The following is a 538814-nucleotide window of genomic DNA, read 5'->3' as shown; positions in this document are numbered from 1 at the left end:
GCACCAACTTTGACTAAAATAACACATTATTACGCAAAAATCGTTTAATGACGTAATATACGAAACAATTGTTCACTGTAGTTGATATGTTGGCTAGTGTTTTGTTGGCTAGGGCATTATGTTATAAATAACGCCCCCTTCGAACGCTCGGCGCCCCCTAAATCAGAAAAGAAATCACAACGCCCCCTTGCTACTGTATCGCCCGCGTTGGGAATCACTGGTTTAATCGAATATTCCGGATATTCGAATCATTCGGATAATCAAATATTCCGGATAATCGAATATTCCGTTTAATCGCATATTTCGTTTAATCGCATATTCCGTTGAATCGCATATTCTGGATAATCGAATATTCCGTTTAATCGCATATTCCGGATAATCGAGTATTCCGTTTAATCGAATATTCCGTTTAATCGTATATTCCGTTTAATCGTATATTCCGTTTAATCAAATATTTCGTTTAATCGAATATTCCGTTGAATCGAATATTCCGTTTAATCGCATATTCCGGATAATCGAATATTCCGTTTCATCGCGTATTCCGTTTAATCGAATATTCCGTTTAATCGAATATTCCGTTTCATCGCGTATTCCGTTTTATCGAATATGTCGTTTTGTCGCATATTCCGTTTACGAATATTCCGTTTAATCGAATATGTCGTTTAATCGCATATTCCGGATAATCGCATATTCCGGATCATTGAATATTTCGTTTAATCGAATATTCCGTTTAATCGAATATTCCGGATCATCGCATATTCCGGATAATCGAATATTCCGGATAATCGAATATTTCGTTTATTCGCATATTCCGTTTAATCGAATATTCCGGATAATCGCATATTCCGGATAATCGAATATTCCGTTTCATCGAATATTCCGTTTAATCGAATATGTCGTTTAATCGCATATTCCGGATAACCGAATATTCCGGACAATCGAATATTCCGTTTAATCGAATATTCCGGATAACCGAATATTCCGGACAATCGAATATTCCGTTTAATCGAATATTCCGTTTAATCGCACATTCCAGATAATCGAATATTCCGTTTAATCGAATATTCCGTTTAATCGAATATTCCGTTTAATCGAATATGTCGTTTAATCGAATATTCCGGATAACCGAATATTCCGGACAATCGAATATTCCGTTTAATCGAATATTCCGTTTAATCGCATATTCCAGATAATCGAATATTCCGTTTAATCGCATATTCCGTTTAATCGCATATTCCGTTTAATCGAACATTCCGTTTAATCGAATATTCCGTTTTATCGCATATTCCGTTTAATCGAACATTCCGTTTAATCGAATATTGCGTTTAATCGCATATTCTGGATAATCGAATATTCCGTTTAATTGCATATTCCGTTTTATCGAATATTCCGTTTCATCGCGTATTCCGTTTTATCGAATATTCCGGATAACCGAATATTCCGGACAATCGAATATTCCGTTTAATCGAATATTCCGTTTAATCGCATATTCTGGATAATCGCATATTCCGTTTAATCGCATATTCCGTTTAATCCAACATTCCGTTTAATCGAATATTCCGTTTTATCGCATATTCCGTTTAATCGAACATTCCGTTTGATAGCATATTCCGGATAATCGAATATTCCGTTTTATCGCATATTCCGTTTAATCGAATATGTCGTTTAATCGCGTATTCCGTTTTATCGAATATTCCGGATAACCGAATATTCCGGACAATCGAATATTCCGTTTAATCGAATATTCCGTTTAATCGCATATTCTGGATAATCGCATATTCCGTTTAATCGCATATTCCGTTTAATCCAACATTCCGTTTAATCGAATATTCCGTTTTATCGCATATTCCGTTTAATCGAACATTCCGTTTAATCGCATATTCCGGACAATCGAATATTCCGTTTACGAATATTCCGTTTAATCGAATATTCCGGATAACCGAATATTCCGGACAATCGAATATTCCGTTTAATCGAATATTCTGTTTGATCGCATATTCTGGATAATCGCATATTCCGTTTAATCGCATATTCCGTTTAATCGAACATTCCGTTTAATCGAATATTCCGTTTTGTCGCATATTCCGTTTAATCGAACATTGCGTTTAATCGAATATTGCGTTTAATCGCATATTCTGGATAATCGAATATTCCGTTTAATCGCATATTCCGTTTTATCGAATATTCGAATATTTGATTCTGTTTTGATCATTCTTATCCGTAACCAATCCGAATGCGCTCAAAAAAGGAGCTGGTATGCAAACTTTGTTCCCTTGCAGTAAACTTGACACTCAGCGTATTTCGCATAAGCACTTCAACAGATAATCGCAAAAGAAAGGAATGAAACAAGTGGTTACCATAAGGTAAGTCAAATAATATTTTAACCAGACATGATTTCAGCGTGCAAAAATGTGATGTCACAGTCAACTTAAAGAGTATGCAGTAATTTCCAGTTTTATGTGCGATTAGGATAATTTGTATGAACCTAATTGCAATTCAAATTCACCAACAAAACATTGTTTACAACGAAGGTTCGTGAGAGCCGGGATAATTTAAAACAAAATTGGATTGAACAGTTGACAAGCTCGGGTTTGCCTTTGATTTAAACGACATAAAAAATACTACGGCAAACAAGTGTAACCTGCTAAACAATTTTAATGCTGTGCTACAAATGAATGTGTCCGGTACTATTTTTCTGCGACCAAATTAAATGCGGCTAGAGTCACTTACAAATTTGCCTGGTAGCTGTTATCACATACACAGGCTTGGTACGCAACGAAGTGAAGTCAACTGCACCTCACGTAATCGTTTCAATAATATTTGCCCCATCGATGTAAGAGGTGCACACCTCTGCCCTGGACTAGGCCTGAGTGAATCAATAAAGTATGTGTTTAAACTAGTGATGTACCGAATCGGCGAAATTTCGATTCGGCCGAAACCGAATATTCGGCGGATTTGCCGAATAAATTCGGCCGAAACAACCGAATCATTTATGACGTCACGCGAAGTCGTACCCTACGTGTTTGACATGAAAACATAAGTTTATCTACCTGGCTGTTAGTACAGAATGGTTGTGTTTCGTCCTTATTTGGTTCTGTGGGGTTTAACATTGCCTCAATCATGATTTCCAACCCAACAATGAATTACTGATTTTTTGTCTGCAGGTGGAAAAGCGATATTGTGTTAAATAATGATTGACGCGATTTTTGTTGGTACTGGGCAGAAAAGACACGTTTACGCTTTAAATGTGTGTTCGTAAAAGATTCGGTTTCGGCCGAATCGCAATAAATTATTCGGCCGAAACCGAATCTTTGCAAATGTGGCAGATTCGGCCGAATAAATTCGGCAAACCGAATATTCGGTACATCTCTAGTTTAAACCCATTTTCAATTGTCCTGTCGACCTCAACAAAAAAAAAGACAAAAAATCAAAAGCTTTCTTAAAAACCATGCCTAAAATCATAGTCAAGATTATACAAACACTTCATTTGTCGTGGTCACAGCGATGCATTGAATCTTCTAAACCAGTGCTCCGCAACCGGTGTGCCGCGGCACACTGGTGTGCCGCAAGACGATGCGAGGTGTGCCGCCGCAAAACGTATAACTTTTTGTGTTAAATTTGTTTTTATTTTATTCATAGCAAATGATACAGTTCACAACACCACCAAACTAAAGCTACACTACTCACTACACATTCATGTTTTATTACGTCATAATATACTTTACACTGGCTTAATGCAGGGGTCTCAAAACACGCGGCCCGGTGTGGCCCTAAGAGGGTTTTTGTGCGGCCCGCGAACTAACTTTTAAATTTTAGGTGTTTAGCTCAGGTGGAATACCCTGTCAGGCCACCGATTTTAAGAAACAATCATTGTTTATAGGTATTGGTTGAAAATAAATGCAACGTTTTAATCGTATGGTGGAAAGAGTCCTTCCTGTTGAAAATCAGCAATTCATTCCAGTTGTTGAGTCATAGTTTTTAATTGTTTCGTCATTGTATGCCATTGTTTTCACACATAGTAGTTTATTGTACTTGCTTTTTTTAGTTTGCTACACTGTATATTCGTTTCTTGTTGATGGCATTACAAATGTGTTATTTACATGAAATGGCAAAAACGCACAACATTTTAAGCACATAATATTTTTGTTCATGCTACTTTTACAAAAAACTTTAAATATTACGGCGCTTTACTAACGTAAAAAATGTTTTTGGCCCTCAAAGAAGCTTAAGACCCCTGACTTAATGCTTTTTTAGGCTTTCAAATATTCAAATCGCATTTTTTGGGTTCGGGTGTGCCGCCGAACATTTAAAGCTTGTATGGTGTGACGTGCGTGAAAAAAGGTTGCGGAGCACTGTTCTAAACCAAATAGCATTTTATTGCGACACTACAAGCGATCGCCTGCACACATTAATTGTTAATTGAGTGGCCAGAGAAGTCAGGCATGCAAATATTCTTCTCAACACGATTTGGTTGCTGTTGCCACATTGCACATTCGAGCATAAAAAGTGAAATATGCGATTAAGTGAATTATGCAATTAAGTGAAATACGCGATTAAGCAAAATATGCGATTAAGTGAATTACGCTATTTAGTAAAATATGACTGAGAATGGAAAGCATTTTCCAAGTTACGAAATCCGTCAATGAATTCAATGGAATATATATATTTCGCCTAATGGCATCATCAGTTCCTATAAAAACCACAAGATAATACATCAATAAAAGGAAAAGAAAAGTAAAAACACAACAAAACAAAGTGAGACGAAAACTCTAAACTGAAAACAGAACACTACAGACATTGCTGACACTGCCGCTTTCGAATTGGTTTGTCAAGCAACGTTAGACTGCTGACCCAACAGCGAGCCACGTCTTATCTTAACCAGGCGCGCACGGCACAGCTTTGGGCACAAAGGCGCAGATAAAATAGAAACACCCGGCAATGGAAAATAGTCAACAGCAGAAGAATAGAAATCGAGCATTTGTAGGCGAAATATATATATTCCATTGAATTCATTGACGGATTTCGTAACTTGGAAAATGCTTTCCATTCTCAGTTATACAATTAAATAAACGGTGATCGTCGATGACCATGTTGCCTGTTGAAGGGTTAGATACTGTTCAGTTCAAATACTCTCAGGTTAGTAAAATATGCGATTAAGTGAAATATGCAATTCGGTGAAATATAGGAATTGTCCGGTTTATTTTATAATATCTCTTCGAAAAGTCCATTAAAGTCTTACTTAATTGAGTTGAACAATTTCGGCAATCCATCTATGAACCTCCCCCTAGGGCTGGATATATCTTTCTTGCTACACCAATGCATTCATATCACTTTTTGAAACTAAGTACCTAGCAAATTTAAAACTAAATACCTTTCGTTCACTTCACGGCCAAGTACATAAAATACATATCGCGACTGTATCCTCCAAGAGGTCAAAAAATCGTATGTTGGGCAACCCTTGCGATACAGAATGAACCAAACGCAGAATTCCGTTTATTGACTTGAGCAGAACAAGTACACAGTACTAGCCTATCCACAGCACAGGCTTTCACATAATGTAGCAGCAACATTACTCTCTAGGTTGGGTACGACTTGGAAAAATCACCAACATTTATTGATTAATTCATCAGTCTCAGAACTGCCTTTTCTGATGTTCCAGCAACGCAAGGTTTTAATCCTTCTCGAATTCGAACGTGCCAATTTAAGTACGCCATCGCCGTATCAGTTGTAATTAGGACCTGGCATAAAAAATAACATTGTAAAGGCCAACAGGCCTTTGATAAATATTTAAAAAGCAACTGTTTATTGCTTTATTACGCCACTATACAGAAGATAAATTAATGCAAGTACCACAGCACCGCGTGGCCAAAACGACCGTCAAAATATTAAAACACTTGTAGTTAGTGAAGCATGTCAGTGTGTTGTAACAAGACAATTTGTGTACAAAAACCGAACGGACCAACAAGCGCAGACCCTTTCTCTTAGCCCAAAGTGAGAGTTTAATGAACAAAAACAAAATATGAGGTACCTGAAGGTATATAGGCCCGGAAGGTAATATGGCCCACTGCTAATATTTTTTTATGTGCCAGAAAAAATGCTTCCGTTTTGATGTAATTTTAAAATATATATGTACTTGAAATGATTTACAAAGTTTTGGACCTGCAAGTTATATGTAATTGTTTTCATGACCAATCCAAATTGTGAAGTGTTTATTTTCAACTTTTTATTATTTTTTGTTAAAATTGGTAGCAAAAATGAAAAAGTTGTGTTGTCGAAATGAAAACTTATCAAGATATATTAGTAATGGAGTCATTTTAGTTTAATTGGAGCATTATCCGATCTGGAAAAAAGAATTACTTCAAATAAATTTTATTACGGTTTTGTTTATCAGGCATTGCTTGCATTAAGGCCCAACTATAATTTGTTATTTTCTCGAGTCTTTTTTATAGTAAAAGCGACTGATGTGCACAAAATTTGCTTTTTTGCTTTCTTAGGGAGATAAAATGTCCGAATAAGATGTTTGTGGAAGTAATCTTTCGTTTAGTATTTTTGGTTATCAAATGTCAAGGGGTCGTTTATTCTTTTTTAGTACCTTCAGATTAACAGTTATATGTCTTAGTTAACAGTATATGTGTAATATGAGTTAATAATGTTGCTTGTTTAAACTTTTATTTGACCGAAGCAAAGTATAAATGAGTCTGATTGGTTTCTAGACTCTTTTTAAAAACATGAAAATGTTGGGCTTTATTAACAGCATAGGTTTGCATTAAGGCCCAAGTTTTAATTGTTTTTAAACTGTTATTCTACAAAAACAAAACTTGCAAACGCCCTCAGAATTTAATGGATGTTTAATATCAACCTCTGCAACAATCATGCCGAAGTTGGCCTGGAATGGTTAAATGGTTTTTCAGTTGAACGCAATAGTTTTTTAATGGGCCTTGTTAGCTGCAGGTACCCTTGGAAGTTTTTGAAAAAGGGGTCGCAAGGTAGATTTGGTTGCTAAAAATGTGTCATGATCATGACATAAAAAAGGTTGAAAAACACTGCGTTAGATGATGATTGCACAAACACCAGTCTTATTTATAAGCAAAAGTCAAGAAATTGTTCTAATTTTCTCAACACAGTAAACGTTAGGTCTACATCCTTTTTAATGCTGAAGTCAGGTTTAATATTAAGGAAATAGACACCTGTGAATAGAGGGTTGGATTTTGGGTTTGTTTTTTCAATAAAATTTTATGAGGACTTACCAGAGCAGTGGTATATGCTAATGTGGCTGCAAAATAAAAGTTGGCATTTGCAGAATGTGCATTAATCCACATATGCCACATCACTGGACAAAGGATGGTGCTGGTTAACAACATTGCTCCAGTAACCGATGGATACCTAAGGTCTACAAATACATGATTGTTTTTATATCTTACTCTGTCTCAAGTCAGGTTATGTATGTGTGAAAAAGGTCATATCAATGCAGATAGAATATGTGTGAAGAGGTAGCATTGCTTTTTGGGCTAAAAGCAAAAATTTTTATTTGTTTTTAATTGTTACAAGTCATTGAATAAAAATGATTAACAGAAGCACTACTAACTAATAAAACTTACAAGAGAAGGTATGTGACCAAAGTGGAAGGAGGCATAACCATAATGATGCATCACCCACAGAAGGATAGGATTTAAATATTCCTGTGATTGCTATCAGCATAAAAACAAGAAATACGGGATGCGATCTAGACAGTACAAACAAGGTTTATTTGCTGAAGTTGGATTTTTTTATCTGCCTACTTTGGCAATAATTTTGTTGGTAGACTTAGCACTTGGACCCTTACTTTAGTTTGATTGACATTGGAATGCTGTAGATGAGAACATTGATTTGAAATACACATATGAAGAATGTATGGAAATGGTCAAACACCTCAGTAAAGAAATACCAAAAGACACCAACATTGGGTGTTTGATCTGGTGCTGATAATCTGAACAAGCAGATAAAAAATACAAAAGAATACTGTTTAAAATGATTATTCAAAGGCTGTTACCAAGAAAATAAGACATCATGGCACTGTAATTAGTTTTGACTGCAAAAATCTACTTACATGAATTTATAATGAGAAAGTAGTGATGATGTTGTTGGTTCACACAAAAATGACAAAGTGAGAATCAATGCCATCCAAAAAGTAAAACAGGCAAGTGATTTTAAATAGCATATCTTCAAAGTAGAAGGTTTTTCCTTAAAACACAAATATTTTACTTTGTTCAAAAAAGGTACTTGTTTATCAGTATCAGTACCAATATTATCACCATAGGAATATCCTACTATGAAAGAGAAAATTTTTGTTAAATGTATTCCATCCAGGGTGTTTAACAGTTACCTGATATTTCCATGCACATAAACCAGTGGCCAATAACAATTGGACAGGATATAGTGTCTCATAAGTGGATAAAGCAACATAAAATGCCATCTGCCAGATACTGCCTGTAAATTAGAAATGTTTAATTGCAGTTCCAAAGTTAATACACACCTTTTGGCAATAAAATTGTACTCTACCTTGCACAGCAGATAGCAAGAACAAAGCTAGAAAGAGGTTGTTAAAAGTTACTGAGGATTTAGAAATACAAGTTGCCAATGAGAAAGGGTTGCACATGTACCTGCAAATACCAACCATTGATTACAATTGGTTTCAGTGTTACAGTTAAACAAGGATAGTAATACTAATGCCAATTGCCAAAAAATTAAAATATTGAATGATTCCATTTAAGTTGGAACTCAACATGTAAAATGTTGCCCAACCCTGATATATGTGATACTGAAGACACAACAATAAGTATAAGATGGTGAACATTTGCTGTTAATAAATTATTCAGAACCACATCCCAATATACATTGATTTCAACTGCAGTTATTGTTTTCAATGAACTGTTTGAAGATAGTGTCAAGGTACTTTTTTGCAGTATTGCCACACACAAACATGCTTTAATTTGAAACACTAGCAAAATAACCTGTAGAACTGCCATGTGTGGCATTCCTAAACTTTTTGTGACGTCATATAGTGCGACAAACCAAAAAAATATCTCGAAAACATTAGGCATATTTATAAATCAAAAACAGGTAATATTTAAGCTTCATGTAAAAATCTACAACTGCATGCAAATAAACTTACAATGCACAGATGATAGTTGGAACTTTTGAAACATGCTCTGGTTTAATAAGAATTGAAGAAACCCCTTTAAATAGCTTTTCCTTGCATTCCTTTTGGGATTTCAACTGGATAGAAAAAAGAAAAATTATGAAAGTACCAGAATCCATCTTAACCTTTAATTTGCCACTGTCATACCTCTTTTCTTAGAAACTTTTGGGCAAACAAGTATAAAGCCACAGCCGATATTACATCGGATGCCTTGATGCAAAGAATTTATGGTAAGTAAATACAGAACAAAAATGCAGAAAACTTCCAATTAAGTGTCACTTACAATAAACAGGATTTCAACTGAAGATGGAGCATTCAGGTTGAGATATGAAATCAGGGCTAGCAAAAGAGTGCTCTGAAATATCATGTATGACATATAAATTTGGGTACCACACAAATGGAAACAATTGTGTGGAGAGAAATACACCCCCCAAAAATATGGAGTACAACAGTAAAAAGACACAGCATCCACAAATTCAAGACGAGGGTTAGTTCGGATATTAAAAATATCCACTATTTAGATAACCTCAGACAGACTTTCTGGTGACTTATAATATAGTTTACCCAGTATATACAAACACAAAGCAATTATATTTTAAACTTTTTGGGTATCTTGCACAATTATAGCACCTCAACAATCGGTATGATACAGGCTTGAAAATTGTTATACGTTACAACCTATTTGAAAATTCATTCATGCAAAAATAAAAATAAGTTTATTACCCCATGGTATGAGTGTTTGTTTTGATAACTTTGAGAGTTTCTCATGAGGGCTTCTCCTTCAATCACTAAAAAAAGAAACAAGTTGCTTCAATTAAATATATGTAACATGTTGAGAATTCTTGAGACAGCATTATTACGGTAAAGTATTATTATTTTTAAACTCAACGCCTTACATCGGCCCCATGAAGTGAGAGGAGTCTCGATCTCTGGTCTTGAAGAAATCCACAATAAAACACGAGGCATTCGAAACAACCACATTCTCAAGCCGATTCCAACAAATAAAGCACAAATTTCATACATGTTTCGGTTGTCAATCGATCAACCAGGACAAGAAAATGCTCAAAGTAAAAAATCGAAATTCCGATGCCGAATCAAATTCAAGAATTAAGATAGTCTCGGACTCTCGGGAAAGTCCCTTTAGCACACTTAAATATAGCGGTTGTGTTTTTTTTGCAAAAAAACAAAAACAAAACTTAAACCAGAATTACGGGAATAAAACATGTGTCCGGTAACGACTTTTTTTAATGACAATGTCCGGATTTCAAGCGTCCAGTATATTACAATTTTCAAGTGAGGCTATTTTGGCCTACTTGGGCGATTCATGCAAAAGCATTTAGCTTCCTGATTGTAAGGCGCTGGCGCCGCCCTCCCACCGAGGATAAAAATGAAACAAAGAAATAAGAAGAAATACCTCACCAGGTGAATATACAAACCAATCGTTTGGTTTGTCTTATTGATGAAAAACAATGATTACAGGGATTTTGTGTTTTCACTGTTGGATACCGGTAAGCGGTTTTACGTGCACGAGATATGCAGGTGAAAAGTGTTTGGTATAGTTCATTTAACAAAGATATTTCTTAAAATTATCGGGATTTTTTTGCCAACCAGAAATGGAAACCCTACATTGAAAAAAAAAAATGCGGGGAGAGGCTGGATGACAAATCTTTCACCAAACACACAGAAATAATGGATACTATTTTGTTTGACAGCGATCTGTACTTTTTATTTACGCTTGTTTAGTCACAGGCCACTTGAATTGTGTTGTTTTAACTGTGCAGTTACAATTGAATGACCAAAACATTTATGGGAGTAAACAAACATAACTTTCGCGTGTCATAGACTTAAACAGAAGTGAAACTGCTACTTAAAGCATGAATAGAATGTAACCCCGAGTTATTTTATTGTTTTTGTCTTTGGTTAAAGTAAACAATACTTATTGTGTAATGCTTATATGAATCATCTGCGAAACTTGCCTATGTCTCCCTAATATCGCACAATGTTCATTTTCATTTTCTTTATTTTAAAAGCTTGTGACTTTCGATTGGGTCATTGTATCAATTCTAATCCTTTTAACGAAGCTTTCATACCCAAGTCAACAGCCATCTCCATTCGTTTAAACCCAGTTCGCCCAACGTTAAATTGAGACTTAATTATTAGTAACTGAAGTCATATTACAATACCATTTATCTTAGACGCGAAATCAAACAAGGTTTAAAGTCATTTTTAACTTGTATTCGGAACGTGTTTCTGGTCTTAGCATTAGCAATATTGTGTCTGTGAATTATACATTACTTCTAATTAGAGCTCATAATCTCCGAAACACAAGCAAACGAACGTGGTAGTCCGCCAGTGCAACTTCACACGGTAATCATTGACACCATATGTTCATTCACAAATCCTATTGTGTGTCAAGTGTCAAAAGCCAACTTACTTTGCATGTCTGCTTTCCCTTCAGGCACTCCAGATGGCCAACCGCAAAGCAAACACCCAATACTGCTTTATTATGCCTCCAGATAGGCATGTAAATTATTTATTATTGGATAAACACCTTGTAATCACGGGCGTCGACAAACCCATTTAGATTTGCCACGGATGCATAGGGGTAGCAGTGAGTAGAACAAACGAAGACACAAAAAAATACAACAATCATTTTGTAAGGTAACTATCTGTGCAACTGGGTAGTGCCATGTAAGTTAGTAGGCTGTTTGGATGTATGTTACGCTGTTGGATTGTAATAATACTTTTATGTCCGCGACGTTAATATGGGGTTGAGGTAAAACTGAAAAGGAATTAAATCGTTTTGTCAAACAACTTTACTAAACAAACGAAACATTGAGAAAGTTATTTGAACATTTTGTTTTTCATTTTGGTGAATAAACAACTCGTTTAAGCTGAAAAACAGCAATACATTATTTCTCACTGGATATTCAACAGAATACAACCAGCAAAAAAGGAGTTAATATTGTTACCTAAACGTTTTGGTTCTTTGTGTCAGTTTACTATTATCAGTTCCATGAAATTGTCTAAAATTTTTTGCGCAAATTTCGCCACGGTATTGTGCACAAAGATTGTTTGTAAACCAGCAATAGGCCAATCTGTAAGTGTGACCTAGCATAAACGTCATAATAGAGCGGTTTGAGTGATACTTAAAATTTTATTTCAACAAGCTAAGATTGCTCTTGACTAGGGCGCTTTGCTTTGAGCGTTATGCAGCGCGGCACAATTAAAAGGTCATCGCCGGCTGCTGGTATTAGCCTGCTTTGTATATTGTGTGTATTCAAATTTTAAGCGGACACAGATGTATCATTTTGCTGAGACGTTAAACTGTGTAATTTCTGCATTATTAGAACAGTCTAAATTATGTGTGTGTACCTGTATACATACTCAAAACTTCGTTCAAACCTTTTCTTGACAAGAATTAAAGAGCAAGCTATATGAAATGTGATACCATCCTGTTTGGGTTGAATGCTGTTATTCTTCTCGTAGTGTGTAGGCTGGAATATGTTGTTTGGTCAACTGCTGACGTTTGCATGAGCATTAGACCGTTTGTGCACAATAGTTTCGCTAAGCACTTGAAGTTCGGCATAGGGATTTTTGTTCAGAACTTAAAAATCTGCGCTACGGTCTGTAGATTAACCCGTATCTTTTGAGGTCTTTTGTATGTTCAATGTAATGTGTTTATGCAAAGGGTGCTTGATCAGACAGAACAGGCGACACAACAAAACAGTTGGTAAAGACGACTCGCATGAACATGCCAAAATGAAACGAATGCAAAACAACTCCCGCACCAAGGCCACGTAGCTCGTTGGTTCGCAACCAAAGAAACGCGTTGTGGGGACTGTCATCATATTTTCTTACCTAACAGGATATGACACGCGCTCTATGCATCCGGTCGGTGGTTGGTCGTTTGATGGGCATATGTACATATCGCATCATAACACGCTGCCGGCTTGTGTTTACATCTAAATGGTAAACAGACCCTAGTATATCACAAATCCGGCTTCTGTATTTCATTTTTAGGTAAACTACTAGCACCAGGAGGTACAAGGGCTAAAGTTGTAGTTGCTCTCGATCGATTCCTGAGCATTCGTGTATTGTAGCGTTTGAAGGGCGCCAAAATACATTACGCAATGTGGATGTGGTCCAGACTGTATGCGAAGGAGTAAACCTTTGTACATGGCAACATGCTGAGTGGAAACCTTGTGTGGATTTGTGTTGCAGATTAAGCCAAGTTGTTCAAAAGCTCAATTCAATGAATTTTTTAAGCAGCGACAGTGGTTTTGTTCAGTTCAGAGCAAACTTCGTATAGCGCAGGGGTCGGCAACCTTTTTTGTACTGCGGACCGTTTTCAAAACTGAAATTTTATCGCGGACCAGTCTTCAAGAAACTACAATTTTTTGGAATAAAAACGCATAAATTATAGTTTATAATCCCCGGGAAGCATGGGCAAAATGTTTCAAAACATTTGGCCTGAAAACGTATACGGCCCGGTAACAAACTTCTCGCGGACCGGTACCGGGCCGCGGACCGGCGGTTGCCGACCACTGGTATAGCGGTCTTTAAACTTGTCTGTTATCTAACGTCTACGGGGCGTCTAACGCCGTGCCTAGCTTTTCAGCTGTGATTCACAGCAGTTTAGTGAAGTAGCAAGACTGGTTATCTAAGAATACCGCCTTGTGTGTATGCTACATGAAGCTGTTGTAAATTTGTATCGCACAGTGTAAAGTGTTCATTACAGTTTAGATTATTCACATACAACTTGACATTAGTCTGAAAGAACATCATGGCTCAATCAAGCCCAAACGCACCCCCTTTAACGGCACGTTTCTACTTAGGAACAGGAAGTTTTGCGGCGGAAACGCCATCACGTCAAAACAAGTTGCAGACACGCTCAAAGGCATTTAAAACCAAGCAGACACACGCACCACAAAAGTGCTGTCAGGGGAAAAGGAAAAGAGTCAGATGCGAAGGAGATTACGTGTTACGGAAAATCGTCTTCGGTTTATGTTTTCCCTAACTAACAGACGGGAAACTGGTGGAAAAGGCGAAAAAATACACCGCGTCTGTCTCTGGCCTTTTTAGACTCACGTTGGTTGTAAACGACCGCCGTCTATCCCAGGGGAGGACACCGTCTATCGAGATCAGGCGTTAACGCTGTTTTGAGTCGCTTTTTCGTGTATCAAGACGATCATGCTGAAAGAAGTAATGATTACCGCATCGCTGTGTTGGGAGTTAAAACACAGCTATATTCAGTAAGACGATCTAGGCGAGCTTTTGGGAGGGTGGCAGCAGCAGCATGGTAAATACCAAGCATATACTTTCTATGTGAAGTAACGTTAGCTGATAAGAAGTAAGTCAACGCAAAAAATGTAACCATGCAGTCTCAAATGGAAGTGTTTCTTCCGCTTTTCTTCAACAAAGTTGCCGCTACATGGGTGCCAAGCAGTTAAGGAAAAACGCGCCGCGCGCAGAAAATAAATCGCCTGCATTGAACGCATTCGGTGATTTCTTCAAGTAGCAAGCACTGCCGGGTGTAGTGTGTAACGCCGCACCAGCCAAAGGGGAAGTAGTTAATTCGAGTCAGGCTCTTTGCAGTGTAACAACATCTATCTGAATTTTCAGAGCTGTAAGGTTTGTGCATGTGTAGCTTTGGAAAAGAGTAAAGGCAAAAGCATGAATTTTATCTTGTCCAGCGTGACCATTATATGTTGTGATGTGTTTATTAAAAAAGCAAAGGCGATGTTTTTCATTTTTTAAGCGCTTGGTTGGTGTTATTACTTGTATAGACACAGTTTTGCTTGGTACATTTCTTTACCAAACGGGGTTAAAAGTCTAATTGAAGGCGTTCTTTGTGACAATCAGTCATTTAGAAGGTTTGCATCGGTGCGTCGGCCAGATCGCAAGAACTAATTGTGCGTAGCCATTATTGCAGACAATTACATTGTTACACTTACTTCGGTCTCATCATTATCTTTTACTTTCACCAGGTCGTTGAATAGACAGTCGTATTTATTTCACTGTATCTTGCCAAACTTCGGAAGACCTACCAACATGACAGCAAACGGCGAAAGTGAACATCTTAAGTTATCATTTGGACTCATTACTTCAGGACTCAAGTATTTAACCGCTGAGAAGTTCGCCTACAAGGTTAGCGCAAGCGGAACAAGCCTGAAAACCAAACAAATTTGGCATCTTGAGCAAAGCCCCGAAGGCAACGTTGTCTATTTCAAGGTGAGCTTGCTATTACTGAAAAACACAGTGTAACAAATTGTCTGTTGTTGTGGTAATTGAAACCTAATAGTTTTGGCTTTTTATATTAATGCCTTACAATGAACACTGGTTTTAAGGAAATGTACGTATGTTACACCCTAGTATGGGATTACTTTACTTAGCTGACAAATTCAGCACACTCAAGTCAATCTCTGTAATTCTTAACCCTAGTATGGGGTTGATGCAGTCACTTTGACAGCCTCAAAAGGCTTTGATACCGCAAAACCTCAAGTAAACTTAGGTTGACTTCCCTTTCAACGACTGACTTCCCGATCAATTGATGACTGGACACCGATATTTTGATTTAGGCCTACAATGTGCGAAGTTCTATGGATGGGAAGTACTTAGGTGCAAGCCTTGGTTGTTAACAGTAGCCATTGTTTTACGCGTTTAAGTAAAAACCTACGACTCACTTTCGAACAGTGCTGGCGATGTTAGCCATGATAGCTCAAAAAAGTCCTTACGACTTGAATGTTTAGTTTGGCAGTTACTTTAAACTTTACACTACACCAGTTCTGTCGGTTCCGTATGTACTATGTGTAAATTTCAAATAGCACCGTGAAGCAAAGATGCTAGTGCATACTTTTTGTTGTGTGACGTAACAAAGCGGTGCACAATAAGGTGCTGGTGAATTGTGACTGACGTTTCCTGACTGTAGAGTGTGATTAGGAGACTCTCTGGGGTCACCAACTAGCCAGTTGTCCAAGAGATTTTAGGTTTTTCCAATATCTACACCCGGTCCCGATTCTCTAACATTATCCACGATCGATTGTAATTTGATCTCACGACCTGTCAACCGGATCGATTCAAATCCGATCAAAAACGTCTAGACACGAACCAACCCGATCAGCAGTTTACTAGTTACCCTCGCTGTTGGTTAGTCCGATACTAATGGGAATTCCCCGTATGTTGCCAGACATAGAAAATATCCAACACAAGATATAAGTACAGATTTGGTTATGTTGGAGTTTTGGGTAAAATAAATTCAAAAGTAGGTTTTCTATTTAATGCATTCTTTCTAAGACAAAACCAATGCAAAATTATGCATAAAATTAGCACCTTATCGTAAAATTTTAGCGCTTATGGCCTTGGTTCTTACCACATCAACCAATCCAACAAAACGACAAAATGTGACTGGGTCAACTTTGATTGAAATGTTGATCTCACATTCACGTATTACATGACTTTTGTGAGTTTAGCATTTCATGTGCAGAAAAAACCTTGAAAGTTCGTAATGGTAGTGATTAGAGACAAAATGGTCGAGACAAAAATCAGCTAAACCGACAATCGCGTCATCGAGATTTGAAACAATTGATGTCGAATTTCGCATTGGATCTCAATCAATTAAACGCGTCACAGCATCCTGTTTACCCTAGCCTCGTGTGTTGAGTCTCGAGAACTTAGGAACTACTTGGAAAAGTATGGACAACCAAATCTGGAGTTAGATGTGCAAAATTTAATCAAATTTAACAAGTTTACAATTAATGCAAATGGGTTGAACTATGAGGGGTTTTTGTTCTGAAAGATAATAAATATCGGAGCAGAAATTGTAATTTAATCAAATAGAAACGATGTAAAGTTTGCAGCAATCCCTGACACATAGAAATATACAAAATTGACGAAACTGTGACTTTGCGAAAAACACAATTTATGTAAATTGCCAAAAATAACCAACCTACATTCTTTCATAAAGTCACAAAAAAACTGATTAAGAGTGGTTGTTCAACTAGCATTAACTAAAATCGCAAAGGCCTGTTTACAACAGTTATCAGCTTTGACGCAATGTAGTCCTCTGCCAAGTCATCATTCGTGCCACATCCGGGCCATTGAATCAGTGATCGTGCAAAACATGCGCGCTTGACTGTTTTTAGGGTGTGGCTTTGTTTTTTTTTAATGCGATTGAACCTTTTATGGTTTTACTAGCCACGCCCAGTATTAAAACGTTTTTTAAGTTAAAAAAAATTTGATTACAAACATTTTGTCAAAATTTGACGAAGCTGTTTTGCCTTGCAAACAGGTATAAATTAAAAAGCACATAACTACCTTTAGATTGTTATCTAGCAACGTACAATAACATACAAAGAGATTCAGGAGATCACCACTCCCTTTGTGCTATAATTGCGGTTGCAAAACTGCACTCACAAACCAATTAGTTCACACAATGGTTTCATACAAACGATCTCACCCGTCCGTACTACAGCTGATTTAAAAACAAGTAACATTTGGACTGGTTTTACCAAACTGTTGCTGTTTGCAGAGTTGGCTGGGCAAGTATTTGGCTTCTGACCGTAACGGAATAATCACATGTGATGACGCGGAACCAGGTGAAGAGAATGGTTTTCTAGTGGAAGCAACGGTCGAAACAGGTCGATGGGCAATAAAAAGCGCTAAACATAAAACATTTTTTGGCATCAAGGACGGCGAACCAAACGGTTTTTGTCCGTCGATTGACTCGTCCACCTTGTGGACTGTACACCTTGCTATGCATCCACAGGTAAGTTTGATATAACTTGTTTATCCCGAAACCAGTGTGATGCAGTGTTGTAAGTCGGGCCGGGCTTTTCGGATCGGGTTCGGGTTAAGGTATCTTAAAAAACGGACCTAAATCGAGTCCGACTTTACCCCCTGTGCCAGTATTTTTTTTTTTTGGTAGAGACTTTTCATTTGGTGTTATGATAAAAACGACGTAATCGTTTTGTTTTAGCGCGCTATCGCAAAGATAAAAATAAAAAGGCCGTGACTTTTCAACGGCATTTCATTGCAAGGGCTCTTGACAATTTGTGCCTTTCGGGTAAACCGCATTTCCCTCGTTAACATACAGCCGTTGTGTCATACTGCTAACGATTTCCTGTAGCTAAATACTTCATAATTCCAAGTTTGGTAAAAAATCATTTTTGCTAAAACAAAGGTTCATGAATCCAAGAAAATCCCCATATGCCCCGCATGTAGACTGATACCCAAAAATGTAACAAAAACACGAAATGATCACGCAAATATTAATCGCAACATTTTTAAGACTTTAATGTAAAAGATATACAGGTTTATAAAAATGCACGAGCATAATTTTGGCATGTAAATCAGTTTGGGTTTAGTCATTGACTATACAGGATCTTTTTGCCAGTCCTATAGTTAAAGTTTATTAAACAAGCCAATAACTAACCATACTTTGTCGCGCACGAATGGAACAATCTTTTTAAATCCATTTTAAGATCAACCTCTGGAATGGAAGACGAAAGAGGTACGCTATACTTGAGGATAATGAAGTGAGAATGAATAAGCCTATACCATGGGGACCGAACGCCTTGATAACATTGGTCTTCGCGGATGAATCCTATGCGCTAATGTTGCCCAATGGAACATACCTTGCATGCGACGGAAGCCTTCAACCAAAACTTTCCAATGAAACTGCCTACACTATTGAGTTTTACGACGGCAAGATTGCATTCAAATCCAAAGCAAACAAAAAGTAAGTTTGTATCACGCTTAGCTGTTATATGCATATTGTAGTTTTACCAAGTTTTTGTTACTGCCTAACGACGATTTTTCCGTGTAGAAAGAGTTGTTTAAGTTCGCTAACGTTTGGGAAGTTTTGATATCAGTTAACATATTCATTAACCATTAGATTTCAAAACGTAAAACGTAGAAGCGTGTGAAGAAAGTTCCAAAAATATAACAGTTAGCAATAACATTATTTTAGGTATCTCACACATATTGGCCCAAAAGGAGTTCTACAGACAAGAAAGGATACTCCAACCACAGATGAGCATTTCAGTTTTGTGGATGCCCACCCGCAGATAAGCTTAAAGTCCACGAAAAAGGACAAATACGTGTCTGGAAAACAAGGTAAAAGCATATCCCAAAATGCAATGACTTATATCGGCTCAACTAACGAACTTGGGCATGGTGAAATGGAAAAACCGCAATTATGCATTTTTGCATGAAAAAATATACGCTATCGCTATGACGTCATCTGAGTATCTTATCATTTCGGCCAAGTCACCATTTGTAAAGTTTTATTACTTAGTTAAAAATTCCCGGTAATTACCTAAAAATCGCATAACAGCGGTTTTGGTTTTGTGCGGCAGTACGCAATCATTCTTATCGAAATCCAGTCTAGCTTATCAACCTGCTAACGAAACGGCTGTAGTAAGAAAAGCCACAATGTATGTAACGCAGCCCAAGACCTAAACAATTCTTTGGCCGTTCGAGTTCAATGAAATATTCATGGCTGTAGGAGTGAACTTCCTTGTGTTTCGGTTGCAAGTTTTCACATCCGCTGTATGAGCAGTAAACTTACAGTTCGTGGAGATCGCGTGTTTGCAATTTGTCAAGTCCTGTCAGGTTGCATGAACACGCTAACAGTGAACAGTTTTTGCAACGTCAAAGTTCGTTATTGCGAAATCTAGATAAATGACCTGACCAAGAAGTTGGCTTTGTTGCTGCAAAACCACACAATGAAGCTTAGTCACACTTACGGTTCTGCTGGACTTTAATAGCCAATGCTTACACTAATGTGGATTTTGTACACAACAACAACGGTAAATCCATGCCCTAATGCTAGTGCAACAAAATGAATAAGGCAAAGGTCGGTTCATCTGAAAAAGCAGTATACTCCTCTCAGAGCAAACCTCAGCGCAGTAGGAGGTTTGAAGGCCCGCCAGGCCGGTCGGGCGCACGGGGCGTAGCACGGCAACCGCACGATTGCCTCATAAGGAAATTTGCCGACCGGTGACGTCACGCTCCTGGCGCGACCGGCCAGATCACGTGACCATGGCTCGTCATGACACGAATCGGGATTTGATGCGCATCCGACATCGTGCTCTGTCGCAATTAGCCCGCACGTTCTTGCCTTGCGTGTAAAGCGTAACTGGGTGTAAGCTGTGATTAGGTGTGTTTGTTCCGAGGCCGCAATGCAACTGACATTGTATGCAAATAGGACACCAGCAAGGCAAACATTTATCAGGAAAACCTGAGCTCTTGTCTAGCTTGCCCATACGATTCCCAAGGGACAAGTCTGCGTCAAGAGCTATGTAGTTTTTCCCACATTACAAGGGCTGCTTTGAAAAACGCTGGTCAGCAAAGAATCCATGAATCACCAGCCATCAAGACATAATGTTTTAATAGAAACTACAGTGACTTTTTATCCCTAGTAGGCTACTATTGGTGCATTACTTGTAGAAAACAGGAAAATTGTACTAACCTAATTTTGTGATGAATAAACTGATCAACACTGTATTGACAAACGATATGCCTTTGTGTTTGTGAAAAAGTTTGAAACGTAAATGTACATATTTAGCCTACACGAAATTTACATCGCCATGTTTTGTGGGAATTCACTTGTTACATGACTTGTCGTCGACTGTACCATATATTGTTTTTATTTCCGTTTTTTGTCGAGGCCCCTCCCCGCCTCCACAATGTGACGACCGTCCAAAAATCAAGTTATCTTGTCGTCTCCAATTTAATTATAAAGGAAAAAAGTACGCGAAAATCCAACTTAAACCACTTTTAACGCTTTAGGTCTCCAACTTTCCGCGAATCAGATCGAAGCTGACGAGACGGAAATATTTCAGCTGGAAATGGAAAAGGGCTCCGATAAAGTTTGGTTGCAAAACGACAGGAACAAATATTGGAGAGTGGCTGGGAATGCAATCCAGGCCGATGGGGCTTCCGCATGGTAACATACGTTTCGCACACAAACATTTTATATCTCAAAGTACAGACAGTAAAAGCGTCTACTAAACTTATCAAATGGTTTGGTACAGCATCATAAGTGAAGCGCGCATACGTTGCATTATCCGTCGCAATTTGTTACATGTTAAAGCAATGTCATGGTATTGGTATTAAGTGATTTTGTTTTGGCATCTAAAAGTAAACGCGTTTATGAATGTTTGTTTACCCATGTACCCCACAGTACTGTAATGAGTCATTTGGACCTTTTGTTGTTTTTTCATGAACGTGTTCTCTTTACTTAGTGTGTTGTTTAAAAATTGACTATTTAAGTCCATTTTTTATTTGGGATCTAGTTGATTCATATAAAACTGCATACACATTTTAAACGGACTGTATATTTAAGAAACATACACATTTTAACTCACATATAGATCGTAAAAACATTTCGGGTTGTTTTTCAGTGCTGAGGGAAGCGATTTCAACTTAACATGGAACGGGAGGAAACTGCAACTGGGCACTAACAACGGCAAGCATGTCAGTGTTGCTCTATCAGGTCACCTACAGGTTGGACCACAAGCTGAGGAATTTGTATGGAGTCTTACCAACAGGTAACATAATTTGAGCTTTGCTAAACTAGAAATTGTGCAAGGTTTTGCGTTGCACATAAAACGCTCTTTTGAAATCAAATTCAATTTTCCTCTTCAGGGCCACTAATTATTATTTAACCCTTGGGGAGGTGCATTAAAAAATATTTATTTTGAAATAAAACTAAAATCACTGAATGATGCAAATCTTTAACGGGATTATACTAGAATCTAGTAGATCGTCCTGAAAACCTAATTTCGATAACAAAACTCAAATTTTGCACTTTCTCAACTTTTTCTCGTTCTACAGAACATATAGAGACATTTAAGATCCAGCAAAAATAATTTTATGGACGCGACATTGAAACCCTTGTGTTTCTGTTTGTAGGCCAATAATCGTGTTCCGCGGTTCGCAAGGCTTTATAGGAGTTAAAGGAGAAAAACTGGAAGGTAACAGATCAAAGTACGACCTATTCTATCTGGAGTACATGGATGGAGCATATGCAATAAGAGGTAATTACTTATTTTTTCCTCTTTTCTGTCAAACAGTTTTGTTGGAACAACATACAATTTCTGAAGCACCAAATTCAGTCGGTGGTAAACACGGTATTTTCTTACAGCGCCAAGTGGCAAATACTGGACAGTGCGTGATGACAAGGTCGTCATGGCAAGCAGCGACACCAAACAGCCGTTTTTGATTCAACTGCAGCCCAGCAGCAAACTGGCCATCAAACCAGAAACCGGTGGCGATTATATCACCAGCGATCACGTGGGGATCATGAAAGCCTCTGTAGCTACAATTGGCCCGGACTGTTTGTGGGAATACTAGAAGCCAAGCAGACTTGAGTTTGTAGTTCTATTGTGCTGTCCAATGCGGCGTGCCAATGGTTGCCATGACGACAGACCGAATTGTTTTTATTACGCATCATAGCGTCCCAAACTTTCCGTGTTTTTTTTAGTTTTGTGAGCTACAACTAATTGTAATTGCACTAGTCGTCGGCGACACCTAGCGGATTAATAGTATCCGTTATTGCGTCGCTTGATGGCCAACATTCGTTTATGTTAACATGTTGATTGTTTGATGTAAAGCTTAACCGAAAGACATTTGCTTCTTGAGCGACTAATGTCATGACAAAAAAAATTATCAGCATAATGTTTCCAAAGAAACGCAGTTGTTTGATAGAACTAAACATACTCTACAATTCGGAACAACATTTATACCGAAAACTTAACCACTACTTTACCAATTCCTGTCTGAAAAGGCACTGGATTCAGCAAATCACGACTACAGTCGTATTAAATTCACGTGTATCGCATTCCTATTTTACCCGAATATTTAAACTTGTCCTTTGTATGTACATAGTCGCCCTTTATTGTAGGTTATGACCTGCTGCCGTTATATTAATGTTGCCGCCTACTGCAGCACTATCACAACGTGAATAAATATTCTGATTCGTATTCGTAACGCCTTTTGAACTTCGTGTATTTCGCTTCGATTTGACGTCGAAAATAAATCTGAACACAGATTAATAATCGTGGTTGAAACCTTTCTGATCGGTCAGCTGACGAAAAGTATTCAATCCAGCAGAACTAATTTTCTGGAGCTTTTACAGAACAGCGTGTCTTGCTACATGACCAAACACTGTTGTCCCACCACACAGGGGCAAATGCGATATAACTTAATTAAAGCAGTTGAAGAATTGAAACGACATAGCCCTTGCGCGACTGGTGCTTTGTGAATAAGCAAGGAGACTTGTTTTATAAGGTATGTTAGGAAGCAGACTTAATTGTTTGATGTTTGTAAAAGTGATTACATTTAAGTCTACTATGGGTTAGACCAGCGATTCCCAAACTGTGGGCCATGGCCCAGTACCAGGCCACCAAGACATTTTCAATGGGCCACAGAGCCATTTGAATAGATTCTACTGTTTTGTCATACTGTAGATATTATGCGCTTTGTTTTGAAAAACGTAATTTTTGCAAAGAATTCCGAATTTTGTAGCCAAATTTCAGGAGCATGTATCTCATTAAAAATAAATTGCTAGAAACCATTTCGCCTGTTTTTGAGTTTTTTTTGTTTGTTTGTGCCCAAATTTACAGCGTGTGGTGAGCCACGAATCGCTATTAAATAGACATTTGGGCCACAGACCAAACAAGTTTGGGAACCCCTGGGTTAGGCCATGTTTGTTCAACAGCAGTAATACACAGCGATGCAAAAACCTATTAACCAAACACAATTTTAAAATTATAGCTCCTTTATTACTCTGTTCAGCAACTTCGAAACGTTAAACAAACGGGATGGAAAAAAGTTCGCAAAATTGCCATGTGAGCAAATAGCGGGGTCAAATAAAAAGTCAGCCCCGTCGCTTAAATAGGCCCAAACTGCTTGTGGCAATTTTAAAAAAATGGTCTGAAATTTGTTCTTTAGATTAATGTGACTTACAAGTTTTTTTTTTTTTTTCACGGGGTTCTAACCCAGGACTCTCCCGGGGACGAATCCCGATCAGGGTTTTTTATGTCTGTATATGGGTCAGGCGCGCCAGACCGTTCGGCCAATGTGACTTACAAGTTGCACTCGTTTGTAGTTCAACAAATCATGCTGGGCGCCACTTGGCGGTTCAACAAAGGCTTGTTTCGCTTTCTCAAACTGGGGTCCGCGGTCCGTTTGGGGTCCGCCACGCGATTTCAGAGAAACCGCGAGGAGCTTAAATGTATTTCTACAATCTTATGTAATATCAGATATGTATGATGTAAATATCTCTTGCTAGTGTACAAGCAAAAATTAGTCAGGCTAATGAACTTTCTGTTAAAAAAGGTCGTCCATTCCTTCATTTTCACGAAACAAAGAGAAGCGATTGTTCGCGCACTATATTTGTACTGTTTTAGTCTTGTTTGTGACGTAATAAATTTCCCTTGAAAGGTTCCCACGCAAAGTGATCTTACGAAACTAAACTAAATTCATTCTGCATGTTGTTGTGGGAATACTTTCGAAAGGAAAAAAACTAACTTTTAGTTGGTACCTCGACAGTTTTATTTTGCCAAGGTATTTTCGGTTTTATAAATATATTTAGCTTGGACCGGGAGTGCTCGAAACATTCCGAAGGGACTGTTAACAAAAAAAATGAAAAAGTTGAGAACCGCTGGCTGAAAGGCCTCATATCGATTCTATCTAAACAATTTGAATTTTATATACCGCGCACAGAGTGCTTTGCTATTTAAATAAGCCGTGTTGGATGAACTGCGCAAAATGCAACAGTGAGCACTATCTGCAGCTTATCATTTATTGGTTTGATGTTTTTGCATGCATGTCAAAAGCTATTTTTTGTAATTTTGTCTGCAAGGCGAAACACGGTAACAAAAAAATCGCTATTCAACAAGAAATCAACATGTATGTCAAAAAGGTTTATGAAAATCGGTAAAATATCGGAGAGCCACGCTGCGAATCCACATTCTATTGATCGGTCTGGGGGTGATACGGCGACACTGTTATGTGGTCGATAATCTAATCACACGGGATATGTAACATACTTGACACAGATACATGCAGTAGCCTAATGCGCTTCCGCTTAACATCGTCAAGTCAATAATGCAGCAATGTTGGACAGAATCCCTAAAGATGATTTGGCTACGGTATGATAAAGCTGCTAAAAAGTAGGGATTTAAATCGTGATACATGATCTCGTCCTAGTTTAAGTGGTCTATATTGTTTGCCAAATTACATGTTTCATTTGGAACACTTCAATCATTTGTTAAATACAAAACTTTGAAACGAAATTCCATGATACGATATAGTGGTAAAATATAATGGAAAATCTATTGAGAATTCGGTTAAGAGAAAAAACACTTTTGTTTAAAGTCCATTAAACGGTATTAAATAACCTGCTGGTAAGTTTTATTACCTCAGCCCACCTAAAAACATGCAGACTGCATTTAGCTCATTAACATATAATTATTTGTTTGTTTTGCATTTCGAACAATAAGACAGGTTACTTGTAGCCTACTCTCTTCAAATAAAACATTGGTTCCCAAACTTTTTCATATTTTTTTCAAAACGGTCCCTTTGCCATTATTTCGAGGGCTCGCGGTCCTTAAATGTGTATTTCATAAAAACGAAAGTTGATTGCAGGATTTTAGCTAGTTATGCAAAATTACGCATAACAATCATCCAAAGACAGCATGTGACATCACAAACAGGACAAAAAACATTACGATTGTGCGCGAACAATTGCATTTTTGATAGTTGTCATTCAATAAAGGCCATTGTTTAGCAATGGAGACAGTCGATTCTCAATTCTACTTTGATTTAATCTTATTTAGTGGCACAAACTGACGCCAAATAAGATTGTAGAATTACTTCAACCGCTTCGCGGTCCCCCCAAAATTGCCTCACGGACCCCTAAAGGACCGCGGACCCCAGTTTGGGAACCGCTGAAATAAAAGGTTTGCTAAAGCATCGATTTTGTCGACCGCGAGTTGCTAATTACGAAAAACGAAAGTGTTTCCAACGACAACCTCCTTATTTTCCCACAACATTGAAGGTTCCGTTAAAGTGGCCCGTACTCATAAATTTGTAATTTTCTAATTTGAGTTTCCGGCCATATGCAGCCTGTTGTGTAAACTGTTGGAAAGATAGATTGTGACAAACCATCAGCGTATAACCAACTACAAATGCTTAAAATTCATGTTGTTTCTTCAGCAACGAATTCTATGCGGGTTGTTAGGAACATTTTTGAAATAATGTTGTTTTTTGTGAATAAAACTGTTGTTTGCGTTGGAACAAATGCAATCCAAATTTGGTAGGTCCATTTCTCACAAGATTTACTGTTTGACGGGCACTAACCTAAATAGTACAGGATATTTGTGCTGAGGTTGCGCCCACAACTTCTATTACATCATTTTACGCAACACAGCTTCCTATCTAACGTCACTAAGATCTGTTACGTCACAATTCTGTACCGAAATACTATGACCCAGTGAAGATTATCAAAAATTACGTTAAACCTTGTGGTTTAATGTAGAAAAGGCCATAAAACGCGATTACGTCAACTGTTAAAGGCCGCTGTTATAAATATTCACAAACTGACAGGCGGGAGGCATCGACTATGTGCTGTTATGTCTCTTCCCAATTTATTATTTATATTTGTGGTCCATGGCGCGGAGCCTGTTGCGTAAGAATGAAATCCCTTAACCGTCGCGGTTTTATTGCCCACGAAACCGAGTAGATGCAACTGGTAGGGATTGTGTAGCATATATAGGCGGGTTATGTAACGGTAAATCGAATGTTTCCAACTGCTTTAAACCAAACAAGGTGTCCGTTGAGTGTTTCAAACTTATTTTTCCGAATGAACACAGCCTAAATATAGTCATGAGCATTAAAAATCGTATCCCATAAATTGATCTTTAGCGGTGCTATTATAAAACGCACCTGGCTACCTTGCTGTGTGCACAATTTTAGAACTACTGGTTTCTAAATTAACAGTAATTCCGAATGCAACCCAGAACTTATAAATTACAGCCCGAAGTCCCAGTCGAGGTGGACCTTAGCTGCAGAAAACTCCTCAACATTGATGGGCTTCATAACAATTTGGCGAAACATTTCACCAAGATGGGAAATTTATCTTAACATCCACTGGATCGTCCATCGATCCGTTCATTTTTTAATGTTTGGTGATGCAGTACCCCTCACAAGCAATATCTCATGTAGACGCCGTGAATTCAGGCCAACTTTGTGCAACAACGACTTTATGGGCCGTTTCAATTCAATATAAACTACATTGCGTGATCGTACCATGAGATCGATGCTGCACAATGCAAAAGGGACGGCAATATACACCGAGCTCTAGATCAACGACACGCACTGCATATAAATTAAGTTTGACAAGAAGTTGCTGCGCTTCACCCAATGCTTTATATATTCTTCCGAACAAAGGGAAACAAACTGTGAAAACGGAAACAAAACGATCGAGAAGGCGGCGCGAGAACATATGGGTTGGATTTAGTAATACATCGCACACAAAAGTACAGTTAAAACTTTTTGAACATTGTGTATCCGAATTCATTTTCATTTGTCTGCTAAATTTTTCAAAAGGTAGTGCTTTAAGAATATGATCGTGTGTTTGAGAAAATGTCAGGAACCCCGCACACACAAACGTATAGGCGTAAAAAAGTTCTTGGATATATAAATACAGACAAATACGGGATTGAAAAGCGCCCAGCAAGATAAACCGTTTGTTGCAACTAGCGACATTAGTGTTTTTTACTGTAAGTTTACAGTGGTAGTTTGATTAAACAACTCAGCAAATAGTCTCAATGGAAGGATGGCTTTACATATTGTTGATGGTGATGCTATATATTTAAAAAATAACAAACACGTTTGTATTGGATTACGGAAAGCCTAACTTGACACATACAGAAACGCGTGCATTGTGTTGAATATTTGAACTTCATCAAATAAAGACTGGCAAACAACGCCTCAAGCAAGAAAACAACGCCTTTTGTGTTTTGACAGGGTTGTGTTCTATAATTGCCATAAGGTTGGTTTGGTATGGTGCACCATTAAATATATTCTACTATTTTTCTATTATATATTTTGAACAAAAAATTTACCACCAAGTATCTTTAACACAATAGTTCCGCAAGAATTACTTGTTAACAAAAAATGATTGCGTTCTAAAATTTACCTCAGGCTGAAATCCTTGGTGGTAAAGAACACTGACAACAAATTTCCTGCTATATGATAATGTTACCAGAAATCGGTTAGTTTACTGAAAACTAGAGCGTGCAAAATTTCAAAGCGATAATGTATAACTATTCTAGGTATCTGTATATCACAGAAGGACACAGGCACAAATTTCATTAAAACTTCCGAATAAGAAAGAAGCCAAACAATATATAATGCGTTTTGATCCTTTTTAAGGAAAGCATCAGATATTAGTGAAAGCTCAAGTAATCACCATTATGGTAAGGTATGCATTTCATTGAATACAAGTGAGCCAGCACCGTAAGCCAAATGTCAGTTTTACAAGGCCTGTGTCCAGAGTACAGCAAGCCAGAAATGTGAGGGTACATGAAATATCATGTACAAATCTGTAGTGACGATAAGCCAATTTCGCTGAGCAATCAATCTATACCGGTGACAGGGGACTTACATTCATTTCTTCAAGTTAAAGCACAAAAATGCCAATGCGGGGGGTGGGACAGGGGCGTTAACAATCGCTTCAAGTTTTGCATAGACGAGTTCTGAACTTCACAACTTTAAACACCCTCGTAATCAGCCGCCGGCGCAACGACCGAGTGACGTCATCAGCCTGTTTCACGAGCAGTTGCACATGGACACAGTGACGTTTATGCCCAGGTTACCGTTGTCGGCAAACATATGCGCCACCGCCGAATCGAAAACGAGACAGTCGCTGCTGATTATCGCCGAAGACACGCCCTCGTGAATGGATCTGGGCGTGGCTTCCCATGTCAGGCGGCGTTTCGGCCCGTTCAGTTCCAGCCTGTATTGGTAATGGACAACGTTGACTGACAGCAGCAATCCCTGGGCTATGCATTTGCGTCCACTAGGGACGTTATAGACGGCCGTGTTTACCATGATGGGAACGGAGTGCTTATTGCATTTAGAAGGTTACAGTTGGTGTACAAGTAATGGTTAAATGTAATTGACCGTATGTGCAGCAAACTAAATTGATTCATAGTGCAAAAGATAAAGGTATAGAAAATGTATGTGTACAGAATCAATAAACATCTAAATGTTAAATTTTGAACAAGTCTGCATCATTGCCTGGTGATTATTTTAGTGTAAACATTATAATACCACAGCCTTAGTGGTGGACACCAACATATGAAAATATTCTCAATATGAAAGTATTACCTGTAGGCAAAATTTTCAGCTTGTTTTCTTGTTCCAATTAATTGAACAACAGCAAAGAATTGTTGGTGGCCATCCAGTTTTTCCTGCTTTTCCAGAACCAACATAAAATGGTGACCAAAACAAGATTGCATCATCACCCAATCCACAGCACCTGGTAAGTTTATGTCAGTTGCCAAAAACACTATGTCCTCACCCTGCACACAAAAATAACAAGATTAGCATTATACTGAGTTATAGATCAGGGGTGTGCAACCGTTCTCACTGTGGGGCCAAATATATTTACCATAATTGGATCGCTGGCCACATCTTTATAAAACACAATGCGATTTACTTTACAAATCGAGTATGAGCCTATTGAGTTGACAAGTAAAATTCGCATTTGAGTCCGGCCGGATTTTCGTCAGATTGCAAAAAAATAGCATTGGACGCATTGATCTGCTTAAAAATACACAAGAATTGGACTCGTTTTCCAGTACATTCGAAATCCAAGCGGCTCTGCGGGCAGCAAAACTTTAATAAACGGGCCACAGGTTCCACACCTCTGTTATAGATGAACATGGTTGAAAAAAACACAAAACATCACCTTTTAACAAACCTACAACTTACAAAGTGTGGAGGGTATTTTTGAAACCATTTTTTTACATAGTTATAGATAGTCATGTAAACTTTAAGATTTTCTACAATGATCTTTTAATATGTGCTTTGACCTCTCAAATCTCACACAAGTGTTGTAATACAGATTAAGTTGAACAAGATAAGTGTAACGTTTTATTAACACACTCTATGGAGCTGTTGAGAAATGTACAGATTATATACCTCTATTTTATATTTTTGGGCAGAAATACTTTTCCCAAATATATAAAACAATACTACATGATAAAAACTATTTCAAACATTGTGCAGGACAGTAAATAAAACAAAGAATTTTCAACAGTTGCAACTACCATAACTATGTTTAAACTGGCATTAGATTTGTAACCAAATAGATGATAAGGATGATAAGGTTGGTTGATTACAGCAAAAACCAACAACATGTTAAAAACAACATTTCACACTTTTTTCAATATGACACACTTTAAAAATGTTTTCAGACAATAGTTTTATGACACAGTTAAAGTTTAAAAGCCAAACATATGGTGTAACCTGATATATGTTACACAATAGTTACTTACATCACATATATACATTAGTTCATATGGGCAGTTTAGAAACCTGACACCCACAATGAATAATAAAGAATATCACACCAACCTGTAAATTGGTAATTGACTTGTGGGCGGTCATAAGATGAGGCATGACTTGGTCAAGAGAACCCTGCCATTTACATGAAGCACCAGGACAGGGACATGAATAAGGCCGAAATTCACAAGTTTCCTCATGCTCTGGTTTTTGTATAAACCTCAGTGTAACATCACAACCAGATGATGCATACTTACATGGAAAGTCAACGGTCATTGCAACCTTGATAAAAGGATAAAAGTAACTGTCAGCTACAAAAATTTTACAAAATCAAAAATCAGGTATATATATAGAGATTTTCCTTCTAAACTGGTCTAAAACTGGTTAAAACTGGTAAAGCCAATACATGTAATACATGTATATGTTTTTTTGAAACAATAACACTACAGCTAGAGTCATAGATATTAAGTTCACATTCACTTATATACACTCATACACAACACTGTTGGCTCAAGAACATTATTTCATTTTTTTAGTGTGACAATTTATGTAAGTAGAAAATGAAGCTTGATATTTTTAAAAATGTTGCAAACATTCTATTAGTTTAACAGTTTTACTGGTTATGAAACAAGAGTGTTATTAATAGGCCTTAAAATTTCCCAGCCTCAAAACAGCAAAAATACATGATGGGAGCCAAAACAAACTCAATGACCAAATATATACCTTTTCCATTCCCAAATTTCTAATATTTCCCAAAGATCCTCTACATGTTGGGCAACAAGTTAATTTAGGGCGACAGTTGCTGCAAACCAGATGTCCACTCTGGCATTGCAGTATTGGAGGTAGCACATAATCAAAACACACTGGACATTCAAACAAGCTTGCTAGATCACTGCCAGATGAACTGAGGGCCAGTGAGGACCCTGCCACATCCAGTTGCCTGAAACACAAGTTATTAAATACTATTATGACAATGCCCTCATATTACGAAGAAAAAAACAATTTAATATTACACATTCAATGCTGCTATTTTTATCAAGTGCACTGCATTTTGTGTTGGTTGTAAAATAAGACCAAAAACGTTATGTGTGCAAAGATTTAGGCTTATCTTTCTCCTTTGACCAAAATAGTGGAATTTTCGGGGCAAAACCACACAATGAAACAAAATATTTATATTATTATTATATAAGTAAAATAGTTATTTTATACAACCTCAACAATCCTGTATGTTTGATTTACTATCAAAGTCCTGGCTTGGACATGTTTAAATGGTATTTTCAAGCATTGTTCTACTCAAATGTGTTTCTGATGGACATTAAAATATTATGTATACAAACACTTCTGGAGGCACTGGTAAATGTAATAAAAACAAAATGAACAAAACACAGGAAAATTGATTACCAGGTGATTAAAAATTGCTCACAGTGATTTTGAAAAGATTTTATGGCTTCTAATTGATATCTTGTTGCATTTGTGCATTTTTAAAAGTGCTTCTTATTTGGAACACTATATATATACCAGGGGTGGGCAACCTTTGTTACTGTAGGGCCAATTATAAATGTCAAAATTGGATCGAGGGCTGCACATGTGCATCACACAAAGTGATTTTGCTTTGTTTCTTACCAAATATGCTTAACTACAAGTATAATTCGTATTTGATTCTAGCCACATTTTGCCAGATCGCAGAAAACATGCCGCCCGCAGGTAACCCACCCCTGCTATATACGGATCTGTTCATAAGTTTTATGGTGAAAATAACGGCCCAAACATATGTAAAAAGCGACATGTTTTATTTTTAAATTGTTTCAGCAAATACTCATGCCATCACCATACTCCCTATTTCAAATACATACAGGAAATCTAAATAATCAAAGTTAAAGCCTGAAGAACTAGCATGTGCAGTTGTGCATCACTTAGTTAATTTGACGGCAAAATAGAACTCAAACTCACCTCTCATTATCAGGTAGACCAGAAGCTGAATTTTGTTGACTCATGATAAAAACAATATTTTATTATTCTTATCCATAATAATGGTAGTTACATCATAATATGCAAACTATTGGACTTGCTACAATACTTGCTTTATTGAGAGCCAATCAGTCAATTTATTACATGTTCTAAAATAGTGCTGTTGTACTTTCTGCAGAACAACAATAGTAAAACACGTTTTTTAAACATTCTTTTTCCTTAAAACATCGTAACACAACACTTTAAACCACGAAGCACGAACTGTATGCTTCGAATTTTGTAAAAAGTCCAGCTTTTGACAAAAGATCCCTAATGTTTAGTTTGACATTTGCTCTCTGTTGTGCTAAATTTTACAGCAAGAAAAGTGGAGGGAAACAGACAAAATCAAAGTAATAAACGAACACAACATTGCGTTGGATTGCAGTGAAAGTCTGAAAGATACTGCGAGCGTCATAGAACAAAAACATTTGTCATTGCATGAAAAAAAATGGATGAGATGTGTGCAAATTGACAGGCAACGGAAACAATCGCTATGTTTCCAGAAATATGAATAAGTTTGTGTTTCTTTACTTGGTTAAAAGATAGATGTTAAGGAGTTCCATTATGGCACCGCAACCCTAAACTTATTTTAACGGGTTGAATTAACAGGCATCAACAAAACGAGGTTCGCAAATCGACATTATTCTTATTACTTCCATGACTTTGCACGTTTACCAAGTTGTATTACATTCATCACGTAGACATGCTGCCAGGTCGATTAAAGCTCATTGGTATTTACTACAGATTCCAAAATGCAAGAACTACAATTTTACGACTAGCATCGTGTCTGAATTTGAAGAGTAAATAATTTTGGATGATGTTTGTCCGAACCACAGAACAAGATTCTACCTGCCACTACAGGGATCGACATGTGTTTTCACCCTCTACCAAACAGTCGTCTACTGATAAAATCGAAAATTTAATGAGATCATCGACATAATATGAAACGGTGACCATGAAAGTCACTTAAACATAAGGTTGTTAAGTCGACTTGATTCGCAATTTGACTGCATACCCAAGTTTTCAAAACCGTTTGTTTTTGCAGCACAGACGAATTCAGTTAAAGAATAGCCTACATCGTTTTAAATATTCCGGTTCATTCCTTTAAAAAGTGAAATAAACTGTTAAAATGGTCTTGAAAAGTGGTTTCGAAGATATGACAGTTCCTCAGGTGCCCATCGCTCTATACGCCCTAGAGCGAATGGAAGAGTTTGGCGATAGCGTGGCAGTTGTGGATCCCCTTGATGATAAAACGTGGACATTTGATCAAATTCGACAGAGTGCTATTAATCTTGCAATCAAACTCCGTCATAAAGGTGTTAAAAAGGCTGATGTTGTGGCTTTTGTTGTTCCCTTCCATCCAAATTATTTTCCATTGGTTGTGGGGATCAGTTTATGTGGAGCTATATTAGTTGCTAACAACGTGAATAACACGGCACAAGTCATAGCGAAGCAACTAGCGCACGTTAAAGCCAAATTTTGCATATGTGCCGATCCATGCAACAAGGAGCAACTGCAAAAAGAAGCAAAATCGACGAAAATTATTGATTTTGACGACTTGAACCAAGAAGCAGTGCCAGAAGGTGGTGATATGCTGGAGGAAATATTGATATCATGCCGAGATGTTGATATTCACAACGACCCAGCATTTATCGCCTTTACCAGTGGTTCAACGGGCAACCCGAAAGCAGTTGTGCTTACAAGTTCGAATTTGCTGTTAGCCGTTGTCACCTCTAACAAGCTCTTGGGTGTACAAAAGGGTGACTGCATGATCACTGTAGTCAAACAAGTTCACTTGCTTGGTTTCTACTGCTTTTACTCAAACCTACTTATGGGCCAAAAGCACGTGATCACAATGAATCTTCCGCCTGAATTGTTTACCCATTGTCTACGCAAGTACCAGGCCAAAGGCGCAATAATTAGTGATTTTGTGACTTTTCGACGACTGACAGAAGAGGCGAATATCGAAGGTAATACCTCACTCACATTTATAATCTCAACAGGTGCCAGCACCCCAAAGGAGCTCATGCAGAGAGCAAGTGAAAAGTTTAATGTTATTGTCAGTAGCGCTTATGGTTGCTCGGAAGGCGGCTGGACATCGGGTTGTGTCACAGAACAACCACCTTTCAACAGTGTGGGCTACCTTTGCCCGAATGTTCAACTTAAAGTGATTGATATCCAAACTGGGGAGGAGCTTGGCTCTGGTCAAAACGGTGAACTTTGGGTTAAAGGCCCATGTGTGTTTAAGGAGTATTTGAACAATAAAAAAGCAACGGATGAGATTAAGGAGGCTTCCGGCTGGCTACACACTGGTGATTTGGGATACTATGACCAAAACGGTACGATTTATATCGTTGACAGACTCAAGAACGTTATTAAGTCCTTTGGAAACATGGCAGTGTTTCCAGTCGAACTTGAAGCAGTTCTTCTCTCTCATCCTGCCGTGGCTGAAGCCGTCGTAGTACGCGTCCCTCATCCTGAATATCAGGAAGCCGCAAAGGCGTTTGTTGTCAGAAAAAGAGATGATCTCACAAAAGAAGAATTACTCGAGTTTTTCAACAACCGCGTCGCCAAATACCAACAGCTTTTCGGTGGCCTGGATTTCATTGACAACATCCCAAAAACCGGGCTTGGAAAACCGTTGAAAAGTGCTCTTGTGTAGATATTTACATTTACAGCAAACAATGTGTGCATGTATGAGTTCTCTTGAGTTTTCTCGTACTGTCTCATCATTTACAATTGTTTGTTTAATCTGCTTGGCAAGTCGGTACAAAATAAAAACGGTAATATTGCAGCTTTTGCAAAGTGGAAAATTTCATTGTTTTATTTTAGGATTGTAAATGCATTTTCAAATATTTAACAGTCACTTTGGGTCTGTTGGGTTTTGCGAAAATTCAAAAAGATTCTTCTTGAAATCATACCCAAACCAAACGGCTCTCTAATGTGATTACCTCTTTGAGTCGCATACGGTATATTTCACGGTATTTAAAACTATTTTTTACATGCACATGTTTACCGGGCATTGAACATATTTGAAAGAGTTTACATTTTTTTTTCACGGGGTTCGAACCCAGGACACTCCCGGGGACGAATCCCGATCAAGGTTTTTTTTATGTCTGTATGTGGGTCAGGCGCGCAGACCATTCGGCCAAGTTCCTGCTCTGAAAGAGTTTACATATTGGAGTGATATCAACCGTGGTAATTATGCGCCATCTAGCGGCGTTTGTGCACTCTGGTTAAACACACATCAGTCCATCAGTACCAAATATGACCTACACAGCAGATTTTTTTAACGCGATTGTATTTTAATGACCGAAATCAAATGCTCGTGCCAATATTCTACATTTGTCTTTTCTCCTTATAAAATAACTTAAAAATATAATTGATCATCAAGCATGTATATAACTTGACAACAAACGCTTTTGCAAAATATTTGGATTTTGAAAGCGTCCTAAATAGATTTAGTGGGGCTGGAAAGAACATAACTACCTAGTATAGGCCTACCTATTGTTTGCAAACAATGCAAAATACAGGCACCACAAGCGCAATACAGATAATGACCTCACAAACGGATAAGGGCACAACTGGTGGAAAGATGATAAATGCGCTGCAGCTACGCCGTTACTAAAAGCGTTATATGGCAGGGACTCACATTACGCCCACGTCTTGTGGAAATAGCCCCGTTGCGCCTTTGTCGGGACCAAACATTCAAAGCGACTTTTTTGCATCGTCCACAACTGTTTGCATTTCTTTTAAGCTCTTCTTCTTCAGTTCGCTGTTCTCTTTTGTTATAAATTTCGTTACTTCTTCTGAAAAGTTGAGTTTTTTTGCAATACATCATATTTTTTTGACAGAAAGTGTTGTCTTTCTATAAATATTTTTAACTCAGATAGCACTGAATTGAGTTTATCATTGAACTCTTCAGTGTTTGCAGAAACTCGTTGCAGTAAGGTATTTACTGTAGTCAAAATTGATGCTGTTCCTTTTTTGGTGTGTTGAAGGTGACATACTTTTAACAGCAAAAACACAAATTTTTACTTAAATATTTTTGCCTTACCTTATTCAAATATAATCACCAGTTTTTTGTTTTGTTATTTAGGAGTTAGCGCTGATTGTCTGTTCAGCTAAAAACTATTCAGGGACAGTATGTATATGTTTTGCACGCAGTCAGCATATGTAGGCTACTGCTTTATTTGAAATACATCTAGCTAGAAGTTGGAACGGTTGATCTTCGCTCCAGTACGTTTTAGAAAAGGAAGGGATTTTCTCTCTTTCTTGCAATAATCAGCAGACGAGCAACTTTAACAAAACGGATAATGCGTCACTGGTTTTGGCAACGACAACATGTCCAGCAGCCGAAGCAAGATTTATCTCTGTGTTTCAGCTGTCCGTGGCCTGGCTGAACATTTCTACAATTCTTTTTGCTTACGTTTTGGACCGGCATGGGACCTGGGTTGCTCGCACCCTGTGTTGTGCCTTGCTTACAACCGGCTATGTTCTGTTGTGGACAATGGATATCGAACGTAGTTGGGTTATGTTTCCCGCGATGGCTTTAATTTCCTTCAGCGGAAATTGAGATTACTCTTACTTGTTACCAATACTCAACTTGGGAACCTAGTTCCGCAACATAGGTCTTTTTACGTTACTTTGATCAACGGGGTGTTTGACAGCGACGCAGTCGTTTTGCTGGTGCTACAAATCGCCTATGGAAATGGTTTGAACCCAAGGGTATTTTACGCTCAGATGACTGGAGTAGGTTGTGTTTTCGCTGCCCGATTTTTGTTGATGCCAAGCAAAGTCATACCTCACCCCTTTTTAAATAAAGAACTTTCCTATGGCATCAATGAGTGTGGCTGGAAGAAAAGGGGCAAAGAGGAAAACCCAGCTAAGCTTAAATGTTGTTGTAGGTTTACTTCTTGCAACATGCGTTTCAAAAATTACAATATTAGTGTAAATTTTGAATATAAGTCTACAACGTTTAGTGTTTTAAATTTAGACTCAGCTCGGCATCAGACATTGTGCAATGAGCTAGCGTTTTCTTCTTTGTGTTATTTTGTTTTATCTCTACATTCTTTGATTTTGCAGAGCGATTGATGATGCCCATATGGGTAAAATATGCATCGTTTCAAATCCATTTTTTGTCCAAATCTGTTAACCCGCCAATTATTCTTGCGTAATTTCAACACGTTTATAGGTTTAGATGCAGTGAAGAGAGAGAACCGGGAAAAAGAAAAAAACAAGAATTATTTTCCTCCTAGTGGTAATTTGGAATTTTTTAGGCTCATCCAGCAAATTGTTTTCGTTTTGTGCAACACTTAGATTGAAGTGATCAACATTATTGACCTCAATATATATTATCTATATGTTAAAAATCCATGCCGACTGCAACAATTACAATTCATTTGTCGAATTTGTTTGCAAGCACAAGTCCAAGAAAGCTACAGATGTCCTGGGACTACACGAAAGCACTAACGCAATCACCTCGCAAGGTATTTGTAGCAAGATGTTCAGAAAATACCACGAGTTTAAGGCTATTCTTTGCACACAGTACGTGATAAATTCGAAGCGTAAGCTTTGGAATAAAGGTAAAACGGGTGAAAAAGACAAAGAACTGAGGCAAACAGGAAATACACATTAACTACAGTGAAGCCGTTTGTCACATCGACAGCAATTTTGAACAGGGCGTATTGGAGAAGACTGCCACACCCGACCAAGGCTTGGGTTACGCCCATTAATTTGCCAAAATGTTTCATGGGAAATGCCTGCGCTAGAAAATTAAAGACTGTCCCAAAAAGGAAAGCACGGAAGAAGAGAACGAGTGCGAAGGAAGCGTACAACTCCTTGGCAAGAATCGCCACCGATAACGCAATTTGCAACAAAACAGTACAAGTAACCTGAGCTAGAAGCCCACGTAAAGTCGTGAGTTTAGGGTTGTTTATCCGTGTTTTGTAATATTTCATTACTAAATCCGAAAGGAGTCCGTTAATCGGAGCCACGAAAGCGCCGCAAATCATCATATAACCCAGGACTTCAGTGTAAAAGCTAACTTCAGCATCGGCTTGAAATTCAAGCATCCACGTAATTATACTTCCCAACACAAACACATACCTGATGTAACATGTGGTGTAGAAGAGTACGTGAAAATGTACAATCTTGAACGTAAACACGACTGAAATGTTGGTGTTAATGAATTTACATCATCTGACAATTCAGTTTCTTCCATTCGTTCGGAGTTCAACCCATCCAATTCCATTTTCAGATCAGCATTGATCTTTCTTTTGCAAAATTCTTTAAAGCCGTATGAATACTTTTCATCATTTAGCGAAAACGGAACTACGTTTTTTGGCATCAGGAGGAATGTTCTTATTGTGCATAACACTGAGAACCCAATCATCAGCGCATAAAACACCCTTGGGTCCAAGCCCCTGTCGTAAGCAATCTTGAAAACAAGAAACACAATCGTACCGCTATCAAAAAGGCCGTTAAACGCAGTAATCCAGAAAGATCGATGCTCTGGAACTAGATTACCGAGTTGATTGTTGGTAACTACTAACAGAAAACCACCTGAAGATATCGCAATGGTAGCAGGAAAGAGCATCCAACTTAAAGCGGGGTTCATAAAGCACAGACCTGAATAGTCGACGATTAAAAGTGTACAGCCTATGGTTCGGGCTGCCCAAGTTCCCCCATCTGTCCAGCACATAACCTGTTATAATCGTAAAAATATTAAGACACACGATTGTCACTTGGAAAACCAAATTAAAAGTTTCCTCCGCTGCCGGGCAAGACACGATATCCGAATAGTTTTTAGTTGGTTGCAGTTCTGTATAATTGCTTGGCTGCTCGTCGCAGAGGCTTCTAAAATAACCTTCCTTGGTCAGGACGTACTGCAAAGATGGCCAGCCATAGAAATTGCCTGCCACTAGTAAAGACTCGATCATGGCTGAGCCAATACTCATAGCGTACAATCGTCGCATATTTCTTTATACTAGTTCAAAATCAAGCACCTGGAAATAAATTAAACTGTTTTGTGTTCAGCACATTGAATGCTCACGATGCAGAGCAAATAACTTTTATGCCGGGCTCAAACTTTGTGGTTTTACTTGAAGAATAGCATAAAAGTCGTGCAGTTTGGTTTAGTCGTAAAACCGAAGGGTTGTAACGTTAACACGTTCGCGAAAAACAGCCCATCATGAAGTGTGTGAAGCTGCCGTAAACTGGTGAAAATGTTGGGCAAACATTAAACACGCTGCTGCTATAATTGCATTGTACTACGGATGGTGACATGCTGAATTGCGGAAAAGCTTTGTGGTAAAGACATGACAGGGTGATGCTATAGCCGGTGAAACTAACATATTTTAGTAAGGGAAGTCTTTACATTACAACGTCCAACACTGTTCTAATTATTTAAATTTGTTTCTCTTTTTGCTCTAAAGTTTGTCAATCTGTGCATAAATAACATGACGTAATATATTAGTGGTAAATGTTATTGTCGTGAAACTTGTATTTAATACATTTGTTTGACCAGATCACCAAAGATAATTCTGTTTCGGCAGTGACTATAGGCATGTGTAGGCTACCGCTTATGGTGGTTGAAGGACACTTGATCTATTCAAACACTAGTAAGCAATAATGGAAGTCTGGCAATATTTAATCGTTGCAATATCTAACCTACATTTGTTCGCTCATAACTGTAGTTGCTAAACTGATACCAGATCTCTTTGACACTGCATTTGTGCAGATATAATGTTACTGGATAGGTACATTGCAAGTAATCTATGCAACGAATGCTGATTTGTATCGAGCAAGGTAATTTAACTAATAGAGATCAGTCAACCAGCTGTGCTAATGACCCACCAGCTGTGCTAGGGTGCTAACTACAGAACAACCGCTTCATCGCTCTAATTGCAATTACTGGTCAAACTACTTTTTATTTTCTTGCTTTTATTTTCTTCACTGCGATCGAGTTTTTTACCATTTTTTTATCATGCAGTATTTCTACAAATCCAAGATACACGTTTGGGACTGTTTGCTTTCCCCATGCTGTTTAAATAAATGCTGCCACCCCAACTATATTTCAGTCACTTTTGTGACCAGTGCGCAAACAAGACTGTAAAAACATGGCTACAGTTTGTGCCAACTAAAAACAAACAATTAAATTGTAAACAATGACAACACAATGCCGTAAAATTTCCTTCCTGAATAAAGCTAAAATGAAACTCAAAGAGGATTGGCGTCAAATGTGCCAAGCTGGCATGGAACCCGATGCACCCCAAGGCATTCTCATATTCAGTTACACTTTTCGTTTGTACAAATATACAATACTGGCTTCAGTATTTGATTTAACATACTAAAATACGATCGAGCTAAAGGTTAGGTTGTTTAAGTTTAAACCGCAATTGTGTTACAAACACATTGATGCCTTTTCGATTTTGTGATAATGGCCCGTATAGATTACGTCACAAATAATAGGAAAATGCAAACAAATGTCATATTTGACTTGTTCAAATCTGACAGTTAAAAGATTTGTCGTATTCACAAGTAAGCCCGTTTATTGTCAAAGTTATAAACATGCTTGACGATCAATTATATTTTTACAATATATTTAGGGAGAAAAGACAAATGTACAATATTGGCACGAGCATTTGATTTTGAGCATCAAAATACAATCGCGTCAAAGAAATCTGCTGTGTAGATCATATTTGGTACTGATGGACTGCTGCGTGTTTAACCAGAGTAAACAAATGCCGCTAGATGACGCATAACTACCACGGTAGATATCCCTCAAATATACCAAAGTTTAAACTCTTCTAAATATCATGCCCGCTATACATGTTCATGTACAAAATAATAGATTTAAATGCCGTCAAAAGCGACTCATAGAGGTAATCAAATTAGAGAGCCGTTTGGGCTTGATTTCCTGGAAGAATCTTTCTTGAATTCTTGCAAAACTAAAGACCCAACCTTTGGCGTAGGCAGCCAAAAATTTTGGGAGGGGCTAAATAATTTGTTGTCTAATACAACTTTTTGCGCTCGGCGTGCTGTTACTAAAAACGTGACTTGCCAAACTGTGGTTCGACGGGACAGCCAAACGCTTTATTGATTTATTCCATGTCTGCAAAAATCAAAAAAGCATGGATTTCGGCTTACAACTTCGTGACAAAAGTCATTTTTGGTAATTAATAAATTCCTTTGATAGTTAAGAGACGAAACCACAATGATGAGGGACGAAACTACATTAAATTAAAGTTTATTAATGTACAACTTTAAAAATTTGGGAGGGGCCATGGCACCCAAAGGAACTGTTAAATATTTGAAAATGGATTTACAATTCTAAAAAATACAATGTAATCTTCAAGTTTGCAAAACCTACAGTATTACCGTTTTTACTTTCTACCGAATTATCAATCAGATTAAACAAACGATTGTAACTGGTAAGACAGTAAGAGAAATCACAAGAGAACTCATGTATGTACACATTATTTGCTACAAACGTAAACTGCTACACTAGAACACTTTTCAACGGTTTTCCAAGCCCGGTTTTCGGAATGTTGTCAATGAAATCCAGGCCACCGAACAGCTGTTGGTATTTGGCGACGCGGTTGTTGAAAAATTTGAGTAATTCTTTTTTTGTGAGATCATCTCTTTTTCTTACAACAAACGCCTTTGCGGCTTCCTGATATTCTGGATGAGGGACGCGTACTACGACGGCTTCGGCCACAGCTGGATGAGAGAGAAGAACAGCTTCAAGCTCGATGGGAAACACTGCCATGTTTTCAAAGGACTTAATAACGTTCTTGAGTCTGTCAACGATATAAATCGTACCGTTTTGGTCATAGTACCCTAAATCACCAGTGTGTAGCCAGCCGGAAGCCTCCTTAACCTGGTCTGTTGCTTTTTTATTGTACAAATACTCTTTGAACACACATGGGCCTTTAACAAAAAGTTCGCCGCTTTGTCCAGAGCCAAGTTCCTCCCCAGTTTGGATATCAATAACTTTAAGTTGAACATTCGGGCAAAGGTAGCCCACACTGTTGAAAGGTGGTTGTTCTGTAACACAACCCGATGTCATGCCGCCTTCTGAACAACCATAAGCGCTACTAACAATAACATTAAACTTTTCGCTTGCTCTCTGCATGAGCTTTTTGGGGGTGCTCGCGCCTGTTGAGATCAAAAATTTGAGTGAGGTATTACCTTCGATATTCACCTCTTCTGTCAGTCGCCTAAAAGTCACAAAATCACTGACGATTGCGCCTTTGAGCTGGTACTTGCGCAGACAATGGGTAAACAATTCTGGTGGGAGATTCATTGTGATCACGTGCTTCTGCCCCATAAGTAGATATGAGTAAAAGCAGTAGAAACCAAGCAAGTGAACTTGCTTGACTACAGTGATCATGCAGTCACCCTTTTTTAAACCCAAAAGCTTGTTAAAGGTGACAACGGCTGACTGCATATTCGAACTTGTAATTACAACTGCTTTCGGGTCGCCTGTTGAGCCGCTGGTAAAGGCGATAAATGCTGGGTCGTTGTTAATATCAACATCTCGGCATGATGTCAATATTTCCTCCAACATATCACCACCTTCTGGCACTGCTTCTTGGTTCAAGTCGTCAAAATCAATAATTTTCGTCGATTTTGCTTCTTTTTGCAGTTCCTCTTTGTTGCATGGATCGTCACATATGCAAAATTTGGCTTTAACGTGCGCTAGTTGCTTCGCTATGACTTGCGCCTTACTATTCACGTTGTTAACAACTATTATAGCGCCACATAAACTGATCCCCACAACCAAAGGAAAATAATTTGGATGGAAGGGAACAACAAAAGCCACAACATCAGCCTTTTTAACACCTTTATGACGGAGTTTGATTGCAAGATTAATAGCACTCTGTCGAATTTGATCAAATGTCCACGTTTTATCATCAATGGGATCCACAACTGCCACGCTATCGCCAAACTCTTCCATTCGCTCTAGGGCGTATAGAGCGATGGGCACCTGAGGAACTGTCATATCTTCGAAACCACTTTCCAACACCATTTTAACAGTTTATTTCGCTTTATCGAGAAAAAACGGAATACTGAAAAACGACCGAAACTTCAAATTTAGTACCGTAATATATCAAAACCATCACCAGCATGACTTAATTTGACGATCGCTTATTGCCTTTTTAACTAATTAACTATAAAACAAACTCGCAAGAATAAACTAAAGCAATGAAACAGTCTAGTAATCACACGGAATTTGCTGTTACTAACTGCCAAAGCTACGCGAACCAACCTCAAAACCCAAATAACGCAAGCGCAATTCTGGGCACCGAATCGAGGGTGAATAAATAAAGATTTAAAAAGTAGGACAGGCACGCACAAGGGAAACAAACAGCGGTAGGTGCCGATTGAGTTTTTAATGCACTCGAAGCGGGACCATTCCTTGAATTCAAAAACGATGTAGTCTTTACCCGAATTCGTCTGTGCTACATAAACATGTCAGTATGTAACCAAGAAATCCGGTACAGAAACCGACCCCTACTTCGTCTTGAAACGTCTTAAGCCAAGTGACCATGCTTCCCATTACAAACGCATATCGTACAAAGCATGCACAGTAAAATATAGTGTGACCTATAAAGATCCTTGAACGTAAACAAGACTTAAAAGCTGGCACTGACGGACGTTCGTTTGCTAACGTATCAAAGTCATTCTGAGAATCATTTCCCAAAGCAACTTTGTAGATTCAATGGACAGTTCCGATGGGTTCTCCCCTTTCGCCCTTTTCTTCCAGCAGCACTCATTTATGCCATAGGAAAGTTCTTTATTTGAAAGTGGGTGAGGTATAACTTTTCTTGGCATCAACAAAAATGTGAAAAAAACAACAACCTTGGGTTCAAACCATTACCATGGGCGATTTGAAGAACCAGCAAAACGACTGCGCCGCTGTCAAACACCCCGTTGATCAAAGTAGCGTAAAATGACCTATGTTGCGGAACTAGGTTCCCAAGTTGAGTATTGGTAACAAGTAACAGTAATCCGCTGGAGGAAATTAAAGCCATCGCAGGAAATATAATCCAACTACGCTCGATATCCATTGTCCACAACAGAACATAGCCGGTTGTAAGCAAGGCACAACACAGGGTGCGAGCAACCCAGGTCCCATGCCGGTCCAAAACGTAAGCAAAAAGAATTGTAGAAATGTTCAGCCAGGCCACGGACAGCTGAAACACAGAGTTAAATCTTGCTTCGGCTGCTGGACATGTTGTCGTTGCCAAAACAAGCGACGCATTATCCGTTTTGTTAACGTTGCTCGATTCCTGATTATTGCAAGATAGAGAGAAAATCACTTCCTCCTAAACGTACTGGAGCGAAGATCAATCGTTCCAACTTCCAGCTAAAAGTGTTTTCGTAACTTAACAGAATGACTTAAAACCATAAATGGTTTTGATAAAAGCTTCCTTGATTGCCATTTGCTGCGATAAATTTTATTAAATCCATGTTTGGTTATTTAACTGACTATATAAATACAGCAAGAAAAATGAAGGGAAATGGACAAAATAAAAGGAACAAACGAACACAACTATGCCTTGAATGGCACAGTAAGATAGTGCAAGCGCCATAGAGCAAAAACATTTGTCATTGCATAAAAAAAATGGATGAGACGTGCGCAAATAAACGGGCAACAGAAACAATCGCTATGTTTCCGGAAATTGAACACATCCATGACTTTGCACACATTTACCAAGTTGTAATACATTGCAACACATCACGTAGGAATGTTGTCAGGTCGCTTGAAAGTCATAGCCATTTCCTACTTTTGCTGATAACAAAGTGCAAGAACCACAATTTTACGACTAGCACCGTGTCTGAACTTGAAAAGTAAATAATTTTGGAAGATGTTCGTCCGAACCACAGAACACGATTCTTTGTAGCAGTGCATGGAGACATGTGTTTTCTCCCTACCATCAAACAAAAACCTGCAATAAACTTGAAAATTCAATGAGATCATCAAACTAGTATGAAACGGTGTGCATGAAGGTCACTTAAAAATAAGGTTGTTAGGTTGACTTGATTTGCAATTTGACTGCATACCCAAGTTAACAAAATCGTTCATTTGTGTAGTACAGACGAATTCATTTAAACAATACATTGTTCTTGAATATTTAAGTTCTTCTCTAAACAATAAAGCGAAAAAAAATTCTAAAATGGTGTTACAAGGCATTTACGAAGATGTGACACTTCCTCTGGTGCCCATCGCTCTATACGCCCTAGAGCAAATGGAAGAATTTGGCGATAGCGTGGCAATTGTGGATCCCATTGAAGATAAAACGTGGACATTTGATCAAATTCGAAAGAGTGCTATTGATCTTGCAATCAAACTCCGTCTTAAAGGTTGTAAAAAGAGTGATGTTGTGGCTTTTGCTGTCCCCTTCCATCCCAACTATTTTCCTTTGGTTGTGGGGATCAGTTTGTGTGGAGCTTTACTTATTGCTAACAACGTGAATAGTAAGGCACAAGTCATAGCGAAGCAACTAGCGCACGTTAAAGCCAAATTTTGCATATGTGCCGATCCATGCAACAAGGAGGAACTACAAAAAGAAGCAGAATCGACGAAAATTATTGATTTTGACAATTTGAACCAAGAAGCAGTGCCAGAAGGTGGTGAAATGCTGGAGGAAATATTGACATCATACAGAGATGTTGATATTAACAACGACCCAGCATTTATCGCCTTTACCAGCGGCTCAACAGGCGACCCGAAAGCAGTTGTAATTACAAGTTCGAATCTGTTGTCAGCCGTTGTCACCACTAACAAGCTTTTGGGTGTACAAAAGGGTGACTGCATGATTACTGTGGTCAAACAAGTTCACTTGCTTGGTTTTGAGTGCTTTTACTCGTGTCTACTTTTCGGCCAGAAGCACGTGATCACAATGAATCTTCCGCCTGAATTGTTTACCCATTGTCTGCGCAAGTACCAGGCCAAAGGCGCAATAATTAGTGATTTTGTGACTTTTCGACGACTGACAGAAGAGGCGAATATCGAAGGTAACACCTCACTCAAATTTGTAATCTCAACAGGCGCCAGCACCCCAAAGGAGCTCATGCAGAGAGCAAGTGAAAAGTTTAATGTTATTGTTAGTAGCGCTTATGGTTGCTCGGAAGGCGGCTGGACATCGGGTTGTGTCACAGAACAACCACCTTTCAACAGTGTGGGCTACCTTTGCCCGAATGTTCAACTTAAAGTTATTGATATCCAAACTGGGGAGGAACTTGGCTCTGGTCAAAACGGTGAACTTTGGGTTAAAGGCCCATGTGTGTTTAAGGAGTACTTGAACAATAAAAAAGCAACGGATGAGATTAAGGAGGCTTCCGGCTGGCTACACACTGGTGATTTAGGATACTATGACCAAAACGGTACGATTTATATCGTTGACAGACTCAAGAACGTTATTAAGTCCTTTGGAAACATGGCAGTGTTTCCAGTCGAACTTGAAGCAGTTCTTCTCTCTCATCCTGCCGTGGCTGAAGCCGTCGTAGTACGCGTCCCTCATCCAGAATATCAGGAAGCCGCAAAGGCGTTTGTTGTAAGAAAAAGAGATGATCTCACAAAAGAAGAATTACTCGAGGTTTTCAACAACCGCGTCGCCAAATACCAACAGCTTTTCGGTGGCCTGGATTTCATTGACAACATCCCAAAAACCGGGCTTGGAAAACCGTTGAAAAGTGCTCTTGTGTAGATATTTACATTTACAGCAAACAATGTGTACATGTATGAGTTCTCTTGAGTTTTCTCGTACTGTCTCATCATTTACAATTGTTTGTTTAATCTGCTTGGCAAGTCGGTACAAAATAAAAACGGTAATATTGTAGCTTTTGCAAAATAGAAGATTTCATTGTTTTATTTTAGGATTGTAAATGCATTTTCAAATATTTAACAGTCACTTGGGGTCTTTTGGGTTTTGTTTCAAGAAAGATTCTTCTTGAAATGATACCCAAACCAAATGGCTCTCTGATGTGATTGCCTCACTTTTCACATGTTTACCGGGCAGAGGAAGTGATTTTCTCTCTATCTTGCAATAATCAGGAGTCGAGCAACGTTAACAAAACGGAAAATGCGTCGCTTGTTTTTGTCAACGTTTAGTCTACAATTCTTTTTGCTTACATTTCGGACAGGTATGGGAGCTGGGTTGCTCGCACCCTGTGTTGTGCCTTGCTTACAACCGGCTATGTCCTGTTGTGGACAATGGATATCGAGCGTAGTTGGATTCTATTTCCTGCGATGGCTTTAATTTCTTCCAGCGAATTAATGTTACTTGTTACCAATACTCAACTTGGGAACCTAGTTCCGCAACATATTTTTTTACGTTACTTTGATCAACGGGGTGTTTGACAGCGGCGCAGTCGTTTTGCTGGTGCTTTGAATCGCCTATGGTAATGGTATGAACCCAAGGGCATTTTATGCTCTGATGACTGGAGTAGGTTGTGTTTTCGCCGTCCGAACATTTTTATTGATGCCAAAATCATTATAATTCACTCCTTTTAAAATAAAGAACTTTCCTATGGCATAAATGAGTGTGACTGGAAGAAAAGGGGCAAAGAGGAAAGCCCAGCTAAGCTTAAATGTTGATGTAGGTTTCCTTCTTGCAACATGCGTTTCAAAAATTACAATATTAGTGTAAATTTTGAATATAAGTCTACAACGTTTAGTGTTTTAAATTTAGACTCAGCTCGGCATCAGACATTGTGCAATGAGCTAGCGTTTTCTTCTTTGTGTTATTTTGTTTTATCTCTACATTCGTTGATTTTGCAGAGCGAAAGATGATGCCCATATGCGTAAAATATACATCGTTTCAAATCCATTTTTTGTCCAAATCTGTTAACCCGCCAATTATTCTTGCGTAATTTCAACACGTTTATAGGTTTAGATGCAGTGAAGAGAGAGAACCGGGAAAAAGAAAAAAACAAGAATTATTTTCCTCCTAGTGGTGATTTTGGAGTTTTTTAGGCTCATCCAGCAAATTGTTTTCGTTTTGTGCAACACTTTGTATTGAAGTGATCAACATTATTGACCTCAATATATATTATCTATATGTTAAAAATCCATGCCGACTGCAACAATTACAATTCATTTGTCGAATTTGATTGCAAGCACAAGTCCAAGATAGCTACAGATGTCCTGGGACTACACGAAAGCACTAACACAATCACCTCGCAAGGTATTTGTAGCAAGATGTTCAGAAAATACCACGAGTTTAAGGCTATTCTTTGCACACAGTACGTGATAAATTCGAAGCGTAAGCTTTGGAATAAAGGTAAAACGGGTGAAAAAGACAAAGAACTGAGGCAAAAAGGAAATACACATTAACTACAGTGAAGCCGTTTGTCACATCGACAGCAATTTTGAACAAGGCGTATTGGAGAAGACTGCCACACCCGACCAAGGCTTGGGTTACGCCCATTAATTTGCCAAAATGTTTCATAGGAAATGCCTGCGCTAGAAAATTAAAGGCTGTTCCAAAAAGAAAAGCGCGGAAGAAGAGAACGAGTGCGAAGGAAACGTACAACTCCTTGGCAAGAATCGCCACCGATAACGCAATTTGCAACAAAACAGTACAAGTAACCTGAGCTAGAAGCCCTCGTAAAGTCGTGAGTTTAGGGTTGTTTATCCGTGTTTTGTAATATTTCATTACTAAATCCGAAAGGAGTCCGTTAATCGGAGCCACGAAAGCGCCGCAAATCATCATATAACCCAGGACTTCAGTGTAAAAGCTAACTTCAGCATCGGCCTGAAATTCAAGCATCCACGTAATTGTACTTCCCAACACAAACACATACCTGATGTAACATGTGGTGTAGAAGAGTACGTGAAAAATGTATAGTCTTGAACGTAAACACGACTGAAATGTTGGTGTTAATGTATTTACATCATCTGACAATTCAGTTTCTTCCATTCGTTCGGAGTTCAACCCATCCAATTCCATTTTCAGATCAGCGTTGATCTTTCTGTTGCAAAGTTCTTTAAAGCCGTATGAATACTTTTCATCATTTAGCAAAAACGGAACTACGTTCTTTGGCATCAGGAGGAATGTTCTTATTGTGCATAACACTGAGAACCCAATCATCAGCGCGTAAAACACCGTGGGGTCCAAGCCCCTGTCGTAAGCAATCTTGAAAACATGAAACACAATCGTACCGCTATCAAAAAGGCCGTTAAACGCAGTAATCCAGAAAGATCGATGCTCTGGAACTAGATTACCGAGTTGAATGTTGGTAACTGATAACAGAAAACCACCTGAAGATATCGCAATGATAGCAGGAATAAGCATCCAACTTAAAGCGGGGTTCATAAAGCACAGACCTGAATAGCCGACGATTAAAAGTGTACAGCCTATGGTTCGGGCTGCCCAAGTTCCCCATCTGTCCAGCACATAACCTGTTATAATCGTAAAAATATTAAGACACACGATTGTCACTTGGAAAACCAAATTAAAAGTTTCCTCCGCTGCCGGGCAAGACACGATATCCGAATAGTTTTTAGTTGGTTGCAGTTCTGTATAATTGCTTGGCTGCTCGTCGCAGAGGCTTCTAAAATACCCTTCCTTGGTCAGGACGTACTGCAAAGATGGCCAGCCATAGAAATTGCCTGCCACAAGTAAAGACTCGATCATGGCTGAGCCAATACTCATAGCGTACAATCGTCGCATATTTCTCTATCCTAGTTCAAAATCAAGCACCTGGAAATAATTTAAACTGTTTTGTGTTCAGCACATTGAATGCTCACGATGCAGAGCAAATAACTTTTATGCCGGCTCAAACTTTGTGGTTTTACTTGAAGAATAGCATAAAAGTCGTGCAGTTTGGTTTAGTCGTAAAACCGAAGGGTTGTAACGCGAAAAACAGCCCATCATGGTGTGTGTGAAGCTGCCGTAAACTGGTGAAAATGTTGGGCAAACATTAAACACGCTGCTGCTATAATTGCATTGTACTACGGATGGTGACATGCTGAATTGCGGAAAAGCTTCATGGTAAAGCAGGGTGATGCTATAGCCGGTGAAACTAACATATTTTAGTAAGGGAAGTCTTTACATTACAACGTCCAACACTGTTCTAATTATTTAAATTTGTTTCTCTTCTTGCTCTAAAGTTTGTCAATCTGTGCATAAATAAATGACGTAATATATCAGTGGTAAATGTTATTTGTCGTGAAACTTGTATTTAATACATTTGTTTGACCAGATCACCAAAGATAATTCTGTTTCGGCAGTGACTATAGGCATGTGTACCGCTTATGGTGGCTGAAGGACACTTGATCTATTCAAACACCAGTAAGCAATAATTCAAGTCTGGCAATATTTAATCGTTGCAATATCTAACCTACATTTGTTCGCTCATAACTGTAGTTGCTAAACTGACACCAATATCTCTTTGACACTGCATTTGTTCGGATATAATGTTACTGGATAGGTACATTGCAAGTAATCTATGCAACGAATGCTGATTTGTATCGAGCAAGGTAATTTAACTAATAGAGATCAGTCAAAACAATGACCCACCAGCTGTGCTAGGGTGCTAACTACAGAACAACCGCTTCATCGCTCTAATTGCAATTACTGGTCAAACTACTTTTTATTTTCTTGCTTTTATTTTCTTCACTGCGATCGAGTTTTTTACCATTTTTTTTTATCATGCAGTATTTCTACAAATCCAAGATACACGTTTGGGACTGTTTGCTTTCCCCATGCTGTTTAAATAAATGCTGCCACCCCAACTATATTTCAGTCACTTTTGTGACCAGTGCGCAAACAAGACTGTAAAAACATGGCTACAGTTTGTGCCAACTAAAAACAAACAATTAAATTGTAAACGATGACAACACAATGCCGTACAATTTCCTTCCTGGATAAAGCTAAAATGAAACTCGAAGAGGGTTGGCGTCAAGTGTGCCAAGTTGGCATGGAACCCGATGCACCCCAAGGCATTCTGATATTCAGTTACACTTTTCATTTGTACAAATATACAATACTGGCTTCAGTATTTGATTTAACATACTAAAATACGATCGAGCTAAAGGTTAGGTTGTTTAAGTTTAAACCGCAATTGTGTTAAACACACATTGATGCCTTTTCGATTTTGTGATAATGGTTCGTACTAGATTACGTCACAAATAATAGGAAAATGCATATTTGATCATATTTGACTTGTTCAATTCTGACCGTTAAAAGATTTGTCGTGTTTACAAGTAAGCCCGTTTATTGTCAAAGTTATAAACATGCTTGGCGATCAATTATATTTTTACAATATATTTAGGGAGAAAAGACAAATGTACAATATTGGCACGAGCATTTGATTTTGAGCATCAAAATACAATCGCGTCAAAGAAATCTGCTGTGTAGATCATATTTGGTACTGATGGACTGCTGCGTGTTTAACCAGAGTAAACAAATGCCGCTAGATGACGCATAACTACCACGGTAGATATCCCTCAAATATACCAAAGTTTAAACTCTTCTAAATATCATGCCCGCTAAACATGTTCATATACAAAATAATAGATTTAAATGCCGTCAAAAGCGACTCATAGAGGTAATCAAATTAGAGAGCCATTTGGGCTTGATTTCCTGGAAGAATCTTTCTTGAATTTTTTCAAAACTAAAGACCCAAAGGAGTGGCGTAGGACTTTTTTAGGCTCATCCAGCAAATTGTTTTCGTTTTGTGTAGTGATGTACCGAATCGGCTAAATTTTGATTCGGCCGAAACCGAATATTCGGCGGTTTTGCCGAATAAATTCGGCCGAATCATTTATGACGTCACGCGAAGTCGTACGCTACGCGTTTGACGTGAAAAAATGTTTATCTACCAGGCAGCCAGTGCAAAATAGTTGTGTTTCGTCCTTATTTCAGTTCTGTGGGGTTTAAAATTGCCTTAAGCATGATTGGCACCTGCCAATAAATTACAAATTTTTTTGACTACCGTGGGAAAAACGGTAATGTGTTGAAAAAGATAAACATTGACGCAATTTTCGTTATGTTTGGGCTTTTGAAAGATTGCATGGACCTTAATAAGCAGAAAAGACATGTTTAACGCTTTAAATTTGTGTTCGTAAAAGATTCGGTTTCGGCCGAATCGCAACAAATTATTCGGCCGAAACCGAATCTTTGCAAAAGTGATCGATTCGGCCGAATAAATTCGGCAAACCGAATATTCGGTACATCTCTAGTTTTGTGCAACACTTAGATTGAAGTGATCAACATTATTGACCTCAATATATATTATCTATATGTTAAAAATCCATGCCGACTACAACAATTACAATTCATTGTCGAATTTGTTTGCAAGCACAAGTCCAAGAAAGCTAAAGATGTCCTGGGACTACACGAAAGTACTAACACAATCACCTCGCAAGGTATTTGTAGCAAGATGTTCAGAAAATACATTGCAAGTAATCTATGCAACGAATGCTGATTTGTATCGAACAAGGTAATTTAACTAAACTTAATAGAGATCAGTCAAAACAATGACCCACCAGCTGCGCTAGGGTGCTAACTACAGAACAACCGCTTCATCGCTCTAATTGCAATTACTGGTCAAACTACTTTTATTTCATTGCTTTTATTTTCTTCACTGCGATCGAGTTTTTTACCATTTTTTTATCATGCAGTATTTCTACAAATCCAAGATACACGTTTGGGACTGTTTGCTTTCCCCATGCTGTTTAAATAAATGCTGCCACCCCAACTATATTTCAGTCACTTTTGTGACCAGTGCGCAAACAAGACTGTAAAAACATGGCTACAGTTTGTGCCAACTAAAAACAAACAATTAAATTGTAAACGATGACAACACAATGCCGTAAAATTTCCTTCCTGAATAAAGCTAAAATGAAACTCAAAGAGGGTTGGCGTCAAATGTGCCAAGCTGGCATGGAACCCGATGCACCCCAAGGCATTCTGATATTCAGTTACACTTTTCGTTTGTACAAATATACAATACTGGCTTCAGTATTTGATTCAACATACTAAAATACGATCGAGCTAAAGGTTAGGTTGTTTAAGTTTAAACCGCAATTGTGTTAAACACACATTGATGCCTTTTCGATTTTGTGATAATGGTCCGTATAGATTACGTCACAAATAATAGGAAAATGCAAACAAATGTCATATTTGACTTGTTCAAATCTGACAGTTAGAAGATTTGTCGTATTTACAAGTAAGCCCCTTTATTGTCAAAGTTATAAACATGCTTGACGATCAATTATATTTTTACAATATATTTAGGGAGAAAAGACAAATGTACAATATTGGCACGAGCATTTGATTTTGAGCATCAAAATACAATCGCGTTAATGAAATCTGCTGTGTAGATCATATTTGGTGCTGATGGACTGCTGCGTGTTTAACCAGAGTAAACAAATGCCGCTAGATGACGCATAACTACCACGGTTGATATCCCTCAAATATACCAAAGTTTAAACTCTTCTAAACATGAACAATGCCCGCTAAACGTGTTCATGTATAAAATTATAGATTTAAATGCCGTAAAAAGCGACTCATAGAGGTAATCAAATTAGAGAGCCGTTTGGGTTTGATTTCCTGGAAGAATCTTTCTTGAATTTTTGCAAAACTAAAGACCTAAAGTAACTGTTGGATATTTGAAAATGCATTTACAATCCTAAAATAAAACATGTAATCTTCAAGTTTGCAAAAACTACAGTATTATCGTTTTTTTATTTTCTACCGAATTATCAATCAGATTAAACCAACGATTGTAATTGGTAAGACAGTAAGAGAAATCACCAAACTCATGTATGTACACATTATTTGCTACATACGTAAATTACTACACTAGAAAACTTTTTAACGGTTTTCCAAGCCCGGTTTTCGGAATGTTGTCAATGAAATCCAGGCCACCGAAAAGCTGTTGGTACTTGGCGACGCGGTTGTTGAAAAACTCGAGTAATTCTTCTTTTGTGAGATCATCTCTTTTTCTTACAACAAACGCCTTTGCGGCTTCCTGATATTCTGGATGAGGGACGCGTACTACAACGGCTTCGGCCACAGCTGGATGAGAGAGAAGAACAGCTTCAAGTTCGATGGGAAACACTGCCATGTTCTCAAAGGACTTAATAACGTTCTTGAGTCTGTCAACGATATAAATCGTACCGTTCTGGTCATAGTACCCTAAATCACCAGTGTGTAGCCAGCCAGAAGCCTCTTTAATCTCATCCGTTGCTTTTTTATTGTTCAAGTACTCCTTAAACACACATGGACCTTTAACCCAAAGTTCACCGCTTTGTCCAGAGCCAAGTTCCTCCCCAGTTTGGATATCAATAACTTTAAGTTGAACATTCGGGCAAAGGTAGCCCACACTGTTGAAAGGTGGTTGTTCTGTGACACAACCCGATGTCATGCCGCCTTCCGAACAACCATAAGCGCTACTGACAATAACATTAAACTTTTCGCTTGCTCTCTGCATGAGCTCCTTTGGGGTGCTGGCGCCTGTTGAGATCAAAAATTTGAGTGAGGTATTACCTTCGATATTCGCCTCTTCTGTCAGTCGCTTAAAAGTCACAAAATCACTGACGATTGCGCCTTTGGCCTGATACCTGCGCAGACAATAGGTAAACAATTCTGGCGGGAGATTCCTTGTGATCACGTGCTTTTGCCCCATAAGTAGATATGAGTAAAAGCAGTAGAAACCAAGCAAGTGAACTTGCTTGACTACAGTGATCATGCAGTCACCCTTTTTTAAACCCAAAAGCTTGTTAAAGGTGACAACGGCTGACAACAGATTCGAACTTGTAATTACAACTGCTTTCGGGTCGCCCGTTGAGCCGCTGGTAAAGGCGATAAATGCTGGGTCGTTGTAAATATCAACATCTCTGTATGATGTCAATATTTCCTCCAACATATCACCACCTTTTGGCACTGCTTCTTTGTTCAAGTCGTCAAAATCAATAATTTTCGTCGTTCCTGCTTCGTTTTGCAGTTCATCTTTGTTGCATGCATCGGCACATATGCAAAATTTGGCTTTAACGTGTGCTAGTTGCTTCGCTATGACTTGCGCCTTACTATTCACGTTGTTAGCAACTATTATAGCTCCACATAAACTGATCCCCACAACCAAAGGAAAATAATTTGGATGTAAGGGAACAACAAAAGCCACAACATCACCCTTTTTTACACCTTGTAGACGGAGTTTGATTGCAAGATTAATAGCACTCTGTCGAATTTGTCTGAACGTCGACGTTTTGTCATCAATGGGATCCACAATTGCCACGCTATCGCCAAACTCTTCCATTCGCTCTAGGGCATATAGAGCAAGGGGCACCTGAGGAACTGTCATATCTTCGAAACCACTTTTTAACACCATTTTAACAGTTTATTTCGCTTTGTGGAGGAAAACACGGAATATTAAAAAACGTTCGAAACAGTAACTTTAGTAATAGATTAAATCCATCAACAGCATGACTTAAACTGACGATCACTGTTTGCCTTCTTAACTATAAAATAAACACGATAAATTAAATAAATGCAATTAAACAGTGTAAAAATAACAAGGAATTTGCTGTTACTAACTGTCAAAGCTACCTGAACCAACCTCAAAACCCAAACAAAACAAGCGCAACTCTGGGCACCGAATCGAGGGTGAATAAATAAAGATAAGACGTAAAAAGTAGGACAGGCACGCACATGGAGATACAAGCAGCGGTGGGTGCCGATTGAGATTTTACCGTACTGGAGTTTCAAAAATTCCTTGAATTCAAAAACGATGTATTATTTTACTGAATTCGTCTGTGCTCCATAAACAAACAATTTTGCAAACTAGCAGGCAAATTGCAAATCAAGTCCATTTAAGAACCTGATTTTTAAGTGACAGTCATGGTCACTATTTTATACTGTAACGTCCCGTGAACGCGCCCCGGTTACAGCGCGGAACGTCACACGAGGGGGGATTGAAACGCGATTCCTAAAGGTCTCCAACAAGCAGTCCACACAGATAGGGTGTTTTGTAGATCTTATATTCAAACACTTTCAATGAAGAATGAAGAGGACGGTGGGAGGCGGTAGAAACGATCGGAAACGGATAGGAAACGGTTTCTACAAAAAACATGGCATTAGCACTGCGCTTTAAATGTAGGAATGTAACTTTAAGCTCACCAACTGTTATGGGAACCGGAAGACAACAAATAACATGGGCAATCCCAGAAATCACTGTCACACACCTAAATACACAATAAAACATGAGACCACAATATGCCATTATGACGTCAAACACAATGCTTACCAAGCTATGTAGAGCAACAGTGTAGAAAGTCACGCTTCACGTGAATATCGTACAAGAACGCTGCGTAAACAAATACAACTTAAATAAACCCAACTACACGTACAGTACGACTATTAAAAAAGGGGAATGACATTTTAGGTCAAGTTCACAGCGGTTAGCAGTCATTATGGTGATTCACAATATTGAGTCATTAAACACATATATACAAAGTGACTCACCAATAATCGTCAATAAACAGCTTTTCTACAACAACCGACGCAGCACCGTGCTCCACGGAAGTCAGCAACGAAAAGAACTAAACCACGTTGCGTTATCACACAAAACTGGCAGTCCATTGTTACGTCACACAACGCAATAGATTACAACACAAGTTGTACTGAGGAAATGCGGGAATCTATAGAAATCGGCAATTACTGGCAAATAAGATGTAACATACCCCCCCACAATGTACGAATCCAAGGAGTACATTTACAACACAACACACAAACATCGGCAGTAATTGCGAACACAAAAAAACACAACTAATCACGCATCGCGTCGGAGCAAGCACAATTTTGCAATTGGGCGTCTCAAGGCACCAGTGTGAGTCTTGACCACCACCTGGCGCACTATTCCCTTGCGATCAGGAAGCACCTCGGTCACGCGACCCAGAAGCCATTTGCTCCTGGGCTGATTATCATCCGCTACAAGCACAACGTCACCGACTGCGAAATTAGAATGTCCATTTGCCCACTTCGATCTGGGCATTAACGTCGGTAGGTACTCGCGCGACCATCGTCGCCAAAATTGGTCGGCCAAGTATTGTACTTGGCGCCAACGGTTACGATGGTAACAGTCCTTCCCCGTAAACAGTCCAGGGGGCATATTCGGCGCTGCACGTTGCAGCAGTAGGTGATTTGGTGTAAGGGGCGCCTCATCCTTCGAATCGAACGTCACAGGAACCAAGGGACGAGAATTCAGGATGGCCTCGACCTCCACCATCAGCGTCATCAGTTTCTCGTCGGACAAGGTCTGCTCCGAAAGCAGAGCGTTGAGGATTTTGCGCACAGAGCGTATCATTCGCTCCCAAACCCCACCCATGTGGCTGGCAGTGGGAGGATTGAAGCTCCACGCAATTTCACGTTGTTGCAGATATTTGTAAATCTGCCTTTGATTCCACCGGTTTAGTTCTTCGCGCAGGATGCGCTCAGCTCCAACGAAGTTTGTGCCGTTGTCGCTGAAGATCTGGTCTGGCCGTCCTCGACGACCGATAAAACGTCGGAGAGCTCCGATAAAGGAGTCCGTAGACAGTGAATGCGCTATTTCGATATGCGCGGCCCTGGTGGAAAAACAGGTAAAGATACACCCGTACCTCTTTACCTCACTTCGTCCTTGCTTCACAAGGAAAGGACCAAAGTAGTCGACACCGACCACTGAGAACTGCGGCTTATTGGCCTGCAGTCTCGCAGCAGGAAGGTCTGCCATCATCTGTTTGCCCAGGGAGCCATTTCTTCGTCGACAGGAAACACACTTGCCGAGAACACGACGAACCGCTACCCCTCCTTTGATGATCCAGTAGCGTTGCCTGAGAGACGACCACGTGTGTCCCATTCCAGAATGGCCAACCTCGTCATGCTGCTGCATAATCACCAGGTCGGTAAACCGATGGTCGTATGGAAGAATCATAGGATGTTTAACATCGAACTCGACACATGCACGCTCGAGCCTTCCACCAACTCTCATAACTCCATCGACTAGAATTGGATTGAGCTTTTCAAGAGCTCTCCTTTTCTTTGGTAAACGAATGGCTTCGCCTTTGGCCTTCAACATCGTAGCGATAACGCCCGGAAAACTTCGTTTTTGTACATACTTGACGATCTCAAGCTCGGCAGCCTTGAGTTCAACAACGGTCAGTTGCCCAGTTGGTACTTTGTATTTGGCAGGAGACCTCCTTGACGTCAACATCGACTTGAATCTAAGCAACCAGCTTACAGCCCTTTTCAGCCGATTGAGTGATGAGTATCTGGCAATGAGTCGATCCGTAGCGGACTCGTTGGCAACCAGACAAACGGTTTGAGTTTCTTTCTTTACTAAAAGAAATTCGATTGGCACTGACGACAAGTCCGGACAGGTGGGCCATGTATCTTCTTGCTCCCAAAGAAACTGGGGTCCATTAAGCCATCGGCTGGACCTAAGGAATTTATTTACACCGAGTCCACGAGACGCTTCGTCGGCTGGATTTACCTTGGTGCTGACGTGTCTCCATTGACTAGGCCGGGAAACATCCTCGATTTTGGCCAAGCGATTTGCAACGAATACTGGGAAGCGCTTATTGCAGTTGCGAATACTTTGAAGAACCGCAGTCGAATCCGTCCAGAACACGGATTGGCATTCGTACAGTTGCAACTCCTTTCTCACAAGTCGATCCAACTTGGCTGCAACAACAGCCGCCGTCAGCTCCAGGCGGGGAATCGAACATGTCTTCAGGGGGGCAACGCGTGCCTTGCCTATTACAAACGAGCAGTGAATGCGTCCTCGCTCGTCTACCAGCCTCAGATAGGTCACCGCGCCGTAAGCAGTAGATGACGCATCTGCAAAATGGTGCAATTCCGTTTTTCGCACCTTACCAAAATCGTGGGGCTTCACACATCTTGGCACAACGACGTCTCCTAACCGCGGTAGTTGCTGCAACCATTTTGCCCACGATTCAGAGTCTTCATCGGACAGAACGTCATCCCATCCCAGCTGCTTTCTGCAGAGATCTCTTTGCATCGTCTTGGCCACCACGATCACAGGCGCTGCAAAGCCAAGAGGATCGTATAAGGAACTTACCACCGACAGGATTAACCTTCTGGTGTAGGCCGTAGGCTGCTTTACATCGAAATTGAAACCGAACTCGTCCGACGAAACGTTCCATCGAACACCAAGTACCCTCTCGCAGGAGGAACCATCCACGTCCAGCTCCTTCACCGATTTAGCCCATTCCTCTTCATCAATAGACGCGAGAACTCGCTCGCTGTTGCTAAGCCACTTGGTTAGCCGAAATCCCTTCTTCTTGAGAAGTTAAGACAAAAACTCGCGCAGGAAGGGGAAGAAGTCGCTCCAAACAAATGAACAAGCATCCTGTGTGTGGTGGGCTTCTTCGACACATCGCCATCGGGCCACCACAAGAACCGAAGTGCATCACAATCTGTCAGTTTCACACGAATCTGATGAAACATGGCCTCCACGGCGGCCACAAGAGCTACCCTTTCCATCCGAAACCTTGAAAGAACTCCTACTAAGGAATTGGTCAGATCCGGACCCTGGAGTAAAGCATCATTCAACGACTGGTCGCGGTATTTGGCAGCACAGTCAAAAACTACCAGCACCTTTCCGGGCTTGTGTGGATTTGTGACAGGGTGATGCGGCAGGTACCATACTACCTCTGCAGACCGTTCCTCATCTGGAACTTCTTCGGCATAGCCTTTAGCTATGTAACCCTGTACCGTCTTTGTGTACGCATCGCGTAGCACGGCGTCGCGTCTCATGCGACGTTCCAAAGAACCCAAACGATTTAGCGCCATGTCCCGGTTGCACCGAAGCGGTTGTGCGTTCGGGCGCCATGGCAACGGCAATTCGTAATGACCTTGCTTAAATTGCACACTGGTTTTCATTTTATCCAAGACGAACCTGTCTTCACGCGACATAGGCATCGCGTCGGGGTTGGTGTCTTGAAAGTCGGTCTTCCACATTCGCTCTAACTTCCCTTGCAGCGAATCATCGGCAACTTGAGTAAAGTTGACGGAAAACAAATCGGTTGACTTGCTAGAGACAGGTCCTGCCAATGCCCATCCAAGTGGAACTCTAAATGCAACAGGTTGCTTCGGTTTTCCCTTTCGTACCTCTTGCACGAGAAAGGCCTCTGGAACGTTCAGCCCGATGAGCAACAAAGCTTCACTGCAATCTACCTGTGGGAATGACAGGTCTCTGATATGTGGCAGCGCATCCAATTCCGCGTTTCTCGGAAACTTGTTGGCGGCAATAGGCAGACAATCAACAGCGAACACCTCGGGAAGTTCCACAGTTGTGGAGCCATCGAGCGAAGCAACAGATAAATTTACACTTTTGCCCTTGCGCCTGCGACTGTCCCCGTTGATCGTTTTAAGCGTCACGTTGCTAGGTTCACCTTGCAGCCCAAGCTTATCTGCCAGTTTCTTGTCGCACAAGGTAATGCCCGAGCCAGTATCTAAAAGAGCGTATGTATTAACAGCCCTACCGTTAGCACGGACTTTGACCGCAACCATCATCAAGTTGACGCTCTGTCTACCAAAGGAAGCATGACAGTCCTTTCCAATCGCCGACACAACCGAACAAACTGTCCGTTCCGGCGCAGGTCCTTTGACAGGAGACTCGCCCTCTCTCTTCTCTGGCGGATGCAACAAGGTGTGATGGGCTTCATTGCAGTCCCTCACGGTACACGCTTTGGGGCTGTTGCACTTAGTGGCAAAGTGCCCAAATCTGAAACAATTATCACAGAGTCTACGGCGCCAGGTGACGCGCAGACGATCGCGGTAAGGTAGGGATTTAAATTCCTCGCACTTAGCAAGCACGTGGTTTCCCGAACAGCACTGGCACAACGGGGTAGTGGGAAAATGGGAAGGTCCGGCACGAACCTTCGGCCTAGATTCTTGTTCGCTTACAACGACATGACTGGAAGCCTTTACATGACTACTTTTACCTTTCGCCTTCTTATCTTCGTTGCGATGCTCATCGAGCATGCGGCTGAACAACGAATTTGCAATCCGATCCTCAGTTTCCACAAAGTCGACAAGATGCTCAAACAAAGGTTCACGGCCAGTATCTCTGAGGATTTTCTCAACACGCCGTTTCCAAGCCTCCTGCATCTTAAACGGTAGACGATTCACAACAGCAATCAACGTAGGGTAATTATTCATCTCGGAATGCTCGTCAATGTCTGAAAGTGTAAGTAAACAATCGCGCAGCGACTGCGCAAACTCGCTTAAACCAGCAGCATCGTTCGGTCGCAATTCTGGACCGTTGACAACACACCTCACACATGCATGAGCGATTATGTGTGACTTGCCAAAGTGGTCGTCCAGTAACTGTCTCGCTTGTTGGTACCCGTTTACCTTTAGTCTAAAGCAGTGTTCAATCAATTTACGGGCTTTGCCATCACAATGCTGCGCCAAATATGACAATTTGGCACCGTCGTCATCGACCTTGTCGTCGATACGAGAATCAAAATTGCGGACAAACTTCCAATAGTCCATTGGATTGCCGTCAAAAACGAGAACTTTAGGCTTTGGTCTGTTTATGTGCTTCACAAGCGATGCAATCTCATTGTCATGTACGCCAGTTGGCTTGACTGAACCATATATACAAGAATTATTTACAATTGGGTTTGTTGCGGTGACATACCGCTGGTCAGGAGGGCTTCTCTGCGACGTGACAGGCGGTGACGTGAACAACACGCGACGTTGATCCCCGAGCGGCTCCTCCAGGGGAGGCGTGGTCGATTCACCAGAACCTTCCTTCACCGTCACGTACTCCGTGTTTCCTGACATCTCGTCCCAAACCTTCTCTTCAACCTCTGCGGCTTGTAGCTGGTGCTGCAGTTCCAACATTTCTATTTTATCACTTTGGCGCTGTTCTTCTTCAGCACGACGGATTTCTTCTTCGGCCCGTCGTCTGTCTTCTTCTGCTCGTAGTATTTCCGTTTGCCTGACCAGCTCCTGCTTCTGCGCAGTCTGTTGAATAGCAAGACGCGCGAGCTGTGTCGTTACTTTAACTCTAGTTCTACTGTTAGTCGAAGAACTCGAGCGCCTACTTCGTCCGCAGAACGAGTCGTTGTCCTTTGGACTCTTATCACCGCTTCCACTCGGACTAGCTATGTTAATAGGTAAAACATTGCTAGATAAAGAATTTATGTCACGAACCCAGTGAGAAACACGGTCATCGAATTCGGTCTTGTTTTTTCTCACGCTTGCTAGTTCTTCGGCAAGATCAGGATGCGCCTCGTAGGCAGCAACAGCATCGACAAAAAGATGTTCAAGCGCAACCAATACCGTCTCGAGCATCTGCTTGTCGTGGTGGTCCTTCATCAGGTACTCGGCGACTAGGTACTGTTCACTGAGACGTCGACGACAATCAGCGACCGCATCAGGAGTCGTGACGTTTGATTGACTCATCTTTGAACCGCTTAAATATTTAACAAACGGTTAAACTTGTCTCCAACACACAGTTGAAGCTTATTTCAAGAAACAGTTGAAACTTGATTTCAACTAATTTTCTGTTCAACGAACAGTTGAAACTTGATTTCAACTGTGGAGTTGTGTTCAACAACAGTTGAAACTTTATTGCAGGAAGCAGTTGAAACTTGATTTCAACTGCAGATTGTCTTCAACACCCAGTTGAAACTTTCTTTCAGGAAGCAGTTGAAACTTGATTTCAACTGCAATTGTCTTCAACACACAGTTGAAACTTTCATGTAACGTCCCGTGAACGCGCCCCGGTTACAGCGCGGAACGTCACACGAGGGGGGATTGAAACGCGATTCCTAAAGGTCTCCAACAAGCAGTCCACACAGATAGGGTGTTTTGTAGATCTTATATTCAAACACTTTCAATGAAGAATGAAGAGGACGGTGGGAGGCGGTAGAAACGATCGGAAACGAATAGGAAACGGATAGGAAACGGTTTCTACAAAAAACATGGCATTAGCACTGCGCTTTAAATGTAGGAATGTAACTTTAAGCTCACCAACTGTTATGGGAACCGGAAGACAACAAATAACATGGGCAATCCCAGAAATCACTGTCACACACCTAAATACACAATAAAACATGAGACCACAATATGCCATTATGACGTCATACACAATGCTTACCAAGCTATGTAGAGCAACAGTGTAGAAAGTCACGCTTCACGTGAATATCGTACAAGAACGCTGCGTAAACAAATACAACTTAAATAAACCCAACTACACGTACAGTACGACTATTAAAAAAGGGGAATGACATTTTAGGTCAAGTTCACAGCGGTTAGCAGTCATTATGGTAATTCACAATATTGAGTCATTAAACACATATATATACAAAAGTGACTCACCAATAATCGTCAATAAACAGCTTTTCTACAACAACCGACGCAGCACCGTACTCCACGGAAGTCAGCAACGAAAAGAACTAAACCACGTTGCGTTATCACATAAAACTGGCAGTCCATTGTTACGTCACACAACGCAATAGATTACAACACAAGTTGTACTGAGGAAATGCGGGAATCTATAGAAATCGGCAATTACTGGCAAATAAGATGTAACACATACTATGTTGATGATGTGATTGAATTTCAAATTTTATTTGCAGGTTTTTGTTTGGTGTCAGGGAAAACACATGTCTTCCGTTGGTGTCACGTAGAATCTTGTTCTTTGGTTCGGACGAATATCGTCCGCTAATCGTAAAATTCTAGTTCTTACACAATTTGAAATCTGCAACAGCAGTAAATGCCTTTCTCTTTTCTCTTGTTGGGGCTCTGGTAAAGGAGCCTACAATCGGTCCGTATCTCAGCCTTCTTTGCGTACCGTACCTACGTACAGTACTTTTGATGAATTTTGCTGCGTACCGGACCCTGTCATCGTACCATATTGTAGGCCTACTGTCATCCTTGGTTTTTAAGTATTCAACTTTTATTTTAGGCTTTTTATTTTGCGAAAATACGGTAAATAAAAGTGAAAAAAAATACTTGACGGTTTGACTTTGTGGGCGGGTAGAAATGCATGTAAAGATGCTAAAAAATACACAGATCTAATTAATGATTAGGTAACCATTTCACACAGTTAGCTTGCCAAGGTACCATTACCGCACATTTTCCGCCATAAAAAAAAACAATATGACTTTTCAGATTACTCAAGCGTAATAATCGATCGTCAAGCATGTTGAAACTTTAACAACAAACGGGCTTACTTTTTATTTTAATTAAATTATTTTAATGTCAGATTTGAACAAGTCAAATATGAGAAAAGCATTTGTTTGCAGTTTCCTGTTATTCGTGCGAAATCTAGAACAAATTTTTGCGGTTCAAACTTAAACAACCTATAGCCTTATAGATGAAATTTGTATCGAGACTGTTTAAACAGCTACAGATGTAGCAAAACTACACGTACAATCTCAAATAAGCCTTTTAATTGTACTTTTTGGAAGGGAAAGTATATTTTCTTAAACGCGATGGTATTTTAGTGCCTAAAATCAAATGCTCAAGCCAATTGTGTTTAGTTGTACACCAACAAAAGTGCAACTGGACATCATAATGCCTTGGGGAGTATAGGGTTTCATGCCGGCTTGACACATTTGATGTCAAATTGCATTAGGTTTCATGCCAGCTGAATTCAGGAAGGAAATCTTTCGCCATGGTGTTGCGTTCGCTTGCATTTCTATGTTTAGTTCAGTGGTTCTCAAACTGATTAAGCATGCATACGGCGGATAAAAGAACTAAATTTTTTTTCCGCGACACAGTCTTCAGGTGGACAGAACAATAGTCGTTCAAATAATGTTAATTTTCAACTTTAGTTTGGTAAGTAATGATGGTTTTATTACCAATAATAAAATCTGAGCTTTAAAACGTTGTCATACACACCAGTATTTCGTCATAAAGTTCTAAAACACCAGGAAATGTTTGTACTTTCGAATAGGAAATACTTCGCCTCACACATTTTGTGAATCACTGGTTTTGATGGCACCAAATAATGACCAAACTGGGTACACAAGTGGCCGAAAGAGTTTGTGTTGCAACATTTTTATGTAGTAGTTTTTTGACAGCTGATTTGAACAGTAATCGGATAGCGGACAGCAGGCCCACTTGTGTAGAAACTACATTATAAAAAACTCGAGACGAGAGCGCAGCCCGTGAGGCAACAAAGGTTGGACTCTCCTGCTATAAAGCTCTGGTTTGAGTAAAATTTCTTTTGGCTGGTAGAGAAAATAAAATCACAGTTGGGAGTTCGGCCAGTTATTAACATCAGCGCGATAAAGCGGCTGATAATAATAGGCACTAAGCACGGCAGCTGGGTCGTTTTTTGACAGATCTCTGCTAGTTAAGTTACCTAGCTCAATACATAAGCCAGCAGTGTTTGCCAAGATTACTTGTGATGCATCTCGGTTGATGATCAAGTGCAATTATATACACTGTAGTAAAGATGCCTTGTAAAAGAGATCTTGGCATCAGTTTAGCAAGTGCTGTAAAAGTGAACAAATGCAGATATTGAAACGATTGTCAGACCAGCATTATAACTAATGTTTACTTTGAACAGGTCAAGAGTCCTTCAACCACCCCAAGTGTTACAGAAGCCAGACTTACGAACCAGATTAACCTTGGGTGTTGAGATTGAACCAAGTTAAAAAGTGCAAGTTTCACGACAAATAACCTTTACCACTAATATGTTATGAACTGTTATTCATGTACAGATAAACAGATTGACAACCTTTAAAGAGAGAAGAGAAACAAATTCAAACAACTTCAACAGTGTTGCACGTTGGATTTTAAATACTAGGGTAAACTTCCTTTAATAACATATGTTGGTTTCACCGGCTATACCATCACACTGTCATGCCTTTACCATGAACCTTTTCCGCAATACAGCACGTCACCATCCGTAGTGCAATGCATTTCAACAGTTTAATGTTTGTCCGAATTTTCACAAGTTCACGGCTCCATTACACACACCATAGACAGTTTTTCGCAAACGTGTTAACGTTTCACGTTTTCGGTTTTACGACCAAACCAAATTGTATTTGTAATTAAGCTATTTCTAAGTAAAACCACAAAGTTTGAGCTCGGCAATAAAATTATTTGCTCTGAGCATTCAGTGTGCTGAACACAAAACAGTTTAAACCGAATTATTTCCAGGTGCTTGATCTGGAACTACTGTAGGATAGAGAAATATGCGACGTTTGTACGCTTTGAGTATTGGCTCAGCCATGATCGAGTCTTTGCTAGTGGCAGGCAATTTCTATGGCTGGCCATCTTTGCAGTACGTCCTGACCAAAGAAGGGTATTTTAGAAATCTCTGTGACGAGCAGCCAAGCAATTCTACAGAACTAGAACCAGCAAAAAACTATTCGGATATCGTGTCTTGCCCGGCAGCGGAGGAAACTTTTAACTTAGTTTTCCAAGTGACAATCGTGTGTCTTAATATTTTTACGATTATAACAGGTTATGTGCTGGACAGATGGGGAACTTGGGCAGCCCGAACCATAAGCTGTACACTTCTAATCGTCGGCTATCCAGGTCTGTGCTTTATAACCCCCGCTTTAAGTTGGATGCTCTTTCCTGCTACCATTGCGATATCTTCAGGTGGTTTTCTGTTATCAGTTACCAACATTCAACTCGGTAATCTAGTTCCAGAAAATCGCTCTTTCTGGATCACCGCGTTTAACGGCCTTTTTGATAGCGGTACGATTGTGTTTCTTGTTTTCAAGATTGCTTACGACAAGGGCTTGGACCCCACGGTGTTTTATGCGCTGATGACTGGGTTCTCAGTGTTATGCACAATAAGAACATTCTTCCTGATGCCAAAGAACGTAGTTCCTTTTTCGCTAAATGATGAGAAGTATTCATACGGCATCAATGAATTTTGCAAAAGAAATGTCAATGCTGATCTGAAAATGGAATTGGAAGGGTTAAACTCCGAACAAATGGAAGAAACTGAATTGTCAAAGGATGTAAATGCAATTATACCAACATTTCAGTCGTGTTTACGTTCAAGACTATACATTTTTCACGTACTCTTCTACACCACATGTTACATCAGATATGTGTTTGTGTTGGGAAGTACAATTACGTGGATGCTTGAATTTCAAGCCGAGGCTGAAGTTAGCTTTTACACTGAAGTCCTGGGTTACATGATGATTTGCGGCGTTTTCGTGGCTCCGATTAACGGACTCCTTTCGGATTTGGTGATGAAATATTACAAAACACGGATAAACAACCCTAAACTCACGACTTTACGTGGGCTTCTAGCTCAAGTTATGTGTACTAGTTTGTTGCAAATTGCGTTGTCGGTGGCGGTTCTTGCCAAGGAGTTGTACGTTTCCTTTGCACTCGTTCTCTTCTTCCGTGCTTTTCTGTTTGGGACAGCTTATAATTTTCTAGCGCAGGCATTTCCCATGGAACATTTTGGCAAGTTAATGGGCGTAACCCAAGCCTTGGTCGGGTGTGGCAGTCTTCTTCAATACGCCCTGTTCAAAATTGCTGTCGATGTGCCAAACGGCTTCACTGTAGTTAATGTGTATTTCCTTTTTGTTTCAGTTCTTTGTCTTTTTCACCCGTTTTACCTTTATTCAAAAGCTTACGCTTCGAATTTATCAAGTACTGTGTGCAAAGAGTAGCCTTAACTTAATTTCCTAACATATTGCTGAAGTACCTTGCGAGGTACTTAAGTGTTTTAGTTCTTTCAAGGGTTCCCGAACATCAACAGATTACTTAGATTTGTTTTTGCAAACAAATTAAACAATCTTGGAATCACCATAGTTTTTCATGAAACAACAATCATATACGTTGTATTGAGCTCAATAAAACCAATCAGTTTGATACAACAATAAGCTGCATGAGCCTAAAATCCCCATTTGGAAGCCATAAAAAATTTCTTCTTTTTTCCCTGTTCTACCCCTTCATTGCACCTAAAATACTTTTTGTGTATGTGTTAAAATTATATGAGAATAATTGACGAAGTAGCAGAATCAGAGTCAGTCAACGAATAGTCTTATAACGATATATTTCACCCATGTGGGCATCAACAGTCGCTCTTCAAAACTAAACAGTGTGGAAGTAAAATAAAATCAAGTAAAGAAACCAACACACACAAAGAAAACAACAACAACCTGCTACAAGCTCATTTCGCGGGTTCTAATGCTGAACTATGTCTATTGTGCAATCTCAAACTTGAAATTACACTTTTATTTGCACCACGTTTTAAGATTTTTGAAACGCATGTTGCTGATAAGAAAACTTAAGTCAACGTTGCACCTTAGCTGCAGAAACACCGATAAGGATTGTAAGAAAACACGGAAACGCATCATATTGCGTCTAAAACTGGTGATCTATTTCTAGGTGTTGACCAAAGATTTACCCTAAATGATTTGAAATACAAACAAACAGGAAACGAAAGGCAAGCGATTGAAGAAAGCAACAATACAGTGTTCACTAACATAAAACCATTCTTCACAGCGGCTGCGACCTTATACAGTGGGTACTGTAATAAACTGGACACGCCCACAAGAGCTTGGGTCACGCCCATCAATTTGCCAAAATGCTCGATAGGAAAAGCTTGTGCGACAAAATTAAACGCCGTACCGAAGAGAAATGATTTGAAAAAAAGCAGCAGCACAAACGAGATTAATGGGACCTTAACAAGCAGCGTAACTGACAGTGAAACTTGCAAAAGTGAGGTAAGGGTCACTTGTGCCAACAGTCCACGTAAAATTACAACGTTAGAATTGTCTAAACGTGAACGATAATACTTCATTACTAAATCGGCAATCAGACCATTAATGGGAGCAACTAGGGCACCACATGTCAGTATGTAACCCAGAATTTCGGTGAAGAAACCGACTCCTACTTCGTCTTGAAACGTCTTAAGCCAAGTGACCATGCTTCCCATTACAAACGCATATCGTACAAAGCATGCACAGTAAAATATAGTGTGACCTATAAAGATCCTCGAACGCAAACAAGACTTAAAAGTTGGCACTGACGGACGTTCGTTTGCTAACGTGTCAAAGTCATTCTGAGAATCATTTTCCAAAGCAACCCCTTTAGATTGAATGGCCAGTTCCGACAGGTTCTCCTCTTTCGTCCTTTTCTTCCAGTCACACTCATTTATGCCATAGGAAAGTTCTTTATGTAAAAGTGATTGAGGTATAACTTTTCTTGGCATCAACAAAAATGTTCGGGCAGCGAAAACACAACCTACTCCAGTCATCAGAGCGTAAAATACCCTTGGGTTCATGCCATTACCATAGGCGATTTGCAGCACCAGCCAAACGACTGCGCCGCTGTCAAACACCCCGTTGATCAAAGTAACGTAAAAAGACCTATGTTGCGGAACTAGGTTCCCAAGTTGAGTATTGGTAACAAGTAAGAGTAATCCGCTGGAAGAAATTAAAGCCATCGCGGGAAATAGAATCCAACTGCGTTCGATATCCATTGTCCACAACAGGACATAGCCGGTTGTAAGCAAGGCACAACACAGGGTGCGAGCAACCCAGGTCCCATGCCGGTCCAAAACGTAAGCAAAAAGAATTGTAGAAATGTTCAGCCAGGCCACGGACAGCTGAAACACAGAGTTAAATCTTGCTTCGGCTGCTGGACATGTTGTCGTTGCCAAAACCAGCGACGCATTTTCCGTTTTGTTAAACTTGCTCGACTCCTGATTATTGCAAGAAAGAGAGAAAATCCCTTCCTTTTCTAAAACGTACTGGAGCGAAGGCCAACCGTTCCAACTTCCAGCTAGAAGTGCTTCAAATAAAGCAGTACATATGCTGGCTGCGTGCAAAACACGCATACTGTCCCTAAATAGTTTTAAACTAAACAGGCGATCAGCGCTAACTCCTAAACAACAACAACAACAACAAAAAACTGGTGATTCTATTTGAATAAGGTACCTAAGGCAAAAAGATTAAATTAAAAATTTGTGATTTTGCTGTTAAAAAAGTATGTCACCTTTAACACACCAAAAAAAGTAACAGCATCAATTTCAACTCAAGTAGATACCTTACTGCAACAAGTCTCTGCAAACACTGAAGAGTTCAATGATAAACTCAATTCAGTGCTATCTGAGTTAAAAATAATTAAAGAAAGCTAACACTTTCTGTGAAAAAAATATGATGTATTGCAAAAAAAACTCAACTTAACAGAAGAAGTAAAGAAATCTAAAACAAAAGAGAACACAAAAAAGAAGAGCTTAAAAGAAATGCAAAAAGTTGTGGACAGCAACAAACAAGCAATTAATTCACAACAATATGGTCAAAGAGACTGTCTTGAGTTCAAAGGCATTTCTCTTGCAGAGTCTGAAAATACAGATGAAATATTTATAGCAATTGCAAAGCAAGTTGGTGTACCCATAATACCCATTAGCAAATTTGACAGTTTACCTCCTTCAGAAACAAGTTTGTCTTCACATGCTTGGACATGTGGCTCCTACACATATTAATGGTGTGTATTGCACTGCGCCTGTTATAAGAACAAAATATTCCCCAGTGTCCAATGGTGAGTCATCCTCATGATTATATAGTTTCCTTCACATCCCACAACCAATAATACAGTCCAGCAGAATTCAAACATCTGTTATTAGGATTAAACCAGTTATCCTTAATGCATCCAAACAGAAGAAGCTTACACAAGAACCTGGAAAAGGTAATTGAGCTAATTAATAAAAATAATTACAAACCAGACAGTATAGCCATTTCTGAAACAAAACTCACAGTAAATAAGCACAACCTGTTTAACACACCTGGCTACAATTTTCTTGCAGCTGATTCTCCCACTCATGCTGGTGGTGTTGGTCTTTATATTAATGACTCAATACAATTTAACCCACAGTCTGATCTTTACTCACACCATCCTAGCACAGAATATTTATGGATAGAAGGTGTGATATATTCTCATCTATCCCACAATGTTTTACAATTTCAACATTCACTGACTATAGTCATTGATAAAATAAACTCATACAAACAAACATATTACATTTGTGAAGACTTAAATATCAACTTTTTTAACAACACCCCTTCTACACATAACTACATTCAAAGAGCAATCATCTGGAAATCATTCCCTTAAAAATCAACCTCACAAAAATGTTTCAGCATAAATTGTGGCCAACAGAAACTAAAACAAGGGTCCCACACTAAATATCTCGGAATGATATAATAGAAGACAAACTCTCTTGGAAACAACATGTTGCATGCCATACATTGTGGCAAACTAGCCTCCGGTTCAGGTATGCTGTTTACACTTCAATATTTGCTTCATTAAATATTTGCCATCATCTTTGTTGAAGCCTGTTTACTCAGCTCTTGTTGCAAGTCATTTGACTTACCACATTCTGATCTTGGGCACTGCTATACCCCATCTAATTTTTTTCACAATAAGGCTGTCCCCAACTTAGCCAACTTATCATACAGAGAAAATGTAAATCATGTATATTCGGAAAGTAAAACTCTTAAAATTCCTGACATGTACAATTTTTAACTAGTAAAATTTATGTTCAAAGTCCACAATAAGCTTTTGCCTCCCTTCTACACCTCTACCAATATTTACATCAGTTTAATTCATATTCAAGTAACCCGTCAATCTGCAACTAACAACTTTTTTTATCAAATGAATGTCGTCAACAAAATCCTAGGCAGCATGAATTTACCAAGGCCCAAAATTATAGAATTCCATTCCCCATGCTTTTTTATCCGCATTATTTCCGCACCTTTACGTTACTTTCCAATGTCGTGAAGACGTGAAGTCGTGAACATTGGCTTACTACCCTCCCGCCAGTTCCCTAGCAACCACCTGTCATGTGTGCTCACATTTACAGGACCAATAGCGTACATCAATTGCGTCTTTGCAACCTGCGTATACTGACTAGTTTCAACTATCCAATGAATCCAGTTGTGTGACTATTTTTTTTTTCTTGCCTACTGATATTTATTTCTGTACATGGGTGGCTGACTTGGTGACTTATATGGTCCCTTCGCCATCCCCCAGTTGCTTGCCCATTGTATAGAAACAGATTTTGTCAAAACAGAACAACATATTTCAAATCTGCATCCTGAACTGACGCCTCTCCGTTTTAATACATTTCCCTTTACTTTGCAAATAGCATGTAACAAACAACTTTATGAAAAACGCAAATGAAATTAGGATTTCCTCTGGTAAACTTTTACACACACCGACAACATCCTTCATTATTACACCATTTCAGCGTTTGCAAAGCAGAGTTGCACTACCTGTTGTTATCAACAACTCAAAAGTCGCGATTCTTTAAACACAAACACGAAATACTGTTAAATATTGGTTTAGCGTTTTTACAAGCACCAGGCCTCACGAGTGCCAGAATTACGCCAAACAGTACTGCTGTTCTGTCGCCAATTTACTGGGAAATTGTGTTTCAAATTTCCGCAACGCTTTTTTGTTAATAGATGCTTACGTAAGCACTTAAGTAGTTCCCATTTTTACCACTTGGCCAAATAGCTTTTCTGTGGTCCACTTTATGACAAACGTTCAAAAACCGTTCCTAAAGCCTTCGTGGCCTATATTATAAGCACTCCTGTATCCACTTAAAACCGTCTGGAAAAGACATATATAGGTCCAGATGTGACCTAATTTGCAGGAGAGCTACGAGTATAAAACAAATCGTGGCAGCTGCAAAATGGTCCAAGCAATACTCTTTTTACACTGCTAACGCAACAAAGGATGGCATGTTTTACGCCTGCGCATCTGATTAAAACGCAAACAGGAGTAAAATAGTGGTTGGTTTGCGATGTTAACAATGGAATGTTAGAGCTCATTGAATTTTACTTAGAGTCAAAAAGTATGCAAATGTGTATGGATAAAAACTCAAACAATACGCTTCTACCCCATCTTGTGGATACATTGTTTCGTGATAAGTTGTTCACCATGCGGCTCATTAGTACGGTAGTTTTAAAAATGATGTAAAAAAAGTCTCATGCGTTGGTAGAAGTGAAATTATGTAGCCTATTGATATATATGACTTCTTTCGAATTATTTTTAAGCACTGAGGTCAAAAAGACAAGTTAGAGGTATCACCGAATCGAATTCTACTTCCACCCTTCTACAATGCTTTTGTTTAGGACGTAGGCTATATGTTTATACATTATGCCCGGCAGCAAAAGTTTATTTTTAAGACGTATGTTTGTTTCAATCTTATACAAGTATAACAATTCAGTTAGATTTCCCGCACAAGGGGGTGGAAGTTGTAAGGGGTGATTCGGGATAAATCGGATCCGAAATTGCTCAAGCTCAACAATCGAAAAAATAATTTCGTGTCAAAAAACACATGTTGCCAACACATTAGAAGCCACAACCTTGTGGGCGCGCAACCACTTAGCTTTGGTATCAAATGTATAATGTTGATATATTTGCAAAATCCTCTTCAAGTTTTTGAAACAGTGTCAATCGTGCAAACATGTGCCGTTATTTGTTTAAAGTTTACAACAAATCCAAATCAGATATATAATTTAATACTATCCTTTCTATGAACATAAAAAACAGTAGGCCTTTACTGCTTCACTAGGTAAAAGTACAGGTAAAGCAGACAAATAAAGTTTGTTGGAATGTGACGCAAATTTAAAAACATGTGACCTTTCGACAAAAATGGATCCAAAACATCACTTTTAAGGTCGGCGACGCAATAGCCTACGTAAGCCGTTTGAAATGTTATCACAGGTGGTTAATCCTCTGACGGAATAAAAGCGCTAGTTGTTATTCAAGGGGAATAACGTGTTTCATGTAAACTTATTTTGCAATTTTGAGTACTACAAGCGAACACAATCCGGCACTTTCGTAGAAAAATGGCCGCAAATCCCCAAAAATTGCTTTATCCCACATAATAATCCGACTGGGCGAGGTATTGGCCGATCACGTGGGCTTTACTAATAATGCCGGCCGAAATATTAGCCACGATCAAGTTTATAAGACAATGTCTGTATTGTAGTGTGTTTTCGCTAGACATCCGGTTTACAGATTATTGGATTACGCTACGAATTTTGTTTCCCGTTTAATCACATCAGTGGTTGAGACCTTGTTACAAATAAGAAAAAGCAACCAAATTTGATTTTTTACAATCTCATCTAAATTCATAGGTTTTCCATTGCGCCTGCAAATTAGCAAAATGAGCTTGCAAAATACTGAGTCAGTTTGTTTAATTAATAATGCCCTTTGGGGCGGTTTGTTATTTCAAAGTAACCACGTAATAAGGATATCACACTATCGATACAACCGACACAAAATCAAGATGTGAATAAGAGTTAAAACTTTATCTTTCGTATCTGTCGATGGTGATTGTGAGCTCAAACATTTTCATCAGAAAGATAAGGCACCACCTCCCGTAAGCAAGCTTCCTAATTGAATAATAATATCGGATTCATCCCACAAGCATTATGGTGAAACACACTGGTATACATGCTCTAATTGACACGTTTGGGTCTCTTGAAGATGAAAGTCGCTGATTCCGGTTCTTCAAACACAAGTTTCCTTTTTGCTTGTCTAAAATACCCCTCTCTAATTCCTCTAATAAAACTCAATTGCCATTACATCATGGTGATAAAACAAATTCAGAAAGATTTTCATTTAAGTCTCTGGTGAGCTCCCACCACATAACGCTTCATAATACGGTCTAGCTGCAGCGCGTTTGTCGTTTAGTCTTGATTCACAAATTGTGCAATCCGTTATTTTGCGCTCCATAACGTATCAACGTTGCGCAACTATTTTCAGCTTGGTTGTTCAGTGCAATTGTATCGTTATGCGTTTTTTCACCTAGTAAAATAAAGTCAACTTTACAAATTTATAATAGTATTTTCACTATAAATGTTACGTATCTAGTAAGAAGAAGTGGATTTAAACCGTACATACGAGTTTGTGACAGCAAATGCAAATTTGGTGTTTCTGGAAAATATCGCCGCGTTGACACATAGGTTGGGCCTGACGCAAAAGCGATGCCCACATAAGCAAAGATTGTACGATACTTTGATGACAAAGATTGTACTTTATGATTATGAAGCTGTAGGGGATGATGCGTCAGTCTGTTCGTTTCGTAACCTGTTTTTTTTTTCACTCATGCACATATATAAACTGGAGTTTCACAACTTATTCTTAGGTCATACAGTTTCAGAGTTAATCGAAATACATGCTTAGAAATCAAATATATCGTTTGTCGTGTTTATAGTTGGATTCACGATTCAATAACGAAATTTTAACCTAAACCTAAGACAAAGATAAGTTTGTTAAACAACCTTCCCAAGGCGAACCAAAAAATGCTACTTGTATTCACACTTTGAACCCATGCATCGAAAATTCCGCGTCCAAAAAGGGTATCAACACCGATCAAAGACAATTAAACTGCATCAAGAAATTTGTGACAAATGAAAGCAAAGGCATACATGGGCTTCCTAAGGTTGCGTCTTAACTATCTTCTTAAAGCAGGAGCCGGTAAAGATTTCTATCAAAAACTTGATGGTTTTACTAAGAAAACAACACCCTTGTAAGTTGATTGTGCGGTGTGATTAGCATACTTCGTGACAGGGAACAGAAACAAGTATCCATGAAAAACAAGTTTATGTCGCTGTATATGGACTAATTGCGTGCACATATGGACACAGCATTTAACGAAGCACTATCACTCAACAAAATTGACGCGTTGCAAAAAAAGTGTCAGATTACACAAGTGTAATAACGAACACAGATTTCCCTTAACAAGTCAAGTTGGTGTTCAAGTTGGTAATGATAACGGATCAGCAAGAACACGCTTATCGGCTTATCTTTTTATCACAAAGACTGAAAAGTTGGTCAAGGACAAGAGGCTGAATTCAAAAACAGAAACGTTCAGGCTACGTGGGCAAACGACCCTAATCAAACATAAACACCCGATGTCTGTTTTTGTTGGTTGCCAGTAAAGACATGTTTGATGTTAGTGACTATAAACGCCCGGGGTTTCTTAAAACCTTTCCATCGGTTTTCTTCAGCAGGAAAGTAATTAAGTTTGCAAGGCCCCGTTGGTATGTTCAGGGGTTTTAAATGCTCACGAACAAACAAGTACAGAAAAATGAAGAAACCAACGCACTGAACGTGACATATGACGTAATCCACTTTCGCACGCGACAAAGTGGAAATGACGCGAGAAAATGACGAAAGCAAAACTCGGGCTTTGCATGGTTTTGACAGCATGCAACACACGATATTTCTGCTACTTCAAATGCCAAAATGTACGCCCCTGTGACCTTCAAGAACTTCGACAAAAGTGCGTATCAAAGAAATAAAGTAGGACAAAGTTGACAGAGATGACCAAAAATCAAATGCGTTTTCGTTCCGCAAATTGTTTCCATTTTTTGTAAATACTTTGGTCTGTAATGTAGTGTGTTCTCTGGCATTGCTCTTCTGTGCAAACATTTGTTAAGAGTAGGCACTAGGTACTGAACAAAAGCACAAGGAAAAAAATACGTGACAGTCGTATGTCATAAGGCAGTAGCAGTACCATTGACGAAAGTACACAATTTGGCGTTGATTTGTTTCACTTCTTGCCAAACGTTAGTTGCAATACGTGAATGTGGCATTAAACACAGGAAACGATCATTAGTCAATACATTCTGATAATTGCGGAATTGAAACGGAACGCCTGATTATTTTAATGGCTGATGTCACTATTAATTAAAAAAACCTAAAAGCCTGCCTAAAAATATGTGACAAGATCATGGTTAAGATAATTAAGAGTTCACACAAACCGTAAAACTTCAAAAGGTAGCAAAACAAACATTTTAGCCAAGTTTGTAAAATTATCATCGCTTCTATACCTTATCAACAAGTCAACGTTTCGCTATTTGCAGCCTGTGGTAATACGTTTTGAAGTATAGTGATTTACGTTTTTAACGTCTATTCATATCAACAAATTGAAAATAGCAAGCATGTTCGTTATCTTCTGTATGCAGAGGAAGTTGGAGATACTTCACAAAAATCCAGTGTGACAATATCTTCAGGTTTTGAACACATGCTGTTCCAGATGCTACATCACACTGATAAAAAAAATGACTTAAACGCAGTGCTCCTGTCCGTACCGTAGTTTGTAAAGCACTTTGTCTTGCCTCATTCGCCTGCCGAGTCACGAATTTATCCCATTTCACACACATAGTCTTGAACTCAGAAGTTCAAACCTTCCCCTTGACGTAATAAGCTCGTCACGCCCGCCCTTCGCGTGTTGGGGCGGTAAAAGAAGCGTTCGACGAAAAAGCGCAGGCGCATTGGTCACTTATCACGTTGTAGTTTAGTTCGTAAAACTTCGTGGCTCGTTTTAATGAGATGAGGAACTCGTTTTGCACTTGTTGGGTTTGTGGACGAAAGTTCGTGATAAAAACAGTTTAATTGTTGGCAAGGGCATTCAGGGACATGTAGAAACCCTTTTGTCAAAGGTTCCCAACTAGATTTATTTTTACCTTTCTTGGGTAAATTTGACATGCTTTTTGGAATATTTTTTTTATACCTTTAAGAGAAAGATGAATAACCTGGTATTCCACATTGTTTTCTACGCTAACAACACACTGTTAACAAATCCACTGCTAAAAACGATTGTACGTTTTGCGTGGTTGTTAAAGATAACGTACGGCTAAAGTTTATCATCCAAAACGACAAAAAAATCAGAACTCAAAACGTTTGAATCACAATTTACAATTAGAATTATCCACCTGTTCAAAGTGTGATAGTATGCCATAAATGTCACAAAGCATCGCATCATTGCGCAACTGTAAAAGAGGCACCAGTTACAGATCTGAAAGCATAAACGATTCCAAATGTTGTGTTTGCAAACTTGACGACAATCAATAAGAGCTGCCAAAATGTCATCCACATAATTGACAGCCCACTACGTCCCAATCCTTCATGTTTTGCTATCTCACGGCTGATCACGAAAAAGGCCCGAATCCGCGTATAAATTTAAGAACACTGGTGAAAGGCAAAAGAGGTTCAGTAAGAGGGCACTGGCTGCAGAAAACGGCTGCAAAGTAAGTTGACAGTTTTAGCTCTGTTTTATTTGTCTATCAAAATGAAAAATATTAGCACATTAATATGGAGTATAAATTTGAAATGCATATATTAAAAGTAGGAGTTTTAAACCTATAATAAATGCCTATAATTAAATTTAAAAAAACAGTTTTCAAAACAGCAAGAAAATGAGTGTCAGTTTGGAATACGGTTATATAAATGTCAACTACAAATGCACTAGCAGGCGCCCATAGATAACAGAATGTTTTAACTTTGTGTAAAACACTGACTTTAAGGTAACCTTTATCAATGCACTAGGGTAATATCAAAATAACGAAGCGATTTTTCAGATTTCAATATTTCATTTTTCTGAGATCCAGAATCAAACGCGACATGGATTCAAGAGTGACGATATGTGCTATCTGTATTTGTTCGTTGTTTTTGGTTGCCCAATGCAGGCCAAATAAATTTCCCGTCATTGTGCGGTCATATTGTCCAGAGATCAAAGTGATGGAAAATCTTAACGTCAGCGCGGTAAGAAGTTATTTTGAAATTTTCACTTTGAAACGCTATGCGACTCAAATGTTGATTCATTGTAAATTTTTGTTACTAACAATAAACTATAAATAGATGAAAGATACAACTTACATAGATTTAGCTAAGATATAAATCCATAACTAAGGAGAAATCCTAGTACGCCCTGCCTGTTGAATATCGAATGCTTGGTGACCAGCTGATTCGGTATAACGCTTTCAAGGCCTGGCGTACTATGATTACACCGATTTATTTACAACCAGTCGAGTCAAATTAGCAAACCAAACTCATCCACTAGGCGATTTACGTAAGTATCTTGTTCAGCAAAACAACGAGTCAAAATTTAATCTGCGTGATCGTTTCATAAAATTTGTCATCTTTGAATGAATTTGTAAAACTTTAAGGACACCAAAAACATAGTTTATCGAGTCAAGTGTCAAGTTATTTTAATAATGCTATAAGTGTACTGGGTATGTTTGCCATAAGCGACTCCACAACCTGACGGGGTGCGGTCTGGTACCTAACAAAGTAACGACAAGGTGTTAAGATGTTGTAGTTTTGTTATAAGCCCCATATTTTGACAGTTGGCTGGGAAATGGTACGAAATAGCAAGACACCCCAATCCATGGGAGAAAGGAAAATGCGTACAACTAAATCAGACCTACCACGAAAACGGCACCATGTTTATGCACTGGGAACAACTGATGTAAGAAAATAATTCATTTTGCAGATGTTTAACAAAGGTTCTTCATGGTGATTATAAGAATAATTACAACAATAAATCTATTTCGGGGACAAACGAAGACTCAAGTTAAAACTGTTAAAAAACCATAAAATAACTAGTCAAACTCATTTTCGGCTGAAGTTGGGGTTTTCAAACAAACAGTGGAATAACTGTAAAATCTTTGTGGTTTACCAATTCAAAAAATCTTCTGCAGTGTTTTCAATAACAACAACACCATACTATATGACGATGCCATAAGTAGAGGAGTTTCAAAGGATGAAGCAGCAAGAATGTCTATTCTCTTTTCCAAACCTCGTGAGTATTTTCATTGATGGCAGCGACAAGCGTTTTACAAGAATTGATAGTTTTAGAAAAGTGTTAAAAAGAGTATGTCTGGTCTCAGCAATCCCGATTAACGACAAAGTTGTTTGCACAATTACAGCTATTCCTTATGATCAGCCATATTGGATTATCGACACCGACTACAAGAATTACTACGTGGCCTATGCGTGCGGAAAATACTTTTTCTCCGATGTCAGACTAATTCGTAAGTAAAACTCACTGTTCGACAATAAAGGAGCAAACGAAGCAACCTTTTTTTACCTTGCGTTCTTGGTAGAATCGACCAGATTCGCATTTTTAATGTGTAGCAAGATAAAAAAAAAACTTGCCTGAATAAACTCTAAAACGGGGGTTCTTAACCAGGGGTGCGAGATTGTTCCTGGGGGGTGCGGGGATGCTAAATCATTAACGTTGGTTAGTTCTATTCTATATAAATACAAAAACTCAGGGGTGCGAAAATTGGTTGGTGATTTGAAAGAGGTGCAGCAAGGAAAAAGGTTAAGAACCACTGTCCCCCAAAAAATACAAATAGTACAAATAGCAATGTACAGGTTTATCACGGGCGTACAAAAAGACTCGGAGATCAATTGGCTACACATTGTTTTTACAGACTTGAACAGGCTTGGCTTACACGTAGAGTTTTCATGGATCATGTCGAGACGCCGAACTATGGAAGACTTCAGATATAATAATTTGAAGGTTGGTGGTATTAAGGGCGATTTGAAATTAGTTTTTGGGAAACAATTCCTAATCCTTGTAAATTAATTATGGGAATCATTCCCTGTTCTATCACCATTGCAACGATTTACGTCTTTCATTATATATAGCCTATCACAAGTTGGGGAAATGTTTATGTATATATCAAAAGTTTGGAAAATGTATTTATTGTCTGGAAATAAACATTTCCTAAACTTATAAAACTGTTCTTCGGTAACAAATTCTTTACAAAAGTCACGTAAGTCAAAACAGTGGTAACCAATTCGAAATGTGTTGCTGTTCGTTAAACGGACAACAAAAAGTTACAAGTGATTTCAGGCCCCTGTCCAAAACTAGAATTGACCCTCGCGCGCCATCTAACGGTTTTTTATCATTACAGAGAAAGTTAAGAAAGGCGGGTGCCTTCATTCGGCTTATTATTCCAACACTTCAAGAAAACTGCGAAGAAGATTACAGAGACAACCCTCCAATCGTACCTGATCCAACGCCACACTCTTACCCACAACCTAAAGACAAAAACCAGACAATTGATTAGAAACCTAATGACACAAGCGCTGAAAAACACCTTTTTGTGTAATCTTTGTACAGACACGATACTGTATAGTTCATGGCTTGTAGAAAGTAAAACGCGTGGTCTTTGAAAAGTGTTGGCTTACTTTATGGCTATGTTGAAATCACGGGACTTGGACGTACCCAACCCACAACTAACAAAATACTATTAAATGAATCAGCCTTTGTTTCAAACGTTATCGCTACTGCCAAGTACAACTTTGGGGGGGGGCAAAAAACAGGTTCTGCCTTTTGCACAACCCTAAAACTACAAGAGAAGGCAATTACACACAAGGAACGAATCAAGCTACTACAAGATAAGTTCATTTCTCTCGGTAAAAAAAGTCGGAGCAGCAAAACTAATTTGAAATATTTGCCACGGAAACAGCAGCGCAACGATCGAACAAGTGCAATGACTTCTCGATTATACGGTTGCCTGGTGAACGGCATTACGAGGGTGAGAAATTCATGTACCAAATTACACGATATTTTACCATTGCTTAAAATCGTGTTTTCAAAACGAAGCAACTTTAACATATTTTCCATTAGACTAGCACATTGGACAAATGCTTTTTTTCTTTTTCGAATACTGCTCTCGTCGCATTTTTGTTCGTTATCATTACGAGTTATTTCCGTTTCCTTTCCCATTACAGCTTTTAAACGGGACAAAATGTTTGTTTTTAGAAAGGAAATAACGGTTGCTTGTCAGCCCTACGGGTGATCACGTTTTGCCACAAACAATAAAACACACGTCACGAGTCGCGACGTCACAGGTCTGAAGCGCTTCATGTATTGATTACGTAGCTCCGCGGTCCGGAAGACCGTTTCACAGCAAAAATAAATCAACTTTCAGCATTTTGTACATACAAGACATACATACTTATACAACGAGATCATAGACAAATTATGGTCAACGGCTTGTACAAAAATATTCCAAAGTGGTTATGCGCTTATACAATTGCACCATAAATCATTCGCTTAAAAACGATGTTGGCTGAAAACATCTCGCGTTGTAACAAAAGTATCATACATAACAATGTCGTAAATGTATTTGACAACAAATAAAATATGTTCACTAATGTCCATTGGAGCTGGGGTTTGTATGGTATTGTACTGTACACTTTTTCTTGCAAAAAACACACAACAAATAGTAAGTTTGGTTTCAGAAACTGCATTGCTGAGGCGAAGTGAAGCAGGCTTAAGAAAGAAAACCACAACATAAGTCACTAAAGCATTGTGTAAACATTCTTAGTAGTGCAATACAAGCATGAGCAAAAACAAACATGCCAGTATAATATACTGATGTTTTTCCTCTGTTACTATTGTTTAACATTGTTTTTAGACAAGCACTAAAAACTTACATACTTTACCATAAGAAAACTTTACCATTAACCATAAGAACTGAGGACTGTGACTAGGGTGAATTTCAGAGATAAACTCAAACGAGTTCAGACCAACACTAATTAACACATATGTCATTTGCGACTGTTGGGAAATAATTGATGATTGCCATCCAAAGGTCATGTTAGTATAGTGGTGGTGGTGGTGGTGGTGGTATTGCAATCAAGCCAATTTCGCACAAGCAGTATTAATTCATGATTTATACATGTGAGTATTTTGTTTTACACTATTGTATAATCATTTATACATGCACATACAACTATTGTTGGAGCAACACAAAAATAAAACATATCAAATGTGCAGTAAATAATGTATGCAAAGAAGCAAACCAAACTGCCGCAGTTACTTTAACACTAACGCGTTGTTAGACTTTACTGTATGAACAGGTCGGATTTGCTTGAAAAATTATCATGAACTTTTCTAAGTACAAACCAAGTGCACAATATAATCCATCAAACACTGGTGTGTATATGAATTGTTTGACAGCTTTTCAGGACTGAAACATCAAACACATAAACAAAGGGCATTGCCACATGACCTGATACAAATATTTACTTTTCTGCAAACAGTTTTGTCATTAACATTCTCATAGAACAAGGTTATTTTGAAAGCAAGAAAAACAGTCTGAACAATAAAGGAGCATAAGATTCAAATTATTTTAAAGTTTTCTGCAAATTATTATTAACAAATTATAGTTGTTTGAGGTAAACAAAACAACAAGGGTCCTTCTCCGAAATATTTCTTACATTTAGTACACTGCATCTGACCAGAGGACTGCTAATTAAAAAAGGCTGCTATATATATATATAAAATGTACAAACATAACAGATGTTAATCCTGATCTTAGTGAATTTAAAATGTGAAAGAAGAAATGCTTCTGTAAGCATATTTTTGATAAAACTAGACAGTAGGTTCTATACATAATAACTACAGTAAGCTGTTTATGAAAAGCCAAGAGATGGTGCTTATGAGTTTCCATTTTGTTTTTGGTGTTTGGATTCATCACCAGTACTAGCTTCTTCCACATCACTGCGTGCATCTTTTTCCACTTTGCCCACAACCAGCATTCGGACAGCCATCCGTATGATGATTGCTGCCCAGAAAATGTGCAGCAGTTGCAAAATCATCAGCAAAGCATTGAGAAAATAGTAACCCGGGTAAGGTCGAAACAGCCACATACTCTTTACCCAAGTAGTGTGAATAACCGAGTATGGGTACACAATAAGTCGAGATATAATAAACACTATTGCAAAAAGTGTAAATAAATTGTCTGCAACAGCGCTTTTCTTTGCATAAACAAAGCACTTTGCACCTTCCAAAATTATATCTGACACATCATGAATGGCCATGACCAAACTTCCAACTCTGACAAAGTTAGCTACGTAAGAAAATAAAATTAAAAAGATGGTAGCCATATGGTGGATCAGTTGTTCCGTAAAGTCTTTCCGCTTGACATCTCTCATGATAGAAAACAACAGCGATATGTAGAATCCACCTTCGAGCATGTAATAATAATACACTGAGTCCCACATAGTTTGTCTGGGGTAGTCAACCCAACAAGCAAGGTTGTCCCAGAACCATGGGGCTTGAACCAATGTTACCATGCCTAATGTAAATGCAACAAGGTAAAAGAAACACCTCCAACTTGCTTCAGCGAATTTCTTGCGCAGCTGTGGTCTATCCATGTTGCGTCTTCTTCTAAACCATCGTTCAACTTCTCTGATACTCATATCCATTTGTTTTGCAATTCCTTCGACAACTTTTTCCGTTGGATGCTTCGAAGATTTGTAAAACTTTTCCAGTCGTAAATTTGGCTCAGCAATAGTGCGCTTGACGTCATACACCCCCATCATACTCGCTAGAGGGTTGGACACAACGTGTTCAAATACAGATCGCATGACAAGTATACCAAGTGCATATACTGGCATGAGATAAAGGTCACTTGGTTTTGCATAGTGATACCCAGGTCTGTCTTCAAGGTCTTTAAATGAAACACCAACAGGTAACCAGAATCTGTCATTCCAGAACCACGAAGAGAAGTTTTCAAACATGATTGACAAAATAAACTTAGAAAAATATCAATGTGAAAGCTGTAACCAAAGATAATCAATACAAACCATTACTATACACATAAAACTACATTTTTCTATGCAGAAAAACATATAAATACAAAGATATGAATAAGACCATCCTTTCCAAGAATTTATAAATCAGATATATACACATTTTCTTTTCAACAGAATCTGACAACACAATGGTCAAAACCTGATTATGACTTACTGCTGAAAAGTGCTTGTTGGGAACTTTAATATGGTACACTGCACAGCTCCTGCTTGTCTGATAGCGTGACTGGTTTCAAAACAGTTTATGTATGTATATTACAAAAGAATACATGAAACAGTATTTTTAACCTTTTGTATTTATATTACACAGTATGCCTACAGCTTAAGTTCAGGTAATAATATATTTAAACTGCTAACTTGTAATTATTGGTACTTCTGTTCTACCAAATCATACATTGCTGATTTCGTTTGGTGATTATAAATCTCATAGCAAAGCTTTATATTACGCCTAATACTTACACTAGCCAAAATGAATGCTCCCCATTGTTTCACTAAGCTGCTACCAAATCTTCTCATGCACAATGGGCCCTATCCCTATCTTTTTGTACACCTACATATTACCAGACTTTGAAAACGAAAGCGGTACTTTTCTTAAATGAGAAACAAGTAAGGCTATTGGTAATTTTGCTGACAATGTGTATAGTGACTAATTCATATTGACTGATCAAGTTTCTGTCTATTAGCATATTTAAATACTCCGTTTTCCACTACTTTCATCATTTTTTCTGTTTTAACTTTAGTGTCCACTCTCTTACTGCCTAAACGTGTTTTTTTTATTGTTACATCACTTTGTTCATCTACTTACAAGAGGATAGATATCCAACTTCAATTTTCAAAAATCGATGTTGAACAGTATGAACATTGAACACCACGAAAAAAACTATACCTTCAATCTGCACAGAAACTGTCGATGTAGCTGAAAACACTGGTACACTTTCTAATTCCAACTTGAAGACAGATAAATAGACAAATCTACAGCCCTTTAGGTGTTAACTGATAAATATGAAATACGAATCGTTTCTTTCAACAACTTTTTTCGTTTGTGAAAAAATTTTCGACATTCTAAAACGAATGACCTTTGACCTATCAAAAAACATTTCTGAAAAATACAAGTCAGAAGATTTTCCAAGTGATCACAAACCTTAAACAAGTTGATCTTCTTTTAAAAAAAAGTATAACATCTATTCTTAAACAATTGCTTATTCCCAAAAATCCAAGCCCAGTTTTTCCATTTCATAGATTAATGCAAAGACAGAGACCCACTAGAGCGGAACGAACAATCTACTTTACGCAATTCTTTCAAAGTCATTTTCAAAATCTAACTGAAGTAAGTCAAATGTAATGTTTATTTTGTAAAAACGCGAAAGCCAACATCATGTGGCTTAATATGACAAGTGGAGTTAAAACACAAACGCCACAAGTAACAAAGAGAATACAAACGAATGTTTCGAATATTTGAGGCACCGGCACAAGCCATTTTTGGAGGTGGAACTCCTGGTAATACGTTGGAATTGAAAAAACACACAAATGTTGTTGTTGTTCTGTCTTCAAAAACGTTCAATTTCCTAATATTGGTATCCAGTTTCAAAAGTTTGGAGATCTGTAAGCACCCTGTACAAAAACTTAGATACATGTTACACACCTAACGAAATAGTGAATCAAGAATAAATAATTTGCTTTTGAGCTCAAATGCTGGTTTTAGGATATTTTTTCAGAGATTAGAGGCTCATCTAGTCGTCTTTGTAACGCCAATTAAGCGTATAGGCTCGTTAAGTTTAGATTTGGCTGGTGTTCGTGGATGAGACGCATGATTTTTGGTGGGAACGGAGACAAGTGAACTCGACACACTTTGGGCAAGTCCAGTGTGTAAGGGAGTTTAAGGTACTTGGGAATGCGCCATTTTGGATTTATGACGTAGTACGACGTGCGACTGGCGGGACCTGGTTTTCGTCGACGCGTTATCTCCCATTCAGTGTTCCTTGACGGGCTTTTGGGCGTCGGTTTTGGAGTAAATGACGATGTTGGGGTGGATATAATAGTGTTTTTCGGTTTCACGCCGGTCTTCATGCGTTGCAGGATATCGCGTTGCTTTTTTGACATCGACACGCCTTTGCTGGGCATCCTCTTGACCGGCGGCTGCTGTGGTTCGGCTTTTGTACGCTTCTGTTCAGGCGATTTTAGTGCCGCTTCGTCCATTTTACGCTTCAATATAAGCGGTGGAATTTTCGGGCCGGTCAGCGTACTGCTTTCACTTTGCGAGAATGGCGGCGACTTATTGGAAAACGAGCCTGTGGCGTTATAGTTCCTAGGCTTCGGAGGCAGCGGTGTAGGCTCGCTGTTGCAGTTGTTCCATTTGCGGGAATCAAACGACGGTTTGCGTACTTTGTTGTAAAAGTTGGTTGAAGTCGTGAAGTCATCCTCATCGCTATCGTCGGTGAGTCGACTCGTTTCCGCGGAGATAACATCGGATGAGACGGAACGTATTTTTACTTCTTCTCTCTTCTCAAAGTTCTTGGAATTAAGTCGGATTTTTAGTGGTGCAGGATGATGTGTTTTTGTTTTACCACGTTCCGACTCCTTTTCCCAAGGAACCGAGGCTTTTTTGACCTGGAAATCATGTCGGTCGGTGCCAGGATCGTTTGCTTGGGGCTTAATCTTCTTGAGGACAATCTTGTTAGAAAGCTTCTTCTTTTCCGAAACAGGGCTTAACAACTCACTAGACGAATTCAAAGATGACGGATCTTGCGTTGAAGGCGGAGGACTTTTCATCTTTTCCAACTGCTGCTCCTTTGACGCTTGCCTTTCCATCCGCTTTTTCTTCTTCTTTTTATTTTTCTTCTTCTCGTGGACTTCCGGAGTTGGAGTGGGATTCTCTGGAAGAGCAGCGCTTTCACCCGATGCAAGAATAGTAAGCAGCGACGCGTAGCAAAAACGACAACTGTATCCCTTCAAGTCTTTGTTCACTTGGCCGCAACTCGGACACTTGATGTCGCGATTCCTTCTCGCGTGACACCTCGAACATTTGAACGAATTCGTCATGACGTCACCACACTGGGGACACACCGTGGGTGAGAGGACCCCAGAAGGTGGGGCACTTCCAGGGGTCGGTGATAAAAGACCCTTGGGTGAGGGTGGGGGTGGAGATTTGACATCCTGAGGTTTGGGGAGGTTTTCCGGTTGGGGGAGTTTATTTACCTGGGGGCGTTTGGGGGTCGTATCCGAAGGGGGACTTTGGTAGGGATGTGCAGCGTTCGGTGTAGACTTTGGTGAAGTCAAAGGCCGGGGTGGGGATATTTTCTGCACTTGGTTGGATGGCAAAGGCTGAGCTGGCTGCTTTGGGGCATTGCTGGTGTTGTTTAGGTGGGCAAACGCTTTAACAGGGGATGTTGGGGCCACTGGCTCCACTGGGAAAGATTTGTGGATAATTTTCATGTAGTCGCTGCAAAAAAGACAAAATCACGACTATTTTACTGATTTGATTTTACAACCTGAGCCGGTAATCACCTAGTCAGACGTGCTACAATCGGTTAATTATAAAGATTAAACTGGTTTGGAAAATATTTAAGTTCTCTAGCGTTTTAACTCTAACTCACTTTCGAAGCCGGATGTTGGCAATGAAAAACCTCGTCTCGAGAAGGACGTTTTTCAGTTCGTCTTTAGGAAACCGGCATGTGAGTAGAGTTGTCACTACATTCGTTACGAAGACGTCCAAACAGGCGAGCAACCTCTTTTCGTCGTTTTCTTCGTGAATACAAAGCTCTTTCATCCACTGCAGAGAAGGAAAAGTTCTTTATTGCACAGTCAGAGATTTAAAGGCTTTTCGGCTTAAGGGATAACCCAGCACGCATGTATGATTACTAGGATTACCAACAGTGGTGGGTTTCAGCCTTTTCGCACCGGTTCTATGGAACCGTATTACGAAATTTGATGAGATCAGTGAACCGGTTAGCATTACTGGTTACTGTCAATAGACTTTTTAATAAATATGACTTTTGTGATAGAACCGGCTAAAAAAATGTGAATCCCAGTATTCATCACCAGCGAACAGTTTTTATAAAACAATCACATAGATTCAGGAAATGTTACTTCCCTTTGCTTATCTACGAAGTGGTTATCACACGGTGTTGTAGTCCAACGCGCTTCTACCTATTTTGAATATTTTTATTTCTATTTACATGTACAAACTTGGCACAGTTTTTTGTCCGACCGAAATCTATGTAACAAGGTTTTGTATGCAGTGGAACATTATATTCGTGAAATATATTATTTGTAGTTGCTACGGTCAAAGACCCACAGCAATTAAAAAAAAACTTGTTTTTAAATTAGCATGTTTTGTATTTCTGTGCTTCAGTACGCTATACCAGGTTTTATTCAATTTACTTCACAATAGTTGAAAACAGGTAACACAAGGTATAAAACTTACAGAAGTGAATTGATGAAGGGTGTGTTGTACAAGGCCTTGAAGAAACTCCTTCATTCCGTTTCTTTCCAGCGCCAACCAGACTTGCATCCAGCCGACCGGCATCTGCCAAAACCGACTTGTTTAAACCACCTTAAATATCTCTAGCAGTCAAATCCAGGGAACACACAAAAACAAACAAGAAAAAAATTGCCCCTGCATTTTTTGAAGCAGGTTTCATTGCTCAACGCCTTTCAATTGCCAATAACTTCCTTAACGATTTTGTCAGAAGTTTTGCGTCTCAAGGTTTTTCAAAAATGTGTAAACATCCAATACAAAAATGCACACCACGAGTACAAAAGCTGATCGAATGTTAAAGTTTATTAGGAAGTCGCATTACACCGATGCTGCTGCTAATAATTCTGATTTCTTCTTTTGAGTAACATGTACGGCAAGTCGTAGAATGACATCAATCCATTCAGTCTCCACTCATCATAGTAGGGAATGAGTTATGGTGGATTCAATAGAATATTCACTTGAACAAACAAATAAATAAAACCTTACCTTTGCGGAACACTTAGCACATATCAACCAGCTTAGAGTTTCATGTGAGCAAAGCTTGCTGTAAGCAATCATTATGTCTTGTTTTCTCATGCCAAGTTCCTCATGTGAATCAAGCATGTTGATCACCTACAGAAGAGAAAAATATGGTTGGTCGCATGGTGATCCTGGAAATAGCCACGGAACGATAAAACTTTTATGGAGCGCAAAAAAGTGGCAGGCACAATTGGTGGATAAGGATTAAAAGCGCTACAGCTACACTGTAACTGTGATGCAAAAAAACATGTTTCACTGTAGAGCACAGCTTGTAGTAACAAAATATTGATACAGCTCAATGGGGCAACAAAATGGCAATACAATAAAATGTTATAATATACACATAACACAAGACATTTAAGATGTACTGTATACATCGAAAACAATACAAATGATTTTAAAAAATTTCTTAATGGATACTGCAGTACATTTGATAAAAAACATTCATTTTAACTAACTTCTTGCATGACCATGGTTCCCATTTTTGTCATACATTCGTGTTTCTCTGTAAACCTTGAGAAAATGAGCTTCACCGAATTTCGGTTATCCTCTTTAACAGCACAACTCAAAAATCTTATAACCTCATCAGCTGTCATTTGGTTTCTGAAAATTTGCAACAAAAAATAATAATTTTAAACTTTAATTCAGTGACAAAGTCAGTGAAGATTTCCACATAGAGTAAAAAAAATGTTTTGCTATTAGTTCAACGCCAAATCAAGAAAACCTATACAAACCAATTTGAGTCCTCTGACGTAGTTACATTGGACTAAGCTTACATCAGTCATTACCTTGAACATTGGACTAAGCTTACATCAGTCATTACCTTGAAAACTTTTGCTCAAAGAAAGCAAATATTTCTGGACATTTGGTTCGCCATATTTCTGGAGGGAAAAGCTTCTTGTAATTGGAAATTTCCGTAATGGATCCACAGACACAAGCTGCTCTACCAATGATCTCACACAATGGGGCTAGATCCTTGTCGAGCTAAAAAATCAAACCGTAAGCAAAGGGAAAAACTAACGAGCAGTGGATTTGAAAACATATTTTGAATTTTGAATTTCTTTAAAATTGATACAAAGGTTAATTACAAATATGACAAAAAAACTGAAAACTTTCAGACGCAGAAACCAAAACAAAAATCATTATTGTAAAGCAGTGCTTCTGACTTCAAATCCTTCATAAGTTGTTTTTTCAAGGATTACAGTATATATATTTTTTTAAATTGTAGTTTGGATAACTTTAATCTAGAAGCATTGCTTTAACATGTAACCTTGTAGTAACTGAAGCAAGTGGTAACATGAAACCACAAACAGCTGGAAAAAAATGTTTAAACACTCACAAAAAGTTGCATAGAGATGATTTGTTTCAACAAGGTTTTAGACAAAAATGACCCAACATCCAGTGAAGGAGGGGAAGGCTCATTGATAAACCTAAAAACACACAAAAAGTTGTGTTAAATCAAGCACTAATAACTGATGCTAAACCTTTAAACAAAAGATATCCTTGGTAATTAAATTGGCCAATTGGTGCTACTAATCAAATTTGGAATGATAAAAAAAATTCTGAAAATGTTTAAAAGTCAAAAATCATCTTTTACCTGATTGAAAGCTTTGCTGACATCTTAACAGCAGATGTTCTCATTGGTTGAGTGTATTTTGTCCAATCACCACTGAGCAAGTTCTTGAAGAAACCAAACATTTCAACAATTGAACATTTCTGAATCAACCTGCAAAAACAAGAGTTGAAAAAATCATGCGAACAGTGACAGACAACTCTTTAAACTCTTCACAACAGTTACTGTTCATTTCTATAGTTAAAAAAAAACAGTAAAAAAATTGGGGGGGGGGAATTCAGTAACTTTAGGTCATGGTTTCTTGACACAATTTTCTAACAGATAAAACATAGTTCTGCTTGGCAAAAAGTTAAATCGCAAATGTAAAAAGCTGCAAACAATTTTACCATGTATCATAGTTTATGTGCTTAGTGGAAAAATATACAACAATAACCACAATATGAAAACCTTAAATAGATAAAAGAAGATTTGATAAAGATAAAAAAAAAACACCACAAGGCAACTTACAGAGCTAAGGCTTCCTGACTGAACTGGGCAACATGACAATCACTTTTTTCCATGTATTTAGTGAGCCAAGTAATTACAGTGTGGTTACCAGTGCTGAGAAGGCCCTGTTGCGAGAAGAGGTAGAAAAGGACCCAATCATTGTTCTGTGAAAAGAAATCTGTGTTACTGCCTGAAATTTTACATGGTACAGGTAAAAAGTGGACACAAAATCTATCTAATGAGCTTTTTCAAAAAAGCAGACTTTTTTCAAAGTTTCTTACAAGAAATTCTTGGTTAATCCGGACCAGTTTGGAAAAAAACTTGTTCCGATTAGGCAAAGATCCAGATTTACCAATGTCAATTAGTTCAGTGCTCTTCAACCTTTTTAGTGACGCGGAACCCTTAAGGTATTTTGTCAAACTTTGCGGAACCCCCATAAAATAATTTTAATGAATGTAATACAAGTAGGCTTCATCAAAGTAAAAAGATGCATACACATCCAAAACACATCACAAAGGTTGACTTGAATTAAACGGTAAACTGAAACGCATTGCCGTGTTATTTGGATCGGTCGTTTCTACATTAATCTCGCAACTTAGCTAGAGTGTAACAAGGTGGTATATATCACCTCACAATTGATCAATGGTATAACAAAGGTTAACAATATTGCACAGGCGAGCATTGCTGTTCGAAACAATGATACTATGAATCATTCGTGTTCGAATTGCTACTCCCCGTGCAACCCTTAAAGTTCACGGAACCCCAGAAAGGGTTGTACGGAACCCTAGGGTTCCGCAGAACCCCGGTTGAAGAGCTCTGAATTAGTTCAAGCCTGACCATCATACAAATCATTTGTACCTCGAGTTTTGTCCGAATTTGGTGAAGATCCAGATTAACCGATTTACTGTACTGTACATTATTGTTATACCACATTATCATACTAAATACAATATAAAATAACGAACAGTAAACTTAAAGTTTGTTCTTAAAATGTGACTGATGTTTATGTCACTCATATTGAGCCCCTGGTGACTCGCAATTCTAATGTACTCATTTACATAATAATACACACCTTAAAAGCATTCATGAAGTCTTCAATATAACTTAAGTTGGATTCAAGTCTTGTCGAGAATCTCAATACAACAAGCGAGCACACAAACAATGCCACCTGGTGGTCAAAAGCCTTGCAGTTCATCTCAAATTGACGTCCACGGACTTGGTCATGATATGTAACCACCCTTTGACTGATTTTCACAATTTGTGTGGCTTCTGCTATCCATGTCCCTACATTGGTGTTGTTACTGGAACTCACAGCACGCTCGTTAACCCAATTGGCAAACCACATGTAACATTTAACATCAGCCATCGCTTGTTGGTTCATCTCAACGTAGATGAGAAAAAGTATAATTAGGGCAGTCTGATTGGCTCCTGCTATGTTGTATGTAGTGGCTGCAAAATAATTTATCAGTATAAAATTAAATCAGAAATATTGTTTTCAAAAATGGCCAGAATTTTGCACGAAAAGCTAGCATTTTATATGTTTTGGGGTTATTGTGTCTGTGTTTGTATTACAGTAAACCTCTTGAGGTACAAATGATTTGTAATGATGTAAGGGTTTAACCAACCAACATTGGTTAATCCATATCTTTGGCTAAACCGCACAAATTATTTGGTCTAAAAAAGGTTTACCGAATTTTGAAACAAGAAAATCATAGTTTGTGAACACTTTTATGATATCCTTATTTTATCATAAATTGGTACACATTCTGAAAAAAATCCAACAACATCAAAACGTCTTACCACACACAACAAAACCCTCAAAATAAACACAACAAATGCCATCATAGAGCTGGTAGTAACAAAGGATAACATAGTCTATTTACACATACTTCCATTCTCAAAAGAAGTTGTCAATTCAGTGTTTGCAGGCAGATTTTTTCCGGACAATAACGTGAACAATTCTAGAGTGAAGGTAACAGACAAATTCTGAAGAAGGTTTTGAGATTCCACAAGTTTTATGCAAACATCGCGAAACCTGCCAAGTTTGGCCGTGTATAAAAGTATCCATCTGTCAATTAAAATCCTGAAAAAGAAATAGTCAAAGTTTATCACACAATATCACCCAGAAAAATTAAACAATTATGTGTTTTCAATTTTCTAATGGGTGTAATTTCTTAGACCGGGGCTGCATAAACTGTGGTGATATGGTCACATGCAGTCATAAGGACAAGTTTGTGCGGCAATAAACATGTGTATTAAAACATATATAATGGGGCAGTGAAATGAATAAAACTCTTTGGTCTTTAGCCTGATGCTATGCTACCCTTGGTTCAGAAAAATCAATGGATAAAATGAGAAATCTATCTGGACTTTCATCCACCAGCACTTGGGATAGATGGGCTTCTTTAAATCAGTAATATATAAATGAAAAATTCGGAGACAATTGGTGGCCGTTGGTAAATTATGACTGGTGGTGTGGAAGTCATAGTGAAAATGTTATACATCCTTGTCTTAGTCAAAACGTTTACAATTTCTCTAAAAAGTCCTAAAAACTGCATCTTGCATTGTGGAAGCACTAAAGCAGTGTACTTACTGAAAAGGAAGTCCATCAAAGTGCTTTGGAGGCTTAAAAACCTTCACAACCCTTAAATATCTGATTATTGAGTAGTATCTACAAAAATAAATATCGAATTTATAAAACAACAGTGAAATCAAATTTGACCCAAAATTTAACCAAATTGGTTGGTTTTGGACAAATTCTAGTATTATTTTAACATTCGCCAATTTGTTTTTAAATGATAGTTAACGAAGTTGAAAAACTTCTTTACAGAAACAACAGCAAAAATACACGTTGTTTGCAAAAATTAAAAATAAATCATACCTGGTTTCCTTGTCCAGTTTTTGCACGCGCATTTCAATAATTTGCATCGTCTCTCGCAGATTGTCAGCAGATTTTGCTCGACCCGAGGTGTTCTGTCCAGAAAGAACAGCTCGAAGAAGCAAATCATCCCAATGCCTCATGGTTAAAAATCTGCCAAAAAAATGACAATGTCATGCTAAGCTCTATTCCACATTGCAGAAAAAGATTATAGTTAACTTTGAAACACAATGTTTAATGTGACCAACCCAACAAAACTGACAAAATAGACATAGCAAAGATTATATTTTTGATAAAAGTTTATTTCACCATTTTTGTTTTACCCTTACAAGTAGTTGCATATTAATAGGAGCAACTTCTAAATCTAAGGTTTATAACTTGAACAAGAAAAACCAAAAAACTTTCTACACGTAAAATGTATTTAGGGCTCCCTATGGGATTATTAACTTTGTGAATCACTGATACACACACAGTAAACCTTTTTTTACAAATCTTTGAAGTTTTGTCGGAATTAGGCAAAGATCCAGATTAACTGAATCCTTTTTCACTGCTTTTTATTGAATTACAAATCCAGGTGATGGGCTAGTTAAAAATCTTAAACCAAGTGTTTCTACCTTTTCATCACATCTTTTAGTTGCAAAGGTTGTATTGAGTTATTCACACAAGAGTAAAACTTGTCCTTAAAAGATTTGTTGATCTCATTTAATGTAAACAGACGAATAAGAGCTGGCTCTATCCTCTCGTCCATGATCTGTGGAGTTGTGCACTGACACAGTACATTTGGGTTGGATGGCATTCGCCTAATGTAAAAAAAACATCTTTTATTTTCTATCTGTCAAGTGTTAGTTGTAATAGAATTAGGTTGAGAAGTTTTCCATTACACCATACTAGTATCAGTCTCTTACATTAGTGTTTTCCAACCTATGGGTCTGTTTTTGTGACAATAAGAGTATCAACCAGCTCTAAAGTTCAGACTAAATGGAAATGCTTGGTCGAAAAAAAGAATAAGATTTGTTTCATTTTTTTTAAAAGCTTTTCTGGTTTGCAGACAAAAATACAAACAAAATAGTAGGAATGCATGTCCATGGGTTGCGAGAAACCACAAAGCAAAATTTTGGGCAGTATTGGTTCATATCAAAAAAGGTTGGGAACCACTGTCTTACATGACCATATAAATGATACTGACCAGTAAATACAGGAAATAAGTCCTAACAGTCACAATATTTTTAAACATTTGTTCAATACTTTTGAAACAGCATTCATACTTGTACTCAGACAGACATTTCATTGGAATTTTCAGAGCATTTCTTTTTGATATTAAATTATATTAGGCCAAAGTTATACCACATAGACGTAGGTCTAGATTAGGAAACGTTGCCAATGTGACAAGACTTCCTGTCTAACATCTATGTCACTTTCAGGGCAAAAGGTTATGACTTGGTTTTTATGCTGCTCAAAACAGGCAAGATAGCATGCCAGGTTTTGGGAATTCAATGTTGATGAAATGACTTTAAATGCATGCCTGTAATAAATTAGACATGTAACACACTATAATTTGCCCTGTTAAAATATACTGTGTTGACTAGCAAAGTCCTACAACAGACTATTGATTTGTTTATTGGCCAAATGACTAAAAATAAGTTTGCATCGGCAACTGCAAATTGAAAACAACATGTCCATGAAAACAAAGTATTGCATTTTTTTAAAACAATATAAGGTTGGTATGAGGCAATAAAATGCACAAATCAATAGCCCAGCACAAAATTGACTTTATGAAACTTACGTAACATGGTGAAAATGATGAAACTTACGTAACATGGTTGAAGTCAGCAGGGCGGTGAGAACACAACTCAGATAAAAGAGCTTCGAAAAGCACCAGCGCTGGGTAAGGCTGATCGGAAAAGCTTTTGTCGATTTCATCTAGCAGGGCATAAATCACTTGCCGGACAGGATCATAGCTACACACATAATTATATAGGTGGTAAATCACAAGTTGGTATATTTTTTAGACAAAACATCTACACACCAGAGCTGTCGAGAGTTGAGTTCATTTAGCTTGGTGAAAGAAAACATAGCGACAAACCATAGCAATACAAAAAATAGTCAGATTTGGAACTTTGTTAACCCAGCTGTTTTAGCATTACCTGGTATGATCAAAAATGACACAGTGCTCTAAAAGCACAGCACAACATCACCATGAGCTCATTGTTGTATTCACCAACAAGCTCATCAATTCAGCATAACACACAAAAGGTTTAATGCATTGAATCGATTTGAACATTTTCTAAGGTTTGTTCCAAGCCTGTTAGGTGACTAATCCTATGTTGAAATATATAAATATGTATTTCTATATATCTGTTGTTGTTTTAACAAAGTAAAATATAATACGGACAACAGGTTTTAAAAAATACTTGATAAGCAATTACCCAAACAACCAAATGTGGCAAATCTATTTTAATAAGATTATTCAGTATGTTCATTAATTGAGGGTCAAAAAAGAGATTGGTGGTCAGAATTCTTACAAAGAAAAAATCTTGGATTTGGTGTAATCTTTGTATTGACTGTTTTATCTTTCACCTTGTATTTGTACAACCAACACAAATTTCAAACTAGCAAAACAGAAGAAAACTACTGTTTCAAAGTGGGATCAGTAATAATACATAATGACAACTCCCATCGAAAATCCACCCGAAATACAGATGTGGTAATAGAATTTGTGTATAATGCAGTTGTCTTACAATGCACCAAAACATACACACTCATTTTGTCTCTTAGTTACATACTAGCCTGAAAAAGTAATTTCTACAGACAAACACACAAGCAGTTGCCGCATCTATTTCAAGTTTATGGTTATGACCACCAAGGCCACAGCCATGCACAAAGCTTTTGTGTTTACTCACTTAAAACGCTTTCGTAAGTCGTGTACAGCCTTGCAGTTGACACAACCTTCAGGCTTGAGTTTGTTGTCACGGTGACAGTTGCAGTCACATGGCACCTGGTGAAAATCACACTGAATTCCCGTGCGATACGTAATGTAAGCCTCTCGAATCTTGATAATGAATTGCACTGAGCGTTCACCTGAAATACACAATACACAGGGTTGCAATAATATCCTTATTTCCAAGATTTGTCCTTATTTTACAGGGCAGTGTTTTTGGGAATATTATTGTCCATATTTCTAAAAGTCCTTCTCTGCTACTAGTAAACGTAAACTTGGACCTGAGCTGTTGTGAGATGCACAAAGTATTTTCTATGAACAAGAAGTTGCTGGAACAGATTGTTTCTGGCCAAAAATATTAGCAATGACATGTCATAACCCTGACAATACAGTTTAACTCCACGCAGATTCACAAAGTAGTTTGATGTACATAACAGTTACTTGATTGGGCACCCTATATGCATGTCTTTATATAATTGGCAATGTTTGGTAACTTAGTACTTACTGTGTCAATAAATTGTTGGTTTATGTTTTTTTGATAAAAGTTGCATTAACCCTAAGAGAATCTTGGTGACTATACATTAGTGATGGGACGATACCAGATTTTGAAGCGAATACCGATACCGAGTACGAGTACCACATGTATATACCTTCGATACCGAGTACGATTACCGAGTACTTAAGTGTAGTGTTGTACTTAGTTGTATATCACTAGCTAATTTATCTGCCATGCTCGGGGTAAAGGCGTGCACACACACATGCCGAAAAATGTAATCACCACGTGATAGCGAAAAAGACGTACGTAAACTGGCGGGACTTTTTTCCAATTTTGTACTGTCCGAAGCAAATATTGGCCAAAAGTTGCCCGTATTCTTATGGTGTAAATTGGCCTTCGGTACTCGCACGTTGGTATCGAAAACTGAGACAAAATATTTCGATACCGAGTACGAGTATCGATACCACTGAAATCATTCGATACCATCGATACCGAGTACCGGGTACCGGGTACTCGTCCCATCACTACTATACATCTTGGTGACTAAGTAAGAAACCCCAGAAAGCCTGTTTTGTTAGTTAGTATATGCTTGGTTTGTTGCATATAACTTTTCTGTGATAAAACCCTATGCCAAGTTGCCTTTCACAGCAAATCTAGCTTATGACACTGTGAATATGATTCTGGAAATTAGGGATATCATTTACAATTTACTTCAAATGCAAATTGAATTGCATTAGCAATTTAAATGTGTCCGACCACACAAACTACAGAAATATGCAAGTTATGTCATGCATGTATTTGCATTGAATTAGATAGCAAGACCAAAATTTGCCACTTTTACAACCATCTTGTTGGCTTGTTATGTAACCAAATTTAGGTGCACGTTTTATGGCAAGTAAGGCAGTCTGTATTTACATGTTGTTTATTTGCACCATGTCTGAAATTAAATAACATTGGCTGATTAATTATTCAGGCAACAAATTTTAGTAACATATGGGTATTTGGGACAAAGGATGCTTGCAATATCAATACAACTTGAAGTATGGCAGCACAAAAAAATGTAATTGTAAAAAAAATATAACACAGTTGAAGAAGGACAGTAAAAAAATGTTGTAATTTTTGCTATCAATACAAGTTGGAACTATTTCAAAGCATTGTACACACTAACACAAGCACATTTAGATTTTTTGACAACTACAAAACATGCCAAAACTTTTTTTGACAACTACCAAAAATGCCAAAACACAAGTTTGCATATGATTTTGGTAAAATGTTTGATTTTTTTGTGGTACAAGAGGCAGTTGTACCCACCAAATTAATATATATGTATGCAAGCCAGGTTTCTAATCCCAACTGTTTGTGTGTTGCATTTACACTTTTGAACCTTGCACTCTGTGGTCACACTGGTAAAAACAAATCTTATTTCTGTGAAGAAGGTGGACTATGTAGTGAATATGTGTTTATAGGAGTATTAGTAGAACAATGTGGCTGGACACATCCAGCACACATTTAAGGCCATGTAATTTGGCTATCTTTACCAATAAGAAATTACCCACACACTTAATGCATTAAATAAACATGTTTTTACATTCCAACTGCTAGAGATTTGCATAACATACTAAAAATTTTCACTGTGCATGACACAATTTACTTAAAATACAAAAAATCCTAACTGGGGAATGTCACAACCAGCATAAGATGCATTATTAAATACCAAAGCAAAACATTATGTCTATTTACCAGCTGCTGATATGTTGGGTGTTATCTCTTCCGTTGTTAACATGTTCATCAACGGACTCTTTTTCATGTTCCGTCGTGCTTTCCAACAACTTGCCTTGGCATGAGCGTTGCAATGAGCACATGCACTGTCCTTCCATTTTTTGCACTAAATAAAAAGACAAGTTATTCAGTTTTTGTCAAAAAATACAGTAAACTTCGGTTAAAGCGGTTTCAGCTAATCTGGATCTTCACCTAATTTGAACAAAACTGAAGGTAAAAATGATTTGTAATGTGGTAAAGCTTAGTTCATAAACAATGGCTAATCCAAATTTTCGCCTTATCCATACACACGTTTTGGTCCAAACAGGTCCATATTAACCAAGGTTTACTGTAACAGAAATTGTTTCGGTTTTGGTGGTTTGTTATATTGATATCTAACAGTAACAAAAACCAAATAAAATTTAATCATGTGAAAAAAAAAGAATGCAACCACATACCAATTTACGTCATTGCTAACATAGTAAAACATGGTATAACACCTACTCATTGGAATAATATTATCCCATGCATACAACACTTGTTTTGATTCTGTTAAGTAATGAGAATTTACCTGTTCAGCAAGAGTATCACATATGTAACAGAAGCATTTGGAGCAGTACTTCTCATTTGCAGGTACAGCGGGCCTTGTCACTGAATCGACTTGACTATGATACACAATAGCAATGTTAGTCAAAATCTGATTGTTCCCTGACTCGGCATGACTAATATATTACAGCTACATCTGGGATAAAAGCTTGAGGAAACAATAGATAAAAGACAAAGAGAAAATCTGTATACAATAGACATATGTTGATATTACCCGGTGAACTAAAACAAGTAAACTTATAAACTTTACAGAGAGTTGCTCAGAACTTGTAGAAAATGCTTTTTGTTGACAGATTTTTATGTTGTCGCAATAAATAGAAAAAATAAATTTTGAGTTCTTTTTACCAAGACTCTTACTTTAAGGCTTAAAGTTTAAGCAGTGGCTATAGACATGATTTAATGTAAATATAATTTTCATGAAAACTTACACAAAATTGTGGATTGGGCAGTCAGCTCTTATGTGTGACATCACCTCTGCTTGTTTACAGCCAACGATTTCTATGTCATCATCAATTACAACTCTTGTATTTTCGTCAAGCTCTGTGCATAAAAAACATCAGCCTTATTTAATAAGCTCCCAGACCATTGCTAAACAAACAACTGTTTTCTAAACATAGTTTTAAATTTTTTCTTTCTCATGTTTCATAAACAAAAAAAGTAAGCTATATTCAGTTTAATATTCAGATACAGCATAAAAAGTATGCTGTTTCACTGAAATCAACAGTCAGCTGTACATATATCTTTACCTAATTTGGTTTTAACTTTTTCTGGGCCATCTTCCTTGTTTGAACTTGTATCTGTGTATGCATAAAAAACACATTAATCCTTGCAATAGTAAGTATATATATATTGCTATAACTGTGATAAGATGTCTTTGCAATACGAATATTTGTGCAAATTAACAATCAATGTAAAACATGGGCCCAAAACATTAATGGTATAGTATACAATACTTTATCAGATGACAAACCAATTTTCAGGAAAATATAGGTCTTTTAAAACAAGTTAGAAATGTGCATGTGAACAGCAGTATTTCCATACAGTCACAAAGTTTATTATTTATTTACCAGAAAATCCAGACGTGTTTCTCTTCCTGGGAGGGCCTAGTGCAGGTGGTGTAGCATTGGTAGAATTTGAAGCAATGTTCTTGTGCTAAAAAAGAAAGATTTCTTGTAAAACACTAGGTTACCATCAAAATGTTTACATATACAAACAGGGAAAGAATAAACACAAATTTCCTGGGAAGCCAATGAAGAATTTCATGCCAGTTTTTAGTAAATCCCATAAGTTGCTAAATGAAACAAGAACAATAAACTTATCACACAGTTCATTTGTACTTTGTTTAAAGCCTGTACACTAGGGTTCCTCTATTTCTCGACTTTTTCGTTTGTCGAGAAACGAGAAATTAAAAATTCATTTCTCGAGAATCTCGAGAGTCTCGAAGTTTTTATTTAAGCCGATTTTCTACCAAAAAAAAAATCCGATTGTACGTTTTTTCGCTTTCAGTAGCGATCGCAGGTAGTGATTCGCTGGCAAACCAGTAAAAACCTAAGCGACTGTTGGTCCGAGTTTTAGATATAACGCAACTAAGCGTGACTGCTGCTTAGGAAAGGTGAAAGTTTATCGGCAACGTACGTCAAAAATCGCTGTTTCGTTAGCAAAATAAGACAGTAATGTGTCCAGTGCACCCGAAGGGCGAGTCGAAACGAAAAATACACATAATAAGAGGTGTCGCATGTTCTTTTCGTTTATAATATGTGACGTAATTTTTCTCGAGAAATTTTTATTTATTTCTCGAGAGTCGAGACTCGATTTTTTCGAGATTTCTCGAGAATTTCCCGACGAGAATTTCTCGAGAAGGAACTCTACTGTACACTAGGCAACATTTATTAGATTTATAGACATTTTATCATAGTGATTGGATCATTTATTTTCAGTATATTTGTTAACTTGTTAATCTAGCACCAAAAAATTAGGACTGGTTTCCTGGGATAGAGCATACACAAAAATGCTGACTTTTTCCTACCATGAACAGAAACTATAGATTTTGTACTCACAGTGGTTGGTGTAGGACCTTGGCGCTTTTGCTCAAATCGAATGTGTACTTTTTCACGCTCAACAGCCTCTGAAGTTGAAGACTGGGTATATGACTGACTTCGAAGCACACCAGAATGCATGGTGCTACTATTTCCATACACATTTGTTGTTTGTAAATGTGAAGTACTCCCACTTGCTCTTACCAAAGGTGAAGCTGCACTAATTGGATGTGGCATGCTAGGTGACCTTTGATAAGGATGTACATTGTTGGTTAAGTTTATAGCCTGATTTGGAATCGACCGAGGTGTCATTTGGTGGTTGCTTAATTGATTCATGGCAATTTGATGGACATTGTTGTTGTTTACCCTGGAATTTGGTACCTGGGCTGTTCTTGGTATTTGCGAATTCATGTGCTGGACTGGAATGCCAAGGTGATTTAATGTCTGTTGCACAAGTGGTTGTGAAGTTAATGTTTGCTGCGCTTGCCTTTGATTTTGGGCCTCTGGCCAATGTAGTGGTCGACTTGTAGCATTCTGACCCCCTTGAAGTGTTTGGCTTTGTAATGCCTGCAGCGTTGAACTGTAGGTAGAAAAGTTGCTGGCAGGAGCACTTAGGACACTTCTTATTTGTTGTGTGGAACTGGCAGCAGATGGTCCAACTGCAATGTAACCACTGTTTTGTCCTGATAGTTGTTTTTGAAGATGATTGTGTGACCCTTGGCGATGTAAGGAAAACTCCTGATGCTGGGTCCGCGTTTGTGTGTGGTAGTTTGAGCCATAGTTTTGTTGATATTGTTGTTGATTTATAGGTTGCTGTTGCTTTTGGTACTGTCTTGGTAGCATGCTTGATAACATAGAACCACACCTTGCTTAACCTGTTAGAACATTTGCTGGAACTTTCAATCTGTTTAGTAACCAGCTACTGAAGGTATTTACAAAACACAAATAAATAATGTGACTACTACACTGGAACATAAAACATGTTGATTATTATTGCTTTCCATTTGGGGTCATCATTAACAAATACATACAAGAAAACAAAATGTGTTCGTGAAAACATTCAGCAACTTTTGAAGCTACACACACACTTGGTCAAGTTTTAGTTTTACTATGACAAAATTACAAACATTTGCAATTAAATATTCTGCCACTGCAATTAGTGGTATTGATGTCGAGTGGTGAAATGGGAAAAGAAAAATGTTCACTGGATTTGAAAGCAACTGCATGTAAATTTCGAAAAAAATCCATGAACTAGGGTTCCTCTATATCTGACTTTTTCGTTTCTCGAGAAACGAGAAATTAAAAATCCATTTCTCGAGAATCTCGAGAGTCTCGAAATTTTTATTAAGGCCGAGTTTCTAACAAAAACAAACAAAAAATTTTCCGATTGTCTGTTTTTTCGCTTCTAGTAGCGATCGAAAGTAGTGATTCGCTAGCGAACCAGCAAAAAACGAAGCGGTTGTTATAGATCTTACGCAACCAGGCGTGACTACTGCCTGGGAAAGGTGAAAGTTTAACGGCAACGCAGGCTAAAAATTGCTGTTTCGCAAGCAAAATAAGAAAGTTATGTATCCAGTCCACTCTAGAGACGAGTTGAAATGAAAAATACATGTAATAAGAGGTGTCGCATTTACTTTTTGTTTAAGATAAATGACGTAATATTTCTCGAGAAATAAATAAAAATCGATTTTTTCAGGATTTCTCGAGAATTTCTCGACCAGAATTTCTCGAGAAGGAACTCTAACATGAACCAATTTTATCTTAATTTACTGACTAAATTGTTGAAATATTACAGGTATATCTTAAAAAACATTTTTAGCCAACGTTACCAAATTAAGCCAAAATGAAGTAAGCATACTCCTAGTCCGTACAGCACAAAGTTACCGTTTTTTTGGATCCAATATAGGGGAGGGATCCAATATACACAAAAGTTTAAATATTGTACCGTAAAACTAGTAAATACCATAATTTACCCTGTTTCACTAGCGTTAAAGGAACAAACTATGTTTTAGTATATGACAGTTATACACATCACATGTTTCACACATTTCTGAAAGGCTATTTTCACTGCAAAAACAACTTCTTCCTCACATGCCATTATCCGCAGTAAAAAGACCACACAAACATAAGAACATAAAAAACTAGATCAATCAACTTTTTCCTGCTTGTGAAACCTAAACTAAATCTTCTATCATATTCTCATCATCTAAATTCTAGTCACGCAGGCTGCATGCTTGGCTAACAAAGTTCTTACGCACGACAACTTTGTTAACGTCGCACTGCACTAAAATTGAGTTATATCTGTGATTTTTTATATGAATTGGCTTTTCAGCAAAGGTTTGTTTAAGTAAGTTTTCATGAGGTTTGACAAATATACGAAAAGCTTGTTTTAAGTATTAACAAAAACCAATGGCAGCTTCCATGATCCATGCAGCGCTGTATTTTGCATCGGCAAAACAAACAAAACTACAAAAAAACGAGACAAACAATTGAAACGATTTGGTGGTGCCGAAGGTCTCATGGAACGAAAAAACAATCGGATGAGATAAACGTAGCGTGCGGAAATGACGCAATTTTTACGTCACTTAAATTCAAGCGCAAGGCATTGTTGCGATTTACGTAATAAACACAATGCTACAGCATTTTCTAATCGCTAATATTAACAATAAACAAGAACTAACAGAAAATACATCGGAAGTCCTGTTTACATGAAGGCCCAGCAAGCTTGGTATGTAACATTAGGCAAAACCGTTGCATGACAAAAAAGAAGATCCCAGTGATTTATAAACACGTGAAAAACAACAGTAAATTTAAAATGCTTTAACTTGTTGTGCCTTGATATTCAACTTAAGTGAAGTTGTTTGTTACAAATTCTAAGCTTCTGCTTGTAAAAATTAAGAAATGAATCGTGTGCAAACGATGGGCAACTGAAATCAATACTTTAAACCAGGGGTACACGCACTCCCAAGGGGTGCGAGAACGGCTCCTAAAGGGTGCGGGGATGCTTGTATAAAATTAAATTACAATGGTTTTGTTATTTAAGCAATTACAGAAGGGGGTGCGAAAATTGGTTGGTGAATTGAAAGGGTGGCAGCAAGGAAAAAGGTTAAGAACCACTGCTTTAAACAGTCAAACAAAGACGTTTATAACAGCACACATTGACATTCGGAAACATGAGTTTATTATGGACAAAACAGCGTAAAAAAATACTATTCGAATAAAATCTGTAGTAGCAACTATTTCACAACCCCCGTTTTGCCGCAGAGCCTCAGATTTTGGTATGGCACAACGGGCAGTAATGCCTTGACCGGATTTCCTTTGCGGAGGCACACCGCTTGCACGTAGGACAGCTCCATAACTGGTATTCATCAACTGGTCGGCCTGTCACCAAGCACACAGGCTGTTTTCTGCGAATACAAAACATGCAATTTTGCTTTAAAACAACGTTACTGGAACACTATACACGAATTTGGTCATAACCCTAATGAATATAACTCATATCACTGATGATGGCATAAGCATTTGCGGAAACGTTTGAATAATAAAGCATGTCGCTTTTTACGTCTACTTGGTCGGTATATATTCGTCATTATACCTTAATGGATTTTTTGGTTTAACGATCTGTTTTTCTGAGAGTTAAAAGACTTAACTTTAAATCCGCCGAACCTCTCGGGTCCGAATGCAAACTCGCTTTGGTTTTCATGATTTCGAAAAAAGTGATCATGATCATTGTGTTGCCTGTATGCTACCGATGTTTAACCCACAAAAAATCCAGTTGTTGTTGTTTTTCCACCAATAATCTATGTGTTAATATTGAAACCAGCGACTCCATTGATTTTCCCCGCGTTAAAGCATTAGTTGTAGCCAACGCGTGGTACTTAATCGATGCATTGGCCTAAAAGTAATTTTGGGAGAATGTTTTTTTTCTAAATCACCTTCAATGGGCTCGAATGCTTTACAGTACTTCCAGTACATTTGTCGTAACCTTTGGTGTGCAGAATCTTTCACTTTACAACATGTAAGTTGGGCCGGGCTTGGGCGTAGTATTTTTTAACAAAGGGGCTTTGGATTCGGGCCTGACTTTACTTTCTGTGTCCGTAATTTATGTCAAAACAGTAATGACTTCGCGTGTCAACGTTTTGTTTGGCAATAGTGACTTGTATGAGCAAATTTGTACAATAATCAGGAAGCAGACAAATTGGTACATGTTGTTCGGGTTTCAGAACTATAAACGTCATACGAAACGGAAAACAAAAATTGCAATAGCTCAAATTATATTTAAACAGTACTTAAATACGAACTTCTAGGATTCGACAAGGATACAAAAGTTTGACTTACTCGTCTGAAAGTCGGTTCAACGATTCACCAGTTCTTCTCTGGTCACGTGGTTCATGCCTACAAAAAAGCCGTTGTCTAATTTTAACTAAATTCTCAGAATATGAAGTGTTCGCTGCAGACAGTGGATGTTGTTTCGACCTTGTAGTTAACTTATCTTTGTATCGGCACAAGTTATTAGGTTGTACGCACTATGAAGTATAAATCACACTGAAGCGGTATTATACATTTGTTTGTACATAGAAAACCAATAAAAAAATGGACTATTTGGCGATTCGACAAACACCGTTATAGCAAGCCGTGTCGTTGAATAGTTAAACGAATGATTATGTTGGAAAAAAAACTTTTACCTAAAGGAAAACCTCCCAGGCCGTACATAGAAACATACACGGTAAAGTTTCATGTCCAGCAGATTCGTTTTACCTAATATAACGACCAGCCTTGCCATATTTGTTCACAAAAATAGACACACATAAACTACACACATAACCTTGGCATTTATGATTGATGTTTATTTTGTAAAAGTTAAAAAAGAAAATGCTTTAGTTTTGATAAACAAATTTATGCTGAATAAACGAATGTGTGCATGACCTTATAACAGCACCTGACCTCATGCTCGATGTTTGACAAAATGCCTCTAAGAGCACGAAGCCTAAACCTTAATTTACACAAAGTTAGAATCAATATATCTTCAACACACCTTGTAAAGATTTCCAATGCCAGGTTGCTGTACGCTTTACGGTCCTCTTCTTTGATTGTTTCGATTGATTCCAGTTTAATAAAAGCTCGCGAACAGACCGAGTACGCCCGGTTGGTGGCAGCAGAGAGCGCAACAAGACTGTAGATTTTCGAAGGATCAATAAAATCGTCGTAGTCGCTCAGATTTTCCGCTGAACATAGAAAATAGAGTGTTCTATATGTTTGGCATTACTAAACTTTTTATTTTATTTCTACCAACTTCAAACTGTTTTTGAACAAATTCCATTGCAAATTAACAGTGTTGACACCACATTTGCCAAGTGGTGATAACAAAGATGGACAAAACGCACGCAATGGAATGTATGCACTGTGAACAAGCTCACTAGCGATTTTTTAATTAAGCCATTTTTACATCCAAATTCGTGTCAAGTGTTCTTTACAAACACATTACTGAAATTTCTTCACCATCTACTTGTCACTCAGTTCTTTTGGAAGGCAGACAAAACAATCTAGCGCTTTTAACACTGAATTAATGGTTTGATTCACCAAAAAAGTAAAGCCACGTTAGTATTTACAAATCATTAGATCTGGAGCCTAACACTTTAGATCAGTGGTTGGCAACCACCGGGCTCCCCAGTGTTGGTCCGTGAGGGGTTTGTTACCGGGCCGCATAAAACTTGCTCAAGGTTCACATTGAATCAAAGTTGTAATAACCATAATTAGTTTTCAGCGCTAAACATTTGTGGTTTTTGAAGGCCGGTCCGTGATACTAATTTTAGTTTCAAACCGGTTCGCAGTGTAAAGAGGTTGCCGACCACTGCATTAGATCATTCGACCAGAGTTCTAAGTCGGGCCGGGCTGCTCGGGTCAAATTCGGGAGAAAGTTTAAATAAAATCAGCATTGTTTTTGAATAAATCAGGTGTATGTCGGACTTTAGACTTGTAGTTTTTGGCTTGGGCAATAACTATGGGCATGATAACCCTGCACTGCATATCTAAAAACCGTTTTCATGTAACCTGTTGTCATAGCAGCATCGACGTATCCGTCGTACAGCTGACGTAATGCGAGAAGATAGAAATGATACGCCTCGGCGCCTTTCCACGCTTGATCAATCGCGCGTAGTTCCTCACTCGACATGTCGTCATACATGTAACTGTCCACGCGTGACGAACCCTGTGATAAAACATTTTTTTGGTATTTCATCTCTCGATTTTAGATCCTCGACAATTAAGACCTGCACTGATGATGACAACAGAGATTGTTGAAACGTCTGCACGATGTATTCTATGTACACCAGTACTTGGGCAGTTATACTTATTATTAAATTACTTGTCAAGTCTGTGTATAGAGTTCCTAAAAATTCCTCAATTTTTAAAACGAGAAATAGTGTCTACAGCAGTGGTTCCCAACCTGGGGTTCGCGGACCCCCAAGGGGTCCGTGAGATGCTTTCAGGGGGTCCGTGGAGGCAAACATTTGTAGCATTAACAGCAGTACAATATTTTTAAGTTCCCAAACCGTTTTTCCATTCCTGCGTATGAGTGCAAACCATTTATGAAACCCCTGGATCAGGAAAACTTGTGATTGTTACCTTCATTGTGACATCACAATTAACAATAACTTATTGTGCTTTGTTTCAAGTATTGTACACCAGAAAGGCTCTTGTTGCATTTGACTGCTACAGTACAGTACTTTATTGAGATTAAAGGACTGTGAACGTTGAATAAAATTCTGACCCCAAAACGAAAGTATAGTAAAGTATAATGCAGGAAACGAAAAACATAACAAGACCAAATTAAGTTGGGGGTCCGCGGACCTATAAAATTTTTAAAAGGGGTCCGTGACTACAAAAAGGTTGGGAACCACTGGTCTACAGGGTTGTTAACTCGTGTTTGGTACAGATTTTTTCGTGTTCCCTTTGGAAAGAGATCTATGATAATAATAAACCATACACAGATCAGCGTTTTCTTTAAACTGCCAACATCTAAACCAGGGGTGGGGAAACTTTTTGTTTATAAAGGCCACCAAACGGTTTATCGACATTCGTTTAGGCCGCATAGACTATTTTCCAGGCGTTCTTTTGACTTACAGAATGGTCGTTTTGCTATTCCCTTGTAGAGTTGTAGGACTTACGGTCCAAGCTAAATAAAATGCCTCACTACATTTCCGTCTTTACTACAACATTTAGGATTTTTTTAACCAAGAAACTCGCTTATTTACAAATATCAATGATCTAAGAGCACCTTATGGCATCACAGACGAGTTTAAGACATTCGATTATGTGCAAACAATTGTTCTTTTGCAAAGTAAGATTGTTGAACATTGGGCTTTTGAAAGTCCTACGGTATTCGTTCTGTGTACCACAACGGAACCATTTGGCTCTAGTTTGAAAACCATTGCTCTAGAACTAATCCAATAGTAATGTGGAACAAAGGTCAAAAAATACGTTTCTGTCTATTTTTCAGTGCCTGGTGCAGTCTGTAATATCAACATCCTAAAATGTATTTTGACATCGAAGGCCGCACTCAGTGCCCTAAAAGGCCGCAGGTTCCCCACCCCTGGTCTAAACAATTAAGTCTAGTCATAAAGAAAGTTAATTTTAATGAAACCAGTGCCTAAAAAACGTTTTTTTAGAATCATGTATACTTTCCACAATAAGGCAGCTTACTTTGGAAGATTTCTGTTTCACTTGCTGATGATGTTTCTCCACTAGAAGCGCTGCTAGTACATAGAGCTTCTTCATTTGAAGAGGAGATGCGCCATTTCTATAAAATAGTGATTACTCTCAACAACATACGGAACAATGTTTATCGGGTTTCGTAAGATTTCCATGGGCCATGCGTTTCTGCAGTTTGGTGATGCCTGATTTAGAAAGCAACCATACGAAATTGTCATACTACGGGCTTTGAATTTAATGTGTAAAAGTAAGGGCAGTTGTAAACAAGTTTATATACTTACTCTGCCTCCTGTCTGGCAATTTTCACAAGCAATTTCGCAGCAGATGCGAATCTGTCTGCTTTCCTGTACAGTTCGATCGCTTGGAGCGTATTGTCTTTTTCCAGCAAATGCGAAGCGTATTTGGTAAGCAGGGAGTCGATTTCCTATGCATAATAGAAAGACGACGAGTTCAAATAGGTAGTATATTTTGCTGTGTATTCTTCCTAATTTAAAATCACTAGTCTTTATTTGATACTAGTTTACTTGTTCCAAAACTGTGGGTCATACCCTGCAGTAGGCCAGGCCATAAAACTATGTGAATATGTACCGATTAATAATATCATTTGTTGTCAAGTTTTTGTGGTAAAAAGCGCCTTTGATGATGCAATTATCTATAGGTTGTACAATATAGTTCATGGAGCACGGAGTGTAAAAATTAGGTACCCGTTAGCGGTTACTGAATCCATCCATCCCTTTATTAATCTAACTATAAAATAAAAATCTAAAATACTTTAGTCTATAGTTTCTGCTGTAGTGCAAACCTTAACGTTGTACTGCTGTGCAAGATCGACGGCTTGATTCCACTCATTGAGAAACACGCAAGTGTCGATGGCTTCCTTCACTCTGTTGCATTTGAGCGACGCAGAGACCGCTTGCTCACACATTCCCACCATCTTGAAAGTCTTCGCCATATTCTGAAAAAAATCACCACCACCCTAACTCAACCAGGCTCCACCAAGACTGTATGGTATAATTTTACTTTAATTAGGCCAGTGGTTCTTAACATTTTTAGGATCATCACCCAAGAGAACAACCAGATGAACTTGATTTCCACCTTTTCAAAACGCTAAAATTGCCAACTATGATGTCACAGGAAGATGACGTCATTTTGATTCCACATTTTGATAACGCTAAAACTACTTATTATGACGTCACAGAAGCATGGTGCCATTTCAATTTACCACTTACAAATGCTAAAATTACCGACTATGACGTCACGGAAGGATGACGTCACAGGAATGAAGAACTGATAATGTAATTATTCCCTTGAAAAAGTCAAACTAACCATTTGTGGGTAACTGTTCTAAGCGCAAAATAGAATTGCAGTTAACAAATCGCACTGAATTGGTGAGATTGGTTTACCGGTAACATCTTATGGTTGTCGGGCAGGGTTTCCATCAGGCTTGTCATTCCCTCGTAATCCTCCAACATATAATAACACTCGCACAATCGTTCCTGATTGTCGCCCTTCTCATAATAAGTGACCGCGTTTGACCTGTAAATATTTAACTTGAAATTGAAGACGACTCAGAAAACTACTGCAAAATTTTTTTAACTAACCATGTAAATGGGTCACTTCAAAATGAAATTTTTTTACTGCTAAAACAGTGCCGTATTGCTTAACTTTAACTGCTTTTAGGACGAAAAATATTTTGGGATTAACTGCATTTTTAATCATCCACCGCTAAAGCGTTTTTCAAACAATATTTGTATTTCACAAGTATTTACAGGACTTTCAACTTCTCTAAACTATGTAGCCTATCAATGGTTCTGTGGGTTTGCCAGTGGGTCAACTGGGATAAAAAGTTACAGTTCATAACTTCAAGTACCAGTGTCATGTGTAAACGTCTTTAAACAAACGGAAAAATAAGTTTCCCCTTATGTATACATAACAAAACAACCAAATACCTTTTCCCAGACAAGGAAACATGGCAACTTACCATTTTTGACGGTCGGCATAATAATCTCCTATGGCGTTCCAAGCCCTGATCAGCTGCTTGTCGTCAGATCCCCCACTGCCCGACTTAAGCAGTTGAACCACACGGAACCAATCGCCAAGTTTCATTCGAAGTTCAATCGCCAGGTCCCTAAAACGTCACACAAAAGCTTACACGTGATTGGTCGGATTTAGGGGCGGGGTAATGGTCTCCAGAAATCCCAACAATGAGTAACAACTAGTTTTTTGTCAATGTGGTCATTAATGTCACATTTGTGTTTAAGGAAGATTTTGGAAGGTTACGTGGTTTGGACATAAAATTGTTAGGCTCAACCCACTATTTCACAAACACTAGTCGTTTTGTGAAATGTTTAGAGTTCTAGAAGATTTACCAACGCGTGTTTATCTTCAACCTTTTACCGCAATTGCCACATTAAAATATAACTGTCAATTTTTTTGGAACATTACAAAGACGAAAACATACCTAAATCGTATGGCGGTGCACCGAACTTTTTATAAAAGATTAGGTACGATACTGAGTATTTTGTTTTTGTTATAAAAATCTTAGGTGAAAATTGTTGTATGTTGCCAATTTAAGAAAAGTCGTGTATATCACAGTAATTTATTATGACGCCAGAATGGTCCAAGCATCATCCAATATTCAAACAAGGCTTCTAGGGGCTTGGTCAAACAAATTATTTCAAGGCCTATGCATAGTACAAAACAAAACGTCCTTAGCAATCTACATGAATACCTTCTGTCCATTTCCAAGTAACAACGTTCCGCTTCTTCGAATCTTCTGAAGTATGCCGCGATTTCAGCTTGTTTCATTGGTTCGTTGCCCAACTGCGCGACTCGCTTGCTCAGACCAATTCCCTGGTAATCCTTGCAACGAACAAACGCGTGTTCGGCGATATCCAAGTCAAGTTTGCCAAGTGATCCTTCAGCAAGAAGACGCCTACAGTAGAATGATTTGTTTTTGCGTTGTTATTTTTGAATGTGTTCGTCCGATGCTTAAATTAGTATTTTTATTTACTCCATTGGTCTAAATCATAGCTGATCTGATTTTTCGGATAGTTTCAATACGTACATTTGGCTAAACCAAACTTAGCTGAACATTTGTTTCGCCTACATATTTCGTGCAATAAAATCTGCTCAGTCAAAAAAAAAACTAAATTGCTGTGATCATCAGTTTTCACCGAAATAAGGAAGAATAAACCAGTTTGATTTGGTGAATTTAATTGAGTTATTTTCCCGTATGTCTTAATCGGCCATGAACAGCAATTTACTGCATTCTACTGAAAGTCAAAATTCCGACATTCAGAATGTATCGAAAACATAACTACTAACACAATTACGTAAAGAAAACAAACGCACAAGGCGTGAATTTGCCAAGTGCATTTAGTTCTTGTATGTTAGTTTCCGGTTCAATTCTATGCATACGTTACTTTTTAACATTCTATTTTATAATTTTATCAGTAAATATTTACGCATATATTTTTTACGAATCTTTCTGCTTGTTCGCAGATACTGACGATGCTGTAAAGGCGAAATAAAACCAAAGGATAAACGACTAAATGTTTTTTTTTTGAACTAACATCCATACGTTACTTATTTGGACTTTTTTATTTTTGCCATAAACAGCTAATGAACGCACTTCATAGTGGCTCGGCCCTCAGAAAACGCCACACCAAAAAAACGGTCTTTTAGAAAAAACTCTGCTTACCACAATCTCGGATGTGGATTGTCGTCAACAAACTGCGACGCATCTTTTAGTCCGACAGTTTGAACCAAAGCTCTCGTGTCGCGAAGAGATTTCACTTCAAGCTCGATCATATCGTCTGGGTTTGGATTTTCTGGATCCTAATTTAAAACATACAACAGTGTTTTCCAACCTTTTTGCAGCAGCACCTGACCTCTTGTATATACTTGTTATGGTGCGAACCTCTACATAAAGTTTACTTATAAAAACTCTATAAAAACTTGCTTAAAAACACCTTTATGCATCCCTAGAAACCCCAGGTCGAGAACCACTGGCTTACATTATAAAATATAAATTCTTAACCCTATAATTGCACCCAATTGGGTATTTTGGCATGAGCGTAAGTAATGAAGAATATGTTTGTTTAGGGAAGAAGTTTTACCCTTGTTTGAGAGATAAATAATTGATTCAACTGCATCGGCCTATATTGCACTTAGAAAGTCACACATTCACATTTAATTAGACTTGTACCAACAAACTTATCTAGAATATAGGAAAGAGCCCTGGAGTATTAGTTTTAAAAAAACATAGGGTTAATCTTTGAAATTGCCTAGAGATTAACGTGACAAAAGGTTCTTTAGTAGATTTCTTCAGTAATTGATAGCATTAACTAAACGTACAAAATCAGGCAAAGTTGCCATAACACAACATATAAAAGTTATTTGATTGCTGTGTGGGATATTTAAAAACATAGTAACTTACCTTAAAGACCTCATCAAGCAAAAGTGACTTGATTTCCAAATCTTTGAACTGACAAATATAGCCCGAGCACTGCAGTGGTTCCTAAAAAAGACAAATTAATAAAACTGGCCTGTTTATTTTGTGCGCATTGTATATCTCAAAAAAATACAAAGTTTCCCGCTGAAAGGCCCGAAGGGATTGTTGTTTTTCATTAAAATAAAGGGTTCTAAGATATTGTTTTGTATAATTTGTGTTATAACATGTACCTAAAATTTGCAGCAAAACAATTTGAATGTTGATAAAAAACACGAACAAATGATCACAATAATTTCAACTGACCTCTGGGTCAAGGCCTCGGAAAACATACATTCTTGTCTTTTCCATGATCGCAATTAACTCTGGGTTATCACTGGCCCACTTCATATTCCACACATCCTTACGTTCGAATCGCAAGTGCTCGCCAATCACCTGCGACCAATGGAGTTACATTGGGTTAGACCAGCTTTAGGAGTTGAAAGTCAACAGTTTTAGTGTTTAAAATGTGCTTTACACCTATTTTAATTAAAGTGGCTAATTTATTTTGTAAAGATCTCAATTCAGTAAAATGTAAAAAAAACATTAAGTCAGATGCAGTAAACTTGCCTGTTGTCCGTTTGCATCTGTAACTCTGGCATCAAGATCAAAAAATGTTAGGATTCCTGTTGTATCGATGATCGACAGACGTCTGTGCATCAAAAAGAAAATGTTTTTGTATTAATAAACACATCATTTTTTTAATAAATTAGCTGTTGAAGCTTGGCATAATGTATAAAGAAAAATTCCGGCGTCTCGTATGGGACGTCGAAACGTTAGTTATTTAGAAAAAAAAATTCTGGAAGAGCAATGCTCGTTAATGTATCATCTTTTTGTTTGGGTAGTTTAAAACTTGTATATATTACTTTTTAATTATATATTGGTAAATATACATTAATTAAAAAAACATTAAACAAAGTAGGTTTACTTTCTTCAGTGGGTAAATGCAATTCAATTCAATTAAAGCAACCACAAGGGGTCGCTTGTGAGATCAAAAAATAACAATTTAAAAGAATCCTCTTGAGCAGTGGTTCTCAAACTTTTTTATTGTCGGGGCCAAATGGTATTTTTTAAGTGTGTTGGGAGCCGCAAAAAAAACGAAACCTTGAGAAAATCACTAAAGAAGATGACTTTAAAAGCTAACATAGCAATGTTTGGTGGTTTTCTGAGGTCTGGTGCGAGCCGCAAAATAAGTAGTTGGGAGCCGCATGCGGCCCCGAAAACCGAGTTTGAGAACCACTGCTCTTGAGCCAATGGAGAAGTTGGCAACGAAAAAAAGAAAATTTACGTTGAATTGCAGTTAAGTGAGAGATGTCTTGGTTCACAGTTCACCGCATATCTATGAGTGAGCTCCAAATGCGGAAATGTGTATCGGTGGAGGGTTCCTGATTCACGTGCCTATATGCAAAAGTTGCGTTCGCCACAATACAAATTGAACAGTGCAAAACTACCCAAAGCTGATTTGAAGTAATCTAATTATTGGTACATGATGCTTAATTTCTAGACGATACATATGGTAAGGAACCTGCAGGTAATATGTCCTACCTATAAAGTATTTCCTAAAGATCAAAAACTTTCATACAGAAGCAGCAGGTCGGAAACTTTGTGAACCGTTGCGAATAGTTTAAATACGCAGTGGGACTTAATACTTTCAGATGTCATATTTAGAAACTGGAAGCCCGAATAGGAAACGTTTTACCCACAAATGACTGGACGTTGAGTAAAAGCAAAGAGAAAAACATACGTTTTTTAAAAGTTACTTTTTTTCACAGGGTTCGAACCCCCGGGACACTCCCGGGGACGAATCCCGATCAGGTTTTTTTATACTTACTGCAATGACAAGACGGTCGGAAGCTGCGATGCCACACACTGGATCCTGGGTTGGCTGAAATACAAGAAAAAGTTGATAAGATTCAAAACTATTTTTAGTGCATACTGCATAAGCACACTTGGTACAATTGTTTTCAAGAGAAATGTTGTTAACGGGTACGATGTTGGCAATGACTACGCTGTCCTGATACGATTTGTAAAGTTATACAAAAACATACGAACTTGTCACAACCCCGCATTAAGAAAGAGTTTTTTGCATAACGTTGTATAACTCGTTGAATATTTTTGTGCCATAAACCTCTACGATCCAAAACAATTTTATCTTATCGACTGAAACCAACTTGATCTACTTACAGCTTGAGCAGCTTTGAAGTTGAGAAATTCAGCTTTTGTGGCATGGGGCTTTTCATCATCAATGTGGATCAGTCTGGAACGTAAGTTATTTTAATGTTTAAAACATATTCAGCTGGATGTCAGCAAAGGTATTGAAAAACTACATTGGTGAGTCTAATAAATACAGGAAGCAATTGAACAACTTGTAGGAAGTCAATATCTGCCAAGTATAACTTCCCAGCTGCCAGCGCAAATACATCACATATGTTTCACTACACGCATCTTACTTTTCGCGGCCATCTTTTCTCTGCTGTGATGTCACAATGTGGGAAAGCCCCAGCGAGCGTGACGTCTGATATTGCCAGGTGTAGATCGCTTCGTGTGACGCAACAACCACGTGTGTTGACGTCATAGTCATATACAGAGGTTCTGTCGAAAATATAATACATTATTTTTTTAACCGCCCAAAGCCTAAAGCTACAAATGTTCCCAGTTAATGTACTACATTGTACAACATTATACATGTACGATATAAATGTGCAACACGCACCTATGTCAATGAACTTGGAATCTAAAGGCGTTCCAATAGTATTGCAAAGAACAACTGCGTATTGGCCGATGTCTTCCTCCGACCGCGTTGCTAGGCAACAGTGATCGTCCATCGCTGCTACAAGAAGAAGCTGCTTAACGAACCTGACAAAAAAGAAAAGCCGAAATTGACCTTGGTCAATGTATAAGTGATGGTCAACAAACACCTCATTATTATATAGACTGGGCAATGTTTTAACGAAACAGTTTGTTTTTCGCTTATCAATTATCGAGTTAATGTGAAAAATTAACATTACTCATAAGTTGCTGTGAAAAAATGAAACTTACTTGACATATTTCTCCTTGTTTCTCCAATCCCAGAATACAACAGTGTGGTCAATTCGATCAGGTTTCATAAATGTGTATATCACAGCATTTGAACAAAAACCCCACTGGAAAAAAATCAAAAAAAAAACGTAAAAAGTGTAAAACCAAAACTTTATTGTTAAAAAAGTGAATGCAAAAACCATAGCGGTGTTAACATATTTTTATGACATTATTTCGACATGTGAAAATTCCATGAAGTATAGCACTTGCCGAATACTTTGATAATTATTACTGCAAACTATTGCAAGTGCAATCTATGTTAAAAATCATCTTCCCCAAGTACACATTTTCACTTTTGATTTGGTAAGCTATTATATTCAAGTTTAACAACAATTGTTATTCATTTCAATACATTCAACTAGTTTTTTCATATGGGTAGGTAAAGCAAAAGTTATACCTTGTAGTCTGGCCGAATGTTGGCAAAAAATATGTGACTGTCTACAGCAAGTGCAATCCTAAGACTTGCTTTCTCCCAGTCAAGAGAGGTGATAGACCGACCTGGAACTTTGAGCGTGTGTTGTGGCTGAAACACAAAGACAATGACATGACTGTCAGTACAAAGTTTGACTTTTAAGTTAGTAAGTTTACAGCCTGGTTTTTAATAAGCCTGTTTTTGGAAATAAATAAATTAATTAATTTGTTAGGGAAATTCCTATTTATGACTGACAGACTTTAGTCATTGGGTTTTGGGTGTTTTTTAATAAATTACCTCTCCAAATGCGCTGAAAAACTGGACCACTGTTATATCCTTATCTTGAGTCAGTGATCGTTGATATCCAGCAATGGCTAGAGTGGAACCGGTCTCATTCCATTTAGCATCAACAATTTGCATTGTTGCATCAACCAACACTGGTCCTTTAACACAAACCAGCATTTTAACACAGTTGTACACACAGAAAACATTTTTCTTTACAAAACATGGTCAAAACGTACATTACACAAAACTGATACACTAACACAAATAAAGTAAATATAACTTTGTCAGAAAACACAGCAATAAGCCAACTAGGTGTAACACTTACTATCATCTGCTTCATTTCTCATGATTTGGCATCTTCCATTATCAAAGCAAACTGCTAAGCATGGACAATCCTGTTCAATATATCCCATCCTTCCATTATACCATTCAAGTGCTGAGATGCTCACAGCCCCTGTCACATTCACGAGGCAGTGCAATTCTACTTTACCCTGTAATAAAAATACTGGCATTTTACACATTTGATAGCTGTTTTGTCCGGACACCAAATACATGGTTCTGACAAAAAACAGAAATTAACATATTGGTGAAATAGGTAATAGTAAACTGGAGTACATTGGTCACAAAAGTGTTTGTTTACTTACAATTGGATTTCCAAGACTGTCATAAATGTGGAGTTCACCATTTGTTGTTCCAAACAAGATAATTTTACTGTCTGGAGACCACTGATAAAATACAAGCACACCAGAATTGAGTAAAATTGATCAGCTACCTATCAAAAACTGTTTTCTGACTTACTGCCACATTGGATAGCAGCATGTTTCTTAGTTCTTTTCCCCAAATCCTATTCCCATCCACAGAACCAACAATAACAGCACCATCTTCGTATGCAATGCAAATCTTTTGACCATCAGCATTCCAAGACATTGATCTTACAACAGATTTGTTACGATTGTTGATCATTTCCTCAAACCACTGTCCTGTAAAAATGCATTAAATGGTTCAGACGCATAAAATAGTTTCAACCGCATAATTAAATACAAAAAAATCGGGCCTTTTTCTTAAAAAAATAAGATACTTTATTAGAGATAAATATCTGAAAACCATGAAACGCTAACCTTTGAAAAGCATCCACACTATAATGAGGCCCTTGTGATCACTGGTGGTGAGTTTTTGATAATGGTTGTTCCATGTAACCACCTTAACCGTTCCTGTTTACAAAAACAATACATTTTACTTGTTGCAGTTAACAACACCCAATCTAAAGCAGCAATGGTATTAAAATAACTTCCCAGTGTGAAGTACAACTTGTATATATCTGAACTGCTACACCAAATGTGCCGCTATAACATTCAATAAAAATAATACAAAATTCTTACCAGAGTGTCCCTCCATGGTTTGATTCATACTTAGATTGCTTGGAGCAGCCAATCCCCTGATATTTGCATCCTTGGATAAGTTGCTCTCAAGTTTTAGAACCTAGCAACACCAAATATATTGAATTTTGTACTACAACAGGACTATATATCAACTGTAACATTTTATAGTTTTTTTCAGCGAAATGTTTATCTGTGGGGGAAAATATTACGTCTATTGTCTGACTAAAAAAAAAACGGTCCCTGTTTTATTGGGTATTATGTTAAAGTTTCCTACCTTAAGAAGCCCATCTGCACCACCACAAGCAATGTAACCTTCTTCTTTATTCCATGATAAGCAATGAAGAGAAATGTTATTAGGAATTGCAATCTGCCAAAACAAATTTATTAAACCTTATCACTCATGTCATTTTCAATTTTTCACACATTCAATTTGCAATCACGTTATGTCATAGAAAAACTAAGTTTGGCCCTAAAACTAGATTAGTTAAAGGTACGAAAAATGCAGAGTTAACAGGTTTCATTTTGTTTTGACCTACCTTTTTACTGAGATACACAAACATTTTGCTCCTTTTTGGTTGACGAATTTACTTTACCGATGCTTGTATTTTTAGTTCACAAACACAAGAACCCACATCGACTTCTCAAACAAAAAATTAGTAAACTTATCAATCCAAGTGCAGGTTTTGTCGGCAAGTTTTGATATTTCATTCTAACGATAACCAAACATTTGCGGGTAGACAAATAAGAGAGACTGAATAGATCCAATGCACTAGGGTAACAAGTAAGGTAAACAATTGCAACAATGTACAATTTATACATAAATTTTACTATAACTAGCAATTTTATGAATATAGTTAGTAAGTTAAAGGCTGATTAAAATTAAATAAAGCAGACCTTTTTGGAACTTTTTCTAGTCAATACTCTGGTGCAGACGAAAAATGTCTTGGAGCTTTGTCGGCAGTTTTGTTTAAATCAAGCGGTTTACTTGCTCCAAACAAAAATCAGTAAATAAATAATTTGTTTCTTCTCTGACACCCGGCACGGTCTTTAAAACTCAGACAAGTCTTCAAGTTGCATTTCATTTTATTAAATAAATTTGTTCAGCTACTAACAAAGCATGAACAACTTAACATCGTTAAAGTTGTTTACAATATATACACGGACTAATGAAAAGGGTGCATCACCGGTTATCACACGCAATCAAAACAAAATCGTTCCCTTTTGCACGTAAAATCTACGCACAATTTAAAAAATCTAATAAAAGAGACATTGTTTTGCGAGGCAAACCATTTTTTGTTGGCATCGAAATTCGGATGCTATGTCAACACAACAAGGGGGGGAAAGAGTTCAGTAAAAATGTCAAAACAACGTAAAAACACGATACTACAAAACTAAGTCTACACTACTATTTTTAAGCACACTACATTTTTCTTGGCTTCTCGGCCGTTAGTCTAACTTTTAACAGTTTAGAATGTTAAGTTTAGAACAAAATGCAATGCACAAAATTGGTAATATCTAGCATTGTGTGGCATATGTTAAAACTACTAAGTAATATGTCAATAACTAGCGGTAAATTTATGTTTTTTTGAAACAAACGCTATTTTGCAGTTCATGTTGAAACAAACTTACAATATCGTGTCACGGATGCACAAAAGTGAAATAACACTTGGTCAAAAAGGTAAAGAAAAGAAAAAAAGTAACAAGTCTACAGTGAAAGAAATAGTACACTCCACTTTAAACCACGCCCGCTCCTTCCAACCAATCACACACCCGCTCCGTGTATGCTTGTCTAGTGTCGTTGACGGCTGTTTAAAAGACGACTAGGTTTGAATGGTCGGTAAATTTGAAAAGGGTGAAGGTTTTGTTAATGCGACACTCTTGGCTCCCGTTCCCACTTCATGCACCACTGTCATGGTGGTCAACGACATCTTGGGGTCGCAATCATCACTGAATACGGTGTCGTTGGTGTGAGCGTCACTGCTAAGCACAGATTCCGAATCGTTGCTGCTACTGCTGCTTGAGTGGCGGGTTAAAACCGACACTACGCTTGACCTCGACGCTGCACCGGATGACTTGCCAAAATTGACGAAGTTTTCGACCGCTGAATTCTTTTCCCTGACCTCGAGGTCGACAGCACTGTTTCGTTTGCACATGTAGATGGCAAAAAGCCCAGCACTGACACCCACTAAAACGGCGACGGTGGTGACAAGAAGAACACTGCTTTCGGCTGGACAGAGGCTCTTTGCGTTAATTTGGAATAGAGAGTTTCCCGCCATAGAAACTGGAGAGTCGCATACAGCGTGACTAAAGAAAAAATAATAATAAATTCACACTGAAACTTAAGCAAATAATTTTTTTGTTATACACTTTTGTTTTGTGTATGATAAGCTACTTACGTGTAAGTGATGTTTCGTCTGTCAAAATCCTCTTCCACTCGTTTAAGATAACAGTCGCAATGCCATAGATTATCGTGGAGATAAACCTCTCTGAGATTGTGCATGTGTTCGAACAGTTTTACCTCAAGCGTTTGCAAGTAGTTGTCACTGAAGTCAATCTAGTCAAATATTTCACACATTAATTCAGGAATAAAATACAAAAGCATTTTTTCATATAGACGAGTCGTTTTTACTTGCGCAAACAGAAGCTATAATTTAGAAGTTTTTACATTGGTATTCATTTTACCTGCTCTAAAAGCCGGAGTTTGGCAAACATGTGTACTTGGAGTTTGTGCAGTTTGTTGTCAGGAAGAATCAATTCCTTTAGCTGCTTCAACCGACCCATTGACCGGGGAAGGATTTGGATGAAGTTGTTGGCAAGATCGAGGCGTATCAAGGTCTTGGACATGCCCCGAAATATTCTAAAATGTTGTAATAATTAATTGAAGATCAGAGAAGTTTGCCAAGACGCTAGTGTTTTTGTTTTTTATCTGAACAAACTTTGTTCCCCTGTTAAATTTATTTACCTTGAGTTTATTTGTACATGACTGATTTTAATGTCTGATTTTGTAGCCTATAGGCCAGTGGTTCTCAAACTTTTTTATTGTCGGGGCCAAATGGTATTTTTTTAAGTGTGTAGAGAGCCGCAAACAAACGAAACCTTGAGAAAATCACTAAAGATTATTACTTTAAAAGCTAAAATAGCAGTGTTTGGTGGTTTTCTAGGGTCTGGTGCGAGCCGCAAAATAAGTAGTTGGGAGCCGCATGCGGTCCCGAAAACCGAGTTTGAGAACCACTGCTATAGGCTATGTGTGGCAACTTGGTTAAACTTTTGTTTCAAAAACCGTTATTATTAAAATCGCCATGTTTTTGATCTGTTTCTTGTAAATAAATTGCAGAAAGAGGCTACTTACGGATCTGGTATATAGTCGAGATCATTATGGGCAATTTCCAAGACTTCCAAGTTGACAAGTTTCTTAAAGATCTTTAGTGGAAGTTTCTCAATTCGGTTGTGATTGAGATAAAGGTGCTTGGTGGGTTTTGGAATATCTAAAACAAAGTTACAAACAGTCAGTGAACAAACCCACCAAGAAGAAAATGCGCAAAGCAGTTAACAAAGAGAAAAAAACTTGAAATACACGTGGTCCGTGTTTTCTGAGCCCTAAAATTTTTAACCTGCGTCATGTGTGTCCCATCATGTGTAATTTAGTTACATTGTTAGGGATAAATCGTTTCCAGTTTATACACATGATTGAACATACAACTTTTGAGCCTTTGCCTTTGGTCAGGGAATAATGTTTTAACCTGTTTGAACCGAGTTTTGACGAAAAACTTTTAACCATGACTGGCTTTCTACGCTTTTCAATCGGCACATACTAACATCAGCAGTTAAAACGCAGGTCCGGTCGTTTATGCCGTCTGCTTTGTTCCCCAGACGCAATGCTTTGTGGCTTGATCGACACTCACGTATGTGTTTGCAAGGTCCCCCCGCAATTCGGCCGGATACCATTGCAGCAAAATGCGCGGGAAAACAACAATACCCCTTGTTTCGTGAAAAACAGTGCTATTATGTCAAAACAATGACTGACAACCGATCAGCTGTTAAACCAGGTGTTGCGTCAAACTTGTAGTGAACTGGTTGTTATCTGCCGATCAGAACTGGAGAATGGAACGCTCTGCTTGCGCTGTATAGTAAGTACCTTAACGTGTTATGTTATTTTGCTGCGCTGCAAGGCTAAGGTTACACAGAAAGTGATCATAGTGAGGCATAACTTGCATGCCTCAATCAAGTGCTGATAACTTGTGGCTTGGTAAACATCGAGGCAAAGCTGGGTCCTTGGTGTGGAAGTTTTACTTTAATGACAGCTTTTGGTTGCTAACTAGCGTAAGGGGCTTAGCTTGTCAAAACACGCTTTGGTGCTGTGGTGACAGAAAGGGAGGGCGCTGCGCCATACATTCCTGTATCTCTTAGAGGTCAAGTTCGCAGTCTGGCCTCTCTCGCGGCCTGTCAAACATGGTGCACCGGCCATGGAACATTTCCGAATTTACGACACCCGCCAACCCCTTCATGTACCGCAAACGCTGTTGGTGGTATGTCTTAACTGTGACTGACAGGTTACGTAAAAATTGTTTGTGTATTGGCATGGTAAAAAATTGCCTAATTGAAAAAAAATCGTACATTTTGTGTGGATTAAAAATTCCACAACAAAATTGAGCTCAAACACCGGTTAAGACAAGCTAAGCAATTACCGTTTTGTCGTGTTTTTGCTTTGTAATGGTAACATAATTAACGCTCATTTTTCGCATTTGCGAAACTCTTTGGTTGGTTAAATTCCGATCATACGTTCAATTCTGTAGCAGACTACAGACTGGCATGGACTCGCGTTAGCTGTCAATCATCACTGAACTCGAGATGCAGTACCGACGGGGTTAGAATGTACTTATGCGAAAACTCTTTGAAGCAGGCGTTGGCGGGAGGCGGCGATTGGGGTAAGAGGCTACTTCCCGGTCAGGCACGACCCCGCCATGTGACACCCTACTTTAACACGTCAAGTGAATAGTTTACGTAGTTTAGGCTGGACATTCCGACCCTACTTTCCGGGTTCGCTCGTAGAAGATTTGCTGACGTCATACGCGTTGGGCGTGAAGGTTTAAATAAGACACAATTGCTCGTAAAAGCCCGGGACTAGCCAGCATTAGGATAATTCGGGTACAAAAGGTCGAATATTAAGTGTAATCGCAATGCTGGCAATTGGTTTAATACGAAAATTTGTTTTGCGTTTTGTTGTGTATTTTACCCAAGTGTCACATATATGTATACACATATTAAGTGACCCCGTTCCTACTGTCACACCTCAGATTATATTTTAAAGTTTTGGACCCCGAATCGAAAAGACCTTGTCCCAAATCGGGGACATTCAATTGCCCTTCAAGTCGCACTTCGACGCTTAGCTGGGAAAAATATATCTAAAATTCACGGTGCGAGACGATTGTGCAGCTAGCTGCTAAACGCAAACAAACGCTTACAGGGATTTTATCAAAAAAACAAATCTCGTAATTACGGTAAATTTTTCGTTCGATTTGCGTCAAAGCTTTGTAAAAATAAGTCGTTAGGCTTTGGTTCTGATTCCTGGTGCATTTTGCACAGCTCTGTATGTGTATCGGTGGCATACAGGTAGGGATCGGGCGCCGAATAATAAAAATTGACGTTCGTTAAACGTCTGGAAAGTTATGCAGATAAGCACGGTGGATCAGACGGAACGATTGACAGATCTTTGTCGAGTTAACCCCGCAGACAACCATTTTTTAGCACAAAGTTTTTCGCTTTGAACGAGTGCCACGTCGCTGAGAAAACTGACTGCAAAAGTCTTGAATTTCACCAACCTTAAATTCCCTGAAATCACATGCAAAAAATCGCTTCAATTTGTTTCTTATAGGTGAAACGCGTTAATGTAATTTGGGAAGGTAAAGCGCACAACAGAAATCAGCATGACAAGGAAATTTTACCAGTTTGAAAATTACGGCTTATAACTTAAGTTTTCTTAAAGATAAACTTCACATTTTTAAATGCTCATCTATTACTTATATTATGTGTTTAATAATTAAATATGTGAACGTGTTTGGCGCTTAAAACTAATAGGAAGTCCCAACTCACGACAACAAGTATCTGCGCTGTTGATACAAATTTAGAAGTCAAGTGGCTCTTCGCCAGTTCACCGCCAAGGCACAAGTGTCTGAAACTTGAAATCCTCAAACCTCACTATCAATGATACTGCATGGTTTATATCTAACGGCTTCGAGGGCTATTCAAAAAAAATCTTGAAAAGATGGCTATGTAATACAAAAATCGAAATATGGTTAATTATAATACTAATAAATACGCCTTAAATCAAAATTTTTTCATAATTAGTTTGTATGTTTTAATTTTATTTCATAACAATTTTTTTTTTAAAGTTTTGTAAGTGTCCGATAAAATCCAAATCTGTTAATACAAAACGGTTTGGCCCATTTATCTTGGGTACAACACAATAAAAAGTGTCTTATTGCCAAAAACCAACAGAAAGTAATAGAATGGTGCCCATTTAAAAGTTTTAAGGAAAAAATATTTGATATGAGAGGGATGTTAAATGGTTTGTACACGTCATTTTGAACTTGCGGTAAATGACGAAATTCTCCTTTAGACAGAAACATATAATTCTGCCTCACCCAGGGGTGTATGGTAATCTTAAGGTATCAACAAAACGATTTGATAACAACCTGCGATGTTTTATGTAGTTTGTAAACCGCCATTTTCAACGCCCTTATAAAAGAACGGGTGGTCTGACGTTTTGTTGGCATCAGAAACAACAAAACAGACCTAAATACGAAGTTCATATACAGGATGGGAAAAACTTATTGCGACAAAAATTTATGCAATTTTGCAGCTTTTCATCTATGATCATAGGTCATCTCTGGAAAACCTAGACAGATTGCGCAACATACCATTTACTCTAATCTTCGTTTCCGTAACCACTATGACGCAATAGCGGTACATTGTCAAGGATGTCGCGGAAATACTAGGGATTAAACTCTGCGGGTGTGAAGCGGAATGTGGTTGTAGATTTTGCACATTTGAGACTGAACTATAGTCAATAGCAAAAATCCTTGTTTCTTATTATTTTGTATAGTTCAAGTAAAACGGAAAAAAAGCTTTGGGATCGAAAAAAGTACAACTTTTGTATCGGTTACAAACATGAAAATAATTTCACCAGGCCAAAGGTCAGAATAAAGGACGCTTTTGGTCAGTATAAAGAAGTTAAAGCTAAAAGTGTTAACTTCAAGTTATGGAAAGTTATCTCACCTGTCGGCACGAACCACAATTCTGTATTGGTGCAGTTCACAGTTAACGTGGTAGCATCGCACTTGCACTTCTGCGGACACCGCCACTCTCTACTTCCCAATGACGTCACGCGCGATGACGTAACCGTTTTCGTACTTTCTGCGGGATGGTGCTTGGCTTTTGCGGCAAGGGTAAAGGGATAAACGAAGCAGGCGAGGAAAATGGTGAAGATCAGGCAACAACGGGTCATCGCAATGGAGAAATTAAGTTTTTACAGAAAAGATATTCAAACTTGTGTCGTTTTTATGTTTCTTACTGCAGATCTGCAGATTCTTGTCACAAAATGCGGCAGTTTTTTTTTTTCGGTTACAGGGTGAAAGCCCTTCGTCAGAAACCGCGTTAGGTTAAAATCTGAAAAACATTTTTGAAATGTTACATTTGTTAGGTTTGCAGCGTAAGGCGCACAAGAACACACCAGCGAACCATCAAACTAAACTTATTGAAACAGTCAGAAACTTGACTAATTCTGTTTTGCCGATTTAAAACTTACTGACATAAAACAACTACATGCTTAAAACCAATGCAATCAACAGTATAAGTATTTGGTTGTCACAAAAAAGAACATGTTCTTTTTGGTAACTGTATTTTTTAAGTTGTACCACAGTATAGCAATGTGAACTTGTAAAAGCGTACCCATTTTCTTATTCTTTTACCAACCCAAACTTTGCACAACCTTCAATTTCATAGCACCAGAACATATTGCAAACGGGAGCTCTGCACTAACACGTTTGGTTTCTAGATCCTGCCGCTTTTCTTGCACGCCGACGGAGGCAAAAAAGGCGATCTTTCTTTCCTAAGTTTTTCTTTTTACCCACGCGTTTGTTGGGGGCTTGACTGAGTAAAAAAGATGTTTAAACTCAAGCGTCACAAGGTGTGTATTCAAAAATTGACTTCAATTGTTTGTACTCAAATCGAATGTATTAAAGCAAAAACTTTAATGTTTCTTTTACACAAAACCTGATCGACAAAGTTTGTTGAAAACATTTTTTTATTTAATTCACACTTTTCTGATTCATACGTGAGTATGTTAAAATATTTAAACGTTTGGAATCATGTATACTCAAAACATATTAAATACGTCACAACCCTCTCATTTGACTACTATTGAGTTGTTAAAGTCCTGTCCACTTCGCCAAGAATAGAAACAATAAAGCAATTTGAGTTGGTTTTAGAATTACACGGTTTGCCTGGACTTACGTTAAAACAACAAAAACCACAAGTCCGATTTCAAAAGTTTTTAGTCTACGTCACTGTGGTGTGATTTCGTTTTTATTTCAGGTCTCCAAATCGTTTTTGCGACATATGACGTCATCGGAAGGGAAGGGCTATACTTTGATCTCGTTAAAGGCTTTCGATTGTTTTGGACACAGTTTGTCTCGTTTTGTTTGATAGCACTTCGAATTAAAGTGGGAGGGGATATCTGGTTCAGTTTTAAGTATCTGATTTCGTCATACATCGTTGTCTAAGAAATGAAAACATATAGGTATTGAAATCAGAGGTAAGCTTATAAGTCGGGTAGTTTTTTGGCCGGCTCGCGTTTAAGTTTAAAAAGCGGAAATGATTCAGGCCTGGCTTCACGTACTGTATCATTTGTGCCATAATTTTACGAACTTTCGGGCACAATTCGGCTTTTTTATTTTTAAACTGATTTGGGTCAGTACTTTCGGGTTCAGGCGTTCTGCACACAAAAAATCAATATGGATTTTTAACTTCAAGTTGGTAAAGAAAATATATAATTTGCTGTGCTAAACCTGTTGATGTACCAAATCCATCATAACGATTTTTCCGCACACGAAGAATTCTAATCTAGACAAATCCCACTTTGGTAAGACGTCAGCAAAACTCGTTGGTGACGTAACTATGACGTACAGACGCTCATTCAAACTATCATGCTCGACCAATTGAGCGTGTTATGTTAAAAACTGTTATTAAAGGTTGTTTGTGTGATTGACAAGAACCAATTGCCCAACACACGGACATAAAAGGCTTTAAAGTTCTTACAGAGGTTTAACGACGGTACTGACTCGCACTATACGTTGAAGCAAAATATTGCTTGGCAAATATAAGGTTTAAATTAAACCACCTTTACGTAACCTACTATAGAACAATAAAATTTTGAAATAGTAGGTTTTGTTTCCTCTTTATTTATGTCCGGCTCTTATTTGTAACACTAAGGATCCCTCCACCCATGCAGTTAAATGAAAAACACTAAACTCTCGCTCTTTATTTGTGTCCAGCTGTTTTTGTAAAACTAAGGGTCCCTCAACCCAATTAAATTGAAAAGCTCCCCAACCCCAATTTGTCGTAAAACGTTAACATGCTTAATCACACATCTTGACGTAGTACGGCGCATGCTAGAAATCGATGTAAATTTATGTTTACTAGGCTTGGGGTAAGACACATCAAAATTAACCAATCACCAACCTGAAAAAGTAAACTGTCTCCGGTATCAAATTTAAAAATGAATTTATACTGAATTAAAATTTTAGCACAAATGCTGGGCGCTGTGCGAATAACGATGCCGATATAAACTAATCAACAAAACAGCACACTCAAATATACGCGAAATTACTTTTAGTTACGTTTCTAAGTAATATGTGTTAAAAAATTGTTTTAAAAGCTCTGTTTTGGCCTATTAAACAAGAAAGTTTTTAACCACACAGCCACATTCAACGATTGTGTAACCCAAATCCATGCATACATTACAACACGGCCAGAGGTGGGCGCTACTGTCCATACTGTTACGTAAACATCCGACACCAGGATCAAACTTATATGCTGAACAATTCTCTCAAATCTATTTGTTTGCGCTTGGCTGAGAATAACAGCGGCCAGTAGTGGATCTTCAATTAGTTGCGAGGAATGTTGGGCAAATTGTCAATGGCCGACTTCAGGCAGTCAAGAGTTGTTCACGTGGCGCCCGGAAGACTCGCAATGCGCCACGAGTGAAAAGTAAGGGCGGGTATTTTGGGGTTGTCATTGGCAACGTTTCAAATTATTAGCTGTCGACAAGTGGTGGTTTTTCTCATGTCTTTGATGTCGAGTTCTGATAAGTTACAAATCGGAATCAAATATTTCAACAAATTTTTTAGGGTTAACGCTTCGAAATATAGTTTTACCTGATTTTTTACTTACAAGGCGTTAGTATAACAAAAAACCATCACTTTGTGAATGATTTTATTTCATTTTTGTTTGATTGTTTTGATTGTAAGTTATTTCAAGATACAAAAGCAAATAACATGTACAACTACGGCGTTTTTAATACAATTATCACTAAAATAGTACAAAATTCATTTAAAAGACCCTCCAAAAGAAATAAAAAAATCGCTTTTTAAAAATTTCGTTTACAAATTTCTATTGTCCGCAATATACCGGATACGAAGAGAGCGTTTCAATTAGCCTTGCCCAATGTTTGACGTCACACATTGAAAGTGACGTATTAGCACACTTACAAGTTACAAATTAAACTCCAAGCCCAACTCAATTGGGTCTTTTGTACTTTTCAGCGGAACCTATATTTCGTTGGTAAAAACCCGCTAATGAACACTGCGTAAGAGATAACCGCCATTCATAACAAAGATTCCATTATTAGGTAATTAAGGAAATCCGTGATGGTATTCTACTTGTCTGTAATCTATATCGTTTATTACCTTCCATTATAAAAGTGTTTGCAATTCAATTACTTCAGTAGCCTTTGTATTGTGATTACTGTGTTGGATTGTGATGTGACTCATTAACCAACACTTGTAAAATAAAGTGGCTTTAGCAATTAGGTTAAGCACTATCAAACAATGATAAAAGCTGATAACGATAGTCAAACGATACCAAAGTTAGTTTCTATTTATTTTCCCAACTCAACTTAATAGTTCCTGTCTCACTAAAAACAGAGCAACCCCTGTTTATCGGGGTCATCTTTAATATTGAGCTTTTTGCATAACGGTGTTGAACACGAAACAGAGCTTTTATCCCACACAAAAAATAACGTAAATTTGTTCAAATGACTATACTATGGTCGCTAGCATCATATTAAAATATTTATGTTATCAACGTTTCTTTTAGGCACAACCGCACAAATCACCACATTTTGTGCCAGATTTTTTCCTCCTGTCATATATTTAACATCTTAGGATTTGTATATTACGATACACTTTAAATTAAATGTTAAAAGCAACAAAAGTGAAATACAACACAAAAATATTTTGAAATTATATTGCTGCAATGACATAATATTTCCACGGGAGGTTTAGAACGGGTAAACGGATTTGACAGATGCTCTTTGGCACACCACATTTCTACGGCCTGTGCATAATTTTGCAAACCTACACAACCATTCTTGACACAAACGTATTCCAAATATTTAAAACAATTTTCCTACTTTAATACCACTAAATCCTAAAGCCTATTTATATATAATTAATATAATTAAATAACCAATGCAATACAACAAACGCTACCAAAGACACGCTTCTTGACCTTTTCATATCTTCACATCTTTCACACACAAAACCTGCATTTAAGTCTGTCATGCTCATGAACTGCAGCAACTACATGGATGCATAATTGCCCCCAAGGCCCATTACGCCACTTCTTGTTTGCTTTCATTGCGCGAACTTACACAAGGGCACTAATTTGCACTCGTTACCGTTGCATTCGCTCATGGTAGTAAATCTGTATAGTCCTCCAGTTACTAAAGTCAGTTTAGAAACTTTATTTTTTTATTTTTACGCAAGCGCTAACCCAATGTATTGTGATCCACAAGAAAAATTCCGAACGCTACAGGTAACAATTGTATTCATAACTTCAAACTACTTTTTTGCGTCAAAAGTTTAAACGATTGCAACCAATCACATACAAACTAAACATAGTTTGCCGGCTCTCAGTTAATACAAGTGCATACATGTATTTTTTTCATCTAAAAACACTATTTTCAACATTTCCAAAACTCTTAAACTGTTTCACGGACAGTGCATGGCTCTAACAATGTGATGCCAAACCATTTCTTTTCGACCTTAAATTTTGTGATGGCCCAAAATAGAAATACCTCACAGTTTGTGTGTTGTCTATTTGCCTAAGTAACCACAGCTCTCAAGGCTTGTTGTATTTACGCCATTCTGTTTATCTGGATACTAAGCAATACCTGGTCTGTCCCATATACTCATAAAGCCGTTACGAAACCAACAGCATCAACATTGGACCCGCGAATGCCATATGATATCGCAACAGCCCTAAAAATCGGTAATCGTCTAATCTCGGGGGCGAAATAGACTGTTCGGCGTGTTTTGCCTACAAACAGAAACCAGAACCCGGGTCAAAACAGCAGCCGCTCGACGAATGCCCAACGAGACGCGAAAGCGCTTTCGTGGTGTCATACACCCGACCAACAGCGTTGTTTGCCTGTCGGAAGCACTTTTAATCACTGCACAGCGTGAAAAACTGCGCCTTCGCGTTTGAAAGACCTATTCATGTTAAAACGTTGTGGCTTTTTTGTGATTGGTCCCGCTAATTCTACATGCACAGTTTTGTTTGTGAGGTTTAATGCTGTGCAAGAGAAGTTTTGCAAACTTCCCAAAGTGCTAACATATTTCCAAACGAAACTTAGTAAATGTGGTAGGAATTAAAATCGAAGTAAGAAAACGTTTTGTTGCATATTTCCAAACGAAACTTGAATAACTGGCATTCGAAGAATGTTGGTAAATAGTATGCATATTTTTTTCTACACAAATTCTTTAACTCTTATAAACATGTTAAAAAGGTTTGTACTTTTGTAAGCTTCTAAATATGTCACAAAAAACTGAATAAATGTACGCTATGTTTGTTTCCAAAAAAATCACAATTTTTTTACTGTTAAACTGCAACCTGGTAATCTTATCAATACCCACTTGCAGATAAACAGATAAATATAAATTCAGTGCAGTATCAAGCGTATGTTCTGACGGACCACGCGTCGCACAATTTCACGCTGAGCATGTCGGAAGAAGCCACTTGTGCCGGGAAATGTTAGCTGCCTCACAATTGGCCCTTCTGAAAGCGTGAGAAACATGAAATTCGCCGAGTGACACGACGACCGCAACTCGACAACGGTGATCCTAGAATTGCTCCTGTTCATATCTGTAACCGTAAACACGTTACTTCTCAATGGCGAGGATATAGTCAGCTACCGTGTTCGAATTGTTTTATGATTGTTTGTGTTTTTCTTTTCGCCCCCTGGGTTGTTACGGGTTGAAAGGGAGTTTCGAAAGAGAGAAACGAGCGATAAATATGCTCCGGCAAGCCACAAATCACAAATACGACCATCAGTCAATCATGATTGTTCTTACCACACTCCAAACCGTATACTCTGTTCCCCTTTAAACTAAGGCAGAATTCTAATGTTTTTTTGGCTACTAAACATCCTACGGAAAGAGAAATACATAATTATAACATAAAGTAAAATAAATGCATGTTGGTTTGATTGTACGGCCTAAAATGGACGGATTTGTTGCAACTGGTTGGTTCTTGAAGCCATAAGCGTTCAATAAATGATTCTTGCGTTGATAAAGCTAAAAACATTTTCTAAAGCTGCAATTTGACCGACGCCTTAACGTGATTTTTTTACATGGTGACCTATTGTTATTGCGCCGAAGTTGGGTTAATCTATTGGATTACACTGGCTCGAAGGCGATTGATTTTAAGGTTTTGGAATTGATTTTGTCCAGGAGCCAAAGTTTACATAAATTTTGTTTCGTCCAAAAATCGGTAGTTAATTGATGTGAAAAAACGAGATTTAAATTTTTTAAATGATGCTGTAATGATAAACAATGCCAAAAGGACGAAACTGCACGTGACAGCGGACTTACAATTCCACAGCGACCAACAACATCAATTCCCTTCACACTGAGCCCACGTGTGTGTAGTAATTCTTTTTAACTTGTAATCTTATATCAGTCAGCAACATCATGATTGATTGGCACTCCTGTATATGCAAACATCTCTTACACACGGGTCGAGCACGTCGCCCGTAGTGTGACGGTTGGTGGGTTCTGAGGGTCCCGGGCCGAAAACGTGACTCTTTTTTGCCCCGACTACGAGCTGCTGTGTAACACAAGCACGTCGCTTACGTCATTTGTTCGTCACCAAGCACCTCCACAGGAACCACCCAAGATGATTTTTAACGCTATAGCGGGTATTGACCTGAACCTTTGGAACGCTGTGAATTTAAACTTCTACTACTTTTAAACTCGGTCTTGAGCAGAATTAGTATGCAAGGCATTAATATTTAAAATATATTGCCCAGTTTAAAACTACATAAAGAGAGATTTTCTTTTTTTGCTAATACATCTATACTTGAGAAAAGGTACCAACATCCCTTTTTAATATCAATACATATGGGGCAAAACATAAGTTGTTTGTACGTAAACAATGCACTTCCGAAAACTAAGGAAAAGTTTCGCCACCCCGACTATCTATCGTGATTAATCATAATGTCTAAACCCCGCGTGCCCTTAGTTTGAATCTTCCAACACTAATTTATCAATCAGAAACCAAAACCGAAATACTATAAAACTAAACTGTGCATGTCACGATCCGACCCATCCTCTTCAACACTGGAGTGCACGCGACTGAAATATGCCAAGCTGAGATGACGAAGGGTGTAACTTTGACGGTCGTGGGGTTGGGCTGTCGTGGGACGCGTTGATATGTCGGGGTTGGGCCCCAACTTTTGGACACGAGAATGCCATTTGCGTTGTTTACATGGAATTGGGTGGCTTTTAAAAACTTGGGAGTTTTTGGGGGGCTGGGGCGCGGTCATCGAGTGGACAGCGAGGGGAAAGAGGAATAAGGTTTGGTCGGATTTTGGTCATAGATTGACGTCAACAACTGTCTAGGTCGCCTACCGCAGCTAAAGCGTCAACGTCGTAATGTCGGATACGTGCAGTTTTGAATTTAACATTTAATACCACCGGTAATGTTGGATTTGACCCCCTCCCCCCAAAAAAATGCTATTAACATACCAATATAGAAGTTAAAAAAAGTTACACAGCTTGTGTAAACGTACTTTCAAATTTAACCTTTTTTCGCAAAAATATAATATTACTCACTATGAAAGTCGCATAAGATTTCACGTTAAACAAAGCTTTATTACACAAACAAACTGCAATTGTCGCGTCACAACAGTACTTGTACTAGTTGTAAAATCTTGAAGCTGTAACTGTCTTTGTTAGCTTTATTTGGTCTTTGCGTAGCTACAAAATGAATAGTTTATTTCCCAGAAAGTAGTAGTGATCTCATAAATCATATCAAATCAGCAAGCTCAGGCTTCACATTAACAGAAGTATTGCTTGTGCGGTTATTATTTTTCTGTCAATTTTAGTTCTTTTCCATTGTGGTTTTGTCGCAATATTAAACGGTGGTCAGCCGAAAAATTTTTTTTTTAAATGGGCCGCGAGCTGGAAAAGGTTGGGAAGCACTGGGCTAGTAGACCCTTAGAGGGTAAATTTATCTTTACATTACGCCGTCTAAACTTGGTCTGTCTAGTTTATAGAGCCCTTCTGGCAAATGGCAGAAAGATTTGACAGAAGAGCTCATCATTTGCCAGAAGAGCGCTATAAACTTGATACTATGTCTGGCAGCAATAGCTTATATATTGGTCTGTCTATTTACTGACCAACTGCTTGCTGCAAGTTTATGGGCACAAGCCCTCTGGGAATAAGCAGTTTTATTGACAAGCAGGGCGTGGGTATGAGGGTATCGAACCACGAATGCGCTTTGAGGAAATGAACTTGTGGTAAAAGGTAGAAACGACAAACATGCAAAAACATGCGGGGATAGCCTATATGCTGAACAGGAAAGCAAACACAAGGAGGTCTGTTTCGCACCTTTAAACAGGAGAGTAGCAAGAGCACCTTTTCGGTTAAATTGCAGTAAATGCGAGGCTTTAAAAAACACAATAAAAACCTTGTTGTGTGGTTTCAAATGCATTTAAAATTGAAACATGCCATATTTTGCAGGGGAAATTCCCAAACTTTGGCTTTCTATGTGACTAACTTTAGGGTATAAACGAGCTGTTTCAAGTATTGACGTTCAAGCTGCTATTTTAACGCTCATGACCACATGGAAGCCAAATAGATAAGAAATGACATCGCCTAGAATGAATTACGTCGAATGGGCAACCAAGAATGCACAAATTAGGGGTTGGCCAATCAATAATGCGTTGTTAACAAGCCTAAAAATATAAAACTCATAGGGTTAGTATTAAAACTGGGGAAACGGTTTTCAAGCATGATGCAACTTCGAATACGAGTATAAAACAGCACACAAACGACAACAAGCGACATGACAGAAATACGACACAGGACAACACGACGCGGCAATTTCAAGGTCGCGCTATGTACACGCTAAATTATCCTGAGTAGCCCGAAGCAAAGCCGGACGACGACAAAAATCCGAACTTCATTTTTAGCTCTACAGCGCCCACTAGAGGAAACTGAAATCTGGCTCGGCCCAAATTTCATTCACCAGGTAGTGTTGGTGCTCTCCGCGAATCAGGTCTTTGGCGTTTCCGTACGACATCCAACAACTGAGTTCGTGCCCACTGACTGGATGTTTACGCGTAGTCATTGTTACAGCACCAAAGCGCTCGCTGCAAGAAAAATCATTATTAATGATGTACATCGAGGAGGCCTATTTAAATGTTCAAATAAAAAAATGTTTTTATCGTGTAAACGTTTTTCATTTTTGAGGCATTTTAATTCGGCATTTACACATTTCAATTACTCTAGATAACACCATTTGATTTATTTCAAGTCTGGTTGATACCAATTTTCAATTTGGTTTATCAGGTGTACACAAAGTATAACTTTATGACAATGTTGAAATTGAAACACTAATTGATCGCAAATTCTTGCAATATCGTCAGTGCGCATTCCTTATTTTAAATAACGCGTTTGGAGCCAAACAAATTCCAAGGCTTTGTTTCTATCGATCCTGCCTTAGGACATTTCTGTATTCCAATTTACCACATAATATTTATGAGCAACAAATGCCAGAAGTACGCAGCTATATCAAACTTTACCTTAGGCGCAAACCAAACCACGATTCCGGCTTAAATCAGAAGAAACCGCCCGAGTAGTTTTGCAGTTTGCGGCGCACTATATTCGGTCTGTGTATTGAGGCCTATCGAAGGGATAACATTGTCCTAAAGTGTCATGGTTGCTAAGCTTTGCTGCATTCTTACTTTCAGTTTCGGTTTTGCAAAAAGTTAAAGGTGAACGCAATGAATTGATTTGTAGGCATTTTTAACTATGTGTATTCCTAATAAAGTCTGACCGGCAAATCGAACGCGACCAAAAAGTTACACAAGGTTTAAAATCTGTTTTGTGAAAAGCGACATGGGAGAAAAAAAGTAAATTCGTTGCAATGCATTTTTGTGCTATCTGATGGTTATTCAAATCTCCTACTTAATTTGAACAACTTTTTTAAGTTTTCATGTAACGTACATAAAAACAGTAATTGTTTTCAAATTTAGTTGTATACAACTTAGCTTGCAAACTGTGGGTAACTTTAAGGTTTTGTACATAAGAAGGCTTACGAAACCCTTTCGTAACAGCCCCAAGCGTTTGCTGTTTCAGTAGAAAGGCGCACTCAAACAATAGGGCGTGTACCAAATGTGCAAACCGAGCTGTAATTCATTTTGTCATCTGCGAAATGGAAAATGCTGACTAAATTATTTTTCTTCCAGAAAGACTTTTCCGCTGACCTTTAAGACACTTTAATGCCAAATTTACAATTTTGTATTTAAGGTTTGAGCAATGAAGTGAAATGACACACTTTTCACAGCATGGGACATCTGAGTGTTCGCTGTGCGAAAAATAAATCACTCATTGTGGTCTCTCGTTCATTTATATGTTGTTGGAAATAATTACATGTGGCGGTTAACCTCAAAACACCAGGATTTAATTTCACGCGACCACAAGGCTGGTTCAGTACATGACGACATAATTTTAAATTTGGAAATCGACACCTAAATATAGTTACATAAGTATGGTGGCCCACAAGTGCCAACACACAAAAAAATCAAAATTAAATTAAAACGGACATAGGCATAAAGTATGCTGGATGTGACACGTATGCATCCGTAAACATTTCTTGGCGTTTCTTAATCTGGTTGTACATTGTAGGCTTACCTGCCTTAAAATTGACTTTTTTCGACGTACAAAGCGCAAACTTCAAAAAATAAATGTCTATTTTTAACACTGCATCATGACTTTATTTTCAATTATTTCATAACTTCAGCAAAAATTGAACTTCGCCAAGCAAAAAAGTTATATGTCACATTCTCGACATGTACCAAGTATTTGAAAACGAATAAAATGCTTCAAAATGCGATGGGTATTTTTTGACTGCAGAACCACCTCTGATGATACAAGCAAAGTCAACTATTTTCGTGATAATTGTGCCACGTAGTTTTGCCGGGACTTCTAAAGTGTCGCCGTACATATAAGTTACAAAACGCAATAAACGCTGTAGTGGGCTCGTGTTGGAAAATTACGTTGTTAATTTGATGGTGATTAAAAAACTACTGATGCTTAGCGACGTGATTAACGAGTGTTAATCGAGTATATATGCTGCGAAAAGGCTCAACAATTTTAAACCGAAATGTTTTTGAAATAAGAAAATAAGACCATTTCAAAGAGCGGCATATTTTATGTCCTAATCATTGGACTTTCTTAGCACCTACTCTCGCGTTCTTTACTGACGTCACAAAATCAGTTTAGCATAACAGGTGAATCACGCAGTTCATAGTATTGGTAAATCTTGAATTTTCGAATCTCGTAGTATTCGAAACCAAAGTGCGTTTTATAGAGTGCCAGGATTCAAAAATGTTCTATTTTGAATTTGGGAAACAGTCAAGTAATTTGATTACATAATAAGCTGCATGTGTGTTTTTTTCGCTTATTAGATCATACAAATTGTAAGCTTAATATAGTTTAGGATTCGGATTTATGATTCCAAAACAATTTTCTATAGGATTCCACAATTGTTAACTATGTTATTCGAAGGAACACCAAATGCCTAAGCATACATTTTTGCAGCACCAATGCAGATGAGGTGCTAAACGAAATATTCCGTTCGCGAGCCTAGTCCACGTGCGGAAACAACCGGCCGCAAGCAGCGATTTTTCCGCCGGCCGGTTTACGCAATCGCGCTTTCAGGAGTCTCCTCAGGCCAGGAAACTGCGAGTTCTCGAAATACGAGCTGTGAGGTGAGTCAGGCACTTGTACGAGACAACAACATCTAATAAGTCACTGTGGTATGTTGTTTAGCAAAGCGACAGACGGCCTTGTAGAGTCAAACACGGGAAGACGTGGAGTCAAACACGGGAAGTCCGCTATAAACTGCCGCCGTTTTTCGCGAATTGAGAATTATACTGTACAGTACAGGTGACGAAATCAGTTTTGCTTTCGCTCCTGGTGTACCTGGCGGATTGCGGCAACGGCGATCCTGTTTTTATATTTAGATGCGGAAAAACCGCGAGCTAATTAAGAGCGGGATATGATAAAGCGGAACAAAGTGGCTCGAAAACCTACACGTGGCAAACCCAAGATAACTTCTGACAAAAGACTGGTTTTAACATGGGTACACGTGGTTACCACTTCGACGGATTCCTCCCTTAGCACCTCAAAACATTTTAATTCCTCCCTAATATGCTGCATAGTAGATGCTAAACCATACAAATATCATTGAAAATTGAGTTTTGTCAACTTTACTGTTGTCCCCAGAGCCTAAGTGTTTGTTTACAAACCACATGTCAAACTTAAGTAAATTCCACCGGTTTGGAGCATTAGTTGCTGCAAAACTACCGGCTGAAACACGGTTGTATTAACATGACAATAAATATTGAAAAATGATCTGTTTAAAAAAGTTTTGAGGCCTTTTGTCTCTTGTTGGGCGTGTGCCATGCTCGCTTAAAGTCGGAAAATATTTTACCGCAGGACCACATTCCTGAATATTTTGGAATTTTCGAACATGCAAACATTTTAATTCGATGGAAAAATGCATTTAGCTTGTTGTTAAAGTATTCGGTGGTTGAAATGTGTCGTTTAATTTATAAAGTACATATTTAATATGCACGGGGAAAGCATCATTGTCAACATTTATTGATAAATTTAAACAAGCGCGTTTCGGAAACACCTATGGTGGACAAAATTTATGCACAGTAAGATGAGTGTTTTTTCTTTGAGATTCTGGGCGCCACACAAATCGCAAGTCATGGCGCAGCGAAATCCCACATACTTGCGGGTTATCTATTTCGTGCGGGCAATCTACATCGAGTTACATCATCGTTCTGTTGGAAGTCACCTGTGCGCTATGTGGTTGCGTTTGGCGGATAATCTACTTGAAGTCTTTTCCTGGCCACGTGGATTGACATAAAGCTAGTTTGTGGTTTTGTTATGTCAGGTTATAGAATATCGATGCCAGGAGTAAGAAATAAAAGAAAATCGGTGGCTATAAATAACTTTCAAAGGGTTTGGGTATTTTTTCAGAAAAGATCATTTTCCTAATAAATGTGTGCAAATCAATATACAAAAACTTTATCACAAGCTTGGGCAAAATTAGATCATAGTACCAAACGTTATTTGTTGCATTGTAAAAAAAAAAATTTTCCTTTGTGGGCATATATGCGTCTAATTTAAAAAGAACCAAACCTTCCAATACGTTACATAAATATCGGTTGTAAACTGCAGTATTTTTCGTTTACTGCAGCATTCTTATTAGCAGCAGTAAATCGAATCGCCTAAAAACGCCTAAAGGCTTTAAATTCTTTCAAGTCAAGTTCTACGGAAATGCCAAACGTCACTTCAATTGCTTACATTAACAAAAACGTCTAATCAACAATCCTTAAAAGACAACGTATAGAGATAGCGTTTCCACAGGTCGAACACAAAGTTTACAAACGTGACTGAATTAAAGAAAAAAATGTTTGCTTTGGTATCGGTTAAACCGGTTATTAGGATTATGGTATGCGATAACATAACAAGCACACCTGCTTTCCACAAACCGGTTTGTAAAGCGCTGTAAGTGACATTTTCTTTAGTGGTGGTTCTCAATTGTTTTTCGGTGGGTGGTCGCTTTTACATCAGCTGTACCAGCACGCATATGTAACTATATTGCGGACCATGTAATAATTTCAAGGCACCCTCAGCCCCCCCAAAAAGAATAGTAAGATTAAAAAAAGAACATACAAACTAAAAGCGTTTCATGAAAGACAAATTCATTACAAAAATCCCCACTTAAAACCTACAAAAAAACTAAAATCATTATGTTTTTAATTTTAAGAATGGTAACAAAGCATTGGATAAAGGGTTAAAAAGAAAACAGACTCGTACACTCACCCGATTACAAGGTACCCGTCGCCCTTTGGATCACCCACTATATTTGCCTCGGCATTGAGGAATTGACCGATTACGCCATGCAAGTTTGGACCAGTGTGACGACTGTCAACTGTGAAGTCAAGATGGTCGATACTGTTGGAACCTTGTTTGTTCCGTACGAGTTTAATCTAAAAAACAACAACATCATAATGGCATGTGATTGACACGTAACATTGTATCAGATTGCACAGTAACGGACTTTTATTATGAGATAAAGGCTTTTTTGTTGATTTGACGCTCTGAAAAAAAAACGCATTGAGATTTTTATGGTATCGAGATTTTCTTTGGATTGCAGGTTCATAGAATCAACCAGACCAACTTTGTAGCAAAATGCATGTGCAAAAAATGCACCTGTCGTTTAGTTGGATCACAGTTAAAAATTAAACAGTTCAGACAATGAGACAAGTGTAAAATCGAGTTAATACGCGGTTTATAATCACAACTTTCGGAACATAATGATACATTTCATTGAGGCTAACATTCCTTCACCGACCAACATCCGATTCTCAGAACAAGCCCAAGGCATTTTGACGAGTATTTACTGAAATACGTTCGTCAAAGTTAGCTAGATGTACGCTAATCGAAGTTACATATAAGCAAAATTGGTTAGATGTAAAAATACTTAATAAACTAGAAAAGTGGCTTTCTGATATACTTCAATTTTATATATTCTGTACGATATTTACCAATTTACTATACTATACACAATTGTATCTAAAACTTACGTATGATTGTTTTTGCAAGCAAAAACGATTGGGTCCCCACACGCGTGTTTATGCAGATTTACGGTAAACCTATGTTGCGGTTATTTTTAGATTGTTAAGGACAAATTTTTCACAAAGCATTAACTTAACTTTAAAAGTTTTTGTCCGTATTCTTTTTGCATCATTATTGTCATATAATTTCAAAAAATCGGTGAAAAAAGAACGGGGAAAATACTTTCAATTTAATCTCTTGCTTTGACCTTGATATTGTCGTTCAAGTTCAGTTTTCAAACACATATTTTCCTAGAAAGCCTTAACTGTTATATTGGACACTATATAAAAAAAGTCGTTTGCTACAAAGGTATACATAACAACTTGTTTTTCACTTAACTTTGTTTCGCAAAAACGACCGTTTAATGACCTTTTGACACTGTTTTTTTTATCTACATACATGATTGTTTTTGCAAGCAAAAACGAATGGGTCCCCACACGCGTGTTTATGCGGATTTACGGTAAACCTATGTGACGGCTATTTTTATAATCTTAAGCACAAATTTTTCACAAAGCATAAACTTAACTTTAAAAGTTCCTTTCCGTATTCTTTTAGCATCATTATTGTCATATAATTACAAAAAATCGGTGAAAAAAGAACGGGGAAAATACATTCAATTTAATCTCTTGCTTTGACCTTGATATTGTGGTTTAGGTTCCGTTTTTAAACACAAATTTTCCTAGAAAGCCTTAACTGTTGTATTAGACACTATATAAAAAAAGTCTTTGCTACAAAGGTATACATATTTGTCTTGCAAGTTATGTCATTGTCCTGATGAAGGCGTCTTGTATAGGACGTCGAAACGTCGATTGTTTACAATAAAACTGCTGGATGAGCAATACTTGGTCATAACAACTTGTTTTTCACTTAACTTTGTTTCGCAAAAACGACCGTTTAATGCCCTTTTGACACTGTTTTTAATAGCATGCAGTCCTTAGTGTTCAACAATACCGTTCGGCCTAATTTATACATGACTTAAGTACTGATTCTTGAATTGATTTGTCAAAAATAAAGAAAATACGTTATGACGAAAAATTCGTAACGGTGTTGTAATGCCTACAAGTTGACCTTTAGTGACCCGTGGTCATGAGACGCCAAGCTGACAACGAGAATTTAAAGACCATTTATCGCGGCGTTCGAAAAGGTTAAGTTTATTAAATTTCATATTTTTGTTGATCAACGATGTTTTGCCTGACATAAACGAAACCGAAGTACGTTTATCGAGTTCGAATTACGTCTTAGGTGTAAAACTTGCGCCAAAACTGAAAATGTGCGTGATAACTCAATAAAACGACACAGCATTGCTGCACAAAAAAACAGCTGATTACTAATCACCGAAACGACAGTCTCGCAAAACGTCTGTCCAGACGTCAAGCTGAGCACTCCCGCTCTGCCGCCTTAATCGTAAACCAGTGAATTCCTCCCTTTGGACTTATATCTGGCTGATAGCGTACACATATTATGGGTTGTAAAGGTAACTGGCAAAATTTTAAATACTAAACGAATACCCTGCTTAAATAATTGTTAACTTTTTCAAATATTTCTGCACCATAGGGCATGTATTTCTGCCTTAAAACTAAAACCTATTATTTCGGGGTTTAAAGGGTAAAAAATGGGTGAATCCGAAAAAAAGATACAAAATTCTTTAAAAAACTTTACATTGCACCAAACAACAAAGCATGAAACTCCAAGATGCTGTACTTTAGTCAGTAAAGCCGTTTTAAAAAATTTACGTTTTGGGGGCCTGTGGGTGAACCGCTGGGTCAAACGGGGTCAAACTTCAGGAGAATCAAATTTGGATTATTAACTAACATCTCTGTAAATTTGAATAAAATTGGAGCACTCTTTCTTGACCAAACGCGTCTCACAAGCCAGCGTTAGACAGAAAAAAGAAAAAAAAAATACGGACAAAAACAATATGTGGGAAGGGGACCCATAATTACTAGTTATGTAAAAGGAATACCTAAATACTTATGACATGTGTTTATTTCTTATCTAAGAAGTGAAAAAGTTATTTGCGTATTTGAATATTTTCTTATGATTCGACAAAATTGGTCTTAAGCGTTTTTGCCAAGTCACTGCCACCCCACAACCACGCTGATCTTAGCAAATTCATCAAATTATTTCCGCCTAAAATGACTACTAAGCCATAACTTTTTGCCGAAATATATTATCACACTGATCAAACGTGATTCATAAAGTAGCCTGTTCTAAAATCAACAAAATAACTGACGTCATCAATAACCATGCATTATTTTATTAAATACAATAGTTTTACAAGCATTTTCTTACTGCTTATCTTGCTTACGTCTTACTCCGTCAACTGTCTAGCCTTAAGCGTCTTACAGTTTTCGTGAAAACCAGTTCTCAATACACAAAGAGAAAAGAAAAGAGAAAATTCCAGAATACCCAAGATGCGTCACCTTCGACATTACAAAGATAAACAACAGCGTAAAAGAACATGATTTCCTTTAATGCTTGTCATCCATTTTATACCTCTAGTTTTCAATCACGGAATGGAAAACACCCGAATGCCTTAACCTTAAACTACTATAACAACACCTGAAAAACAAAAAGCATACACAAAAAGAAAAGAAAAACGTTTAAATCACGGAATTGATCACACAAAAAAGCGTGCCATGAGTCTAAACCAAAATTAATTAAGAAGTTTTGTGGTTTTAACAGCTGTTCGAATAAACCAAGAATGAAAAAGGAGAATCGTATTCAAAATTCCCAGACACGCCCGTTCAAAAATGATCCATCGCTGTATTCGTCAGCAAGAAATGCCACGTTGTTTCCTATACAAGGTGAATTCAATTTCATGCAATATTGGGGATCTGTAGATTTCACTGACAAGGGACAAGACAACAAAAACCTTAATCTATTTTGGGCAACGGCCTTTATACAAAAAAACTTGTGGTTTCCTAGCGACCGATTATCACGTGACATAAGTGCAAACATTACACATGTCCACAACTTTAATGATTACCATGACAAAAACAAGAGACAACTCCGTTCGAACCCACTTTGGTGGTCGACAGGTTTACATCTTCATCAACAAACTTCCACGAAATGTCGCCAGAACACACAAGCATTAAAGTTGGTTGATTTTAACTTAGTCTTTTGCGATACGAAGGACAAACACAGGTTGGCACTTACGATGTACCAGCAAAAGATGACATTTTCGTTACATCTTAGCAGGATATATGGCTAAATATAGCGTGGTTGTCCAATATAAATGTCGACACTTCTAGCAAATGCTTTTTTGCCAACGTTTTGTCGGCTTTTCTTGTCTGGAAAAGGAAAATAGGAGAACCTACAACTGCGATGCGACAGAATGTCAAATGCATTACCAAAACGCCACAACTTTGATGAAATTTGACAAAATTGACAAAGGCAACTTTTGACAAAAGTTTTATTGTAAGGCATATTTGCTATTCAGCGTGACGTAAGTATTGAAAATACTATTGCGAAATTACGAAACTAAGTTTTAAGAAATAGAAATGCCATTCTACTTTGTTACAAATCTGAAACTCCGCCAGCAGCTTAGGCGTCTGTATTACGCGAAATTGTACAGGTGTCAAAGCGTTGTTTACAACCCGATTCAATGCGGGGAAATTTTGTTTTTTAATATTTTTCCAAATAAAACCTTTTTAGATTATGACGAAATTCAGGACGATTAACATCGGCAATACAAAACCACATTTCAAAAAAACTTCCGTCGCATAGGTTACCAAGGCAACAAAAATGACTCTATATTTACAACCCATGAACTAAAATTATCCCAAGTAGATTTTGTGTTGCTATATTTGAAGGACAACAAATATTAATAACTTGATTGATTACATTGTCCACACGAGAAAGTAAAGTCGTAATGTTATGAGGTTTTATTAGTTTAGTGTTGCTGTTGAATTGTTCTTCAATTTTCCCACGTAACATTATCTACAGATATTTGAAGATTTATGAGTTTCTCATCCTAAGTCTGTAATAAAAACCTTTAATTTCAACTCAAGGGTGTTGTGACGCAATACTTTGATGGCTTAACTGGAAATGTTAGGCAATGTTACACGCTTATTCCAATTGTCAGGTAAGTTGGGAAAAAAAGTATACCATTTCCCGTAAGAAAACACAGTTGAAAGATTTATTTTAAGGCAGCTAGTCTCTGAATAGCATAAAACGCGTATGACTGTGAGAAAACCTCGTGCACAACACGTCAAGCGTGCAATACATAGCCTACGGCAAAAACCTGGACGCCACAATGACTGTACATGCACTTGAACAATGACTGCATTCGACAACCCTTTGATACGTAACAATTCGTCATGCATCAATGGAAAGGCATTTTCATTGAGTGAATAACTGCTAAGACGAAACTATTTTTAATCCCGGCTGCACGTAAACCGATCTTTGTCACTAAGTAGATAAAGAACAAACATGTTTTGCGTTGAAATCATATACCGCAGTGACGTCACGTCCGCTGGAATTCCCCCTGGCGGTGATTGACAAGTGAAGTGAATGGAACGCCGGCAGCTACCTTGTGTGAATCATGGAGGCTATTTTTGCTTGAACTTTCTAAAGTGTATGCGCTCTGACGTTTTTTAAACATTTCGTGGTAACTAAATGAGCTCAATACAAGCAACAAGAAAGTGTACCTAACGGCCCTTTCAAGTTAATATTTTGTAGTAAGGTTAACTTGAACCCAAATAAAAAAAACTATAAACTACAACAAACGCTTCTAAGTACTATGGATCAACACAAAATCAGTGTCGTGCTGACGTACGCTCTCTTATGGTATTTTAAAATTTCTACTCTAAAAAGCATTTTTTAGTAGTTTTTAGTACGGTTTTTAAGTTCTATGCATGCAAGACACAATTTGTGAATCAGCAATTTTTTGTATGCAGCTTCAGGGCATTAAAACCCGGTAATAATAAGTGTAATGCGAAACCTAAGCTTGGAATTCTACATCGCACTTTAAATTACGAAACATGACATACGGTCATTCGCGCCCTTGAGGTGTGAAATTTTTAAACAATCATTTCAAAAGTATTTGGAATGCCAGAAAAGTGAACTTAAGCAATGAGAAGAGGGCATAGTTATATGACAAATGTGTGTGGGAAAGAACCCCACCACAATAAACAGATTAAAAGTAGTTTGTCAAAACAACCACAGAGCCTAAAAAAGAAATTGTGCACTATGAGTTCAATCACCTTTGTATGACCTATATTCACGCGCCTTAGGATGTAAAGTAGGTATACGTACTTCGTTACTGGTTCGCATGTCATATTGGGTCATCAATTCGCAATATTCATTTAACTTATGGTAATGCAAACAAGCATAAAAACTTTTTAACATCATGACCCTAGGTCGAGGATTGCACCCAAGAGAACTACGTCATTCAGTATTTTGGTGATGAAAACGACCAATAGGCTATAAATCACAACCACCCATTTAACCAATACAAATGTTTGTTGAAGACGCGTTACCGTGTTGAAACACAAATCACTTACTTGCCTACACGTTTGCCTGGCAATGATTGTTTGCAAAACTATCGCTTTTTGTGGTTGTTTTTTTGCAACAAGCGACTGCAAAAAAGTCTGATTAAGGGGCTTATATATGCTTACGCACAATTAAGTAAATTCTGCTACAATATACAGCAAAAAAATCAAAGTAATTAGCGTCGATAAAGCTAAACTATTAAAAATTCTTGATAAAACTAAACTAAGAAAAAAAATAAAAAACTAGTGGTGGAATGAAGGGTACTGAGGTATTTGGCAGCTAAAAATACCTTCAAGGAAAAAACGAGTACAACCTGGTAATTGGGTCACAAGTCTTTAGGATTGCTACGACCAACTAAGGTGTATTGTGACGCCACCGCCATTGGAAGATATTAACCAACGAAATCGACGTCATAGCTTGATTATGATTACACAGCAAAGCAAATGTTTGCTATCGTACGTTATGAGGTAACCATCGGCCACAAGGAAAGGTTTTTTTTTGTTCAAAAGCGCAACTGATGTCGCCACCTTACACCGATTTATATATAATTAGATACCAGCAAAATCAATAGATGAAATTGTTTGCAAAATGGAAAGTTAGAAACTCAAATAAAAAACCTTCATAAAAACAAAAGTTGTTTTGGAAACATAATTGGCCATAAACAATATAGAATAGACACATCAGAAAATATAGTTTATGTTGTCAACTCTAGTCGCTAGAAAGGTTTTCAAACTTTGTTAAAGTGGCTTCATATGTGATTTCAATCCACCAGTTACTTCAAATCATATTAAAAAAATCTGCAAGAATTTCTTAGTCCTTTATCAAACTCTATTAATACCATTACTTTGTAGTCGGCGCACGGTTGAATTTCTGGTCGCTAAAAGGTTGCCGTGGTAACCTCCAGGTGGAAAACCACCCGAGGGCTTGACGTCAGCAAAGTGAAAAAGGCGACACAGTATAAAAGTATCCCATGCGGGATCGGAACGTCACACCTACTCAGGCAAGCGCAAATACTGGAATAACGAAAAGACTGACAAAGTGCTCAAAGATGTCGATGTCAAAACTTACAACTATTATTTGTGTAATTATGTTGATGGCTTGTGTTTCAACTTGCCACGCACGGAGGCGCTATCGAATGAGGAATAGGCCCGCTGGGTTAAAGCAAAAAAGTACCAGCATAAACGACAACATCGAACAAGTTTATACTCGGTAAGTTTTTGGGATTTTAATTTTTAGCAACTGTAGGTGGTAAAAAGGTGCCATTTTTGCCTTTGCGTTGCTAAAAGCCTTAAAGAGCTAAAACAGACCAGTAAAATTCCCTGCTAAAGGTTAATCTTAATTCTCAAATGCCCGGGGCCAACAGCAACGTCGTTATTAAGCAAAAGAATGCAGTTTAAGCAGCAATTATTTTTTCCCAATGCACGTAATCAAACATGTAATAATTACCATTACTTTTCATATTACAGAAAGCAGCTGACAAAAACATTCAGCGAGGGGTGTGGTTTCGTACTGAAGATGAGATGTCATTTACTTGTGCACAGATGTCACACTGGTGTTCTCTCCAAACGTAGCATTGACGATCAAGGTAATTATTTGCACTTGCTGACTGAATACAAGTGGTTTACTACACTTAATCATTAAGTTGGTGTCCATTTACTCGTAACTCATATTTTTCCAAACTACCTTCACAAGCTGCATTGTTATTCATAAAAACACAAATTTTCAAACTACTGACGAATGTGGAAACTTGTTAAATAACAAGTGATGTTTTCTTGCAGAAAATGAGAGCAAGTCAGCTACCAGACCCATCAGCAGAAGGCGAAGACTAGCAAAACGACGACGCAATAAAGGAAAGAAAATTATCCGCAAAGTGAAAATTAGCTGCTCGCTATGCCGATACCGATGCTGGTATTAAACTTCGAAAGATTCAATTCATGCGTTTCAATCATCTACCTCATGCGAAGAAATAACTTATGCTCTCGACAATTTTGTATTGATATTTTTTGTGTGCGCATTTTTCTGATGGTTTTGTTTAAAGCGATCAGACCCTTTCAATTCTTTTTTAACTTTGATTTATACTACTTTTTATTTTTAATATTTATTTATACAAATTAAGTTCACAATTCGAAAGATGTAGTGACTTACGTTAATCTTACTGAATGATTAGTTCGTACTGAATGTGATCGTTTTTTATTCTTTTTTTATTGTTCACATATTTATTGACCCCCACCGAAGATCAACGCTTTGTTTTTTTCAAATAAAATACTCAAAAAACAGTTGAAAATGTGATGTTCGCAGGCAAACTTTTGTTGACTCTGTTAACAAACATTAAACTTTACATTAGGTAAATAGTTTTAAAATCAACATAATCTTCGATTTGTGGCAACAGTGGCGAATAGACGAGCAATGTTTCAATAGAATCAAAGAAGAGTGCAGCAGCCGTTTGAAACAGATTGTGCAACTGCAAAACGACAAAAACCTTCGTCTGTTTTTAATCGGCTACTAAAATATATAGTGGCCTACAATGCTACAACGGGCTTAAGGAAAAAACGAGGAAAAATGTTTAGGGAGGGAACGTAAAAAATCGACAAAGGGGTTTCCCTAATTTTGAACATTTTTGATAAAAAATAAAAAAGGGAATATTATTGGTAAGCTTTAATCTTGGTACTTTGAAACAATACAATGAATAAAGCGACACAAACAAATTGTGGGTTATCCATGATCTACTTTACCAAAAAGTCCAGTTTCCGAAAAAAGAGGTAACCATTCAAACGGTAGGTAATGTGTTGCAATAGGATTATTACCAAAGTAAAAGTGGTGTTAAGGGAATACCCCTTGGGTAAAAAATGCGGCGATTTGTATAAACATTGTGGTTGCTCTTATAACTTTAACGGTTTCGTCATATCGATCTGTGCCAATTTAAGTGCGGCTGCCACGATAAATACAGATCACATGGTTTAAAATTAGATCAAATGGTTTATATATAGAAACATACGAGCTTAATATGTGTGAGTTTATGTTCCAAATTAACGACACTTGTGTATTGTACTGCACACTTTGACGACATTTCCAACAGCGGAACCATATGTTTAGTCCTCCTTATGATGAACAAACACATCGTTATGACGAAACTACCAATGACGTAAAAGATCAACCAGTTGTGTGCTTGTGACCCAGTTAATGCGAAGTACTGGTAACATTTATGGTGGGGCTTTCAGGGGGAATAACCATAGGGCTATTGTGTTAAATTTAGGATTGATCATGAACGCATCAGTAAGTAAATCGAAATAGCCAATGAGATGCAGAAGTCAAGGGGGCGTTCCTGCATTTAATGCGCACCAGGAGCAATTACTGAAAGTTAATGCATTGGGATGTTTTGGGAAATTACCAGGTACTGTCTGTGATCAACTTTTGGACATCTGGGGATTATAAAAAATCTAATCTTGTATCGAACTAGTGGCAACGTGCAGCGCAATGTAAAATTAAAACAGCAACTAAAGCCCAATGTTGATCCCTGCACTTCGCTTTTTTTGGGGAATGTTTCAAAATTAATCAGCGATAACATATTAAGTAACGTGGGGGGAAAAGAATAGGAGCTAGACCTCCATAAAGGAATCGTAATAATGATATTAAAATCTACAAGCACTTGAGGTGCAGAAACACGAAAGCGACATCGCAGTGATCAAGATCAAATTTCGGAACGGCACAACATGTGGATTTTCAATGCACTCAATCAAGGTCATGGTCCGTGTATGTTTCATAGAAAAATGTTTACCTATTGGCTTTAAATGAGAAAGCCCCTAAAGGTGTACATCCAATTATAAACAGATTGCTAAAAAATATTACACTAGAAAGTGAAGTTATTATTGTCTGAAAAATCGACTAGGAGTTATAAAACAAATCAACAGAGCATTTGGTACCAATGACGGAGAACATGTCCTGGATTTCAATTGCATGAGAATGACAAATCCAAAGAAACAGTACTTTTTGCGAAAATGACACCTTTTAAAAAACTGCCACGATTATCAAGAACTTTGAATTAACCAAACAAAAACTTTTAATGATTTAGTATAATTTTTAATCTATGCAAGAATTAGAAGGTCAAACTGCATTCGAAATCCCTCTGGTACAACTATATTTTTAACCTACTGTGTAAAATACCCAACACCAAGTGGCTTCCCCTTAAGCCATAAACATAAACCAATGTATGCACAACTCAGGTTGCTTAATCGTTCTCTAATGAGTTGCCTGATTTGCTTTCATTTAACAAAGATTTGCACAGAAACCACGTTGACGTTATGAAGCAAACAAACGAACCTGGTATAAAAGACTGCACCCAGATCATGAAAGCCAAACAAAAGCGATATCATACCAAGAACACAACGAAGATAGTAGAGTACGAATAAAGATGTCAAAAGTTACAATTGTGTTTTGTGTGTTGTTTCTGCTACTTTGCGTTGGAACTTGTAATGCAGGAAGGCGTTTCCAAAAAAGAAACAAACCGGCTCGTTTGGTACAAAGAAGTGGAATTAAAAACAGGGACAATGTGTTTACACGGTAAGTGTTTTTGAAACATGCCAATAGCTTCGTTTGGACCCATAATATACTAATGTAAAAAAATGCGGAAACTTCGTCTTAATTAAGTATCTTTTTCAGTTTTAACATTTAACTAACCTTGTTAAAAACCATATGAGACTGATCTTTTGAGATGTACTGTATTTAAAAACGATTTTTTTGATGTTGCAGAAAGCAGCAGACCCGGTCAAATAGAGAGGGATGTGGGTTCATGCTTAAGATGAAATGTCAATTAATAGCGAACAGATGTCACATTGGTCTTTTATCTAAACGCAGCATCGATGATGAACAAGGTGGGTTACATTAACATGTTTTATGAATTTGTGGTTGCTATTCTGTGCTTTATTATAACATTTTACAGTTTTCAAAATACTTTCATCAGTTTATATAATACGTTGTACTCTCGTGTAGAAATTGAAAGCACGCCAACAACAAGATCACAAAGAAATCGAAGAATGGCGAGACGAAGACGACGACACAGAGGAAAGAAAATTATACGCAAAGTTAAAGTCGGATGCGTTTTGTGTCGTTCACGTTGCTGGAACTAAACTTCAAAAATTGATTTTACTTTTGTCTTTGTTTTTCAAACCTCATGCGCAAAAAAATGTAATACTTTTTCAACTTCATCGATACCTTATTTTTTTAGTTTAACCGTTTTTACTCTTCTACATTTGTTTTGCAATAGCGAACATGTTCTGCAATACTTATTCTTTTTGTGGTAACCCTTTGATTTTTCTCATTTTCTCATTTATTTCAAATTAACTTATATTTACTTTTTTGTAATAAAACATAACGTAAAAGGCAACTGTTTTTTTATTCAGACCACAAAAATAAACAGATATGTTTAGAAGGTAAATCTAAGCCTTGTATGGTAACTGCTTCCGAAGCACACAATATATGAAAATCACCCAACATTTGCATCTAATTATCAACATGTTGTTAAAAATAGAAAACCTGGAAACGGAGGTCTTACAAAAAATATCTATTTTTTGCATTAGGATATTCCAGGGAAAAGCACCAGGGGTTAAATATGTCAACTTTGGGGCATATGGAGAATACATAAAACCCCGACCGGTTCGATCTGACAGAAAAGTGTAGCGTAAAATTGCTAAATACAGTTTCATAGTACAAATATATTTTGGTAACCAAAAATGCGCTGTTGTAACTCTGATCATGCTTTCGATAATTGCAAATAATGTTGCTCCCTGACACATGTTTGCGAAATGTTTCAAACCTTATCTCGGATGGCATATGGAAAAAAATAGTAAAAAAGAGATGGTAAAACGAACATAACTCTGACATGCTATTCAGATCAAAATCACAACTGAAACCTAAATTCCCAAAACGGAAGTAGTCCCCACGAAGGCAATGATCAATGCAATTAATGTCGAGAAAACACTTAAAATCTAGAAACACGAAAGCGACAGCATAGTCGAATTTCCGGGACTTAAGGGAACAACATATGGTTTACAACCGCAATCAAGCAAGGAAATGGTCCGTGTATGTTTAATAGGAAAATGTTTGCCTAGTGAGTTTACTGTTTTCAAATGAGAAAGCCCCTGAAAATTTGAATCCAATAACAAACAGGTTGAAAATTGCAAAACTAAAAAGTAAGATTAGCAATTTCTGGAAAACCGTCTCTGCAAGGAGTTGAACAAAAAAATAATTAAGTATTTGTTACCGCTGACATAGAACGTTATCTGAATTTAAATAGCGTCAAACATAACTTGAAGAGCAAAATTTTTTTTTAAAATGTATGCAAATTAACACATGAACAAAAGAGGCAAATGAACTATTATCTGAATAAGCCAACGACATCTGCGAAAACCGACTGTTTGATAAATGTTGATTAGGAATTAAATGATTTAATAAACCGCCATAACAATGTTCAGTAAGTCATTGTTATAGATGCTACCAGCAAATTAAAGAACGCAAAACTGCTTTCGAAAGCCCTGTTGTGTAACTATATTTTTAACTTTCTTTGTTGACCATCTAAAACTGTGCCTTTCCCTTGAGGTATAAATATAAACCTATGTATACAGGAAGCTAAATTTATCTAATGTTGCTAAATCGCATCTCTAATGAGTTGCCTGATTTGCTTTCATTTAACAAAGGTTTGCACAGAAACCGCATTGACGTCACGAAGCAAACAAACGAGACTCATATAAAAGACTGCAGCCAGCTCATGAAAGTCAAACCAAAGTGAAATCATACCAAGAACACAACGGAGACAGTAGAGCACGAATAAAGATGTCCAAGTCAAAAGTTACAATTGAGTTGTGTGTGTTGTTTCTGCTACTCTGCGTTGAAACTTGTAATGCAGGAAGGCGTTTCCGAAAAAGAAACAAACCGGTTGGTTTAATGCAAAGAAGTGTGTTTACACGGTAAGTGTTCTTAAAACATGACAAACTATATTAGGATATAATTACCATAAAAAATAAACATGCAAAAAATGCCTCCTAAAGTCTGAGTGTTAAATTGTTTTGTTTTTTAATTGTAGAAAGCAGCTGACCAAAACATTCAGCGAGGGATGTGGGTTCATGCTTAAGATGAAATGTCAGTCAATAGCGAACAGATGTCACACTGGTGTTTTATCCAAACGCAGCATCGATGACGAACAAGGTGGGTTAAATTAACATTTCTTTGTCTTTTGTAGTTTAATTAGGGTTATAACTTTGAAATTAAATCGCCATAAAGTGAACCATCAACTTTATGAACATGTTCGTCATCTTTTTGACAGAAAAAAATTTACATTCGCGAAACCTCTAAAGTCGATCAGTTTATATAATACTTTATAATTTCGTGTAGAAATCGAAAGCACGCCAACAACAAGATCGCAAAGAAATCGAAGAATGGCGAGACGACGACGTCACAGAGGAAAGAAAATTATCCGAAAAGTTAAAGTCGGATGCGTTTTGTGTCGTTCACGTTGCTGGAACTAAACTTTCAAAATTAATTTCACTTTGTACCCGTTTTACAAACTTCACGATCAAAACAAACTATATTTTATACTTTTGTCACATTTATCGAAAATTTTGATGTTTCTGCATTTTTTTACCTTTTTATATATTGTTTTGCATTTGTGAACAAAGTACAGAAGTCGGCTTATTTCTATATTTTTACGTGTCTTGTTATTTAAGTCTTTAATTCCTTTTTAAGTGGTGTTGTTTACAGTAATAAAACACAAAAGACAACAGCTTTTGTTTGCATTTAGCAAACTTCCCGCTAAAAAACAAGCAGATGTCATGTGTAAGATTAAATGTTGACAACGATTGCCTCCAAAGGACAACTTCAGATAGTCACAACGTTCCAACTGAATATTAAAGAACTGAAATTTCGACTGTTTCTTTATGTAACCTTTGTAGCTAACAATTCAATATCATAAGCCCACTTCAAATCAAAGCCGTTAATTAGGACGCAATGTTTAAAGTTTTCAATGACAGAGCCGCCCCAAACAGATCGAAATACACAGCACGTAAAACGCTGAAAAACGAAATTATTCTGCATGAATAATAAGTTAAAAGCGAGTCGAAGCTTCTTCAATTAACACTTAAAACATATTGATACTAATACAACAGAACCCGACATAGATCAATCTTGCTGGGATTGAATGTCAGAACATATGGTAAATAACCGCAGCCGACAAAGATAATATTTATTAGCTTTGTATGACAACTGTTTCCGAAGCACACAATATATGAAAATCACCCAACATTTGCATATAATTAACAACCTGTTGTAAAAAAAATAGAGAACATGGAAACATAAAAGGTTTGTAACTTTAAGTCAGCAAGGAGTTGTTAATCAGAATAATAAACAGTTGGTTACCGCTAACAAATAATAATTGCATGAAAACGTTCTGAGCAAACCGATTAAACACTTTTGAATGCCAGTGATTAATAAATATATTAAATCACTTACAAAAAAACAATATTTTTTGCACTGGGATATTCAGGGGAAATCACCAGGGGTTAAATATGTCAACTTTAGGACATGTGGAGATTACATAAAACCCTGATCGGTTCGATCTGATAGAAAAGTGTAGCGCAAAATTGCTAAATAAAGTTTCATAGTATAAATATATTTTGTCAACCAAAAATACGCTGTTGTAACTCTGATCATGTTTTAGATAATTGCAAATAATGTTGCTCCCTGACACATGTTTGCGAAATGTTTCAAACCTTATCTTGGATGGCATATGAAAAAATGGCAAAAAAAAAGAGATAGTAAAACGAACATAACTCTGACATACTATTCAGATCAAAATCACAACTGAAACCTAAAACCCCCAAAACGGAAGTAGACCTCGAAGGGAATGATCAATGTCATTAACGTCTACAAAACACTTAAAATCTAGAAACACGAAAGCGACAGCACAGTCGAACTTCCGGGACTAAAGGGTACAACATATGGTTTACAACCGCCCTCAAACAAGGTCATGGTCCGTGTATGTTTAATAGGAAAATGTTTGCCTAGTTAGTTTACTGTTTTCAAATGAGAAAGCCCCTGAAAATTTAAATCCAATTATAAACAGGTTGAAAATTGCAAAACTGAAAAGAAAGATTGGCCATTTCTGGAAAACCGTCTCTGCAAGGAGTTAAACAAAAAAATAATTAAGTGTTTGTTAACGCTGACATAGAAAGTTATCTGAATTTAAATAGCATCAAACATAACTTGAAGAGCAAAAACATTTTTTAAATGTATGCAAATTAACAAATAAACAAAAGAGGCAAATAAACTACTTTTTCATAGCCATTATCAGTATTTGAATAAGCCAACGACAGCTGCGAAAACCGACTGTTTGATAAATGTTGATTAGGAATTAAATGATTCAATAAACCGTCATAACAGTGTTCAGTGAGTCATTGTTACATATGCTACCAGCAAATTAAAGAACGCAAAACTGCTTTCGAAAGCTCTGTTGTGCAACTATATTTTTAACCTTCTTTGTTGACCATCTGAAACTGTGCCTTTTCCTTGAGGTATAAATATAAACCTATGTGTACACGAAGCTAAATTTATCTAATGTTGCTAAATCGCATCTCTAATGAGTTGCCTGATTTGTTTTCATTTAACAAAGGTTTGCACAGAAACCACAATGACGTTATGAAGCAAACAAACGAGACTCGTATAAAAGACTGCACCCAGCTCATGAAAGCCAAACCAAAGTGATATCACACCAAGAACACAACAAAGACAGTGCAGTACGAATAAAGATGTCCAAGTCAAAAGTTACAATTGTGTTGTGTGTGTTGTTTCTGCTACTCTGCGTTGAAACTTGTAATGCAGGAAGGCGTTTCCGAAAAAGGAACAAACCGGCTGGTTTAGTACAAAGAAGTGGAATTACATCAAACAGGAACAATGTGTTTACACGGTAAGTGTTTTTGAAACATGACAAACCTTATTAGGACAACTTACTTAAAAAAGATGAACATGTAAAAAATGCGTCCCAATGTGATTCCAGTGATATAGTATCAGGGAAATTATTAGTACATCTGGTAGCAAAGTGTTGGGTCTCACAAAATGGAAACTATTCAGTTTGCACTAGGTTCAAACTGTTTTTTTTTTCATTGTAGCAAGCAGCTGACCAAAACATTCAGCGAGGGATGTGGATTTATACTCAAGATGAAATGTCAGTTAATAGCGAACAGATGTCATACTGGTGTTTTATCCAAACGCAGCATCGACGATGGACAAGGTGGGTTAAATTAACATGTGGTTGCAATTTGTAATCGTTTCTTGGTGCTTAGTTTTAATTTTTAAAACAATTTTCGGTCAGTATGTTTAACACTTTGTACTTTCATGCGTAGCAATTGAAAGCACGACAACAACAAGATCACAAAGAAATCGAAGAATGGCGAGACGACGACGCCACAGAGGAAAGAAAATTGTCCGAAAAGTCAAAGTTGGATGCGTTTTGTGTCGTTCACGTTGCTGGAACTAAACCTCCGAAGCTTATTTACTTTTTCTCGTTTTTCAAACCTCATGATCAAAACACAATACATTTTTTATACTTTTATATTTATAGTGAATTGTCGTATTTGTGCAATTATTTTACCTTTTTATAGTCATTTTGCGAATGCGAACAACGTACAGTGTTTGTCTTATTTTTATTTTTCGTTGTTGTACTTGTTTCTTTTTTATTTAAGTTCGTTAGATTGTTGGTACCTTTTCAAGTGGTGTTCTTTATCGTAATAAAACACAAAAAACTGCTTTTGTTTGCGTTCAATAAACTTACCAAAAGTTATTAGATTCGAATACATCAAATAAACGGATGTCACCTACAAAATTAAATTAAAACAATTTGTGAGAATTTGTCTTTAAAGGACAACTTCAGTTCTAACCAAACCAAAACGTTGAGACTGAACATTAAATACTTGAAAGTCTGATTTTTGTTTTGTTTATGTAAGCTTTTAATTTGATCATTGTAGATAACAATTCAATATCATATGCCCACTTAAAAATAACTAGTTGCAACCGAAACAAACACTCGAAAAACAAACACATGTGGAGATTACATAAAACCCTGATCGGTTCGATCTGATAGAAAAGTGTAGCGCAAAATTGCTAAATAAAGTTTCATAGTATAAATGTATTTTGTCAACCAAAAATACGCTGTTGTGACTCTAATCATGTTTTCGATAATTGCAAATAATGTTGCTCCCTGACACATGTTTGCGAAATGTTTCAAACCTTATCTTGGATGGCATATGAAAAATTGGTAAAAAAGAGATAGTAAAACGAACATAACTCTGACATACTATTCAGATCAAAATCACAACTAAAACCTAAAACCCCCAAAACGGAAGTAGATCTCGAAGGGAATGATCAATGTCATTAACGTCTACAAAACACTTAAAATCTAGAAACACGAAAGCGACAGCACAGTCGAACTTCCGGGACTAAAGGGTACAACATATGGTTTACAACCGCCCTCAAACAAGGTCATGGTCCGTGTATGTTTAATAGGAAAATGTTTGCCTAGTTAGTTTACTGTTTTCAAATGAGAAAGCCCCTGAAAATTTAAATCCAATTATAAACAGGTTGAAAATTGCAAAACTGAAAAGAAAGATTGGCCATTTCTGGAAAACCGTCTCTGCAAGGAGTTAAACAAAAAAATAATTAAGTGTTTGTTAACGCTGACATAGAAAGTTATCTGAATTTAAATAGCATCAAACATAACTTGAAGAGCAAAAACATTTTTTAAATGTATGCAAATTAACAAATAAACAAAAGAGGCAAATAAACTACTTTTTCATAGCCATTATCAGTATTTGAATAAGCCAACGACAGCTGCGAAAACCGACTGTTTGATAAATGTTGATTAGGAATTAAATGATTCAATAAACCGTCATAACAGTGTTCAGTGAGTCATTGTTACATATGCTACCAGCAAATTAAAGAACGCAAAACTGCTTTCGAAAGCTCTGTTGCGCAACTATATTTTTAACCTTCTTTGTTGACCATCTGAAACTGTGCCTTTTCCTTGAGGTATAAATATAAACCTATGTGTACACGAAGCTAAATTTATCTAATGTTGCTAAATCGCATCTCTAATGAGTTGCCTGATTTGTTTTCATTTAACAAAGGTTTGCACAGAAACCACAATGACGTTATGAAGCAAACAAACGAGACTCGTATAAAAGACTGCACCCAGCTCATGAAAGCCAAACCAAAGTGATATCACACCAAGAACACAACAAAGACAGTGCAGTACGAATAAAGATGTCCAAGTCAAAAGTTACAATTGTGTTGTGTGTGTTGTTTCTGCTACTCTGCGTTGAAACTTGTAATGCAGGAAGGCGTTTCCGAAAAAGGAACAAACCGGCTGGTTTAGTACAAAGAAGTGGAATTACATCAAACAGGAACAATGTGTTTACACGGTAAGTGTTTTTGAAACATGACAAACCTTATTAGGACAACTTACTTAAAAAAGATGAACATGTAAAAAATGCGTCCCAATGTGATTCCAGTGATATAGTATCAGGGAAATTATTAGTACATCTGGTAGCAAAGTGTTGGGTCTCACAAAATGGAAACTATTCAGTTTGCACTAGGTTCAAACTGTTTTTTTTTTCATTGTAGCAAGCAGCTGACCAAAACATTCAGCGAGGGATGTGGATTTATACTCAAGATGAAATGTCAGTTAATAGCGAACAGATGTCATACTGGTGTTTTATCCAAACGCAGCATCGACGATGGACAAGGTGGGTTAAATTAACATGTGGTTGCAATTTGTAATCGTTTCTTGGTGCTTAGTTTTAATTTTTAAAACAATTTTCGGTCAGTATGTTTAACACTTTGTACTTTCATGCGTAGCAATTGAAAGCACGACAACAACAAGATCACAAAGAAATCGAAGAATGGCGAGACGACGACGCCACAGAGGAAAGAAAATTGTCCGAAAAGTCAAAGTTGGATGCGTTTTGTGTCGTTCACGTTGCTGGAACTAAACCTCCGAAGCTTATTTACTTTTTCTCGTTTTTCAAACCTCATGATCAAAACACAATACATTTTTTATACTTTTATATTTATAGTGAATTGTCGTATTTGTGCAATTATTTTACCTTTTTATAGTCATTTTGCGAATGCGAACAACGTACAGTGTTTGTCTTATTTTTATTTTTCGTTGTTGTACTTGTTTCTTTTTTATTTAAGTTCGTTAGATTGTTGGTACCTTTTCAAGTGGTGTTCTTTATCGTAATAAAACACAAAAAACTGCTTTTGTTTGCGTTCAATAAACTTACCAAAAGTTATTAGATTCGAATACATCCAATAAACGGATGTCACCTACAAAATTAAATTAAAACAATTTGTAAGAATTTGTCTTTAAAGGACAACTTCAGTTCTAACCAAACCAAAACGTTGAGACTGAACATTAAATACTTGAAAGTCTGATTTTTGTTTTGTTTATGTAAGCTTTTAATTTGATCATTGTAGATAACAATTCAATATCATATGCCCACTTAAAAATAACTAGTTGCAACCGAAACAAACACTCGAAACTTTCGCCTGGTTCTCTATCTGATCTTTTGCTAGAGCTACTGCTGCACAAATCATCACTGAGTTAAATAACAAAATAATTTGGAACATTGTAGTAACAACACTTAACCATTGTGTGTCACGATTATCGTGGTTAAATGTTTTGCACGCCAATTGGAGGCAATATATTAAAACTCAATACTTAAGACTTCTTGATAAACGACATCAGTGATCGTATCCAGCCAACAAACGCAACTAGCAAAACGCAAAACAAACGAAAAATGAATCTGCAAGTAGGAAATATTTGAATAAAGTCAAAGCTTTTTTTATTTGAAGTACCATTAAATTAAAAAAAAAAAAGTTGGGCCATGAAGCACAAAGCAACAGCACAGGGACATATTGAATTTGCTGATACTGAACGGCATAACATATGGTTAACAACCGCAGCCAACCAAGGTCATAGTTCAGGTATGTTAAGAAGGTAAATAATGGCCTAGCGAGGTTACGGCTTTTGAAGCACACTATACATGAAAACTACTGACGATATCCAACCATAAACCTGTTGCTGAAAATAATAAATTAAAAAGTGAAATTTGCTGTTTCAGGAAAATAACCCTCAGGAAAGAGAAGTTAACTCGAACTATGTCTAACAAAATTAACTTGGTGCACCAATTATTATGCACCATTGCGCCACAACAATGATTGGTCACCGCTAAAGTAGGACGTGTATAAATATTATTCGAATAAAAAATGTCATTTGTGATATCAACACTAAATAGGTCACAACCGTTCCATAAAAGAATCAGATAATTAAAAATAAATACTTCCGCGGACCCCCGGTTGAGAACCACTAACGGTTAGACGATTAACTGTATTCAAAATCCTTATGGTGCAACAAATCCTATTTTTGATTTACTATCTTAACTAGCCGCAACTGATATTGCCCCATTATATTTGCTTCAAATAATAATTAGCTATTACATTTTTCCACTCTCAAAGGGGCCTTACGCGTGAGCAATAAATATAAATAAACCTGTGTTTGGGCAAAGCTAATTTTAACTAAGGTAGCTAAATCGCATCTCTATTGAGTTGCCTGATTTGCTTTCATTTAACAAAGGTTTGCATAGAAACCACCTTGACGTCACGAAGCAAACAAACGAGTCTCGTATAAAAGACTGCACCCAGCTCATGAAAGTCAAACCAAAGTGATATCATACCAAGAACACAACGAAGACAGTGCAGTACGAATAAAGATGTGCAAGTCAAAAGTTACAGTTCTGTTGAGTGTGTTGTTTCTGCTACTCTGCGTTGAAACTTGTAATGCAGGAAGGCGTTTTCGAAAAAGGAACAAACCGGTTGGTTTAGTACAAAGAAGTGGAATGCCAAACAGGAGCAATGTGTTTACACGGTAAGCGTTTATAGAAATGAGTCCAAATGACATACCAATGCAATAGTATTTCGGAAATTATCAATACACCCTGAAGCAACAATCTTTAAATATGAATCCAACATCAAATGTTGGGTCCAAAAAAACTTACATTAGTCTTAAACTGTTTTTAATTGTAGAAAGCAGCTGACCAAAACATTCAGCGAGGGATGTGGATTTATACTCAAGATGAAATGTTAGTTAATAGCAAACAGATTTCATACTGGTGTTTTATCCAAACGAAGCATCGATGATGAACAAGGTGGGTTAAGCCAACATATTATTGCATTTTGTAGTTGTTGCTTTGTGCTTTGTTTTAATTTTTTGAAAACAATTTTTTAGTCAGTAAGTTCATTGTTTGTACTTTCGCGCAGAAATTGAAAGCACGCCAACAACAAGACTACAAAGAAATCGAAGAATGGCGAGACGACGACGCCACAGAGGAAAGAAAATTATCCGCAAAGTTAAAGTCGGATGCGTTTTGTGCCGTTCACGTTGCTGGAACTAAACCTCTAAACTTGATTTTATATTGTACTCGTTTTTATACCTCATGATCAAAACAAATCTTTTTTATACTTTTCTATATTCTTTGCGAACTATGTTGTTTGTGCAATAGTTTTTACCTTTTTATAGCTGTTTTGCAAATGCGAACTTATTGCGGAGATTTTTTCATATATTTTTGGCATTTTTACGTTGACTTGTTATGTAAGTTCTATTTATTTGTTGGTGTTTTCAAGTGGTGTTGTTTATCGCAATAAAACACAAAAGACAACTGCTTTTTTACCTTCAACTGTAAAATTAGATATTGAAAATAAATATCTTCGAAGGACAAATTCAGTTCCTGCAAAACCACAACGTTACAATTGAATATTAAACATTTTTTATGCAAGCTTTTAATATAACCATTATACATAAGAATTTAATATCACATGCCCACTTAAAAATAACTAGTTTTAACCGAATCCAATTACTCAAAACTTTCGCCTGTTTCTCCATTTGTTTTTTTTTCTCGAGCGACTGGTACATTGCCAAGTTTTTGCGCTAATCACCACTAAGTTAAGATGTCAACTTTATTGATCCATCTGGTCTTTTTCTGGAGCGACTGGTACATTGCCAAGTTTTGGCGCTAATCACCACTCAGTTAAGATGTCAACTTTAAGATTATGTGTTGAAAACAAGTGTCTTCAAAGTACAACTTCAGTTTCTGCAAACCTACAACGTTGCAACTGAACATTAAACACTCGAAAGTTTGATTTGTGGATAACAATTCAATATCAATGTTTCCCAATGTGATCTTTTTGTGGAGCCACTGCGGAAGTACTAAATTGTTGGACACAATATCACTCATGTAAACAAAAGATAATTTGGAATGTTAACGTAACAACACTGAACCTTGGGAAATCATGTTTGCGAACATCATTGATCAAGTAACGTGTTTCTTACTTCCTTTGGAGGCAATAAATTGGAACGCTATACTTAAAACTTCGATAATGAAGTGCAATGATATTAGCCAACCTATCCAAACCAACAAATACAACGAGCAAAACGTCAAAAGCGAAAACCTAATCTTCAAGAAGGAAATGTTTATGTAGGATTACAAGCTGCTTTAATTTGAACTACCATTTAATTAAAATAAAAACAGTTTAAACCAGTGGTTCTCAATTGCTGGTCCATGGACCACTGGTGATCCATGATGACTTTTTAGGTGGTCCACAGAACGTCTACTGAATTTGGTGCTAAACTGGAAATGTTTGCATATTATATAAAGAACGTCAAAATAGTTAATAATTTTACCCCATTTTAAAAAAAATCGATTTTGAAGAGGTTATGTTTCAAGCCAAAATGCTTGTTGCGTATGCTTACTTCAATCTTGCTAAAAATGGAATGGTCCACGATATTATTTTTACTGGACAAGTGGTCCATGGCATGAAATGAGTTGAGAACCACTGGTTTCCATAAATTAAAACGTAACAGCACAGTGACATAGATCGAACTTGCTGGGACTGAACGGCACAACATATGGTTGACAATCGCAGCCAATCAAGGTCATAGTTCAGGTATGTTAAGAAGGTAAATATTGGCCTAGCGAGGTTACCGCTTCCGAAGCACACAATATATGAAAATTACGGAAGATTCGCATCCAATCATATTCCTGTTGCTGAAAATAGAAAAGATGGAGAGTAAAATTTCTAATTTCAGAAAACTAATTTAGCAAAGATTGATCAAACAGAACAATGACAAATTGAAAAAAATCAACAGTTTACTGGAAATTAAAACTTTCAAGTAAACCAATCAACAATTTTTAAAATTTTTGCCATGATAGCTAACTGCAAATTCAATGGACGACTTACTGCTTTCAAAATCATAATAGTGGGACACAATCTATTTTTTGTTTGATATCCTAATTAGCCGCAACTGATATTAGTTTTATCATTATATTTGCTTCAAATAACAATTAGCCATGGCTTTTTTTCAATTTACAAGGGGCCTTACGCTTGAGCAATAAATATAAATAAACATATGTTTGCACAAAGCTAATTTTATCTAATGTGGCTAAATCGGATGTCTAATGAGTTGCCTGATTTGCTTTCATTTAAGAAAGGTTTGCGCAGAAACCACCTTGACGTCATGAAGCAAACAAACGAACCTGGTACAAAAAGACTGCACCCAGCTTATGTAAGCCAAACCAAAGCGATATCATACCAAGAACACAACGAAGATAGTAGAATACGGATAAAGATGTCAAAAATCACAATTGTGTTGTGTGTGTTGTTTCTGCTACTCTGCGTTAAAACTTGTAATGCAGGAAGGCGTTTCAGAAAAAGAAACAAGCCGGCTGGTTTAGTACAAAGAAGTGGAATGCCAAACAGGAACAATGTGTTTACACGGTAAGTGTTTTTGAAACAATACACACTTTTTAAACACAAATAAAAAAATAACATCAAAATGAGTCCAGATGTCATACCGGTGCACTAGTATTCTGGAAATTATTATAACATCTGACAACAACAAACTTAAACATTTAACATCAAATGTTGTGTGTCAAAAAAATTGCATTGGCCATAAACTGTTTGTTTTTTATTGTAGAAAGCAGCTGACCAAAACATTCAGCGAGGGATGTGGATTTATACTCAAGATGAAATGTCAGTTAATAGCAAACAGATGTCATACTGGTGTTTTATCCAAACGAAGCATCGATGATGAACAAGGTGGTTAAACCAACATATTATTGCATTTTGTAGTTGTTGCTTTGTGCTTTGTTTTAATTTTTTGAAAACAATTTTTTTACTCAGTAAGTTCATTTTTTGTACTTTCGCGTAGAAATTGAAAGCACGCCAACAACAAGACTACAAAGAAATCGAAGAATGGCGAGAAGACGACGTCACAGAGGAAAGAAAATTATCCGCAAAGTTAAAGTCGGATGCGTTTTGTGTCGTTCACGTTGCTGGAACTAAACCTCTAAACTTGATTTTATATTGTACTCGTTTTTATACCTCATGATCAAAACAAATCTTTTTTATACTTTTCTATATTCTTTGCGAACTATGTTGTTTGTGCAATCGTTTTTACCTTTTTATAGCTGTTTTGCAAATGCGAACCTATTGCGGAGATTGTTTCATATATTTTTGGCATTTTTACGTTTACTTGTTATTTAAGTTCTATTTATTTGTTGGTGTTTTCAAGTGGTGTTGTTTATCGCAATAAAACACAAAAGACAACTGCTTTTTTGCATTCAACTGTAAAATTAGATGTTGAAAATAAATATCTTCAAAGGTCAAATTCAGTTCCTGCAAAACCACAACGTTACAATTGAATATTAAACATTTTTTATGCAAGCTTTTAATATAACCATTATACATAAGAATTTAATATCACATGCCCACTTAAAAATAACTAGTTTTAACCGAATCCAATTACTCAAAACTTTCGCCTGTTTCTCCATTTGTTTTTTTTTTCTCGAGCGACTGGTACATTGCCAAGTTTTTGCGCTAATCACCACTAAGTTAAGATGTCAACTTTATTGATCCATCTGGTCTTTTTCTGGAGCGACTGGTACATTGCCAAGTTTTGGCGCTAATCACCACTCAGTTAAGATGTCAACTTTAAGATTATGTGTTGAAAACAAGTGTCATCAAAGTACAACTTCAGTTTCTGCAAAACTACAACGTTGTAACTGAACATTAAACACTTGAAACTTTGGCCTGTTTCCCAATCTGATCTTTTTGTGGAGCCACTGCTGCAGTACTAAATTTTTGGACACAATATCACTCATGTAAACAATAGATAATTTGGAATGTTAAAGTAACAACAATGAGCCTTGGAAAATCATGTTTGCGAACATCATTGATCAAGTAACGTGTTTCTTACTTCCATTGGACGCAATAAATTAGAACACTATACTTAAAACTTCGATAATGAAGTGCAATGATATTAGCCAACCTATGCAAACCAACAAATACAACGAGCAAAACGTCAAAAGCGAAAACCTAATCTTCAAGAAGGAAATGTTTATGTAGGATTACAAGCTGCTTTAATTTGAAGTACCATTTAATTAAAATAAAAACGGTTAAAACCAGAAATTTGAAAGAAACAGAACAGAGATCGAACTTGCTGGGACCGAACGGTACAACATATGGTAAACAACCGCAGCCAACCAAGGTCATAATTTTGTGTGTTTTAAAGATAAATATTAGCCTAATGAGGTTACCTCTTTCAAAGCACACAATACATGAAAACTACCGAAACTCCGCGTCCAATCATATCCCTGTTGGTGAAAATAAAAAGTATGGAAAGTGAAATTTGTAATTTCAGAAAACTAACTCAGCAAAGATTGATCAAACAGAACAACGACAAATTGAATATTGTTTATGTAGAACGTACAATGGATATTAACAGCACGAAAAAAATGTCGTGGATGATATTAACACAAAGTACCTCAAAACGTTTGGAAAAAAATCAACAGTTTACTAGAAATTAGAACTTTCAAGTAAACCAATCAGCAATTTTTGAACATAATATTGCCATGATGGCTAACTGCAACTCCTTTCAAAATCATAATAGTGGTGCACAATCTATTTCTAGTTTGATATCCTAATTAGCCGCAACTGATATTAGTTGTTTTATTATATTTGTTTCAAATAACAATTAGCCATGACTTTTTTTTTCAATTTACAAGGGGCCTTACGCTTGAGCAATAAATATAAATAAACATATGTGTGCACAAAGCTAATTTTATCTACTGTTGCTAAATCGGATCTCTAATGAGTTGACTGATTTGCTTTCATTTAAGAAAGGTTTGCACAGAAACCGACTTGACGTCATGAAGCAAACAAACGAGCCTGGTATAAAAGATTGTACACACCTCATGAAAGTCAAACCAAAGCGATATTACATCAAGAACACAACGAAGACAGAAACCAACGAACGAACATGTTCAAGTCAAAAGTTACAATTGTGTTGTGTGTGTTGTTTCTGCTACTCTGCGTTGAAACTTGTAATGCAGGAAGGCGTTTCCGAAAAAGGAACAAACCGGTTGGTTTAGTACAAAGAAGTGGAATTACATCAAACAGGAACAATGTGTTTACACGGTAAGTGTTCTTGATACATGACATACTTCTTACGACTAAATAAGGAAAAAATGTGTCATAATGTCATTCCACGCACCTGGCAGTAACATCCTTAAAAAATCCAACATCAAATGTTGTGTGTAAAAAATACATTGGTCTTAAACTGTTTGTTTTTTATTATAGAAAGCAGCTGACCAAAACATTCAGCGAAGGATGTGGATTCATACTCAAGATGAAATGTCAGTTAATAGCGAACAGATGTCATCCCGGTATTTTATTCAAACGCAGCATCGATGACGAACAAGGTAGGTTAAGTCATGCCGGTTGGGCTTTTGTAGTATATGTTAAAACGTTGAAGTAAGTATCCACATCCGCGATCTTTTTGACTTTAAATTTTTAAAACTTTTGTGCAAGTCAGTCTGTATAACACTTTGTACTTTCCTGTGTAGAAATTAAAAGCACGCCAACAACAAGATCACAAAGAAATCGAAGAATGGCAAGACGAGGACGACGCCACAGAGGAAAGAAAATTATCCGAAAAATTAAAATTGGATGCGTTTTGTGTCGTTCACGTTGCTGGAACTAAACTTATAAAAATTTAATTTACATTACACTATGTTTAGCTCTCGCCATTTAAAACAAACCTTTTTTACTTTTTATTTTACCTTTTTTATACTCGTTATAAGTGTCTAAAACTTCTTTTAATTTTTTGTTTCAAGTTTTTTTTTGCATGTTTATCTGTTATTGCATTTCGTTTATTTATTAATAAATTTTGTATACTTTGATGCGTATTTGTTTGTATTGTAATAAATGATGTAAGCCAGGCAACCTTTTTTGCACTGCGGACCGTTTATGAAACTGAAATTTTATCGCGGACCGGTCTTCAAAAAAAAAAAAAAAAACTAGAAGGGTGGCTTTCTGATATACTTCCATTTTATATATCCTATACGATATTTACCAATTTACTATACACATCATTTGATCTACACATATGATTGTTTTTGTAAACAAAAACTAATGGGTCCCCACACGCATGTTTGTGCGGATTTACGGTAAACAAATGTTGCGGTGATTTTTAGATTCTTAAGGACAAAAAAACACACAGCTGATTTCTAATCACCGAAAAGACTGTCTCTTAAAACGTCTGTCCGGACGTCAAGCTGATCCCTCCCGCTCTGCACAAAACCGTTTTAATCGTAAACCAGTGAATGACTCCCTTGGGACTTCTGTCTGACTGACAGTGTACACGAACTATGGGCTGTGAAAGTCATTATTTGGCCGATTAAGGCAAATTTTTGAATACTAAACGAGTAAACCACTGCAAACAAATGCTTCAAATTTCAGCACATTAGGGCTTGTATTTCTGGCCTAAAACCAAAAAAGATTATTTCGGGATTTAAGGGGTGGCAATTATTTCGGGGTTAAAGGGGTAAAAATGGGTAAATCCAATAAAAAATCAGAAAATTATTTAGAATACTTTACATTGCACCAACCAACAAAGCATGAAACTCTTAGATCATGTAGTTTAGTCAGTACAGCCGTTTTAAAAAAAATTACGTTTTGGGGGCTTGTGGGTGAACCGCTAGGTCATTTGGGGGCAAACTTTAAGAGGATCAGGTTTAAAACGATAGCTAACATCTGTGTAAATTTGAATAAATTTAAAGCATTCTTTCTTGACCAAACGCGTTTGACAAACCAGCGTTAGACAGAAACGAATATTTCGGGGTTTAAGGGTTAAAATTGGGTAAATCCAGATAACAGTTAGAAAATTCTTTAGAAAACAGCCGTTTAAAAAATTTACGTTTTGGGGGCTTGTGGGTGAACCGCTAGGTCATTTGGGGTCAAACTTTAAGAGGATCAGGTTTAAAACGATAGCTAACATCTGTGTAAATTTGAATAAATTTAAAGCATTCTTTCTTGACCAAACGCGTTTGACAAACCAGCGTTAGACAGAAACGAATATTTCGGGGTTTAAGGGGTAAAAATGGGTAAATCCAGATAAAAGTTAGAAAATTCTTTAGAAAAACTGACATTGCACCAACCAACAGAGCACATAACTCCTAGATGATGTACTTTAGTCAGTACAGCCGTTTTAAAAAATTTACGTTTTGGGGGCCTGTGGGTGAACCGCTGGGTCATTCGGGGTCAAACTTCAGGATGATCAAATTTGGATTAATATGTAACATCTGTCCAAATTTTAATAAATTTGGAGCACTCATTCTTGACCAAACGCGTTTAACAAACCAGCGTTAGACAGAAAAAAGAAAAAAAATACGGACAAAAACAATATGTGTCCCCTTCATAGAAGGGGACCCATAATTACAAATATTTAGCAATGAAAACGCCAAAGTAAGTTTATCCCCCGGGATACATGGGCAAAATGTTGTATAGCATTAACCTAAAAAAGTATACGGCCCGGTAACGAACTCCTCGCGGACCGGCGGTTGCCGACCACTGGTGTAAGCTACGTGATAATGGATTCAGTTTTGCTAACAACCCCATAGCTATACCAAAGGAGAATAAGCCAAAACAGCTGATAGTCGATCTCACATAAATTGCATACTAGTCCAGCGGTTTGTAATTTTATTTCAAAATGAATTGTTAAATAATGATTTTCTTGGAATAGTGGTGAAAAGACACTTTTTGATAGATCTGGCACTGGGTGTAGGTGAAAATAGCACTTATCGTTCGAAAACGCGTAACCTACACAAAAACCCATTCCAACCGGCTGCTTTAGGGATTTAATTTCAACGCAAACTGTACTATATTCCACCACAAAAAAGTACTATGCACATATTATAAGTATTTATCGGTGAGGCAACTGCAAACATTGATTCTCCCACAAATCAATCATACATGTCAACCTATTTAAACACAGAAAAGTAAATGTTTGTCATCGTACGTCGGGAGGTCACTGACGGGCACGCATGATATGTGGCATGAAAATTTTGGTGAGAGGCGCAAGTGATGACGCCACCTGAAACCTATTGATATCAAAATAGATTTGGCAGAAAACCACCAGAGTGTTTGTTATGCTAAGATGACTAATTGTTGTACAGTCAGGGGTGTCACTGAACATAATACTGAAATTGGAATAAAAAAGTCTGGCTACAAACCGAACAAAACTAAAATATTTTGATCAAAAGCAATGCAGAATTTGAAACATTACTGGACCAACAGCTTTTTACAAAAAATAGCAATACAGTGTAACAAAATGCACCACACAGAGCGCTGCTGAATAAAAAAAAACATATCCCATCTCAAAATGAAAAATGGGCAACTCATATTAAGACTAAAAGAGACAACAAAACAGGGCACAGGCAAAAAGAACTGCATTTTGTGCAAGCCAATCTACGTAGCAACCAGCAATGCGATATCGCAAGATAGCCGGAACTGTAAAGCAATATTTTTTGCACATTTGTTGCCTATGGGCCCCCTTTAAAAACGTGTTATAAAATTCTCCTTTTAAATGGTCAAATTATTGGTGTTTATTTGATCAATATAAAATTCTCAACAGAAAGCAAACATTTTGCTGAAATCAATTGACAAAAACAGATAGTAAAGAAATGTAGGATGAAATGTCAGTTAATGATACAAAATTTCCAAACACGTGTTCTGACCAAACGAACATGGGCGAACAAAGTTATCTTGGAAATTACACATTTGTCGAGAACTTAATTAGACGTTAAATATCCACCAAATTATCATTGTCACTCAGCCCATCGGAAGTACTCGGAACAATTTAAGTAAAACCAACTATAAAGCGAAGAGTCGTAAAAAGACCGGTAGAGTTACTAACACAGGAACTTACAGCACACAAGGTTTGCTAAGTGTCGATAGATGGCGTAAAGAGCGCAGTTATTTTTTTCAAAAAAAACAGTGAGTGGGATAAGGTTAAGGACTAAATTGCGTGCTGTGAGTTCCTGTGTTAGTAGTTCTACCAAAAAGACCAGTAGGTAAAAAAAATAGCCGATAATCGCACCTACGCCTTACGATGCCAGTTCGGTTTTTTCAACACGTTTCCTACCATAAACATCAAAAATATGACTTAATGTTTACCCAAATTAACCATATATCCTGGTTAAACGCCATCTTGCCAAACGGGAAACCTTTAAATAAAAAATGTTCAACAAACAAAGTTGGGAAGGTTTACAGTAAACATGAATTAGGTTTTGTAAGCTATTTCGTGCGAGTTTGTATAGTGGTAGGGCATATAACACCTCCGCAGTGATTAGGAGGCCAACTGTTACACACTAGAAAGATAAAACTTGGTCATATTACAAAATCTGTTAATATTAGCCAACAATCTGTTGCAATCCTTTGACGCACCTAATTTGAATTTTGCTTTTGCGACAATTAACATGTAGTACCAGGAGGAACTCTTGCTATGTAAAGGTTCCTCTAATCTTTTCGCGGTTTTATTATAAACGACAGTTAATTACGCAACTGTACTAATTAACCAAGTGTGGTAGAACAAACTTTTCAGAAACATATTGGACAAAAAAATTGTCCCTGTTTATTTAACCCTCGCTTTATCGTTTGTTACGAGATTTGATGCTCAAATTATTCAAATACATAGCCGACCTATAAATAAGCTGCAATTTCCGTAAAGTTTTGCAATGTTTACGAAAAGTTGATCAGTTCGCAAAGATTAAAAAAAACATTCTCTAACAAAAGATTAAACCCATTTTTACCATTCCCTAAACAAAACAATTTATTTTGCACCAGTGGCCCTTTCAAAGCTTGTGACACACCAACAAATTATTAAAAAATATATAGATTTTGCTTGACCCATTTCGCTACTTTATTCCAACGGATGACTCTAATATTAGCAAGAAATAGCAAGGTTGGGATTTGGCGTTGTCATGAATCCCGCAATTTTTGGAAGCCCTATCCTATAACATAAGATAAAGAGACTTCAGGACCAATGTTTCTGTTGCGTGACAGCACGGACTAAAGCAAGCGGGAAAGATCAATGTGCGATTCGAGGCGCTATTTTATTGATTTTTCTCGATAAGCACGTGTTACCTATCAGACATAATCATGATCTGTGGTGATTAATACATGGGAGCAAATGTTGAAGTTGTCAAGGGTCGTGGTTGTGTAAACGCCGAAGAAACCAAGACGAGGTCATGTTTCGATTACAGGGGGACAAATAATGAAGTCAAAGTCCCGGGTATTTCAAGGAAGGTAAACTATGCTAAAAATTTCAAAATCGTGCCTAAATATCCTAATACTTTTTTTCACATAAAGTCCTCTTTTTATATTATCGCACCAGAATTCTCATTTCTCACAAATGTTTCGGATTAGTTAAAAACATCGTTTGAATCACATTAGTTTCAAATATACCACTGCTAAACATTAAATAAAGTAGGCCTACTGAAATAAGAAAAAAATAATTCTATTTTCATGTTCTTACATTTTCCCTATAATTTAGACACTGAATTCTATCGTTCACAATTCACATGATTTTCAATACTTAAAAGGGTAAAACAAAAAAAGTAACGGTACACGGCAGGACCAGGTACGTTACGTAACGGTTAAACTCGTAAGCGTAAAGAACCTGTGACTTCTATGGTAATTAGTTCGGCTAAAGGAAAAACAAACATGTGGGTTGCTGAGGAACAGTCGTGGTGTAACTTTGCTTGGGAAATATGGTGATACAACCGATTTCGTCAATTGATCCTGAATACTTAAATAAATTCGAAACTGATTTTCCGTATTTTTAATATTACAAACCTTCAACTACCCTTTTAAAATTCGAACTTTTCAAACATTGCAACTTATCAAAAAAAACAACGATCAGAACTATACATCGGTTACCTTAAAAACAGGAAGTATTCCGTAGATTTACAACAGGGCGGGAGTAATTATATTCAAATGATATCATCCATAAAATATAATAAACGAGAGGCATGAGCAAAAGAGAAATGTTCAGGGAAACGATCAAACAAACAAATCTAATGTTTGCCTATTATTTTTAGACCAATATAAGATGCGCAACAGAATAATCGAAAAACGAATTAAACAGAACATGCTTCTAAAGGACATCTAGGGAAAAAATGCAGATAAACAAATTAAAACCGGACTTTTCGAAAATATTCCAATGCAAACCAAAACTACGTGGTGCTGGTATTAGACAGAAACAAACCACTCAGGTAGAAAAGAGTCAAACCGCTTGGAAAAACGGATCGTTTGAAAATTATACATTCCCTGATTATAATTAAAAAGTGCCCCTGTGGAATGTTTTATTCCTAACGTCGCAATGCTGTAAAATGGCTCCCGCGAGAAAACAAGATATACATGCGTTGTTACTAATTGACGTGCACCGTTTTACTCCCAAACCTTATTCCCGTTCGTAATGATTATTCCTAATGACCAGTTCATGTCAATTTTTTCGAGCATATCACAAGCTAGACTCGACCGTATCGTTTTTGTCTGCTCAAAGGTTGTCTTTTCGGAGCTCATTAAACACGCTTTAATGAGGGGTGAAAAAACCACAAACCATAACCAAACAACAGCCCCTGTTATATAAGTCAGTTAACTCCAAACGCCAAGTTAGGACGATCAGAAATCAACGGTTTAGTAAGGAAAAACACAGAGCTTTAGGAATGCCAGTATTAAAACTTGCGACTTTGATTTCTGTTCTATTGCTTATAATCTGTGTGGCGACATGCAACGCTGGAAAATGGCAAAGGAAGAAGAACAAGCCAAGTGGTTTGAGAAGCAGCAAACCGTACGAGAAAAGAGTGTTCACAAGGTAAGTGTTGAAACACTTGTTCTTTGTAATTAGTTTTTTTTTTGGACAACTGACAATGTAACGTAGAGATAACAAATTTTATAATACTGCACTAAAAGTGTCTGTAAACCAACGACTTGATAACATATTACAAAGTTTTCAACTTCAATTAAAAGCCACATTTTGATTACCCTGCAGAAAGCAACTGTCAAGAACGTGCCACACTGGCGTTCTCTCCAAACGGAGCATTGATGAAGAACAAGGTAAGTTGGTCAGAAATGTATGTTTGCCGATTTAATACGAGTGTTTGTTGTTTGTTAATCAACACCTTTAAGGGTTTTATCCCGAAGTGGAATAAAGAATTTACGATTATTATCAGTTACTATGAACAGTATAAGTTTAAGGGTAAAGTTTGAGAATAATGTACAAGCAAAGCTAATATTTGTCTATAAAACATAAATATGTCAAAACGTTGTAATGATTCATACACAAATGTTGGGTTGTAATCTTTTGATATGTAAGTGCAACGCGCCAATTAATTACGAATTTAATTTGAAACTCATAGTGTAAGCAACCCTTTTATGTAGTCAAGAGTTTTCGTATTGCTAACATTAATTTAACACTTTGTTCAACTTACTTATTTGAGTATTACTTCTGCGCACCTGATTCTTTGAACAACGCAAATTAGCCTTAAACTACAGCTTGTGTGTAGAAAATGAAAACACGCCAACCATCAAACTGCTGCGAAAAAGAAGAAAACTTTTGAGACGGCAACGAAGAAGAAACAAAGGAAAGAAGTTTCGCAAAATGAAGATCAGCTGCGCAATGTGCCGCTCACGCTGTTGGTACTAAACCTACATGTTACTGTCAATCTACCTCGTCAATGCCAACTTGCATACATTTTAAAATTTGATGTTGTATATATTTGTAAATCTCGTTAATTTTTTTTCAAAAAAATGTGTTCTAAGCTTAGCTCAGATGTGAAGGTAAATCAACCATTTTATTTTACATTTGGTTTTAGTCTTTGTTGCAATGATTAGAACCGATGTTGTTAAAACCTCATGATTTTGTTTTAGTAAGCGTATCGAAATAAAAAACAACTGAGCTGGTGACCAATTTACCCATATTAATCAATAAAAGACGATGCACTGACGCGCCTTTCCACAATACAGGAAACACTGCATGGCAAAAATCAATATTACGTATACAAAAGCGTCAGACACGACACATTTCTACGTCTACTCGTTTGTGATGAAGGTTAACAACAAACGAATTGATGTTTAAAGATCAATCAAGATATTGGCTCTGTCGGCCAATATGTGGGGGCTCTGTCGGCCAATATACGTCAAATGCCTCATTTACATAAAAAACAACGATTTTCTGTCTAAATGGTAATAAATGGTGTAACTGATTTGTAAATTAACCTTAACAAGCAGATTGTATGCCACGCGAACAAAATTAAAACCTTTGAAACGAACGTATTTATTGAAAATATTATCACCGCTGATTTTTTACCCTGATGAAGACGATCTGTATACTGTATAGGTCCTATACAGTATGTAATTTTATTCCGACGTTTCGACGTCCTATACTATAGGACGTCGAAACGTCGGAATAAAATTACATTTGCCAGAAGAGCTCTATAAACTTGACTATCACCGCTTGTTAGAAATATGTTTTTCACAATAACAAAATTAACCGCTTTAGTATTTTCACATAGTAATTTTATGGTAGGCTGTTAAGTAGTTATTGGGAAATATTTGGCGTGAACAGATGCTGTTAAAGTACAATATCGAGTACAAAGGAAATATAGGTTTGTTATACAGGAAAGTCGTGGTATCACATAGGGATTTAAATATAAGGTTGTTTGCAAAGGACTGAGTTTCGCTCTGTTGAACTTAACACTATAAACCTGTGGTTTTAATATGAATTCATCAGTGTTCATATATTACCCCCAAGACCCCAAAATTCATAATCGCTTATTGTGTGGTTTTATTCTTTCAGTCACTTTTCAGAAACTCCAGCCTCGACATAAACTTAAAATACTGTGGGCCAAGCATGTGGTTTGCATGCCTGTGCCAATGGGTTCCTAGTTCTAATTCAGTTACAGTACACAAATTCGGAGGGCATTTTTTTGAAAAAACTTCTTAGCTATTGGTTTGTTTATGTTTCAACGCAACACGGTAAAAAACTGATCGAAAATTGTTATTGGAAAATTTTTTTATGGTCCATATTTTCCAAACATAATATATCCAATTAATCCGACCAAACACTAAAAGAGAAATCTGACAACGTAATGAAAGACCAACGGGTCAATGGCAAGGCGAGTTTTTCCCAATTGGATAAACAACCAGCCAATTTGATGGAAAACATGTGGTTCAAAAAGCAAAAACATAAAACATTTCGAAATAAAAAACAGGCAAAATTAAAAAACACGAGGTTGTAAAAAACTTACACTAATTGAACACCTATTTTTCAAATAACGGTGAATGACCGTAAGGCAGAAAACCGCTTCTCGAGGAAAACAATCTATTCTTAAATTATAGAAGAAATTGCACCCGGACCCGCCACTGACGTCAGAGCAGTAAAGAAAAAATCATCTCAGCGCATATAAAGCGAGAAACAGGCCAAGCAATGCTAGACTATATGGTACAACAATAGCCGTAAATCACTTGCAAACGGTTTGGAAACGGAATTAACAATGTCAAAAATTTTAACAGCGATTAGTATAATTTTGGTGTTAGCATGCCTAGCAACTAGCACGACTGGAAGACGTTCTCAAAGAAAACACAAGCCTGCCGGATTAAAACAAAAAGGCAATACCCAACTTGACGGCATCAATAAGGTGTTTACACGGTAAGTAAAAGATAGCATGTAGATAAAAAATTCCTCGTTGTTGATATAATGATAAAGCGGCCCAGCTTCAGTAATGAACGCCGTTTTATGGCAATTTTAACGGATATTTTTTTTGAAATTAGTTGGATTAAACTAATAATAAACCTTCTTTAAATGACAGAATGCAACTGACAAAAATCTTCAGGAAAGGATGTGGATTCATTGTGAAAATAAAATGCCAGTTAATGGCGCACCGATGTCACACTGGCTTACTCGTAAAGCGAAGCATTGACGACCAAGGTAAATCTTAAATATGCGCAACAAACATTTAATTTAATACGAGCTCCACAACGTTTCAAATATTTGGTGAGTTTTAACTGTGGCGAATATAGAATTTATTGTTTCGAAATTTATCGCAAATTGTAAGGTTTTACCACCCTAAAAACGTCAAATAAAATATCGTAACTTTCAACTAACTGCTTTATTTTTTGGTAGAAAACGTAAGGGCAAAGCCAACAAGACGCCAAAGACTTAGAAGGCGGCGACGACATCGCAGAGGAAGAAAGGCCATTCGAACAGTTAAAATTGGCTGCAAAATGTGCCGATCGCGCTGCTGGCATTAAAAAGTTGTTCGTCATGTGTATTAGTTCCACTCGTTATGTCTTGTGCATCTACCTCCATTTTTATCTTCAATTTCATATTTATTATTCTTGCCACCTTTCTCTTATATTTATCACTGTCACCTTTTTACCTTATATTCATCATTTCACCTTCTTACCTTATGTTTTTTACTGCCATCTTACCTTAAAGTTATTATTGCCACCTTCTTTAAATTTTTCACATCATCTTTGTTGAGTGCGTATGTGTGCTGACAATGATTTGTGCTGATGTTTATTGATGTGTGTTTTAGATAAACGTTTGTTTTTCAAAACAACTTCTTTGTTTTGTGTAGTGTGTCTGCAGTAATCTAGAGGACCAAGCAAAGAAATAAAAATACCAAAGTATAGATTAGGTACAAAACCACGAGCGAACAAAATCTTGCGGGATTTCTTAGTAAAACAAAAGGCGCAACATTCCAGCTTCAGAGATGGTACCTTTGTGTGCAATACGCGTCATTTCGATTAAGGTTTGCGCAGGCCTGAGGCGACTGTCGGAGAGCGCCGTGCAGCTTTCTCATTCGCCGAGTAATGCAGAGTGATTTGAAGATTAATTACAACGCAGCTTGTGGTCTCTCCACGTCATCCGTGTTGTTACTAAAGATTTTCTCTTTATTGCCAAGGCAGGGGTTTTCCTATTTATTTATGCAGACTGTAATCGAATTTTGACACACGAACCTTGACACATTTCATCCAGTTAATAGGAAAGTAAACTAATAAGTTCTGAATGAAGAAAATCGTTTCATCAAATCGAACAGACAGAAGACAAATCATTGCAGCTAGATTCCAACATACAAAAAAAATGAAAACAACACGATGTTTTGAAAAATGTATTCCCAACACAATCGATAAACTTTGGAGGGGGGTGTTCTTCTAAATTGTTTACCCGTCGTTTGAAATAATGAGCCCACTGTATGGGGGATGTATGTAGGATATCTTATCAACATAGATCATAGCTTGATTTATAAAGAAATGGAAAACACACGTTTCCCCGAAAATCAGTTCAGTAGCATTGTGTTTTGCAAAGATTGTGACAATGTGCCGATTGTTGCGAAGGCGGGGTTAGTGATTTTTTGTCAACCTGATACGCACATTTTTAAATACTTAAACCAGTTAACAGAGCACTATACACAAAAACAGTATTAACTGTGCTATTTCAAATTACAAACACACTCCTGTTCAGCAAAATAATTGTATACATCAGCTCGATCTACGCTCAATCAGACTTAATAATGTAACGCCATCTGTCAGTTTTGCAATTGACAGCTTTAACCTTTGAAACAAACATAAACAAAACTGTAAAATATCGTTTACCATCTTTCCACAAATTGTGCTCTTTAAATTTGTAGCGCTTTATAAACTCTTAATGTTACAACAAAGTAAATATCATAGTGCAATTGTGTCATCACATTATTTTGCCGACCGAAATAAATTCTTAACCCAACTCAACTCATCTCAAAATACAACTTAACTCATCTCAAAATACAACTTAACTCAACTCAAAATACAAGATAACATTCACTTACATGGAAAGTCAAGCCCTTTGTAACAATGGAGATTTTCGCTGACGTATGTACGACGTCATAAAACTGAATCCGGACTCCGTGACGCACGAAGTTCATCGGTGACGTCACAGACAGAGTGACGTGTCGCTCACCGTCTTGACTGAGAATCGTGACGTTGTGGGGATCCACCTTAAAATGTAAGAAATGTTTGTTTGGAAGGTTGGAAAACAACTTACACTATATTCACGTAATAATGTAACTCTTAAAGTTTATCGAAAACTCAGCGACTTTTGGGGTGCTCTCTGAGGTTTTCTATCTTTACACTAGCATTTCAAGGATGCACTAGCAAAAAAACTTGTTCAGTTTGGCAGGAAAGTCCAGGGGTTTATCCAACGGGTCTCACGGGGAGGTAAATTTTTCTGATTTCGGTCTACTGGGAGGTACAAAAACAAATTATTACATGTCAGATTACTGATTCCGTTGAAAAAAAAATACTAATTCGTTTTTTCGGGAAAATGAAAAAGTTTAAATTTGATCGATCGAATTGATTTTATAAAGGGGCCAATGCGTCAGAGAAAATCGCATTAAACCACCGTAAATCCGCAAAACAGATCTGAATGACCGGCGGCCTTTAACACAATGTCCGAGAAAAGCGATAATCGGATTAAGTTTTGCAATGAGTTTTTTGTGTTGTGAATTACTATTTTTGAAACTTTGAAAAGGCCACAAATTTATAGATTAAAAAGACAATTTTTCGAGAAAACAAAAACTAGATGTTACGCCATGAAATTGCAATAATAAGTGTTTGTACCAAAACTTACATTCAATTTTCGTTTATATGCAAAAAATTAAAATCGTTTTTGTTTTGTAATCAAAAAGATTCAAATTTGATTTATTTCGCAAATTCAAAAACTTTATCAGTTGGGGCCTTAAAACAACTTAGTACGCACCACAAATCGTAGTTTCTTGTCTGGTATCACGATGGACAATATAGAAATGTAGGAACGTGGTTTCTTGAAGTCTGGAATTTTTCTCACCACAAGTTGCCCATTCACAAGAACATGGTCCACACGGTCGTAGAAGAGATTGTAGATCTGTTGCGGATTAAAATCGTTTTTACCAAGCAATTCGTCAACTAAAATGAACATAAATTCATAACTGAGATCAGCCCTGAAGCGTTTATACAGATCAATTCACCAGGCAAGTTGTGTAAACCAGTAAGATTGTGATTGGTGGAGTAAAACAGAAATTTGACAGTTACGGTAAATTGGTTAACAAAAGACAAAACATTGAAATGAAATTAAGCGTAGTACTCTTTTAACTCGTGTAACTATTCCTTGAAAGTATTTCAATGGTCAATGAAGTAATTCAGGATATTTTTATGCACTTAGTTACAACTAGAGTCCATATCGTACCTAAAAGTTACGCAATTTCAAAAGTTCATTTTTTGTGTACTGCAGTTAGATTTCTTGTTACAATAATCGCTTAGTTACCTCTCCGTCTTTCCCGTCCCAGTTAAAACACAACTTCCTCTTTCCAGCGAGAGGTACAACGAAATGAGGATCGCCGTAGAATCCTCCGGACCTCGATGATAAAGAAGAAGACGAAGAAACTCTTATGCGCGTGCCCCTGTGTCTGCTTCTTGCATTCTTTCTTCTCTTCTTGGCCTCCAACCTCAACTTTTCTGCGAGCGCCTCCTTTTCTTTGCGCTCTTCCTCTTCTTTGCGAAGCTGATTCTCGATCTTTCTTCGGTCTTTGGGTCGGATGACCAGCAGTGACGTCAGAGGTGTGACAAAATTGTACCTTGACGAAAATAACAAAACAACTAGAATGGTGGCTTTCTGATATACTTCCATTTTATATATTCTATACGATATTTACCAATTTACTATACATATCATTTGATCTACACATATGGTTGTTTTTGTAAACAAAAACTAATGGGTCCCCACATGCGTGTTTTTGCGGATTTACGGTAAACAAATGTTGCGGTGATTTTTTAATTCTTAAGAACAAATTTTTAGAAAGCATTAACCCAACAATAAAAAAAATTTGTTTGTATTTTTTTGCACTATTATTGTCGTATAATTACAAAAACAATAAAAAAGAACGAAACAAATACTTTCAATTTAATCTCTTGCTTTGACCCAGATATTGTCGTCCAAGGTCGGGTTTTAAACACAATTTTTTTCTAGAAAGCTGTAACAGTTGTGTTACAGACAATTAAAAAGCGATTTGCTGCAAATGTATACATAACTTTTCATTTAACTTTGTTTCGCAAAACGAGTTTTTCATTTAACTTTGTTTCGCAAACGAGTACCATTGACCTGTAGTAACCTTTAGGGTGTACACACCAAACGACTGTTTGACCTTTTGACACCGTTTTCAATAGCACGCCGTCCTTGGTGTTCAACAACACCGTTTGACCTAATATATACATGCCTTGAGTATTTGATTCAAAAAAAAAACTGATTTGATTTCAAAACTGATTTGATTTCATTTGATTCAAAAAAAAAAAAAAAACTGATTTCTGATCACCAAAACGACGTCTCGTAAAACGTCTGTCCGACGTCAAGCTGAGCCCTCCTGCTATCGTAAACCAGTGAGTTACTCTCTTGGGACTTCTGCCTACAGTGTCTTTCTTGACCAAACGAGCGTTAGACACATTTACGTTTCGGGGGCCTGTGGGTGAACCGCTGGGTAATTCGGGGCCAAACTTCTGGAGGATCAAGTTTGGATTAATAACTAACATATGTCCAAATTTGAATAAATCTGAAGCACTCTTTCTTTACAAAACCAGCGTTACAAACCAGCGTTAAAAATTTTACGTTTCGGGGGCCTGTGGGTGAACCCCTGGGTCATTCAGGGTCAAACTTCAGGAGGATCAAATTTTGGTTAATAACTAACATCTGGCAAAATTTAAACAAATTTGAAGCACTCTTTCTTGACCAAACGCATATAACAAACCATGTTTTAAAAATTTTGCATTTTGGGGGCCTGTGGGTGAACCCCTGGGTCATTCAGGGTCAAACTTCAGGAGGATCAAATTTTGGTTAATAACTAACATTTGTCCAAATTTGAATAAATTTGAAGCACTCTTTCTTGACCAAACGCATATAACAAACCATATTTTAAAAATTTTGCATTTTGGGGGCCTGTGGGTGAACCGCTGGGTAATTCGGGGTCAAAATTCAGGAGGATCAAATTTAGATTAATAACTAACATCTGTCCAAATTTGAATAAATTTGAAGCACTCTTTCTTGACCAAATGCGTTTAACAAACCAGCGTTAGACAGAAAAAAGAAAAAAAAAAAAAAAAAAAAAAAAATACGGACAAAAACAATATGTGTCCCCTTCAGGGAAGGGGACCCATAATTAACAGTTGGCCGGAGATACGCCGACTTAAATTTTTGATTGGGTTGCTTTTTTGCAGAACAAATGTCTAGGACGTTTTTTAGGGACTGCTAACATGCTGATTTCATAAATTAGCTAGTGTGATCAAGAAGAACTCTTGGTCTACCCATACAAATAAGATTTAGATGGTACACAGCAATAGAAAAAGTCGCCAGGTGGTACGTAATCAGTATAAGTTTGAGAACCACTGGGTTAAAGCAAACGCCATTTAACACTGTTTATAAACAAGTGGCGAATAGTAGTTTTAAATTTACACAAGTTTCTGATACAACCATATCTGATTTTTATTGATTGTCAAGGCCCAATATTTCTAACACCAACCAGTTTTTACATTCAACAACAGCAATTAGAAGAAATAATGTTCACTAAACCCTTTTTATGGGAGGTATTTATTAAATCATTGCAACAGTAAGTTACGGTAGTGATTAACTGTGTAAGTCAATATCTTACTTTAGTGACATGTTTAGAGCGCGCTCGAAAAGAGCTGGTTTGACATCATCTTCAGCGATGATTGCTTCACGAAGAATTCCCTTGACTTGCAGGAAAGCCCACATCCGTTCAGTGAAATTCTCAATCTAATAAATTCAAAAACATTTTTACAACCAAAGCTTATGACAGTAAAATTATATCAGTTGAAGTAACTAGCAAATGTTCCTTCAAAAATAATATTCACAGTGATTCAAACCATGTTATAAAGTTGATGGATTTTATGTGTTATTGTTTGAATATTTTAAAACACCTTTAGTATTATGCTTTCACGAGAAAAATGTTGCTGTTGCAAACAAAGTGTCTGGACGGCAGTCAAGTGTACATTTAGTTGGCTAAATTTCATGGTATTCTAATTTGAAGCACAATCCGATGAGTGAAATGTATGGAAAAATTGTCCTACGTTACGAGTTTGATTTTGTGTTAGTTTACCTGATGGATGGAATTATCAATTCGTGACACTTTGTTTGGGTCGATGTCGAAATCCAACTCCCAATCTCCTTCAAACGTGTTTCCGCGAACCTGAAAAAGTATGTTTGGATCAGACTCAAATATAAATTGAAACCTAAGTTTTGTCAGCTTGGAAATTCGCTATTAGGTTCGACCGCTCTATGCTCTATTAGGGGTATTTTTTTAGTTTATGAATCTTCGATATTAGGAGACTGTTTTAAAACGCGGTTTAAAAATAAAGTGTTATTTAAGTTGGGTTTTTTACTTTCTACTTGCGATTGCAAGAGTATTTTTGTCGAAGTTAAACATTTTCCTTTGAAAAAATGGATTTGAGATGCAGTTGCCAACAATTCTTATTGCCGCGATTTATTGCAAACTAACACATTTTTAAAACTAGAAAAGTGGCTTTCTGATATACTTCAATTTTATATATTCTATACGATATTTACCAATTTACTATACTATACACGATTGTATCTACATGTATGATTGTTTTTGCAAGCAAAAACGAATGGGTCCCCACACACGTGTTTATGCAGATATAAGGTAAACCTATGTTGCAGTTATTTTTAGATTCTTAAGGACAATTTTTTTACAAAGCATTAACTTAACTTTAAAAGTTTTTGTCCGTATTCTTTTTACATCATTATTGTCATATAATTACAAAAAATCGGCGAAAAAAGAACAGGGAAAATACTTTCAAATTAATCTCTTACTTTGACCTTGATATTGTCGTTCAAGTTCAGTTTTAAACATATATTTTCCTAGAAAGCCTTAACTGTTATATTAGACACTATATAAAAAAAGTCGTTTGCTACAAAGGTATACATAACAACTTGCTTTTCACTTAACTTTGTTTCGCAAAAACGACCGTTTAATGACCTTTTGACACTGTTTTTAACATCATGCAGTCCTTAGTGTTCAACAATACCGTTCAGCCTAATTTATACATCACTTAAGTACTGATTCTTGAATTGATTTGTCAAAAATAAAGAAGATACGTTATGACGAAAAATTCTTAACTGTGTTGTAATGCCTACAAGTTGACCTTTAGTGACCCGTGGTTATGCGACGGCCAAGCTGACAGCGGGAATTTAAAGACCAATTATCGCGGCGTTTGAAAAAGTTAAGTTTATTGTTTCATATTTTTGTTGATCAACGACGTTTTGCCCGACGTAAACGAAACCGAAGTACGTTTATCAAGTTTAAATTACGTCTTAGGTTTAAAAACTTCGCCAAAACTGAAAATGCGCGTACTGACTCAATAAAACGACACAGCATTGCTGCACAAAAAAACAGCTGATTTCTAATCACCCAAACGACTGTCTCGTAAAACGTCTGTCCGGACGTCAAGCTGAGCACTCCCGCTCTGCCGCCTTAATCGTGAACCAGTGAATTCCTCCGTTGGGACTTATATCTGACTGATAGCGTACACATATTATGGGTTGTAAAGGTAAATACTTTAAATACTAAACGAGTACCCTGCTTAAACAATTGTTATTTTTTTAAATATTTCTGCACCATAGGGCTTGTATTTCTGCCTTAAAACTAAAACCGATTCTTTCGGGGTTTAAAGGGTGAAAAATGGGTGAATCCGAAAAAAAGATACAAAATTCTTTAAAAAACCTTACATTGCACCAAACAACAAAGCATGAAACTCCAAGACGCTGTACTTTAGTCAGTACAACGGTTTCAAAACATTTACGTTTTGGGGGCCTGTGGGTGAACCGCTGGGCCAATCGGGGTCAAACTTCAGGAGGATCAAATTTGGATTATTAACTAACATCTTTGTAAATTTTAATAAATTTAAAGCACTCTTTCTTGACCAAACGCGTCTCACAAGCCAGCGTTACTAAAACCGATTACTTCGGGGTTTAAAGGGTGAAAAATTGGTGAATCCGAAAAAAAGATACAAAATTCTTTAAAAAACCTTACATTGCACCAAACAACAAAGCAAGAAATTCCAAGACGCTGTACTTTAGTCAGTACAGCCGTTATAAAAATTTTACGTTTTGGGGGCCTGTAGGTGAACCGCTGGGCCAATCGGGGTCAAACTTCAGGAGGATCAAATTTGGATTATTAACTAACATCTTTGTAAATTTTAATAAATTTAAAGCACTCTTTCTTGACCAAACGCGTCTCACAAGTAAGCGTTACTAAAACCGATTACTTCGGGGTTTAAAGGGTGAAAAATTGGTGAATCCGAAAAAAAGATACAAAATTCTTTAAAAAACCTTACATTGCACCAAACAACAAAGCAAGAAATTCCAAGACGCTGTACTTTAGTCAGTACAGCCGTTATAAAAATTTTACGTTTTGGGGGCCTGTAGGTGAACCGCTGGGTCAATCGGGGTCAAACTTCAGGAGGATCAAATTTAGATTATTAACTAACATCTCTGTAAATTTTAATAAATTTAAAGCACTCTTTCTTGACCAAACGCGTCTCACAAACCAGCGTTGGACAGAAAAAAAAAAGAAAAAAGAAAAAAAAATACGGACAAAAACAATATGTGTCCCCTTCAGGGAAGGGGACCCATAACGAGACAGTAATGACAGTAAACTGCCCCATATCAAACGGGACAAAACATAATTTAATTTATTTTTTGGACATTTATTTCAAAGACATTGTACAGCTAAAGGCAAGGTAATTTCGCACAAAACATCAAAAAAAATTCATGCTAAATTTAGCCTACTGATATCATATGGGCCATGGAATTTTTTTTCAAAAGTAGGTCAATTGCTGTTGAGAACTTCAAATTAGACAATACGAGACTAATTTTTACAGCGATCGGAATGCAGTTTCAAGACCAATCTTCCAGCTTAAGTATGGTTATGCCATAACGATACTCTGCAGTACTTATAAATGTTTACGAAAATGTCGAAAGAAGATTTCTTCGTAAATCGAGGCTATTTCGGTCTTACAGTGTTACATAACAAACAACCACAGAAAATTCCGATTTGTCATTCTCAACTTCGTCAAAGTGTTTTGAGCAGGTGTCAGGCAGGAAGAGGCGTTTTTCAAACCTTTGGAATCTTTATGACGTCATAATGAATCATACACTACCGCAAGAAATTGACGTTGCATTTAAAAAAATATCCCTGTTACGATATTTCGATGTGGCATTAGGGCGCATTTTCGCATATGTATTACAATTGTGGGTTAACAAAAACACAATTTAATATAGTATATTTGGAAACCCATTATGAGTTAAGGCATCTATTCTACCTTCGAATTTTTTGACGAAATGTTACCGGTATCATTTTTTCGGGAAGCAATTCAGTATAAATATAGTGTTGTTGCCGGGCATAATTCATAAACTTTTTGTTTAACCGGCAAATGTAAACAAAACATTTGACGTTTCGATGTCTCATACGGGGCGTTTTCATCAGAGTAATGTCAGCTAACCAACAGAATTGTCCTTATAACAGCAAAAAGGTGATCACGAAAAGATCAATTCAGTACGTTTCCGACTTTCTACAAAACCGTATCTCTAGGAATTGTTATAAACTAGTTTTAACCAGTGAATTGATAGCCATTAGTTTTCTACAGAGTTAATACTGACCTGAGCACTTAACATTTCAACCAAGGTCGCTCGCTTCTGTATATCGTGAGATTTCTCCAGTTCAAACACCTGTAAATGTCAAACAATGGTTATCAAAGCAATCAACATCGTCGTGTTTTTAGGGCAAAATCGTGTTTCAGGGCTTGGGGTTACCCGAAAAAATACGAACAAGATTTTGATGATAACCTTCACCTTTTCGCAACGTCGCGACATTACTAAGGACTTAAAACGTTGTCTGTGACTCAAAAATATGTGAAATTACCCCACTAGGCTGAGGTGCGCACAATAAGGACGTTTGAAAGGTCTTGGGGCGACAAATTTAAGTCATAAAAGGTAGGCTAAAGTTTAATATAGATATTTCTGGCTTGTTTTTTTTAACGTATTGTATGAAGAATTTTTTTAGCAAGTTGCGCAACATTTAAATGGATATTTTTCCGAAATAATTTTTATTTACGCTAAATTTGAAAATTATAGATACAATCCAGTTGAATAAGAAAATGCTGTTTTGATCGAAATTGCCATTTCTGTTTCGCAAATCAAAGATCACAGTGACGCTGATCATCTGCCGCTCTTTTTAAATTATTTCACTTTTTTGTTTTTAGATAGGCCCCTTCATATGTTTTTATAAAACTCAAAAAAGCTTTCTTTTGCATCAACTAGACTAATAAAATTCATGAACAGATATGCGTTTAGGCTTTCCAGAATACACAAACACTAAAATCAAGTGTTTCGTTAAAATGTTTAAGTTGGTTAATCTAAGACTGAAAGAGGTATAAACCTCTGCTTCGTCGCTTCCAGATCCGTCAAGTTCTTTCTCGAAGTCAAACCTCCCCGCCACTACCATCTCACTGCCGCTAGAGAGCACGCTGTAGGGGTTCAGGGTCAGATCTTTGACTCGGTCCATTGGGTAGTCGAACACAATATCAGTCATTACGGGACTGGTGACTTCGTTTAAGAACCCGTACATCTACAACAACATAGTGTTATAAAACCTCAACCGTTTAAAACGATACATTTTTAAAAAGAAATCTTATAGATTTCGTTCTATCGGGTTTATGTCGATTATTTTGTTATATTGTTCAGTAGTTGGATTTGTGAACTTCCAAACACACGCTTCCGGAGCTAAGCACGTGGCAAACAATAATCTAAAATCTTAACAATCACAGTGCGTGTGTAATTTCTGGCAACATAATTTACATGTGCCGTGAAAATTCGCCGGACCTGTCCGCGCGGCTCGTTGGTCTAGGGGTATGATTCTCGCTTAGGGTGCGAGAGGTCCCGGGTTCAAATCCCGGACGAGCCCATGTTTTTCTATGTTAACCAAATGAAGCAAAAAGACAATCGAACCAGCTTTACTAGATTCCAGAGATCATTTGTTCACAATTTAACATATTTTCTTGCCGCAAAAATGGCTTCTCAACGTTGAATCAACTTAGCCACGTATTAACTTTAAATATGTTTCCCAGATGAATTAAATGTTTGTTATTTTATTTGTGCTTGTTATGCATAAATGACTTTGTCTATGTGAAAGTGGGAGTTGGTCTACACTGTAGACTCTACAGCGGTAGTTGACTTGTTTATTCTGAATGTATTCATATGTCAACTACTGTATGTGTGTTCTTCAAATACGTTTAATAACCATCTGTTTATTATTCTATTTGAATAAGGCAAAAAATAAGTTTACATCTCGCATTAATGGGACAGCGGCAGATCCAATACCTGCGTATCAGCATCAAGACTTTCAAATATTCTTCTTGAAGCGCCTCCATTTCCTGCAGCAACCCTTGCAAGGAATCCCATGTCCACATAAGCACCGAACCCGATCGTGTGAATTCGAACTCGGTTCTTGTTTAAGCTTGAAATCCGCTCCTCAATCATTTTGACGTTTGTCTCGCCAACAGATGGCCTGAATAAGATGAAGTGTTTGGTCCAACAGACTTGCGAAAAATGTGATAAACTTATTTCGTTTAAATCGTTAATATTAGCATATATGCATATATCTTATATGAGTAAAACCGGGGATCCGGCCTGGGGCGTTCACTTACATCAGGGGCGGGCAACATACGGCCCGCGACGGGGTTTTGAGCGGCCCGCGGACAGTTTTCGGTAGTGATGTACCGAATCGGCGAAATTTCGATTCGGCCGAAACCGAATATTCGGCGGTTTTGCCGAATAAATTCGGCCGAATCAACCGAATCATTTATGACGTCACGCGAAGTCGTAGTTTACGTGTTTGACATGAAAACATAGGTTTATCTACCTGGCAATTAGTGCAGAATGGTTGTGTTTCGTCCTTTAGTTCTGTGGGGTTTAACTTTGCCTCAAGCATGATTGCCAACCCGACAATGAATTACTGATTTTTTGTCTGCACTTGGAAAGGCGTCAATGTGTTAAAAAATATAACGATTGACGCGATTTTCGTTGGTAATAAACAGAAAAGAGACGTTTAACGCTTTAAATGTGTGTTCGTAAAAGATTCGGTTTCGGCCGAATCGCAACAAATTATTCGGCCGAAACCGAATCTTTGCAAAAATGACCGATTCGGCCGAATAAATTCGGCAAACCGAATATTCGGTACATCTCTAGTTTTCGGTCTTACATGATAATGCGGCCCGCGGCCACAGTCTGCCGCAATCCGCCGCTACTTGCTTACTATATGTCAAATTATAGTTGTAACGGACAGTAACGTTCCCCAATAGTAAAAAAAACTTTCCCCCCGTTGTTACCATTGCACCATACGTCCATTGTTACGACATAACTGCCAACCTTGTGTGTGGCCTGCTTTCACGGTTTCCTTTGTTTCCCACGTGTACCCTAGTTAGTGTTTTAGCAGTATCTAAGTCTGTGGTGTATGTGTATGACATTTGCTGTGGTGAATATTTTTTGTTATATCAGTTAGATTGTTTGGACTGTATTGTAATTATGACGTTCTTAATTGTATTTGGTTTAGATGGTCAAAATTCTGTTTTAAATCACTGGATAAATACGCGATTAATATATCGATTCAGGAATCCGGCCCGCCAATTACTCTATTTTCCCATATCAGGCCCGCCGACTGGAGAAGTTGCCCGCCCCTGACTCACATCATAGTAAATGCTATGGAGATGGCTTGATTCAATGTACTATGATTAATTTAATTCGATCATATGCCCAAATCTTGATCATTTATTGATCCATCACATTTTTATTCAGATACGGCCCATACGCTTCGATATTAGGAAGTTTCAGAATGTTATCTGAAAAAGTGGTTCTGTCAACATCAATGCAATAATTCTTCACTAAACCTAATTACGAATCTCAATTAAGATTACATTAAGACAATTTTACAAAGCGCTCATCTCTCATGGTGACAATTACTTTAAATTTAAATTTTGTGAGTATTGTACCCCTTTACTGCCCCCAAGCGGAACATGGATTTTGATTCCTTTCTCGGAATATTCAAAAACGTACTAACCTTATGAGACACAATCGACAGCCTTAAGTTTTAACAAAACGGTGACTTACTGCCCATCTGTCATGAAGATTATCATCTTGGTGTGATCATGAAGTTGTTCGCCCATGTCAGCTTCTCTCTTGCGAATTCGTCGCGACGTATCGTGGAGAACATTTTCGGTTTCATTTCCTGCCACAAAAAAACAAATTTATTAAAAACTTGCTCCTTATGTTCACATACCGCGATTACAAGCTATATGGCGAGTATTAGTGTTCAAAAGCATGAGTGTTTTGCATTTTTCATTTTAATTTAAAGGGTCCTCAGTAAAATAGATTGTTGTGTATTATTTGGGAATTTAACGATCGTTTTTTTAACCTTTAGGCTCGACTGTGTATCAATGTCTGCAAACACGATTTTAGTCCAGACGGTTGCACGTACTACAAGACTGGACGTCATGACAACTTATGCTGGGGCCCTTATGTGAAACCAATAGTACTTAAAAGTCATCCAAAACACTTGTACTTTTTCTTTGTTTGTTTTTATCCATTTTTATAAGTGGGGGTATGTCGATGAAACAAAACTGTTCGCATAGACGACTGTCCACATCGGCTCGTTGGTCTAGGGGTATGATTCTCGCTTTGGGTGCGAGAGGTCCCGGGTTCAAATCCCGGACGGGCCCATTGTTTTGGTTCGTGAAGCCTGGAAACTGGGGCAGTGCCTTGCTACACGTCGATAATGTGACATTTCAAACTTTTTGCACTGTAAGGACTGTTGCTGTTCATGAAACCATTTCGCACATGTTTTGTGTTTAAAGAAATAAATAGGAAGGGCGGGATTGGAACCATCAACTTAGCAAACATGCTGATCGCTCTGGCCATTAATTTTCCCAAATTTTTACTTTCAATAGTTCCACTCTGATGGTGCTGGACAAATGCTTTAACTCAAGAGCCAATAATATTGGACGATATTTGATTTTGGGACATCATACCTTTTGTACCCATGAAGGGTTTCATTAAGTGAAAAGCACTTTCCATGGCTCCCATTATGTTGGTACCACCCGACGCATAAATTCCCTCGATGTACGTTACAGCATTTTCAACACTAGACGGTGTAGCAGGGCTCATAACCTCATGTATCCAAGGATCGGTGTAGCCATCAAACGCAATGATGTTAAAGTAGTCCTAAAAACAAATAATTAAAATTTAAGCACTTGCTTATGAAAGAAATATTAAAAACGACAACAAGCTTTGTATAATAGTAATTGCAAAAAGAAAAAAATGCCGTATTTTGTATGTAAAATTAATACAACAGAACCAAAATTCCATTTTAAAGGCACAATTTTGAACTCCATTCGAAGCCAAATATATTTTCCTGACATTTGTGAACTACTTTAGAAAATTATGTCATATTTCGACCCCAATTTCTTTTATACACGGCTTAAAAGCGACAAATAGTAATCTATTTCAGACAGAACACTAATTTTAACAGTGCGACATCTCTTCATTTTTTGGCAAATATTCAAAAGTTGTTCACGTCCATCTCTTCTACTCCTCTGAGCATTTTGTCATTGAATTGATTAGGACCTTCGGGCGTATTTTTGTCCGATCACCTAATTACTAAGATACCTTTTGTATTCGAACTCTTACAGAAAGCGCACAGCGAGTTTGTCCTTCCTTTTTAATGGAAATAGTCCAACAATCCCGTTTATTGGCACTGGCACATTGGGCCGCTTATATTTAACCAGCAGGCTTTTTAAGATTTGGAACAAAATGGCAATATCTTTTTACATGTTTTATTCATAAAATAGCTAAAAGTTAAAAAAACTTATTGTCATGCAATATGTTATTTTTGTATGTTTTCAATATGTTTGTACTTGCTGTAAATGTGTCAAATACCAGAACGCCTTTCAACTGATTTGTCAAATTGTTTGTGTGGGTATGTACAAGTGTGAGGCTCTGAACTTGCCTGGACACGAAAAAATGCGGCGAACGCAAGTTTGTGAAAGGCAGTGCATTTCCAATCTGGTGATAAAAATCATCCTCCTTCAGTGTCTGGCTCGTTGGTCTAGGGGTATGATTCTCGCTTTGGGTGCGAGAGGTCCCGGGTTCAAATCCCGGACGAGCCCGTGTTTTTTTTTCTAATTTTAAAGTTAATCAGCAGTGCAACTGAAGCAGTCCGATTCGTTTACATTCCAAACTTTTTTGCTCAACATCCCTACAACCACTTTATTCCCCAAAATATTCCCAACAAGCCTTAATCACCTCCCACCATAATATTATATTTAATCCCTCTGTTCATATATTTATAGACAACACGTACCGCACGCAGCATAGTCATCCAAATGACACTTTCGATTTTTCAAGTGCTGACATACCAGATGGCGTGTTTAGAGACAATTGTTTACACGCGACCCGCCATCGCGGCTCGTTGGTCTAGGGGTATGATTCTCGCTTAGGGTGCGAGAGGTCCCGGGTTCAAATCCCGGACGAGCCCATGTTTTGCATAAATTTACGTAAAAAATTTGTCTTGTGAACAGCACATCTTGAGTCCATAGCGTTGTCCTCAGGCAATGACTGTTTGAAATTTTTTAAACTAGCATTTAGCCACACAGTGTGCATTACTCATACGACGCAGATTAAACGTATGTTCACAGATTTAGTATACTTACGTCGCGGTTCAAGTTACGCATGATCGAGGTAAACGCCTTCTTGGTTTGTGCCATCTTATGTCCGTACATGGATCCTGATTTGTCGATAACGAACACCACGATCTTGGGAAGAGGCGCCAGAGAAACAGGTGCGAAAAAGTGAGCGAAATACCTTGTAAAAAAAAGATGAACATGAAAGTATAGTTCGAGTAATGTTCGTCCTGCAAATATGGAAAAGTTTGTTATGACGCCTTGTAACGAAAGTTCATGATCGCGTCTTAACCTTTCAACCTCGTGGTAACGTTTGCTTTGTTGAGTGAGTTTGTCATGGTTAATGCAATAGCTGGACATTGTGGTTACTAAATGTAGTCTTGTTGCACCGTATATTACATTACCTTTCCTCGTGCTGATACGACAATTAAATATAACTCCTTAAATATAACGTTTTGACATATTATTCCAGTCGTCTTCACCAGAGTAATGGCATACTACCCAACACAATCGTTATAGCACAAAACATGGTGATAAAACATTGCTAAAAAACTGTAGTTTGAGGTACATATGGACCGGTTAAGCAGAAGGAGAGTTATTTCGGTAACTCGCTAAAAACAATTGCACAGACCTTTGGAAATATGTTTTTCCAATGTACCAACCACCAACATGGAACTTCTACGTTATATACTTAGCCAGTATATCTGTTTTTTCAAATGACACGACCTTCAAGGAGACCCATAAAAATATTAAGTGCGTTAGCAATAAAAAGTAAGTGAGTACAAAACTCACCCATTAGAAGCGATTACTTGACCATGCATCTGTGAGCGTTGTACGTCGTATTGAACAATGTAGGATCCCGACAGACCGAGAGGCGAAAATTCGGTTTGTTGTGTGATGGAGGGAAGGAATCGAACATGAGCAGATTTGCGATCAGAGCTATGAAAGATAAATGTTCAGTGGCGGTTCGTGCCTAAAATTTCTGGGGATGCTGCTCCAATTTTTAGCCTTTATTTGACAAATATAAGTTGGCAATATATAGAAAAGCCTTTTGTGTAGAAAAACAAGTAATACAAATCCTAATTAGCAACTCCATTGTGACGTAATGGTTGTTACGCAATAATGTACACGGGTGTAAACAGCAGATGGTATCATTGGGGAATTTTGTTTACTTGCACAGCGACAAGCCAAACTCAATAACATGCAGTAATAATGTGGCACAAAAACACACGTGACACAGACTCGAAACAAAGCGGTTGTAAATACGGTAAAACACAACAACAGTATATAGAAAAAAAATATTAATAAATTAGTCGAAAAAGGTCGAAGTATTTCAATTGGACAACATTTAAGTAAAACTGGTTATAACAATGACTACTAACTAACACACTTGCTATTCAGTCATTAATATGGTCATGTATCATTTAAGTACCTTATAGCCTTTGAGAGACTCATGGAAATTACTGGCTAACTGGCTTTTCCTTTAAAAGTTTCAGTAACTTTTCTAACAACAGGATATGCTTGGTGGTCACTACTATCTCCACTGTAAAATGTTCTTTCTTAGGAAACATTTCCTGAAGCAATTTAGCAGCTACTGTTTAAAGAAACATAAAATGTCCATTATATCAATACACAAGATTGCACTTGGTTGCAAATACTGTCCACATGGTGTGTTGAGAAACCAAAACTTGAAAATGTCATCACTAAGGTATTTCAAAATTCCTGTTGCTTGTGCACAGTGTTTTTTTAAGGTGTTTTGGTGGACCGTTTCCCAGCGGTTTCCCAAAATTTGAATATGGCTATTTTTTGGTATTTAAATGAAACACTTGCGGTCTCTTAAAACTACAGCGGTCACCCATACCAAACAAAAACCCTGCTTGTGCAACTGTTTGTTCTGCATTTAATATTGCCTGAATTTCAGTGAGGCATTTAACTTCACAGTGTGAGTAGTTCTTGTGGTTGCTTATTCCTGCATGACATATTTGGAATAGAAGATGTTTTATCCCAGTTTTCTTAACTTTTTATTCAGGTTTTTATTATAAAGGTTAATCGTGACTTTTCAAAGATTTAGATGACCTTTTTCAAGGTGGTAGATACACTTTCTAATTCAATGATAACTGCAAAAACTGAAGCCCACTTACAGTCATCTTAAAAATTCACGACTAACCTTCAAACAAATAAATTAAAACATGGCAAAAAATTGTTTAACTGTACTCACTGTCGAACTTAGAATATAGCAAACGGGTATTGGTTTTGGAGCACAATATAGACCCGGAACAGACAACACAACTACAGCGGCCGGTTCACACGCTGCGTGATTGGTGGAGCTGCGCGAGCCGCAGCACCCAGTCGCCTATTTCGCCCGGCATGTAGCTTTTCCAAGTGCGCATGCGCACAAGTGCAAAACGTCATGAAACGTCACGATTCGTCATGAAACTGGAGCTGCAGTTCCACCATAGATCCCGTATTAATGCCCTACTTTTTTTTTAAATGATAAAAAGGCCGATCAAGGCGGAAATTATACTTAGGAATAAAAAAATATATATCATGAAAGTGATCTGTATTGTTGTGGTAGGAAAATTAGGTGAAACTAGAAGGGTGTCTTAGCACATATTGCCCTTGCATATACACTATAACCTATTTTAAAACATAAATATATTTCCTATGCTTATTTTGTATTGGGTCCCATATTAGCCATCGTCTTTTATAACTTTAGTCGTTTCTGCAGGCAAAAACTCATGGGTCCCCACACATGCAAAGTTGAAAATAATGCAATTCAAGAGATAACCATGAGAAAGTCGGGTGTTGTAAGGTAAAACACAGTGATCGGCACTGGGCTTAAATAACAATACTATGTAGAATACAAACTATAAAATTAGATACACCCCAGATATTGTTTGAAGTATGTCCTATTTAACGTTTTAAAAAACTGACCCATTTTAGGGGGCTAGTAGGGCAACTAATTGGGTTCGACACACAAACTAAAAAATATATAAAAACCACAATGACTCAATCAATAGTACTGCAAAATTTCAGCCCAATCCGCCAATGTTTAAAATTTCGACCACTAGAGGTGTTTTGAGCAACAACCGTTAATGTTTCTGACGTCATAGGGCTGTTAATAAGCCCCTAACTGCCATGGCGCAAAAACGACCACCAAGCAACCCAACGAGCGACATACAACTGGTTGCCTTGTAACACTATTGCTCCAAAGAAATCTTTCGTTTGTGGTGCCCAGTAACATACAAATATGTTTTACACTTTAGGGGCTTGTGGGGTAAATGTTAGGACTACAGGGTTGAACACAACAATCGACACCTATAAATGGCACACTATACAAGAAATCCAAATTTCAGCCAATTCTGACACTGTTTAAAAACTCACCCATTTTAGGGGGCTAGCGGGGTAAATACTGGGGTTATCAACAAAAACAAAGTGGGATGCACATCTACATAACTATATCTACCATCTGTGTAAATTTCAGCCAAATCCAACAAACATTTGATGAAAAAACGAGTCGGACAAACTTCCGGGGAAAAATACCCATTTTAGGGGGCTAGCGGGGTAAATACTGGGGTTATCAACAAAAACAAAGTGGGATGCACATCTACATAACTATATCTACCATCTGTGTAAATTTCAGCCAAATCCATCAAACATTTGATGGAAAAACGAGTCGGACAAACTTTGGGAAGAAAAAAAAAAGGAAGAAAACAAAAGAAAAAAACAAAAAACAATTCGAGTAAAATCAATATGTGTCCCCTTCAGGGAAGGGGACCCATAAATATCTAGGGGGTGCTGCAGCTCCGCAGCACCCCAGCACGAGCCGCCCCTGTAAATGTTTCAAAGTTAAAGGAGATTGTAAGCTGCAGGAGGTCCACACTGGTTTGACCTAAACCAGTGGTTTCCACCCTTTCATGCACCGTGGTCCCCTAAAAATAACTTTTGCGTCTTGTGACCAAATTAAGTAACGCCGTAAGATCTGTGTCCCCTATACCAAAAATGTATGTAACAAACTCAACTAAACTGGGACCTTGGTGACCACTGACCTATACGGCCTCATTAGCCAAGCCGGTGGCATCGGCCATTGGGCTAGCGCAGCCACCTTACGGCAGTCCAGTTTGTTGAGAGTAACACAGGCTAAGAAAAATGTGCTTTACAACATCAAATAAATTTACAATATTTTTTTGGTGAAGCCATCAGACTTCCGAGATACAGCGGTGTGATATGCCAAGTCTCCATTAAACATCACATGTCATGTATAACACCGACACGATCAGTCTTTCAACAGCTAAAATACTACAAAATCATAATGGAAAATTTCTTTCAAAGGCGCCAATCGTTAACACTCACACGTAAATTGCTTTTACAAACAAGCGTAAATGATAATCATCGAAACACAAAAGCTTAATGTCCCAGACACGCCCATTGACTGTGACGTCACAATGGTTTGGGGTGAAGGTCGCGGGCAGGTGACAGTAAAGACTGATGACAGGGCTTTTAGACGGGTCAATTTCATGGACAATTACATATATTTTGTTCTGGGGATTACCCTTAGTGACGCGTAAAGCACAACAAGCTTGAATGTGCGGGGTTTCAACGTTTGGAATGTGATTAAGGATGCACGGTGTAAAGATTTTGTTGTCGTATGGACAGAATTAAATGGCAACACATTTGTGTCTGGTTGACCTTGTTTTGTTGTTTTGCTAATTTCTAGATCGGATTGGACCAAAGAGCAGAAAATAATTTGAGAATTATAGATTGGGTCTAAATATATAACACCACCACACATTTTAGTTTGTGTGATGGTTAATACTTTTTGGTTACGGTCATGGAAAAGCCAGCATGATCTTTATGGGGACACCGTTTTCGTAACCAGTTGCTCAATTTTAAGCTAATTTCAACCTTAAACTGCAAGAAAAGGTGTCACCTATACGGAACCTAGGCAGTTTCGCATTTGTGTGTGGTGAAACAACATTGTATCTTTATGTTCAAAGCATAATAGACAATAAAAATTTCTGAATTTTAACTAACGTTGCTCTTACAGCATTTTTTATTTCAAATAATCGACGTCCCATACAAGACGCCTTCATCGGGATAATGGTATATCTTGCCTTATGTAGTGTATTTTCGATGTTTCGGTGTGTCTGCACTTGATACTTACTTGAAGGTAATAGTAGTTCCAGCTGGTGGTTGATCGGGCCCGACTACGTTGGTCTGCCGGGTTTTGAAGGGCGGAACCCGGACAAACATGATTGGATCGTCCTCGACGATGTGAACATCAACGGATAGACGCTTTACGGGTTGCAGTGGAGTAATTGCAACAACGTATTCGTATTTACCACCAGTCTGTAAATAAGACATCTAGTTTGCATTGTAGTCGACCAAAAATCTTCCATTATGAAAGAATAACGGCAGTTTCAGTTAATTTGAAGGTATTTACTAATTAAATTAAACATTTTGTTGATAGACTTCTGGTATGAAAGTGTGTGTATTCAATATTTGGTACATTATTAAAGTATAAATGGCTGCTTCAATTAACATCAAGGTATGTACTAATTAAATCAAATATTTATTAATATATTTTGGATTTAAAGGGAGTAGATTCAATATTAGATATATTAATAAAATATAAATGGCTGTTTCAACTTATTTCAAGGCATTTCCGGATTATAATAAATGATATATTTTATTGACATATTTTGGATTTAAAGGTGGAATCACATTCATTGTTGTGGTTCAAAAAACGACTTGCACCTTATGTGGAAATTGTTAATCATAGTTATTAGTCGAGCAGTACTTATCGGGTCGGGTTTGGCCTTAAGTTCGATTAAAATGTACTTTATTAGGTTTTGACTTTCCTTGCCACAATTCTGTCGTATAATTTCACCTTTATAGCACATCTACCTTCGAGGCTAAATTTCGGCTTCCTTTTTTAATAAAACAGGTTCTAGGCACCTCTGTAGCAACCACTAAACAGAGAGTGGTTTTCAAAGTTGCGCTCTGTTATCTTAATATTTCCAATGTACGTCTAATGTTAATCATTTTAAAACGCATTGCACAAACAAAGCGTGGGAAAATAGTTTAATCAACAAAACAGCAAATGGTTGTCCTAGATTCTTTCTCTTTTTAAAAGTCCTTAGCAAACACTAGATTGTCAACTAACCCGACGCAGCAGCTGCTGATAAGTCAATTGGAAAGAGACGTTCCGTCTTGGTTCTACGAACATGCTGGTCTTGTAAATTCGCGTCGATTTGTCACGGACCGCAACGTGACCCGCTCCTTTGCCAGTTTTCTTTGCCTGTTCAAATGCAAGCAATAGTATTGAAAACAAAGTGTACTCCCACAACCACCATAAGGTCAATCATTATTTATTACATTGTGTTACAATGTGTCCACTAGCTAAAAGCAAAATTCTTTTTTGAATGATAGTGTGTTTAGGCTAAAACTTATTCTATTATCATTTTTTGCTAAGGTGAATAACTGTACAATTTTGGAATTCGGTTCAAGCAACACAAATAATTGCTCTTTGGTGCTTAATTATAAAAACAAATGACACAAATCCATTTTCCTTTGTGAATCCAATTAAAGCGAAAAGGTTACTACAACTTTTACTAAAGCTCATTTTTTACGAGGTTTTACTTTGATTTTGAAACCAAGTTTTACAAATATCTGTTCAAGCTTACCTTGTCGTATATTTTTTTGGCCTTTTTCTTTTCCTCAACTTTGCCCACTATAGTCTCGTTGTGAAGTTTCATTGTGATTCCGATGATAAACGCGTCAGAGGGGAGGATGACGTCAAATTCAGCCTCTCGTGCAAAGTTGGCGTCATTTGTGATCACTGACGTAACAACCGTTTCGACATACCTACGAAGTCAAATAAGAAAATTGGGGTTTCATTAGATCAATTTCAAAAGCTAGCCCATATAACTTATAACAGTTTAATAGGTCACAGTTTCTCCTAAAATTATTTAAAAAAACAGATTTAATATTTCAGCCATTTCCCATGACTGATTGTAAGAGCATGTTATGCATTAAGGTTTATATCACATGGTAATACGTGTTTTTGCACATTAGTAATGATCACGTTGAACAAAATTTTAGTTTCGTGTTATGCATATTTATTTATTTTGACGTACAGTAGAATGTTATGACAGTACATGTGCAGCGCAATCTTGTTCGATCACAAATCTGTTTAATTCGATCGCAATTTAAGTTTTTTTATTAGGCTTAACAGCGGCTGGGTGCAAAACGTTTTAACTTTCTGGAACACTCGTGTTTCTTTTTAATGAAGCGAGATTGTTTAAGTCACACGACATTATAAAAACTAATCATCCTGTATTTCAAACATTTTAGATATTTTTTCAAAAACTTTTTATAACTGTTTTTGTGAATGAAACCTTGTCACACAAACCTTGCGTTGATTTTTCCTTTAATAGAGAGTGAATCGATTCTCGGTCTCACGCTTCTCACAATAGCTGTACACGTGACGTACTGGAAAGACCCAGGGTGTTTCCCCTTCACTAAAACAACAAAAAATATTTTAAGCAAATAAACAATAAATACGAAAGATGCCAAAAACCAATGCATCCCCATTAAGTAAAACCAAATAAGACAAAAAATGAAAACATACGCGAGGTTGAAAACACAAATCAACCTGTAAATGTGATTTCAGAGGCGGTTCCGTCTTTAGTTTTAGCCTTAGGAGTAAGATCCATTCCAACCCGCTGAGTCGATCCGGCAGTTATCTTCCGCTGGGAGGCGCCAACAAGCCTGGCAAAATGTCTTTTGTCGATGACGGTGAAAAGAAAGGTGTCCTGCAACAATTTCGAGTCGAAATAAACACAGTTGTTCTGTAAGTCTAAGTCAAGCCAGGTTTTACGGGTTACAAACTTGGCAACATCATGTGGATTTTATGACATAAAAAATTATGCTCTGGCAAATAAAACACGAGTGTATGAGCATGCATTTCGCAAATTTATTAAAAACTGCACAAGCATGTCGGATTAAGTCGAATTTAGGAATCTAAATAGTGTGCAATGAGAAGTTTTAGGAAATATTTGTTTATTACACACATGCAAAACGCAAAAATCTTTACAACAAGAAACTAATGTTCGACTGCGAAATGTGTATTCGTATATGCTGATTTTACTTACGTTGCCACCGTTATTCTCTATGCTCACGTGAGCTCGTGTGGACACGCCCGGTTTAAAGCCTACGTCATCGGCATCACACGTCATCTTGATGTGTGACGTCCTCATCAGTTGGGGGATTACCCGGGTAAATGGAAAACCTAAAAAAACATGGCATTGTTTTAACTTTTCCGTTCTGTTGAAAGCAAAGTCCTTTATCGCAAGATTTGGTAACTGATCTTGTGTCGTAGTTTCAAAATAGCCTTGAAAGTGAAGTGTTGTGTCTAATTGGTCTCTTTGATGCACGTTGCAAGTATTTTAATGAAACGGTCGAAGCCAAAAGCCGAGCGACACCCATACCGCAAAGACGATAGCTCTTAATAAAGTGTATAATGAACCGCTGTCTAATAAACACGACAGAAGCTGTCAGACTCGGTACTGTCGAACACACAACGTTACAAGGTCCACTGTTCACTTACTATTTACATGCAACCATATGGTGAGTTCCTATAAAGGGCCGCTGCCATAGTGCATGTAACTATACACTTTAACAACACTCAAATTGAACCACGTTAAGTCTTGGTAAGTCCAAGGGCTTCAAGAGGTTGGACAGTCAACCGCACAGTGAGGTAATGACTTGAGGAATTGGCGCAGACGAAACAAATGGGCTTCGTAAGATTGTATCTTCGTTTGTAACAACAAATACTTTATAAGTGATACACAAACATTTGACATACTTTTATATTTTTGAGAAGTATACATAACAGAAATACAAGGCTAAATATATACGATCAAAACAAAACGGTCCCTATGTACATCGCCTCTAATAGGGAACCAATACCAACAACAGAGGCAAAATTTTACAGTTATATTCTCTAAGAGTTTGCTGTGAACTGTATCAAAAATGTTGCAATAACTTCATAAGCTTTCACCTGCACATTTTGCTAGACGATAATCTGACCACAAAAATTGAGGTAACACCTGGGGAAAGAAAATTGACGTCCTGTTGTTATGTCCCCAAATACTTTTGTAACAATAATAACAAATTTATGGACTGGCAAAAGTGAAAGAGATAAGAGTAAACTTCGGCATTTCGTAAATTCGCTATTATGTGCTTTAGTTTGTAAAAAAGAACGTTATTTTTATTAAGAACGGTTAAAGATTCAAGCCTCCGCAACATTACATTCAAAACTAGAGTGACAACATTGTATTCTGTAATCATCAAAGAAGGTACAAAACAAAGCAGTTTTTTATTTGATCCACTCAATCTAGTTCAATGCCAAAGACGTAGGCGTCACTAAAAACAGAAGCAAGGACAAGATAAACCCATTACAAAGTTTCAAACAAAAACCTTTGAGCCCCAAAATAGATGTCACTTTATCTTTATTGCGTCCTTTCCCAACTACCAAAGTCTAGTCAGTCTGTCTCAAACAACAATACGTATAGCAGTCAAAAAGTCACATGATCATGGCTGGGTTGCTGATTGGTTCATTCAAGTCGATGACAAAACACAACGGGGTCGCGAATTTTCGAGTGTCCTCACTGCAGTTGGGCCAAAACGGAACATTAGAATCCTGTGGGAGCGGTGTTTGATGTGGTCGTGCATGTAAAATGCTCGAGTGTGTTTTGTAAAGTCTCGTGCTGGCTTTGGCCACCGCATGCGAAACAGGCACTTGAATTACAACACGCAAACTTGGTAAATTAAATTTATAAAACTATTAATGAATACAGACGCATTTTGTTCAAAAACCTTATATACCTTTTTGAAAGCTATGCGTTTTTTATATTTTATAAACTTTGCAAATATATCATTGCCATATTTTTTTATCAAGAAAAAAGGTTCAGATGGACTATGGTTTGTAAACTAGGCGTCTTTCTGATAAGGACCAAATCAAAATCTGTCCAGCCATAGTTCTGTAACGTAACGCAGGTTAACAAAGAGAGCATGCCAATTTTAAACGGTTAACGTATCAACGTATATTCGAAAATCATGATCAGTCTTGACACAAATGACCTGATCGGCAAAATTAAACCAATCTTTGAATAATAAAAAAGATCATCAAAGCCGTATACTCAGGACCAAACGTATTAAATCTCCACCCTTTGCCACTTTGGATGAAAGTAAGCACGGTTAGGTGTGTCCGGTGTGTCATGCAAATAACTTACAATTGAGATTATATGTTGGAAATGTAAAATGCATCAAATATTCGTTTCATTTCGGGTTACGTGCACACAAGGCTTGTGTGAAGCACAATTCATACGCCAGATACCCTGTGGCCTAGTAATCGTTATCTTTTGCGTTTTATCCCCGCCCGGATAGACCTTAAACTCCAACATGGTTTTGGTAAATAATTCAAGCACGCTCAATCTTGTTTCATTGAGTAAAACACGTGTACAGTTTTTGTTTGATGTGACGTTATGTGGAAGTATAATGGCCAAATAGACATAAAAAACAATTTGCCAAATTTTTAAACGTTTCAATAAATGTCCATGCCATTATCAGCAAAACAATATTATTCAAATTCGTACCATGTATAAAACAGTTAGTGACTTTCACAAAAAAAGCTTTAAAAATACAACAAGCATACAGAACATCTATACGGAAAATTGGCAAATATATCTTTTCATTCGTAAAAACCAAACAAAACCCAGTTGGGTGCCGCTGCGGCCAAAGCGCCCACATGTGATTGACGTTAAGTCGCTTATTAGAGGGCAAATTGCCCGTAATGCCATAATGGGGGAAGAGCTTTCTATTATGTTTCAGCAGCACTTTTTCAACATTTGCTCTCCGCCGATTTCCGGCTATAGACTTTCCACGGTTTAACTGCAAATTGTGTCAGCACATATCAATCTGTGCAAATAGCAAAGAAGTTCATGGTCGATTACAGTACTTGGATGTTAAGCGATTTGGTGATTTTGAAGTTTGTTTATTTGTTCGTCTCATTTTTATTCTCGAGACGTCGGAAGAACGCTGAATGATAAACGGTCTTCTGCCGTATTGTTATTTCCTTGACACGCATTGGTTATTTTAGGTTCTTAATGAACAAAGCTCACGAAAACACTATACAGGAAAACGGCCTTGTCAGAAACAAAACATCAAAGAGCTTGTATAAACTATAGCAAATTCGTTTTGTTGCAGCCGTTTGGACAATCACTGTGTTAACATCAGTGTAGAACTGATTGTTTGACAAAATACATTCACTAAACAAGGGTTTTAATTTAGATCAAGCAAATGATATCTGAGATTGAGATTTTATCCTAATTTCCAATTGCACCAATAAATTATAGACCCCTCAAACCACAATTCAAAAGCTTCAAAACGAAGGCTTAAAGTGTCTTGGTGAGAAATACAAACGACACAAAATAAATTTCAATTCTCCATCCCTTTGTTTTACAACCTTGTGTCGTTGAGAGTAGCAAACCCTAGCAATGGTAGGGATTGTTCCACCGGTTCACAACAAAACCAGCGAACCGTGACCACCACAAATAGAGTGCCGCATGTTGGGAAGCTAAACATCAACCACGTAAATTTCAAAGCTAAGTTTATGGTACAGCAAATATCAAAGTGTCTGCGAATGAAATATAAGGCTTGCCCGACACGCGACCAACACTGAACTTGTTGCGCTACGTTATTGGAATTGCCAAAGCAATAAATATTTTGACGAACACGTGTGTATTTAGGACTAAGTTAGAAAAGGAAGTTTCATTCAAAGGTGGCTTAGTAGTAAATTAACCTGTTGACTGTAATACCTATTCTGCTGAGGAAAACATACTTCAATCGGCCTGGCGTACTATGATCTATAAGTTAACTACAATGTCACAAACATTAAGCCTTAAGATAATATAATTGTATCCGTCTGGTGAACTAATTAAACCACATGCAAGCATATATATAAAAAACTTGCTTTGCAGCAGCAAACTTGTTCATATTTAAAATCCAGTCGGAGGTGACCATATAAAGCCGCCATTGTTCACACAATTCAATTTGTTTGGCAACAATTCATTTCTCTTGTCATGTAGGAAGCATTGCGCGTCGAGGGGTAAACATAAAACCCCGGGGGTTAATTTTGGGTGCGTGGTTCCTAGTATTCCAGGCGTTACTAGGAGGCAACCTGACCCCGAGGGGGCAACGCGTGGGTGATTTTTAAGAGCCCCCATGCTCACACATTGTTGTGATGGATAGATGTTGGTTTGATTTAAGCAAGACCTACAAGAGTCGGTAATGTTGTTAACAGTTATCGACTTCCGTAGTAATTGTTTAGGAGATACGTCTTTGGAAACTTTAAATAAATCTTGGATAACAAAAAAAATAAAATTAAAACAAATCCAATTTTTCTAATCGAGTTTGTCAATTTTGCAGTAATTTCTGGGCAATCGAGTTTGTCCCTCTCGGTAAAAGGGTGTTCTTAAAACATATTTTTTTATTTATATCTCGGATTTATTACTTAAACATAAAGAGACATAACCGCACAATGGAGCGTCTGGGGGTGCTTTAAATATTTACCACGCAAAACATAGCCTCAAAAGTACCATGTACATAATTTGTACTGCCCTCGTGCTGATATTAGCACATTGATACAAACAGTTTTCTTTTTGTGGTTCTGGCTCCTTTCTAAACAACCACACGAATTGACAGACAGTTAAAAAGGCGATCGTTAAGGACCAACAGGGCATATACCACGCGCCAAGACAAACCCGTGGTTATTTAATCCAATTAGGAAGAGAGGGGGTAGGCTGCGGCATGGGAACGATTGACCGCAAACAGAGTGGGTGTCAAAAATGTAAGAATTCGAGCTGCTCGGATATCACGGCGTTTGTGTGTTGAAGAGAAAGAATTTGAAAGCCCCCTATGACACATCATAGTTGGGTAATGACATTTGAACGTCCAGTTCGAATGATAGCCTGCTGTACTGGCTAATAGTATTCAAACTGTTTGGCATAAAAACTTAAAGGGTTTGCTGGGACGAAGTTTAAGCCCAAATTTAAACGCACTTAGTTCTCAAACTTTTCTCTTTTTTTCTAAGTTTTAATAACGGTCCTTTTGACATTATCTCGATTTGCGGTCCATGAATCTATATGTCTATTTTTTTAAACGAAAGCTTGAGTTAAAAAACAGTATCTAATTTTCCCATTTTTCACAGTTAGATGCAGAGGTTAAACTAGTTTCGCAAAATTACGCAAAACAATCTTAGGCCGTTTGTAAAATCACATCCAAGACAAAAGCATCACAATTGTGCGCAAATAATTGCATTTTTGTCGCTTAGTATGGAACCTAGTAAAAGCATTGTTTAATAAGGGAGATACTCCTAAACTTTGACATTAATTTACACAGGTTTAGTAGAAAACAAAAATAATTTTTAAACTCTTAGCGGTGCCCGCAAAATTGCTTAACGGATCCCTAAGGGACCGCGGAGAAACCGTTTACATACATAAATGGGTTGTTTTCGTAAAACGAACATTGATGCCAACCACGTTATGATTGTGTCCAAAAGTTTGCATAAAAACTAATAATAGAAATATTATTCATTTAGGCCTTATCCCTTTGCATTAAAACTAATTGAAGTGTTATCCCTTTGCATTAAAACTAATTGACTTCAATAATTACATTAAAAAAGTATACCAACCGTTACGATCAAGGCCCTTGACGACCACATAAAATGGTGGGGGAAGTTGGGTGAGATGAATGACGTAAGAAAGGTCAAGGGGGTCATCTCCCGGGGTAACGGGGACGCTCTGCATCGCTTTCAAACCGCTTTCGCTCCATAACTCCACACTCTCCACTCGATCAGTAGCGTCAGAACCGTTCTCTTGCTTTTGTCCAAAGCCGTCCACGGTCAACATCACGTGATCAGAGGCGGAGGGAAGGCCATTGAGTTTCTGTGCAAGAAAATGCAAAGGATCACGGAAATAGACCCGAAATTTAAAACGTTCGAATTGAAATTTTCGACACAAATGTGGTCGAATGTTAAGTCAGGCCCAAATCAGTTTAAACTTAAGTCAGACGCCGACCTAAAAAGCCCAGTAAGGTTTCAGTTCTGCATAAAACGCACTTGAGAAATAATTATGCTCTGATGTTACGTTTTTATTCTGGCACCGTCCCCAAGTCATAAATGCAATTTTATGTTGTGTCGCTATAAGGGATTATCGAAGAGACGAAGCCCCACGAGGCTTGTAAGCCGGCAGTTGAAGTTGGAGTTGGAGTTGAGCGGTGGTTGTGTTACGACTGTTGTATCTGCGTTGCTTGTCTTTTATCCTTTTTACTATTTTAATACATGTTTGAAATGGGTATTTACAGCCCGTTATTGCAGCAGAACCAAGAAAAGACGTAACGGTGTGAAGCAAAAACCTAAACGCACTTTGCACATACTCTTTATCACTGAAAAACAACACACTAATCATCATTAAACTCCAATTGGGAATCTAGCAAAGAATCGACGTGGTTTCCACTCCCAATCTTACTTGGCCTTGTTTAAAGACCAGCACGCGCCAAACACGATCCTTGCTATAACAGCAATGTTGTCCACACGAGCGATTAATCAGAGACAACTGTTGGTTGAGTGAGATAGTTGAGACCAAGCACGACCTGTGTTGTTTGCAGGACGCGCCTAAATGGATGGATTTAATGAGCCAGGTACCGAATGATGTTTGTAGATACTCGACTTCGGCGTGGCAGAGGCGCCAAACGAGCAATGGACTTCACGCATTTCTTTGACGTTAATGCGAAAAGAAGCGGGGAACTGAAGAAAATGCGGCTTCAGCTCGAGTCTTGACCAAACGCCACAACAAGTCCAAAGTTCGATTTCTAGACAGTTAATGTGGCGTCTTGCCAAGCAGATGGCTGTGGTAGTGATAACACTTGCCAATGGGCCCACGCAATCTGAAGTAATCAAACCATTCGGTTTTTGGTAAGGAATGGCATTGATAAAAGCATCTGCGAACGAGTTTTATCTTTTTTAACGTCTCATATTAGTAGTTGTTCAAAAAAGAACAAATATTCATGTTGTATTTTTTGTGGCCAGATGGTTTGCTTTAATTCAGACATGTTTTCTTAATGCCTAAAAACGATTTCTGTTTGAATATTATAGTGTGTGTGGTCCACAAGCTTTCATTGCAACTTTCGACAAAAACAAACAAACAGTGAATAGGTATGAGAAAAAAGGATGAAAATGGGTTTTCCGAGTTTCAATGCGGTAGAAATTTGGCATTAAACTTAATCTCATGCGAAGGCCACGTACAAATTCGCGGTATTTCTCTAGGATTTTTCCAGACCGCAGACAGATCGCTTACACGAAACTGGGGTCCCGGAGGAGCCGAATTTTCGCCTTGATGGCCCCGCAGGTGCCAAGGCGCCGGGAAATTGCGCCATGGGAAACGTGGGACTCACCGAAAGGACACGAGGGAAATCCACTGCCTGTGATGGCCATGGAAGGGTTCGTGAACTCGGTGTTGACAATGTAGATGTGTGGTACATGGTCAAATGAATTTAAGTTACAAAGTTGTTGTGCAATTGTTAGTGTTGTGGAAACGGTTATGTGTAGACATGGTGGATAGATGTACGTGTGTGAAAAGACATATATTTAAAAATAGGCCAAGAACATCACAATCTAACGATCCTACGGTTTATACTAAGTGAATTTACAGTAAGATGTGCGACGAAACTTAAAGCCAGTGGGGGGTATGTGTTTTTCAATTGATCATGTACAAAGTTGTCATGCTGGGGGTAAAAATTATTCACATGCAACTACGAAATCGTCAAGTTAAAAAACGATTTTTTAAGTGGATTCTATAAGACTAAAACTTGAAATTTAGTAGTTGAAAGTCTCGAATTTAAATTTTCTACAGCCCACAAATTGTTTTGCAGGTAAACTGGTGGACATATTTATTACTATTTTATAGCCCAATAAAAGATGGTCATATAAACCTGATTGAAATTGTTTGTTTTTCAAAATAAAATACAAGGTTGACATCCTACCCCCATCTTGTCAACAAATCAAACTTCTCCTTACAGATGTGCGCAAATACGCTCAACACGCCGTGACACCAAACACAGTCGTGCACTAAATTTGACTCGGCTCACTTGGAAAACTGCTGATCCGTTTCCACTGCTCTTCACGAAGGCGTTCATCAAAAACCCGAATCTCGAACGGCCCGAAATCGTGATGTCGCAGTTGGATGATGCACCCAGAGCGATGTGCCAACGTCCGAAGACCCCGTTCACTCTTTTTGTGACAGAGTACAGATCGCCAACACTGTGTAACACCAAAAATAAAAGTTAAGATCAGTAGGGGACGTTAAACATGGTGAACGGTTTGCCAAAAACGTTGGAAAAGTTTATTTTGCATAACTTGACCCCAGTTGGAAGAAAAACTTTGCTAAAGTATTGTTTGTTGGTGTAATTCTGCTATCGCTATTCGAGCACGAATGCAACGTTTTATAATAACTAAGTATGTTTTCATTAAATAACCGCTGTTGGTACCGACGGTGTAATACTAGCGATATTTATTTTAGGTCGTGTGGCGTCACAATTTGCTATTAAACTAGAAAGGTGGCTTTCAGATATACTTCCATTTTATATATTCTATACGATATTTACCAATTTACTATACACATCATTTGATCTACACATATGATTGTTTTTGCAAGCAAAAACAAATGGGTCCTCACGCGCGCGTTTGTGCGGATTTACAGTAAACAAACATCCTGGTTATTTTAAGATTCTTAAGGAAAAACTTAACCAACTTTTACAATAACCCAACTTTAAAAGTTTTGTCCGTATTCTTTTTGCATCATTATTGTTATATAATTACAAAAAAAAACAGTAAATAAGAACGGGAAAAAGACTTAATTTAATCTTTGTCCTTGATATTGTCGTTCAAGGTTAGTTTTTAAACACAATTTTCCAAAACTGAAAATGTGCTTGATAACGTAATAAAACGACTTAGCATGCTGCGTAAAAACAGTTGATTTCTAATTACCGACACGACTGTGTCGTAAAACGACCGTCCGGACGTCAAGCTGAGCACACCCGCTGCATTCACCCGCCTTTATCGTAAATAAGCGTAAACAAGAATTACTCCCTTGAGAGTTGAGGCGTCTATCTGACTGACAGCGTACACATATTATGGGCTGTAAAAGTAACTATTTGGCCGATTAAGGCGAATTTTTAAATAGTGAACGATTACCCTACTGCAAACAATTGTTTAACATTTCAGCACATTAGGTCTTGTATTTTGGGCCTAAAACTTATTATTTTGGGGTTTAAAGGGTAAAATGGGTGAATCCAATAAAAAGTTACAAAATTCTTTAGAATAGCTTACATTGCACCAACCAACAAAGCATGAAACCCACAGATTATGTACTTGGGTCAGCACAGCCGTTTTTAATTTTTTCGTTTTGGGGGCCTGTGGGTGAACCGCTGGGTCGTTTGGGGTCAAACTTCAGGAGGATCAAATTTGGATTAATAACTAACATCTGTCCAAATTTGAATAAATTTAAAGCACTCTTTCTTGACCAAACGCATTTAACAAACCAGCGTTAGACAGAAATGAAAAATTGGGGGTTTAAGGGGTGAAAGTGGGTGAATCGAAAAAAAGATACAAAATTCTTTGAAATACCTTATATTGCACCAAACAACAAAGCATATCACTCAGAGATGCTGTACTTAAGTAAGTATAGCCGTTTATAAAGAAATACGTTTTGGGGGCCTGTGGGTGAACCGCTGGGACGTTTGGGGTCAAACTTCAGGAGGATCAAATTTGGATTAATAACTAACATCTGTCCAAATTTGAATAAATTTAAAGCACTCTTTCTTGACCAAACGCGTCTCACAAACCAGCGTTAGACAGAAAAAAGAAAAAAAGAAAAAAAGAAAAAAGAAAAAAAAAAAAAGAAAAAAAAATACGGACAAAAACAATATGTGTCCCCTTCATAGAAGGGGACCCATAATTAACTTTAATGGTTTCGCAAAAAGTGTAACTCCAGTGCTGGAAACCATATCAAGAAAAAAGACTTTATACACCAATCAGGAAAACTTAAAATACAAAAAAATACAAAAATATTGCTTTTTTTAAATCTGGGACAAGATACTTTAAAATCAACAAACTACATCAGTCATCACAAAGACAAAACTGTACAGACGCGGCCTCGATTGGCTGTTCTCCACCTTGACCCTGTCAACGTCAAGACAGTCACGCTGCTGTGACGTAACAATGGGTGCCGGGAGGCTTACGGAGCAGGTGGGACCGGCATTTGGCGCAGGCATCGATAGACCCGGTTGTGCGACCGGCGAAAGTTCAGAGACGATTCTGGTTATTTACCGCGACCAGTAAGACGGTTTCCGTTTCCAACCGCGCAAACCCGACGACCCCGGTCACGTGACAGCCGGATACCGTCAACAGTTTCGATATCGGCTTGTTTAATGTTGGGTTATGCCGAACCGAGGCCGGAGGGGAAATCTGTTATTGACGGGTGGTTCCAGCTCAACGCGGAAACGGTTCCACAAACGCATTTTTACTCCGTTTACTTAACCTTGTAAACCCGACCCAGCCGACTTCAAAGGAGTTGAAATTGCGGTTGAACTTGGTAGAGACTGTTTAGCTGTAGGTAAGACGTTTATTCAAATACAAATTATGCTACTGATTTCTGAAAAAAAAACAATTGGACCTAAATGATAAATCATTCCTAATCGATTTATAAAATTATTGTTCACGCGACCACGGTTCGTTTGGGCAGACACTTTAAAGAACTCAAGACTAAACGTCACAAGCGAAATCCTACAACAGCCGCTCTGGAAAATGTCGAAAGAAAGCAAATTCAGTCGATAATGACATGATTTTTGACAAAACATCGATTTTTGACAAAACAGTTTTCGATGTCTATAATGCCTATAAGAGAGCCAGATACTGCTAACTTCAATGATACCCACTGTGAAGAAACGTTGCCAAATAAACGAAAACGGGATCAAGAATTTGTAAATAATGCGACGGCCTCAAAAATCGCCACCTGTAGTCATTATATCGTGTCCACGGTTTCACTGGACCATGGGCAAGCTTGTCGTCGACCGAGGTCAGAGGGTTAAGCCTCCTTTGCAAGGGTCAAGTGGGGGTCAAAGGCTTGAAATGTGCAAGTGGCGTAAAACGGAAAAGCAGGGGCTTAACTTGCGGTTTTATACGAAATGGCAATTTCTCGCCACCAACGACGTTTTGCTTCATTACAAGAGTTTTTAAGTGTTGTGAGGTGAGAAACGAAACAAAACAAAGCGATCAGTACCGGGCTTAAAAATCGTGCTATTAAAAGTACAAACTATACAAATCTTATTGTATTCGGACATTGTCGGATAATAAGGGGACCCATAATTTAATGTAGACTTTATCGGAAAGTGCGATTACAAAAGTCTATGATAAAAAGGGGACCACTTTGTGACCACACGTGGTAACAACACAACAAATCTGTCAGCAACTTTTTTATAAAACCAGACTGCTGGTTTGCGATGTGCAATGTTCAAAGCAGTTCCAGCTCTCCGATGTAAAACATATAATGTAACATATAGCGTTTAAGGTCAAGCAATGTGGCAAAAACGTGGTAGGAGGTCCTTGACTCCACATAAAACCCACAAACCCTTTCCTATTCGACGAATTGAAACAGCTTGTAAGTGCTTGCTGTGTATGTTGCGCTTAGTATTTCTAGGTATATAAACCAAGAGTTATAAAAGGCATCTGTTTTGCATTCCTGGAACTCTGTCTCTAAACCATCGTCATCATTTATACAAAGTTTCATGAACAAGTTTGCCAAAATGACATCTTTAGCGCCCAGCAAACATTCCGTAAATTCGCGTCCTTTGAAGTTGGTCCGGTGCGATACGTCACTGAGGGGCTTTTATGACGCCACACAGGAATTGTTACCCAATTGAAGGCCCGCAAACACAATTTGGGACAAGGCAAATATTTAGCCAAGCCAAAAAAGTGGCCATTTCCGAAAATATTGACTTGCTTTTGTTTGTCTTCGTGCAAATTACACCACATCAAATGAGGCAGAGCCGCCGGGGGTGAAAGGTAAGCTTGCATTAGATTTTTTGTCAGCCACACGCAAATTGTAGTGCCGTTGGCATAAATTAAACTATTTTTTTACTTAGTTCCCAATTGTCGACTTTTGGCATAGAAAAGAATTACTAAGAATTTCACAAAAATGAATGTTTTTTAGTCTCTTTGTAGCAAAATTTGTGTGTATTAAGGTCACTTTTGCGGTCATTGTGTTTAGAACAATTTATTTATCGAAGGTACACAATTTACGGTTTTAAAAATCGCAATCTGAAACAAATAAGCCAGTATAATATATTCATTCATTTGAGAATGACACAAGTTTTATATTTTATACTAATGTACTGGCTTGATTTTTTCGGGTTAAAAATTTTAGTGGCATATTACGTTTGTTATTGCAAACAAACGCATTGTGAAAAGGTACGTTTTTCCACCAACCTGTAAACAGAGCGTACTACACCAAACACGTAATCGGATAGCGCGTAAAGTACTTCCAGTTGACTTTACTGTTACGCGGGCCACTTTTCCATTGACAAGAAAATGCTTTCGTAACCGAGCGAACCATTTCCCACACTTTAAACTCACACTGCAGCTCCAGTCATTGCCTTCAATGAGAACATCGTATTTCATAGGATATCAGGTATCGTTTGGGAGTCAATGCCTTGATCTGCTTCATGGTAAAGCGGAGCTGTGCATTTGCGGCGATACGAACAAGTCTTTCATGTGGTTTGTTATGAGTTAACCGTCGGAACGCAAGGTCGTGGCAACCTTAACAATCGCAGCGCGGTTTTGAAATCTAGTTCCAGTGATTTCTCCGTGATGACAAACAAATGAGTTCGGCGACTTGTTTGGTTTTCAAGGCGTTGAGCTAAAAGTCATTCCCAAAACATAAAAATGGCCTGACTTTGATTTGCAAAAAGCAACAGCGTGTCCAGCTGCATATAGTCCGAGGTTACAGTTATATGTCTTCCTATGTTATATGCACATGCAACACAAAATACATAACTTAACAGACAATACCGTTCGGTATGTTACGCATAGACTTGAAAAATCAATCAATTTCAAGTTTGCCTTTTCCTAAATACAATTAAGATTGTTTCGCTAAAAATAAGTTACAGGAAACGCAACGTTTTTTTCCACAGACAATGCAGGACTCGAATACATTGTCGGTTTGAACTAAATTGCATCAGTTTGACAGCAAAAACCGCAGGCAGTTTGGGACGCGAGTTTGTGTGTTTTTAAGCGGTGGCAAATAGACAAGTTTTGAAAGACAAACTGTTCACGCGAGAAGCCTTTTTACATTTAGTTTAACCGCGGTGACCTGCAGAATCGGTAGTTGTGAATCGACTAAGAGCCAAAAATGAATAACCTATATGACATAAAGTGGTTATGACAAGTAACGTTGGCTTTAGAATCTATCTAGAAGCCTATTTGAACCGAAAAATGTAGAAACCGTTGGTGCAGTTACTTTTTTCGATAGTATAATAATATAGCCTAACCAAAATTATCATTCCCCGTGATATGCAACAAACTGAAAGCTTCGAACTTTGCGGTCGGAATTCGACGTGTTTTGAGGTCCTTACACTTGTGCACTAAAATGCACACGAAGAAAACATTTTTGGCGTGAAGCTGTACAAAACTATAACCTCCCCATATATAATTAACAAAAACGCTGGAAACTAGAATGTGGCTTTTCCTATACATTTCTATTTTAAATATGTTTTATATCCTATGTACCGATTTACTATACACATTATTAGACCTACGAACATGATTGTTTGGCCAGCAAAAACCAGTGAGTACCCACACACGTGTTTATGCGATTTGGTCACGGTATAAAAATGATTCAAAATGCAAAATATGTGCGAGTGAGATCAATAATTTCGACTACGCGCTTTACTTGAAGTTGTAAACATTGCGATTATGTGATTTTTAGCCTTAAGCTTCTCATCCTTTGACCCGTTTTCCCATGGACCTACTGCCTTTGTATTGAAGTAAACAGAAGATTTTTGCGGTAATTTGCTTTCGAACTCGGATTCGCATTTGGCTTTCGATTATGAAATGGCTTTAGATACCCTCCAGCCATGATTTGTAACTCGCATTAGAGAAATAAACATTGCAAGTAAGACAGAGTAGGGGAATCAATGCAGAGACAAATCACAATGCAAAAATATTTTCAAAAAAATATGTACCAGGGGTCCTTAACCAATGGTGCAAGAATAATACGCATTGGGGTTATAGGTAACAATCATAACTTTGCAAAAAATACAGAAGGTAGTCGACAACTGACAGGTATTTTCTTAAATGCTGACAATAAAACGTTATGAGAACCACTGCCTTAGTAATATAGATGGAGTATCAACATTGAAATAACGTCCTCAAGACAAAGGTAGTTGTTAGTCAGGTAGCACTAATTCGGATTTGGTTAAAAAACTGGGGTTCGGGCCCTAATTTCAGACCCGCTTACAACCAAGCACTGATGGATATAACTTACCTCCAAAATTCTGTTGTCTGGTCTTCATGTGTCACAAGCACAGGAGAATCGCATCCGCCAACTGCCTCCACCGATACTTCATCAACGCCACTGTCAACATCGAAATAAATCTTTTTCGCTTCAGCTGTGGGAGAACAAAATAAGTTTATTAATTAAACACATTGATCCTTTAATTTTACACCAGGTGGGTAGTGCGGTGGTTGTTAACCTTTTTATAATTGTTATCCCTGACAACAACTGGATAAGTTTCAGTTCAAAAATGGAAAATTACAAACTATGAGGTCACTAAACCTAAAAATGGACAGTAATGACTCATTGGGGTAAATTACGCACAGGTTGAAACCAGTGATTCAACGAAGTTTCGGTCGGCCGAACTATTTTGGCCTAATATGCTACTTTGCCGATGTTTCGGTTTCGCTCAAAACATCTTTAATAATTCAGCCCAAACCAACATTTTTGGGCGTATGAAATTGGTACCTAAACTTTCAACATCGACAATTGCAACAAAATAAGTTAACTATGCTGGTATATATAAAACACGAGGCATGTTGTCTGCAAAATAGCTTACTAGGTGTTTTTTTTTAGTTTACGTTTCGTAAAAGTTGTTATAATTGTCATAAATAAGTTAAACTACATTAACAATATAAGGTTCAGTTAAAAATCATGCATCAGAAAGAGGAATTTTAGGTTCTATCTAATTCGTGTGAATATTTGGCTTCGGACCGTTAATGCGTCATTAGTTTCAGCCGCTAGCTGAAACTACACAAGGTTTGCCAGAATTCAAAAACGTGCATTTTAACATTTTAAACACAGGAAAACGAGTATTGCATTGGTTTTCAACGTGAGGGAAAAGAGACCCATAATGGAGTGGACCGCTGAGCAAAAAGTGTATGCACAATGCCGCAAATCCATAGAGAGCAAATGTTTTGAAACACTTACTGGACGTTTTGATTGACACCTTGCGCAGTACGCCGTATCCCTGCTTCAAGTTGCTTTGTACGATTTCTGTTGCACGAAACAAACTGGATTTGGAAACAATCAGCACCTTAAGGTAAAAAAAAAACAAAGTTGTTTAGCATGCAAAATGTATCTAAAATTTGCAGACGTTAACAGTAGAAAACGTAAACACACCGAAGTCGGCATTTTTATGCCAAGGCAGAACGGTACCCAATTCCCTATTGTCAACTTGTGGCAATTCATTTGTCGCGGCTAAGTTAACTACTGCATTGTTTTTGCTAAAAAGTTTTCGTGTGTGTTCACTAGTACACAGACTGGTATAGTTTTGTTATGTGACTTATTATAATATGTGATTAGCCTCAGGGGTACAAGACTTTGACCGTAAATTACAATAATTCGAACTAAACCTTAAAATGAACACTGGTACAGCTACGGATTTGTTAAAAATCACTGCGTAACCTTTAAAAAAAGTCCTCCTAATAAGTACTCGAAGCGTAATTACAGTGGCCAATTTAAGGTAAGAATAAACAAATTATGGCATCACATACAAAAAAAGACTGTTAGTAATTCTCAGCCGCGGTTCTCAGGGCTGCATACGGCTCCCAACTACTTAATTTGAGGGCCTCACCGGACTTTAAAAAAGAGTTTTGTTACCACGAAAGCCATAATAACAAAAACTCAATGTTTCGAAATGTTTGTCTCATAAGTCAGATTCAGTTTTCTTTCTGCAGAGAAGTGTTATTAACAAAAAGTAGCTATTCAGATTCTTGTTGTTTGCAGAATTCTTTTTTTAATTCTTTTTTTTTGCGGCTCCTTACACACTTGAGCTACCTTTTGGCCCCGACAATAAAAAAGGTTGAGAACCACTGCTGTGGTGGCATATTCACCACATCGTAAAGATGTTTGATAACAGGAAGTAAAGATTTACGCACAGGGATTGAGCATTCCAATTTCGTCCGGCGCATTCGTGAGCGATAACAGCTTAGGAAGCGCTATAAACCACACTGTTGTTTGCACAGACCGGGTGTTGAAACTTGCCGCATATTTTGGCTTTTCAGCGGGATAGCGTAGGGATGATCTCAGGCACCCTTTCATGTAAATACAATTTCCGTTCTTGTCGTAAAAAAGGGGGTTTTCTAAGTCAACGCTTTTTATAGCCTGGGAAAAGTCGCATGCTTATGCACGTAAGAACCAGTGTGTGGGATCTAAAAACTTAAAAGTTGGCCGCTTACAGAACCACTGTGATTGTTTATCCCAAACAAATCTTTGCTGAAAAGCTATGCGTTTGAAACCACGAAGTCCGTGGGAATTTGTCAATTCAATTTTTTTCCAAGAGTTGCACTAAATGGTTTAGCGCTTAAATGCGGCCTTCAGGGTCTTGAATCATTTTTACATTATCACTTCTTAAAAAACACAGTAGTTTATTTGTTACATCACTGCTTTGGGCACTCTGGGAACAGTGACGTCATCAAATTGCCGGTCTGGCTTGAAACCGCCCAATCAGCTAATGTAACTTCAACCATCGCGGCCTGTCAGTTATTGCTGCCGGATTTACAAGTGTTTGACTGATACTTTACAAACAGTTGGAATGCACAAGCCCATAAACACCCATTGTGCTTCGATAACGAATTGCTAGAAAACTAAAAATCTGTGATTTGATCTGGCAAACAAAACAAAGTTTTGAAACTTATGGATACACGTTTTTGTGTGTGCATGGCTATAGGTTTTGGGACGTACAATTGAAAACATTTTTTGCAATGAATAATTGAAATGTGAAGATTTCATAAAGGATTCTTAATTGATCATCTAAAAATAACTGTGTAAATGTTATAGTCAAAGTCAAATCTAGTTTGAAACCACTAAATACCGGTTGCAGCTTGTAACCCATATTTTTGCCACGTTATCTTGCGTATGGTTTCTTTGTGTAACTTTTGAACAGTTCAAAAGTTATACAAAGAAACCATACGCAAGATAACGTGGCAAAAATATGGGTTCCTAAGTTAGTTGTTGTGGATTAGTAAGAAACAAAAAAATTCAGTTGAACAAAAATGTCTTGCCTTTCCTCCAGTCTCAACGGCAATCCTCAGGTACAACTGTTTACATCCCAAGTATCGCTTATCCGAAGTGTGTCGACAATATTCCAAACCGTTTGTAAGCATGAAAACAATTTGAATATTCTTTCTGCGCGCTTGTGCGATCACAGTGTCCTGAAACAAACATAAAAGACAAGTTGCAATTGGAAAACAACGACTGCAAAATGCGTTGTTTAGTCTCAACACCATTGTACCAGTTGAATATTTTTTGTGTTTCACTGGTAATAACACTGATATGTTTTCGTAAAGATTTATACCGGTAGAGGGTTGTTTACAGCAAGACTGTTTATTCGTAACACCATTGTACCAGCAAAAACAATAACACCTGCATAGTTACTATTATAATTTGCTTTCCACTGCAAAGCAGGGGTTATTAACTTTTTGCGTCTGTACAAATTGTGCGTTTTATGATACAGGGCTATACAGTCACTACTTCAAAACTGCAACTCATGTCCCCTACTTTGGTGCTTCGACCTCCAGGGTAGGAGGAGAGCTAGTTAAGACCCCTGCTGGAAAGTTTAGATAATAAATCTGTTTATTATTTAATGGAGTTCTGACCAATAAAATTTGTAAAGGCAAACCTGTATTGCGTAATCCTTGGCGTGAACGTCAGTGATGACGTAGATAGTGGATCCAGCCCTGCAGTTTTCGACGGCAAGTTGTATACCACGCATACACATCTCTGGTTGATCGCCTCCGCCACTTGCACTCACCCTGGAAAATAGTTTATGAGCTTTGCATAGCTATAGCTATTAAGTTTATAGCTCCAACTTTAGTAAAGCGGATAACTGAATGGGTGTACAAATGAACAGTTTCAATAGATCAAAGCATTATTAACAACATGACTTTTATACTGACGATAACTATTTTACTTTTTAAACCTTATGACAGTATATCCACAAACCAAAGGACAGTAAAGCCTTCGGATTAAACAACATGATTGACATTCTCGTTAGATTTCAAACTTAAACAACGCTCAAACTTTGACAACAGAGTGTTGCAGCGAAGACGTTTTATAGCTGCCGCGAGAAACCGCATTGTATTGTATCTGGTTGTTATATGATACAACATAAGACGCACAGATCGATTTCAAAAAAACAAGAGCTGCCAACCTGTCCAGTGCATTTTTAAACTCCTTTGCATCTTTAGTTACAGTAAGCGGTCCAACTTCTGGGTCGTTAAAGGGAACTAGGACATACTCCTGAGGCCGATCCAAAGAATTCTGCACGAAGTCTGTTATAATCTACAAGACAAAAACATGGTAAGTGGAACAAATGGTTAATAGACTAAGAAAACAACACTGATATGTCGGTTACTATACAAAAAATTTCCACTTTGATAACTTTTTACTGATAAAATATATTCTCCCTAATAGGCTAAAAAAGGACAAAAATTGTTGCATCAATACACGATTGTACAAAATAGTAGTGATTTTGTTGTTAATTTCAAACACGTGATTTGTTTATTGCTAAAATACTATGCCTTACCTTTACTCTGTTACGGGCTGCGTGGATTTCATTCCCCATGCTACCGGTGCTGTCGATGACAAACGCAAGAGTCTTGCCGCTGTTAATCGCTAAAAGACTTGAAAATGCGTCATCTCCAATTTCGTTCCGTAAACTGAAAAAGCAAAACAATAAAAGTAAATCCAGGTCGAAACCGGCAAATTTGCATTACCAGATTAAGAAAAAACAACGCTTTTGACAAATGTGATCGACCACTATCTGTCGTTTGCCAGGAAGTATGATTTGATTATCGTCTAAAATCGCTGTTTTAATAAAGATTCATTGCGACTGTTTTTTGTGGATTTCATCCTACATGGGAACCAATTAATAACATTTTTAGCGTCTGTTTAATTTGCTATTTCTGTTGCGTTCGACCCCAGGCCAATTTAAACAGAATACAATAGGGCAGCCAATTTTTGAACACACACAGTAAATTTGAACAGCTGACGTGAGGTTGCGTAAATCACAAAGATGAGCACGCATAGTGAGATTCATTTACGGTTTGAGCTAATAGAGCGAAAATATATCGCTTTGTGTGTTTGCAAATTCATTAATCATGATCAACCTTTTCGGGCAGCTATTGTGAGGGGAATTTGAATGAAATCGCCTACGTACCCGCACGACTAAATAACTTTGTTATCATAAAATGTATTTTATACATTAATATGCAAAGTATTTCATTGTAGCACAAGATATTTCTGCGACGTGTAAACACTGGGTCGTTAGATAACCATAAACTCAAGTTAACATGACAATCTTACGATGTGTGGTTAACCCGTTCCATTATTTGACTAAAAGGTCGCATGATTTACGAACCACATTACGATTGTGGTGTGACTATACTGACTACACGCTTATTTCTTACCCCAACAATGTGCCGGATACACACAGCGGTGATCGGGAGTATTTCGGTCTATTAAAGCCCAATCGCTTTGTATGGACACCCCGATAAACACCTCCAACAAAAGTCGATTTCTAGCACCTCGCTTGTGATTAGAGACGATAAAGCGATAAGCGGATAACAGTGTGCAGTTTTGCGACCAGAAAAGCGTGGGAATGTCAAACTTACCTGGCGAACTCGATTGCTATCCCGACCTCGGCTGATTCAACCTGATCGACGGGCAAACACGAATCGCTCATCCACTCCGAGCTGCCATGTGAATAGTCGCCAGTGACTGCGTAAAGAAGACTTGCCAGTCGTTCCCGTGCAAGATCGAAAGACCCGGAAGATCCATAAAGCGCAATGTTTTGGCGGACGATAATGCGGTCTTCGTTTTTCAGCCTCTCAAACTTTACATAAGCCATTTCCAAAATCGCCCTCTTGAATTCTTCGGCGGTTGATCCGTTGCCATAGTAAGCCCAGAACAATCCGTCAGGGGTAAAGGGTTTGATGTTTTTGGGGTCCAGAGGCTCTGATCCCTCTCTTGGGTGATCAGCAAAGAAGGATGCTGACACTGTCACCATAACATCACTTAGTATCGATTTATAGGGTTTGCAATTCGGAGAAGGCGCTACCACAGTTTGGACAGTCACCTCCGATCTTACATAACCAATACACAGCAAAAGCAAAACGACCATCGACTTTGACATGGTGATAGGCCAACCTATCTACCTCCTGCAGTCAACGCTGTATGAAAAAGATTTTTGTAACAACTCTACAAGAAATGAACACTTAAATTAAAAATGGTTCAAAAATCGAAAGTTCCAAAACAGAAAAAAATCATATGTTTTATTAAGAAAACAATGTTGGAAAAAAACGTTAAATTTCTATTTGTCACAGAGTTAAGTGCGACTGCAAACGCTCGAGCAGCACCCGCCTATTTCCGGGACAGAAAAATCAGCAGTTAAATAAAAGGGATCCACTTTTGGCCTTAAGGCGATTTCGATATGACATCCAATCATCCACACAGCCCACGCAATAATGCAGTGATTATATCGCCAAAAAGTACTGTCGAAATTATTACAGGAGAAGCAAAACAGCCTCAAGGCTAGTAGGTGGGCGATATGTTTGAAGTTTTAACTGTCCACCCACGTAAATACAAAATAATACGGTCAAGCATTCTAAAATATGCAGTCCACAGAAACATACTTTTTCCGGATTGCCAGAGCCACAGCAAAACACAAAACAAGATTCACACTTGCCTACTTTTTACAAATTTCCCAGTAATAAAAGCACCTTCGCTTGCACTATTCCAACAATCCGAGTTTCTCTGCATTGCATTTCAAAACTTTAACTGAAAATATTGCATAACACAGTGTTATCATTGGGTCCCGCCTAGGTAGTTACGCACTGATGCAAACTTAGTTAAAAACGACAGCAAATCCGCTTTAGGTTCCGCAAGACTGATATTGAAAACCTTCAGCCAAATGCAGTGGTTTTAGGCACAAGCGTTGGTCGCAAAAACTTCCTACTCGCCAAAACTACGCGCAGTTGCTATTCAAACTAATCTGGCTGCCACAACGGACAGCTACCAGCCCTTGTGGCTAACCAAACACGAAGTAGGCTTAGCAAAACCTCGAGATTCGCCGTGGAGTGTGTTTCGTTTCTTGTGCAAAGAAAAAGTGCCCTGCGCCGATTTAGATCTGGCCCCTGACGTCTGTTGTAGATAACAGGAGAGAGAAAGAGAAAAACTCTGTCACAAAATACCCTGTTTGTAGGTTGTTTCTCCACTGCACTGCCCTTCGACAGCCTAATAGTACAGAAAAATTGCAGCATTAGACTCAACTGAAATAAGACCTAAACTGAAGGCTTGCAATTTGTATTGCTGCTAGTGTTGTAACTAAGTTTCATCGTATACAAACTTTTGTATACCTGGTGCTCACTGACAAGACATTCTGTCTGTTCAAATTCAAATGCCGACAACAGCCTTACTGGACTGCACGACTTTGGGTCACTCTTTGTCAACACAAATTTTGCGCAGTGCTCTGCACTAGGCAGATAACAAGTGCGCCGGCGTTTTTTTTTCCTTCGCGAACCACGCTGCTGTGTTTTCTCCGCGCAGCCACAATAGGTCACGCAACTTGACTTGATTTGCCTTTATCCAGCGACTTAAACCTTTGCGACCCCTCTCCAAAAACCGCCTCTACGAAAAAGCCAGACGCAAATCGGTTCTCTTAGCAGCTGACAATTCAGTTCCGCAACAGTCGCTTTAAAATTAAGATTGATTTCTATTTTGAGATGCAAAAATTGTTGCATTACCAGGTGTTTAGGTAGGCCTATTTAATCCTAAAACACTACTTCAAACATATTTTGGTTCAAAAATCAGTAACAGGTTTTAAGTGATGAATTTCTAAAAATGCTTATTTAACTCATCACAAAACCAAAAACAATCGTTTGTTGCATTACACAAGACTCGCATATGAAGTTTTTGATCAAACTAAAGTAAACAGATGTTTTGCATCGAAGACAATCGCCAAACAATTGGCTTTGTCTTTGTATTGCTACTATGACAATTAGTGCATTGTAATGTCGTAGAACACAATTTGCAGCTCAATAGTAGGTGATTTATCTTGCAGTGACACAGATCAACCACTAAGGCTGCTGCGTCCTTCAACGAGCTTTCGTCAAACTCGAATGACTGAAAGCGGTTGATTTTCTCCCAAAGCCTGGCACAGTTACGCCCGATGAAGTCGAAAGGTTTTCTGGCAGGTAAGTCAATATTGACATTTAAAGGTTTGCTTGCTTTCGAAGCAAGAGACACAAATATGAAATCTAAATTATGTTGCGTCATTAAATACATGCAAGAATCTGGGAATCACATTTTGCAATATCTAAACACCTCATTTTAGCATACAAATACAGTAACGTTTTTTTTAAATGTATTTAAAAAATGTACTTGCAGTCAAAGTGTAAAAGAATGTTTTTGGTCTAGAAAAAGCAAAAAAACATCTTAAACCAGTGGTTCTTAACCGGTGGGAAATTTCCCACCAGTGGGAAATTTCAATGTTTTCATGGGGAAATTATGTAAGTCGGGTAACCAAACTCGGGCCCGACGGTCGAATCCGGCTTTGAATTAACCGTTGAAAGTTACTTTACAAAAAAAATTCCGCAACAACATGTAAGATTAATTTCACCAAGGTTTACAAGACACATAGAAATCCATAGGCCGCGTTTGTTACATCACAGACAAGACTAAAAGTATAAATGACTTTGCTATTTTGCTAATAAAAGCCTTTCCTTGGTTGATTATGATGCAACAAATGACTAATACAAGCAGAAGAGACTACTTAATATTCCAAAAAGTTTAATCTCTCATAGAAGCACTACCGTATTTGCTCGATTGTAAGCCGCGGCTTATGTTGTTTTTTAGCTGCCGTTTGTGCGGCTTATAATCGAGGGCGGCTTATATTTTAATTTTATACCGAAATTATTTCTACACTCCAACATTTTAAATTATTTTGGGTTCAAAACATGTATGCGTGTACAGATTATACGTCGATATACGTTCTGTCGGGTACAGTTATCAACGTAACTAACAGATATGGGCAAATAGTCATACCATATAACTACAGAAAGATGTATTAAGAAACAATCGTATCCAAAATTCCAGCGTGCGGCTTACAATCGAGGGCGGCTTACATTATTTTATTAACACCTCAACATGCGGCTTACAATCGAGGGCGGCTTATAAACGAGGGCGGCTTACAATCGAGCAAATACGGTATTTAAACTAAATGAGATTGCAGTATACCTTTAAGGTCAAGACCAAATCGCTTCACGAGATTATTTCATTTAAAGATTAAATTTTTTTTGTTAACGTGGGGCACAAAACATCATTATAAAACTAACAAATGGGAAATTCGAGGTTGGTGGTTGACTTTAGTGGGAAACCACACCAAAAAGGTTAAGAACCACTGTCTTAAAGCATTCATTTTAAGCTAAACACGCGATTTTGAATAAACTTCGCAGTCCATCATTCAATATAAAGCAACCACAATCTAATGACAGGTGCTAACTTGATACAGATTGATCAACCAGTATGCGCTAGATTTCTTGTGCTTAAAATACTTAAATCAAGTATGTGGTTGAATTTCAATGTTAAATTCGCTGTACAATTCAATTGCCAACACAAGGCACTCGCCTATGTTGGAAGACCATGTTTATATGACTAATATTAGTAACAAACTATTAGTCATTTAATTAAGCGCCTGAATTCGGGGTCGTTGGTCAGAGAGCACCCAGTAAATTTCCCTCGAGGGCTTGATCCTTTCACCCACCAACCACATGGAAGAACAAGTGTGTTTTAACTTAACTATTACCGATATATGACATAATGCAGCACCGTGTTCAAAACATTGTTTTTTATGTTGGCTATATCGCAAAGATCCGGTTTAAAATCAAGTGAAGCAAAATACATGTGGAAAACCCTTGACAACTTGTACATCGCGTTGCTTGTTTACAACATCATAAGGTTAGTGCAAGTTTGAACATCAAAAGCATCCGTATGTTATCTTGTTAACAGGCGTCTAGACATGTTAACATGATGCCAAACTTCTGTGTGCAACAGCGAATACAGAAGAAGGCAGTATTCCAAGGAATCTAGTGGCGACAATCAAAGGATGTTTTGCCTCAATTTAGCATCTCACGTGGACCACCTGCAAGCAGGCAGACGTAGCGAGATGTTGTCAGTTTGACAAATGCGGTTTCCTCGGCCGGCGAAAAGCACAAGCTTTGGCGTGGTAAACAAGTTGCGGTTGACAACAGGTTTAATGCTGCGTGCTTTGGTAAAAGCGGAACTTGCTAAACCATAGGTTCTTAACCTTCCCAAACAAGCCCAATCCCAAAGTTATTCTAGGAGTCTTCGCCAAAGCCCTTAATTCACTTCCTTTAACCACATACTTTGGAATTTGCTATAATTTAATGGGACTCAAACCCTTGAGGTTCCCTCGAAATTAGGTTTCGAACCGCAGATTGTGTATGACTTTTCAATCTATTGTAGACTAGAGCCTCGATTCTGAAAAGCAATCTACGCATTAAAAACGTGGGAATTATGTATACTTTTGGCTTTGACCACAGCCAAATATACAATAATAATCCAGCTGAAAACGCAAATCCAGCTAAATTGCGGTACGACTGTTGTCAGATTTGTTGCTTTGTAAAACTGAAAAATTACCTGATAAAGGCTTTCATTCTACCAGAGAACACAAGAATTCAAAAAAGAAAACGCCAGCACCTGGTCCGCTCTACGAAGCGTGGTGGCTTGAAACGCCAAGGAATCTTTGGACAATAAAGGTCCTGGCGCCAATCCAGATGATAGATTAAGACGCCAAGACCAGACTGGCGTTTCGTGACAAGCGGACAAAGCCTTGACAAGGTCAGCAACCAGAAAGGGAATTTAGAGAAACTTCTTCCAATTATATTTACACGCCTCTTGGTCCGCCGGTCCGAGCCGTTACGATGATGAAAGGGCAAGAGTCCAACCTAGAACCTCTATTGATAAAGCGTGCCACGTGGGTAATTGAAAACCGCTCTTTGAAGGACAATCAAAACGCTGATTTTTACAGCTGCGAAATAGGCTATTCCAGAAATTTCATGTTTTTTAATCCTAATTAAAATTACTGTTTCTATCAGGTCAAATAGCTAATGGTTTAAAATTCGCAAACCATCAATATACAAATTCGTAAATTCACGCATTGAAACGAAAATAATATCTCTGTATTTTGACCCTGTTTTTCGTGCCAACGCAATGTTATGGTAGCAACTTAAATGCGTTTTAAGCAACCTTGCTGCATTCAGGAAACAAATTTTGGCAATTAAATAAGGGAAAAGACCAAATTCTCTTGGCTGAAGAAATTTTAGTCGTGTTTCCAAACAATAAAATTGGCTTTAACCCCAACAAAATGTATTCAAATCTTTCCTTTTTATAATCATACAGGCTGCATGTCGCACTGCAGCAAAGAAACAACACAAACGGATGGAGCGTTCGTTGCGTTGTGACGTGCTTGTTTTATTCTTTTTTCCTTTGTTTATCGTGCACTGTACTAGTCGCATTCAGTATTATTAACCCTGATGAAGACGACCTGTATACGACGTCGGAATAAAATTACATTTGCCAGAAGAGCTCTACAAACTTGAGATGGAGCTTGCATCTGTAAACGAAACTAGGGTATATACACATTAGATTAGTTCTTTGTAGTACAGAAGATGATCCACTCGACGAAAGCATTTTTATTTACGCATCGAAAGAATTGTACAGTTCATATTGCACACGCTTTCAATCTTTGAAAAAAAATCTGCAAGGCTTTTAAATACGGCCAACTCAACTCGCCAATAAGCATAGGTTGAATATTGTCCATTCCTTGGCTATGTTGGTTCCGATAACAATTAGAAGGTTTTCGCGGAAATTTTGACGTGCAATGGTGCGTATGCAAATGTCACTACGCGAACAGATATATATGCTTATGTATTTCAGAATAATTAGGGAAACATTACATTTCAATGTATACATTGTTGCAAATTTTCACATGTTACTCCGGCATGCCACCTGCTGTCAAAACACACATGTGAATCATCTACACTAGGTGGTGCTGTATGTTACGTTTTTCGCAACCAGAACATTCAGGAAGTACGTTAATTTGATGTTGGAAAATAGGAAAAAGTTTAACACACTTGAAAAATACTAAGACTGATGTTATTGTACAAGATATTTCAAATAAGTTTCAAAAATGACAATTAAATTTAAATAGTCAAGCACCATTTAACTGACCAAAATGATGAACTTTTGGTTTCAGCTTACCAGGATTGGATTTCAAACAAGGTAACAATTTAAATTTTTTTTGTTTATTTCAAATATTGTCATTAAAAATGTGGCAGTTGCAATGTTTGACCAAAAGACACATTGCTGAAAACTTACAATTTAACAAAATATTAAATCCAACCCCAACTTGGTTAAGTTTATTTAAAGGTAAAAAAATACATTTAAAGTTTTATGCAGAGCACAGTTACTACGAAAGATATCTGACAAAGAACACATGTTTGGACAATAAAATATGCAGTTACTATTGTCAGTTTTAGTACTGCAATTTTAAGTGGTAAATTTCGAATAGCAATAAAAGCAAAAGCATAGAATATGTTTAAGGTCAGTGACAATGAGGAGATTTTAATTTGGACTTCTCAAGCCAAGTTGTTTTATATTTATATGTCTGAAATAAAAATACTTTCTAATGTCAAATCAACCAAATTACTTCAAACAAACTCTTATTGCAGAGTCAAACATTTCTGGAAAATACTGAACATACGTTTTGTCTACCATGTTGCATATTTGGTAAAGTTTGTCGTCAGTACTTTATGTAATATTACACCAGTTTGATGAAAAAAATTACCAACTAACACATTACTTTTGTTTTTCAAAAAGCAACATCAATTGCATTCTGTACTTAATCCCCTTTGGGACAAAAAATAAATTCCTTTACTGTCATTGCCTTTAAATAAAAGTAAGATATCTTTGCTGTCATACAAAAATATAGAAACACAAAAGCTAGCAAAAAAATCTACACAGGATAAAACTATTGTCACAGAAACTCTACGCCTTCATATTTATAATTGTTTGAAACCACTTGGTCCGGTAACAAAACTTCTCCATCCACTGTAAATGCAGTTATAAATGATTTTGTCTTTCCTTTTACCTCCTCTGTTTTAAGAGCCAGAATAATTCGATCTTGTGTGCCAGGAATAAATTTGAAGGAAGAAAATCCCCGAGTAAGGGTCTCCAGCTTGCCTAAAAACACAAGGTAACAACAACCGTTTTAAAAGAAGTACCAAAATATAATGCTCTTTTCTAACTGCATGCTTGTCCACATATAGTAAGCATACAACAAAACGCATCTGCTTAAATACTAGTCTATGACCACAGCATAAACAACTAATGAAGTGCACTGTGTACTTTGGGAGGTATACCTAGACCATTGTTTCTTAACATTTTTTACCCTGTGACCCCCTTTAGAGGTTTTCTAACACAATGCAACCCCCACCAGTATGTGTTCATACATTTACTAACAAACGTCGCATAGAAAAACCCTTAAAGTTGGTTATGGCTCATGTCATCATAAATCTTTTTAAACTATTTCATGTTATTTTTGTCAAAAAAGGCAAAGATAACAATCATACAGAAGTATATAATTACAAATGCAGTTGTTAATCAAACTGCCATGCTAGTTTCTATGCTAAACAGAAGTCACAGGAAAAGTTTTTGATGACAGATAAAATCATCCCTAATTGGGTTGCGTCTTCACAACCCCTTTAATAGTGCTTGGTGATCCCCAGGTTGAGAAACACTGACCTAGACAAACGACAAACTATAAGATCACACGACTTACCAACTCTAATAAGTTTTATATCTGAGAAGTCTTCAGAGCATTTAAAGAGGAGATTGGTAGCTCTATACTCATCTAAGTCCTCGTCATACTTCTCATGACTTGCCCTCCTTGGAAGAAAGAACCAGGACTTGTGTACATCGCTCCAGACAGCACTTTCATGAATGATGTAGCCTGAAAACATATAGATACACAGGGTTTTTTTAAGGTTTGGTTTGGGTGACCGCTAAGTAGTTTTAAGAGACCGCAAGTGTTTCATTTAAATACCAAAAAATAGCCATATTTGCTTATTTGGGAAACCGCTGGAGAAATTTGGGGGATCGTTTCGGTCCCCCAAAACACTGTGATACATACAAAAATACTACTTCACATTGGTAAAAAAACAAACAGTTTTTAGGAGTGATGTATGAAATGCTCATTCACACCAGAATACAAAAGCAACTTGTGCAACTGTTATGTGATAAACTATTCAAAAGAGAACTTTAGCAACAAGGAACCATATTAACACTCAAAATGCCAGATTTAATGGTGTTGCAGGATGTCTGTGACAGCAGTTGCAGAAAGAAAAATGTTAAACATTTCCTCAGGATAAAACACCACAAACATATGTGAGAAATGTTTCCAAATTTGATGTCAGCTGTACATTTTTCACATATAGGTGTGCAATAGCATTCTTTATGGCTAACATGTGAAACGTTTCATTAACACTTCATAACAGAAAATTTTTTTCCAAACCTGGTGATTCACATCCCGCCACCTTTTGCATTGCTTTGTAATTTGGGACCCAGTTGAAGTGAGAAACAGAGCCCTAAAACAGATGAATAATATAATATATTATTACAAGGGCGATTATTTTTTGACTTGTCAAAAAAAAAATTGTCAAAATTGTTAGAATAGGTCAAAAATTGTCAAAGTTGTTTACAAAGTCAAATTTTTTTACAAAGTTGAAATTGTTTACAAACTGCATTAACTTTCATTTTGCACCTTGTAGCCTACTTTATACTGTTGTAAATGGCCCATTGTCTACTTATTGTGAATCAAAAACCATCAATAAAGTGAGTGAAATAATTAGGTTGATATGGCGTGATGCTCAATACACCTCAAAGTGTGCAAAATTTTGGTAGGTCCCAAGTCATTTTACGGCAGCTGCAGGCTAGGTGTAGCTCTTGCAGTTTTTTGGCAGTGATTTTTAATTAGCTCATTTCCCTTTTCAGAATAGGCTACGCATGTTCAGATTTTTGCCCTTCTGTTAGACTTTTGTACATTCTTTCGCTCTAGTCATATTAGCCTACAGCCATATTTTAACTTTTTGTACAATAATGCGCAATTTAACAACTTGAATTCTTCATAGGTCAAAATTTTGTCAAAAAAAAGTTTTTTAATGTCAAAATTTTTCGTTTTTTAGGTCAAAAAATGATCGCCCTAATTATTACCAACAGATTGTAAGGCTGCAACAGTGGCATGAAATATGTACAATTATTACTGAGCGCATGACATTACAGTTCAGTGTCACATGTGCCACACTATTCTTTTTGGCAATCAGGCACTGCATATTTTTTGATCAGGGGTGCACAACCATTTAGCTATTACAGCTAGACCATAGGTTTTTGTTTATCAATGGCCCCTAAAGTGCTCTTGTTTTTGTTTAAATTTTCCAGCCTTGTAGAAATGTAACTTTTCACATAAATTCACATCTACCCAAGCGTAAAAGTATAGGTTTGTGTCTGACTTTATCCATAGTTTGAAACTTTGCAACTAGCAATTCATTCTAAAGTACTGATAAAGTCACTGTCTTTATTGTCACGCATTAAGTTGTCTGCTTTTCTTCAAAAATAGTTAGTTAATTTATCACTTAAGGTAATTCTTAACAATTAACCACTGTCAAGAAAACTTCCGGGTTTGAACAAAGGGTAAACTGGATCTTTTAATTTGGGATCAGATTTAGTTAATTTTTTTGCATATACAAGGTATTGTGTGTTGCATTCTATGTCTGTAGTGTCTATACAAGATAAATGATCATTTAATAAGAAACACAATGCTTAAACCAAAATAGCCAAGTTCCACAATCCAATCCTAACCCTGATGTAATCAAAACAAACAACAACTCTTGTTATAATCAGAAAATGCATTAATTAAAAAAAAGTTCACCAACAGTGTGTTGTTAATATGACAACAGACTTTATTTTATTGGGGGGAAAATTGGGGGAAATGCAGGACTAAAATTACACAAACACTTGCTGTTTTGGTGCGTTCCTGACAGTAACACTAAGGCATTAGAGTTAGGACACAAAATATATTGTTTGCTTTGGGCGTCCTGCGTAGCTCATTAGATAAGACCAGGCAGTTAAATTTTTGCACCCACACAGCAAACATGACATTTCATAAAAGATTTGAGGTACTTTACAGCCATAAGATTACTCTGGTATTATTTTTTGTCTAAGTGTGTGTCCTTTACCATAGTTATTGTACATTGTTGAGGTATGAGATGTTTGAAAACAGAGACACAACACATAAACTTGTTTGAAACTTACATCTTTATCCACAGTCTTAATCCATTGTGGGTTATTATGAAGTACTTCACCAGTTGCTGTTGTCCACTCTTTGCCAAGTCCACCCACAAACAATTTCTCATCTTTTATTGCCATCCATTCGCCCTTGAAACCTGCCAAATACACCAGTGTTTTTAACAGTTGAAATTTTTTGTTTGGTACCTGCCATATCTATGTTATGCTCGGTCTAAATTGTAAACGCATTTTGTTTGAGTAAAAATTAGTTTAAAGTAGTGATGGAATTCTCACCATTTCACTATTCAAATTTATAAATCGTTGATTAAGGTGAACAACAACATAGTTATGGTTTAAGTACTATTGAACTAAACCAATATAGACAATGGCAGTTTGCAAATTTATCTAACCTTTGGTTTGTTTTCCATCACCATCAGATAAAATCACCCAAGGTGCAACTTTGTTGGTTAAAATTTGATAGATGATACCAGTCCGATCATCTACACTGTAAACCTTTGCATTAAACACAGCCAACTCTGAAAGCTCCATTCCGCGGCCCCTATAAAAAAATTACCATTATTGCTTTGCGTTAATATTACCAAAGTAACTTTTCCCTTGCATTTGATGTGTAATTAGAAAGAATGTGTTGTGTTTTTTATGGTTATGTCTGACAAGTAGCCTTGGAGGTATACAACCTTCTGTTTATTGTCAACAGTCATACTTTCTTTAATACAGTACACTCACCCATTAGCATATCCAGATACCAATTGAGTTGCATCCTGGTCACCACCATTCCATTTGATAGAGATTGACAAGGTTTTGTTATTAAATGATAAAGTAGCATATTTTAGCAAGCTATGCCAACTATTTGACTTGCCACTTGCTGAAAAATAAGAGTATAGTTGAACAATTTGGCTCATTTGATCAGTTAATTCAGTTTATTACACCATTTTTTCTGTGCCAAAGAATTTAAACAGCACACAGGCATGTAAGTTAGAAATTATTTCTCTATCGTTTACAAACCTTTGGATTCTGTATCCATGTCTGTGATTAAACCAATCCTGTAATGTGAATCTGCTCCTGTCCTAACTGGTTTTGTTAAAGGATAGGTGCGATTGTAGGACATTAATTTTCTGTTTTGCGCAAATTGGTGAACTGTAAGACAATAAACGTAACAGTTTGAAAAACAAAAAAATATGTATAGAACAGTTCGTGTTGTTTTAAGACAAAAGATATCACACCCATTCAGGAGTAGGTAATAGGTTTTGTATATATATATATATATATATATATATAAAAGAAAAGACAGATTCACAGAAATAAGAACCAAAACAGGGGCATGTATGTTTGACACAGATTTTAATATTTGATGATTTTGTGCTTGAGCAATGCATTGCCAATTCTTTAAATTTTAATCATCATTTTTTGTGATGCAAACACTGCACTGATTCGTTTAGAATGCAAAATACAATAAAACTGTCAAATCAAACACAAGACCCAAGTTCTGAATGATATGTCACAAATAAATAACATATGACATACAATTCTTATTTTATTTGCAAATTTGGATTTAATCCAGTTAATACTGATTCAAAGGTTGATTGCTTATTAAGGTTTTGACTAAACCTGGTGTTTGGTAAAATAGCTGAAAATTTATTACCTTTGTTATTTACTAAGCCGGATCGTAGAAAAGGACTTTGTACTTCTTCTTTTGTGTCAGAAACGAGATTGTAAAACAGAACAAGACAAACAATTGTAAAAAGCGCAGCAATAATTGGTTTCTTTTTCAGGGTTATCACCCCTTTTCTTCCTCCAACTGAAAAATATTTAACAGATACAGTTAAAGCACACATATGTATTAGATGACCGCAGGTACTTTTATATTTTTCTCTGTGTATTGTCAATGTCACATCTAAGTGATCTATGTTTTACTAGCTATAAGTACTAAACAAATTTGTTGGAAGTGTTTGGGCCAGATGTGCTAAACTCCTTGAAACCAAAAGGGTCAGTCAACATGTCAGTTATATATATGTGTGTGTTGTGTTTTTGCAAGTGTAACCATTTCCTTGAAAAACATAATTACATGACATAGCAGCATAGTTTTGGACTTGAAAAAACAGAAAAGTTTGCAACCATTCGACCAATCAAACCGGTAGTTTTTAATGCATCACAAGATTACCTTGGGACAAAACTGGGACATCAATATTTTTTCTCCAGTCGCTGGTTCCACTGGAGTCATGGACACCAAGTGACGAAAAACTCACACTCTTGTACATCTCGTCTCTTTTTTCCATTAAAATGAACTCGCCATAATAATTACTATTAAGTATTTAACAAACAAATATTTACAAACACTGCCACTATAAAACTGGCAACAAGGCAGGGTGTTGATTCTAAAATATATACAAAAGGTTGAGATTTGACATGAGGTTTTGAGAATCACATTGGGATTAAATAGTTAGTTGTTACATTCAGTCATATTGCGAACAATACAAAAATGACAGAACTCAATCAAACAATTTAAAAACTATTTGGGTCACACAACTTTTTGCCCTATGACTGAAAAATACATTACATTTTAAACAACGGCATTTGCATCAATTATATTTGAGCTATAGCTATCGTTTTACCAGCTTTTTTCACTATTTTTTTGGAATGAAAACATGATTCAACACAAAAGAAATGGACCTCCCTTGTCAGCACAAATGATTTTTTACCTTTGTAGTTTGTACTTTGGTTTCCTTACTTTCTATAATACACATATGCCAAACAATTAACACTTAGTACTGTGCACCACTCATATAAACGAATAATTATTTATCACATCCAATCTCAAAACACTAATACGTTTAGTTTTTTAAAACACAAAAGCTTTCGCTTTTGCCGTGACGTAAAACTTACACTGACGTGGTCCAGTGATTGCCAAAGTACGTCACAATTAACCTTTACCCCCATGCATAAAAATCATGGTATAATATATTTTTTTAAGTTCTGTCCACTCCACTGATCAGTGGTTCTGTCCCCAATTTAGTGTATTTAGCTTTTTTACTCCAAAAATGCTTCATCTTATTTTTAATATTTACGGATAAAATATACTTTAAAAATAGTTACTAGAGCTAATCCTCGTTTACGATTCAAAAAAACATCACGGTGTTTCATTACTTGTTGTGGTAATACAACCGGCGCATATAAACTGCTAGGATTTGAAGTATAACACCTTTCATTTGCCAAGCGTAGCTTACCATGACTTGCTATTTTGTGACGTTTTTGTTTCAAAGTGCCTCATAAAAGTTGTCAGAGATATGAACCTTTCCAGCGGCAGAGATAACATGGAAGTCGCGACCCACGAAATCCCACAATGCAGTGTTTCATAACGGAACGGAACGTTATACCGGAACGAAATAAATAATTTATGGCTCAAATACCGGAACGAAATACCAAAATAAAAAATTTTCAAAATACCGGAACGGAACGAAATACCGCTATTTTTTATTCCGGTGTTTCGTTCTAGACATTTGACATAAAAAAGCCGATAGGATGTAATAAAAATTCAGGCTCCTACAATTTACATCCGTTTGACCATCATTGACAAATGTTATGTGACGTAACAACTACCGACAATAATTATTGTGTGTTGCAACTTTCTTTCTTTTTATGCTTAATAGTTGTGAAGACCAGAAAGAAATGTTCTTTTGTTAAGACCGAAATACCGAAAAAATACCGTTATAAATTTATTTCGGTCAGACCGGAACGAAATGAAAATATCGGTCCGGAACGAAATACCGAAATAAATAATTTGCTCAGAACGAATAACGTTATTTGGTTTCGTTCCGTTTCGGTATGAAACACTGCCACAATGTAAAAATTTATAGTCCAAAACACTTTATCGACCAACATGGTAGCTCTGTCGGTATATTGTATGACAAAATTGGCACTAAACGATTTATATCAGAAGAATATAGTACGAGATAGTAGGCTACTGCCGTCATTGGGCCTATCTTGACAAATTCATCGTGGCAATAGTTCACAGAAGTCATATTTTTCAGTCGGTTCTGTCATATTTTTAAATATGACAGAAGTCATATTTTTCAGCCGGTTCTTACAAAAAGTCCATTGACGGTAACCAGTAGGCTACTGCTAACCGGTTCGCTGATCTCATAATATTTCGTGAGACGGATAGAACCGGTGCGCACTGAATTTGGGTAATTTTTATCGTGGTAATTATACATGGTGAGACCAAATACATCGTGACAGCTGCTTTTTCGTGGTAGTTTCATCGTATACCAATTACATATCGCAATTTTTATTGTGGTAATTTCATGGTTGCAATTAGGCTACATCGCAGTTTCACCGTCTTCTCTTACCCTTCGATTCGCGGTTCGAATGAAACGCGCTCCTGTTACCAAGCAAAATAATTACTTCATAAAGCGTTTTCCGTTTTGTCAGGGTGGTGCCCAATGTGCGTTGTTGTGTAAATAAACTGTTTAATTAGAATTTTGATTTGTCTGCGGATAATATTAAGAGCAGGTTCTGGTTTTAAAATGGTAAGAATCCGAATCACTTTTGTTCTAATTTTGCTGAAACAAATTTCCACTGGCCAACCACAAAACGAAAGCTATTTAGTCTGCAAACCGATTGGGAATTTGTTTAATCAAAATGCTTCACCAAGTGAGAACACCAAAAGAATAGTACAAGGACCACCTGGACGGCCAGGAAAAAAGGGTCCGCCAGGTCCAATTGGCCCAGCTGGACCCGTTGGTCCGCAACCCGAACTTGATTGGAGTGTTCTGGATGAACGAATAAAAGCAAAAATTGAAGGTAGGCAATGTATTACTAAAACAGCTATAGAAGCAATTTTAATTTTCAATGTTCTGATAGTTTCAGCCAGTGGTTTCCAACCAGTGGGGAATTTTGTAATTTGTTGGGGATTTGTGTCACAGTATTAGTCTCTCACTGGTTGTCTGTGATATGTGTTATTGTTGCATATGCCACATATGAGCTGAGAAAAAGAAAGTTCTCGTATAATCGATTTAAGCTTATTATGGAGAGTTTAATTTATGTTCTAAGAATTCAATTAAAAATGTTAATGTAAACGATATTTTAGCAAACTAAAATTGCAGGGGGGGAATTAGATTTGAACAGTTCAAGTTTAGTTTATTTGCACTTAAATTGAACTAAAATAAGTTAGTTTGTAACCAGTGGCGTAGCAGACACTTGGCGGTTCTGGCTCTGCGCCAGGGGCGGCAGGCTGCAAGGGGGCGGCAAAATGACTTAAGATGACACTTCTGAATAAAAGTCAATATTGGGCAGGAACTTGGCCGAACGGTCTGGCGCGCCCTGACCCACATACAGACATAAAAAACCCTGATCGGGATTCATCCCCGGGAGAGTCCTGGGTTCGAACCCCGTGAAAAAAAAAAAAAAAAAAAAAAAAGTCAATATTTTTCAAAAATCGTTTTTTGTTCTTATAATAAAGGAAATTTTATCAGGATTCTGAATCGGTAGGCCTTTTTTCATAATGCAAGCCTTTCGTTTTTCACAGCTCAAAATGATAAAGTCGTATTTACGCTCTACCATGAATTATGATCGGCTATCAGCTGTATCGATTCTTTCTATAGAAAGAGATTACGTTCAAAAACTTGATTTCGAAGATATTATCGCTGATTTTGCTGCGGCGAAAGCTCGAAAAGTTCAATTTTGAGGCGGCTATTGATCTTTTATTTGCCTAAACCTAATACATTTGTTCTCCATCTTTTGTCTTTTATTTTTGGCCTTAACGCTGAGACAGTGAGCCTTCTTTCTCGAGCAATATAGAACTTCTGAGACGCGGCACATTATTTGTAATTATTATTGAAAGATTGCTTGAACATGAAACTCTTTCAAAACTTGCTGCAGTCTACTTAGGGCGACATTTTCAACGAAAGCCAGAGGCGGCAGCATATGCTCCTACGCCACTGATTGTAACCCAAAAGATTGTGCGTGCGGATATCGACTAAAAAGGTGCACAGCAGGACAAAAAATGTTGGGAACCACTGGTTTAAGCATTTTCTAAACTGATTTTAGTGATTTACATATCTGTTGCTTGTCTGAGTAGAAGCCCATCCCCGCCTCAACGAGTGACGACCTCAAGCATACTTTTCCTGTTGGTTCACAGTTCGCAGTTAACAATATACGCCTGTTAAAATAAGCCAACTTTTAAACAAGTTTAACAGGTACTTTTTGGTTGCAACATTACTTTGAAATGCAGTCTACTTAAAAATCCGCATTATGTGTCATCGGTCACACCAGAGTTGTAAGGGGTCCGAACTCGAAGGTACAAGCCCGATGCCCGGCCCGAATCGTTTTTGACAAGCCCGTTTAGGCCCGAAAGTTTGTTTGACATACCTCTACATAAAATCTACTAAATGCACTACCGTACAGAATATAATTAAAAACAGCGTTTTAGGGCTGCAGGTGAAGTCCAGCAACTAGCTGGGCTACTTAGTTGAGTAATTTTATCCGAAAAAAACGCACGAGAAAAGTCCGGCCCAAACCAAGCTCATTTGTTTACCAAAACCTAGGCCCGACTTACAATTCTGTGTAAATCGTTTTGTCTTTTGACTAAAACTAGTGTTTTCATTTCAAAGAACGGTTAAACTGCAGTGGATTTGTGGACCGCGGCTACTGCTATCGCTTGCTCTACACCACGGCCAACCGAACGCCACATAAAGGAGGCAAGCAAGGAGCTATTTCCATGTGCTCCTTCCATGGTGGCGAACTAGTTGACATTGACAGCAAAGAACTATATGATAAGATATACAAGTACGTTCAAGAAGCCTGGATGGGGTACATAGATATGCCCAACCTTGATTATGTTGATATCTGGTTGGCTTCTGTTTACCAGGTAGGCCTGTGTTAGATTTAAACCAAACAAGACGTGTGGTAAAACGCAACAATCTGTAAAATTTTAAGAGTGGAAAAGCTGTAAGCTCAACGGGTGGAGAGGTATATGTGGAATGGTATCCAAACCACCCACTCCCATCGCTGCAGGCACTGACAATGGCTGTTGCTACGCGACCAACAAGAACAGCAGTGGGGTATTGGAATCTGGCAGAAACAAGCGGCGACCCTGTCCCATTTTGCCGTTTCAAGCAGTAGACAACGGTCATGCAGCGCTTTTCATTGTATCAAAGCACCAAATATGCACCCATACACCAACATGGCTGTAACTTTAGCATTAACCTTCTTAACTATATCACATCTTTGGGTTACAGTTACAGTGTTTACATTGCAGCAAATGAAACTGTTTATTTTACATACTATGGAACAAACAAGGGCTTTTATTAAATTAGACGTAAAATTCAGTGTTTTCGCCTTCTTTTGCCCTTTCCATGTTTGACAAACAATTTTGATTGTTTTGCACCAAATGCAGCTGTTTCCTCTGAATCACTTATCTCATCACGTCCCTTCCTCTTCTCCTTTTTGGCATTTTGTTGTTCCTTCATTTCTGTCCTGGCAAATCTTTGTGCCTCACATACACGCTCCTGTAACACTTTGACCTGTAATGAGAAATAAAGAGCTCATTTGGACCATATTCCTGAAATGGTGAAAAGTCAAGTGCCAGTGAGAAAAAGATCTATTCGACTTGTAATAAGACACAAAGATCTAGCTACTAGTTCAATTCTGCAGAAATACGATAAGTTGAAACTGCTGGTGAGATGAATTTAACCTACCTCGTCATGTTGCATTTCATATGCCGGTAATTTCTTACCGATAAGTTCCTCGATGCGCTGGTACAACTCAACATCATACTGAGTTACAAATGTTATAGCTTTCCCAAAGCGGCCAGCACGTGCCGTTCTACCAACTCTATGAATATAATCCTTAGACCGGGTTGGCACATCTAGGTTAATTACAACATCTACATGCGGAATGTCTAAACCACGACTTGCAACGTCTGTGGCAACCAAAATGGACCTAGTTGCACTTTTAAATTTATTAAGAGCTCCTAGTCGCTTGGGCTGTGACATTTGACCATGCAAAGGCACTGCTGAGATACCCAGGTTCCGAAGCATTAGTGCAGTTCGTTGTGCATTGGCACAAGTACTACAAAACACAATCATAGCATTTCCAGCAAGCTCATTGATAACTGCAGTAAGGTAGCAGTCTTTATCTTTCGCTGGTATAAATAAGAAGTACTGTAGCAGTTTGTCCACTGTATGGTATTTACTGTTCACGGCACACTTAACAGGTTTACTCAAGGCAGCTCTTTGGAGCTTTTTCACTTTTCCAGTCATAGTGGCAGAAAACAGAAATGTGTTTCTCTCTCTTGGAATGACTTTCAAAATTTTGTCCAACTCTGACTCAAAATCCATATTTAAGATTCGATCTGCCTCATCCAGTACAAGATACTTTAAAGACCTCAGTGTAAAACCTTTGGTCTTTTCCAAATGATCAACAAGCCGGCCAGGTGTTGCTACAATAACATGTGGCTTCTTTGCCAAAATTATGGCCTGACCCATCATATCAACTCCACCGACAACAACTGACGTTTTAATACCGATTGCAGATCCAAGTGCTTTAAACTGCTCTTCAATTTGAAAAGCAAGTTCTCTGGTTGGCGTCAAAACCAAGGCGAACAACCTTTGTGGTTTATCTAAAAGTGCTTGCAGAATTGGAAGACAAAAAGCACCTGTTTTTCCAGACCCTGTTTCAGCTAGTCCTATCACATCATTTCCTTTTAATGCAACAGGGATAGCCTCTTGTTGGATTTTGGAGGGAGTTTTCCATCCAAGTTCAGCACATGTTTGACATAGAACTTCTGTGACTCCAAGAGATTCAAAGGTGACATCGTCCTCATTTTTAAGCAGTTCTGATACATCTTCATCACCTTCCTTGTTGTTTGGATGGGATGTGTTATCTTTTGTACTATCCTCACTCATTTTTTTCGCATAAATCTAGGAGTTTTTAAAATTAAATAATTGATATTAGTCAAACTCAACAATAGCTTTTCAATAAAATATAAAAACAAATTTTGTGCAAGTTTAGATGACTCCTACAATATAGTAATATGAAAATGCTAGTCAAAAAAAAACTTTGACTGAAAACAGCATGGATTTGGTTTATAAAAACATGCATGCAAAGAAGATTAGCAGCTTATAAAGTATGTTATGTTAGTGACTTAGTGGTATCATTGAGACCTTTTCTCTTGCAGTAAAAATGCACTCCATCGCGATACAATGTTGGACTAAACCTACAGTTGTGAATCATCAGCATACAAAAACTTTATATCCTCGGTGACGAGTGACGTGTAAACTGACAACCTATGTTAAATATCTTTTGTTGAAGCTAAATATTACAAAATTGTCACAAATCGCTGCTTGTACAGATACTCTAGTTAAGAACGTTTAATTAGTCCAAATTGTGACTAAACGAATTTTTCTAAACCAAATAAAACCAGCAAACATTAACAATACAACAGGCCTGCAAAATTTTCTGCAAAGCCCATGCTGATCACGTGTGATGGTGTTTCGCTCATCCAAAAGAATGTATTTTATTTTTACAAAGTCACATTTTTGTCTGCTTTTTACTTATTTGTTTTTTTAATGAAGGTATTTAAATCAAATTCATTTCCTGGGTATATAAATAAATCCTTACATATATATACATATATTATATTTAATTGACACATAAATATTTTTCGTTACTGCACATGAGCAATATCGATGAATGATGATGGTATAAGTAAGTAAAATGACCGACTTGCAAAAGCATGTTACTTAATTAATCAAACAATGGCGAAAAAAACATTCAGTGACAAAATTGTTTATGTTGTTTACAACGCCCTGAAATAAAAAGCAATGTACGAGTAAATTTGTTCGGCAAGGCCTTCAGGCCGAAACACCGGGTTGACACAGCTAGCCAGGTTTGGATAAACTATTTCAAAGTTTGTTGTGTCAGTGTTAAGACAAATCCGACACCATCGGATAAACTATAGTTTTATTTTTAGATTTTTACGGAATGGAAATCTGTTGTTTTGTGCGCTAATTTGTTGTCGTTAGCGTCACCTGGTGATATGGGTGGGTGTGTTTGCTTGCTGCTGCGAGAGTTGTGTACTTCGTGGTGTGAGTTCCTGGAAAACTTTTTTATGCAGTTACTGCTTACAAGTTTCGACTTTATTTTGTAGCAAGCAAAAGTAACGTACAGTAACTGTTATCAAATATATAGTTGGTTATTAAAAAAGCGAACATTTAGTATACTTGTAGCATATTTAGGCCCGTATTTTGAATTGAGGTCTGTTATGTGTTGCTGCGTTTTGTAATTTTCGTTGTGTTGTAAAATGTTGTCAGATTCGTAAGCATTTGGTTCGTTTTATGTATCATCCGGCCCGCGAGGTCATTTCATCCGGCCCGCGACCACATTTTTTGGTTTGTCAAATCGCATTGATAACTTTGTAACATTTAAAAATTAATCTACTTCAAGTTTTCCTGTCGCGATATGTACAATTGTTATTACCTTGTTTTATGGGATTATAACGCCCAGGATTGACCCAAAGCCAGTTTGTTACGTCACAAACAAGACTACAAGTGTTAATTGTGCGCAAACAATTGCTTTCTTTGGTCACTTGTGACGTAATATACAAGCACTGCTTGTAAGATGAGACTAACTTTACAATTTAATAGTCGCATCACCAGATTTTTAATGGGATTATAGAAAGACCATATCCTGGCGCCCCTATCAAAATGGCCTTGCGGGCTAAGTTCGGAAAGACGGCGCTAGGGCATGTAAACTATGCGGCCCGCGCGAATTATTATTAAACTTATCCGGCCCGCAGTGAAAAAAGTTTGGTGACCCCTGTTCTAATTGAAAGCAGTTTCCAGTTATGTTGATTAATGTTAGGTCAGAAATGTAAATTTTATACGGTTTACAAAGTTTTTTAAATTGATACATACTGTTTAAATGCACAAAAACATGGCACTTTATAACTTGAAAAATGTGTACTTCAAAATATGGCTTACATCTAAAAATGGAACCCACTTGTTTTGTTTGTCATACAATCCGACTTGGTCATACCTAAACTTCCTATATTTTGTTAGTATCCATGCAAAACAGTGGCTTAATGGGACATGAATGTGTTTAAGTAAGTGGGTTAGGTCCACTTTGTGATTTCCAAAAATTAGGCTACTTTTGAAGGTGATATTTTATATTGTTCTACTCAATATTTTCTCTCTGAACGGCAAACTTTAAATATGTGGACCAATTTTCTGTTATACAAAATATATTTCTGTCCATGTTCAGCTTTGAAATTACCAAAAACATCAAATACTTTGATGTTTAGAGTTTAAATTAGTGATGATTAGATAAAGCAATGCCTGATTGTTTAATGCTAATTTTGCTATTGAGATGTTGGACCACATAAACCAGCAAGGACATATTTTCTACCAAAAACTATTTTAACACAATCTTAAGTCTGTGATCCATATGACCAACAGGAACATGCAACAAATTGCCATTGTTTGTAAAAAAAAATTACAGTGGTTCTTAGTTCTAACAAAGTATTTTGGTAAAATATAGACCATTAAAATACAACCACCATTATCACATTTTGAAGCTTGGTGGTAAATTTTTTTTTATCAAAAAAGCATTTAAAGATGCAGCAGCTACAATATGAACATTTTTCCAATTGGTGGTGCAATAATGGGCCAAGTAAAAGTAAAATGACTACACTATGACAAAATATTTTTTTACAATCATTATACAGCCATGTATATATACATTTAGTTAAAAAAGCACCTATCACTTTGTTTGTTGTCTGTAATCCTGTGCATAATTCTGCAAAAAATGCTGTTAAATCAGAAATTGATATTGTTGATGTAAAAAGCAAGTGACATCTTGATATTGACAACATATATTTGCTTGTAGTTGTTATTTTATGACTTGCACTTATGTTAGTCTGGTATGTAATTTAATGAGAGGACATCAATCAATGTCAAAGAAAAGTGAACAAAATGTTTTAATATGTCAAATTGGTTTTATGGTGTCCCTCAATAAAAGTCTCATGTGTTGCAATAGAAACTTGGTGTAACAAACCATGTTTCAAACTTTTTGTACAATAAAATATATTTTAATTTTAATGACTCAAGTTATATGCATTTAAATGTATAAATGCCCCAGGCAAGAGGCAAACTATCTTATGTATTAATTTCCATGCTTAAATATCCTTTTCTTTTTTTCTCCAATATTGTACTGAATTTATTTTAAGAGTGACAACCAGTGCTCAAGTAAGTAACACGGAACCACTTTACCCAGCCAAGCTACACACCTTATTGCACAATGTTTGCTTTACTCAAGTGTGGGGGATATACAGTCACGATTATGTACAAACAGTAAAATGGGTTTTCATTAAGCTATAGAGTATATTGGTGGCATAATTTTACTGATCATTAACCACACAGAAATCAGGTGTTTGTTTTGGATGGTGTGGTTGGCTTTCAGCTTTTTTAAACCTGCCTTCTCTGCAAGTTTTACTGTAATGGAGTTACTTCAAGGGCTCTCTTGTCAGTTTTAAAATGTCACACACTAATTGTACTATTTTCTTTAGTAAGTTTGACTGATTTTTTTTACTGTAATGCCTTTGTGTTAATCCTAAGATGTAGCTTTGGGTAATGGATATATAAAAAAGTTCTTAAATCAATTTGTTAATATAGATGGCACAGAAAAAAGAAAAGTTAATTATATTTTGCCTGCAACCCTATTTGTTTTACCCCTGTTTTAGCGCAATATGAAATGTTCTAACATTTTAATTATTTTGTGCTGCTATTTTTACTGAAACTTTAATCAACAAGCTATATATATATATATATATATATATATATATATATTACTGTGTCATGTTGTGTCAAAGTTTAGTACTAGAAAAAAAACTTTTACTCATTCTGCATATCTGTTAGAAAGGAATTTGTGAATCGTGCGAATTGGTGTAACTGGTGACACCACCTTATTACAATTGATGAGCACTGAAATAACAGATCTGTTTGTGGCGGGTTACTTCCACGGTGGGGTACCTGTTTGTGGATTGTGGTGGGGAAAGAGGTTTAGTCAGTGGTATGGAAAACCACTAGCTTTTATAAGCAATGGTGATAAATGTGTGTGGTGGCCTGGTGTTTGCCACAAAACTTCTTTTTTCCCACCCAATACCATTCATGTTTTTCACAACAACAACAACAACAACTTATAGTAACTGGTGTGAGTCTTTTAGGGCTAAACTAAGTTACATAACAATTTGTTGTGTGTTTGTGTGGCATTATGCTACTTAACGCCTGTCATTGAGATCAAGATCATGACACACTGGTTTTACATTATATTGGTGAGTCATGGTGCAGGCGTATTTACATGCTATGAAAGTATGAACAAATTTAGTTAGTCATCAATCAAGAAACCATAAAAGTTAGAGCAGTACACAAACAAGACTTTTTTGTTGGAGTTATGAGTTTTAACTTTGCCATCATATTTCGTTCAGTAAAAGTTTGTTCATCGATTAAGTAGATTTCACTTTTTGCAGAGTTGCAGTTAAACAGTTTATAGGTGTGTTAGTTTAGCCAATTTAGTTTGATTACCTTAATCATCAGCTATGGATTTTGGCCATATATTTGTTGCTTACAAAAGCATTGCCCAATTGTGGCATCGGACAGATTGGTAAGGTGTGGTTGTTCTGCTCCCAATAAACTGGAATGCCGCAAGGGGCTACATTAGCACATACAGCCAACCTCTAGCATCAGCTGCACTGATAAGACCTTATGGGTTGTCTGCAGCTTATTTAATGCTTGTTGATCAAATCGTTTGTTTTTTACTCTTCTAGGTATCTTTTGATTGTTTAATGTTAGGGTTTTGGTGACAAATAGTGGGGAAACACAACCCCTGGTCATAAGCGAATTGTGTCACCTTTGTATGGGTTGCTGATGGGACAGAAGTGCTCCAAGATGCCGTTCGACTGCAGTTGGTGCTTCTTCAGTGATGCCAACAAAACAAAAAGCAACAAAATAGACAAGGACTTAGCAAGGGAAAAGCTTTACTATAAACGACAGGTTGGTCAACATTTCCATGTGCATCACTAACCTCAACAATTGAAAAAAAATTAAAGTTAAACTCTGGATTGGGGTCATTCCAAACAATACAAATCATTTTTGCATACCCAAGTAATTTGCATACTTGTGTGTAAGGTATATATATATAAATACATAAACATCCAAAAAACATTGCCTCAAAAGCTTACAGTTTTAGGCATACAATACCTTTATTATTTATTGTTTTAAAAATAAGTTTAAAATGTACCTCAACTCACAAATTTACATGAAAATACACCTTCAGGCCTGAAAATTTTATTCAAAAAAGTGTACAAAAGTGTATCATAACTTTAAATCTGACTCACATCACATGTTTGTTTCCATAAACGGCTCTGCTTATGTATGTCATATTGTAGTGCAAGCTGCTTATGGCTTTTCAGATCATGCTATGAAGCATCATGACTAATAAGTGGATATATTTTGCAGGTCAAACTCTTGCTTCTGGGTGCCGGCGAAAGTGGAAAAAGCACATTTCTCAAGCAGATGAGGATACTTCATGGGCAAGGCTATGATGAAAAGGCCTTGCTGGCATTCCGTGCAACGATATACAGCAACATTGTCAAAGGCATGAAGGTAGTAATATGGTTATTTGATCAATGTTTTGCTTATAATTTTGCTATTTGCACACCAAATGGACAATTTTACTTCATTTTCTGTTTTACTTCATTAGGTATATACATTACTTATTGACCTAATAAATGTCAGAAATGTACCAACTCAAAAAACAATAAAAAATCATTTTAAAAATAGTTTTGCATTAAGCTTGAATGTAATTATTGTGTAAAGCAAGCGCCATTTTCCTTTGTGGGGTAAAAAGTACATAACATAAGCAATCAATAGCAAAACTGCTTTTGCCAATTTGATAGTTGTGGTTTGGCCGTCATGCATTGCATCATCACATATTTGTGGCTCAAGCTTGAGTTCAGAGGAAACATGCAATCCAATATCAACCTTAATTAATTGGTCTCATTTGTGGCCCTTAAAGGACCAAGTAATCAAGAATTTGGTACCATTCAACTGCATGGTGAAGCCTAGCAATGTTATTTTTTGTGCACCAAAGTTTGCTTATTAAAAGCACATTGAAAAATGATTTTTTCCATTAAACCTCTAAAAGTTACTATTAGGCTATGTTAAATAGTTTTTCTTAGGTGTGTAATTATTACATCATTTTTTTGAGTAAGATCCCAAAATAAGATTGGCCAGTTTACCCCATATATGTTTGTATATATGCAAAGAATGGTGCACATAAGTTAACATATTTTGTAAACCTCAGAAAATATGTACAAATTTGTTGTGCTTTCAATCCATTAGTTGTGCATAGTGTTGCAGTGTTTTATGTTGAAACACAACATAGACTTGTTTCACTTTACCAGGTCCTATGTTGTAATGTAAACCATTTTGCACACCGAGCAGTCAAGTGTTTCATGAGTATACATTTTGAGAATAGACAAAGGGACTCTATTTTTCACGAATTCTAGTTTTTAGTTGATGCACCTTGTTGAACTCATAGTAATACAAATACATATTCAAACAAACACACACACAAATTTTTTTGAGCAAAAATGCTTATATGTGTATAAATTGAACATGTAGTTAAAATTATTAAATTATGTCCAAATTTATCTAAACCATTTGACTGGATTTTTGTTTACCAAACGCTACAAACTTATGTGGTATGTATATATATACATGTTGTTCGTATAGCATGTGATGCAAATATCTCCATGTATAAATATGTATTAAACACTTGTTTTTTTATATCAGTTTGTTTTTATGTATGGAGCACTGACATATAAATTTGCACTGAAGTGTCCTGCAAAATGCAAATTTGTTTCAACCTAACTGGTCACGAAGGGCAATCGTACACGGTTCAGAAAAAATTGTTGCAATTCGCAATACAGATGGCCTTATTTCCTTAGGTGCTTGTTGATGCCAGGGACAAGCTGAGAATATCTTGGGAGGATGACAACCGAAGTGAACAAGCCAACTATGTTATGACCTTCGATCGCAGTGCGAATCTTGACGTCAATAGCTTCCTCGAGTATGTACCTCATATCATGGAGTTATGGAAAGATGATGGAATTCGGAGTGCTTACGACAGAAGAAGAGAATTTCAATTGGTAGGAATGTGGAGATTTTGTCCTTGGATATGTACCTTGAACTTTTCATAAATATTTTACTGCTAAATGCAAAGATAACTGTTTCACGGAAAAACTTGTGTATGGTGCTGTGCCAATCCAGTTGTTCGGACCTTACTATTTTAAGCGCAATTCCCACAGCTGCTCCATGTGACCATTTTTTGCAATGCACCACCTTTCCAACTGTTCATAAACCAATTTTGGTTATATTTTTGTGTCAGTTCTTTTACTTAAAAAATAGAAAGGATGATTTAAATACTCATATGCTATGCTAAGTTGTGTGGACATATAATCAAAGTGATTTTTGCTCAGTTATAAAAATGTTTAAAACTTCTTACAACTTACAACCACATTATCTATGTCAACTAAAGCCATTAATTTGCAGGGTGAATCCGTCCGATATTTCTTAGAAAATTTGGATCGTATCGGAAAGTCTGTAAGTTGTCAATATCTTTAAGTTCTGTATAGGACAATCTACCAAATATCGGGATTTTTTAGGATTATGTGCCAACCATGCAAGATATTCTTTTATCGCGACAAGCAACCAAAGGCATTCAGGAATACATGTTTGAAATAAGAAGGATTCCTTTCCGATTCTTTGATGTCGGGGGCCAGAGAAGTCAAAGACAGGTGATTATTCCTTACATTGCAACAAAAACTATGCACCAGATTGTGATGCTCAGTGATTTTTAAACTGTCTGAACCCCCTACCCACTGGGCGTGTTAGGGGGTTCAGAGAATGCATATGCAATTGCAAGGCACATGAATATATACACCTCATTGCTCTGAAGCAGCCCAGTTGTTTCAGTGGCCAAAACGTCAGCAAAAACTACCACTGCCCTAAAACAATGAGTATTTCTGTCTAGCACCACACCGGTTGAACAATAACTTTGTTAAAAGGAATATATCCGTTAGAATTGTGGCGGAAAATTTTGTAGTATATCACTTTGATTATGGGGAAATGTTTTCAAAATACCGACTATTTCTAACATGAGAAATCCAAAGTTTATAAGTTGGTGCCAGTGTATCAGTTTTAACCATCATCGAGTTTTTTTGTTCATGTGGAACAGTTTTGAGGGATGATAGATAAAATAAGGGTGGGATGCATAAAAAAGAAACACCAACACAGACAATTAGGCATCTGTACATAAGTAAAGTTTAAACTTTTTTATTTTTTTGGCAGAAATGGTTTCAATGTTTCGAAGATGTCACCTCAATTTTATTTCTCGCATCCTCATCGGAGTTTGACCAAGTCCTTATGGAAGATAGAAGGACGAATAGATTACAAGTAAGTTTCATGATATTTAAGTGTAAAAAACTCATCAAATAATTTACATTTTACTTATATGACGTTGGTATTTACTGGCTGCTGCCAAAGTTTATGTATAAACTGGTTTGTGGTTTCCAATTGACAATGACTTTTATATAATGTGGTTGATTTGCTGTTTAAACTGGCATTGAAGTTAGATGACATCACTTGGACTTTTGACCCTGTAACTGCTTTGCATAGATGTCATGCATCACTTAATGGTGTTATTGAACAAGTTTGTTTGTACAAAATTCTATTGTATTGTTTAATTTCTTTGACAAGTGTAAAGGTGCTTTTTTTGTATCAAGTGACTTCACATCATGCAAATTAGTTAGAAAAATGTACTCGGCTAAAGTGAGACATCTGATGTTACCTTACTCTTACTTTTGGAAAGCCAAACCTATTTTGGCAGTGTTGTAAAAATCGTGGTACTGCAATGCACATTTCAATTCATACCATGAAACATGCAACTTATTTTAGTCCACCAGTATCTTAATACTCAAAACCTTTGCTTGTCTAAGTCCAGTGTTTTTTTTTCTGCAGGAATCCCTTGACATTTTTGAAGTGATTGTAAACAACAGTTACTTTGTCAATGTTTCAATTATCCTCTTTCTCAACAAGACTGACCTTCTTGAGGAGAAAGTTCGACACGAAGTGTTACTCTCTGATTACTTCCCAGATTTCGAAGGCGACCCGCGAAGTTTATCAGATGTGCAAAATTACCTTGTCTACAGGTGTAAATTTTTTCCTGAACTTGTGATTAAAAAAGTGATTAGGCCTTCCAAAATTTATTCGATTAGGCCTCCCAATTAATAACAGCAAAATCCATTTTTTGTTCATAATGTAAACAATTGAGAGTGTGCTTGGAATATCTTTTTGAATTTGGCATCATCACAGGTGGTTTTGATGATTGATTCAATCTGATTCAATCAACTTTTTTCCACAAACTAACTGACTTAAAGTTTCATATGTTTACCATCTACTTTTTCATTGGTGGCATATGGCCACAGGTTTTGAGCGTTTCTTCAAAAAAGGGGGGCTAAGGGGTATATGAATGGTTGGTAATCGCTTTGGACTATACAAAGTTCTCAAAACCATCTTGGAAAAATATGTTTATGCGTTATGTCAGCATACTAAACGATTTATTTAAATTTTTCACTGCAACAGTTATCTAATGTAAATTTTATGTTGAAGGTTCGAATCCCAGCGCCGCGACCGCAGCAAGCCATTTTTCCATCACTTCACGATGGCGATCGACACCAACAACATCCGTTTCGTGTTTAACGCTGTCAAAGACACGATCCTACACGAGAACCTTCATCAATTGATGCTTCAGTGAATTGCGCCATGACGCAATAGCGGAAGGACTCTGTGACGTCATAGCGCGGTCACCCTGGGACGCGAGAACGGGCCGACGCGCGTCACCCGACGTTTGTGACGTCACAAGGCAAGCGCTGTGACAACGACAGACCTGCCTCAGGCGCGCGGGGTGAGAGTATGTATTATGCCTAGCAGTATTTTCGTTTAAATCGTTCGACACACAACGGAGGGTGGAATGGATGGAATCATTTCATATTCGCGAAGGCACAACTGCCTTTTGCCCGCCCGTTTTTTCGCCTGTTTTTCATTTCTTTTTTGACCAACGTGTTGTTTTTTCCCAACGCAATACTAGTAGGTTCCTTTTAATTTTGCTTGATGCTTCCTCGAGCCGCAATGCTTTTTTGTTTCCCGTTTGTTTGTTGATTAATCCACCGACCGGAACTGCTTGTTTTTTTTTCTAATTTCAATCCGTAGGTAGGAAAGACCTGTAACGCTCTGACCAAGTGACTGAACATTCCAGCATTATTTTGCCATCAGTAAATTTAACCAATGAGAAGTTCTGTTTTGGGTCGTGATTCGAAAACATTCGTCACAACACTTTATGCAAACCGTTTCTTGAAATAACTTAGCCATTGTGATGCCACAAAAGATGTCAGGCTCGGTTTAAACATACGGGTTTTGTTGGTTTGACGTAAAATCTCGGGTCTCGCACCATTCTTGTTGCGTTTCGCATCACGTCACGCATCCATGACGTCATACACTCTCGTTGTCACGTGAGCGTGCCATCTGTGCCGAGACGACGTGACTATAAATAGGCCCGAAGAACAATAAGCCGAAACTTTAGTCCTTTGAAGTGAGATGATTGATCGGAAACGCTTTACTTCGTGGAAAGTAGGCCTGCTTTTTTGCGTTTTCACACAAAGGGGCTTTTCTGCTTACGCACAACGTTAACGCATGTTGATTTAATCCAAATTAGCGTTAATATTGCTAATGACTGAAACCTATAAGCACAAATATTATTCATTCGTAAAAAGCCATATATCATTTAACCTTGTCTTAGAGAATAACGAGCTGACCTTGGCTTCTAATTCACCTTTTGACTTCCAGCATATCCAAACCGCGGCGTACACGTCATAGCCACGTCATCGACCCCCGTTTCTCCCCTTGAAGCCGCGCGTGCCGAAATGCCACACGTCGAATTGCGACCCACAGTGACGTAATAATTACGGTTGTAACCCGTTTCCGATTTCGTTTAATTGAGGGACTCGGGGTGCGCTATATTTAGGGTGGCCCATTTTGAACCGTTGTTCACGTGCCTACGAGTAAAGCATTTTCGGCCAGTCAATGCGTCGTTATTTAGCTACACAGTACACCAAAGTGAATTTCAGTCCCCTAAAAACCTTATCAAAAATTGCCACTGCCAAAATTGAAATCCGGGTCTTTGTCAAAAAATATTGTTGTAATTTAAAAACACATGTGGTTGTTTTGCCAACTGTTATTGCTCACTGGTGCTTTTTTCTATCCCTTTTCCATTTGGCAACAGTGTGATGGCTGTGAGAAATAGTGAATGTTTTACGCGGACCAAAAGCAGTCCAGCATATTAGTACAACCATGTTTTTCATGTGAACACTTTAGGTCATGGAATTTGCGTTGCAAAATTTCGGTATTCATTTACTTTGGAAAGTAAATACCAGACATGTTGGAAATTAACAATCCTGCCAAATCACTTATCAAACATACCTAACTCAGTAATATACATTGGACACGGTTTTCAAAAAGTATTTGTTTGATTTTTACACATTCGTGTGAACATTCCTAAGTGCCTTCGTTCATTAAGGCAAAGAGTTGCATTTACTATTTTCCTATTTGTCAAAAGTTGTTGGCAGTTTATTTTTTTGGCCGTTTAGAAGTTGCATTTTGTGTAGCAATCATATGCGTATCACCAGGTCGCCTTGGAAACCGTGAATTCAGCGAAACTCACCCTCGTGATACAGGCTTATTTGTCTACTGTAGCAAACCGTGAAAGCAACGCACTCTAAAAGCGTTAAAATACATTTTAACGCCTAGTTGTGAACACCACTACATATTCACAAAAAGCCACATTTCATTTTCTCCTCTTGTATGAATATTAGATAAACTGAAGTTATACCTTTTGACATAACTTAATGCCATTGCAGGTATAGTTACATTAAACCTCGCCTAAACCGGATCTTTGCCTAATTCGAAAATAACTTACATACAAATGATTTGTTATGTGGTAAGGTTTTAACTGATCGACATCTGTTAATCCGGATTTTTACCTAATCCGGACATTTTTTTGTTCCAAACGGGTCCGGATGAACTGAGGTTAACTGTATTGACGCAAACCCCATTTTATAGCAAATTATATTGTACTCGGGTAAAATGTTCTTCCAATCAGATTTTATAGATAACCTCACGAGAATTTCATGCACTTATATATTCACGCCTTACAACAATCACAGCGTTTTCCCTTCTTAGTACCAAACTGTCAATCTTTCATTTTTCAGTCCGTCTGTTGTTGGCAGTCAATTATATCCACGCCGCTTCGACACCAAGGTGTCTTTCGGCAATAAGTGACAAAGATGTATTCGCGCCGATGTCATGTCTTTTTTGTGTTTCGCGCAAGCCTTTGGATTTTTGCTTTCTCTTATGCTGCCATTACCGAAATTACTGTCTTCGTGTTGCTTTGGTTTGTTGCGTATACCTGTGCCCTCTCAAGAACAACACTTTATCGCAGCTAAAAGCGGAAAACAAATCATACGCATATTTAAAATGCCAAACACTTTTTTCTACTTGCTCACCAAATACCACTTTAAACTGTATATTTGGAGTAAGCGTTAAAATATCAAAATTTAACACTGACCTTTGGGAAAAAAATTAAAATATCTTGTAAACATGGTAATGCCACAATCCCCTATTCGATGCAAGTTTCCAAAGTTTATCCATATGTTTTTTATTGTTTGATATGCACTTTCTTTCAGAAGAAAACATCATTACGTGACTGTAGGGGCGCAGTACAGTTTTGCTTCTTGAATATACAAGTTTCATACATTTAATACATTACAAGTGATTCCACTCTAGGCTATTGCAAGTGACCCTGAATTCATGCGGATCTGCTTATCCTATTTAACACTGTTCGAGAATCCAGTTACATTGCAGTTTTGTTGCATATAACATTCCCTTGGCGTTGCAGTGGCGCTTTATGGCACTATCAAATCCATTCTGTTCATTCGTGTGGTTGTTATCTGTTAGTGTTTCTAATCTAAACGAAGATAATTGTTTTCCGAGATATTTGCAAAAGCAACCGAAGTTTTAATGTTATGCTTTCTGTCCTTTGTATTTAAACAAACGTTTATGTGTCATAGTACTTTTTGCAGTGCATGTTGTAGTATGGCTACACTATCTAACACACTACAACTACCAGTAGATTCATAGACTACAGTTCTCAACCCCTCAGCATGTAAAGTGTTGTGCCACTATTCAGTATGGTTTTGCAAAGCGTGTTGCAAGTTTCTTTCCATTTGTTTTTGTTTCGTGCCATTATTAACTCGTTAGTATCTTGTCCGCTTTTGTAACCAGCGTTTTCTCATGTTAATGATCTTCTATATTTTTCTCAGAAATTATGTGTTTTTTTGCCTGTTTTTACGAAAATTTGTTGCGCGTTTTTTACGTTTGTTGGCCTTCTGGTTTCTGTCCACTTCTGCAGCGCCATCTAGCGAGCAGTCGTTTTTGTACATATAAATAAATTTAATCAACTGATAGGTGTGGTAGTTGTTGGTCAGGTGGTTGCAGTGAGAGGTAATACATGTAAAGAAAACGTTGCATATTTCTGCTTGCGCAAATTGACAATGTTAACGTATTTATACCGCAAAAATTAAGCTGTATTGTGTGTGGGCACAGCGAGCACATACAACATTGCTTACAATATTCCTCAGTGTAGCCAACGCATGGATCGCCTGTAGGTTTGTCCAAAAATTTGAAAATTTTGGCCCGTTTCCTGCAATAAAACATGCAACATGACAAAGTAGGACCCACTTTAAAGGGCCCCGGCAGCGGCGATGTGACTTTTTCTACATTTAAGATATTTAGAATTGCCAAAAATCAGGGATTCCGAATCACTAATTTTTTTTGTCCTATGATTTCTCGTTTTCGAGATATTCAATCAAACAATGAGCTCTCGAGCGACACCTTGGTTTGATATGTAGCAGCGATTGTTACGTCACCTCGTACCAACTTCTAACAATGGCGTTGGTCAGCTGTTGTTTTCATTGCTTGTTTTAGCTTTGATGCGTATGTTTTTTTATTGTTTACAACTGATAAAATTAACGTAGCATACGTAGTTGACAGTTAAGCAATAAATAACAACTGTTTGCTTAAAAAGGATACGTGTTTTGTTGTTGACAAAAAGTATTTTCCACGTAACAGAATTATTGTAGGTGTTTATGTACTAACTATGTGATAATGTAGGAGAGAAAATCATGCGTTTGCTGCCATGAAATTAGTAAGTGCAACAGCAGTTAGCCAAGTTCAACGAATATTCTGAGTCGAATCTGCTTTGTTTTAAAGCATATCCTGGATTTGAATCTATATGTGTCTCAACGTGTATTAGAAGCAGCATGTTATCGATTTAGACGTCAATTGGGAAATCATGATGAGGGTAATTTACACCCGTCACGAGTAAGTTTTACTGTACTAACTACTAACATGCAACCAGCAACCTCTATGCGTTACTGTCTACAGAAATTTTTTGAATGGTGCTGGGGAAGACTTCAGAGTTACGTTTCCAGACTGACAGTCACTTGTCAACTATAAGTTGTGAATTACCTTGTGACGTTGCTGCACAACAATACATGTGGTTGCATATGCTTTTCACCCAAGGTCCCAACTCTTTGCAACATGCATTGTTAGAAATGGCTGTCAGTTTCTTTTGGATTTCTGAATTCAAAACCATAAACACAAATATACTGGTGTATGCTCATCTTTTATTTCTATCATACTTGTAGCTACATGCCAAACATATTTTTTTGTTTCTGACGATTCTTCACTAATGTATTTAATGATTTGTGAATGCCTGTCAGTCACAAAGGCTTTAATAAACAATCCTTTGCTTGTGATGTTTTCAATGCATCCCAAGAATCCTTCCTTTTCCATATCATTGCTGTTTGCCACTTCATTGCTCTAGAAAATATTATGAAATTACCAACTGAATACATGAACAAGGTTAATAGCAACAATTTTATTGTTGCAAAGATCCATCATCCATCATTGTGTATGTACCAAATTTAGCTGAGTGTCCAGGGAAATCTGCAGTTAATTTACTTCTGGTACTCCATTTAAGAGGTAAAGAAGTTTTCCTTTACACACAATGTATTTTGGTTCATAGCTTAGATTGGGTGGTTCCCTACATGAAAATGTATTGATATTGTCACACATTTTTTTCATAACCACAGTTTTTTGTTATTACCAAGTAAATGGCAGGACAATAAACTAAATTAGTATAACATAATGGTAATATTAAAGACTATAATGTTAAATGAGATTATGTCAGAAAACAATTAACTAAAGCATACCATATGCTACTTTTCTTGCAGCTGCTCTCAATGCCATTTCTTGCTGAAGAAGACTGTTCTAATGAATACATGGAATGGCATTTGGCTTTAACACCAGAACTTTTGCCATACCCCTGTCTGCTGCATTTTATTTGTGAAACATTCATCTGTGAAATGTAGGCTACAAAGAACACTGTATTTCGTTGGTCCCTTTTTGTCACTGCAACCATACAAAGAACACACTGCAGGCATTTTTGCACACTTGAGTATAAAAATGAAAACATTTAAACACCAAATTACCTAAACTGACTAACGTAATTGGCGTCGCAAAACGTTAACAACCACCGACTACAAACAAGCTTCAAACCAAGTTGGTACGAGGTGACGTCACATGACGTTTGAGCTAAGTGACAAAATATCCGCAAGGTGTCAGTGTTTTTAGATTTAAAACGTAAATATTTGACTAGTAACTTCGATTTTTGTGGTTTTAAACCTGAAATCGTGTTTATAAAAATACGACAAACAACATATCAAAAAATAATTTTCCGGTGCCGGGGCTCTTTAAGAAACTCGGTCACAAATCAAAAGTCGCAAATGCGGTGTAAACAAAGTCACGTGTTTCTCGGACTTCTGCACCTGCTTTATGTGTTTTGGTGGGGCCGGCTAAAAACGTGCAAGTCACTGTTTGCATTTCGGAAGTTGTTCTTTTAAAATGTGCAATGTATCATACACGTTCAGCACCGGCGAAATTGACGAATTGCGGAAAGACTTATTAGCGTGGTACGACGATAATAAAAGAGACCTGCCATGGAGAAAAACCGACAAAGTTTTGGACCAAAACCAACATGCTTATTCCGTATGGGTGTCAGAAATAATGCTACAACAAACCAGAGTTGCAACAGTTGTGGACTACTACAAAAGGTAAGATCAAATGTTAGAAGCAAGAAAACAAAAACTTCGGGATTAAGGGTTGAATCCAAATAAAAGTTCTAAAATCATGTAAAATACTTCACAATGCAATAACATGCAAAGTATGAAACTACTGGATCATGTACTTTTATAAGTATAGCTGTTATAAAAATTTCACGTTTGGGGGCCCTGTGGATGAATTATCGGGTCATCGTAAAACTTTGGATAACTAACTAACTTGTATTAAGATTTGAATAAGTTTAAAGCACTCTCTGGGCCAACAGCTTTGAACAGAAAAAAAGCTTGCAAAAACCCTATGTACCCTATTCAGGGAAGAGGACCCATAATAACATGTTTTACACCAAAGCAATTTGCCCCCAAAATTTAAAATGCAGTCACCCATAGCACATGAAGGCAGCATAAATGAGTTTTTTGTTCTGTTTTTGAACTAAAATTCAAAGCCATAGTCACAAAATAACAATGCATTAATCTTATACTAGTAAAATAACTTGTGCCAAACTTATTTACAAATTGCAGGTGGATGAAAAAATGGCCAGATGTGAAGTCCTTAGCTGAGTCGACTGAAGAAGAAGTAAATGAAATGTGGTCAGGGTTGGGATATTATTCAAGAGGCAGGAGGTTACGTGAAGGAGCGATCAAAGTCATACAAAGTTGTGATGGTAAAATTCCTGCAAGCAGTGCTGAACTTCTAAAGTTGCCAGGCATTGGGAGGTAGGGTTTGTACCAATCATTTGTTTTAAAAAAGTTTTTGTGGTTGCTATTTATAAATTGTTTAGCAACACAGACTGTACAGAGGCCAGTTGACCAATTTCAATAGTAGGCAAAAAAATTGGTTAAAATAATGTTGGCTTAAACTGATTTTTGGGTGCAGTAATTGTATGTGCTGAATGCTGAAGTGTGGTTTGGGTCTACTTAATATGTCTTTGCTTTTTTTAAGGTATACAGCAGCTGCGATTGCTTCAATAGCATTCCATGAAGCTTGTGGTGTATTGGATGGAAATGTTATTAGGGTGCTGTGTCGCTTGCAATGTATTGGTGGCAACAGTGCTAGCAAAGAAGTTTTGGAACACCTCTGGAATCTGACAAATGATGTTGTGGATAAGGAAAGGCCTGGCGACCTTAATCAGGTAAACTGTAAAGAATAGATTATGTTCTATTGGGCTAAGTAAAGAGCAACAAATGTTACTTCCAACCCTTTGATTCAGCATATTTCTGTTTTTTATGTCGGAAAATAAAAAATACTTTTACACCTAAGTGTACTTGTAACTTTTGCCCACAGTAACATGATGTGTGGCGATAATTAAACAACAGTATGACTTATTTCTGGTAGGCACTGATGGAGCTTGGAGCAACAGTCTGTCTGCCCAAAGGTCCTAAATGTTCAACTTGTCCAATAAAGTCTAGATGCAAAGCCCACAAACAAGTTCTTAACCATCAAAAATCTATTAAAAAGTGCAAAACTGAGAAAGAGACTGTATTTTCTGCAAGTAAAGTAGAAACTGAAATAAAATTGGAGATAAAGGATGAACTAACAGACATTGAAGACTGCAACAACAATATTCTGGCACTGCCAAGCTCTGTTTCATGGGACCCAGAAATCGGAGTTATGAATTATCCACAGAAGGTCCCAAAAAAGGCCCCACGTTCAGAACACATAATTGTGCTGGCAATGGAAATTATTAATGATTTAAAAATGCCTGAATGTAGCAAGTGGTTGATTGCCCAGAGGCCCAAAAAAGGATTATTAGCTGGCTTGTGGGAGTTTCCAAACAAAGCCTGTCTTGATGGGGCAAGTTTTGAAAACAAGGAAAACAAAACTAAGAAGCGAAAACATTTCTCTGATATGCTTCACAAAACGGAAATTGACCCGACTATTGTATTAAATGGGTGCAATGAGCTTATGGCTGATTTTATGAAGACTGTTCGAACACCTTTATCATGTGACTTTGTTGGCAGTTTTTTGCATGTATTTTCACATATTCATCAAACTAATCATGTTGCACACTTTCGAGTTAACGCTGCTGAGACTGACTTTCATTCATCAAGACCATTTAAGCTTGTAACTTCAGCAGAGCTACAAAAAAGTGCAGTCTCCAGTTCTGTCATGAAAATCCTAAAACTGTGTCAACAAACAAATGATACAAACTACCAAGCTGGCACCAACAAACGAAAAAAGTCTAACCAACCTAGCATTGATTCCTTTTTTAAGCCATCATCAAAAAAGTAACACATTATGACCTATATTTTACACTTCATTGCTTTTTCAAACTACAGGAAACCTTGGTTGTTCGGATCTTCTCCTAATTCTGACAAAACTAAAGGTACAAATAAATTATAATATTGAAATAATCAACATCGGTTAATCCAGAACTTTGCATAATCTCGACAATTTTTTTGGTCTAAACAAATCCGAATTACCCAAGGTTTACTATGTTCACATTTGGCTTGGTTTTATCCCTTTACACTTTGCATTTGTTATAACTGCCTTTCACCTTGCTACCCTTAACTACCATACTAAATCATGTTACTTTTTCAGGGTTATTAAGTAAAAATATAATAAAAATGTCTTCCACTTTGCCATCCACCATGAAAAAGCTTGTTGTTCGAGCTTTGACAGCAAACTTTAAAGAGGCAATAGAAATGCAGACTGTCCATTTACCCAAGCTGAAACCAACTGAGGTGCTTGTGAAAAACCACTTTGTCGGCATCAATGCTTCTGACATCAATTTCACTGCTGGAAAATACAACCCCGGCTTGCCTCCACCATTTGATGCAGGTTTTGAGGCTGTTGGGGAAGTTGTTGCTGTTGGCAGTGACATCCCAGAGTCTTATACTGGGACTTCAGTCGCACACTTATCGAATGGTGCATTTTCTGAATATCAAGCGGTCTCACAGGCAAGGTTGTTTCCCTTAAAAAGCACAGACCCAAGTTACCTTCCTTGCTTGGTCAGTGGAATGACTGCAAACCTCGCTTTTAGAAACAGTGGTTACCTGAAACCTACCGACAAGGTACATAGCACAAACAAATTCAATTTTACACTTAGCAAAAAGTTAGATGTTTCCTTGCTTGAAGGGGACACACAAGCATTTTGGTCAATTTGTTTATCAAACGCTGGTTTGTTTCACCTTTTTGGTCAAGAATAAATGCTTTAAACTTTTTCAAAATCACACATGCGGTAGTTGGTTGTTTAAAAGCCAACTCTCTCAAAGTTTGACCCTAGGAACAGTGATATTTTTAACAAAAGGTGTGTTTATACATAGGTGCTGGTGACAGCTGCAGCAGGTGGCACTGGTCAGTTTGCCGTCCAGCTTGCCAAACTGGCTGGTTGTCATGTGATTGGAACATGCTCCACAGATGAGAAAGTAAAATTTCTGAAGTCCATTGGTTGTGACCACCCGATCAACATTAAAGCAGAGGTAGGTTGTATTTGAAAGTTCACTTGTGTAACAGGGTTGTCTGAAATTTATCATGCACTGTTTCAATGGGAAATGTTATGTATCTATTATAATATGTAACTTTTGTGTCAAAAGGCAGTAGTGTTTAAAGTTACTCTTCAAACCTGCAATAAAAAATGTAATTTCAAACATTTATAGGCAAGTAATAGCTGTTTATTTAATTATAGATATAACAGCCAAAGAACTTGTGTATATGGAATACATTATGCAGACATTTCAACTATCACTGTTGTCATCGTCAGTGCAGATTGTCAATCTTATTAAATTACTCTTTAAGTCCGTGTATAGTGTAAAAATAGCTGTTTACTTTCTTAGAATCTGAACACGGTTCTGAAAAAGCATTACCCACAAGGAGTGGATGTTGTTTATGAATCTGTTGGTGGAGAAACATATGAAACCTGTGTAAACAGATTGGCTCCTAAAGGCAGACTGATCGTGATTGGCTACATTTCCGGCTATCAGGAGCCAATGGGAGTTGCCAATAGTAAATCAGCCAGGTAATTTGAAACCTCAGCAAAGCAATACATATCATTACAACACTTGCCAGAGACACAACTATGGGTAAAGTATGAAAAAATGAACAAAAGTTGTAGAATTTTGCACATGTACAGATCCACAAATTTTGTGTTTCCATTTGCCTAAAACTATGATCAATCTAAAAACTCTTTTTTACACTTTTTAGGGCAGCTGCAGCTCTTCCTGTGAAGCTTCTCATGAAGAGTGCATCAGTAAAAGGATTTTTTCTCTTTCATTATGTTGACCAGTGGAAGCAGGCCTTTCAAGAAATGGCAAAATTAGTTGAATCACAACAAATGAAAAGTGCAGTGGATCGCGGCGAGAGTATCAAACAGGGCGGATTTAATGGCATCGAAGAAATCAAAGATGCAGTGGATTATTTGTACTCTAAAAAGAGTCGTGGGAAAGTAGTTGTCTGCTTAAACAAGTCACCAAGTAAACTGTGAACAGTGTATGCAAAATGCATCAGTAATCTTTTCGTGTTCATGAAAGATGCAAATTTATGAATGTGATCCAACAAATTGATTTGGTTGGTGTTCACTGTATTGTTAAGTTGGTTGTCAGAACACCGCATTACAATTGTGAATTCCATTGGCGCACACTGAACCTTTTTTGTTCTAATTTAACTTTCAAAGATTTTTATGCAGTGTTTGCTGCAATACAATTCTTAATTTATAACTGTCTGTTCCTTTGAAATATCAGTTAAAAGCAATTTATAAACAAGACCGAGTGAATACTTTTCAAGTTTCCCTTCTTCACAGGTTCTTACCTAATTACCGAAAAAAAATTTGGTAGAAATAACATTTTAGAGCCCTTGTGAGACAGTCTAATTAAAAAAGTACGCATTTCAAGAAATGACAAATGGACAAAGATCCATAAGACTTTGACTGGACAATAAAATCAATCCGAACAAAAGATAGTGAACTTGTAAAATGCATGTTAATACTAGTATTAGCCATGTACTACCAGGTTTGTCAAAGTGTTGGTAGGAAGCAATACCATTTGCTAAGAAAAAAACTTTTGTTCAATATTCCTGGTTTTGTGTGGAAACCACGTGTGCATATTTTCGGGCATTTGGTGGTGTAGCAAAACATGTTTAGCAAATAAATGAAAATGTTTATTGCATGAAGAGTTTTTACAACATTAATACTACCTGTTACACAAGAGCAAAAAAGGGAATTTCCCAGTTAAGTACAGCTTCTTGGTTTGTGTACAGTTGGCAAAAGTTGTATTGCAAGTGAATGATAATATAGAACAAACTATTTGCACCAAATAAATTGATTTTGTAGTTTGTAAGTGAAAAAAGCAAGTTTAATGCCACATTAGGCAGACACAAAAAGTAGCAGTTAAAAACAAACAACAAAAGACTGATTCTATGTACAATACTCCACAGTCAATTATCTTCACTTTCGGGTGATTGTTTGTGAAATGCAATACAAAGTGCAACCGTTTTCGCAACATAACCAGTTCCAAAGTTCGAGATGCAACTTTCCTCATAAGTATTACGTCTTTCAAACCTGGGGAAAAGTGGTGTAAGTGTTACTATATATAATTTACTGTGTTCGATATTTCAATTCAACCAAAGCAAACTTACTACTTGAATTTGTTTTTTAAACGCCGATAGGACATTCGCAACGAACTCAAAACCGAATCATTTCTCTCCTCGTAAATAGGCGTCTCTCTCGTTTTGCTGCCCTGTTGGTCCGGAGCAGTACGCTGAAAAACGGAGGGAAGGTCGTCTGCTGAAATTTGCAGACTTACACTGTCTAAGCTCGTTTCAGATGAAACATTATTTTCGGGTTCACGGGCCCCGCTTGAGTTTTCTTCAACGGCCGGTTGAAGTGAATGTACCGGGGAGGGTCTTAAGGGTGGCACCGCCTCCCTCTCAAATGAAAAATGCTGTTTTGACATTAAAAAATAGTTTGTTTTAGTAAAGTTACACCTTGTACTAAAACTAGGCGCCCTTATAACTAAATGTTTTTGCAGTTATTTATACACAATTGTAACTATGTTAAAAAATATAGTACAAATATGTTTTAGCAACCAACGTGTTTTACATAACAGTCGACTACGAAAAATGCAAAGACATTGTAACAAGCAGGGAGTCAAACCGGAACTGACCCCGAGAACCGGTTTGAGCGGTTTATTTCATTAAACCCGAACCGCCAAAACCGCCAATTACGATTTCCTATAAACCCGAACCGAAGTTGAACTTTATAATTTGTTTGGCGTTGGACCAAAACCGGAACCGAACCATTAAAAATATAGTCTGTATTATATTTTGTGTTTTTTTTATTTAGCGGACTGCAAAATACGCGATATAACAGCTATAGGGCGTGTCAAAAATAACAGTGCACGGTCAAAATTCGAGTTTGGTAAGACCATGTAGATAATGAGTGAATTTGAAATTAAACGGAAGGGGATTTGGACCGGTTTAAAAACCGCAAACCGGTTTGAACCGGGTAACTTGCCCTAACTGAAACAAAACCCGAACCCGCTAACATGGATTTTTTAAAACCTGAACTCCTAAAAACTAAACAAAGTGAACCCAAACTGAACCTGAACCTATATGACAAGCAGTTCGACTCCCTGGTAACAAGTACACAGACTTACGTCCACTTTTGCAGCAAGCGTAGGCGTGCCGTTTAACTTGTTATTACCAGCGCTTGCCAATGTGATTGAATTATCCTGCAGGGACTCGTCTGAAAAAATAAATCAGCCACTCGTTATGGCACTTTTACTTAAAGTTAATGCAGGAAAATAAAAAAGGAATTCAAGTTAGCAGAGCGAGATAATTTTGGCGTGCAGCCAGTGGCGAAAATTTAACAAATGGACACTTTATCGTTGCAGCAGTCAATACTGTAGTGTTAAAAATAGAACGACCAAACTTTATCCAAATGTGAATTCATTAACGTCAGCGTAAACCGATATTAAGTAATAAAATTGTATTGTCTTGCACATCCGGCGGCACGAAACTTCAATTTCACCGGGGATTTTCCAACGTCAGAATATTTCCAAAAAAGCGCGTCACAACGACAATATGATGACACAAGCAACAGCTTGTATGGTCTTAAGGTTACGCTTAAGGTTACCTTGGGTTATATTATTGTTTACTAAACCACGGCTCAAAGACGGAAGATTAGAAAAACTCTGACGCAAGAACAATAGGCTGCTGTCTTGCTCTAAACAAAGCCAGGCGACTATTTGACATGTGACAGAAACTTAAAATAGGCACTTTCGATTGCAATATGTATTTATAGTCATGCGTCATAATATTTTCCCACGTACATGTCTGGTCTCTTCTAGTAATCTCAGCCTATATTCAATGCCCTAACCCTAAAAAACACCTATTTGAAAATTGGTCTGTCACTGGTTGCAACAGGCCATTAAAAACATTCAAACACTTTTACGTACACAGTACGCCCCAGTTAATCTGGACCCGTTTGGAAAAAAATGTCTGGATTAGGCGAAGATCCGGATTCACCGATGTCGATTAGTTGAAGCCTTAATACATTACAAATCAGTCGTACCTCAAGTTTTGCCCGAATTACACAAAAGACTCTTTGACCGTACCTTGCAAAACAGCGTGTATGAGATAACCGTTAGTTAAGCATACTTAATAAAATGGGCAGCAATCAAATTGCACACGAGTTTGTTTTCATAAGTAACTTTATATCTGTATATACATACGCAAAGTTGACAGTTAGGACAAGCGTGTCTGTGTACAAAACAAATGTTGTGAGTGCATTAGATCCAGCACAAACCAATAACAGCTACATTAGAAAACGATTGACTATTGGACACTTTCGAAACACCTGGATAAAAAGTTGATTAAAGTTTCGTGACTCTTCTTTTTCACTTCCTTTTAAATCGAAAATCGGTGAAACGAAACTCTATTTTCAAATCCGGGTTAAGTGTAGCAAACCATTCTTCTATCATTCACCTTACATCGACCGAAAACGAAACACTTTTAATGTTGTAAATCTTTTTTTATTAATGAAATCTCCGTGGTTGGTCTGGGCGTGTGTGCTTTTTGTTTTTATTTATTGGTTTTGTCTCGCTTTTATTTTTTTTGCATTGATTTCAGATACTGATGATGCTTATAAAAGCGAAATGTATTTGTTTTCGGAAAACAAATGAAACACATGTCAGATACCCACGATTTAGTGGTTGTCACGATGAAGTTTAATGCGGTGTTTTTTTAGTAAGTTAAAATGTGCGTGCTATTAAGTGTTAATTCAGTTAATTGTAACAAGCTTTGTAGCGGTTTACTTTCGTTTTGATTAAGAAGCATGTTTCAAACACATATATTTTGACTATTTTTTCCATCTCTTGTCACAAAACTGCTTCGCAAAAAACAACGACTTGACATTAACTAGAGACAAACATAGGAGCCTTTTACATCAGCATGTCACGTTGTTTAATGCCATTTTGCGTTGTATTATTTCAACCTACCATTCAACCGACTTGTGTTTGCCGTTTCAATCTTACTTACAAAAATCTTCTTAATACCAGTCATTACAAGTATTGTTTCTTGTATGTGGTAGTAAACAGCGGATAACTTTAGGTGGGTTTTAGCCTTGTTTTGCACCCGTACCACACGAAGTTTGTATATTATAGCCAACAAATGTTCCAAACAGACTGAAGCCACGAACGCAATAAAACCAAGACACCTATAGTTAGCACATGCACGTCAGGGGACTTTGCGTGCGGCAGCAAATCGGGAAAGCACGTAGGCATAGAATACAGAGATTAAGTGCCGCTTACCGTTATGCAATTGAGGAAATGATCTCACTGAAGGTGAATACTGTCGGGAGGAGTGTCGTGTTGGACGTGAAATGATGGATTCGTCCGATTCTGTGGGTTGACGACTACCGGTGGAGCTAAGTGAAAAATGTATGCATCGAACATGTCAATGGAAGTTTTACATTAGGGCCTGTTGGCAAGTAGTGGATTTAATTTTAAAGTGGGGATGTACATAAGGGTGGATAGCATGTTTGTGATGATACCAGCTGTTAAAGGTCTTAGCTCAGACTTTGCCAAAACTCCATCAAAACTTCATATACTTTGCATGTATGTGCATGGGCAAAGGGTATGTTTTGATTTGTTACACACACACACACTGCTGTACATCCTGTAAATCTTTGTGGACCTACCAGCCAAATGGGTAAATTAAGTACACAAAAATTAAAGTTATAGTTAAAAAACAGGTTTTGGGTTGTAATGCTGTATTAATAACTCTTGCCAAAACTGCCTTTCTATGCGCTTTAAACAAATCAATCGGGCTGTATTTTGTGTGTATTTTAGTGCTTCTCAATTACATATGCTTCAAAAACTGAAAACAAAGTAAGTTGGAATCATAATTATTGTCGCACATCGCTGTGTTTAACTGGAGCATAAACACACAAAATAAATTTCAACCTGTTTTAGGGCATTGATAGTACCTTGTTGTAACACTTGTGAGTCTGTGAACATATTGCTGTGTGCTGTCAAGTGATGAATCAACATGCTCCTGGGGTTTCCTTTCTAACATCTTCGTAATTGCTGAGTCACTGTAGAAAGGATTAATCAGTAAACCGCAACTACAAATTCAAAGATTTTAATAAGATTTTAGGATGTCCAAAATTACAACAAAAATAATACAATTTTATTCAACAAAAATTACCTAGCAGATTGTTTTATTGAACTTCCAACACCACCTGTTAAGAATCCTAAGTTTGGATGATTCTGAAAACCACAAAGTTATGTAGGGGTTTAAGTCACACAACATTTGAAAATACAGTAGTATACCTGGGAATGATAGCTTGTTTCAGAGTCACTGGCACTGTTTTGATTTTCACGCAATGTTTGTATTGACTTTGGTTCTTTGTAACTTTTCCGGGTGCTTGCAGAGTGCAAACTCTCTGGGTGGTTTCGAACAGTTTCCTCGGGTAAATGAAATTGCCCATTTGACATGTTAAAAGAGTCTTTGTCATGCTGATAACTATGGAATGAAGATCCTGGCCCATTACTCCATGGAACTCGATCATTATAACTTTTGTATTCTGGCCTCTGAGGGAATGAGGTCCTTGAGTGATAAGAAGGTGGATGTGTCTCACTTGGTCGATGGCTTAAAGAACTATGAGAAATTGGAAAAGGAATTCCTGGAAGAAATAGCACCATCAGTGTTACATTAAGCTCTGTATATATGTATTTATATAATAGAGCAATGTGCAATACAAACTATGCACTATGCAAATGTGTATCCGTTTTATTTCGTCATGCCACTATATATATATATAAGGTTTTCAGTTAAGTGTCCTCAATGAAGTTTAATTACATGCTTAGTTTATAATCATATTCATGAATTTTTTTAAATAATATCATTTGTTTAGGTGTACAAATCAACATTCAGCAAAATAAGAAAACTGAAAATCGGTTGAACAAAATGTTGGTTAAAACTGAACAAAAAATTTTACCTTGTTTAACATGCATAAAACTCATTGTGTTTCCAACCGAAAATGTGTCATTCCATTCACTAAACTCAAGAAAATAAAACATACAAAGTTTACTTCTGAAACAAATCTGATTTGAAAATACTTTGCATCCATAGTTACATGCATAATCTTATTCTTTGAAAAAAATGTCAAAACCAAATAGAATTTTGTGATAAATTTAGACAAAAGTAACTTAAGAGTCATGCATAACAATCAAACTAACTAATTTACGAACTGTTACCTTCAAATGCTTTTGCAATGCGGTTCTTAAAAAATCGCTCAGATTGGAAAATTGGGCACAACGTTTTCAAATCAAGCGGTAGATGTTGCGATTTAAGAGCCATATCCATTACCACCACAACCAATGTATATTGTTTGTGTTCGTTTTCCATCATGTTTTCAATAGCCATGTCTGCCTTGAACTTTAGCCAAAAATTGTTGATAAAATTTCTGAAAAAGGGGGCACATAAATCTTTTTTTGGTTGGCGAAACAATAAAAACAATAGGTTTAATGTCCAGATAGACAAGTTACTGTCTAAAAAAGTTTTTTAAGTCTAAGCACACACACAAAAAAAAAACATACAAAGATAACAGATGCCCGCCATGTCGGACAAATTGTGCTTCTTAAAGCGTAGAAAGAAAATAGGTGCACAAAAAGTTAATTTTTCACATTATATGCAGGGTTGCCATACCATGCTTGTTTTTAAGATTTGTTGTTTTGAGGGGCAATGTCTTGGTAAAATGTATTGTCCTTATTTCTAAGAAATGTCCTCGTATTTGACGTAAGTCCTTATTTTATCTAATTTTTAACAACTACAAGGAACAAACTTAGTGACATCACAGTCAAATCCATCTTCAGGGAAAAGTACACCAAAACCTGAGCTGTCGTGAGATGCACGAAGTATATATTTTGTACTAACAAGGAATATAAATGCAACGATTTGTTCGAAAACGTTTGTTCCATTTGGTATGAAAATGTAATTTTTCAGTGGTCCTTATTTTTTGAACCCATGTCGATGGCAACCATGATTATTTGTATGCTACCCTTCTTTTCAAAGTTGCAAAAATATAATAAAAACCATGGAGTTACCAAACTTAAAAACATCAGCACTTTTTAGTGGGCTTTTGTACTGTTTTGCTTGGCATATTTAACAATGACACAAAAAATAATAGCTTTTGTAGTGTCAAAGAAAGTAATACCAGGATTTAAATTTTGTTCAGTGAGTAATAAAGCCTTGGCATTTTCTCTTGCATAAAGGTAAAAAAAGACAATTTGGAGTCTGAATTCTGGATATTTTCTGAATTACTACTGACCACACAATGCTACCCCCCAGAGCATTTTATACAATCAACTCACCAAGTTCCAAAACACTTACAGTTATTTAAACAACTACCTTACCTGGTAACCACAATACATGTGTATTTGCAAGCATTCAAAGCGCCTGCAAAAACTTGTCGCTGTGAAGCACCAGGGGGGCATTCTTTTGCAAAATCAAAAATTTTTAAATTTTGGGGCTCAATTTGTTGCAGCAGGTCCTGCAATTTAAGAAATATTAAATACCATTGATTCAACATAAAAGCAGTAACACTAACAAGGTTCAGATATCAACACAAGTTGAATATATTGAAGAGAAAATAAGACAAATGCGAGATAGCAAATAAAATTCCAAAGTGAGAACCATTTATTTTGAACCACAATCAATACAAGAGTCTTTTTAGCCTAACATATTCATTTATTAACCTAACCAAAAACACCAGACTTTTCAGCAGGGTTTGGAGATTTTTAAATATTGTTGTGATATATTTGGCGACTTTTAGTTGATTAAAAACAACCACATAAAGGCGACCTAACAACCCTTAAAATCATGACATACAAAGTACACTTTCATAAAGAAGTCTGGAGGCCTTTTAAGAACAATTTGACATTTCAAAACAAATGTAACAAAACATGCTTACTTGGGCTGAGTAGTAATCTGTATCAGGATCATATATTAGCAGAACATCATAATCAAAGTTGTGCATTAGGGAACTTGTGATAGGCATGGCAGTTCCATATGATGCCACTGATGGCTGATTATTCTCATAAGGAGGTGGTTGTTCTCCAGGGTTGCCATATTGCATTTTAATTCCAAACAAATCATCATCATGTTGAGTAGATGGTAAGCTTGAATAAGAACTTTGATATTGTGTCTCCATTTCCAATTTTTTTTGAAAATCTGCATCAATTCCCCTATTAAAGTTCTGGTTTTGTGATGTTGATGAAATGCATAGTTCACTTTTTGGATTTGAACTCGATTCCTCCATGGCAATAGGTCTTAGCTTGTGGCAAAACAGTTATGCTGGTACAACTGTCAACAGTAACATCATTTTTATTTATAAGCCTTGAATCTGAAATATGTAAATTAACATTACCAATACGCCTGTAGGCGACAAGTCTGGATGCAAATTAAATTTAGTTTGCACAAGGTTTCAACATAATATTCTGCTTTTAAATAACACAATTCCATTCAATTTAACTTACACGATCCATGTAACATATAAAACCAGTCTATACACAAGATTCTACCAAATTAGATCCTATTTATGAATATGTGTATTTTAGTGTTGGGAAGCTGAAGCTGATCTATTGTCCAGACTCTATTTCACTGACTATTTTACAAACCAAAATGTTTGGTAGGCATTAAAAACAATTTTACCACCTAGGTGCTACTGTCTCTGGTTTGCTGGAAATGTTGGTACTACCTTTTTAATGCTCTTCATTGAAATAGTAAGACCCTGAATCTAACCTAAACATTGCCCTGCGCCCACTTGAATAATCTTCTAATCAAATATTTCTTAAGTTAATTTAATGCGTGTTACTTGCTTACCAGCCTTTTTTCAAGTTTAAGAAAAAATCCGCTGAAAACACATTTCGGTAATCCAAACGAACAAAATAAATATAAAGGTGCTACGCATGACCGCGTTTGTGCTTTTTCCAAGACAAGACAGCTGCCGTTTGTGCGGCTTATAAAAACATGAGATGAAACCATAGTATACTAACAGTATAATACTATGATGAAACTTCGGCAAGTCACGTGACTATTTGCATTGTTAAGCTCAATTTAGTTTCGTACGCCGTTCCGCTTCAGTGCATAGACGTTTTGCACGTTTTTCGCTGAAATTGTATGTACTTGATAGCAGACTGCAAGTTAATAATAAGTGCAATAATCGGTCGTCAGGCGTTAGGATTTAATTGTTGGACGAAGAATGATGTTATATTTGTCTTATAGTTGTAGAATTTTTATAAAATCTATAAAAACTGCGATACAGGATTGCTATATAATGTGAAACGAGAGACAAAGTTTCACTGGGTCACTGGGTGGTTTTTCTACAATAAAGCATCTCAGGTATTGTGACAAACAAAGTTTTTCAGTTGAGATATTTATATAGAGTGGTTTATTACGCATATAAAGTGACAAGAATGTGGCAAAATTCACATGTGGTAGTTTCAAATTAGAGAAAATGAAGTTACCTTGCAATGCAATTTGTACATTTTTTAACATCCTTTGGGGTGGCTTGTTTCACACGATATTTAACAGAAAGATGGATTTACCACATGTTCAGTACGGACAAAGTAAACAACAAACAAACACTTGCTGAATTTGGTCATCTTTTAAGTGCAAAATAACTTTTAACTACTATTATACTCCTTAAAGGCTGCTAAAGAGCCTGAACGTTTTTCAAATGCAAGTTTGAATCACTTTCTTTTGTGCTGGTTGTTGCCTAAAACATTGTTTGCTGTTAACGGGTTTCCATTCTTTGGGTTTTGTTGCTGTCTTCCAAGAAATAAAGCAAAAAACATAAACAATTAAATGGTTAAAAAAACAAATACAAACTTCAGTGTCTGACAGCTGTGAGATTCACGAATCCACTCTTTTTTGAGCAGCTTTAAATCTGTTGGTCCAACCTATATGTATGTACAAGATTTTTTTGTTTAAAAACTGAGATATTTTTTTATCTTTTGCAAGTAACATTAAATAGGCCTATATCACATAATGTGGCATACAACAGAGTTTAGACACGTTTAATGAAAAAATAAAGTAATTGAACTTTTTCGCCCTGTTAGAGCTCATCAGACTGCCTGGCAGGCAATGAAAGTTCAAGAATAGTAAAAAAACACTTACCTTTGCGGGTTGCAGAATTGCAGAAAGATTATGAAAATTATTTATGAAAGTCATATATTTTTCCACGAAATTTTGCTTTTTTTTCGTAAAAACCTTAAGCATGTAAACACAAAACTTAAGCAAAGACCTAATTCGCTTTATGTTCACAAAGCATTTTTTTCATAGTTTCGCAATATGGATTGAGTCTTTTTGCTTCTTTGTATGCAAGCGTGTATGCACTGAAATCAGCAGTGGCTGACTAAGTGAAATCAAGGTTTTTAGCCACCTCGTCCGTAAAAGAGTGCGAATAAACAAAGCTAAACTACATTTAGTACTACCATACTGCCATGGGCAATTTTTTTCTGCCTCTCGCACTAAGTTCGAAACATGCGATGATAATTACAAACACATATGGCTTGTTTTGTGCACTTAACTACAGCAAACTACAAACAAAATGTTGAACAAACTTCTATGCACTGAACCGTGACGCAGGACGAAGGAAAACCCAAAAAAGTCCATTGTTATGTTAGAGGTTCCACTCATGTTTTCTTTACTCTTTGTAATAATCAAGGGCGGCTTATATTTAAATTTTATACCTCAATTATTTCTACACTTTTAAATTATTTGGGGTTCAAAACATGTATGCGTGTACAGATTGTCCATAAATCGAGGGCGGCTTACATTATTTTTTAAAACCACGAGGGCGGCTTTTAACAATCGAGTAAATACGGTAGCGATTGTTTGAATGTCTGCAATAAAATGTGTTTACCACACAAAAGATTTGGCTGTAACAAAGAACACTAACAATGTAAAATTTTCTAGTCAACATTAACTCGATCACAAACCGAGGAAAAAAAAACTAACCAAATATTTGAAGTTTCTGTCATGTATGTTTCCTTTCAACAATTTATTTATTTATTTGATGATCTGGGTTCTATTATTCAGAAATCTTTCAAAAATAAACTCAACTTAAAAGGTTGGTTACAAAAGTCACTTAAACCAGTGCTGTTTTCAAGCTAAATGTTTGTTCACATTTCACAGTACACCAGATGGTAACAAATAGGCTAAATTGAGGTTCTAGTGTTGTCATCTGGCGCGCCTAACCCACATACAGATATAAAAAAAAACTTGATCGGGATTCGGCCCCGGGAGTGTACTGGGTTCGAACCCCGTGAAAAAAAATGTACATGTACATTTGTCACAAAATTTTTAAACCTGCAAAGTTAGTTTTATTTTGAATAAAAAATATTTTGCGGCACCCCACCTGCTTATCAATCTCTTTTACTGTGTTTATTGAGATATGGTAGCACAAAAGTTTGTTTTCAATCACTATCATAAACCTGCTGCTGCTTAGATATGAACTATTATTCTAGAAAGAACCCAATGTTTCTAAAAGAAATTGCTTTCACTTATTTTTGCACACAACCTTTGTCATCATTTATTGCACGATCTGATCAGCAAGTGACGATAACACAAAAGGGAAAAGGAAGTACATCAAGCAAAATACAGACAAATTCTGATTAAATATTTTTTTTATGTTTTTTTCTCATATTTTTTTCCTCTTAGGGTTTTTGTTTGTACAGACTAAAGCCAATCAAAGCCAATGATAGACCTGCAACCAAATAAAGCAGGACTGATTGTGAGAAAAATTTGTTTCCTTCTCCATAGTCTGTAAAAAACAAAATATTGTCAAAACAATTTTTTGACAGAATATATAGTATTTGTTGTTTCAATTTCAATAGTTTTTTAGCATTAAAATGTCACTGGAAAAAACACACACTATCAATTACAAATTGGGTAATTGGAATTTATAATGTCAAAAATTAGTATTTTTAAGAAAGCTTTAGGTAACTAAATTATATTTTTTGTACAATTTGACATTTTGCTGTACAATTTTTGTAATCGGAGGTTTACATACCGTTTATCGAGCAGGTCTTTTCATCATCATTCAGCTTTCTTCCTACCTTACACATACATTTCACAGATTGACTCTCCATATAACACAGGTCCTCACATCCTCCATTTGCCTGCAAAGTCAAGATAAGGATATTGGGTAATTTATAAAAGGGCCAGAGTGAAAAGACATTTTTTAATTTTTTTTTACCTCAGCACAAAGGTCGGTCCCTTTGTTACTTAACATGATTGGTCCATAGGTAACCATTTGACTGCTATCAGAATTATGCAGATTTCGGCGCTTACGTCCTGTGTTGCAATTCTGGTAAACAACATTAACAAGAGAGCAATCAAAGACAGATTCATATTGTTTTAGCATTTGCATTGGAAATTTTGCTAGCAAGTGTTTGCATTGTATTCCTTTATTAGAATGTAATTTAATTTACATGTAATTTATGCCTCAGACAAAAAAATGAACTTGGTGACATGGTGAACCAAGTACTAGAAAAACCTAAAATTGAACTTTATTTTAATGTTAAGATGTATACCTTCATCTCATGTAAAGTTACTGCAGACTTTGCATATTCAATGAAATAAATCCACCATTTCAGCAGCATGCAGAGGCAAAGCATAATAATGACGATGTGAATTATGAAATAAGTTTACATTTTACTAGGTTTCTAACGCCATGCTTCACTAAACTAAGGTATTTTTAAAAAGAGTCTGAGGAGGATGGTATTACGCAGTGGTGGAATTCAGGCCGTTCGCACCGGTTCTTTAGAACCGTCCTACGAAATTTTATGAGATCAGCGAACAAGTTAGCATTACTAGTTACTGTCAACGGATTTTTGTAACAGAGCTGGCTGAAAAGTAATATTATCTTTGTGATAAACCCGACTGACAAAAAAATTAAATCCCACCACTGGTATTAAGTATGCAATGTTTCAACATATGTGGACCATACACTAAGGCCCACAGTAGAAAAAATACCAAATCAGTGCAGTTATCTCCACTTCTTGAGTCACACATCATTGTGTTGCAATGAACAAACATCGTCTGAAGGCTGTCAGGTACACCTGCCCACACAAACGCTTTGAACTGGAACTGAGCTACATTTGGTTGGTAGTTTCTGGTAACTAGTATTGTACCACTTGCATCATATTCATTGTCTGCTGGGCACCTTACAAGGAAATAAAATAAAATTTATAAAATAACAACCTAATATTTGTTCACATAGAAATGGATAGTTTAATGGTAAATAACCAAAAAATTAAAGTAAAGATTTCACTTCAATCAATCCCAGGCGCTAACTCTACATTTATAAATTTTGTACACTCTGCGAAAAACAAAGTTCTTCTTCATTTTTTATGTATTACGAATATTCATCATTGTTTATGTATTGTTTAATTATAGCAGTACCTCTTCTACATTTAATCAACAAAAGTATATCATTTAATTACACTTACCCATCCACAATGATTGGATATGACAGTGGATGGTTTGATGAGTTACTTGGAGTTGCCCAGCAGTTTTGAACCTTTGTTTCAAAAAGAATCATTAATATTAAAATGCTTGGTTTGTTCTCCCAAACTCTTGAAGTTTGGTTTGATGTAAAATGGTTGGTTGAGAGTTTAAAACAGGGATGTGGAGTCAGCTAAAAATTTTTAGAGTAAACTGACTCTTACTCCAACTCAAATCAAAGTCTTTATGTTGCCCTTGCCCAGTTTATTGCAACTTTTATAAAATTGACTTCAAGGTCAGGGTCACCAAAAATATTACAACCCAGAGTCCATAGTATTCAAAACTAAAATAATTTCTCACTTGTATTTATACACCATTTGCCCAACCTCCTTTAAATTGAGGAATTATCTTATGTACCTGAAGGATCACATTGTTTGTTTCCACACCATAGCTGAGCTGAGCATATACAAATGTAAACACCTCAACGGTTGGGGGAGACCCAGTCAAACTAGTGTTGTAGTATATGGATGTGAAAAGGTCGAATGCAAGATCGAACTGACCCTTTTCGGGGTCCATTGCAACGAAGTCCTTACTGCAAAGTGATCAGATATGGGGAGTATATATAAAGTTATTACAATTTAATACAATTAAAGTATTAATTAAGTAACCTATGCAAAGTTTTGCAATTAGATGCCAATGAACTTAATATTTTAGAATGCAACCAAATTATAAAACTGCCAGGGTTTTCCCTGAAATTCAGCTAATGTTCCTATAGTCACTATTTTCATTCATTAGTTTTTACAATTTCATTCATTCACCACACTTATGATAAACAGAACATCTGGAATAAAAAACAATAACTTACTAAATCAAAGAATGCACATTTTCTGATGTAACGAAGGCTGAACGGTTGAAAATGCAATGGAACTTAAAAAAGGCAGTGGGATTAAACCGCTGCACTGGATAATTGAGGACAGAAAACCTTGCTAGTTGAACCGTGTAGGTGTAACCAAGGGTTTTATTGTCCACCTAAAGTAGCAAAAAAAAAAAACATAAAACAACAGCCAGTACAGGTTGTAATTGCTAAAAAGGTCTGTGTTTTTCAGCAATATTTTACTTTGGCCTACTAAGGTGTAAAGTACAATTACTGTTTAAAGGACAATTAGGATATTGTTGAATAAGAAGTGTGAGAGGTACCTCAGTATTTTTTAAACCTGGGTTGTCATATTATTGTCAAGCCTTTCCGTTGTTTAGTTACAGTTTTTTGTTGCATTTAAACTCAATCTATAAAAATGACAAACATTGGCTTCATAGTATACACAGTCAAACATTCGCTCCCGAAAAAATAACTTATGTAAAATTTATATGCTCTACAACAGTGGTTGTCAACCTTTGATGGACAGTGCCCCTTAAAAAGTACATATTTGGGCGTCTCCCTTTAAATAACAATGTAAGCTCTGTGGACCCTTGCAAACAAATGTGAATAGCAAACTCAGTTTGAAATTTATTAATTTTCGCTTCAAACTAGTCGAATAGAGTAAACAACAAACAGTAATCGTGACAAACCTTAATGTGGATAAAGAGTGTGAGGGAATAAAGAGATTTGTAGCACACACTCAATTCTGCGCATTATAAAAGAAAATGTCACACTGATTTTAGTGGTTGTTCTGGTTAGGCTACACTCATGCCCCCCTGAAGACGACTGTTCTACAAACTTGACATAACAATATAAAAGTAGGGTTAGTGGTTACCCCATCAAATTTGTCTTCAGCAAATGCCACAAGTGGTTCACAATCGCTGAGGTTAAAGTGAAATTCCGCTCCATTACCAGAAACATGAGGAATTCTACATCGAGGCATTAGTTTGTTTGCAGCAGGCTGGTGCTTAATCTCTCTCGACGACACAACAATCTGGTCATTAACTACTCCATCCATTTTAGCAACATCCTCCACAGTTAACCTAAACAAAATTGCTCACATCCAAGTAGTGCAAAATAGTCTAACAGCTAGACACTTTTTGAAACTTTGAGTATTATTCATCAGGAAGAAAGTTTTAGGGCCTTTTTCATAAATTGTTTTGTTTTAACGTTTGCTTCCCTGAAAGTGGTTTGTTGATGTGTAGCCATGTCACAACAAGTCAAGTTTGTACTTTTACAATCATCAAACCTAGAGTTATGGCGAACTGAGTTAAACATAACAGCTTTTTGTGTTTGCTTAAACAGAATGACAAACCGGAATAAAAAAATGTTTCAAAGTATGTAGAAGATAAAAACTTCCAAAAAAAAAAAAACCAAAAAACCTTTAACTTAAAGGAAGTTTAACTTAAAACCAGGAAGTTTAGCACAATTCTGAGAGTTTGAAGTTATACATACCCTATTACAAGTCTGTGCAACTAAATTATTGAATCAGTTATACAAAGTTTCAACTACTTAGTATTAAAGGCAGGGTTGCCATCGACAAGGACCCCAAAATAAGGACAATCAAAATTTCATATGTAGTGAAACAAACGTTTTAAAAACAAATTTTGGCATTTATACAAGCCATGACATGTCATATTTTTGGCCAAAAACAATCTGTTCCAGCAACTTCTTGTTCATAGAAAATAATTTGTGCATCTCATGGCAGCTCAGGCCTAGGTTTTTTTTTACTTGTAGCAGGGATTTGACTTGTAAATGGACTCAAGTCAAAAACAAGGACACGTCTTATAAATAAGGACAATAATTTTTTCCAAGACATTGCCCTTCAAAATAAGTACAGATCTTAGAAATAAGGATAGTATGGCAACCCTGATTATAGGCATTTACTTAATAAATAAATAAAAAGTTTAATGCTTGAACTAAACCCACTTGATAGTTGGCTTCTCTGTACAGATGATTCCTGAACCAGTGGTAACAAATCCTGTTGATGAAGCAGAGCTAATACCATGACCATTAATTGCCTGTACTGTTACTTGGTAGTTGGTTATTGGCAGCAAACCAGTTATGGTGGCAGTGTGGTTGGAATCAGTCACCATAACTATTTTGTGTCCGCTGTCAACAGCAGAGCTCCAGGCAATCTTGTACATTGAAATGTTCGCTCCTCCACCCACTATTGGTGGGTCCCATTCTACTATGATAGCTTGCTGATGATGGTGAAATCGAACTGATGGTGGGTCTGGTACAGCTGGGTCTAAATGTGCAAGTTTGGTCATTAACTTTGTGCATTATATAAACGTTTTTGATCAAACACAAAAATGTGCATCCCCTGTTGGACCAGCTAAGATCAAAGTCTATGATTATAGCATTTGCACCCTTCACGAAACCCAGTATGTCACCCTTTCTGCTAAAAATTTAGTTAAACTCTAATTTACCATATTTTGTTTAACCGGAAGCAACTTTGCATCTTACTTGTGCAAATTTCAACTGGGTCTGACGGTGGTCCAAAGACATGTGCATTTCCCGCTGCAACTGTGATATTATACACTGCATTGATGTGGAGACCAGTAATGCTGTATCTAAATTCGCATGCATCAGGATCGGTGCTAATTACTCGAGTTCCAGAATCGCTTTGATTTCCACTTGATTGGACCCAAGAAATTTCATATTGAATTATTTCCAAGCAACCCCTAAACTCTCCACATGACCATTCAATTGTAATTTCTGAAGTGGTCGGTGGAAAGCTGATTGAGGAAACAGGGGTTGGAGGCTTGCTAGGAGCTGGAACAAGGTTTAGTAAAGGTAAACATAAAAATGCCACCTAAAATATAAGATACAATATAAATTTGAAAAACAAGTAAGGTTAAACAAAACATATTGGCACAGCCTTTATATGACTTTCCAACATAGATTATGATATGTACATGTTGACCATATAGAAACTATTGCTTTGCAATAAACACTACCAGTGTATGCATTAAGAAACACAAAACAATACAGGTACCAACTTTACATGTAAACAATTGTACATTATTTGGATTGATTTTAAGACACCCAATAATTTAAATTACTGGTAAAAAATCAACCACAAAACAACAACCAGAAAAATGCCATGCGATTTTATGATGACTTTTACCTGTGTGCATCATTCCAGTTCGGGCTGGGTCTATTTCACCCAAACCACCCATTCCTACTGCTTGGACAGCAATTGTGTAACGTCTGTTAGCTTCCAGCATTGTAAAAGATGCATTGGTACTTCCTTCTACAGACAGAGTCCCATCACCACTAGAATATGGAGATATAGAAACTAGATATTCTGTGATTTCAAAATCACCGGTATCAAAAGGACTCCATTGGAAAAAAAGAGTACTATCACTTGCCAAAATCAAGCTAGGTGGTCCCATGGAATGGGGTTCTGCACAAATACAAAATATATATCAGGAGATTTTGTTAAATCATAAAAAGTTTGGAAATGGGTTTGGTACAAAGTCATAGGACTAAAAACAATCTCCAAATTTGTTTGGTTAAAAATCTGATCTGTTAAACTTTTAGTTTTTGCACATAGTTCGCAAAACATGTGACAATACACTCACTACCTTCAAATATATAATATTTAGAAAGTACTGTTCTACCATTGAGACACAAAGTTTAAACATCCAACAGACATGCAAAAAATACATCTTCTCTAGATACCCTAAAAATGTGTTCAATGCTTTAACATTACTTACTAGTGATGACTTCCAGTGGTGGTGAATATGTTCCTGGGCCCGCTTCGTTTATTGCTCTTACATAGAGCAAGCACCTACTGTTGGGTGGTGCACCCCAAGAAAATTTTGCTGGCGGTGCAGCAATTCTACCAGTGTAATTAGTATCTTGTTGTACCAAATACTCATAATATGTGGTTTCACAACAAGGATAACCACCGGGAACGGCAGTATAACTAACATTAAATTGAGTGTCTAATAAAGAATCCAAAATCATTTGAGCTGGCTGATCTGGTGCTGTAAAAAGCAACAAAGAAGAATAATTGCTTAGCTGAAGAGGGTTCGAAACCATACAGCTGTTTATGGTATCAAATCTTTTATCTTTTTTGTTTAAAACTTTGTACTGTAGGTTAAAAAACTAAAAACATGTTTGCCAAAGGGCCAGCATATACTTTTACAAAGATGATTTATCTAACTTTTAACATGGTCTTCATTTACTACAACAGTTTTTCCTAATGGTGATTTGGAAATTAAACACCCACCTGTGGCCAAATCAGAGTCAAGGAAGGATCAGGCATAGAGCCTCACACAAGAAATATATTGCATTAACTATACACAAACCTGTTATCACCTACTAAAAACAGGCAGAAGCGGGTTATGATAAAAAAAACTTCATGTTTTCTACTGATTCATTTTTTTTAACTTTTAGTGTGTTTGACAGATATCCTTGCCAAAAGATGTTTTGAGTAAAGTGCGGTTTGAAATAGAGTTGTTTTTTTTTTGAAAAATGCAGCTCTCTGTCGATTTACATAGAGACAAAACAGCCTATGTGACAAATGTATGATTGGCATGTGTCTGCAGCACCACTTAGTGAACATTAACTTTAAGAAATTGAAACAAAGCCACTTGCTCTAGCCACAAGGTTTGAGGTAGTTATAATGCAAGAGTCCTTCTTGTAGTAAACAGGAGAGAAACATGACTAGAAAATAAATGACAGCAAGCACTATTTTACAGCATACATGTTTGAAAACAATTAACAAAAGCCCGCACTGAGCACTTGTCGGTGTAATCACAGGATGCACTGAAAGTGTTAAGGGTGGTCCCTAAACAGTGCCTGGGTTAAACTATTCCCAAACTTACCTGTTAAGTGTCTAGTTGTAAGAGAGTTACGTACAATGCCATCTGGAAATGTTGATATTACATACATATGGTAGACAGTGGAGGGTTGCAATGAAGAAACTTCAGCTGGCTTTGACACAGGATCCAGTCTTTCTATTTCAAAGCCAAAGGCATCAAGAACAACAAGACTGAATGAAGCATTCCTCGCATAATTAGGTGGATGAGCCCAATCAATTTGTAAAGTGTTGGCAGTTACAGCAACTGTTTCAGGGGCACCACTGGGAAGAGGCACTAAATTATACAAAAATGTAGTTGCGGTTGTTACTTTTAGAACTGCGAAGAATACAATAAGATACATGTGCAACAAATGCTACTATTAGGGATGGACAATTAGAAATAGCAAATCAGGGAAAAGTGAAACCCTAAACTTACCAAATTAAAATTTTTAGTTTAACTGGACTGATTTCGCAACTTTAAAGGCATATCCCATTTTTTACTTGTTATATTCTCTTTGTTTTAATAGTTGGAGTTTTTTAAACATTTTACTTTGTTGCTTAAAAAAAATATCAGAATGAACATTTCTGTCAAAAAAGAAATAAAAAAATATTGACGTACGTGTTGTTGCCGAAACCATGAGTGAGTCACCTTCACCAGCTGGGTTAATGGCTTGGACATAAACATTAAACTGAGTGTTGCTAGCAACCTCAATTGCAACAGCCATTGTGTCATTTGTTTCAATGTATTGGTAATCAAACCCAACAACAACAGGAGTTTCTGCAACAATTTCAACAATATATCCAGTAATAGCTGTGCCACCAGTTGGTGGATCCCATGAAATTGACACAAACTCTTCAGACTCTTCATCAACTTGTAAGTTTTGTGGTACATCTGGCACTGAAAAAAAAAAAACATTAAAAAATGCTCATTTTCTGTCATTTTGTAGAAAAAGTCCTCAAAATTGAGTTGTGCATGCTAATACAAAAATGTACGATAACAGTATGAGTATACAAAACTGTAAGATAACTGTACAAGTGCAAAAAACTGCGTTATAAAATTGTAAGTACACTTTGCAAGTGACAAATCGTAAAGGTATTAAAGTCAGATAATTAAATTGAAATCCAAGTGTGTTGGTTGGTTATGTTGGCATAAGTTAAACTCATGTATGATTTATTTTAAATTATACCAGTTACAGCTATTCTGGGAACAAACTATTAGGACAATTTTGAACACAAAAAACTCAAAAGTTTACTATGAATGATTTTAGGTGCTAAAATAAAAATTCAGCACAATCCAGTTTTAACAAAGGAACTGATTTCTAAGCTAAACCTCGATCTGTAGTTTGTAATTCTTTCGAACCTAAACCTGATGCAGATTAAACAAAGTAAACCTTAACTGGGAAACACAATACATACAAACAATCACATTAACAATCAGATTAACTCCCTGAGTTACACTTACTGCAATGCAAGATCTCACACAAAATAGGCAAATCATTTAAACATGTTTAATAAAAATTGTTGGAACATTACCTCATCCAACCTACCTGTAAATGCAGTCACCACATTACTCACTACAGTTGTCCTCATTCCATTACTGTTTTCCAAGGTTAAGTGTTGTTGTATAACATAGCGGGTGTTGGTATTTAACCCCACTAGAGTTATACGGTCAGAGGATGGATTAAAAACAGTGGTTGGTAAAGTGTTACCCTCTTCATCAGTACGGATGATTCTATGCTCTACTGCAGAATAGCCTTCATTTCCATCATTGTCATCCCATGTGTAGACGATAATAATTGTATCAGTGGTACTACTGTCCCATGTTATTACAGGGTCATATGGATCTGCAACACATTTAATTACAAAAATAAAATGTACAAGCCAAAAAATAAAAATAAAACATTTTTTTGCAACAGTCTTAACTCACAAAGGTTACTTTTTACACTTCTCTATTCAAAGTGTACTTACAAAATTATTTTTACTCAACTCAAATTAACTTTAACTCCATTCACTCAATTTCAAAATACTTTAAACATTATTATCACACCAAAATGTGATCAAACTTAAAACAGTATAGCTGCTAAAAAAAACATACATTGACATACCAGTAAACTACCATATATGGCAGCAGAGTAGCAAGATCAATTACAAACAAAACTAAAAAAGTGGCTCTGCTATATATTACCCTTTTACATATTCTACATCCCCATTAATGATATACATTTACTACACACCATTTGACCTGATAACCTGATTGTTTTGCAAGAACAACAGTAATGGTTTTAATTTGATGTAAAATATAATCAAGTTTTTGGATTCAAAAGTATAAACTAGCAGAAGGTATTAATTAAAACTTGTCCATATCCTTTTTACAACTCAATAATTTACAAACGTCATAAAAAAATGGGAAAAAGTACTCCCGATTCATAAGAACTTCATCTCTAGCTTTAATTTAATGTTGTTTTCCAAGGCCGGTTGAAAACAGTTAAAATGTCTCCTAAAGATAGTATTACATGTCAAGATGGCATTACAGACACTGCCAAATTGAGAATTTTTACAATTTGTTAAAACATATTTGTTTACCTACAGTAGCCTCTTGCTTCATAGTAGTAGGCAAGGTTTTTGGCTGCACATGGTTAATCATTTGTGTTCCACTACAACATTTTGCCTAAACTTTACAAAACCTATTTTTGTTTCACAAGTTTTGTTTTGTTCAGAAGTCAGTGTGCACACAAGATTAAGTTTAGAAAAAAGTTTAAAGGCATGTTGTGGTAAAGAGGCAACTAATCGTTCTTAACTGTGTTCCTGGAATCTAATGAAGTGTCAGTGAATAGGGTTGGAAGAATAAAAATACATAAACACTATGTTGTGCCCCAATAAAATAGACTCACAACCATAATATTTTTAAATTGCTTACAAAAAATTAGGCAGCACCCTTTTGTGCAACAATTTTTGTTTTTACTTTAGAAATATTTGATTGGTAATGTCTATTATTTTGAGTGTGACACAAACCTAAAACTAAACTTACAAATTAAATTTTTAAACTTTGAAACATAAATCATCAGGAAAATTATTCTCACAAGAAATAATTTATTATCCAACACTAACCTGTCCAGATGTCCACCACAGTAGTTAAAAAACTGTTACCACCAGGATTATAGGCAACTATACCAACATAATAGCGACTGTTGGCTTCCAGGCCAGTAATATTGGTTGAAAGCACATCTCCAACATCATAAAATTGTCCACCAATGCTTATGTTATACCCATCTATTTCTGTTCCATTATTAAGAGGGGCTGTCCATGTTACTGTGACTGAGGTTTGGGTGGAGTCTAGGGTAATATCTTTTACCGGGTTTGACACTGTAAAACAAATGGCTGTTAAAACAAAACTAAGGTAAATGCTACAAAACAACCAGTCTGTAATATATGGACATTTATTATTATAGTTGGATGAAGCTTCAATATTTGATGCACTAATTGCACTGCAGCTACAAAGCTCCACTTTTTTCCTGACAGTCATTTCGTTGACCCATACAAAGAATGTGCTGAGAAGTGTTTTGTCATTATCTATTAGAACTGCATCAAATATAAACTTGGTTGCTGTTAGACACCCTGTTTAAAATTTACGGACTGGAAAATTTTCAAGACTTACCTTTTCTAGAAAAATCCAGATTTATATTTTTCAGTAATTTATTGATAGTTACAATTTTTAGAATATGTCAGTGAAAGTAAATATTGCCTTGAAAAGTGGATTTGTACAAACTACATAGCAGGGCTAAAATTCACAGCTTAGCCATGTCATGGTTTGTCAACTGATGAGTCTGCCATCGAGCAGTTTGCATTTACGCAAGTCTTATAAGTCATTTTTATCTAACTCTTTCGATTTAAGAAGCTGTTGACTTTCATTTAGGTTCCAGGATTAGATCCCAGGACATTGTGAACTTGGCAGACATGACAACTAAATTTCGAATCTACATTATTCCCAATAATTATCATCTTTATTCTGCCAATTTGAATACACTTGAATCACAAAACAAAACTGCTAAATTTGCACCCACCATTACTAGAGTGTAATATTTACCTGTGTACATGATAGTTGTTGCTGACAATGCAGACCTGGCAGACTGAAAAATAGCTGTGCCATCAACTTCAAATCTTGTTGCTGATGGTAAACCATTGACAGTAATGGGTGATGTTTGACTGTTAACTGTAGGATATCTCATAAGTGTGTCTTGAACATTCACTTCGTATTCCTCGAACGGATCAAAACCACCACCAATGTTAACAGTAATGTTAAGTGTAATAGAGTCAGCCGTACTGTACTGAAATGTTATGACTGGAGGGAGGGGATCTAAAAACATAACATCTTGTCAGCATGGTTGCAAGTAAATTAGAATGAGTGGTAACAGAATCACTACCATTCTAATTTCAAAGCACTGTAAAATTTGTCCCAAACCAGTGCAGCTTTGCATTAATACCTGTTACAATTTCCGCAGTATCACTTTCAGCTCCAGTTCCCTGGCGATTTTGGGCCCTAACACTGCACATATATTGGGTGTTACTATCCAATAATGTCGCAGTAGTAGATAGTGCGGAAACATTTGAAATTAAAGTCGGGTTACATTCAAGAACATAATTTGTAATTGCAAATCCACCTGCTGGTGTCAACCAGCTAGCACTAAATTCATCTACTGTTGGGTTGGATAGAGTGAGCATCAGTGGAAAAGACGGAACTGTATAAAACAAAAAAGTTAATCCAAGATAATGAAATAATAAGAAATACCACTGAACCCTTTTTCAAAAAAACAAAAAATCGAATACAAAACATTTTAAATTTTAATCAAGACTCAGATAAGCAGCAACTTTCTTACTAATTTGTTTGGAAAATTTATACTTTGCATTCAGATTTCAAGAAATTTGTTTATCTAAAACTATATCAAACAGGATAATTGAACTGGTTGTAAGAAAACTAAATAATACTCACTTGTTTGAATATAAAATACTCTAGAGCTCACATCTGTATCCACTAAGCCAGATGCACTGTACTTCGTAGTGACAGAAATTTGGTATTGGAATCCAATCCTGTCATATCCACTACAGGTGAACTTTGGGTTACCAGGAATACACCATCTACATAAACTGTTAGCTCATTATATGCCCGAGCATCTCCATCTTCTGTAGGAATTACTATCGAAATTTGTATAGAAGTTGTTGTGACCATTGTTTGGGTAATTACATCCACTGCCTTTTGTGCTGTGAAATATTAAAACAGTAGTCTAAACTAGAAAGGTGGCTTTCTGATATACTTCCATTTTATATATTCTACACGATATTTACCAATTTACTATACACATCATTTGATCCACACATATGATTGTTTTTGTAAACAAAAACTAATGGGTCCCCACACGCGTGTTTGTGCGGATTTACGGTAAACAAATGTTGCGGTGACTTTTAGATTTTTAAAAACAAATTTTTAGAAAGTATTAACCCAACAATAAAAAAATTTGTTCGTATTCTTTTTGCACTATTATTGTCATATAATTACAAAAACATTAAAAAAGAACGAAACAAATACTTTAATTTAATCTCTTGCTTTGACCCAGATATTGTCGTCCAAGGTCGGGTTTTAAACACAATTTTTTCTAGAAAGCTGTAACAGTTGTGTTACAGACACTTTAAAAAGTGATTAAAAGCAATTTGCTACAAGTGTACACATAACAAATTGTTTTTCATTTAACTTTGTTTCGCAAAACCATTGACCTGTAGTAACCTCTCAGGGTGCACACGCCAAACGACTGTTTGACCTATTGACACCGTTTTCAATAGCACGCCGTCCTTACTGTTCAACAACACCGTTTAACCTAATTTATACATGCCTTGAGTGTTGATTCCTAAATTTATTGCAAAAAAACGCTACATTATGACGAAAGAAAGTTCTGAACTATGTTAGCAATACCTACTACTTGACCTTAAGTAACCCATGGTCATGCGGCGGCCGACCTGACAACGAGCATTTAAAAACACACATTTATCTTGCAAAAATGTCAAGTTTGGTTTTTCACTTTTGACTTTATTTTGATTAACAAGTTTTGCTTGACATAAACGAAACCGAAGCAAGCTTATTAGGTTCAAATCACGTCATAGGTGTGAAACCTTTGCCAAAACTGAAAATGTGAGTGACAACTTAATAAAACGAAATAGCATTGCTGTGCAAAACAGCTGATTTCTGTTCACACAAAAAAAATGATTACTATTCACCGAAACGACTGTCTCGTAAAACGTCTGTCCAAACGTCAAGCTGAGCACTCCCGCTCTGCCGCCTTAATCGTAAACCAGTGAATACCTCCCTTGGGACTTATATCTGACTGATAGCGCACACATATTATGAGTTGTAAAGGTAACTGGCAAAATTTTAAATACTAAACGAATATCCTGCTTAAACAATTGTTAACTTTTTCAAATATTTCTGCACCATAGGGCATGTATTTCTGCCTTAAAACTAAAACCGTTTCTTTCGGGGTTTAAAGGGTAAAAATGGGTAAATCCGAAAAAAAGACACAAAATTCTTTAAAAAACTTTACATTGCACCAAACAACAAAGCATGAAACTCCTAGATGCTGTACTTTAGTCAGTACAGTCGTTTCAAAAAATTTACGTTTTGGGGGACTGTGGGTGAACCGCTGGGTCAATCGGGGTCAAACTTCAGGAGGATCAAATTTGGATTATTAACTAACATCTCTGTAAATTTGAATAAATTTGGAGCACTCTTTCTTGACCAAACGCGTCTCACAAGCCAGCGTTAGACAGAAAAAAGAAAAAAGAAAAAAAGAAAAAAGAAAAAAAAATATGGACAAAAACAATATGTGTCCCCTTCAGGGAAGGGGACCCATAATGAACACTTAACTAATTTACAATCAAGGCAGGATCATACAAAATTGCATTTTTAAATTCTAAAATAAATAAGCATTTCTCATTCTACAACAATTAAGCTTTGCTCAGGGATTTAACTCAAAATGAGTCACTAATCTTTTTCCTTTGTTTATCGTGCACTGTACTAGTCGCATTCAGTGTTATTCACCTGATGAAGACGACCTGTATAGGACGTCGAAACGTCGAAATAAAATTACATTTGCCAGAAGAGCTCTACAAACTTGAGTCACTAACCGCTGTCCATAAAATCTTTATTTTATCTACATAAATTTTCAATTCGTAATATTGAGAGTATGTCCTCCATTAATAAATGTTAAAGTATTTTAAACACTTTTGTTTGATGCAAAAGGGTAACCATTTTAAGTCTAGAGAAATGAAGGATGATTATTTTATCAAAATTAAAGCCATACCTGTAGCAATGGTGAACACATCAGAATATGGCCCTTGGCCACAATCTGAAGAGGCTGCCACTGATATATCATACAAGGTGTTTGAGCTTAAACCAGTGAGGGTTAGACTATTTTCATCAGGAGCAACTGTTTCACTGTTTGAACTTGTATCAGTGTCAAATTGAACTGTAAACTCGGTAATATTACTGCCTCCCACTGGATCTTCCCATTGCACAGTAGCAGTGTACGTAGTTCCAGAAACTTGAAGGTTCACTGGCCTGTCTGGTTCTGGAAAAAACATTTAGTTAACGATACGTAAAATGACCGCGAATCTATTTTTTGGAACTGTGAAAAAAGGCAAATGATACCAAAGTAAGTACGCTGTATATTTAAGTGCACATTTACGATGCTTTTTTAACATTAAGCTTTACAGTTAAAAGGCTTAAATAAACAAAACTAAACATGCAAATATCAATAATTATTTTTTCAAATATAGGACAAAAACTATAAAATTATTACCATATTTTACGCACTATAAAGCGCACCCGATTATAAGGCGCACTGTCAATGACTTGCTTTGATTAGTTTTTTGTTCATACATAAGGCGCACCGGGCTATAGAACGCAACGAATTTTAAGGAGTATGGGTTATAAAAGTTTACTTGTTACATAATAAATGTAATCAAGTCACAATACTACAATGAGCAAAAGAAAAAATGAGTCTAGTGAATATCACAGTTGCTAGTTGCTTTTACCGTAGTTTATTGTGTAAGACGGTGGTTTATTTATATAATAGTAGTATCGGTACTGGAGTGTAGGCAATAAAGCACTACTTGATCCATACATTAGGCACACCGGCTTATAAAGCGCACGATCAATTAATGAGGAAAAAAAGGACTTAAATTGCGCCTTATGGTCCGTAAAATATGGTAATAGTACTTTGATTTTGACAAATTTTCAATAAAAACGGAACAGTTGTTGCCCTTAGACATTGAAAAACAAACATAGTAAAAAGTAGAATAATAAAGTAAAAATCACAAGAGTGGCTGAACTGTTGGATTGACAGAAACTTGTCTTTTTAACCTTTTCCATACATTCATATGGTGGTTATAAACAAGACACATATAATTATTATATCACATAATTTTTTGAAATTTAACTGCTGTAGCAAAATGTAGAATTGTGAGTAAGGAACTCCTCCGTGACCTGCTTGTCATTTCTCAACATTTACAGTAAAATTTAAAACAATGATTAAAAAGACTTGTTAATTTACTATAAATGTTCCTACTAAAACAGAAGTACACAGTCAACTTACTAGTTGTGATTTCATATTCATCTTCAACCCTAAACATTTCTGTTTCACCAGCACCCAAGTTATAAATAGTAGTCACTGTAACCACAGTTATAGTGGCTGGTGACAGCATTGTGAAGTTGTAAGTGGGGCTTGTGCTGTCAACACAAGCATTTATACCATCACATATTTTATATCCATTAATACTACTGCGATATGTTCCTTGAGATTGAAATGGAGGATCCACCCAGACTACATTAACAAATGTAGTCCCACAACTCTCCTCAATATAACCAGTAGGCAGTGCATCTTATGTAAAACACAGGTAAGTTTATGTACATTGAATGCACAGTAAGCTTTTTAAGTAATTCTAGCAAACAACTTGAGTTTAAAAAAGTGATCATATTGAGAATTTTCCCTCTATTTGAAATAATCCACAGACTGGGGAAAGGAAGATTCAAGGGATTGCAGATAACCCTAATTACAACAAAACTTTTAAAATTCTGACAGTGTTAACTGATGTGTAACTGTGCCAAGGCCACAAAGTTATACATTACATTTCAAAAGTATTGTTATTTTATAAAATAGATGAAAAAGCAAAGGTTAATTTGCAGTGCAAAATTAGGACATAACGTGTCATACATTAAGTCATCCCCTGTTTTTTTAGGCAAAACCCTCTTTGAATTTTACATGGAAATATTTTTTATGTTTGGTTTGATTGCTTTAATATAGCTGTGATAAATCTCAAACCATAAACTTTACAACTGTATTAGTAATTTGCAAATTAAACAGTTTTATTTTTTACCTTGATAAGAGAGAAATTAAAACCATGCAGGTGCCTTTATGTATTTTATACGTGACTATTATCTGGAGGGGCAGATTTCATCTTGTAACTTGTAACCTTGTATACATAAGCGTATATTTGGTTACTAAACATGCCCAAACAGGGATTGACTTTTTATTTAGGGTTGGTGTGGTCATTAGCAAAATATTCCACACAAAACATTTTTTTCAGAAACTGGGAAAAAACATTCATGGCAAAACTTTAATACTGAAACTGCAAAGGGACCTTGGACATACAATTACTTGCATACCTGTTGCAAATTGTCCTCCTGCTCCCTTTGACCATGTAAACTCTGTATTTAGAGTTCGAACCGAAAAACTGTATTGTGTATTGAGGGTCAGTGGGCCAATTACAGCATATCTAACATTGGTTGGTATATTTGAGCCCGCTACTGAAACATCATATGCTTGGATGTCATTTCCTCCTTCAGGATAGTCCCAAGTAACATTTGCTTGTGTGGGACTCAAGATAAAAGTCATAAAACCTTGAGGTGGTTTCGGTTCTAAAATCGTAAAACCGTCGTTTTTTTATTTGCATTGATCCCACTCAATTTGGCGATCCCCTACTACTAAGCTGGTATGTACAGCATACAAGGTAGACAACAGCGCTTGTGATTCGACTTTTGACAGGTTTATCGCTGAGCCTGCATAGTTCACTTGTTGAGGGCAAGTCCAGGAAAGGCTCCTGTCGTGGGTTCGAATCCCACGGGAGGATAGATTTTTAAGCCTACACCTTGCCATATGGGAATGGTTAGTGATCAGCTGGAAGTATGACACCTTCAGTGGGCCTGTCGCGTTATGATTGATGTCACTTACTATAACAGGGGTGGACAAACCAGTTCACAATCATTGTAGAAAACCACAAACAAATGCAAGTCACAAAATCATGGTCAGTAGTATCAAATTAAAATCATATGAAACAAGCTTGTAAGCTTGGATTAGGTTTATGAAGCCTTCAGGCCTGAATTTTTACTCCACTACAAAGTGTTACTTTAAATAGTGGTACTTATTATAAAAGGCTTGTTTATAGTAAACCTCCAAAACAGTAAGTGTAGTAAAACAATTGAGCTACAATGCAAAAAGAGTAACTATGAGTTTTTCAAATATATACCACTGGTAAATTTTTGCTTCTTTAAAATAATAATGAATTTTAAACTGTTGATACCAAAAAAAATTTAATTAATGATGTACTGAACATCAGTTGACAAAAACATTTAAAAATCAAACTTTTTTATCTGTGCAAAACTTGTAACAAACCAACAATAAAAATGAATTTCTTGTTTGTTTTCTTTATGAAATAAATGATACATTCTCATAGTTTCTACAGTTTAATCCCTACAAAAAGTTTTGAAGGAAAATGAATGAAATTACGGCATTAACAGCTAATTTTGTAACAAATAACCAGAATTTTAGGTTTGTCTTAAGTTTACCTACTTATCAAGCCTTCCTAATAAAAGTTTAGTTTTAACCCGAACACTTTAAGATAGGTTTGCAGCATATTTCACAAACCAATGGCTAAACTCTGGTTTACTTGTATGCGTTTTTTCAAAAATTAATGATCAAAAAACTGATAACTTACTTGTATGCGCCACAGTATGTGTTACGGGTATGAAAGAAAGACTTGAATAAATTGCTTTCACCCTCACTGAGTACCTAGTCGTTGCCGCCAATCCTGTCATGCGGTAACTAGTACCAGTCACTATTCTGTCATTTTCAAAACCACCAGAAAACAAAAAATGTTGAAAAGTATAGACACCGCTTGCTGGGCCACCAAGACCCATGGTAACAGTGACTGCAGTAAAAGTTTCCCCTGTAGTACCAACTACTGGATCATCTGGGTCTGCGAGAAAAGGAGCTGTAAACAAACTACAAAACAAACACAAGTAGAAAAGGTGGCTTTAACTATGCTATTGTTGATCATTTGATTAACAACTCATACAAAAAATAACAATTATATGAATTTGGTTCATGGCTTTTGTTGACATAAAACATAGGAAATAGTGAAAAGGATTTTGGTATTGCGAGCCATGATAACATTTTTAAGAGTTTGCTGTTGCAGTGACATTTGCATGAATACTTAAGAAGATACACCAAAAATTGACATCTTACAAAAACTGTCAAAATGTTATCAAATTCAATCAATGTTTACAAATTACACACATTTTAGGGGTTATTAGTGTAAAGGTGGGGCTTACAGGGCACATCTAATGACAAATGACTAGATCTACCATCTGCAAAAGTTTCATCAAAATCCATCAAACATTTGATTACAAAAGTGCATGGACAAACTTTGGTGACAAAAACAAAAAAACAACAACTAGAAGGGTGGCTTAGCACATTTTGCCATTGCACAAACACTATAACTTCTTTTAAAAGATTATTATTTTATATCCTCCCATATTTGCAAACATTATTATAACATTGGTTTCATAAACTCATGAGTACCCAATCATGTATGATTGTAAATAATCCATTGCAGGGTTGAGTAATATGCATTCAGACATTGTTATAAGTTTGCCTCATTTTAAAAGATAGTTAGAGGCCAAAACACACCAATTGACACCTATAAATCGCAAAATTAACAAACTGGCCAAACTTCATCTAATTCGAATATTATTTTAAAAAATTCACCCATTTTGGGGGGCTAGTGGGGTAAATATTGAGGCTACAGTGTGAAACACAACAATGGACACCTACAAATGACAAACTGCAAAAGCTATCTGAATTTCAGCTCATTCCCACATTATTAAACAAATGTATCGATTAGGGGGTTAAATGGTGAAACACAACAATCTGCAGCTACAAATGGCAAACTCTACAAGCTATCCAAATTTTAGCTAATTGCCACATCATTTAAAAAAATCACCCATTTTAGGGGGCTAGTGGGGTATATATTAGGGCTACAGGGTGAAACACAACAATCGACATATTTGACAGATTAAAATCTAACCGTATTTGAGATTAAATCTAACTAGATGCATGGAAACAAATCTATTCAAAAACTTGAAAAATAATTCAGAAAAAGGACTATTATATCAGAAAAGGACTATTATAGACAATTACACAAGATAAGAAAAAGCACAAATCAACAATTCTTACATGTGAAAGAAGATATTGAAGCAGTTTCACCACTCTCTCCGTCACTTACAGCAAAAATGTCAATGTTAATTGCAGTGTTTGGCTGCAGAAATTCAATAATGTATGGAGAACTATAAGCCGTTGAGCCAGACACTACAAAAAAATCAATAGAACATGCAACCGGGTCACTCCATTCAACAGCGATGGTAGTTGCTGTTTGGTTAAGGACTCTTAAACCAGTTGGAGGTCCAGGATCTGAAAAGCATTTACAAAGGTTTGCTACATTTTTGAAGCATCAAATGCAACAAATCATTTTTTACTGTTTATAGCAAACCGCAACATGTTTACATTAACCTGTGGTAACTTCCCACCATGGAGTAGCAAAGCAGAACATGACCGTTAATGACCTTTTACCTCATTTTCAGTGACACATATTTTATTGTTTTATACAATCACAAAGTTTCCTAGTGTATGAAATATAAAAGTGATAAAATAATGTTTCAAATTTATAGAGCTTTCTATCCAGAAAAGCTCTATAAACTTGATATTATGCCTGGCAGTAATAGCTTGCATAGTGTTTCAAACTTTAGCAAGTAAAAGGCTGTGTATTTTAATCTAAAAGACCAGTAAACCTAACAATTCAATAATTCGGGGTTAAGGGGTGAAACTAGGTCAGGGCTCTTCAACCGGGGTTCCACGGGAACCTAGGGTTCCATACAACTTTCTCAGGGGTTCCGTGAACTTTAAGGGTTCCGCAGGGGTTCCCCGAGCTTTCTTGTGCCAATTTAAAAATAATTCATAATATCATTGTGGCGAACAGCAACGCTCGCTTGTACAATCTAGTTAACCTTGTCTAGTTTACCAAATTTAGTTTGATCAATTGTGACGTAATAAACCAAGCTTTGCTACTGTGTGGCCGAAGTGTGAGACAAATATATAAACGACAAATTCATGTAACATGGCAAATCTTTTCAGTGAATTGTTTTATTGAAGTCAACTTATATTATGTGCTTGGGTGTGTTGACTAAAAACAGTGTTAGGCAACAGAACATTTTGGGTGTGCAAATATATTTATGTGACTTTTAACAAGTTGTTGAATAACAAATCCAAGATCATCTGCGGCTCCTATTTTCTGAGTAACGCTAGGCGTTAAGGATGTGCCAAAATCTGCAAATGTTCTGTTTGTTAGAGCACCGAGCATGTGCGTTGCTCGGTGCGTTTAGACGTCACAAAAATTCCCTTTTTCCACATTTAATCTCTAATGCATTTAAAAAATCATTCGTTTTTGTTTATGAACACCCTTTCGAACACTAGCTACGTTTGTTAGCAGGGCATAAATATGCTAATTTAATGCCCGGGTCAGTTTGTGCAACTGCTCGGCCGAGCACCAAGCATCAACAAAAGCAAAGCTGGGTACCGAGTACTCGGGTTCTGGCTCGGTTCGGCTTATCCCTGCTAGGCGTAAAAGGTATTTTCTTTAATGACTGGTGATGTTTACTTTAATATTTACTCAAAGTCTTACAATTTCTTGTTCTATCGCTATACTCAGAGAGCTAATAAAAAAACAAGTGTCTTTTTAATAAATATTTCTTAAAAAATGAAAGAATATTTCATTTTTTGCCAATTTAATAACTAACATGTGTATACTCCGACCTCTTTAGCCACGCCGCTGGTTAAAAATGCACACATTTTCTGGAGCCTATTGTATTACATGCTTGTTAAGATTTTTCTTTGTGGGGTTCCGCAAAATTTGACAAAATACTTCAAGGGTTCCGTGTTAATATATCTATAAGCAACAAAATACTTTCTTGGCAACGCACCAAACAACAAACTATGAAATACCTGGATGGTTTATTTTAGTAAGTATGGCTGTTTAAAGATTTCCTGTTTTGGGAGCCTGTGGGTAAACTGCTAGGTCATCTTGAATCAAACTTTAGGAGGATCAACTTAGGATAACTAACTAACATGTGTGTGCATTTAAAAATGTTTAAGGCACTCTTTTATTTATCCAAAAGAGGTTTAAAAATGATAAATATGTACTTTGGTAATCTTCACCACAGTGGTCTTCAACCTTTTTTAAAGGCGACCACAATTTAAGAGAAAATGAAATCAGCAATAACATGCGACCTGTTAAGCATTCGTTTCGTAATTCGTAAAGCTTCCCAGTTTGCAGAAATCCGTAAAATTATGTATTTTTTCCTGTACCGGCTGTATTATTTTGGACACAAAATGTCATTCATGGGGCTCTATCGCATAACAATGGGTTGGACAACTTGTGTTTTATACAGATTTGGGTCGCAACTATTTCATTTTTGATTATAGATTGTGACACAAGGTACCAAGCTGTACTTCAAAACATGAGCAAAGGTTGCGAACTACAAAAGAAAACAGATCATTTTTTGGTAATAAATTTAAACGCCAATAAATTGAATTCACACCGACCTCAGAAACAGTTTAGGCACTTAGGGTCGCGACCCACAGGTTGAAGACCACTGCTTTACCATTTAACCTATTCACATGTAATCTGAATGAATTTGAAATGCTAACATAGAAGCATTGATTTTTTATGGTGGTGCTCAGACCGTGTGCCACAACAGAATATATTTCCACATGTGTCAGAAACATTTTTATTTCACATGCATTGGGGTCTATTACTATAGCTTTCAGGATATTACCAAAACAAATAAAAAAATCCCAAGTAACTTTACCCTAATAAAAAAAAAATTCAGCCGTTTATTGTAGTACTTTTTGGTAGTTTCATTAATCATGTATTAGTGGCCAGTTGCCACCCTTAACATGATAAAGTTATGAAGTGACATTATCACAATCACCAAACATAACAAAGGTTCCGAATGGCTGGATAAGCACCTTTCCATTACATGCCATTAACTTCATACATTTAACTTTATCTACATACTTAAAGTTAAAAACATATTTAAACGTGTTTTATAGTTTTGAGACTAACATGATATTGAACGGATGTTCCTATTTTAAATATATATGTTATACATCCAAAGTTTTATGTTTAAGGTCCTTGAAAATACTAGAGATATATATACAATATGCACCTGTTGTGGAGCTGTACACAGTGGTGGGATTTAGCCGGCTTGCACCGAAATTTTATCAGATCAGTGAACCAGTTAGCATTACTGGTTACTGTCAATAGACTTTTTGTAACAGAAACGGCTAAAAAATTTGACTTTTGTGATAGAACGGCCTGACAAAAAATTTGAATCCCACCACTGGCTATACAGAGTATAAAAATAATTCATACTAGGAAAAAATCGTTAAAATGCCAAGCGAAGACAAAAACAAATACATTTGTGTGCAGGAACATACTTGTACATCCAAAAGTTGAAACGGTACCAGCTGTTCCATCACCAAACACAGCAGTAATAGTAAAGGTGTAAGATGTGCCTGATGACAAACCAGTTGCAGAATACTGGTTGGCAGTTTGTGTGATGGTTTGAGAATCATACACGATTGTGTACTCAACAGGGGCCTGGGCATTACCAGAGGGAGCGTCCCATGAGACTACTATTGAACTTGTAGTGTATTGGCTTGTCCGGACGTTGGTAGGTGGACCTGGATCTAAAAGTTAAAAATATCAAATTATTAACAAACTCAATACGAAGTAAATTTTACTAAATTTTTAATAGGAAAGCCAAACATGCTATGTGGTTTACATTCACAATAAATTTCTCATACAAACAAAAGAAATAGCGAACACCAATCATTGTACATACATACATAAACAAATCATTGAAAAAAATACCATTGAATTTTCTATGGTACTGCTATAACATGGTAAATGGTAACATAGCTGTTAATAAAACTACACTAAAAACACACCTAGCCAACTTTACCTGTTGAAAATGATGCTTCATCGCCTGATTTTTGTGAAATAGCATTGTGTGCGACAACGAATATTTGGCCATACACAGTGTTAGGTTGTAAGCCGGTTATTGATGCCTGGAGACTCGCAATTTCTGAGGCAACTACAACCATTCCCATCATCAAAGTGTAAAGTACATCACCATCACCTGGGGCTGCACTCCATCCAACAGTAAGCGAAGATGTACTCTTACTTATGAGTGTTGGTGTACCAGAAAAAACTTCTATAGCTGTAAAACATTCCACAAAATTTCAACTGATTTGCTTTGAAAGAGTATTTTTGTTTCAAGAGGTAATAACTCAATTTGCAAAAGTGTTCAAACATACATGGCGGTTATATGAAAATATTGATAGTTCTATTGCATACCAACTAACAGGTGCTAAACTAATAATAGAAAAGCATAGATTCACAGTCACGTCAGATCACAATTATGTGAAAAATATTTATGAATTGTTGGCTTTCCTATTTGCAATTTAAATATTACAGATCATATGAAATGATACACCACATATACTCCTTGCCATACTTACCAACACATGTAAACTTGTTAACATTTGGTTCCTTATCTTTACCCAGCTTTCACAAAACATAACTGTTTTTCTTGAATGATGAACAATATCCAATTGGCCATTTAAGACAATTAAAAAGAACACAAAATAGCACATACTTACTTGTTAGATTGTTTACAGTTTGAGACATTGTGCTTGAGCCATCTGCGAAATTGCATCTCATCTGGACCCAGTAGTTGGTGTTCGATTCCAAAGAGGATATTATTGCAGAAAAACCAAATGTACCAACATTTGTAGTCCCCATAGGTGAGTTTACTTTATCATACAAAATTTCAGATGTGTATGAAAGTTCACCACCATTTGAAAAAAACAACCACCCCACAGTAATTTCCCCATTTTGATTTGAAATGGTTGTTGTTATGAAAGGATCTGGTGGACCTAATACAAACAATCTCACAAAATCAAATTTCCTAAAAAACAACTCTAAAACTTTTAGCCAGAGAAAGCAAAGCAGTCAATAAACATACAGAGTGCATGATTACAAAACAAGTTTATCATTTCGACTGAATGTTCTTCAAGAATATGGTTTTAAACAGGCACGATAAAAATATTTGCTGCAAAAATGTTATTTTAATTCCATATACATAAATATGCAGTAACTTAAGTGTAGTGAAATTTTGTTTGCTTGTTGGTTTTGTCACTGTCCCTTATGGTTTTACTGATTTTCGTTGTGGCATCTAGCTACATTTGTGGTATGACACCTTTGCTGCTGGCCCTGAGGGGTGATTGGTATGTAAAGTGTTGATTGCACTGGAATGCGCCTTGCTGTTCCGCATGCCTTAAATAGGACGTCGCTAGTCGATGATATGGCTTTTTCTCTGGATGCCATGAAACATAGTTGCGTTGGTGTTAGTATTGGTGGTGGATTGCCACGTGCCCAGTGTAACGTACGTTACTTTTACATCGTTTTAAATATAAGTCAGTGCCCATAAGCTAAACCAGTGTGTGGGAGTATTTGGCTTCAGTGGTCAGCTGTTATTGCAGCAGGGTTCTGGACTGGTTCGAAATTACATAAGCAAGCTTGGTGTATGAGACCAATTTATCAGGCCTGCCGAAATAATTCGGTAACACAAGTGATTTACTTAAACATGCAGCAACCAGGAATAAATACAACAACTATTTGTTGTTTTGTATTTACAATCTCCTGGAATTGAATATATTTTGCAAATATATGGTATTTGGTAAACACTAATTTTACTCTCTATTGTTTAATACAAAATACGGAACAAAAATGTTTCTAAACTGTATTATATAAAAGTTAAACTTTTACAATTCTTTGCTCATAAATACAAATTTTAATTTGTACAAATATGAGAACAAGTTTCTTGTGTGAACAGAAAAAAAAGTACAACAGCACTCACTTGTAACTCCACTAGAAAAAACCATGTCACTTCTGGAAAACTCATTTACCGCCCAAAGGGTAAAAGAATAGCGAGAATTGGGGAGTAAGCCACTAAGTTGAAAACTTGGATCTTCAGTATTAAATGTAAACCAATCAAAAGTGTAATTCCAAGTTACAGGTAGATTGCCAATGCTATCCTGGATAAATGAAACTGTAAGAGTTGTTTGTGTTGCTAAAGTTGTAAGAGAATGTGGTTCTGTTGGACCTGAAAACAAAACAAAACTTTTCTTGTGAATTTTCTTGGTATGCATGTTTACAGGCATTTTCTTCGGAATATTGTGTTTGCCAGAGTGTTTTATTACAGCACAATTGGTCTATGAAAGTCAACAAAACAAAATTGTAACATTTGTGTTTATAAAAAAATATGGTAATAACTAAAAACTGTTTGTACAATGCAAAAACTTTTTACCCAATAAAATAGATTATTTACAGATTATAACACTCAACTGCATTTCTATAAAAGAACCTAATATAACTTCAAATGTTTACAAAACTTACTGGTTCCAACACGTAATGCGTCCGATACAGATTTATAACCATCACTAAAGATGGTTGTAACAGTAACAAAGTATGCTATGTTAGGTTCGAGCCCCATAGTATCTGCATAAAAAGTGGTGGCATCATATGTAACATTTCCCATCAGAGATCCACTTGTCCACTGAACCACATGCCCAGTGATTGTTCTAGCAGTCCCACCAACAGGTGCCACCCATATCATATCGAATCCTGTTTTACCAAAACCAACTTGTTGCAAATCAGTTGCAGGTCCAGGCACTAAAACAAACACAATTTAAAACAATATTACAATCCCTATTGATTGTGGTAAATAAACCATATGTTGTAGACTGCATATTTTTACTGTTGTCCTAGGATTGCTGTTTGAATCTTTGCCTAAATAGGTCATTAGATTCAAACATTAGATTTTACTAACTTTCGTTAAGTTTCAAAGTAGAACTCCTCAACTATTGTTTATGTCAACCAATTACATTTTATACTTTTTTACCATGTGTAACTAGGGTTGAGCTGCAAATTTCATGGTATTCCAATAACAGGGGCAAAAAAGTATTTTTTAAACAATGTCTTTGACATTAAAAAGAAAGGCAAAATAACAACACATTTTTTGTTCACTTTTGATAAAACCAATCCCATTGAAACAGACAAGGATTAGTTATTACCACAATGGCAAAGCATGTTACATACTTCTACAAATTAAAACTGGTCAAAGTAAATTCTAAATTAAAAAATATATAATAGAGCCACTAAACAATCCATTGTTTAAATGTGCTATGGTAGCATGAAAATGATTACATTTTGTGTAAAAAAATGATTTAAATCAGTTACTTACAAGTATCTACTGATAGTACAGGAGACACTGGACTTGTACAGTTGTTGGTCTTCACTGCCACAGAAATTTGGTAATTTGTGTTTGGTATTAAATTTGATATCACAAATCTAAAGTTTGTGGTTCTGGCTGAGACAGTCATTGAAGAAGCTACCACCAGATCCATCCAGGAAATAACATATTCATCTGGCACAATGTCTCCTGGTTCATTGTATGGTTCCCAGGCAATAGTGATTTCATCCATTTCAACTGCCACCAGCTGAGGAGAATTTGATAGAGCAAGGGGAACTGCAAATTCAATAGAAATGATCAAAAACACCTAAAAATGATTAAATTAATCCGCAACATTTCAGGTAAGTTAAAACAAGGGTGGAACTGCAAATGATTTACTTAGTTTGTTTGCTTTATTTTCTTGGCATCAGGTGGGCAAGCCTTGGGTGCATTATACTTACAATGAGTCCACCAATAATTTGCCTGGTATGTTTTTTGGTCTAAAACGCCAGTAGCAAAAGGCAGAATAAGAACTTACAACCTTGTGAATGTGGCTTTTTATATATACATCACTAGATAAAGAAGTCAACTGCCAAAAATGTATGTTGAGTGTTTTTGTAAAAAAAATTATCTAGGTGGAACTAGTGCAACTTCCGAGACCACAGTGATAAAACTGATAACATTAATATTGTAAAAAAGCAAACATAACCCATTTTGTATGCAAATTGCCATAGTATAAAAAGATTTGAATATGATGTTGTTACCAGGCTTTCGGTTTGAATGTTTTTACAGTACACTAAAAATGACCAAAATAATTTACAATTAACACTACAATGCACATAACTTGTTTGCGTAAAGAGTCTTTCTGGTTTAGTGATAAACTGGCAGCATTAATAAAAAACACTAAAAACGGTCACAAATATTTTACAGTGTTTGGGCTAAACAGTTCTTAAATTGTTTTTACTTTACCAACTACAGAGCGTGGTTGCTTTTTTACCTGGTTGAAGAACAGTGTTTGGACCAGTTGCAACAAACCCATCATCATAGATTGCTTTAAGAAACACCACCACACGCCTTCCAGGTAGTAAACCAGTAATGATATGAGTTGGATAGGTTAGGTTTTCAGTTTGTACATCATCCAAGCTGTAACACCAGCAAATTTGACCATAGACCAGTGACCGAACATCACCATTGTTAATGACATCATCAAATCCAACTTCAATTGAAGATATGTTTGGGCATGAAATCACTCTGACATTGGCATATGAAGTGGGTGCTGTATTGTAAAAAAAATGTTACCACAACACTGACACAACTGTAATCTAAATTTGTTGCAAAAACATTGATATGTATGACAGTAACCTTTACAATCACCACTACAAGACTAAACTAGAAGAGTGGCTTTCTGATATACTTCCATTTTATATATTCTATATGATATTTACCAATTTACTATACACATCATTTGATCTACACATATGATTGTTTTTGTAAACAAAAACAAATGGGTCCCCACACGCGCGTTTGTGCGGATTGACAGTAAACAAATGTTGCGGTGATTTTTACATTCTTAAGGACAAATTTTTAGAAAGCATTAACCCAACAATAAAAAAAATGTTCGTATTCTTTTTGCACTATTATTGTCATATAATTACAAAAACATTAAAAAAACGTAACAAATACTTTAATTCAATCTCTGGCTTTGACCCAGATATTGTCGTCCAAGGTTGGGTTTTGAACACAATTTTTTTAGAAAGCTGTAACAGTTGTGTTACAGACACTTTTAATTAAAAAGCAATTTGCTACAAGTGTATACATAACAAATTGTTTTTCATTTAACTTTGTTTCGCAAAACGAGTACCATTGACCTGTAGTAACCTCTCAAGGCGCACACGCCAAACGACTGTTTGACCTTTTGACACCGTTTTCAATAGCACGCCATCCTGAGTGTTCAACAATACCGTTAAGCCTAATTTTTACATGCCTTGAGCATTGACTCCTAAATTGATTGTCAAAAAAACGCTACCTTATGACGAAAGAAAGTTCTGGGAAGGGGACCCATAATAACAATGCAAAAGTAAATGGTGGTGGCTGAAAAACCCTGGTCTAAAATCTAACATTTTCCTTTACCTGATGCAAATACCAACTCATCTGACTGTCGACCAACCCCACCAGTATTAACTGCTTGCACATTTACACTTTGCCATGCGTTGGGTTGAAGTTGATCAATGTTTGCCGACAATCCATTGCTTACAACATTTAGCGAGTTCCAATTTACATAGTATGTTTCAATAAAGACATTTCCATCAGTGTATTGAGGCCAGCCAATTTTAGCTTCAGTAGCAGCGGTTGATATGAGGAATGGCTTGTGCATTTTACCAGGCCCTGAAAAAAGTATGTGCAACAGGAGTCACAAGTTGAAATTAAAAGGTTCAGTTTTAAGCACAGGTGTAAAAGTTTTATCAAATTGTGGCCAGGTTCATGGGGTGCTCTCATTTGCAATTTTTTAGCTTAACATTTTCATTTCACACCTGAAAATTGTCCAAAACGCAAGATTAACTGCTACAGTGGACAAAAGAATGTGTGAGATTGCAAAAATCTGAGTAATATTTTATTAGATCACAAAAGCATTTCTTTTTTAAATAAATATTTATGTCCTTTTCAAAAGTATTTTGAACTACTAACTTGTTGCCAGCCTTTTTTCAAACATGGCATCAGTGAGCCCTCGCAATGCAGTTACTGTCACATTTTGCCAGGTGTTGATTGGTAAATTAGCCAGACAGCCCTCAAACTCATTAGAGTACCACATAGTTCCACCAGGTTGAGAGGTCAAAGTTGACTGTTCTATACTTCCATGACTTGACCACTGCAGCATTAACTCGTTTTCCGTAGCGTGGTATGATTCAAGGCAAAACAGTAAACAGTAAGCTAGAAGTAATAGTAAATAATAGAACTTATGTAAATCAACTATGCTACAACAGCAAAAATATAAAACATCTATCACTTTTTAAACTGGCTCATTATTATTTTTTCATTATATCAGTTTAAACTTTACTATTGCATGAGTAGAAACATATTCCACTTGTACTGCTGTGTTTTTAAATACTTTGAAACCAAAATTTTTGAAAAACAGTATATACCTGCTATTTTAATGTCAAATGGTGATATAAATGAAAGGTCGATATCTCCATAAAAGCGAATGGTTGTTGCACTTTTACTGAAAAGACTTATTTCCAAGTTTGGAAAAAAAGTTTGAGTTTCAACAATGGTGTCACTAGTGAACCGATCTGTCACCTAAACAAACGAAGAAGTTCAAAATCAAATCAATATAGATTATACTATTATGTAGTGATGGGACGAGTACCCGGGACTCGGCACTCGGTATCGATATCAATGGTATAGAACAATTTTAGTGGTATGGATACTCGTACTCGGTATTGAAATATTTTGCCTCAGTTTTCGATACCAACGTTCAATACAGAAGGCCGGTTTACACAATAAGAATGGGGGAACTTTTTGTCAATATTTATTTGCTTTGGAGAGCACAAAATCGGTAAAATGTTCCGCCAGGTTACGTACATTTTTTTCGCTATCGTGTGGAGATTACATTTTTCTGCATGTGTGTGTGCGCGTGCCTGTACCCGGGAAATTGCAGATAAATTAGCCAGTGAACTAAGTACAGCACTATATTTAAGTACTTGGTAATCATACTCGGTACTCGATATCGAAGGTATATACGCGTGGTACTCGTACTCGGTACTCGCTTCTATTCCTGGTATCGTCCCATCACTACTATTATGACCAACTTTTTTTAAGTATACTTAACAAGTCACTTGGAACTAAACTCAAGCACCAGAAAACTACAAAATCAGTTTATACGAATTAATTTATAGTCGTAAATGCTAGGTTTTAAACCTGTTTGTTTCTTGTTAGTTGTTAGTGTTGTCTTTTTACTCTTCAAGTAAATTAAGACCAAGTTAAATGCGTTTACCTGATATTTGGCCATATTTCTTAGCACAAGTTGTCTAACCTATTGTTACACAATAAAGCCTCATTGATGCCCTTTTGTGTCCAAAATGATACAGCCGGTGAAAGAAAATGTAATGGGCTTGACAACTTGTGTTTTACAAAGACTTTGCACAGAACTTGTCTGCAAAAGACCATCCAAACAATATGCCAAAGGTGAGCTAACCATGGCACAAGAACCAACAAAGGGCATTATGTGATAAAAAGCCTTTTTCTGGTTTTCTTTACTTCAAAGAAAGTCATCCAACTTACCTGAAGAAAGCTGTTTCCTTGCAATGTTAACTGTGAAACTTGGAGAGAAGCAGTATTTAGAAAATTAGGTGATTGGATCCTCCACTCGCAGTATAGACCAGACAAGTCACCATTTGGAAGTTCTAATTCATGACTGTCACCCGTTAGTACAATGTCACTACCGCATGTTGAGTTGTCTACAAATTAATAACAAAACTATTTACTTTTGGTGCAATGATCATCTTTTTGGTCAGTAGTTCTTAACCTTTAGTTTGTTAGTACCTTAGTTAAGAAATTTGTTACATAAAATTTGTATTTCTTGTCTCCATTGACTGGCATGTAAATCATTTTGTAGTGTTTAACATAAAATTCTGAAGAAAAATTAACTTAACTATTTTACAAATAGGCCTGAACATCATTTTGGCACCCTATCCATGAAACACCTACTGTATTGCTTCATACCCCAGGGGACACACACCTTTTGTTTAGAATCTCTAATCAGGCATTCTAATGAGGTAAAATTTTAGCACTATCAAAAGAAAAAAAAAAACTTTGAAACAGAAAAAAAAAACTTTTTAAACAGTAAATAAGACTACAACAACACTAGACAAAAATTCCAGATTAGCCAACTTTTTATAGCATGTTGCTCCAAAACAAATCCTAAAAACATTGATAAAAACTTGGAGCAATATTCAACAAGAAAGGTTTGAGCAGTGCCAATAAGAAACTTTAAAGCACTTTAAAACATCTGCCCTTACATTCATTAATGGCAACCCGTAACTGTTCAGAAAATCTTAAAATAAATGAACAGTGGAAAAAGATTTGGTTCGATGTTCCAGTAACAACACTGCCACTGAAAAGGGTGTCGTCCAAAGTTCCAAGCAAAACATCGGTTGTGTTGCCTTCATATATCTGAAAAATACAGAACAAAAATTGGTAACATACTACCTACTTATTCGATCACTACATAAACTGTTATGCTAATGTACAATTTAATTGACATGGGATTTATTCCAGCAAGATAAGCACTAATATTAATACAGTTAAAAAAATGTTTTTCCCCTACATCAGGGTTTGGTTTTATCAAAATAAATTTTGAACCAAACTGTTTTTTAATATTGTATTTTTAGATTAGTATTGGATCAAGTTTACAAATGGCGCTCATTGCACTGTAAAAAAACATACCCAAACCACAAAAAAACGTAAAATAAGGCTTAAAAGTGCGATTTGTCCTTCAGTAAACATAAAATGTTGCATTATATTGCTAATTTGTATTAAAATGTTAGATCCCAAGAGCTGGACCACCTCAAAAGTCGATCTTGAGTCAAAAAAGGTTGGGCACCACTGCCTTATATGAAAAGAGCAGGTTTTTTAAACCATAAACCAAACCATGCTGTCAGTTTACATCACATTCACATTTCATTGCTCCTGTCCTTAATTGTTTTTCTTGCTTCACACTAGAGATTTAGAGTTTTTTAGGCTTTTGCTACATGTTTCGACAGCATATAGAAGGCTTAACCCAAACCCAGTACAAACAGGCTTTTACAGATTTCTTACATTTCTGTTTTTATTTACTTTTGTACCTGGTGAAGTATTATAGCACTGTTTTTTTCACATACTAAGTTGCCTATTTCGCAGGTAACATGTTTAGAAATATATATTCATCCTAAATAAACGGTGGATGACTTGAAACATTTAGTTCACAATTTTAACTTGTTCCAATATAATTTTTTTACCACCTCTATTTACTAGAAAACAAAATACCAAAAAGACCCCAGCAAGGATTCTGAACAGCGTTATCTTAATGTTCCTGCATACAACAGAACAAGGAGCAAAGTATTTAATTAAACAACTTACATCACATCTAGCGCCTGGGGCTGCTTCTGGAGTAAATGAGATAATGTAGGGTTGTTCAGTTTCAAGGTGTAACAGTCTTTGGACCGAAGGGCAAAACTGATTAAATGACAAGAACCATTCCTTTACACCAGAATATTCTTCCATACACTGATAGCCTACAAAACATTTGTGCGCATAAAATGAGCAACAATAGTAATAAAAACTAGAAGGGTTGCTTAGCACATTTTGCCATTGCACATATACTATAACATATTTTAAAGCATTAATATATTCCCTACACTTATGTTATATGGGTCCGATATTAGCCACAGTTTTTAAAACCTTAGTTATTTCTGCAGGCAGAAACTCTTGGGTCTCCACATATGCAAAGTTGAAAATAATGCATTTCAAGAGATAACTATCACTTTTTTGTTATACGGTAAAACACAGTGACCAGTACTTTGCTTCAATAAATATGCTATTAAAAGTACAAACAATACAAATTATAATCAATTGAGGTATTGGTTAAAGTTGTTCTGTTAAATGTTTTGTCTTCAAGGAAAAAAGTAGTAAATAAAGGCAAAATAAAGTGAAACACAACAATCATCATCCATAAATGGCAAATTTTAAAAGCTGTTCGAATTCCATTGATTTAAATATTGTTAAAAAATTCACCTATTTTAGGAGCCAGTGGGTTAAATTGTGGGACTACAGGGTTAAACATGACAACTGAAATAGTGTGTTCCATAAACTGTCCAAATTTCATTCAATTCTGACATTGTTAAAAAAATCACTCATTTTAGGGAGCTGGTGGGGTATATGTGGGAGCTAAAGGGTTGAATTCAACAATCGACACATGGCATATTCTACAAGCTATACAAATTTCAATCAATTCTGACACTGTTTAAAACTCATCCATTTTAGGGGGTTAGCAAGGTAAATTTTGGGGCTAAAAGGTTAACCACAACAAAAAGCTTCTATAAATGACAAACTCTACAAACTGTCCAAATTTCATTCAATCCAACACACCGATTTAAGGGGGCTAGTGAGGTAACGGATGGGGTTTTACACCCAAACGCATAAAATATGAAACCACAATGACCCAATAAACAGTGCGGTAAAATTGTGTTCAAATTAGCCAATGTCTAAAATTTTGACCACTAGAGGTATTTTGAGCAACAACTGTTAATGCATCTGACATCATCAGGATGTTAACACCCCCCTAACTGCCAACTGTAAAACATCCACCAAACAACCGACAAACACAAGTAATGTACATCTGGTAGCCTTTATAAAAAACCTTTTTACATACAAACTGAGTTGACTGAAAAGTTAGCAACACACTTTAAAAAACTTTACCCAAAGTTTACAAAAAAAAACAGCTTTCTCTCATAATGATAGACGCTTTCCATTATTTTCTATTTAGGCAATGATTTAAAAAAAAAACTTTATGCAATAGAAAATGTAACTACTTCATAAAAGGTTCATCATAAAAAAGCTTATATCTAGTAACAAGGTCGTATTTCAATATTTAAGATGGGGTAAAAATTGCCTGAATTAAGAGTTAAATTGTATGAATCATGTACATAAAACTGATAAGTATAAATGACACTTTAAAAGCATAGTTAAACTATATTTGTTTTTATTTGTTATTTAGCCCAGAACCTGTTTCAAAAGTAACATTTCCTGTGTTGCTTGACTCAGATGTCAAGAGCTGGATGGTTAGAGATATGCCAACAACTATCTCATTAGGTGCAACTCCTATTTCGGTCAGCCCATCGTCATTAATTACCTATTAAAAAAAATTTGTGCATTGGTTACATAAACCAGTTGTAAGTTTTGTTGTTTAAAGCCAAAACTGGTAGTTTTAGTATTACTGCAAAATATTTTATCAGAGCTTAGACTCTATGTCATATTTTGAGTTTGCTACAGTATGTAAATCAACAGGTCACAGCATTTTTTATGTACAGTACCAGTAATAGATCATCCACATGTCGATTGACCCCCAAAAATGTGACAACAGCCAATGCATCATCTGCATAATTTAATGTCGTCCATTGGAGCAATTGGTTTGGCTGAAACGAGGTAACACTTGTAGTTTGGGGCTGTTGTGGAATATTGACAATCTCCTGAACATCCCCAGCATAATCAACTGAAAAAAATATAACTTGTTTGTTTTAAGTAATTTTCAAATAAAGAAATGAATTACATTGAAAATTCAAATTATTTCGCAAAAGTACTTTTTTGTCCCCAAAACAGCGCAGTGAATGTATAAAAAACACAGAAAACCTGCATAAAATGAAAACGTGATTGCTTCCGATCCGTCTTGAAAACAATTCACTGCCAGACTACCAGATGTAGCTGAATCAGGTTGTGAAACTATTCCATTCTTACTGCCATCCGTTAATAACTCAGCAATTAGGTTACCATCAGAAACAACCTTGTGATAAAACAAACTTGTCTGAGAGGTAACAAATTGCATTTAAATCATTTCCATGTGTCCTGTAAAATTATGTGAAACTAGAAGGAGCTAAGCACATTTTGTTGTTGCACATACAACAACCTATTTTTTTTATATTGATTTATATTGATTTCCATATTAGCCACCCTTTTTATAGCCTTAGTTGTTTCTGCAGGCAGAAACTCATGGGTCCCCAGACATGAAAAGTTGAAAAAATGCATTTTAAGAGATAACCATGAGAAAGTCGGGTGTTGTAAGGTAAAACACAGTGATCAGCACTGGGCTTATATAATAATACTATGTAAAGTATGTCCTATTTAACATTCTTTTCCAAAGAAAAGAAGGAGTAAATAGTGGTACAATGGAATAAAACAAAAAATAGACATCTATGAATAGCAAATTTTATGTTCGATTTTCATTCAATTTGAAAATTGTAAAAAGAGTCACCTATTTTAGAGCTAGTTGGTTAAACTGTGGTGCTACAGGGCAAAACACAACAACTTAACAAAGTATTTGCCAATTCCATTTAATTCCAACGTTTTTTTTTAAATCACTTTTTTAGGGGGCTGGTGGGGAAAATGTTGGAGCTATAGGGTAAAACACAACCATTTACAAATGGCAAATCCTACAAGCCATCTAAATTCAATTTAGTGGTTGTTAGGAAAATTAACCTATTTTAGGGTGCTAGTTCAGTAAATGTTGGGGCTAGAAGGTAAAACACATCAATGGAAACCTACAAACAGCATATTCCACATGCTACCCAAATTTTAGCCAATTCCGACACTGTTTAATAAACTCACTTATTTTAGGGGGTTAGTGGGCTGATATCGGGGCTACAAGGTTAAACAAAACATTAAGCTCCTATGAATGGTAAATTCTGCAAGTTGAAAAAATTTCAGCCAATTCCGACATTGTTTAAACAAACTGGCCCATTTTAGGGTGCTAGTAGGGTAACTAATGGGGTTTGGCACACATACTAAAAAATATGAAACCTCGATGACTCAATCAATAGTACTGCAAAATTTCATTTCAATCCGTCAATGTTTAAAATTTCGACCACTAGAGGAGTTTTAAGCAACAACCGTTAATGAGCATCGTATTATTGCGACCCAGCTAATTTACTGTGGGCAAGATTCAGTGGGCATAGATCTGTGTGACGAAGCTTGTCCAGGCGCAGCACTAAAGGTACGACGCTATAAACAAACCTGGCATATTCCGTTGCTTCCAAGGTTTCCAGACTTTATTCTTGCCGTCATTTTTCGCCCAGCGGTATCGTCCGTAACAACGATTTGGCTAAACAAGCAATCTGCGGCTGTCGTTATTTCTGCAGTCCTACTGAGGGTCGTACTCGCCGAATAAATGCAGCTGGGCATCGCTACACAAACCATTGTATAAATTAGAGATGCACCGAAAAGGCTAAGATTGGGTTCAGCCGAAACCAAATATTTGGCAATTTGGTCGAACCATTTATAACGTTGCGCGAAGTCGCAAGCTACGCGTTTGACATGAAAACATAAGGAATCGAAAGATATTTTTATTGGTTACCGAATCTTTGCAAATATAGATGACTTACAGTCGAATAAATTTGGCAAACTGAATATTCGGTACATCTCTAGTTACTAGAGTCCAGTATATATCAAGTAATAGCAAATGTATTCGGAAAAGGTGGCATAATAGTGCGAACTAGGTTGGTGCAACCAAAACGGAAATGCAGATAACAGTACTCCAGGGGTCGGGCAACATTTTAAACGCTGCGTCCTAAGTTAGCCCTTATTTTGAAATGATAATGACTTAGCGTGCCGTTTTTTATTGTTGTGTAATGCAGTGGTTCCCAACCTTTGCACACCGTGGGACTGGTAAAAATGTAAAAAACATTCCACGGACCGGCAACAAAAGATCGTAGTGAATGCAACAGATATTTGTAAGCTTTTTGTTCGCCAAAGTTGTCGTTGTGCAACATAATGCAAGATTTAGGCATTGCCTATGCATTTAGGGCGCAAAATTAAACCAAACGGCAATCAACTCAACTCAAACAACAAAACGCCAATCGATTTACATACAAAATCAATGCTATCTCAAATCATCTCAAAAGCGAAGAATAACTATGTTTTACAAAAAAATGTTGAATGCTAGACACAGTTTGTGACAAAACAATCATAAACGTCATAAAAGCTTCGGTCCGCGGGCCGGCGGTTGGGAACCACTGGTGTAATGCATAGGAATCCAGTTAATCGCATAATCCGTTTAATTGCATCACACTTAAAAATCCTAAACCGTCGTCCATCGTTTGTAAAAAAAATCGTCCGGATAATCGCATTAACCGTATAGTCGCATCAATTTTGAACGAAATGTGCGATTAAGCGGATTGATGTTCTCTATGTAAAAGTCACACAGACCGAGTTTTTCAAATGGAAACGACGAAATGATAGTGAAATCAACCGATATGTGCGCATCCCTAATTGGGCTATCCTTTTTACCATTGTGCACGTTTGATTGCCTGCCCTGAAGCAACATTTTAAAATTCAAATCAATATTTTGTTTGACTTTTGTTAGAATTAATTTAAACGGAAGACCCACCTTAAATACGCATTAGGTTTTTAACATAACCATTGCACTAAAGCACTAATCCCAGAAATGCTGCGCAACGTTCGAATGACTAAATGTAGTTGTTCTTGAATAAATTACATGCAAATATTTCTGAAACCCCTCCCTTTTTAGAAACCTATTAGGACATTTAATAGCTTAAAGCCGTACGCAATAATCCTTTTTGTTGGCGTATCTAATTGCCAATAGTGATATAACAAGTGTTTACAACTCTAAATAAAGAGTTCAACGTGTTACAATTACGAAACTGATGTTCCGGCAAAGACGCTGATTTTAATTTCTTGCTCAGTGCAAACTGCGCTAAAATTGAAGTATCAAACTGCATTGAGATTTGAACAATGTTTAATGTAAAACAAATGGGTAAAAAACGTTGACTGTTGTATTGTTTATGACCCGCCAAACACGTAATGGTTGTCATAAATGTTAGATCGCAGGTATTTAAACTATGTTGTTTAGGTTCACGTAATTCGTAATTTGTCAATGCTTGGCATAACTGATGTCTTCTATTCGTGACCTTGTTCAACTTAACAGGTGAATCACCGATTCGGAAAAGCATTTATTCCTCTAGTACAGTGGTTCTTAACCTTTTTTCCTTGCTGCACCCATTTCAAATCACTAACCAATTTTCGCACCCCCTTTCAAATCACTAACCAATTTTCGCTCCCCCTTCTGTAATTGCTTAAATAGAATAGACCTAACCAACCTTAATGATTCAGCATCCCCGCACCCCCTAGGAACAGTTCCGCACCCCTTGGGGTGCGTGCACCCCAGGTTAAGAACCCCTGCTCTAGTGGCTAGTGTTGGTTCCAAATTTTAAAGCAACGATCGTAGGTTGAATCACGTGACAGTCACGCTAATCTTGCAACAGTTTTGTTGAGTAAGCTAGAAAGTAGCGCCGCGATCTGACTCTTTACGGTTTGGCTAAAAACTATTAATTTTTTGACAATTGGATAACGGGTTTTAACAGAAACCGAGTTTGACCAGGTTTCGGTCTTTTACTTTTAGTTTAGGGCAGGGGTGGCCAAACTGTTTTACCAGAGGGCCAAATTTGCAACTGTCTTGCCACTGGAGGGCCTGATTAAAAGAGATTTACGTAAAATTTGTCGTAACTGGTTGTCATCTTTATTAAAATATATATTATTGTAGTAGAATAACAATAAATAACACCATCTTGTTTACACTTGTATCAAATAAAAGGTTTATATATCAATGAGATAAATGCAATTGTCCACAATTTTGAAGAAGCCTTTTAAAGTCTGGAGTAAAAAAAACAGGCAAGGTGTTTGGCGGGCCGGATGAAACAGGACTGGGGGCCGTAGTTTGGCCACCACTGGTTTAGGGCATGCTTACACACTTTGTCGCTTAACACGTCTTTTTAAGGATACGCCTCTGGCTACGGTGCAATGCAATACATCTTTTGAAATAAATCTAGCAGGAAGAAAAGGCACAAATTAAGCGAACTGGTGGCGTGTGAGCCAATTAAATCGTATGGGTGCATTGCTGCTGTTTCTTCAACAGACTTGGGCGATTACACAATAGCCAAGACAGTTAAGAAGCATGACGTCATGTTCGGCGCTGTGAAAGATAACATATGTTGACTTAAGAGTACTTATTTCTATTCTCAGCAACAAAAGAGTGGAAATGCTGCTCCGTAGCCGTAGTTTACTGTCAATGCAACTTTGTTTTAGCTGGGGAAGTGAAAATAAGAACTTATTTAGATGGCGCGTACTGTTTACATCAGGGTTATTCAACCGGGATTCGGCACAACCCTTTCAGGGGTTAGGCGGGGTTTGTTGCAGTTCTTTAAACATTAATGATCCATAACATCACTGTTACGAACAACAGAACCCGCATGTACAATTTAGTTAACCTTGGTTACACCATTGATCAATTGTAACTTAATAAACACAGTTTTGATACATTCTGGCTAAATCGCGAGACAAATGTAGAAACAACCGATCTAAGTAACCTGGGAATGCGCTTTAGTGAATCGTTTAATTAAAGATTTAAACTAAATTTAACTTTTACTATGTGCTTGGGATGTGACATATAAAATGCATGTTTTTATTATTTCTTTTATGTGGCCTACTTGTATTGGTTCAGTGTCACTAAATGGGTTGAAGAGCGCTGGTTTACATAGCAACCGGATTATCGCATAATTATTCGCATCATATTTCTTGGCAAATCGATGATGCGATTAACCGGATTCGTATGTAGTAGTTAATTGTACAAGCCAACTTAAATATCAATAAAAAGGCTCCAATTTATAAAAAAGTTATATTTTTAATAAAGTGTACTGCACAATTTATTGACATTTTTTAGCAAATGTTAACAGACACTGTAAGAGGCAGACGACCAAAAACAAACGGTTAGAATGTTAAAAAACAATTTAAAGACCTTCACATACCTTGGCACTGCAATGAATATATTATCATTAGCAGGGTTAAACCCCGAACGAAACTCATTCTTCAGCTTTTCACTGTCTCTCAATCTCTTTTCAGATTCAACAATGACACGAATTAACAATTCTAGAGGAAAAAAAACTGAAGTAAAATGTTAATTTGTCGCAATTAAAAAACAAAATTCTAATTCAACGTTAAACGGTTTTCCCAAAAAAAACTCTACGGGCTTTCAAAAAGAATATCCCAAGAACGTAACAAAACTGATTAAAATTGTTAATTGAAATCGTTTATTGACGATTTTACAAAAGAACATCACATAATTTGTAAAGCTGCATATTGTGCAACGAACAGACAAAGGTATAAACCTAACTGTATGCATTTACATTGCAGCAACTCATCGTACCGGTTATCTATGTGTTAAAACCTTTTATCGTTGCATTGGTTTTCCGGGGGTGGCCCTTTCCTGGTACGACTCATTTTCCTCTGATTTTTAAACAGCACAATACCTGAAGCGCATGACGGTGTGTAGCAAGCAACACAGGCTCGTGTATATTGTATGCACCACCATTGGTTTGCTGGAGAACAAAAAGGTTTTATTCACTTGATATTTTTCTCCAAGCTAACGTTAGCGAATATAAAGCAACCCATTGTACAGGTTACCACATGCTACAAAGGAGCAGATTTGTTACGTCAAGGCGGTTTAGGGTTTAGGATTCTTTTAAACAAACGGGCTTGATTCGGGCCCGAAAAAAATAGCTAACCTATTAACCTAACATTCTAACATCCAAAACGTTCTAATTAAGCCGATGTATATTATTTTCCATTGTTTATGTCAGTGATTCTTAACCTTTTGAGCGCTCGTACCCATTGAGCTTTCATAAAATTTTCTCGTACCCCCTGTCTAAAATGCCCGACGGAAGTTGATAAAGTTGTAATAATAGGAATTAACATAATTGTAATAATAGGTATTTATAACTTGCTTGCTGAATGTATGTATTAAAACAGTATTGTAACAGTAAAGTTTAGTACAAAACCAACCCGTTTTAGACATATAACAAAGTAACTAGCTACGTATTTTTTAAAAATATGCCTAAATACGGTATGATTTCACCCTTCATGTCGTACCCCCTGCTTTAGTGATTCGTACCACCAAGGGGTACATGTACCCCTGGTTAAGAACCCCTGGTTTATGTCTTTGCTATAGGCAGGGTTGCCATACCGTCCTTATTTCTAAGATTTGTCCGTATTTTGAAGGGCTATGTATTAGAAAAGTTCATTGTCCTTTTTTCTAAGAAATGTCCTTATTTTTGACTTGAGTCCTTCTTTTATCTGATTTTCAACAATTACTGGTCAAATCCCTGCTACAAGTAAAAGTAAACCTAGACCTGAGCTGTTGCGAGATGCACGAAGTATTTTTTACGAACAAGGAGTGGCTGGAACAGATCGTTTCTGCCAAAATATTACATATGATATGTCACGGGTCGTATATAAATGCAAAGATTTGTTCAAAAACGTTTGTTTTATTTCGCATAAAAATTTAATTTTTCGGTTGTCCTTATTTTTGGTTTCAAGTCGATGGCAACCCTGGCTATAGGCCTGCCAAAACGGGCTTTTAAAACGCTTCGGGTTCGGGCCTGGCTTAATTGTACCTTCGGGTTCAGGCCCGCTTTTAACTCTATGCCGGAGATAAATAAAAAACTGTGCAACATTAAGTGTTTTACAATTTGTCAAGTGTCACGTGTTAACTTTTCTTGTGTAGTTTTTACCCCATATTGATAAACCAACGTTAAACTGTGAGGCGTGAGTACAAAGCTGTGCGGGCGTGTCACGCTGTGGCCTTGCTTAAAGGCTTGTTTGTTATGTCGTTTTTAACCTCGGTGACGGACACTTTATTTTCACGAAATATTCGTGTTGCATGTACAGTCTGTTGTTCGTAACAGTTGTGTTACAGACACTTTAAATTAAAAAGCAATTTGCTACAAGTGTATACATAACAAATTGTTTTTCATTTAACTTTGTTTCGCAAAACGAGTACCATTGACCTGTAGTAACCTCTCAGTGTGCACACGCCAAACGACTGTTTGATCTTTTGACACCGTTTTCAATAGCATGCCGTCCTTAGTGTTCAACAATACTGTTAAGCCTAATTTATACATGCCTTGAGTATTGAGTCCTAAATTAATTGTCAAAAAACGCTACGTTATGAAGAAAGTTGAACTGTGTTTGTAATACCGACTAGTTGACCTTAAGTAACCCGTGATCATGTGGCGGCCAACCTGACAACGAGCATTTAAAAAACATTTATTTGGCAAAAAAGTCAAGTTAATTTTTTCATCTTTTCTTTGAAAAACAAAGTTTTTCTTGACATATACAAAACCGAAGCACGGTTATTAGGTTTAAATCACGTCATAGGTGTAAAACCTTCGCCAAAACTAAAAATGTGAGTGATAACTTAATAAAACGACATAGCATTGCTGTGCAAAACAGCTGATTTCTAATCACTGAAACGACGTCTCGTAAAACGTCTGTCCGACGTCAAGCTGAGCCCTCCCGCTATCGCAAACCAGTGAGTTACTTTCTTGGTACTTCTGCCTACAGTGTCTTTCTTGACCAAACGAGCGTTAGACACATTTACGTTTCGGGGGCCTGTGGGTGAACCGCTGGGTCATTCGGGGTCAAACTTCTAGAGGATCAAGTTCAGATTGATAACTAACATATGTCCAAATTTAAATAAATTTGAAACACTTTTTCTTTACCAAACGAGCGTTACAAACCAGCGTTAAACATTTTACGTTTAGGGGGCCTGTGGGTGAACCGCTGGGTCAAACGGGGTCAAACTTCAGGAGGATCAAATTTGGATTATTATCTAACATCCCTGTAAATTTGAATAAATTTGAAGCACTCTTTCTTAACCAAACGCGTCTCACAAACCGGCGTTAGACAGAAAAAAGAAAAAAAAAAAAAATACGGACAAAAACAATATGTGTCCCCTTCAGGGAAGGGGACCCATAACTAACCAAGTTGTATGTACATTGGAGTCGGAAACTCATTTGCATCTAATCTAACGTTCTTCAGTACAAACGCAATCGACCCGGTGTTTATCAGAACATTGGTTTACAATGATTCGACAGACAAAACGAATATCCAACTCGGCTTCCGTTCATTTCAAACCGTTTGCGCGTCACATGGTCTGTGAAAACAAAAGGCTGGTGCTCATATAGAAGCCACTTCAGAGTTGTAAGTCGGGCCGGGCTTTTCTAGTCAGCTTCGGGAGGGTTCTTAAAAACGGGGGTTGCTTCGGGCCTGATTTTACACTCTGTGTCAGTATTTCATTTTTTTAAAATTAACCGGCCAAATGGCCAGTTGCTTGACCTGGCCTAATGTCAAACATCCTCAAATCGCCTTGTTCAAGACCAATTGTCGATTGTGCTTTTTGGCGTGGTCTTTCGGGCCGAAATAGGCTTCTCAAAAACGATTCGGTTTCGGGCCGGGTTCGGGCTCCAATTTCAGGCCCGTTTTTCGACTCTGAGCCACTTGGCTCACCAAGAGGAAATTTCAAAATTTCTGGGAGAAAATTTGTGACTCGGTGTTTTTAGGGAGGAAAAAGGTGTGGATAAAAAAACTCGTTTTTAATGTTTAGCACAGTGGTTCTTAAACTGGGGTCCGCGGTTCCATAAGGGCCCGTGACGCAACTTTGCAGGGACCGCCAAGACAATCCTGATGTTTTGTTTTCCTCGATATCACACTGCCTTTGGATGTTTGTTACGCGTAAATTTGCAAAGCTAGCTCCTATTCTGCATCGTGCTGTGAAAAATGGGAAAACGGGCTACTGTTTGTTAACTTAAGCTTTCATTTTCTAATTATAGTCTTTAAAATAAAAGCAAAAGGATCGCAAAGAAATATAATTAAATAGTTGGAGAACCACTAATTTAACACATAAAATACTAAACTAGCACTAGAAGTGTCAACAATACACAAAGAATTGCGGCTGTATCTGCAACGACTGTTGCTTTTCATCTGATTTTTGTCAGGGAAATTGGCGATATTTCAGTTTGTAAGGGACGGGTGTGTAAAAAAATAGGAACTGCTGGGCTAGGACTTGTACAGGTTGGTTTGTTTATGCAATGAGATCGTGCGTCAACACACAACACAACTGCATGGCATATTGCATGATGACCGAAATGCCATAACATAAGCATTTATCTGCCACGTGGAAATCATGGTCATTTTTTTAAGGTTGGTGGGACCGCTCCACAATGCGAAATATTAGTAAAGAAATAGTAGAATTGGTTGTTGCTAGAATATTTATTACATTTGTGTACATATAAGGACCTCTCAGTAAGTTGTTATCATATGTAACGCAAAACTTCGGGCTTTTTGACAGCTTTGATTCGCAACAACAGAAATGAATGTTAGATTAAATGCCCGTATAATTTCATTTTTCATATCTTTTAAAATACTCAAAAACTAAATTAACACATTTTTTTAGTTGGACTAGGCTTATGGGGAGGGACAAACAAGAGCTAGGTATATACTTAAAGCCTAACATGCAAAGCCTTCCCGTGAAATGTTGCCAATACTTTTCACAATTCAAGGGTTCAGGCACAATATAATCGTTGATATCCTATTCATACTGAGGGTGTGCATTGAATTGTCATGGGTTTTGTCGGCACGAGTTGGGCGCATTGTTTATATCTTTCATTTGCTAAAATCTTTTATATACAGCCGGGGTCGGCAACCTGCGGCCCGCCAAGCAAAATTATCTGGCCCACAGAAACTGCCCACATTATATGGGGAAACAACGTTGTTGTTAATTCTGCTAGGTCTGTGCCTTTATTACAAGCTTCATGTTATTGTTTTATCACAATTGTTATTTTAACAAACAAACAACTCATACGTAAATTCAAGTGCAAGTAACTGTCGCAGATAGTGTTTCGAGTGTCTCAAATCAAGGCGTCCGCAAATACTCGGTAGTGCGACCAACAAAAAACAGTCCAATGCCCAGCGACCCAAATCACAAACACTTTTGTTGTCATGGTCGCGACTGGTTATTTATTTATTATCGTGGTGGGCAGCTTTATCACTTTAAATCCAGTTTTTGTAACATAAGTGTTAAGAAAGGTTATGGAAGGTAGTGACCGAAGTTCGTTTGCAATGTCGGTTGCTTTGCCAATAAACATTGTCAAATACCGGGGCAACCACCATCAAAACTAGAAGGGTGGCTTTCTGATATACTTCCATTTTATATATTCTATACGATATTTACCAATTTACTATACACATCATTTGATCTACACATATTATTGTTTTTGTAAACAAAAACTAATGGGTCCCCACACGCATGTTTGTGCGGATTTACGGTAAACAAATGTTGCAGTGATTTTTAGATTCTTAAGGACCAAAAAAACAGCTGATTTCTAATCACCGAAAAGACTGTCTCTTAACACGTCTGTCCGGACGTCAAGCTGATCCCTCCCGCTCTGCACTAAATCGTTTTAATCGTAAACCAGTAAATGACTCCCTTGGGACTTCTGTCTGACTGACAGTGTACACAAACTATGGGCTGTGAAAGTCATTATTTGGCCGATTAAGGCAAATTTTTGAATACTAAACGAGTAAACTACTGCAAACAATTGTTTGAAATTTCAGCACATTAGGCCTTGTATTTCTGGCCTAAAACCAAAAAAGATTATTTCAGGATTTAAGGGGTGACGATTATTTCGGGGTTAAAGGGGTAAAAAATGGGTAAATCCAATAAAAAATTGGAAAATTATTCAGAATACCTTACATTGCACCAACCAACAAAACATGAAACTCTTAGATCATGTACTTTCCAACCAACAAAGCATGAAACTCTTAGATCATGTACTTTAGTCAGTACAGCCATTTCAAAATTTTACGTTTTGGAGGCTTGTGGGTGAACCGCTGGGTCATTTGGGGTCAAACTTTAAGAGGATCAGGTTTTAAACAATAGCTAACATCTGTGTCAACTTGAAAAAAATTAAAGCACTCATTCTTGACCAAATGCATTTGACAAACCAGCATTAGACAAAAACGAATATTTCGGGGGTTTAAGGGATAAAAATGGGTAAATCCTGTTAAAAGTTAGAAAATTCTTTAGAAGACCTCACATTGCACCAACCAACAGAGCACATAACTCCTAGATGATGTACTTTAGTCAGTACAGCCGTTTTTAATTTTTTACGTTTCGGGGGCCTGCGGGTGAACCGCTGGGTCATTCAGGGTCAAACTTCAGGAGGATCAAATTTAGATTAATATGTAACATCTGTCCAAATTTTAATAAATTTGAGCACTCTTTCTTGACCAAACACGTTTAACAAACTAGAAGGGTGGCTTAGCACATATTGCCCTTGCATATAAACTATAACCTATTTTAAAACATAAATATATTTCCTATGCTTATTTTGCATTGGGTCCCATATTAGTCACCGTCTTTTATAACTTTAGTCATTTCTGCAGGCAAAAACTCATGGGTCCCCACACATGCAAAGTTGTAGATAATGCATTTGAAGAGATATATATCCATGCAAAAGTCGGGTGTTGTAAGGTAAAACACAGTGATCGGCACTGGGCTTAAATAATAATACTATGTAGAATACAAACTATAAAATTAGATTCACCCCAGATATTGGTTGAAGTATGTCCTATTTAACGTTTTAAAAAAACTGACCCATTTTAGGGGGCTAGTAGGGTAACTAATTGGGTTCGACACACAAACTAAAAAATATATAAAAACCACAATGACTCAATCAATAGTACTGCAAAATTTCAGCCCAATCCGCCAATGTTTAAAATTTTGACCACTAGAGGTGTTTTGAGCAACAACCGATAATGTTTCTGACATCATAGGGCTGTTAACAAGCCCCTAACTGCCATGGCGCAAAAACGTCCACCAAGAAACCCACCAACGAGCAACAAACAACTAGTTGCCCTTGTAACACTATTGCTCCAAACAAATCTTTCGTTTGTGGTGCCCAGTACCATACAAATACGTTTTACACTTTAGGGGCTTGTGGGGTAAATGTTAGGACTACAGGGTTGAACACAACAATTGACACCTATAAATGGCATACTATACAAGAAATCCAAATTTCAGCCAATTCTGACACTATTTAAAAACTCACCCATTTTAGGGGGCTAGCGGGGTAAATACTGGGGTTATCAACAAAAACAAAGTGGGATGCACATCTACATGAATATATCTACCATCTATGTAAATTTCAGCCAAATCCATCAAACATTTGATGGAAAAACGAGTCGGACAAACTTTGGGTAAAAACACCCATTTTAGGGGGCGAGCTGGGTAAATACTGGGGTTATCAACAAAAACAAAGTGGGATGCACATCTACATAACTATATCTACCATCTGTGTAAATTTCAGCCAAATCCATCAAACATTTGATGGAAAAACGAGTCGGACAAACTTTGGGGAGAAAAAAACAAAAAAACAAAAGCAATTAGAGTAAAATCAATATGTGTCCCCTTCAGGGAAGGGGACCCATAAAAAATACTAGCGTTAGACAGAAAAAAGAAAAAAAGAATACAGACAAAAACCCTTCTATGAAGGGGACCCATAATAAGCTGTACTCGAGAGTATTGTTCCAACAACATGACTAGAATTGGATGCAAACAATGCAAAAAAAAACATTTGGCCCTCCGGGAATTGGCAAATCTTAGTTTTGGCCTCTTATGTGTAAAAGGTTACCGACCCCTGATACCTCGGTTAATCCTGGCCCGTTTTTACCTCAAATTGTCCGAATTAGGCGAAAGATCCGTAATAACTGAATCCGGTTTACCCAAGGTTTATTGTAACTGGTAAACCATAATCGGGGTAATTTAAACATGCTACTCTAAAATAGAGGCTAAAGTTTAATTTCGAAAAAATAAAAGCACTGCCATCAACCGAACCCATAACCTTGCGATTTAGGCTGATCACTCCGGCGACGAAACATTATTTGTGAGGCCGGGTGTGGCAAAAAAACACATAAGTTTACAAACTGAAGTAAACGCGAATTTGTTGATCAAGTCAAAAAATTCGAGGTTTGACATTTTGGGCTAATATTTTTAAGTGGGATAACATGGGGTACCAAATGGTGTAGTAAGGGTCGGGCTCAGGATTCAGGCTTACATTTCTTAATAATGGGCTTCATTCGGGCCTGGCTTTTACATCACTAAAAAAATGATTAGAAGTATTTACCCAAATCAAACTATGTATGTGCTGAGAACGAAAAATCCTTACCAAGAATGAAGTGTAATAATATTTTGTTAACAATTACAGTCTGGATAGCCATATGTGTTTTATCAAATTTTTTTTTTTTTGTGGCATTTTGAATTTACAACAAAAATGCAATATATGTTACAATCGTCACTCACCTTTTAATCTCAGTGATTCGCAGGGTGCCATGATAAGTTTTCTGCTGCCAAATTACTGTGTTGCTTAGAAATGAACATCCTCTACCAAGCTCTCAGTGGACTGCAAAAAAGTTAAACAACACATAAAAGCATAACTGCCATTTTTAAAGAGTATTCATTTTTTGTTTCAAAAAGGTGGCCATAAAGCCCCTCTTTGGAAAACAATGCAAAATAGATTGATGTTTAGAGGTTTTTATGTTGCTTATGTTCCTTGTAAAACTTTCCTGTGTTATACACAATGCAAGCTTACCGGTTTACACTATGCAAGTTGTGATGTACGTGTGCTGGTGACACAAACTTAGATCCAAGACCTTCTTGCCTGCCCAAGTAAAAATCAAAGATTCTTTATTACAGCTTACATTAACAGGCAGGATGGTTTTTGACATTCACTGTTTATAAGAATAATACCTGAGAATGGAAATATTTTTCAAGTAACAAATCTATCAATATATAAATATGAATATATGTATATTTAGTTTCTACTTATGTCACTTTTTTAATTATTTTGATTATCACCTAAAATTTTAAAATAACTACCTTATATTTTTAATCAAGGTTTTCTTTTTTAATGCAACAAAAAACACAAACTAACTATTTGGTCAGAAATTTCTGTACCGAACATGCTTTATTTCTCATTTTGAAACACAAATTGCTTCATGCTTGATATCACAGACAAATATCAATATCACAGGGTTCATTAACCAAGCCGAAACTCTACCTGCTGTAATAAAAAGTTGATATTCACGACCTTGTAACGAGATAGTTGACACAAAACTGGTTGTTTCCTATTGGGCACGAACATATTTTATGACCAAACAACAAAGTCTTTTGGATAATAAAGTGTACGTTAGCATATCCAACTTACACTACCTGTTTCAGATTATAGTTGTTGTTTTTCAGGGGTGGTTACATATACATATGTATAACTTCTATAAATATTCAAATGTTATACAAAGTATATTCCGGCTACATACCACATGTCATAATTTTTTAGCGCAATTTCTCATAATCTTCTTGATGTGCTCCAAATTATCCCACTCCTTTAGCAACTCCACTCTTTTCTGCAGGTAAGTTCGCCAGCTAGTGATAACAAGCAAACATTCCATAACCATTTACACAATTAAAACCAATTGCATTCAACCAAAGCAAAAATACCAGTTGTGACCAGCATGCAATTTGATCCTCTTTTACCATGGTAAACCTGCACCATCATACGGTATGTTTTAAAACAGGGGTCTCCAACACGCGGCCCGCGGGCCACATGTGGCCCGCCAGGCAATTTTCCGTGGCCCGCGGCGTTACCAGCAAATCAAAAAATAAATTTATATCTTGTTACATTTAAAGAATGTGTTAGTTTTATTCACCCTTCAAGTATTTCACAATTCAAAATCATATGTCACTAAGTTAAAAATACCAAATTTAACGTTTGTGATACATTATTATTATTGTGATGTAATAATGCAACCTTATTCTGATCATCAAAGTGTGAAGTTAAAATCCGTTAAGTTTTTTGTGTCCACTATTTTTGTTTAGCTCAGGGATAAGGAACTTTTAAGTTCATGAAGGCCAAACAACACTTTGTTGACACTTATTTTGGCCGCATTGACTTTTTCAGATGCCTATGGCCAGTGCAAAGTCTCCAATGGTTTCCAAACCTATTTCATTTACATAACAGACGTTTCATAATTTTCCGCGGTCCACGATGAATTCAATGCTAAAACCAATTAAACAGCTTAAGCTGCTAAAAGTAGTTTAAATTGTCATCAATACAGCTTTAGGATTTATTTTACCTAAATATTATCAAGTGGTTACGCGTATCAATGATCTGAGCGGGTTGTGACATCACAGACAAAACTAAAATAGGGAATTATGTGCAAACAATTGCTTTCTTTTTTAATTTTTATGAAATAAAAAGGTATTAATGAACACGGAAGAGGTATTAATGAACACATAAGATTGTAAAGTCATGAGCTCTTGGAGGTCAACGAAAATAACGCCGTTATCCACTAAGGGACCATGAACTAGAACATTTTGACATGTAAGACTGCATGTGGCCCGCGGCCTCTAAAAAAATTGAAAATTGGCCCGGGACAACCGTTGAGTTGGAGACCCCTGTTTTAAAACAATGCAGTACCTGCCCCTGCTGCAAGCTTTTCCAATAGTTTTATCACTAGTTTCCTAGTAAAGTTGATTTCTATTGTAACCCCTTATATAACGTTGCAAAATCATGAAAATATGCAATTTGATCCACTTTGGTCTTTGCATAAAAGCAGGAAACCCATAACAAATACTTCATAAAGCTTAGCAACATATGCTTGATTGGACTGTGTGTAAGCTTAACAGTTATATATATAATTCATAGTAGCTGCGACCAACAGCAAGATTTATGTCTCCAATCCAAAACTTTCGATTAAAAATGTTTGCTTTACCTCTGTGTATTTTCCATTGCCAAACTGTTTGATTCAGGTCATGTTCCCACTTAAATCAGTTAAGTTTGCTGTTCTTCCTGGCCATTATCCAAATCCCCTGCAAGTTATCCCATGAAAAATACACAGAAAATTTGTTAGGTTGCCTTTATTATACTATTACACCACACAAACCTTTCATTTGTGGTGCGCAGCAACATACAAAAACTTTTTACCTTTTTGGGGGCTGGCGGGGTAAATGATGGGGTTATCGAGTCAAACGAAGCAGATGGCACATCTACATAACTATATCTCTCATCTGTAAAAGTTTCATCCAAATTCATCAAATATTTCATGGCAAAAGAGGGTGGACAAACTGCAGGGTGGAAAAAGAGAAAAACAAACAAACACATGGAGCGAAATCAAAATGTGTACCCTTCAGGGAAGGGAACCCATAAAAAGCACTGATTACGAAAAGCTATAAACAAGTATACATTACTTGAAAGAATAAGAGTGTAAACTAACTTTAAATTAGTACAATGTAGTTTCAAATTGTTTACACATTAATTAAATTATAATGTGAGTGGCTCAAGCCTGACAGCCTGTCACCTTTGTATTTGTTACAGTTTGAGTCAAAAAAACTTAACAGACACACCTATCAATGCAGCAGTTATGTTCCACCACCAATTTGCTTCAGTTACAGCACGCCAGACATGTCCACATGTGTTGTAATTAAACGAAGAAAAATAGGGGTGGAATGTAGACGTACAGAACCCGAAAAGCAATCTTTGAAATACGCACGTGCTTTTTTGCAAAATGCAAACCACTGAAGCGGAACACAACAACACCAAAAAAAGGTAAAATTGTGACGTCTTCGATTTTATAAAGTTTATGCAATTTTCCAACTATACTGTTACAATTCATTCACCTAACAGCAAAAATAAAAAATGTGCGATTTGTACGGAGATTGTGGATTTAATGCCTTAGTTCAAATATATCTATGATTTTTGAATAAAACAGTCCCTTACGGTGCTTTTTTCTCTTTTAAAAATTAGTGCTCCACAAAAAAATTGTTCCATTTGTGTTCATTGATGGCATCGTCGCGCTTAATTTATTATCTCATACATGAGACAATCCGGTCTAAGTCAAGTTTAAATTTGTGCAAAAGCACTTGGATCAACGTTCAAAGGATAACAACAAAAGCATCAAGCGATCCATACACAGTACTGGGCTTGAGACGAGATGCAAACGAAACAACTGTAAAAAACGCTTACATAAAGTTGTCGAAAAAGTTTCACCCGGACAAAAACCCTGGCAATGAAGATGCTAAAGAAATGTTTCTTAAAATACAAAACAGTTACAGGGAAATCATGAAAAACATTCAACTGGAAGAACCAAAGCCAGAAGGTATATTGTTTATTATCTTTTTAGGCTACTTTTTGAAAATAATGCCTGTTCTAACCTATGTTTGTTGTTGTTATTTTTTTGTAATATCTTCTTAAATAGTTAGTAATGTTGTGTTTTACAAAGTGTTATTTGATTAGCACAACAGCCAAGGTGTTTTAACTTTTAAGTGTGACAAAACTGATTTGTGGGTCTGAATTTAGTGAATGCATGTTGTTGTTTCTTTCCACATAATTTATGTATATTTTTTGACACTGTGCATTAATATTTTAAACAGATGAATCAGATCACATGACCAAGTATTCTTTTACGGTTTCTCCACTGGGAGTTGAAAACATGCCCCCAATTCCACTCCACCACAGGGAACCAATTAAATGGATGATCTTTTTTTTCTTGGTCATCGTTTGTTATATAGCTTTAGAGCAAATACCACGAAAAGTGGTAAGAAACCTTTAAACATTTTTTATCATACTTCAAAGTTGAGCTTAGTACTATAAATAATTTGCAGCTAAGGGAATGCTTGGGAAACTAGCTTGATTCAGTATTATACCTTTAATGTGTCTGGAATGCTATGATTTATAAACAGTTTCAGTTTAACTTATTGTGAAGAATGGTAGAAAGTAGTTTATCGTGTTCCAGCAACAGCTTGTGTCTATTTAGAGCAGTGGTTCTTAATGTTATATGGATCGTGTCCCACCTGACACCTTTTTTATCGCTGCGTAGTTGGCTCAGTTAACTGACCTGAGTTGCAATTTTAGATCGGACTTAAATTATCACAAAAAGCTACTTGCGTACCACCTGAAAAGTTTTGGCGTACCACTAGTGGTACGCGTAGTTTGAGAACCACTGCTTTAGAGTAAGAAACTTAGTAACATCACATATTACAAGCAAAAATTATTCAGATTTAAAAATAAGTCGGACCTAAATATGGGACTGTGGTAGAAAAATATTATATAATAGTGCTGCTTGTTTCTTAACACTTTTGGTATTTTAAGTTTGTTGATAACACCAATCACAGTCCACTGCTTTTAGATAGTTGAGAGTTTACCAAACTAACATTTTCTCACATTTACCCTTTTAACATGAAAAAAGTGTAGTTTTGTGTTTTAATAGCCACTGTGTTACAAAACATGTACTTCACTTGTATTCTGAGATAAACACATATTTTTACCCGTTTCCTTCCCCACAAGGCCTTTCTGTAGTTTCTTATATTTCTTTCTGTCAATGACTTACAGAAATCGGAATCCAAAGAAGAAATAATAAAACAAGTCACAGAACAGTACAAGGCTGAAATTCTTGAAGAGGAGCAGGAAAAAAGAGAAGCTGCTGACATTAAGAGTGAAATGAGGAGGACTATGAGTTCATTTCAAAAATGACTTTTCATGGTGTGGGATTCTATTTAAGGCAAAAATGTCACAAATTTCAAGTTACCTACTTCTTTTATTGAATAAGCTGGGGAGTAGAACTGACAAACAAACAGGAAATGCAGTACGACCCAGTTCCATACAGAAGCAACTTATTGTTTTTCTTGTGTAGTTTTGCTTTACAACATTGACTGTTTGTTGTTTTATATTGCAAACACTACCTTAAATCCATTTTTGTTTTTTGAAAAGACAATTTTATCTTACTCTACCTGAATTGACTTAAATCCAACTTTTTAAACTGGATTTGTTTCCTAAAAACAGAGAAAAGAAAACGTAGTAAAGGTAAATTGAAATTGAATAAGTTAAAAATTTGAAGAAAAAGTTTTGAATACATTTGGATTTGTTAAAACAGACAGTAAAAACACTGCTTCAACTTGGTGGTACTAATTACATCATGTAACCACTCATTATTACCACATGGTAAGCAGTTTTAATAAACAGAAACAAAAAGCATGTAAAACTAATAATTTCCTAGACTTCCTAAAGCTCTAAATCAGGTTGGGTAATTATAAAAATACTGGAATCTTGGCTTGAATATCTTATTTGTGACAATGTTCTCACATTCCAAATAACACTTGGATATCTTATTCGTGACAATGTTCTCACATTCCAAATAACAGAGGATACTGTGTGGTATTTAGTACCATCCATCTAACTAATCACTCAGTTAGTCTGGGAATCAGAGCAGTGATGGTGTTGTGTCTAAAATCCCCTTGTCCTTAGCTAGTTCATGAACAAAAATGAAACTGTTTTGTGCAGAGCGACTATTTATTGCAAGTGTAGAAAGAGTGCAGCTTGGCTGAGCTATTTGCAATCTGGGATAATACAGACATTCTCCTGATAGAAAGCAGGTAAGACTCTCCACATACAGACAAAAATGGTGAATAGAGGTATTTACACACATGGCACTAAAAACACTAGTACATGGTCAAGCAGTTTTCAAAAAGTCTTTAACTAAAGAAAATTTAATTGGGGATTGGCATTGTAATGGTAAAGCAACAGTTCTCAACAATTCTAAGAATACAAAGCAAAAGCGCAGCGTTTAAACTAGCGATGTACCGAATATTCGGTTTGCCGAATTTATTCGGCCGAATCGGCCATTTTCGCAAAGATTCGGTTTCGGCCGAATAACTTGTTGCGATTCGGGAATCTTTTACGAACACACATTCAAAGCGTTAAACGTGCTTTTTCTACTTAGTAAGGTACCACACAATCTTTCAAAAACACCACAAACAAAATCGCGTAAAGTTTTCAATTTTTTAACACATTATTGTTTTTCCTACTGTAAACAAAATAACAGTAATTCATTGGCAGATTGGCAATCATGCTTAAGGCAATTTTAAACCCCTCAAAACTGAAATGAGGACGAAACACAACCATTCTGCACTCATTGCCTGGTATATAAACTTATGTTTTCATGTCAAACGCGTACCGTACGACTGCGCGTGACGTCATGAATGATTCGGTTGATTCGACCGAATTTATTTGGCAAAACCGCCGAATATTTGGTTTCGGCCGAATCGAAATTTGGCGGATTCAGTACATCACTAGTTTAAACCCGAAATGACCCACAATCTAAAACACAGATTGGTTGACTGTTCATTACAAAAAGTCCCATAGATTGCTAAAAAACCACCCCTTTTGAATTTGACTGGTTTCCATTATTGTTTTTATGGCAGTAAGTTCATAACGACACCTAATAAAAAGTTTATGTGCAGTACATAAAAATGGTTTTTCATTACATGTGACTAATCGGTACATTCACTAATGGTGTAGCACTAAAAATGCAAAAGTACCAACTACTATGTTCATTTTGAGTCAACACAGTCACAACAGGAAAAAAGTTACCCATATGATACTAAAGAAAAAAACATTGCAAGTTGTAGCAAAATATAGTTACTAAAAACTGGAAAACATTGTTGAATAAAAGCAAGGAATGAATTAGAAAAGTTGATGGTATGCTGCTGGATAAAATGATAATACCTAAAAGTTTTCTATTTTTTAAATGCACCATTATTTTCCAATATTTCTTGTAAATGTAAACCATCTCGAATACTTTTTTTTATTGCCTCAACATTTGTCGTGTCTTCCGAGCCTTGCAGCTGCAATTCTCTGTAATCAAAAAAAGTTTACAAGAGTTAAACATTTTCCTGTTCCCTTTGGGGCCATCATTGCAAACCCTTGGGTAAAACAAAGAATATTCATTTTTGGCTGAAAATACATTTCATTATTTTTTTCCATTCTGTGTCAATATTCAATGTTCTTAAAAGATCATAGAGTAAGAAACTACTGATACTGACCAATTAAGTTAAGAACAGATTGATTTTACTAAGTGTTTAAATGCCAAAAAGTTTTTCTGCTTTAAAATTGGAAATAAGCTTGTTTGGACCCATGAAGCATGTGTGAGCAACTCATACCTTGTTCGGACACATGATGCCTCAACTGCATCAATAAGCAAACTTCGGAAACCTCCTTTTTCTAAGTGATGTAAAGCATATATGGTAGCGCCCTCCGGTGAACAAATGGCATCTTTAAGCTCTCCTGGATGTTTTCCCGTTTCAAGTAGCATACGTCCAGCACCCTAAACAAAAAATCAGTTTGGTTTGAAAAAACAAACAAACAAGCATTCACCTATTTACGTACAATCAAGGATTGAGCTCCAAGTCGCATAGCCAATCCTCTTGGCAAGCCCATCTTCACAGCCCCATCCGACAATGCTTCAATAGCTTCAAAAGCCTGCAAGAAAAAAATTAATGCAACTGCTGTCTTTCAGTAACACTAGTAAGTAAATAACACCTCATATTCTCTTATGTAACAATAAAGTTTGAATGTTAAACAGACAAAAAATAGTGATGCTTTTTATTTTCAGTCGTAAAGGTACCCACATAAGCTGGACCGGAGCCACTGAGTCCAGTTATTGCATCAATGTTAGCTTCCTCAACTTCTTCAACAGTTCCTACTCTGCCGAAAATCTGCTCAATCATTTCTCCATCAGAAGTTTCAGAGTTTTTTCCTATGGAAAGTAGCTTACATAGAATATCACTTAAGACTTACTTAATTTTAAGAAGGACGTATAGAAAACAAGAATACCAGATAAAAACATGTACAATGTACATAATGCCACCAAATTTTACAAACAAGTACTTTAAATTATTTACATGTTGGCAAAAAGGTGCAAAGAATATGCACTTCTACACCACAATATTTTGCAACATTGAATTTCTAGGCAGTAAACATTTCTCATTTTGAGGAAAATGCATGTCAAGAAACATTTTACTTGATATAAACTTCCCATACCAGAGGCATAGACAGTTGCTCCTTCTTTTACAGCACAGCAAGTATTTGTCATTGCCCGCATTACTCTAGCATCAGGAGGAAGTTTCTGACAATAACAAACCAGTTTCCTTGGTTAGTAGCAGCTACATGAAATGATGGCCTTTTTTGCAACATGCGTGATGTGTGTGTGCCAATGATAGCAACATTTTTACACTAAAGCAAACAATTTTGTATGTTGTACCTCTAATTATGGCATAAGTAATTGTTAAAAGTTTTGGGGAACATAGCATATCTTTTCATGATACGAATTCACTAATGCTATGAGTAAATTTTAGTCATAACAGTACATAAACCAATAAACAAAACAAAAAACATTTAATTCAAAGCACATGTTTTTGAATCAACAATATTCTGAACACAAAAAATTTCAAATAAAATGCTACATTTTAGTAACATAGTGTTAAATGTATGGTTAAAATGGGTGAACAATGCTAAACATACTAAGCTAGAGCATGATAAATGCAGTGGAAACCAATTTACTTTGTAGCATAACTTCAACCAAACACTAAAGGTAAAAAAAGATAAACACATAAAATGTTCCACAGATGGCAAAGTTATGCTAATTAGGTAAAACAATCTTTTGTATGGTAAATCTTGTGAAACACCTTTTCAATAGAAGAAATATTGACACCAGCAGCAAAAGACATGATTAGGTGATCTTTGTTGACCATTGTTGAAAGTTCATCCAACACATAGGGCATTATTTTGGGCTTCACAGCAAGTATAAGCAGTTTACTTTTCTCAACAGTTGCTTTGTTGTCAGGAGAGAATCGAACTCCCAACTCCTACAAAAACAATAATAATATTAAAATATTACCACCAAAAAATGTAAGGATATTAAAAATATTGTTGAGACATCAATTGTGCAACAAAAGTAATTTACTACCTTGTAACTTTTGCTACACTTTATAACTCAACTAAAAAAGCATTTCCAAAGTATTTGATTAAAAGTTTTTACCTTCAGGTCTTTAACAGTTGGCTTTTTTGTTTCTGGCGAACTTGCAAAAATTTGACTTGCCCGAATTGCACCTGGTGAACAAACATAAAACAAATATGCAGGAGGTAAAAATATAAGTACTTACAGACATATTACTATTAATAGTTTCCTGCAGAAGTTTAACACATTAAACGAAAAGCACACCAACTGTCATTATAATATTACAGGTTAACAGTTCAATCTGCAATTGCTGCCAAATTTTTCATATTTTACTAACACATTTATGGCAGGCCACAAAATAAAATGCACATACCTGAACGTACAAGTCCCTGTGACATGTACAGGGCCAAATTGCCCGCACCAATAAATCCCACGTTCATGTCTATTGCTTTTAAAAGTATAGAAAAGCCGGAACTGGCACTCATCTCATGCAAAGACACTAATTTCAAGTCAACAACGCACAACAACAATCACGAAATTACCAACAGGAGAAGGTAAAAAGGTGCTTTGTTATCTACGAAAATGCACCTCGGTGGAAAAAGTGCCACATGTTTTCGAAAAGCCGCAAGCCAAGTTCACTGAAGCATGAAAACAGCTGATTATTTGTTGCATCATAAAGCTAACTTTTGTGGCTGGATTTTTATATCATTGGTGTTTTTTATGAGTTAAATTTTTCTGAAATCTATTCGGTAAGATCCAGATCCAATAAAATAACTATTTTGGTGATCTTTTGCCAAACTTTGCTGTCTTCTGCAAAGTTGTCTATCGCTGTAGCTATTTTCACCATCTTCTGGCAAACATTACATCTAAATTGGTTCATTATGGCAAGATGGATTCGACGTAAATGTTTTCACCATCTTTGTACCATAGTACGCAATTTCTGCAAAATTGTCTAGCTCTTGCCTTCTATTGTTTCAAGATTTGGTCTAAAAATTGGCAAAGAGATTAATTGAACCCAACCAACGGTTAAAAAATAATAAACAAAACACAGCTGCGCATAACGTTAACTTTAGTACAGCGGTTCCCAACCGGGAAGGAATTTTATGAGTTCAGGGGAGGAATTAAAAAAAAACTGTAAAAAAATACATTGAAAATGTTACAGAATATTTTTGTACATACATTAGGGATGCCCATTATAATTTGGATCCGGTTTACATTTGGAAACGGTTGTAAATGATTCTAAAATAGACATCCCTAATTATAAGGTCTATTTCAAATAGCTATAATTTTTTATGTTATATTTGTTTTTCGTCTTATGGGGAGGAATAAATAGTTCGAAAATGGGCAAAGGGAGGAATGTAACAAAAAAGGTTGGGAACCACTGCTAACGATTAGAAGGCTAAAGACTTTAAATATATGAAGTTGAATCGTCAGAGCCAACAATTAGAAATCTTTCAAAACGATGGACAAAATGTCCGTTTATTTTGTTGCCGGACATGAAAAAAATATAACACCGGTTAGCAACGCGCACAAAAGAAAAAGAAAACAAAAAGCAAAAAAATTATTGAAGAGCGTACACTTTAAGGGTGGACTGTGAAAGCATTGCAAGCATTGGGTTGCGGGAAGGCATGTGTACTGGTACGACATCCAGCGGGGGACCATCGTCACTGGAGAGGGATTGTACAAGGCCACATTTACTTGCGTTGTAAACCTGATGAAGAAAATTTGTCAGCAAAAAAAGTACATTAAAAACAGAAATTGAAGTATTTTCATAAATTTACGTTTCTATTTCTGGCGATAAACATAAATTCGCAACTGGGATCAGCCCTATTTCAGGCGCTGTAATAATAAACCATAAGTTTTCAAATGAAATTCTCGATGCTGTAACGCAGTGGTCGGCAATCGCCGGTCCGCGGTCCGGTTCGTTACCGGGTCGTATAATTTTTTAGGTTAAAAGGTTCAAAAACGGTCCGCAGTGCAAAACAGGTTGCCGACCCCTTCTGTAACGCAATTTTTTCTGACGTTTGCAGCGTTGCAACCACATTACCTTCAAAGGCCTTAGATCTCGCGCCTATTTTGGTACATAAAAGAAGCGAAATAATACACCGATCTGCTCTAATGAACAATTTCATTACCATGTGTCGCTTGGTTTAACGCTTTGGACGGAAATTCGCACATTTTAGAGCAGACTCAGGCCTATGAGAGCTCACCTGCTACTTAAGAACTGCTTGTTACCAAGTTTGTTTATCAACTTACATGTAGCTGACGTTTCACTTCGTCGCCAACACAAGCGATTAGTTGGGGGTCTGACGTTGCACTGTCGTCTTTCGGTAAGCAAAACAGTGCATTACGGGTCAACATGCTGTGCCGGGTGCCACCAGTAAAATTGGTAATGACATTACATGTGACATCAGATCCACTTGAAGTTTGCAGCTCAGACAGAATGTGCGTTGTCTTTGGATGATTTCGGCCTGTTCAAAACAACAAATGCGAGATGGAACACATACCAAATTTTAGACCTGTGGTTTTGTTTTTACCAACCCCTGAGAAAAACTAAACATATTTGTGTTTTAAAACAAACCCAGACAAAAACGATGTTTAGTTAAGTTTAAGTCATTGTATCTCTCCTAAACTATTGCACATTTTTCTTAGGCGAAGTGAGTGACCAAGACATGGTAAAATTTGCAACATGGTGTTAAACCTGTACCTGCATGATTTTCAGTACAACAGCGAAGCCTTTTAAAAATTATTTAACTTGGGGCCAAATTGCCCAACCACTGAGATAACACTTAATTTATTCCAAAGTAGTTGATAAATTGTCTGAAACAGGGGTCGGCAACCTTTTTTGCACTGCGGACCGGCTTGAAACAAAAATTCATATCACGGACCGGCCTTCAAAAACCACAAATTTTCTGTACTGAAAACTAATTACAGTTATTACAACATGAACCTTAAACAAGTTTTATGCGGCCAGGTAACAAACCTCTCACAGATCCGCACTGGGCCACGGCCTGGTGGTTGCCGACCCCTGATCTAAAAGCTATCTGAGATGACAATTAAAATTTGTCTAAGACATTTAGGTTTAGGACCTGTAAACTAAAACACCCCAAAAAAATTCTGGAACTGTTTTACACCATATCAGCTACAAATACGTACAAGAACTAGATGACACATCTCTACACAAAAACATCACTGACCTGGCCGATAGGTAACTAAACAATGATGTGTTTCACGACAATACTGGAGACCAGTGCAACTTCCAGGCTCCAAGGGAAGAATGGTTGGTTTGAAGTTGGATATTTCAGAGGGACCTTCAACATTTTGCCAAAACAAAGCACCTTCTAAGGTACCACTGAACAGCCCTCCTCGACAATGAAACGAGTCTGTGGCGAGTGGTGGGACATGGTACAAGGAAACAACAGGACATCTGATAAAAAGACAGTAATAGAAACACGTAAGCCTCAGTTGAACTGCATTCGGTTAGTCCAGATTTTTGCATAATTTAGACAAAACTCAAGGTACAAATGATTTGTAATGAATTACGGCTTGAACTAATCGACATCCGTTTATTCTGATCTTTGTCTAATCCAGACAAGTTTGTGTTTTTTGAATTTTATGTAAGTTGTAAACTCATGGCATTGTAATTACAGCTCAAACACTTACATAGCATTGTTGCATTACATTGCAATGTACCCTAACCATGAAAATCTCTAAACATATAATGCTGTGAAAATAAAACCTTACGTAATTATAAGCAAGTAATTATCACCACCACATTCTGCAACAAAAACTTTTTTATTACCTAGATGAGGTATTTTCTAAAGTGGAGAGGGCTTCAGAGGTATTTCTCAAGTCATACTGAATATATCCACCAGTGCTAAGTCCTGTGTAGATTAGGTTTCGATCTGTAGCATCCCAACAGCATGACCACAGAGGTCTTCTGACTTTGTATTCATGAACTTTTGTGTTTCCTACAAGACTATAAAAGACAAAATATCTAGAATTTGGTAGGATTTATATGTAATTATATACATAATAAGTAGAAAAATGCCTTCTGCCTGTCTGGCTTTTGTGGCACCTAATTGCCCGTATTTACCAGTTATGCATGAATCAGGGCAGTGCTAACACCCAATACCACTGCATTAGGCCAAAAGTCACTGGTACTACATGAAGTTTTCAGTCCATAAAATTTTAAAATATAGCTATCAACATGTTACAAAATGCATAAACAATTTTTCTTACTCTGTGATTCTTAGTGAACCATCCAATGCGGCAGAAAGTAGGAGGTTTTCAGCATGAGGACTAAACTTAAGATCCTTAATTGCCTTCTGGTGCAGCAGCGTAAAATATCCACTTTTTAAATCCATTGCACTAAGTTTTTTCACACCAAAACCTACAATACAACAATAAAAACAGAGGATGTTTATTATCACTACATTTAAATCATTACAAGAATCACATAAAAACTTAAAATTTATCAGCAAGGCCTAACATGTGAGTTGAATTAAATTAACCATTCTAAATTGCAGCATTAAAACCATCGTAAATTGGTTTGGTAGAGACAATAAGTTATAGAAATAAAAGTTTGTGGAGAGATTTTTTCAAACAGAACATTCCTGGACTATATAAGATAGCTTACCTGACATAAAGTTTGCATGAGGACTTGGTTGGGATATTGCAAAGTTCATTCCCTTCTGGTCAAAGTCCATAATTCTACAACCACCACCAGAATGAATGACAATACTTTTGACACAATTGTACAGCTTCTTCATAGATCCAGATGCCTCAGCTGAAGAGGAATTGCCAAACTTTTTGTCACTTCTATCCTCAGCAACAGTGGTCATGTTCTAAAACGATTTTTTTTAAAAAGCTGTTGTCATCCAAGTTTTTGGCAATAGCATTCCCTAAACATGTGAAAACATGAAGCATGCTTACCTTCATTTGTGACTTTAGTCGGTTGCATTCTTCCATTGCCATTGTGTACTGCAAGCGAACTTTTGCGAGTTCCAGCTCTCTGTCTCTTCGCTCAGTTTTAGCTTTATCAGCAGCTCTACACAATAAAAAGGTATTTAACAGTTACATGGAAATACTTACAATCTTTTAGTTTACAAAAGTGTTGCACAAAACCATTACTTCTCAACAAAGTCAATTGATTAAAGTTCATAAAAATCATTAGGTCATTTGTCCTGAAAATAAAGCTTCTTTTCTCCCAAGGGTGAAATATGCGCTACTCCAGCTTACAGATACTGATGAGGCAAAATATATATTATTCTCAAAATATTAGGGACAAATGACTTTTACATGAACTTTGATCAGTAGACTTGTAGGTTCATCATATTATAGATTATAAGCTTTATCCCCAAGCAACAAGCTGGGAAGGACTAATTTTAATTGAACAGTTTCCTTCAATGCCTTTAGATATGTACACTGTTTACTTTATTGCTTGTTCCAAATCACTGGTGTCAATTGCCTTTAGCTTCTTTGCATAGATTACTCGAACATCCAGTCTTTTTGCCTTCGCATTGCATTGAGGACATTTTTGATGGCAGTCCTTTAGCCATCTTTCCACACATCTTTGTCCAAACAAATGCCCACATCTAAACAAAAATACATGAGACAAAACAAGTAGGCAAAACAATTGACAGGATTATTTCTGCACTGATAGGATAAACAATTTTTGTTTTTTATACTTTTCTTTTAACTAAAAAAGTTGCAGCCCATGTCTTGTCACCAGCTGTACTAATAAGACCTCAAAAGTCAAAACACTGTGCCGTGCATACAGCTTACATATTATTTATTGCCTTTATGTTTTATAAACAAAGTTACTTTAGTGACACCAGGCGGTGTTTTCCACTGGTGGTCCATGGTTCAAAGCAAATTGGGCATGTCATGCCTTCATCTTCATCACTTGAAATGTCTGTTGCAGTTTTCTTTGAGCTCTTTTTTGGACTTGGTGATGAAGAAAGTTTCCGTTTGGCCTTAGTTGGTCTGATACCAGAGCGTATTTCTTGAAAGTCATCCTGTGTACCAGGCATAGGTGAAATTAACAATGGTGGGGCTACTGAAGAAGATGCAACATCTTCAACATGTGTTGTGGCATTTGAATCGCTTTCAGAGTTCGGAACTGGAGAAGCTGCTAAACTTGATGCAAGGGAACCATTACTAGTGGTACTGGATGCAGACTCAGACCCATCAACAACTTGCGGCTGGCTGTTTCGAACCAGCTGCAAATGTGACCGTATTTGTGATAACCGGCTCATCATTTCATCATTTTGTGCATGTGTACGGTGAAGTACTGGTGACCGATCAGGCACAGCTTCTGCAACTTCTAAGAGTGTTGATACAGCTGTGGAGTCATTAGATGACTCATCAGTGGTTACTGCTTGACCAGCATTAAAATTCCGGCTTCTTATCGAAAAGTCAGCAGTCCTAGCAGCATGGTCAGCAAAACTGATCTGAAATCCTGGTTCATCCTCATCAGAAGAGCGACTTAAAACATATTCCAGTCTATGGCCAGGTGCTACAGTGGAACCAAAGTCCGGTGCAGTGGATGGAAACAAAATATCATCTGGATCGAGATCAGATTCAGACATTTTTCAATTACATCAGGTGAAGGATTCCAGATTTGCATTCCTTTTGTTTATAAACCATTGAAATCTAAAAAAAAAAAACATTGAAAAAAAAATCTACAGCTGTCCTGTTTGTTTACAAAACTGCTGTAAATACCAGTAGTTACCAATAAAACCAAGGTCAGATGCACTTTCTTGACCACATGCAATAGCTTCCTGGACCTATGAGGTATATCAACAATCTCTACATAAGGAATAATGTCATATGTGTGAAGTTTAGGCTTGCTACAATAAACATTTTGCAAAGTGGCTTTTTGGTATTCCGTGCTTAATTAATTATGCGACGTCATATGTATGTGGTGGTTATGACGTAGTTTTCATTATATGTGAAGATTGTTAATGTGGTGTGCTCAGTGCATGCGACGAGAGAGATTTAAGACTTTGAAGACAGTGGAGTTTGCAACTCTGTGCTGTCACTGCTGTGCACATTCAATCAACGGCTCGTCAACCAAAAAGCAGCGTGCTACATACGGTATTTTTTTGAAAACAAGTTTCCTCACATGTATTTTTTTCACACACACAGTATTGCTCCGTAACTGAACTAAATCTGTCAAGTGTCAACAATTCATCGAACTTTGCAGTTTGCACAAAATGACACAAACGTCAATCTTCCCGCGACTCAAAACACACTTTCACGAATCCCAGAAAGGCTCGCGGAAAAAACACGTTCTGTCTGAGGGCATGTTAATGTGTCGCAAAATGATAAAAAAACTTTACCCGATATCGATTTTCGGAGTTCCGCCGTTGTTGACTTACAATTTGTTTAAGCTTTAACATCTATGGTCCACTGAGAGGTACAAAAACATGTAATTTTGACAAATTTAAGGGTTTCTTTTTAATACAACACGTTACGTTGCGAGGAGCATTCATAAAGTTCTACGTTTTGTACTCACCAGCCAACACCTCCCCTAAACAGGCTATCCATTCGTAGGTTTTGTTTATTGAAAAAGATCGAAAATCGTGATAAAACAAGTGTAACCAACGACAAATGATTGTTTGCATTTGTTTTAGTAGTATTGAAATTTATGATTGAGTTAAGTTTATTTCGCTTGGCAAAAGAAAACATAGCAACACAATACACTAAAACAATGCATTTGATACAAATATGGAGACGAACTTATTGGACAATATCGCACATCAGTGTCATGTTTTCCATCTCTTATTACCCCAGCAGCTTCCTTTTTTGTTAGTTTTTTTATGATTTGTTATTTATTTTCTCATCAAAATATTTCCTTTGGGGGTTCATTTCCAAACAAATGAGACCAAGATTTTGGGTAATTCCAGGAGTTCTAAACAAGTAAAATTGTTTACATCATTATAATCAAATCAGCACTGGATTTTACATAAGAAGTGGCCTGGTATAGGTACAACTTAACCTATAGCCAGTGGTGGGATTCAGCCGGTTCGCACCGGTTCTGTAGAACTGTCCCACAAAATTTTATGAGATTAGCGAACCGATTAGCATTACTGGTTACTGTCAGTAGACTTTTAGCAACAGAACCGGCTGAAAAATATAACTTTTGTGATAGAACCGGCTGACAAAAAATTTGAATCCCACCACTGCCTATAGCCCCAATAGAAGAATAAGTAATTTGCAGACAAACATATAAGGGTATCGACATTTTCCTTGTCTGATTATATGTGCAGCTTATAATACCAAATACACATTACACAAGCCTTAAACTTGGGTAAAAAAGTGAACTAATAAATTTGTGATGCACCAAAGTGGAAACATTTAGCCAAATATACTCTTTGCCAAAGCTTTAGTTTTGTACCAAAATTTTGCAATATTTTGGCAGACTTAGTTTAGACAATCATTCTCTACTTGCAATCTATAGCAATTTGGGAGATTAAAATCCTTGCTGACGTATATAAGGAACATAAGTCAACAATCTTTACAACATAATCTTACCAATTTGGATGAGAAACTCTTCCACTGGTTTAGTCTTTGTGTGAGAGTTACTGCTTCTGGAATGTTGTCCCCTTCAGAACAAAATGTCAGCAGCACCACATTTGGAATATTTTCCTCTGAACTAAAAATGTAAAATAGTAAAACAAATCATTCTTGCTTGTGTTTTTTATACCTTTAGCAGACAATAATGTCATGACCCTTAACATGGATTTGCTCAACAAAGATAACGAGCTAACCTCAACACAAATATGGTTTGATTCATACTAGCCCATAAGTATGTTTGGAAACACCTATGTTTATATATAAAGCAGTAAAATCAATGAGTTATCAACCTGTCAATAACTACAGTCATGCCTAACATTGTAAAAGTCAGAACAGTTTGTATTTAATAGCACATTAAGTTATGTCCTAGGGCCTTGTGGGTGAAATGCTTGGTTGGCCAGAATAAAAAATTTCAGAAAAATTCAGGAGCCTATCACAAATTCAGCAGCCTATCTGTCACGTAGGAACCAATAACAGACTGTTTAAGTTTCAACTTTGTTTGCGATAAATCCAGCAAAATTTTCTTTTTTTCTTACCACATCTTGTAAAGTTGTTTGGTAAATCCTCCTCCAGGCATGAACAGCACTCTGTCTCCATGTCCAACATTTCTTTGTTCTAACTGGCTCCATCCAAACTCAACAAACTTTTCGGGATCACATGCAGAACTTTGCAAATACCGAAATGGCTGCCTAAAATACAAACTTTAAACTGTCTGCAAAACATACTTTTTGTAAGACAACCTCACCCCAGTAATTGTGAATCTGATCTTTCAAAAGCATGAAGGCTTGATAATGTAATAAGTTCTTTGAAATGCAGGGCCTTGAACCATTGGGTGAGGGCTTCACAAAAGGTCTGTCGTTTGCCCTGTAATAAGACAAAATGACTGTTCATTGCAAACAACAGCATTCCAATTGGGTACTTACTTTTACAAGAGGAGAACGCAGTTGAATAACAGTAATTTGTTGTGTGCTGCTGTGATACACTGAAAATACGATTGAAATATTTAATTAGCACAATAAAAGGTGTGTTACACATGTTCTCCTGCTTTGCTATTCATGTTTTTGCACACACACTCTATTTTTTTAGATTTTAAAGTTAAAATTATTATTACACACTCAATATTAGTTATGGCAAGCATTTACCAAAAAGTTGAAAATATAGTAAGGTTTATTGTAAACATATCAAATTAGACCATAACTGAACCAAAAAGTATGTTAGTAGTTACCGGTAGTACAAATAAATCTGATTTATCACATGCAGGTTAATCAAACATTCTGTTTAGTTGCATCAAAAAACTTTGGCAAATTGGTTATGCAATGTACTCATCTGTACTGTACTATTACTGTTGCAAGTTTTTTTTTATTAACTTGTTTTCATTTCAATCTGTTTTTGCTGTATAAGTCAACCACCTTGCTTTAAAGGAGTGACATACCTTCTGTGCTGAGACTGAGAGAATTTTCATTTTTATTTGAAGTGTAAAAAGGATTGTTGGCAACAAGAGGAAGAAAGAGCTCCACACAAAAATATCCAATCTTTTGGAGATTCAAATTATGAATGAGAAGATCACATGCTAGTTGACCAACATTTCCCACAGATATTGCTGGCTGTAAAGAAAATGCATTGTAAAAAGTTTGCAAAACAATGGGGTACATATTACAACATCATGATGCCTAATACACAGTTTAACCAATACAAGTCACAGCTCGCAACCACTTAATCATTTAAATTGTTTCATTAGGATGTAAAACTTGGAAACAATTTTGTTCTGCTTCAATATTGGTTTCATTATTTTACAATTTTGATTAACTTTTGGCTGAGTATGGATGGTTTTTACTTCTTCTATTTATATGTAAGGGAATTACTTTGTGCTTTGTGTCTTTAAGTAAGGCAAAAGTGACCTACCACAACTAGAGTGCTGTTTGTAAAATCCCAGGTTTCATCCGAAAAACATGGAACAAACATTGCTTTGCACAATCAAATAAATTACCCCTTGTGCAAACTTATTACAATTATTGCCTATAAGTACAAAATAAAACATTGTGAACACAAAAATATAGTATATAATTATGAAAAAAACTGAAATCAAATGCCATTTTTATGATACATAAGCAATCTAATAGGGAATTGCCTGTTTAGTGTATCACTTTTTTAGTAGACCTATTTACTTTCAACTTTTTGTTAATTACTTTTAAGTGACATTAACATGCAACAGCTTAACTGGCACAGCTCTCACATTCGGGCATACAACAACATTGACAACGACAAAAACACTGACATACAATGGTATGAATTGTTTAAAAGGATATTACAAATATCAAAGTTTTATTCAGCACTGTCACATTTGTGGGTGATCGTAGACTTTGCTCTTGTCCACAGCAGTGTTCAGGGAGTGATTCCTATACATGCCACAAAGTCCTAGATGCTGGGAAAATCTTTGTGATTTTCCATGAAAAGTTGATGGCGTTGTCTCAGGAGTAGCTGGCAGTTCCCCATATGAGCCGGACGATGTTTGGTATAGAGGATGATTTGCTTCGTAACACTTTGCCCGTGGCATTTCATCCTGAACAACCTCGACTTTTGCCAGGCACGAAAACACGGGATTTCCGCTATTAGGACAACTGGCAGCTTTACCCTTTGCTAGTGCGTCTTGTGCTGTGACCGGATGACCTGGGTCCTTTTCCATCTGTGGCATTGTTCCAGTTGTAGCAGTCATCGAGCTGGACGTAAATACACCTAGAAAATGTGTTTTTACCTTTGCCTTTTCGAAAACAGCTGATTCATTTCGTCTTCGTGCTGTTGCTGGTGGATACAAAAAACACTGCAGCACAGAACCATGTCATAAATTTAATTTAGGGGTGCAGTTGGATTATTAAATATTTCTCACAATTTTTTACTTTACACTTATCATATCGTTAAACATTTTGCAAATGAATATACTACACCAAAATATGGCAATCGCAAAGGCATGTGAAACTTCTAAGATATAATATTCCGGTGGAACCAGAGACTACTAAGCAGTGGTAAAGCTACTAACACCATAACGCACAAGACACCCAATATCGATTAGGGGGCGTAAAGAGCTGAATTTTTTATTTAGCGGCTATAAATGGGTTGGGTTGGGAACTAAGTTTTTAAATTTTTTAGATTAGTAACTAATTTTTTGGGTTAGTTTTATTGAATTTTAAGTGCTAATACCTTACCCCGACCCTAATAGCCCTAACCGTGAGAATTTTTGGAGATATAACCAAATCGACTTTGGATGTCGTGTGCGTTATGGTGTTAGTAGCTCTACCCTAAGCAGTACCGTCTGGTGCAGCGGAACAACAAAATCAAGCGGAATAGATTTACAGGTAAATTGACAATCTCTAAACCTAATATACATAAAGAATGTACAACTGAGCTACATAAATAATTAATTCACCAGTAGACTTAGGTATTACAGACCACCAAATTCGTTTTGTTCTCGCAAAGTTATTGGCACTCACTGTTGGACACACCCAACAAAATATATTCTCCTGGGAAGTAACTTGACCAACGTAAAACCTTAGTCTTTAACTTGTTTTCAAATCATCATAAACTTCCTTGTGTTTATAAACCAATATACCTGTCCTGTAACCACAATCATTAAGTTCTGTTGTTGGGTTTTTATTTGCCACGCCACACAAAGCAAGGTGAAAAGATAGGATGAAAAGGTGAACCACTACGAGTATGTACAAGGAAAAAAAAACGGTGGAAAATCATCTACTCATGAGGCAGTCGGACTTATGTCACAGGCTGTTCCGTTTACAGTAAAAACGTCGAGATTTCATATTTTTTCAGAAACAAATGAACTCAGAGGCACTACTACTTTGCTCTGAAAGCATAACAAAACAGTGTTGTTGAGCATTTTTTCTGTTTTTCACACGTTTAGAAAACTTTCTAGCTACTGTTTAAGTGCAACGTGATGTTTTCTGTAAATGGAAAAAAATAATAAACGCACATGAAAATTATGGCCGACGTTGGTGACGTGACGTCATAAACTATGTACACTTAGGCTTGACGGCGATTCTATGTACAAGAGGGGGACGAAAAACAACAAAAAACACAAAAATTATACTTGTATGGCTCTACATAACGGGCAATCGCGCACAAATGGAATGTGTGTAATCACTGGTGAATATATAGCAATTAAGCAAAAAGGCAGCCGGTGCAGTCGATAGGCTAATTGGGGTATGACTTATTTCGTCCAAATGTGCATTGTATAGTTTAGCATATTTAATTCTGTGAACTTAACCAGGAATGCGGCACAGTTGCACGAAAAAACAACGCTCAACGACAAACGAGAAACAGAGACGACGAAAAAATATTTACTACCGATAATTAATCTCTTGGACGCAATCTGTGGTTAATACGCGTAAAACTCAAAGCGGACAATTGCGAAAGATCGGAAAGGGTTGAAGCTGAAACGAACTTTGCCTATACCAAAGAAGCAAGCGACAAAAAAGCAAAAAAAAAACGAAGAAAAAGTCCTGCAAGTAAAAAAGTCAGAAATCATCTTAACACCGAAACGAGAAATATTTCTTTACGAAGAAACCAATGTTTAAAAACTAACGGGTTATGACAAAAAAAACTTTCTGGTGCATTTTGTTTCATTTGTTTTGTGAAGCAAATCTGTAAGAAGCAAGTGAGATACCTTGTATAACGGATTAGCGGAGCGTATTTATTTTAACCGGTCGTATCTATAAATTTAAACGTATCCGACGAGACGTGGGGTGCTGGGAAAGGTCTTGCGCATTCCCATACATTTCTCCTGATCGATGAACAAACTGTTGGCCTTGACAGACAAATCGTGTTCCAGCGATGCTTTGGTGTGCACGAGACCCTGAAGTGTGTCCTCAGCCTCACGCAAACGCGATTTCAAAGTTGAAATTGTGTTGTCAATAGTGATAACCTCATCGACAAGCCTGCGTGCAAGGAAAGGTAAAATTGTTCGTGGGTCAAAATTATGAATGCAAAACAAAAACAGTGTTAAGTAACACTGGTAGCCTACAGTCGAAAGGCGAGTTGCATACAGTATGAACTGTTGAGGTTGCTTTTATTGCACTTAAAATCAAATTAATAGTATTTTTTAAATAAATTATCTATATTAGTAAGAGTTATATGCAACATCGAACAGTTCTTATAACGTATAGAAAATGTAGCTTTGATTCATATCAGTAGAGAGATACTGAGCTTTGATTGCGCGTTTCAAATGTATTAATTAAAAGTAAAAAAAAATCGTTTGTGGTCCATTTGAAATCTCGATCACTAACAAACTTCTTCTTGTTTATTTCTATTTAGGAATGAAAAAGTCAGCAAACACGGAACCCATATAAAGGCAGACCTGAGTTGCGATGGATCCCTGCAAAGTTCGACATTGGGTCTTCTGGTTCTTTCATCCAGTCGACTTTGAGCCACTCTCATTGGGGAATCTTTCTCGGCGATTGCCCGACGAATGTGAGAGATTGTTTGCTCCGTGGAGAACATCTCCTGCAGAGTCTAGAAACGACAAAATGTGTTTGTGACTTGCTCGATTCACATCCTAATAGCCCAAGAGTACATCACAAGCTAATTGACATGGCATCAGAGTTGCCTAACCGCTTTATTTCGCATCAGGTTCAGATTTAAGTTGAATTAAACGAGCTTGATTCGGGCCTGACTTTGCACTTGACATCACTTGTGTCACAATTTCATCATCTTTCTGGCCTAATTAGGGCTTTGCTTCATATAAAAAAAAATCAGGTTCTGGTCCGCTTACAATTCTGCATGACATTTAAATTATAACATAAAAAATCAATTTGGGTTTTTGACTAGTCGATTCATGGACGTTTGTTACAACTTCTGATGTCTCGTTACAACGCATTAGAGACAATTTCTGATCTATAGTTTTTGCTTTAAAAAATACATAATAAACTGCTTGCACGATAATGTCAGTTTGTAACATCATGTATAATCTAATTAGGATCGGAAAATATTTTTAAATACAATTTCCAAATGTATTACCTTAGCCAGGTGCATTTGTAGCTTGTTCTTGGCGTCTACGGTTTCCGCGACTCGGTTTGTGAATGAAACGTTGACGTTGTTGAACTGGCTCCACATTTCATTGCTGGCACAACATAATACAAAACATTTAGGTTTTAACAAAGTTGCACTGATTGTAACATGATTTGAGATTTAGCTTTTTGTCTATATCTTAATAATCGACTCGTGTCTTAAGCTACGACAAATTCATGTGTACACTGGTACGCAAATACATCGACAGCTTTCGCTTTGGTAGCTCATTGCGACTATATTTGGTTTTGGAAGCAAATTACTAAGCAAACCCATGTGGTAAGACACGGGCTAGAAAAATTTTCGCTTTCGGTGGGATTCCAACCCACGACAAAAGCTGTTCCAAGACTCGTGCTCCACCAACATAGCTCGGTATTATCGGTATGACGCTTTAGACAAACCTGACATACTATGACGTTTGTAAATTTTGTAAACGTAAAAGTTTACCTTGTGATGTTAAGCAAGTTCTCAATGTCGTCTCTCAGTTTGGCCGACTGAGCTCTCTCGCTCTGTGATCGAAGCAAATTGTCGTCGGTGAACTTTGCCCACGTTTCGGGAACAGAAACGCTGAAAAACATGAAATAGATCAAAACAATCAATTTGTGGTCACACATGGCGCTATTGGGCTCACTCTGCAACAACGCACCTTGTGTGTAACAGTGTACTGTATTTAAACGAGGCATATAAGATACACAATGTATGATCTCCTGCAGAACACGATACCAATAAAAGAAGACAACACAATATGCTAGCCACTTTATTATCGTTACCTTCTGACAACAGGCAGGTAAATCTAATTAACCTCTTTTCACAAAAAACAAAAATCACAAACCATGACGTCACAGAAAGATGACGTCACGGAAACAAACAACGTAAATGTATGTTCCTAAAATAAGAAAAAATAGCCGATTTGGACGTAATTACTCCCATTTAAACACCACTGCAATAAACAGTTAAAGTCTGAAGTAGGACTTTAATTGCCCTCACCTGCGGGACTTATCCCACTCGAATAACTATTGAAATACGCAAAGCAAATTTTGTTGCCAACCAGCTTTCTAAATTATCTTGTGGGGTGAATTAACATTAGAAATTATTTTGGACCTATTTGGTAATCACGTTCTGTGTTACTTCTCCAATTTCCACAAACCGTATCTAGGATTTGCTCGCTCACTTGGTAAAACAAGCACGCCTATTTATTGTAAAGGTTAATTTTATATTTATTGTAAAGGTTACCCAAACGAAGTGTATTTGCCCACACACATATATTTTTGTCGTGCACACCAGTTGATGTAAAACCAACCGAAAACACGGGGAAATGTAGACAGTTTGGAAGTTTAAACGTTTTTTTCAGCAGAATACTGAGGCAAAGTAGTATACAGAAATGACATCGTTTGGTTCGATTAAATGTTAGCGCCATAAAAACTGTGTTTCAGCCAGTATTCTTAGATTGGTATAATTTATCACGTGTCTGATATTTCATTTTAACGATATGTTTTTTTGGATACTATGGAAAATATAATAAAACAAAATCGAATATTCGATGGTTTACAGTGTAAGCTTTACACTTCATCCGTTAACCTTCTAATCAGATAAAAGATAAAGTTTTAACCTCGGTTTCGCCATAACACCTACTCCCGTTTTGCTTGCATACGTTTCCACTCTAAGGATGCTAAAGATTCGAAGTTGCAAGCATACTTACGTTGCATCCACATTTTCAACGCCCCGATGATATGCAATTCCATCTGACGAGTTTCTGAAACCATGGCATCTCCCGTCGATTCTCAGTGCGTTGAATTTGTCGCTGTGGTCGCGCTCCAGCTCGTGCTGCGCAGCCCGGTTGTTTCTTTAAAAGCACAAATCAATTTAAAACAAAAATCATATTCTAAAACTTCAACTATTCAAAACAACGGAAAGGGCAGAAAGAGGGGAGATAGACAGTTTTTAGGTAATGGTTAATCGCAAAGCATATGAACAGATTGCTTTCCCAGTTTTAACCAATAATTTTTGCTTTGGCTGGCTACGTTATTCGCCAAAGTGAGGTGTGTCATAAAGATATACCTAACTTGTTTTTATTTAAAAAACCATCAGGCTTTTTTATCAAAATCCTTGGTCGGCGTTATAGTCCCTCAGGGGGCGTCTACAACTAATTGGGCCACATAAATTTTGGCAGTTAATACGGATCGCACCGACAAAAAAGTTTGGACATGTATCTTTTTACACCACCAACATATCACACCGTTTCTTTTTCTAGCAAAAAGCCTGGTGTTTATAAATGGTCTCATTACATCAGCCTTATGCATGAGGCTACACGGATTTAAACCTAACATAAATGTTTATGATTTTTGTCTTTAGGGGTGGACTGTTATGTCGGCGGTAGGCCTACATTCGCAATGTTGATGTAGGAATCCAAAATATGCGTAACAGATTTCGAATAGCTTGTTTTGTATTTTTCTATTCTAGCACAGTTACGGGTCGTTGATTTAACCAGCTGCATTGGTGTGTAACAAGTTCCTCGAAAATCGATACTCAAGGAACCTGGCAACCAAAAACGAGCGAAAAAAGCGCCAACTGAAACCCTGTAATGACCCGCCCTGACAATATATTCGTCCTTGCAGCGCAATAGGGCGAAGGATAACCATTACGGCTGTCGAGCGCCGCCCTTTACTGGTCTTAACAATGAAGAAGGCCGCGATAGGAGGCAGATGAAATTTAGGTTGAGGCATGAACAATAGGCTGAAATATGGCGAGGTCATAAGTGCCTGTTGGCGGTTTAAATACCCCAGAGCACAATGACAGGCGATCTATTGTCGGGTCGCAATTGTTAAGAGACAGTATAGGTAAGGTCCATTGTTTACGCGGCGCACTGTGATAGCCGGTGTTCAGTGCCTGTCCTCTCGCGCCAAAAGATATCCATTTGGTGAGGCTGCGCGGGAGGTGTCGGTCGTGATGGCAACAGCGCCTAGCCTCGGCGCAGTATTTCCCTCGTAGCGACATGTACCAGTGCCGTGGCACCTTTTCCGAGGTCGACTTATGTGAACGTAAACGCTATTAAAACTTCCTAAACGTTTCTGCATCTTTTACAACTGTGCTTATGGTTAAAAACATGTTACAACATCAGCCACTGCTGAAGTTGGGACCATGGGCTCTCTGTGTTTCTTTAAATGATCTTTAAATGACATATTCGTTTTAAAGGTGGTAAATGCTTTCCTGCATTCAGTAGGCTTCAGGCTTAACGTTTTTTGTGACATGGGAAACATGGGAAATCTCTGCACTAAGGTTCAGGATCCAACATATTCTGAACTTACGATAATTGCTGTGCAGCTTTGTCGATATGTCGTCGCATTCTCTCCTGGCACGACTTGATGACGTCAACCTCCTGCAAAGTAAAAATTTCACGTGTTCAAATTTAAATCCGAATATAATGAAGTTTTTTTTTACATTACTTCAAAGGTAAAGAAACACGAGTGTCGATAGAAATTTGAGGAGTGCATATTCTACTTCTGCTCGTTTTGTTCATGATAACTGTGCATTAGCATAGCAATGCTCTTTTTTACACTGTTATAAAGCTTGTAAACAACAGTCTATTATCATAAGTGTCGACTAACAGGCATTGTAAAACATGACCACAGTCTCATCGAGATTAAAAATGCTGCAGACAACCTGAATGTTACGAAATATGCTTAGAAGCTTGCAAACAACTGGCAAATGGTTCTCAATTACATACAACATGCGAGTTGGCAAAGCGTGTTTTATGACAATGCTCATTCATTCAAAAAATTCATTAATATTGTAGCAAATTTGACCCAGTGAAAGTTGGCGTGTGGCAATTTTCTGGATAACACGTTTTAGTTGTGTTGCTATGATAATCTACTATGAAAGTGGGTATATTATGCCAACGTGAAAAGATAAGGATTAGGAAAATCATATACATCGGATATTAGGGGTCGGACGTCTTTTGTCAGCCTACAGTCATCGAAATTTGGCCGTAAAATGAAAAAGAGTTTTAATTTAATGGGCGTTTACGAAGCATTCGAAATCATGTACCTACAATAATAACATATAGTTTGTTCGACTTAGTATAGGCCCAACATACAAAACCGGGTGACAATACATTAGGCAACACTGTAATGTAAACATGTTTGCAATATAACGCTTTGTAACAGCAATACCATCTCAGAAACTCAAAGGACTTTTATCTTTGTAAGTTTGCATGGGATAAATCGGTTAAAATGTTTAACACTATATTGAAAAGCAAAATCTTATGGTGCCAAAACCTTCTGATAAAATATACACCACATAACCGGTTGATTCTGTTTTGTCTGGGATCGTACTTTAAGTTCAGTTTTGAATTAGTTTAAAATGAGGTTTTGTAAAATACGACCTCCATAACTTTATAAATCAGTGCTCCAAATTTCGTAGTTTACCCCCACCCCCCACCTTTTGTAAAGTTTGTTCCACAAGCCACACGGGGAAAGGCGACCCATGCCACTTCACCAACTTCACAAACGAAACCTTGACACAAGAGCAGTCGCTTACTCTCACCCAGCCGCGTCGTCAAACATGGGAAAGTGGCGTTGAAGTGTCGACAGGCGAACAAGTTCGACCAGCACAGGGCCACCGCTTGTCTAAGCTAACCAGCCGTGAATGAGTGCTATTCGTTAAATGCCAATGAACTTCGTACTGGTCCGGGCACGCCTAGTTTAGATACCACGGGAAGCAGACATGTACTGGGGTGTTTAATACGTTAGGGCTGTTTTCAATCTTGTTTTGGCCTGTCTCGACCATTGTGTATTGTGTATGAAGGTATTAAGGACATACTTCCACCCGATTGACGTATTTAAGTACCTGTTTAAAATGTTTGATGTATTCGAAGACGTAATTGACGTGGCTAGTTCGTGCGGCATATTTTTGGGCCTTCTGAGCCGATTTAAACATAGAATTGGTTTATGTGCAGTCCTATGCTGAAAAACTTCACCAGTGTCCAAACATTTGGTCCTTGCGAAATGATCGTTTATGGTTGATACCGCATACTTTACGACATGTTAATATCGTTAAGTTTAGGAGCACCTGACCCAAATTTGAATGCGAGTTTTTCGAACAAACATTTGCCACCGAAACGCGACAATAAACGATAACAGCGCCAGGGCACACAGTCCAATGTGGTTTACATAAGCAAACAACAATCTGTAGTCATGGTTACATTTGCTTTGTGGTTAAAGCGAACGAAAACTAGAACACATGTCAATCAGTAAGAATAGCTATACCATAACCAAAGTCCAATACCCAGACAAACTGTAACTAACTTGTTCATTGTACAAAAGCATATCACACATTCAAAGTACAATTTCAAAACACTTATTATTGCTTTTAAAATCGGTTAAAAAGGGGTATAGGAATCGAGTAACGCAAAAGAGGTTGTTGTCATCCGCTCAAACAAATCTGTTGCGCAGGTCAACGGAACATCTTATTTTTCACACAAAAATATGTACCTTGAGCAGGTTTCTTTCCACATCGTCGTGAACGAGGTCGATGCCCTGGCGTCGCTCCCTGTGGTAGAGACACTCCTGTGCCACCTGCGAAAGGAATAAAAATGTGTCAACATATATGTTTGTACATAATATGAAAGCGGTCCGGGATACCACCCTGAAGGAAAGTTCTACCACAGATGCCATTTGGCTTGAATAATTAACATTCATCCAAATCAATGTAAATTTCATTAGGTTCTCCGGTTAAAAATTTCAATGAATTGACACACGCGAAGCATAGCTATGGCATTTCCCACAACATTGTAACGTTACATATAGCTATAATCTATACCTGCAGAGGGCCTTCGGTCTCCTGCAGAGCACGCTCCAGTCGTTTCTTTACGTCTATCAACGCGTTCGTCTCCGCGATCTGGTTCTCGATCTCATGTTGAATCTCCGACTTCCAGAAGGTGATGTCGCTCACCCGTTCGCCCAAATTCTTACTGCTTTCCTGTTGGGTTCGGAAGGTCAGTTGGTCCTTGTCCATGACCAAGCGGGCGGTATCGGCCCGTAGACGCTCGGCGCTGTTTCTCCACGATTCCGAAGTCTTGTAGTTGGTGACATTGGATTTGAACCAGTCGTCCGGCGTGTAGCGAGTGAAGAGAGCTGTACGGTTGCTTGCTGACAGGGGCGGGATTTTCTCAAGACTTGATGGGTAACTTCGGGCAAATCGACCCAATGTCGGGTTCACCTGGGCCACTTTGTAGTAGGTACCTGGTCGCCATGGAAGGCTTAAAGAGTGTGTAAGGGCATGAGGAGGCGCGTGGCTCTTGTAACTGGCTGTCATGGTACTGATGGATGGAAGGAAATTGTGCCCGACAGACTTTGGGCGTGTGTACGTGGCAGTGAGGGTTGAGCCGGCCATCTCCATGTTTGCTGCTGTTTTTTATATTACTTAGCGCTAACCTATACAACGTCAAAGATATGTGAAATAAACGTTATCAATGTAATGTCATGACCTGTTGCTTGCAACTCAAAACTAGTTTTTCCAGTTTGTTTCTTCTGCATTAAAATCAAAGCCAATATCGCGCCCTGCTAAAGGCACGTTTCGTAATTCTGGTCTAAACCTATCTGTAACTTTGTTTGAAATGTTGGCAATTTTAAGCCAGTCTGCCATTTTTTGAGCAGCTAAGCTAAAACTGTGCAAAACAACTTATGGAAACTTGTGTTTTACCTTTTAGTTGCATATGCATATCTATTCAAATATTTGTGAAATCACGGACTGAAATGCCAGATACAAGAGAAATATACTTAATATCCTAGACTTCTCGACGACAATTCAGCAAACCTGAAATAAGGAAAACTAGACCTTTTTGAAAATCTTTCAGTTTCTGCTGCGTACTTCAACATTAAAATGCTGGGGATGCACAAAAATTACATTTTGTTAATTTCACCACCAATTTTTTTTTCGGATCATGAATAATTTACGAAAATGACCTGGGAACACGTTGTCATAGCAACAAGAAGACGTCAGACATTAAACAACAGGTTAAGCACAATGCGAAGCGATCCCTGAAAACCGCTAATCCAACATTGGCTTGTTTGAGTAGAGGGATTGATGGCACTCTACTCATATTTGCTGGGGAGTCAGTGGCATGACAAATTTTGCCCATCGGGAGAAAATTGGCTTTCATTAGCGGTCAAAGGTCACCAATGACGTGCGCGCAAGGTATTAAGGTCAGTTTATGAGTTTTGGGCGCTTTACTGCAAATGGGGTCCAGGAAAGGCAAGTAGTGCTAAGCAATATACTTTAGAAGAATTGCAACCATAAAATTTTAAAATAATTGGGTTTTTTAATTTTAGTTACCCACGCAAATACGAGAAAGTAGTCTAGCAGCAGTTACATCAAAGTACAATTGTCAATTAATTCAACAAACAAAAGTTGGAGACTTAGGACAGCGACGCTTGCAATCCATCGGAAAATTTATTTTGCGATATTAACAAATACTCACAAGCCTCTAGATCTTTTCTCTAAACAGTCAGAGTAGTGGGTCTAAAACACTAAATTTTTGTACCTGTTGCCTCAGCAAAAAAACAACAACAAAAAAACTACAACCTCAAAACCACGCACTTTCGCTAATGCTCAAACTCCAATTATTGAGGCCCTAATGTGTTCACTAAGTCAATGTTTTCAAAACACACTCGCTAAGCCCGCAAAATCTGAAACAGTTATCATCTAAATCCAGATTACAGCCATTAGCGCATCGCGATATCAAACATTAAAGTCGAGTCAACGTAACACAAACCTGCTGCCAAAACACGCAAAACAATGCGAAACCGGGGTAGCGCGTCTTCAACCAGACTGTGCTCGCGTTCCAGGATCGATTTGTCCAAATACCAAACCGGAGTCCTTGCCCAAGCTTGGAACGCACTTTCTGGGCCCGACGAAGCCTTGCGCCGAAACCCGAGAACCCGGTTGCTAGCGACGCCCGTATCGAGGCTGAGGAGGAGCAGAGACAGCTGGTATTTTCTCTCTCTTTTTACTCTTGGCCTCCGAGCGCCGGGTTAATTATAAACCACTCTTGGCGCGATTGGCCAACGCACAGCGCCTGAACGCGTGTATTGGTGGCGATGTGGGCTTTCCTTTCGCCGAAACAAGTTGCGCGTGGACCTGAAGATTCCATTCCCGCAATGCCGCTATTACTTAATGCAATAATGCGATACAAGTGGACCGATTTGTTCGCCGTTGAATGCCTCGTTAACATTGTTTTTGAAAACAGATATACAGTGAAATCAAGTCGTCCTCTAGACCAGGGCTTGTTTTTTCTTAAATGTAGCCTACTTGTATTAAATTCATTAAAATTATTTTTTGAGGGGTTCCGCAAAGTGTGACGAAACACCTTTAGGGCTACGTGCCACCAAAGGTTGAAAAGCACTGCCCTGGACTCCGCGGTAAACTTCGTGCAGTATACGAAACATATTTGTCAAGCACCACCTACCCTAAAACTCAGTTAAAACTGTTTTTAAAGGCTTTCAATTTTAGGACGATTTCTAAACAGGAGAGTTTGGTTGACCCAAAAAACATAGTAAAAACCTGGTGGAAGCAAAAGTGGAAACATAAAAAACCTTTTTTTTGGCAAAAACAGTTAACATAAAGCGTGGAGAAATTTTGGAGCTTTTGTTGGATGAAGTTAATAAGGTTACCACTGCTTCTCATTAGGTGATCGTCCTTTGGTACCAAACCCTTACAAAGTTAACACCATGTCTGCGGTCACTGTTACGCCCTTGAGGCTCCATTGAAGACCAACTGGGGCTGAAAACTGGTGGCTTTTAAATGTCGGAGATAAACCATGCTGTTCAGAACCAACCATGTACAAAACATAGTAACGTACCCTTTCATAAAAACCAGTGTCAAGCAAAATTAAACTGTTCTATAGGTTGTAGGTTGAAATTACGCATATTTTGCGATACCAAACCAGATTTATTAATCAAGTCAGTTCAATGCAAAACATTCTTTAAGAGAAGCAAAGTTTTTTTCACGAGGTTCGAACCCAGGACGCTCAAGGGGACGAATCCCTATCAAGGTTTTCTATGACTGCATATGGGTCAGGCGCGCTGGGCCATTCGGTCAAAGGAATATTTTTTCTCTTCTTTCTCGGGCACCATCTAGCGACAATTAAAACACAACACACTGATATCGTCGTAGCAGTTTATTAAATGTACACACCCATAATGCGGTACAGGCTGGCGCAAGCCTAAAACGCAATTCTCTTATAAAATCGATGTATTCACTGCAGCAATTACCTTACGGCATTATAGGGTTTTACCGCACGCAAATACACAATTGACTAATTCGACGGGGGACAGGCGTTAACTGCTCTGAAAAGCAATAAAAACAGCAATTCATCTAAGACGCTACAAGAAGTCGTACACACGTTGGGCAATGTCGCAAAAAAGCAATGTACACGAAAAATGACGAACAAGGACCGGTTTAAAATGCGTATTGCTGTATATTAGGCGATTTTAAGTGTGATTTAAACTGTATATGCTGAGTCAATGTAACGCTTTAAAAAGTTAGGACATGCGTTAACATAAATAGATTACATTTCCGGCATTTTTTGGTAACGTAGCGTTTTAAGCAAGAATACATTAAACTCTTAAACGCAATATACAGGAGTCAACTGATTGGTTTTACGTCACAACATCGCACTGGACGGCGTCATACATGACGTCAATGCATTCGTCACACAAGAGTTTTCTATTAGCGGGATGCATTTTTAAAAATAATATTACACATACGTGGCTTGAAGTTTTTCAACAATTTTTCTAGTTCATCCATAAAATCGAGAAAAAAATCTACATTCAACTTTAGAAGTATCCACAAAACTGTAGGCGTTTGCTGTAAAGGACTATTGAAAGGAAATCAGCCAATTCATTCCAAAACATCGGGAAACCTGTTCCAACATGGCTTTGAGAGAAGATGGTAAAATCTTGTGTTTTCGAGGGATATAGTCATTAACTGTCGGAGTTTTGTAGTGTTTTAATGCCAGACTGGCAGGGCAAGTCTTCCTTTTTCCTCTTGTACATTAGAACTCGTATGTTTCGTCGACCATTGCGATTGCCCAGGCAAACTTGTCCCTCTGGGTCTTATTGTAAACTTTCTCCACTGGAACTTCGTATTTCTTGCACCTGCGCATTGGGGACAAGTGAAAAACAAAACGTTACTTGTGATAATTTCACTGTAGAGAAATCGCAAAGAAACAAGACACAATTATACAAAACACGCTTACGTGTATTTAGTTTGACAAAAAATGTTAACACTTTTTTTCTGTATTTTATGTTCGTTGACGAGTTTGATAAAGTTCAAACTATAAATCGACCCGTATTAGCCTTGCAACTTTCATTCTTTCCTTTTTTCTGATACAATCACTGACTGACTGAAAATTCAACATGCAAAGGTTATGCTCTTTCATTTCAACCGATTTGCTTTGAACAGGTTTTGGTCGAAACAGGCTTTCTTTGGCGCAATTATGACGTTATCGCATTGAAAACGAAGACAAAAAAAAACTTTCCCCGACACACAATAGCTAAAATGGTTTAAATTTAACAAATTTAAACGAACTGCCCAAAATTACCTTAATTCTCAAACAAGTTTAGGGAAACTTTTGGACAATTTGATTCTGTTAAAGATTAACAAATAAGCAGAAATCATTATTCAATCAATTATTAAGAAACTTAAACCGTAATTATTCCGATCGCAGTTCAAAACAGTATTCTGTATTGGCTACATTCAACTGGCTATACTGTTATTTTGCACGAAACACAATATAAGAAGACGAGAGAAACCCATTCGTTACCACAAAGCATTTTGCCTTCTTCTTTACATAAAAACGTGCAGTTTGAATTGTGAAAACTGGGTTTTGCACACGTGTGTATATGTTAAGCAATCTTATAACAAGCCTGATTTACATAAAGGTTCACTCACCAAGCAACGGTAATTCGAGGATCGAGGTAGTTGAGTTTGGAAGTGCCCAAGGCGATTTCCTTGTTTTCCTCCTGTTTTAATGTGGAAATAAAGGTTTGGCGGCAGTTGCATGTGTTACGTTGTACAAAAAGGACGTTAAACTTATATTACAGACCAATTGCAAAAAACTACATTAGGGAAAGAATGTTTGGTTACATATTATTCCTTTGTAACCTAATTTGATATTAGGGTTGTGGGGTCGCTTGAAATATTTCTGACTGTGACTCTAAATTATTTTTAAAAATTTTGACTCCTCTTTATACAAGCAAACAAAGCTTTATGCTGCTACTGCACAAGTATTATTGTTTTTCAACAAAATTGGATGAATCCGATCGTTAAAAACGTCACTGCCTAACGCACAATATTTGGAAAAAAAAACGATTGCACTAGGTATAAAACGTTTGCTAATAGGAAAATATTACAGTATCAAGTATACCGCAGACCAGGTTTTTCTAGCCTAGGCTTTGCCATATGGGAATGCTTGATGACTGGCCGATTCGATATAACGCTTTCAATGGGCCTGGTATACTGTGTGTATTAAGTAGATTTTTAAATTCTAACCACTACTTTGTTAATGCTCTGTGTTACGTATTTTCATATTACTGGTCCCGCCTTTTAACTATTACCAGATGACCCACCTTGTCTGTGGCTTGCACTTCCAGCTTGATGAGCTGCTCTTGCAGACGGGCAACTCTCTTCTTCTTGTTTTCATACAGCTTCCTCTTTCCTTCGGTTTTCATGTGTTTGTAGTCGGACTTTGCACTTTTAACTTGTTGCTTGGCATCCTGTATCTCATCTTGCTTCTTCCTGATCTGAAATGAAGGAAAGTCCGGTAATTTTGTGATTTATCAGAATATAAAAACGTTGCTGTGTAGAGCACATGCAACGAGTAAACTACAGCCTGGGATATGGATTGACATAGCTTTATGCTGCCTTTCAAATATTTAAATATAAATGTTTTTGTTTATAACAACATAGAGATACGGAATTTCAGATGGTAATCACTTAAGGTGGTGAAACTTGACAGGAGGTATTTACTTTCATTTTACATGTGGTAAATATAACCTGCAAAGTTGTTATAAGACCTAATATCAAATCTACTATGTAGTCTATTGGGGAGGAATGAAAATAATTTGATTTGTTAAGTAAGAAATTCGTCAACAAAGGTTTTGAATCACTGACTTGAGGATAACTGGATTTTTCAACACAAGTTATTTCAACTTTAGTTTTCAAAAGCCAAAGCTAAGGGTTGGAATCAGTCCTCATCACATATTATACAGTAGGTTAAAAAAAACTTCTTACTTTATCATTCATTCTTCCCATTTGCTCACTGAAGTTCTTGGGAGCAGCCCGTTGATGGTTACATAGGATTGCAACAGCCCGATTCGCTCGGTTGTATGACAAAAGTCGAGATGCAACATTTTCATCCTCAGCTAAACATTGCTTCGGTTAAAACCACAATAATATGACTGAGTACATACTTATTGTAAACTAAACAGGTCTTCTACTTAACTTGTGTATACAAGTGAATGATCTATCATGTGATTTTTATGCAACTAGAACCAAATACATTAGAATATATGCAGAGATTATAAACATTAAGGACACTAGTCAGTTCTCAAGCATTTTAGTCACTTAGTTTTAACATTTAACTATGTTTATTTGAGTCAATTTTTTAAAAAATGTAAATTTAAGGAAAAAGATTTGCAAGCGACAATGCATTGATCATATTGTATTGTTCCTTTTCATTAGGTTAGCCAGCTTAGTATTGTAAATTACAGACCATGACAAACACAATGCTTGCTATTTACAGTAAATAACATGCAATGCCCCCTCGATGCTTTTAAAAACCTAATTTTGCTGATATTACAAGGTTCAATGTAAAGACAATTTATCTTTGACCATGAGACAGCTGTTGTTACTATTTAAAAACATCTTAATACAATCTTTTATTCGAAGAAAATAATAAAATTCCATGCTCACGATCAGTCAACTCTAGCAGTTGGTTCTGTAGTGTGATGGAGGCGTTGTATGTTCTGAACACTTTGGCAGTGAGTCCGTCCATCAGACTATTCAGGTACTTGTTTAGTGTAGAAGTCTGAACAATCAAAATACTTAATGTCATGTTTTTCTTCATAAACAAACATGTCAGATATGCTTACATTCAGTCGATCAAACAGGTCATCTCCACCTTCCTTGTCTTCCATAAACAGGGATAGGTTTTTAAACACCTGGAAAGAAATGGTTTGATTTTTTACCATGTGGAAAATAAATCCAGGGGTTTTAAATAGATACTGTGATGTAAAACTGGAAACAGAGTTCACTGTTTAGGCTTATAAGGTCTCATTAGTGCAGCTGGTGACAAGACATGGGCTGTATTGGCTTGCTTAGCCATAAACAGAATTGGCGGTGGCATGGCTTTCTTCCTGTTATTCCCAACAAACTGGAGTGTTGACAGATGGCCTTTGTCTTCTCACTAGCTGCGCTGTCTGCAGTTTACTTATCATTTATTGACTTAATGCTGTTTTATACTATTTTTCAAATTTAGCTTGAAATATGTTTATTCGAAAAAAAAAATACTTTTATTTGCAGAAAGTAAATAAGAATGTTATGCTTTACAAATCTGCACAATGTAATTTATAGATCTACTATTGCTTTAAAGCAGGGGTGGGCAACCTTTTTTACTGTAGGACCAATTATAAATGTCAAAATTGGATTGCGGGCCGCTCATGTGCATAACACAAAGTGATTTTGCTTTGTTTCTTACCAAATATGCTTAACTACAAGTATAATTCGTATTTGATTCTAACCACATTTTTCCAGATCACAGAAAACTAGCATCAGGCGCATTAATCAGCTCAAAAATTGTAACAATTGGACTCGTTTGCCAGTATTTTGAAATCCAAGCGTCTCTGCGGGCCGCACAACCTTTAATGAAGGGCCGCATGCGGCCCGCGGGCCGCAGGTTGCCCACCCCTGCTTTAAAGTAAAGCACATTTGGTTTAAAGAAGCCCATAAATAAAGAGCGTTGTTAGAATAGGTAAGGCCAAATCCATCACATTAATTGTGATCAAACGTTTTTAGTTTGGCTGCAAATTTGTCTTATAAGTGTCGGACCTAATTACCATTATATTACAAAATTGTGGCATTCCAGAAGTTTAAAACTAAAACCTACCTGTTTTAGAACTGGAACTTTGTTATAATAACGGATGCTATCCTTTCCAAGGAAATCAAACTCGACTACAAAATCTTTGTCATCAAGATGTTTGTGCAACTTTATGTGTTCACACCTGAGTGAGCAGCAACCAACTGTATCGGCCGACTCCCCATCTTCTTTTTCGTTACCAGCTCTCAACGCCAACTACAGAAAGTTCAAAAAAGTTTAACGACACTTTGTAGCAGTGGTTCGTCGAAGGTTTTAATGTGGTACGTGAGTAGCTTAAAACTCAATTTTAGTCAGATCATGATATCCGACTTAACTGACCCAACTGAATAGCCCTGGTTTTGGATAAAACTTGTGTCTTGGACATTCATTTCTATTACAGAGTAATTGCAGCTTTTTATTCAAGCCATGTGTATTGATCATGTACGGTTTAGAGATGGAAATTCACCTTGTCAATGAAGTAGAGTGCAACAGCTCTTTGTCTGACCATCATTTCTGTGCTCTTCAAATCTCGCATGTAGTTTTCACGAATCTTGCCTACTTTGGATTTTAGGTTTCGGGCAGTTTCGTATTTCTGCCAATCCTTTTCACCCTGTTTGGATAAAGTCAGGTTGTTAGGGTTACTAATTAATATGCAAATTCACCACAAAAATTTGCATGTGTTGCAATAATATACTGTGTGTCATATTTGTTTGAACAACCATAATGGGAAAACTTAGTTCCAACTGGTGGCACAGCAACCAGAATTTTGTTGTTGACTAGAAATTGTTGCCTATTTTCGGATAAAACCTACCTTTACTCTGGAGTTTGGGTTCAGCATAATGTATTTATTTTGTCCCTGCACATTTTCTGTCCATGACACGAGCCAGGTAACAGTGTTGTCGTGACGAACCTCCTTCCATTTGTGACCAGAAGGTGGTTTGGGAATTTGGGAATTTCTAAACAAAAAGAAGCCTCCGTTCAACTTTCTATTTCGGTCAAATTGATATCTTTAGATGTTTTACACACTTGATATTTAAAAAACACAAAAACGAAACTAGGTGCCCAACAAATGCTTTAAATATAGGAAGTCAATACACCAACCGGCAAAAACAAACTAGTAATACAGAAGATTTTCAGATCAGGTTTGTATCTTATGTTGGTTGTTTTAACTGGGGTTGGCAAACAATGACCTGGTGTCAGTCTGGGTATCAGGAAGCCCAAAAGTAACACTATTGACTACTATTAAATCAGAACCATATTCTGACAACTTTTGTGTAAGCGCCTTATTGTTACAAAACAACTCAAACTAATGTATGACATGATAACCAATAAGTTGTAAAGAGAATACACAAACTAACATTCAGTATTTTATGTAAGGTAGGTTCAAAGGTTCGAGTGTGCTTACTTGCTACAATTAATGATAACATCTTCTGGGTTAAGTCTCTTTTTCAATTTTCCCATCTTTGGATGGTTTCCACGACCTCGAAAAAGACCTGGCGGTTCCAGTTTGAAGTTGCCAATCTTTTCCTTGTGGTGGTCCCAATCACAGAAGCCATATTCTTCTATTAACGCTTCATTGTTCTTTTTTTCCATCTATGATGTCAAAAGAAAAAATAATTTTGTTAGAAAAATTTGGAACAGAAGAAAAATGATCCAAACTACAGTCTTATTTTTTGGCAGTTAGAAGTTTATGTTTATGAAAAACTTTGAATATGAGAAGTTGATAGGGATGGGCCGAGCCGAGCCAAAAACAGAGTACTCGGTACCGAGCATCGCTGTTTTTGTTGCTCGGTGCTTGGCCAAACAGAACATTTGTGGTTTCGGCCCAACTCTAAAAATTAATATACTGGGTATAAACCACTAAAACTATGATATTTATTATTTACTAGATGTATATGTATGCAAGTTTATGGTGTCATAACATGCAGAACACTCAGCATACCTGCTTTTCTTCTTTAGAACGAGCTTTCCTTTCTTCCGATTTCATTTTGAAGTAATCTGCTACAGCGACAAAATTGCATTTGCCCAGGTCTTTAATATGTGCCTTTTCTTCAGCTGTCATGACCTATTAATAAGCTTAAAATTGTAAAATACAAGTTTTCAAGACACATTAGTTAATCACAATATATTAACATGTAAAACAAATTCAGGATTAGTGTGAAATAAAAAAAACTGAACACTTAGTTTTAAACAGCCGTGTTATACAATCAATACCTGAAACTCAGTGATCATACGCAAAAAAATCATGTATTGAAATTATAATTATTATCAGTATGACATAAATATATAATGATAATACAGTAGCAGCATAATTCAGACCTTTCTCCAGTCGCCAAAGAAATTCCTGTTGAAATCTTCTTTTGTGGTGTAATCATGTTCAAGCATTTTCGCATAAAATGTCATCACCTCCTCAGCTTCTGGTTGAAGCCTCATAACTTTACCTGGAAACAAAACAAAATTTATGAAGCAATTTTATCACACCATAAATATTTTTAACCACTGTAAAATACTCAACAATTCAGACATTGTTTGAAAAAATGGCGGAATAAAAAATGCTTGCCAGAAGAGCTCTATAAACTTGATATTATGGCTGGCAGCAATAGCTTAAATATTCTTTGAAAAACTTCCCCATTTTAGGGGGCTAGTTTGGTAAATATTGGGGCCACAGGTTAAAACACAACCATCAACCCCCAATTATGGCAAAATGAACAAACTGCCCCAATCTCATCTCATTTGATTTAAAATTTTGTCATTTTAGGGTGCTAGTGGGGTAAATGCTAGGGATAATGAGTCAAACAAGACAAATGGCACATCTGCATAACTCTATCTACCACCCGTGAAAAATTCATCCAAATCCATTCAACATTTCATGCCAAAAGTGCATTGACAAACTTAACAGCAGAAAAAAAACATAGTGAAATCAAGATATGCCCCCTTCAGGGAAGGGTAACCATAATAAGTTTGCAAGACAGGTTTTATATATTAATATATACATGTGTGTGTGTGTATATTTTTTTCTCACCATCATATTTGAAGTGCACATGGTCTGGTAAAGGTTCATACGGTGGCGCAAACACCGGTCCTTTATGTTCCAGAAACTTCCACTTTATTGTGTTGTCTTTGTCCTGCCCAGCCTCTTCCCACCATTTCCATTTTTCCTGTGTCTCTTCTTTTTTCACTTTCTAGCGTTGGGAAAACAAATTTTGGATACACTTTACTTAAAGCTCAAAGCCAATACTAGAGGGAACTGCATTTGTATCTGTCAATTATAGCAGATGGATTTACTAAAATAGGAGTGCTTTAAAATAGGACATTAGTATAAACTTAGTAACTCACCTTGGTGGGACTTGCATCCCCTCTGTCTGTCTTTTTCTGTAAGACAAATCATTTGTTTTTAATATTCAGGAATGAAAGGTATATAGTATTAGCCTCTACGATAGAAATTTCATGAAAACTGTACCTTCTTGTCTTTCACACCATTCTCAGATTCACTGTGTTTTCTTTTTTCTCCATGTTTTTCTTTTTTCACCGATTTGTTCCTATTTTCAGGAAGAAATTGTACTACCACTTTTAAAAGTGTTTAGGCACTGTTTAAACAAATTTATATCAGTGTTATTGTTCCCAGTAACAATTGATATGAAAAAAATCAAGGGGTTGCCTTGGTTGATTCATGGCCACTGTCAACATTGGTCTTTCTTTCTCATAATTTAAGAGCAGAAACAAGCAAAGATGTACTTACCTATGTGTACTGTCAACATCAGAATGTCTTTTTTCTGTCTTGACCTAAAAAGCGTAAGTTGTGTTAAAGAAACTATTGTGCGATTTTACATACAAATGACACTGGACTTACTTTTGGATGTTTTTTCGTATGGTGTGCACTGTTGGAAAAAGGAATATATTTAATATAACATAAACTTAATTGGGTTATTAAGCTATATACATACAAATCAGGTACTTTAAAACTTACTCTCCAGAACTGATTTCTTGCTCCCGAGGTTCTTGTTTAACCCGGATTCTATGTCCATCTGGCCCTTTTAAAGGTTTTCCATCTGGGCCGAGCACATATTTTCGCTTCTTATGTTCTTTCTGCACAGAAAGCAGTATGATTTACAACAAATTTACAAACTCATAATTGAAGCAAAAACTTTAATTTCTACGTTGTGTGAAGTTTTAGGGGTAGAACACTTCAAATAAAAATGTTCAAAAAGCTCTAAAACACCAAATTGTTAAGCATAATTTTTTAAAAACACAAATACCAACATGTGACTTACATTGTGTGATGGTGAAGCTATTCCATTATGGGAAGAAACTCCTTCCATCTCAGATCAACTGTTTCTAAAACAATAAAAACTTCAAATATATAGAACAGGAAACAAATACACCAAAAAATGTTTTTCTCTATAAAAACTACAACACGTTTTACGCAATATTCGTCTAGTAGCGTCGAAACCAGAAAGCATGAAATGAATGCTCGCAAGTTTGGCCAGTTGAAACTTTTGAACACTTAAAACTGACTACAACACATAAAACTATACAAAAGAACATGCAACTCACCAAATATCAGTAATTTTTGAATTGACGTCGGCTTGTAGGAACACGCTTCTTTAGCCACACAACCAAATAGGCCCCCTTCAAGCCAACGAATTCAAATGGCCGACGTTCGTGACAACGAAGTGCGGAAAAAGGGCGACTGCGCATGCGCACGCACTTCTTTTTTTATGGCGTGGCGTTTGTTGGACATGCCGGCCTTTTTTCTTCGAGCCTGACTCGCGACGTCAACAAAAGCAGCGCGTGTGACAATTATTCGCTGCGCAATACTGTAACTCGTATTGCTGCCGTGAGGTATTATCGCACAAAACATGCGATAAAGAGCTGTTTGTACTTTTCGCTGGAAGTCCAAGTGCGATATCCCTTTGTCAGTCGACAAATATCGCCCGAAGGGAGAGCTGTTGTCAACAACTGAGGACTCATTTCACGCCAATAATTTTCTGCACACAAAATACGATTGAAAAAATGAAAATGCAAGAAAAGATGCATGTGTACAAACACTTTTATTGCAATTTGTCAAAAAGACTTAAAATTATGTTGAATTAAAACACCTGGTTAGTTGGATGCACTTGGGAGTCGGACCCTAACGTTTGTTATGATGCTATTTTTATCATAATAAGCGTGGAGTTTTTTGACCCTATTCGATGCTACCAGCTATAGGCAGGTAATAGCCTACGCTGTTTCTGCGCTACCCGGTATTTTTTTTAATTTTTACAAGACAAAAACGAACCAAACGTAAAATAACAGATAGCCTATAGGTCTACGAACAAACATTTTTTTTACCAACAACCCGATCTCGAAATTATACGTTTTTCTAAAACTTGAACTGAACCCTAACTCTTAAAAGTGAACCCGAACCGAAATGACAATCGGTTCGACTTCCTGATGTGGGATAAAACTTTCACAAGCAAGCAAACTTAAATCAACTCTACTCAACGTATTGGTTGGTGGTCGTTATGGGGTTCTGTTTCTCAACACTAGGTGGTAGGCTAGTCTAGGCAACTGACTATTCATAAATGGTAGGTTTTTGTGGTTCGTGAATAGACTTAAATCTTTATTCTCATAAGTAAGAAAATGGTAGTATTGCTTGTTGACAAGTTGGTGTGTAGGCTAACAGGTTTTGTACCAATTAATCCTTTGTTGAGGAGACAATAGCCCCAGCAGCCTAGATAAGAAACCGTGGTAATGGTTTGTGGATTAAAAATTTTTGTTTTAAAAAAATACGTTTTGTACAATAAACGGGCCACTTGCACCGACTGTAGCATGTAGCCTACTTTGTTAGGTGGGCTATGCTATGCATTTATTTAGTTGTCTGACGACTTCAATATGTTGTCCCGGAAAACATCAGTTTGATTTTGCTTCGATTAAATATATAGCAGACATTTTTCTCAGAACCGATACTATGACGACATTTGTTTGGTTCGGACTGACAAAATCATAGCATCATTAACTCAGACGCAAGGTTTGACAGTGCCCAAAAGTCTTTGTAAGCCGGAAATACGTAATTTTGCTGTCTGAACTGAAGTTTGTCTGTTTGAGTTACTTAACCGAACTGCTTGGTAGAAATTTGCAGAAATGTTTCATTATATATTCAGAAGCAAGTTATTAACACTTTTACGTTATAAGGTAAACAGTTTCACTCTTTGGAAAAATATTACGTTGCAGTCGATGAAGATGTTACGGCATGCACATTGGTCGGTGGTGCTTGTACTGGTGGCCTTCCTTACGCAATTCGCTACAGCAGGTAAATGCTACAGCCCATATACTCGTTATGTACATGGAAATTGTTAATTTGTTAATTCAATGAAATGTAGGTCTCAAAAAAATGTCACAGTTTTTATTATTATTATTCAAACCATCATAGGCACCCCTTGTGGATCCCAATCTTGTCATGACGATAATTACTGCTGCACCAACGTTGAAACCGGGCAAAAAGTTTGTTCTTCGGCACCCATACCAATCGGCTATAACTGCATATCATCGTGGATACATATTTCAACCACTGCAACTACCACAAACGTCAGGTACAAAACTCTTTATCATTTTAAAACTAAATTAGTTACCTAATAGAAAGCAATTGACAATAATTATAAACATGTAAGCTTAATTAGAGAGTAATCTTCTGTTTCAGCAATTTGCAAGTTGTATAACCGGTACTGCCCACCCTAGACGTTTTCGTTGTTGTAAAAACATTAAAATTAACATTTACTTCTGTTTCCGTTTTGCGAAAGTTTTTTATCTGTTTTGCTTTAGCACAGGAGAAGTGGTTGGTATTTTGATCGGATCGTTTATAGTGTTTGCTGCAGGAGGCGTGGGATGTATATATTTTTCCAAAAGACAAAGAGATCAACAATACAGAACATTGCCATGAAGTTCTATTCCGAAAATATAAGCTTTTCTAGATATTTTTGGTGTTTTCTGGCCGATGCGCTCTTTAAACAGTTGAACAAGTTTGTAACGTCTAAACTTGCCCTAAATTTGTGTTGTGCGATGTACGGTAAACATGTTGGTCAGGTGTTTATTTAAGTATATTAATCATCATTGATCGTTTTGTGTTTTTTAAACTTTTTTGGGTTTTTTTGGGGGGGTTTAAGTCCTAATAAAATTTATCCAACAACAGTAATTTTGCGACCAAAAAGGCTTGCTCTAAAATTTGTTGTGACTTTGGTAACTGTTTTTAAAGATACATACTCGTTGTTTTGTGAGATTTTTGCACGTAACGGTTTTATTTTCATTCATGTAACACAGTGGTCCTCAAACTTTTTCATTATTTTTTCAAAACGGTTCATTTGCCATTAATTCGAGTGCTCGCCGTCCTTAAGCCTTAAATGTATATTTCAGAAAACGAAAGTTGATTGCAAGATTTTAGCTAGTTAATTAAACTTATTCAGTGGCACAAACTGCATGACGCTAAATAAGATTATAGAACTACTTCGCGGTCCCCCCAAAATTACCTCACGGACCCCAAAAGGACCGCGGACCCCAGTTTGAGAACCGCTGATGTAACAGGAGTCATAACATTACAAGTGGTAAACGATTTCCTTTTTGATCGACTCCAAAGTGTGCTACGAACAAAATTTGGTTAGTCGGTCCGTGAAGAGTTCGATACCGGGCCGTATACTTTCAGGTTAAATGCTTTAAACCATTTTGCCCCAGTATCCCGGGGATGATAAACTAAGTTAAGCGTTTTTTTTCCAAAAATATTTATAGTTTTTTTTAAGACCCGTCCGCGATAAAATTTTAGTTTCGAAAACGGTCCGCAGTAGAAAAAAGGTTGCCAACCCCTGAGTTAGTGTGTTGCACAAACAGTGGCCAAAATATTCATTCGCAACTTGCCCGTGCTGAACATAGGCACGACTTCCATGCTCTTGTGAATTTTTAATGGTTTATTGGCATTATTCCTAATTAGTTTAATTATCCGACGTTGACTGTGACCATTTATCAGTTGCGCTGGAATTGATTGACCTTTTTCCTTCTCGAGCAAAAAACGCGCTTTTTTGCATGTGCATTTTTTCACTGATTTAATAGACTTTTAAAAAAAATATCTGCGTGATAAAATTTCTGTGTTTTGTTCTACATCAATATAGCAGTTTTGTTTTAGTAAAGATTCACTTGCTTTGTTTAAAACAGGGGTGTCCAACCTTTTTGGCCAAAGGGCCACATGCGGTTTACGAATGTTTGCGCGGGCCACTTGACTGTTTACTGCTAATTTGTAATCTTAGAAATGTCTGTTTTATAATTCCTAATTAAAATCCTCACATCGAAATTCTAATCTTAGAAATGTGTATTATCCTCGTTTACAGTTATAAGAACAATAAACACACCAAGATATATAGTAAAGTCAAAGAAGTGTTTACCACACGTCGACATTTCAATGTGAAGTTTGGCACTGTTTTTCTCCAACAAGTTTGGCAATATTCGGTGAGATGGACGATGGAGCAATGCGAAGCGAGTTTTCCATCTGGCTGTCAAAAATTACTGATCTTACAGGGGATTTAAAGTCACATGTCAACCTTTCTTGGAAAGTTCTATTAGCGTTACTTGCTTTTGTTTCCTGTTTGGCATAATCTATATCACTGCAGAGTGCGGATGAGGTTTTTACTGCAAAATGCGTTTTGCGCGAGTCTCTGATACCAGATGTATCTCAATGAACCAAGAAACATTACTGATTGACTCCAAAAGCACGAGTCAGATTGTGACGTAACAATGTACAAATTGTGATGCGTAACAATGCGCATTGTGACGTAATAGAAGTAACTTGAACGGTTGTGTATTGCTACTCTATTAACAAACAAATAAAGCAAACGATAAATGCCATTTTTTCAGAATGAAAGTTCGCCATAAATTACGTAGGCGATTAAGTTGCCAATATGAGTCATTTCAAAAAATACCACGCGGGCCACTCAGAACCTTCCTGCGGGCCACGGGTTGGACACCCCTGGTTTAAAACGTGACAATTGTGTAGGTTTAAATTAGTGGTGATGGTTAACTACTGTGGTGTAATTGTATTTGTTGTTCTTGATCGCTTTTGTGCATCGTCAAAAAAGGTCATGTGTTATTACAACTTATTTTCACAACGTGGTATGTTGACCATCCCACATCGGCAAAAGTTTAAATGTTGCAGATTAAACTTATGACCGCTCAACTTAATTATGTATTTTTGTTTGTTAAAGGTTTTTATAGTCCCATATCAATTACTTTATATGATGTTGATTACAAAGTAAGCAAGGTCTTAGGTTGTAGTTAAGTCGACTCATGTACGCCTGAGGCAGGAAGTTCAACGCACGGTAGTAAAACCTACAATTAAATGGACTTGCTGTCGAAAACCGCCACTTGTCTCAAAAACGCTCAGGCTCACAAAAATGTTCTTTGTCGCATATACAGTTGCTGAAAGTTTATGTTGTGAGCAAGAGGTTACTCAAAATAGTCGAAAAAAGTAGATTCTGTGAACGATAATATAAAGCTTTTGACCAGGGAAAGCAAAGAACCAATAATACAATTAACATATGTTATTAACAAGAAAGTGTGATACAACATTCAGAACACAGATTTTAAATTTTAAGTAAACTGCGCTAAAGTTGAAATGTATCTTATACTTAGCTTGTATAACTCCAAAAAACACATACACAACAAAGATTTTAATTTTGCATTTGCATCGACAGTTTCAGGATCTCTGTAACGGTCTTAGGTCAAGATTAATGATGCTAGGCCAATATACACTGATTTTGGTGGCAATGTTGTTTAAGGTAGCTATGTGTAACCACGATAAAGGTAAGTTTGGCTTTCTGCAAATAGAAAAATTGAAACATCTGAAAAGGCCGTTTGGTATCATTCTATAGGGATAACAACAAGATGTTTTGTCGCCCAATGGGTTTAGCAGCTCTTGCGTGACGATTTAAATAAAATCCACAGCCATCGTAACATTGATATGACTGCCAGCCAACGATTAGTCATTGTATGGTGGACTACACTACACAATAAAGTAGTAGTACGATAACAAAGTAATATAGGCACTATAAATAAATAAATCGTCCTTTTTGCTTGTGCACTATTTCAAGTTAGTTTTATGCAATGTTTTAATTTTTTTCAGAAATATACTGTGTTAAATGGGTAATTGTAGTCCATACGCCACTTTTGAAATTTAGCTGATCGTGCGGTTGTCGCGGGGTATTTTAGTAGATTTTCCTGATCGTAGCATGTGAAACAACCCTAAACTTCTTTCAGGTATCAAGTGCGGGGCTTTCCCTTGCGGCGAAGACAAATTTTGTTGCACGAACGTGGAAACCAGACAGCGAGGTTGTTACAACAAGCAGCCGTCCATATTTAGATTTGACTGTAAGCTCGTTACAGAAGAGATTTTAAATGCTTCTCACAAAGTCGTATTAAGGTATTTAAAACAGTTTTTTTATTTTTAGTTTGTGAATAATAGCTCTGTTGAACCTTTGTGGCAACAGGAGATTTTCAAACTTTGAAGCCTCCCTATGGGAAAGCTGTAATTTTTTTAAGCAAATTTTGCAGCCGATGAACTAAACAGTTTTTTAAAGAAATAAATTTGTCTGAATATGCATAAATATTTGGCAGGCAACAGTTAAGAGTCTTAACTTAAGACCACACATAGAGTTGTTATATGGACACCTACGATTCTTAACCTGAAAATTAATTTATGATTTTGCAAAAACAAGCTTTTTCCCAAACGTTGGAAATTTTTTTACCGATTTGACGGGTATAGTATTTTTGCTTTAACGCAATTTTGGCAGGTGCTAACCTTAAAAGTATTTTTTAGTTATTTTTCTTTACACTGTGTTTTGTTTCAGCTCCGGAGAAGTTGCCGGCATCGTATCAGGATTGATCGTTTTAGTAATATTAATAGTTGCCGGATTCGTCGTTTACAGAAGGAACAAAACTCTAAGACCACGAGAAATTCTTTGATGTCCTAAAATATCAATGTCTATTTTGTTTTAAAGAGCTTGTTATGTGAATAAGCTTTAAACGTTTTTTATCATTGGTAAGAATTCAGAAAATTTGATTTTTTTATCTCCCTTTTGGTTCACCTGTGCTTTTGCAATCGAATTTTCCGAGCCTTTCTGTATTAATAGGAGGCGTCTTTTTCGTTCAAAAATTTGTTGGAAAACTGCCTGGGTCGATCGTCTAGCCTAAATGTTCCATTATGTGTTTCAATTACACTACTTTATTGTTTACATTTTTAGATATCAATTGCTTTACCTGAAAACATTTTGTAAAATGTAATTATCTTCTAAGTAAAATGGGGAATTAAAACAATATATCCACAAAATAACATTAAATTCGTTGCAGTCAATCTATTTATTTCGGTATTTCGTTCCATTATCGATATTTTCACTTCATTAAAACCTGATCAAAAAATTTATACCGGTGTGATTTAATATATTTTTGTTTAGGCCTGTTTCAAGATTTTTGGTTGTTATATATGGATCCAAAGGTATCCAGCGCAAGCGCAGACAAGCGTTCAGTTGCTGGGCTTATTGTAAGCTTATGGTTTCAGTGCAAAAAAGTAGCAACATATGGTGACATTATAAACGATTCAAGTCTAATAATCAAATTGTTTGAGGTAAATCTAAAATAGAGAAAGACAATCATCTGGACTTTACGACACTGATACTATAAAAAAATATGAAGGAAATTCTATAAATCAACAGAAGCATGGAGACACTATGGGCGCCTATAGTGCAATAAGAAATTATGATGTGTTTGTCAATAGAAACCGATTGTGCACAGTTGGTTCAGTAGTAATAAGGTTCAACACTGAGCCACAATTAGCTGGACCGCGTTAGTCTCACGAGTCACGACGTAATAAAGCATTTAACTAAAACTTTGATTGGTTTCCCCATGATTTCACCTCCAAATTCCAAAATCACTTCAGTTCGAGTCATTGTTGCGAGAATTGCTTCGTCAGTTTCAGGTTTATTTAAGTAAAAGCATTAGCGCCCCCCTCCCCATGTTGTCATAGTTGGTTAGTCAGTCTGGCTGTACACAGCGGCTCATACAGGAGCAGTGGAAGGTAATGATGTGTCACCAACAAAGTAACTGACAACATTTCTTTTGTCGCAGTCGTCGCGTTAGGGTGTCTGAAGTTTTGTCTAAAAAGTTTTTGGGTTCTTTTCATTTTTGTCAATTTTAGTGCACTCTTTTGTTGTTTTAGATCAGTGAGTGTAATTGTCATTTCTTCGAAATTTGTAATACGATAAGAATTTTAGTATTGTGGTATCTCTTTTTGTTGTTTTGTCGGCTGCTGTCCTGGAAATAGAAGGTATGTAACCTGTTTCATAAAAACTTATATGACCCCTCGTTACGAAATGTCTTGTCTTTTAGTAAAATTCAAGCAATAATTACAAAAAATATTTTAGTTCTTTTTTCGCTCGTTCTTTAAATTTCTTTGCCGTATTACCTTTGGATGCACAATTTTTTAATAATTTGTTTGATGGATTCGAAGGCACTCCGAAAACTAACAATTTCCAAATAAACCAACAAAATAAATTCTAGATTTAAGCTGTTTTGTGTCCATTGATCTTTTAACCCAGACGGTACTAATGCCCTCAGTTGTAACATTAAAATTTGTCTTAAAAAAGTTTTCGTCATTTTTGAAGAAACGTGAGCACACCTTGTTTCCTCAAAAGGTGACACCGGTTAAATTGCTAGATTGCTTGTACAGTGTTGTAAAGTTACATTGGTTCATAACTTAGTTTGTGTTTTGCATTGGAGCAGGTTACAGTTGCGGTTTTGACAACTGTGATGCTGGTGAATACTGCTGTACTTGGTCATTTAATAATTTCCAAAGTTGCAAAATCTTCAAGCCCAGCAGTTCATCCTACACCTGCATTTTGGTAAATACTACATCAATCAACACCCTAAATCCACCAGATGTGGTGCCCTATTTCAGCCTGGGGTAAGAAGTTTGTTTGAAACTTATTCTTTGTAAAATTTGGGATTTAAACAAAGGTTCAGTGTCAATTTTAAAACAATCTGCATGCTGACATGGCTTTTAAAACTTGGTTTCATACTTGAATGACAACAACGAACCAAAAAACCTTTAAAAGTAAAACATTTTGCCAACTTGTTGACTGGAATACTTTGTGCCCAAAAAGCAAAATGAAGCACACACTTTTTAACTCGTCAAGATAAATATGGTCCCCTAAGCCGCATGATAAATTTCCTTGGGATAACAGTGCTATGCTTAAAGTGTTACATGAACCGTTTCGGCGACAGTTTTTGTTGTAAACAAAACTTATACGTTTGATTTGAATATTACAAGAATTAAACGACGTTGCAATTATCTCAATGTTTGTAAGAAAGATTTTCTAATTGTAAATGCCATCAAAGGAAATAACATGGCATGTTGTTGCTTTGCTATTAATGCATGATTCATAAGTTGTTTGTACAGTAGTGTGATAAATGTAGGATATTACACCTTAGCCGGGTAATGCAGTGTTATTGCTTGTACATAGTGACTAAATTAACCATCAGGCCTTTGATGAACTAAACATTTAATTGCTTAAACAATATTTGTAGAATTCAAGCTAATTCTACCTTTCATTCTCTTGACTGGCAGAATAAAAGCAGTCAGTTTCACATGCACTTTAAGGAAATAAAGAGTGACTTAAAACATTTTTCGACCCCCTAAAGGGGCCTAAACCAAATAGAATAAAGAACGTCACAACTACAAAACAGTCCAAACAATCGTACTTATAGCACATAAAATTACGCACCATAACACAACTTAAATACACTCAATACACTCACAACTAACTCAGATACCACTGTAACACTAACTGGACTGTACCTGTAGAAACAAATGAAACCGTTAAAGCGGGACACATACAAGGTTGCCAGTTATGTCGTAACAATGCATGTATGGCGCAATGGTTGCAACAGCGAGAAAAGTTTTTGTTGTAGGGGAGCGTTACTGTCCGTTACAACATTTTTAAACAGATGTCAAGAAAGTCAAATGTCGATCATAAATTTAAGAAAAATATATTAATTAAAAAACTTTTGTCTGAAATGCATCGTTAAAACCAAACACCAAACAATTTGGCATCGAAGTTACAAGTATTTATTTTATTTTTTCGACATTTAGAGAAAACTATTGTAAGTTAGTTATCAGAAAATACGTTTTTGTGCAACTTAACGTCAAATTGGTCCTTAATTAGGCTTTTTTCAAGTCGGTGTCTGGTGTACCTAAATATATCCGGCATTCATAATTTGAGTCATACTAAAAGACGCTTGCCAGCAGTTACGTTCTCACTACCCTTCTCAGGTAGTGTCCAAACGTCGTTACTAAGCAACTGCAGCGTGTTATATATATATATATATATATATATATATATATATATATATATATATATATATATATATATATGTTTTTTTTCAAGGTACAGTTCAAAGTGAAAGTATGTTTAACAACTTGACTATTTGCGTTTTCCAGAATTGGAGCGATCATCGGAATTGCAATTGGAGGTTTGGTTTTGGTCATCGGTGTTATTGTGTTGTGTGCTTTCTGTTGTTGCTGCGCTGCTACCACGGGGGCCGCTAGGTCTGTGGGCCGGGCTGGTAACGCGGTCACCACAACAACCACGCAGTTCACGAGTAAGTTTACGATTTCTGCTAAATATAACTACTGTATATTGCAACAACTAAAACATCTAGAATGCAAACCAATTATTATTGAATCAAAAGTGATTTGCCAGTTTACTTTTACTTTTTAAGTGTTTTTATTTTTCAAAGAGCGAATGATCGGGTAGATAAGTAGAAAACAAAACAAAATGTTGAACTATAAGAGCAAAAATTGAAAATCGACAATTAACCAAAAGTTTAGTTTTGGAAACTTTTTTGTTTGACAGATGCCGGAGCGTACCCTCAGCAACAAGCCTATCACCCATAGTACCTTCAAATTCCACCACCTTATCCACCAATGAAACGCACTAAAAACTTATCTTACTACATGGTGGTAGCCCCATCCAAGTAGCTGGAAAAATTTTCTTTTTTAACATACGGTTGTTTTTTTGCTATTTATAACTAATTCTTTGTACCCTCGTGTTTCTTTTAGCGTTGTCCCCATTAATCTGCCAGGACTTGGGCTTTAGAAAATTCAAGAATTTTATATTATTTAAGTGAATTAGCTCCAAAGATAAGATTGTTAATAATGCTAAAGCAATGAAAGTGGTATTTTGCTGCACTTTTACTCCAATCCAAGTAAGTTATTATTTTTTCCTGAACAAAATAATGTTGTGTTAAAAAAATATATTTATTTTGTTTGTTTTTGTATGTGTCTTTATAAATAAACAAAAACACATTTGACAATATCGAACAAAAGGAAGTAACATCCATCCATTTACAATGAAAGAATCAGGCTACGAATTAACAGCATTGGAAAGTAGGTTTGTGCAAAAAGTTTTCGAAATCGAAACAGAATTAAACAAAAATAAAAATGGTAAATTATTAGTAGTGAGGCGTGCAGGTATGCTTCACTTTTATATGTTTTCGAGAAGTCAACTTTGGAGGAGATTGCTATGGTTGCGGTTTTACATCTGATGCCTTTCAAACAGAGCACTGAAAAAGTAGTTTTTGGGTTTCAATATAGCGTAAATTAAAGTTTTGACAAATTCTACAACTCACCTCAAAACCGCAACCATAAAACGAAGCAAAATTAGGTCATAAAGTTTCATGGACTGGACCAAAGGTGCGCAAAACTACTACTGATAGGCCAATAGTGCCCCCAAAAAAAGATTTTACTTTTTTGCGTACCAAACACACCTTCATCTGCCGGAAAACGTCGAAGGTTGCAGATGGCATTACGTCGCAGAAACGGAGCACCAGACGCATTGATTTGCTCAGAAACAAAAAAAAAGGCTTGGAACAGGACGCGTGCATGGCACTACACTGTGATATAAGCCAGTGCTTTTCAACCGGGTGTATTGTACACCCCAGGGTGTACCATGATTTTTAACGGGTGTACCACAATGATGGGGTGTACTGGGATGAACCAGACTCAATAGTAAAATACACAGAATGGTTGGTTATGGTTCGTTTTGCAGTATATAATTTTTTTTTTTTGGGGGGGGGTGTACTAATTTTTGAGTAAACGTGAAAAGGGTGTACCATTTCAAAAAAGGTTGACAAGCACTGATATAAGCTAAGCGGCTAAAGGCCACACATTATCCTAAATCCATACGTTTCCGCGAGTCGCACATCATTTAAACAACGGATCGTAGGGTGCACACTCCTATTCAGACCAATGGGTTATTCTAGTTTTTTGATCGATTTTTGAATTTCATTTGATGGCAATAAAGCTGTGTTCAATCGCAAGACACAACACATGATTCATCTAGTAGTAGTATATTCACTCCATTGTATTCATAGTGAGAATGACTTCATTTTCAGAATCTGAAATCACCTATCACCATGACAACAATTGCTGTTGGACCTAACGTGACGTCCAAGAAAAGTAATGACGGGCACCGCCTCTTTTTATCTTTACCTATATGAGTCTTAGTTGATCAGTAGCATTGTATAGTTGCTCATAGAGGTGAAACGAAAGCCAATAAAGTGACATAGAGAAAATAGCTGCTGAAATTTTTCCATAAAGCTTTTGCTTTGTAGCTGACTTGTTGTTTTTGACTTTTACAAGAAGTACTCCAAGTGAATACATTTTAGGCTACAATCAGGTCTAAATAGGTGCGCTTGTTTGAAGTTTGTTACGCGTATTAAAAATCTTTTGTGACAAAAAAATGTTTAGTATTGTGGCATCTATTCTCGTTTGTTCGATTATGGTTCAGGAAATCGAAGGTAAGTAGATTGATGATTAAAACTTAAAAGGTAAATTTTCGACATGATTACAGTACGTCAGGCCCATTAAAGGCACCATACCGAATCATTGGGTCACCAAGCATTACACCATATGGCAATGCGTAGGATAGAAAAATCTATTCAAACCCACGGCAGGAGTCTTTTCGGGACTTGTGCTCGACCAACTGAGCTACGCAGCGCTGAAAGTTGAACTACAAGCACCGTTGCCTAGGCAACGGCTGCCTCGTATGCTGCACATGCCAGCTTTGTAGTAAGGGATCGCCAGATTGACTAGTATCAGTTAAAATGAACATAAGTTCATAACTGGGATCAGCCCTCAAGCATCTATCACGGCACACATCATAGGCACACTGCCTGTTGAAACAAAGGAAGTTTTGCTTTTCTCGTTTGGAATACGATAAAAATGTTTGGTATTGTGACATCTCTTCTAGTTTTTTCGATAGTGGTCCAGGAAATCAAAGGTAAGCAGTTCAGTTACATTATAAAACAAACTAATAGGTAATGTTGCGGACTCATTAGTTATAACATTCTCTTTACATCCGTCGCAGCATCTTGACGTAAAACCCTACCTTAAGTTGAATTTTGCTTTCTCATTTTTTTAGTTTTTGCTTTCCATTCGAACAGGTTACAAATGCGGCTCTTCGACTTGTACCGGTGGACAATATTGCTGGACTCCAAGAATAGGCGATGATAGACAGTGTTACAAAACCGAGCAAAACGGCTTTTTTCACGCCTGCTATCACGTACCTGATACAACAACGGCAACAACAAGGTCTTCGACTGAGGGGTGAGAATTTTTTGGAATGTTTTGCTTAGTGTGCAATGGGATAAAAGGGTTTGTTTGAAGATTAAAAAACCTGTTTGTTTGTTGGATGTGATTTCAAAAAAAAAAAAAATTGAAATTAAAAACATGTTACGATTTCATGTCAATTTTTTTATCCCCGTTTACATGCTTTGCGGCAGATTACCCAAAAATCACCACATACAACTTCTATAGACCACAATAGTGACTTCAAGTCCGCGATTGAATAAAATGAAGCAAATGCCACAACATGTCATCAGCTATATATTAAATAAGTACAAGTTTTTAGCGTAACGTCTTTACAGTTCACTTTAAACAAAAGGTATTTAAGTTTAAACGGGTTAAACGTGCAAATTCAAGACCACTGATTGCGTGATTGCTGATATTCACTACTATATATGGAAGTTTTGTAAATTACAGATGCGGCCTTTCCACCTGCTCACATGGACAATACTGTTGTACCTCTAAACGTTCTGGTTCCAAAATTTGTTTTAACTACAAGCCCAGCAGTTCATCCTACACTTGCAGTAACTTGGTTGCGGTACGGGAAAGGATTTCACCGACCGGTGGGACAAACCATTTTATCTTAGGAGAAAACATATGGATTAATTTGTTGTGCAAAATAAGACACATGTCACAACTATGGCATTGAAAGTCACGCACATCTTTTGAAAGTGTTTCCCAAGACACAGGAAATTTGTTAGCTCATATGCATCCTAAAGTCATCCATAAGTTAAACTTTGTTTCTCATTTGTTTAGTTTATGATTTCTATTCAAACAGGTTACAAATGCGGCTCTTCGATTTGTACCGGTGGACAATATTGCTGTACTTTAAGAATAGGCGATAATAAAATGTGTTACAAAACCGAGCCGAACGGCTTTTTCCACGCCTGCTTTCACGTGCCTAAAACAACAACTGTGTCAACGCCAACAACAAGGTCCTCGAATGGGGGGATGAGAATTTTTTGAAATGTTTTGCTTGGTGTGCAATAGGATTAAAGGGTTTGTTTGAAGATGAAAAAATCTGTTTGTTGAATGTGATCCCAAAAAAGTTTAAAATTTGAAATAAAAATCATGCTACGATTTCACGTCAAATTTTTGTAACTAATGAGCATTCTCTGTGGAAAATAGTTTAAATTAAAGGATGTACAAGTTTTTAGCGTTACGTCTATACAGTTGATCTTAAATTAGCAGTTTTGAGTTTAAACAGTTTAAACGTGCAAATTCAAGACCACTAAATGCGTGATTGCTGATATTCACTGCTATACATGGAAGTTTTGTGAATTACAGATGCGACTCTTCAAGCTGCTCGAATGGACAATATTGCTGCACCTACATACCGACTGGTTACAAAGGTTGTTTTAACTCCAAACCCAGTTCATCCTACACTTGCAGTAAGTATGTTGCGGCAACGGAAAGGATTTTACCGAACAGTGGGACAAACCATTTTATCTTAGGGTAAGATATGTAGACTAATTTATCGTGAAAAATAGGACACACAAGGTTCGTCGTTTACTTGATGAGATTACAATGGCAAACGAGACTGTTAACTCTTTTACGTTTAATCTACAAAGTTAGAAGGAACTTTAAGCTGCAATGAGAATAAAAGGTTCTTTCTAACTAGCATTGAAACAAAACACATGATATATATTATTACTTCCCTTTTATAACTGACAAAAAGGAATAACACATAATGTAAAGTCGTCACAACTATTATATTGTAAGCAGTGATGGGATTCAGCCGGTTCGCACCGGTTCTATAGAACCGTCTCACGAAATTTATGAGATCAGTGAACCGGTTAGCATAACCGGTTACTGTCAATGGACTTTTTGTAACAGAACCGGCTGAAAAATACGACTTTTGTGATCGAATCGGTTGACATAAAATTTGAATCCTGCCACTGATTGTACGTCACGCACATCTTTAAAGAGTGTTTCCCAAGACACAAGAAATTTGTTATTTTTGTTTTGGGGTACATGTTGAAGTGATATTACGGTAAACATATAACTGATGGTTTGTTTTTCATCATACAGAGTTGGATCAATAGTTGGGATCGCAATAGGATGTTTGGTTGTGGTCATCGGTGTCATCGTGGTATGCGTGTTCTGCTGCTGCAGCGCGGCAACTGGAGGCGCACGTGGCACCGGCGTACCGATGGGCAGACACAATAACATGGTTACCACGACAACCACACATATAACACAACAAGGTAAGCGTGCCTGCTACAGCATTTGTAAATAGCGACACATACAAAATAAAAACGTGCAAAACTATAGTATGTTGATATACTTCCCTCTGAAATTTACTGTGCTGAATTTTTAAAACATAATTTTTGAACACAACTACCAAAAATGCCCTAAAATTCCTAAATTCATTACCTGTGAATGTCCGGGTACGCAAAGTGTTAAGAAATGTGCCAGAATTTTAAACACAAAAACTCCTACTTTCTGTTCCCAAACAATTATTTTAAATACAGCGTTATGATTGCCCGGTTATGGCCTGTTTTCACTGTTTATAACTTATATCATAGGAACTGAGGTTTGCTTTATTTTAAACTTGTTTTTAATGCTAACAGATCCAGTGATGATGACCCAACCACAAGCTTACCCCCGACAGAATCCAGAACCACCCGCTTACTCCAAGTCTGAAGCCGGATTATAATGTGTGACTGTTTGTTAATTTGTTCAAAGTTCATCTTTTGAATCAGCCTTGATTTTTTGTGACATTCACGTTAATCGGTTCATATTTTGATTTTCGTTGAGTTTTTGCATACATGAACATGAAACTCTTCGGTTTATGTAAGTCATTTTTGGAAATGTATACACGCCAAATGGAAATTGAAAACAATGACTAAGTTACTTAGCGCAAAAACTCAACGAAAATCAAAATATGAACCGATTAACGTGAATGTCACAAAAAATCAAGGCTGATTCAAAAGATGAACTTTGAACAAATTAACAAACAGTCACACATTATAATCCGGCTTCAGACTTGGAGTAAGCGGGTGGTTCTGGATTCTGTCGGGGGTAAGCTTGTGGTTGGGTCATCATCACTGGATCTGTTTACATTGAAAACAAGTTTAAAATATAGCAAAACCTCGGTTCCTATTATATAAGTTATAAACAATGAAAACAGGCCATAACCGGGCAATCATAACGCTGTATTCAAAAATAATTGTTTAGGAACAAAAAGTAGGAGTTTTTGTGTTTAAAATTCTTACACATTTCTTAACACTTTAATGACAAAACAAGACGGATAGTTAAGTTTCTTATATCCAAATTATTACCTGTGCATCAATAATTGTGCCACTCTGTTTGACAATTATTTTTACAAAAGCAATAATTTTTTTTGCTCACTGCCTCTTAAACTTAAGGTAGAGCAGTACAATCATGCTACATGTCCATATATGTTTTAATTTTATGTTTTGCGTTGAAACAGGTTACAGGTGTGGTACTGAGACATGCACCGGCAGCCAAAAATACTGCTGTACTCTCAATGTGTCTGCTCGTCTAAAATAGTGTTTCTCTTTCAAACCTACCTCCTCAATATACAGCCGCCACTGGTGCTCACTACAACAACAGCGGTGGCGTCGACGCATGCGTAAGAAATTTAATGACGCGTCCATGGCATTTTGGGGATATTTTCCGACCAGTTTTTTCTGTCTGTATATGGGCTTGGCGCACAGGATGTATTTTTACATGTTTACTGGAAGTTATACAGGTATAGGGGTAACTAATGCGGATTTTCGACCTGCTACGATGGACAACCTGGAACGATAATCAAAACGGTTGTTCTACTAAAAAGACTCGCACCTCTTTTTGCACCTGCTATTTAGTGTCTACTATAACAACATACTACAATAAGCACTTTGTCCCAAGTATTTGACCACACTGCAAGCATAATTTCTTATACTTGATGTATGCAGGTCGACTAGTTACACTTGCGGTTATCGAAACTGCGAAAGATTGCAATACTGCTGCACCTACGAACGGACTGGTTTGAAAAGTTGTTTCTACTACAAGCCCGTCAGTTACTCTTACACCTGCGGTGACTTTGTTGTGGGAACGGAAAGGATTTCACCAAATGGTGGGACAAGCCCCTGTTATCTTTGGGTGAGATATATAGATCTATTTCGTACCGTATTTTGTTCACGTGCACCAGAACGCGACAAGCATAGTAACTTATGACGGTACAATGGCACGACAAACACAGGACACTTTATCATGCAGAATAAGACACATAAGCTTCCCTGTTTACTCAATAAGATTACGATGGCAAACAAAACTGTTCAACTCTTTTACGTTTGACTTAAAGAGTTCTTTGTAAAGAGGAGCTATGGGTATAGCAAATGGGAACAGGTCGTGTTGTTGTTTTCTACCGAACAAGCATTGAAACAAAACACAATGATTCATATTATTACTTCCTTATCATTACTGATAAATACAGAATAACACGTACATGTAGAGTAGTCACAACTGTGACATTGTAAGTCATGCAGATCTTTTAAGAGTGTTTCCCAAGACACAATAAAATTGTCCCGCCTAGCAGTTTTCCGTGTTGTCTCAGATGGTTAGCCTATATGTATCCTAAAGCCATTTTCAAGTTTCTAAAATTGAAAACAGGCAAATACCTGACAAAAAAAATCGTTGCAGAAGTTTTTCCTGTTGAAGCGAGCTGTTAAACAAATTTTGGGATCGCTGTAATGTAATGCAGTACACGTTGAAGTGATTTTACGGTAAATGTATAACTGATATTACCAGTGTGTTTTGCGTGTTATAGAATTGGATCAATAGTTGGAATCGCAATAGGATCTTTGGTTGTGGTCATCGGTGCGATCGTGGCATGCGTTTTCTGCTGCCGCGCGACCGGATCTAGAAACAACGCCGGTAGAGTGGTGGGCAGATCTGGTTTGGTTACCACGACAACCACACAGATGACGCAGCAAAGTAAGTGGAACTTTCGGACGATTTGTTAAAAAACTGGGCAGCTAGTGGCTAAACCACTAACAAAACAAGTGAAATAAAAGTCGACAAACGGAGAATAGGTTTCATCTGGTTTAATCACGTTGCGTTAAAAATTATTCTTGAATACAAATTTTGTTCATGGTACCCTCACTTTCTTAGCCAAACAATACAAACAAAATCAACCCTAAAAATCATAAGTGCAGTTAACTTTGAGTGCTTGGAAAAAACGATGATAAAAATGTGAAAAAAACAATTACTTCAGTTCCGAAACAATTAAATCAAATAAAGCATTATCATTTTAGGGTTTTTGCCTGTTCTCAGTGTTTGTACTTTTTGAAACTTGTTTTTATTGCAAACAGATTCAGTCATGGCGACACAACAGCAAGCTTATCCACCACAGAATCCAGCGTACTCAGGTGTTGGGTATTAGTGTGCGACTGTTTTTCAGTTGTTTGTTTAGCATATTCTTTTTCTGCCAGATCTTCGTTTTAAACAGCGTGGTTTGCAGGATAATGGCCTGTTCTCCATGTTTAAGTAACCCTGAAGTTTTCTTCATTTTAAACTTGTTTTCATTGCAAACAGATCCAGTCATGACGACCCAACAACAAGCTTACCCCCCGCAGAACCCAGCGCCACCTCCTTACCCTGCAGTCGGATATTAGTGTACGACTATGAGTTTTTTTTCGCTTTTAAGCATCAGCCTGGAAGTATTTTACGACAGTAATGAGGCTTAAGTGAAAACCAATAACTCAAGTATTAGGTAATTTTTAAAATTTTAATTAAATCAGAAAACTAAATTAAGTTAAGTATGATTCTTTTCTTTGCAAGAGTTGTTTACATTTTCATTTCTTTTGTATGCTAAATATTTGTTGTTTTAAATGTCCGTTTGCTCGTGTACACTTAATACAAAATGAACCATCACTGATATTCAACTTACCTTTTTGATAACTTTTGTAATAAACAATGCGTAATCAATACAAACTTGTATAACGCGAATGAAGTGAGTTAGGGAACTGAAAACAAGTTTAGGATGGTTTGTAAAGTGGCGAAATATTGGTAATGTATTTTGGTACCCTCGATGCTTTTCCCTTTAAGAGTGATTGGTTTGTTACGCGTAGATTGCGCCGGAATGTGCCTTCCTGTTTTAGGCTATATGCTTTGAATAGGGCGTCACAATTCGACAAAATGGCTTTTTCTCTAGGCGCTGCTTGCTAGAAACGTGATGTTCATGCTGGTATTGGTGGTTGGTTACCTGGTGTAACGTTGTTTTGAAGTCCGCGCCTATAGGCTAAACCAGTGTGTGGAAAAAATGGCTTTAGTGGTGAGCCGTTATTGCCGAGTAATGGACCGCATACGAATTGAGTAAGTAGGTTTGGAATATAAGACCGATTATAGACCTGCCGATAATTCGGTAGAGTAACGGGAATGTTGCAGCAAAAGCATTTAAAAATAAAAAAATGCGTGTCCCTTCAAATATCTTTTTGCACATTTAGTTAATTTCTTTGTTTCATTTAAATGCAGAAAAACATCCATTTGACTTTTTGAATTTTACAACCTTTGCCAATGGTTTCGAAACAATGTTTATCAAACATAACACAAAAATGCGCCATCTTAACTGCTGTGTTTTGAGGATGGATTCATAGAACCATATTGGAGGGCGTCTCCTCCCCGAAATCGAATAACAATCAGTTGCAAGTACGACGTGCAATGTATCACGCCATTGTGGCATACACAACGTGGACGAGAAGCTGCCAAACATTTCTTTTTTTGCAGGTGCGCGACGATACAAATGTTTACTAGTATGACATAATTTTTCATGTTTTGTGGTGTGCGGCCTTTGAAATTGAAGGTAAATGAAAATTTTACACCTTCTTTGCTGAAAATTGCATGCGGATAGGCCTTGCATTGATTTATTGCATACAACTGTACAGTGCACACCCCTCTAGACCTGTGTGTAGTCGTTTTTGTCAAATTTAACTTTAAAGTAAAAAATCGGTTTCAGAGCTTATACGTTCGGTCGGTTTCGATTCCAATTCCACCTCTTATAACTTTAATTTGCCCACAGTCACCAGTATGTGGCAATGGCTAAATTTACTTATATTACAACAGTATTTCACTGCAATGCAATAACAGCGGGAAAAATACTGAAGCGTTTGTAAGATCAGATTAACAAACATGTAATAATTACATGTTTACATTGTAATTGATCCAACCAGCTATCGTGAACAATACTGTTGCACAAACAAACTGATTGGTTCTGAATGTTGCCGTACCAGCAAGCCCAGCAGGTTTTTCTACATCCATTATTTTGCATTAGTTCCATAAATACAGCAATTTTTACGAAAAAATGTGTTTCATATCTGGCATGAAAATCACAATTTCTACTCAATAGTCCGTATTTTTAGCTCCAGACGGGTGACAGATCTGCGTATAGTGCATTGCAGCAAAACTTAGTGACTCACAACATGAAAGTTCTTGTTGACGATACTCGTTTGACATTACGTCATAAAACACGTGATGCACAATGGTTTATGTTCTTTAAGATTTTAAACCTTAAACCACAAAAGTTTTTTTTGCACTTTACTTTGCAGAATTAGTTCGGTTAGAAAATATTATATCACCCAAGTTAAAACCCCCGGGGATCATCAGAGTCGATGTGGTCGAACCATGTTGCTCCCAAGACCTTTATAGGACGGTAGAACTACTAACACAAGAACTTACACCAGTTTGCTAATACCGATAAATGGCGTAAAGAGCGCAAAGAGTGTTTTTCACATTGGCAGAGAAACTTGGTTAGGGTAAGGAACTAATTTAACGTTAGGAACTACGAAGAACGAAGAAAAACGGTTCATTCTAAACAATTTAACAACCAAAATTAGATTTCGCAAGTAACTATCAAAAACTATTAAAACAGAGCAAAACACCGTGACTGGCTAAACTAGGTCACGTGACGTATTTTCTTTTTAAGATTAAAAAACAATCAATTTGGAATTCAATTTACTAACCTTTTTAGTTTTAAAATTTTCTGCTTTAAACCACGACTGTGATCAATGGTTCTCCCAAAGAAGTAAAATGTCTTACAGAAAAAGGAACCTACGCCTCTATTTTATTCAAATTTGTGGATATTCCACTTTTATGAGTTTATTTATATGTATGTTCCATGTGTTAGAAATCCACCTATCTGTACCGTACCATGTATGTATTTGTAAAATTACTTTCCAGAAATGCTGCGGAATCCTTGTCATATTTTCGTCCCTACAATGTTTACCAATTTATTTTTATGCGTTTTTTTAATTTTAACAAAAAAAAGCTTCGCAGGTCGGATAGTAAAGTTATTTTCCAACTTAGTTTATTTGTTGTTAAAGGAACAAATCCGGATACATCAGCCTGGAGGTTTTGTTTTGGATGATTGTAACGTCAGGAGTTTTCGCGCCTATAGGCGGTACCGCGCTGGCGTCACACTGAAGTCCAATTTCTGGAAACGCGTGAATCTTATTTGAGCACACGCAATATGGCTATATAATCACTTCAAATGTGGTCACCGTCAACACAGTTTTTCTGTGAAGATAACATGCACTCCAAGAAATGATTTTATGCCGGAAAAGGCTTACCAGAGTATCATAGATATTCATTGCTTGACATCATCAGAAAGCATTCTACACATTTAAAAACGTACGATTTAAATGTAACGCAAATACGACAATTTTAATGCAAAATCAAGCTCACCTTGTAAAGGCAACATTATCCCTTTTCATCAGAGTTTTAATTTTGCATTACGATCTATTAATGACAAACAAATTTAGTCACTTCGATTGCTTTATCTAAAGTTTGCAAACTCAAGCCGAACTACACGTGGTCCAAACTAAACTCAATACTAAATGGCCAAAAGCACAGAAGAGAGAAAGAAACTACAAGGGTATTGTTACGTCATAGGGGATTCTGGCATTGTGGTGCAATCACACGACATAAGATGTGACGTAAGTATATGGTTGAGTGATTTACGATGTTACACTTATTTTTTTTAAAGAAACAGTTAAAACTAATGCATCCCTTTTTAACAAAATAAAAAAAAATTAGCAACTGTACTTTTGTCATTGGTGACGTGGGAGAGATATTGTTAAGTTCCAATGTTTGAGGTGAGTAGGTAAATAAAACACAAATTGTAAAACATCATTTGTAAGTTTTTAAAATGGTTTACGTGCGCACTTCACATGCTAACTTATTATACGACAACCAAAGTTTTAGTATCTGATGCGTTTTTGCCAGTTTGAAAAAAATCTAGACTTTGTCCATCTTAAACAGTTTTTGGCAAAGTTTAGTTTCGCAACAAAAAACGTCCGATGAAAATAATATGAAAATGATGGAAGCTGATGTTAAAGGAAGGTGCTGCTAATCCATAATATAGGGCTTACATAAACTTGCACTTTGCAACTCCACGCAGGCACAGTTCCAAACTCACGAGAGACTTGTTTGTGAGTAGACCGTGTATTTAAATATATGTTGCCTTGTTCCTAAGAAATGCCATCTACCTGGTGCTCGTTAGTTGATTACAGGAACAGGAAAATTAAGAAAGAGTTTTAACAGGGACTTGGTATTTCCCATAAAACATACGCGCACTGGCGCTTCGGAATCACGTGACGGAACTTCTTTCACTGTGATTACGGATATGACGTGTGAATTTGTCAGGTGATTGGCATGGTGTCAAATCTATCAAGTCGACTTCCGCCGGTGCAAAGCTGAAGTTCGGTGCTTGTGCGTCGTTTATGTTAAAAGGGGTTTAACTTTTTCTGGAAGTGGTTATAACGTGGGTAAGTTGTAAGAGCGATTTAAAGTAAAGGTACAAAGTGTGAACTAAATGAGATTACAGATAGTTTGGTAAATTTCAGAAATTTTGTTAAGAAATCGAAGAAAGTGTGTCGGCAGTGACAAATTAATAAAAAGACTCAATAAAAAATTAAAAAAAGACATTACGTAAAACTTGTACCAAAATATGGATTTTAAAACATAGGTTTTACAATCTATAGTTAAGTATAACATTGGTTTAGGTAACATTTCATTCAAAGAAATCGTGCTTCTTTAACGCTTTTACTTCGCTTCATGCCCTTAAACTAGGCGCTGAAACATGGTTTGAAATTTTTCATGCACATTTGTAATTTGGCAATATACCCTTAACCTGGCGATATATAGACAACATCTATAGATAGATGCAATATTTTTCCACGCGACCCTTGGAAACCTCTCACGGATATACTAATGTCAAACAGTTAAGAGGTTAAGAACAGTGTTAAATGAAAAAAAATCTTTTAAAACCAAACGTACAAGAAAAATTAAAATGATATTGTTGTGTGTTTTTCAGTAAATTTGTAACACGACAAAAATGTTAAATAATGTTGCTTCTCTTCTTGTTGTATTAGTGACTGGGGTTCTTCAAATCAAAGGTAAGCATTGTTAACTGTAGCGTCGCACTTTCAGTGCAGAGCCTGTATAAACTGCCAGTGCGAGCAACAGATTTTTATTGGATCGTGGTTGAATGACGCGCGCAATAAACGCGTTTTTTTACGGGGTTCGAACCCAGGTCTCTCCCGGGGACGAATCCCGATCAGGTTTTTTTATGTCTGTATATGGGTCAGGCGCGCCGGACCATTCGGCTAAGTTGTAAAAATAGAAATGAGCAACAGCGACAGCATACGTCCGACCAGTGTTTTTTTTAAGGTGTTTTGGGGGACCGTTTTGGTCCCCCAAATTTCTCCAGCGGTTTCCCAAAATTTGCCAGTAGCCTAATAAACAATTCGTTTAAGCAAATATGGCTATTTTTTGGTATTGAAATGAAACACTTGCGATCTCTTAAAACTACTTAGCGGTCACCCAAACCAAACCTTAAAACAACCCTGGCGTCCGACAAACATATGTACAATAAGAAGCAACATACAAAACATGGATCTGTCCAAGCTTTTTGAACATGTATGCCAGGGGTGGCCAACCCGCGGCTCGCGAGCCGCATGCGGCTCTTCGCCTGGTTTTATGCGGCTCATAAGTTTTTGTCGAAGTTTGGAGCCATTGTGTATATTTGGGTAAGTATGTGGCGATCTGGTACAAAAATCGTTAAATTTAACGTAAAGCTTTAACAATTTTGCTTTTGAACAAACTTATTATCGGCATGGACACAAACCTTGCCTTAAAACTGCAACTTTATGTGGCAAACGGCTTGATTATGATGGCATATATTTAATTGTGAACAATGAATGGTTGCTCATTGTTGCGTACAATGCGATTGAGACACGAAGCAACAGCGATATTTACAACAAATGTGTTCCAAAGTAAATAATGCTTCAATCCGTTGTTTTTCGGGTTATGACGAATGTTATATTTTATCGGCAGTTTGTGTTGGGTTTGAATTGAGCGATTGTGGGTGGTGAATGCATTAATGACGTCGCAATGAATTTAGTTTCGCCACTTTGCACTTGGGGCACATGCGCGTTAGGTGTTTGGGGCGCGTGCGCGTTAGATGAAAATACCGCAAGTTTTTTCAGCAGGGAAAATCTTTTAAATAAACAATTTTGGTCAAGTTAGCCTTCAAATTGGCGAAAAAAAAAAATGAAAAAATATTTTAGCAATTCACCAGAATTGAATCTCAAATGAAAAAAGGGTTTTTTTAATTCATATGTTTTTGTTTGATAGATTCTTTGAAATGAGAGTTTTGTGTGAGAGACAGTGTTTGCACTGACCATTTATTGTTGAAAATGACTGGCCCGTGGTCTGTACAAGTCAAATTGTGTCATTATTATGTTGGTGTGCGACATTTAGAATAGATCTGGCTAAGCACAGGTCTCCGTGTGTGAGGAAGGGACGAGTCATTTAACAAATGTGCTTATGTGTATAATGTGGCTCTTTGTGGTAACACAATAAAAAATATGGCTCTTCGGCTTTGACCGGTTGGCCACCCCTGATGTATGCAATCACAGGTTGACTGTAAGCACGGCGTTAAATGCAGCCGGCATTTCATAAACATTCAAGTTAAGCAAAAATGACGACGCCATTAGGCACACCTTACCGGTAATTGAACCGGGTTGCAACAGTATAATGCACAACACAATGTATGCAAGTCTAACTTGGTTTCGCTATAACTAAGTCTTTTCACAGCTCAAATATTTGTCGACAGTTTGCATATAGTCAGTAAACTTCCTTATTTAAATAGAAAGAAACACATATCAGTTAGTTGTATATTACAATGATTATGCTGCCAGCACAAACAGTTCAGCACATTTCATGCGGTCAGCATACAAAGCAGCCACTAATAAACGCAAACCATGGTTTGCGCTCTCGCACAAGGTAATAGCACCACAAACGTCACAGCTTCATTGCTGCGTCAGTATCATGTAGTCAATATTGTCATGTTATCCAGGGTTGCCATACCGTGCTTATTTCGAAAATGTGTCCCTATTTTGCAGAGCAATGTCTTAGAAAACTTTATTCTCCTTCTTTCTTAGAAAATTTTGACGTGAGTCCTTTTATTTCTTATAATAAACAATTATCCTACAAGTCAAAGGCCTATAACAAGCAAAATTAAACCTAGACCAAAGCTGTCATGAGATAGACGAAGTATTTTCTACGAACGAGGAGTTGCTTAATGTCATGGGTAGTATTAATGCGAAGATTTGTTCAAAAACGTTTGTTTCGTTTGGTAAGAAGATTAAAGTTTTCGGTTATCTTTGTTTTGGGGTCCATGTCGAAGGCAACCATCGTTATTCCACATTTTAAAAAAGCGTTTTTTTTCAAGTCGTAGAGACAATTTAAACACGATTGTTTTAGAATCGTTTGTGTATTACATTGGATCAGGTTACACATGTGGCAATTACGCCTGCACGGCTGGAAACTACTGTTGCACTTCATCATCTGATGGTGGCAAGAGTTGCTGGAAGCACCAGGCCAGCACATATTACACTTGCAGTTTGGTGCCTGCTGCAAGCCAACGGAATATAGGGTAAGAAAGAAACCTAAAACCTATAATTTGTAAACCAAGGTAGTTTATTAATGGTTAAGTGTCAGCGTGTTGTAAAGATGCTAATTAGGTTTTTGTATTAGTTCTTTTTAGGATTAAATTTGTGACCCGTTTAACTTCATGTTGCTATCGTATGTGTGCACTGTATCGGAAGAAAAGTTTACGAAATCAGGGAAACCACTTTTTATCACAAGCAAACCAAACCACCTTATACTGAAAATTTACCCCTGAGGGGGCAAATTTATCCCTTGCTTTGTTTAAAGTTATATTTCAGTAAACATTTTAAGATGATTTGCGTTAAACAGGGTCGGAACAATCATTGGAATTGTGTCGGGGTGTTCGCTTTTTGTTTTTGCCGGAATCGGTGCATGTGTTTACTGCTGCTGCACAGTCAGATCTAAAAGTAAAGATACAACCACATATGGAGGTAAGTTGATCAGGAAAAACTGCTGCTTGATTTAACGCACTAAGCAGGCAATGTTATATGTCAAACGAAAGTGAGGCCCAAATCAAACCCGTCTTTTAAGAAACCTAGGTCCGAATTTAACGTTAGCCGCTGTCCAGTAAATAATATATCCGCAGACCCCACAGCACGTTTTTAGGTTGACTTATCGCATACAATTTATAGTTAATTAAAACCTATTTTCAATGGAAAAAGATTTTCCTCCTGGTCTGGATAACTACGCCTACGACTCCACACAACAGCACCCGACATCACAGCAAGGATACGTTACCCAACCTGATCAGGGAATGTGTAAGAACCCGTCTCAAAGTCCTCCACCCTACTCTACTGTTTGCGAGGAAAACCCGCCACCATACCCGGGTGCTGAGTGTGCTTCGAAATAGGTGACACACTTCGAAGTGACACTGGTTTTTGCAGAAGATATGGAAAATGTGTGCGCTTTGGTTTTGTCAAACTTTTTTTGTCAAAAATGGATTCACTGTGCCCAAAATGTGCTTGAGAGGTAAATTATTACGTTCTGCGTATTCTCTACACGCTAAAAGCTTTGGCAGACAAATAAACGTCTAAGCTTAAATCGCTTGCCTTACGTGGTTTAACGTCAAATGCTTTCGCAGCGATTCTACTTCTCATCAAGGAAATGTGCTGTCACGCTTCCACCCACTAGCATAGACGGTCGTTGTGCTAACTCACACTCACTTAGAAACGTTGCCGATAGAGCTGTTGCGACGAAATGTGTGTAATTTCTGTGCAAGGACTTGATACATTTGCCCTTCTTACAGTCAATGCAAGGAGTGCCATGAATTTTAGATTTGGTTCGTGAACGACGGCTTTTTGTATTCCTTTTCAAAAAACATTATAAACAAAGACAACACTTTTTAACCCGCGAAATAAAAGTTGTCATGCTGCACTTTTGTGCTATGTGAACGCCAAATTGTAATTTGTGCCAAATTGTAAAACGCCATTTTCGAAGGTTTAAAACACTTAAGTGTTACACTATACCCACGTCAATTCGTTATACGACAACCAATATTTTAATTTCGGGTGCCGCGGGCCATATTCGGTCTTAAATGCTAAAATGCTTTCAAAGACTAATAACCATACAATGTACAGCAAAACTAAAACTCTATGCCCAGCTCTTTTCAAACTAGAGTCCACAGTTCCTTAGTGGTTAACTGCGCTATTTTCGTTGACCTCCAAGAGCTCAATATTACTTGCGTGTTGATCAATGCTATTTTATTTCACGACAAGCGGCAATGAAAGCAATTGTTTGCGCATAATTTCATATCTTATTTTTACTCTGTGTTGTCACAAATTGCTCGTAGAACAAGTAAATAATATTTTAGTGAAACGCATCCTGAAATCTGTAGTGTTAAAAGTGAAAATTACTTTTAGCAGATTAAGATTTCATTTGCTAAGGTGTTTAATTGGCTTTAATATTGTATCCATCTTGGACTGCGAGTCCTACTCGGAAAAATTACAAAACGTCTGTTATGTAAATGAATGGTTTAGAAACAACTTTCCTACACATCTGAAACAGTCTATGCGGTCTACATAAAATGTTGGTCGGCCTTATTTCATCATAATAATGAGGTATAAAAATACTTTAATTTTGTATTTTTTAACGTATATATATATACATAGGTGTGGGTTAAAGTTGCATTAATTTTTAATTGTTGAACACTCGGCGGGTGAGTTAAGCAAAAGAGTTGGGTCACATGACTGACGTCGGCCTATTCCAATTTGTTATTATCGTTTTTCGCACTTGCTTTTAATGCTGTTTTAAGCATCTTTATTCTCTTTTTAGTGCAAAACTTTTTTCGACACGTTTTGGTGTCGTTTTTTTGTGTATTTGTCACATACAAATCTTTAATACAAACAATTATATGACGCATTGCATGATTTTACCAACGACTGTAATTGCTTTCTTGGCTGTATTTAGTCGAATCTCATTAGAAAATAGTCCGAAATTAATCTAAACCGAAATCACGTGGTTTACGTGGTAACGTCAAATGTTTTCGCACCGTTTCTACTTCTCATCAAGGAAATATGTTGTCAGACTTCCTACCCACCCATTAGCTTGACGGCGGTTTTATAGATTGTAAACTACAGACGATCAGCGTTAATGTCTTCTTTTATTAATTAAGCAGAACTATTAATTTTGCCGATATCGTACAGAAAATCTACCAACACCTTAAACTCATCTCTTTGTTCTTTATGTCATGCCAAGTTATTGTTGCAACGCCTGACAATTTATAAATTAAGTTGCCAACAAAACGTTATTATTTTTTTGTACGCTACCAACTCATGGCCATTGCGTGTTCCAATATGTTATTATTTTATTAACACATGATTTTAAAGTTTTTTAGCACGCATTAACTTATTTATTGTGCAAAACGTTTTTTATTACGTTTTATTTTCGTTTTTGTGTATGTTACATAAAAATAAATCGCAAATTCGTTACAAATCTTGAATAATACAATGTCCAGTTGGTTTGGGTTATTCTGTAATCAGGCTATCTTACTTTACGCCTTGAGAAACTGGTATCACCAACGTCACAAAGATAAGGATAAACGTGTCATGTGACATAATAAAGCATTACTTGCCTTTAAAGAGGGGATCTACGAGAAATAATAGTTACAAGTTTCATAGGTTTGTTGTACAATAAACGGTCAAACGTGTATACTAAGATATTGGAAACAAAAACAATGGATTTTAAACACATACTAAAATGTTGAAATGCTTAATACAGTTGCTGTATCTTTGTGTCACGTGAAATTTCGAGTTTTTGCGCGTTAACGATAAAAAATGTTTAGATTACCTGAAAAATTGAAAAAAATACTGGTAAATAACACGTAACCATTTTTTTTATTTTACCAGCGACCGTAATTGCTTGCTTGGTTGTATTTAGTCGACGATCTCATTATGCATCGTCCGAAATTGATCTAAACTGTAATCACGTGTCTTCCGTGGTTTGTCTTCCGTACGTGTTTTCGCATCGTTTTTACTTCTCGTCAAGGAAATATGTTGTCAGGCCTCCTTCCCACCTATTAGCTATAGGACGGTCGTATTTATACCCTACAGACGCATTAAACAGTTGCCAAACTAGCTGTAGCCTCGGTTGGCGACGAAACGATTTGGCACCTGAACTGACGGCTTACACTTTGTTGTATCATGGCAAATTGTAGTTCGTTTTGCAGTTCAAACATTTTTAATTGGGCGTCAGCGTTTAACTTAAGTGTTTTGTAGAATTGTTTTTACTGGTATTCTGTTTTAGAGTCGTGTCTCACATTTTGTGGTTTGAGCACAGAAACATGCTATTCAATAATAATACAATACTGCTTTGTATTTTCAGTGCGTTATAGTAATACGATAAAAATGTTCTACATTGTGGCATCACTTGTTGTTTTGTCAACTGCTGTCCTGGAAATCGAAGGTACGTAGTTTGACACAGAGTTGCAAGTCGTGCCAGGCTTATCGGACAAGGTTCGGGCTTAGGTGTCTTAACTAGTTAAGTAGCTAAGTGCTGGACCTGACCTAATGTTCCTAAAACGCCTTGTTCATGACCAATTGTCTATTGTGTTTGTTGTCTTGGTCTTTCCTGGGGATTTAATGTATGGGCCAGTCAATCAAACTTTCGGGCTCCTAATTTCGGGTTCGGTCCGGGTTCTGGCTCCAATTTTAGGCCCGTATACAACTCTGGTTTGACAACGATATAATGTAGTTCTATTCTCGACAGTATCTGGTGATTATTCACAGTCTCTAAATTAACATGTAATGACAACATTGCAACCTTAAATGCTTTTTGACGCTTGCTGCAAAGATAAATAATCACATGTATTTGTATGCTTTCACCATTCCGTTCACAAAGTTATCAAATCATGTTGATTCAAAGTTCAGAAGCATATACCAATCTTTAAATGCTGCATTGTTATAGTCAAATAAACTTAGTTTTACAATATTTAACACAAACAATGAATTAGTAATTTATAACCTTATGATTTAGAAAAAAGTTTTACATGACAATCGTACTTTAAGTACATGTTTTGCGTTTAAACAGGTTCTAATTGCGGTTCGCTTACATGCACCTCCGGACAATACTGTTGTATTTCTCCGGAAATTAAAATGTGCGTCGTATATACGACCTCAGCAGCAGCTTCTCATTCACTTGCAACTACATATATCCATCACCAACTACTACTGTCGGTGGTGATTCTTTAAGCCACGTGAAAAGCTCTTCAACTTTGGGGCCCACTGAAGATAATTTAGCAAACCGCGTGAAAAGCTTTATTCCTTTCGGGCTTGCTGCTGATCAACTATCAAACGACGTGAACAGCTTGTTTCCTTTCGGGCATGTCGCTGATAAGTTAGCAAACCACGTGAACAGTTTGGCAACCTTGGAGCCTGATGAGGATGAATTAGTAAACCACGTGAAAAGCATTGTTCCTTTCGGGCATGTCGCTGATAAGTTAGCAAACCACGTGAACAGTTTGGCAACCTTGGAGCCTGATGAGGATGAATTAGTAAACCACGTGAAAAGCATTGTTCCTTTCGGGCATGTCGCTGATAAGTTAGCAAACCACGCGAATAGCTTGGTAACTTTGGAGCCTGATGCTGAAGAATTAGCAAACCACGTGACAAGCTATTTTACTTTGGGGTAAGACATTTGCTTTAATATTGACGCAGTAATTGTTGTTTTTAAAATTTGACTCAGTAACTGTTTGAAGTCTGATCAGCACATTTTAATGCTACTCTCTACTCGTTAAAAAAGAACTTTTCATGTCAACTCAATTAACCGTAAATTTGCTGGAATTTTTAGTACAGGCTTTTCAAAAACGCTTTACAAAAAAAAATGAATCAGAATATTCTCGAAGGATTTTTGATAAAAAGCAACTTAAAGTTTATGAAAATTGCTGCACATTTGCAAATAACCCAACCATTTGGTCGTTATTCAGTTGTTTTACATTACAGTGACTCATATTCCCAAGTTATATCTACAGTAAATAACTGAGTTGTTTTGCGTTTTGCAGGGCCGGCGCAATCGCTGGAATTGTAATTGGATGTTTGGTTTTGATGATTGGTGGAGTCGCGGCATGTTTTTTCTGCTGCTGCGAGGCCGGATCTAAAATCACTGCCGACAGAGTAGTGAGAAGAGATGCGCCTGGGGTAGCCTATATTGGATTTAAAGGAGATGGCGCCAATTTGACATTGGAAGTTTAAATTCAAGTGAAAAAAATTAAACTAATTATTCCTAAAGACAGCAGCTTAAAGAGACAAACTAAACTATTATTTGATTGAAACATGTTACGTCGATCTTTACTGTGATGTGTTCGTTTATTGGTGTGTGCTTGCTACATCTATAAGGTAACTTTGTGCATATTTTCAAATGCATTCAAATATAGCCACCAGCGTCAGTGTCACCTTTTTAATAATAAAACAGATATCCTACATTCTTTCGTTCTTTACGTCACGCCAAGTTACTGTCTCAACGCCAGACAATCAGTGGAGTATCAAGTCAAGTCAAGTGAGTAGGGGTTCGAGTCCCAAGTCAAGTCAAGTCAAATGAAGTTCGACTCTGAAGTCAAGATAAGTCATTAGGGGTTCAAGTCAACGCAGGTCTTTGAAAGTTCTTGAAAGAAAGTTTTTAATGGTTTACATAGTTTTTTTTTAGAATGGTCCATCGCTACTTTTTTACCATAACACAGACACTACTTCACTACAGCGAACATATCCCATCAAGTATAATTAAACAAGTTAATTGACATACAGCAGCGACTTTGTTACTAAAAATTAGGACCATAAATAACAGCGTATTGCACAGGTGAAACGGTGTAATGTCATTAATAGGATATTTGAAACAAAATCTATGGGGCGTTCCAACAGAAGTGGATCTCCAAATTAGAATGTGAAAAAGGTGGAAAATCATGTGTTGAAAAATAAAAATGTTAGGGTATTTAAAACAAATTGAAGTACAATAAAATCTTGGAATGCTTAACGGATTTACTGTACCTTTGTTTCTTGTAAAATTTCGAGCATGTGCGCATTACCACACAGGCCCATAGGCAGGGTTGCCATCGATATGGACCCCAAAATAAGGACAACCGAACAGTTAAAATCTTTACGACACAAACCAAACGTTTTAGAACAAATCTTTGCTTTGACATATCACATGCCATATTTTTGCACGAAGCAATCTGTTCCAGCAACTCCTTGTTCGTGGAAAATACTTTGCGCATCTCACGACAGTTAAGGTCGTATTCACTTCTAAAACAAAACAAGGACCTAAGTAAAAACAAGAACTTTTCTTAGAATGAGAACAATAATATTTTTCAAGACATTGCCCTTCAAAGTACGGACAAATCTTAGAAGCAAGGACGGTATGGCCACTTGCTTACTGGAGCTGTACAACATTAGACAATGTAGTTTGTTCAAAAGGTTTGTCAAAATGGACAGATTGTTTAAAAAAAGGAATATCATATTTCGAATGCACGCAGTTTAGAGTCGTGTGCCGAAAATTCCCCCTTGCACATTTCGTTTTAAAGGGATTATCCATGCGTCCACAGTTTGCACGAAGAATTACACCACAAGACCTTTTCTCATGACACGATCGCACTTCGAAACAACGCCATGGGATTTCCTGTTTTGATGACGCGCATGACGCATCATGTCACGTGCCTGACGTCGTGACGATCGTATAGATTCGACTTCCTGTAATGCGATGCTGCTGTTTGTGTTTTGTTAAAAGTCATATCAGTTCTTTGAAAGTGAATCTAACGAGGAAATACTGAATGCCATGTTTGAGCAAAACAGAGTGGACTCAATACGAATGGACAGTATTTTTAGTTTTTATTTGAGTATTTTTATTTAGGCTACATTAACTGTGTACACTATAGTACACGAAAGTGTATTGTACAACAGCCTAAGCTTTTAGTACTGTTGAATCAGTGTGTGTATATCTTAATACAAATGCTTGTTAATCGTCGCAAACAACATGAGATCATCAATCCGAAACAGGAAATAATTCAAAATTTAGAATGGTGTGATTATTCCTATTTCATATCTTGATTTATTTCCTGTTCAGGACCGACGATGCCATGTTGTTTGTGGCGAAATTGGTTTGCATTGAGACATACACAGACTGGTGTAAGTGTAGTGAAGGTTTCAGTTGTGACGCGTCAATATAGGCCTATAGAATTAGAATTATCTGTTAAGCATCCGTGGGTCAGGTGGATATTTTGAATTATTTATTAGTATTACATCTTGGAGGTTCAGTGTGTTGCAATTTGTACGTGTGTGTTGCAGGAAAAATAGCAGTAATTGTAATTATTAGATACATACGCATAGCATATTCCAATTTAATTTGGTTGATTCTCTCCATCATGAAACGTCCTTTTTACAGCCGTCTGCCCACCAGGAAGAAATTAATTTGATTTTTTAACCCCAGTCAATCAGACTTCACGACTTTAATTTTATAATGGAATAACAGTGTAAAACAAACACAGACAGTTTCTGAGCTATTGTACCACAATGTAATCCATATGTTTTATGTCCTCAAAACAGAAAGTTGTAACTTATGTTCGAAAAATTCAATGGCGGTTATATTGTTTTATGCTTTCCAGAGGCTCCGCAAAGTTATCAGTGTGCTGTTTCACTTCTTGGTTCAGAATAGCCTAAATAGATTGTTTTCAGAAGTTTCCTCTTTACTGTGACAGCTTCAAGTCAAAAACCTTCTAGTGGTTTGATTTATTTCGAGTATTGACCTAAAGGCGAATCGAATGAGTGAATATAGGTTTGAGCAATATTAAGGTAAAAGTCATGTTAATTGGAACCAAACAAAAGGTTGAGATTCTTACCATGTTTAGCAGCAAGACAGCATTAGTTTGACAGGTTACAGTTGTTTGTTTGACAGGAACTTCATAAACGTTTTGTCAGACTATTTGTACCTGTTTTACGATAAAAGAGTCCTGCGGTTTAGGATTTCTGCCTGACATCGACTCAACCGAAACTTTCACTTGTCTGAAACGTGCAAGCGAGTTGAAAAGGCCTGTCAAATCGAGACAGCAAACAATTGAATTCGTGACGATTAATAAGTGGACGTTGTGTGAAAATATGTTACCAGGAAAAAATATTACGAGAAACAAAAAACATAGTGATAAGAACTTGCGGTATTGTTGAAAGTTATAGGAACCTATTTGTTTGGTAAAGGGTGAAAATTGTTTTAATAGTATACAGCTTGGCGTTACATTTCTGAAATCTTATTCTTTTGCCAGCTATTTTTCAGCAAATAATTTCAGGCCCAAGCTTGAGAAGGGAGGTTAATATCGGGGACCGATAAAGTAAGCACTTTAACGACGAATTTTAATATTAGCAAAGAGCAGTTATGCCCCAAAGGCACGGAAAAAAAGTCGCGACTGGCCGTTTAGTTCAAGTTCCTGATACGAAAATAGCTGTGGGCTGTATGAAATTTAGTGAAGGGAAAACTAGTCAAGCAAAAAATCTGTTTTTTGTACGTTTTTTTACTATTAACATGGGTATTTAAAGCACGTTAGAAGGTCGTATGGAGCGTACTTATGTACTGATGTAGAGATTGAAAATCAAGCATTAATTCGTTGCAAAAAATTTAGACAAAAACTGAAAACGTAAACAAACATACATTAACCGATATAAAAGTGTTTGGATTATCTTCGAAAATGGAAAAATACTGGTAAATACCACGAAGTCGCAGTTAGCCAGACTAGTGAATGGTAACCATACGACGCATTGAACGATTATACCAGCGACTGTAATTACTTGCTTGGTTGTATTTAGTCGATGATCTCATTATAAACCGTCCGAAATTAACTTAAGCTCAAATCACGTGCCTTTCATAGTTTGACGTCAAATGCTTTCGCAGCGTTTTCTACTTCTCATCAAGGAAATGTGCTGTCAGGCTTCCACCTACTAGCTTAGACGGTCGTTGTGGTAACTCACACTCGCTTTGAAAAGTTACCAATAGAGCTGTAGCGACCGTTGTCGACGAAACTTGCGTACTTTCTGTGCGAAGGACTTGAGACATTTGCCTTTTTCACAGATTGTAGTTTGTTTTATGAAGGTGTGAAATCAGTTAGATGTTGTTAGTGCAGTTCATGCATTTTGATTGGTTGTCAGTGTTTACGTGGTGACTATACTTAGGTGTTTTTGTGGAATGGTTTTTTACTGGTCTGCTGTATCGTGTCTCGAATTCTATGGTTTGAGCACTGAAGCTAGTCAATAATAAAACAACACTGCTTTGTATTTTCAGTGCGTTTTTTGTAATACGACGAAAATGTTTAATATTGTAGCATCACTGGTTGTTGTTTTGTCTGCTGCTGTCCTGGAAATCGAAGGTACGTAGTTTGACAACAAGATAAGTTAGCTCTTTTCCGGCAATATCTGGTGATTAATCACAGGCCGTAAATTACCATGTAATTGTAATGACAACAACGCTTTGTGGCATCTGTTGCAAAGATAAATAATCACCGATATTTGCACGCTTCATCCATTTTTTACGCAATAGTATTAAAAGCCATACCACGTTGATTCTAAGTTCAGAAGCATATACACATGGTTATAATCAAATGAATTTGGTATTGCAGTACTAAATACAAACAATGTGTTCATAAACGTTACCTTATGATGTGGAACCTTTTAGTCAATTAAGTTTTATGTGACAATTCTTTTAAGTAAGTTTACATGTTTTTCGTTTGAAAAGGTTACAGTTGCGGTTCTCAAACATGTACCACGGGACAATACTGCTGTACTTGGACATTTGGTAGCAGTAAAAGTTGCTGGATTGTAGAGCCCACCAGCTCATCATACACGTGCGACTATGTATTTTCTGGCAGTGATACATCAAACACCGTGGCGACCTATTTTACTTTGGGGTAAGATATTGGCTTGAGATTACTATTTTTTTTTTTCTTTTTTTTTTCTTTTTTCTGTCTAACGCTGGCTTGTGAGACGCGTTTGGTCAAGAAAGAGTGCTCCAAATTTATTCAAATTTACAGAGATGTTAGTTAATAATCCCAATTTGATCCTCCTGAAGTTTGACCCCGATTGACCCAGCGGTTCACCCACAGGCCCCCAAAACGTAAATTTTTTGAAACGGCTGTACTGACTAAAGTACAGCATCTAGGATTTTCATGCTTTGTTGTTTGGTGCAATGTAAAGTTTTTTAAAGAATTTTGTATCTTTTTTTCGGATTCACCCATTTTTTTACCCTTTAAACCCCGAAATAAACGGTTTTAGTTTTAAGGCAGAAATACATGCCCTATGGTGCAGAAATATTCGAAAAAGTTAACAATTGTTTAAGCAGGATATTCGTTTAGTATTTAAAATTTTGCCAGTTACCTTTACAATCCATAATATGTGTACGCTATCAGTCAGATATAAGTCCCAAGGGAGGAATTCACTGGTTTACGATTAAGGCGGCAGAGCGGGAGTGCTCAGCTTGACGTCTGGACAGACGTTTTACGAGACAGTCGTTTCGGCGATTAGTAATCAGTTTTTTTGTGTGCAGCAATGCTGTGTCGTTTTATTAAGTTATCACGCGCATTTTCAGTTTTGGCGCAGGTTTTACACCTAAGACATAATTCGAACTCGATAAACGTACTTCGGTTTCGTTTATGTCAGGCAAAACATCGTTGATCAACATAAATATGAAATTTAATAAACTTAACTTTTTTGAACGCCGCAATAAATGATCTTTAAATTCTCGTTGTCAGCTTTGCCGTCTCATAACCATGGGTCACTAAAGGTCAACTTGTAGGCATTGCAACACCGTTACGAATTTTTCGTGATAAATGTTTTTTTAAATGCTCGTTGTCAGGTCGGCCGCCGCATGACCACGGGTTATTTAAGGTCAACTAGTAGGTATTACTAACACGAACTTTCTTTCGTCATAACGTAGCGTTTTTTTGCAACAAATTTAGGAATCAACGCTCAAGGCATGTATAAATTAGGTTAAACGGTGTTGTTGAACAGTGCTATTGAAAACGGTGTCAACAGGTCAAACAGTCGTTTGGCGTGTGCACCCTGAGAGGTTACTACAGGTCAATGGTTTTGCGAAACAAAGTTAAATAAAAAACAATTTGTTATGTGTACACTTGTAGCAAATTGCTTTTTAATTTAAAGTGTCTGTAACACAACTGTTACAGCTTTCTAGAAAAAACTGTGTTTAAGCAAGAGAATCAATTGAAATTATTTGTTTTGTTCTTTTTTTAGTATTTGTAATTATATGACAATAATAGTGCAAAAAGAATACCAACAAAAATTTTTTATTGTTGGGTTAATGCTTTCTAAAAATTTGTTCCTAAAAATCTAAAAGTCACCGCAACGTTTGTTTACCGTAAATCTGCACAAACACGCGTGTGGGGACCCATTAGTTTTTGTTTACAAAAACAATCATATGTGTAGATCAAATGATGTGTATAGTAAATTGGTAAATATCGTATAGAATATATAAAATGGAAGTATATCAGAAAGCCACCCTTCTAGTTTCACTTACGTTTCAAAGCTTACAATAGCACATAGTTTGCCTAAGGTCAAACACTTTAGCTAAACTATGTCTTCACGCACGAACTACTGGAAGATAGGATATGCGAATTAATTTTATCTAATGGTCAACACGCAAATTATCTTTTCAGTTTTTGTCAGAATTTCAAAAGAAAGAAAAACATGGATAAAATTTTCAATTCGCGTAAACGGTATAAATTTTTTGAATTAACTTAGAAATTGGAAAAATTCTGGTAAATAACACGAAGTTACTGGTAATTATACGACGCTTTAACCATCGACTGGGATTGCTTGCTTGGTTAAATTCAGCCAATGATCTCATGATAAACATCGGACATTAACCTAAGCTCAAATCACGTGCCTTACGTAGATGACTTCAAATGTTTCTACTTCTCATCAAGGAATTGTGTTGTCAGGCTTCCACCCACAAGCTTGGACGGAGGTTATGGTGACTGTAACTCACAGTCGCATTGAAAAGTTGCCAATAGAGCTGCAGCGATGGTTGTCGACTAAACTTGTGTAGTTTCTGTGCGTTAGACTTGAGACATTTGCCTTCTTTATAGTCAGTGCTAGGAAGTTTGGTACGTGAATTGACGGTTTATACTTCCAGGTTTGTTGTTCAGTTGCAATTTGTATGTTACAAAGGTGTGAAATCAAGTAGTTGTTGTAAGTGCATTTCAAGCATTTTTAATTGGGCGAGTGTGTACTTTGTGACCACTTAATTGTTTTGTAGAAATGTTTTTTTTACTGGTCTGCTGCTGTTTTAGAGTCGTGTACTCTCGCGTTTTGTGGTTTGAGCACTGAAGCATGCTAGTCAATAATAGAATCACACTACTTTGTATTTCCAGTGCGGTTTTGGTAATACCATAAAAATGTTTAGTATTGTTGCATCACTTGTTGTTTTGTCGGTTGTGGTCCTGGAAATCGAAGGTACGTAGTTCGACAACAAAATAAGGTAGCTCTTTTTCTGACGATACCTGATAATTAATCACAAGCCCTAATTAAGCGTGTTATGGCCGTACCAGAGTAGTAAACGGTCCTAAAATTGGAGCCTGAACCCGTGCCGAACCCGAAAGTACAAGCTCGAAACTGGTTTTGACATATTCGGTATGATAATATATGATACAAAAGATGGATTCACGGGCAGTACCTTTTGATTTAGAACCTTCCAGTCAATTAGGTTTCACATGACAATCCGTTTAAGTACATGTTTTGCGTTTGGACAGGTTACAGTTGCGGTACTGATACATGTACCACTGAGAATACTGTTGTACTGGGCCATTTACCAGTAGTAAAAGTTGCTGGCTATTCAAGCCCAGCAGCTCATCATACACTTGCAGCTACGTATTTTCATCATCATTTACTGGTGGTAATTCAGATTCATCAAGCACCGTGATTCATCACGCAAGCACAAGCTCTTTTACTTTGGGGTAAGACATTTGCTTGAGATGTCTTTTTGCAGAATTGGATTTAAGTTTGGACTCTCTATTTAAAGTCTGATAATCTTGATTTCACTGTTAGTTTCAACACCGACAATAGCTCATAATTTGCCCAAAGTAAGGCACTTGAGTTTTTTTAGCCAAACTATGTCTTCTAGAAACGATTGGAAGATAGTATACATGCCAGCTGATTTTGTCACATTGTCAACACGCGAAATGTTTTTCTAGTTTTTGTCAGAATTTCCCTCCTGAAATCGCAGACAAGGGTCACATAGTTTTAACGTTTTGGTCACATTTTCTGCTTCAAATTTTGTCAATTTAAATTGTTTCGTAGCACGCTTAAAAAATGCACCGTTTCCCACATTCATGGTCTTTTGTTCTAATGTTGTAAACATCTTTACATTATAAAATCCTACGACGTAAAAAAGGCAAGAGTTGATGGATACAGAAATAGCTGGAGGCAATAATTTAGCAGGGCATTTCCAACAAAATAATTCCATTACACCGTCACCGGGCTTAGTAGGCCAGGGCACGACCTAGTGCTAATGTAAAGGACGAACCTTAGTAACATGGAGCGAAGGTGGTGTCGCCTACAAGGTTGGTTAGAGCTGAATTCAATCCTAGTGACTTTTACCGTTATGCTACTTCAGATTGATTCCTAATAAGCAATGTTTCCCATTAACACGAACAAAAGTTTTGGAGTATAACGACATTATGTTCTGTGTTTGACTTTTAACAAAATCAAACTAAAAAAAACCAAGATTGTAGTTACTCCCAGAACGGTATCATTCAAACGACCTTAAAATAGGATTTATCAATGTGATTGCCAAAGAACAGAGAAATTTTGCTTTTATAATGTTTGTGCATCAGTCGTCAACCCCCTTTTGCCGTTCATCATTATTGTTGATATGCCGTAGATAAGGCGTAACAGCAGGCTTTGTGTTCACTGGAAAATATTTCGTCTCAGCGGGGGCCATAGGAGGCCAAAGCCAGTACCAAAATCGCAATCAAATGATGAAATATTTACGAACTTGCGTTTGTGGAAGGGGATACAAAAACTACTGTGGCAAGCATGGCGTCTGTACTACTGAAAAGCGAAAAACAAACTAAATCTTTCAAACATTGCTGTCTAGTTGTATCTTTTCTTGAAACACAATATTGGGATAGAGTCAATTACATCTTTTCTAAAATTTGGTTCTAACAATTTTTATCGATATAAGTCACTATTTGCAGTAAAAACGTGTAGTAATACAAATTTATAATACAGTTCAGTTCTACTTGTTTTTGAGAAATGCGAAGGGGATTTTTTGTTTTGTGTACAACGTCTTGACATTTTTTTAATTACAAAGTGCATTGCAGCGAAGTAGAGTCAGTTTACTCGTGCCGTGACTTATGTTTCTTGATGCCTGTTAAAGCAGGATGTTACACTTTAACACGTAACATATTGTTGCTTAACGCAGCATGTAGCCAACTAAGCAACCTGGTGGGCTTTATGTGGGCGGAATAAATATTCAATTGTTGTGCAAAGCTATTTAAATCAAACTGCCCACAGACCATATGCTACACCAGGGTCTCCAACACGCGGCCCGCGGGCCACATGTGGCCGGCCAGGCAATTTTCCGTGGCCCGCGGCGTTACCAGCAAATGAAAAAATAAATAAATATCTTGTAAAATTTAAAGAATGTGTTAGTTTTATTCACCCTTCAAGTATTTCACAATTCAAAATCATATGTCACTAAGTTAAAAATACCAAATTTAACGTTTGTGATACATTATTATTAATGTGATGTAATAATGCAACCTTATTCTTATTATCAAAGTGTGAAGTTAAAATCCGTTAAGTTTTTTGTGTCCACTATTTTTGTTTAGCTCAGGGATAAGGAACTTTTAAGTTCATGCAGGCCAAACAACATTTTGTTGACACTTATGTTGGCCGCATTGACTTTTTCAGATGCCTATAGGCCAGTGCAAAGTCTCCAGTGGTTTCCAAACCTATTTCATTTACATAACAGACGTTTCATAATTTTCCGCGGTCCACGATGAATTCAATGCCAAAACCAATTAAACAGCTTATACTGCTAAAAGTAGTTTAAATTGTCATCAATACAGCTTTAGGATTTATTTTACCTAAATATTATCAAGTGGTTACGCGTATCAATGATCTGAGCGGGTTGTGACATCACAGACAAAACTAAGATAGGGAATTATGCGCAAACAATTGCTTTCTTTTTTAATTTTTATGAAATAAAAAGGCATTGATCAACACGGAAGTAAGATTGTAAAGTCATGAGCTCTTGGAGGTCAACGAAAGTAACGCCGTTATCCACTAAGGGACCATGAACTAGAACATTTTGACATGTGAGACTGCATGTGGCCCGCGGCCTTTAAAAAAATTGAAAATTGGCCCGGGACAACCGTTAAGTTGGAGACCCCTGTGCTACACAGACGAATGCTTTGTGCGTTTAAGGAAACGACAAAAATTCAAATATAACTTGAATTGGGAAATTTGTCTTATGCTTTTTCTTGGCTTCTAAACGCACCTATGGACGTTACGCTGTAAGCCAAAGGTTGACTACATACCTCTGGCAGCAGTTATTTTTTTGCCAAACGTTTTCTTTAATGCACAAAGCATTTGCTTGTGCAGCATATGGTCAGTGGTCTATTTGCTTTAAATCGCTTTGCATGACAATAATTTAAAAATTGAAATACTTATTTCGGTTATAGGTTGTACGCTTTCACTTAAACCGCAGTAAAAACTTCTTGAAGACGTAAAAAGGTATTCAATGTAATGCAGTGTCTTACTTCTCAAACCAGCACATCATTTCGATTGAGTAATCGAGTTTAGATGATTGCTGTGTAAAAGGGGGCATTTGTGAACGTAACTTTTTGCTTCCCATTATTGATCATGGATTAGTGCAAGGTCACTGAAGGTCAAGTGTTTACACAAAGTTTAGCAACACAAATGCTACATTACCAAATATATTTGTTAAAGGCTCCATACTAATACGACACGTTCAACAATTACTTTTGCCTAAAGGTGGCCCATATTTGTTATATTGTGGCTTTCTGTTTGAACAACTTATTTAGCTCAAGTGCATTCTGAAGTTCATTCTATTGTTGTATTATACCTACAAATGCACAACCGCCCGAAGAAGTGTGATTTTAACCTTGATATGAGTGTACCCACATTAGAAGGAGTCTAAACAAATCGACGAACGGCGGCTTTATACCGTGGCATACTATTTTCATCAATAATAACATAATTACGCTTGAGCCATCGCTGTCTGAGTGTGCTTAAGACTTTTAAAATTGCCTCTTAACTATCAGATACAAAACACTTTCATGCTACACTATATTAGGTAAAATAGCCCTTATTATGTCAACAACAAAAAATTCAGAATATTCTTAAAGGCCATTGGTGAAAAGCAACCTAATAGGCTAGGTTATATACGGCTATTGTGCACAAAATTGCCGCGCCCTTGCACACGACACAACCATTTTATCATTCGTGCGTTGATTTACGTTGCAGTAGCCTACATTTCCAAGCTATTCCATATAAATAACTGATGAGTTGTTTTGCGGTTTACAGGGTTGGGACCATCGTTGGAATTGCAATTGGATGTTTGGTTTTGATCATTGGTGGAATCGTGGCATGTGTTTTCTGCTGCTGCGCGGCCGGATCTAGAAATAACGCAGGCAGAGTGGTGGGCAGACCTGGTGTGGTGACGACTACCACACAGATGACACAGCAAAGTAAGCGACCTCGACGAACTGCAGACACAGCTAGGCCTAATTGTGATACAGAATAACACACTTAACTATTTTTTAAAATAGCGAATCACCCACTGTTTAGGTAGTACAAAATACGACGTCAAACGTTATCTCGTTTATGGTGAAAATGTGTATTTTTAAAACATGGGTTTCTGTCTGTATTTATAGATACCGTATTAATAATATTATTTTTATGTTAATAGATCCTCCCGGTGTGACCAACTACGCCTACAACCAACAACAACAGCCTCCGCAACAGGGATACGTTGCCCAACCTCTGCAGGGGGCAGCTTATCCAGTCGCCCAACAACAAGCCTACACCCAACAGGCCCCGCCACAAAACCCTCCAGCATACAACCCAGGGTATCCCGAAAAGTCCCCCCCTTACCCTGCTACGGAATAACCCCAGAAGTAACGAGTTCACGTCGGTTTTTAAAGTTCGACTTTTTTATGTTGTCATGTAAAATTTCCTTTTTTATGTTTAAAACGCCTTTTATGTTGGCCCGCGTAGTTTTCGGCTGCATTAAGGTTGAACTAAAAGAAAACTGGGGTCGTTTATCAATAAATTTAAACGGATCGGTCGTAAAGACTGTGATTGTTTTTGTTGCACCTAGTTAAGCGTAATAAACCTGGGCACCCAAATCGCTTTTCTGTAGTGCCACGTTCTTTGTTTTAGAAGTAAGATATTGTTTCAGGAAAATGGGGTTACGGTAAAGAAATTTATAATCCTTTCTATATCTTCACCACATATAGCCTTGTGCATAATGTTTTTTGTTCTTTTCTTTGTATGTTCCTTCTTTGTCAAAGTCCATCCTCTGTGCTTTACATTTGCGCTATAAATTAACGGCTTAAAACAAACAAAGCACTTCACCTTATTCCGTTGCTACACTGCAAATGTTACTGTAGAAAACAATTCCTGTTTTTGGTTTTCACAATAAAATCTTGGACCAAAACCATTTTTTAAGTGTATGGAGAAAATGAGGCCGGAAATTTCGAACGTTTCACTTTCTTTGAAAGTTGTAAGGTGAAAGTGTAAAAGCCTTTGCACAAGTTGTGAAAATTTTCACGTCAGAAATCTGTTGTTTTTACGTTAAAACCAAGCATGTCATAGTTCCCAGAATGTTGTCAGTAGCCAGAGCAGCACAGGGGTGCCGAAAGACTAAATAACGTGACATTCTGGCTGAATAGGCGGGAAGCGTTTAAATCGGAACAGTCCCGGATGAAAATTTCATTGTGAAACAATTGTCTGTGTAGTTTGCAGGCACCAAACACTTAATGCAAATAATGCGTTTAAAGTTGGGGTTTTGTTTGTACTATGTTGCGACTGATTAGCAGCAAGAAAGGAACGTGTAAGTCAGGGAACTATAGGTTATGAACAATAAAAGCTGCAAATTTTGCAAATCAATGATATTAGCAAAACAACATGGTCAAATGCAGACCTAAATGCACTTTGGCCGAGTAAATTTCAGGCGGGTGCATTCTGTGCGACAAAAGCATGAATTATTCAACACAACCAACTCAAACCGGTTTAGTTTGCTATCAGTGGAATTTATGTGACGCCTCGTTCAAGGCCGTGTTCGGTTGTGTAATAGTAACAATTGAATAGAAAGCATTTCGAAGCTCACAAAAGCAAGCGCATGAGGAACGTGGACTTATTTCGGAAAATTCTGCGCAAGTAGCATGAACAGTTCAAAGGTAGTGGTTGCCGCGTTTTTGGCAGGAATTCTTTTGCAAATTGAAGGTGAGGTAAGATATTTGAAACAACATTCTGATTTATCATTGTTTAAAAGCCACTGGGTTAACACGTTGTGCATTGTACGGTTAGTGGTGGCCAGGACTGGACAAACCAATAGGCAAAGTGAGTGTTTGGGGCACTGATGAAAAGGGACACAGGACATTGGTACTCTTCATAACCAAACTTGCAGTTGTGTCTACATGTATTCAAATGTCCGTACCAAGTTTTTGGATGTTTATGGTATCCAAAGTGTTTTTTAGGCCCTGTTAGTGGTGGATAAAGCCTCTTAGTGTTAAAGTATGAGTTATGGTATAGAAACTTATATCAAATTGAGGTAGTGCACAATTTGATGTGCTACATATGTACACATTGTCAAAAAAATGGAGACCAAACAAGACCTGCATTGGAGTCTATAGGCTACAGTATGTAATTACTAAGATTAACTCTGATTAAACCAACTCAAATTAACCATTACCTGTCATTACGGCATACAAGCGCAATCATGGGTGCTCACGTTGTGGTCTTATTGTAGAATAGATAATTTGATGTTCGGGATCTTAATTATGAGGCACAACTTTTATCGTTTTTTCTTTGTTAGGCCAGAACTGTGGATCATGGTCGTGTCACTTAGGATACTTTTGTTGCAAACCGCATACTGCCACCTACTGGCGATGTTACAGTCGCAGGCCTTCGTCAAAGTCGTACACATGCGGAGAAATGCTCTCAAGGACGAATAACGGAAAGACAAAACCAGGCCCTTATAAGCTAAGGTGAAACATTTTTACCATTTCTACACGCTAAAAACGAAGTAAACTGCTAAGTCAATCAGATTATGCCCAAATAAAGTTTTTCCCTGAGTGCACTATACATCACGCCTGCAAAACTTCGCGCGACTCAAGATGTTCAATCAAAATTTCGTGTTTTGTAAAAATAAGAACTTTATCACTTAATATGTTACAAAGACGTTTCACAATACCTTTGGCATGTTTTAAATCAAAACGTCATAAATTTGGTACAGGTTTGTAATACAAATCATACACGAATACCAAAACCTTTTACCATATCTAAACAAATATGTATCGATAGACCCCAAAACACTCCTTTTTGTTTCCTTGACAGTGGCATTGCAATCGTGGGAATAGCTGTCGGTGTTTCTGTGATCGCCATAGGGTTTATCTGTTACTGCGCAGGGTTAATAAAGGGACGAACGAGGCATGGCAGTCAAGCGGTTTCCACTTCCACCCCAATTGCTTGGCAAAGAGGTTAGTGATTTTTAAATGCTACTCAGCATTAACGGTAGCTGTTGGTGGGGTCGAGCTTTTCGGGTAGGGTTCGAACACAAAATTTAAACTGAATTGATTTGGTTTAGGCCAGCGTTTCTGATCTACGACCCTATAGCCTATGCCCCTCAAGTTTTTTTTAAAAGGGTAAGGAGGCAGCACACAGTAAGAAAGGTTGATAACCACAGTTTGAGGCTGCAACTTCCATACCTTAGGTGTCGAGTAAGCGTGGCATTGGCAAAGCAATAGGCGGACTTAAGTTACAGGTAGCCGAACCAAATACAGCCAAGGTATAGGGCTATAGGCAATCCAACTTTACATAATTTTGACACGATGCACATATCTGCCAACCATGACTATGTCTTTGTACGCTGTCACAGATGAGGTTCCTTATGACAGATGCAACGTCGAAAGTGCGCAGCAGGAAGAACCAATTGCATTACAGATAATACAACCCAGTGCTCCACCCTATTCATTAGTCAGCTTGGGGCCAACGAGACCTGACGAAGGGACATCAACAACGCATTCTCCGAAATAAAACACGTTTTTTCCTCACTTTTGAAATAAGCAATAACGGGTCAACGGCTCGATGGACAATGCTTGACCTAGGCCAGGGGTGTCCAAAGTGCGGCCCGCGGGCCAAATGCGGCCCGCAGCTGTTTTTTCAAATTGTGTTGCGTATGGCCCGCCATCGTCCGGATTAGGTTTTTAGGATTTGGCGACTTGCGACTTCACGCAAAAGCCTTCCATGGAACTTTATTTCCCGGTAAAAGGACGCAACAAAATTCCACAATTTCTTAAATCCCGTATATTTGTGTTCTAATTCTAAAAAAAAACGTTGGCCCTCGGGCGTCTTTAGCCTACTTGGTAAAAAATGGCGCCCCTGACCTAGGCCTATCACATAATATTAGTTTGGAACTTATTTCGATTTGAAAGTCGGGCAAATAAACTATTGAATTGTTGCTGGTTTCTGTGTCAATGAAGTAGGCTATATGAACAATCACAAACTGATTTAATAGAAGATGAGTAGTTACTTATCTAGGCACGGACAATACCTTGCATCGCTTTATCGCTGTTAGTAACACCACGATTTATACATTGAAGACAACAACAAATGTTGAAAATTTGTAAAATCACGCAATTATTGCCTTACTGCATTCAAATAATAGACTGTTTGTATTTGTTTGATTTTGACATGGACGGAAAAATACAGCTTGAAGGAACCGGATTTTCGCTTTAGCCAGCATCCATGTTTGTAAACTGTATGGTTTTGCATGTGAAACGTTTCTAAACAGACGTGTAAAGAGTAACAAACTAACGTTACCGATACAATGTCCCTAAAGCATGGTTCTTACTAGTGATGCACCGAAGTTTCGGTTGGCCGAAACATTTCGGCCGAATACGCTGTTTTTCGATGTTTCGGTTTCGGCCCGAACTTTTTTCGAAAATTCGGCCAAAACCGAACTTTTTGATTGCATTGAATTAATGCCTAAACTATCATTTTCGCCTATACGAAACGTAATAAATTAACTGATTGTTGTGTTTATAAAATACGAGCCACATTGTCTACAAAATATTGCAAGTTTAGTAAAACTTCCGCATTGTGAAAGTGATTTTGATTTGTCATAATTCACTCCACTCACATCAACGACACAAGGTTCAGTTGGCAACATTCATATAAACGGGGATTTTAGGTTCGGCCTGATTCGGCCGAAATTATTCGGCCTCGTGGCCGAATATTCGGTTTCGGCCCGAACCTTTTTAGGCGGGTTCGGTGCATCACTAGTTCTTACGTAGGCTATATAAGAGAGACCAACAAACGATGTTTTTAGAAATTTATCGAAAACCGTAATTGTACTTTTTACTACAACGATCAGTTGATAAATTGAATCATTTATTGGAGTTTTGTTTAGGAATAAGGGTGATGTTATTTTTAGCTTTGCTTGTTTGTTGCGGAAAACACCGGTCATATATTCCGTCAAATCCGAGTTGAAACAACACGGCATAAGTGTGTGACTTTTTCCCAAAAGAAAACGAATAAAAAACATGAAACTAGGCCTGGACAAACTCGATAACTTAACATTTCTGTAGTAGAAACCTAACCTTGTGGTCCAAAAACCGGTGGATAGAAGTCCAACAGAAAAAAGGTGTTGAACAACATTCAAGTGACATGACTGGAAATATTTTTAATGGCAAATCAGCGGGCAGCAATATGGTTTGGGTGGTGGGTATACAATGTTTTTGTCCGTTTTTGATTTGCATCACAATTTTTAGTGGAAAAATGCCATAATGCAAAAGTCTCAATAAAAACTCAGAGAAAATGTTGGAATGAGTTTTTTTTAAAGGTTTTAGCAAATGATTTTTGTGATTTAAACATGCCTTGAAAGAACGTATTCGGAACCAGATGTGAAACTTTTGTAAATTAATGAAAAAATGCTTATGCTTGAAGTGTCACATATGAGGTAAAAGAAGCGTTCCATGGTAATGGATGTAAAGTGGTGAAATCGTGAAACGACATAAGTGCATGAAAATCAGGTACTCAATAAAAGCAAAATCATAAAACAGTAATAAATACTGAAACACACAGGCTCATAAAAATCCCTGCAACATAAAATCACATAACATAACACTGGCTTGAAACTTCAGGATCAGATATATGAAGGTCATTCATGATTGCCTCAGAAGTGATTTCACCAAAAAGAAATGTTCCTACAGCCACATAAAATAATCCAATAAATGAAAGTACATTAATTTTCCATCGTGGCATGTTTTCCAACTTATAAGCAACCATTGTAAGACAAAGGCCTGCAAAAATGAAAGAAGTGTTAAATAAGAAATTGTCAAACATCAATTTTCAAACGTTGGTGGGAAGTCGTAGGAGCTTAAAAGCTAACCACCCATGTAAAGAAAGAGGGTAAGCTTTGATAGGAAAAGAAACCACCGAAAGAAACCAAGATGCTGTTTTTTGTTAGTTGGAATAAATGCATATTTTATTTTAGGGTTTGATCATGGTCTTTCAATTCAATGTAATTCCTAAACTGACTTGCTTCAAATGGACAAACAACTTGTGCACATTTGCTACAATTCATCCACAGCGGACCTTTGAATGATAAAAAAGGTTTTTATGCACTTGCTCTCAAAATCAGCTGAAGTCCTCTGTAAACTGCTACACTGTTCAAACAACCTTTTGTATTTCTGTTATGGCTAATAAAGAGCCCTTAAACAACATAAATATGAACAGGTTTTTAATTTGTGTCAATCTTGAAAAATGAATCATATTTACCTGGAAACACAAGAATAAAGCATCCAGCAAATCCACCAACCAAAGCAATAGCTTCCCCAATGTTCGGAATAAATAGAGCTAGGGCAAGTGAAGCAAAGAACCATGTAAATGTAATACTGTACCGACGGCACTTTTCCACTTTAGAAATTGGTTGCATTGAAAACAATTTTAACTTTATGAAGAAGGTTATAAACGCCGCTCTGAAATTACAAAAAATGTGTGTTAAAAATAATTCCCAAGCCGACCTGGTAATTCCAAAATAAAAAGTATCTTGTGATGCATGCGACAGTGTATTTCATTCCACTTTCAACTGATTTGGCACCAAACCTGAACAGTCCGCTTTTATTAACTTAAACTTTACCAAAGGTTGGAAGTTTAGTCTTGTACTGAATAACAAAACTTGGAAAACAGGTTAAATTCAGTATGGCACAGTTTACAGCTTTGTATATTGTGATTAGAGTTGTCGAATGAGTACATAGCTCTACAAATTATCACAACCAGTTTTCTAAATTTTCAAATAGGTCCAACTAACCTGCCACAAAATTGCAGGATTGGATATGAAGTAAGCATGGCGATAACAATTGATATCCTTGCAGCAATCACCCACATGTCCTTGGCATTATATGACTGAAGTATGTCACTTTTTACATTGTCACCAAAAGTTAAATAACCACAAATTCCTGAAATTGAAGCATATGTTTAATAGGGTTACGCCATTTACATTTAAAGCAGCCACAACATCAGTGACTTGGTTGCCTTAAACACAACTCAAGATGAGACCATGTTTTTTAATTTGGCATGTGGATTAGTTTTATTGGGCAAAAAGCAAAGCATTTTTATCATACTAAAATAAGAATGTAGCACAATCATAACAGGCCTTATTACATGACTGCAATATGTTACTGTGCCACACACAATAGTGATTGCCTTTGGGGCAAATCAGCTACAACTAAGCTGTTTACATAAGGCTAAAATACACTAATAGTCTGAAAGTGACCATATCATCACAGATACTTTATAATCTAAACCAGCACTAAGTTGGCTACAACATGGAATTTGCAAAATACAAGTCACAAAGTATATAATGGTGATTCTTACCTGTTAAAGTATATGAAAGTGAGCAAATAAACAACGAAGCGGCAATAACAACTGCCCAGTTTGAGGCAGTTTTCTTTTTTAAAGATGCATAGACTGGCACACTGCTGACATGGCACTATAACACACAAACTTGGTGAATAAATTAATGATGACACAATGTAAAATCAAAAAACGCAAAGTTGTTCTATTGAAACTTGCTAGACATCAAGCTTTGGACAACTTCTACTATGTTGCATACACAATTATCACAGGGAAAAACCTTCTTTCACATTTAATATTCAATAGGGCCACTTTTCATTGCTGTACACATATTTGTACATCAGGTAAGTAGTTAATAGGTAAAAACTGTATCTACCTGATAGGCAAAGAAAATTGCTGGTACTGCTGATAACAATTCTGCTGTGCTCTGAGGTGCATGTCTGATTGGTCCAGGAATGTAAGTGCTTGTTGCAAACTTGATAACCACAGTTACCATGACAACTATGGTTGCCAGCACTCCCACAATGCTAAACATAAATTTTATTTACACATACTTAAAGTTGTGTAGGCACATACAATCAAAATTCATTAGGTTTTCTGTCAAAAAAAGGTTTTCGTTTTTCATAAAGCAGAAACTAGGTCCATACCTTGCATGACGCAGGAAACTGATATCTTTTGGAATGCATAGAGGCAATATCACACCAGTTGCAAAAACTGACATAGTAAATTTTCTGTTCATATACCAATGATGACAGAATCCAATACCATTCACAGCTTCCATAACTATAATGAATAAACTTCTAGTTAGCACAGAACTGATTTGACAGCACAGCTTTTAAAATACTAGAGGGGTGGCTCAGCACATATTGCCATTGCACATACACTATAACCTATTTTGAAACGGTAATATATTCCATACACTTATTTTATATTGGGCCCCATACCACCCACTGTATTATATAACCTTCGTTGTTTCTGCAGGCAGAAACTCATGGGTCCCCCACACATGCAAAGTTCAAAAAACAATGCATTTCAAGAGATAACCATCAGTCAGTTTGGTGTTTTGAAAAAAGACTGTGGGCAGTTCTTGGCTTAAATAGTCATGCTTTTAACTGTTTAAATTAAGCAAATCTTATTCAAATCATACATTGTCCTATTTATTTATAGGAAAGAAGGGTTAAATCGTGGCAAAATAAAGTAAAACATGAAAATCGACACCTTAAATAGCAAATGCTACAAGCTGTCCAAATTTAATTTAATTCCGACACTGTTTAAAAAGTTCGCTTATTTTAGGGGTCTGGTTGGGTAAATGTTCAAGCTATAGGGTAAAACTTAACAATTGACACCTAAAAATGACATAATCTACTAACTATTCCAATTGCATCCAATTTCGACATTGTTTACAAATTTTACCCATTTTAGGGGTATATGAGGTATATGGTGAGGCTACATGGTAAAACACAACAACTGACATCTTTCAATGGCACATTCTGCAAGCTATACAAATTTCTGCCAAATCTGACACTGTTTAAACAACTAACCAATTTTAGGGGGCTAGAGGGTGAATATTCGGTCTACAGGGTAAAACACAACAATTAAAACTTATAAATGACAAATTCTACAAGCTGTCCAAATTTCTGTTAATTCTGCACTTGTTTAAAAAAAATACCCAATTTAGGGGGTTAGTGGGGCAACTGATGGGGTTCTACACCCAAAAGTATAAAGTATGAAACCACAATGACCCAATCAACATTAATGTAAAATTTTATCAAAATCGGCCAATTTTAAAATTATGACCACTAGAGGTGTTATTACCAACATTCGTTAATGCTTCTGACGTCACAAGGCTGTTAACACCCCTCTAACTGGCATGTGCAAAACCATTCACCAAGCAATGCACAAGCACAAGTATCATATGTTCTGTTGCCTTTATTATACTATTACACCACAAAAATTTTTCGTTTGTGGTGCGCAGCAACATACAAAAACGTTTTACACTTTGGGGTCTAGCGGGGTTATCAAGTCAAACGAAGCAGATGGCACACCTGCAGAACTATATCTACCAACTGTGAAAGTTTCATCCAAATTCACCCAAGATCCATGCCAAAAGTGCATGGACAAACTTCACCAAAGAAAAAAAACAAAAAAAACAGAGTGAAATCAAGATGCGTCCCCTTCAGGGAAGGGGACCCATAATTAGATACAATGTACACAATTATTTAAATTCTTTAGGTCTAAATTTTAGTGGTTCTCAAACTTTTTTATTGTCAGGGCCAAATGGTATTATTTTAGTGTGTAGGGAGCCCCAAAAAACGCAACCTTGAGAAAATCACTGAAGTTTATGACTTTAAAAGCCGAAATAGCAATGTTTGGTGGTTTTGTGAGGTCTGGTGTGAGCCGCAAAATAAGCAGTTGGGAGCCGCATGCGGTCCCGAAAACCGAGTTTAAGAACCACTGGTCTAAAAATAACAACATTTGTGTAACAATCCTAAAGAAGCATAGGTGTTCAAATAAAAAAAGGCTTGTATAAAGGCAGTAAAACTATCCCCACCCCACCTTTGTCAAATTGATCACCCACAATGATGATCATAGCAATGCTTGTTCCAAACATGTACAAGATGATGAAGCTTTCAGTGACAAAACCAACGCCTTTGCCACAAAGTGTTTCAATTACTTCTTGGTAGGTTCGCTGCTTGTAAATATGTGTGCAGTAACCAAGAATCATAAGACTTCCAACGATCAAAATAAGAAAACACTGTAAAAAAACAAATATCTGTTTTTCTTTTGCTTGTTAATGTGTCTGCAAAAGTCTCTTCAAATACAGCATGTTGTGTTCAACATCCTGCAATATTCAACTTTTTGCAGACATCTGTGACTTTCGAAATCATGCTTGAAACATGCGAGTACAAAGGTTGATTTAAGCTGAAGTATACCACCATCAGCCAAATCTCCATCCGATCAAATACATTTCCTTTTCACCTCAGTGCCTGTGAGCTTAGTTAATCTTGTGAGGACACATAAATAATTAAATAAAAACAGAAACTTACCATTTCCAATGTGATTCCCGGAAAAATGCCACCAGCATTTTTGAAAGCTTCTGGAATATTGAGCAGCCCTGCTCCCATTGCTGCATTTACAACAATAAAAACAGCACTGAATGTTCCAGTCTTGCCTTCAACTTCATTATTAGTTGACTTTTCAACACCTTTCACTTCATATTCAAAATTAACTTCACAATCGTTTTCATGCACGTCCAAAAGTTTACTCTCTTCATTGACGTTGCTCATGCTTCTAGCAGTCAAACCTATAAATCAATAAAATATCAATATGGTTGCTTAGTTACAAATAATCACAGCTGTATTATATTCAATTCAACACATAGCAGTGAATACTACTCTCTGACAAGTAAGCTAACCTAATAATCCCAACAAAACTAATCTGATATTATTGTGGTTAATGGCCAAACTTCACTTGGCAATAATTTAATTGCTATATTTCAAATGTTAAAACTGTAATAAATACTGACTACATCATAAACTACGATTGCAACAATGGACCTCCTTATATATGACATTATTGGGATTTTCTCATTACTTATTGCTTACATTTGCCAAAAAATGCTATTTAATCATTACGTTGTACCAGATGTTTCTCTTATTAGCACTTCTAAAATAAAAACATATGCTGCAGAGATGCACAAATGGTAATTTTCTGAACAATACCATTCTTACCGGGAGTTCTTTGTTGGGTAACATCCGTTGCATTCAACACCTTTTCTGTCAGCTGACATTTTCACGCTTGATTGCGTCGCAGACAATTCGATCACGTGCTTGCGTGCAAAACACAACAGGTACCCACCGGGTTAACGTTTATATATGACAGTTTTACGACAATTTACGACCAGTTTTGTGATCGGTGACGATTGCAATAAAACACTTATAAAAATTAGCAAAAATACATAAAAATCAATTACCAAGGCAATTTCTTTTTGTTAAAAGCTGTAAGTAGAAAAGGAACAAAAACAATTAGGTCTACTTGAGGTAATTATTGGTTGTTGTAAAGGGCATCTCGATTAAAACATACAGTCTTACTATTCAATACATTTCACATTTCAAGCATTGCAAGTACGCGGTTGCAAAGAATAGGCTACCCGAAGTAGTAAAGACAATTAAATTAGAACGGCTTATAGGCTACTCAGCAAAACAGAAGAGGCCAACATTTGCACGTGATCGACCTATTTTTACAGCGTTGCATATTCAAAATGTTTTAAAGTTACACCATACGGAGCAATATTTTGTCACACGTAGCCACATGCAGGCTACAAACAAAGCATATTTTGGTAGCAGGCCTATGCCAGTATGAATGGTTCATAAAGCAATTATTTTCTCAACACTTTTGTTCAATGCAACATGTTCTGTTTTAGATAAAAAAAACATTATGAGCTTGTTATTGTTGTTGGTGATGTCGATAAAATGATTGCAGAATGAAAAAGAATTACGTTATTTTGCCCAGGGAAGATGTGTAGCCCACAAAACTAAAAGATGCGATAATGAAACAATACTCGACCACTCCTGCATTAGGTTTTGTAATGCGATTAAACCAAAAACATACGCCCGAACAAGCTCTGATCAAGAAATTATGCCCAAACAAAAGTGGTCAAATAAAGAGTCAGGCCCGACTCCGAATTAAGCGCGTTTTGAGTTGCATTTATTTCGCTTGGTGGGAGAATACATAGGCCGAATGGTCTGGCGCGCCTGACCCAAATACAGACATAAAAAAACCTTTATCCCCGGAAGTGTCCTGCTGGGTTCGAACCCCGTAAAAAAATTAAAAAGAAACGAATACCGCCTTTTTTGGTCACAAGTCGTTTTACAGCAAAAATAGTAGACTACTGCAAGTGTTAAAATAGGGCACATCTAGACAAGCAGCGGGGAGTCCAACATTGCAACTCCTGTCGCAACGCCGCCATCATTCTGGTCCTTGGGTTTCGAACGGAGCAAATGTCCAGCAGCGTAATTCTCCAACATCTTGTCGCCGCAGCTGTAAGAAAAACACGAACCTTACAATAACCCTTTTTCAACACAGGAACTCTTCAGAACACAGCGTGACCTAATTTATTAGCACCACTGGCATCAAGCTGGCGAGTCTTAAAAAGAAAACTACTAAGCATAACAGAAAGACACAAAGTGGACACGAAATTGGTGACCAAACCCTACTCTTTTAAGTAGAATTTAAAAACCTGAAACTTTAGCGTGAAAGTTGGGTTTACCAAGTTGAAATTACGACGCAAATGTGACCGAGTATGAAGTAAGGTCCGAATGAACAGCGTTCCCATACAACTTAGGCCAAAAATGACCCGAAAAACCTTGCTTAAATGACAGCTTCAAAGACAATTTGAAGGTCAGTCCAACACACTATGAGCAACATGTTGATCATGTTACAAAATTATGAGCGAAGTTGTTATTACCCTGAAACTTACGCAAGGTAGACTCCGTATATTCCTAATTCCGAAACAACTTCTTCCTTTGTGGCGGTTCCACCACATATTGCATAGTTCGGAGTCGGTTTTGGATTGATAAGGTCCATGAGGATGTAGGCACTACGTCGGCTGTCGTTTCCTATTTCTCTCAACAGTTTTGCAATATCTTCGCCATAAATGTTGTTTCCTAAAGTTAAATCAATATATGCTAGCAGTCAATGCCATTAGATGACTCCGATAATTGAAATCAAAAACTAGGACTTGACTTGAATGAAAAATTCGAATTCAAGAAATTATTTACAACACTAGGTTATCAGCTTGAGACAGTAGTACCTCGGGGTCTTTAATACCTATAAACAAGTCGAAACTTGGGATTTAGCTTTTTCTGAAAACTTCCTTTTAATCGCAGAACAGTCCCATAAAAGCCAACAACCCCAAACAACCCAAAACTTATATAACTCGTCTTTTTGCCCACCAACAACGGCTGAATGAGTCAAGATTGAATGGGATTGGAAAAATAGTGAATAAATTTAGTTCAACCAATCAGATTCCACTAGGTTGGAGAAAAACGTCTCATATTTTTGCTTAAAAATTCACAAGATAAATTGAAAGAATTACAGCGCTGAGTCATGATCCATCAATTCTGCCATCCACTTTTTTGCGCTTCATGAGGTTTAAACGTTATTCAGCTATTTCCGGATCGGTGAATAGTGCGATGTGTCGCTATGCGTTTTTTCACCAAGTCAAATGAAATAACCTCAACTCAACGTAGTTAGAATCTACACTCATGTGTTCACAGGGACGTTGCGCTAATCAGTCCCACCAGGGTCAACCTGGCTGATATCCGGCCAGAATAGCTAAAGTTGGTCGAATTTCGAAACCCTTGGCCAGAACAATTATGTTTTAGTTGCTGCCCGAATTTCGGCCGTTCTTTGTGGAAAAGGGATACCGAACGTTTTCCAATTTCAGCTCAATGTGTAAGGTACGTACAACTTTAACGTGGAAATAAAATAATACTGTTAACGAAATGAAACAAACACTAACCTCCCCCTTCGCGTTGTGGTTTCAAAACATATTTTTGTGAATTTTCAATTGCCATCTTGACCACGGAATCGCCTTCCTCATTCTTTTCATGCATCAAACACAGTGAGTTTAACCGCATATCAAAGCAAATAAATTCACAGTCTTTACTTACCATTTCCAAAGAGTAAAGACCTGAAAATGTTCGCCTAATATTAGCGGCAGCAGTTTCACCCACAAATTGTTCCACTACTCCTTTCCTCGCAAAAATCTCCTGCATTTTCTTTGATCCAAACAATTGTTGTCCGACTGATGGACATTTTATTGCTCGGCTAAATTCCATGTCTTTGCGTATTTTCCAAATCTGCATTAATAATTATAAGTTAAGATGAACATAAATTCATAACTGGGATCAGCCCTGAAGCGTCTATGCAGACCAGCGATCACGGCACACTCATATGTAAATCACAGTACGCCAGGCCCATTGAAGGCGCTATACCGAATCAGCCGGTCACCAAGCATTCACCACCATGGCAAGGCGTACTGTGATTTAATAATTATAAGAAACCATTTTCACATTTGTAATTGTCAGTTTCATGTGGTTTAACTTTGATGTAAGTAATTCATCAGACAAAGTAATATTACTTTTAATGTAGGTACTAGGTAATTTACCTCTTCAGAAGCATAATGATGTGGTTGGAAAGCAGCTCGAAAATATAAAAGCCCCACTTCTTCTCCATCTCTAAAAACAACAGTTTTGTTTGTTTTAAATGAGTGTCTGAGATCATTATCTAAAAAGCTTGCCACTTTTAGTAAATCACAGTTTATCCAAATCTTCACCTAATTTGTAATGTGGTGTGGGGGCATTATTAATCCACATTGGTTAATCAAGATTTTTTATAAATCCACATTGGTTAATCAAATGTGGGGGCATTACTAATCCACATTGGTTAATCAAGATTTTCGCCTAATCTGGACAACTTTTCGGGATCCAAGCTGGTCTGGATTAAGCAAGGTTTATTGCACAAGTAAAGTCAAGGTTCATGCAAGGTAAAAATATAAGACACCTAGATAATTACTCATTATATAGTGTAATTGTTTTACACTTTGAGAACCACTAAAAAACTAGATTACAGGTTTTGATTAATATAATAAAAATAGCCAAAATCTGCAAAGAAATACAATGAAGAAACAATGAAGAAAAAACATATAAACAAAACAAAACAAACCACATTACATGAAAAAGGTTCCATCATTTGACAGTTGTGTTCTTCCAGGAAGGCTGCTAAACTTTACCCCCTTGATTTTAATTTCAGGATTGATGTTGTTTATAGCATATTCAAATGCACGTTGGTCATAGGTATTGGTTTCAAAATCGCCCAGTAGAAAAATCATTGCAGCATTTGGATTTCCATAAAGTTTCCAAGCTTTCACAAAACCTTCAGCAACTTTTTGGTTTGCTGGATTTTGAGGCAATTGCAAAACCAGATCTGGAAGGTTGGCTTTCCCCAACACTCTTTTGTGAATGTCACACATTTTCTGTGTGCCGATGCCACCAAAGCTCACTGACATTGTATTGATCTCGATTTGTTTTGGTGGGGCTGTTCCACTGATTGGATCAAAGTCAAACATGTAGTCTGACCTTACATAGGCCAGTTCAGGGGGCTGAAAAAATAATTATAATTCAGGTTTCTTTAATAAATATCTTTCAACTGATGCCATCAACCTACTACAAAAAATAAAAACAGCTCATGAAACAAAACATGTATGTGTTAATTGAAGTAATTTTGTTCCTTATCTAAAATTTATCTAACCAAAATTTAAATCCCTAAACCAAGTGACTTTACTGTTAAAACAGCCATTTTTGGTATAGTATTAAAAAATATTATAGCCATACACTATATTCTGTTGTTATTATATCAGTACATTCCTTTCATGAAACTATGAAAAACTTACCATTGACCTTTCACTTGCAATTACTTCTTTAAAAATGTGAAGCAATCGCTGCGTAAATTCATCTGCGACCCTGCATGGTCACATAATTCATAATGCTGGTCAGAATAGTATGTCAAATACTTGCAAAACTTACCCCTCTAAACTATCAATTAAAAACTGTTGGTCTTGGACAACCACATGCATTAGTGTATTGAAATCAGATTGGATTTGTGAAAGGAACTCAAGAGAATCTTTGCTGATGATGGTTGGAAACAGAACAAATGGAACATGTTTGTAACCCTGCAGAAAATTTTATTTTAGTGGATTTTGGCTTAAAACAAGTGTTTTTAACTAGCCCTTAACCATGTGAGATCTATTCCTGGGGAAAGCTGGTAGTTAAATTATAAAGGTTTACGGTGGTGGTTCATAAGCCATGGACCACCAATGAATTCAAAAGAACCACTTTTTTAAGTATAGCAACTATAGCAAGCAAGCACACACAACCACAAATAAAAATCCACATTTATTACATACCTTGTATTAGGCAAAAAAGGTTAAATTTTCTCACATTCAGACCCAGAAACATAAGTATTTCATGTTAAACAGAGCAGGTAAGATCATACAAACTTACTACAACTTTGCCAGATTCGTTGCGGGACTTCAACAACAATCCACTTGATACAGCAAAATCCACAGCATCTTTTGTCAGTTTATTGTCCACCTGGACATTTGACAACTTGTTTTGCACAGATTGATTCATTGTAAACAGCAAAACTCGTCTTCTGCTACACCAAAGTCCAATGCAATTTGGTCTTTAGTTGAAATTGCTTTGTCATGATTGGGACTTTCCCTTATGCACAAGCAAACCTGAATGATTCAGCAGTTTATGACGTAAATCACAAGTGAAAAGAAATAGTAAAATATTATACTTGTATACTTAATCAAAATCGGATGAATGCGACCTCTTTCCTGCTTAGCGAAAAGCAAAAAAAAAACTATTTGCATCTCCGCAGCAGGGAAATTTAAAAATGAGTAGGCTACGATTAATTTAGGACATATTTGTTTGTAGGCTAACTTTGGAGCTGTACAAAAAGGGTACATGAATCTTGTTTCGCTATTTTTATAGAGCAGCACACCAACCTCAAAAAGCTTTCAAACAAGTTTATAACGCTGCCATTGACCTATCACTTTACTGTTGTTGTACATAATTTGTTATCAAACACCTTTCGATCATGCTACATGGCGTGGAAATGTAATACAGTTTAAGTATGTAGGCTACAACTTAAAAATCAGCACTTATTACTATTGGACAATGAATTTAAAGTGATCTATACACTTTTCTTCCCAAAAATGTTTCTTCCAACTATTCCTGAGGGTTTAAACTGTTCATAATAAACAAATTCATACATTTGGTATGTCTAAGCTAGACGCAAACAGCTGTTGCTAACAAATTAATTTAGATTTTTTCGGAAGAATAGACTAACTCTAAAAAGACTTAACTAACAATTATCCGGCCTTACGTTTGTATATCACTTTACAATAACCACCATATCGTTTTTGCGCAAAGCTGAAAACTTTGAATGCGATTCGGTTTGGCACCCATGTAATTTTACGCTTTAGCGAATCGAAATCGTGACGTCACACAATGCACATCAACGATACGATTCGCTCATGTAAAAAGGCTTAGTTACACACGAAAAAACAATTTTCATCTGGCCAGATTGTTTCATCTGACAAGTAGGTTCGGCTTTTATTTGTTCTAGTCACCTGATATACACAATCAAACTTATTATAATATAAAACTTGAGAAGTTAAAGGCAGTGAACCAAAAAAAATATGATAAAGGCGCAGAAAAAACACGTAGATGTATGTTGCAAAATAAAAGCACCACGCAAACCAGGACCAATACCATCAAACAAGCGTCCAAATGATTTATTTTCATTTTTATATCTTTCCGGGCGAAAAAATAATTAAATCTGTAATCCTTTATTATTGAAATGTACGGAGAAAAATATATAAGAACTAACGAAATTCGTTTCATGCACTTCACCACAAGCCATACGCGTCAAAAATAATATTCCAACCGCACGGTGGGGCTATTAGTAGCGTATTTTCGAAATCGCCGCAGCCCGCCGTTCCGTGTTTTGGAATAACGCACGAATGAGGCCCTTCGTTTCTATGACAGTAAATGATGAAGCAAGTGGCCCTTTTCCATCTGCCCACCTGGCAATGAAAAATATTTTGTAAAACAATCTAGAATGATTAGATAATTATTCAGCAAGACCAGTCCTTTGCCCAAGACTGGCTGGAATTGTAGTGTGTTACACAAGCATGACAGATTAATACTAAAAACAATAAAACATATTTTAATCAATTGACTTTACTTTTTTTATCATATATTTAATGTTTATGGCCTGCTGGGGTGCCTAAGATGCCTAAGACTAAAAACGTTCTTTTATATTTACTACTGTAAAAGCATATTATGCACACGAATTAAACAAATTCCAAAGATCAGCTCTTGTACGCCACCTGTCGACAATTTCCCTCATGCTTGCGTCGAGTACAAAGATGATCTCCAGCAGCCGTGGCCATTTTTTCAATGAACGCTGGAAGGGAAAGTCTGATGGAATTCCCGGAACGTTTTCTTCATCTTCTGGTTTGGCGAAGATCGAGGGAAGCTGATCTTGAAGGATGCAGCAGATCTAAAAGGATAAGCAAATGCTATAACAAAAGTGCCCATAAATCGAACCTGGAGTAACAAAACTGGCAAAAAAAGACCTTCGGATAACCGAAAATGAACATAAATTCATAACTGGGATCAGCCCTGAAGCGTCTATGCAGACCAGCGATCACGGCACACTCGTATATAAATCACAGTACGCCAGGCCCATTGAAGGCGCCAAATCGGGTAACCAAACTGACAAAAAAATGAAGCAAAGTGTTGCACAACCTTTTCGCTCTACCAGCTGCATCGCAGTTCTATATTTTACCAACGGCCGCCAAGTGTCCTAATGTTTTTATTTTTTATTATGATATCTCATTAAAAGTCCAGATTGATTTTAACTTTGTCCATTAATTTAGTTAAACGATTTGGCAATCGGTTTTTATTGTTGATTATTTGTCACCTTCTGTATTATGAAGTTGTTTGTTTGCCTGTTTATTAAACTGTTACAAACAGGCGTACAAAACGTCTTACGTTTATGGCTACTGGACCAGTGTGACTTCATTCCAGTAAAATTATGACCAGCTGTTCTAAGGAAAACGTCTAACAACAGCTTTTTTAGTATTACAACAATACACACGTTTACGGCCGCATAAATTTGTTTGCGCGACCGCAGGTTGTTCACTCCTGCTACACAGTAACAAAACCTGCAAAAATGTTAAATTAATGTAAAAAACACATAATATTTGTCAGTCCTAGACTTACTGTCTTCAGTTGGATAGAGTCATCTGACGAAATGTCTTCCATGGAACAAATCGAGCTCACTACTTCGGCGATTGAGGAATCAACAAGAGCGGAGATGCTGCGGAGAAACATGGGAAGAGGGAGCACTCCTCTCCAGACCTTCCTCAGATGGTGAAGTTGATACATCACCTGTGATATACATTCCAATACAAACAAATCGATGTGAAAATACCAAGGTGTTGTAAGCAAAGAAAAATGATTAAAGGTTCCCCATTAAGAAATCATTGTGAACAAAGGGTGGAAAAGTAGGGATATTCCAGTTTTGAATTAATTGTTTCATGAATGGCATATCACAGAATATTTTCAAGATACGTCGTCTACTCTTATGGAAAGATAATATAAACGGTTTCGTCCAATCAAAACAGATCGTCCGTGCTTATTCGAATAGAATCAATTAGTTCTTATTCTAATAGAATCGCGAAAGTAAGTAAAGGCGTTACTTTTAGCAAATATAATCACAATACCGACATTGAAATTACGATTGAGGCTCAACTGTTCAGCACTTTAAAGCGTTGCAACCTAAACCAATATACGGACATTTAAAAGCGAAAAGTTATAGCATTTACCTGTTTAATTGGTTTTTCTGCCATCTGATATTTATCTGCTCCGGTTTCGGTTGCAAAGTTCTTGAGTGGGGCCAAACACTCCATAAGTTGAGCACGTTGTCGTCGCATTTGAGTCATAAAGCATTCCTCACCTGGAGTAAAAGTGTTTAATTAAACTTTTGAAAAATATAAAACTGTAAATATATAGGGTTAAATTTGAAGGAAAAAAGGTTTCTGTTTTTACTACAGAAACAAACACAATTTTAAGCGTGGTTTTGAACATTAGTTGCGCCACACTATAAAAACCATTTGTGCCTTGTTCTTTCAAAATGGCAAAAGCCTACGACACCCGGTATTCCCAGGCGGTCACCCATCCAAGTACTGACCGGGCCCGACGTTGCTTAACTTCCCAGATCAGACGAGATGGGGTGTTCTCAACGTGGTATGGTCGTAGGCGATTGCTCGCGCGAATTTGTAGCTTTTATTCAGCCGTTTGTTACATCACAATCTTTATTTGGCCACGTAGCTTCAGGATAAGGGACCCATAACTAGTAATGCTCCAAACTCAAAAGCTTCAGGCCGAAATCGAACATTCTGCCATAAGATCGAAGTTCGAACATAAAATTATCTTTCTGATCGATGTTTTAACTAAATCTTTTGTTGTTGATGCAGGTAAACTCAGTAGGCCTAATGGCACTCCAAAGCAACGTTTACAAAACGTATGCTTAACAAAACACCTACAATTTTGCAGAAAATGCGGACAGTGTTTTCTACACACAACAATTAGTTAGTTTATGTTGTTGTTTTTAAGTTGACGATATTAAAAGTGTAAGTATTGATTTCACACAGTCAAAAGGTTTGTTTCAGGTGAAGTTTTCAAAAGTTTATGCCGAAACCGAAACATTGCGAATTTCACCGAAATGTTCCAAAAATTAACTGCATAACAGTTAAAAAAAATTTTGAGCCTTGTTACAACAAAAAACGTTGCACTTTGAAATGGCAAAAGCCTACGACACCCGGTATTCCCAGGCGGTCACCCATCCAAGTACTGACCGGGCCCGACGTTGCTTAACTTCCCAGATCGGACGAGATGGGGTGTTCTCAACGTGGTATGGTCGTAGGCGATTGCTCGCGCGTATTTGTAGCTTATATGCCGCTGTTTGTTACATCACAATCTTTATTAGCCATATTGCTCGATGGGAGACCCATTAACTAGACGCTTCGGATCAAAATCGACTATTTTCCCTTTAGGCCAAATAACTTTAGCAGAATTAGGCCAAACGTAAACTCTGCCCAGTGATGGATATTTTTAACTGAACCTTGTGTTGATGATACATATGAACTCATTTTTGACACTCCAAAATAACTTTTTCCAAAACGTAAACTCAACAAAACCTCCAAGTATTTTTAGAAAACGTGGCTCGTGATTTCTATACACAACAATTAGTTAGTTCATGTCACTTTAAATGTCGATATTGGAAGTTTGGACAGTCACTGTAATGTATAAGCTATTGTTGCCAGTGCCTGGCATAATATCAAGTTTATAGAGCTCTTCTGGCAAAGGTATTTTTTATTCCGACGTTTCGACGTCCAGCACAGGTCGCCTTCATCAGGGTAAATAACACCGAATGCGAACACCGAGTGACTATAACGATGTTTAAACTTTTTTTTCGTTTCTACCACTAGACACAATACAACTAACACTCCGGTTTAAACTTACCCAGTTTTCTTATGGCAGTCACATGGTGCGTGAAGGTTAATTCTAATCCTTTCATTACAGATGGGAGTCGAGAGGAAAGTTGCTGACCGACTGTCAACAGATGATGCGCAATGTAATGACAGTTGTTATGGTGGATTGCCGATACCTGTGGAAGCATTTCCAACGCATCTCTGCGAAAACACACGGTTGTAAGGACACATGTAGTATAGCAGAACGCATCCTTTGAAGTCAGGTCAATTCAACGTAAATGAACACTGATTTCAAACGCTTTTATTTTTTACTATATCAGATTAAAAACAGAACATTGATCGTCGTATGATTCTAACATAGATTGTTGCACGAAACCAGTGGCGTATCCAAGGGGGGGGCAATTTAGTGGCATTTTGACATGTCAATTACGTATTCAGTCTCGTGCGGTTAAGCACTTCTGCGTGGAAAATTTTTCAAAGCGATCTAATGACGTATAATGACGTCATTAGTGAATTTCCCAAAATAAAACGTTGGACCCCCCCCCCCCCCTTTAAAAATTTCTGGATACGCCCCTGCACGAAACTATATATTAAACCATAAAGCATGTGTACAAGATGTAGTATTGAATAAAAACATTAAGGGCTTTTTGCATACCCAGAGTTGTAAAAGCACGAATCAGGCCGGAAAATCATTGAAAATGCGGCCAAAATGATGCCGAGTGTAACAGACCCAAATCAAATCCGTTTTTTTAACCCAAGCCCGAAACGGCCCGACTAACAACTTTAAAACAAGCCATTTTATAGATTTCGTCGAAGCCACTTACTTGTGTAGATTCGGTACATCACATTGGTAGAGTCGGAAAATATCCTCCACTGTGTCTATTAATCGCATCGCACTGTATGAAAAAGATAAGCTATAGTTACCAACAATTCAAAACAAAAATTCACAAAAACAATTAAAAATCAAACAACCACTACTTTGTAGAGCAGTTCCTCACCATTCGTTGCTCGATGTAAGAGCTTCGTGCAATGTTTCATAAACAAGTTCCACCAATTTCTGTGTACAACGACTCACTCGACACCTGTGGCATACAACATAAACTGTAATGCAGAACGCAAAACATTTTGATAAGAATTATAGGTCTATATTGTAGTAATGACGTTTTCTTGCATTTAAGGGCTGGGTAATGGAGAACAATGCTTTGTGAAACACCGGAGTGGTAAACGGTCCGAAAATTGGGATCCAACACGGTTCGAACTCTAAAGTTTAATCACGAAACCCGACAATATCCAGATTTTAATTAGAACCAATCCCGTATTAGGCCCAGCCATACGTACGACTTTAATACAACGAGTAACATCGGCAGCGTACATGTCTAAGGTTTTAGAAACAGCCTTTAAACTTGAATAACGTAGAAAAAGGCCGACAAACAGATGGTTTCCATTAAATTGTTAAAGTATTTTATTAAAAACTGACACAGAAAATTTAGATTAAGTTTCACTTTTCAATTTACCTGGGAAACTGAAGTATATCTTTAGTTTTGGTTTCGCCAACTGACTCGGACCCTCTACCAGGGACGATAAGTTGTAATGTTTGATCGTCGCCGGAGCTCGTACTTTTTGCTTCCTGTAATCTCGAAAGGAAATTTTCTACGTCGTCTTTTCCACCATCGTTTATCTTCAAAATAGAAGTTAGAAAACAAAATCATTAAACTCACACTTAAAAAGGTGGAGCCGGATTTTAAAATATTTTCGAGTACAATTCGTCATGTTTTTGGCGACTCTGACCCTGGCAATGGTAAAAGTTTTGGCCAACGTAAAAGTTTTAGTTAAGAAAACGACAATAGCTTGTGCAAGGTGACAGGTAAAAATAAAGTTTTTGTATTAAAGTGGAGTTAAGAGGAAAGTATTCGAAGGGTGGAGCCAGGGTCCAAAAAATTTTTCTACCACGCGTATTTTATTTGCAAATGTTGACTTTAGTACAGTGTGCCATCATCCTGGGCAGAGCAGCACAGTTAAAAACTGTATTTTGGATCAATTTGAATTTTGGTTGGGGTATTACATAAAAACCTATGGTACATGCAATACCTCAACAGTCTCATGTATGTCTTCTTTCATAATTTGTCTTGCTTTGGCGACTAGCGCAGTGCTTCGACGATTGGCAAAATGAACGTGGATGTCAGATACAAAAGCCAGAAGATCGCCTACAAAAATAAAGTCTAGACTGAGCAAAACAAACCAGTGACTGTAATTTTGCAACAAGATACAGTTTTGTTTAATTGCATGCATAACTGATTTTTTTATGCAATTTAAGCTGAATATATTCCCAAACAATGATAGGGCCACGGGTTGGGACTCCGTATGTGATAAACGTTAATATGCAATGAAACATAACGGTCCTACTCCTTAATCAATCTGTTGTATAAACATCATACCAGGTTTATGCAATACTAGGCAAGAGGCTGTGGATTTAAATGATACAAAAATTCTGGAATTGAGTGTTAAAAAAATATAGCTGAAATGCTGTAGCTTACCGGAGCCTTCTTCGTCTGTGAGAAAGCGAATTTCCCTTAATGATTTCTCAAAGTTTTTTACTACTTCAGTAATCTAAGAAAAAAACGACAAATGTGACTTTATTTTAACCGTTCAAATTTTTCTATTACTACTTTTCATTTTTTTTAATATTATTGCTATCTCGCAAAACCGTCCCAATTTTACCTTGTCATAGTTTTGTAGTTCTTCTTTGGAGTTGGGAACAGATTTTTCCAAACATTCATCAATAAGAAGTGTCATGATATCCTCACACACAATGTTGCCAAACATGTTCATAAGCGTTGAATCTAAAGCATTATTGATGCTAAATTACCAATAATTTGTGCAAGTAACAGCTTTCAGCATGCAAAAAGTTGAAAAAAGCTTTAATCAAACTAATTAGACAAAATATTAGCAACTATTTTATTGTTGCTTAAAGTCAGCATAAACATAACGGAAAACTCCTACCTCCATCTTTTTCCAGCTTAAGGTTTAGAAAGGAATCATTCAAAAACTTGAGAACTCCCCAAACTTTATTGAAGACAAGTTCCGGTAAAAATTCAGTTTGATGCTGAGCGTAAACAACAAATAGTTGCAAGAAAGCTTTATACACAAACTAAAAAATCATTTCTTTAATGACACTGGCATACTTCTAAATTACAGTTTTTGTCTTGGATCAAAACCATCATCATTATGGCTTAAATTGATGATCACTGTTTGTTTTTTCAACTACAAAACACTGAAACCAATAGCTGATAAAATTCTTGGTTAAAACAAAATCAATCATTTCATATAAAGGGCTAATATAGTTTATGTATATACGTTTACAAATATACATATACAGCTGTAGCATTTATTTTGCCGGGAACAAAACTGCTATGTAGAGTGGTAATTAAATTTGAACCCTGTTGCAGTATATTAGTTTACACCAGGGCTGGGGAACCTGCGGCCTAAAGGCCGCATGCGGCCTTTTAGGGCTCTAAGTGCGGCCTTCGGAGTCAAAATACATTTGATGACGTTGGTATTACTACGGCACCAGGTGCTGAAAAATAGACAGAAACGTATTTTTTCACCTTTATTTCACATTTCTACTTGATTAGTTCTGGTGTGGTACACAAAGCGATTTCCGTAGGACTACCAAGAGCCCAAAGTTCCACAATCTTACTTGTGTTGCAATAGAACAATTGTTTGCGCACAATGGAATGTCTTAGACTCGTCTGTGATGTCACAAGCTGTTCTTAGATCATTGATATTTGTAAACAAGCGAGTTTCCAGGTTAAATATATCCTGAATGTTTTAGTTAAAGTTGAAAATGTAGTGAGGAATTTTAATTAGCTTGGAACGTAAGTCCTACAGCTCTACGGGGAAATAGGAAAACGACCATTATGTGAGTCAAAAAGTTTGAACATCACTGTCCTTGGCCTGGAAAATAGTACATGCGGCCTAAACGAGTGTCGATAAACCGTTTGGTGGCCTTTATAAACAAAAAGGTTCCCCACCCCTGGTTTACACTATGAAACATACTGTTTCAGGGTTTTTATCCAATTCCAAAGAGCCATCTTTCTTGTTTATTGAAATAGAGCAGCCTGTTGCTATTGATGCAGTTGAATATTTTACATCTGAGTTTTTAATCAAGGGAGTAAAAACTTTTTCCAAAACCAAGTTTGCTGAAATTAAAAACAAAACAAAGTTTACACTAAAGCGGCTCTTTGGTACATTGCAAAAATAAAGTAACACACAAAATAATAAAACAGTTGTTTCTACTTCATTTTTGGCACGGTCTGGGATACTTCAGAACACTGGACATGGACACATTAAGGCTTGTAAAGAATACATGTATTTTTTGGATTTTTTTTTTAAATATTTACCTTTATTTTAATACATGCTTACCAAATTGCTTGATTTTGAAAGATAGTATGTTGGAGCTGTGCATGGCATAGACCATGTCTTGTGGATCAATAGGATCATTTTCATTTGATAAATTGAAGCTAAGTTTTGTGTTCAGGCCTTCACCATCCTCATCTAAAACAATATTATGGTGTTATGATAATACCAGAGCATTAGACCACATCATTTTCAATTTAAAGCAACCATATTGTGAATCAATGTAAATACATTACAATTTCAGTGAAGATAAACATAAATTTTGCACTGGGGTCAGCCACAATGGCAAGGCATAGGCTAGAAAAATCTAGTGTGAGGTGAAATTCAAACCCATGGCAGGAGCCTTTAAAAAAAATACAGTATAACTTGAAAAAAATTGCTACTTTCTACAGTTTTGTTTTACAGCTTAACTTTTACAACTAAAAGGCATATATTTTGTACTTAATTCAAGGAAAGTCGGCTACCAGTAAATGCTTTATACATACCTGGGTATGTCCATGTGACTGATTTTTTCCAGATCTGATCAAGAATGTAGTTCAGGTTTTCTCGTTTTACTGTAACTTCAATACGAAGAGATTTGTACATGTCAGTTTCATGGAAAGATGTGTTTTTTACTGAATCCAAAACAGCTGCAATCTAAAAAAATATTCAACTGTAAAACTTGTTTTACTTGCGTGAAAAATAAGGAAAAAATTTCAGACCTCTTTAATGGCTGCAAGAGTGTCACAAAACTTTTTCTGCTGTAAACTTTTGTCATAGCTTTGCAGAGAACAGTGTACTTTATATAACTTTTCCAATGCTGCAACTAATGCAGCGGTTTTAGTGTGCTGTAGAGTCAATTGCTCAAATTCACTGTTGGCATCATGAAGCTGACGAGAAACCTAAAAAAACAGCCAAAAGGTGCAAAATATAATTATGCAAGTTGTTGTTTTGTTCCCTGTTTAAGTGATGGTAGGTGATATATGTGCCGACACTTTGAAATGACATAAATTAAGGACAAAAAAAAATCAATTTATAATAAACCACTAATTACAGTTCAAATTTTTAAGTTAAAATCAGGGCACTAATAACAGACACCAAAGATCATAAAGTTAAAATAGGTAAGTTAAAATTCTTACATTAATCAACATTTCTAAGAAACACTGTTTATGTACCATAGTTTCAAATGAATTTTGTAGGTTGTCTGCATTTTCCCTGACTTCTGTCAGTTTTTTACTAATATCATCAGCATCTTTTTCCAGAGACAATGATTCACCATAGGTTTCCTCAATCACATCACTAAGTTCACGCTGAATAGTAAATGCATACAAGATAACACACAACTATTGCAATGCAAAGACAAAGTTCATACTTGATCGAGTAATGTGCTATTTGTATAATGTGTGTCTGTGTGTGGTCATGGTCCAGTCTGCAAAACTTGGCGTTCAAAACTTTTTTTTCAAAAAAATCGTGCGTGCAGCTGCCACACTCTGCAGACTGGGTCATGGTTAGACACCATGTATTGTTTATTTCCCTTATAGAGATTTATTAAGCATAAAAGACACACAAATTTTCCAGAAAATAGATCAGACAGAAATATTAATTGGGTGTCTCTAATTATTACATCAGAAAACAAGACATATTTTTACAAAAAGGGAGCATACTTAACAGGATACTTGCTTTACTATATCTTTAAAGTTTTAACGAATCATGCAAACAAGTGTTACCTTTATTTCATATGCACGACTGTTCAGTTTGTTAATTTTCGTGTTCCAGTCATCCTTTGCCAACTTGCCAGCACTGGCCAAAGCTTCTGTTACTAACGAAGTCATTTTAAGGCTTTTTGTAATAGTTAATTTTTTACGTTTAGAAAACCTCAAATTTGACCTCACGGCCGACCACTAATTTGTGTTTTACCTGCAAAACGTAGTTTGTTGAGACCAGAAGACAGAACAGGTAACACGTAAAGAACAATAGGACACATTTGGTTTGTTTACGTGCTCATCACATCACCACTGTGGGGCTGTGGGCTCATTGGATTTTAATACAAATTGAGCGCCAACAAGTCGGGTTTTCCCCACATTTATTGCTATCGACTGTTTCAAACATTATTACGAACTACTTTTCTATGGATACCACGTTGAAATATATGTCTTTGTGTACTATTTTTGGTTCTTGTTCAAAGAGGTTAAACAAAAGGGTTGAAGAACTAGTTAAGACCGAACTTCATACCAAATGAAGGGTTGTAACGCTCAACTTAAATTGTACACAAGTTTGGTGTGGTTTAGTTCTCGACGATTGCGGAAAAATAACAATTACGAAGACAAAATGAGAAGACGACGACGATTAGAATAATTGCAAACTAAAAGATAGAAATAGCAGTGCTAGCGAAACCGGTAGCCTGCACACCATTTGTACTCGTTGGGCGAAAGCAGATTTTAATGCACGACGCTTTAAAATTAAATAGGCGTAGGCCTATGTGGCTGAATATCAAAAACGCCGATGATTGTCCTACGTTAAAGCAGTAAACGGGCAAGTAGTTTTTCTGATTTTTATCAAATATCCTACATAATAACAGTAATAGCAAAAACAGTGATGTGTGTGTACAACTGTATTCTTTCCCTATGCCTTTTGCGAAGGTTGGCCCGTACGGGCGATCAGACAAGTAACGTTACCCTGGACAACCGCGGAACGCCTTAATATCAGTTTCCAACTAATTGTCAGTGTACATAAACAGCGAGTCTTTCAACGATCAAACACAATCAAACGAGAGCCATCAATGGCTCTTTGGAATGTCGGCGGGTAATCAATGAACAGTGGATCTGGTTGTGAGCACTTTAGCGTTGATACAAATCTGGAGGATGGTGTATAGTGTTCAGTAATTCTCACCGTTTGCCTATTTATTAAAGACTTGAAGTAGATGATTTTAGCCTTTACCGGTGTGAGCTTATTTTGAAACTAATTCTGCATCGAGTTTAGTAAAGTTTTTTAAAATCAAGTGTTTGTACCACTGGGTTAGGGAAGGCTACAAAAACAAGTGTAGCAGATTGACTGTGAAGCATAAATGAAGCAACATAATCAATATATATTATACTACAGTAAACCTCGGTTAATCCGAAACCGTTTGAACAAAAAATGTCCGGATTGGGCAAAGATTCGGTTTAACCGATGTCGATTAGTTCAAGTCTTGCCACATTACAAACATTTTTACACCGATTTTTTCCTAATTGGGCGAAGATTCGAATTAAACAAATCAGGTTTAACCGAGGTTTAGTAAATTTACTTTACTTTATGTGTTTTTATGGACCTAAATTAAACTCAAATAGGGTCTTATTTAGTTGTAATCTTAATTTTTGAACTAATGTCCCAAAATGTGAAAACTGTCCTTATTCCATGTCTCACTGGTTACGTTAACATAACAAGCAACATCTTGATTCGAATCTAACTTTATACTTATTACAAACAGAAGGAGATGTGTGTTTGAACGACGCACACCATATCTCAAGTGATGCTTGGAGGTATTGAGATTATTAACAAAACGATGCGGAGGGCATGAATGTTTTCGAGTGTCAAAGGAGTGATAAGGGGCGTCCTACAGTGTGCTCTCGTTATAACTTGAAGTGGTTATTAGCAAAATGCCAGAGTTCCAGTGTTTATTATTGGGTGTAAGGGTAACAAATTTAGACGGAGGTTGGACAAGTTTTTCATTTTAGGTTATGTTTGACAACTGTTTAGCAAGTCCAAATGCAAGTTAAAATAGCGATAGTGTTTTCTAGTCAGTGCTGAGTGGTAATATATTTAAAAGCATTTGAATTACAAAGGAAGTTGTGACATAGTTTTGTTATGGAAGGTAATAGAGAGAATATAGCTTACAAGTCGGTTTAATTTGGGGAAAAACACTCTCACTATGAAAATTAACTGCATATTTACTCGTGCACTTTTGAAACACGAAGTTTTTTTTATGTATAGTGATAGCTAATATTTGCCTTTTCTGCGCTATACAAAGGATTTTAAGTATTTCAGGCGAGACTTTGTACAGAGGATTTAAATTTGCTTACATAGAAATGACTTTAAGCCAGAACCACATTCTTTGATCATTGTGTATCATTATCATGGCCACCAACAAACAAAAATCACCATCTAATACCGGGAGTCCACATTTTCCTATCGAAGATGCGAAAAGCACTAAAGAGGACTCCATGCATTCGATCATCCCGTCCTCAAAAGACGTCTTCAGGGGCGAGGTTTTAGTCAACAGGCTTCTCGTTTACTATAGTAAGTTCGAGGGCTCTAGGGAAAAGGCCGTGCGCTATGCTCAAAAGCTTCTAGACCTCGGGCACATCGAAAGCCTCACCCACGGTCAGACGTTCGAGGACACAGCACACGTTTACCGCTGGACCGACGTAGCGCAGGTCATGAACAAAGCCAAGACTTCGGGCAGGTCGGCCACACCAGAAACAGTCCAAAAACCACCAAGGAGATCGCCGCCAAGAAATGGGGAAACACCTAAGGCTATATTGAAGATTTCTATTGAGACTGATAATTGCGAAGGGGCTGATATACAGGTTAGAGGTTTTGTTTCTGTTTTGAGTTAATACATTAGTGCTCAAATGCTCACTAGCAATACAGCATGTATGCTCAATTGGATTTTTTTGTTCTGTTGTTCTTCTCGTCTCTAGTTTGTGAAATGCGAAGGGTTGTAGCACAGATTAGAGACTTGGTTTCTGACCTAAGCTCTTATTTTAGTGTTTAAATCTCACTAGCAAAGACTTCTGTATTCCTAATAGGCATTTATTTTTTTCGTTGGTTCTTCTAATCCTTCGTTTATTAAATGATAAAAAACATAGAGTAGCCTAAGGGGAGGTTAGGCCATGTCGACCTGTTGCTTTTACTTGTTAGGCTAAAATTGTGATCATGCATATTTGGCGCTTTACTTTTGACACGCTTACAATTTTTTTACATTTGGAAAAGTTGGATCAGAAAATTAAAAGCGGAAACAAACTTTTTATCCTGTTTTTGTTAATAGGCCAGAATTCGAGCACAGCCACGAAAGGGATCAAACCTGTCGTCAGCGCCATTCGACACAAAAACTGTAAAGGCGGCCGTCACTGAAGACTCGTTCTTCGGCCCTGGTGTCACAAAAGCCCTGAGCTACGTCACAGAGCCGACTAACGAAGAGCTCAACAGGTTCGTGTATTTAAAAAATAAAGGGGTATTTGAAATAGTGGTTTCCGGCTGTGCAGTAAATAGTCTTAATTCAATGTCATAATTTTAGACCAAAATATTTGTAACATATTGATCAGATGAATTAGCTTAGATTGATATTAAATGCAATTAAATTGTGTTTTGAAAACCCAAACGAAAGTAACAAACAAAAGTAACTCTTTCGGAAATATAAATATTTTTTGAAGGTAAAGTTGTCACTTACGCTTATAAATCATGTTTTCATATAATAACTGAGTATCGTGTTACACTAGAATGATGTACTGCCACGAGACAGGTTGTTTCTAATATGTTGTTTTTTAGAGACACGGTGGCCACACCAATCATCACCGAGCTATCGCCAAGTCCGCAAACAAATGCACACAAGCATTTGAAAGCAAAAGAGAATTCGGCATCCTCGGACAAAACTAAAACCACACCAGAAAAATATCCCCGCACTTCATTGTCACGGGAGAAGAAAGTTGAACAAAAACTGTTTTCTGAAGCTGAAACCGAAAAAAAGTCCGAGCAAAAGGAAGTACCTCGAAAGAGTTTGTTCAGGAATGCAAAGTACGAAAACAGTACGCCAAAAAATGTGGGTCCAAATTCCGACGCAAGTGGCACCCCAAAGCCGACGTTTAAAAGCGCAACTGAGCCAGCCCTGATTTCCCGCAAGCGAGCACCTGGTCCAGGTGCATCTGAAGTGACGGTGGAAAGCGCGAACGACGTCAAACCGAAGTCCGTCAATCAACCAAGCGACAACGATAATACCTCAAGCACTGTTGAAAACCGCAAAGCACCTATGAAACATTCGCCTGTCGCAGCCAGCGAAAGGAAATCGAATTATCCGCGAGAAAAAGAAAACAAAAGCGCAACAGAAGCGACCAAACACAATGAAGAAGTGGACAAAGGATTACATGAGTTTCAACCGACCCTGATAGCCAGCACACAGACCTCTGAAAAAAGCATTTTGCGTGCTTCGAAACTTTACGAGGGTCGAGCAGGCAACAAGCAGCCTCCACCACAGGGGTAAGTTTAAATTGTTACACATGACGTCTTGCGGCATTTCAAAATTGTTTTCCTTTAGTGTTAAAAGCATGAATGCTAATGTAACCTTTTGGAGTATAACGATAAAATCCAGTATGATTAACAATTGAAAGAGCTGACCTGTTTTCCAAAAATACAAATGAAAATTAGAAATATTCTTGTTTAAAATAAGGAACATGTTTAGAATCGCATTTTTCCTACCTTTACCACCGCAAAAAATTGATTCTCAAATTGAATAATATATATATATCGGAAATGAGCCGAAAAGAGTAAGTTTTTTGCTCACCACAGGGTCACCACCCAGACCACGTCTTCACTTCTGAAGCAAAGCACATCAGGTCACGTGACGCCGAGAGATGACGTCACGCAGGCGAAAAGCCGTGAGCTGCAGCGAGCGAACGAGCATAAGAAGAAAACAAGATTTGCAGACGAGGACGCGGGTAAAGATTCTTATGGCACATATGTTTTTGGATACTTGTTCATTTTAATTGTTGTGATTCAGAAGTTAATGGACAAGTGCAGCGTAATGAGTCCGAGCTGACCAAGGAAAGCACAGGAATGTCCTTGCATTCGTCCGGGTTTGTAGAAGACGAGGTTGGACAGAATGGCAACGATTACAGCATGCATGTACCGGTAAGATTTTAGTAAAGGCGGAAATTGCTGCTAAAGTAGCTATAAAGCCAATACCAACGCAACTTGGTTGAGAATTATAAATTCAATGTTGTACCCTAAATCTTTAGGCTCCAGCATTATGAAACGCTGTTTTGTATGAAAAAAGTGTGGATGTCTGAAACGGCTTTTGGTTCACAGCCGTTTTATACTTTCATACATGAAAAATTTCGTTTTACCGTTGGGTACATTACAAGTCGTAGAAAAACACATTTTTTACTGTGGAAAAGTCGTTGCATAAATTCGTTAAGTCATGGGCTATTATATCTATACTGCTGTACTACTTCATAATAAAACAATATTATTTATCATAGCTAAGCCCTCCACCACCCTCCCCGGTACCACGTACAAGCCCTCCCGTCTCCCAAGAGGCAGCAAGTCAACCGCAGTTAAAATCTCTTTTCTGGAACAAGATCACCAAGCAGCGTCGGACATCCTCCGATGGTGAGCGTGTTTTCTGGGACGAAGTTGAAGACGTTATTGTTTTTAACGAGGATCAATTTGAAAAGTGAGTATTTGTTTCATATGGTTTCAAATCTATGTGGCCAACTAATGTAAAGCACGAATGGTAACAAACAAGACCCCAAATTTGCTGTGTTAAAAATAAGTAGGATAACACAGTTTTTCCAGGCATATTCAACCATATAATATTGCTCTGATCACTCTCAACCTTAACAAACACTTCTTACAGGTTATTCAGTCGTCCACCAGCGGCGCTACCGAGCCCTCGTGGCAAAGGTCAGTCCCGCAGCCAGGAATCGGGTAAAACTCTCAAAGTACTGGGAATCGAAAGATCGCGAATGGTTGGCATCAGAGCGAGTACGGTTCGTATTCCAGTCGAAGAAATTCACGACACTATCATCAACATGGATGATGATAAACTAGATCTTGATGCGTAAGAACTGTTGGAATATGTTTTTTTGTATGAGATTCTTCTGACAGCGATTTGTGTTTATTGATCAAAGTAAATAACTGCCAAAGAGCTTGTATGTCCTTGTTTGTTTGTGTGATTCATTTTTATTCACGCAAGGCGAGCAACTCCTGATTCGTAATGCTCACAATGTGTCCGCTATGGAGTTGCCTGCTTAAAAGCAAAACCACGAAATCATATTCCTTTTTTTAGTCCAACCCATAAGGTTCCTCCGGATTGGAGCAATAATTTTATCCTTGAACTGATGATGATGACAACAGCGGTTGTTAAACCGCTATTGAACTTTGTATTCTATTTAAACAAGCTCTCTAGCATTTGTTTTTAATTAGGTTATTTCTTAAATCCCCGTATTCTTAACTATTGTGTTTTGACTTGAAATTCCAAGTTTAATCGAGTTAAACCATGTATCTTATTGTGATACAAGCCTTCATTTGTTTCAAAGGTTGCAGGCGCTTTACGATATTCGACCAACTCCGGAGGAGCTGGACGAAATAGCTGATGTTCTTAAAGCGTATCCGAAGGGAATTCTAGACAAACCGGAACAGTTTGTTCTTATGCTCGCAATGATACCGAATCTCGACGAACGATTAGAGGTTAGTAATAAACTAATAATGGATAATGAAGTTGGGAGTAATCAGCTCTAAAATTATCTTTACCATGAAATAACCAATAACTATAAAATTGAAAGGCAGCAGTAAGAGATTGGGTGTTAGACTGTGAGAATTTCGGACTTTATGAATGTAAAATAGGGCTTTAACGGTTAGAAAATACTCCAACCGGTTACTCGGGCGTAGATAATAATTATCGATTATAATCGAACCCAACCGGGTACCTGTTTAAATTTTAGCGGTATGTTAATAACACGCCTATTACACCCACCGGTCCTAATTTCCGATTCAAAAAGCTGACTAACACCAAAATACCTCATTAGCACATTCTGTAACCGCTTGGTGTCAATAATCGTGTCTGAAGTTAACAGCCCTTATTTAAAATGATTGATATTTTCTTTAAGTGTTGGATTTTCGCTAAACGGTTCCCGGACAAAATGGTCGAGATTCAAGAACAGCTGAGTGCGGTCACTGAAGCCTGTCAGCAGATCGTTAACAAGTAAGTTTTTCTATTTCTGCATGTACGGGCAAAGCGTCTTATGCGTGATAACCCAACAACGCCCTCTACCGGCCAAACAACAGCAAATCAATTGCACAAAATATCAAAGAATAAGTGACCTGCAAATGAACTGTAACTTTTATTGTAGTTCTACATTGAGGAGAGTACTGGAAACCGTTTTGTTGCTTGGCAACTACTTGAACCGGGGAACGCAGCGTGGTGACGCGTACGGCTATCATCTCGACATCCTGCCAAAACTCAAAGACGTTAAATCCCAGGTTTCCTAAACTTTGTTTAGAAAGCTCAATTTAAAAAATCTCCAGTGTGGATTTAGCAGTTTTTTCCCAGAATATTTGATCATTTAATTTGTGTTTGAACATAAAATAGTCGCAAATGGAAAAGCTACACAAATTGGTCTATAGCTGCTAGACTCTAGCACAGCGGTTCCCAAACTGGGGTCCGCGGACCTTTAGGGGTCCGTGAAGCAATTTTGCGGGGTCCGCGAAAAGGTTGACGTGCCTCTATAATCTTATTTGGCGTCAATTTGTGTCACTGAATAGGTTTAAATCAAAGTACAATTAGAGATCCACTGCCTCCATTACTATACGATAGATAGCCTTTATTGCACGACAACTATCAAGAATGCAATTGTTTGCGCACTATCGTAATGTTTTCTGTCTTGTCTGTGATGTCACAAACCGTCTTTGGATGGTTGTTATGTGTAATTTTGCATACCTAATAAGCTAAAATTCTGTAAATCAACTGTCGTATTGCTAAAATACACCTTCAGGCTTAAGGTCCGCGAGTCCTCGATATAATGGCAAAGTGACCGTTTTGAAAAAAACAATGAAAAAGTTTGAAAACCACTAAGTTAGAAAGTTGTTACATTAAAAAGAATCGTGACTGCACTAGTGTACTATAAGAAACAATGGTTCATTTTTCCTATAGCATGTTTTGAATTTTATAGGGCCGCGAAATATCAAAATAATTGCAAAGGGTCCACCAGGCAAAATTTTTGGAAAAGTTTGGGAACCGCTGCTCTAGCATAAGTAATTTTATTAAATTCTCCACATTTGCTTGTGTGGACCTCAGAAATAAATTAAAAGATGGTCCTTCGGCCAAAAAGCTTAACAAACATTGTAGAATGACAAATTGTACAATGTTATGCTTGTGTTGTATATCTAATTTAACTTTTAACTTCCAGGGTGGAGAAGTAACACTTTTGCAATACACTGTGAGGACAGTGCGCGACCAAATGAAAGCAGAAGGAAAACTTGAAAACGAGGTAAAGATCGGCCACCGGAATTTTTGTTTAAAACAGAAGATATGAAGTAAAGTTTAACCGTTTCAAAATTCGTAGTTTTTGCAGTAATAGGCAAGATATTACTTTGCAAACACACGAAATTACTTTTTGTCAAATTAAAACAAAAAGAATAATTGTTCACGTTTTCAAATGTAAAATAGTTGCAATTTTATTCTCCCCCATTTTAAAACAATTTATACAGAGAGGCGTTTTTGTGTCAACATATTTTCTTTTTGCAGGGCCTTGTCAGTCCTCGCATAGATGACAACAGTGGGCTCCCTGACCAGAGCGCCATCATGCGAGCAGTATCGACCTCACTGGGAGAACTTGGTGATGATTTGGAGTCGACAGCCGTGGAGTTGGAGGATTGTAAGCAACGTCTTCTACCCGTCATCATTAAAGGGAGCACGATCCCAGCGGAGTCGGAGATTGTTGAAGAGAAACTGGAAGCCTTTCTCAGTAAAGGTAAGAAAATAAGACGGTTGGTCGATTTTTAAACCACGTTTTTGATGGTAATACGTATAAGCTACGTATAAGCTACGGACGGTGCACACTGTTTGTCGTGAATGCAGCTATTTATTTCACCTGCGTATATTCATTAGGTTAATTAATTCCAATGCTTGCAAAGTTCATCCGCAAATTGATTTTACCTTATCTATTAAACTTTCCAGCCACAGCGAAGATGCGCGAACAAGCACAGTTGTACCAAGACACACTTGCTGTGGCAGAGGAGTTTCAGAATTATTTTGTTCCCACTAGCAGGACGGAATCCAAGGTAAAAAAAAATGTGAAAAAGTATTTGAACTTTGTTGTACAAAGTTTTGGCAAACAGATTCACTGAAATGTTTAACGTTCAGAAAAAGAAAACGCAAACCGATACTGTTTTAAAAAGGCATTTTATTCTCCAGGAGTCATTCTCTTTTATGCTGCAATCGATTGGAACGTTTTGTGAAGAGTTTCGCGTTCACTGGATGGACGAGATGCGACAGGATTTAAAGGAGCAGTTCTGCAAGTTGGAACGTGGAAAGAGGGTAAGATCGGGAAACACATGGGCTACGCAGCAACCAAAATCGAAACATTGCAATCCATCGTTTTTAGTTTTAAGACTGTAGTATGTCACAGGTTTCCTAGAGCAACGAATCGAAGCGATTATCCTATTAAACGGGGACGTAACCTCGCAGTAATGATGTACGCTATGTAACATTTTAACAATGCTCAGTAGTATATGATCTTATTAACTTAAAAAATAAAAACACCACATAAAAATACATTCTATCAACTACCACTTTCTCGCAGCAACGCATTAATGCACTTCGAGTCACCAACACACCATCCGCCCTGAAAGAGCGCTTCATGGAGCGACGGAGGCGAGAAAAACGTCTTGATGTCGATGGACATAACGGAGCTTCGATGAGACCACGTCCAGTTCTGTCTGTTTCGCTTCCGAGACAGGTCAATGGAACTATGGAGGACGCACCACGTAGGTCGGAATCAAAGGCAAAACGTAGCTACAAGTTTCAGTCCGAAGGCACACGCGACTCAGTGACGCCCTCTAACGGGTACACACAAAGTGGCAGGTCGTCCACTGAGGGGCGACATCGAGTGGATGATGCAGATTTTCTAGAATTAGCGCAGAGGAATTCCAAGGAAATTGAAAGAAGAATGAACGAATTAAGCACCAGGAAAAGAGACAATGCACTCCACTTTAAAACTTAAAATCAGGCCTATAGGTAAACACAACCTACTTTTATTAATTAGTATGAACATATATTGATTACTGGGATGAGCCCTGAAGTCTCCATGCAGACCAGCGATTACGGCACATTCATTAACAAATTACGGTGCGCCAGGCCCATTTAAGGCGTATTTTTTAAGAAATGTTCCTGTCGTGGGTTTGAATCACCCTTACATTTTTCCAGCCTGTGCCTTACCATATGTGGGAATCCTTTGTGGAGACCGGCTTCGGTATGACACCTTCAATAGACCTGACGTACTATAAAAAAACTGTATCAAAGTTTAACTATTTGGTTTTTAATATGTTTGTGTACATTGGATGCCCTTTAAAACAAAAGTAATTAAGGACGGGCTTCTATGTACACGTGTCATTTTTCTGATGTATATTATGTAACCCCTGCCAACGTGTTTTCTCTTGGGTTTTTTTTTGTTGTTGTTGACCATGTACAGGTGTGACAAAGTCTGTACAGAAATAAACAAGTTAAGGTTTGCATTGAGAATGATGCATTTGCTGTTCAGCTGCTTTACAGTTTGGATAACGCATTGAAAATGTATGGTAACCTGTATTAGGAATAAACAAAACCGAAGCAAAGCAATATAAATGAAACTCAGCAAAACAGTGAAAAATCGACATAAAAACAGCATATATGGATGTATATCGGATTGAAAAATTGTAAACACAGTGGTTTATAACATACAAATTAGGTAATATGGAACTGCAATGCAAATTTATAACTGATAAGGTATACCTGAAAGTATTAAGGCCCACTGCTTACTTTTAATGAATGTATGTATGAGAAAAGGTTACTGATCCTACTTTTTATTTTAAAAAAGGTTTAAAAAGTTTGCGTACAGTTTATCCAACAAAAACGTTTTTTCGTTGTACGCAATAGTTTATAGATGGGCCTTAATACCTACACATACCTTATGAAGACTTTTTAAAGCAAATTAAAAAAGTTTTTTGTGACAAAAGGTAATTTGGAAAAGTTTTTTAGTTGCAAAAATGTTGCACAGTTCTGCCCGCAAAGACGTAAATAAAGTAAAATTGACGTAGCAATAAACACTGCAAATTATAACAGGGGGTTTTGCTAGGAGGTAATTTTTGTCAACAGAATGCATAAAAACAGAACACTTTGGATACGGATAGACGGACACGTTTACGATAAACACTTTGGTGTTGATATTTGGATGGCGCTAAAGCTAAATTGGAAGGAAACACACAAAAACGATTTCTTAGGCACGTTTCATTTTAAGGAGGGATTTTTTCGCAATCCAGTTATAAAACCAAGGAAACTCATGTCAAAACGTTTAAACCCATTTTTAGAACAATTAGGGTTGATGCTTTTTGTAGTTTCTGATTTACATAATTTTTCTTAAAATGTAAAGTTTTACTGTTAGTTTGTACAATAAACATAAATTATTGCTGGATAACGGCACATTTAGGCGTTATTTATTTGTAAAAAAGATATCTCATATTTGCATTACTAGAAAATGCAGCCAGCATTAATCCCCATTTTACAAGCGTATATTGATAAAAAAATACTGTCAGCACAACAATGCGTTTTACAGTTCCAAGCTATGCGACAGGAAATTTAACACAGGCAAAGAGGAAGCTTCATTACGTTAAGGAAGGTGGCGAAGCCATTAATCAACTAAGGGGTCAATTGAGAACACGTTTCCAGTTAATGTTGACAAAACGGTGTTGTGTGAACGGCCAGTTTACAATCCGCTGTACCTGTTTCTGTCCTTAGAAGACACAACAAGGTGTAACAAATTATTTAGTGATAGGTTTGGGAATGTAACATCTGAAGACTAACATATAAATATTGAATAGAGGAGTCTCAGTTTCTGGGTTGGATTCGGTAAAACGCCTCGAATATGCCTGGTATACTTCGATTAAATATGTGATGTTGATAAATTACGATTATCAAATAACTATAGTGTAAGTATCCCAAGTAGAAAATCGATGCATCATGCGAAATGTATTAAATTTCCCAAAGGTGCTGGATAAAAACAATGGCCACACGTGTTATAGTTTAACCAACAGTAACTTTAACTGAGTAGGCATACAATAAACAAAATAACAAGCAACAGCCATTTATAACTGAGTAAAACTTAACAGTTTATAAGCGTAAAAAAATGAAACGTTTATCGAAATTATCTCATCGCGGACGGTTTGTTTTCTTCCTCATTCATGTTTGCTCGTCTACGTCTCATCGGACGTCGGTAAGCATTCCAAATGCGAATTGTTTTATCCCATGAGCCCGATACATACTGTACGAAATTTAAGAGTCATATTGAATGCATATTACCAGACCCTGGGGATAACTAGTTCACACATTTCTTAAATAATCCTATTTTTAAGTGGCTTTTAAAAAAATCAAATTTTTGGAAAAAAAATTGAATGATTTTCATCATGTTTCGATTTGCTGCCATTTACAAACAATATCAGCAATGTTATGAACAACAGCACCAGTCTCTTAATTACTTAAGCTTTCCATATTATACATGTATTTTCAGGCAGAAACACATTGGTCCCTGTTATATAGGACTGTTGATTAGTTCGGGTCAGGTAAAATACGTGCCAAAATGTTTGGGTTACAGCAGATTTTTTGCATGTAGTTTGCGATTTGAATAATTTTTTTTTGTTACTGGCTAAACAATGAAAAAAAAAACGACACTAAACAATGACACTTTTCTGCAAAACTGCAATCGACTCTGAAGCGGTTAATATGGCAACCTCTCGCACTAAAGTTGCTTATAATGCAAAAAACGTAATTAAATGAAAAAAACTATTCAAAATACTACAAAACTAAGCCCAGTAGCAGACAAGGGGTCTACAACATACCTGCGATCTTTCCACCACGTGTACAATGCTTCTGATATTTTCCGTGTGTCCAATGTTTGTTTGCATCAAGTTACAAGTCTCCATATCGTAAACCCTTTAGTAGAGCAAAATTTGAGCTGGTGAAAACCCTAACCCGAACCGCCTAGTGATTTTTTCGCGAACGGTCGGACTGCACGTGATTCGTTGTAGCCTTTTGGCGCCATTTAGTGAGCGTTAAAATTAAAGACCAAACTTGCAACGTTAGACTTTCGTCAGTACGATATTATTGGTGTATCAATTTTGAGAGCCATTAAAAAAATTATTACCCTCACTTTGGCAAATTTGTTGGAAAAATGCTCAAAAGTTATTGTAGCGTAGACATTAGGTGTAAACCCGACCACGAAAAAAATACTTTTGTCCATTTTGAAATTAAAAATTGATGTCCTAAATTTGGATTTGTAAGAAACAGATGTAGATTTCTTACTTAATAACATTCTCCACCGCTGCCACGATGGATCCGTTCACTTTATCGATGCAGAGTGAACTAACAGCGCCTTGTGTGGTAAGAGTGTGTTCGCACGACATTCCATCCGCAGTCTGCGAATAGAGTATTTGCATGGTTAATATAATGGGAATTGCTAGAAAAAATCGTTGGCAACTAAGTCGGTTCTAAAGTGGCCTTTCTAATTCCACCCGTGGTGGCGATGCTTGCCAGTCATCTTTCCTTGCATTTGAGACATGAGAAAGAACCAACTTAAGGCAGGTTACGCATAATAATATCGGATGAAAATTACCCAGAAAACGTTGGAAAAACATGGCATATCTGAATACCCACAGAAACCGATAATGTCCACGAGTCTAAATATCCCTATTTTCAATCCTTTTCGATTATCATTTGAAAAGTATTTGTTAAAAGTCAAGTATTTGGGGCATGTTGTAGAGAATGATCGACTTTGGCTTGTTAGGTAAATTTTCACACCTAAATTCGGAAATGAATGGAAACTGAAAACACACCGTAACCCAAAACTTCTGCCTTAATAACATTGAATGATGAAACTAATGGCCCAAATAGACGTAAAAAGCGGCATGCTGTATTTTTCAAACGCTTCGGCAACGTTGCCGTCGCTTGTTACGTCTATTGGGGCCGTTATTTTCATCATTAAACGTATGAACAGATCCGTATAGATATAGATGGAATATTTTTGGTATTTACCCAGATTTTAATTGTTCCATCCTCAGATCCTGTGATCCACTTATCGTAAACCGGATTCCACCGCACTGCCGTGATTTCGAGCTCATGACCTTGCAAGGTGTTGCGCATGCGCATTTCGCTTCCCTTCGGGCTGAACTCCCGGATGTACACCATGCCGTCGCTACTCGAGTAGGCAAACTCGTTCCTGGAAACCAAAGATTCCACTCTTGCTGCACTGAATTCACCTTTCGCAATTGTTAAAAATAGACCTCGGTACTATCGCAAGCAACACAGTAAGTCGGTTAGACCTAACTTTATATTCCATGCGTTTATAACTGCATGTCACAAAAGTCTTATCGAACGTGTGGAAGAAAGGGCACAATCATAATAGACAAGTCCGTAACACAATGCCTTCTAAGGCTTGGACCACTGTTTCTTAACCTGGGCGTCGCGCAGACAGTTATACGGGTAAAACAAAAATTGTATCCATGATTTTTAGTGTAAGAACTCGCATTTCACTTTGACATGAAATGTCATAATTGAATTGCACAGCAAAAAGGCTGACATCACATTGACATTACACATTTTGGTCGTGTGCTTGTAATGTCGCGAACGGTTTAATGTTCAAATATCCGTAAAGAAATTCGCAGCTGAACAGGTTAAGAAACACTGCCCACTAAGGACTAATATAACGCTTTCGAAAACGTAAAATAGTTTATCTTTTCACAATGGTAACAAAAATTTCAAGACAAACTTTCATTTTTGTTTTAAACAATATTCAAGAACCTTGTCGGGCAATATTCCATGTCGATGATGACGCCATCACAAGCCAGCTCTTCCTCGAGCCGTTCTTCCTCGCGATTCACATCTTCACCACCCTCTACGTCACACGTGACGTCAGTGTCATGTGGTGCCGTGTTACGAAAGCAATCCTCCAGTTTGCCAGTCTCCAAACACCAGATTAATATGCGCCGATCCCAACCGCCAGATATCTTAAAGAATGACGTCATTAATAACGTGACGTCATAGGTCAGATTGTGTTTCTGGGGGGCAATAACGTCATATTTGCCCAACCACGGACATTACCGCGGTTAATTGTTTCTCTATTTGCATGAATAGATTTATGAGGGCAATTTAAACTTTGACGTAGGGGATTGACGCAACGACGATATAGGAAAATTCCGGCACTCTGTTGACCCTGCAGTATGAGTTTGCTTGTAACCAATGTTGTGTAGATTCATGAAATTCCAGCGTTTGTCTATATAATAGATTATTGTCATTTATCAACGTGTTGCGGCAACTAGATGTTGTCATTCTGTAGTGACGTCACTTGTCGTATGTGTTGTGACGTCACTTATCGAATACTTAATGATGTCACTTGTCGTATGTGTTGTGATGTCACTTATCGAATACTTAAAGACGTCACTTGTCGTATGTGTTGTGACGTCACTTATCGAATACTCGATGACGTCACTTGTCGTATCGCCCTTGTATTGTGACGTCATTTGTCGTGTAAATCGTGTGGTAAATATTTCAGTTCGCTTCGGTTCAAATATTTAAAAATAGGCAGACAAGCAAACATACCTTATCGAAAATCGACTTACCAGGTAAGTACATGAGTAGAGATCTGGGTTGTGAACTACAGCTAGAGCTGTCACACAACTGGCGTGTCCGATAAACACGTTCTTGCATATAAACCCGGCCACGCGATTGGTCACTGAGTCACGCGTCATTGAATCTGCTGGGGGCGTGGCTGGACCCTACGCAAAAACTTCCAAAATTTAAGCATAATTTTACATACAATCCGTTTTTAGTTTGTTAATATATAGGCCTGAATTTGAAATAGTGTTTACACTTAAAACCCTGCGAGAGTATTACCTTCAGCAAAAGCGATTCGTAATAAAGGCCAAAACCTAACACGAATGTATACTAAAGGCTGTACAATTCATAACAAAATGGCTTTAATGTAAATGTTTTATTTTTTTCGTAAGGTTCGAACCCAAGACGCTCCTGGGGACGAATCCCAATCAAGATTTTTTTATGAATGTATATGGGTCAGGCGCGCCTGATCATTCGGCCAAGCTCCTGCCCAAAATGTAAATGTTCTAGTGGTGCGTTACAGGAATACAACTTTTCAACAAACCAATGGGTACAAACCCCAGTTTTATCGGAGGTGTTTTTGTTTTGTTTCTCATCATTTTGGTTGTCGTCCATCGTCAAGTTGTTGTTTAGTTGATCGATCACGGCGTCATCCACGTCACGTGCGGCGCCGGCGTCTGGCGTTTGTGGCGTCACAGCTGTTCGGTTTGCCTCAAGAAGAACATTGAACTTGCTGTGGAAAACATACCAAATGTTTATTGTATGGTAACAAATTGTACATGATGGAGGTGTCTAGTATAGGACTTAGAAACGTAGGCATGTCATAATAAAAATGCTGGAAGAGCTACAGGTTTGTTGATACGTTATGTACACGTTTCGCAGATCTACTTAGATCTACTTTATAGTCATATATACGGTAAACCTCGGTTAATCCGGATCTTTGTCTAATTCTGATAAAATCGAAGGTATAAATGTAATGCAATGTGGTAAGGCTTTAACTAAACGACATCGGATAAAACGGATATTCGTCTATTCCGATCAAATTTTTGATCCAAACGGGTCCGGATTACCCGAGGTTTACCGTATATGAATGAAAATCATTTTAAAATCATTTAACTAGTTGCATGAACAGACAAACATACAAAACAAATACGATAGTGCACGTATTTTCACACTTACTCGTTCGTTTCAGTGTTTTCCTCCTTATCCGGAGTCAACCGCGTGAGGGCGCTGACAGCAGCATAATCGAATCCCCATAAATATATGTTTCCGTCCTCAGAAGCAAGCACCAGCAAATCAAGATGCTCCACGTAAATACATCGCAACAACGAGATGTTCGAACTGTACACTATCTTAGTAATAGGTGTGTGCAAAGTTGACCCTAAACTCTAGAAAACTTAAAATGTAGAACCCGGACCTTTAATAGTCTATTTGTAAAACAGAATATAGAGCAGGCATTTTTTGAAATAGGTACAATTTGCTTGGTAGTTAAAAGCTGCTTCAAATTTAACCATAGTTAACAGAAAAATTTGGAGTTTTATCCCGTTTAAAATAAAAAACAAATGTACAGTTGACTGCACAAATTCGTTAAACACCCTCCATAACTCACAAACCATACAAAAATCCGTGTAGACGGTATTTATTACAAATAATTTGATAAGTTGCGGCCTATACTGCAGTGAAAGAGTTTATTCACAGGTGTTTAACAAAAGAGGTTGTATTCTACATTGCTCATGAGCAATGCAGTCTGGGTGTATTGTTTATGTTATGACCAGCCGTATGTGAAAGAGTTACTCTTAAAAGTCATGTAGTGATAACAAACAAACCACATGGCACTGCAATACCCATACTGCACCACTCCCAAAACGTGGCATAGCCCAACATACGCACTGATGACGTCACAATCATTACTCTTCACCAAAGAGGAATTCAAGTCTTTTGAAGCCGCCATTTTTTGAATCAACTTAACGGTCAAGCCCGAACTTTCAAAATGGCGTCGCCGGAGGCAATGGATGCTAATTCCCACGTAGCAGATTTAGAAGGACGCGTGTTGGGGGTTTATGACGCAGATACCATCGAGCCCTGCGCGGCGCAACAATAAATTCTTGAAGGCCTTTTGTTTTCTTAGAAGGCGTTCTGCTGGTTTAATTGCCGGGTTCGATTTCGAACAATTCCCCTGATACCGTCATAATATTTGTCAATTTCGCAGTGCTGTTTTCTAATATTGAGAACGACCCGCACAATTTTATTTTCTCAACGGCACAATTTTATTCTCTCAACGCCTATTCTGTTTCGTTTTTTTGGAATAGTAAATCGTTCGCTCTAAAAAAATAGCGTTTTTTAGGAACGTTTTTCATAAAGTTTATTAGGAACAACAGTTTGTGCTCATCATTGCTCCAACAATGTCCAAACTTACAAAAAAGCATAGCAGTTATGGAAAGATTTTTGCTGTTTTGAAAGCCACAAGCCAACATTATGAAGCAACTCTAAATGTAAAGTTGCGACTGATCTTGGAGTTTGCAAATGACCAGCAGCTTGCACAGCGCGATACAGCAAACGCGACAAGCGACACGTCTGCGCGAATTGGGTCAATTAGCGGCTCCAACGCGCCCTGGAAGCCGGCACTAATCCGCTCTTCACACGGGCCAGGCTCGAACTGGCAAACACAAACTTTGGGGCACAAGGCTCGAAGACCTCAGTTTGAACTGACGCCATTTTGTTTGCACAACACCCTCGGCTGCTGAGGACGTGACACCCCTTCCTGCGTGACGTAACAATGCGGTGTGACGTCACGTGATGCGGAAAACAGGACAGGACGCGGCGAATGAGATTGGGGACGAAAGGAAACGCAATGTTCCGGCCAGAACGGGGAATCCAGCATATGCATGTGTTGTCGATTTTTCGTTGCTCGGCCTGGTGTTTTTGTTGTCGCTAAACGGAGCGGAACGGAAATGTATTCGTCATCGCTGCTACCGGTGATGACGCGTCAACCGGTCAGCGATTCGTGGCATTCTGTTTTCAGTGGACATTCATGCACAGATTGAAGCAATCTACTAAACCTTCTTTTCTGAAGTCAAAATTTAATCAATCCTGTTCGGATTCATTTTTAAATTTGATTAACGCGAATTTAAATGACGTCACCCGCCGATGACATCATTGTCACGGTTGGACGATGGTTAACGATGTGGGACGTATGTTCATCGAAAAAAACCCACACAAACAGCATCTGTCCACTATGGTTTTGTTTGGCGCCAAAACACGAAAAGTAAGGTCACGTGATCTCACAAGCGGGCAAAATTCGATTTCACGCATGACCTACTTTCAACCCTGGGTTTTCTGTTAGTTGCCTTTTCTGGTGGCAATTTTGATGGAGTTTTTAATGTATGTGTTAAGATAAAAGGCACAAACATAATTGTATCAAAATATTAAACAAATTAAGATCTACATGTACAAACATTAGCAATACAATTTACCCCCACATTATGCTGCGTCCGCCATTTTGATTTTGTTATTGTTGGAAAAGTTTCCAAACAATTACGTAAGTTTAGTTTAGTTCCGAATAGTATCGTAATTTTTGTCTATCTTCTAGTTGTGTTATATTATTTTAATTTAAATCAAGATATTAGTATAAGTATTCCGGCAAAAAAGTACGATGAGTTTAGAATTAATAGAAACACAATGGAACATTACCAGGTATATCATTCAAGAAAACACATTTAAATAGAGGTATGAACCTATCACATTATTTCAACACTTATTTTATCAACAATTTTTCACGCAAAACGTCAAATTGCGACCTTACAGGATTATGACATGAGAACAAAAGGTGTCGATTACCCGAAAATCGTATGCTACTGTCAAAGGCGCGAGGACAAAGCCGCCAGGTAAACGATAAAAGATAAGATCCAAAGGGAATGCGGGGCGATAATTAGACCTCGCTGCCTGGACTTCTTCTTTGCGTTGCGAAATCGCCAAACCAAACAATGCACGATGGCCTGCCTGGCGATTTTCGAGGAAGCAGCCTTGATTGGTCTGGAGCGATACTGGGCAGGGAAAAGGCACCGGGCGCAAAAGGTGAGCTTTATAAGCGCTCGGCCTGGTCAGTTGGATATGTCATTCGAGTTCAGCGTCTCAAGCATCATAACAACAAGCTCAGTAAGCGTGAGAATAACGACGACTCCGGTATTGTATGGCGAGGTTATTGAGTCATATAGGCTCTGCGGTTAAAAAGAATAGTTTTTTTTCGCTTTAGGAGTTTGCGCTTATGCAATGCTTTAAATGTAGGTACTTCGCGATTTTATATGAAGACGGTTTAATTTCTGAGCCCCGTAGCATTCGCAGAGACTTAATATTTTACTGTAAATTTTGTAATGGTAAGGTCCATAGTTTCTAAAATTCGTACCGAGAAATAGGCAACGCCACGAAATGTCGTTCTTGTTTACATTGGGCCCGCGTCGTGCTCGTATCAGTTTTGTTTACATATATCGGGCAACATCGCCAAAATGCTGTGAGTTTCCGGCAGCTGTGTGTGTCGAGCAATGCAGTTTTCGGCGCACAACAAAAAACTCTGGGCAACTCTGTCAGGAACTTAGAATGAACAGGCTTCGTGCAACTGCTGCAGAAACAAGCCTGGCATCTCTAAGTCCCAAGCCGAGGCCTAAGTAAACTTCAGAAGGGATTTTAGATCAGGGACAAAAGTATGAGATGGTAGAAACTTCGCAAAAAAGTCAACGTTCTAGTTTATTTTATAGGGTTTTACACACTTACGGTAACTGGTCAGCACTTCATAATTCGCGAGTAAAAAAGCCGTTGGTTTGTTCTCGTCGCGAAGTGGCCCGCGCACCCATGAGTGACGTCATGGCTTCGACACGTCACAATGGCGCCTTTTTTGCGGCGCGATTGTTCTTCTTTGAATGTTTCGCCGAAGACAACAGGATGTGAGTATATATAAGTGGCCGACATCGTTGCCAGCGTGATTAGTCATAAGCGCATGGACTTTGGTAGCGGCCATTTTAAGGTTTAGTCGTAGTAGAACATGGCGTTTATGGACTTAACACAGTCGTTAATACGATTGGACAGATTTCCAGCAGCGTTGGAACGCGATTTGGTGTCTCGACCCAAATTGCTATTGGTATCAAACTGTGCAGCGCTTTGTTTCAGTTGGCGAATTGGGTCGAGCGTGTGGGATTAGACGCAGCGCAGTTTTTTTTTAATTGTGTCTTGCAGCGAGGACAAACCGCGCTGCCATTTATGTAGAGATTTTGGCCAGTAAGCCAATTAAACAGCTGGTACACTTCAGTGAGTAACCCGTTTAGAAACGTTATACTTATACTGTCCTGTGGCTTGAAACTTCTGCGGAACAGGCCGGTCGGTTCTTGTAGCCTTATAACCGACCTGTTTTCAGAGTTTTGCGCTGCATGTACAGCTAAACAACAAGCTCCAACTGCTCAGTCTATAGATTATAGGTACAGTCGGTGATTTTTCACATACTAGCTTACATCTAATCTTTCCCGTGTTAGGCGCCCATTCATAAAAACGCGTGTGAAATACAGGAACTTTCCCAGGAACAGGCTGCTGGTCGAGTGGTCAACCGCGTTCAGCCTGTCGTGGGGATTTCCCGGCATTTCACAGTGCACAACCAGCAGTTGGCAGTAGCTCGGCAGCACCCTAGGGCTATTTTTTAGCACCGGCCTTCTAAAACACGGTCGACGGTATGAACTTTCCCAGGAATAAGTCTGCTGTGAGACTTGTCCAGTGGAAGTTCTTTCTGTGCGGCCGGACTGTCAGCAAGGCTAGTTTAACAACTTAAAATCCACCGCTTGTCTATGCGTTGGAACATTTTTGGAACGGGCTGGTGACTGTTTTATGATTCGTCAGCCCTTCTAAAATTGTCCCTCTGTATTTTCAAGACACTCATCGTCTATAATGAAAGCGTCAATCTGGGATAGTGTTCCTCAAATTGATCGTGATTCACCACCTAGCCAAAGGCGACATGAACTTTACCACGAAAAGGTCTGTCTTGGTTGTTCCTCACACAGACCTTGTCGAGGTGTTCATATGGTACTTTGAGCAAGTTCAACTTCATTTCATCAAAGGCCCAATTACAAAGTGCCACGTTACGGCTTTGAACTTTCTAAGGAATAGGTTTTTCTTTTGAATTTTAAACCTTTCCCTGGCAAGTCAAGACCGCGCGAGGACCATTCGTCGCCATTTTTATCCTTGTTACCCTAACACAATTTTGACACCTTTCTTGATTTGAAACTTCACTGGAACAGGCCGGGTTTAGTCGAACAAAAATGCCGGTCTGCTTCTGAAGTTCCAATACCAAGGGTGTCGCTATCGTCGATTTGCATTACTTGCTTTTTCAGAAGATTTCGTTTAGAACATTGGTTCTCAACCTGTGGTACGCCAGGGCATTTCAGGTGGTACGCGAGTAGCTTTCTGTCATACTCCATTTAAGATTATGAAATAAAACTTAGAAAAAGTCGTCCGTACGCGGCGACCGGTATAACAAGAAAAATATCGGTTCTTAAACAAGACTAGGTTTACAAGATTAAGTTGTTTAAGCAAACATTATATGTTTGATATATACACTACAGTTTAAACGAGAAAAATAATTCCTTAAATTTTGTGTTTCATAAGCTCGTCAAGTGCAGGAACTTCCCTAGGAACAGGCTCCATCTAGTGGTAAAGCCTGTTGCAGGGAGCGCCGAAACTTTTCGGGAACTTTCATCGCAAGGACAGCTAAGGTTACATTTGTTTTTCTTTGGTAAGGCATTTAACATGGCGATGAAATTTTGGAACATTCATTGGAACGGGCTGGTGGGCGGGGCGAACTGCCAAATATATGCGACCAGCCTTTCTAGAAAGTTCCTGAAACACAACCGCCGCTATCAACAAGTTAATGCCTTAGTTTGGTTAAATTAGTAAAATTGCGAATTAGGAGTGAAACCTCGATTATGTATGTAAAAATAAATATTTTGTCAGCGGCCCTTAAATTAAAATTCTTTTGATTCCATTAACTATGGCCTTGAAACCAGTTTTTGTTGCTAAAAAGTCTTTCGCCGTTGCTAATTCTTTAGACATAAAGCGCGGCAAACCGTTTAGCTAAATCCGTTTAGTTTAGTTAGGTTGGACATAAATTTAGCTTAATGTGCAAGTAGGCTTCTATTTTTGTAATTTGTAAACCACTGGCGGTCATGTCATGCGGCTCGGTTGTAAACGGATACTTGTAACGTTAAAATTGGCCATACCAAGAATCAGCGAAAAGCTCGGTTTAGTACAAATTAGCTCAGTATCTTACGGTATATTTGCTACTTACCAATCTTCATATTTAGCATCTTTTTTTTTCACGGGGTTCGAACCCAGGACTCTCCCGGGGACGAATCCCGATCAGGGTTTTTATGTCTGTATATGGGTCAGGCGCGCCGGACCATTCGGCCAAGTTCCTGCCCTATATTTAGCATCTTAAACCCACCTTTTGTACAAGGAAGATGGCGCCACAAGCGACGTGTTAAAGGCGTAGTGAGTAGCCGCTACTTGGCGCGTTGAACTTGGCACTTGAGGCATCTTAGCGTTAATTCCTCGCTCCTTCTTGATACTTTCCAGTTTGTCTTTACACTCCTTTCGTGTCAATGGCTCCATGCTAGAAATTAAAATATCAATTTAAAGTCTAGCGCATATTTCAGCATATTTTTCATTTTAAGGTTTCAAAGGCAGGCCACTATTCGGAATTTAGGGACTAAAGCAGTGGTTCTCAACCGGGGGTCCGCAAAGCGTTTTCAGGGGGTCCGCGACAACTTCCTAATTTTGCAGACAACGATATTGATAAAGCGCTATTTAAAAAAATATGTCTCAGCGTTTTAAAATAGCATGAAACATGTTTAAAATCGTTCTTCATAGGCGACAAACCAAAATGCATTGTGACATTTTAGCCCCATTGTGATGCAACAGAGGTAAATTTTCAGTGACAAACAACGTCACATCACAATGTAATGGCTCTTTATTATTGAGTTCCGATGTCGCAGTGCAGTCAAAGTGATTGAAATTTTGGTCCTGGACCAAACGTGGTTGGTATATTCTGCACCTTTTTGGGTTGCTTGTTAATAAAAAAGGACAAAACATACCAAAACCTCCATATGGGTCCGCGATTAGCTTGACAGTACCAAAAGGCAAAAAGGTTGAGAACCACTGGACTAAAGGTATATTTGTTCTGTATGATTCACCTACACATAGCACTTACCTGTACATAAAGTGACTGGACTGTAGCCTTTCCCACTTGTAAACTGTCCCGTTACTTCCTCCGCTGAACAGAAGCATGGGAACTTTGCGGGCTAAAACAAAATCCCCCGTCATCGCTACTATAGCCAACATTAATCATAAAATTGCGCATGACAGTGTGTTAAAACCACTAAGCCGCCTGAAACATTTCAAACCGCGAAATACATAAGTGAACTATCTTTTTACGTTTTCGAACTTTTGTGACAAATAATAAATAAAACGTAAAAAATAAAATAAAATTTCAGCTCCTTTTTTACGCCAAGTGTTTTACTTGAGACGACACTAAAACCCGTTTTTTAAACTTTTAAACGTATTTTTGCATTTTTAACCTGCAATGGGTGCCGCAAAAAACAAAAAAAAAATAGTTTGTTGGTGATTTGTTTCAATGTTGTTTAGGTGAAACAAAAACGTGCAATGTCCCTTATCCAAAGCACATTTTCCTATCCTAAGAAATTTACCAGTCTCTGAAATGTTATACTTACTGTAGGAAACACTTTCAATGGCATGTTTACACTTGAGTGCAGTGAGGCATCCAGCAGTGTTAAATTTCCAAACAATCAAATGACGACGGTTCGTTGTTCCTGTAAATTAATACGCCAAACTTAAGACCATAAATGTTATAATTTAAAACCATAGAGCCAAAAGGTGCCGAAATTTCGTGCAAAAACAACAACTTTACAAACGGATACTGCAAATTTTATCACGTTACAATAGGTTTCTACCAATAAGCGAAAAATCCTGTATGCCAAAGCAAAAACGTTAAAACCGTAGTGTAGCGTAAACTTTGTTGTCACGTGTCCATGTAAAAACAACAACGTTATACACTGATCCTGTAATTTTTATCACATAGCAATGGGTGCTTACCAACGATCTGTCCAGAATCAGGACTGTAGCGCAGTTTCAGTAATTTGTGGCTTATTTCATCATCAGACTCAGATTGAAATGTAGGCAAAAATTCGGATACCTGTTGGGTACATATTAGTTACATACGATTTATATTCCTATCTGAAATTATAGTTTCGTGTTTAAAAATTTTGAAAAGCTTTAAATGGAACAGACAGGCCGTTAGAGCATTTAAACTTTGTGGGCTCCTTGGTTTCCATTCTTTAACCTTGATTGCTATTTTTTGTGACAAAAATTGTACATTTACAAATCCTTCGAATGCGTACCGACAACATTTACGAAAATTACACATATATTCCAAAAACGTCTTTATCAATTGAATTGGTACGATGCTGTACATTCGTTAACCACGAGAAATGCACACTGTACGTCATATACAATGTACGCCTGTTTGGATACGAGTTTGTTAAAAACGGATAAACCTATACAAACCACCACCGCATTGATGACAATACAATATTCGTACATTTTCGCCGGCTTTTGGGTCAAACAGGGTGGCGTATTGAGAACCAGATGCAATCCACACAACTTTGGCCCTTGGAATGTAACACAAACTTGTTATTGTGTCCAGAAAAATCGTTTCGAGGCGGTGGCGTAGTTTTCCGTCTTGTGACCAGATTTTCACTGTGCGGTCAAACGAACCTGTAATCAACCTGCATGCAAAAGATAAACTTTTATCAATTGTTTTAAACTTTATGTAGGAATTCACTTTTTAGTCATTTCGTTAAGGCTATGGATCCTATTACAAAAATTCATCCGAAGACAATTAAAAAACGTGTTGCAAGTTTCTCAATAGGTACTAGATCTAGATAAAACAAAAAAGAAAGAATAATCTTTTTTGCATAAATGCCTCTGTGGTGTATGCCCAGTTATGGCATTGCACAGAATAGGTGAGGCATGGGTTTTTACCCTGTTACTCCCAACACACTGGAGTGCCGTTGGATGGCTACAGCTGCACTGATGAGACCTTATAGGTCGAAACAGTGTGCACTGTCTGCAGCTTATCATTTATTGGCTCACATTATTTTTTAATTTACAACTACTCATATGACATTACACCAGTAAATCTCACCAAGTATTATTCTCATTATCCTTTACTAGAATCATACAATTGATTCCCGCATCATGTGCTCGCTTGTTGCAATAAATCAAGTCCAAACCTTTCGTACCAGGATACAAAGTTGTGTCATATATGCAGAACTTTCCATCAAATCTAAAAACATGTTCAATGATAAGATACACAAACATTCATAGCCAGATGAAACAATAAAAGTTGCCAACTACTGTCTTTGCAAGAGTATTTAAGCACCACTAAAGTAGTTCTGTGGTAAACATATCAGTAGTGGTATCTCTAAACATTTAAACAGGTCTGATGAAATTATTTGGCACATGCAAGTTAAGCTAGGGATTATTAAGTTTAAAAAGTCAATTAATACTAGCACAGTGCAATAAAATGTTTTTAAATTAAATTGATGTACACCATATTTACTCCCTGAATGTGGATTATATATTGTTTAGGCCACAAGCACAAACAAAAAGTTCAGTACCACTGACCAACCCAATTTTTTAAGGTGCATAATAAACGAAAAATGTTCAATTCAAGAAAAACACACCAGAAGCAATTTGTGTACACCAGAAATTCTTCATCCACAGCACTATCTGTAGAATTTCATTTTACACTTGTACATACCCTGCTGTGTACACCCTGGATTCATGACAGATAACACAGGGGACAATGTCATTGTGCTGGCTTGAAACATATGGTTTCCTGCGATCAATGATGTTTCCAGAGTTTTTGAGGGGATCCAACATAAACAATTGAACTGAGCCATTTAGACCGCAGATGATTTGCTGCCTTCGAAGGTTCAAACACATTGTGTAGATGGGATATCCAATCTAAAGAATAATTATTTTAGGCTTTCTTCAACAAAAAATTAGAATAAATTTAATTAAACTCATTTTGCTTTTACTGATTTAAAACAATTTTCACATGATTTTTAGTTTGAATTTCGATAGAGTTCGAAGAACAACAATTTATTACAGTTTTAACAAATACTAATGGGCTACACCAATGTTTTTATACTCATACTACTTCAGAATAATAATATTTTTGTTTACTTTGCACACAATGATGATCTAAGCCTTTAATATTTACTCAGAGATGTCATAATATGCAAAGTAAACAAAATCTTAACGACAATTTTCACATAGTGAATTCTCTCAACAAAAAAGGTTCAAACTATTGAATAACATCTGAGCTAAATGCAAGCAAAATATTCTTAGCAAAAAATACAAACCAACATCTGTGTACAAAGCATCACAACATTTCGACAACTACTGCTTGTTATCATCAGGTAAAATAAAAGCAACAAAAGGGAGGTAACTTTCCAAGGCAAACAGGTAACTGTGCACTGTATACCCACAATATTCTTGTTTCAAATTAAAGCATGTATCCAAAAAGCTTTAACCACCAGAGATTGGGTCCATTATTAAAAAATGTGGTACATTTTTAAGCATAGGGTAATTATATGTACGAGTTCACAGTTTGGATAAATTAATAAATGGGATCTGTTACCACAAAAAGGTATGGCACCCATGCTAAAACAGTTTTCTTAATGTATTACCCTGATTCTGTCAACAACATTTCCACCACTTCCCCATGCAATAATTAAGCCATCATTGGCACACGAAAGTAATATTTTCTGCTCACTCCAATATCGGAAATCAGTCAGCCAGCCTCCATGTTCATTGCTAGTGAGCATCAATTTTCCAGTATCCTGTTCCCACCATTTCATAAGCCCATCTGCAAACATTACACAATGATGAGATTGTTTAAAATTCACTATTATTTTTAGAAACATAATATTGACAAGAAAAACTATTGAACATGAAACAACATTTTTGTGTCTTGAAAAAAGGCTAATGGCATGTGCTTTGAACTGTTGGTTGGTACCTACACTTTATTTACTTTAATATAAAGTTGAAGTAGATCAAAATACCTGATATGGTCTTCTATTAGATAACAATTTTCCAAACATATTTTTGCCTAAAAATTGGTAGCCAAGGTGAACGACTTTTATAAACAGCAAACTGTTATAACAGGCATTGCCTTTTAATGTTTTTGCTTAAATAAATAGGCTCAAATCACAAATTTAAAGGACAGCACTGACAACTGATGGTATTTACTTTTCTGCAGCTAACAAAAAGAGTTCACCTTCAAATCCCACAACAATTTCTCTCCTCATTGGGTGGAAACCAATTGCAGTGATAGTTCTGGTGTGTGTATCACTTATCATGAACTGTTTTTCCATCGCCATTTTGCAGCTTTCTACAAGTCGTAAAAAACAAGGATGATGAAACCAAAATTCAAATATTTCTTCCCACAACCGGAGAGTATTATTGAAATAAGCAATATTTTCTTGCACAACTATAACAGCAAGCTCAGTGGATAAATAAAATACTCTTAGCCCACATTGGATTTTATGGCACATTTCGCCGAGATCTCGGGTGTGCACGAAGAATTTTCAGGTGTGCAAGTGTGCACAAACAAATTTTCAGGTGTGCACGAACCAGTTAAATGTGCACCTCATCAAGAAAAAGTTAACCGATTTACAAATATTTAACAAAAATCTCAAAATAACCATCAAATGCAATTGAGCCACTGGTTAACTAATGTAAAACGAAAATTTCGAAGGCGTAATTGTTTTTGCACCAGGTGTCGTAAACCGAAAAAAATGTCTCAAGTGTGCAATCAAACTTGAAAAAAAATAGTTTTGGGTGTGCAGCTGCCATACTATCCATACTGGCTCTTAGCAATATTTACAGGTTAAAATATGAAGTATTTTACCAAAACAATAATTGTAATCATATTATCAGAATGCTTGAACTTACTCAAACAGTAAATCAAAGAAATAAAACATAATTGTGGTTAGACAATACACAAAAAACAATTCTGCAACTTACTTTTTGTGATATTCTATCAGTTTAAAATGCAGGTCACCACATCAGAATAAAAATAATTTTGCAGCACAAAAACAAAACCGCCAAGGCTTCGTCTGTTGCGATGGAGTTGCTACCACTTCGCTACAGCGAATTTTAAGTAATGTGGGGATTTTTTATCTTTAACATAAAAAGTCTCAGTAATAAATTTAATGCCAGTGCTGGGAAAAGTTGTAAAGTTTTTCACGGTTACTAGTCAGGCCGACATTTCTCAACCAAAATAGTTACTTGTCGTTAAAAACTGTCATGGTAAACTGAAATATCGGATCAATCAATTGCTATTGACACTGATGTCACTAGGGAGCAGTAATTTTTCCCAGCCTCACCAAATTTATGTACGCAAATTGACCTCACCTGATAACCTTGTTTAAACTGATGTCAGGTAAGAACGATAGCAAAATATGTCAGTTCACATTTTCCAAGCAGGACACTACCAACTTTTATCTCTTTGGTTTCGTAAGTATCGCATGTTTTTTTTCATGTTTTATACGATAAATAACATTCTGATGGAACACCATTTTCCGAAACAGGTTTTCTAGGACGCCAATCTTTATTTATTATTATCGAAAAGGTATTGGGCTATTTTTAACTTTACTTTTATCCAGTGGGCATCTTTGTTTTTGTCTGTCGCATTTTTAACAGAAGCAAAACACAAGAATGAATTAAAATTAACAACACCATGTTTTTCATAGATCACCCACATAGCAGAGCTTAAAATTGACCTACGGTTGGCCAACACCTTTTGGGTTGGCATTGGTTATTCGTCAACATGCCTAGTTGGACTTATACGTTTCCAGAACGCCGTTGGCCCTTTTCGGGAACTGCTTTATAGACTCCATAATATTTACTGCCCACGTAACGCCGATGTAAAATCGCGATAAGGCATGTCCAACACGGTTTTGCAATCGCAAGACTCTGGTGGTATCCCAGTCACAGATATTACTCGCATTATTGGAACATCGACTAAATACATGTACAAGGACCACACCTTCGTCACTGGCCACCTTTGGGGTTGTTGGGCGTCGTTTTACATGTAATGGGGAAATTGAACAAGATTTGTTTGAATTCAGGACCGTAAATGCGTCTGGGCTGGGCTATTTGGAATTGACGGTACCTGGTGTTTACTATGCTTGTAACCAACACAGGGTTGTAAAACACCTAAAAAAACAGTCTTTTAAAAATGCCAAAAGGCTTGTTGGTCTTGTGCTGAAAACATTATTATTGAAAACGCCCCCCCTTGGGGAAAACAAGCATTGTTTTACATTATATGTCGGAAATGTTTTAACTCAAAAAATTTTTTTTAACATGACCATGGCCTTTTTAAATGCTAACGTAAGCTGCCTGTTTACAACAACAACGAAAATAGCCGAAACGCGTGCAAAACAAATCTTATACTCGGCGTTTGACGAATGTACGTCAATGTTGAAGCAAATGCAATCCATAAGAAAATAGGACAGCTGCTCCTGCTTTGGTTTGACGTGTATTGGCGACGTTTTAACGTACAGCGCCCGTCAATTACGTATGGAAATAAATCAAATGCGGGAAGTGTCTTGTTGCGTAAGGACGGACTTGGTTAAAAACATATTGTTGATTATCGTTCTACGTCGAGTGGGTACAATGTGACCGTTGTACAAAAGGTTTGCACTTATAAATACTACACACAAACTTAGAAAGAAGCTGGTTCATAAACAAAATGTCAGAGAGTATGTGTACAACAAATATATTGTGATGCAGCCGATTCAACGTTTCCTTCAATGCATTGACTAATGTAAGATGCAAGTCCTGTGGCAGTTTGTTTTGCTGATAAGGTTTGTATTGGGATTTGGTTTATACTCTAAAAATACGTACGTATGATGAAATAACGTCGGTTTAACAATAGTCAAGCATATGGCAGATTGGTTAAAAGAAGATCAGTTCGTCTAAACCAGTGCCCTTCAACCTTTTTTGGTGTGGTGAACCCTTAAAGTTGTTGTGGCGAACTCATGCACCCTGTTTACTTAAAAGGTAAAATAATATAAAAAGCGACATGAAAAACCGTTATGCATATCATCTTGTCAATTAACTCCAAGCATATGTTCGCGACTTTTCTATGAAACATCAGCAAAAAAAACAACACTCGATATCCTAACATCACCCGAATGTAACACAGCCACTATCAAACTAGACATGGGGATAAACCATTGAAAAGTTTACCCGGGTTATTCATAAGTTGAAACCTACATCTTTTTTAATATCTTGAAAGTCAAACATTAATGGTTCATTAAAAGTTTGTGATGCACCCTTGTATACCTTTTGGTACTGGTACACCCCATGCATATTTTGGTGCACCCTAGGGTGCACCGTGCACACCGGTTGAAGAGCACTGGTCTAAACTACTTAACGAGTCGTTACTATGCCAATATTGGAAGTTATTGTGCCAATATTACTTCACAAGTCTTGAGCTTGCGATATTGGGTAAAGTACCAATCCGCACACCTTGGAGCAGTGGTTCCCAAACTTTTTTCTTTTAAGGCGCATTTTAGAAAATACAAAAATTATTTGGCGCACTTCGAACATTTGAATAATTTTTTTAGCTGACAAAGGCACTAACTATGAGGTCATAAAGCCGCTATACAGGTCACTTTCATAGTTAAATGGCCTAGTTGAATATCTCAGAGACGTGGAGCATGTTGGCCTAGTGGTCTAAGCACCTGGTACTACTACTCTACTTGATTGATTTTAATTTCAATATTTTTTGCGGCACACCTAATGACATCTGGCGGCACACCAGTGTGCCGCGGCGCATAGTTTGGGAACCACTGCCTTGGAGTTAACAGTCTGTTGTCTCCACTGACACTGACGCATATTTTCGCCAATAAACAAAGCCAATATGCATCATTCAGCTGTGCCAACAGACCACAAAAACATGTCCAAAACTTTATTTCTACGAACAAGTCCTGGTCAAATTTAATTAAAAATAAAAACCATGATGCAACGTTTACCAGGCACAGGGCCTGAACAACACCAACCGATTTATTCTCAATCTTGCGATCGCCGACCTGTTTTTCTTGGTTTTCTGCGTCCCCTTTCAGGCGACGATCTACAGCATGGATGGATGGCCCTTTGGCGCATTTATGTGCGTTTTTTGCGAGGTTTGTCAGAAGGTTGCAATGTTGGCCAGCATATACACCCTCGTGGCGCTGTCATTTGACAGGTGAGTACGAACAAGTCCTGGTCAAATTTAATTAAAAATAAAAACCATGATGCAACGTTTAGCACAGCAATAAGTCAAAGCAACGTTCTTGGTGGTTGAACAGAAAACAGCTGTTTGTTTTTCAGCATAGGAGCCTGTTTATTTGCGGCGCACGATCTAAACCACAGTAATTGCGTTTAAAACCGTCGGGATATGACAGTCTGTCCTAAGTTCCATAAATACTAAATTTGACATATTGTCAGTAGCGTCGTTTAGAGGTGGAACGGTAGAGTTATTGGTCTAAGTGTCATTGTGTTTACTGTCTTATTTTTCACACAGGTCAAGCTAGACCATCCACCATTTGCTTTCAATGGTTTTATATGACAATAAAACGTGGGCACAGGATAGATTACTAAAATGTCGAGTATGCATAGATATGCCCCAAACAAGAAATTGACACGTTTGCGGTCAATTTACACAGTCAGCGCCAACTGATGTTCCATACCAGTGCTAATTTCAATGCAAATAAAACCTATGACTGGACCTCACACCCAATCTTAATGTAAAATGACACCTGAAAATTAATCATGTTGCCATATGAGTAACATCACTTTCAGGAATTTATATTTGTCAACATGTGTGCAACCACCTTGAACATAAACTCAACGCGGGGTCGCACATTGATTCGACTGTTGGCAAATTCGTTCTGCGAGCACGATGCGGTATAGGCAAGGCCAATATGTGCGCAAGGGAAAATGTGTTTTCGCCAAGCACGTCGCCCCTGCTTGTAACATGTGGAAAGAAAAAAGGTTATCTAGGTTGGTTGGTCGTTCACCTCGCTTATAAAAGCATCTGGTCTCACGCGCCTTAACGTTTGCTACAGTGAAATCAGATGAAGGTTTGCACAAGACTTTGTGTATCTGGACGTTGTGGTTGGATTGACATTCTTTGTTTACGAACGAGGTAGATATGAATTATTGTACAAAATTAGTTATCAACAACTCCGATTGCAACGTGACTGTAAAACGTTGATTGAATTTTTAGAGTGTTAAGTTGAAGAAAGAATTAAACATATTTATCAGGCGACATTTTTCAATACCCATCTGTTATGAAAGTGTGCGTGTGGCTTTACTTGTGAAAATTATGCAGAATGTAAGAAAAAGGTGACGTTTCATGTTTATTATGCTATTGATACAATATTTCGACTTTTTGTATGGATGTTACTGACAGTGGTATAAAACGCATGGAATATGCAGCAACAAACTGCGCGGTGGCGACAAGGGCTAAAAACTTAAGTGAACAATCAATAAAACAATGCATTCATCGCAAAGCGCACAGTCATGAATATTCTGAAGTGACTTCGAAGAACGTTAAAAGTGATTTCGAAGCAACGTTTTGTATTTGTTTTTGAATAGTTGTTGGAAGTTCAAGGGCACATTCACTTGCAGCTTTAACGATCACTTGAAACTTTTTGGGGGGCACTCATAAAAATACAGCTGCTACGATGTACTACTTATGGAAACTTAGTATTGGAGATGCCCACTTGAAAATGAGACCTAAGTGTTGTTTTTTTTTTCAGCTTTAGTGAAACCATAGAGTAATGTTATATATAACGCTATGTTAACCCTATAAAACCAAGCGATTCTTCTGCTTTCAAACTTCGACATGGAGAGTTCCACTACTTTACCAATGCCAGCAAATTTCAACGTTATCGACACCACTTTGGACACAAACATCTTTAACAACACCGAAAATGACACCCAAAATGGAACCTCGACACAGGGTTTGCTGGACGCACAGGAACAGCTTGTGCTCTCGCAAGAACAGATGCTAAGCGCCATCTTGGTTCCTATCTTTTTCGGCATCATCTTCTGCGTTGGCATAGTCGGCAATTCGCTGGTTATCACCGTTATGATGAAGATATACAGGTACCAGGCACAGGGCCTGAACAACACCAACCGATTTATTCTCAATCTTGCGATCGCCGACCTGTTTTTCTTGGTTTTCTGCGTCCCCTTTCAGGCGACGATCTACAGCATGGATGGATGGCCCTTTGGCGCATTTATGTGCGTTTTTTGCGAGGTTTGTCAGAAGGTTGCAATGTTGGCCAGCATATACACCCTCGTGGCGCTGTCATTTGACAGGTGAGTTTACCTAAATTTAGATTCATTAATTGCTAAGGCCCATTGTTGAAGCACCTGCTGGGTACCCCGCCACGGCAAGTGGTCATTAAATTGCACATTTCTTGTAGTGGACAATGACGTTATATATGACGTCCGAACAATTGCTTTCCATGTTGGAAGAAAATCCACGACGACACAAAATTCTTTTCGAAATTCGCATTTTCGACATAAAACAAACATTCAAAAATCTTCCCATGAAACCCTACGCAAAAACATTCAACGTTTTCTTAGTACAAATGCTTTTAAAATGGAACTTTCCAATACAAATTGTTTGTGTGTGTATTCCAAAGATGTTTTTAGCAAATCAGTTTGCAAAATCTATATTCCCATAAACGAGTGGCTGTGCAAATATTTCAAATAACAAACCGTCTTGGTGCGATGCTGTTCCTAAGTCGCTTTCACGCGGCCCAGTCCAGCACATTTTCTATTTGATTTTGTCAGGATCGAGTGTTTGCTTTTTGATAATCTGTCATGAAAGCAGTTCGCCAAACACGACCCTACGTCACAGTTCAATGCCCCCGTGACGTAGCAAAATTCTCTTTTTGATGAGGTTTTAAAGTTTTCTGGCCTTTTGTGTTTTGGGGTCGGCACCCTGGGCTAGGGTCAATGCTCTTTAATTGCAAAAAAGAATTCATTTAGAATCTTTCTCGGTTTGCAAAACACTTTCAGGTGTCGACCACCCTCTGATTGCAAACTATTATGCTTGTTTTTCGTTGGTAAGTGCCATAGTGGTTAGTAGGGACGTTTACACGCGCTGAAGGCCTAGGCCCTAAGACAAGCACTTTTAGGTTTTTCCAACTTAAACAAATTGCAATTAAAAGCAATAAGCTGGTACACAATGTGTGGCCGTTTCGCACAACCACTTGTTAGCAGGTTACAGGTGAAAATCATTTGGCTACGAGCCATAGTCAAACGTGGGCAAATGTGAGTAACAACAAACAAGTGTAATCTTAGCCGATGCTCGCAAACCGACGAAAACCTTTTAGCATTGTTACCGCGCCAAGGCCCACCACAATTCTAAGCTCTTAATAATTGCCCTTCTTTGTTACTTAAATTGGGTTGGATTCGTTTTAGCCCCATTTGGGCAAGAACAATGCATGGATGACAAAATGCTGTCAGTCAGGAGACCCGCTAGAATTAGTTTTGCGTCATAGCGCCTTTGTACAAAGCATCTGTTACCAAAACCTCGCTTAGCAAGCGCAAGCAAGCAGAAAATGATTATTGATGGACGCCATGACAAAACTGCTTTTCAAGTTTTTACTTAAGTTTGCTGATGACATGCGTTATTGTAAGGATCATTGATACTTAAATGAAACGTAGAACCCGAAAGATACACATTTATAGGGTATGAGTAGCGGAATAAACAACGCACATAATAATCTTTATTGTAATAGGCCCTTTTGCAATTGGCATTATCATAAAACGTGCATGAACTGCAGTTACAGTTCCATTGTGTTTTATTGTAATCGTAACTGGATGCGCAAATGACTTTAATTTAAAATCACTCTTGCATTAATCATTGCAAATTAGCTGCAATGCTTTGTAACCGTTCAAATTATGAACTCTCACAAAATGTATACCCATTCGCTGTTTTATAAGAACACGCAAATGCCCACGTGTTATTCTCAAGGCCCAAACTGTACGTATACGCCAATGAATTGAGTATACCCGTAAAAGTATCAGGTGGTTGGCCGCACAGACGTCTTTGTGTACTGAAGTCGTCGACGCAGTTCAATATGATGGAGAGTGATTTAACGATTGATCTTAATTCCGATTGGCAATCAATCACGTGGTTACCGGCATTGGGAAGCCTTCCAGTGTTACGAGAAAGCCATTGTAGCCTTAAGTAAACTAAGCCCACCTTTGCACCTGTGTGGTGTCACGAAACAGCGGCATCAATTGAATAAATTTCCATTGAAATATAGAGGCAAAGTTAGTGCACACAGTTTTGACTCATAGGTTCTCATTAATGCCCTTATATGGCCAATGTCTGTCCAACTGCACCATTGAGACCTTTTCGGCCGAAACTATTCCTTTTATTGAAATTTGGTAATACAGGTACATTAATGCGAACCGTTTTAGTCTTCTTAAATGACATTTTGCTGTAAGTTAGAAAAGTAATGATAGTTTATTTCAACTGTTGTCAAACTATTCGTTTTATATTACCTGATTCTCTAGAAATACTTGGGGTAACATTTACAACCTATATTAAATTCAATCTTTACGTTGTTGATCATCTGAGATGGAAATAACGATACGAAAAGTAATAGCCTAAAACTGCAACAAACTAATCAGATTTTAGTTTTTTTCGTAACAATAAGATAAGCGAATTTATACATCACGTTTAATAAACATGCAACTTTGAACTTTCAAAAACTGATTTCGGGTCAGTAATTCGCATTAGTAGACCAAAGCCACGCCAAAAGCTGAAGAAAATGGCACCAACTTTGCAAAACGTGCAACGGTGACTGAAGTCGGCTGAAATCGATTTAACGCTTTATTTTATCAGCTAAGCCATTAAAAGCCGGCGACCTTTGCATATTAATAAGCACGTCCGTTGGTATTAGAAGCGAATTTCTCGCACTTAGGCCTGAACCTGGTATCTGAGTTCACAAGGCAAACTTTTACCTAAACCTGAACGCACAGTAGATCGACATAAAAATTAAAAAAACAATTGTGATAGTTACTTGACTTTATTTTGGGTATACCTTTCTGTTTTTGTTACGTCACGCTGTACGTTTTTTTCTTAATTGCGTTGTCTCTAAGGGGAAAAATTTATTTTTATTGCGAAAAGGCCTCAATAGCACCGACGAAAATGTCTCTGTCTTGGAAGTTAAAAACTTTTATTTTTGCTTCAGATTTTTTGCTGTGGTGTACGCCACCTCGGCAAAACAGCTTCGAACTCGGGCCAATGCAACCAGAGGCATCATCTTTGTATGGGTGGCAGCAGTTGGAATTGGCATTCCCTCTGCACTTACTAGAGTTCAGGTAACCGCCACATCAATTGCTTATACATGAACAACAATAACCATATTAGTAGAATGGTTCTTAACGTTTATCCAGGTTTAGCCGACCTTCCAAGTTACGTCAAACCTTTGACCCAACTTATTCTATTCCAAAGTGTTTGGTTTAAGGCTGGTTAGAAACACTAGTTCAAAATTTTAGGTCATGAGGTCTGTATAGGTCATGAGGTCTGTATAGTTGGCACGTTTTAAATGAAAAACGAACACATCAACGAATACTCAGTTCAGTTTATGAGAATTTGACCGCAGCGAAATTAAAACATCTTTTCATGACTCCGAAGTCATTGCGTGTTGACCGCAAACGACAAAATAACGATTTCGGATTAGATAGCGATTGTCGCCGAAATTGAAATGTCCAATCGTCCAATTACAAAAAAATGTGGTTCAAGACGGTACTTGGGGTATTAATCACACGAACATACCCATCGTACCTATATGTAATCTATTGATTTTCTTCGTATTAGAAGTTAGAGTAATCGTTACATCCTTATAAATCAATACACCACAGGTCCAAATGACAAATGTATGTCAAATAATGCAAAGGGTTTGCCGAATATTGTATAAAGCGCATTCCTCGTATTCCTCAATAACTTATTATCGGTAACTTTGTCGAACAGTTTTTAAACAATTTTCATATATCCAAACTTTCTAGACTCGTTTTTACGTTTTATCGACACATATTGTTTTTGTCCGTATTTTTTTCTAACTTAGAACCTTTTTAATGCGCCAAGGGTGGGGAAGTTATAACTCTTGATAATTTGGCAATGTATTTATGTTTCGACTACAATATCAAACTAGTTTAACTAACGTATGAACACCCAAAACACAGTTCTTGGTTGTTTATGGTATTAAATTATATCAACTAAAAACAAAACAAAAAATAATGTTTTGACTTATATGCAACTGGCATTTTTAACATTGTTGCATCTCTCTGCGGGGGCGAGACGAAGCATTTTGCGATGTATTTGAAATGTAATGCAAGCTTAACACAGGTTAGACCTGGCCGTTAACCTGAGTACGTATACGCAGCCAAGCCCCAAATGACAAGCTTCGAACATGCCAGGGCCGCATGTTTGAGCCAATCCATTCCGTTCCACTGGTTTAGCTGCGCATAACGAACTGTGTCAAGCATACACGTCCATCAATGCCAGATGTATAAACCTAATCGCGCAGTTCGCGTAAACTCCGCGGCAAAGGACTATGATGTGTCGAAGCCCGATGTCACGTAGACGTGATAAACATGCTTGACGTGGGTTTTAAATACGTTTGCTTACCGGCTTTTCTCAGAATGAAATCGCAGTTTTCTTGAAATTCGCCGTGCAGCAAAGGCATTGCTCATACTGCGACAGTTCTTAATTTTTGATAACTGTTATCAACTGTGGCCGTCTAGTTTCCGAAATAGATTCACTTCATGTGAACTCCAATAAGCTGTTTTCAAGGAAAAATGTATTTTTACCGCCGATTTAAAATGTTGAACACAAAGTGCTCCTTTTTTCTCGTTTTTCGCGGAAGATAAAGTTTATGTTCAAGCAAGTCCAACAGACTCATTTTGACCATACATTAAAATTGACTTAATCAAAACGTTCTATTTCAAAGACTCGGTTGTAAGTCCCATTGTAAATGAAGAAATTTTGTAAATTTAATATACAAATGCTGCTGTCTAGGACAGTTAGGTCATATGGTTTTAATCCACTTCAACTGTACAAAAGTTTATAACATTGAACTGCATTTTCATTTCGAATTATTTTTCCAGTTTGAATTCGAAGGCATTCAACTTTGTCTTCCTAATTGGCGGATGAGACACTGGGACAAGTGGTATCAACTTTCCATCTTCATACTGGGCTACGTCCTTCCCCTGCTTGTCATTCTAAGTTGCTATGTTGGTGTGTTACATGCCATGTGCAAGAATGCTCACAACAACAGCGCCATAGTAAGGAACAAGAACGCCAATGATTCTCGCAAACGAGTCACAAGAATCGTTGTGATGGTGGTACGTTTTACTTTGTTTGCTCTTTGCAGAACCATGTTGTTTGCTCCAAACATTATTTCGACCTATAAGGTCTCATCGGGGCTAGTGTAGCCACTTACGGCACTCAAGCTCTTGCAGTTTGGCAATAGATGGTTTGGACTGCGTTTCGAATGAACCGCTTGATATGTTTCGTCGTTTAATAAAAAAAATTGCGTGCAAAAAGTCAAATGGGCAAAAACTTAGTTTACGAATTGCCACCTGCAAAAATCTATACCGTATCTAACTTTTTTGACTACGTTTTGTCCCGAATTACTTTCGCCCGGTAACCCAAGTAAAAATAACGAAGTTTGACGAAAGGTATTTCATTGCTCAGCTAAAGTCTTTGGAAAAATGTCAATGACTTTTCTGTCAAACTCGGCCACTTTAAATGGAATGGTTCACGTTAATAAGGCCTAAGCGAAAACTTGTGTAAGTTTGTCCCTCGAGACAACAAAGGTGACCACTCTGGGAGACAAAACTTTCCTCTTTTGTGCGGCGTCTCAATCTATTGTCTCCCTTGGGCAACAAATCATTGCTCACCAAAAATGGTCGGACTTTTCTATTGAAAAAAACTATGACCGGACTTTTGTGCAAAACAGTCTTTGTTTATTGAGACTGTTGGGGAAAAAGTCGGCGACAATAAAAAATATTTATCTCGTCCTTGAAATAATAAACTTATAATGGTCTGGCGCAGGACAAGAGTAAAATGTGAGAGTTTTATCTGCTGTTCTGTGAAGCTATTTAACCATAATACCCATAATAAGAAAGTGTATGTCAGAAAAAAGTGCCACAATTTGGGTCCAGTGTTCTGGCAATTCCGTTTGTTAAAACAATAGAAAATATTTTTTACCCGAAGATATCCTAAAACAACAAATTAAAATACACTTTTATTCATAAACATTTTTATCTCGCCAGTGTGTAACGCTATAAAACAAAAATTACCAAAAAGGTCTTGGTATTACGTATTTACAATAAACATACGGAATGCGTCGTTTGTTATTAATTAATTAGTAATGTTTGTGCACCTTTCTATTTGGGTACTGGGTAGATATTGATTTTCATTGGCAGAGAGTTTTTCTGTCGCTTTCCGGTACAAAACGGCAGAGGAATTCACAGCGTCGCGTTAGATTTTTAATCGAATCAACACAAAATTATTACGCAAAACAGATCGAACATCTGGAAGGCTGCAAAAAAGGGAGAGACATCGCACAAGCCCAATATCAATCGTATTAGGCGTATTATCATCAATTAGAGTTGCTCGGTCTAACGCCTTAGCTGGTACAGTGAAAATTGTTTTGACGTACGCGGCATGACCTGACCTGCAAGACAAGAATAATTTAGGCTTCTCAATAGGACGGCTTATAGTTATTGATCGCTGGGAAATGTTCTGCGTAGAAAACTGGTTAAATCGACGTTTCGGACCATCGGTTCTCTTTTTGGTATTTTTTTTAACCAAACCAAAGTTTTTGAAAGAGGGTTGTGCTGATATTGAGAAAATAGTTATGCAGAAAATAAAATTAACAAATTCAGTCACCAAAAAAATCCTGCAGTGTTTGGTTTACATTAACTACATACCAAGTCGATTAGCAGGAAAAAGTAAAAGTGTCATTAGGGGTCGATTGGTTAGAGTGTCCATCTGACCTTTAAGAGTAGTCCGCGTACATAAGGAAATATATCAATAATTAATGAGACGACTGGAATGCAGACAATGAATTGAAATTGAAAACCTGGTCATGCATCGTTAATGCCACATATCACGTGACAAACCTTGTTAGATGCCAAATTTTTATAACCTGAGCACTGAAGTATAGGCTCATTAGATTTTGGCACGAATGCATTTAAATTGGCAGCAATGCTCAGTAAATAATTGATTTACGTTTTAAATTTCAGCTGAGGTGCACTCCGCATCAATTGCTTTAATAAAAGCATTTATACTAATCAAATGCGCATTACAATTGCTTTATTGAAAGAAAAACCGATATAATGAGTTTCACATTACACCATCGAATTGAGCTCATGTTCTTTGAAAATGCGATAAAATATCATTGCCTTATTCAAAGTTGTATACCGGGTACGAAGTAAGGGTCCTTAACCTTAAGAAACAACCCGAAACCTATAGCCCAAACCCGATTTTTTAAAAGCAAGCCCAAATTTTGCCCGAGGTTACATTAACCAAAGTGAAATTATGACCAAAATGTGACCAAATGTAATGTCAGGCCTAAATCAAGCCCGTTCAATAAAGCCGCCACGACTAACAAGTCTACAGTATAATGATGTTACACATTAGTACATATTGCTAGCATGAAATGAAAACTGATATCTGAATAGTCAATGTACAGTGCATTTGAGTGCACATGATCTAAAAAATAATAAATTTTTTAGGTTGTGGTGTTCGCCATTGATTGGTTCCCGCATCATCTTACAAGCCTTTGGGTCAATTTCGGCAGTTTTCCTTTTACATCCGAAACCTTTGTACTGAAAGTGGCGGCGCACTGTCTGTCGTATGCCAACTCCTGTGTCAACCCATTGGTATATGCCTTTGTGTCCAACCGGTTCCGAAGCGATTTCAAACGAGCGTTCACCTGCCAGTATCTCTCTGAGGCCGTGGTGAACATGAAAGCCTACTCGAGGCGCATGGTGCGTTCCCTGAGCGTGCACCTTCGTTCACGAACCAACAGCCAGAACCGAAACGAAAATCAGCACCATGAAGTACTCAAACCTAGACCTCCCACAATCACTTCGTCTAACTGCCGAGACGCTTGCACAGTGGACGAGAAGCACGGAAGGAAATACTACCCCGACTGCGTTACCATGAACGAGCCCTCCACATCTATTATGCTATTGACGCCCAGTTTGCCAGTAAGAAACAGTCAGAAGCCGGCGGGATTGGTGTTGTCTCTGGTCAATGAAGACGACGTAGCTGAGCGTAAAGCAAACGCTGAAAGCTGTGATTACCCCGAAGATATGTTTGAAATGAAGGAAACCAACATGGAAACAGAGAATGAGAACCTACTCTCAGAGCCAGAACTCATTAAATCGCATCCAGGAAAAAACGACCACTGCACAGGAGTTGATATGTCATCCGTGTGAGTTGCTAGAGAAACATCAGGTGCACGTTTCCTAGCAACAGCGACCCGTTCGATAATTAGAATTGACAGCCCGGGATCAAGCCCCAACCCCTATACGTCACTGTTCGATAAATCGCTGACCTGAATGCTTATTGACAGCCCGCCAACGTGTGAAAGGTTGCAGTTGATCGGACGCAATTTCATTAGTAGTTTGCTTTTCCCTTGAGTAAAAGGCACGATCATATCAACATGGATAACGTGAAACACAGTGCATTGGGAAATTGGCATAGTCGCTTTATTGTTTTCGACTTTCTTAAGATAATTGATATTTCCAAACAATTTTGCAATTACCGAAAACGTTTTTAAAAGACACCGGGTGATTTATAAACAAACCATGACTTTTAATGGCACGTGAATATTGTATAAGAATAGGACTGCATAAAAAAATCAATTTACTAATTAATCAAGACCATGCTGGTCCGGAAGAAAGAAAACAATTTGTCAAAATTATTTTTGGTTAGAGCGTTTAAATATATCCTGAACCTTTTGCACGGCATGCGAACAAATCAATTCAAGCGAACAATTGTAACGATGTATTACGGATTATATGTTAGGTGCAGTAGTCGCAGTCCAATTCTTTTTAGTATGTAGCTTTATATGGAAATGTTGTCTATTTTGGAACAGTACTATTAATAACAAACAAATGCAAGAATAGATACAAATCGACGTGTTGCATTGGTCCGCATTTTTGTTTGGACCAAAGTATATTCGTATCGTTGATTAAACGCTCGTCTTAATCAATATCTGAATTGATTCGATTTTTCGCCGTTTGTTTTTTGTGGTGTATTTTTACCTGTCCGCTTTTTGTGACCAAAAGCTTGGAGATATTACGATTTCCTGTTTTGTTAAGTGAACAAAACGTTTGATAATAATAAAAGTCCAGAAGACAAAAAAAATGGTGGGAATATCCAAATTTAAATGCGTTAATGACAACAGCAATGGTAAAGTATTAGCCATTTAGTCTAACAAGGTATTCGCAACAGAATCGGGCACGGTTAGGTGGAGGTATAACTTAGGTGATATTACGAAATAAATTAGAATCAATACGATTAGAAATTAAAGTAGAATTTAAAGAAAAATTTCCCTGTGTTGATATGGGAGCTTATGATAAGCACTTTAAGAATTAGGCCCGGTGGCATGAGGTATGGAATTGTAGCACTATGCGAAATTGGAAAGTTCGCAACAGATTTGTCGAAATAAAATACTAAACTAAATGATACCAATCTTTTTCTGCCAAAATCGTAAGTTCAAGTCCAAGGTAAAACTTTTAAGCCCTCAAGTTCAATGCCCGGGTATAAAGTGCGTATGATGAGATACGGATGGCGGAAAAAGGGTTCATAATAATAAACGGTCTGAATGGCTTAAAAACACCTGTTAATACCAAAAGTTGAAAACACGCCACACCGGAACAAAGCCGTGTTAAGCTAGAACAGATGCGCATATAGGCTTAAAGTAGAATCTCCGAGAAACAGAAGCAGATGATGGGTCTCAACTATTGGCCTAGAAATTTCTCGTAACAGTCAAAAGATGCTCTAAAGTCCAAAGCAATGTAAAATGTGTCATAAAAATAATAAAAAGAGTATCATAGACTAAAATGTTATCATTTTGTTTTACGCATGATATTGAGTTCATGCTACGGAATTTATTCATATTCATACCTAAAGTAATTTCTTTGGATTAGAAGAGTGTAATGTCAAGTTGTTTATGTGACAATTGTGATAAATAAGTAACTCCAACTTTAGTTAGGCTGACGGGAGCCAATCTTACTACTGTAAAATCGCATAACTATTTAAAAAGATAAACCTTAATCGAATCTTTCTTAACCGGAATCGGTCGCAATCTTGTAACTAAGCGCTCGGCGGCTTACTCAATTAATGTTGGGTAAATAGTTCAGGGGCAACATAATTTACAAAATCTTTCAACACGCCTTTCTGTTACCTGATGAAAAATAACTTTTTCTAACCATCAACCACAAAACAAAAACATAGAAGGTCATACGAGAAAACACGAGAGCGTTAAAACAGCATTAATTATCTTGGATCTGTTCGACTTTGATAATGCGCTCCTTGGCACTTCACCTTATTTGCGGCTTCTGTGAGTCCTAGTATGCTAGCTACTAAATTATTAATGTGGAAAGCACACAGATAAACAAACTCAAACATTGTGTTCCTTTTATCCATCTGTGTTTTTCGTAATAGACCTTCTGTTATGGCATAAAGTGTGCTTTAAATCAGACCTAACACGATGATTTTGCACAGTATCGTTAAGATGAACATTAATTCAGAACTGGGATCAGTCCTGAATCGTCTAAGCCAGGGGCGGGCAACTTCTCCAGTCGGCGGGCCTGATATGGGAAAATGAAGTACTTGGCGGGCCGGATTCCTGAATCGATACATTAATCGCGTTTTTATCCAGTGATTTAAAATGGATTTTTGACCACCTAAACCAGGGGTGGGGAAACTTTCCTAAACCAAATACAATCAAGTACGTCACAATTACAATACAGTCCAAACAATCTAACTGATATAACATAAATTTATTCACCGCAGCAAATTTAATTCATACACCACCGACTTAGATACTGCTGAAGCACTAACTAGGCTACACGTGTGAAAACAAAGGAAACCGTGAAAGCAGGCCAAACACAAGGCCGTATGTTGCCCGCCCCTGGTCTAAGCAGACCAGCGATCAAGATACACTCATAAGGGCCTGGCGTTTTGTGATTTGCGCGTGTATCGTGGTAAATTTGACGGGTTTTGCGGAAAAAGTGTGATTTTACAGTGTTTTTAATTTTTATTTTTCGGGTTACGGTTTCAGAACACTCCAATCAATGACTCAATTTTCCTTTAATTTTTTTTATGTATAGTTGACGGCTTTTCAGAAACAAAGTCACTGACAAAACCAAAAACCTTTGATGCAAAGTATATTATGTGGAAAATTGTGTATACCAGTCGACCCTGTTTAGATTAGACTGAATTTATAGCAAGAATGATGATGTAGGGGTACAAATCATTTACATTTTTTTTTTAAAAAACGTAAGATTACTTGTGGTCACCTAGCTGTCTGTAGGACATAAGTAGCGAAACAGGTAATAAATGTAAAAAAAACATGGAAAAGAATCGATGTCACTTATTCTCAAAACCGCAACCAAGTTCAATATATCGACAACCGCAGAAGTTTAAATGAGGTTTGATAACTAAATTTAAGTCGTTCACACCAAGGGAAGAATAATGTTAAACCTTTCATGTTAGGGCAAAGCGGACATAAACTATACCCATAAAGTTTAGGTGAATAACATTTCATGTAAATGAATAGAGTAGTTGGATATATAGCTGAATAATACATCACTTGAAAATAACGACACCTTATAATGTAAAACATGTAAAATAACAATTCAAATTGCCTTATAGGAACACATTTTTTTCTCATTTATTTACCAATCAATAAATATAGGAAACGTATCGACTTGCAGGGGGACTTTAATATGGAAGACTAATGAGACGAGAAGGGTGCGGCGACACGTTGACATCAATTTCGCGTTTTGAATGATTGCTTTTTCAATCACAACGGCATGGTTCGGTCAGTGCCTTATGAGCTGTGGCACGGTAGGTAAAATAGTTTTTGTCCGGTTTATCCATCAAAGTTGACGATAAGTTTTCGAGTGCCTTGAAGGCGCATCGCCAACTTGGTGGCAGCTGTTTCAGTTGTAGAAAAAACGAAAACTTTGAAGATTAGGAACAAGCTCCAAATTGTAGTTTCCAACCATAACATTATGCTTGTACCTTAGCGGATTTAAAATTGAATGTATGCATTAATTTTGTAAAATGCACCATATTAGCTGCATACCTTAACTACCCCATTATATTTACAGCCATATCCTGGCAAATTTATCTATTGATAGTAACATTAGACCTGGTGAAAACCCCAGGTTTTGTGGATTATTTAAAAGTTTTGTGCGCATACAAACCTGGACCAAACATATGTCAAGCGTTTAATCGCGGCGCTTGCTTTTCCAGCGCTAAAGACGCGAAAAAGGTGTGAGTAGCCACGATACAAATCGGGGAGCGCGTACTTAGACAGAAAATCCATGCGAAATTAATCAAACGAGCCATTCAAAAGCCAAAAAGATCGTTATCTGGTTTTATACAGGGCCAATGGGTGTAAGTTTTTGTTTTTGTGAGATCGATTGCGAGGTCAACATAAACTGCGATAACTTTGCCGAAATCCATTAAGTATGCAAAATAGTACCAGTTTCGGGAAACTTCTATGATTCACGAAACAAACTTTATGGAAGAAAATTGGAACCTTGACTCAAGCGAAATTGAAGTCAGGAAATGATCCTTCACTCCATAATGTTCCGTAAACACAAGTTACCGAAGTATGTTAAATTGTAGCCAACGTTATTGGCCAAATTATTAACAAATTATGACTTTTTCGTGGAGACAATTCTAGGTATCGAAAGGTCTGTTGTCCAAAACGTTACATGACAGGGCAAGTAGACATGAAACCGTCACGACTTTTTGTTTAGGCTTATATAGCGGCCGTTGTTTTCAAACCCTTAACAATTGCACAAGCGCTCAAGGTGGTGTATTTAAACTTAAAGATGCATACGAAAAAAATTTATTCTTGCAAAGATTTTTTCAAAACAGTTTCTATCCATTTGCAAACCTAATGGACAGGGAAATACCGGGAATGAAATTTTGCTCTGTTTGTTTGCGACGCACCAGTTCCTAAATTATTTATCCATTTCATTTGTCGGAAACCAAATTGCGTAACCACAAAAGGAGATAATATTCATAAAGATATAAACCATGCAAACTTATCAAAGTAATTTTCATTATTACGGGTTGCACCACTGGGTGCCCACTACAAACATGCTTTACGTGATTTTGTGCGTTAACCTAGATCGCAATAATTACAAACCTTAGTTTAAACCAGTGGTTCCCAACCTTTTTTGTTACATTCCCCCCTTTGCCGATTTTCGAACTATTCATTCCTCCCCATAAAACGAAAAACAAATATAACGTAAAAAATTATAGCAACTTGAAATAGTAATGGACATAATAATGTATGTACAAAATCATTCTGTAACATTTTCAATGGAATTTTTTTACAGTTTTTTATGAAATTCCTCCCCCTTCCTCCCCTGATAAAATTCCTCCCTAGGGAGGAATTCCTCCCCGGTTGGGAACCACTGGTTTAAACAGAAAATGATAATCAAAACCACAAAAAAGAATTTGCAGCGAGAAAGACATAAAAAAGTGTTCTTAAGCTTTCAAACGGATTGAAACATAGCGAGTGTCAACCTTTAACGCTCAAGCAAAATGATACCATATTTTTTGCCCAGATCAACACCTAGTGACGTATTGGTTTTGCTTTCCTCTACAATTTTACAATTTCATCTATAAACACGTTTTAGAATTTTAACCAACATACATTTTACAGTCAAACCACGCCTGTTATTAGGCAATGTAAACAATGTGATTCGACGATAAAGCCATTGGGCTATATGACTGGACTCTAAAGCAAATAATAGTCGGACGTTTACTGCTTGTAGGGAAACCAGGTGATGTTTGCTTAGGATTTTCCGTTGACTTGTTTTGCGAAGGAAGCCGACATGAGTGTGAGTAAATAATGAGCAGTGCCATTCACCTTTTATTTGTGATGCGTGTTTTTATATAATTTACCCAAAAATGTCTATTTCTCATCACATATATCATTTTGAACAAAATTAATACGATAACATGGCCATTTATAATTGTTCTCCTCCATAATGGGGAGAGAGATCCATAATGCGGTAACAAATGCTAATTATTAAATCTAAACAAGGATTCGTGATAATAACATTGGACGATCAGTTCGGTCACAGTTAAACGCGAATGAAAGCAAAACACAGAGAAAAAAACAAACAAACAAAAGCGGAAGTTGTTTTTCTCGTACGCTTTGCCAATAATAATAATAGAAGAGAAAATGACTTTTCGATCATCATTTATCGATCACTGAAACCAATCAAAACGCTGTGTTCCTAAATATAACTTATTTATTAATCCAATTAAATATCTCTTTTGGTAATTACAATTTCAAAGATTACGTACTTGTGTTGATATATTGGTCTAGTAGTGCACACAAAGAAAAACACTTTACAGTGTTATCTTCTTTTTTTCTTGTTGAATTATTAACTTTGTAAGTGAAGCAAACTTGATCACGAACAACATAAGTCTCCTTTGTCATAAACAGGTGTAGCACACATTATACTTATTTGTCGTCATACTGAGTTGGGCATAAAATGACACTTGAAATGCAGTTCAACCAAAAACAAAATTGCCATGAAAGTGGTTTACAACGCATTCAAGACAATACTTTTATGGTAACGGCCGAATAATAAATAAAACTTGTGTTCGACTTTCATGGTAATTGTGTTCTTATTAGTAATAAGTTACAAGGATATCCAACTACTGCTTCTCAACATTGTAAAATAATTACTTTGGATAAGTAAATCAAAATAACAATTAGATCAATAAAATTGCTCTTTCGCTTCTAAAAACTCTGATTTTATGTCTGGCCAAATAACGACAAAGATACATGGGCTGCCGTGTAATGTCAAAAATCTTGTTTGGTACACTTTACGCGTGGGAAGATACACCAGGACATGAATTCATAGTTAATGCTTTTTGTATGATACAATATTAATTGTTAATAGTTTTTTTCCACTTTCGGGACTTTTCGACTACTTAGAATCGCTTCAAGGTAAACACCAACGGGTAGAAATCTTTTAAGTTGCGCATTCACTTTTCCGTTTAGAGGTAAGATTGTGCAATCTCCTTTGAATCAGTCACCTGTGCGAAATTCTGAATATTTTCCAACGATGCCTCTGGGTCACTACCTTCAAGCTGGAGCTCCTTGATGGGTGATGAGATACAGCAGCGACCAATTTCCCTGTTAGCCAACTTCACCTTGGTCGTGTTCTCAGGAGATTCAAAGGTGGTGGGTGCGCGAGGCCTTAACACAACTCCTCGAATCTCTTGATGTGTAGCGCGGGTTAGGTTCGTCGAAATACGGGCCGACACCCTACTAACGTTGGTTCGCATAGCACTGTAGCGGGAAATGTAACATCGGACGAAGTCCCGTCGGAAGTTGGCCGACACGAACCCGTAGATGAGCGGATTCAGACACGAGTTGGCGTACGAGAGACAGTGGGCTACGACTCGCAAAACGAAGGTGAAGTGGTTAAAGGGGAAATCTCCCAATTTCACCCAGAGCAGAAGTAAATGATGAGGAAACCAGCTTAGAGCAAACACCACCACCTGAGATAAAAATAAATTTTACTTGCTTTAGTTTGGAGAGAAAAGGTTCAAAAAAAATTCTTAGGCACAAAGTTTGAACCATTTTGATAAGCACAATTATGATAAGCAACAAAAAAACAAAGGAAAACTGTACCCTTGAAACCGGGAACACTCTTATTGTAGCATGTTATATTGTTACGCAATAAAAAAGAACAGTTGGCCGCTGTAAGCAGGTTTTGTGAATAAAATAAGACGCCGCGGTATTTATCCCATCGTTTCTGTTTTAACATATTTTGATCCCAGTTTAAATTGGCTGTACCCTGCAAAATTCTAAATATTCTTGGATAACAGAAATCTGTCGATTGATTGGTCAACGCAGTTTTATCGGGGCTGGCGTAACCTTGGTTTTTATCTTCAACAAATGAGAAAACACTTTGTTGTCCGAAAATCCAATGTTTTTTATGGAACTTACAAGAACAACGACGATCCTTGTTATTCTCCGGTTCTTCTTCTTCGAGGCTTTTCCAAGCACGTGGTTTCGGCGCGCCGAGAGTTGCAAAGCGTGAAGGACTGCTACGTAACACATGACGATGATCACGAGGGGGGTGACGTAACCACATGTGAAGACGAGCTCGTGGTAGAAACCGAACCAGTAGGTGGCGCAAATGAGACGGCCATTAAAGTTTACCTGTGGTAAGGGTTTAAGTACAACAAATGTATACAAAACTGAAAACAACTAAAAGGCAAAACGTATTTTATTAACTTTTTAATTAAAACAGACTTTGCGTTCAGCAAGGTGAAGAGCAGCAAATTTGAACTTCCTGAGGTACGGAAACTAAAATGGATTTCAACATAAAAGTTCCTGAGGTATTGAAGCTAAAATGGATTGACAACATCTAAGACTGAAAGACAATATTCAAGCATGCTGTACATGACAACTGAGGAAACACGACAGACAACATTGTATGCTGGTTATTACAACGTATGTGGACAAACCCTGGATCGAACAAAGCAATTATGAAATGCATACAGTAAGAGAATATACTGTCTGCAAATGTGTGACAAACAACATGGTGAAAATGTTTCTTGCTGAACATTTTCGCAACTGTGCCAGTAAATAGGTAAAAAGGCTGCCAAAATTCTTCACAAATACTGTCATTAAGTTTTGTCAGTCATTTCAGACAAGAGCTACGAACGCAAAAATATTTATGAACCACTGCATTAACCTGTAACAACTCTACTTACTGATACTTTTGGCAACACAATATTTTAAACCGTCGGCGCACTTTGTTACACCAATAAAGAGTCACATGATCATCAGTCACGAATCTAAGTCTTTGACAGCTGGTATTATGTTTGAGTTTGTACAGGCGGGGACAGGCAGTAAAAAAGCTTACCCTTGTTTTGGTTGCAACAGAAGGAACGCCCAGTGCAAGAGCAGCTGTCCAAATCACTACCAGACATCGTGCCACGTTACTTGGAGTTCTAATCTGCTTGGCCGAAGTTGCGTAGACCACAGCGAAAAACCTGGAGAAACGAAACTTTTGCAAGAGCTAAGATAAACTTGACATGGCTGCACAGCATATTTAAAAGCGTTTCGATATAAGCGTTTTTATAAAAATGTATTAAAGATAAGCCTTTCAAAGATAGATACCATTTACACAACAGAGCAAGACTTGTGTTATTGAGCGGCTCAAATTACCCCCAAAAGGTTGCGCATGCAAAATCGATCAAAGCTTGTACAATAAATAAAATCACAAAACGATTGCAAAAAGTTAAATCAAACAATTAGAAATGATATTAAGTTAATCAAAAAGTTCAAATGGCAATCTAATAGTCATCCCAGTGCTTAAAGCCTATTAGGTTCTTTGCATCACCAAAGATTAAGAAACGAACAACGGCTGGATTGTGGGAGCAGCTGTATTGATTGCTCAGACAACTTTGACTGTCAGATACACCTAACATAAACTGGATTTAATATGAGGCCACAAGAAGCCGTTGGGGATTTGGACCATACGACTCAGTACATTTAGGGTCCTAAATTTCTAATTCGATGGATACGACTGGCCAGTGGAGCCGGGTAAAACAATAATTTGCTTTTTTATAACACGTAAAACATTAATAGACTAAAATGCACAAAATTTAAGTTATTTACGTCTTGTAATTCAAAGTATGCTTTTGGCTTACCGACAACAATAATGTTTTGTACGCAATGTAAGCAAATGCACATGTAATTGTTTTTCTGAAAACGTAAACTGTAATTTTGTCAACAAAATTCTATTTTATATTTTGGCTTTGCGCATTTACCTCCGATTGAACCAATGTGAAAATATTTAAGCAATTCGTTTGCAATCTTGGTTCTAATCCATGATTAAAACCAATTTTTGCGTCAGTATCAACTTCAGTTAAAAACACGTCATAGTCCCTTAAGGACCGTGATACACAGAGCCTAATAAATAATTGATAATCTCGTGTGTATTTTGACTTTATGCTCAAGCCCAATTTCCCGCAAAAAGGTTAAATGTTCTCATATGTAAAAGAGAGAAAAGTGGCAGAACAAAAACTCCCTAAATCCCGCGTAGTGCTGTCGGTAAAAGGTCTAAGAAGGGTAACAAAAATGCCCAGAAGTGGCATTGATTTGTTTGTGCATTTAACAATGTTAACTACGAAATTAAGAGGTATGGTAAATTGTTTAAAAAACGCTTTGTGATATGAAAGATAGCGACGTTCGTACTCACGCATATACAGCTGTAGTGCCCCTAAAACAGTGGTTCTTAACCTTTTTTCCTTGCTGCACCCCTTTCAAATCACCAACCAATTTTCGCACCCCCTTGCAAATCACTAACCAATTTTCGCTCCCCCTTCTGTGATTGCTTAAATAGAATAGACCTAACCAACCTTAATGATTCAGCATCCCTGCACCCCCTAGGAACAGTTACCGCACCCCTTGGGGGTGCGTGCACCCCAGGTTAAGAACCCCTGCCCTAAAAGTTCCTACGCGTCTTTTAAAATGACAAATTCTGAAATATCTAATTATCTACCAATGTGCTCCATAAATGATGCATGGCACATTCACTCATCATTAAATATTTCTACTGATGGGACCATGGTGGTCCTATTCTGCCAACTTCAATGCCGCAATTTTGTACGTTGTGCATTTGGACTACACGACTCACGCATCTCGTTTTTATCTTTGCGATAAAAGGCTTTTACATTCTTTTTCACACTCTTATAGTACAAGAGTTTTTGAAATTCTAATAGAAAAAAAAAATTAACCTTAAAGGTCAAATATATATCAACGGTAATAATTAGCCTTTACGTATACGAGCTTTCATTGTCGCAGGTTTTTACCTTTGTTTTTCTGAAATATAAAAAAATGTAGCAAATATCTTTAGCTTTCAACTTACTTTAGGAATTAAACCAATTGAACCTTTAATCACAGAATTAACATTTGCCAAACAACTGACAAAGAAAGACAGTAATGGTAATTACCTGTCAAGTGACAACGCCACAAGTGTGTATATGCTGGCCAACATGGCAACTTGCTGGCAAACCTCACCAAAAACGCACATGAAAGCGCCGAAAGGCCAACGGTCCATGCTGTAAATTGTCGCTTGAAAGGGCACGCAAAAAATCAGGAAAAGTAGATCGGCAATGGCCAAGTTCAGAATAAATGTGTTTGTCACCCGAATCCCTCTGTTCTGATGCTGGTAGGTTACAAAGTTGACCACCAGGACAGCAATGTTAGCAATGCAGCCTACGCAGAAGATCACCCCAAAAACAACAGGAACAAGGACGGCGACGAGTCGGGCTGAACCATCGTCCACTGGTGTAAAGTTGGAAGCGTACGTTGTTAAGTTGTCGTCAGAGATTGGGGTGACGATGGTTGAATAAAATGCTGAAGAATTGTCTTTGATTGTTGTTTGATTTGAAAAGCCAAAATGCACAGTCATATCTGCTTAAATTGTACTGTCAATGGCAGATTAAATTTTGATTGCGATCAATGTTGTAAAGCAGGCGATCGGCCCACGAATCAAAATTCAATCGTTTCAGAATGTCTGTGCAGAACTATAAAACTGAAGTAAATCTTTTTAAAATTTTTAAACTAAAAAATCTCTTGGGAAAAAAAGAACATGAAAACTTTTAACAATGTGTGATAGTTCTACCACTGACTAAAATTCATGATATAAATTAGAAACCATTGCCAAGTAAATAAAATACTTTAAGATTTTATTGTAACACTTCATAAAGTTTAGGCTTGCAACTTTCATTTGCATCCACTCCTCAAATGACACACGATAACTCTTTGAGTCTCTCGTATTAGTGCATCTCCAATCAGGCGTTTTGCCTTTTTTAAGCTCTTAACACAGAGATCAAAACATGTCAAAAATCGATACAGACATCACTCGACAGTAAGAAAAGCTGCCTAAACCGCAAGATGATCAATCGAAGTAATTGCAACACTCTGAGCCTCTGTCCCTTCCAATGTCTGGCTATTATACGCAGTCTTTATCCAAGCGCAAAATTGCAACCTTTCAAATTATAGCCATTCTTTCTTCAGGCTGTGGCTCTGTCATGAAGAAGAGACCAACTAAATTAGTTCAGAGGGTTAATAAATTACCTCAACCCCATAGGGGCAAATAACTAGAGGAAAGTTAGTCGCAGAAGATGTATAACTTCAGTGTTGTTAGCCGGACGGGTTCGGGCTTAAGGATGAGGATGAACAAAACGGGTTAAATTCAGGACTAAATTGACACCCAGTCACATTTGCGTCGAAATTTCCACTACATTGCCCCCCCCCCCCTCATAAGGAAAAAATCGGCCAAATTTGGACTATATTTTAAAATTGTTTGGATTTAAGATCCCTACACTTTCAGATTCGGGTCGAGTTTAAGTCCCAATTTCTGGTACGCATTATGATCGTTGCAAATCGCCTCTAGGGGCAATACCCCCACTCCAGGAAAAATTATAAATAAAAACACGTTGATAGCTCGGTGTTTTTTAATCCAACTTGCACAAAGTCACAACATTTTTGGTCCTTCTAAAAATTTTGGCCTCTACTAAAATATTGAGTTAGGCGACTTGCCCATGCACAACTCAATGTCCCTATAACAACACATTTGTACAAACAATTATGACACCAAACATAATAATGAATCGACAATAGGCACAATTGTACAAGATTACGTCCGGTCGATAAAGTTCATTTTACAAAATTAAACCAGTTTTAAGAATGAGGCTTGATTCGGTGTGCGTTTCTTGATCATGAGAAGTGGTGACGAAAAATCAATAATTACCCCAACCTATGCAGTAACAACGCTAAATGACAGTTCATTCGTCAATCGCTAAATGCCAACTGAAACGGCAAAACGACAATTTGAATTACTCGCCTCAGAAAAAAATCAAAAAAATTAAAAAAGTCATAGTTTTGTGGATTTAAAGGCCTTTTATGATATTATTAAGAAGCGCCAATAAAGGCATGTATCCTTTAGTGCAGTGGATCTCAACCTCATACTGGTCGCGTTCCACCTAAACGGTTTTTTTATCATCGCTTACAACCCTGTTTAAATGGGTTGCCCAAGAAAAAAGGGTATTCCTTCTTGACTCATATTTCTGAAACCAGCGAGGTTAGCAATTTTTATAGAATGTACAAGACATGAGTTTCACCCAAAAACCAGGGCTGATTAGTTGGATCAGTTGAGTTGGAATTGTTGATCTGACTTCAATTAAGTATGCGCGAAATCTACTCGTGTATCTTATGAAAAGCTCCAGGATACCACTAGTGGTACGAATACCACGGGTTGAGAACCACTGATTTAGTGCGATATAAACCACTGGCAGCGCTAGAGATTAAACGCACACCCGACTTTTGTCGTCAGGTCCTGTGACATGATCTACATTCTACAAGCTGTTTGAGTTCTAAAAAAATATTTTGTGGGGCATCTCTTTCTTACTGCATGCTGGTTAGAAATCCATGGTTCAAAGCACCTGATCTGCCCATTTCTTCCCGGCACTTGTTCGTTTGTGGAGGCGGTGAGATTTTGATATTTGTTAACAACTGTTTTTCACAACAGGCCTGCATCAGATGGCAGTTATCCTTTTGGGACTTTCACAACATGTTTCACAATATGAAAAATTACCTTGTTTTTAGACAAAGAAACGAAAAACGCATTTTGTATTTTTTACTAATAGTCCAAATCATATTGGCTAGCACAAAAAAACTGCGGTAGGATTTGGTCCTTTCAGATCAGCGAATCGGGACGAAAAAGTGCGATCCTGCCATCGATCTCCCGAAAGCAGGGGAGGAGATGCTCGATGGTAAATCTCGGACCACCATTCCAATGTCACCAATGACTGTCCTCGGGACATTCGAATTTGTCTATTGGATCGCAGGAAACGTTCCGGGGAACCGCTACGCTGTTTCCGTTTAAGCGTATTTCACTTGTGCAGCAGAACCTGCGGTTTTAACCACTGTTATGTGCAACCGACTGTACTTGGCTAGACTTGACTTCATTTGATGGTGAATTTAGCTGGAGTTTAATTAAACAAGATTAATATTTTAACATCCATGTGATTAGTTGTTACTTTTTTACCTATACCAGCGCTTGTTGTATGTGCTTACTAAATGGCCAGGTAAAGTCGCGGATATGTTTCTAATTTGGTTCACAATAAAAGGAACAACAAAGAAAACACAGCAAAAACGTTCACACTATCATTGTACACTTCGGGCTTGCAATAAATCTATGTCACTGCACAGCATGGAAAATGACTCGCAACAAATGATAAATGTTTTGTGACATTGTGCACCTCGGAATAGCAAAGCTGCAGCATTCCTATGCTAAACTCAAATGCTCGCGTACACTTAAAGTGGTACTTAAGTGTGTTTACTTGCGGACGACACTGTCAATTTTCGCAACACTCAAGTGGCTGCAATTACATAGCGCCCAAAAAAAGCCGGACGTTTGGAATTCGCCAATAAAACCACCCTATTGAACAACTTGCGCAGTCAGATGAGGTTAAAGCCAGGTCTTCGAATGCCAGCAAAGACCCAATTGTGACGACACAGAACGTGGTACTCAGTTGTGTGAATTGCATTTACAGCTGTGCTGCATGCCTGATTACAAGTTAAGCGTAGCCGATCATAGCTAAATGGTCTCCAAAGTAGCTGGGCCCTGGAGGTGAGAAAAGTCGCAGACATGAATGTGTATATCCACTGTGAATTGACAGCACAGTGTCATGGATGATCAGTCAGATTTCGTACAGATTTTTTTTTCAGATTTGTAGATTGTTTGATTGTTTTAACTTGGTTTGAAAAAGCTTTTGCATCAGATAATACTATTTGTTAGCTGAATCACATGATATAAAACCAGAATGCGAAGCATGTGTTCAGATGTAATCATACTCCGAACGTAAAAAAAAGTGTATGCCATGGGATAATTGCAGTCATTAGTGTTTACAGACAGTCGGCAAGTTAAATGACAAGCGCATTTAGATGTTGTCAATGCAAAGGTAGCAATGCGTGGGCAGTGTCAAGAATGGGTAGCAGTTTTTAATGTGCTGCTGGTTAAAGTTTTCTGTAGGTTTTAAAAATTTCTAGTTTACAGTCAAACGACAGACCTTGTTTGGTATTACTTAGTATTGTACTGTGTCTGCCGGTAAAATGTTGAACGAACGGGCAGCGACTATAACAAATAGCCTTACACGCTTGGGTAAACTCATTGTGTCGTCACACAGGCAGTCGCGGGATCCATCATTCGTCACAACTCAATTCGTCGGCGAACATTGCACGCAAAAATTGGCTCAGTCGAGGGAAGGCGATCGAAATGTCGCTGGGATAGCTACTATCACTGTTATCACAACAAACAATATACGGCGCGTAAGACGACCGTTATTGTTGTCAGTGTGTTTAACTTAGATGCGTAACTGCTGATTTTTGGGCGATACAGGTCTCAGGTAAATACGTTTGCCCTGCTTTTTTCTTACGTGGTGATTTTTGTCGCTGTCCGAATGAAATGATATACTACGACTCGGCAACAAGAGGCGTGCAGTATTTACGGCGCTTCTACAGCGAAGACTATATGTTAGTCAAGGAATTTCGGATCAATTGTAGTTTCATTAAAAACTGAGTTGTCGGTCGTCAGGATTTAGAAGTCCATGTTTGATGTTGCGGGGGAGGTAATACTTGCATGCTCGGCGGCGACCAATTTCTAACATTAAATATTTCATGAGAGCGGGTATAGGTTTTGTCGGAAATGAATTCAGGCTGCAGAATTAAGGCTTGCATCTTGTTATCCTTTTGTCGTAACAGCTTGCACAGCAATAATTGTTGTTGCACAGAATGGTTGTGTCTTTTGTATTCAGTTTAGAAACGTACATTTTTGAACTACTTGAAGGCGCCAGCATTGAGCATCCAAAATCCCAGAGCGTCTAATCGATTTCCGCCACAAACTTGCGTTCGATTGGTTGCATTTTATTATCTTTCGTAGATCCCGAATGCGACTCTTCGATTTAAACTTATTGATCGATAAAATTCGATTTGAAACTCCTCTTAAAGTGTAGTCACAGTCCAAGGCCACAAATATTAGTAAGTTAGTGAAACAGGCGTACCAGAACGTTGGGTTTAGCTGCTTTAATAGTAAGCATACAACTTGCTATTAGGAATGCAATTTTGGCACAAGGTTCAACGAAAAACTCTCTTTAACGATTGGCGAGTATTTATAGCTTAAAGCGTGTCGATTTTGTGGCATCTGACTCACTAGGGCCATTTCGCTGTCAAATTGCCATGAAAACAGGATGGGCCTCCATTATAATGACCGGTGAGGTTTACAGTTGACTTAGTGAAGCCCGCTTAGCGATTTGTTAGAAAAACAGAGATCCTGTTTGAGACATTTGCAAAATTGAATTATGTATCTATTTAAATAAGGTTAAAGCTATTTTGAAACCAGGGTACAGCATAATGAAACGCAATGTGGGTGGTTGAGCTATTTTAAACGTTGTTTAGTAGTTTTAATAGAGTTGACAGCATTAACGTTTGCTTTGCTTGCTTTTGCGACAGCTAATTCAAAGTTGTCATTTGTTTAGACTTGCAAGGTTGAACAGAAAACCCCAATAAAATTTCGCTTCGTGCAGTCATTTACAATATTCATACCATAGCAACGCGACATAATTTCATGCCACTGGGCAGATCTCTGTACCCGTGCCTATACCCTGATACCAAGCGCCAAACTGAATTACTTTTCAGCATTCAAGGCGTTCGCTTGCAACAGCAAACACCTGGTTGACAGATTCTCAAAACAAGGCACCACTCTTGAGCAAGCAAAGGGCGCTTTAATAAAACACGGGTCACTTACGCCGCGATCCCACGTCAAGCTGAAAACGCGTCAGCTTGGGGACTCGTACATCGCGGGCAGGACAATACGCAATCATGCAGCCATGTAAGACGAATATTGACTTTGGCTAAAGGGCGATACACGAAAACCGACCTGTGGTCTTTCCGTGCGACCGATATTGTTTGAACAAATCTCAGTCGCTCGCCAAAATCATTTTGTTTGCTTAAAGCCTCTTCCCGGAGATAAGCTGAAATGTTGGGTCCCACTAATACCACTGTCCCACATACAAGTGGTCAATAAAAGCATCTCCTCCTGCGCAGGAGATCGGTGATAACGAGGCCTTTGTAAATGTAATTTTCCGACGTTTACCACCTTTGTGTGTTCTAGCTGATAATGTTGACTATTTAAAAGCATTTTTATGGATTGCCTTTGTTAAAATGTTGTTACGATTTTTGGGCTTTAATAATATTCCCAATACTGTAATGTGTGTAAAGCGTTGCAAAAATTTGCTACGTGGACCAGTAACGGTATATTGAAACGTTCGATCATGGCGATCTTATAGTGATAACGTTTATATTTTTTGAACAAAGTAAATTTGGAAGCAAAATCTTGATTGGGTTTCACAAGTGTAAATATGTTTTAGTCAGTTAGTAAGGCATTCTAACTCATGCTGAGTTACAAAATTGCCTGAATCACCAAAAAAACGTATAGGCCTACTGAAAAACATTCACGTCTAAGACTGATTGAAAACCTAAAGAAATGTTGTGGGTTTTCAAGTGCACACTGTCACTTTTTCTGTATACAACAACCCACGTATTATTGTTGTTACGCACGACGACACGTTATTATGAAACGAGCCAGCGACCATTGACTTGACCTTGGGCTGTGTTACGCGACAATTGTGACGTCACAATCGAAAACGGAAATTGAATTGTTTTCGTCAGAGGCCTTTTGTGACGACGAATGAAGGTAGTTTTCGGAAAATGTTTTATGAGTCTGGAAAATAATAATGGTAAAATGCGAGTAACGAGTGTGGGTATTTTCACAAACTAAAAGTGTTAGTTTTGAACCGAAGAATGTAGTAATTCGGATTGAAATTGTATTATGTTCAGCGTGCAGGAAAGAAGTGACAAAATTATAATAAGATTCGAGAAAGAATGGTAATTTGCTTTTGACAAAACAGGAGATTTGGAAATACGAGGTTAGAATTCATCTCTAAGTCTAGACATAAATTGCACTGAAATAAAAATTGGACGGGAAATGCTTCGGCACCTTTTGACGCTGCTTTGATGCTACTGTTCAGAACGGCGATTTAAAAGTTTACAGAGGGTCGTTTAAAATGGTTTAGTTGTCAGAATTCTCGCTGGAATGCATTTTCGTTCTTGGGTTTCATGCAAACACTCCTGCAAATCCAAAAACCAACAAACGTGGCTAGATTCCCAGAATGTGGACATTTTTGCAAATCCGCATATAAACTTCTGCTACAACGTTCATGTCAATCTAAACCCGCAGGTGTCGTTCAAACACACCAGATTAGTTCCTCAGTGCACAAGTTTAACTTCGCCTTTTACTTAGTGTGTGATGACTAAAGGTGACCACAGCCTTTAAGGTTCACTGTTCTCGCACGGTTTTGGTCTACTTAGTCGCTCCCTTGTGTGTTGTGTCGAAACATTACTACTAGGGTTGTGTTTGTGTTCGCAAATGCATTGACAGCTTCGTTGAAATTTTGCAACTGCTTTTTGGTAATAGGGAGTTAGAATACCAAGCTTTAACAAAATACCAAGTTTTGCATGTTTCTTAACTCAAAGGGCTGAAATTGATAAAAAAAAAAAAAATCAAAGGGCTGAAATTGATAAAAATCGCAATAGAAAGTACCCTACAGCATTAGTTTAAGCTTGCTACAGGTTTTTATGGGTAAATTTCCTTTGCAGTTTTGTTGTTTTGATGGGAAGTAATCTTTTGCTAAAAGTATTTAGTCTTCAACGACGATACAGTCTTCATAAAATTTTTAGATATTCGCAGCAAAGACGTTACTCGAGTATGATTAGCTATAAGGCACAAAACACGTGTATGGGTGTGGGTCTATTTACATTATGAGCCGAACCGCCATGCACTACTGACAGACAATGAGTGAATTTTTGTTGTTGTTTTGTGTCTTTATACTCAGGACACTTATTTACAAAGTAGAGGTTTAGCGTCTTGCTTAAAGCCGTAAGACATCTCACGGTAGTTGGTGCAGAATAGAAGGTGCATATACACAGCAGTGTGCAAAGGAATTCAGGTTTTTGGTCAGTGGGCCAGTGACGTTTAACGTTGAGGCTGTAGTGTAGAAAAGAAGTTTTTATTGATCCGCAATGTGCGCGTTTTGATTATGTGCGCAGATAAATAAAATATAATAATTCAATTTGTATCAAAACAATGTCCACGAAGACGGTTTTGTTTGGTTACATTTTTCCACTTACTGTTGGCCCAGATCGAAATGTTTGGATTGAATTTTTCGAATTGGAACAGCAAGGTGATTAAATAGTCAGTAAGTTTTTTTTAATAAATACAGTGAGAACAGTTAGAAAAGATTTAAAACACACATTAGTAGTTTGTTTAACCAGTTTCCCGCGTAAACTGGAATTTATTCTGCTTGTTAACGTCGTTTAATGTTTTATTTGTTTCTGATCACCTAATATATACGTTTCAAAGTAGTTGATATTTTTAGGATTTCTGCTTTTAGTATGAAACATGCAGTTTGCTTTTCGAACTATTTTCGCAAAACTCAAACTTTGCAGAAAAAACTGTTTTTGTTTTCCTTGTTCGGGAAGTTTGCACTGTCAAAGCAATTCTAAATGGACAGCAACAAGTTAAGAGCGTTCGTAGATGTCACTGTTATTGGCTTCAAATGAACCGTGGGCGCCTTTCAGAAGGCACCATTGCACTGAAGCGGCGACACGGCCAGTGAAAATACGTGCGCAAAGCCGGAAAACTGCGCTAGTTTTCCTGCCGATAGATCTCAACTAAACAGTTTGGAAACCAATTGTCTGGTTGATCGGGCCATTAACGTAAACGATTGCTACTGGTGGTTTTATTGATTGATGGTGATGCTTTTTATTGGTGGGATACGCTTTATTGCGTGTGTTTTATTGAACCAGGTATGGGGAATGCTATAGCACAGCTGGTAGTAAACGTTATTATGTCTGAACTACAATCTCCTGTAACCTCTTTACCATCTTCGAATTGTCGTATATGCCTGTTGTAGCCACGACTTTTTGTCCAAATGTATTAAAGCATTATTCAGCAACGTATTGTAACGTATAAGCTGAAACACTCGTATCGTTTAATCGCAAACACCCACCTAATTGCTAAGCTTTGAATAATGTATATTTAATAAGGTCACAGAATAACGATAAGTGCTTAGTGCAACAGATGTGTTCATGTTAGACAAGAAAGTGTCAATAGATGTACATCAATAGTCAACATGAGTTTTTCATAGCTGTCCATCGCAATCAATTACCGCATAACCGCCTGGTTGTAGCATAGAAATTGCACAGCATAATTGCTTGGTGTTTTGAGCGCTTATGGTCAAGAGGCATAACCTGCGACACTCGCTCAAAAGTCGGTGACCCTTTAAGCAGGTTGGGTAAAAAATCAATGCAATACCAGGCCACGCGTAAAACAGTCGCGAAAACAATAGGCGGACAATCGGAGGGTGAAGGCAACAGCAACCCCGAACCTGGCCACCTGTCGCCCCCAACTTTATCCACCCGCCACCCTCCTCACTGTATAGTCGTGGGAAGGACATTTTTCTGCGCTGGTGCATTTACGTAAACAGGCTACGGCTGCTTTGGGTCTTTTGTTCCCGTGCACCGGGTCCTTGGCGACAGTTTTTAGGAGGTTATATCCATTTTCAATTGGCCGGATCGGTAACATTTGGTGGTCGTGTCCCTTCTTCGTCGCTTGGAGCAGTTTGTAACCTTTGTGGAGCAGTTTAGGCGAGCGTTGTGCGGTTGGTGGTGAAGGAAGTTAAAGTGTTGGGTTTAGTTGTCAGCTTTAGTATGTCAGGTTAGAAGCTGCAGTGTTGTTGGATAATATTTGATGTGAAGCATTTTTTTGATAGTTGCTCTTTCAGTATTTATTTGATAAGATATATAACAAACTTGTTTGGGTGAAAAATAAAACAGGTAGCGGGTTTTTCATTTGTTAAGCGTTTTGTGCCGTTATTTGTTACGTTGTTGGTTTACCCAAATATTAGTACACCAGAAATCGCATTTTTGTGCGTTAGATGCCACAAATTAAAAACATATATATGTGTAAATTTTAATGCCCACACACCTTACTACAATAATATATTTTACATTAAAGATCGCTACTGCGATTTTAGGTCGTTGGCGCGATCAAATTGGAACGTATTGGAACGTATTTGAACGCGGCGAACCTATTTGACCAAGACATTTTCAGGGCACAATAGATCGCCAATTCGGGTTCATACAAATTTTGACCCGATCTCTCGAAATGCCTTTGTGACAAGACAATGGCGGTCGAGCTTTATTTCTGTGAGGTAGGAATCCGCTTGTCGGTTCCCTTGTCACGCAAAGTCCGCTACTTGGCTTTGCGGGTTCAAGTTGCGATCCTTGGTTTACCCCACGAACACCGCGAAACTGTTTGCGTTTAACGGTACTTTGACCGTGAATGAAGTTGATATGTTGACCTGCATTGTGTGCCTTGTTGTTGCGGCAAGACAGTAAAACACCTGTGGCGAAAAATTAGGGTAACTTTTAACGTTTAGGTGTGTTTAAATGTGTTTGTGGTTGTAGAGAGAAGCGGTAAAGTTTGTTGTTCATATCTGTGGTAAAACGTGTAGGTTTAGAATTTATAAAGACGATGATTATTTGATCGTGGTTGAAAGTTGATTGAAGCTAATTCAAGTTTCTAGCATAAAAAGTTGTATCTAATTGAGTTTATCCAGAATCCAGAAGGGATACGTCGAAATTAAACAAACATACGGGGAATGCTTTAAAAACCGTATTCTAAAATGTGCAAAATATTCCTGATAAATATTAAATGGGTTGCAGGGTTTTGAAACTCAGTTTTACCCAAAATAGAACGACTACAACCGTTTCAGATAGCGGACAAACCGTTTCAATCTTAGGCGGGTTTCGTATTGATCTCGTCTAAAGCTCAGTAACCCATTACTGCCATGTACAGCTGTTTTCCGTAAATGTACCGCCCTCTCATGTGGTGCAGTTAAACGTTTTCAAACCGAACCACCAACATTAGGCAAGTGCTTGTGTGAACCATATCGACATTGAGTTTCCAATTACGGTCGGTTTACCTAAAAATCACACGCCCCAATAATGTGGAGTTCCACCAGGCGTGGCGGTGGGTTGCTGGTTAGCCGACAGCCGTTCAAGCGTGACCCGTTTAGAGTGTGAAAATAGTGGTTTTCGTTGCAAGACACTGATAATGTGTTTTTCATCTATTCCACGTCGGTGCTATGTCCGACTAAGCCATTTTAACACAACGGTGTGTTTTAAATGTGCTACTCTTATTACTCGGGTATTGACTTCAGGAGGTAATATATTTGCATTAAATTGAAAAACTTCTCAATCTCTGAAAATCAAATTACTACTACATGCGTTAAATGCCGTTTTATCTCAACATTACGTAACTTTAATCTGCACTAAAGCAAGTAACTTCTAAGTCCAACTTGAGAACAAAAAGGCCTAACCGCATGGTGGCAATAAAGATTAACAAGTTTTAAGAGCGTTTTTTATTACAGTTTTCAAAACATATGAAATAATTAAATTATCGCAAATTCTATCCATGTGGAATTCCCAACATTAGGTTTGTAGTAACACAAGAAAAACATTCCATCAAATTTTTTGTCCCCAAATCTTATTTGGTGTCACATCAAGAGATGCAACAGTGGCATTCGATTTCCATTGTACGAGTTCGCCCCTAATCCCATGCACTTCAGCCTTTATCAAGTTACCCAGAAGCCACATTATAACATGCAGGGAGCCCGTAGTGTTTCCCACGTAACAGTACACTCATTGTCTCGGTTTGTGACGTCAACAACATTCGATTGTGTGGTCGACCCCTGGGTGAGGACCCAATTGGGGGTTCGGTCAGACGAGGTCGAATTCCGCCACGAAAACAACCCCAAATAGTGGGTGACTGGGTGAATTATTATCTGTAGTAGGCCAAGGAACAACACGTTTGAAACAGATATAGTACTTATCGCGTCTGCAATCTTTCGGTCGTGTTTAAAAAGTTTAGTTAATCGATTGCCCGAAAATGGTTCGTGACGTTTCAGAGATGACGTCTTGCTGGGTCATTTGTGTGTTAGTGGCCCCTATTTTTGACGTCATTGGGGATTTTTCGGGTTTGAGTCAATAACGATTGTTGACAAGTTTGAACTCCGAAATATATTTTTGCTACAAATTATGAAAATAACTTTTTGTAGTGTATTTTCGTGTTTCCTCAACTTTTCGTTTAAGGTTTTTTTTTCGTTTAAACAAGCAGATCATTGTAAAAATATATTGCACGAAAAAAAAGGTTGTAAAAGTATTGTTTGCAGCTTTCATCTTTCAAAACTATATAATAACACGGCAATAAGTAACCTTGAATTTATCAAAGCAAATAATTGTGTGAGTATCCTTTTACAATCTTCCACAACATGAACTTTCCCGTTGTACTATAATGAGTCAGACTTTGCTAATAGTCCTAATCTATGGTACCTACTTCACGCAATCGCCACTGTGTAAAATGTTTTAAACTTTAGGAGAAAGCTTCTGTGGTCGTAAACAGACTATCGCCGCTGCAGCCACGATGTTGTAACGTTAAACAAGAGTTCCGGTATTTTGAAAAAAATGTAACAACACTATTATCACGTTTAACATGGAAACCCGGTCGACTACAACTCATCACTGTGTGAATAAAAATAATAAACCTTAAATACAAATTTATTTCATAATGACCTTAAGGTGGATACGACGCAGGTTATGAGTAAAAAGTAAGAGTGTAAAACATAAAGCGCACAAAAAACGTGTCAATTATATTTACAAAGTTGTCTTATTTTTTTCAGGTACTTTTTTCTGTATAGGCATTTATGTGTGTTTTCCGTTTTGTCATTTACTCCCTTAGTGGATTCAGTTTTGCTTTCACTGTCCGAAGCATGTAATCAAGTGTTCTATACTCATCCATCAATCAACCCGTGCAGTTGGTCGGACATCAAGTGCATACTTTACTGCGACAGGCCGACCCATCCAGTCGACTTGACCGATCGACGGCGCTTCAAAACAAACTACAAGAATTCCAAAACGCGCGACAAACCAGACGCGAGAGGAAGCGGCGCGATGTCGGCCTCGGTCGAAATGGCCCGAAATGTCGAGATAAAGCCGCACGACGGACTGGTGTGGAAAGAAAACGTCGCCCTGGGCGCTACGCTCGCGGAATGCAAACAAACACAGCACGGTGGAAGGCAGGTAGCAGAGGCGGCGAGGCGTGAAGACGATTTTGCGGCGCGCGAAAAACGCCGCTCTAGCCTGGATGGAGTAACTCCGCCGGCAGCGATTTCCTACGAGAACAATTTATCGAATGCGAGCTGTTACTCGACCGACAACTACAGTCCGATAAGCGGTAGAAATTTCAACAACAGCAATAACGCAGAAAAATCGCTGACGCTACCGAGAGCCAAATCAGCAATTAGCAAGCCATCGATTTTGTCTCCGAAACCGTTTGTGGCGCCAAAGCCCCGCGCTCTACTCACAAGTCCAGATCAGGCAAGGTCGGGCAGTGGTGAGAACGTGTTCAAGTTTAACGCGAGGGTCATACGCAGGGTGTCGGCTCCGAGCTTAGCGAATAAGCCAAAGATTTTGTCAGGGCAACAGAATGATAAAAAGCCTGTTCCGTACCCAGCGTTGCTGAATCATTCGCCTGGAATATCTCATTTGGAAAATAACATTGGATCAAAGCATGCTTCTGCAGTGAACAGACCAGCAACGAAACCTGAATCACCAAGACTGAGCCCTAAGGTTACGATGGATAGTCCTGTGTCAGTAGCAACAAGGCCGGCAATGTTGGCACCGCAAGACGGGAGAAAGGTCCCACCCAAAGTGGCCAGTAAGCCAAAAATGCGCCCGGCCCCGCTGGATCTCAAACCTGACACGCAAATGGCAAACGGGACATTGAGTCCCGGACCTGTAGAATCGGATGAACTTTCAAACGCTCCAGTATCTGAAAAGCGCCAAAAGTTTGAAAAAATGAAAATCAAGTTTAAGAAACCTGAGCCCGACCCAGTATTCAACAATAATCAGTCAATGGAGTCCACCAGGAGAAACGGTCCTAATCCAACGGCTAACGAACTGTTTAAAGACATTTTAGCTATGAAAGACCTTGAGTCGTTCGGAATGGAAACAAACGAAGTGTCAGTGACCAATCACGAACCGGAATATCAATCACGTGAGGCCGAGTTGATTGCTACTGCACCCACAGCCGCGGAGCTTGCCTATTTAAATGAACAGCCCTGGTCGTTGAATAATGATAAACCGCGCGAACGAGTCGAATCGTCGCACAATCTCAGCGATCTGAAGCAGAGATACGAACACGAGTTTGAAACCAAACTCATCAACTCCCTTATCTCGCCGACGGAAAAGAAGAAATTGTTTAAAAGCGACTCGACGTCCGCCTCAGGGCTGCCAAAGTCGCCGTCCGCAGTTGATGAAACTCCAGTTCTTACAGCTGAAGTGGGAAAACTTTCACAGGACACAGTGTCGACTATAGAGGCAGCATTTGCGATGCCAGCGTACCCGAAAGCCAGTAAATTCAACTCAAATCACGCAGTGGACTTTTCAGATTTGCCCCCACCGCCAGATTTGCCTCCGCCTCCCGAGCCACCAAAGGGCGACGGCGTGTGGCAAGTTGCTACTACAAACGGTGGGGCAAATAATCATCAGCAGAATGCGGCGGGTGTTGTCGTAAGTGATGTCTTGCGCCCACCGCAAAGAATCGATTGCGAGCGCGCTACGCCCGAGGATATGCCGAGCACGCGCGGAATGGGCAAACAACAGCGTTTTGTCGAAGTCGAAGGGTGCGGGAATAAAGGAGCGCAGTCGAGCGAAGCGTCAAGTTTAAACAGTTCTGCTGGGCGACCAAACGTGACGAAAAGCAGCAGCAACAGTAGAAAGATTCAGCAGCCCGTTGCCCAAGTGAAAGGGACCTTGCAGTACTGGTCAGACGACGGTTCAAACCCGTTCCCAGTGCCAGAAAAACCACAGCGCGACATCGAAGAGGAGATCCTCTACTACGACAATATGGATATTATGGAAAAAGTACGACAGAAGCGAGAAAAAGAAGAACTACGTCGACAGCAGCAAATGCTTTTAGATGCATCGCGTCAACGTGGCGAAGATACGAATGCCAGGCGCAGTAACGATAAGACTGCAACGCGTCCAGACCGCAACGTGCAGATACCCGACAGTAGAACTACTTTCAAAACAGACAAGACTAGTCAGATGTCGCCTGTTCAAGGCCAGCCGTCTAATAAATCTGCGACAAATGATTTTCGCAGCGCCATCGGCGAACTGGAGTATGAATATCAGAAACTGAAAGAAAATCTCGGACAAGATTCAAAAAGCAATTCACCTGCCCCACCGCCGAAGCTACCTCCGAAACAGTTGAAGTTTAACCGTCATTCAGCAAAGCAAATTGCTGAAACGCAGGTTTCACCAGTCGTTACACCGACAGAGCAGGAGAAATCAATTGCTGAACCCAAGCGTCCGAAACCGGCACTTAAATTGAATGTGTCACCACAAAACGCTGCCACCACTCCTCGTGTGCCCCATTTGCCATCGCCTATGCCTCAGCCAAGTCAACCAAGCTTTCAATCACAAGGCAATGCGTCGTCGTCAGCTGCGCCATCCTCGGCCTTGATGCAACAGCACTTGTTAGTACAGCAGTTCTCTCCTGAAGAAATGCGGGCCCGTTCACTGGTTGATGAGCCACTTGCACCAATCCTCGAAGAGGACAGCACTTTCGGGGATTCTTCCTCTTGTGCTTCCTCAGTTACCGAGGACGACGCATCGATGTTTGCCGACGAATATTCGATTTCTTCGCGCAAGGGTCGCAGCGCGTCGCCATTGGAGAGCATGTTGAGCAGCAGTGTATGTTCCTCTCGCAGGCGACTTGCTGACGACAGCGATGACGACATGGCCGACGGGGAAACCACCGAAACTGAAACAGCGATGTCAGAGTATTCGGTACGAGAGAGCGGCAGCACCACAGTGCATTCCACCACCTCTTCCGAGGAATCAGATGCTTCTGTTAAATGGCAAAGTAACCCGATTTCCGGCGGTGATCAGAAACACAAAACCGCTTTTCAACAACAACAGCAGGTGGAGCCGAAACCTTTCCCGCTTCTCATGCGAGAGCAAAGCGCTGGAGAGCGTTCCTGGGATGGTAGAAGCAACACAAGCTCCGTGATACGTTCAACATCTAGGGATTCAGCGACCGACAAAGAAGGAGTGTATGAATTTATAAGTGATGAGGATTCGGGAAGCGTTCCATCTTCGAGGAACAGTCTCAAGCGTGCAACATCCAGGGAAAGCCGATTTTCTGAGTCCTCTGTTAGTGGAGGCAGAAGTGCTGAGGGATCACGGTCGTCTGCTAAAGAAGTAAAGCAGCCCCAGTCACCGATGGAAGAAAAGATTGTCCAGGATGTCGCTCCATATGGAATGGTGGATTTATCCAGGATGGAGCCAACATTCGAAGAGCTCCATTCTCCTCCTCCCCCGACAATATCCAGGGAGCACTCAGGGATGTTCCACCGTTCACCGTCTTCCGGAAGCTGCAATGACATGGAGCCGACTCCGTCCTCCATAATGTCATCAGTTCACGAGTTCAACGAGACTGTCGGCACTTTAAAGAAGACGAGGCGTCACTCAGAGCAGGATGATGGCAACTTAAGCGACACACCAAATTTTCCATTGGATTTTAGCGTGAAACAAAAGACACCCGTTCCGGCCAAAAGAGGAGCACCCGAGTTCAAGCCGCCTCCGACACCTGTCCACGTTCGAAGTCGCTCTGATGGAGGTTTAAAAGATAATGGGGTCGATGAAATTGGATATGATAACTTGGAGAACTATGGAGGTATGGTTTTGTCGATGTATTTAACGAACAATTTGTAACAAAAAGTTCATTTTATGCCAACGAATCTTGAGTAAAAAAACATATTATTTTGAATTTGAAAGTGAACAGTTTGTTTAGCTTTCCAAGCTTATGCTAGTAAATTGCCTTCCACAAATTACCACTCTTTGTAGTAATGCGGGCATAACATAAAAATACAGATACATCGGTTGTGCTTTAAACCTACTTCGACTGGGTAATATATATAACATATCGGTCTTTTGACTTAATACGCTGCAGCCTTTTACAGTTTATGCCTTGCCACTTTATAACTTCTACTACTCAAGAATACTCGAGACGTAAAACGACGTCATTAAAAGTTTTAGTGCGCGTTCAACCGTAACGCTTAAGCCAATTGGTTTGTCACTAATATGATTAATAGTCAGATATGAGAAAGCGCTTTGTCACCATCTAAGTCTTAACAGCAATAGTTGCGCTTTCAGGCCTCGGCATTGACATTGTGCGCCGATGAAACAGCAGACGTGTGTAATGATTGACCCATATGCAAACAAAAGCCGTCAGCACAAAGGCTTCCACTTAGGCTGTGTGTTGAAAGCCTCTAAGGCTGTCTTCATAGCAGCTTAGCGCCCGTACAGCGAAGACAGGAGAGTTTAATAACTGCTGTTCAGATTCAGTTAACAAGGCGTTTAGGTTTAGGAATTTAGGCCAGGTGTAAGGGTAACACTGTTTAGGTCAGTTGTGTCATAAGGCTGGTATTTCTAAGCCCCATTGCGCGACAGCAGACATGTCACGCGTTTAGATTTTGCGAAATTACCACCGATATGTGGATATATATATATATATATGTATATATTCGGGTAGTAGTGAGCGATGTGCTGGGTTTGCTAATTACAATGTTTCCGTGGTTACTTAAAGGCTTTCCGTCGTACTTTCACAACGCGTTACATTCCGGTTTTGTTTTCTCGCCGCAGGGGAGACACGACGCGCCGCCGAGGCACAACGAGCTGACGAGCAAAAACGTGACAAGCCAACGTCTACCAAGTACGCCAAGGCAGTTAAAAAGAAAAGCGATACCGGACGTGCGATTAAGGCTCAACAGCTGTCCAGCAATCGGGTCAACGACTCGCTGTCTTCTGAACTTGGCTTATCAAGGCAAACTGCTGGTAGCAGGTCTAGCCTGCCACTCCCAGCCACCGAGACACATCTGGCCCGCCACAGTTCGGCTGTCAGCGCTTTAGACCGCCATAAAGGAAATATACAGCGCTCGAAAGGCAGTGCCAGCAAGCTTGAATCACTGCAAGTAAAATCACCAAGCGCACGTCGACTCGAAAAGCGTATCGGCGACAATAAACAACAGCAGCAACAGCCGTCGACTTTGCCTCGTGCTCGCACAACTGCAGCAAACGAAAGTAGCGACACATTTGAACGCGAGTATTTGGAAAAAGGGCCATCTCGTAGCGTTGGCGACTTTGAAGAAACTGAACCCCGAAAGCCTGTACCTCAAACTCGAGGTCGAAAGAAGGAGTTGTCGCCAACTCGTACAACTCCGGATATACGACAAAATCTCACTGACGCTTCCCGTAATTTGTCATTAAAACGCAACGAGAAGAAACCTACTTCACCTATCCGTTCTAGGGAGGAAGATAGACACCATTTGGCGACCACAGCCTCGTCTCCAACTCTCCGTGGTTTAGCAGGTGAAAACCACTCCGAACAGACAAAAGAATATCGACCGTTCCCCGTCGGGCAGTTGGACTACGATGAAAATCTTGACGACGGAATCGTAAATCCATACGAAGAGGTTCCGTTCAAATTGGAAGGCGGGCACCATAGTGTCGTACAGCCTCCTTTGGAATCTGAAGAACAAAAAGAAGCAAAGAACAGAGTCCAGGAGATTTTGGATAATATCAAACCGCCTGAGTCGCCATACAAACCCAAACCACCCGTGCCCCGCTATCCTGTAGACTACGATAACTTTTATCTAAACAGCGCTGGTGAATCAAAATCCCGTGCCAGTAGCGGAATAGGAACCGACGAAACTGGAAGATCTAAGATTGGCAGCGCGTCCGGAGCAACATCTTCTTCATCACCTCCTCCTTCTCCATCCACAGAGGAGAGAGCACCGACCTCCGGCTTCTCAGACGGCACTCCAACTCCAATCTCTACTCCTGCATCTGTGAGATCCCACACCCGTTCTTTATCCAAAGGATCTACAGAGGAAAAACAGACTCCGCCCGCGGAAGCCCACACACTTCCGAGGAGGAAGTCACGTGACGATCACGGTGACGACTCGTCCGACACTGCCTCCACTACCACGACGAAATCCGGAATCGGTTTTCAGCTTCGGAGCTTGTTGGGTGGAAACCAGGAGGGCAAATATATCTCTCCGAGTCTCAGGAGGAAGAGGTCGCTTCTGAAGCGATCAAAGTCACCTGGAGGAAGCAGCAGGCGATCCCGAACTCCTCCAAGATCCAAGCCGGACGAAAAACCCGGAAAAGAGCCGGTAGAAGAGCAAACCAGTCCAAAGATAAGAGAGGACGCTGGTGCCAGCAAACGCTCATCAAAGGCAGACCGACAAAGGTAAGATTAATTTGAACTCTTTTTATCGGTAAAAACAGATTTGTCATGCTGAAATGCAACTATTGTGGGAACTGTAAGTCGACGAACAAATTTGTCAAAGAGCCGCGTATCTAGCTTGTTATTAATTCCAGCAACTGCAACGTGTCATACGTGTCGGTCGATGCCACACACCATTAAGATAAACTCTGCAAAAGCCACCCATATCGATTCCTAAATGCAATGTCATTATTTAGTGGTCCAAACAGATCACGTAATTGTAATGGTGGTCTTGTGTATATTGTAAAGTTAAGTGGCGCCCAGCACGGCTAGACTTGTTTATTTATGACTAATTAGTTTATGTTAAAATTCGGCTATTCTCCCATCACCGTCCGCAGTTTTGGCTGTGACGGGTTCTTTGAATACCAGACTACCCACTGGCTTAACATGCATTGCCTTTATCACGTCACTTATCAAAAGTCATTGCCACACCTAAAGTTGCCAAGTTTGGAATTCGGAGCGTGTTCCTGGCAAACTGACAGCGCGTAACGCAGACGAACGAGGGCTTTTCATGCCCGACGTGGTTCTAACCAAATAGCAATTTCACTTTTTGTGGTAAATTCGTTTCGGGCCCGTGGCCTCGGAAAACTAAACAAGCACATACCACTGTTACAGTCACGTTACTGTAGTTCAGTTTTTTCTTAAAACATCGTTGTAATGGCGACAGTTAAGTTTGCTGCACCAAGTTAACGGTTAGGACAGGGAGTTAACGGGCATACTTAACGAATGTGTTACGAAAATTGTGCCAGAAAGAAACTAAATTAGGAAAATATTTGCAAATGGAATAGCGTAATAGACTACCAGTTCGCCTAAATTTATAAAGAACAAACTTTTGGTATGAGTTGATATTAGGTAACATCAGCATTTTTTTACTGGCAGTTTAAAATCAGAAGCGGACTCGGAGCCCTCAACTCCTCGATCGGCTTCCCAGCGTTTGGTTGAGAGACGAGGAAGAGCATCGAAACTGAGATCATCCTTCCGGAGGTCCAAGGCATCCGAACCGGAGGACGATTCTACGGATCAGGCCACGGAACCTGAAAAGAACAAATCGAGGATGTCATCACGATGGAGAAGATCGAAGTCTCAAGATCGATCTCCGACGAGATCAAAGTCAAAAGAACGAAAATGGGGAAGGTTGGTGTTTTGTTGATAGTTTTAGCATGAAACTTTGCAATATAGGCCGATGTCTCGATCCTGGTTGTAGAACATGTGTTTCATTGCTAAAGTGTTGGTCGATTCAATCTTTGAACATTTTTTGACTCCTGGAATGAAACTAAAACAAATGTACCTGTGAAATTGCCTTTAATTAGGTCAAATTGTTTTGTTACGGTTTCAATGATTCGTAGCTGACTTAAATATATGCTAATATATGCATGTACCGTATTTAACATGCTCAAGAACGTTTGAATCTGTCGTAACACAGATTGAAAGTAAATCTTGGTACAAAAATTTTCAACCAATCGCGTTTGATTCAGCTTTGAAGTGTAAAAATTCATCACCAGAAAATGAAATATTTTCCAAGCATATTTTTCACAACCTTTGCAGCTCCAGTCGCCGAGCAAAATCTCAGGAGCGATCAAATCCCAAGGGACTTGAGGCTCGTGAGATTGACATCGGAGAACAGGAGGATGCAGAAGAAGAGCGGGGTGGGAGGAGTTTCTTCCGGAGGAGCAGGAGCAGCTCCCGGAAGCGAGCCTCAAGGTCGAAATCGAGAGATAGAAGAGATGAGGGAAGCGGAGGACGTGGTAGGAATCCCGTAAGTTTCTTCAAGAGGCTCCTCCGCAACAAGAAGGATCAGGATGAGGAAGAAGAGGATAACGACATCGTCCATGTTCCTCTCGGTAAAGGTAATTTCAGATTTCAACTAACCCTGCTACAGTATTAACGCTGTAACTATCAATGCCAAGTTGTTTACAAATTTATAGTAAATTTTAATGAGAATAAGTAGATTGATTTGTCTTTACATGTTGCTTCATGTCACATAACATATTGTTCAGCAGCAGTATGAAGTAATTATTGGGATGATACTTAGACGCAACACATTTCCGATTATTGCATCGTTACCATAAATTGTAATGATTTTAAGTGTAGTTGACTACAGGGCAAAACTATTGGTGGAAATTGAACGTTACTAATGTGACCAGAAAAGCGCAAGTTTACTACGGTACTGAGGTAAAAATGCGGTTAAAACAACGCATTTCCTTTCTAGTGTAAACCACAGCCCTGCAGCCATAATGAAGTAAATACCTAAATCTACACTGTTGTGTGGTATTTTGAAGTTTACTGTAAATAAACATGAAAAAAAAACACTAAGCCAGCTGTAGATCGGGTTATTTGTTTTTACAAATTACCAAAAGGCCTTACAGTTCGGATGTTCAAATGCGTCTTAGAATAGGCCTACCATATTTCCATCCCCCAAAAGGAGGACGCATTGTTAAAAAGAACATGAAAAAATAATTTAGGGACCCCCCAAAAATTAAAAGCTTCAGAAATTAGACGGCATGGAACAGTTTGGATAAAGTTTCACGTTTATCACATAAAATAAGCTTGTATTTTCACAAAAATCCACCTGTATTCTTTAAGAAATAAGCTAAATATGTATATTTGTTTACAAAGGCGTAATTGTCACATATGTATTTTTGGTAAATCAGAAATTCTTTTAAAATGAGAACATTTGGGCACTTTTTGTTGTCCTCGGAGGACAACTTGTTTTTTGTTATAAAGGAGGACATGTCCTCCAAAAAGAGGACGTATGGTAGGCCTATCTTAAAATGAATCAAGTTTGAAGTTACAGATCACTCAGAACGCGAAATAACTAAAATATTATGTAATGTGTATACCTCTGTCAGTAGATAAGTTGTTTTTTCTTAGGTTATAAAGGTGCAGTGTAAACAAATTTAATTTTACGTGACATTTAAGGTAGCCAGTCATTTTGTATTAAAATATCGATAATATTTTTCTAGACATGCTGAATTTACCTTTTACGTCGTAAAACAACTTTTTGGAATACAATTTGAAGTGTTGGGAACAAGTAATGTAATCAATGGTATCTCTGCAAATACGTTAAAACGCACCTGTTATATGTTAAAGATATACCAGTATATGTTCTCCACAAGTTAAAATAACACTGTGGGGTAAAAACTGAAGCGCAGCGACGCACTTTGTTAAAAACACTTATGAGACACAGAAAGTGTTGTTCGCAACTTTTCATTTACCAGTCAACGTCCTTATCAAAATTCTAATCTTGTCACGTTTCAGTTCATATTTGCACGCATTCACATCTCAAACATTAGATGGGATTTTTGACATGAGATCAAGTTACCAGTTTCACCCCATAATCCCAGCAATTTTCCCGCATAGCCTCTCACTACTATGCTTTCTGCATGAATTGTGCCCGTCTCGACTGGCGGCTATGAGGCGGTTTGAACCGGTTTAAGCCGGATTATGGGTCAATTTCAGGCACGAGTGATTTATTGTTTTTACCCTGGACTGTTGTTGCGATGTTTTTCGGGACTAAAAAAAACTCTTTGACAGGAATACAAAAAAGTTTTCTTACGTACAACTTTGTCATGAATACGACATTAGCACATTTTTACGTTTCTCTATGTTACGAATCAGACGTATACTCCACTTCGGGGTAACGATAATGTTGTTGGAATGTTAGGGGTAGAAAAAGAAATCAGGTATTCAACGCATTTGTTGTATTATCGATTTGTATTTAATTGCATAAAGGGCGATCCAACTTTCTTTGTCAGCTAGAAGAGTCAAAATACCAAATCAAGAGAACTGTTTGAAAAGTCAACAGAAAGAAAATTTGGCATTATTTGTAAAAAAAAACTAAGGTTCCATGCGTTCATTTGCGTCTCAGTTGCTTGAAACCAGACAAAATCGAGTCATTTTTAAGGTGACGATCACGTTGTATTAATTTGTACGAGTCCCCTTATCAAATTGTGTCCCATTTGTACCAGTACGATATGTTTTTCGGTTATCCTTTAACATTATTCAAAATTTAAACAGCAACACTCCTGTTTGCAGGCGTTGACCTTTCCGACTCCACGGAAGCCCTCACAACCATTCTGGCGTACAAGGGCGACGAGGTATCAGAAAAAGAACAGTGGAACCCACCGCGACCCAACCCACCCCAACAGAGACCCAGTCGCCCGAGCCCCAAAGCTGGGTAAGGATTTGGTTAAGCCTGAGTGAATGAGCCATGTCATCCATGGCACTGGGACACGCTGCCTACTTAAGGGCTGTATGCTTTGGCGTGACGGCATTTGATGGAACGCCTGAGCTGTTGCGCTTTATCTTGTTTTTGTGGTTTTGTGCGTCAGCTTGTTGTAAAACAGGGCTGGGCAATGGCACACTGAGCAAGAAGCAAAACTTTAACGTAAGCCTTGTTTAAGTGAGGTGTCAAAAAGGGTGGTAAACACGTCTCAGTTCATCTTTCATCAACACAGAACTACTTTATCATGGTCCATGTGTTTTTAATGAAGTTGTAGTCCATTTTTTTGCTATGCTTTTTAGAATCTTACTGGTAAATATATGCATAGGGCCACTTTAATATTTAAACCTCTGTTTCATGTTTGGTGCTGAATTTGTTTAAACTTTAATTTCACAAGAAGTTAAAGCGCTTAGGGATATGGCTTTCCTAAGTGTTTCATTCAACATGTACGCAAAAGTATTGGCCAGTGTTTCTCAACCAGTGAGCCATGCAGTACTCTACAATTGAGACAGAGTTAGGGAAAATTTTGGCTCCTAAACATAACGCCATTATAGCCGCAATTTAAGCTTCTTTATAGCGTAGCTCTACATATAGGCGTACACTTTAACATGCAAAAAAGTTCGAAATATATGCGAAATAGCAACATAAAGGCTTTTCTCTATTGATTGTTCGGCGGTTTGAAGTTGCGCGGGACAACGATTTGCTTGTTGTGCAACATCGAACACGAGATTTTATCACCGCTTTCGTGAAAAAAGTTGATGCTATCAACAGTGACGACGCTCATGTAAAACCCGTGCCAATATTTTACACACGAAAATTTTGTCTATTTGTCCATTGTGTGGAGATTAAATATTTGTATGGAAGAAATGGTGATGCACTGTGTTGCTATAAAAACCTTGTGATGTTTAGAACTGATTTTTTTTTCATCCATCTCTGTGTATTGTTCCTTTATAATATAAGGCGTCGTTTAACATTTTATATTGGCGTCTTGCTATTTTGTGTAATTTACAGAAATCATTGAAACGATATTTTGCCAAACTGTCCTAGTTACTGTTAAACCAATACCAAACAAATAAGCATATAACTTATCTTCGTTGCAGACATACAACAAGTTCACCCTCAAAGGGCAACAAGCCCATGCGGTCACCTCCTTCGCACCGTTCGAAAAAGATGTCCACCGTTTCGCGTTCCCATGGTGACCAGAGCACTGGTAGCTCGTCAGAGGGCGTGCTCCCTGACAACAGAACACCTAGCGGAAAGCGGGCGAACGAACCATACGGAAATCTTGGTAGGTGGAAAAGTATTTGATGCATCAGTAAATTTCGAACATATAAAAATAAAAAAAGAGTCAAAAAAGTGTCCACGTTTAAATCAACAGGATTGGGTAACTGTATTTTTTTTATGTATTAGGGTCAAACAGAGCATTCCTGGCACCCCAGAAACCCGCCCGACCTTCAAGCAGAAAAAGTAGTTTCAGCAATTCCTTGCCCAGTTCCGACTCTGAACGACAATCCAAGACTGATGTAAGTGCTTGGACTGGTTAAAATTTACTCGGTAGCGTTGTAAACTAATTCTCAAAATTAGTGTTGTGTAACTAGGCTACATGCAAACTTTGGCAGCAGATCAGGCCTATACATGTTTTTAAAATGATGCGACCGCCTACAATTGATGGTTTAATGGTTCACCGCTTGTTTTTGCACATACTACTTTTAGTCTTTATTGTGTTCACTTTCCTATAATGCTCCTATAATGCTCTGATAGCAAACAGCGTTTTAATAATAAAACTTATGGATTTTCCCAGAATATAATGTTTCATTAACATTTCAGTGTAACATGGCCGTTTTCTTGTTTAGCCTCATATTAATATCAATTGGGAAAAGCCCAAATTTTAATTATTGCATTAGAAATAAACCAGTCAGTAAACCTGAACAGACAGTTTCTGATTATGCAACTTTTACAATGATCTCGGCCTATAGACTCCACTTAACATTTCATAAGTGGCACGTTACTGGTGTCACATGTCTTACAAATGACCTTCGGAATGTTAATTCGGTCGGTAATTACTTTGCCTTGCTCTGGAGCTAGAATTCATGTTGTGTTCACAATCCACAGTCAGCTGTTGACTAAACCATGTCGTGGTTGGATTTTCCAAATTTTCAGTGCTTAGGAAAAACTTATCTCACGACAGTTTCACGTTAAAGTCCATGTTAAGTTTGTTTAGCGTTAAGTGGTTCGAAAATACACTGCGGAGATGCTCTAATGCGACCGGCTTGTGGCGCTTAGTTTTAATAAGTTGTATTGGTGATGGCCGAAGCATTAGTCGTAAACATAATGCCCGGTATAAGAGAGTGTCGATTTTTACGCCTGGTTTGAGGACCACCCTTTGGACAGTAAATACAAATTTCTGTCAAAAGCTGGTTTGATCCAGAAGTTTGCCCAAGAAAGAGTTTTAAACTTACACACATGTTAAATAGTTTTCCAAATTGATCCTCCCAAAGTTAGACCCTATATGACCCAGGGGTTTACCCATAAGCAAAATCAGTTTACTTCAGTAAAACACTTGCAAACTTGGACAACAGAAAGGACTTCAATCGGTGCTTCTCTAAAAACTTTATACATGAATCTGTTTGGCGCCTTGTGTCGTGAAATCGAGGCAAACCAATCACTTTGCAACACGTTCAAATAAAATACAGTGTGCAAACCACTGCGACCTTTATAAGTACCTCGAAACCTTTCATGGCGGGACTCGAAAAGCTGTTGTGTGATTGACATCCATTGCCCCATGGCACACAATCAAAGATGAGCAGAGACGGAAATCATGCGCCTGATCTCAATCCGCTGCTTCTAAGCTTGCAACGAAACCGTGTAAGCTCGTATGTCGGACGTTCATAATTGCCCGGCGAGTTAATCACTTCCGTTAGCTGTGTCATGGGAATATGTTTGAATGCCCACTGTTTGTTTTGCGCAATTAAAGTTTTTGTTTTCCACCGCTAAAATCGTTTTTTAAAGCCTACTATGATTATATTGGTGCTATATTGTCTTTTGGTGTCTTTGCTACATCAATCAACAACAGAATATTGACTGAGGTTAAGTTTGTACATCACAATTCAGGATAGGGTTCTGATGGGATTTTGTGTATTCGTTATCGATTCGCAAAGTCAATAACCGTACAACACGCCATTTCAAACGTAAACATTTTCATTTTTAGATCTCGCAAGGTGATTCAGCAGGAGGAAAATCACGATCTTTGCGCCAGCAGCAGTTCCTCAAGAGCGGTCCGATACTTCGACGGAACCTGCTAGCGAACAGAGAATACGACTCTGACACTGCCACTAGCGTTCTGGCCTCTGACGCTGACAGCTCAACTGGAGTCCAATCGGACGTGGACAGCGGAACGCCAGGACTAAGGTGAGAGGAAACTTATTGTAAAGCGTCAGCCAGAGTTGTAAGCAGGCCTCAAGTGGTGTTCGAAACTGACCGTTTCAAAAACAAAGCTGATTCAGTCCTAAAAGTGCTGAAAATGCGGCAAAAACGATACTGAGTGTCTAGCCCAGAAAACTCTGACTTCAGCACACAACTTATGAGATATGCAAAGACGACATCGGGTTGAGTTTTTGATGCAAATTGATAGGTTGCGGTTTAAAACAAAAAAATCGGATTAGATTTAGTTCTAAAATACAAGTCAAAAGTTTCGCATTTGACGCTTCCGCTTGGTAGTGCGAAATGTGTAAGGTTATTGGTAGAACAAGCCACCCGATTTTAATCAAAAGCTCAGTACGACGTGTAAGGTCAGTAACTGGAAAAAACCTGTTCAAATTATTTATATTTGAGGAATTTAATCTAAAAAAAAATTACCATAAATTATATCCAGCAAAAAGTTGCGGTAGATGTTTTTTTTAAAGAAAAATCGATGAAGATGTGAATTCATTACAGTTTCGGGTTCCGTGCGCTGCGGTAACACGAGAATGCCTCCGTTTGTGTTGCCGACCTGTGCTTGTTGTTGCAAAGTAACGAAACAGATTGCTCGCTGTCTTGGGTATCGGCACTTATCCCAGTTTTAATCACAGGATTTTGCAGCAAACTTTGGTAACCTGTCAGAGGGTCAGATACTGCTCAATCAATTGATTCTAACTTTTAGTTTTATATACACTATACACGGACCTGTTCATAAGTTTAATGAGGAAAGTGTGGTGGTTTTAACTGTGTAATTGATGTGGCTCCTCATATCACTGATGATGGCACGAGCATTTGCCGAAACGTTTGAATAATAAAGCATGTCGCCTTTTACGTCTGATTGGGCCGTTATTTTACTCATTAATCTTGTTGGTTTATCATTAAATTAAATTTATTTCAGACTATTGAAAACCAATGGTATTGTTAAACGTGTATAGGCTAGTGTTGGAAAACTTCAATGCAAAAGTAAGCTAAGGCCTATTACCCCATGGAATTACAAAACTGCGTCTCACTAGGCCTAGGCCTACATTCATATTCATAAGCAGTTTGGGTTTGGTATAAGCCCTCTTGATAAGTAGCCTTCAAGCTTCCAGCGTTAACAACCAACAACACGTTAATTCTGCAACTTTATGCTTAGCATACCAACGCGCCTTGTGGTAAACTACCGCACCCGTACCCCAATTTCCAGCTATGTTTACCAGAAAGCAAATTAACTTTCACACAACCCCACGTTTTACGGTTTCCCGTTTTAGACTGGAGACCAGCTCCAATGCCATCACCTGTTGAATCGATGCCATATATGGCAAGAACGTGGCTGGATTTGAGGTCGCGACACGCCGGGATTTTGGGCGATTTATGTGTTGTCTGTAGACGGATATATTCATTGAAATCTTTTGGTGGCCTATTTCGACTGGTTGTTTGTGCACAAGCAATTGGAAGTGGATTAGAAGTGACTTTGTGGCTCGCTTGAAATGTGTCGCGCATAGTTCAGGTCACGGTTATATTAAACCGTTGTTTAGGGTTTAGGCAATATGACTCTTATTTCTTATGTTTGTAGCTTGTTAAAGCTCTAGAAGGTTGGAAGGTTAAAGCATGTTGGATCCATTAATTGCAAGGGACTGTTTTTTTTTACATGAAAGCATCAAGCCAATAAATATTAAGCTGCAAACAGTGTAGCCTACACTGTTTCGACCTACAAGGCTCCTATATCTTTCGTAAAAAATGCACTCAAATATTAAACGATACGATAAGTTACAACCAAACCGCAACAAGTAGGCAACGACAGTGCTCTTAAACCTGTATTCCTCCCATGCACCATTTTTAACCGATACTACGATCCAATACGTCCCTGTGATTGATGTAAGGTAGGCTATCAGTTAAGTGGCTTTAGGCCCGTTTACAGACACTAGCTACTAAAATGCAAATATTTGCATTAGGCTACTAAAATGCAAATATTTTTGGTGAGCCTCTGTGCAGCCCTGATGACTGGTGTGGTGTACCCTGTGGTTCACAGTGCACCCAGGTTAAAGAGGACTGCGATACGGCATGCTATGAGAAACCATTAAACTAAGGTGCAATCGCAACCTTTTTTCTACGAAAATCGACTATGTACATGTGTGCAAGTTTAACATCCCTTCACAATCTTATTACAGATCGGCAATGAAACGCAGCCCGTTTGCAAAACTCAAAGGAAGCCTGCGTGACTCGATTTCCCCACGTCGTCCTGTCCGCGTGGTGTCGCCACGGAGGTCGAAATCGGATCCAAGCATTTTCGCGGAAACAGCTGCAGAGGGACCGAACACTTACTACAATATTAACGAGGACGGGACACCGAAAAGCGTACAACCTGAAACGTAATCACAATTTCAATGATTTTAACTTTGTCCTGCGCTTTTCAGCTATTCTTGTTAATATTCGCACAAAAGCTCTAATTTGATAACGCAAATCTTCAGAATAGTCAACTCCAAACAAATCATTTTAATTCAGGCTTTCCCATAACTGATACTACAACTTCACATGTTTTCATAATTTGGGGCATATGTTTATAGCACTGACCACATTAGTCTGCTAGTTAGGAGAGATATAAAACATAAAACGACAATTTTATCCTTCAGAAAGCGACCTTCTAAGCTGGCTCCACACCGCAGGAAGAATCAGAAGCAAAGCAGGAGACAAACCGCTCCAGTGGACCTTGCTTACCAAACACATCAAAGAAAGAAATACAAAACCCTGGTGTCTTTGAACGCCCAGACGTTACGCAAGGTAATGTTTCTTTTCTGCGGGTAGCAAGTGACATGTTTCCATAGACCCCAAATCAAATCTTTGGGGGTAGCATACTATCATTTGGCAACAAACTATACAGAACCAATGCCGTAGTATTAAACGCTGCAAGTAGCCTGTAACTGATGAGTCTTTGAAATTGGCCAGGGCAAGTGTATGTGTAAACTTTGCTCTGTAATGGGTAAGCTTGTCTGGTTTGAATTTTACTTAACTTTTACTAAAAATAATAATAATTGTTTCAACTTCAAGCATAGCCTAAACATATTGGTTTATTACCTTTCAATGGTCATCCGTATTTTACTTTATCGGTCATGCCATTGAGTTTTTCCCAAACTCAGGTAAATATGTTCCAATAACATGTGGCAACTTTCTGTATAGGTTACGGAAAGATGGTTGTCCGAATGGAGAAACAAACTTCCAGTTGGTGGATTCCTTATCACTTCTTGGTCTGACGTTGCACTTGAAAGCCACAGACCACTTTGCATGATTGGCAACAGTGTCGTGTATAGCTCGATATCAACCGGGAATAACCAGTTTAAACTGGCTTGTCAGGTTCGTATAAGCATCAAATTTGAAAGGAATACCTGTGTAACCTAAAGTAGACCACCATTAAAACAACACTACATACCGACTGTGTAACTTGTGGATCCTTTGAAAACGCACTACAACAACCGTTTGGATTTGTCCAGTGCACCATTAAAAAGCCATCTGTGTGTTCCATAAAAACAGTCAATAACTTGATTTGTCGTTCATAAGACATTTGGTAGCATACACCTTCGTTCCTTAACTCCACTCTGTAACTGAAAATAATCGTCGATTTAAAAGTATCGAAAACACTTACAAGCATAATGTAGGTTGAAATAGTTTACAATACTGGGGTAATGTCCTCTAAAAGTATTGAAAACATTTATTAAGCTTAATGTAGGTAAAATACCTACTAGATTTGTACAACTGCAAGAAATAGTTTACTCTACAAATCAATACAACAAGGCTCAGAAACGTACTCGAAAGGCATTTGCCGAAGCGAATCATTTTCTTTCCGTCTTTCATCATAGCCTTAAAGTTAAAAAACAAAATTAAAAAAACACTTCCACAGTTGTATGACCAACTTGATGTGGATGACCCGATGGTTCGAAGACTAGAAAGTTGCGCATCTCTTCCGGCTCATCCCAATACGTGTGGAGTCTGCAGTCATTTCCCTTGTCGAGTACCAAGATCCCTCCTTGACCCCAACTCCCGTGGTGGTGCTGCTGATGCTCTTTGCGTGGTTCTCTCCAGCAGACCTTACCAGTCCATGCAGGTCGGTTGGAAAAAAGTGGCATTTTCGGGTTGTTTTTGTGTTGACATTGTGGCTTGCAACTTACTTAGGGATGTGTTTTGAAGCATAGCCACACCGTACTGGCCCAACTGTAAGAGTTTTTTATTAATATAAGTGAGTGGTGCAGACTTAAATCGTACAAAAAAAAGTTTGCCATGGGTAAGAACGTTAAGAAGCCTTGCAACCGAAAATATTGAAACAGTGATTTGTTTTGGACGAAATGAATGAGGATGTGGAAATTCAACACCTACATTATTTTTCTGTGTTTCTAACTTCTGACATACCTTATACATAGGAACACTTGGACCGCGTGGTTGCAAAGGAAGAACCGACCGAATACCATCGGCAAGTCCTCATCACGGTGCTGCAGCTCCTCCAGGGAATGCGGCATCTCCTCTCATCCGGGTTCGATCTTCCCAGCGTCAGCTCGGAGCACCTAGTCATCACGGAGGAGCGCGGATTCCTTCAGATTCTTCCACATCTCGACTGGAGCGATTCCGATGCTCCTCCGGATCGCAGGGATGTCAACAAAGTCTTGGACGCTTACCAGAGCTCCGACTCTGATTCCAATCCTCCTCCGCGACGGTTAACTCATACTCAACAGGTCGCACGCCTTATCAAAAAACTTCTTCAGAACGGATGCTTAGTCTCAAGTGCAGGTTTAGGGAGACCCGGAGACCGAAACTCAGCGGCATCCACCGTTTCCAGGGTTGTTGTCCCGGGAACGAAATTTTCATCTGCAATCAAGCACCTCATCCACTTCCTGGAGTCAGGTCCTCCTCCTGGGATTCAGGAAGCGATTGATGTCGTCCAGTGCGCTCTCTGGGGTCCGGAGGACTTGGAGGATGTTGGAGTCGACGATGTGAGCCCCTACTCCGCATTAGAGCTTTGGATTGAGATGGAACAGGCAAAGCTGGTTAACAGTTTAGCGGTGCTAACTCCCGGAGAGCGCTTGTTGCCTGTTTCCTTCTTAAAACATCAGTATTTTGCCACCATTCACCCGGAGGTGTTGTTTAAAGGCCTTAAAGTTCTGCAGAGGATTTGACCAGATTTTTGCGCTATGAATTGGAAACAAAATCGAATTCAATGCGGTTGAGTCCCAGAAGTAAAAGGAAGAATGAAACTCTATGGGAAAGGTCTTCAAACTAGAAGCGAACATACGTTATAAATGATGCAGTTCAGACGCCTGACATTGTGGTTTTACCTTTGCATTTATTTAAGTGCAGGTGTTTTGCCTGTACTTGCTACGTTTTTCCTGTGACCACTACTTTGGGAGCCCAAAGCACTACTTTCTAACGCCTACACTTGTGTTACGCAATACTAAGGACCACTTATGCCTAATTTGCATATGGTCAATTTACCTTTTGGACTATGTTACTTAAATGCTAAAATGGGATTTCACTGGTCACAAAATCTACAATGATGCCTTTTAGAAAGCAAAAGCAACAAACATACATTCAGTTAACGCCATCCTTTCTTAGTGGTTGAAAAAAACATATTTCGAGTTACATGCTGCAGTGCAATAAAGTAGTTCCTCCGGTGGCACCTTCTACCTAAACAAGGATTTTGCACGTAAAATTGTGTGTGATCTCACGTCTAAACCGCTTGTTCCTGACACAGCCACCTGTTTGTATTGTGCATCGAAAACCGTTGATGGTATCTTGTTTTTGTTTTTATTTTGCGCCCATTTATCGTTACTGCCCCAGCAATCTGTTACTAACAAATCGGCATTTTTTCGCTGCTTTTGCCAATGAAAAGAAAAGGGCGCATGATTACAAAGAAAGAAATACATAAAAACACAAGTAAAAGCACTTTTGTCATGAGACTTAAATCGTTAATGCAATTTGAATGGCATGAAGTGCTAAAAACTAAAGCTTATGGATTAAAGATTTTTTTGGAGATTAAGTGAGTAAGGTAATTTGTTCTAAACTCGCGTATAAGAAGTCAATGTGGTCAAAAATAAAATTCATCATCACAGTTCAAAAACGCTTTGGAACTGCGGGTATCAAACATTATTATAAATCAACAGACAAGGCCGACAGACAAAAATTTAGTACTTAAAAACACAACACAATGGAATTTGTATCTTTTTAATAAAGACACTGGTCCAAAGATTAAAAAATCAGGTTTATAATATCTCAAAACAACCTTTATGGTGATGCAGTTTTCTTCTATGTCTTATTTCAAGAGAACTAATGATAGCACGAGAAGTTGCCAAAAAGTAAATAAACAAGGTAGACGCTTTAACATTTGGGGCAGAAATCCTAATGAAAAAATAGTGCATTTAACTATCACGGACGTTTCTGGTAAATAGCAACTTGCCAATGATTTACTTGCAATTAACTGTTTGAACTGACACTAGGCTACGGTTTGGGATTTAGGATGCACAAAGACCAAATCGAAATTGTTATGAGGGTTCAGCTCTACTTATGCTGAACAATCACAGTGTACCAATTAAAAGAAATACAAATGGAAAAGAAGTCCTAACTGACAAAACTGGCGATAAATCAGTAAAAATCGGGCAAACTTTTGCAAGACTTACAAAGATATGGAAATAAAAAAACACAAATTGTCAAGTACAGTAAACAAACTGTCACATATAACTGTTTTTACTTTTTTAAAGAGAATAGAAAATACACCCATGACACAATGATGAAAACTTGCATTGTGGAAAGAGATTTTACAATTTCCAAAGAGCAAAACCATAAACCCATAAGGTTGTAGATTAACTACTTTCCCTTGGACCCCAATAAGGATTTCCCATACATTTTATTATCTTGGTGTAGGATTGCAGAGGAATTAAATACAGTTATCAAACGTTGGTCATGGTAATCTCTACAACAGGCGTAGAAAAATTCGGACAAGTAAGGCAAAATGTTACTGTGAATCCAATGTCGTACTATTTCAGCACATAAACAACGAATTTAAACAGAATTCGAAAAAATCATGTTCTAGTACTGGCCTAGCAAAGCAAGGCCACAGAACGCAATTTTCTATTCAAATGGATTGTGGCTTACCGCTAAAACACAATGCCCTGGTTTAATAGGGTTCGGCAGCACGTCATAATGGTGGTGTCGAACGGAAAAGCACGTTTGCTTTGGAGTTGACAAAATATACGGATGTAAAACCTAAGACGAGCATGATGCAACCAGCCAGCAGAACCATTCCCTGCGAATAACACAAAGTTTCAGTTGATTCTTCTTCTGAGACTATTCGTTGACACTTTATTTTTTATAGTCGTAAAATAATTTAACAACAGAAAACAAATGGAGAAAAATATAAGCATTGTTAAATTTAACTGTGTTCGTGCGCGTATCCATTCCCACGACTTGATGGTTCTCTACAATCTACAACTCTACATGAACCTCGGTGAATCCGAACACGATTGTACTGGCAGTTGTTATAAACCACAACATAAGTGCAACTAAATTGTTACCAAATTGCCATTGTAAAGCATAAAATCCCGATTGGTTGATGAGGAATCAGCGTTTTTTTTTGGATTGTGTGCGCTTTGTATAAGAAACACCACAAATTGTTTGTACCTTGATTTGTTTTACCTAAATAAGGCGAAGATTCGAATAAACCGAATGGGGTTTAACCAAGGTTTGCTCACTTTTTTAAGCTTGTACCACAAACAGTTTTAACTACTACTTTATGGTATAATTTTTGTTTTTTGCTGTTATCTATGCAAATGAATTGGTTGCACATTAATCCATGAAAGTTTTACCGGAGAAACTGACAAACTATAAGAAAAAATACATCTCAAAATACAAATTGTGTATATTGGTCTGCATAACTCAAACACCCTTCTTGCTCACAAAAGTATTTCTGTTTACCTGGCTAGTTTCGTCTTGCTGAAGAAACATGGTCAATTTAAAGGCGTTCTTTGACCACCTACTTTCAGTCCATAGTCCGGCGGTGCTGGCACTATCTGTATATGGCACAACAATAATGTTTTAAGGTCAAAAACCTTCACAAAAGCCATATGCTCTATTTGACAGAATACACTTACCTTTATCAAACTTGTTTTGTTGCAATGCAGGCGACACAGCGGCAGTGTCAAACGTTGATGACATCACACACGTGTTGTTTCGAGTTGTAGAGTTATAAACTGGCCCACTTAAGTAAAAATACCGAGAGGTTTGGTCCTGGGGAATCAAAATAAACAAGTTTATATTAAAAACGTATCTGGTTTATAATAATAATAATATATGTCTGTAGGAGGAAAAGCTTGTTCCACACACATATTGACCAATACGTAAAGCAAACTTTTATACATACTTACGGCAGATTATAACTTAATAATAACCCAAGTAACAGCTTGAAACATGGTACAAAATCATATGCGTACACTACACGCACTACAAAGCAAACACCACCTTTTAAATTTGGCAGAACATGCTATGCTTTTGCTTAAATAATTCTGTTCTACGTAATGCCTTAGTCAGTGGCAATTTAAGACAGGGGCGGGGTTATTCAAAATTTGATATGTATTCAACAGTGGAGTTATGAGCACTTACTGATGCATTTGCCACGCAAGTCGTTTGGTTGAGATGCGGTTGGCTTACACCGGTGAAGTACACGAGTAAATAACTGGCAAATCCGCTAGGTAGCGTCAGAGTGTTGGCTCCTTGGTAAACTGACGTGTACCTGAACGTAAGTTGTCGTTGTACAAGTGTGCGTCGCTTATACAAAAGGTTTTAATCACACGTATGTACAATGATACCATGCAAAGGTGACATAAAAATCAAGTGTGCATGTGCAAAAACGGGATGACATATGACAGTGGTTCTCAAAGTATGGGTCGCGACCCAAACATGGGTCGCACAGGGTAAAAAAAGGGTCGCTCACACATATACTTTGGCGCACACAATAGCCTTCCCACTATACTGTTTCGCACATGGATTGTAACGTCATAGCACGGGAAATAATAGGATAAGTTAATCTTGCGTTAACTGAACTTGGCCATGTGACAGTTAGCGTTAGAGTATGAGTAAGTATTCGTACAAGGAAATAAAAGAAATTTTTTTTAGGTTTGGGTCGTGAAGTGTTTATAAAACTCAGATTTGGGTCGCGCTCAAAAAAGTTTGAGAACCACTGACATATGACAACATTTAACACAGAAATCATGTTACACGCAATTTTTAATTCCATTTATATTAAGTTAAAAGTGTGCCGGTTAAAAGTATACACGCTTTTCGAAACAACAGGCCTGTCTTTATAGACATTTCCAACCTTTAAAAAATATATAACAAAAAAGCATGTAAATACCTTGGCAAGGGCGAATTCGGCAGTTTTACAGCAGAAACTTGATTCGTGGGAAGAACTTTTTGAAACAACGAGCAGTTTGCCTTATAGAGGTAGCAGTATAGCAGTTGAGCTGTTAAGTTGCTTTCCACCTTAACATCTGTGGGTACTGTCGTTTTTCCACTGGCAAGTTTGTACAGTATTCCTGCTGCCATGGTTGCCACATCAGTTAGTTTCTTAAAAAAGAGTGAAACTTGTTTGTTGAAATATACCAATTGTGGGCAAGTAATATCAAATTGTGATATTTTATGTGTTCAAGCAAACGAAGTTGTAGTCTTATATTTGCGTATACATACAAAACAAGTTTAAATACGTACACATCTAAAAACAGGCAGTTTATCCGTTTGAAACACCAATCATTTAATAATTCATTTGTACAAATCTTTATTGACCCAAAACAGCTTGTAAATATTTAAGTTGAAAAATCAGATGATTTTCAAACGCTCAGCAGAAAGTAATTAAAGGCATTGTGTATTTAGTTCGAGTTTCTTTTTTTCAGTTTGCGGTAAAAGTGTTTCCAACCTGTCGGACACTAACACCGCACGTAGAGCGGGTCAGCTTCCTAAAGGAAGGATATTTTCTGAGTTCCACCAGGCAGCCATGTTTCACTGCAGAGAAACATCGCTGTGGCAAATGGTGAACTGTAATGATCCGAAGAGCAAAGTGAAAAATCGGCGACTAGACCCAAGTCACAAATTTTCCGTTTGTGGTGACCACACGCAGGTTCGCATCATCGCGTTAAAACATGAGGCAAAGACGTGGTTTCGCGCGGCATTACGGATCGCGAATATTTTACCTTTGCCAGTGGCTGCAACTGTAGGAGAACTTCATCGTCCGATGTTGAATCGTTATATTTAATTCCAAGATTTTTTAGAGTGTCATAGCGACTGAAATAACGCCTGCAGGAAAAAAGTGAAATATCAAGTTTATATTTAGTTTTTAAACCTTTTTTAAAAAGTAAGGATTTTTTTCATTGGTTATCAACACCTTGTTTTACATACTTACTGATTTTTGAAGTTTTTGCCGTAATCGGTAAGTACAACTCCGGGGATTTCCCTTTCTCTGAGAATGGTTTGCAGGGAGGAAGGAACCAGACCTATGTTTGATGGTTGATTTGCCACAGTTATGCTGGTTTTTGTCGAGTTTAGTTGCTGGACCATTTGGTCAATCTGGTGTCAGTTTAAATTTGGCATTAAATTGGATTTATGTGATATTGGAAACTTTTTTTCTAGTTCAAGCTGTGTGAAAGTAGGATTTACATCTAAGTCTCTTACATCTAACATTTCCTGTGCCATTATTATACATATTATCAATATATTTTATTCTTTGTAAAAAAATGTAAGGAAAATAATTGGCAGTTCATAAAAAGGTTTGGTTTCATTACTTTTAACTTTTGCTTGTTGGTAGCATGTTCAATACATTTTTTTCACACTAACATTCAAAATGTTTTTTGCCACATATTTTTTTTGCTACAACATTTGGGGGAAACAAATAAAAAATATATTTAAATCATGTAGGTGGTAACAGAATCATGAAAACCACATCCTAGTTTGACTAATTAGATTACATTGACACAGGGTTCAGAAATACTGGTCCTAACTCCCAAGTAAAAATGACTAGTGACTCATATACATAAGTTAAGTACCTCTGTTGGGTTCTTGGAGTAAGACACAGGGTCATAATGTGCATACAGCTTATCTGCCAGGTTACCCAGCTGTCGAAATTCCACAACATTTGTGATGTTGTCGATTTTAATTGGAAAAGGTAAAGAGTTTTTCTGTACAACAAAATTGAAATGTTGCAGGTATACACTGATACAAAAATAAACAAAAATACAGAACTTACATTTTTTTCATCTTTTTCCAAAGGAAAGTTGCCATTTTTCATGTCATACAACATTCTGGTGGTCCCAAGGTTGTCAAATGCCTCCTGAAAATGTTGATTTGATTGAGTTTATCAGTTAAACACCAAAGATTCAAATCAGCTTGTGTGGTTTAGATTTAGGCTACAATTTAACATGACACCTTACCCCTTCCAATAGTGTAAATATGATGTTTTTAGTTAGTGAAGACTTGTCTGCGCTGTTTAGATTTCCAAGCGCTTTACTTGTTGCAAGTAGAGTAATAAATCCAGTGGCCAGATCGCTGCCTGGGGATGTAAAACTTGACATGAAGCTTCGACTGTCAATCTGCAAAATATTTCAGATGTACCACAATGTATTATTGGCTCTGAAACTTCAAATAAAATGGAAAAGCATTTTAACTGTTATTGTAGTATCCGTAATATGAACAAAAATTCATAACTGGGATCTGCCCGCCTATGCAGACCAGCGAACATGCATATTCGACTTTCGAAAGCTTTATCACAGAGCCTGCATAGCTCAGTTGGCACAAGGCGAGTCTCGTAAAGACTCATTTCATGGGTTTAAATCCCACTGCAGGCTCTGTTCTTCTAGCCTATGCCTTGTCATATAATACTGCTTGGTGACCGGATTATTCGGTATTACGCCTTCTATGGGCCTGGCATACTGTAAGTTATTGTGGTAGATTTCTGTCGGCAGTCACTTAGATGGTATACTTACTGGGGCAGTAACTAGGATTGTGCCTACTGTACTGCTTGTTGACAGCTTTTGCAAGGATGAAACAATGTTTCGACCACCGATTGGGTCACAATATCCCTCTGTTAACAAACACAATATGAATGTGCATTTATTATGTAGAAATAATTGACCAATATGCTATCCCAAAAAGGATCATTAAACAAACAAGAAATCACATATGTTTAATAATATATACAAAGTGTGTTATTAGCCCAGTAAGACAGTTTTTCAGAATCACCATGATGTTGAAAATTTTTCATAAAATATGTTTATGTCATGTGCAATGCATACCTGCTGTAAGGCTGGTTTGCCAGTTTGAACGTCTGGTGCATGTTTGACTGTCTACAGCACCAAACATTCTAGACTTCATTTGTACTGCACAGAGTGGGTATGTATCATCCTGGTTGTGTGTGTTTGTACACTGCAGGAAAAGAGGGTTTTAAATTACAAATGTTTTTTGTTGCAAAGGAACAATATCATCTGTGTTACAGTAAACCTGTTGTTTCAACTAATCAAAGTTTACATTTTTTATGACATGTTATTCATAATCATGTTTCTTTGTCACACAAATGATTTATGTCACAAGATAGTAAACACTTGCATTAATCAAGCGGTCTCGATCTGTGCTGTTTTTCAAGTAAAAGACTGGAAAAGGAATATCTTCTTCAGTTAGACCATCTCCTGTTGGATTCCATTGATAAGCTCCACTGTTGCAGTTTTGGTATTCAGAGCCCGAAGAGGAGTTGTACAAGCCTGGTGTAAATGTAACATTCTTTGTTTTTGTAGGTTGGGAAATTACATGTGACGGAATGAGTACCCGGTACTCGCTATTGAATTTAGTGCTATCGATACTCGGGCTCTGTACCAAAATATTTTACCTCAGTTTTCGATACCAACATTTGATACAGAAGGCCGGTTTTCACGATAAGAATACAGACCACTTTTTGCCCATATTTGTATTGGACAGCACAAGCCTGGAGTAAAGAAGGCATTCTTTAATTTTGTGTGCCAAGGTTGGGAAACTATACGTTCTTGTTTTAACTGTACTTTTCTTAAGCATTGATTTTATTTACACTTGTAGAACCACATAAATTTGTTCATTGTTAAAATATGATAGATCTGTACAGTCAAACAGCACCAAACTACTGATCATAGCAATTGAGTAGGAAGCAAGTCTACAAAAGATAGCATCCAACCAAGGTAGAAGTTACAGTGCAAAACTTTTAGACTAAAACCATTTTTTCGGTCAAACACCAAAAATAAGACAAAAAACATTTGTTTTGTATGCATATATTATGTTTAATTCTTTTAAGGTATTTTTATCTAAAAAAACATTTGCCTTCAATAAGTGGACACACAGTTACATTAGCTCACCAAATCTATTTCCAGGGCATGAAAGTTCGGGAGACCAAGGTTGTACTATAAAGTTGTCAGGTTCATACACAATCACACCTTGAACTTTCCCACTAGCTTTGAACCTTTGCACAATACTCCTAAATTCAAAAGTAAAATGAGGAAAAAATATTGGCCAAACTACAGGCCCTTGTGTAGCCAGATGATCGTGGGTGAGGTATAAGGTAAAAATAAGCTTATTTTTTAACTGTGAAAAATGTTTTTGGTATTTTTTCAATAACATATGTTTTGTACATAAAATACAACAAGATAGAGGAAGAACAGAAATAGCGAAATTTAAGCATTAATTGTTCCTTTTCCAGCAGTACAACATCATTTTAACGATACAAACATGCATAAAAGAACAATAAGTTATTTAGACACCAAGGAAATGAAAAGTACATAATATTTTAGGGTTTGCTACCCCAATCTTGTTTAAAACTTGGTTTTAACTTACTTTCCAAAAAAAATTGCATCAACTAGAGTCACATAAGATTTGAGATATCCTTTGTTAAAAAAATCTTCTTTTGTTTTTTGACTGTCTATAATATGAAGCACGCCAACATTTCCAGCATTTGTAGCTGAAAAAAACACCAAGTTGTATAACCCAGTAAACTAAGCACAAAAGTGTAACAATTTCTTACATATGTTTGTAAAATTGAAAAGGAACAAGTTTAATATAAGACAGTTACACATAGAGTAGCATGGAAAAAATACATTTTGTCTTGGTATTTAAATTTGACTCTGGCAAATTAAGAGTGATGTAACAGGCTAATACAGTCACTTCACACTTGCTACAATATTCTTAGTTTATGAACAATAAGGTTTGAAATATGAAGGGGGGGTTTATAAATTGACCAGATTACATTTCTACTTACATTGGCAACCAATTTGATGAGAACCATTTAACAGGCGGACACATTTATCATAATGAGTTTCATCAAAATCTGTGTAAGTCAGTTGGTATACAAGAGAGTTTTGGCCCAAGGAAAGTCCAAGATCTAAAGAAAAAAAGTTTGAATTGTAATCTCAATATTTGCTGGAAGCACATTAATAGTGTTTCTTTATATCATTTAAACACATTAGTATACAACACCTAAATATTTAGTATAACTTCTATCAAAGACTTGGAATGTTAGTACGACAACTTAAAATTGAAGTATATAATAGCAAGAAACTTACTAATAATAAAACAGAAATAGGTGATTTTTTTCATTGTTCTTTGACTTGCTGGAGACGAAAGTCAAAAATCTAAAACGGAAAAGAATCTTCTGCTAATTGAAGGCTTAAATATCATGAGATAAACATAAAACGTTATAAGAAGCAACCTCTTAAAATCGAAACGATTTCCAACAATAAAATAAATAAACACACACCGTCGCGTGTCGTTTTACGCTTGATTAAGTATGTCGCGTGTAGCGTTTTGTGACAAATCAAAAATCGCTAGAAACTTCCAGCATTTGTAAAAAAAACTTTAGTAACAATACAACAACGCTTTCAATCGACAACATTTTTTATCGTGTCTTACCACAATGTATCAATCTTATCTTACCACAAACCACTGTTCAATGATATTGTATTTATAATATTTTGTTATGGTGGAGTAGGCAAGGCACGATCCACTAAACATTGGACACCATTTTTGAGCTACATTTCTTAATTGAACGGCGTAGTATTGTTTGACTTACCATGTACGGGTTCTGTAGAAAGACATGATGTGATGTAAGTGTTTTGAATTTCCCTACCTACTGTTGCACTGAACACTGCTTACGATTAAGTTGATCGACAACGCCAATACTTATAATTTACTAAGCGTGAATGTTCCGTTGCAACGTAAATAATAAAAAGGGTGCTATTTTCGAAAACAATACCTTGAAATACAACAGATTCAAAGGAAAACAGATTTAGAAAGTGAGTTATGCTTTTGATAAACTTTGTCAGCCAAACGCCACACCAAGGGCTTGACGTTTGAAAATCCCTAAACTGCACATAGACATATAAATTAAAACACATGACGTATTTTCAGACTTCCGTGTTTAATAACATGCCTTTCGATTGGTTATTGTTACTATGAGAGGTCAATGATTTGGCAAATGAGCTCATAGCATCCATATGTGCTTTTTGTTTACGAGTTTGTTGCAGCAGGGTTACGCAATGTGGGAGCAGCCTCATCTAGGAAAGTAGTGTAATGAGGAATGTGTTTATACTTGGGATGAGACAGGGCATACTGATCTACAGCAAACCTCGGTTAATCGGGACCCGTTTGGACCAAACAAATTGTCGAGATTAGGCGAACCGATGCCGATTAGTCTAAGCCCGACCACATTACAAATCGTTTGTACCTCACGTTTTGCCAGAATTAGGCCAAGATCCGGATTAACCTAATCGTATTTAGCCGAGGTTTAGTGTAGTGCATATAGAAATGTGTTTATGTTTGGCATGAGACACAGCTAACGGACATATCCGATTGGTTTTGAAAACCAGTAATTTAAATGATTGAATTATTTAGCTATGCGTCAAGCAGACCTCGCGGGCTACATGGCAAACAAAAATGACTCTCTATATTAAGGACAGGTTGTCAGGTTTAAATTTTATTGTTTTGCTCAATAAACATGGAATCAATTTAGTTTTATAGGGAAAGCAATAATCCAACCTTTCATAGAGTTTCGTATGCGCCTCAACCGCTGACGTTTTGTTGATTCGAAAGTCGTGTAATGAATTACTATATGCTAGTCAACCCTATCATCAGGTCATCTTTCGAGGTTCGCACAAAGTTTAAAGGAAGTTTGGTACAAGTTAAAAAGATGAAGTACTAAACGGTTTCTAATACCCCGAGGCTGCCGGCTTATTTAGGCTATTACTTCCTTGTGTTGTGTTATAGCATTGGAATATGTCGCAACAACTTACAAACAACATTCCGTTAAACAGAAAAACAACAACATAGTTCTGAATTACAATCCTCTCAAAAAACTTCACAAAATAAATTAAATTTGGTTTTCAACAAATTGACTTTTGGTATATGTTTATGTTTAATTCGATTCAACTTTGAAAATAAGGTTCGCAATTGCTTACTTGCATCTAAACAGTTTTACATGTCAAATTAGATGTTTAAAATCATAAACACGCCGCAGGTCGCCTAAATTCTGTTCAAAGGACAGCATACAAACAGCAAACTTACAAACAACTTTTACAAAAATATACATAAATTGTAGGATTGTTTATCATGCTTAATTACCTTCATTTTTTTGTAAACATGTAGTTTAATAATTTTGATGGACATAGTTGTTTATGAACCCCCCAAAAATATGACCTCAGTGAAAGACGTCAGACGTTATGCATCAGACGTCAATAGTTAAATTCTATTGTCTTGTCTATTTTCCATCACCGCATGTACCGAGATGCCACTATAAAGGAAATGAGTTTGGTTGGGTCTTCCACAAATTTTCCACGAATTTTGGCGATAATCCAACTGCACTCATATTGTCCCTGTCTTCCTGTTAACTGAATATAAAGACAAATATAGATCCCGTGGACAAGATTATTAAATAACAGGAAAGGAATTTTGATTATTGGCAACAACTGCTTAGCCTTTGAAGGTTTTTTTCGCCGTCATTTAAATAGGAAAAAGAGGTTCAGTTTTAGATGCAGGCAAGAAAATATTAATTCATCGAGGTCAACAAGCAAGGTGTAACTTTAGTAAAATGATCGAAATTACTTTGCTTCGTTGACACACTAAACAGTTAGTTGCCAATATCATTACAACCATTATGTTCTGCCTACAACTTCGCCACAAGCGGCACTGGAGGTATAGTTTGAGGCACCGGTCAGCAAATCATGCGCCGCAATGCAAGTTTTAAGGGGCCGTGCAACACTTTCCTACTTGGGCCACCCTGTGATCTCCGATGTAGGGCGAAAGTACGAAAGGTCACAGATACCGTTGATTTACTTATCACAAGCCCGAAAGCATAAATAGCTATAAGTATCTTAAGGCAAAAATTAAACTGGAGAAAGTCAGTTTTGGACGTTTGTCAGTTTCAAATAGAACACAGAAGACGTTCGAATCAGAACATTAACTGATTTTGCGCATATGAGCGTTGAATTAAATTTAAGTCAACTTGGTGCAGGTAAACAGTCAACTTGGTGCGTGTAAACATTATGTACGTAACTTGCTTAAGACTACAATATGCAGCTTCCAATCAAGCAAGTATATACTCGTGCAACTTTATCGTGATCCCAGTTGTATGTTTCCCTATTAGTGCATATTGTTACATGGTGCACTAAAAGTCAATTTTAATGATCGTATTAAAGAGTAACGTGCGTTATGCACAAATACAGGTTTCTGAATAAAAATACGTAGTGTACTTTTGGCGAAACTAGCTTTAGGTATCAACTTTTTTCGTGAAAACTAGTTAGGAATGTTAAAGGCTGTGTAGGCCTCTTCACCACTGGATTAAAGTTATGTTGCCTTATTCTGCTTGATATATACACAAGGTGGTGTATTATAGATATACCACAGCAATGATTGCAAGTATTCTTTGGTGGTATGACTTTTCGTTTGTTTTCATAGGACACGCGTCATAAGAAACATCCGCTGCAGGTTTCGCACACAATAAAAACGACGTAATAAAAACGACCATATTCGTTAAGGCCATGCACGTATAAGCGTGAGAATAGCAAGCTAGTATCGACTTTAATTAACTGAAAGGCAGTCGCGTTTTGTGGATCAAGTTGTTTATCACTCAATAATGTCAAATTATTATTTATAATACAGGAACTTGGGCTTGCGTTAAAGCCGACTATAGGGCAGGAACTTCGTGTTACGTTTATAAGTATTTTACATGTAACGGGCTTGAAGAGTGTTTCGTCCAGTCAATCGTGTTAGCTGTGTCGAACAATTGTTTACATAGTTCATCAGAAAAGGTGAAGCCCTGTTAATTTAGAAAACCTGCATTAAAAAGGATAAAAAATAATCTTTAGCTATATGTTTGTAGATTACAAGTTCAAATGTTTGGCATAGGTTTACCAATGTAACATTTTAAGCGCATGATTAAATAGTTCTTTATTTGGTTTGGTCTTTCTTAGCAATGGCTTCGTTCTGGTGATTTCCTGTTCGATTGATTAAGTCGTTCATATGAAGCTGTTTAAATAAAGCAATGTAAATTTAGATTACAATGAATACATGTTGTGTTAATTAGGTTGACATTTCATCTGACAGTAAACGTCGTCACATGGCAATTACTAAAGATAATCAAGAAATAGCGACAGCATATTGCAGGCTGTTTTGGATAAGACTTTACCAAACCTATGTGAAGTTTATAAAGTAAAGTTTCTGATATTGAATGGCCCGGTATCTATAAAGGCAACAGTGAATAAAATGCGTGCGTGAGCTAAAATCTGTCGTATGCTTGTGATCTATATGCAGATCATTTAATGACTGTGATTTAATGAAGGTTTGGAGCCAATAGTTTTGTTACAGGCGCAAGAAAAGTCTGTACAAGTAGGATAGACATAAGAAAAGTAAAGATGCAGCACAACTTCACCACATGGTTATTTTGAATCCGTAAAAAATTCTGAAAGAGTTTTTGTTATAGGCCCTTCACAATTTGCAGGCATTTCTTGTTCCAATAACGCAAAACGGTTATAATGTTGTATGGTGCTTAAAACTAAATCATAGGTTGGCTTGAAAAGGAAGTGATACAGTGAATGTTTAATAGCCACAGATGACTACATGCCGTTGTGCAACCGTCACCACCATATAAGAAAACAGTGATCTAATTTAACATTCTCATGATGATGACACAGTCACTGTTTATGTAGATTCATTAGTGAAAACAACAAAGGAGTCAGCTATGCTGGTGGCTTTCAAAATCTACCTGTTCCTGATTCACCTAAAAATAGCATCGGGGCTCCCCGGATCCGCGTGTTGTGCTCATCCGGCTGCGCCTTATCTAATACGCAAAGTGGATGAACGTATGAGCAGCGTGGGGAAATACGAATGTTCGACTCATAAAGGGGCTCCAAACAACCTCAGCGACACTGAACTATTCGATTTGGCGTTGACTAATATAACGGTAAGGCTATTACTAACACTTTGACGGCTACTGCGTAAGAATATTTCCTGGGATTAATGTACCACTTCAAAGTTATATTAGACTGTGATTTAAACAAGGATGCTTGAAAAACGCAACCAGAATACTGTACACACCTATAAAACTATATAATATTATAATTAATACTCGTACTGCCAAAAAATCCATTCCATTTTAATTTCAACACCTTATATAGATGCTGTTATTGTAATTTTTTGTGGTATAGTTTTTAGAATTAACCATTTTTACAGCTAAAATAGGTTCTATCACTACCCAGTTATTTGCGTTTAATAATAAAAAACATGCTTTTGCAGGCACCCAATCTATTCGACTGCCTATATCCGTTTCTGGTCAAGCACAACGTGAGTGTGGACACCCTGGTCGAACTCAACGTGGAAGGCAGTTTAATCCACCGAACAACTGCTCCTGGTGGCGTGCAACCCAAAGTTGTTGGACAAATCCTAAAGTCTCCTGTCTCTGTTGTGAAGCTTACACATCTCGGCTTGACCAAAGTGGATCCGGTCCTATTTAAAGCATTTTCCGCCATTGATGAGCTTAGTCTTTCCTCAAACAACATCACAGAGCTAACTGTGACCACTTTTCAATCTCAGTCGCTCAATACACTAGAAGTTCTAGACGTTTCGAGCAATCGAATCACACA

At 37.5% G+C, this 538814-nt stretch overlaps 48 protein-coding genes, 3 long non-coding RNA genes and 6 other non-coding genes across 67 annotated transcripts; 26 read left to right on the top strand and 31 right to left on the bottom strand.

Annotated features, from left to right (window-relative positions):
- Positions 1-5471: 5471 nt before the first annotated feature.
- LOC145219087 (GPI-anchor transamidase component PIGU-like) lies at positions 5472-10309 on the bottom strand. The gene is made up of 12 exons (XM_080086464.1): positions 10075-10309; positions 9902-9966; positions 9462-9533; positions 9326-9388; positions 9152-9255; positions 8539-8639; positions 8363-8466; positions 8087-8220; positions 7823-7966; positions 7599-7723; positions 7248-7390; positions 5472-5738 (listed from the first exon to the last, which is right to left on the bottom strand). Exons 1-12 carry the CDS (start codon positions 10199-10201, stop codon positions 5619-5621), a joined length of 1302 nt encoding a protein of 433 aa, XP_079942590.1. The 5' UTR covers positions 10202-10309; the 3' UTR covers positions 5472-5618.
- Positions 10310-15145: 4836 nt separating this feature from the next.
- On the top strand, positions 15146-23241 carry LOC145219080 (fascin-like). The gene is made up of 8 exons (XM_080086452.1): positions 15146-15412; positions 17709-17945; positions 18661-18917; positions 19149-19294; positions 20972-21128; positions 21586-21732; positions 22097-22221; positions 22329-23241. The coding sequence occupies exons 1-8, from the start codon at positions 15233-15235 to the stop codon at positions 22535-22537; spliced, it is 1458 nt and encodes a 485-aa protein (XP_079942578.1). The 5' UTR covers positions 15146-15232; the 3' UTR covers positions 22538-23241.
- Positions 23242-27593: 4352 nt separating this feature from the next.
- Positions 27594-32927, bottom strand: LOC145230071 (E3 ubiquitin-protein ligase Siah1-like). Its single transcript, XM_080095447.1, has 5 exons — positions 32711-32927; positions 31484-31700; positions 30833-31042; positions 29582-29775; positions 27594-29207 (listed from the first exon to the last, which is right to left on the bottom strand). The coding sequence occupies exons 1-5, from the start codon at positions 32752-32754 to the stop codon at positions 29021-29023; spliced, it is 852 nt and encodes a 283-aa protein (XP_079951573.1). The 5' UTR covers positions 32755-32927; the 3' UTR covers positions 27594-29020.
- An 839-nt stretch (positions 32928-33766) lies between these two features.
- LOC145230062 (putative 4-coumarate--CoA ligase 1) lies at positions 33767-35454 on the top strand. The gene has a single exon (XM_080095434.1). It carries the CDS (start codon positions 33897-33899, stop codon positions 35427-35429), a length of 1533 nt encoding a protein of 510 aa, XP_079951560.1. The 5' UTR covers positions 33767-33896; the 3' UTR covers positions 35430-35454.
- A 6403-nt stretch (positions 35455-41857) lies between these two features.
- LOC145208570 (putative 4-coumarate--CoA ligase 1) lies at positions 41858-44029 on the bottom strand. Its single transcript, XM_080078961.1, has one exon. It carries the CDS (start codon positions 43800-43802, stop codon positions 42270-42272), a length of 1533 nt encoding a protein of 510 aa, XP_079935087.1. The 5' UTR covers positions 43803-44029; the 3' UTR covers positions 41858-42269.
- Positions 44030-45954: 1925 nt separating this feature from the next.
- Positions 45955-48569, top strand: LOC145210681 (putative 4-coumarate--CoA ligase 3). The gene has a single exon (XM_080080001.1). The coding sequence runs from the start codon at positions 45955-45957 to the stop codon at positions 47485-47487; it is 1533 nt and encodes a 510-aa protein (XP_079936127.1). The 3' UTR covers positions 47488-48569.
- A 77-nt stretch (positions 48570-48646) lies between these two features.
- On the bottom strand, positions 48647-50845 carry LOC145209135 (equilibrative nucleobase transporter 1-like). The gene has a single exon (XM_080079383.1). It carries the CDS (start codon positions 50452-50454, stop codon positions 49009-49011), a length of 1446 nt encoding a protein of 481 aa, XP_079935509.1. The 5' UTR covers positions 50455-50845; the 3' UTR covers positions 48647-49008.
- Positions 50846-54586: 3741 nt separating this feature from the next.
- On the bottom strand, positions 54587-56119 carry LOC145210665 (uncharacterized). The gene has a single exon (XM_080080000.1). It carries the CDS (start codon positions 56117-56119, stop codon positions 54587-54589), a length of 1533 nt encoding a protein of 510 aa, XP_079936126.1.
- A 630-nt stretch (positions 56120-56749) lies between these two features.
- Positions 56750-63204, bottom strand: LOC145210649 (uncharacterized). Its single transcript, XM_080079999.1, has 3 exons — positions 60130-63204; positions 56908-60067; positions 56750-56847 (listed from the first exon to the last, which is right to left on the bottom strand). The coding sequence occupies exons 1-2, from the start codon at positions 63202-63204 to the stop codon at positions 57560-57562; spliced, it is 5583 nt and encodes a 1860-aa protein (XP_079936125.1). The 3' UTR covers positions 56750-56847; positions 56908-57559.
- Positions 63205-63605: 401 nt separating this feature from the next.
- On the bottom strand, positions 63606-64915 carry LOC145229201 (uncharacterized). Its single transcript, XR_013860386.1, has 2 exons — positions 64123-64915; positions 63606-63961 (listed from the first exon to the last, which is right to left on the bottom strand). It is a non-coding gene; the product is annotated as an uncharacterized LOC145229201 (long non-coding RNA).
- A 1983-nt stretch (positions 64916-66898) lies between these two features.
- Positions 66899-68722, top strand: LOC145239226 (equilibrative nucleobase transporter 1-like). Its single transcript, XM_080102518.1, has one exon. The coding sequence runs from the start codon at positions 66954-66956 to the stop codon at positions 68397-68399; it is 1446 nt and encodes a 481-aa protein (XP_079958644.1). The 5' UTR covers positions 66899-66953; the 3' UTR covers positions 68400-68722.
- A 46-nt stretch (positions 68723-68768) lies between these two features.
- Positions 68769-71436, bottom strand: LOC145239218 (equilibrative nucleobase transporter 1-like). The gene is made up of 2 exons (XM_080102505.1): positions 71163-71436; positions 68769-71078 (listed from the first exon to the last, which is right to left on the bottom strand). The coding sequence occupies exon 2, from the start codon at positions 70571-70573 to the stop codon at positions 69086-69088; it is 1488 nt and encodes a 495-aa protein (XP_079958631.1). The 5' UTR covers positions 70574-71078; positions 71163-71436; the 3' UTR covers positions 68769-69085.
- A 7207-nt stretch (positions 71437-78643) lies between these two features.
- Positions 78644-82552, top strand: LOC145209465 (apolipoprotein D-like). The gene is made up of 7 exons (XM_080079748.1): positions 78644-78788; positions 79119-79302; positions 79887-80008; positions 80241-80341; positions 80469-80573; positions 80979-81067; positions 81465-82552. The coding sequence occupies exons 1-7, from the start codon at positions 78667-78669 to the stop codon at positions 81618-81620; spliced, it is 879 nt and encodes a 292-aa protein (XP_079935874.1). The 5' UTR covers positions 78644-78666; the 3' UTR covers positions 81621-82552.
- On the bottom strand, positions 82409-85157 carry LOC145209464 (ceramide synthase 2-like). The gene has a single exon (XM_080079747.1). It carries the CDS (start codon positions 85084-85086, stop codon positions 84001-84003), a length of 1086 nt encoding a protein of 361 aa, XP_079935873.1. The 5' UTR covers positions 85087-85157; the 3' UTR covers positions 82409-84000.
- Positions 85158-86486: 1329 nt separating this feature from the next.
- Positions 86487-103908, bottom strand: LOC145209462 (uncharacterized). Its single transcript, XM_080079745.1, has 22 exons — positions 102947-103908; positions 101957-102041; positions 101636-101686; positions 101318-101429; positions 100855-100948; positions 100266-100410; positions 97992-98169; positions 96903-97049; positions 95706-95891; positions 95095-95244; positions 94807-94884; positions 94103-94296; positions 93286-93662; positions 92235-92377; positions 91752-91880; positions 91494-91584; positions 90978-91138; positions 90613-90757; positions 90122-90247; positions 89582-89683; positions 88752-88927; positions 86487-88597 (listed from the first exon to the last, which is right to left on the bottom strand). The coding sequence occupies exons 1-22, from the start codon at positions 103778-103780 to the stop codon at positions 86911-86913; spliced, it is 5391 nt and encodes a 1796-aa protein (XP_079935871.1). The 5' UTR covers positions 103781-103908; the 3' UTR covers positions 86487-86910.
- A 2181-nt stretch (positions 103909-106089) lies between these two features.
- Positions 106090-121014, bottom strand: LOC145209463 (WD repeat-containing protein 35-like). The gene is made up of 29 exons (XM_080079746.1): positions 120818-121014; positions 120556-120648; positions 120282-120381; positions 120021-120113; positions 119701-119882; positions 119547-119627; positions 119228-119393; positions 118915-119060; positions 118603-118728; positions 118167-118270; positions 117841-117983; positions 117578-117719; positions 117312-117384; positions 116959-117012; positions 116416-116525; positions 115698-115779; positions 115395-115523; positions 115077-115157; positions 114339-114475; positions 113367-113570; positions 112617-112763; positions 112039-112171; positions 111438-111590; positions 110917-111059; positions 110627-110723; positions 108977-109133; positions 107961-108150; positions 107264-107320; positions 106090-106332 (listed from the first exon to the last, which is right to left on the bottom strand). The coding sequence occupies exons 1-29, from the start codon at positions 120839-120841 to the stop codon at positions 106194-106196; spliced, it is 3486 nt and encodes a 1161-aa protein (XP_079935872.1). The 5' UTR covers positions 120842-121014; the 3' UTR covers positions 106090-106193.
- A 332-nt stretch (positions 121015-121346) lies between these two features.
- Positions 121347-127974, bottom strand: LOC145237494 (uncharacterized). Its single transcript, XM_080100378.1, has 5 exons — positions 127557-127974; positions 123631-123766; positions 122964-123138; positions 122678-122835; positions 121347-122585 (listed from the first exon to the last, which is right to left on the bottom strand). The coding sequence occupies exons 1-5, from the start codon at positions 127783-127785 to the stop codon at positions 122102-122104; spliced, it is 1182 nt and encodes a 393-aa protein (XP_079956504.1). The 5' UTR covers positions 127786-127974; the 3' UTR covers positions 121347-122101.
- An 8299-nt stretch (positions 127975-136273) lies between these two features.
- Positions 136274-224664, bottom strand: LOC145214504 (inter-alpha-trypsin inhibitor heavy chain H3-like). The gene is made up of 30 exons (XM_080083049.1): positions 223890-224664; positions 222813-223370; positions 221726-221858; positions 221351-221481; positions 220820-220952; positions 220203-220352; positions 218128-218233; positions 217189-217312; positions 210737-210908; positions 208284-208536; positions 202684-202820; positions 202185-202344; positions 201942-202050; positions 201214-201394; positions 200694-200828; positions 199692-199876; positions 195320-195466; positions 194558-194708; positions 192878-193070; positions 191961-192078; positions 190176-190362; positions 189235-189423; positions 188457-188525; positions 184876-184965; positions 184408-184532; positions 182037-182346; positions 181494-181637; positions 180565-180732; positions 141968-142134; positions 136274-137214 (listed from the first exon to the last, which is right to left on the bottom strand). Exons 2-30 carry the CDS (start codon positions 223331-223333, stop codon positions 137049-137051), a joined length of 4854 nt encoding a protein of 1617 aa, XP_079939175.1. The 5' UTR covers positions 223334-223370; positions 223890-224664; the 3' UTR covers positions 136274-137048.
- On the top strand, positions 149263-150528 carry LOC145214510 (uncharacterized). The gene is made up of 3 exons (XM_080083062.1): positions 149263-149467; positions 149725-149843; positions 150037-150528. The coding sequence occupies exons 1-3, from the start codon at positions 149307-149309 to the stop codon at positions 150171-150173; spliced, it is 417 nt and encodes a 138-aa protein (XP_079939188.1). The 5' UTR covers positions 149263-149306; the 3' UTR covers positions 150174-150528.
- LOC145214531 (uncharacterized) lies at positions 175244-176460 on the top strand. The gene is made up of 3 exons (XM_080083083.1): positions 175244-175568; positions 175746-175810; positions 176260-176460. The coding sequence occupies exons 1-3, from the start codon at positions 175420-175422 to the stop codon at positions 176397-176399; spliced, it is 354 nt and encodes a 117-aa protein (XP_079939209.1). The 5' UTR covers positions 175244-175419; the 3' UTR covers positions 176400-176460.
- Positions 178202-179305, top strand: LOC145214521 (uncharacterized). Its single transcript, XM_080083072.1, has 3 exons — positions 178202-178403; positions 178564-178682; positions 178878-179305. The coding sequence occupies exons 1-3, from the start codon at positions 178249-178251 to the stop codon at positions 179003-179005; spliced, it is 402 nt and encodes a 133-aa protein (XP_079939198.1). The 5' UTR covers positions 178202-178248; the 3' UTR covers positions 179006-179305.
- On the top strand, positions 189688-189759 carry Trnap-agg (transfer RNA proline (anticodon AGG)). The gene has a single exon. It is a non-coding gene; the product is annotated as a tRNA-Pro (tRNA).
- Trnap-ugg (transfer RNA proline (anticodon UGG)) lies at positions 192497-192568 on the top strand. Its single transcript has one exon. It is a non-coding gene; the product is annotated as a tRNA-Pro (tRNA).
- Trnap-ugg (transfer RNA proline (anticodon UGG)) lies at positions 193943-194014 on the top strand. Its single transcript has one exon. It is a non-coding gene; the product is annotated as a tRNA-Pro (tRNA).
- On the top strand, positions 194311-194382 carry Trnap-agg (transfer RNA proline (anticodon AGG)). Its single transcript has one exon. It is a non-coding gene; the product is annotated as a tRNA-Pro (tRNA).
- A 4227-nt stretch (positions 224665-228891) lies between the features above and the next one.
- Positions 228892-235978, bottom strand: LOC145224005 (soluble calcium-activated nucleotidase 1-like). The gene is made up of 9 exons (XM_080090422.1): positions 235739-235978; positions 235220-235375; positions 234583-234714; positions 234304-234442; positions 233970-234118; positions 233587-233717; positions 231791-231863; positions 231059-231229; positions 228892-230460 (listed from the first exon to the last, which is right to left on the bottom strand). Exons 1-9 carry the CDS (start codon positions 235851-235853, stop codon positions 230255-230257), a joined length of 1272 nt encoding a protein of 423 aa, XP_079946548.1. The 5' UTR covers positions 235854-235978; the 3' UTR covers positions 228892-230254.
- A 2060-nt stretch (positions 235979-238038) lies between these two features.
- Positions 238039-241132, top strand: LOC145224016 (uncharacterized). Its single transcript, XM_080090434.1, has 3 exons — positions 238039-238377; positions 240186-240442; positions 240511-241132. Exons 1-3 carry the CDS (start codon positions 238101-238103, stop codon positions 240694-240696), a joined length of 720 nt encoding a protein of 239 aa, XP_079946560.1. The 5' UTR covers positions 238039-238100; the 3' UTR covers positions 240697-241132.
- On the bottom strand, positions 240827-242999 carry LOC145223996 (putative ATP-dependent RNA helicase DDX47). The gene is made up of 3 exons (XM_080090413.1): positions 242739-242999; positions 241272-242495; positions 240827-241097 (listed from the first exon to the last, which is right to left on the bottom strand). Exons 1-3 carry the CDS (start codon positions 242766-242768, stop codon positions 240900-240902), a joined length of 1452 nt encoding a protein of 483 aa, XP_079946539.1. The 5' UTR covers positions 242769-242999; the 3' UTR covers positions 240827-240899.
- A 4373-nt stretch (positions 243000-247372) lies between these two features.
- Positions 247373-256208, top strand: LOC145228643 (guanine nucleotide-binding protein subunit alpha-13-like). Its single transcript, XM_080093834.1, has 8 exons — positions 247373-247622; positions 248088-248234; positions 249581-249781; positions 250185-250235; positions 250298-250429; positions 250983-251087; positions 251652-251842; positions 252303-256208. Exons 1-8 carry the CDS (start codon positions 247497-247499, stop codon positions 252445-252447), a joined length of 1098 nt encoding a protein of 365 aa, XP_079949960.1. The 5' UTR covers positions 247373-247496; the 3' UTR covers positions 252448-256208.
- Positions 256209-256862: 654 nt separating this feature from the next.
- LOC145224523 (uncharacterized) lies at positions 256863-257657 on the top strand. The gene is made up of 2 exons (XR_013859678.1): positions 256863-257126; positions 257190-257657. It is a non-coding gene; the product is annotated as an uncharacterized LOC145224523 (long non-coding RNA).
- A 905-nt stretch (positions 257658-258562) lies between these two features.
- On the top strand, positions 258563-261464 carry LOC145224505 (adenine DNA glycosylase-like). Its single transcript, XM_080091023.1, has 4 exons — positions 258563-258919; positions 259445-259639; positions 259866-260055; positions 260259-261464. The coding sequence occupies exons 1-4, from the start codon at positions 258711-258713 to the stop codon at positions 261153-261155; spliced, it is 1491 nt and encodes a 496-aa protein (XP_079947149.1). The 5' UTR covers positions 258563-258710; the 3' UTR covers positions 261156-261464.
- Positions 261465-261486: 22 nt separating this feature from the next.
- On the top strand, positions 261487-263578 carry LOC145224514 (prostaglandin reductase-3-like). The gene is made up of 4 exons (XM_080091032.1): positions 261487-261937; positions 262190-262345; positions 262700-262881; positions 263067-263578. Exons 1-4 carry the CDS (start codon positions 261491-261493, stop codon positions 263344-263346), a joined length of 1065 nt encoding a protein of 354 aa, XP_079947158.1. The 5' UTR covers positions 261487-261490; the 3' UTR covers positions 263347-263578.
- A 417-nt stretch (positions 263579-263995) lies between these two features.
- LOC145224491 (uncharacterized) lies at positions 263996-271783 on the bottom strand. Of its 2 annotated transcripts, none has more exons than XM_080091002.1 (10): positions 271333-271783; positions 270776-270912; positions 269618-269826; positions 268691-269043; positions 268566-268627; positions 268345-268452; positions 267668-267783; positions 265514-265602; positions 264495-264799; positions 263996-264417 (listed from the first exon to the last, which is right to left on the bottom strand). In XM_080091002.1, coding segments are annotated over exons 1-10 (1728 nt in total). In that variant the 5' UTR covers positions 271681-271783; the 3' UTR covers positions 263996-264416. The 2 variants fall into 2 exon arrangements, with proteins under 2 accessions (XP_079947128.1, XP_079947137.1); XM_080091011.1 differs by having other exon boundaries at positions 264495-264616.
- A 3144-nt stretch (positions 271784-274927) lies between these two features.
- Positions 274928-327581, bottom strand: LOC145216134 (titin-like). Of its 7 annotated transcripts, none has more exons than XM_080084476.1 (32): positions 327394-327581; positions 326975-327114; positions 326763-326859; positions 325308-325413; positions 324584-324652; positions 324295-324394; positions 316303-316474; positions 315905-316025; positions 312099-312268; positions 310722-310872; positions 310406-310584; positions 310098-310224; positions 308454-308608; positions 307355-307508; positions 306618-306793; positions 305480-305633; positions 305025-305267; positions 304470-304724; positions 303337-303615; positions 302352-302636; positions 301505-301780; positions 300966-301211; positions 299707-299982; positions 299007-299264; positions 298480-298731; positions 295162-295395; positions 293642-293902; positions 292314-292565; positions 291244-291528; positions 289951-290217; positions 287592-287860; positions 287276-287340 (listed from the first exon to the last, which is right to left on the bottom strand). In XM_080084476.1, the coding sequence occupies exons 8-31, from the start codon at positions 315960-315962 to the stop codon at positions 287634-287636; spliced, it is 5220 nt and encodes a 1739-aa protein (XP_079940602.1). In that variant the 5' UTR covers positions 315963-316025; positions 316303-316474; positions 324295-324394; positions 324584-324652; positions 325308-325413; positions 326763-326859; positions 326975-327114; positions 327394-327581; the 3' UTR covers positions 287276-287340; positions 287592-287633. The 7 variants fall into 7 exon arrangements, with proteins under 7 accessions (XP_079940608.1, XP_079940607.1, XP_079940602.1 ...); XM_080084478.1 differs by having other exon boundaries at positions 316324-316474; XM_080084477.1 differs by having other exon boundaries at positions 326975-327057.
- A 187-nt stretch (positions 327582-327768) lies between these two features.
- On the top strand, positions 327769-329774 carry LOC145216992 (uncharacterized). The gene is made up of 3 exons (XM_080084540.1): positions 327769-328145; positions 328420-328583; positions 329378-329774. Exons 1-3 carry the CDS (start codon positions 327830-327832, stop codon positions 329516-329518), a joined length of 621 nt encoding a protein of 206 aa, XP_079940666.1. The 5' UTR covers positions 327769-327829; the 3' UTR covers positions 329519-329774.
- A 541-nt stretch (positions 329775-330315) lies between these two features.
- LOC145216960 (pyrroline-5-carboxylate reductase 1, mitochondrial-like) lies at positions 330316-334422 on the bottom strand. Its single transcript, XM_080084538.1, has 8 exons — positions 334153-334422; positions 333861-333931; positions 333508-333687; positions 332864-332948; positions 332452-332579; positions 332210-332302; positions 331984-332147; positions 330316-331678 (listed from the first exon to the last, which is right to left on the bottom strand). The coding sequence occupies exons 1-8, from the start codon at positions 334262-334264 to the stop codon at positions 331561-331563; spliced, it is 951 nt and encodes a 316-aa protein (XP_079940664.1). The 5' UTR covers positions 334265-334422; the 3' UTR covers positions 330316-331560.
- An 809-nt stretch (positions 334423-335231) lies between these two features.
- LOC145216933 (E3 ubiquitin-protein ligase rfwd3.S-like) lies at positions 335232-340984 on the bottom strand. 2 transcript variants are annotated; one of them, XM_080084536.1, is made up of 11 exons: positions 340909-340984; positions 340516-340592; positions 339606-340436; positions 339215-339376; positions 338715-338829; positions 338419-338626; positions 338022-338172; positions 337582-337758; positions 336977-337206; positions 336036-336250; positions 335232-335490 (listed from the first exon to the last, which is right to left on the bottom strand). In XM_080084536.1, the coding sequence occupies exons 3-11, from the start codon at positions 340370-340372 to the stop codon at positions 335341-335343; spliced, it is 2175 nt and encodes a 724-aa protein (XP_079940662.1). In that variant the 5' UTR covers positions 340373-340436; positions 340516-340592; positions 340909-340984; the 3' UTR covers positions 335232-335340. The 2 variants fall into 2 exon arrangements, with proteins under 2 accessions (XP_079940662.1, XP_079940663.1); XM_080084537.1 differs by lacking the exon at positions 340909-340984 and having other exon boundaries at positions 340506-340658.
- A 344-nt stretch (positions 340985-341328) lies between these two features.
- LOC145216976 (proteasome assembly chaperone 2-like) lies at positions 341329-344328 on the bottom strand. Its single transcript, XM_080084539.1, has 7 exons — positions 344265-344328; positions 343795-343966; positions 343286-343344; positions 343108-343226; positions 342899-343051; positions 342321-342441; positions 341329-341697 (listed from the first exon to the last, which is right to left on the bottom strand). The coding sequence occupies exons 1-7, from the start codon at positions 344322-344324 to the stop codon at positions 341629-341631; spliced, it is 753 nt and encodes a 250-aa protein (XP_079940665.1). The 5' UTR covers positions 344325-344328; the 3' UTR covers positions 341329-341628.
- A 51-nt stretch (positions 344329-344379) lies between these two features.
- On the bottom strand, positions 344380-345348 carry LOC145217008 (piercer of microtubule wall 2 protein-like). Its single transcript, XM_080084542.1, has one exon. The coding sequence runs from the start codon at positions 345073-345075 to the stop codon at positions 344698-344700; it is 378 nt and encodes a 125-aa protein (XP_079940668.1). The 5' UTR covers positions 345076-345348; the 3' UTR covers positions 344380-344697.
- Positions 345349-345997: 649 nt separating this feature from the next.
- On the bottom strand, positions 345998-354856 carry LOC145208917 (tektin-3-like). Its single transcript, XM_080079167.1, has 8 exons — positions 354249-354856; positions 353921-354004; positions 351737-351807; positions 350131-350274; positions 348879-348998; positions 348384-348486; positions 347725-347879; positions 345998-347305 (listed from the first exon to the last, which is right to left on the bottom strand). The coding sequence occupies exons 1-8, from the start codon at positions 354825-354827 to the stop codon at positions 347089-347091; spliced, it is 1473 nt and encodes a 490-aa protein (XP_079935293.1). The 5' UTR covers positions 354828-354856; the 3' UTR covers positions 345998-347088.
- A 2735-nt stretch (positions 354857-357591) lies between these two features.
- On the bottom strand, positions 357592-367314 carry LOC145220707 (DNA topoisomerase I, mitochondrial-like). The gene is made up of 20 exons (XM_080087950.1): positions 367120-367314; positions 366837-366900; positions 366533-366651; positions 366416-366443; positions 366305-366348; positions 366026-366104; positions 365902-365937; positions 365588-365747; positions 364885-365006; positions 364508-364630; positions 363971-364158; positions 363377-363521; positions 363032-363175; positions 362596-362781; positions 361583-361651; positions 361404-361518; positions 360723-360853; positions 360059-360232; positions 359382-359452; positions 357592-358585 (listed from the first exon to the last, which is right to left on the bottom strand). The coding sequence occupies exons 2-20, from the start codon at positions 366882-366884 to the stop codon at positions 358483-358485; spliced, it is 2085 nt and encodes a 694-aa protein (XP_079944076.1). The 5' UTR covers positions 366885-366900; positions 367120-367314; the 3' UTR covers positions 357592-358482.
- A 24-nt stretch (positions 367315-367338) lies between these two features.
- LOC145220717 (uncharacterized) lies at positions 367339-369880 on the top strand. 2 transcript variants are annotated; one of them, XR_013858254.1, is made up of 3 exons: positions 367339-368857; positions 368978-369137; positions 369420-369880. It is a non-coding gene; the product is annotated as an uncharacterized LOC145220717 (long non-coding RNA). The 2 variants fall into 2 exon arrangements; XR_013858255.1 differs by having other exon boundaries at positions 369367-369880.
- Positions 369881-372282: 2402 nt separating this feature from the next.
- Positions 372283-373980, top strand: LOC145208118 (uncharacterized). The gene is made up of 3 exons (XM_080078884.1): positions 372283-372384; positions 372838-373000; positions 373428-373980. The coding sequence occupies exons 1-3, from the start codon at positions 372312-372314 to the stop codon at positions 373540-373542; spliced, it is 351 nt and encodes a 116-aa protein (XP_079935010.1). The 5' UTR covers positions 372283-372311; the 3' UTR covers positions 373543-373980.
- Positions 373981-390037: 16057 nt separating this feature from the next.
- Positions 390038-396118, top strand: LOC145208938 (uncharacterized). Its single transcript, XM_080079185.1, has 4 exons — positions 390038-390657; positions 393056-393200; positions 393524-393645; positions 393877-396118. Exons 1-4 carry the CDS (start codon positions 390597-390599, stop codon positions 394062-394064), a joined length of 516 nt encoding a protein of 171 aa, XP_079935311.1. The 5' UTR covers positions 390038-390596; the 3' UTR covers positions 394065-396118.
- A 6811-nt stretch (positions 396119-402929) lies between these two features.
- Positions 402930-411376, top strand: LOC145216243 (uncharacterized). The gene is made up of 4 exons (XM_080084487.1): positions 402930-403043; positions 403409-403580; positions 410239-410402; positions 410624-411376. The coding sequence occupies exons 1-4, from the start codon at positions 402983-402985 to the stop codon at positions 410821-410823; spliced, it is 597 nt and encodes a 198-aa protein (XP_079940613.1). The 5' UTR covers positions 402930-402982; the 3' UTR covers positions 410824-411376.
- Positions 411377-411824: 448 nt separating this feature from the next.
- LOC145216259 (uncharacterized) lies at positions 411825-414401 on the top strand. The gene is made up of 4 exons (XM_080084488.1): positions 411825-412161; positions 412754-412925; positions 413275-413417; positions 413816-414401. The coding sequence occupies exons 1-4, from the start codon at positions 412101-412103 to the stop codon at positions 413971-413973; spliced, it is 534 nt and encodes a 177-aa protein (XP_079940614.1). The 5' UTR covers positions 411825-412100; the 3' UTR covers positions 413974-414401.
- A 1200-nt stretch (positions 414402-415601) lies between these two features.
- On the bottom strand, positions 415602-421710 carry LOC145216227 (sodium-coupled neutral amino acid transporter 7-like). Its single transcript, XM_080084486.1, has 9 exons — positions 421527-421710; positions 420843-421099; positions 420352-420550; positions 418443-418578; positions 418172-418322; positions 417817-417931; positions 417251-417398; positions 416719-416918; positions 415602-416240 (listed from the first exon to the last, which is right to left on the bottom strand). The coding sequence occupies exons 2-9, from the start codon at positions 421080-421082 to the stop codon at positions 416050-416052; spliced, it is 1380 nt and encodes a 459-aa protein (XP_079940612.1). The 5' UTR covers positions 421083-421099; positions 421527-421710; the 3' UTR covers positions 415602-416049.
- On the bottom strand, positions 421647-427098 carry LOC145216211 (glutathione synthetase-like). Its single transcript, XM_080084485.1, has 9 exons — positions 426861-427098; positions 426384-426529; positions 426251-426320; positions 425532-425959; positions 424967-425036; positions 424470-424658; positions 424319-424400; positions 423275-423461; positions 421647-422835 (listed from the first exon to the last, which is right to left on the bottom strand). The coding sequence occupies exons 1-9, from the start codon at positions 426987-426989 to the stop codon at positions 422712-422714; spliced, it is 1425 nt and encodes a 474-aa protein (XP_079940611.1). The 5' UTR covers positions 426990-427098; the 3' UTR covers positions 421647-422711.
- Positions 427099-427815: 717 nt separating this feature from the next.
- Positions 427816-438258, bottom strand: LOC145236814 (centromere/kinetochore protein zw10 homolog). Its single transcript, XM_080099685.1, has 18 exons — positions 438052-438258; positions 437500-437634; positions 437047-437226; positions 436831-436981; positions 436352-436483; positions 435986-436128; positions 434930-435032; positions 434648-434769; positions 434464-434536; positions 434018-434133; positions 433444-433607; positions 432928-433011; positions 432754-432825; positions 431961-432130; positions 430262-430392; positions 429657-429824; positions 428759-428931; positions 427816-428452 (listed from the first exon to the last, which is right to left on the bottom strand). The coding sequence occupies exons 1-18, from the start codon at positions 438154-438156 to the stop codon at positions 428329-428331; spliced, it is 2346 nt and encodes a 781-aa protein (XP_079955811.1). The 5' UTR covers positions 438157-438258; the 3' UTR covers positions 427816-428328.
- Positions 430578-430696, bottom strand: LOC145210956 (5S ribosomal RNA). The gene has a single exon (XR_013856280.1). It is a non-coding gene; the product is annotated as a 5S ribosomal RNA (ribosomal RNA).
- LOC145209788 (5S ribosomal RNA) lies at positions 431245-431363 on the bottom strand. Its single transcript, XR_013855295.1, has one exon. It is a non-coding gene; the product is annotated as a 5S ribosomal RNA (ribosomal RNA).
- Positions 438259-440339: 2081 nt separating the features above from the next.
- On the top strand, positions 440340-448817 carry LOC145220400 (uncharacterized). Its single transcript, XM_080087644.1, has 15 exons — positions 440340-440889; positions 441351-441511; positions 441851-442555; positions 442865-443013; positions 443076-443206; positions 443557-443750; positions 443934-444137; positions 444616-444766; positions 445186-445280; positions 445429-445558; positions 446485-446565; positions 446823-447048; positions 447255-447358; positions 447492-447614; positions 447880-448817. The coding sequence occupies exons 1-15, from the start codon at positions 440437-440439 to the stop codon at positions 448297-448299; spliced, it is 3327 nt and encodes a 1108-aa protein (XP_079943770.1). The 5' UTR covers positions 440340-440436; the 3' UTR covers positions 448300-448817.
- Positions 448818-448860: 43 nt separating this feature from the next.
- On the bottom strand, positions 448861-467265 carry LOC145220406 (uncharacterized). The gene is made up of 18 exons (XM_080087647.1): positions 467082-467265; positions 466333-466446; positions 465743-465921; positions 464809-465014; positions 464191-464331; positions 463585-463771; positions 463080-463179; positions 462698-462796; positions 462178-462268; positions 461413-461580; positions 455115-455276; positions 454494-454668; positions 453941-454096; positions 453123-453328; positions 452358-452541; positions 451629-451741; positions 451166-451259; positions 448861-450591 (listed from the first exon to the last, which is right to left on the bottom strand). The coding sequence occupies exons 2-18, from the start codon at positions 466433-466435 to the stop codon at positions 450475-450477; spliced, it is 2481 nt and encodes an 826-aa protein (XP_079943773.1). The 5' UTR covers positions 466436-466446; positions 467082-467265; the 3' UTR covers positions 448861-450474.
- A 4607-nt stretch (positions 467266-471872) lies between these two features.
- LOC145238671 (galanin receptor type 1-like) lies at positions 471873-481521 on the top strand. The gene is made up of 4 exons (XM_080101913.1): positions 471873-472433; positions 475331-475460; positions 477249-477485; positions 479886-481521. The coding sequence occupies exons 1-4, from the start codon at positions 471955-471957 to the stop codon at positions 480591-480593; spliced, it is 1554 nt and encodes a 517-aa protein (XP_079958039.1). The 5' UTR covers positions 471873-471954; the 3' UTR covers positions 480594-481521.
- A 4745-nt stretch (positions 481522-486266) lies between these two features.
- On the bottom strand, positions 486267-492010 carry LOC145208852 (galanin receptor 2a-like). The gene is made up of 4 exons (XM_080079103.1): positions 491407-492010; positions 489312-489441; positions 488387-488602; positions 486267-487935 (listed from the first exon to the last, which is right to left on the bottom strand). The coding sequence occupies exons 1-4, from the start codon at positions 491865-491867 to the stop codon at positions 487429-487431; spliced, it is 1314 nt and encodes a 437-aa protein (XP_079935229.1). The 5' UTR covers positions 491868-492010; the 3' UTR covers positions 486267-487428.
- Positions 492011-504322: 12312 nt separating this feature from the next.
- LOC145213828 (uncharacterized) lies at positions 504323-524574 on the top strand. 2 transcript variants are annotated; one of them, XM_080082246.1, is made up of 13 exons: positions 504323-508379; positions 509348-510956; positions 511872-512126; positions 512538-512833; positions 515028-515169; positions 516315-516502; positions 516625-516737; positions 518423-518622; positions 520821-521021; positions 521283-521430; positions 521827-522000; positions 522545-522748; positions 523062-524574. In XM_080082246.1, the coding sequence occupies exons 1-13, from the start codon at positions 504590-504592 to the stop codon at positions 523809-523811; spliced, it is 8070 nt and encodes a 2689-aa protein (XP_079938372.1). In that variant the 5' UTR covers positions 504323-504589; the 3' UTR covers positions 523812-524574. The 2 variants fall into 2 exon arrangements, with proteins under 2 accessions (XP_079938372.1, XP_079938364.1); XM_080082238.1 differs by having other exon boundaries at positions 512538-512839.
- Positions 524417-533420, bottom strand: LOC145213843 (nicastrin-like). Its single transcript, XM_080082256.1, has 17 exons — positions 533247-533420; positions 532943-533065; positions 532522-532645; positions 532047-532165; positions 531274-531425; positions 530964-531093; positions 530655-530752; positions 530103-530261; positions 529919-530002; positions 529719-529850; positions 529079-529242; positions 528870-528972; positions 528038-528249; positions 527287-527416; positions 526779-526914; positions 526603-526697; positions 524417-525934 (listed from the first exon to the last, which is right to left on the bottom strand). The coding sequence occupies exons 1-17, from the start codon at positions 533278-533280 to the stop codon at positions 525827-525829; spliced, it is 2103 nt and encodes a 700-aa protein (XP_079938382.1). The 5' UTR covers positions 533281-533420; the 3' UTR covers positions 524417-525826.
- Positions 533421-538814: the final 5394 nt, after the last annotated feature.

The sequence above is a fragment of the Phallusia mammillata genome, chromosome 1, assembly GCF_965637545.1.
Source record: "Phallusia mammillata chromosome 1, kaPhaMamm4.hap1.1, whole genome shotgun sequence".
Lineage (NCBI taxonomy): Eukaryota > Metazoa > Chordata > Ascidiacea > Phlebobranchia > Ascidiidae > Phallusia > Phallusia mammillata.
This window is presented reverse-complemented; position numbering and strand designations above follow the sequence as displayed.

Coding starts and splice junctions, on each gene's coding strand:
- LOC145219087 (XM_080086464.1), bottom strand. CDS start 10,201: ATGTATGAAATTTGTGCTTTATTTGTTGGAATCGGCTTGAGAATGTGG. Junction 8,221..8,362: donor TATGTGCATGGAAATATCAG/GTAACTGTTAAA, acceptor TTGTGTTTTAAG/GAAAAACCTTCTACTTTGAA. Junction 7,724..7,822: donor CCAATGTCAATCAAACTAAA/GTAAGGGTCCAA, acceptor TGTACTGTCTAG/ATCGCATCCCGTATTTCTTG.
- LOC145219080 (XM_080086452.1), top strand. CDS start 15,233: ATGACAGCAAACGGCGAAAGTGAACATCTTAAGTTATCATTTGGACTC. Junction 17,946..18,660: donor ACCTTGCTATGCATCCACAG/GTAAGTTTGATA, acceptor ATCCATTTTAAG/ATCAACCTCTGGAATGGAAG. Junction 22,222..22,328: donor TGGAGCATATGCAATAAGAG/GTAATTACTTAT, acceptor ATTTTCTTACAG/CGCCAAGTGGCAAATACTGG.
- LOC145230071 (XM_080095447.1), bottom strand. CDS start 32,754: ATGAGTCAACAAAATTCAGCTTCTGGTCTACCTGATAATGAGAG. Junction 31,701..32,710: donor GGTCTACCTGATAATGAGAG/GTGAGTTTGAGT, acceptor CTTGTGTTTCAG/GCAACTGGATGTGGCAGGGT. Junction 31,043..31,483: donor GAAATTTGGGAATGGAAAAG/GTATATATTTGG, acceptor CCTTTTATCAAG/GTTGCAATGACCGTTGACTT.
- LOC145230062 (XM_080095434.1), top strand. CDS start 33,897: ATGGTCTTGAAAAGTGGTTTCGAAGATATGACAGTTCCTCAGGTGCCC.
- LOC145208570 (XM_080078961.1), bottom strand. CDS start 43,802: ATGGTGTTGGAAAGTGGTTTCGAAGATATGACAGTTCCTCAGGTGCCC.
- LOC145210681 (XM_080080001.1), top strand. CDS start 45,955: ATGGTGTTACAAGGCATTTACGAAGATGTGACACTTCCTCTGGTGCCC.
- LOC145209135 (XM_080079383.1), bottom strand. CDS start 50,454: ATGCGACGATTGTACGCTATGAGTATTGGCTCAGCCATGATCGAGTCT.
- LOC145210665 (XM_080080000.1), bottom strand. CDS start 56,119: ATGGTGTTAAAAAGTGGTTTCGAAGATATGACAGTTCCTCAGGTGCCC.
- LOC145210649 (XM_080079999.1), bottom strand. CDS start 63,204: ATGAGTCAATCAAACGTCACGACTCCTGATGCGGTCGCTGATTGTCGT. Junction 60,068..60,129: donor CCACCACACACAGGATGCTT/GTTCATTTGTTT, acceptor TAACTTCTCAAG/AAGAAGGGATTTCGGCTAAC.
- LOC145239226 (XM_080102518.1), top strand. CDS start 66,954: ATGCGACGTTTGTACGCTTTGAGTATTGGCTCAGCCATGATCGAGTCT.
- LOC145239218 (XM_080102505.1), bottom strand. CDS start 70,573: ATGCGTGTTTTGCACGCAGCCAGCATATGTACTGCTTTATTTGAAGCA.
- LOC145209465 (XM_080079748.1), top strand. CDS start 78,667: ATGTTTTGCTATCTCACGGCTGATCACGAAAAAGGCCCGAATCCGCGT. Junction 80,009..80,240: donor ATGCACTGGGAACAACTGAT/GTAAGAAAATAA, acceptor AATCTTCTGCAG/TGTTTTCAATAACAACAACA. Junction 80,342..80,468: donor TATTCTCTTTTCCAAACCTC/GTGAGTATTTTC, acceptor GCACAATTACAG/CTATTCCTTATGATCAGCCA.
- LOC145209464 (XM_080079747.1), bottom strand. CDS start 85,086: ATGTTTGAAAACTTCTCTTCGTGGTTCTGGAATGACAGATTCTGGTTA.
- LOC145209462 (XM_080079745.1), bottom strand. CDS start 103,780: ATGTTATCAAGCATGCTACCAAGACAGTACCAAAAGCAACAGCAACCT. Junction 94,297..94,806: donor TTTGATGGACTTCCTTTTCA/GTAAGTACACTG, acceptor TTTCTTTTTCAG/GATTTTAATTGACAGATGGA. Junction 91,881..92,234: donor AGTCAGGAAGCCTTAGCTCT/GTAAGTTGCCTT, acceptor TTGTTTTTGCAG/GTTGATTCAGAAATGTTCAA.
- LOC145209463 (XM_080079746.1), bottom strand. CDS start 120,841: ATGTTTGTGTATCTCAGTAAAAAG. Junction 120,649..120,817: donor TTGTGTATCTCAGTAAAAAG/GTAGGTCAAAAC, acceptor TTGTTTTGGCAG/ATTGCAATTCCTAATAACAT. Junction 111,591..112,038: donor ACAACCATAAGATGTTACCG/GTAAACCAATCT, acceptor GATTTTTTTCAG/AATATGGCGAAGACTTTCAA.
- LOC145237494 (XM_080100378.1), bottom strand. CDS start 127,785: ATGACCCGTTGTTGCCTGATCTTCACCATTTTCCTCGCCTGCTTCGTT. Junction 123,139..123,630: donor CTCGACTATATACCAGATCC/GTAAGTAGCCTC, acceptor ACAACATTTTAG/AATATTTCGGGGCATGTCCA. Junction 122,586..122,677: donor AGACGAAACATCACTTACAC/GTAAGTAGCTTA, acceptor TTTTTTCTTTAG/TCACGCTGTATGCGACTCTC.
- LOC145214510 (XM_080083062.1), top strand. CDS start 149,307: ATGTCGATGTCAAAACTTACAACTATTATTTGTGTAATTATGTTGATG. Junction 149,468..149,724: donor ATCGAACAAGTTTATACTCG/GTAAGTTTTTGG, acceptor TTCATATTACAG/AAAGCAGCTGACAAAAACAT. Junction 149,844..150,036: donor ACGTAGCATTGACGATCAAG/GTAATTATTTGC, acceptor GTTTTCTTGCAG/AAAATGAGAGCAAGTCAGCT.
- LOC145214531 (XM_080083083.1), top strand. CDS start 175,420: ATGCCAGTATTAAAACTTGCGACTTTGATTTCTGTTCTATTGCTTATA. Junction 175,569..175,745: donor GAGAAAAGAGTGTTCACAAG/GTAAGTGTTGAA, acceptor ATTACCCTGCAG/AAAGCAACTGTCAAGAACGT. Junction 175,811..176,259: donor GAGCATTGATGAAGAACAAG/GTAAGTTGGTCA, acceptor GCTTGTGTGTAG/AAAATGAAAACACGCCAACC.
- LOC145214521 (XM_080083072.1), top strand. CDS start 178,249: ATGTCAAAAATTTTAACAGCGATTAGTATAATTTTGGTGTTAGCATGC. Junction 178,404..178,563: donor ATCAATAAGGTGTTTACACG/GTAAGTAAAAGA, acceptor TTTAAATGACAG/AATGCAACTGACAAAAATCT. Junction 178,683..178,877: donor GCGAAGCATTGACGACCAAG/GTAAATCTTAAA, acceptor ATTTTTTGGTAG/AAAACGTAAGGGCAAAGCCA.
- LOC145214504 (XM_080083049.1), bottom strand. CDS start 223,333: ATGTCAAAGTCGATGGTCGTTTTGCTTTTGCTGTGTATTGGTTATGTA. Junction 190,363..191,960: donor ATCTTCATGACAGATGGGCA/GTAAGTCACCGT, acceptor CATCTTATTCAG/GCCATCTGTTGGCGAGACAA. Junction 142,135..180,564: donor CAAAGGGCTTGACTTTCCAT/GTAAGTGAATGT, acceptor GTTGTTTTTTAG/ATTAAACTCGTACGGAACAA.
- LOC145224005 (XM_080090422.1), bottom strand. CDS start 235,853: ATGGAAAAAAGAGACGAGATGTACAAGAGTGTGAGTTTTTCGTCACTT. Junction 234,715..235,219: donor CGGCTTAGTAAATAACAAAG/GTAATAAATTTT, acceptor ATTGTCTTACAG/TTCACCAATTTGCGCAAAAC. Junction 234,443..234,582: donor CATGGATACAGAATCCAAAG/GTTTGTAAACGA, acceptor CTTATTTTTCAG/CAAGTGGCAAGTCAAATAGT.
- LOC145224016 (XM_080090434.1), top strand. CDS start 238,101: ATGGTAAGAATCCGAATCACTTTTGTTCTAATTTTGCTGAAACAAATT. Junction 238,378..240,185: donor AATAAAAGCAAAAATTGAAG/GTAGGCAATGTA, acceptor TTCATTTCAAAG/AACGGTTAAACTGCAGTGGA. Junction 240,443..240,510: donor GGTTGGCTTCTGTTTACCAG/GTAGGCCTGTGT, acceptor TAAAATTTTAAG/AGTGGAAAAGCTGTAAGCTC.
- LOC145223996 (XM_080090413.1), bottom strand. CDS start 242,768: ATGGAGTGCATTTTTACTGCAAGAGAAAAG. Junction 242,496..242,738: donor TTTTTACTGCAAGAGAAAAG/GTCTCAATGATA, acceptor AAAAACTCCTAG/ATTTATGCGAAAAAAATGAG. Junction 241,098..241,271: donor ATGAAATGCAACATGACGAG/GTAGGTTAAATT, acceptor TTCTCATTACAG/GTCAAAGTGTTACAGGAGCG.
- LOC145228643 (XM_080093834.1), top strand. CDS start 247,497: ATGGGACAGAAGTGCTCCAAGATGCCGTTCGACTGCAGTTGGTGCTTC. Junction 248,235..249,580: donor ACATTGTCAAAGGCATGAAG/GTAGTAATATGG, acceptor TTATTTCCTTAG/GTGCTTGTTGATGCCAGGGA. Junction 250,430..250,982: donor GCCAGAGAAGTCAAAGACAG/GTGATTATTCCT, acceptor TTTTTTTGGCAG/AAATGGTTTCAATGTTTCGA.
- LOC145224505 (XM_080091023.1), top strand. CDS start 258,711: ATGTGCAATGTATCATACACGTTCAGCACCGGCGAAATTGACGAATTG. Junction 258,920..259,444: donor GTTGTGGACTACTACAAAAG/GTAAGATCAAAT, acceptor TACAAATTGCAG/GTGGATGAAAAAATGGCCAG. Junction 260,056..260,258: donor GGCCTGGCGACCTTAATCAG/GTAAACTGTAAA, acceptor TATTTCTGGTAG/GCACTGATGGAGCTTGGAGC.
- LOC145224514 (XM_080091032.1), top strand. CDS start 261,491: ATGTCTTCCACTTTGCCATCCACCATGAAAAAGCTTGTTGTTCGAGCT. Junction 261,938..262,189: donor ACCTGAAACCTACCGACAAG/GTACATAGCACA, acceptor GTTTATACATAG/GTGCTGGTGACAGCTGCAGC. Junction 262,346..262,699: donor CGATCAACATTAAAGCAGAG/GTAGGTTGTATT, acceptor TTACTTTCTTAG/AATCTGAACACGGTTCTGAA.
- LOC145224491 (XM_080091002.1), bottom strand. CDS start 271,680: ATGGAGGAATCGAGTTCAAATCCAAAAAGTGAACTATGCATTTCATCA. Junction 269,827..270,775: donor ACATGTATTGTGGTTACCAG/GTAAGGTAGTTG, acceptor CCCCTTTTTCAG/AAATTTTATCAACAATTTTT. Junction 268,628..268,690: donor AAACAAGCTATCATTCCCAG/GTATACTACTGT, acceptor TGTGGTTTTCAG/AATCATCCAAACTTAGGATT.
- LOC145216134 (XM_080084476.1), bottom strand. CDS start 315,962: ATGAGTTTCGTTCGGGGTTTAACCCTGCTAATGATAATATATTCATTG. Junction 293,903..295,161: donor TTCAATATCTTCTTTCACAT/GTAAGAATTGTT, acceptor CTTTTCTCGCAG/ACCCAGATGATCCAGTAGTT. Junction 292,566..293,641: donor ACATACTGTGGCGCATACAA/GTAAGTTATCAG, acceptor TTACGATTTTAG/AACCGAAACCACCTCAAGGT.
- LOC145216992 (XM_080084540.1), top strand. CDS start 327,830: ATGGCATCGTCGCGCTTAATTTATTATCTCATACATGAGACAATCCGG. Junction 328,146..328,419: donor GGAAGAACCAAAGCCAGAAG/GTATATTGTTTA, acceptor TATTTTAAACAG/ATGAATCAGATCACATGACC. Junction 328,584..329,377: donor AGCAAATACCACGAAAAGTG/GTAAGAAACCTT, acceptor AATGACTTACAG/AAATCGGAATCCAAAGAAGA.
- LOC145216960 (XM_080084538.1), bottom strand. CDS start 334,264: ATGAGTGCCAGTTCCGGCTTTTCTATACTTTTAAAAGCAATAGACATG. Junction 333,932..334,152: donor ACAGGGACTTGTACGTTCAG/GTATGTGCATTT, acceptor TTTGTTCACCAG/GTGCAATTCGGGCAAGTCAA. Junction 333,688..333,860: donor CAACTGTTAAAGACCTGAAG/GTAAAAACTTTT, acceptor TTGTTTTTGTAG/GAGTTGGGAGTTCGATTCTC.
- LOC145216933 (XM_080084536.1), bottom strand. CDS start 340,372: ATGTCTGAATCTGATCTCGATCCAGATGATATTTTGTTTCCATCCACT. Junction 339,377..339,605: donor CACCGCCTGGTGTCACTAAA/GTAACTTTGTTT, acceptor ATTTTTGTTTAG/ATGTGGGCATTTGTTTGGAC. Junction 335,491..336,035: donor AAGTGAAACGTCAGCTACAT/GTAAGTTGATAA, acceptor TTTCTTCATCAG/GTTTACAACGCAAGTAAATG.
- LOC145216976 (XM_080084539.1), bottom strand. CDS start 344,324: ATGTTTGTTCCATGTTTTTCGGATGAAACCTGGGATTTTACAAACAGC. Junction 342,442..342,898: donor AAACAACTTTACAAGATGTG/GTAAGAAAAAAA, acceptor TTACATTTTTAG/TTCAGAGGAAAATATTCCAA. Junction 341,698..342,320: donor AGAGTTTCTCATCCAAATTG/GTAAGATTATGT, acceptor TTACTTGTTTAG/AACTCCTGGAATTACCCAAA.
- LOC145217008 (XM_080084542.1), bottom strand. CDS start 345,075: ATGACTGCTACAACTGGAACAATGCCACAGATGGAAAAGGACCCAGGT.
- LOC145208917 (XM_080079167.1), bottom strand. CDS start 354,827: ATGGAGATGGCCGGCTCAACCCTCACTGCCACGTACACACGCCCAAAG. Junction 351,808..353,920: donor TGGAAAGAAACCTGCTCAAG/GTACATATTTTT, acceptor TTTACTTTGCAG/GAGGTTGACGTCATCAAGTC. Junction 347,880..348,383: donor TACAAATGCACCTGGCTAAG/GTAATACATTTG, acceptor TGTCGTTTCTAG/ACTCTGCAGGAGATGTTCTC.
- LOC145220707 (XM_080087950.1), bottom strand. CDS start 366,884: ATGGAAGGAGTTTCTTCCCATAATGGAATAGCTTCACCATCACACAAT. Junction 366,105..366,304: donor GATGTTGACAGTACACATAG/GTAAGTACATCT, acceptor TCCTGAAAATAG/GAACAAATCGGTGAAAAAAG. Junction 364,159..364,507: donor GTTCTAAAGAAGAAAAGCAG/GTATGCTGAGTG, acceptor TTGACATCATAG/ATGGAAAAAAAGAACAATGA.
- LOC145208118 (XM_080078884.1), top strand. CDS start 372,312: ATGATGCTAGGCCAATATACACTGATTTTGGTGGCAATGTTGTTTAAG. Junction 372,385..372,837: donor TATGTGTAACCACGATAAAG/GTAAGTTTGGCT, acceptor AACTTCTTTCAG/GTATCAAGTGCGGGGCTTTC. Junction 373,001..373,427: donor TCTCACAAAGTCGTATTAAG/GTATTTAAAACA, acceptor GTTTTGTTTCAG/CTCCGGAGAAGTTGCCGGCA.
- LOC145208938 (XM_080079185.1), top strand. CDS start 390,597: ATGTTAAATAATGTTGCTTCTCTTCTTGTTGTATTAGTGACTGGGGTT. Junction 390,658..393,055: donor TGGGGTTCTTCAAATCAAAG/GTAAGCATTGTT, acceptor ACATTGGATCAG/GTTACACATGTGGCAATTAC. Junction 393,201..393,523: donor GCAAGCCAACGGAATATAGG/GTAAGAAAGAAA, acceptor TGCGTTAAACAG/GGTCGGAACAATCATTGGAA.
- LOC145216243 (XM_080084487.1), top strand. CDS start 402,983: ATGTTTAATATTGTAGCATCACTGGTTGTTGTTTTGTCTGCTGCTGTC. Junction 403,044..403,408: donor TGCTGTCCTGGAAATCGAAG/GTACGTAGTTTG, acceptor TCGTTTGAAAAG/GTTACAGTTGCGGTTCTCAA. Junction 410,403..410,623: donor CACACAGATGACACAGCAAA/GTAAGCGACCTC, acceptor TTATGTTAATAG/ATCCTCCCGGTGTGACCAAC.
- LOC145216259 (XM_080084488.1), top strand. CDS start 412,101: ATGAACAGTTCAAAGGTAGTGGTTGCCGCGTTTTTGGCAGGAATTCTT. Junction 412,162..412,753: donor AATTCTTTTGCAAATTGAAG/GTGAGGTAAGAT, acceptor TTTCTTTGTTAG/GCCAGAACTGTGGATCATGG. Junction 413,418..413,815: donor CCCAATTGCTTGGCAAAGAG/GTTAGTGATTTT, acceptor ACGCTGTCACAG/ATGAGGTTCCTTATGACAGA.
- LOC145216227 (XM_080084486.1), bottom strand. CDS start 421,082: ATGAGCAACGTCAATGAAGAGAGTAAACTTTTGGACGTGCATGAAAAC. Junction 416,919..417,250: donor ATCCTGCAATTTTGTGGCAG/GTTAGTTGGACC, acceptor TTGTAATTTCAG/AGCGGCGTTTATAACCTTCT. Junction 416,241..416,718: donor CTTTATTCTTGTGTTTCCAG/GTAAATATGATT, acceptor TCATTTTTGCAG/GCCTTTGTCTTACAATGGTT.
- LOC145216211 (XM_080084485.1), bottom strand. CDS start 426,989: ATGAATCAATCTGTGCAAAACAAGTTGTCAAATGTCCAGGTGGACAAT. Junction 425,037..425,531: donor AATGATGGAACCTTTTTCAT/GTAATGTGGTTT, acceptor TGTTGTTTTTAG/AGATGGAGAAGAAGTGGGGC. Junction 424,659..424,966: donor ATCATTATGCTTCTGAAGAG/GTAAATTACCTA, acceptor TTATTAATGCAG/ATTTGGAAAATACGCAAAGA.
- LOC145236814 (XM_080099685.1), bottom strand. CDS start 438,156: ATGACTTCGTTAGTAACAGAAGCTTTGGCCAGTGCTGGCAAGTTGGCA. Junction 434,537..434,647: donor AACTACAAAACTATGACAAG/GTAAAATTGGGA, acceptor TTTTTTTCTTAG/ATTACTGAAGTAGTAAAAAA. Junction 428,453..428,758: donor ATGAGGGAAATTGTCGACAG/GTGGCGTACAAG, acceptor TTTCATTGCCAG/GTGGGCAGATGGAAAAGGGC.
- LOC145220400 (XM_080087644.1), top strand. CDS start 440,437: ATGGCCACCAACAAACAAAAATCACCATCTAATACCGGGAGTCCACAT. Junction 443,014..443,075: donor ATTTGCAGACGAGGACGCGG/GTAAAGATTCTT, acceptor GTTGTGATTCAG/AAGTTAATGGACAAGTGCAG. Junction 443,207..443,556: donor ATTACAGCATGCATGTACCG/GTAAGATTTTAG, acceptor TATTTATCATAG/CTAAGCCCTCCACCACCCTC.
- LOC145220406 (XM_080087647.1), bottom strand. CDS start 466,435: ATGGCGATGGAAAAACAGTTCATGATAAGTGATACACACACCAGAACT. Junction 462,797..463,079: donor TGATTCTGGACAGATCGTTG/GTAAGCACCCAT, acceptor ATTAATTTACAG/GAACAACGAACCGTCGTCAT. Junction 451,260..451,628: donor GCGGTGGAGAATGTTATTAA/GTAAGAAATCTA, acceptor GCTCTACTAAAG/GGTTTACGATATGGAGACTT.
- LOC145238671 (XM_080101913.1), top strand. CDS start 471,955: ATGGAGAGTTCCACTACTTTACCAATGCCAGCAAATTTCAACGTTATC. Junction 475,461..477,248: donor CTGCACTTACTAGAGTTCAG/GTAACCGCCACA, acceptor TTATTTTTCCAG/TTTGAATTCGAAGGCATTCA. Junction 477,486..479,885: donor CAAGAATCGTTGTGATGGTG/GTACGTTTTACT, acceptor TAAATTTTTTAG/GTTGTGGTGTTCGCCATTGA.
- LOC145208852 (XM_080079103.1), bottom strand. CDS start 491,867: ATGACTGTGCATTTTGGCTTTTCAAATCAAACAACAATCAAAGACAAT. Junction 489,442..491,406: donor GTGGCGTTGTCACTTGACAG/GTAATTACCATT, acceptor TCGTTTCTCCAG/GTTTTTCGCTGTGGTCTACG. Junction 487,936..488,386: donor CAAGGATCGTCGTTGTTCTT/GTAAGTTCCATA, acceptor TTTTTATCTCAG/GTGGTGGTGTTTGCTCTAAG.
- LOC145213828 (XM_080082238.1), top strand. CDS start 504,590: ATGTCGGCCTCGGTCGAAATGGCCCGAAATGTCGAGATAAAGCCGCAC. Junction 516,738..518,422: donor AACGACAATCCAAGACTGAT/GTAAGTGCTTGG, acceptor TTTCATTTTTAG/ATCTCGCAAGGTGATTCAGC. Junction 522,749..523,061: donor GACCTTACCAGTCCATGCAG/GTCGGTTGGAAA, acceptor CCTTATACATAG/GAACACTTGGACCGCGTGGT.
- LOC145213843 (XM_080082256.1), bottom strand. CDS start 533,280: ATGAAAAAAATCACCTATTTCTGTTTTATTATTA. Junction 532,166..532,521: donor GATGCAATTTTTTTTGGAAA/GTAAGTTAAAAC, acceptor TTTTGAATTTAG/GAGTATTGTGCAAAGGTTCA. Junction 529,243..529,718: donor ACTCCAAGAACCCAACAGAG/GTACTTAACTTA, acceptor AACTGACACCAG/ATTGACCAAATGGTCCAGCA.